A 576,716-nucleotide genomic window follows, 5' to 3' on the forward strand; every position below is an offset into this window, starting at 1 on the left:
CTTGCCTCAGTGTAGAGAACTCCATCCTCCCAGTAAACCTTGTGGGTACCACTGGTATCCCCTTGTTCTTGCCTGGCAGCAGTCTGCCTCAGGCCCTCAAGAGTGGGACACTCTCTTTGTCCCTGGCACAAATCTTATCTGGTGGGCCCACCTGCCCCTTGCAGTTCTGCCAAGTCAGGCAGAGTTTGCAGGGAAGGTGTCCCTCCCTCAGAGTTCAGATCCTCCCCCTCAGGGTTGGATTCTTCCTGACCCTCTGTACTTGTTGGGGCTGGCAAGCCAGACCCAGTGCCTTTTCTCTTTTTCTTGGAGGCTTGGCCCATTGTTCCAGGGTCCAAGTGTCCAGCATTCCCCTGTTGTGCCGCCTGTGACCTGGTCACAGCACACACCCATTCAGGGAGGTCCAGCATCTGTGCATGGACCCTTCTTTCCACTTCTGACCACTCAGATGCTTCAAGATCATTCCCCAGTAGACACTCTACTGGGAGGGCAGGAGCTACAGCTACTTTTTTAGGGCCAGTCACACCTCCCCATTCCAGACTCACCATAGCCATGGGATGGAGTTTGGTTCTGGTATCTGCATAAGTCACCTGGTGGAAGACACCAGGTAAGACCTGCTCTGGAGAAACCAGCTTTTCTGCGACCATTGTCACACTGGCTCCTGTATCTCTCAGAGCTTCCACTTCAGTCCCATTGACTTTAGGCCTCTGCCTATACCTCTCCATGATGGGAGGTAAGGTGGCCATAGTTGCAATGTCCACCCCACCCACGGATACTAAGGTGACCTCAGTGTACCCTGATTCCACCCCTGGGCCAACTTCCACCCCCAACCCTACACTAGCAATCCCCTGGGATTGCCCACCAGTGGGGGGCTTCTTGGTGCAGATAGCATCTCCTCTTTTATGTCCTGGCTGATGACAGTCAAAACACTTGCCGGCCTTAGCAAGCTCCTGAAACTTTCCTGCCTTAGCAGGATCATAATTCTTTCCCTGATACCCTTTCCCTTTAAAAGTGAATTGGCTCGGGGCTCCCCCTCCCTGTGAAGTTTTTGGGGACTCTTGTGAGGACTCTTTGGGTTTTTTGTCATCTTTCCCCTGGTTCTTCCCCTGAGAAGAACCATGTCCTCCCTTTTTCTGATCACCCCCTGGGGGTTTCTGGTTAACCCTAGTTCTTAACCAGTCATCTGCTGCCTCCCCCAGCTCTCTGGGGTTGGTCAACCTAGAGTCTACTAGATACTGGCGGAGCCTCTCTTGGACGCAATTAGTTAGAAGGTGCTCCCTCATAATCAAATTGTACAGCCCCTCAAAGGTACTTACCCTGTTGCCCTGTATCCAGCCCTCCAGTGCTTTTACTGAAATGTCCACAAAGTCCACCCAGGACTGGGTGCTTGTCTTTTGGGTGTCCCTAAACTTAAGCCTATACTGCTCTGGGGTTAGACCAAACTTTTTAGTCAAGCAACTCTTCATACTGGGGTATGAGTCTGCATCCTCCCCACTCATGGTTAGGAGCCTATCCCTCCCAGAGTTGGGAACTAACTCCCAAAGGAGTGAACCCCAGTACTGAGGCTTGACTTTCCTCATCTGGAGGGCCCTCTCAAAGGCCCCCAGCCACTTATCTATGTCATCCCCCTCTACATAAGCAGGAACCGCCCCTTTGGGTAATCTGGGGGCAAAACCCCCACCCAGGGACACCTCAGTTTCTTTCTCGCTGCTTCCATCTTTTTTTTCTTTGCTTGCCCACTTTTTCTTTTCTAGGGCAAGCTTATCTGCTTCCAAAGCTATGTAGGCTAGCTGGGCTTCCAGCTCTCTTTCTCTGATGGATGGGTTCTCTCCTCCTGAAAGGACCCCCTTCCTACCACTAGCTTTGGGTCTGCCCCTAGTGACTGTATCCACTGAGGACCGTTCCTCCTCTTCCTCACTTAGGCTCGGACGCCTTCCCTCCCCTGAGTGGTTAGAGTTAGCATCTTGCCCTTTTTCTTCCTCCTCTGGAGCTTCCTCTGTCTCTACCTCTTGGGCCTCAGCCCATGCTGTCAGGGATTTAATCAGGATTTGCTTCCTGAGATCAGTGGTTGCAGGCAACCCTCTCTCAATACACAACCCCCTAAGCTGGACTACTGTCAGTGTGGGTAGGCTAGCCAGATCAAGCTCCATGGTTCCCTTGTTTTGTGTCAACAAAAACTTTTTGCAAAAATTGGTAACAAGAATTTAGAAAAATTACAAAAATTCAATAATTGAAATTAATCCAAATTAATAAAAAAAAAAAAAAAAAATTAAAAACAATTTTTGCACTAGGACAATTTAAAGGATTTTTAATTTGTTTTATCTAAAACTGTAACGTGTTATTGAACACAAGTACAGGATCCCGTCGCTGCTTCCCATTATGTTGGAAAATGGGTTATTGGTAGGGCAGGTAGGTACCTACACCTAGCAACAAGCCACAAACCTCCACATAAGTACAGTTAGGTCTCAGTAAATTAATCCCAGCTCTACCCTTGGTAGCTTGGCATCGAGCGTCAAGGCTTAACTTAGGAGACAAAGTGTAAAGCATTCAAATATCACAAAACAGTAATTAAATAAAACACAGGAAACAGTTTAAAAATCCAAAACCAATTTATAAAAATAGCTTATATTTTTATCTTTAAAATGACACAAAAACGATTAAAATCGGTTCAGGGGAACCGGAGATATGAATTTTTAAAGTATTATTATTTTCTAGCGCTTAGAAACAAAAAGCGCCAATCGGGTCATCTGGTTGCACCAGGACCGGGGCAAAGTCAAACTTTCAGGCCGTCCGCGATGGAGCCCTGCTCGGCTACAAGTCGCGGGAGGCCTCGGTTAAAAAGTTACCTTCTGACTTAGTCTCTTTTTTGATGTTTTTCTTCCCCGGGACGAACCTGCCAGTTGGATCCGACCTCCTGGAGCCCTTGTCCGGATACGCGAAGTCGGTTTCCTCGGTGGTGATTTTTACCTTCGGACTTAGTCGTTTTTTCGAGATGAAAATCCTTCGACCGGGGTAAACCTGGATCTTGATCCGACGTCCGTGGAGCCCTTCTCGGATACGATGGCTGGAAGGTCCCGGTCAACTTTTTACGTTCGGACTTAGTCTCTTTTTTGGATGTTTTTCTTTACCGGGACGAACCACGAAGTCAGGCCGGGTCGCGGTTGAGGCAAGCCGGCTAGAATTTCCGCGTGGGGTCGGTCACTTTATGGAGCTTTTTTTCAAAAATTCTCCAATCTTTTCCAAACTTCTGGGGCTTCACCCAGATGTTCTTTTAAGGTTCTTTTGGGGTCCACAGCTCACCCCAAGGGTCCAGAAGTTCTGTGATGGTCCTTGGGAAGTGCGGACTTCAACTCCCAGAATACACCTGGCGCAAACTCCTTTTTGGCCACTGGACAGTGGTCAGCTGGTCACTTTTTCAGGAGTTGGTGCAGGGGACTCTGGATAGCAATTTTTCACCTGTAGCAAACAGGGAGTCCCTCCTTGAACCAGTGGAAGCCAGGCAAAGTCCTTCTTGTGGTGAAGCCCAAGTGTGCAGCTGGTGCAGTCTTTCTGAGTGCAGGGTCCAGGTGCAGGCCAGGGGTCCAGCAGGGCAGTCCTTCTTCTCCTTGTAGTTCCTTCTTCTTGAAATTTGGTGGGGATCTGAGGCGTGGGTGCAGGTCTGCCAGTTTTATCCTTGCTCCTGGGTGAAAAGCAGGGGGGCCTGGTTCTCCAATCAGGGACAGGGTCGTCCCCCTGTGATGACCACTTCCTGGGAAGTGTGGCAAAAATCCATCCCAGAAGGCAACAGTCTCTAAAAATCCAAAATGGATGAATCTGATTTTTGGAGGAGAGATCTGGCTGAGCCCACCCACTGGTGTGGCTAAAAATCATAAACACACCCCTCTCCTGCCCTCTCCTAATCTAATCAAGGGGGCACCTAGCTGTCTGGGGTTGCAGGATGTGGGGGTGTTGCTGGGTGCTCCAGATGTCCTTCTCTGCCTTTGAAGACCAGTTTGGCAGCCCTCCCCCTTCCTGCCTCACCATCTGCTGAGGGGAGATTCTCTCCCCCAAGCACATTCCTTTGTGTGAAGCCAGGCCACTTCACACCTCATTAAAGTAGCCTGGCAGAAGCTGCTGCAGGCTGGCCAATCAGAGCACAGCAGCAAAAACAATGCAGAGCTGAAATTGGCAACTTTTTAGGTAAAGTCTAAACTTTTTACCTGGACTAGTTATATTAAATCCAACAACTGGAAGTTGTGGGATTTATTATAACAATCAATTTGATACCAAATTCTTGGTATGTAACATTTAAGGAGACTTTAAAATTTAAAATAAAGTCTGCCCATTCTAGCCTATGAAGGCCATTTACTTCAATGAGGGAAAAACGAATTTGGCTGTTTTTACCTCACCAGGGCTTATAAATCTATTTTTATAAAGTCCCTGCTTATAGTTACATGGCACCCAGCCCTAGGGGCACATAGGGCACACCTTAGGGGTGACTTATATGTAAAAATAAGGTAGTTTAAGACTTTGGAAGTACCTTTAATTCCAAAGTCGAATTTGCATATAACTTTAATTTAAAAGCAGCCAGCAAGGCAGGCTTGCTTTTAAAATGACACTGGGCACCTCAGCAATGCACCTAGGTGTGCACCACCTATGCTGTGGTCCCTAAACCTACATGCCCTACCATATACTAGGGACTTATAGGTAGGTTAACTTAGCCAATTATAATTAGCCTAATTTGCATATCCATTTTACACAGAGCACTGGCCCTGGGACTGGTAAGCAGTACCCAGGGCACAGCCAAGAGTCAGTAACCACCAGTACCTATCCAGAAAGAGTGGGGGTGATCAGGCAAAAAAAAAGGACTTTCCTACATCTTGCTTATAATCAATTGTACTTTCACATAGAGTATATATTTTCACTCTGTACAAAGAGCATATATTGCTTGAATAGAGGCCTACACCTGTACAGCATGAGAAACCCATTAATTGAACATTTGTACATTTGTGGGAGAAGCACATGAATTTGCGAGGGGTAAGAAAAGTGTATTTTTCCCCAAATGGTATAAATATGTATACTGTGTTTTGGTGAGTTTGACCTGGATTAATGTAGCAGCTCGGCCAGGTAGCATGCTATTCTGTACAGCTTAGCTACTCATTTACTCTTGCCTACCATACTTGGTGTGGTTTGATTCCAGGGTCTGATGTCCCCTTGTGGATATTGTCTTCTTCAGCTTGGTCTGGGTAGGAGAGATGTCAGGCATCTTTCTTCTAAAATACATTTCCAGCACCTTTTCGTTTGATGCACATATGATTGTGATGACTTTGCAGAAGGTTTGTGAGTGGAAATCTTTTTGATGGTGATAGAAGTCAATACATATTTTCTGTCCCTTTGTGATAACATTTTTACTGGCACTCATATCTGGCTAGCTAGCCTATGGATTTGCATAGCGGCAACAATAGACAGTGACCTATCCAAAACTCATGATAGTGTAGCTCAAGAGGCTGAACAAGTGAGGATACTATCTCAGACCTCAATTCCTATTTGTGACTAACTATGATTAGCCACAATTTTACAGCAGTGGTATGCAACAATCAGCTGACCCCTATGTCTGTGACTGTTTTCAAATAAAGAGAACATTTTTATAACCAGACACATATATTTAAAGGAACCTGGTTTGCTTTAAAACATTTAAAAAAAATCTTTTCTTCTTAAACGTTTCACTCAAAGTTGACAGTAGTCTCCACCACCTCCTATTCCCCCAGAAATGTTTAACCCAGTTCACACAGTGGAAGAATTTCAATGGAAACCCCCTAGCCTTTTGCGAATTAGTTACCACCCCAACTTGGGGGTTTGTAACTTTTTAATGGATTTTAATTGTAGTGGGAGATTGGTCTAGCCGCCATTTTGTTGTGCCATTGTAAGGTGTTATCTTGGTGTGAGGTCTAGTGGCTAAGGTGTGCAACAGTCCCAGTCTATTTAATGAAGGGTGTTGCTTGGATGCACAATGTACTTGAATAGAGGGAGTGCCACAGGCATGCTAAAGGTGGGCTTGAGTCAAGCCCCTATGCACCCATCTGTACCCAGACATCTCCAAGCACCAAAATCCCAGGTCCTTTTGACCCACCTGTCTATTCAAAAGTCACTTTTCTTGAACTCAGTATGCAAAGAGTGTTTTGGGCCTGCTGCTTATTGTGAAAATAGGATACTTGATGCCTTCAATGGGTAAAGATTATAGAGACGCCCATCTATTTCCCTTTAGGTAACCAGGAGCCAGAGCAAAACAAGATGAAGAAGGGTATTTAGTTATCCTTCTTTAACACATGCTTATCCATGAAAAATAAATTTGTTTGGAGACTTGTGCAACTGCATGACCTAGCTGTAGTTTTTATAACCAAAACTAGTACGCTGTTAGGGATTCAGGGTTTCATCATATGTGGATGACACTCGGATTGTGATGAATATCACCAAAGACTTTCTACAATGGCAGATACATTTCTGTACTGCAAGAAGGAGGCAGCTAGTTGGATGAAATCCAACTGCCTAAAATGAAATGGAGAAAAGACAGAGGTCCTAATGTTTGGCTCTCCCCCAAACAGCTGGTCTGATCAGTGGTGGCCAGCAAGTTTGGGAGCTACCCCTAACCAGTGGATCAGACTTCGAAATTCGGTGTAGCATTTGACAATAATTGCTCCTTTTCCATGCAGCTCACTCAGGTGGCTGCCACCTGTTACTATAACATCAGAATACTGAGGGAGATGTCCTTGTATATATCTCTGAAGCTGAGCAAGATGGTCATCCAAGCTTTGATTATTATAAGGCCTTCTAGTTAGATATCACTGCAGTCACAGCTTCATATATCACAGAATGTACCCATGTGCATATTTTTGAGAATACCCAGGCAGCAGTCAGTGGCAGAAGGGCTAAGAGTTTCCGGAATGTAAATAGACCATATTCAAAGCACTGTACATGGTGCAGAAGGCTCTGCAGAAAATAGGGTCAAGAACTATTCTGAAAAGTTACATGCTATGTGCCTGGCAGGAGGCTCAGATCGGCACAAAGTACAACTGTACTGATACCCAGAGTTAAACAAAGAATATGGAGAGGTGGATCCTTCGCACTGCTCATCGCTAAATACTGAAACTCACTTCCTTTAGAAATAAAAGCTATTGATCACATGTCCTATTTAGGAAACGTATCAAAACATGGCTTTCTAGGATCTAGGAGTTTCCATCTTTTGTCTTGTCAGCCCTACCCATTGGTGGGTGCAAAGATGCCTCAGGGTAAAAAGGCACTTTAGATTAATTTTTAACATACCATACCATCACACAACATTACAATCACAATCGATTAAAAAATATGGATAGTAATCATATTTATGAAGGGATACCCACAGTATGCCCCTTTGAAATTGTGAATCGGTATCCATTTCTAAATCCATTTTAGGAATCAGTAAAACTTTGCCGATGCCTAAGAAGTGTTTAATGTGTATTACAAAACATTAAGGTCCTGATTTAAGAAAAGTGCCGTGGCACCCAGTACATCGCCATTTTTCTTGCACTACTGAGTGCCCCCTAATACCACCATGTGTGCACCATATCTAAGATACTGCGCACCATGTCGATAGTTAGCGAACTAGCGTCAAAAACTTTACGCTAGTTTGGAGCTTTGCAGAATTAGCATCATAAATTTTGATGCTAATCCTGCAAAGTCCATTACGCCCTATTGAAAACAATGGGATGCCTCCTTTTAACGCCTGCTCTGAGCAGGCATTAAAAGTGGCAAACAAATTACGCCAAAAATCTTTTAGATTTCTTTGTGCTATTTTTTCACCCCCCAAAAGGGGAACGCCCCCTTTGTATACATTCTGCTTGTCGCAGGCATAGTGTAGTGCAAAGTGTTACAGAGTGGTGCAACACATGCATTGCACCACTTTGCAAATTTGGAGCATCTACTTTGGCCTTGTTGGACCACATTAGCATTAAAAAAATTATGCTCCTTATTCTTTTTGAGTGGTAGAGCAAAGAGTTAACAACTGCTCTGTGAAGTGTGTGCTTTTAATTTTAATCCTATATACATCACGATTACTTCACCTGGAGATGTTGAAGGGACAGCTGTTAAAAACAAATGGTACTGCTTATGCTCTGGTATCACTTAAATCTATATTTTGAAAGCATCGTTTTCTCTTAAACCTTTTTGTAGTGGCCTATCTGATACTGTATGTATTGCAAGTATAAAATAATGCCATACAGATTCACAGGGCTTTCTGTCTCAGGCTGTGACCTTGTGGCACTAAAAATATACAAGTCACTATTCTCCACTGCACCAACCAAGATTTAATTCTGTTGCTCTCTGGTTACACAGAGACCTCTGCAGTGCGTTAACTAATAGAGGTTTCATAATGCACTAAAGTGCATTTCCAAATGTGTAACAACTTTATTTTTTATTTAAGCTGACTTTTATTTTGTATGTAACTACCTGACGGTGAAAGACCTAATAAAACGTACAGAATGTTTTAGAGATTATTTATGAGATACTTGCCTGCATCACTTTTTTTGACGCTCTGGATTTTACAAAAACACATAAACTGGAGCAGTGCCAAAACCTTACACCTCCTCAGAGCAGGCGTAATGAGGAGAAATGTTTTCATTTCTCATTGTTTTTTCCTCTTTCCATGTGTGTTGCATTCTGCAGCACATATAGAAAGAGGATAATGCCTCTCAGGATTGTTTTTGTGCAGGAAGGTTAGCCTTCCTGCACAAAAACAATCCTGCATACGTGGGTGCAAATCAGCAATTTGTGCCCGAGCGCATGGGAAAAGGACAGGAATGCACTGTATTTCATAAATACAGTACATCGTGCCCTTTTATATTGGTGTAAGGCAGTGCACCAAGAAGACTTGCCGTACTGCCCAACACCAATCCCTAATAAATTAGGACCTTTGTTTGTAGCCACACCTTTGACCACGTCCCCCCACTAACTGACCCTTGGTTTGCTAAACACTGTTTTATATTATTTCCTCACCATAAAAAAGATTTGCCGGGGGAATTGGGGACATTAATGATTGTCGATGATGAGGAGTACCAGGTTCTAGAAATGTTTGTCAGGAGGGAATTCTTACACCTAAAAGGTTTTGAGAGGGGTCCCGACATCAAAATGTTTGAAGTCCTCTGGTCTAAGGTGATCACAGTTGAATATGACCTGATGTTGAAGGCACTGAATCGAGTTGCGTTCAGTGGCTGGTTACTCTTCTGCTCTGGTGCTCATCTATGCAGTTCTGGACCGTGCTCTCTCCTTTTGAAGGAATACTCACTCACCAAAAATATGAATCAGATACCACAAGAATCAGACTGCCCTCTAAGTTGCCTGTGACCACTTGTCAGATCTAAATTTTAGGGGAGACTGAGATTTTACTATAGTTGTTTTCACTGTTATATATAAACACAGTATTTTCTCTGACATCATAACCTTTCATTGAACAGATGTAGCACTGTGTTAAATGCCCAGAGTTATTCATAGGCAATACATTTGCTTCACATTTTCAGTGGTACTTGACTCTTCCACTTCAATTAATGATGCCACCAGTGACATTTTTGATATTGACAATTCTTCAGTGGCAATTGTTGCCATGAAGACACAAACATATGTAACTCTCCCACTGTGCAATGGCTTTTCCATGAAATCTGTCCACATTCTCTGATAGCATTCATTTGTGCATAAAGAATCTTCATCACAAGGTCCGATTACATGATTATCCAGGAGACATACAAAAGAAAAAGGGAAGTGGCTGAGCCTTAGCCCTGCAGTTTGACCGGTAGCCATTAAAGCCTACATTGTCTCCTGCATAAGCAGGTCTGAACCTCTGCATATCAATATACTCCCTGGCATTGTACTGCCTGTGACTGCCAGTGAACCTCCTTGAATAGAAAAGTGCAATCACCAGTTACCCAGCCACACACAGAAATGACTGCAGGGGTAGATGTGTAAACGTTCAGGATTGGTATGTAGACATTCTCCATGTTCCCAGTGGCAATGGGTAGCAGTACCACCAACAGGAAGTATTTCTCTCGCAATAGACTTGCCAGTAAAAACTAACTGCCCCAAACCTGAAAAACCTAATTCAGACACAGCTGTAGCGCTGGCTATACACCATACTCACTTCTGTTATCAATAAATTCTTCTTCAAAAGTATAGGGTACATGTGACTATAGAAGCACATTCATGTCTACCCCACCCTATTGGTGGTGCAATGTTGTTAATACTACTTATCCCTGCATCTAAAAGAGACATATAAAGTAGTATGAATGTCATTGTTCTGAGAGGGTTAGGCATGCCAGCAAATCTTGAACATTGTATTCTGACAAAAGAAATTGAAACAGTCTAGGACTTGATGTTCTTTAATGGACCTACTGAAAATATCATGATATATTTTAAGATGCTACAATACATAAGCTTTCAGTTACAGTAGTTCAAAGCTGTCTTCCACATCATCTTTAACACAATAATAACTTCCTTGTTTGCACACTAGGGGCCATATGTACGAACACTTTTTCCCTTAGACACAGAATGGGGAAAAACCTTTGCTACATCTGGCCCTATATGCTCTAGACTCACTTGAGAAGCAAAAACATATCTACAAGTTGAAGCATAAATGTCATGGGCTTTAAGTTTGGGGCGAAATGTACTAAGAGTTTGTAAAAAATTGTCACAACATACTCACCAACTTTTGCAAATAAATTCTGATTTAGAGAAACAACCTATATACTAATAGTTCAAATAAAAAAATGACAATTGGTAGAAGTGCACAGAATGGCCTGCCTAGTGAATGTTCATTAAGGAAGTCAGAAATTCGCGACCTCATGTGATCAGCAACAAACACAGGGATGGTGGACTCCAATGGACAGCATTTCAAAATAGAGTTTTTTATAACAGCCCATGTTCCTTAAGTGAGCCGGTTTTGCTTAATGCTCAAAACTGCTTTCTATTTGGAGAATATCTGGGTTGCAGACCCCTGCCCACTACCCCTGAAACAGCCAACATGATTCCCCAAGGGGTAAGCGGTCCTAATAGGACTCCTTTACTCTTGCTGATCAGTTACCACCTCCTTTGAGGTGTTGGCAACATATCAATGGCTTGCCACTATAATTGCATTTGCAGTCCCTTGATACAATACATACTGAATCACAAATTAAAAGAACACCCCTTTTATGCCTTTTCCAAATTATGATTCAGTTTTGCAAGAAATAGGGTGCATGCCAGGGTGAACCACGAAAGTCACAAAATTAAGCTATGCTCAAACCTCTAGTAGCTTAGCACAAAACCAGTCAGATTAGGAGGCAATATGTAAAGTATTTATTCAGCACTCAATCAGTAATAACGTGAAAACACAGCACAAGAAAAATTCCAAAATTCCAGACCAATTTAGAAAAGTAGAGTACACTTTAATAACTAGAATGACAACAAATGACAAAAATCCATTCAGTAGTCCCAGAAATATATGTTTCAACATTTTAGGTGAAAATAGCACTAAAAAGCACAAATTGTCACTCAAGGTTAACAAGTTCAGACCGACCACGGTGGAGCAGGGATTTCATTCTGGGACCAGGTCAGTCAGCTAAAATGTTACCTTCTCAAGTCCAGCGCTAAAGGGGTTGTCGGGGACCATCTGGAGGAAGCTTCCGGTGTGAAGTGCAAGTCGAACATAGCAGATGTTGGAGGATAAAAATAAAAACAAAGGGAGGATTGACATCTTAATTAATGCAACCCTGATAATCAATGACAGAGGTAGAAGAGTCCATCTCTACAATAGGTTTTTGACTTTCAACAAAATAGCACCATTGTTTAGCTGGAATAATTGAGAATAGTTATTTGACACATATGTTCCTACGTACCTAATTGGACGATTCAGAATTGACTACAAGCTAGGGGGAAGTATGAAATGGCTGCATTAAATAGAAGGAGTTCTGTTTTCGCTTCACTAGCTTTGTATCCTCCTCTCTGCGTAAAGCATATCATTTTGTTGATGGCATTCTGAACATTTTGCAGCTCTGAATTTAAATATAGAATTGCACCATCAGCGAACAGCTTAATCTGCTGCATCCAGGGTTTAGGAGGCATAAGCAGGGCATTGGCACAAATCCTAACCACTAGAGGTTCAATGAAAAGAACAAAAGGCAACAGAGACAAGAGACACCCCTGCCAGGTGTCAGGTTTAATCCTTACAACCCCCTCTTTTTTTGCATTAATAATGATCTTGGCCTCTGCGCCATTATCAAGTTTCTTAAGCATAGTGATCAGTGAAGGTGGGAACCCAAATTGTCCCAAAATAAAAAAAAGTGCCTGCCAATTTGCAAGATCAAACATTTTTTCAGCATCCATCATTAGGATTGGCTCCTTTTCCTTAACTGTAAAATAATTGATTGTTTGCATCAGAAAATGGGTATTGGCCACCATCACCCTATTAGGCAGAATCCATTTTGGTCCTTATGGATTACCCGCTAAGCACAAGGTACAAGACTTTCAGCCCACATTTCATAAATAATTTATAGTTGATGTTCAGCAGGGTTATGGGATGATAGGAATTAGGGTCTAAGGGATTTTTAACCTTTTTCCGGAAGCTTGCTACTACAGAATCTTTAAAAGTCTTTAGAGTAGGTTCAGACTCATTTATATCATTCAAAAGCATTATTAAGAATTGAAAAGGTTCACCACAAAGGCCTTGTATACTTCGGTGGGAATAACATCACTCCCACAGGTACCATCACTCCCGCTGGCTTTAGCATTTGTGATACCTTTCAAAGCAGAAGTTATCTCCTCAGCCACTACTTGCTTTGACAGAACATCCTTTTGATTATTAGAAATTTGAGGTAAGCGCACAGAGAAAAAATAGTTGGACAGTTGTTCTTGCAATACTGCTTGATCTTCTTCATAAATCTGCCTATAATGATTAAATAATACCTCCCTTATTCATGTGGCACTATCCTCAATGACCCCTGTGGCTGGATCCTCTATTTTATTAATTAACTGCCTACTTTGTTGAGTTTTTGTTGACCATGCCAAATAATTTCCTACATGCTGGCTCTCTTCATATAGCTCCTGTTGAAAAGCTTTTTTCCTGACAATACTTCCCAAAATAAAAAAAATCCCTGAGCTCTTGCTTTGCTCTAATGAGCTGATCTTGCGCTGCCTGCCTGGCCGATGTGCCCATTAGCTTTGAGGCTTCTCTAATCGCAGTCTGTACAGCTGCCAGTAGATTCTGGATCCTATGCATCTGGTCCCTGGCTAATTTGCTTTATAAGATGTTTTGTGGTCCTCTAAATGATACCTCAAACGACTCTCCGACCATGAAGATGGGGACGGTGTTAAGATTTATCTAAAAAAGATTCCCAAATAAACTGATGTATTTCATTTAGTCAAGTTTGATCGGAAAGTAGTGATTTATCAGATTGCCATTGCAGCCTCTTTACCTCCCCACCTTCCCAAATAACCTACAGCGCACCATTGAATGGTCTGAGAAGGAATATGCATAAGTTTCAACCTTCCCACTTTTCAAACACCTTGATAGCAAAAAATAGTCTGTGCAGGAGGCAGACTAAAACCTGGCAGAATAACATGGGTATTGGGTGAATTCAGGATATTTAGAACATTGGAATGTTGGTAGCTCCATTGAAAACAATGGAGTGCTGTGGCTTTTACTGGCCGGTAAAAGCCCACAGCGCCAACATTCCAATGTTCGCTTTGTTCACAGCAACAGCTGTGAACAAAGCCTCACGGAGCCCGAGGGGATTTTAATCCCCTCGGGCTCCGTGAATTTTTTTTTTTTAATAGAACATTCTGCCCTGAGCGGCAGAATGTTCTAATAGCCTTAGAACCCACCGTAGCGGGCTCTACCGGCTATTAAAGTCCCTCGAACCTTGTTAAATGCCCTCGCCTTCGGCTCGGGCATTTAACGCGGAGAGCGGGCCTTTATTAGCCGGTAGAGCCCGCTACGGCGGGTTCTAAGGCTATATTAAGGTGCCATGAATTTGCCAATGCCATATCCTGCTTGATTATATTCAGAATTCTAGCAGTCTTTGGCTTAAGCTGTCTCTTATCTTAATTTTAGTTGTCTAAGGAAAGAGCTTGCAAAAAGTTAAAGTCGCCACCAAGCACTAGTAATCCCTCTGCCTCAGGCGTGAAATTATATATTTGCTCCAAAGCTTCAGTCTCATCCATAATTGGACCATAATAATTGCAGAAATTCAAAACCCTTCCAGCTAATCTGACCTCTATCCATATCCACCTCACTTTGTTTTCCATATGGACCTCTTTTATTTCCAAGTCCAATGTGTTAGAGAACCATATCGCCACCCCCACATTGCCATTCCAGCTAATGCATAGAATGTCCCTGTGTACGTGGCAGGAATAGAAACCCTCGTCTGGTTTGTTATAAAGTGCGACTCCTGTAAAACAAAACTTCTGGCTTAAATGAAGCAATCCATTTTAACACAGAGGCACATTTTTGTTCATTCAGGAGGTAATAATGTTTATCTGCAGCACTTTAACCTAAAAAAGTTAGACTTCACCCATACATTTTCTCATAAATCCTCCTTGGGCCACACAATGACTCATTGTAATTATCCAAGTCTGCGGAACTTTACACAACACATGATCCATATTTGCCACTGTGCCCTTGCTAATTTTTAATCAACAAACAACCCCTGCAGCCCTCTTCCAACCCAATTTCCCCCTCCCCAAATCAATCAATCAATTAATCAGTAATTTGTTAAGCGTGCTACTCACCCGGAAGGGTCTCAAGGCGCCGGGGGGAGTGTGCTACTGCTCGAAAAGCCAGGTCTTGAGGTGCTTCCTGAAGGTCAGAAGGTCCTGGGTCAGACATAGGTTGGTGGGGAGGGAGTTCCAGGTTTTGGCGGCAAGGTGGGAGAAGGATCTGCCGCCAGTTGTAGTACGGGGGATGCGGGGGACAGTTGTGAGGGCGATGTTGGCAGAGCGGAGCTGGCGTGTCGGGATGTGGAAGTTGAGACGCTCGTTGAGGTAGGCAGGTCCAGTGTCGTGGAGGAGTTTGAAGGCGATCCTTTTGTATACGGGGAGCCAGTAAAGGTCTCTGAGGTGGGCTGAGATGTGTTTGTGGTGAGGGAGGTTCAGGATGAGTCGTGCTTAGGTGTTCTGGATGCGCTGGAGTTTCCTCTGGAGCTTGGCCGTTTTTCCCGCGTAGAGGGTGTTGCCATATTCCAGTCTGCTGCTGACGAGGGTGTGGGTGACCTTTCTTCTGGTTTCCATGGGGATCCATCTGAAGGTCTTGCGCAGCATGCGAAGGGTGTTGAAGCATGAGGATGAGATGGTGTTGATTTGCTGGGTCATAGAGAGCGAAGAGTCCGGTATGAAGCCAAGGTTGCGTGCGTGGGTGGTGGGCATTGGGGCAGACCACAGGGAGGCAGGCCACCAGGAGTTGTCCCATGCTGATCTGTTGGAGCCAAAGATGATGATCTCGGTCTTCTCCGAGTTCAGCTTGAGGCGGCTTGCTTCCATCCAGTTGGCGATGGCGTGAAGTCCGGTGTGGAAGTTGGTCTTAGCGGTTGCGGGGTCCTTCATGAGAGAGAGGATGAGCTGAGTGTCATCTGCGTAGGAGACAATGTTGAGACAGTGGGATCGGACGATGTTGGGGAGCAGTGCCATGTAGACATTGAAGAGGGTGGGGCTGAGAGAGGAACCCTGGAGGACTCCGCAGATGGTCTTGATGGCTTTAGACAGGAACGGGGGGAGGCGGACTCTTTGGGTTCTTCCAGAGAGGAAGGATGTGAGCCAATCCAGGACTCTGTGGCAGATTCCGGCATCATAGAGGCGTGTGCGAAGGGTGTGGTGAGAGACGGTGTTGAATGCTGCGGAAAGGTCAAGGAGGATGAGGGCAACGGTTTCACCTTTGTCGAGGCTGCTCCTGATGTCGTCCGTGAAAGTGATAATGGCGGTCTCAGTGCTGTGGTTCTTGCGGAAGCCAGACTGGGGGATGTTGAGTAGGCTGTTGTCCTCCAAGAAGCGGGATACTTCATTGCTGATTATCTTCTCGATGACCTTCACAGGGAAGGGGAGTAGGGAGATGGGCTGGAAGTTTTTGAGGTCTTCAGGGTCGGCTTTGGGCTTTTCGAGCAGGGCGTTGACTTTGGCGTGTTTCCAGCTCTCTGGGAAGATGGCGGTCTCGAAGGAGCTGTTGATGATGGTCCGAAGCTGGGGAGCGATGATTTGGCTGGCTTTATTGAAGATGTGGTGAGGGCAGGGGTCGGCGGGAGAGCCGGAGTGGATGGTGCTCATGGTCTCGGTGGTTTCCTCGTCATTGGTGGGGGTCCAGGCACTCAGAATATTGGTGTGGATGGGTGCGTTGGGGTCGACCTTGGCAGTGGTGGTGGTGGGGGACGGCGGTGCAAAGCTTCCATGGATGTCTGTGATCTTGTGGTGAAAAACAGTGGTGAGGGAGTCGCAGAGGTCTTGCAAGTGGGGGGGTCAGCAGAGCAGGACTTGGGGTTGGTGAGGTCCTTGATGATGCTGAAGAGCTCCTTGCTGTTGTGTGTGTTGTTGTCAATTCGTTCTTTGTAGCAAGATCTTTTGGTGCTCCCAAAGCCCCAACCCCACATACCATAACCCATGCAGGAGGGGAATAGCCCTCAATACCCCTCTAGCAACTGTAACCTGCCACCGTGGGTGCCATGGTAGAGCACCTTCAAAGGACAGCCTACCGCTGCTCCCCGCACAACCCAAAACATTGTTTACAGCATATTTCAAATTTTATCAGTTAGAAATCTTCTGTAGCAGCTATTGCGCTTCCGCCAAATTGTAGACAAATGGAACTGCTCTTTGACCAGTACTCTGAGTGTTGACTGTTTAGCAAGTGTAGCCTGGCTCCCTGAGCTTTAAATAAATGAAACATTTTGACGAATTCCTTGCAATGGCATGCTGCTGCTGCCGACATATCAGGGAAAATTCAACAATGAATAATCTGACTAGTTGAAAACTGCCTCTTTTCTATAGCTGTGGCAAATATTTGCTCTTTTGTTGGATGATCTGAAAAGTTGACCAGAATTATGCGTGGCAGTTTAGAGTTCAGGAATGGCTGCACCGGGACCCTGTGTGCTTGAGTAATTAACAGATCCCAGGCATACCCTGGCAGGACATCACTCTTGAAAAATAATTCGACCCACTGAACAACCATCTGGCCCTCGTACCCCTCCAGAACACCCACAAGGCACTGATTGAAACTGCAAGAGTGGTTCTCCAAATCTTCAATTTTACTCTCCAGTGAAGACTTTAACTTTGCCACTCGATTGACTTTATCCTGCATTACACTAATCTGATCTTCAAGGTGTGAAATTCTGGATTCGGCTAACTGCATTCTTTCCGGAAAGTTGGCCATTGCTTATTGAATTTTAGACAGACATTGATGTAGGGCTACAATTTCTGTGGCTTGCGAGAGTTTCAAGTCCCTAATTTCATCCAGAATTAAATTCAGCATGTCTTTGCTATCACAGTGCCCAGTTGCCCATCACCTGGCTGACCACTCGGCTGTATTGATTCCAGGAACTGAAAAGTTACTAAGGGCCTTATTACGACCTTGACAGAGGAGTTTCCTCCATTACAAATGTGACGGATATCCTGTCTGTTGTATTACAATCCTCATTGAATATGATGGGACACTAATACCGCAGACGGAATATCCGCCACATTTGCGATGGAGGAAACTCCTCCGTCAAGGTCGTAATACAGCCCTAAGTCATGAGGCCATTGCTGCTCCGGCCTCGCTAACTCCAAGTTAGTGGATGGACTCAGCGACGACCTAATATCTGAGCTTGGGGTCTGTTGAAGAAGTTGAAGGATGGGCTGACCGAACTCAGAGGACTGAGGTGATCCTTGATGACCCAAAAACTGATTTTTCCTTTTTGAAAATAACAGATATCCCTTAGTTTTACATTGTACTGCAACCATGATGCTATCTTCCTCCGACAGGTCATTTTTTCAAGCCCCTTACCATCCTCCTTTCTTTTTGCAGTTGCACCACTGTTATCCACAGACTCCTTGGATACTTCCTTTCCTGTCCTCGGGGTCCTATCAAGCACTGGCACGCCTTGAGAAACACTTGTTGGTTCCAGCCCTATATCCAACTCTCCTTCTTTAGGGACAGTTGATACCTCATCCTCAGAGCTCTGAGGACTTGTTACAAGCTGCTGGCTGGTGCGTAACTGAAAACTACAACAGGGTCTTGCCAGTGCTGAGACAAGTTTCCCTTGTACTGCACGTGGTTTTGCTCTATGGGCAAACAATGATGTGGCTTCAATGTTCCCCCTCAAGTTAGCAACTTTTATATGTTTCCCATATTAAAACCTTTATTCCTCCTTTGCACAAAGTTAGGATTGGAAGAGGCTTCACCCAGCGACCTGGTACCAGGAACTTTTGCAAGCACTGACTATCCACACAATTAGAGCAGGTAAATTAATTTGTCACAAGTCACTAAACAACTGGGGACCTTGCGCAAAGACCCGCTCCCAGGTCAAATGGACTGTACTTACCCCTGGTGCGAAACCTGGGGGCTCACCGTCTCCTCCTTCAGGATAGCGGCCTGTTCCTGAGCTGGTGTAGGAAAGCGGCAACCACTGAGGGCACTGAGACGTCATAGGCCTGTGTCTTTGCCAAAATTATTTCTTTTTAATCTCTGTATAAACTAATACAGCTTTTTTTCCAATTGTAAGTCAACCAGCACTGCTCTGCTATTGCCCAAGCACCAAAACACCACGGAACACAATCCTCGCCGGCAGCAGTCACCGTGTGGTACGTGCGTGGATAGGAGGAAGTCAGGTCGTAGCAGCAGAGTATCAGGAACCACCAGCTGCAGAGTCAACACTGCGTACTTGTGAAACAATAAATATAAGTGCCCAAAATGTGGCTCATATTTTATGTTTGTGTTTTCTACCTTTCCATTGACCCTTACCTGTTTTTCTAGCTTTAAGTATTTTGCACTGGGCCAAAGTTTGAAGATAAAAAATAAGTCTTGGACCCTAGAAGTGAGTGTGACAGCCTAGTACCTGCAACACCTGGTAGTTATTTATTTATATAAGTAAATTAAGCACTACATTCGGGTAGGCAAGGCAGCAATACCTCTGCCTCATAAGCTTTACCTATACTGTGAAAGGAAGAAAAACAAATTAAGGTGAAAATCTGCAAAACTAAAGGCACCACTTTAGGTGGCCACTTGGTACCTTGGTCCTACATGAGGTGAAAGGCATCTTAAAGAAGAAAAGAAGACAGCTAAATATGGAAGATACAATCTACCATAAGGTCCAATGATGCCATAGTCCATACTCATAGGCCCTTCTGCAGGGCTTCATGATGGACGGTAGAGTGTACGGTGTCGCGGAGGTCTACTTTGGTGGAATGTTGAAAGAGAATTGTTGTATGTCCGAATATTGAGCAGGAAAATATTGTGCTGGCATAATGTTGTAATCAAAACATCGGGTAGGTAAGTATTGATTTGCTATTGTTAATTAAACATCTACATACTTTAGATTTAGATAGAGTAGATCTATATTTACCTACATAAACTCACCCTCAAGATATTTTGCTGGTAGATATTTAAAACTCATAACTGAGGCGGGATACTTTCCTAATCATACATTTCTCTTTTTCCCTACGTAGTTTCCTACAACCTAAATCGTTTTGTTTGCCGGCTTCTATTTACCAGAAAATATATAAAACGTTTTCTTCTGAACTAAAAACTTACATTGTAAGGAGCGTCTTAATTTCTAAATCAAGGACGCTAGGAAGGGGGTAAAAAATGAAATTCAAGAGTTACAGTGCTGTGAGAAGCACCGGCACCATGCTGCTGAGCATTTAATCCATTTACCAACAACTGAGAGTGTGAATAAAATCTCAGAACTAACAAATATGGCCTCCAGTCACAGCTGCAATCAGTAGGGAGTCCTGGTGCTGGGATTGCATTCTAAATTGGAAACCTGTCATTGCACCTGCCTTTTGTGCTGCTGTGTTGATACCCAGAATCCAGTGTTAGTTTTTCTTCTCATTCCAAACAAATAAAGATTTCATTATCAAATGAAAGTATCTTGACATATTTCTGAAAAAACGATGGTATCATCAACAAATTCACGAATTAAAAATGTGTTTTACTTTATAGATTTATTTGAAGTCTGAATTGTGTTAGTTAATTAAAATTTCCAACCGCCTCAATTTACACTTTGTAAACAGATTTTACTGAGAAAGCCGTTTGACTGCGTCACTTACAGAAAGATGTGCTAAATTAAAAAGAGAGATATTTGCTCAGGCTGGTGTCTCTGATAAGACACTCTTTGCAATACCAAAAAATATCTACTCTCTTTCTTCTAAGAAACCGAGGGCCTGAATCACGAAGGTAAACTTTTGTGCTATTCACAAAAGGTATTTTAAGAGTAGTGTCCTTAGGACTGCAGAGCCTCCACACATAAAAAATGTAGGACAGTCCTATCTTTTGTGTGTGGAGATTCCACACTCGTAAAAATATTACTGGTAAAATAAGTTTGTGATAAGCAATTGTTAGACCTGGCATCCTTGGTTTTCCCCAGCCTTTTGCCTTCAGACCCTCTTTTTTTGCTGAACACGTTTTTGCTGGCCTTAGGTCTCTGCACACTTTACAACTGCAAACCAGTGCTAAAGTTCTAGTGCTCTTTCCCTAAAATATGGTAACATTGGCTTACACCCAATTGACATATTTAATTTTCTTGTAAATCTGGCCTGTAAATTAAGTGTTACCAGTGGGCTTGCAGCACTGGTTGGGCCACCCACTTAAGTAGCACTTTAGACATTTCTCAGGCCTGCCATTCCAGAGCCAATTTATGCAGTTTTTAAAACTGCTATTTTGACCTGTCAGATTAACCCTTTTACAAGGCCTAACTCCTCCTTTTTAATACATATAATTCACTCCTAGGGTAGGCCCTAGGGAGCCCTGAGGCAGGGTGCAGTGCATTTAAAACATAGGGCATATACTTTTAAGTTTTACCTATCCTGGTAGTGAAAAACTCTTAAATTCGTTTTTCATTACTGTAAGATCTATCTTTCCCACAGGATAACACTGGAGTATCTCTATTACATTTTATAAGTCTATTTTCCAAGGGGGAATAGATAACCAGTTCATGTTTGGTATCTCTGGAATCACATTTTAAAATCCTAACTTATGGTGAAGTCGGATTTCAGCTTGCAATTCTGAAAATACTACTTCGAGAAAGTTGGTATTTTTTTACCTTAGCCATTTGGTGTCTGCAGTCTGTCTCCGGGTCACATGACTGCCTTTACAGACAGCCACACACAAGTGGGGGCTTAAGTGTGACTGGATGGACCATCATTGGTGGGATGGATGGGAGGAGCTAGGCCCAGCCCCACTTACTCTTAAATAAACTGTGCCCTGTCTCCGCTCAAAGGGCTGCATACCTCCTATAGTTAGTCTGGAGCCAGGGCCAAGAACGCAGGGCACCTGTTTACTTCAAAGGCATGCCTCTAGAAGCTTCTTCACACCTCAAAGACACAACTGTTTATAAATACTGGACCTCAGACACCAATTCTTTAGTAAACTTGTGCTGCTACAAGGACTGCCATTTTACTGGACTGCTACTCTAAAGGAACTGGTGTCTTGCTTTGCTGACCTGCTGCTCTCTTGCCTGGAGAAACCTGCAACTTCATCTTGAATCCAAGACCCAGAGTGACTCCAATGGCTAGTCTGCTGGCCTCCTGATCTGATCCTCAGGTACATAAAAGGGTCCCCAACATCCTGAGCCAGCCCCTGGACCCAGTTACAGTGTGTTCCTGACCCCCAAGTGGTCCCTTTTATGTCATGTTATGTTATGTTATGAACATTTATAGAGCGCGTAGCTACCCTAAGGCCTCCCAGTGCTACATAGAAATCTCCCAACAACAATGCTTTAGGGACCGAGAGTTAGTACAGCCATGTTTTTAGTAGCTGACAAAAGAGTATTTCGTGGCTGGTTTGACGAAGGGAGAGAGGTAGGGAGTTCCAGAGTTTAGCTCCGAGATAGGACATGGATCCTCCGCCCCATTTGGCCTTTTTTATTGGACCCTTGGTGTGGCTCATGAGTGCTTAAATCAAGCTTTTGGGCTCTTTGCAACCACAAATTGGCCCATACACACAGAGACCCTGTCATCATACTGCAAATCAGCACAAGGCTCCATCAGCATGTCTCTTCACACTGCAGCACTGACTGCTCGTGGAAATTGCCACCTCAAAGCTCCAGCAACGCCTGTCCATAACTCTGGCTGGCTTCCTGTAGCATTCTGCGACGATCTCCCTGCTCCTAGTGGGCCTCTGCAAAACAAATGGTACTCTTGGTATTTACTGAGAAGCTCAACCTTCAGCAGGACAAACCTGGGCACGTATCCAACCAGCACTCTATCACGGTCAGCCTGAACTTTGGAATTTGACCAGGTCCAGCGCGACCAGAGAGCCTCTTTGTGCTTTTCTGCTCTATTTTACACTATATTCTTTGAAAATTCACTCCAGTTTTACTGATTAGATTTTATTTGTTGTGGTATTGTTTTATTTATTAAAGTTTTCTCTATATTTCTAACTTAGTGTGGTATTCCTTTTGTGTGGTGTTGTCACTGTTTTCCTGTTTACAGTGTTGCACATATTCTTTACACTTTGGGCCAGATATTGAGTTCGACGGACAGGATGACCTGTCGGCTGAACTTCTAACGGGGAGGTTGCCACCATACTGGCTACCTCCCCGCCTGACCTACTACGACTTTTCTGCTGGGCTGACGGGTGGAAACCAAGGTTTTAGCCCATCAGCCCAGCAGGAAAGTGGCGGCAGCATTGTCACTGACTCATCAAAGAGCACTGCAGACAGTGAGCATTGCAAGGGCGCTGGGCAGGGGGACCCCTGCACTGCCCATGCCAAGTTCAGCGCTGCCCTGGCTGATTCTGTCCTGGACAACCGTCAGCCCATCAGGAGCATTGTTCCCAGTGGAGACGGCAGTCATTTGGTGATTTGACCACCAAACTCTTAGTTTGGCAGCGGGACCGCCACCGCAAGGCGATGGATTCATCGTGCTGCTTTACTACCAGCCAAAACATTTATCCCGATTAAATCAGGACGACAGATCCTTAACTCTAATATAGGAACCTGCCAACATGTTTTAAAAAGGACCTTAAACAATTGGCTCATTTTCATGGAACGGTCTATGACCTTCCAGAAGCCATTAGATGGTGATGTAAAAGAGTGGTATTATTGATAACACTCCAGGGCTACATGAACTGGAAGGCCGCTTGGCAAAGTTTTATTGTTAACACGACTAGGATGTGTCTGATTGCTGGCAAAGAGGGGTGATTCCTATTTCAGTATTCTGTTCTGATGATGACCCGCTTGAATTAATTTATTTTTTGGGGGTGGAAATGTCAAAATTGAATTTGAAAATGTTGATTGGCTTTTGAAAAATTCAGCAGGCTCACAGCACCTATTTTTATAGGTGCTTATCTGAGACCTCATGCTTTTAACCACAGTTTGGCTTTAATTGTTATGTAAATAGCACTGTAACACTTATACTGACACATAATTCTCTCACACTGCACTGTTATACCAGAGCCTCTTGATGACTTTACTTTCAATTGTGGCATTTGTGGAGTTTACGTTTCCAATAAATGTAATAAATTATTCACAAACTTCATCGATACAGAAAGTTCTTTATGGTACAACCACTGCAGTGGAAGTTAATAAAGGGACCAAAAATCTTTCAGTTATATTAATCTAGGTACAAAAGCACTCTGGCAGAGTGCACAGTAGGTCTCAGCAGCAGGCAGTCCTCTGAGAGTCCTACAGAAGGTTCAATAGTGAACTGAAGAGTGGGTCTGAGAGCCATTTTTTTATACACAGATGGCCTTGTCCTAGAAGGTAAGAGAAAGTTTCAGAAAGGTTCTTTGAAGTTCTGGGAGTTTCCTGCCTCCCCTGACCTGGCTGTAAGCTGGTGGCACTGACAATACAGGCTCATTAAGCCTATTGTGAGGAGAAAGGACAGAGGCTATTCAGGTGCAAGTGGGGCTGTGGTTAGCTCTGCCCCTCCCCCCCCCAACAAGCCAGTTATTCGGCAATTCAGGATCTGCTAAACCAACTATTGTGTGACTGTCTGGGAGGAATTCACAAAGTCCTATCTCTCAGTTACACCCAGTCATGTGACCTAAGACAGACTGTAGGCACAGAGGGCTAAGGACAGTAAAATGCCAACTTTCTAAAAGTGGCATTTTCAAAATTGTAATGATAAATGTAACTTTACCATCAAAGAGGGTTTATCATTACAAGTTCACAGGTACCAAACATGACATACCTACCACCTCTGGCTTAGGAATTACACCTTATTAAATATAATAAGGAACCCCCTGTGTTATCTTAAGTGAGGGGTAGGCTTCACAGTAACTACTAGGACATGTAAAACTAAAAAGTACATGCCGTACCTTTAAATTACGTAGCACCCTGCCCTATAGGCTACCTAAGACCTACCTTATAGGTGACCTTCCTGTACTAAACGCAGAGTTTAAGGCTTAGCAAGGGGGTTTAACTGCCAAGTTGCCACAGCAGTGTGGCATTGCATTCAGGTTGCAATGACAGACCTGGGACACGTTTTGAGTGCTACTTACTGAGTGGTACAATAAGTATTGCAGGCTCACTGGCAGCATTTAATTTACATGCACTGGGTATTTAGTACACCACTCCACAAGGGACTTACAAGTTAACCAAATATGCCGATTGGGTATAAAATAATTAAACTATTTTTAGGGAGAGAGAACAATCACTTCAGCACTGGTTAGCAGTGGTAAAGTGCAGAGAGTCCTAAGGCCAACAAGAGCAAAATTCCAGCAACGCAAGGCAAACTTTTGGGTGTGACTCTGTAGAGAGGGCCATTTCCAACAGGGGGCTTCTGTGATCCACTTCCAAATCCTCTCCTAAGCAATATCCAACAAGGACCCCCTTGGCCCCACTCGCAATCCTCTTGTACCTTCATCCTGAAGTTACCGGTATCACCAGAATGGGTGACTCCAGGGAGGCAAAGTTGCTGGGAGGATTACCAGGGACTTGTATTCTGTACCTGAATGTTCAAGCCCCATGTGTGAATATCATGCATTCATTGTTACTGCTAGCTCCACAAAATGACTTCTCAATGTGCTACTACAGGAATCATGAATGTTATTGCAGTATCTAATCTAGCTTACATCACTTAGGGAAAGTGGTTCCTGGTGCTCCAGCACAGTTAGCAGCTATCCATTCTCAATACCAAGTGCATGTTCACATGTGTCATTGGAAACCTTATGTGAAGAGAAAGGATTGCTAGGCAGTGGGTTGGAGACAACAGTGCTGATGACAGAAATGTGAAAAAGTAAGCTGGTTTGTGCAAGGAACTGCAGGGGCACATTAGAAGAAAGTAAGGTCTTTTTCAGAGGAAATACAAAATACATGTGGTATCCAGCAACCACTAGACAAAAATAATAAATAAAAACTTGGAAGGTCCAAACCAAGTTAGTAAAAATACATATTTAATAAAAGCAATTTAATAAAAATGAGTAAAAGCAGAGACACTAATAGAATGTAGTAAAGAAACGAAAACCTGTCCATAAGAAAGAATTAGGAAAACCGTTCAATGATATCCTGTGAGAAAGGCAAAATGCGGTTCGAAAGGGTCCAATGGAATTTTCCATAGAAAGTAATGTGGCCAAATGTAGGGGCAAGTCTTCCACCAGTCTCATGCAGACTTACCTCAACTGCCCCCAGAGAGCTCCCCAAATTTCTGCAAACCAGACAATTCAAATTCCACCAATGGGCCCAAGTCAGTGAGACATCTTTTTCCACCTGGCGTTAAAGGTTAACAATGATGTTTCTTCTCAGAACTGTCTTGATAATAGTTCTATTATTCTGCAACTACGTCCTGAGGTTATCCCACATGTAATACTATTAACAGATTTTCCGCCATTGATTTCTGGCTCAAAGGGAAATTATGAGCAGCTAAAAAATAAAGCGGTTCATTGGATCCATCCTCTGTTAGGTAATATTGGCAAATTCATGATGAAATTATTATGCTGGGGCATATTCTCTGATTGACACCGGCATCTAGAACTGTAAAGGGATTGTGTTGTGTTGAATTTTTGGAACATTGCTGTGTTAAGCAGGGGCGGTCCTCCAGTAGGGCGGAGGAGCGTCGCCCCACGGCCAGCAGCAGAACCGGCAAACCTCTCATCACGAAGAGATAATAAACTCTGTTTATTAAACAGAGTTTAATATCTCTTTGTGGTGGAGGGGGCTGGGCAACAGGGCTGACAAGCTAAGGGGACTGCACTGTGCGCTCCCCTCAGAGCACATGTGGTTTTGGCTGGCTGACTCGGGCCGGCCAAACACACATGCTCTGTAGGCTCTCTCCAGTCCAGCAACATGGTCTGCCTGGGAGCGCGCTGCCAGGGTGCTCTCAGCCAATCCTGACACTACTCTGAGCAGCATCAGGGCTGGCAAAGGGCAGTCTGGGAGCCTGTTCCTGCAGCCTGCCAGAGGAGACGAGGAGAGGTGCGGCGAGGAACGGGTAAGTTTTCAATTTTTTTATTTTATCTTAATTACGTTTTTGATCCCCTCAATCCACCTCCCCCACCCCTGCTCGTGCGCCAACCCCTCCCCCTCCTCATTGAAAGATGCAAGCCACGACTGATGTTAAGTAATCTTTTTTGTAAGTTCTATACTCACCTGAACTCTTTAAGCTAAATAAAGCCCCTTTAGGATTTGTTTACAAGCTGCCTTAGCTTGGCTGTTGTCCCCAATTGGTGCACTACGTTAACAAACCAGAATGGGATAGGTCAAAGATTTTTTCTATCCCTATGTCTAACATGCGTATACCTTAGAATTACTTGATGAAAATGATTGATTGTTTTGTAATGCCAATCTGACTCAGTCATCTTCTAGTTTAGTGGATTCTTTTATTATAGAATCTGTTGCAAAGAAGGGGTCCACAATGTTTTAACTTGAAATATTACCCCTTTAGCCTCTAAAATTTCTAACAATGAATAGCTTTCTTCCATTTATCAGTATTCAATTATTTTATTATATTCTTGAGCTTTGTGAGATTTACAACTGTGATGTTACATTTATAATACTGTATCGGCTATTCCATTCACATTGGGGTTGCCTACTGAGGCTGGTTTGTATGACTATATCATCAGGGTGCATTATTAGGCTATTATGTTCTGGTGGTCATAACAATTTCTTAAATGGAGACATTCTAATGGTATTTTATTAATGACTTTCAATAATGTTGGTAATCGGTCTAAACTATCAGGCTTGATAGACAAATTAAAAGCAGACATGCATTACAGGATTTCTATATTTTGAGTGACGATTTCAAAGTCAAGCTAGGGCATACCTCGAAAAGGTTCTAGTGGATAGTGGCCAATATGTGCCTTAATTATGCCTTAACTATGTATACGTTCAATTTCAGCTCTGATTTACATAGATGACGTTCTTTTAATGGGTTGTTCAGCCAATGACCTTGGCTGAATTTTATGGATCATTTATGAACAAATTATCAAGTATGCTAAAACATTTGTTATGACTGTAGTGACCAAGATTGCCAAATCCCAAACTTAAAACATCAAAAATAAGGTAATTGCTAAAGTAGATACCATTTCATTCATAGGACTCTTTTTGAACACAATCAGCTCTGATATGAGTCAATCAAACACGTTAGAAATATATAATGGAAAATGTATGTCCATTTTGCACAAAAGCGCTGGTTTAGGGTTTTTTGTTAAATGTGAGAAATTAGGTTATTGGTTAGGGGATAAAATCCTACTCAAGCAAGAGCCACATTTCTTGTCGGGGTGAACCACAAAAAGTCACTAACTTAACCTGTGCTTAATCCTCTGACAGCTTTACACAAAAACAATCATACTTAACTTAGAGGCAATATGTAAAGTATTTATGCAGTAGCTCAAACAGTAATAAAGTGAAATTATGACGTGAGAAATCCCACACCAATTTAGAATCATAGACCAAACATTAATTAATATAACTTAAGACCAAAACAACAATCCAATTAGTAGAACCGAAGATTTGCTGTGGCTGTGGTGAACAGAGTCCAAGCCAACCATGATGGAGTGCGAGCCAGGTACTGGGCTGAGTGCAGTCTGATCTTAAAGTACTTTGTGTCCTGGGCGTTGAGATGGAAACTTCTTCCTTTGGCCTATGTTTCTTAGGTTGATGAGCAGTCAATGGGAGCTTGCAGTGCAAGGTCTTGCATTGCAATGCATCATGCAGGATACATTACTGCCGGTGAAACCTCCAAACAGGAGCTGTGGGCATTGAGATGTGCTGCATTTCTTCTAGGCAAATGAAGCCACTGGTGCTGTGAGGACTTATGTTGCAGTGTGCCAAACTGAGCCGAAATACGTCAAGTTCAACCATTTGTCAGTGTTGAGTTGCATTGCGATGAGTCGGTGCTTGCAAAGATACAGAACAGAAGTTATGATAAATTGCTCTGAGTCAAGGTACAATGGTTTGTTGGTGAGGAGCCTGTTGTGTCCATGTAGCTTGGAACAGGAGATCAGCCGACAGACCCTTGGAGATACTCTGGAGGTGCTGGGTCCAAACAGGCAGGAAGGCTTCAGCAGGGCACTCCACAGCAGCAGAAGAGTCCCTGAGTAGTAGAACAGACATTGGGAAGCAAAGCAGTCATTGGTCAGCAGGGCCATCTTCAAAGGATCCATAGGATATAACAGAACTTGTAATAAAGCGGACGGAGTATCTGTCACGTTTGTGATGGGGTAATCCCCTCCGCCAAACTCGTAATGAGATCTGTAGTATTGTGACCCAGGAAAAAGCTACAGGCACCAACAGGTTGGGACAAGAAAGTATCAACTTTCTAAAAGTGGCATTTCAGGTTTGTAACTTAAAATTTGAATTTACCAGTAATGAGCATTTGGAATTATCAATTAGCCACCCACTAAATAACACCAAAAATGGCATTTCTACCTGCTCCCTTACAAAGGTCATCACTTATTAAACGTAATAAAGTAAGTCAATGTTATCCTATGGGAGAGGTTGGCCTTACAATAGTGAAAAAATAATTTGAGAGTTTTTCACTACCAGGACATGTAAAATGTAAAAGTACACAACCAACATTTTAAATGCAATGCACCCTGCCCTATGGGCTGTTGAAGGCCTATCCTAGAGGTGACGTATGTATTGAAAAGGAAGGCTTGGCAAAGGTTTATTTTGCCAGGTCAAAATGGTGGTTTTAAATTGCATACAGAGGCTGCAATGGCAGGCCTGAGACATGTTTCAAAAGGCTACTTAAGTGGGTGGCACAAAGTGTGCTGGATCTGGATACATGTAGTGCCACTTTACTAGGGACTCAAAAGTAAATTAAATGTGTCAATTGGGTGTAAGCCAATTTTGCCATTTTAAAGGAGAGAAAAAGCACTTTCGCACTGGTTAGCAGTGCTGAAGTGTGCAAGGTCCTTAAGGCCAACAAAAACAGGTCCAGAAAATAGGAGGGTTAAGGCAAACAGTTTGGGGATGACCCTGCAGAGAGGGCCAAGTCCAACAGTTATGTGCATGTTCTTCAAACAAAGGAAAAAAGATTTTGCAGTTGACTATTGGCCGCAACTCGAAGCTGCCCACATTTTTCATGTTGTCAGGATTTGTCATTGACATATGTTGAAGGCATCATAAAACGAGCTCCCTTGCTGTTGGAGATTTCAATTTGGTGTGACTCTGCAACCCGTCTTAACAGGAAGATAATTATGGATTGTTTGAAATGAAATAACACGTAAAATCACAAGGGTACAGTGTATTAAGATGTTTCTGTAATGGGCAGACTTGATCTGCTTCCAAGACCAACATTCATTGTGCAAAGAAATGGGCAAAAATACCTTTTTTAGGCAGGCAACAAAAAAATAGTTAACTAAGAGAGCCTGTGATTAGATGTTTTATATTAACTAAGACCTAACCCTCTACCGAATTACATATATTTTAGGTTACAAAAACATACATGAAAGGTTTTTTATTGCCACATTTTCTAATGGATATTGCACACTGTCCTTTAAGCTTTCAATAGGTGATATGAATATTTTTTCTACTTTCCTTACGTCCATTTATGCGATGTATATTTAGTTTGAAAAGTTTATATAACAGTGAGAATTTTTTTTGGTTGTCTATCTCAAACATTTGGGATTTAGAATGTGTGTGCCCACATTATTAAATATTCATGTGCTGTTCAGTTTTACAACCTGTTTTTCGATTTCTTGGTGCAGCCATTAAACACAGGGCTAAACTAAATGATGATCACTGTTTTCAATGGTTACATGACACAATTGTCCAACAAATTATTTATTCCCCACAATGCAGCTAAAACAATTCTTCACCAAAATACTGACCCCTTTACACAAACAAAAAATGCAAAAATGTCACCAACAAAAATATTGCAAGTAAATATTAAAAAAATAACATAATAATAAATTCAAACATATAGTAAAGCAAAACATTGTAAAAAAACTATCCGTATGCAAAATTAAGAAACTAACAACAATATTGACTGCAAAATATAATTTCAATAAATAAAGAAATCATAAACTAATTAATTTTGAAAGAATAGTTACTGTTAAAGGCAAATTCATTAACCAAACACAATAAAAACATTTTACAATATTACACTAAAATTAAATATTCTCAAATTATTTTAGTACATTGAAATATATATTGCAGTTAAACATAATCTTTAATGAATGTTCACAAAATTGGAAACGAACTGCCCAAAAATGCAAGCTAAACAAAAATCGGCCAATAAAATTAAAAATAAAACAGTAGCCAATAGAGTTCTATACCTAATGAAGTATACACTATAACAAGAGCAGAAAAATTACCTAAACCTCACCAATAAAATGCAACACCTAGACAGAACTGAAAACTTTTGGGTTCTACATTGAAATTCTAGGAGCTACCCTGCACAATAACGACCATCTACACCCAAAATCACATAAAATAAACCCATTAACTAAAAATTAACCCAAACTATTTGCCTAATGCTTAAGATAAACAAACCACTAAATAAAACTTTTACTTTATATCTTCACACTTTGGCTGCTGTTACAAGATAACAAATTAGAATGCTGTCACGCTCGCCAAAAACATTGACTTCCCAAATGACAAAGTCGACAAATGGACTGCAAATGTAAGTAAATATAATGAAATGTTAAAGAACTAAAACCACCTAAAAATTGTTTTTCAAACCTAATGACAAAACACCCCCAAAATTAATGAAACTATTGTTTTAAATGTAAAATTAAAACAACCCTTCTCTACACAAAAGTAAAAAATCACCACCTGACCACAACATGATTGAACTTGACAAAAATAGAAAAAAAGCAGCAGCTTAAAAAAGCAACAGTAATCTAAGCATAATTTTGAACTTTGTAAATGCATAAAAATGTTAACTGTAAATGTTTGACAACAAGTTAAATGTAATGTAATACATATATACTTCTAACATTTGCAAAAACAATGTCAGAAATAGCCAGACTCATCAACTCTCAAAAAGGCAAAACATTATTACACATGGGATATATTATACGTACAGCCAGGACAGCACATGTACTAAGAAAATACATTGGAAATGTAAATACTATGTTAATATTTGTTATGGGAAGGCTGCAACTAGAAATGATGTAATAATTAATGGTAGAGAGGACAACAACTCTCCAAATATAACAGAGATAGAAGTAAGATGTGTTGCAAAACCTCAGAGAAGCAAACACTAGCTCCCAGGAACCCATAGCAAGGATCTTAAAATATACATTCTAAAATATTCATAAGCACACCACAGTGCAAATACCCAGAATTCCCCATTTTGAAAGCATTAATAACATGAACCAAAAATGGCACAAGAAAAACCCCTGTGGCCCCAGATGAGACATAAACATTTCTCAAAAGGTAGTCAGTACACATACTCAAGAATACTTCCTCCTGCATGACAATAAAAATGATGAAAGGGAAAACATCATTTATGTACCTGAATAAAACCTCCTCACACTTAGCCATGTCAAAACATGGGTGACGGATGGAGCTTTTTAGGTCATGCCCACTACCAGATATACACCATACATAGTGAAATTCATAGCAGTACCATACCCCTAATTTACACCCTGCTTGATCCACTAAAACAAATCCACAAAAACAGAGGAGAAAGTAATACAATCAATACAAAAATAAATCAACCAACGAGAAAATTTCACAAAATTATGCTACAGTCTAAGCAAACCATAAAGGAACCAAACATGAATTTAACAAACAATAAAAAGGAACCTAAGAAGTATTGTTGTTTGAAATATAATCAAAACAAATTCCTTTGAAAAGCACACATCCAAAAACAAGGGAAGACTTCCACTCTGCACAAAAACCTGTAAAATCACAAAATTCTCACCCTCCCTCAACATACACCCGGAAAAAGTACAACATCATATAAAATGTAATTACAAGCTCTACTCACATTGTGGAAATAACTAAATAAATTAATTATACTCCACATACTATACTGAGGCATGCATCACTTTACTACATAGTTAAAAAACCATACCCTAACACAAAATTACACTACCACAACATACAATACACTATCCTTCACTAATTGCCCCTACTTACATCTCCACTATCCTTAAAACCCCAAATGATAACATGAAATTGATCTTACCTTATCCTTAGACCAGCAGCAGGATGCCATGACCGCCAGGAACCGAAGCTGCCTAACAGTGATGTCACTAGAGTAAAAAATATAGGTAGGCATAAAACAACTGTAAAATAATGGTTAATAAATTAAAATAGAAAAAGACTGTTGTAAAAGAAATTAATGGAAACTTAAAAAAGATAGTTAAATATTAAATATATGTGCTAGAAAATGTTGGTAAAATGTTTACAAATATGAAAAAAATGAAACAATAAACATGTAAAACATTTTTTGTTAAATATACACTAGATAGAACTATAAAACTCTTATAATTGACTGAAAGTACCAAATAATATACATAAAAAATATACATTATTATAAAAATGTTAAGTACTTTTTTCAAATAAAAATGTATGTCAAAAATATAAATTGTGTGAAACAATAGGTAACAATATGAACTATGCATGGATGTGTGACATGAAAAATTACATAAAAATATTAATTAACATAAATAAATATGTAAACTGTATTCTACAGCAGTACATTAAACAATGTTTTTTCTATAGTTCGTAAATAAAATTATTTGTAAAAAACAAAAAACATGCATGCCTATGTGGTAAATAATTTAGGAATTTATAAATAACCTATATGTAAAACTATATAACTGTGTTATTATTTTGTCAAAACACAGAAATGCTAGGAGCCAACAAACATGACAAAACCTATAATGACTTAATAAATCCTATCTACTTACCCCATCAGTTGCTACAATGCATTGTCTATTATATTATATATAAAATTGTTAAAAAAGAGCACACTGTTGGAAAGTGGATTATTGGTAGGGGCAGGTAAGTACCTATACTTAGAAATAGGCCACTAACCCCCACTAGGTCGAGTCAGGTTTCAATAAATGAATCCCCGCTCAGCCTTTGACAGCTTGGCAACGAGCAACAAGGCTTAACTTAGGATACAAAGGTGGTCATTACGACCCTGACCGCCAGGGGTAATGTGGCGTCCGTACCGCCAACAGGCTGGCGGTACAGAGGCCCTTATTACAACCGCGGCGGTAGCGCCGCAGTCGCACCTCCGGGGCCGGCGGTTTACCGCCGTTTTAGCCCCGGCTGTGATAATCGGCCAGGGCAGAGCTGCAAGCAGCGCTGCCCTGGGGATTATGACCCCCTTACTGCCAGCCTGTTTCTGGCGGTTTGCACCACCAGGAAGAGGCTGGCGGTAAGGGGTGTCCTGGGGCCCCTGGGGGCCCCTGCACTGCCCTTGCCACTGGCATGGGCAGTGAAGGGGCCTCCTAACAGGGCCCCGGCCAGCATTTCACTGTCTGCATAGCAGACAGTGAAAAGCGCGAGCCGTCGCACGGTCGCAACACCGCCGGCTCCATTAGGAGCCGGCTCCTATGTTGCGGCCCCATTCCCGCTGGGCCGGTGGGCGCAAACTTGGTTTGCACCCGCCGGCCCAGCGGGAATGTCATAATGGGGGCCGCGTGAGTGCGGCCGCATTGGCGGCCGCACGGCAGTTACCGCTTGGCGGGCGGCGGTAGCCAACCGCCAAGGTCGTAATGACCCCCAAAGGGCCTTATTACAGGTTTGGTGCTCCGAGGACCGCCATGTTGGTGGTTGCGGTCCAACTGCCATCAGGCTGGCGGAGAAGATGACCAAATTAGGACATTGATGGTGATGCACACAGGATCCCGCCAAAGCATCCGCGGCACCGCCAGTGTGGCCAGACCACCGCAGTCGAGAAGAGCCACCATCAGTCCGGCAGAGATTAAGGGGGTTATTACAACTTTGGAGGAGGTGCTAATCCATCCCAAAAGTGACGGTAAAGTGACAGACATACCACCAGCCGTATTACGAGTCCATTATATCCTATGGAACTCGTAATACGGCTGGTGGTATATCCGTCACTTTACTGTCACATTTGGGGCGGATTAACACCTCCTCCAAAGTTGTAATAACCCCCTAAGTTTCTGCCAGACTCCTTACAAGGTTGCACACTACCAACATAACCGTCACGGTTGGACCATCACAGAATATCAGGCGGAAACAAAAAGTATAAAAGGAGACACTCACCTCCAGGAAGCCATACTCGCCCAGAGCCACCATGGAACCACTACTAGACAGCATCCCATTGCGCCTGCTCACCGAAGACAACAGAATCATCGATGATGAGGAAGACAACAACCGTAAGTACACACACCCACCTGTCACATTTGCAAAGTGTACAACTTACATTTGTTGCAAAACATACCATGGGGGGGTTGCAAGGGCCATACTCACATGAAACAATTCAGTGAATCACACACATATGGCAACAAACACTCACACACACATACACAGCATGCACACTGCAGCCAGCACACACACACACACCACACGTCAAGGACACACACTTATGCATGGAAAAACAGCACAGGGCCAGCCCCACCAATTCACATACAACAAACAAACTTGTAACAACACACCACAAGCGCACAAATGTGTACACATGTCAAACGCTCACAACTGACACCAGGAATTACACAGATATACAACGCAATATACAAGCATCTGTGATGAAACACACACAATTACACTATTGTACAACCTAGAAATCAACATACACATCACACACACACACAGTACACAAACCTATTTTGCGATGCACAGTACCCACAGATTAAAACAGTCTAAACACACAAAGCCACACAGCACTCCACTGAACACATATCAACACTAACACAACACACCACCATGATAACAACATTTCAGCTGCATATACATACTCATCAAACAAAACACACCCTATCCATGGGGGATAAAAGCACTGCACACAACCTCACATACTGCTCAGAGAATACTGGAAGCATCAAGCAGCACACACACACAAATACTGCCACAAAGCCAATGTCAGCCAGGGACATCTCAAACCTAGGCAAGGAAATACAAGACAAAGATGTAGCCAGAAAACCAACAACTGGTTGGTTAATTTTTATGTAAAATATTTGTAAATATTAAGATTGTCCAAGGCCACAGGCCAGTCTTTTGCTGGATAAAACAGCACCAAAGAAACTACATGGTGCCCCACTTGACTCCTGACTGCCATCTAACCTCCACAGGTGGGGGCATCAATGGAGCAGGCAAGTACCTTGGGGATTCTTGGGAGATAGTAGGGGGGTTTGGGCTTAGGCTTGGGGGGGTAGGCTTGGGGTTGGGAGGGGGTTATGCTTGGGCTCGTGAGGGGGTGGATCTGTTTGGGAGGGGTAACTTCTTTTTGGTGGGAGGAGGGGCACGGGTGCCGGCATGGGGGTAGGGGAGACCTTGGAGGTGGAAAGGATAGTCTTGGGGAGGGAAACAGGCCTTTTAGGGGTGTAATACGGGGAGGAGGGGTAGGGAAAAGGTAAAACTCAGAAAGGAAAATGTTCTTGGACACACAAGGATGATCATCTGAAGGGGGTTTGAGTGTGGAGGGCAAGGGTGTGTCAGTGTGGATGTTTTAGGTACCTGTTCGAGGGAGGTGTGTTTGTGGGTGGTGGGTGTCTGTCAGGTGGGTGAGTGTGGATGTTTATGTTTTTTATGCTGATGGGGATGGAGGTGCTGGGGATGCTGTGGTGGGTGGATGGCTCTCTGTTGGGGTGGTGACTGCAGGTATGGCAGATGCGCTGCATGTAGGTATGATAGTGGTTGTGGTGTCTGCAGGTGTGGTGACTGGGATGAATGTTTGAAGGTCTGCTGGGGTGATGTCTGTCGGTAGGATAGGTGTTTTGTCTGCAGGTGTGCCAGGTGTTGTGTCTGTGATGCTGGGGACGGTGGGGGTGTCAGGGCAGGTTATAACTGTTGCTGTGTCTGCAGGTAGATGTTGTCTGTGTGTGTGCCAGTGGTTTGCCTTTTGGTGCTTATGTTTTTCTACACTACCCTTCGAAATTGAGGTGGATGCATGCGTGTCTGTTTGAGTGCTTTGGCTGGGTCAGGGAATGGGGGATCCAGACTGGGAAAAGGAAGGTGGAGGGGGGATGGTAGGCAAAGGGTGACTGGCTGCCATGAATGTGGAGGCCAGAGCCTGAAATGATATTGGTAGGCCTGCCAGTGCACCGTGAATGCATTGCTCTGTTGTATTTGAGTTGCGAGCCCCTGGATGGCATTCACGATTGTCGACTGAGCCACAGAGATCGACCTGAGGAGGTCAATAGCCTCCTCACTGAGGGCACCAGGGCTAGCAGGGGCTGGGACAGAGGTGCCTGCAGTGCAGGAGATGCCCACCCTCTTGGATGGGTGGGCACGGCCAACTCGGTGGTGAGCTACAGGGAGGGTGGTGATAGAATGGGGGTAGCTAACAGAGATGGAACTGGGGTGGTCCCCTATGGGTCCGCCACCACTAGGGAGTGTCCATTGGAGGAGGATTCCACAGAAGATGTACTGGATCCAGTCTTCCTCATGGCACCCCCTTTGCCCTCCAGGCAACTGGGTCCCTCGCTTTCGATGTTCTTGTGACTGGAAGTAACGTGGCCAGAAGCGTCCCCACTCGGCTGTGCCCCGTCGCCTTTGCCTGCCGGTGCAGATGCTGGAAAAACGAAAGTCAGGTTTGGTCATCACATTGACAAGATAACACTTCCATCATGGAGAACACATAAGACACATTACATCTGGGTCACCAATAACCCCAAGTAGAGCCAGTAAAGTGCCAACATCATGTCACTACACATTTTGATGAAAGTCCCTAAATATGAACATTGCCAAACACCAGCTAAACTACCTAACTGACACCTAAAATACCATGAATGAAGTAGACCAATCACACTAACCAGACCGTTACAAGGTGACTTTGCCACATTATACAGGTTCCCTATCCACAACAACATGGTCAAGCACCAATGAAGCAATAATTTAGAAAAGTGAAATGGCACAAGACTGATCATAAACACATACTCAAGACATACAAATACTTTTAACCTGATGTTGAGTACCAGGCTATGACACATGTTGGAAAGTAAGAATCATCCTGGTGTAGACAAGCCAAACCTAATTCATTTCACATACTGATAAACATACACAATGGAACAATTCTAACATGTAAGACCCCAACTTACCATACATTGCAAGTTAAGGTAAAGGAGTCAGAACACGCGTCTCACACACACACCTGAACCAATAATGATGTATCATGGATTGAAAAACATACTGGACTAACTCATCTAGGTCATTGGTCTTGAGACAACTAATATCATCTGTCAACCAAGGGGCAAGTTGCCTTCGACCTATTTCCCACAAACCACCACAAGATGCCAATTAGAGTGTACCAGACATATGGACACCTAAACTGTCCTACTAGATGACAATCAGACCTACCTCATCATATAATTAAACCATTCCTGGCCCACTGATGGAGTGGGTACATCACATTCTACACATCAGACATGCCAAGCCTTACAGCTGTCTGTGGAGTATACTGTGGGCCAAAACACGTGTTGCCAACATGACAGGTACACCTATCATGATGCAAGCCTCAAGCCCAGATAAACTTCCATCACTACTCAGATGTGTAGGTGCACTACCACACCAGCACCACACAGGTATCCATGCCAAAATTATTCACCCAAACAGCCAGGACTCATTTGTCACATCCTTCATAGAAAATGCAAGTATACATAACAATTTGCAATGTTGATTCTTCCCCGAATCTTTCTAATGATACATGACACATATCTGTCAAGTATGAACATGTGAATAGGCTAACATTGCTCCTGTGTAATGCCTACAACAGTATGCACAAGGACAATGCTGTATGGCCACTTTCCACTCCCAGAACGTTAGCAAGGTTGTAACATTCCTAGCTTCCGATATCAACATATGTATGCCCCTAGAAATGTTGGAACACATCAATGGTATCCAACGTGTATGTTGTCTGCTCTGATGAGGCATCACAAATGTCTATGTATATCCCTAACTTACCAAGGAGGTGTACCCTGTAATAGGTGTGAAGATGTTAACCATCACAGTCTCACATGCTGCTGTCACTTATCAGTCAGCATTAGTAAACTAGTGATGAATAGTATATGTCTGCCATATATTGCAAATAAAGAGGAATAATTAGACATTACAGAGGACAGAGTACAAGGACCTACACACCTTATCACGAATACATTGGGAGGAATTACCTGTTGGTAGATATCTGCAATCACAAAGTAGAACATGAAGTATACTGGGACACATATGACATAGTCATATGTGCACCATTATAAACAATTGTCCTGAGAGAACAACATAGTTGAGTAGCATGGCTCTAAATACATTTGTATGTTCACACCTGTGTGCCATATATGGCTACGCTACATCAATGTGTACACAGGAAATCTGTGACACTTTGCACTTACCACATTGTCAGAGCCAACATCCAGTTCCCTCACCCACTCACCTGATAAAGGGACAAACATGACTTAGCTATGTACTTACCCTCTTCTGGCTGCTGTGCTGCCTTAAAACACCCATCCAACTCAGGGTAGGCCACAGCTAAAATGCAGGCCATTGGGGGGGTCAGTGTCCGATGGGCAACCCGTCCTCATTGGGAGGACATCCCTAGCTGGGCCTCTGAGGTCTTCCGGGACTAGCGTATCAGGTTCTCCCACCTCTTCTAACAGTGGACGCTCTGCCAGCTGTGTACCCCCAGAGTCCGCACTTTCTTGGCAATGGCATGTAAATCCCCTTTTTCTGATGGGCATTGACCTGCGTGAAAGAAATATATAAGAAAGTATGTCATGTCCACGTGTACCATACTACAACAGATTAAAACTAGTTGGTACAACAAGCCAAACACAGACTATCATTAGCATCCCCTACACTGATAGATGAGCATATGCAGTAATGCCATATGTGTGATGGAAACAGGCAGACAATAGACATCTCCAGCACCAGCTGTCATGTCATCACATATGACCAGACTGCAAACACATTTGCAAATATTCAATATCAGGAAGATTCTGGTATACCAACTCCACAACAGTTACAAGGTGGGTCAGGGAACATACATCAAACACTCTCCACAATGTATCAGGACTCACTATCTGTCACCAAACGTCAGCCTTTGCTTAGTTTCACAAGGTATACTTGGGCTAAGGGAATATTTTTGAACATGGTGCATTTACCTGCTCCTCTGGTGCACCATAGAACTGTCCATATCCAGGAAGGACCTCCTCCACCAGCTTATCCAGCTCCTCGGGTGAGAAGGCAGGAGCCCTATCACATGAAGGGCATGTCATGATTGCTCTCAGAGGCAGCACAAAGCAGCTCAAGTCGTGGAGGTCCTTCTGACAGCAGTATAAGGAGTCAAGTGAGAGATGAATTATGTAATGGCGGTCACTTCCACTACGTAGGACACTGTCACTGTCAGCAGAGATCGCCATTGGCCCAACACTACCAAAGGCAGCAATGTGTTCCGATGTAAATTCCCACCCCAGTAGTAGCAGCCTACCGCCATGGCGACTTCTGCAGGCGTACATATGTCATTTTCTAATGTTCAGTATAGTAGGTCAGGCAGCTGTCATTTTAAGGTCCTTAGATGGTCAGAAAAATCCTAATAAAGATGTGTCACAAAGTCACAAACATTTCTACGCCACAGTATTCAGTGTTGGCTGCTAGCAACGATGTATTTAACATCTGATTAAATATATATGTAGTGAGATACATGATATGTGAGTCATGTATCACTAGTGGCATGCTCTGCACCCTCATGACAATTAGGTAGATGGTATTAGTGAGTATCATGTGTGAAACTCGATATGCATGGCATTATCACTGAGACTTTTAGTGACTTGCGTATCATTTAATAGTAATCATTTACTAGTCATAATCGAGGTCAGGGAATGACATTGCAGCAATAGGCCTTTGTTTACCTAGGTGTGTCCTGTGTACCGTGTGTATCATATGGCATATCCATGCATCAGGTGTGACATATGTGCATTCACACTTGCAATGGACACAATGACTTATCAGCATACCTTATTTCTACATCCAGTTACCCTGGAATGAGACAGGTCAGACAACCTCCAGTGTGCCGTCAACTAGCAGAACAGAAGCAGAACGGAAGACCATGGAGGATCTACATGTCATGCAGGTCTATGGCCTAGTATGGCCAACAATCATGGATCTGTGTCATCAGTCGGAGCCAGATCTGATGCCTGCCATTCATCATCCAAATAGCATACCACCTATTGTACAAGCCATGTCTGTGCTGCATTTCCTAACCACAGGTTCCTTTCAGAAGACCATGGCCCTAAATGCAGGCGTGCCACAGCCTATGTTCAGTCTGGTTTTGAAGGATGTACTATCTGCATTGTTAAAACACCTTGACAGCTGCATCAGATTTCCACAATGTGAGGATTTGGCCAATGTGAAGGCAGACATGTGGTGGGAGCCATTGATGGAACTCATGTTGCCTTGGTTCTCCCAAGTGGCAATTAACAGGTGTATCAGAACAAGAAAAACTTCCACTCCAGAAAGGTTATCTGTTTGGCGGACCTCTACATTTCTCAAGTATGTGCAAAGTACCTGGGTTCAGTTCATGATGCCTTCTTCGTGCAGAACAGCAATATCTCACAGATGATAACATGACAGTACAAAGAGAGAGCCTGGCTGGTTGGTAAGTCATATATGTGATAAGTGTGAATATCTGATGTTTGCTGCCAAGTGCAAGGACCTCCAATATTAATGTCTGCACACATATAACGGTTCCTTGCAGGGGATTCTGGCTACCCAACCATCCCTGGTTGTCGACATCAGTGAGGTACCCAACCACAACAGGGGAAGTTTGCTTCAATGAGGCCCACGGAAGGACAAGGCGTGTTGTGGAGCTGACTTTCGGGGTCCTAAAGGCCAGATTTCATTGCATTGACAAGTCAGGTGGAGCCCTCCTATACTCATCCGCCAAAGTCTGCAAAATGATTGTTGCTTGCTGTACGATCCACAACCTCGCCCTGAGACGTCAGATCCCATATATTCCAGATGAAGGGGAGCCAGCAGTTCCAGTGGGTGAGAATGTAGATTTACCAAGTGAGGATGACAGTGATGAGGATGAAGGTGAAGACAGCTGTGCAGATCTCATACATCAGTACTTCAGCTGACTGTCGGTATCTGTTGTTCTGTATAATACTTCACTGAGTGTGCATTTGGGGGGCTTAGAGATGCTTGTGAAGGGGTTAGTAGGACCATCAGACAGTTCATTAGTTGCTTAGCAGTATATAGCTCAGGTGTTCATGCAAATTTGTAAATGGAGTTGTGCTATCCTGATGATCTCATTTGTTATTGTTTGTGACACTGCACAGTCAGTGTGACAATTGCATTCAGAACATGTCTTTATGGGTCTTCATTACCACTACCTGCCTATACCTTTTGTATTACATTTTAACTTTGCAGATTCCTTCACAAGGTCATCCCCATGTGCTCAAATCTGGATTTTGTCACAGGCTGGTGGGATTTGCAGGTCTGACATGTGAAATGAACATGGATTGATCCAGGAACTCTATGGCATCATATTGGTGGTGTCTGAGTTCCGTGCCTAGACTGTCAGGACAGTGAGATGGTAGTGTACTGTTCTACACAATAGACCTATGTGTCATGTTGTCTGGGTCCAATGGTGTCTGACACATGTCATCCTGTGTACTCCATCACCTTAACCTTCTCATTGGTTTGATGATGATACTATTTAACTTGTATGGTGAGTAGCATGGCTACAGATACCTGACTATGTAAAGTGGAAGGTTTCATGACTGGGGAGAGTTGTACTGGGGTATGGTTATTCAGGAGGGATGGTATGGGAATGTGATCAGGCTTTAGCTGATGAAACATTGAAGCTATCTGTTTGTCTATTTGGATAGCCAAACACTGACATGCCCCTAACTTCAGTAGTCTGTGGGGTTCTTGGTATTTACACCTTTGCAGAAGCATTAAATTGTGTGGCTATCCTGCCCTGTGTGATATTTGCCATGTTGTCAATCTATGTGCTGGCAGGTGCACTAAATGGGAAAGGGAGTGTGTCCATTTGTACAATTTTACATGTATCAGACCCAGATGCAACTGTACATGTGAGATGGAAGGTTGGAGAATGGGAAACTCTGTGAATATCATGTGTATACAACAGTTATCACAGTTTACTATTGAATATAGCAAAGAAATGACTCTCAACCAAAATATGTGGTTTAGTCGTGTTTATTTACATGTACACAGGTAGATGAAAGGAATGGGATGAAATCATTAGTGCAAACAGTAAAAAGTTGAGTCATGGTGGATGTAATCAGCAGGGTAGTGGCTGCAACATTTGGAGTCTCAAGCCCAGCGTCCTTGTGCCTTTGGAAAATGGAGAGTGGTGGTAAAACAGTCAACAGGGTGTATCTGTCATATAGAAGTGAAACCAATGTGTAGAGGATCACTTCCTGACAGTGGTTGAGGTCTTGGCATCTGCTCCTCCTGGATGTTTAGGTAGATATCCATGTTTGCGGGGGAGTTCTTCAGCTAAAGAGACAGGGGTGTCTGAGGCATGTCTTTCCCCTTGCAGAGCCTCCATTCCACTGTCTGCAAAAGATGTAGAGGAGCCTGATGTAACATGGTCAATGGAAGGGGTCTGTTGTGGTGGACATAACCTACTCAGGGTGGTGTTAATGTCTCTCAGCACTCCGGTTAGGGAATCCATGTTGGCATTGTAGGCCTCCCACGTTTGCGTGACTTCCTGGTGGTTATCCCTCTGCAGCTGCTTGATCTCCGCCACCATGGCAAGTACCTGGCCCATCAAGTTCAGGGTCTGTTGGTAGGCTCCCAAGACTTCCAAGATGGTGTCTTGGGCAGTTGCATCCCCTGTAGCCTCAATCCGCTGGCCAACTGCATCCCTCCCACACCCCCTAATGCACGTGTCTGTGCCCTTGGCACAGTTTGCCCACTCCAACTGATGCCAGGTCCTTCATTGTCTGGGTTCTCTAGTGGTGACTCAAGTAGCTGCACTGGGGGGGCACATGATGGTATCAACTATCCTTGGGACACAGGTTTGCAGGGCGAATGGTTGCCTGGATGTTGAAGCAACAGGGCTGGAAGGCGTGGTTGTGGGCAGGGGGAGGCTGACAGGTGTAGACTGACCAGGTATTCCATATGGGCCAGAGTCGTCCTCGTTGTCCTCATATCACTGAGGGCTTCCCCTGAGGCGAAAGTGGCTGTCTCAGGTGTCCTCGCCATGCTCACAATTGATAGGTGACCTGTTGGAGAAGTGGAACAGACAGTTACAGATTGGCATGCAACATGTGGTATCATACTGTGAGAGGTGGATATGCTTTGAGCCATGTACTGGAAGGCTTTACCGGATCCCCTGATATGACAGTGACACCTGCTTTCAAATCGTGGATATTGCTTTATGGGATACAGGGACTTCTTATGCCATCCACTCAGCTATAGGATATCAGATTAGCTTGCAAGCTGGAGACCTGTCGATAGTCACATGTCTTGACTGCTTTGTAGCTTGATATACATGGTACCTCCCATTTAGCAGTAGTTAAGTACTGAGCCACCAGACAGCTGCAGAATGTAAAGTGAACACTGACTTGTCCATCAGCTTATGTGAAACCATTCTACCTGGCCTTAAATTTCAGGTTACCCCTGGTACAGCACACTGCAAATAGTTGTGTACCCCCCAGGTGAGTATCTATCAATGGGCGATGGGAGGTAAGAGGGCCATTTTAGCAGAGGACACAGCAGTAGCTGTGTTTTGTTGGTATTGTACTGGCCCATAGCATTGATGTCAGTGCCATAGGCTGTACAGTTGTGGAGCATTCAGGTGGGTTGGTTTGTTTAACATGCACAGTTATTTTAATTGTGGCACCCTGTTCTGATTTTCTTAATGGTAGAAGACTGCCTGCTGGTAGTTGTAGTGCCGTCAGTCCCTGTACTACCTACGCCATACAGTGACACTATGCCCCCGGGTGAAATTAGTTGACATGTGGTATGTCAGGGAGGGTTATTTGGACAGTTGGACTCCTGGGTGGTGAGTGCATTGGCTGTTAAGATGTCAAAAGGTGATCAATGAGCTTGCATGACAAAACTTTAGGGTGGCATTTCCACTGTTGTGACTTACCTGACTCCACTCCCCTAAGTATCCCTGTCAAGCCATCAGGATGCAGGATGAAGACCTTTTCCTCTGATGAAGTGAACGTTGGGGGAGGAGGTGGGGCCCAAGGCCAGTCCTAGCGGCCATAGAACACACCTTCCATGTAAGGTCGTTGCACCTCATCCTGATGTCCTCCCTTGTGCGTGGATAAAGCATTCACCCTGTCGACTATGTTTTGCCACATCTCCATTTTCCTGGCAATTGAGGTTTGTTGGACTTTGGCTCCAAAAGGTGTGGCTCTATCCTGATGATTTTGTCCACCATGACCCTCAACTCATCGTCTTTAAAGCTGCCTTGTTTTTGTGTGGACATGGTAGTGTTGGAAGACACAAAAAGCTGAAGAAAAATCGGGTGATGAGGCGTGGGTACTGTGTTGTGATTCAGTGACAGGTGGTGTCTGATGTGTGATGGAAATGTGTGATATATATGACATGCAGGTGTGGGATGAGTGGTATTTGGAGTGGAGAGGGGTGACTATTCAATGGTTCTGTCTTTTTAAATGGCACTCTGTCTTCTGTGTGTGGCATTCTGGTTGTGAAGGATTATGGTGTGTTAAGGGGTGGGATTTATTGGGCAGTTTGTAGGTGTGTCAGGTGTGGAATGTGTGTCAGCTGTGTGGAATTCAAACTATCCGATGTGGTGTAGTGTATTACCGTGTAGACTGCCGACCGCCGTGGTTCACATCGCCATTGGTTTTTTGCCCTGGGAGAACCACTTTTGTGATTTGCGGGTCATAATTGGTTTGGAGGATTTCTGACTGGCTGGCAGTGCTGGTGGTGGAACTGGCTCTTTCCCACCCACCAGAGTCCTGGCGGTGTCGGCATTTTGGCAGGTTTTCGGTGGTCCTGCCTGTGTAACTCGTAGTACGATGGTCTCTATAACTGCCAACATAGTGGTCTTTTGGCGGCCACCACTGCAGCGGACTTACTGTCAGACCGCCAAACTCATAATGAGGCCCAAAGTGTGTAAAGCTTACAAATATCACAAAACAATAATTAAATAATTAAATAAAACACAGGAAATAGTTCACAAATCCCAAACCAATTTATAGAAAATATTTTTATCTTTAATTTGATATAAAAATTATTAAAATTGAATAAGGTGAACTGGAGATGTGAATTTTAAAAAAATGTAATGTTTTTTAGCTCATAGAAAGTAAAAGCATCAATCCAGACATCTGGTTATACTTGAATGGGGCAAAGTAAAAATTTGAGGCCGACCACGATGGAGCTCTGCTCGGCTACAGTCAAAGGCCTCCGTCAAAGTTTCACCTTTGTACTTAGTCTTTTTTTCAGGACAAGTTTCTCACCGGGGCGAAGTCGCAGATTGGATCAGACCTCCCTGTTGCCCTCTTCAGATATGCGTTGAAGAAGACCTGGATGAAGCATTCTACCTTTCGTTGAGTTGGATCCGACGTCCTTGGATGCATTCCTCGGACACGCTGCGTGTGAACCCTCAGTCAACTTTTTTAAAGCTTTTTCTGTCTATCATTGGACAACCCTCCACTGCAAGCTGATTTTGAGTCAACGTTGTCAGATTGCCTTTCCAGGAGCCCCTTGTGAAATCCTAGAAGTCTGGGGCTCCAGAGCTTTTCAGTGAGATGGACCTGCAAGTCAGGCCAGGTCGCAGTCGACGTAACCCTGATTGACTAACGACGTCAGGTCGGTCCCTTTATGGAACTTTTTACCAAAAGTTCTCCAATGCTCTCCAAAACTTATGGATCTTCTTCCAGAATGTCATTGAAGGTCTTTTAGGAGTCCAAAACTCACCCTAAGGTTCCAGAAACTCTGAGTTGCTCCTTGAGGGTAAGGACTCCAACTCCAGAATGCTCCTGGCTTGAATCCAATAATGACCACTAGCCAGTGGCCAGATGGTCCGTTTCTTCAGGGCTTGATGCAGGGGACCCTTGATAGGTATTTTCTAACTGTAGGAAACAGGAAGTCCTTTCTTGAAGTAGTTGAAGACAGACAAAGTCTTTTTTGTAGTGAAGTCTAAGTGTGCAGCTGGTGCAGTCCTTCAGAGTGCAATGTCCAGGTGTAGGTCATCGGTCCAGAAGGACAGTCCTTCTTCTTGTCTTGTTCCTTGTAGGGTTCTGAAGGGTGGGTGCAGCTCTGCCATAGTTTTCCTTGCTCCTGAGGTGGAAAGCAGCGGGGGCAACTGTCCAATCACAGACAGGCCACCACCCTCTTGGATGACTACTTCCTGGGAAGTGTGGCAAAAATCAATCCCAGGGAGCAACATTCTTCAAAAATCCAAAATGGCAGATATTCAATCTCAGAGGTTAGGTCTGGCTGAGCCTACCAGCTGCTGTGGCTAAAATCGTGTAGCACACCCCTTTCCTGCCCTCCCCGAATCTAATCAAGGGGGCACTTGGTTATCAGGGTTTTCAGGAAATGGGGATGTCCGGAGCTGCCTCAAATGTTCTTCTCTCCTTTGAAGTCCAGTATGGCTGTTCTCCCTTATCCTGTTTTTCTCCTCCCCCAAGTACTTCCTTTGTCCTCAGCCCCGGCCACTTCACTCCTCACAAAAAGGCAGCCTAACCAGGCTGCCAGAGGCAGGCCAGTCAGAGAAGAGAACTACAGGGTTAAGGTTGTCAACTTTCAGGTAGAGTTCTAAAACTCATTCCCTGAGTTAGCTATATTAAAAACAACAATGGCAAGATGTTGGATTTATTATAACAGTTTGATACCAAGCTTGAAATAGTTAGCTCCTTTTGAGACTTTATTAATTAAAAATCTAGGGCCAGATGTAGCAAAATAACATTTTGCGACTTGCAAATAGCGAGTCATTGCGACTCGCTGTTTGCAAGTCGCAAAATGTTATGCAGAACGGTGTCTCAGACACCGTCTGCAAGTCGGTATGGGGTCGCAATGACCCACCTCATGAATATTCATGAGGTGGGTTGCAAATTGCGGCCCCATACCGACTATGGGCACTCGCAAACATGGAGGCCTGCTGTAGTCAGCAGACCTCCGTGTTCGTGACTGCTTTAAATAAAGCAGTTCTTTTTTTTTAAGTGTAGCCCGTTTTCCTTAAAGGAAAACGAGCTGCACTTAAAAAAAAAAAACGAAACCTTTAGTTTCGGTATTTTTTCAGGGCAGGGAGTGGTCCCTTGGACCACTCCCTGCCCTGAAAAAATGTTTTTGGGTCCAGTCACAAACTGGAAGGGGTCCCATGGGGACCCCTTCCAATTTGCGAGTGGGTTACCATCCACTTGAAGTGGATGGTAACTGCAACACCATTTGCGACCGCATATGCGGTCGCAAATGGTATTGCATACCACTAGGAATCGCAAATAGGAAGGGAACACCCCTTCCTATTTGCGATTCTGAAATGCATTTTGCGAGTCGGTCCGACTCGCAGAATGCATTTCTGCATAGGAAAATGCGATTTACAACTCGCAAACGGCAGTTTTTGCCGTTTGCGAGTTGCAAATCCTTTCCTACATCTGGCCCATAGTCTCCCCATGTGAGCCCATGGAGCCCATTCACTACAGTAAGGGGAAATGAATTAGGCTATTTTTCCCTCATCAGGGCTTATAAAATAACTTTATAAGGTCCCTGATTAGGGGTGACATATGTAAAAATACAGTAGTTCAAGACTTTGGAAGTACTTTTACTTCCAAAGTCGATTTTGGGGTTAACTTAAATTTAAACGCAGCCAGAAAAGCAGGCCTGCTTTTAGAATGACACTGGGCACCACAGCAGTACACCTATGGGGGTACTATCTATTGTGAGGTTCCTAAACCTACATGCCCTACCATATATTAGAGACTTATGGATAGATTGGCATAGCCAATTACAATTAGCCTCATTTGCATATCAACTTTACACAGAGCACTGGCCCTGGGACTGGTTAGCAGTACCCAGGGCACAGCCAAGAGTCAGTAACCACCAGTATCTGTCCACAAAGTTTGGGGGTGACGAGGGAAAAGGGAGGACTTTCCTACCCACAGCCACCAAAATAAAAATCTTTTTGAGAACATGTTACCCATTTAAATTATAAAAATATCCTATTCCCACATCAAACTAAACTACACTGTAGAAGGTATTAAAAATCAAAGAAGTTGCATTTACTATTCCTACTGCAATCTAAACTACTTTGGGGGAGGTGATGGACACTGAATAGCTCAGAATTAACTTTCCCACTGTAATCTAAAACACTTTGGGTAATACTTTGCACACTGAAGGGGTCAAATCTACTATTCCCTCTCCAATGTAAACCATTTTTAGGAATGTATTGCACACTAAGGAAGTCAAAACTAATATTTCCAATCTAATCTGAACCACTTTGGGAATGTGCTAGACACTGAGTTCAAAATTACTATTCTCATTCAAATCTATACTACTTTTGGGAATGTGTTGCATATAGAACTGTCAGATTTACTATTTAATCTCTGATCTAAACCATATTGAGAAAGATGTCACACACTAAGGGGAGCAAAAGTGGTATTCCCACTCCAAACTAAACCAGGTTGAGGAAGGTGTGGGGCACTGAAAGGGTTACATTTACCATTCACACTCTAATCCAACCTGCTTTGGGGCATTTGTAAGTCAAAATTACTACTCCGACTTCAATAGAAACTATTTTGCAGAAGGTTTTGTATAATGAAGGGGTCAGGTGTCCTAATTCTACTCCAATCCAAATCACTCTGGGGAATGTTTTGAATACTGGAGTAGTCAAAATTACTTTTCCAGATCCAATCTAAATTAGTTTGCTGAAGGCATTGGACACTGAAGGACTGAGCTTTACTATTTCAAGTCCAATCTTAACCACTTTGAGGAATGTGTTGGACACTAAATGGGTCAGATTTACTTTTCCTAGTCCAATATAAAACAACTTCAAGGAATATGTTGGGCACTCAAGGGGTCCAAATACTATTTCCATTCTAATCTAAACCATTTTGGGGAAAGTGCTACACATTTAAAGGATCATATTTTGTAAACAATTTTATAAAAGGTGTAACATATTGAAGGCACAATATGGTCTATTCTAACCCTAAATTGAAGAGAATATATGTAATTCTAAAACAAAAAATATACATATATTATTCACACTAAAAAATGCACAGTATTACTCTAAATAATATATATAACTAAGATTACATTTATAAAAATATAATTAGGGCTGCCAGCATCGCCAGCCCCTCCAGTGGAGAAGAAATGGCGGTGCTAGCAGTCCGACTGTGGTGCAACCGCCACTGTCATAATGTGGACGGCCACATTGGCGGCGGTCCGACAGCCACCGTGGCCCAGGTGGGTCGTATTGAGGCCCCTAATGTCCACGTAATGTTTTCTACTCATGTTTGCTGAGAAGGCATTCTTGTGTGTTGATGTCTTGATGGTTACATTTTTTGGTGTTGTGAATATTTATATGTTGTCTTATGATATTTTATATGTGTGATTTGTTATTTGGGGGAATTGTTGTATATCTGTTTCTTTTTTTAAAATTTGCTATATCAGTATCTATATTTTGTTTAAATAAACTATCGAAGTCTGATATATTGGGTTGAATCATAATATTGAATACATAGAGGGAGTGAAATTGGGAGAGAGATGTGTGCGTTTTGCATTTGCCAAACAAGACATCACCATATGTTCTTGATTGACCAATTATTCCACCCCTTCATTATGCTTCAGTGACTTAGCTCTGCCCCTCCAATTATGAAACATTTGTGGTTGACTTGACCTGATTACCTGGCTTTTCTAACATATTTAACCAACAAAATTCCTAAAGTGAATGATAGAAGAAGATAGAACTGTAGTGATCTATTGTGGTTGCATTTTGTTTAATTTGTTCTTAAAATATAACAAGGGGAGGGATAGCTGGCATCCAAAATGTGTAATGTTTTGTCCAGCCACACTGACCACCAGTGCCAGGGTCAGCTGCAGCACCAGTGCGCCAGACCCAGCAGCGGCTGGAGAGGGAGAAACTGCGGCGGCAGAGACGGGCATTGGTAAGCATTCTTAATGGCCACTTCCATCTGCAATTCAGCAGACAAAAGCTCATAATGAATGTTACAAACAATGTGTTGAAAGAAAAGGGAAAGAAGAATGGACAGCTAAATGAAAGGATGGGTGAAATTGTATATGAGTGAAAGGATGTGTGAGTGCTGAAAGGATGCTTAGGTGCGTGATAGGAGATGCATGAGTGTGTGAAAGGATAGATGAAAGGATATATGGGTTAAAGGATGCCTGGGTGGATGAAGGGTGGATGGGTAAAAGGATGATGAGGTGGTTTAAAGGATGGGTGGTTGGGTAACGATGTGTGGGTAAATGGATGGATGGGTGAGTGGATGGTTGAGAGGGTGGTTAGGTGAATGTATGAATAGATGGGCGAACATATGGATGAATAGATTGGAATGGGTAAAGACTGGATGAGAGACTGTAAAGCCTAAATGGTTGGTATCAAAGGATGAATAGAACAATGAGAGGATGAATGGATAATTGCTTGCATGAAGAAATAAGAGAGCTCCTCTGGAGAGGGACGTGTTCACCTACTTTACTTGGTTATCAAAGCTTTGGTTCAAGGTGGGGGTATTTTAACTTTCTGTCTACTCCCTTAACTCACTGTGTTTGTTAAGCAAGACAGATATGTATCCTCCCACCCATCATCATTCATCTCCTCCCTGCCTATGGCATTTAGTCACCCATGCCATGACCTAACTGCAGCATGGTTCACTTTGGCAGTACAATATTGTTGTCTGTGAAATGTGCATCAGCTTTAGTTAATGCAGCATTTACAAAGTTTTGAATGCATGGCAAACTGAAAACAGGGTATGTTTCCCTTCCCAACCACTGCCCACTCAGTCACTTCCTAGTACTTTAGGGCCATATGTACGAAGACATTTTCCCATTGACACAAAATGGGTAAAACCCTTTGCTACATCTGGCCCTTAGTCCTTAAATCTTTCTTACGTTTTGTCCCAGCCACCCAAAAAAAAAAAAAAAAACCCTTTTTGGCATGTGCCACATTTTTCTGGGCAGGTGATTTATTTTTCATGCCTTCTATAACAAATTCATGCCTGTTCATATTTTTTCCATTTGACATTTTCAACTACAAAGAGGCATGTGTGGGTAAAAAAATGGTCCAGTGACTCGTAATCAGCCACTTCAAATTCCAGTGGCCCTGCGGGACCAGCAATATAAGCCTACTGTGCAACTCTAATTTAAAACAAGAGCTTGCACAGAGCACTGTTTACAATTATTCTTTTTTTCTTTCTTGATATAGCTACTCCTGGTAGAACAGCTACATGCCAGGTGGTATAAGCCTCAGAGTACCAACGGGTGGTGGATCTGCAGGAGGAGGAGGAATAAGAAGCTGCCTTGCCTGCGAGCTGCAGATCTTGCAGCCAGCTGTCAGCACCTCCAGCTTCCCAGCAGCAACATCATCGGCAGCGCTGCCCCCAGTTGATAGCTGCCCCTCCACATCAAACCACTGCTACTTCCCCTCGGACCGCATATTCCAGCACCATGTCCTATAACATGTAGAGTACCTGGACTGCAGGGTGGCCCACTTAGAGGGAACCCTTGACCATCTTCAAACTCTCATGGAGAAAGCCCTCTTTTAGCCATTTTTCAATTTTTGTTTTGGCCGGAGGGACATTTGTTGAGGTTAGAGAGGGTGGGAAAGGGAGTTGGGACTGGGGTGTGTACTAGTTTGGACACTTAGGCTTTCTTTGGACATTGGTTAGGGATAGGGTGATTTGTTTGGGGAAAGAAGTGGGCCTGTTGTGAGTGAAACTGGTGGGTTTTATCATTTGTAAAAAATAAAAGGGAAATCATTTATTTTACTTTAGTTATGCCTCAAATCTTTATTTTGGTGTTTTACTTTGTACTGTTGTCTTTTAGTAAACTCTGTTTTCTGCTTAAAAAATTGTATGCCAGTTAGTTATACCCTTGTCCTAAGTCCTTCTGTATTTATAGTGACCACTAGGGGGCGATCGCCATTGCCTGTATTGCCTACAACAAACTAGATACACACAAACAACTTAAGTATTTCACTTTACTGCATAGTTCTCTTACCTAAATAGATGAAGTGAGGTCTGCTACCACTCTGAGTCTTCTGACTGCAGGGATTCCCAAGGTGCCATCTTATGGTGGTAGTAGTAGCAGAAGACTAGTGTGCTAACATGGAAAACATCACAAATGAGATTTCACTCCCCCGTAGGTGGACTCCAACTGAAGGACTGATCAAAGGATTATCTATCACAGGCAACTAGAGTGAGTGGGTTATATTATTTATATCATACCTTTAGAAAGAATGAGCCCAGACTACCCCTATGATACAACAAACAAGACCTGATATGATAATGAAAACTAGCTATAGTAACTTCTTCTGAGCAGCAGGGAGCTAGTATTTAATTAAAACTAAACTTACAAAATCGTTGAGCCAGGAGAAGTGGACTCCGAGTCAGGAGTGGAGTGGACAAGGTTAAGAGTTTATGCAACACAACACAAGGCCTGAATGATGATGTTGGCAAATGATGCGTGGGTGGGTAACTGGAGCCGGCGTGGGCTATTGCTCAGGTAATAGAAGATCATGCAGTGAGTTGGTGTTGCTTTCACCACATACGCTCCACCAAGTGTGTGATCCATTTATGGTGTAAAATTAAGTCACACCTTAATAAATCACAATAAATCATACAGCCAGGGAACGAGGGTTGGGGTTTGATTAATAGATGGAAAAGGGGATTTGGGGAAAGTTGTAACAAAGACAAACACTACAACACAACAATATTCATCAGGACACTCAGGAGCACATCATCATCAGTCTACTGTGGAAGGAAATAAAGGAATGAATATGACACATCTCTGTTACATGCATTACAAATGGTCCTTCAGCCCCAGAGACCCAAGATAGTATATATCTAAATGTTCTGTCATCTAGGTTTGAAAAACACAAATTATAGAGGAATGAAGTGAACCCACCTAGTTCTAAAAATGATGATTGTTGAAAGAAAAATAATACTGTAATGCCAAAGTGGGTGGTGCATCTGCATTCTTCTCGGAATGTCCATCACTCTTCAGTGCCTACCATAACCTGTCTGGTACATAAGCAGGAGTGTTGAACATTCTCTTTTCATTCATGCAAGAGAGGAGAACACTTGCAGATTGAAAAACAGAAACTGTATTGTAGAGTCAAGGAGAAGGAAAGAAGGAAGGTAAGCTTCATAAGGAGTCAAGAGTGTACCAAGAAGATTCAGAGGAAGAGCAAAAACATAAGAGCAGTTTCACATTTGAGCCAGCAGTGTAGCACACACACTAAGCAACATTTCCCAAATCCACTCACCTCTCGCCACTCCACAGAGTACTAGGCCTCAGAGTCATCATGGTTTCCCTTTCAAGTTCATAGCTTCCATCTTCTGGCTGTTCAGGTAGTCCTGCCCTGAGTCCGTCCATCCTCCTCCTAACTCCCTGAAACTCAGTCCCAGTCTCGACCCGTACGAGATAGACCTGTAGGGCACTACTGTTGAAGATCAAGTAGAGAAACAGAATTGGAGTATTTTGGTGTATAGTAGATTTGTGTTTGTTAACTAAAGTGAGTGGTCAAAGAACCAGAAAAAGGGAGGTACATTTCAGTAAGTTTGAAAGGGCCAATCACCTTCATGAAAAATGATCACCTATCAGGCCCCAGACATTGCAAATCATCAAAATTAAGTTTATAATTATTTGAACACCCACCTTCACTGTCCGGCACCACATAAGTCATCAATCATCAATTCCAATCATTCAATAATATATCATCACTCATTGGTGCACCTCTTACAATCCAAGCATGGTGGTAGGTACACAATTGTATCTCTTCTTTGATGCAAATAACACATTGGAATTTTGCATTGGCACTTTCAGTCTTGTAAATCAATGATATTTTGAGGCAGTCCTGCTAAGTGATGCAAAAAAAGGAAAAGCATGTAAGGGAGACAGGCATTGTCTCCAATGTCCTTAAGGAAATGTAGAGGCTTCTTCACTGCACACTGGTCCAACTTCAATCCAGTCATGCATGTGACTAAAAAATGGCGGGGAAGCGTAAATTAGACACAAGCATAATGTTTAACTAGCTATATTTTTTGGGCAAAGAAAGAAGTTTGCTGATAAATAATGAAAATGTACTATGGCAGCTTTCTCAGTCAGAGAAGTAGAGTTCATCCTCAGACTCAGGTGGTTTGCCCAGAAGTTGGCCAGCTAACACACTTGATTCTGACCATTCATCCTCCTCTGGCTCCTGTGCTGTTTCAGGAACTGTGAGATAATGTGGTATGAAATGTTGGTTCATTTTGATCATGATCCATCTCTCCACATTTCGAGGAGAGAGACTGGTCCATCTCACTGTGATAACTAAACCAGATGCACTGAACACAAGCTCAGCAGACACTTTATTGCCACCCTTCCAAGCACTGCTAACTGACACATCTTTGCACAGCATTACACCAATGGGTTTTGGTCCACATAGATCTCTTTTGGATTCTCCAGATACTCATGGAACATCTTCTCAATGGTCATTGGTGCTGCCACTTGCTGGACCTCGTTTGCCTTTACCTCTGCACTGGATTTAAGACCTGCCACTTGAAACCAAGCCAATGCAGACGCTGGGGCAACTTCTTCTGTTCCTGTACTTGTGGTTTTTGAGAGTGTTCTTGTTGCTGGTGTTGGCTGCAGTGAGACAAGACTGACCTGTCTGGAAGTTGAAGGCGGCACCACAGAACTCCTGCCTGGGAGTAGGGCTCTAGTAATTTCCAGCCATTCTTCTTCCAGGTCTCTAACTTGCTTAACAATGGACCTCTTTATTGTGAAACATCCCCTCCAGGAAATGTAATGGAAGTGATCAGAATTTCTTTGCACAATGGATCAAGAAGTGTGGCACAGTTGTACTCTTTGGACAACATGATGTCATTGTGCAGCTTTGCAGTACAAGACAAGCAAAGGATTAGGCTATCAACCAAGGCTTGCCACTTCTGTGTTTTCGTTCACACCTGCGACTGCAAACATTTCAGGCTCATTCTTTATCTGGTCCTGTTGCAGATGAAACAACAGGATAGATTGGCCCATCGTACTGTCCTCCTTCCTAACTTCCTGTGTGAAAATCTCAAATGGGAGTAGCATCTGTGTCAGGCATTTGTCTAGGCTCGATTTGTCTGCATCCATGTGTATACCTTTCCCAATCCCATTCCCTCCTCTTTGAATGGTATTGTCATTGATCTGTCTGTATTGCTCATACAGACATTACAACATGTAATAGGTCAAGTTCCAACATGTTGGCACCTCCCGTATGAGGGCTTTAAGTGGTACTCTATTAGCATGCTGAATAATCCTCAACTGCTTCTTAGTTCAAAAAGAATGACTGAAATGGGTGCAGATTCTTCTTGGGTGGTCAGAATGTTGCTGACTAGGGCTTCTTTCTTAAGAAACACCTGCACAACCAGGTTGATGCAATGCGTCAAACACAGGACCCTGAAATAGCCACAATCTGACATGACCTTGACTTTATTACTGCCATTGTCCGTGGCACCAAATCCAATTCTGAGACCTCTGGGTCACAGCCATTCAAACACCTGCCACAAAAGTAAAAGGGTGGAGGTCCAGCACTAATATTTTACCCAGCTTCCCATTGTACAAAAATGTGCCATTGGTTTGTTGTGGTCATAGAGGCCCCTCCTACGTGAACAATCCTGTAACAGTAGCCTCAATTTTCCTCTTTTCTGGTGCCACTGACGCTGATGACTTCTGAGAAATAGTAGGTGGTAGACTCAATGTATGTCTTGGGGCAGTCATTGTATGCTGTGGTGACTCCATCTGACTCTTGTGGCTTTTTCAAGTCGCTGAGGTGCGTGATGCTGGAGCACTGATACGGATAGGGCTGCTTTGCATAAAGATGTCACTTTCTGCTTCCTTATAATCTCCCACATTGATTAGACTTGGAGCTGATGTTTCCTGGCTCTCCTCACCCTCACCACAACCATGTTCAGCTATTTTTTTAGGTGCTCCTCCCACCGGACTGTGTGATTTTTTTCATATGGGTTGTTTGGCCTCCAGTACCATAATGTTAACCAGGCTTACCTCGATGAACTCTTGCATGGTAAATGCAGCAAATTGCAATGTTCTCCTCTTGCTTGCTAAGCATAAAAAAGAAGCACTGTGGAGAAGTACTTTCTTAGTTTGTCAGTGCCAATGCCTGAAGAAGAACTGGAGGTAGGAGGGTGTGTCGGCGATTGCCTCTCTGTAGGTAATTCTTCACTAAGGTAGGGTTTGTTGCAGGTCTCAGCTAGTGCTTTACATATATGGGAGCTGGTAGTGGTAATTGTGCCACATCCCTTACTGCAGTTTGGAAAGGGAGGGTAATATCAGACTACTCTTTGCTAACTTTCATAACAATGACTGGCTTGTGGTAATCCTCCTCATTACCCCCACCCATAATTCTAAGGCTTTCAGGAGCTTTTCTTCTCCCTCGCCTTTCCTGGCATCTACCAAACTCTGCTGGGACCCACTCCATGTCCAGATCATCATTATCAGAAGGGGGCTTGGAGAAAATAGTGGAATACTCTTCATTTTTCTTGCAGGAGATCTGGGAGCCAATGATTCTAAAAGAGGAGGTTCTTGCTCGGCTGGAAGCTTAACCTCCTGTTCTGCTCTAAAATCAGAAAGATTTACTATTGCTGGCTGCTGTTGACTTTCCTCTGTTTCCTGAAATGTTTGGGTTCTAATTGCAAAGTTGACAAATCCAATTCAACATCGCTGCTCGTCAGCGTCACCATGATTGCAGTGGCTGCCTTACTGACAGAAATGGTCTTGGGCTTTGGTTGGGGTGGTGCTGTTGATGATGTTGATGCAGTAGTGCTGCTCCCAGGTTCTACCCCGGAGGCTGGTGCAGCAAGCAGACATCTCCCGAAAAAAGTTGCGTTTGGCACACCAGTGGCGGAAAGCTGCTTCTTCTCACTGGCCACTTTCCTGGGAGCACCTTTCTTTGGGGCTTTCTTAGAGCTGCCAGTTGCAAGTGGCACAAAGCTGCAGAAGTGGAAGAGAATGTAGGACTGATGATGTGTTGTGCGTGGTCACATGTTTTGGATGGGGCTTCTGTTTGGCAGTACTGTGGTGATGTCTCTTCTCGTGTGTGCCGAAAAGCGAACAAGCAAGCTAAACATTTTTGCAGTTTGAATTAGTAAAGATAAAGGCAATATAATTTAGTGTGGTTGGTTTCCGACATTATAATTAAAAACAGTTTGTCCAACCATTTTAAAGTCAAACCACACCATCATAACATAATATTTAATTCCCACTCAGTTTAACACAACATACAGATAACGCTCTTTTCTTTCATGTGCATCTATTCTAAAGAAGACATCTGTGGCAGTCAGGGAGGTGCATGGGTAAATGGAATAGTCCTTTAAAAGAGGCTAGTTTGCACCCATAGCAGGCAATGTGGTACAGGGAAAAACGGAATAATCATAATGAATGATGCTGCTGTGTGTGTTCTGCACATACTGTATGGCTGGCAGGGGGGTCAGGGGCAATGGAAATAATCATAATGTATGATGCTGCTGTGTGTGTTCTGCACATACTGTATGGCTGGCAGGGGGGTCAGGGGAAATGGAAATATACCTAAAAAACTGAATGCTGTTGTGTGGCTGTGTGCCTATGGTAGTCAGGGTGTGAATGAATCGAGGCAAAATGCAAAAAGAAAAGAAATGAACAAATAATAAAAATAAAATTAAATAAAGATTTTAAATTAAAAAATATAAATGGAAAAATAATTCAAATAAAAAAATCAAATAAAAAACGAATTGCTGATGTTTGTATGGGAGTATGGGAAACTTATTGGGAGGCAAGAAGGTGCAGATGAAAAATGCAAACAATTGTATGTAATATAAAGCACTGTTCATCATAATCATATTCATAATAATATACATACACTACAATGATTCTTAAGCATATTTTTAAATTGATATCACATGCAAGCCTATGGCAAAAGCACACTAACTGACTGAACAAAATGACCACCAGCCACAAGGTCAAATAACAACAGCGAGCAAGGAGGCATGGAGAACAACATGCAAGCCTATGGAAAAAGCAAACTGGCTAAGTACACAAAATTGGCCTCCGGCCACATGGTCACGCCAAAAACAGCAAGCAAGGAGGCATGGAGAGCCAAAGAACACATGCAAGCCTATGGCAAAAGCACACTGCCTGAGTACAAAAAATGGCCTCCGGGCATTTGGTCAAACTAACAACAGCTAGTAAGTAGTAATGGAAAACAAAAAACACATGCAAGCCTATGTAAAAAGCACACTGATTGAGTACACAAAATGGCCTCTGGCCACATGGTCAAACTAACAACAGCAAGCAAGGAAGCATGGAAAAGAAAGACCACATGCAAGCCTAGGACAAAAAGCACACTGGCTGGCTGCACAAATTGGCCGCTGGCCACTTTGTTCAAACGACAACACTGAGCAAGGAGGCACGGAGAACATAGAACACATGGAAGCTTCTGGCAAAAGCACACTGGCTAGCTACACGAAATGGCCACCAGCCCAGTGGTGAACCAACAAGTAAGGAGGCATGGAAAACAAAGAACACATTCAGGGTTATGGACATAGACTACACAAAATGGCCTCTTGGGTACATGCCATGGAGAACAAAGACAAAAATTGGCCTATGACAGACACACTTACACAGACACTGGCTAGACAAAGAAGGCATGGTAACACTGAAGAAAACACTACCATTAATTCAGCAATGCCAAACATGAAAATTAACTGTGCTATAAAAAGTTTACAACAACACACATCTTCCTTTGGGAACAAATATTACCCTACATATACACTTTTTGCAGAAACAACATGAAATGCAAACAATAACCAACATTTTTAATTTAGTCCAATGCCTTCCCTGCCCTAAATGATGTTTTAATTACAACTACATATACCACAGAAACAGTTCTTTCATGCACTGATGACTAGTACTAGGGCTACTGGCTGGATGGTCCACTGACAGACTAGGCCACATAGTAAAATAAATGAATATTGAAAATGTAACAAACAGGGAGAAAAGGTACTGAACTGTGCAACATTTTTTCTTTCCAAAAGGTGAAAAATGAAATGCAAAAAAATAACTAGGCCGCTACTGGAAATCCAGGCCGACCATCAAAATGAAATTTAAAAATCAAGTAAAAGTACAAAGAAATACTGGTACATCCCCAAAAAAACAATCAACACCTTTATACAAAGGTTTTTGAACTCACTTGTGTGATATCACAAAAACAAAGTCTTGAAATCAATAGGTATATATTCAGCAGACAAATGATCTTTCCACCTCGAAATCCAAGTGAAATGTGTCCCGAAGATGGACAATGCATGGAGAGCAGCCTGCTGGACAAGAACAGGAAGTTGGAGTCTCTGGGGCACTTTCTTCCTGGTCAAAAACATGTTTAAAAAGGCTCCTTTCTCTAACAAAACAACTTGAATGGTCAGTTGGAGGAGTAAATCCACTCAAAAACATCTTTTTGAGTAGTTTTTGCTTGTTCTTGAGTAGAAAATCTGCTCAAGGTGCATCCGTGGTCGCTCATGAGGGCACCATAATGGCACCACCATGGACGGAAGCCACATGAGCGGGTGCGAAATTGCACACTATCTAGCAGTCTGAGAATTTCTTTGAGAAATATATGCACCCTAATGCTAAAACCAAACTCCGCCATGTGCCAGACTGTGCAATTTTGGGAACTCTGCGTTACAAAATGTACAATCCAAATATCAGACATCCACAATAGAAAAGAAGTCTTCTTCACAAGCAAATATGTAAATATTAAATGAAAATATGTTTCTCAGCAACAACTTCCATTTAGGATAAGTTTAATATCATTACCAACCCTGCCCCAAACCACCTGTCCTATTCCACAGAATTCATCAACATTTCTCAAAACATTCTAGAATTCGGAATCCCCAAGATTCTGTCACTTAGCTCATTGTCATACGATATGGTGCCCCAAAGGGGATACTACTAGAATGTGGCAACACAAGACACCTCCCTTTCTTTAATGAACAAAGAACAAATAAACATCACTGTCTTAAGTATAGGCCAGAACATAAATACTTCTCTCTATATATAAATAAAACACCAAATGCTGTATAAGGAAATATAAAAATCCTGCAATGTATGTTGCTATAAATAGTCAAAAAAAATTATATTCTACAGATCTTATTCATCAAAAATGACACACTATACTGTAAACATATTAATAACCTTAAAATAGCTATTGGTAGAGAAAATACTATATATGAATTAAATACATTCTAATAACAACATTTAAATCATGCAATATTTCTTTCCAGTCTAATCCTAATCTTAATACCCATACTATTCACAAATTTAATCCTTCATATTTTTTGGTCTAAAACTACTTGTCCGAACCTGCTCACTTTATCTGAACCTATGCTTCCCTGCTTGGAGAACCATGTGGTGTAATCTCATATACTAACCCCTCTTCATGCACTTCCACCCCATCTGAGTTGGTCAGATGATTACACATTTCTTATCTCTTACAGATAACCATTCACATTTTCTCTATAGTAAACCGAGCATATTAATTGGAGTAGTTGTTTGCTGTTGTGTACCTACTATTGTGTTCTGGTATTACACATTGAGTCCTTTCCTTTACACATAGAGATTACAAAAAGATGGCAAACTTTCCCATCACTTAACAGTATAGAATGACAAAGGATTTTTTCCACAATTAATAGCTGTAAAAATTGACTTTGGGGGTCATTCCGACCCTGGCGATTGACTACCGCCAGGGCCGGGGACCGCGGATGCACCGCCAACAGGCTGGCGGTGCATCCATGGGCATTCTGACCGCGGCGGTACAGCTGTGGTCAGAAACGTGAAACCGGCGGTGTCCCGCCGGTTTCCCGCTGCCCTAGGGAATCCTGCAGCGCCGCCATGGGGATTCCGACCCTCTTACCGCCAGCCTGGTTCTGGCGGTTTTGACCGCCAGAACCTGGCTGGCGGTAACGGGTGTCGTGGGGCCCCTGGGGGCCCCTGCAGTGCCCATGCCAATGGCATGGGCACTGCAGGGGCCCCCTAACAGGGCCCCACCAAGATTTTCAGTGTCTGCCAAGCAGACACTGAAAATCGCGACGAGTGCAACTGCACCCGTCGCACCCCTTCCACTCCGCCGGCTCCATTCGGAGCCGGCATCCTCATGGAAGGGGGTTTCCCGCTGGGCTGGCGGGCGGCCTTCTGGCGGTCGCCCGCCAGCCCAGCGGGAAACTCAGAATTACCGCGGCGGTCTTCTGACCGCGCAGCGGTATTCTGACGGCGGGACTTTGGCGGGCGGCGGAAGAATGACCCCCTTTGTCTTTTTGCACACATTCGACTTCCTTTTTAGTCTTACTCTGTCACCCACTGAGATGTGCACTGGCTTTCATTTATGCTTAGTATCATAATATTTCTTGCACACACTCTGTGCTTGTTCAGTTTATGCTTAACACCCTCTGATGACCAATTACAATTCTTAGCTGTAGACATCCACCCCATAATGTCCTTACTGATGGGTGACTTTCCTCCTATCAACTCGAAAAGGCTACAACCCGCAGAGTAACAGAGAGGAATTCTGGAAACTCAAATCATATGAAGCAACTTTTTCACCATTGGCTAGCCAGCTAATCCCTTTAATTACACGGTTAAACCTCTGTATTGGACCATTACCACGATGGCACAGTGAAGTAATATTATGACTAATACCATTCCTTCTTGATTTCTTTATAAAAGTTTTCTGACGTAAACTGAGAACCATTGTGACAACATAATGTTACTCACATCAGTCTTGTGCACGATTTTTTTTTGGGCCACTTAGAGAAATGGTCCACCAGCACAATCAGATATTTATGTTTACCATTTTCCCAAAGAGGACCTATTACATCAATTCCTATTCTTTCCCAAGGCATACTGGGACTACTTTTGGGATCCAATGGTGGTCTCAATGTAGTATGGAATTTATCATAGTTCTCCCAATGCGTGCAGTTTCTCACAGGGAATTGATTGACAAATATGTTCTTATTGAGATATCTCTTAGGTCTACACATACTCTCAATTTGCCATTGGTACGTTTAGCTACCACCAAGGGTGACACCCATTCCGAGGCTTCTACTTGTTCTATAACACCAGCTTTTTGTAATTTTGTAAAAAAAAATAAGTTCTTCCTCTCCGTCATCTTTAAAAAAAAAGAATATTCTTAACTTTGTGTACATATGGTACTGCTTCTAGCTTCAATGTTATCTTGTGTTGAAATCCCTTGATTTTCTTAATCTTCCATGAAAATACTTTAGGAAATGTATTGGACATGTTAAGACTAAATTCATATTCTGGTTGCAGTAGCAAAACAGGCTCAAGACTATTAAGATTCAGAGATATACAAAGATTTCCCTGATACATCCATCCTAGAGCTGATGGTCTAGTGACAGAAATGTACAATTTGCCACGTATCTCTGTCCTTAATGTTATATGACAATTTCCTATACCCCACCATGTCAATGGGTTAGGCACACTATCATGTTTTTCTAGATTATCTCCTAATACTGAAACAAAATTATGGTACCACACATCCTTGTTCATTATTGTATATGGTGAACATGACTCTGCCACAATAGAAATGCACACACTCCTAAAGGACATTTCACTCGTAGGTTTTCTTTCCTTTCCAGCCACACATAGAGCACCAACATCTTTATTCAATACACATGTTTAGTTGTGACTCATCAGAAGAACAGGAGTTAAGAAATTCTCAGAATCTACTATCTTAACACAGCTCTCTACTTTCCTCTGACACACTTTGTAAAAATGACCTATGATTCCATACTTGGAGCATTTCTGCTTGCATGCCGGACATTTCTTATCATTAGCCAAATATTTACTACTCCCACATCTAGAACATTTTCTAATAGCTGCAAGAAAGATAGATTGTTTCTCACTGTTTGACCTATCAAGATATTTCTGCCAAAAGATCCACGATAAACATGATTGTCTACTGAATTATCCCCTTTATCTTTTCCTTCAAATAGCACAGCTTTGGTACATCTGCCAGTAAGCTCTGCTCTTTTGACAATTTCTGTCACTTCTTAAAGAGAGGTCTCTCTCTTGGCCCAGAGATTATCCTGTATACTAGGGTTAGCAGCATGCATCCCAATTTGTTCATGGACGAATTTATCATGAAGATTTCTAAAACAACATGTGAATTCTTAAAGCAGACACAAAATCCTCAATGGACTCCTTCTTCCCTTGTTTTCTGTGGAAGAATTTATAACGGTCTACTGCAACACACTCCTTGGTTTTAAATTAAGTATTTAAATCTTCTAATGCACTGGAAAATACATCTCCTTGTCCCTCTGGTCTTAGTTTTTCACCAATAAGATTATACATATTTAAACCTCATGGATCTCAATATTGGAACAATATTTCCTCCTTCTTTTCGGCTGTAAGATCCTCCTCATCCTCAAAAGTACATATCTAATTCACAGAGTAATCTCTCCATTCCCCCCATTTTAGAGGCAACTCTCTTGAAGCTCGAAGAACTGACTGAGGTGGTGAAAGATTCCACACATTTACTGATGCCATTATACCTGAGGATGACATTTAGGCCCTAATTATGACGTCAGCAGTCTTTTTGAAAGACCATCAAAGCCGCAGGTGCCCAAAGGCCAAAGACCGCCGTATTTGGAGTCTCCCAAGGATTCTCCTGACTGACGGAGGGTGAGAGGCGGTTCCACCGGCATCACCGCCATGCCAAAAGGACTGCGCCCACAGTATTACGAGACATAATAAGGCACTGCAGTTCCTGCATGGTGGTGCAGCACTGGCGGTGGAAACGCCTACACCCATCCCCTCCCAGATGTCTGCCTCGCCCAGACAGGTAGGTGGACTGCCAAAAAGGGGTTTTAAAAGGGGGTGTTGTGTGCATGTGTGTATGTGTAGCGTTATAGGTGTGCGCGTGTGAATGTATGTGTGCGTGGAGGGTGTGTGTGTCTGAATGAAAGCTGAGGGCAGGGGGTGTGTCCGGGTGCAATTGAGTAGGTGTGTGTATTGGCATGCATGCGAGTAGAGGTGTTTGTAAGGGTGCATGCAAGTGAGTGGGGTGTATGTCAGTGTGAGAGAAAGTGGGGGAGGGTGTATTTCAGTGTGAGAGCGAGTGGGGGTGCATGTATGTCAGTGTGAGAGTGAGTGTGTTGATGAGTGGGGATGCATTTATGAAGGTGTGCGGATGAGTGGGGGTGTTTGTATGTATGCTTGTGGTCGGGTGGGGGGGTATTTGCAAGTGTGTGGATGGGTGGGGTTGTTTGCAAGTGTGTGGATGTGTGGGGATGCATGTATCGGTGACAGGAATGGGGATACCCGTCGCCGGGTACCTTACTGCCAGGGTTTTTGTGGTGGTGTGACCACCACGAAAAGCCTGGTGGTGTGCCGACTCGTAATACCGCCGGCAGTCTTATGGCTGCCACCGAGCTGAAGGTGTTCACCTCCGGCATGGCGGTATTGGCGACGTTGTGGTGGTTGACTTTGGCTAAAATGCCACAGTCATAATACAGCAGTCTTCACTGCCAGCCTGGTAAGACCACTGAGGCGAGTGCGGTGGTCTTCAGTCCACCACATTCGTAATGAGGGCCTTAGTTCTTAAATATAAGTATGTAGTTGAAGGAGTTGAGATATATATATATATATATATTTATATATATATATATATATATATATATATATATATATATATATTCAAAATATATATTCCTTATATAGAAACGCGTTCCTTTTAGTAAATGTTCAGCAAATATATGAACACAAATATAACAAAAAAAATAGTGCAATACCATCAATACCCCAAAAAAAATATTCAATGCAGGTGGTGTGAAGCCTTTGCCACATACGAAGTAGTGCAATCTGGGACCTACGTACTGAAAAACGTCTCTGAATGCATGTACTGATATCTGTAATACAGCATACAGAAAAACATCTCTGGAGTTCTGACAGAAAATACGTGATAGTCTGCATGACTGAGCACCAACCTAAAACGGCAGCACATTATCTAATGCGCCTGATGTTTAGTTTAGATCAGTTTAGTTTAGGAGTTTCTAAAGCGCATGGCTACTCAAAGGCGTCCCAGCACTAGGTAACGTATTTCCTCAAATATGCTGGGGTCTGCGGCGTTGTTTCCAAGACATTGTGATCCAGTGACATAGGCCCACATTACAACCCTGCTGGTTGGTGTTAAAGCAGCGGTAATACCACCAACAGGCCGGTGAAAAAAAAATTGAACCACGACCATGGCGGAAACCGCCAACATAGACAGCCACTTTAACACTCCGACCACCACGGCGGTAGAAACAAACACCGCGGCGGTAACCGCCAGCAGACAGGCAGAAGACAAGGTTCCACTCACTGTATTACAACACGCCTATCCGTCACCTTTTCCGGGGCGGTACCAACGCTATCAAAAGCACGGTGGAAACAGGACTTGGAACGGAGACCTCTCACCTCTCGACACCCAACGAGAAACCAGGACGCCATGGATCCAGAACTACAGGTCCTGCCCATGCTGGTCTACCTCCTCTTGTATCAGGAGCAGGAAAGGCGCTGGCGATTACCACGGTGAGTACTGCACCTACCACACAGGGGAGGATGGGAGGGAAAAGAGAGTGACACACACACGCAACACCTCCACCCTCACCCACAACACCATACACACAAATGCATGCAGCAACATTACATATACACCCCATCACCCCTTGGAAGAATGCAAGGACAAAATGAAATGATTCTAACGAGTGTAATCTATTGAATATCAGATATGCCAAATAAAAAAATGAGTATATACACATATGTACTCCAACTGCACAAGTCCGGATATAAATTAAATCATTGTCTGTGGATCAGTGTCCCAAAATGCAAGGCAAGGCCCACATTAGATACCTGACTCCAAACGGAGAGAACACTGCAGGGCATCAGATGGAAAATAAACAGGCACCTCAGGTGGAGGGGGAGGAGGGCACCTCAGCCGGATGAATGGACGACGCGACTGCTCCATGAGGGGGCCACATTCCCACTGCTGTATCCTGGGGAGTGCAAAGCCACAGTCTCACAAGTCTTTCCAGTGGGTGGTTTGCCCACTGCTGTATCCTGGGGAGTGCAATGCCACAGTCTCACAAGTATTTACAGTGGGTGGTTTGCCCACTGCTTTATCCTGGGGAGTGCAAAGCCACAGTCTCTCAAGTCTTTCCAGTGGGTGGTTTGCCCACTGCTTTATCATGGGGAGTGCAAAGCCACAGTCTCTCAAGTCTTTCCAGTGGGTGGTTTGTCCACTGCTTTATCCTGGGGAGTGCAAAGCCACAGTTTCTCAAATGGATAACAGTCTCCACTGGTTCTGGAGGGGGCATGGTGCCCAGAGTGCTTCATCCTGCCAAGGACTGAGGTAGTGGATGCCTTTCTCCACTGGTTCTGGAGAGGGCATGGTGCCCAGAGTGTTTCATCCCGCCAAGGACTGAGGTAGTGGATGCCTTTCTCCACTGGTTCTGGAGGGGGCAAGGTGCCTAGAGTGATTCATCCTGCCAAGGACTGAGGTAGTGGATGTGATACTCCGCTGGTCGTGGTGGGGGCTTGGTGCCCAGAGTGCTCCACATGCAGTGTGGCTGGAACAATAAACTCGCCCGGGTGTGTTTGCCACGAGATTGCCGAGGTACAGGTAGCATGATACGCCATGGAGGCAGAGACATACCCCACACTGCTGCTGCTTCGCATTCCATATGCAGGTGACAACTGCGATGACAGTGATGCATCATGGAAGCTGCCCAGGGTCCTGGAACTCACCACCAGCCTCGGACGACTGACCAATGGGGATGGTAGCCATGTCTGTAGTGGTGCCACTGTCTGAGGACGTCTCGGGGCAGCTGGCGGTGCTTGCGGTGGTGTCAGTCATGGCAGTGCTTGCGGCGGGGTCTGTGGCGGCGATGCTGGCTGCGGCGTCTGTGGTGGCGGCGCTGGCTGCGGGGTCTGTGGCGGCGCCGTACAGGTTGGCGTCGACGTGGACAGAAGATGTGACACTGGTCCCCCAGTCGGTGCCACCATGCCCTCTCCTGACCTGCCCTTCCGTTTTTGGCCCTTCCCCACTTTTGATGGTGGCGCAGCTGTCTTGCAGTTTTCCCTGACCCCTTGGTGGCAGTTTTTTTCGTCTTCTCCCTCTGGGATGTGGGTACCTTTTTCACCTTGGCAGGTGGCGGAATGTCCTTGCCCTCGCTCCGTGGAACACTGGCAGCCCTGATGGTTGGTGCACTCCATGACCCCGCATTGCTGGCACCACTGTGCCTGGGGATGTGGTGGCTGAGGTGCTGGGCTGGGACCTGGAAAGCCCTAGGGGAAGGACAGGGGGTGTAGGAAAGAGGTCAATGTTATCCAGGAAAAGCTTTTTAGACACACTGGGACGAGTAGATGGAGGGGGTTTGGGAGTGGAGGTAGAGGTAGTGGTTGTAGGGGGTGTACGTCTGCTGAATTTGGGTGAAGGTGCATGGGCTGGAGGCTGTTCTGAGGTGGATGGATGTTGGGTGGGTGTGTGCCTGCGTTTGTGTACTATGGGAGGGGGGCTCACAGACACATTGGTAGAGGACACTGGGGATGTGTGAATGGTAGTGGGGGTGTTGAGTGCACGTGACCGGTGTGTGGTGATGGGCGTGCTGGTGATGGAGGTAGTGGCTGACGATGTAGTGCATGCAGGTGTGAGTGGAGACGAGACTGGGAGGGAGGAGGGAGACGTGGAAGAGGGGGACACAGTGGAGGCAGTGGATGTTGGTATGTGTGCATGGGTATGATGCTTGTGTGAGTGCCTGTGAGATGTGTGGTGCTTATGTTTGCCTGAGCCACTCTTGTGTGTTGATGTGTGTGCCTGCTGGTCTGATGGTGTGCTTGGGATTGGCTGAGGTACAGGGGATTGGGTCTGGGTAGAGGAAGTTGGAGGGGGGAGGCTGGACACAGGGACAATGGCTACCATCAGTGCTGAGGCCAGAGCCTGAAATGCTCTCTGTTGGGCTGCCTGGCCAGAATGAATGCACTCCAGGTATGCATTTGTATGTTGCAAATGCCTCTCAACATCCTGGATGGCATTCAGAATGGTAGACTGCCCAAAAGTGAGGGATCTCAGGAGGTCAATAGCCTCCTCACTGAGGGCAGCAGGGCTGACTGGGGCAGGGCCTGAGGTGCCTGGGGCTACGGAGATGCCCACCTTCCTGGGTGAGCAGGCACGGAACACATGCTGAGGGTCTGCTGGGAGGGCGGTGCTGGTAGGGGGGGTGGCAGCTGTACCTGTAGAATCGGTGGGCACAGAGGGGCCCGCCACCGCAAGGGAGCTCCCATCAGAGGAGGAGTCTGAGTCGCTGGTCTCAGCTCCTGTCCCCGCTGTGGAGCTCCCCTCGCCCTCCATCCCACTGGTGGATTCACACAATGCACACAAGAACAGGGAGACCACAAAAAGTGGGGGGAAGATAGAAGAAAGACATGTTGAGTGCATGCAATACTGCTACCGTTGACGGACACTACAGACACATAAGCCTCCTGCACTGCGCCGTGCACTTTGAGTTCCCTAATTAATCACAGGGACCTGGGGTACAAGGCCTATGCCCGATTGCTGCACACATGGAAGTCACAGGAGCCTGACTAGGCGTAGTTGGCTCTGAACACAGGTGGGGTGGGGTGCCACATGGCCTGCCTTACGAAGGGACCTTGCCTACTAAACTAGCCCTGGCCTAGGGGAACCCACAGCCCACCTCCCCCACCCAGACACCTCCAATGCATGCTGAATCAGCTGAATGAGAGTGTACTCACCCCCTTGTGGCTGCTGTGATGCCCTTCAGCACCCATCCAACTCCGGATAGGCCACCGCCAGGATCCGGAACATCAGGGGGGTCATGGTGCAATGGGCACCCCTATCACTTTGGGAGGCCATCCCCACCTGGGCCTCTGCCATCTTCTTGCTCCAGCGGCGCAGGTCCTCCGATCTTTTACGGCAGTGGGTGCTCCGTCTGTGGTGGACCCCCATGGTCCGGACTTCCTTGGCGATGGCACGCCAAATATCCTTCTTCTGGTGGACGCTGACCTACAGGAATAGTATAGGGGAAAAGTAGAAGATATTACCGTCCGCACCGTCACAGTCAATGGCCAGCATCCCTACCCTTGCCATGACGCACATGTACTCAGCGTCGTTTCATGCACGCTTCATTACCCCCCCATCTTTGATCCACACCACTCCACACAGGCATTGCCCATTCAGCATGCTCACAGTGTACTTACGTGTTTGTCTGGAGGACCGTAGAGTAGCGTGTACTGGGGGAGGACCCCATCCACTAGTTTCCCCAACTCCTCCAAAGTGAAAGCAGGGGCCCTTTCCCCAGACACATGAGCCATCGTCGCTTCCAGACTGAGGTCACAGCAGCACTTGCAGTGTAGGTCCTCTCCTGTTGAAGGTCAGGTATCAAGTGAGTGAACAGACAGAAATCACGTCCGCGGCGGTGCGTACCGTCACTGCCGGCGTACATCGTCATTGGCTCCTCGGACCCATAGGGTCCAATGTTAACCAATGCTGGATTGCGCCGTGGTCTTCGATCGCCCACCGCGACAGTGCACGCCAGCACAGTTGCCTCATATCCCCTTGTCCCACCTTACAGGTCAGGCAGCTGCCATTTCAGGGGGCCACATGGCATTAATATTAACTGTGTCACACAAATGTAGACCTTGAATACACACAGTTACAGGCACATTGTGGATTAATAAATGTGTGCAAATCATATTTTGTGATACCTCAGTGTTGGCTGACTCTCTGCTCACTGTTCTCGTCCATAGGGCACGTCTGCTGGGGCAGGTGATGAGATGGCGGCATCCTCCGGTGTACAGACCGCTGGTGGACCTGTCGACAATGGAAGAGAGACACTTAATAGTCACCTACAGACTTGATTGTGCAACAATCCATGAACTGTGTGCCCAGTTGGAGCCAGACCTGATGTCAGCTATCCCCCATCCCACAGGAATCCCCCCTCTAGTGCAGGTCCTGTCAGTACTCCATTTCCTGGGAAGTGGATCCTTTCAAACAACAGTGGCCATTGCATCAGGGATGTCCCAGCCAATGTTCTCTAACGTGTTGTCCAGAGTGTTGTCTGCCCTGCTGAAACACATGCACAGCTACATCGTGTTCCCTCAGGTGGAGGATTTGCCCACAGTGAAAGGTGACTTCTATGCCCTGGGACATATCCCCAACATCATTGGTGCCATTGATGGGACACATGTGGCCTTGGTACCCCCCGGAGGAGTGAACAGGTGTACAGAAACCGGAAGAGCTACCATTCTATGAATGTGCAGATGGTGTGTTTGGCAGACCAGTACATCTCCCATGTGAATGCCAAATTTCCTGGCTCAGTGCATGACGCTTACCTTTTGAGGAATGGCAGCATCCCTTATGTGATGGGGCAGCTCCAGAGGCACGGTGTGTGGCTAATAGGTGAGGACAAGGACCCTATACAGTGTGAATAGGTGTCTGGGTATGGGGTTGCCCCTACGGGTTAGTGTGTGTCTAACAGTTGTCCCTCCATATTTGCAGGTGACTCTGGTTACCCCAACCTGTCATGGCTACTGACCCCAGTGAGAAATCCCAGGACAAGGGCAGAGGAACGCTACAATGTGGCCCATGGGCGAACTAGGAGGGTGATTGAACGCACCTTCGGCCTCCTGAAGGCCAGATTCCGGTGCCTCCACATGACAGGTGGTTCTCTCTACTACTCACCAAAGAAGGTGTGCCAGATCATTGTGGCCTGCTGTATGCTGCACAACCTGGCTTTGCGATGCCAGGTGCCTTTTCTGCAGGAGGATGGGCCAGCTGGTGGTCTTGTGTCAGCTGTGGAGCCTGTGGACAGTGAAGAAGAGGAGGCAGAAGAAGAGGATATTGACAACATAAACAACATAATCATGAAATACTTCCAGTGAGACACAGGTAAGAAGATGTCACTGCCTACCATATCTCATACTGTTATTGAAGCTAGCATAAGTCTGTCATTTTCACTCAGTGTATGGACCATGACTTGTCACTTTGCCTTTCCATTTCACAGATGTGGGTCCTACTTTGTGCCCTCTGCTATATTTCCTCCAGCCCTATAGCTATGTTACATCGGTATGTGCACAAGAAAATTTACATTGCTATATTCCATGGTTTTTGCAATCACACGTTGGTGAAAGCACAGACTGACTCCAGATTGTTTTCTGATTGAAGTGTGTTTATTTCTGTGCAAATAAGTGGAGGAGTTGTAAAATGGGCAGGGGGGATGGTGGAGGAGTGTCCATGGCAGAGTCCAGTCTATTTGTTTCACAGGTGCATTGTCCAAAGGGGTATAGGAAGTGGAGCAATGGCAGTTTAAGGATGGACAGGGTGACAAAGTGGGACAGAAGGGTGACATTCAGGGGGGTCTCATTTCCTGGCGGCGGTCTTGGCAATGTTCTCTGTCTTGTACCTGGATCTCAGGGACCATTTGCAGGGTGGTTCACCATCTGCAGGGGGGGGTGCTGGTGTTGTGTTCCTATGGCAGTGCCTCCTGTCCACTAGCGCCAGCGGAGGTGGAGGGCTGTTCACCATCCAGGCTAGTGTCAGGGGCCCCTTGTTGTGCCACAGTGTCCCTCCTGGTGTTGACAAGGTCTTGCAGCACACCTGCAATGGTGACCAGGGGGTTGTTTATGGACTTCAGGTCCTCCCTGATCCCCAGATAGTGTTCCTCCTGCAGCCGCTGGGTCTCCTGAAACTTGGCCTGTACCGTTGCCATTGTCTCCTGGGAATGATGGTAAGCTCCCATGATGTTGGAGATTGCCTCATGGAGAGTCGGTTCCCTGGGCCTGTCCTCCCCTGTCGCACAGCAGTCCTCCCAGCTTCCCTGTTTTCCTGAGCCTCTGTCCCATGAACCGTGTGTCCACTGCCACTGCCCCCAGGTCCCTGATTTTCTTGGGTTGGTGGGTTTGCCTGGGTTCCCTGTAGTGGTGGCCACACTGCTGATTGACGTGTCCTGTGGACAGAGGGATGGGCCCGCTGGGTGGGTGCTGTGGTAGTGTTTCCTGAGGGGGGAGGGTCTGTGGTGGCTTGTGCCAGTGTCAGGGGAACCGACTGTCCCAAGGTCCCAGATGGGCCGGGCTGGTCATCTTGATCCAGTTGTGCAGAGCTGCTGTCATCACTGTGGGTCTCTTCTGTGGGGGGACTGGATATGTCTGGTACCTCCTGTCCGGTGACGTTGGGTTGGGGTCCTGCAGGGGTGTAAAGGCATGATTATTGCATCTGGCTGTGCCATCATGTACAATGGGTGAGTGACCCTGTACTCCAGTGCTTGTATTCTTGTCTTGGTCCTTGTGTGATATTTGGTTTAGGGTCTGTGTGGGTATCTGTAGTGGACATGCTTTGGTGATGGGTGTCCATGCTTTGGTGTTTCATGCAGGGCTTGGTATTGGGATGGGGGGGTTGTGATAGTGGGGCATATGTGAGGTGTTGGAGTGATGGGGTGAGGGTGGGAGTATGTGATGGCATGCAGGTAGGATGGGGGTGATGAGGTAGTAAAGATTTGACTTACCAGTCCAGTCCTCCTGCTACTCCTGCGAGGCCCTCAGGATGCAGTATTGCCAAGACCTGCTCCTCCCATGTTGTTAGTTGTGGGGGAGGAGATGGGGGTCCCCCGCCAGTCCTCTGTACAGCAATCTGGTGTCTTGAGACCACGGAACACACCTTCCCCCGTAGGTTGTTCCACCTCTTCCTGATGTCATCCCTAGTTCTTGGATGCTGTCCCACTGCGTTGACCCTGTCGACAATTCTGCGCCATAGCTCCAATGTCCTTGCAATGGAGGTGTGCTGCACCTTTGATCTGAATAGCTGTGGCTCTACCCGGACGATTTCCTCCACCATGAACCTGAGCTCCTCCTCAGAGAACCTGGGGTATTGTTGAGGTGCCATGATGTGGTGTGGGTGATGTGTGAGGTGGTGTGTGTTGTGATGTGTGAGGGGATGTGTTGCTGTGGGTTTTTTGAGGTGCGTGGATGTTGTGTAAGTGATGGTGTTGTGTGTCTGTGGATGCTGGTGTTGTTTATGGTGGTGTCTCTCTCTGGCGTGGTCTCAGAATTCTGGTAGTAAGGGTTTGTGGGTGATGTGGGTGTGTGCTTTATATTGGATTGGGTGTGTGGGTGTGGTGTGTGTATGTGTGTCAGGTGTGTGTATTTTGAATTGTCCAATGTGGTTGTGTTTTGTAAATGTGTGTATTTTGAGCGCAGCGGTGTGTACCGCCAATGGAATACCGCGGTTGAAAGACCGCCACATGGATACGTGGGTCGTGATAGTGTGGGCGTGTTCCTGTTGGCGTGACGGTGGAGGTTTTGTTATCGCAAGTTTATCACTGACCTTTGGTGTGGCGGACTTGTGTGGGTGTCTGGATTATGGCGGATTCTGAGCTGTGGGTCGTAATAGCTGTTGCGGAATTCCTCGGCCGCAGCGGTATGTTGGCGGTCTTCTGCAATGCAGGAGGCAGCATTTACCGCCAGGGTTGTAATGAGGGCCTTAATGTGCTCTGATATCCAGGAGAAGACCAGCACCAACCTGCTCGCCTATCTGCCTGAGGTACATCACTGATCAGATTTAATTTGTGACTTCTCCTGCTACGTTGCAGCAAGTCTGTTTCGGCCATCCTTCCCCAAAGAGGTATACAACCTTGTGGAACTCTCTTTGGCTACATTTTCTGCCTTGTCTCAATAAAGTATCTTTTACTTCCATTTTGGCGACTAAGGAGATCATTACGAGTTTGGTCGATGGAAAAGGCCGTCTGCTAATTTTCCGCGGTCAGGTTACCACCAGTGCGGTCCCCTTCCTGCAGGCCCCATTATGAGTTCCCCACTGGGTCAGCTGGAGGAAACACTGTTTCCGCCCGCTGGCCCAGTGGGGAACAGCCCACAACATTGTCGCCGGCTCATAATTGAGCCAGTGGAAATATTGCGGTGAGTAAGGTGTCTGCAATGCAGACAGTGAATTGCACAATGCGGCTGGCCATGGTGGGCCTCTTGCACCCCATCTACTCCAGCCTTTACATGGTGCTGCTACCATTATGTAATTGCCGGTGGAGAAGGGACTTGTAATCTCCAGGGCAGCGCTGTTTGCAGTGCTGCCCTAGCAGATTAGGTCCGCCAGCACCATCAGCCCCTCCAGTGGAGGAAAAGTGGTGCTGCTGGTGGTCCAATCATGGTGCAACTGCCACAGTAGCAATGTGGCTGTCAGACTGCCTCATTGTCAGTGGTCGGACTGCCACCGGTGCCCTGGCGTCATAATGAAGCCCTAAGTCTGAACATAGAAATCTTCACTGTGGCATTGACCCAAGTCCATCCGATGATGAAGCTCCCTCCTCGGACACCTCTTGCAGCCTTGTCCCACTGAACTTCTCAGACATTTTTGTTCAAGCAGATTTCTAAGTCTGGTGGTAAGTGCTAACCAGGTCCAATCTACTTCTTGTTTTCAAATTGCGCTCCATTGCGGTTGGCCTTAACTTTTGACTACGGCGCAGTCTCGCATGACTAGTTGTCCGCAGTTGGCACTTTGATCTTTTAGATTCACGTTAAACTTTAATAATGTATAACACTTGTTCTACTGATTGGATTTTTCTCATTTTGGGTTCAAATGATTGATTAGAATATACTCTATTTTCTAAATTAGTTTGGGATTTGTCTTGCGTTATGTTTTCACTTTATTACTGTTTGTGTGCTGCATAAATGCTTTACACATTTCCAATAAGTTAAGCCTGACTGCTTTTTCCACAACACTAACCATGATCAAGCACAAATGCATTTAGTGACATTTTGTGGCTCACCTTGCAATCAACTGTAGCTTTTGCTTGAGCAGGGCTCACACCTCAGTCAACCAATAAACCCAATTTCTCAAAGTCATCTATAACTGGACAAATGAAAACCACTTGAAGACTAATGCCAGAAAAACAAAAAAATCCTAACCTGTGGGTCTTTGTCTTTGTCACATGAAGATTTCATTGTGGTTTTCCACTGAGATGGGGAGACAAACCACACATGTACCTTGAGTGAAAAGCCTTGGAGTCTCTTTGGTGTCGTCAAATCCCAGCTTTGGTAAGCATGGATGTCAGAACCTCTTTTTACTCTGCGAATATTGAGACAAATCTTCAGTATTGTCAGCTTCCCTTTTTGTGGTAGGCAACTGTTGCGTTAGTACATCTGGATTATCCAAATTTTATCTACCGTGGTTCAGCATTTAAAAAGACTCCAATTAATCCACACCATTGTACAAAGCCTCCTTCTGTACAACAGCTTATCACTTTGCATACTGCACTAGCTTCATTTGACTAGAATAATTATCTGCCTCTATTTAAAGACCTGTCTCCAAATTTAAGGGCAGATTTTTGGAAAATGGTGCTGCACAGAGTGCAGCGCCACTTTCCCTGCACCCCTTAGCACCCACTTACCGCCACCATGTGTGCACTGTATTTAAAATATGGTGCACCATGGCGCAGAGTAGGGGGCAATAGCGTAATTTCTCATGACACCATTGATGTACTCTGCAAGAGTAGCGCCAAAATATTGACTCTACTCGTGCAGAGTACATAGGGCCCCATTCTAAAGAATGGAAGCCCCTGTTTAACGTCTGCTCTTGAGTAGGCATTAAAAGTGCCGTACAAAACGGCGCATAGATTTACTTACGCCATTTTTCCTGCTCCCCTAACGGGGGAATGCCCCCTTTGCATACTTTGGGCCTGATTCTGATTCTGGCGGGCGGCGGAGGCCGCCCGCCAGAATTCCGCCCTCCAAAATACCGCGCCGCGGTCAAAAGACCGCGGCGGGTATTTCAAGTTTTCCCCTGGGCTGGCGGGCGGCCGCCAAAAGGCCGCCCGCCAGCCCAGGAGAAAACGACCTTCCCACGAGGATGCCGGCTCGTAATCGAGCCGGCGGAGTGGGAAGGTGCGACGGGTGCATTTGCACCCGTCGCGTATTTCACTGTCTGCCAAGCAGACAGTGAAATACTTGTAGGGGCCCTCTTACGGGGGCCCCTGCCGTGCCCATGCCATTGGCATTGGCACGGCAGGGGCCCCCAGGGGCCCCGCGGCACCCCCTACCGCCATCCTGTTCATGGCGGGTTTCCCGCCATGAACAGGATGGCGGTAGGGGCTGTCAGAATCCTCATGGCGGCGGAGCGTGCTCCGCCGCCATGAAGGATTCCCCCGAGCAGCGGTAAGTCGGCGGGAGCCCGCCGACTTGCCGCTTCTGACCGCGGCTGAACCGCCGCGGTCAGAATGCTCGTGGGAGCACCGCCAGCCTGTTGGCGGTGCTCCCGTGGTCGGTGGCCCTGGCGGCCACCGGCCGCCAGGGTCAGAATGACCCCCTTTATGCCTGGCGCAGGCATAATGTAGTGCAAAGGGTTACAGAGCGGCGCAATGCATGCTTTGCGCCACTCTGTAAATACGGCACAGGGATTTCGGCCTTGTTGGGCCACATTAACGTAAAAAGTAATGACATTAATGTGGCACAAGGCCACACTAGGGCATATTCCCCTTAGTCCTTGAAATTCAAGCGATGCTGGCTTGGAAACTGTGTTACAATGGCAAACCCTTGATGCAAATCAGAAATTCTTATGCCCAGCTGGCTTCCAAATACCTGAGCAAGCGACCTTTGAGGGACTATGGGAGCATACTAGTGGAGTAATACACACTGACTACTCCCCCATTGTGTGTGTACCTAGATGCAATTCTTCACCTCCTACTTACACTCAAATACATGATCATAACTTATCTCTGCCTATCACATAGCTCCCACACTAGCTTCAGTGCACAACTATCCCTCTGTGTCCAAGATGCCCTCTTTTTTGTCTTTGGGCCCACTGTGCCTTTATAAAATCTGGCATTTATATACAACATCCAAAGATAAATATATCTCTGGTTCTTGACTACTACAAACATGCACCCCTTAATACTCCATCCCCTCTTACTACACAAATATCTACTATGAATATACTCACACACACAAAAACCCACACACTCATATCAATATTTTATATGGACATTGTACTCTGCATTTATAGATATATATATATATATATATATATATATATTACCTACTGGCGGTTGCCAGTAGGTAGTTATGGTTAGGACCATAGGAAAAGCGTTTTTTGACTTGCCTATATCTTTGGCACCATTTGACAAATCTTCCCAAATCTTTCCCAAAAAAGTGTTGCAGTGATTCTTGTTGCGCACTGAAAGTTTTGGGGTGATCCATCGAGCGGGGGCCGAGAAAAATGGGGCTCAAAAAAGGTTGTGCTTCCCATGTTAATTTCCGTAGTATTCTTTAGACACAACTACAGGTGAACCACTGGATGGACTTGCACCAAATATGGCAGAAAGCTAGCTGTCGGTACGCAGATTACACTTTTGCTTATTTGGTGTGAATCCGTTCAGTTTTTGAGAAATTTAGGGAAATTCTAATTTGTATATCTCTTGCCGCAAAGTATTTGCAAACAAAGACAAACTTGTTCAGGGGAATGCACAGCCCTGATTGGCTGCCAACACTTCAAACCAGTAAGTGTTGGAAGCTATCTTGGGACTCAGCTTCAGCTGAGTCCCAGGAAAAACAATAAAAATAAAATAAAAAGTGCCAGGATAGAGATACTCTGACCTCCTACCACTGATAGGGGGTTCCCAGAGGGACACCCCAGATGAAAAATACATTTTTCTTATTTCCTTTTGCCGCAAGTTCACAATATTTATGAATTTCTGTCAAAATAAAAATAACAATGAAAAGGGCAGACTTCCCTCTTGTTTTTTTATAGGCCTCTGGGTGGGCCAGGTCCCAAGGGCATAAAAAAATGAGTGTGGGAGGCCTTCTGCCCTCCCCCACAGCTCCAGCAAGAATTACCTCACAGAGCTTTCATTTTTTATAAGCAGCAGGCTCATGACCCCCCCCCCCACTGCCCTGGGGACCACCACCTCTCCAGGGCTTTCATTTTTAAATATCCAGTGGGGCCCACAGCCCCCGCTGCCCTGGGGGCCACCACTTCCCCAGGGCTTTCAATGAAAATATGTGGGGTAGCCGTGCCCCCCGCAGCCCTGGGGACTGCCACCTCCCCAGGGCTTTCAATATATATATGCGGGGAGGCCGCGGCCCCCCTGCTGCACTGGGGACTGTGGCCTTCTTAGGGCTTCCAGTTATGTATGTGTGGGGGTCAGCAGCCCCCCCATGCCCTGAGAGAGTTTTTGTTTTGCTAAATGACATTTGACAAATCTTCCCAACATTTTCAAAAATAGTTTGCCACTCACTGTAGCCACTGTCTATTAAGATTCAGGGTGATGTTTCAAGCGGGCCTGAGAAAAGGGGGTTCCCAAAACGTATTTTCCCATGTCATTTCCCATAGGGATTTTGAACAAGCTGACAGCCCAGACCGCTGGACAGGATTACACAAAAGTTGGCAAAAAGCTAGATCTTGGTCCTGAAAGATCCCTTTTTGTAATTTTGTGTGAACTTGCTCAGTAGTTTTGAAGTAATTAAAGAAAAAATTATCAGTCTTGGCAAAAATGTTTAAGCCACTCCACATTGAGGAGGTTGCACTTATAGTGGAGCCTAGAGGCCTGCCCATCCTTCTCTGAAAGCACCCCCTAACTTTAAGCGTACTGGGAAAATAACAGAGAGGAAAATCAGTAACATACAATCTTGTCTTTTTCTTCCTGGGATGAATGAGTACTGAGTGGCATACTTAAAATTTTGAAAGGTTTATAGTCAACACTGTCTATTGAAAGAAAGTGTAAATGGGGAATCAGCATTGCTACTCTGACCTAAGGTATCCATTTTGCTGGTCACAGATGTCTGGTTAATAAGAGGTGCTTGGGTCAAGCAACACTTCTGGCCTACCATGCCCTTCTCAACAAACCCCTACATGTCTCTTGGATCACTCCACAATCATCTAAGACTTCTGTATTCTTGATTTAATTGATCAACCCACTGGCCTTCACATTCAGACTTGTAAGCATTAGTTATTAATATTTAAGAAAATTAATTTCATTCTGAGATTCTGTATATTTGTTTATTTAAATGATTTTTTATGAAACAGTTTTCAAATCCTAGGTTTCATTTGGCTCAGTATTTCCTAAGGGATCTGTTAAGACTGTCGCCTGGAACACCGTAAAGAGCTTTAAGCAGAGCTTAGGCTTACCCCAATAACTGAACACACAGCCTTAAAACCAGTGCTGTAGTAGGTCACATTAATTGAGGAACCAGAAAGCAACAATTTATCTAAAATCTTTGGAAGTTATCAATAGTTCCGATGGTTCAAGCTGAAGGATTTGGGTCACCCCTGCGAAATGTACATTGAATGGGCTGCAACTGGGGTACCTATAGGATCATCCAAGAGTGGTAAACCGGGATACTGCAGTGATTGTAAATGAATGCCATTGTGCGGTAAGGTGGGAAATGCAGCACTCCTCAAAAAAGGCAGGTAGAATTTGTAGGTATTGCATAGGTAGCAAGATACAGGTGGTCATTATGACCTTGGCAGTCAGGTTACCGCCACACTGGTGATGGTGGTAGTAACCATCGCCAGGCCGGCGGTAATGACCGCAAAATAATGACCATGGTAGTGATCCCCCCCATAGACAGCCAATGACCACGCCAACCGCCAGCACAGTACGAACACTGAACACGGCGGTAGCCACCTACAGGCAGGCAGAAGACAAGGATCCACCCACCATATTATGACATAGCACTCCGCCAGGATTTCCGGGGCGGTTGCATTGACACCAAAAGCCTAGCAGAAACACATCATTCAAAGGAGACACTCACCTCCAGGGACACTGAGGAGTCTGCGGATGCTTGGAACCAGAGCTGTAAGTCTTCCAGATGCTGTACTATGCCATGGTAGTCCAGGAGCACCAACGCTGACGACGATGGTGAGTACAGCTGCCCATCTCACAAGGTAGAGAGGGGAGAGTCACACACACACACACATGCACAATACATACCAAACTCACATGCCACACACCCAGGACAATCAGCTGAGTAAACCAACAGCAACTTAACCCAGTAGTAAAGAAAACCACGACATATGCCTTTGGTCCAACCACTATATTGTGGTGGGAATAGCGACCACATTAATATACCCATATGCACAAAGGGCCATTGGCCATTCCAATGTTCAGTTCAACCCACAGGGCAAAGTCCAGGGCGCAACTTGACTCCTGGCTACCTGGCCACTCCACGAGGCAGGGGCATCATGTGTGGAATAGACAGGTACCTCAGGGGGCAGGGGGTGGGTGGGGTTGGTCATTTTTGGTTTGGAGGCTCCTTGGGCTTGGGTTTGGGTTTGGGAGGGAATGGGATTTGACCCTTCCATTTATGGTGCAGAAGAGTGGGCTTGGGCCGGGGGGCCAGAGTGCCACTCTTTGGCCCCCTAGTGGCAGTTTCAGTCACAGGAGGAGGAACAGGAGTCGAACAGGAGTCGAACAGGAGGTGGAGGTACTGGGCTGGGGGAGTGGGAACTTTCTTTTAAGCGCGGGACGGGGCAGGGAAGAAGTCAAGGTGGGAAAGGAAAAGCTTCTTAGGACCAGTGGCGCTGGGTGTGGAAGGAGGTATGGGAGTGGAGGTGGAGGGAGTGGTTGTAGGAGGAGGAGGTGTGCTAGACTTGGGTGCAGGTGCCTGGACAGTGTGCGTGTGTGAGGTGCATGGCTGTTGGAGGTCTGGGTGCGAGCGTTTGTGTGTCTTTGGAGGGGGCAGAAAGGGCGGGGGAGGTCAAACAGGGCGTGTGGATGTATGTTGTGGTGGTGTCTGCAAGTGAGGTGCGTGTGCTGCATGAGGTGGTGATGGTGGTGGTGGTGACTGTGCATGACTGCGGGTCTGCTGTTGTGGTGACTGTAGGTATGGCTTTGCAGGTGGCAGGAACTGGGACTGTTGATGTTGTGCATGCAGGTGTGAGTGTTGATGTGACTGTGAGGGAAGAGGTGATGACAGTGGAGGCAGTGTCTGCTGTTGTGTGTGCACTGTGTGTTGGCTGTGTGTGTGCTTGTTGACTGATGTGTGCTGCCTGTGTTTGTCTGTACGAGTCTTATGTGTTGCTTTGGGTGCATGCTTGTCAGAATGTTGGCGTGGGATGGGTTCGGGGTTAGGAGACTGGGACTGGGAAGAGGTAGTTGGAGGGGGGACGGAAGAAACAGGAACACTGGCTGCAGTCAGAGAGGAGGCCAGAGCATGAAACAATCTCTGTAGGGCTGCCAAGCCACCGTGAATACCGTCCAGGAAGGCATTGCATTGCTGCATCTGGGATGCTAGCCCCTGGATGACATTCACTATGGTTGACTGCCCTACAGAGATGAATCTCAGGAAGTCAATAGCCTCCTCACTGAGGGCAGCAGGCTGACTGGGGCAGGGCCTGAGCGAAAGAGATACCCACCCTCCTGGGTGAGCCGGCACAGGCAACTGGATGGGGGCAACTGGGAGGGCATTGCTGGTACGGGGTGGTAGAAGATGATGTATCTGGGGTGGTCCCAGAGGGGTCCGCCACCACCAGGGAGCTCCCATCGGAGGAATCAGAGTCAGTAGTATCAGCTCCAGTCTCCCCCGTGGTGCTCCCCTCTCCCTCCGTCCCACTGGTCCCCTCGGCGTCGGTGGACACTGCCTTCTGGTTCCCCTGGTATGCTGCTCCTTCACTTGCCAGAGCCCCTGCTCCTTAGCCAGACGATGCTAAAGCACACATCGACAGGATGTGAGGTGGGGGAGAAAGGGAGCACAGGGCCAATCACAGCACCAACAGCACATATGGCATAAGCATCACAAGCATTCCCTGGGACAAAGATTGGGCAGTATGGACCACAGTGATCAACCATTGCCTAGGCACTACAGCAGCTAGGAACCTATACACTACCATCTGCACACCTACTGTAAACAACTAAACCCTGTCAGCCAAGGCAAGGTAGCTACCTAGCAATTCCAAGAATGAATACCATCCTACTTAGCTAAGCAGGTCCATGCAGGAATGTCAACACCGGCATCCACTGACTAGAAACCTGTACTCAAACCCCATGCCCGCCAAGAAATGATGAATGACACACATACTGGACTCACCCCATTGTGGCTGCTGTGTTGCCCTCAAGCGCCCATCCAGCTCTGGGTGGGCCATATCAAGTATGCAGGCCATTGGGGGGGGTCAGGGCCCAACGGGCACCCCTCCCTCGTTGGGAGGCCATCCCCAGCTGGGCTTCTGTGGTCTTCTGGGCCTAGTGCCCCAGGTCCTCCAGCTGTTTCCTGCAGTGGGTGCTCTGCCGGCAATGGACCCTCAGGGTCCACATGTCCTTGATGATGGCACGCTACAACCCCTTCTTCTGATGGGCACAGACCTGCAGAGGACACAGACAGAAGGACACGATGAACCATACAATCCAGCCTGTCCAACATATGGCCTACATAATGCATTTGCCCCTCATGCAGCACACACATGACCCATACCTCTGCGTTCACATTGCCTGCAGCTGTATCCCCCGATTGACACACTGCTAGCACACACATACATCTCCATGCAGCCATGCCACATCCAATGTACCCATGTTGTACTCACCTGTTTGTCTGGAGGTCCATACAACTACCCATACAGGGGTAGGACCCCATCCATGAGCTTCCCCAACTCCTCCGACCTGAGTGCTGGGGCCCTTTCCCCTATAGCACGGGCCATGGCAGGTTCCAGACACAGGTCACATCAGCACATGCAGTGGAGATGTCTTCCAGTGGATAGTCAGGAATCAAGTGAAGTTGTAGAAAGGAAATGGTGGTCAGATCGGTGTTCACCACCGGCGTTGATCATCATTGGTTCCTATGTTCCATGGAGCCCCATGTTAGCCAATGAGGAATTACACAGTGGTGCAGACCGCCTTCCGCCATGACACCTAACGCCGGAGTGAGGTCACTTCCACCTGTCCCTGCATACAGGACAGACGGTTGCCATTTACTACTGCTAGTGCTCAAGTTTGGATTTTGTCTGTGCGTCATTAGTGTCGAATGTACACACCTAGACAATTATGGTGTCCAAATCACATACAAGCACTGGGTACTCTGATGTTGTGTGTCCATGCGTGCTGTTGTCACACCCATATTCCTTTTGTCCCACTTAGACACCAACCACTGCAGAGGAATAGGAGGAGGAGGCATGCACCTGTGTACAGATCCCTTGTGGACATGGCTACATTGGAGGACCGCCACATCATACCCACCTGTCATCTGGACTGGGCCACAATCACAGAGCTGTGTGCACAATTGGTGCCAGATCTGATACCCGCAATCCGTTGCACCACTGCAATTCCCCCCTTGTGTAGGTCCTGTCAATGCACCATTTCCTAGCAACTGGTTCATTCCAGGTGACTGTGGGCTTGGCTGCAGGAATGTCACAGCCAATGTTCTTGATTGTGCTTGGAAGAGTTTTGACTGCCTTGCTGAAACACATGTGCAGCTACATCGCATTCCCCCAGGTTGATGATTTGCTCACTGTGAAGGCTGGATTCTAAGTAATCGGACACATACCGCAGGTGATTGGGGCCATTGACGGCAACCATATTGCCTTAGTCCCCCCAGGGCCACTGAACAGGTGTACAGTAATAGGAAGACTTTCCACTCACTCAATGTCCAGATGGTGTGCCTTGCTGACCAGTACATCTCCCATGTCACTGTCAAGTATCCTGGATTTGTGCATGATGCCTATGTTTTGAGGAATAGCAGCGCCCCACAGGTGATGGCACGACAACAGAGGCACAGAGTGTGGCTCATAGGTGAGCATGAGTCCCCACCCAATGTATGTCAGTGTATGCCTACTGGAGTCATACCACATGCCATTGTCCATGGTTAATGTGAGTCTCTCACTTGCAGGTGACTCTGGCTACCCAAACCTGTCCTGTCTGTTGATTCCTGTCAGGAATCTGAGAACAGGGGCTGAGAATTGGTATATTGATGTTCATGGGCGTACTAGGAGGATTGTGGAACGAACCTTCGGTCTCCTGAAAGCCAGGTTGCAGTGCCTCCATCTGACAGGTGGATCCCTCTGCCACTCCCCTGAGAAGGTCTGTCAGTTTGTGGTGCTGTGCTGCAAGCTGCACATGTGCCCTATCTGCAGGAGGAGGTGGTGGCAATGCAGCTGTGGCAGCAGTGGACACTGAGGACAGTGAGGAGGAGGAAGAGGAGGAGGATGTGGACAACAGAACACAGATCATTCAGCCGTACTTCCAATGACACTCAGGTAAGACTGTTGATCCATTCATGTTTACATTTTATTTATGTGCTGTGTGGGTGTAGTATTCTGCCAATTACTACCTTTGCATCCCAATTGACTGTCACCTACGCCTTCCCTTATTGCAGATGTTGGTGTGGTTACAACATTGAACTTATGTGATTACTACAGACTGCTTAGACACATTTGTTGGATGGCTTCACACATTACAGAAAATTTGCACAGAATAGAACAGTTCAATACAGTTCGATACTTTGCACATTTTTTTCTGATAAAGCGCTATTACTCAAGTTGTATTCAAGGGTGCTTATTTGAAGACAAAAAACATTGGGAACTGCAATAGAGTGGGGTGATTGTTGAGGAAAAGTTCAAACTAGTGGCTCAGTCTGTTTGTGGCACAGGTCCAGTGTCCATGGGACCATAGGAGGAGGAGCAATGGCAGTCCAAAGTGACCAGGCTGACTCAGTGGGACACAAGTGGAACATTCGGGAGGGGCTCATTTCCTGGCGGTGTCGGTCTTAGCAACAGTCTCTGGTGTTTATCTGGGTCACAGGGAATGCTTGCTGTGTGGTTCACCTTCTGCAGGGGCAGGGGTGCTGGTGGCCTGTGGGTCCTGTGCCAGGTCATCCTGTCCACTTGCTTCAGTTGATGTTGATGGCAGTTGGGTGGACTGGCTAGGTTTGTTGGTATGCTCCAAGGACATCTGTGAGTGCCTCCTGGGCAGTTGGTTCCCTGGGCCTGTCCTCTTTCTGGTGCACAGCTGCACTCCAAGTGTCCCTGGCTCCCTGTGCCTGTGTCCCCTGAACAGAGTGCCCACTCCCAATGACACCAGGACCTTCGTCGTCTTGCCTGTGTGGTCTACACTCGGATCCCTGTACAGGTGGGCACAACAGTGATTGATGTGTCCTTGGGACAGAGGTTTGGGGCTTTGGCTGGCAGCAGTAGTGCTTGAGTCTGTGGGGGGCCCTGTAGTTGACTGGGTGTGGGATGTGGTGCCGATTGAACCGTGGTCCCAGTTGGGCCAGGGAGTTCCTCCAGATCCAGACCTCCTGAGTTGCTGTCATCACTGGGGGCATCTTCTGATGGGTTGCCGTGGCACCTCCTGAATGCTAGTTACCACAAGAAAGTATGGGGTTGACCAATGATGTAGAGCTCTGTACACAGGGACTATCCATGGGCTCATGGACCTCGTTGGGTTCAGAGACTGTGTGGTGTGGGTGCTGTAACAGGAGTATGAGGGGGGAGGGGAATTACCTTTTACGGACTAGGTGGTCTCATACACTATATAGTGTCATGCTTCATCATTTGACCACCTAGCCCCACCCAGGTAGGACAGTACCACCTGGGCGGACTCAATCTCACCGTTAAAGGAATGGGAGGGAGTGCGTAAATAAATGTTATCTGGAGATAATGGGATCCAGCTAAGCTAGGGGGATATAAAAGCACCTAGGCAGTTGCCTGTGTATAGTCTACACTTTAATAGTGGTAACTGCTGATGCGACTAAAAACAGGGTGGGACACCACTGTGAGAACAAGGACTCACTGGGTCACCTCACTAAAAGTTGGCCGACATGTTTCTGCCCTCTACTGGGAGCCGTGAGAGGTCTCAGGGCATTCTTCAGGGCCTAGGATCTCTAACTATCATGCCTAGTGCACATAGATAAGCCTCCCCTCAAAAGGAGGGGGGGGAATACAATAATGATATATTTATAGATAGGGCCTACCTTAAGCAAGGCACTACCTCGCGGAGGCCCTAATGATTGAGGCAACTAGCCGCTGATTCCAGGAGGGGGAGTGTCCCCTTATAGTCACACTTGCATCAAAGGAGGCGCTCGCAGTGCGCCTATTCCGACCCCTCGCTGGACCGCTTGTGGACAAACGGTCCAGCGAGGGGTCGGGATCGGGATAGTATATATTTCTAATCTCCCTCACAACTCTCTGGTAGTGTGATTATACCTCCTGAATGCTGACATTGGGAGGGGCACCTGTGGGGTTGAAAGTGATGTGTTAAGGTAAATTGACATTTTCTGCATTTCCAGATTTCACATAGATATTGGTGTTGTCCTCCCACCTTTGGTGGTATGTGGTGATGTATTGTGGGATTGGTAGTTCCCCATGCTGCCCATGCATTGGTAGTGGGTGTGCATGCAGAGCTGGGAGGGATGTACTTGCCGTGAGCATGGCATGATGTCCACGATCCTCTGCCAGAGCTCCATCTTCCTGGCAGTGGAGATCTGCTGTACCTGTGCTCCAAATAGCTGTGGCTCTACCCTGACTATTTACTTCACCATGACCCGCAATTCCTCATCAGTGAAACGGGGGGTGCCTTTGTGGGGACATGGGTGTTGTGTGGTATGTTTTGTGCATAGCTTTATTCCTGTAGTCAGCTTGGCCATGCATGAAAGAGTTGTTAGGCTCTATTAAAAACTGGCTTAGTGGAATATGAGTAGATCTAATTTTATAGCAGTAGCTAATATGGCACCAATTAAATATCACCCAGCAGCATCAGCCTAACTTGCATGATACTGCAATGCTGCCTAGCCGCATTCTGGATTAGTGGGGAAGTACTTTTAAATTTGTACATATCCTGACTAAACTGTGTTTGCTTGCATTCTGTATTCTGCTGCTTCCTGCCCTTCCCCTACCACCAACTGCTTTTCCCGCTGTTTCCCAGATCATTCCCTCCCACTTCCCAGCACCCCTCTCTCCTTCAAGGACCTAGTTAATGGAGGCCTTAGCATGAACTCGCAGCAGACACACGCAGCGGAAGTGCTGCTGGTACTCCAAAGGCAAGCCTGTCTGCTCCCGTTAACACCTGGACCATGCCTGGACCACTCCCAGTGCCAGGAACCCTGGCCCTCCCACCACCAGAAGCCAAACAACCTCCGAGCACTGAGCCCTGGATCCAGGACCCCGCAAAAACATCTACACCCACACCTCAACTTGATCTGTGGTATGACCTCTCACCTGCCAGAATTGCCTTTTCAAACAGGAAAACCAGAACACCCCCTCCCACGGTAACCACTATCACACCAACCACTGCCACTCCAAAAATCTCCACTGCCTCCAGGTCAACTTAAGTTCTCTCTGAAAACACACCTCTGAGATCTGGTAAACCATTTCCTCCCACACCCCGACATCGTCTTCCTCACTGACACCTGGTTCAACCCTGCATCAGAGTCTGACATCACCTTAGCCACTCCCACCAGCTATAAGATAACACGTCAAGACTGTGTCAACAAACACAGAGGCAGAATCACCATTATCCATAAGTAAGCCATCCACTGCACCACCACCACAGAAGATGCCACTCCGATCATGGAACATCTCAGCTTCCAACTTCGCAACAACAACAAAACCACCATCAGAGTCTTGCTTGCCTACAGGCCTTCAAGATCTCACCCTAGCTTTTTGCAAACTCATTCCAGAGTTCATCATCCCGCTCACCATTGACTCAAAGCACTACATCTTCTTTGGAGACTTCAATTTCTACCTCGATGACCTTGACGACACCAAGACCACTTATCTTCTCGAAAGCATGAACACCCTCAGCCTCACCCAACTAGTCACGAGTCCCAACCACATCGCAGGACATACACTTGACCCCATCTTCACAGCCAGCGAAAGGGTCAAGTACAGCCACATCACCAAACCCATCTGGACAGATCATGCTATTGTCCAATTCACCATCACAGGTCCCCCCAGCACCACCACCAGATCAACCCAGGAGCCTTCACAATCAGACTCGGAAACATTTGTTATTAATATTTCAAAATGTTTCTGTCAGTCTGGGAAACATTTATATTTGTTTATTTTACTATTTTGCTATCAAACTGTTTTCAATCGTAGCTTTCAATTGACTCAGTATTGCAAGTTATTGTATAGGGCCAAAGATGCAGCATTGACAACAACCAATCTGTCTGCAACAATCAAATTATCTTTCTATCTAACGATTTTTCCTGCACAACTGTTGGACATGGCCCTTTCTGCAGGGTCATCCCCAGTCGTTTTGCCTCCTGCCTCCTATGTTTTCTGACCTGCTGCTGTTGGCTTTTTAACTCTGAGCACTTTACCACTGCTAACCAGTGCTAAAGTGCATATGCTCTCTGTGTAAAATGTATGTAATTGATTTATCCATGATTGGCAAATTTGTTATACTGGTGAGTCCCTAGTAAAGTGCACTTGAGGTGCCAGGGCCTGTAAATCAAATGCTACTAGTGGGCCTACAGCACTGGTTGTGCCACCCACATAAGTAGCTCTGTAATCATGTCTCGGACCTGCCATTGCAGTGTCTGTCTGTGCAGTTTTAACCGTAAATTCGACTTGGCAAGTGTACCCACTTGCCAGGCCTAAGCCTTCCCTTTTCTTACATGTAAGGAACCCCTAAGGTAGGCCCTAGGTAGCCCCAAGGGCAGGGTACAGTGTATGGTTAAGGTAGGACATATAGTAATGTGTTTTATATGTCCTGACAGTGAAATATTGCTAAATTCGTTTTTCATTGTTGCAAGGCCTGTCCCTCTCATAGGTTAACATGGGGGCTACTTTTAAATCTGATTAAAGTGTAGGTTCCCTTTGGGAGCAGATGGACATGTGGAGTTTGGGGTCTCTGAGCTCACAATTTAAACATACATCTTTTAGTAAAGTTGATTTTAAGATTGTGTGTTTGAAAATGCCACTTTTAGACAGTGAGCATTTTCTTGCTTATACCATTTCTGTGGCTCTGCCTGTTTGTGGATTCCCTGTCTGGGTTAGTTTGACAATTGGGGTGGTTGCACCTCACACTAAACAGTGGCACAAAGGGAGCTGGGGTGTAGTCTGCATTTCCTGATGAACCATCTGTGCTAGGAGGGAGGGGAGGAGTGGTCACTTACACCTGAAAGGGCTGTGCCTGTCCTCACACAATGCAGTCTCCGACCCCTTGGTGAGTATCTGGGGCGTGGCCTGGGCAAGGTAGGATTTCACATTCACAAGAGACTTTACTTTGAAGTAGGCCTACTTCAAAGGAGAAATTGGGTATAAGAAGGGCACCCAAAACCACAGACTTCAGAACACTTCTGGAAACAAGAGGAACCTCTGCCTGGAGAAGAGCTGAAGAGCTGAGGAGAAGTGCTGCCCTGCCTGTGACTGTGCTTTGTGGAGCTATCCTGCAGTAGCTGCTTCTGCCAGAGTAAGAGGGTAAAGACTGGACTTTGTGTGCCTTCCATCTTGTGAAGAAATTTCCAAGGGCTTGATTTTGAGCTTGCCTCCTGTTGTTTGAAGTCACAGGGACAGCAAAGAATTCTCTATGCCAGCACCTGGAGCCTCTGGAGAGACTCCTGCTCTGAAAAGTGGTGCCCTATCCAGTCCCAGGGCCCTTGAAAGGAAAGCTGTAGGAAATCCAAGGAAATCGACTTCGGACGACTTCGGACCAACGCAACTGCTCAATCCGGTGACGCCGCCTGCAACCGACTCCGTGATCTTCACTGGAATGTGACGACTTTCGCAGGCCCGACACAGCTGCATCCCCGCTGAAGTCCGCGACTCCGTGGAAGTTGCCGCACCACGTCGTGATCGACGCAGCTCGAAGTGCGCAGATTCAAAGTTTCGCACAGATGCCGCGATCCCCGACTTCGCGCATCGACTTGTTTTCACTCTTCACCAAAGGTACTGTACTTGGGGGTCTACGCGACTCCGTGTCCGGCGCCGCTGGTGGCGGCTTGTTGGGAACGATTCTGCCACAACGGCGTGTTAACACCTCATCACAGCATTTTGTGTATCGAAGCTCTGTTTTTGAGTTTAATCTTTAAAAATTCATAACTTGACTTGTGTATGTCGGAATTTTGTCGTTTTGGTCTTGTTTTGTTTAGATAAACATTTTCTATTTTCCTAAACTGGTGTTGTCTCATTTTGTATTGTTTTCATTAAGTTACTGTGTGTGTTGTTACAAATACTTTACACCAAACACTCTGAAGTTAAGCCTACTGCTCTGCCAAGCTACCAAGGGGGTAAGCAGGGGTTAGCTGAGGGTGATTCTCTTTTACCCTGACTAGAGTGAGGGTCCTTGCTTGAACAGGGGGTAACCTGACTGTCGACCAAAGACCCCATTTCTAACAACAACCCTTTAGACAAAAGTAGAGAGGAAAAAAAGCCTGACATGGGCCACATAAATCACAATCATTAGGCCTAATTCACAAAGGTTACTTACATTTTAGAGTAATTTACATTTTTGTGTAAGTTTATTACTTTTTGCTTATTCACAAAATCCAAGTGTAAGTTGCTATTAAAAAAATAACAGAAGTAAGTCTGGAACTGTTGGACATGGCCCTTCTTAGGGGATTTCTCTGCAAATTTTGCTTGTTCCTCCTGGATCTTTTGCTGACTCTCATTGCGTGTCCCTAGGACTCAGGGTATTTTTCCCATGGACTGCAGTGGAAAAGTGTATGCGCCCTTCCTATACATGCCAGGAGAAAGCGCTTACATGATTGGTTAGGGGCTGTACTCAGGAGTGCCCTGTAAAAAGGGACACCACAGGGCCACGAGGGGTACAGCCCTGGCTACTAATGGGATCTTGCACTGAGTGTGCCACCCAAAAGAATAGCCTGTCAAGCATTTAATTGGTCTGACAATGTAGGCCTGTGAAGGCGCAGTTGTGATGGTGTTCAGATTGACGCTTCTTCCGCCATAGCCAATCCGTACTGGGCCCTCCATTACCCCTAGATTATCCCCTGAAGGGCAGGGCAGGTGGTAGATGGAAAGCTTGGCAGGAACAAAAGGGTGTCCCATGCCCCGGTAGTGAAGAACCTCCACATGGGTTTTCCCTACCTAGGGGGTCAGCTTTCCCCATGGGGTTTGCGGATTCTCTATCCAGTGGCCTTAAGGTTCTGGGCACTTTTCCACTGTAAGAACAGTGTGAAAGTGTATGCACATTTCCTACATATGATAGGAAGTGGAACTAGCCAGTGTGTGCATGCGTGCCCACTGGTGTTTAAACATGTGTTGAGCTTATCATAGCAGGCCTGTGTGTGCACACTTGCATATATGGTGTTGTTAACCATGAGTCCAGTCTTTCATAACAGGCCTGTATGTGTGCACTTGCACCTATGGTGATCTTAAACATGAGTCCAGTCTCTCATAGCAGACCCATGTGTGTGTGTGCACTTTCACCTATGGTGTTCTTAAACATGTGTCCAGCCTGCCCAACAGGCCGGTGAGTGTGCACTTGTACCTATGGTGTTCCTAAACAATGCAGGCTTGTGTGTGCGCAGGAGCACGTAGGTCCAGGGAGTGAAGAATACCCATGTGTGTTTCCACTACCTATGACAGCTGCTCTACCCATAGGCTAACATGGAAAAGGTTTACAATTACTTGTAGCTGCAATTGCAGATTGCAGTGGAGCAGCCTCGTAATGTTTGCTATTATTGGATTTGTCCTGACAAATCCCTGCCTACAGTAAAGGTGGATTTGTCAAAAATAACTTAGAAATGTCTCTTCTAGAAAACAGGGACTTCTATGCTCTAAAATGCTTTTGTGTACCTTTGAAATTTGACTCTAATCCACACGTGAGGCTGGGGGAACACATCTGTGCATTCTTCAGTGACAGCTATGAACTGTGGGCACACAATTGCCATTTGAGGGCCTGGCTGGAAAGATTGGAGGGAAGGGTTTTGACACTTGGCCTCTAAAGGCCAGATCATGGCCTCAAGAGAAGTAAAGATTAAGGTCTTCATTCCATGGTCCCATGGCAGACAGAACTGACATTTAGGGGAGACATCTGTGATTCAAAGGGAAACCTTCTGAACCTTCCCGACTTCAAAGGCACACTGCAGTATAACTATTGATGGCACATTGCATCAAACTAGGGAAACGCTTGTCGGGACGCAGGACTGGAGATACTGGACTGCATGGTGCACACTGCCAGAGGAACTTGTTGTGCACAAGGAGTATTTACTGCCCTTGGAAGCGACCTCAAACCCTTCCTGAATCGTGGTTGGCCTAAGTGGATGGCCTGCAGCTGTTTGGCACCCCAAAGTGTGCTCTCCAAGGGCTTGTTGGCTTGCTGGAGGTTTCAGGGACATCAAAGACCTCCAGTGACAGAGCTACACCTTCTACCTGTGACATCTGGATAGCAGGACCTCACGTGGCTCGCTTCATCGATCACGCTGCATTTCTCTTTTGCGACACGCTGACTGCATGCTCATGGCTTGCGTTGTACAATTCACAGGTTATGATCCTCGGAGGTGGGGGCGTACCTGTAGCAGCGCCTCATTCTATCTTGTGTGGCACCACCGAACTTGACTCTGTGTGTGTATGATTAGAATTATCTGATGCGACTCAAGTTAGCACACACCAGACATTGTACCTCATTCCAGGGAGGTACGGAATAGGTAACTCTTCATGTGTAATCAGAATTGTCTGGTGTGACTCAAGTCATCATGAACCAGATGTTCCAAGGAAGTACAGAATTGATAGCTCTTGTGTGTGACCAGATTTCATCCACCAGACATTGTGCCTCATTCTAGGTAGGTAGAAAATGGCAAATCCTTGTGTGAAATCTGAATTGTCTGATGCCACTCAAGTCATTGTGCACCAAATGTTTCATCTCCGGCCAGTGGTGTGGGATAATTGGGGTTGCTTGAGGGGTGGAGTAGGATTTGGGCTCACGGTGTCTGTGAGTACATTCACAACTGACCTGCTGGATATCAGTGCACCACATTAGGGTGTTGGGAGTGAGTGTGTGCAAGTGTGTACTATACAAGTCTGCTAATATCTGTGGCCCCACATAGCGGCATGGGGTGAGTGTGTGGGAGTGACTGCCTCTGATCAAATGCATCGCACAGCAGTGTTGCCGTACACGTTGTTTCCATTCCCAAAGGTTTTCTGGGTTGACATTGGTATTTACCCAGGCATCCTAGACCATTAAAGCTATTTAAAAGTGCCTGTAATTATTGGTGTGTACACATTGCTGCTATTGTTGTGAATCAGGGTGCACCCTATAACTACGTGGTAATGAAGTGGATCTTGTGCTTACAATGTTTTGCACTCCAAGAAGGTGTTGGGAGGGAAAGCAGGATTTTTCCCAATTCTGATGCAACCCTGTACCAAGCAGCAATATATATTGACAGCAACCACAGTGATGGCAGTTCCTGCCAATGCTGCTTCATAAATGACTGCCAGTTGCTGGTCATTTATAAATTTGGCGAGTGGTCCCTCCATTAGGGGTATAGAGTAATTTACTCCTTCCCCCTGGCAGAACAGGCAATCCACTATTAATTAACTCAGCCCTTAATTTTAATACATTCTATACATCACTTTTAATTAATTATTGCATATTGGAAAATTGCTATCAATATAAAATGTGTTGAAGGTTTAGTGTAGGTGGATGAATTGATCCTACCCGGGACTCAGAATCTGCAGCATTATTTGAGCGGTTTTCCTCAAATTATGAAAAAGGGAAAGAACATTGTTACTAGGGCTCTAGGAAAGTGATTGCAGGCAACGATTAAATGCACCTTTTACCTTGACTAGGAAAGGAAAATTAAGACTTCTATGGATAAAGACACCCAGAGGGTGAAGCTTCAAAATTAACGCTCTCAACCTCTTTCCCCCACTTCTGGGGCTCTTCAGAAGCAAGGGCTGCATCTGCTAAGGCAACAAGGAGCATAACAGACAGACTATAGACACCAAGAATGCCAGGTACTAAACATGATGATGTAAGCTGAGAATGAAATTACTTCCTATGAATGAAGTTGAGTTAATATTAGGTAGCATATTAGGAGGATTCTTCTCAAGTATAGGTTGGGAGAACACAGCTGTTGATTAAGACTGGTGACCATGTTAAGACTCCTCCGTGTTATTTAGTAATGCAACTGTTAGTGGGTAAATTAACCTTTGCACCACAATGATGAGTACTGTAGAGGGAAAGAGTGAGTGAAGGCATTATCAGGGAAAAATGAAAACCAAATAATGAACTGGGGAGCATGAATACACTCATCATGCGATTTACCCACCATATCAGGACCTATAAAACCACAATCCCCCCTCAAAAAATACATTTATAAATAATATAATGACAGACTTCTTCCTTTGAGGAATACACTCATAGACTTGTGAAAGGGGTAATTTTTGTAGCAGCTAATGCATTTAACTCCCTGAAGAGGAACAAAGACATATTTCTATCTGATTGTTGGTAAGAAAAAACAAAATCCATAATACAACTTATTTAGAGATTTGATGAGCAAAGCAACCCAGTGCATGTATTTGTGGAAATACTGGTTCTGGCAAATAGTTTGGGAAGAATCAGACAATGCTCACAAAAAAGGAAATACTTTTAGCTACAAAATCTCAACATTATCTATCACTGTTTATTGTCAGAAGTAAGCAGTAGGGATATTGTTGGATGACAAATAACATATCATCTCCTCCTACAATGGAAAACATCTGTGCCAGAGTCATACCTTTGAAACTGTTCTTTAACTAGTTTTTAGCCTGCTCAAATTTTCTCATTAGGTTTATCCTTAAAATTAGGAAATATAACCATTTTCTGTACTTTCCCAAAGAAACCACTTCCAAAGCTCATAAAGTAAACTAATCGTCCTGCTTCAAAAGAGCGAAGAGTAAGAAGTTTCCCATTTTGTAAAATAGGACATGCACAATAGGACGTGCTCCTGTAAAAAACAGATCTGAAATTATATTCCTCACCCATTATCAGAAGCACAAAAAATGAGACAGAATCTTGAAGATGCACACCCACTTAAATCCACCATTGCTATTTTGGTTGAGAGGTAAGCTTAAGAGAAAACATGTTGCATCTGTTCCTGAATCTGCGGGTCTATCCATGGAACAGTATAACTACAAAATATTACAAATCTTAATTCAAAAGACCATGACTGTGAAAATTGTTCCGATCAATTTATAAAATGAATGCACACATACATTTAGCAGGATCGGAAGTCTCCAACTTTGTAAAATCATGGAAAATTAAGCATAGACCATGATGAAATATCGATAGAGGATCCTCATGATGGCCTTCTGAAACAACCTTCCACAACCAATCAATATTAAGAGACAACACAAGACCATTGCAAATAATATCCAGTGCAAGATAACCTTTCAAATGGATACCCGCTGTCTATCTGTTATTCTAACACTTTCTATTGAAACAGAAATATAATGCAGTGTTTCAATTAATTATTTTCTTATAAAACACAGTTCAGTTAATATATCAGGGTTCAAACAAAGGAGTACATTCTCTGTACTGTAGATTCTTGCATACACGTTCATACATTTCTTCATTTTTCAGGATTCACACAACTTAGGCACGGATACTCCCATCACCCCAGTAGGCATTACTGTAAATTGTTCAGAATGTAGGCACATGTCTAGAGGAAATGTGTCAGAAAATGTCATTTGCACATGTTCCTTTTTATTTCATCTTTACCTTGAGGGACATATTTTTCTATGTTAGACAATCACTTCGTCTACGTACTTGAAATGTAGTGGTGTTGAGGTCCCTTTCAAATTCAGTTTACGCAATTCATCCACTTTGTTTTTTACAATTGAGGTTATGATTGAAAATTGAGTAATAGAGTCTATTGGAATAACTGATTAAACTTCACAAAGTGACAATATTAAGTTTGTTTTCCATATTCCTAATGGCCATTGCTGTCCTCACCCTGGTAAGACCCATGTTCTCACTAGTAACTAAAGCTGTATTTATCACCACATCATTCCCAAAAGATTATGGCGGAGTGCGGCGGAAACACCGCCAACAGGCTGGCGGTGCTTCCTGGGCAATTCTGACCGCGGCGGTAAAGCCGCGGTCGGAAAAGGGGAGCCGGCGGTTTCCCGCCGGTTTCCCGCTGGCCCAGGGAACCCGCCATGGCGGCGCTGCTTGCAGCACCGCCATGGGGATTCCGACCCCCTTACCGCCAGCCTGTTTCTGGCGGTGTCCACTGCCGGAACCAGGATGGCGGGAACGGGTGCCGTGGGGCCCCTGGGGGCCCCTGCACTGCCCATGCCACTGGCATGGGCAGTGCAGGGGCCCGCTAATAGGGCCCCACAACGATTTTCACTGTCTGCTTAGCAGACAGTGAAAATCGCGACGGGTGCCACTGCACCCGTCGCACCCCTTCAACTCCGCCGGCACCATTCCAAGCCGGCTTCATTGTTGAAGGGGCTGTCCCGCTGGGCCGGCCGGCGGTCTTCTGGCGGTCGCCCGCCGGCCCAGCGGGAAAGCCGGAATGACCGACGCGGTCTTCTGACCGCGGTGCGGTCTTTCGGCGGGAACCGCTTGGTGGGCGGCGACCGCCGACCGCCTATGTGCGGTCATAATTACCTTTTCATTAGCTAACCTATTGAAAATTCTGCTCAACTTATCCAACAAAATGATTTTCTAAAACTAGTCATGAGTGTCCAAGTTGTTCACAACACAGAGACACTTCTAGAGAAAATGTTGCAGAAAGTTTGATTTGCACATTTTCCTTTTTATTTCATTTGTCTCCCCTAGGCCCATATACTCTACGCTTGACAGTCACTTTATCTACGTCCTTTACAACGTGGTGATGTTTAGGACACTTTCAAATTCGTTTTACACAATCAAGTCGGCATTTTTTACGACGAAAGTTATGCGTATAAATTTAGTAGGAAAATCTAATGGAATACTGATGCACATTCACAAACTGACAACACTAAGATTGTTTTCCACATCTGTTATGTCCATTGCTTCCCCTTCCATGGAAACAGCCATGCTCTCAAAATTAGAGCTGTATTTACACCAGCAGAAGCCCCGACAAAGTTTCTATGATCATAGATAGAGTTTCATTTCCGCAACATGTTTAAAATTAAAATATGCTACAAAAAGATTTTCTCCATTGGGCCAATACTGACGAATAGGATTGCATTAAACCTATCAACTGGGCCTCATTTTCACAAAATGAGTGAGGGGCAGTGTAATTTTAATTATTTAAATAAATGGTCAAGAACTAATACGTGACTTGATATTAACCAGCAATTAACCATTTGGGAAAGCCACCACGTGCAAAATGTTGTTTTTCTGGGACTACAATTTATTTTTCAAAAGTTTCCAGTTTATTTTCAAGGACCATTAAATACAAAATTAGAGTCCTTCACGGACAACTTATTTGTTAAAATAAAGCAGCTAACTCACAGACTCGAGAAGACATGAGAGTCACACCCAGATGTAAAAAATAGTACAGGCCTGCACATTTTATATTTATTATTTACTTGCACCCCACTGTTGCTTCTCCCTCATATTGCTCTTAAAGGCTTTATTTGTTCCAAGAACCGGAAAGGCTTTCTGACTAAAGGCCTGATTCAGACAGTGATATCCCATCCGCCTTATTACAATCTCCATGGCGTATAATGGGATCATACTAGAGCTGAAGAGATATCCATCAGTTTATGACAGAGTGTACCCCTCCACCAAGATCTAAATCAGGCCCTAAGTCTCACAGTCCAAAAGTATTCAAAATTGGCCCAGGGGCATAGGAAGCGGGTGCACACTCTTGTCCTGCCCCTAAGACACCTTACATAGTAGGAGTCTACTGGAACTAGAATGAACAGTCTATGGAATTTATGGCCCTCATCACGACTTCAGCAGTCTTTCCCAAAGACCGCAGAAGCCGCTAGCAGCAAAATACCATTGTCTTAAGACCGCTCTAATATGACTGATATCTGAATTCCTCCCAAAATCGGGTGGAATTCCAAGACCAGTCATGCTGGCGGTTGGCAGTGCAGAGGCTGTACACCACTGTACCGCCACGCCATAAAGAGACCACACACCATTTTACAACCCATAATACGGTGTGGCGGTGTCCAGATGGCGTGGTGCTTCCAGCGGTGGAAGCGCCAGGACTGTCCCCTCCTGGCCAACCTCCTCGATGGACGAGGTAAGTGGATCATTTGACAGGGGAAGGGGCTGCGTGTGTGTGCATGTCTGCATCTGTGAGTGCGTATGTGAATGTTGGGAATGCAGGGGGGGTGTTTGTGTGTGCGTGTATGAGTGTGTGTGTGTGAATGTCATGAATGCGGCGGAAGTGGGTGTTTGTGTGTGCGTGACTGCATTCGTGAGTGTATGTGTGAATGTCGTGAATGCAGGGGGAGTTTGTGTATGTGTGTCTGCGTGTGTGAGTGCATGTGTGAATGTCAGGAATGCGGGGGTGTTTGTGTGTGCATGTCTGCGTATGTGAATATTGTGTTTGCGGGAGATGTTTGTGTGCGTGTCTGCATGTGTGAATGTTGTAAATGCAGGGAAAGGGGTGCTTGTGTGTGCGTGTCTGCATGTGTGAGTGTGTGTGTGAATGTCATGAATGCAGGGGAGGAAGGGTTTTTGTGGGTGTGTGTCCACGTGTGTGAATGTTGTGAATGCGGGGGTATTTGTGGGTGTCTGGCTGCATGTGTGAGTGCGTGTGTGAATGTCGTGAATGGGGGGGTGTTTATGGGTGCATGTCTGTGTGTGTGAGTGATTGTGGATGGGTTGAGGGTGAGTGAGTGCTTATGGATGGGGTGAGTGAGTGTTTGTGGATGGGAGTGAGTGAGTGTTTGTGGATGTGGTGGTGGGTGAGTGAGTGTGGATGGGGTGAGTGAGTGTTTGTGAATGGGGAGGAGGGTGAGTGCATGAGTGCGTGTGTGTGAGCAATTGAGTGCGTGACTGCGATTGAGCAGATGGAGGGGGTGAGTGCGTGTATGCGTGTATGCATGTGTATGTGTTTGTGGATGGGGAGGGGAGTGTGTGTTTGTGTGAGTGGATGGGAAGGGAGTGCATGTTTGTGTGAGTGGATGGGAGGGGAGTGCATGCTTGTGTGAGTGGACAGGGGGGGTGCGTGTTTGTGTGAGTGGATGGGGAGGGGAGTGCGTGTTTGTGTGATTAGACAGGGAGAGCGGGTGAGTGTGTGTATGTAGTGCAGGTGGAGGGGGGGTGAATGTATGTATGCGGTGCAGGGAGGAGGGGGAGTGAATGTATGTATGCGTTGGGGAGGTGAAGGGGAGGTGTGAATGTGTGTATGCGCTGGGGAGGAGGGAGTGAATGCGTGCATGAGTGCGGTGTTTGTGTATTTATATTATTGTGAATAGGTGTGTGACGCGGGTGAGTGGGTCAGTGGGGGTGAGTTTGTGTGTGGGAGTATGTGAGTGCATGTGTGCAGGTATGTGGACGTGTGTGAGTGTATCCTGGGAACAGGAATGCTTATTCCTGTCGCCAGGGCGCAAGACTGAAAGCTTTTTCTGGTGGTGCGACCGGCAGTAAAATTCTGGCAGTCTCCTACCTCGTAATACCACTACTGGTATCACCCGTTCCGCCGTGCTTGAGGTGCTAACCTCCAGCCCGGCAGAATGGGGTAATGTGGTGGGACGGGTGGAGGCTTGGTGGTTTGGTTTAGCCCAAACTACCAGACTCCTAATTTGGTGGTATTCACTGCCTGCCCGTCGGTGGTGACACCACCACAGCTGCCCTGGCGGTCTTCGGACCGCCAGGGTCGTGATGAGGGCCTCTGTCTCTTACCTAGGTGTGCAGTCTCAGCATATCTTTCTCTAACTTCCTTGGAAAAAAATAGTCAGGACATAAATGGAATCCACAGATCACTTAACCTATTTGCAAATGTTTTCCCTTTAAAGCACAACCTTGCCTCATAAGGGGTCACTGTAGACCTGGATGGAGTGGTGAAGACAATTTGCAAGTTTCTAAACAGAGGATGCAGAAGATGATGCTTCTTCACCTCTGCAGTCGAACTGAAGAACATATGACTTCATTCAATAGAGATCACTCTATTTGTCCCATGCAACCCCTTTAGCCACATCATAGATAGCATACAACCTCAACATGCCACTATGATCCTAGGAAGGGTGCATACAACCTCAAAACCCACCATGATCCTAGGAAGGGTTTATGGGGACCGTTGTTGCTATAAGGACCAAGTAGTTTCACGGAAAATAGGCTATTGAACAGTGCAGGTGGTATATTCCATGTCTTTATTCTAGGCCATAATTCCATTATGTAGGTTTGTGTCCTCACTAGGTCATCACTTCTCTGCACCACTTACAAGTTAGTATCCATTGACTCATCAGATCCATACTATAGAAGCGAAGATCCACACCTATACTGAATGTGCAGATATTTCATTATATGTAAAGTTATGAGCAAATGTTAAAGGACGGGTGCTTTCTGGCACTGAGAAGAGTGAACAAATACCTTTTAGTTTGCCTACCTTATGCAATTGTTTTGCTGCCATTGTTCGTTACTAACCAATCTGTATATAGCAAAAACCCTAATATAATACCTATGTTTGTAACTTTTAAGCCTTTGAGGAGCTTCGACGTTTCTGAAAAGTGGTCAGTGATAAGTTTCTGAAAAATGAAAAGATGAAAAGGTATAGCATTATCAAGAAAGATAAATGTGGTCTCTTTTGAGCAATGTGGTTGGCTTTAGAGCAAATATTTCCTATAGATAATTACCAATAGCCATCTAGCTCGTCTGGTGTTTTACTCTTGATCACACACCATTTTAGTATAGGCTTGTTCAAAGTGAAAGCCCTTTCTTTCTTTTGTAAAAATTGCATTAGTGCATTGAAAAAGGTCCTCAGTTACAGAATGAAACGTGTGAGTTGTGATCTGTCTCAGAAAGTAAACATTGTGAATCCTCATTGCAAGGAAATTAAGAGGACTAGCAATAGAGATCTCCCACAATCTTTTTTTCAATTTATTGATCTTATGAAGCATGTACATGCTGAGCTTGCCCTTGTTGATGCACTGATCACTTCTTTTAGCGCGCTGATATTCCAGCACTGGAACACGGTCTCTTGAGATTGAGGCGAAAGGTCAATAATCTTATAGGATTTCAACGGAACATGACACCTGACTCACTGAAGGTAGGAATTAGAAGTAAGAGGCCTGATCCTGTAGGATTACACGCACATTTTGAGCAAAATGTTAATTTACATGTTATCTTTAGATAATATGAATACTCGTATAAATTGTCTGCACGTTAAAACACAAGCTAGCGGAAAGGTTTGCGGTTAGAGATTGAACAACAAATTTGCTTTAGTACACTTAACTGTTTTGCTTCTTTTTGTTTCACCGGAAGGAACATGTTTTGTTGCATTCTGAAGCACCTTTTTCTACAGCTGCATTATTTTCGAGGGAGCTTTCCTCCTCGTCTGGGCGTGGAAATTCACTCCTTCTGTCCTTAACAGGGGTGAATTTACTAGCAATTGCAGGTTCAGAAAATACCAACATTGGTAAGTGAATATGCACAAATAAACGGCTTTATGTTTTTTCACCTACTTTTGCAGGTTTGACCTCCATGGAACGCCGATAGTTCCAGTGAAATACACGTTTTCAAACGTGAACACTGTACCACACTGACAGAATTTCCATATTCACAAATTCCTTTTTGGGGGATGGAAGCCCACACATCCTTACTCTGCTATTTAATATTAGCGCTTTAGCCCTTAAAGCAAGAAAAGGTATTAGGTTTGTGCATATATAGCTCTGTGAGTTGAAACTCGGACTGAGGTGTTTGCAGGTTAGGTATTGAAAGCTAGAAGTCGCAACACACACAGCATTTGAATGCATCTTTTGACAACTTCCACTCATACAAGAGCACATAACTAATTTCAGGATTTATATATATATATATATATTCACCAATAAAAAACAAGATACTGAGGCTCAAAAAAGTGGCGGTCCGACCATGGTTTCGGGAAAAGCCATAAATAAATCAAGCACGATTCTTTGTAACAACAAGAAAGGTCAGGACACTTCCAGTGAAATTAAGGCCCATATTTATACTTTTTGACGCTAAACTGCGCTAACGCAGTTTAGCGTCAAAAAATTTAGCGCCGTCTAACGCCATTCTGAAGCGCCATGCGGGCGCCGTATTTATGGAATGGCGTTAGCCGGCGCTAGCAGACCGGCGCTGCCTGGTGTGCGTGGAAAAAAAACACGTAGACCAGGCAGCGCCGGCGTAGGGGGAAAATGGCGTTAGGGCGTCTTAAAATGGGGCAAGTCAGGTTGAGGCAAAAAAATCGCCTCAACCCGATTTGCGCCATTTTTTTCGACGCCCAGACGCCATTTAAATGACTCCTGTCTTAGTAAAGACAGGAGTCATGCCCCCTTGCCCAATGGCCATGCCCAGGGGACTTATGTCCCCTGGGCATGGTCATTGGGCATAGTGGCATGTAGGGGGGCACAAATAAGGCCCCCCTATGCCACCAAAAAAAAAAAAAATATATAAAAAATTATACTTACCTGAACTTACCTGAATGTCCCTGGGGTGGGTCCCTCCATCCTTGGGTGTCCTCCTGGGGTGGGCAAGGGTGGCAGGGGAGGGCACCTGTGGGCTCATTTTGAGCCCACGGGCCCCTTAACGCCTACCCTGACCCAGGCGTTAAAAAGTGGCGCAAATGCGGGGTTTTTTGACCCGACCACTCCCGGGCGTGACTTTTGCCCGGGAGTATAAATGCGACGCATTTGCGTCGCCGTCATTTTTTTAGACGGGAACGCCTTCCTTGCATCTCATTAACGCAAGGAAGGCGTTCACGCAAAAAAATGACGCTATTTGCCCATACTTTGGCGCTAGACGCGTCTAACGCCAAAGTATAAATATGGCGTTAGTTTTGCGCCGAATTTGCGTCGAAAAAAACGACGCTAATTCGGCGCAAACGGAGTATAAATACGGGCCTAAAGCTTTTACTATCCTACAGATTCTTCCTCCCAACGCTTTGGCTGAAATACGTTGGGAGGAAGAATCTGTAGGACAGTAAAAGCTTTAATTTCACTGGAAGTGTCCTGACCTTTCTTGTTGTTACAAGAATCTTGCTTGAGATATGCATATATATATATTGCCAAAAAAAACAAATTTACAGGGACATTATAGTTAGGTTCTGAATTTACTCCTACAAAAGCATAGAAATTCAGCAGTTAGAGTTCTTTCAGATAACTATAACTTGCACCCTAAGGAAACTATAACTCGCTCCCTTGCCATTCACAGTTTTCTTTCAATATTGTTATTGCAAACCTTCCAGTGATATAAAAAATGGCATACAACTTCTCATCAATTACAAAATATGTGGAGTAAGTTGCTGTGTATGACGAAGGCGCCAATTTACAGTTACCTTAGTGCGCGAGGTATATAGTTACTTGAAAGAACTCTAACTACAATTGCTGAATTTCAATGTTTTTGTATGAGTAAATTCAGAATCTATCACATCCCAATAACCTTTGTTTGTTTCAGTAAATGTCTATGATTTTTTTAATGCAAAGTTATTTTAATTACTATGGGGGTCATTACAACATTGGCGGTAAAAGCCGCATACCGCCATGCAGAAGACCGCCAACACACCGCCGCAGAATTCCACCATGGTCATTATGACCCAAGGGCCGGAATCCGCCAAAATCTAGACACCCACACAAGTCCGCCACACCAAAGGTCAGTGATAAACTGGCGATAACAAATCCTCCACCGTCACGCCAACAGGAAAACGCCCACACTATCACGACCCACAAATACACGCAGCGGTCTTTCAACCACGGTATTCCATTGGCGGTACACACCGCAGCGCTCAAAATACACACACATATACAAAACACATCCACATTGGACAATTCGAAATACACACACCTGATACACATACACACACCACTCCCACACATCCAATACAATATAAAACACACACCCACATCACCCATAAACCCTTACGACCACAATTGCGACTGAAGGCCACAGAGAGACACTGCCATCTACAAACGAGCATCCACAGGCACTCAACACCATCACCCACATAGCATCCACGCACCTCATACTACACACCTCTAAAATCGCCCCACACATCACAACACACACCACCCCACACATCACCCACACCACCCCATGGCACGGCAAAGACACCCCAGGTTCTCTGAGGAGGAGCTCAGGGTCATGGTGGAGGAAATCATCTGGGTAGAGCCAGAGCTATTCGGATCACAGGTGCAGCACACCTCCATAGCTAGGAAGATGGAGCTATGGCGAAGAATCGTGGACAGGGTCAATGCAGTGGGACAGCACCCAAGAAATAGGGATGACATCAGGAAGAGGTGGAACGACCTACGGGGAAGGTGCGTTCCGTGGTCTCAAGACACCCCATCACCGTACAGAGGGCTGGCGGCGGACCCCCACCTCCTCCCCCACAACTAACAACATGGGAGGAGCAGGTCTTGGCTATTCTGCATCCTGAGGGCCTCGCAGGTGTAGCTGGAGGAATGGACTCTGGTAAGTCAAATCTTTACTATTACATCCCCCACCCTACCTGCATGCCAACACATACCCCACCCTCGTCCTCACCCCATCACTCCTACTCCTCACACATGTACCAATGTCACAAACCACCCATCCCAACACCAAGCCCTGCATGCAACACCAAAGCATGGACACCCATCACCAATGCATGGCCATTGCACATACCCATACACCCCCCTAAACCATCATCACACAAGGTCCTACACATGAATGCAAGCACTGGGGTACACAGTCACCCACACATTGCATACCATGGCACATACAGATACAATAATCATGCCTTTACACCCTTGTAGGACCCCTACCCAACGTCACCAGAAAGGAGGGTCCACACATGTCCACTTCACCCACAGAAGAGGCCCACAGTGATGACAGCAGCTCTGTCCAACTAGATCTAGGTGACCAGCCCGGCCCATCTGGGACCTCAGGACAGTCGGTTCCCCTCACATTGGCACAGGCCACTACAGAGCTTGCCCCCTCTGCAAACACCAGCGCAGCACCCACCCAGCGGGCCCATACCTCTGTCCCCAGGACACGTCAAGCAGCAGTGTGTCCACCACTACAGGAAACCCAGGATAACCCACTACCCCAACAACACCAGGGACCTGGGGGCAGTGGTAGTGGGCACACGGTTCAGGGGACAGAGGCCCACGAACACAGGGGAACTGGGAGGGTTGCTGTGCGACAGGGGGAGGACAGGCCCAGGGAACCCACTCTCCACGAGGCCCTCTCCAACATCATGGGAGCCTACCACCATTCCCAGGAGACAATAGCAACGGTACTGGCCAAGTTTCAGGAGACCCAGCGCCTGCAGGAGGAACAGTATTTGGGAGTCAGGGAGGAACTCATCAATTCCACCCTGGACACCATTGTAGGGGTGCTGAAGGAACTCCTCAACAGCAAAAGGGACACTGTGGCACAAAAAGGGGCCCCTGACACTAGCCTGGACGATGAACTGCCCACCACCTCCACCGGTGCTAGTGGATAGGAGGCACCGCCACAGGACCACCACACCAGCACCCCACCCCCTGCAGATGGAGATCCACCCCGCAAGCGGTCCCTGAGATCCAGGACAAAGACAGAGAACAATGCCAAGACCCCCACCAAGAAATGAGACCACCTTGATTGTCATCCTTTTGTCCCACCTTGTCACCCTGTATATCCTTAAACTGACCCAGCTCGACTTCCTATGCCCCTTTGGACAATGCATCTGTGAGACTAATAGACTGGACTCTGCCATGGACATTCCTCCACCATCACCCCTCACCATTTTACAACCCCCTCCAATATTGAGCACTTAAATAAACACCCTTAAAGCACAAAACAATCAGGAGTCTGTCTGTGATTTCGAAATAGTGTATTAGCAATTACAGTGTCAAAATGCTGTTTCAAATGTAATGTCCACATACCTATGTCACACAGCTCTAGTCCATAAGAAACAAAGCAGATGTCACACAGTGGGGCCCACATCTGTGAAATCGTAAGGGAAAGTGGCAACTCAGTGACCATACACTGGGTGAAAATGACAGACAGTAGAGAGGTAGTGGATTAAAATCACATGTAGCAGGCAGTGTTGTCCTCTTACCTGTGTCTCAATGGAAGTATTACATGATCATCGTGTTCCTGTTGTCGATGTCCTCTTCTTCTGCTTCCTCGTCTTCACTGTCCACAGTGTCCACAACTGCCACAAGACCTCCATCTGGACCATCCTCCTGCAGAAAAGGCACCTGCCGTCGCAAAGTCAAGTTGTGAAGCATACAGCAGGCCACCATGATCTGGAACACCTTCTTTGGTGAGTAGAATAGGGAACCACCTGTCATATGGAGGCACCGGAACCTGGCCTTCAGGAGGCCGAAGGTCCGCTCTATAATCCTCCTAGTTCGCCCATGGGCCTCATTGTAGCGTTCCTCTGCGCTTGTCCTGGGATTCCTCACTGAGGTCAGTAGCCATGAGAGGTTGGGGTAACCAGAGTCACCTGCAAATGGCGAGGGACAACTGTTAGACGCACACTGACTCATAGGGACATCCACAGACCCAGACAACTGTTCCCACTGGTTTGGGTCCAGGTGCTCACCTAATAGCCACACCCGGGGCCTCTGGAGTTGCCCCATCATATAAGGGATGCTGCTATTCCAACGTCATGCACTGAGCCAGGGAATTTGGCATTAACATGGGAGATGTACTGGTCTGCCAAACACACCATCTGCACATTCATCGAGTGGTAACTCTTCCGGTCTCTGTACACCTGTTCACTCCTGCGTGGGGGTACTGTAGTATTCATAGGAATGTAGAACTCTTGAGATTGGATTGGAATCTGGTGATGTCATGGCTGAGGTGAGACAGAGAGAGCTTGGTGAGGAGAGGCTGACAGTTGGATCTTGGCTGGATGGGACCTCCTATATATTGGAATAAAGCTTCCTCGTGACTACATGCCGTTGTACATCTTTATTTCATCTGGAAGAACATCTTGATTCATTACACTGGCGACGGAGGATGGGATGCGTTTCTTTTAGCCTTCTACATCATCTAAACGGCTGGTTACATGGAGGTCTCAACAAGGGATTTTGATTCAGAACTCAAGGAGTACTAACGGGAGAAGGTGTCTTTTGTTTTATTGTTCTCCTGTTTTTCATTTTGTCCTTTGAACGCTTGTTTGTTGAGAGGAAGGACCGAGCGTTGACTCCCAGCGTGCGTTGTTTTTTTTCTTTCTTTCTTAACTAAACAGCTGAGCGCGCGCCGGCTCCATGCAAGCGCTTCGTTTGATCTAATCAGCTGGCCTGTGTACGCGTTTCTATAGAAACCGTACAACGGTGGAGCTTTGGACCTGCACATGAGCTTAACAACGACTGTAACGCACAAGCACTGCGCGCCAGTTTCTTCATGATATAAATATATATAAACATTTGTATCATAGCCCTCATCCTACGGAGTTATCTGGATCGGATCAGCTCACATTAACTATAAAGCAACTAGTCAGCTACACGGCAGCTTAAACGCACACACTTCCGCGTCAGCTGTTTCAAGCTCACCAATAGTTTGGCCAATGTATAATGCAGCTATTAAAAGATAAAAAAAAAAAAGGAGACAATTTTTTTTCTACCAAGCACAAAGATACGTTTAATATAACTATTATAACAAACTATTTAAGACCTTAAAATTAAGGATTCAGAGACAGGAGTTTGTGAGTTGGAACACACAATTATGCAGAATGTTACTGCGCCCTCGTTTTTCTTGGCTTTGCCAGGAGAACCGCCTATAAAATGGCAAAAGTGGAAGAAAGTTTTTGAGAGGTACGCAAAAGTTTGTGGTGCATCACTTAGCGTTGAAAGGAAAACTGCATTATTGTTACATTGTTTAGGATCAGAAGGTCAGGAAGTTTTTGATAATCTTCCAGACATATTTGACGAGAACCTAAATGAATATGAGACGTGCATAGAAAAGTTGGATAGACATTATCTTTCAAAGGTTAGCACCATACTCGAGAGATACCACTTTGCAGGAGAAACCAGGAAGAGTGTGAAACCGTAGAGAGCTATATTACAGCCCTTAGGAAACTGGCATCATCATGCAAATTTGGGCCACTTTTGGATGAGAGAATCAGGGATCAGTTTATGCTGGGCTGCAACATTGAGAAGGTCAGAGAGGAAATTTGGCAAAAGGATGATCCGACACTAGATGAGGTTGTAATACTGGCAAAGAAAATTGAACATTCCCTCAAATGTGTCGAGGCAATTAAGAAAGAGGAGAACAAATGTGACTCTGTACATCTCATCAAGAGTCATGGAGACAAACATGAAATCTCTCTGAAACAAAATTATAGAAAGGAACAGAAAAACTTTCAAGGGAAACGTTTTCATTGCGGTAAGCAGGGCCACATGGCGAATGATAGAAATTGCCCTGCCATTAAATTAACATGCAATTTGTGCAAAAAGAAAGGTCATTTTGCCAGTGTTTGCAGAACCAAAAGTAGGAAAGGAGGTATCTATGAAGTTAATGATGATTCAAACAACATGGATGGAGATGATTTTGAGTGTGGCCAAATTATTCTCCAAGTCAGCAATGGGAGGCGAGGGCCCATTGATGAAATTCTGGTAGATGGTGAAAGAACAAAGGTTCTTTTTGACTCTGGAGCGAAGATTACCATCATATCAAAAGAGTTCTATTTCGAAAAACTCTTAAACAAAGTTAAGTTATACAAACCTGATATCACTCCTCGTGCGTATGGTGGAAAACCTATCAAACTGTATGGTTAATTTAGAGGTTTACTGGAATTCAAACACAAGTTGATCAATGCAAAGATCTATGTTTCAAAAGAAGGAGACAGTATCCTGAGTTGGTTTCATCAGAAAGATCTTGGAGTGATACTTGATCCTAATAGTGATCCTCCTGTGAAGATCAAAGATCAAGATGAGATAAACAAAATTAAGGAACGTGATGAATCTGTTGTCCAGGAAATTAAAAAAGACTATGACTTTGTGGAGAAACTAAAATTGAAGGTTCCTTTCGTGTTTCAAAACAAATTAGGGTGTCTTCAGAACTATTCTCATCATTTACACCTCAAGGAGGGAGCTAAGCCGATGTGTAGTAAAGTTCGTGGTGTACCTGTGGCCTTGCGTGAAGAAATGAAAGTAGAACTGGAGAGACTTCAGAAAGAAGGAATTATTGAAGAAGTTGAAGGAACTGAATGGTTGGCACCAGTCGTTGCAGCCAGGAAGGCGAATGGCAGTCTACGTTTGTGTGTGGACTTGAGAGAACTGAATAAAAATGTGATTGTGGATAGATATCCCCTACCAAACATTTCAGATATGTTAATGTTATTGCAAGGAGCGAAGGTTTTCTCCACCATAGACTTAACATCAGCATATCATCAAATCAGACTAACTGAAGAATCTAAAAATCTTACTGCCTTTGTAACTCCATTTGGAACATTCAGATACACAAGATTGCCATTCGGGCTGATTTCTGCAGCGTCAGTCTTTCAAAGAATGTTGGAAAGGGTTTTGAAGGGATTTGAAGGTGTAAGAATATATCAAGATGATGTTTTAGTTTTTGGGAAAGATGATGCTGAACATGAAGAGAGGGTATGTAGAGTTTTGATGAGGCTGGGAGAGTGTGGTCTAACCATAAAAATGGAGAAGTGCAAATTCCAGAGGGACTCCATTGAATACTTAGGTCACATGGTCACAGGAGAAGGCATATCACCGAAGAGAGAACTAGTAGACACCATTAAGAATTTGCAATCTCCTTCAAATAAGGTAGAACTGATGAAGTTTATTGGAATGGCTGAGTATTATGGAACGTTTATTAAGAATTTTGCGGATTTTTGTGTGAATATGAGGAGGTTGTTACGAAAAGGTGTGGAATTTGTGTGGTGTAATAATTGTGAAAGAGAATTCAGAGACATCAAAGAGAAGTTAATTTGTGCTCCTAAGCTAAAAAATTTCAACCCTATTATTCCTTCAGTTCTGATTACTGACGCCAGTGCGAAAGGTCTTGGGGCTGTGCTTCAACAAGGTAATCATAAGTGTGAGGAAGTGGTTTTATTTCTGTCACGAGCTTTGAAAAATGCTGAGCTGAATTACTCTGTTATAGAGAAAGAAGCTTTGGCAGTGCATTGGGCAGTGAAGAAACTAAAAAATGTATTGTGGGGCAGCAAATTTGAAGTCAGGACAGATCATAAACCACTTTGTGAGATATATAAGAGGAAAGGGGTTGATGCGATATCAAGCAGGATCACAAAGTGGGTGATATCGTTACAGGATTTTGATTTTGAAGTAAAATAAATTCCTGGAGTACAGAACATGGTCGCTGACACATTATCAAGGTTGGTACAGTCTACAGGTAATAGTCAGGAAAGAGAAGGGAGTGATGATGATTCAGACGGTGAAGCGGTATGTGAAATAGGAGGCAGTAGTTTTGATAACGATGTGGTCACAGAAGAGAGATGGAGGAGAGAATGCGCTTTGGATAATACAGTAATAGAAGTGCTTTCTTTGCTAGAGAAAGATTGGTGGAACAAAAATAATGGGAGTGCAGAGACACAGAAGTTTTGGCATGTAAAGGGGGAATTATCGAACAGAGACGGCCTACTGTTTAGGGCACAAGGCTAGTTCCTCCTACCACGCTTAGACACGAGCTTATTTCTCTTGCCCACTCGGGTCATCAGGGAATTTCTAAAACCAAAGGGCGTTTGCGAATGACATATTGGTGGCCAGGAATGGATAGGCAGGTGGAGAGGACCATTAGGGAGTGTTTGCAATGTGTGTTGAGTGAGAAAACAGTCAAACCTAGAGTTCAACCCATGGAGATTAGAGAACGCCCCGCTCAACCCTGGGAAGAAGTTGCATTAGACATTCTGGGACCCATTCGTGGAGGGGGTGTGGACGTATATCTCCTGGTGCTGGTAGATGTTTTTTCAAGGTGGCCGGAGATCAAATTTACCAGAGGAATTGAGACGAGGCATGTAATTGAGTTTCTGAAGGAAGTGTTTGGGAGAGAAGGGTTTCCAAAATCCATCCTCACCGATAATGGTGTGCAGTTGGTGTCTAGGGAAATGGAACGGTTTTTAGCAGACTGTGCCATACGACACAAGAAATATGCACTTTACCATCCAGAAACCAATGGCATGGTAGAGCGTTTCAACAGAGTTTTGAAAGAAACAATTGTGTTGGCCAAAGACAATGGTATGGATTGGAAAAAAGAAGTAATTAAAAGGATTGAGGCATACAGGGTTTCCCCGCACTCCACCACTGGAAAAACACCTTTTGAATTATTTAGAGCCAGACACCCAAATACCTTAGTAGCTCCCAGTTGGGTGAACGATGTGGAGTCAAGATCAGGAATGATTGTGTCAGATGACAGCTGGAGAGTGTGTGAACGAAAGAAAGTAGAAGCTAGGAAGAGATATTTCGACTCAAAAAAATCAGCACGAGTAACCAAAGTTAAAGTAGGAGATTGGGTACTTATTCGTGGCCCGGTCAACAAAGGCAGAAGTACACATAAATCCAAGCCTGTAAAAGTGGTGAAGTTATTTAGGAATGCCGTAAGAACAGAAGATTCAAAGATGTGGAATCTCAATCGAGTGGTGGTTCTCAAATGTAATATGTGCAATTAGTTTTTTTGGCTCTTTAATTTTATTTTGCTCTCTTAATGTATTTTATTGTTTAATTCTTTTTTTTTTTGTTGTTTGTAAAAGAGGGGAGGTGTGTAGTATGCATAGGAATGTAGAACTCTTGAGAGTGGATTGGAATCTGGTGATATCATGGCTGAGGTCAGACAGAGAGAGCTTGGTGAGGAGAGGCTGACAGTTGGATCTTGGCTGGATGGGACCTCCTATATATTGGAATAAAGCTTCCTCATGACTACATGCCGTTGTACATCTTTATTTCATCTGGAAGAACATCTTGATTCATTACAGGTACCAAGGCCACATGTGTCCCATCAATGGCACCTATGATGTTGGGGATACGTCCCAGGGCACAGAAGTCACCTTTCACTATAGGCAAATCCTCCACCTGAGGGAAAACGATGTAGCTCCACATGTGTTTCAGCAGGGCAGACAACACTCTGGACAACACGTTGGAAAACATAGGCTGGGACATCCCTGATGCTATGGCCACTGTTGTTTGAAAAGACCCACTTGCTAGGAAATGGAGTACTGACAGCACCTGCACTTGAGGGGGTATTCCTGTGGGATGGCGGATAGCTGACATCAGGTCTAGCTCCAACTGGGCAAACAGTTCCTGGATTGTGGCACGATCAAGCCTGTAGGTGATGATCACAAGTCTTTCCTCCATTGTCGATAGGTCCACCAGCGGTCTGTACACCGGAGGATGCCACCATCTCCTCACATGCCCCAGCGGACGGTGCCTATGGAGGAGAATAGCGAGCAGAGAGTCAACCAACTCTGAGGTACGTAAACACAGCTTACTCTGAAAATATTAATAAGTCTAAATTTGCCTGTATGAGTGGTTAGGCAAGGCCTAGGTATGTGTGACAGAGTAAAAAGTAATGCCATGTGGGCCCCTGAAATGGCGGCTGCCTGACCTGTAAAGTGGGACAGGGGGATATGAAGTAACTGCGCTGGCGTTGTACACCGTCGCGGTAGGCGGTCGAAGACTGCGGCGCAATTCTGCATTGGTTAACATTGGGCCCTATGGATCCCAGGAGCCAATGACGATGTACGCCAGCGGTGACGGTATGAACCCGCCGCGGACGTGACCGCCATAGGGATGCGGGCCAATGACTGTGACGGTGCAGTTGGTAATTACTTCTCTTTTCCCCTGTACAATTCCTGTAGGTCAGCGCCCACCAGAAGAAGGACATCTGGCGTGCCATCGCCAAGGAAGTCCGGACCCTGGGGGTCTACCACAGACAGAGCACCCACTGATGGAAAAGATGGGAGGACATTCGCCGCTGGAGCAAGAAGACGGCGGAGGCCCAGCTGGGGATGGCCTCTCAACGTGGGAGGGGTGCCTGTCGCACCATGACCCTCCTGATGTTCAGGATCCTGGCGGTGGCCTATCCGGAGTTGGATGGGCGCTTGAGGGCATCACAGCAGCCGCAAGGGGATGAGTTCACTCTCATTCTTCTGATTCAACGCACATTTTAGGTGTCTGGGTGGGGGAGGTGGGCTGTGGGTTCCCCTAGGCCAGGGTGAGTTTGGTAGTTAAGTTCCCTACTTCAGGTAGGCCCTGTGGCACCCCACCCCACTTGTGTACAGTGCCAACTACACCTACTCAGGCTCCTGTGACATCCATGTGTGCAGAAATCGGCCATAGCCTTGTAAGCCATGTCCCAGGGATTAAATAGTGGACCCCAAGTGCGCGGCGTAGTGCAGGGGGCTTCTGTGTCTGTCATGTCCGCCAACGGTAGCGGTATTGCATGCACTGAACATGTCTTTCTTCTGCCCCCCCCCCTTTTGTGGTCTCCCTGTACTTGTGTGCATTAGCATCATCAGGCGGAGGAGCAGTGGCACCGGAGCAGGAGGGAGCTACATCCCACATGGCCCTGGAGGGCGAGACTCCGAATTCAACAGGGGGAGGAAGGGGGAGGGGAGCTCCACGGTGGGGACAGGAGCTGACACCAGCGAGATGGACTCCTCCTCTGATGGGAGCTCCCTTGCGGTGGTGGCCCCATCTGTGCCCCCCGCATCTACAGGTACAGCGGCCACCGCCCCTACCAGCACTGCCCTCCCAGCAGCCCCTCAGCCTTTGCCCCGTGCCAGCTCACCCAGGAGGGTGAGCATTACCTTCGCCCCAGGCACCTCAGGCCCTGCCCCTTTCACCCATGCTGCCCTCAGTGAGGAAGCCATTGACCTCCCCAGGTCCCTCACTGTTCGGCAGTCTACCATTTTGAATGCCATCCAGGGTGTAGAGAGGCCGTTACAACAAACCAATGCATTCCTGGAGGGCATTCACTCTGGTCAGGCAGCCCTTCAGCAAACTTTTCAGACTCTGGCCTCAGCACTGATGGCAGCCATTTCCCCTGTCTCTAGCCTCCCCCCTCCAACTTCCTCCACCCAGACCCACACCCCTGTACCTCAACCTATCCCAAGCACACCATCAGACCAGCATGCACACACCTCAACACACAAGGGAAGCTCTGGCAAACTTAAGTACCACACATCCCACAGGCACTTACGCAAGCATCACACACATGCAGACACACCAACATCCACTGCCTCCACTGTGTCCCCCTCCTCCTCGTCTCCCGCCTCCCTCCCAGTCTTGTCTCCACTCACACCTGCATGCACTACATCCTCAGCCACTACGTCCATCACCAGCACAACCACCACCACACCCCGCTCACGTGCACTCACCACCTCCACTACCATTCACACATCCCCTGTGTCCTCTCCCACTGTGTCTGTGAGGCCACCTCCCAAGGTACACAAACGCAGCCACACACCCACCTAACAGCCATCCACCTCACTACAGCCTCCAGCCCATGCACCTTCACCCAAAGTCACCAAACGTACACCGCCTACAACCACTACCTCTTCCTCCACTCCCAAACCCCCTCCAGCTACCCGTCCCAGTGTTCCTAAGAAACTTTTCCTGTCCAGCCTTGACCTCTTTCCCTCACCTCCCCCACCCCATCAGTCTCCTAGGGCCCGACTCTCCAGGTCCCAACCTAGCACCTCAGCCACAACATCGGCGGGACCAGTGGAGCCAGCAGTCACCGGATTATGGAGTGCACCAGGCAGCAGGGCAGGCAGTGTGGCAAGGAGCCGGAGCACGGACAGCCCCCCACCTGTCAAGCATAAAAAGTTGGACAGTGCCCGGCGGGAGGGGGGAAAGAAACCAGCCACCAAACCCGCTCCCAGGGGTCCAGTTGGGATTGTGGAGAAAGCTGCGACACCATCCAAGGGGGGAAAGGGGCAGAGTAAAAGCGTCAAGTCTGGGAAGATCAGCACGGCGGACAAGACCCAGGAAGCGACCGCCAGCAGCGGCCCCGCTGCCGCAGACAGGACCGCCAGCAGCCCGGCTGTCACAGACAAGACTGCCAGCAGCCCCGGTGCCCAGGAAGCGACCGCCAGCAGCAGCCCCGTTGCCACAGACAGGACCGCCAGCAGCCCCGCTGCCCCGGAAGCGACCGCCAGCAGCAGCCTCGCAGACACAGACAGGACCGCCAGCAGCTAAACCACTGCCCAGGACACCACCGCCAGCAACCCCGCAGGGCAGAACAAGACTGCAAGCAGCTGAACCGCTCCCCAGGACACCGCCGCCAGCACCCACGCAGGGCAGAACAAGACCGCCAGCAAGTGAACCGCTGCCCAGGACACCGCCGCCACAAGCAGCGCTGCCAAGGACACCGCCACAAGCACCGCTGCCCAGGACACTGCCACCAGCAGCCCCGCAGGCCAGTGAACACAAATGATTCCGACGCTACTGAGCCCGCCACAGGCAGGATGAAGCACTCTGGGCACAAGGTCCCCTCCAGAACCAGTGGAGAGATACATCCACTACTTCTGTCCTTGGCAGGATGAAGCACTCTGGGCACAAGGCCCCCTCCAGAACCAGTGGAGACTGTTATCCACTTGAGAGACTGTGGCTTTGCACTCCCCAAGATTGAATAGTGGGCAAACCACCGCCTGTAGAGATTTGAGAGACTGTGGCTTTGCACTCCCCAGGATTGAACAGTGGGCAAACCACCCACTGTAGAGACTTGAGAGACTGTGGCTTTGCACTCCCCAGGATTAAACAGTGGGCAAACCACCCACTGTAGAGACTTGTGAGACTGTGGCTTTCCATTCCCCAGGACAAATCAATGGGCATGGAGCCCCCTCGTGGATCTGGCGTCGTGCACTCAACCGGCTGAGGTGCCCCCCTTCCCTTCCTCCTGAGGTGCCTGTTTTATTTCTATCTGATTCCCCTGCAGTGTTCTCTCTGTTTTGATCGGGTATTGAGTGTGGGCCTCGCCCATGCCTTTTGGGCCCAGTGATCCACGGACTATGATGGTGGAATCCCTTGGTCTTGTGTTCATGGTGTATATAATTGTTCATAGTGTAAATGTGCATATATGTAAATATTTCTGATTACTGTCTTTGAATATATTACAATCATCCGACTCATTTCCTTTTGTCCTTGCATTCTTTCAGGGGAGGTTGGGGTGGTGTAACTGTGATGTATCAACATGTACTTGTGCGTGTGTTGTAGTGGGTGAGGGTGGGGGTGGGGGTTTTGCGTGTTGCATGTGTGTCTCACAGTTTTTTCCCTCCCCCCGCCCCTGTGTCGTAGGTGCAGTACTCACCGTGGTCTTCGCCGCCGGCGTTCGTGCTCCTAGTAGAGGAGCAGAAAGATAAAGGCTGGCAGAATTTGGAGCTCCGGTTTCATGGCGTCCTGGTTCCTCGTGGGGTGTGTAGAGGTGAGCGTTTTCCCTTCTAAGTCCTGTTTCCGCCGTGTTTTTGTTCGCTGTGAATCCACCCCGGAAAAGGTGGCGGATTGGTGGGTTGTAATTCTGTGGGCGGTACATTGTCCTCCACCTATCTGTTGGCGGTTACTGCCGCGGTGTTTGTTTGTACCACCGTGGCGGTCGGAGTGTTAAAGTGTCTGTGTATGTTGGCGGTTTCCGCCACGGTCGTAATTCCATTTTTTTTACCGCCGGCCTGTTGGCGGTTTTACCGCCGCTTTAACACCGACCGCCAGGGTTGTAATGATCACCTATATGTTATCCCAACCCCTTCTGAGCACAGCCAGCTTACAGCCAAGCCCTTATAACCACCCAACCCCGTGCCATGCATGGCCTTTGGCCGTGCACTGAGCAGGTTGGCCACAAGGCTGTCTCTGTGAGTGGATGTGTGAGTGGGTGCATGAGTGCCTGAGTGAGTCTGAAAGTGGTTGTGTGAGTCTATGTGTGGGTCTGAGTGGGTGCACGAGTGTCTGAGTGGCTGTGTGATTGGATGTCTGTGCCTCTGAGTGCATGTATTGTATGAGGCCTCAACAACGCAGGGATCCGTGACAGAGACCTGTACTGGACCACCTCCTTCCGTACCGGCAGAACCCAGAGAGTCCGCCTCACTCCATTCCACTCTGAAGCCACCAAGATCATCTGCGGCATACCCCAGGGGTCATCCCTCAGCCCGACCGTCTCTTTAACATTTACATGGCTCCGCTCGCAAACCTTGTCTGATCATACTGCCTCAAAATCTTCTCATACACCGATGACACTCAGCTGATCCTCTCCCTCACCAAGGACCCCACCACCGCCAAAACTAACCTCCACGAAGGAATGAAGGCCATCGCCGAATGGATGAAGAACAGCTGCTGGAAAGTGAACTCTGACAAGACTGAGGTCCTCATCCTCAGTTCCACCCCCTACGCCTGGGACTGAACACACACGCAACCTGGGGTTCATCCTGGACTCATCGCTATCAATGACTCAGCAAGTCAATACCATCTCTGCTCCTGCTTCAACACCCTCCGCATGCTTCGGAAGATCTATAAATGGATCCCCACCGGAACCAGAAGGACGGTCACCCAAGCCCACCTGAGAGACCTGCACTGGCTCCCCGTCAAAAAGAAAATAACGTTCAACTCCTCACCCATGCTCACAAGGCATACACAACACTGGACCAGAATACCTCAACAGACGACTCCCCTTCTACACCCCGACCTGCCAACTTCACTCCGCTGACCTTGCCCTCACCACCGTTCCACGCATCCACAGAACGACCGCCGGTGGCAGATCATTCTCCCACCTCACCGCCAAGATGTGGAACACTCTTCCTATCCACCTGTGACAGACACAGGACCTGCTAATCTTAGGGAGACTCCTCAAGACCTGGCTGTTCGAGCAGTAGCAGCACCTCCCCCCAGCATCTTCAGACACTCATGGGTGAGTAGTGCGCTTTACAAATGCTATGAATGATTGATTGAATGAGTCTGTGGTTTTTCTTTCAAATGTATCCATAATAGTAAATATTTTGCATTTAAATGGCAAATATCGTGTGCTGTGATGCAAAATGATATTAAACCTTTAATTTGCCCCTAAATCATACCTATATCATACCCCTGGTGTCAGGGTACCTTCACCCTGTCCCCTTATGCCACTTTCAATTTCTGTTTTTAACCCCAAGTACTGTGTCCCGTGAAATAAAATGGCAGTAGCAAATTTCTAGTCAGGTTGCGGTCAGCCAATTGCAATGCTTCTTTTCACACGCGTATTTGCATAAATTCGCCAATTTCGTGATTATCCGCGACCACAGATTTACTTGCCCTTAAATATCTCGTAAACTATTCAACGCAATTAAACCAAATAACAAACAGAACAATCCACGTACCGCCAGCTAGCTTTCTGCCCAGTTTGGTGTAATTCTGTCCAGTGGTTTAGGCTGTAGACGTGTTGACAGGTCATATGGGAATTAAAATGGGAAACACAATGTTTCCCATATTGAGGAGGCAGACTACCCCCACAGCATGCACCACCAGGAAAGCAGTCGAGAAGGCGGCTGGATCAGCGATACAAGGTTGCAGTAATCATCTTTGCTACTTTGTTGCGGTTTTGCAGGCGTCCAGAGCAGTCAGCGGTCGATTCCTTGGCAGAAGGTGAAGTGAGAGATGCAAAGGAACTCTGATGAGCTCTTGCATTCATTATCTAAAGAATTCCCCAAAGTAGAGACCCTAAATAGCCAGAAAAGGAGGTTAGGAAGGAGGATAGGCTAGCAACACAGGTAAGAGCCTATCAGAAGGAGTCACTGACATCACCTGCTGGCCCTGGCCACTCAGAGCAGTCCAGTGTGCCAGCAGCACCTCTGTTTCCAAGATGGCAGTAGTCTGGAGCACACTGGAGGAGCTCTAGGCACCTCCCAGGGGAGGTGCAGGTCAGGTGAGTGGTCACTCCCCTTTTCTTTGTCCAGTTTCGCGCCAGAGCAGGGCTGGGGGATCCCTGAACCGGTGTAGACTGGCTTATGCAGAAATGGGCACCATCTGTGCCCATCAAAGCATTTCCAGAGGCTGGGGGAGGCTACTCCTCCCCAGCCCTGACACCTTTTTCCAAAGGGAGAGGGTGTAACACCCTCTCTCTGAGGAAGTCGTTTGTTCTGCCTTCCTGGGCCAAGCCTGGCTGAACCCCAGGAGGGCAGAAACCTGTCTGAGGGGTTGGCAGCAGCAGCAGCTGCAGTGGAACCCCGGGAAAGGTAGTTTGGCAGTACCCGGGTCTGTGCTGGAGACTCGGGGGATCATGGAATTGTCTCCCCAATGCCATTCTGGCATTGGGGTGACAATTCCATGATCTTAGACATGTTACATGGCCATGTTTGGGGTTACCATTGTGACGCGATACATATGTCGTGACATATGTATAGTGCACACGTGTAATGGTGTCCCCGCACTCACAAAGTCCGGGGAATTTGCCCTGAACAATGTGGGGGCACCTTGGCTAGTGCCAGGGTGCCCACATACTAAGTAACTTAGCACCCAACCTTTACCAGGTAAAGGTTAAACATATAGATGACTTATAAGTTACTTAAGTGCAGTGGTAAATGGCTGTGAAATAATGTGGACGTTATTTCACTCAGGCTGCAGTGGCAGGCCTGTGTAAGAATTGTCAGAGCTCCCTATGGGTGGCACAAGAAATGCTGCAGCCCATAGGGATCTCCTGGAACCCCAATACCCTGGGTACCTCAGTACCATATACTAGGGAATTATAAGGGTGTTCCAGTATGCCAATATGAATTGGTGAAATTGGTCACTAGCCTGTTAGTGACAATTTGTAAAGAGAGAGTATAACCACTGAGGTTCTGGTTAGCAGAGTCTCAGTGAGACAGTTAGGCATCACACAGGGAACACATACATATAGGTCACAACCTTATTAGCACTGGGGTCCTGACTAGCAGGGTCCCAGTGTCACATAACAAACATACTGAAAACATAGGGTTTTCACTATGAGCACTGGGCCTTGGCTAGCAGGATCCCAGTGAGACAGTGAAAACACCTGACATATACTCACAAACATGCCAAAAGTGGGGGTAACAAGGCTAGAAAGAGGCTACTTTCTCTCAATAAGTCACCCCTAAGGTAAACTCTAGGTAACCCATAGGGCAGTGTGCTATGCAGATAAGAGGCAGGACATATACCTGTGTAATTTATATGTCCTGGTAGTGTAAAACTTCTAAATTAGTTTTTCACTGCTGTGAGGCCTGCTTCTTTTATAGGCTAACATTAGGGCTACCCCATATACTGTTTGCGTGGCAGATTCTGATATGAAAGAAGTAACAGGGTCATATGTAGTTTGGTAATACAAAATCCTGTTGACTGGTGAAGTTGGATTTAATATTACTATTTTAAAAATGCCACTTTTAGAAAGTGAGCATTTCTCTGCACTTAAATCCTTCTGTGCCTTACAATCCACATCTGGCTAGGTTAGCTCCCTTTGGCATTTCACTCAGACAACCTCAAACACAGGATGCTCAGTCACACCTGCACTCAACTGCATACCAGATGGGTTTTCATGGGCTGGGAGGGCGGAGGGCCTGGCACTTGCATTTGAAGGGACAGTGGCCTGCCCTCACACAATGGACTGTCAAACCCCCTACTGGGGCTCTAGCAGACAGGATGAAACTGAAAGAGGACCTTGTGCACTTCTAAGCCACTCTTTGAAGTCTCCCTTACTTCAAAGGCACATTTGGGTATTTAAACCGGGTCTCTGACCCTACCAACTCAGATACTTCTTGGCAAGATACTTACTGGGAAAGGAACTCTGAACCAGAACCTGCAACCTGCTAAGAAAAGTTGCCTGGCTTCCCACAGGACACACCTGACTGCTTTGCTGTAAAGGACTGCTGCCTTTCTGTTGCTCCTCTGCCTTTCTGCCCTCTGGCTCTGCTGAGAAGGGATCTCCAAGGGCTTGGATTGAGCTTTCCTTCTGTTTTCTAAAGTCTCAGGGCCCAAAAGACTTCATCTCTGCAAAGAACTCCTTGTGTGATGAAAATTGACACACAGCCTGCGGGAATTGATGCACAGCCTGCCCTGCAGTGAGAAAATCACTGCAACGTGGAACCGGAACGACGAAGCCCGGCTCCCAGAGTGGAGATAGCTGCAGCACCAGTGTTGTGACTGGAACTTCGATGCATGGCCCACTGGATCAACGCAAAGCCGAGCTGGAACGACGCAGCCTGACTTCCTGCGAGAGGAATCGATGCAGCAGCTGCCATTCAACAGAAATTTCCCTGCATCGCCCACCGGATCGATGCAGCTCCTGTGACTTGGCCCTGCATGCCCAGAATTTTTCTGCATCACCCCGGAGCGTCCAAATACCCGGCAACCCGAAGATGATCCAAGTCTTCACATCTGAAATCGATGCAAAGCCCTTGCTGCATGGAAAAGCATGGACAAATCATCTGTGCGCGCCCGGAGAAACCGCCGCACACCTCTGCATTTTCCACACATCTCCCCCTCTGTGGTCCCAGTGGATAATTTAGATGCAAACCAGGTACTTTGTGCTTGCAAGAGACACTTATTGCTTTTTAAGAACTAAAGACTCATTACAAAAGTGATATTTCAACTTGCATTTATCAAATCTTGAAAGTTTTGGCCTTAATCTACTCAGATACATATTCTATGTTTTTCTAAACCTGTGTGGTGTATGTTTGTGGTGTTTACACTGTGTTATTGCATGATTTATTGCATGAATACTTTACACATTGCCTTGTAAGTTAAGCCTGACTGCTCAGTACCAAGCTACCAGAGGGTGGGCACAGGATAATTTGGATTGTGTCTGACTCACCCTGACTAGAGTGAGGGTCCTTGCTTGGACAGGGGGGTAACCTGACTGCCAACCAAAGACCCCATTTCTAATAATGGGTCAGTGCGGCCTCCCCTCCTTTTGTTAATTATAGCCCTGGGGAAATGGCGTTCCCCGGATCTCAAGGAGGCCAAGGAAGGTGACCTTGCAATTCCCCCTCCTTAATAACAATAAAGCCCCCAGGATGGTGGTGGTTGCAGGGGCTGATAAAAGTCTCAGAAGGGGTCCTTCTGTCCCTCTTCCTTATTATTTACACATGGACATGCTCTTGGGAGCTGGCCCACCTGGAGCTTTGTTGAAAACAAACACAGGAGACTGAGCTTATTTTGTTTTTTTAAACATTTTTGCTGCAGATTTGCAAGTCTGCAACAGTTTCATGGAAAAAAATTGAATTAAAATGATTTTCACCTTGGCAGGGTCCAAGGGGCACAGGAGTCCAAAGCTATGATAACAGGGTATTACTAACCTGCCTCCTTTTATTTAGTTTGATCTTTTGGTTTGGGACTCACTGAGTCCAAGTCCCAAAATGGCTGCCAAAACTTCCTCTTTAAAGTGTTGGGAGCCAATTAGATCTCTGCACAAGATCGGGATGATTTACGAAGTGTTTGGACCTTTAGATATACACATTTGGTTTTCTTTTAAAACCTCAAAAACTGCTGAACGGATTTACACCAAGTATATGAAAAGGGCACTTTCTGGATCAAGAGAAATATTCCTGCCAAATATGGGGTAGTTCCGTCCAGTGGTTCGGGCTGCAGTAGTGTTCAAAATCCCTTTGGGAAATTGCATAGGGTGAAAACGGTTTAGGACGCCTCCCCTCTTTCAGAGCCCCCCTCTTGATTAATCACCCAGAAACTTTCAAGACAGCATTTGAACCAACTGTCATATAAGTTTTGAAAATTTGGGAAGATTCTTTAAATGACGCCAAAGTCATTGACAAAACAAAAAATGCTTTTCCTAAGTAAGCTAGGTCCTAAATATAACTACCTACTGGCAACCACCAGTAGGTTTTATATATATATCCTCACTCCTTTTTCCCAACTAAAAGAAGACAGGCACTCCGTGATGCAGGTGCAAAATCCTTTATTCCGCCAGGTAGAGCAAAAAGGAACAGGAGCACATTTCGGCAGTCACTGCCTTTCTCAACCGGTTCAGAGACATTTTAACGTGACTTTTAACCCCACATGTGACTCTCGCCACAACAGCTTGACATTAAAATAAAAACATTTTTTTCACTTCCCTGCCTGGAAAGCATCTTGACTCATAACATATTTTATCCTCTGGAGACTACAATCCTGAAATAATCTCTATTACAGTACATTATTGATATATATCCTGAACTTTTACATAATGAAGTAGCTCGGCGCATAAGTGAGGATGCAGCAAACTTGTCAGAATCTAAAGTATTTCATCATCCATGAAACCAATATGATAAAGAAATTCCCATAAATCAAATGATAAATATTAACACAAATATTGAGTCAGTCAGATTGTACTAATGTCACCATACCAAATTACTCCGGCCCCCCTCACAACCCATTATCCTGCTTAAGAGATATAAAAGCTCCTTCGTATCTCCAATTGTTCTCCAATTATTCCAGCCCTGCAAAGACAGTTAAAATAATATTAAAATCATGTATGACTTCCCTAATTTACATCATCCTTCAAAAAAGCAGAGTTACGTCTAGCTCTTCTTTAATAATGTATTTTTATACATATACATGCAGTTCTTCACTACTATTCAACCCATTAAGTTCCTTTGTATCAAAGACTCTTATAGAACTAGATTCCAAAATCCACAACTTTTTTCTCTGTTGCCCCCTCTCACATCCTTGGCAACTCCTTCAATCTCACTGTATTTCAGGCTATCCACTTTCCCTGCATGTACCTCTTCGATATGTCTCACTACTGGATAGGTCATATCATTGTTTTGTACGGCTCCCAGGTGTTGCAAAGTCCTTTTGTGTGCTTGTAATATGGTTCTCCCTACGTACATTTTGGAACAACTGCACTACAAAATATAAACCAGAAACTCACTCTTGCAATTGTATTAACCTTTGATTCTATGTGCCATTTTTCCTCCAATCTCCACCCACCTGATATTCTCTCCCTTTTACATGCTTTAGATTTCACACACTTGACAAATCCATTTCTTTGCTATAACCATGTGATAATATTTTTCTTGTATCTAACATCGCTCCTTACTATCATCCCTCGTTGATTTGCTTCTGCAAAATGTTATTTGGGGGTGTTTTTCTATGTCTTCCCTACCACTGGGTCACTTCTTAACAAATGCCTCTGCCTTTGTAAGGGTGCCCTCACTTTTGAGTGTACACTGCTGTAGGTCTTTACAAATCTATGTTGAGGCTTTGTTGTAGATACTCTCCCACTTTATTTTCACTGCCATGTCTATCTATCTATCTATCTATCTATCTATCTATCTATCTATCTATCTATCTATCTATCTATCTATCTATCTTTCTATCTATCCTGATTTTTTCATTAAAAGTCATTTTTTTAATTGCTAAAGACTATGGCACTGTGTAGTGAACCTACATGTTACTTCGCACTTGACAAGTGACATTTTCCTCCCCACCAAAATGGACTACATCATGCTTGACATGAAAGTAGATCTTCTCTTAGCAAGCATGCCTTCTGAGATTGGTGGAAACTCATTTAGTAATTATAGAGATATTTGCAGATGAAAAAGGTGTCAATTGCTTTTTAAGGACTTACATTTAACAACAAACTTGGCTGTTAAACTTGCAGGTATGACATTTGTAAGTTATCTCAAGTACATTGTAATCTTTTTAGAGATTTGATTTATGTTGTGGACCTTCTTTTTGTGGTCTAGCCACTACCAAATTTCCCACAACATGATTTTTGCTGCTAGGAACCTTATTTTGAGAAAAATAAATGTGGGTAGTTTTTTGATATAGCCACCATTTTGAGTATACAAATTCAGATGTGGTTTAGTTGTTCCTCCACTGAGAATGCATTTTTAATTTTCTTTTTGAATGTGTACATTGCCTAGCCTGTCAGAGCAATTGGATTCCCGAATTCTGGCCTGGATTCCACAAATCTAAAATCAGCAAAAGGAAAAAAGCTCCTTTCTTGTATGGCAAGTCTTCATTTTTCGTATGTATTTGCAGATCCTTCAAGAATTTTGGAATCCATGGAAACCCACAACATTAGACTTTTAGCTATTGTTATAAATTAACCAAATAAAACCTTCCCAACACCTTAACGCAGGGGTCTTCAAACTGGGGGGCAGGTCCCCTAGGGGGGGGCTCAAGTGATCCCAGAGGGGCGCCAGGCTCTTGACAAGAGAAGCATTATCCTGCTAACAGGGCTTTATTTTAAGCTGAAAAAATGAGCTGCAATAAAATGCTCTGTAATGGATCATGACTAACCTATTTTGTCATTAATATCCAAGCAGGGAGTATGTGTCAAAAGGGGGTTGGGGCTCTAAACACTCTTCAAAACCTCCATCCACTCCCACTTCTGATAATCACACTGTGAATGCATCTACACATTAGTAAGGCCTGCAGAACCAGAATGCCACGTTTGGCATCATGTATTTGATTTCATTCTTAAAACAGTAACAGAATTTAACAGCAATGTTTAAATAAGTAGAGACATATTTAAACTTTGACTGTTTAATATAATAATTGTGAGGGCAGCCCGATTAATTTCTTTTTTCTCTGGGGTCACGGCATTAAAAAGTTTGAAGACCCGTGCCTTAATGTAATACAAGTATCGTAAAACCTACTGGTCAGATTTACACTAGTCAAAGTCACACCTGTGAGTAAAATTCTAGCTGTGTGTCAGGTCTGGGCAACTAATTTAGTGATTATTGATGTAGAGAAGATTAAAGTTTCTTGTAGGAGTTAAAAGGAAAATACTCATTTTTTACCTCACTTTATGGCAGTCGACAAACCCTTTGCAGATCCATTCATATGAGATTAACAAAAGCTGAATATTTTAATCAGATCACGTCACTATCTGTTTCTTGAAGAGAATATCTTCAACAATCTGAACCTTCCACAGATAGAATGTGCATTTTAACAATGTTAAAGGTGTTTTGACTCAAATTATTACTTTATTTTATTTAAAAAGAAAGTATTGTTCTCTTTTTATTCCAGACAACTGAAACGTACAGACCAACATTTCACTTACTATTTTCTGTAAACATTTCCCTGTTTGAAAAGCACATTTTGAAGGCTAACCACTCCAAAGTAATCATGCGATATAAAACACATAACAACATTTAATATCATGCTATATTGACGTATTGGGGTTCTGGTGAGATTTCCAACTCACACAGTCTTTGGACTTGCAGCATTTGATATCACCAGAAACCCTTTGTGAGTCTATAAATGTGCATAGTCAAAATACTTATATGTGGAGTTAAGGATAGTAAAAGGTATAGTTACCTATAAATATATATAAATAGCCTAAAGAGACCTATGTTTGGGGAATTGTGGTAATGAATATTTTGACTATGCTATTGTTGCAACATAACATTTAAAACTAAATATACCAATATTCAACTATATTATTATACCATATGGTTGAATATTGTCATTGATGATCTCCGGTGACATCCCAAACCACAAAATCAATGGATAAATGGTTATAAATGTCACGAGAATCCCAAGATGACTATAGAGGACCATGTGATAGTATCTATTTTGTATACTAAGTGCTTACTTTGAGTAAGGTAGCTTAAAAAAGCAGTTTTTTTTTCAAAGTGCAGCTATTAATTGGCTCTGATTAGAATTTGAATGTTCAGACTTTGTTTGCCTTTATTGAATACATTGTTAGTGAAAAACAAATGCGAAACATGTGAGTGTCAGTAGATTTAGGTGAATCTTTGACTGCAGTGCTTACTACATAATTTTCGATCTACTGCTTTTGCAATAGCACCTAACTTTGCAGATTTCACAAAACAAATTGGGACAAATAATTCTGACAATGTGCCATATATTTAGCACTTTCCCCAACCTTGATGCATCATTTGGTCCTGCATGCAACAAAATCCTAGTAGCCCTGGCAGTGCTAAAGGTCTGCAGAGTGGCTTTGGCCGAGGACTGTCATTATGATGATGAACTTAATATTTCATACTCTATATGGAGACCGTCACTAGGTAGTTATATTTTGGACCATATTTCCAAAGAGAAAGCATTTTTTGACTTGCTATATCTTTGGCACTGTTTGACGAATCTTCACAAAAGTTTCCCAAACAAGAGTTGAGGTAATTCTTGTTCCACATGGACAGTTTTGAGGTGATCCGTGAAGAGGGGGCCAAGAAAAAGGGGGCCGGGCAAAAGCGTAGCCTTTCCCATGTTAATTCCTGTAGGAGCTTTAGACATGACTGCAGCTTGAATCACTGGAGGGAATTACACCAAAGTTGGCAGAAAACTAGCCTTTGGTATGCAGAATGAGCTTTTGCTTAGTATTTTTTTTGAAAAACCACCAAGGTATGTGGCGTAGTACGTACATTTTTCAAAAATCTATAGAAAGTACCACAGAATACTGCAAGGTTACAGTGGCATAACATGGCACAATGTATCACAAAGGGACACATTTATCCATGTATTTCTTTCCCCTTACATTCTTCATGCTGTCCTGAGGGCAACACAATGCTTAACTCAGATTTACCAAGTAATGCAAGGCCAGCCTGCATCGCTCTGCGTTGCTTGATAAATCTGGAAAAACGCAAGGCAGTACTCTGCAGACTATGGCCCTCATTATGACATTGGCGGTAAATCCCACTTACCGCCATGCTGACTGTCGCCAACATACCAGCTCCATGGCAGATATCCGTTCACCATATTATGACACACACACACACCAATCCATCACTATGTAGCCACAGACACAAGTCCGCCACACCAAAGGTCAGTGATAAACTGGCGGTATCCAAACCCACACCATTACACCAACAGAAAAATGCCCATCACATTTTGACCCACGAATCACCACAGCGGACATTCAACCATTGGTGGTACATACCGCTGCACTCAATATACACACACACATACAAAACAACATTACATTGGTCAATTTAAATAGCACACAACCAACACCCATACACACACCACACCCACCCATTCACACCACTATAAAACACACTCCCACATTACCCACAACCCTTTACGAATACAAATAATTGACACCAGAGAGTGACAGCAAGACCACTGACACAACCAAAGCCACATACCACTCACACCTATACACCATTCATGCACCCCACATCACACACCCCAACACATTACCCTACACACCCTCACCTACACACCTTACACAACAACCATGGCACCACAAAGATACCCCGATTCTCAGAGGAGGAGCTATGGGTCATGGTGGAGGAAATCATCAGGGTAGAGCCTCAGCTATTTGGAGCACAGGTGCAGCAGATATCTATAACTAGGAAGATGGAGTTATGGCGGAGAATCGTGGACAGGGTCAATGCTGTGGGGCAGCACCCAAGAACTAGGGATGACATCAGGAAGAGGTGGAACGACCTATGGGGGAAGGTACGTTCCATAGCAGCAAGACACCAACTCGCTGTACAGAGGTCTGGCGGTGGACCCCCACCTCCTCCCCCACAACTAACAACATGGGAGGAGCAAGTCTTGGCAATCATGCAGCCCGAGGGCCTGGTCAGAGTAGGAGGAGGACTTGACTCTGGTAAGTCAACTCTCTACTACTACTAGCCCCCCTAACTGCATGCCATCACATACCCTCACCCTCACTCCCATCACTCCACCACCTCCAACACACCCCACCTTCACATCACACCCATTCCAATGCCAAGCCTTGCATGCACCACCAATGCATGTACATCACTCACAGTCCTGCATGGACACCTATTACCAAAAGCATGCACACTAGAGAGAATCAGCTAGCCCACCATATACCAACTTACACAAGTGAAAGCTGCCAGGGCAAATACAACCAAATACAACCCACAGAGGCACAATATGTCACACACAGAAACAATAACACATCATTTACATCCCCACAGGTATCCCAGCCAATGTCACCGGAGAAGAGGTGCTAGCACTATCCATTCCCCCAACTGAAGAGGCCCACAATGATGACAGCAACTCTGGTCGCCTGTATCTTGATGACCAACCTGGCCCATCAGGGACCTCTGGACAGTTGGTTACCCAGACCCAGTCACACACCACCACAGAGCCTCTCCCATCTAGAAACACCACTACAGCACCCACCTGGCATACCCACACCTCTGTCCCCAGGACACATCAATCAGCAGTGTGTCCACCTCTACAGGGACCCGAGGGCATACCTCACACCCAAGACAATCAGGGGCCTGGGGTCAGTGGCAATGGGCACACAGTTCAGGGGAAAGAGGCACAGGACTACAGGGAAACTGGGAGGACTGCTGTACACCAGGGGGACGACAGGCCCAGGGAACCGACTCTCCAGGAGGCATTCACCAAGATCCTGGGAGCATATCAACATTCCCAGGACACGATGGGACAGATCCTGGACAATGTGCGGGAGAACAGGCAGCTGCAGGAGGGACTGTACCAGGGGATCAGGGAGGACTTGCAGGCCATCAACACCACCCTGGTCTCCATTACAGGGGTGCTGGTAGACATAACTAACATTATGGGGGAGTCAGTCTCACAACAGCGGGCCCCTGCCACTGGACAGACATCTGCCTTCCACCTCCATTGCCGCTAGCACCCCTCCCCCTGCAGAAGGAGAACCACCCCGCAAACTTTCTCTGTGATCCAGGCAGAAGCCAGAGACTATTGCCAAGACCCCTGCCAGAAAATGAGACTCTCCTGTTTGTCACCCTTGTGTCCCACTCTGTCACCCTGTCCACATTAACTGCCATTGCTCCCCTTCCTATGTCCCTATGGACAATGCACCTTTGCTACAAATAGACTGGAACATTACCCTGAACTTTCCTCCATCATCACCCCATCCCAATGCACTTGCCCCTCTTCTTCTTAGCACTTCCATAAACACCCTTGGAAAAAAAGAAGTACGGAGTATGTTACATTTTAAAAGTATGTATTTGCTTAAAACACAGGTTCAAACATTGCAAGTCAACTGTACAGCAATTGTGCACATAGGAAAGACCTGTAGTTGGCTGCAGTGATTACACCAGGAGCGATAGGGGGGCACCAACATCTGTAAAATGATTCACCAAAGGGTACAGTAAGTGGGCATAGAAGTGGGAAATAACAGGATGCCAGTGCAAAGATATTCAAAATAATGACAATGAAATGTGAAGTAACACTGTCTTACCTGTGTGTCATTGGAAGTATTGTCATATCACTGCTGTTCTGTTGTACTCATTCTCATCCTCATCCTCTGCCTCCTCATCCTCTCTGTCCACAGGGTCGACTGCTGCCACACAGGCATCTCCAGCCTCCTTCTCCTGCAGAAAAGGCACATGGCATCTCAAGGCAAGGTCTTGCAACATGCAGCATGCCACAATCATCTGGCAGACCTTCTTGGGTGAATAGCACAGGGGTCCACCTGTTAGATGGAGGCACCTGAACCTGGCCTTCAGGAGGCCAAAGGTTCTTTCGATTATCCTTCTTGTTCGTGCGTGTCCCTCATTGTAACGTTCTTCTGCCCTTGTCCTGGCATTCCTCACAGGGATCAGTAGCCATGATAGGTTGGGGTAACCAGAGTCACTTGCAAATATCGAGGGACAACATTTAGCTACACACTATCCCATACGGCCCACACCATACCCATACACCAACTTCTACTGGGTGGGAACCAGGGCTCACCTACTAGCCACACCCTGTGCCTCTGTAGTTGAACCATCACATTTGGGATGCTGCTATTCCTCAGGATAAAGGCATCATGCACTGACCCAGGATACTTAGCATTGACATGGGAAATGTACTGGTCCGCCAAGCACATCATCTGTACATTCATTGAGTGGAAACCCTTACGATTGCTGAACACCTGTTCATTGTGATGGGGGGACAAATGCAATATAAGTTCCATCAATCACCCCAATTATGTTGGGGATATGTCCCATTGCATAGAAGTCAGCCTTCACTGTGGCCAGATCCTCCACCTGGGGATAAACAATGTAGCTGATCATGTGTTTAATCTGGGCAGACGACACTCTGGTCAGCACTATTGAGAACATTGGCTGTGACATTCATGCTGCCAAGCCCACTGTCACTTGGAAAGAACCAGTTGCCAGGAAACGGAGCACAGATAGAACTTGCACAAGAGGGGGGATACCAGTGGGGTGATGGATAGCAGCTATCAGGTCAGGCTCCTGATGGGCACACAGCTCTGTGATTGTGGCCCTGTCAAGTCTATAAGTGTGGATGATGTGCCTGTCCTCCATTGTTGCCAAGTCCACCAGGGGTCTGTACATAGGGGTATGTCTCCATCTCGTTTTCATCTGCAGCAGAAGCAATCTAAGGGACAAAAGAGTGAGAAGCCAGTCACAAACTGAACATTGGAACCACAACAGTACAATGCATGATGTCAATTTGTAATGGGTAAGTGGGATTTGCCCTGTATGTCCAAATTTTTACTGTGATGCAGTTATTATCCAGGGCCTGCCCCCTCCCCCTGAAATGGCATCCGCCTGCCCTGTGTGGAGGGACAGGTGGAAGTGTGGTAATTCCACTGATGTTGTGCGCCGTTACGGGAGGCGGTGAGGAACCACCGTGCAACTCCTCATTGATTAACATTGGGCCCTATGGGATACAGTTGCCAATGGTAATCTACGCCAGCGGAGATGGTATGCACCGCTTCGGACGTGACCACCATTTTATATCTGATCACTCACTTGCTACCTGACCTTCAACAGGAGAGGACCTACACTGCATGTACTGCTGTGACCTGTGTCTGGAACCTACCATGGCCCGTGTGACTGGGGAAAGGGCCCTTGCCTTTACCTCGATGGAGTTGTAGCGACTGGTGGATGAGGTGTTACCCCAGTACGGACTGCTGTATGGGCTTCCAGACCAAGAGGTGAGTACACTGTGGGCACGATGCATGTGGCATGAATGCATGGAGTGGTGTGTGTGAAGGCCTCATGTAAGGGGGATGGATGGATGTCCACTGGGCAACGTATTGATTGTGTGCTGGGCCATGTGTGTGCAAATAGTGATGTGAAGGGGTATGGTGGGCCATAAGTGTAAAAGGCAGGATTGTCTGACTGATACTATTTTCCTGTGTGTAGTACCTCTGCAGGTCAGCGCCCATCAAAAGAAGGGTATATGGCGTGCCATCGCCAAGGACGTGCAGATGCTGGGGGTCTATGGCAGACGGAGCACCCACTGTCGGAAATGGCGGAAGGACCTGAGACGCTGGGATTGGAAGATGGCAGAGGCCCATCTGGGGATGGCCTCCCAACGAGTAAGGGGTGCCCGTCAAACCCTGACCCCCCTGATGGCCCGCATACTGGCGGTGGCCTATACATAGCTGGATGGGCGCATGAGGGAATCACAGCAGCCACAAGGGGGTGAGTACAAGGCCCATCATCACACTTTACGCATGGTCGGGTGGTATCCGGGTGGGGATTGTGTGTCAGTGGGTGCTCCTAGCCCATGCCTGACATTGCAGCGCAGGTCCCCTTGTAGCAAGGGTCCTGAAGGGATGTTCCTGCTACCTAGCTCGTAGGCATCCACAACTGGTCAGGGCTGCGTGGGTCTCAGGTGTTCTGCATTTGGTGGTGTGTGCCCCTCTCCATGCCTTGGTGGCTAGCAAAATAACTGGTAGTGCAATGCATAGTGCGTAGGGCTGTTCCCTGTGTGTGAGAGTGGTGTGTACGCCAACGGTGGCGTTGGTGCAGCCATTGACCAGGTGTATCCTTTGTCTCTTCCTCCCCTTTTTGTTTTGTCACCCTGTCCTTATGTGGCTAACATCATCTGGCGGAGGAGCAGAGGCACCGGCGACGGAGGGAGCTGCATCCCACAGGACCCAGAATGCAGAGTCCACCGACTCTGAGGGCACCAGTGGGGCAAGGGGAGCACCACAGTGGAGACTGGAGGGGACAGTTCAGACACAGATACCTCCTCTGATAGAAGCTCCCTGGTGGTGGTGGACACCTCTGTGACCACCACAGCTACAGGTACATCCACCACACCCGTACCAGCACTGCCCTCCCACCAACCCCTCTTCAAGTTGCCCGTGCCCGCTCACCCAGGAGGGTAGCCATCTCCTTCGTCCCAGGCACCTCAGGCCCTGCCACAGTGAGCCCTGCTGCCCTGAGTGAGGAGGCTATTGACCTCCTGAGATCCATCTCTGTAGGGCAGTCAACCCTTGTGAATGCCATCCAGGGGCTGGCAGCCCAGATGCAACAAACTAGTGCATTTCTGGAGGGCATTCACAATGGCTTGGCGGTCCAACTGAGATCAATCTCTGATGGCAGCCATTGTCCCTGTTTCCACCCTTTCTCCTCCAACTTCCTCTTACCAATCCCATTCCCCTCAACCCCAACCTATCCCAAGCACACAGGCAGACCAGCATGCACACAATACAACACACAAAAGTGGCACAGGCAAACACAAGCAAAACACTTCATCCTACAGGCACTCACACAAACACCATCCAGATGCAGACATACCAACATCCACAATTAACATTGTCTCCCCCTCCTCCTCCTCCACCTTCCTCCCAGTTCCGTCTACACTCACACCTGCATGCACTACATCCTCATCCACTACCAACATCACCACCACACCTAGCAGAACACACACCTCAGTGGCAGACACCTTCACAACAGCCATGCACACGTCCACTGTGTCCTCTCCCACTGTGTCTGTTCCCCCTCCTAAAGTACACAAACTCAAGCACTCAGACCCCCAACAGCCATCCATCTTACAACAGCATCCAGCCCATGCACCTGCACCCAAACTCAGCAGACAGGCACCTCCTACAACCACTCCCTCTTCCTCCACTCCCAAACCTTCTCCCTCTTCCTGCTCAATGTCCCTAAGAAGCTTTTCCTCTCCCCCATTGACCTCTTCCCTACCCCTCCCTCCGTCCTTCACATCTGGCCAGGGTAGCAAAAACCCAGGCAAGCACCTCAGCCAACCAGGCCCCGGTGCCCAGTAGTCTCCACACCCGCTCGTGGTGGGAAAGGATCCAGGGCACTTGGGCAGAGGGTAAACGAGCCAGCCCCAGCTGCTGCCATGAAGGATAAGAAGCCAGCCCCAGCTGCTGTCAGGAAGGGCAAGGAGCCAGCCCCAGCTACTTCCAGGAAGGGCAAGGAGCCAGCACCAGCAGGCAGGAAGGACAAGGGGCCTGGGGCAGGGACTCAGATGAAGCCCCCACCACTAACAATGGTTGTGCAGCCATCTGAGGCTGCAGAGGAAGGGCTGGAGCCTCGCCCTACCAGCAGCAGTAGTACCACCACCACTACTGGGCAGCCGTCCGAGGCTGCAGGGGATAGGGTGGAGCCTCCTGCCACCAGCAGCACCACCACCACCACTGGACAGCTGCCCCCGCCAGGAGATGGAATGTAATCATGCGTCCATGGGCTGCTGTGCGCCCTGCCCCCTGCAAATCCAGTGGGTATATGTTAGAAATGGGGTCCTTGGTTGACAGTCAGGTTACCCCCTGTTCAAGCAAGGACCTTCACTCTAGTCCGGGTAAAAGAGAATCACCCTCAGCTTACCCCTGCTTACCCCCTTGGTAGCTTGGCAGAACAGTAGGCTTAACTTCAGAGTGCTAGGTTTAAAGTATTTGTACCAACACACACAGGGGGTCATTATGACCCTGGCGGAAGGTGGAAAAGCGGCGGTAAGACCGCCAACAGGCTGGCGGTCTTTTTTTTTGTATTATGACCATGGCGGTTTCCGCCATGGTCATCCGCTGCTTCTCCGTTCCGCCCGCCGGGCTGGAGACCTGGGTCTCCAGCCCGGCGGCCGTCACTATACCGCCGGCGGTATTTTGACCCGGCTTATCGCCGTGGATTTCCTGCGGTTGGAACCGCCATGAAATCCATGGTGGTAAGCACTATCAGTGCCAGGGAATTCCTTCCCTGGCACTGATAGGGGTCTACCCCACCCCCTACCCCCACCCCGACTCCCTCCCCTACACCCCCCACCACCCCTGCCACCCCCCAAAGGTGGCAGGACCCCCCTCCCCACCCCGACCCCCAACATAACATCATTCATACAGACACGACACGCAGGCAGGCACCACCAACACACATACACGCACACATACCGACATACATGCCAACATCCACACACACAGTCAGACACGCACACCCACATTCAAACATACACGCACACATCCATACAGACATACCTACAGACATACACGCACTCATTCCCAAACACACAACACCCCCGCAAGCATACACGCACGCACACACCCCCTCTACATACACACACGCACACCCCCATGCACGCACACAACACCCCTCCACCCCCCTCCCTTCACGGACGATCGACTTACCTGGTCCGACGATCCTCCAGAAGGGGACGGGAGCCATGGGGGCAGCTCTGCCGACACCACACCGTCAACAGAACACCACCACGGCGAATCACAGGACGTGATTCGCTGGGCGGTGTTCTGTTGGCGTGGCGGTGGAGGTGGAGCAACCTCCACTTCCCCGCCTCCCGCCAGTATGGCTGTTGGTGGCTCTCCGTCCGTAAAAGGACGGAGAGCTCCCAACGGTCATAATAGGCCGAGCGGCAAACCGCCACCACTGGCGGTCTTCCGCACGGCGGTCCCTCGGCGGTCCTGGAAAAAGACCACTGAGGTCAAAATGACCCCCACAGTAACTTAATGAAAACACTACAAAATGACACAACACAGGTTTAGAAAAATAGGAAATATTTATCTAAACAAAACGAGACCAAAACGACAAAAATCAACAATACACAAGTCAAGTTATGAATTTTTAAAGATTAATTAAAAAAATAGCACTTAGAAACACAAAATGAGGTGTTAACACGGCGTCGTGATGGAGTCGTTCCCAACAATCCGACACCAGCGGTGCCGACGACAGAGTCACACAGACCCCCAGGAACAGTACCTTGATGAAGAATGAAAACAAGCCAATGCACGAAGTCGGGGATCGCGGCGTCTGTGCGAAATGTTGAATCCGCGCACTTTGTGCGGCATCCGTCACGACATGGTGCGGCGACTTCCACAGAGTCGCAGACTTCGGCGGAGCTGCAACGGTGTCGGGCCTGCGAAGATCATAGTGATCCAGCGAAGATCCCGGAGTCGGTTGCAGGTGGCGTCACCGTATTCAGCAGAGTCGTCGGTCCGGAGTCATCCGAAGTCGATTTCCTTGAATTTTCACCAGCTTTTCCTTTCAAGGGCCTAGGGACTGGATAGGGCACCCCTTGTCAGGGCAGGAGTCTCTCCAGAGATTCCAGGTGCTGGCAGAGAGAAGTCTTTGCTGTCCCTGAGACTTCAAACAACAGGAGGCAAGCTCTAAATCAAGCCCTTGGAGATTTCTTCTCAAGATGGAAGGCACACAAAGTCCTGTCTTTGCCCTCTTACTCTGACAGAAGCAGCAACTGCAGGATAGCTCCACGAAGCACAGTCACAGGCAGGGCAGTTCTTCTTCCTCAGCTCTTAAGCTCTTCCCCAGGCAGAGGTTCCTCTTGTTTCCAGAAGTGTTCTAAAGTCTGTGGTTTTGAGAGCCCTTCTTATACCCAATTTCTCCTTTGAAGTAGGCCTACTTCAAAGTAAAGTCTCTTTTGAATGTGAAATCCTGCCTTGCCCAGACCAGGCCCCAGACACTCACCAGGGGGTTGGAGACTGCATTGTGTGAGGGCAGGCACAGCCCTTTCAGGTGTGAGTGACCACTACTCCCCCCCTCCTAGCACAGATGGCTCATCAGGAAATGCAGACTACACCCCAGCTCCCTTTGTGTCACTGTCTAGTGTGAGGTGCAACCAGCCCAACTGTCAAACTGACCCAGACAGAGAATCCACAAACAGGCAGAGTCACAGAAATGGTATAAGCAAGATAACGCCCACTTTTTAACAGTGGCATTTTCAAACACACAGTCTTAAAACCAACTTTACTAAAAGATGTATTTTTTAATTGTGAGCTCAGAGACCCCAAACTCTACATGTTGACCTATGAGAGGGACAGGCCATGCAACAGTGAAAAACGAATTTAGCAATATTTCACTGTCAGGACATATAAAACACATTACTATGGGGGTCATTCTGACCCTGGCGGTAAAATCCGGCAGGGCCAACGACCGCGGGAGCACCGCCAACAGGCTGGCGGTGCTCCCATGGGCATTCTGACCGCGGCAGTACAGCCGCGGTCAGAAACGGAAAACCGGTGGTGTACCGCCGGTTTCCCGCTGCCCTGGGGAATCCTCCATGGCGGCGCAGCTTGCTGCACCGCCATGGAGATTCCGACCCCCATACCGCCATCCTGTTCCTGGCGGTTTTGGCCGCCGGGAACAGAATGGCGGTATGGGGTGTCGTGGGGCCCCTGAGGGCCCCTGCAGTGCCCATGCCAATGGCATGGGCACTGCAGGGGCCCCCGTAACAGGACCCCACAAAGATTTTCAGTGTCTGCCATGCAGACACTGAAAATCGCGACGGGTGCAACTGCACCCGTCGCACCCCTTCCACTCCGCCGGCTCCATTCGGAGCCGGCATCCTCATGGAATGGTGTTTCCCGCTGGGCTGGCGGGCGGCCTTCTGGCGGTCGCCCGCCAGCCCAGCGGGAAACCCAGAATACAGCACTGACGGCAGCCATTGTCCCTGTCTCCTGCCTCCCTCTACTAACTCCCTCCTCCCAGTCTCCTGTTCCTCTGCCTGTCCCACCCACACCATCAGACCAGCCTGCACACACCTCAACACCCAAGAGCAGCTCATCCAAACATAAGCACCACAGATCACGCAGACATTCACACAAGCAACATTCCGATGCAGACATGCCAACAGTCACTACCACCTCTGTGACCCCCACCTCCTCGTCTCCCTCCTCCCTCCCTGTGACGTCTACACTCACACCTTCATTCACCTCACCATCAGCCAGTGTTTCCATCACCAGCATACCCTCCACTCCAGTCCGCACACGTGCAGTCACCACCCCCACTGCCATTTACACGTCCCCTGTGTCCTCTCCCACTGTGTCTGTCACCCCCTCTTCCACACCACACAAACGCAGCCACCCACCCACCCAACAGCCATCCACCTCACGACAGCCTCCCGCTCCTGCACCTGCACCCAAAGACAGCAAACTTGTCTCGCCTACAACCACATCCTCTCCCTCCACTCCCATACCCACTGTACCTTCCACTCTCCATTGTCCCAAGAAAATCTATCTCTCTACTGCTACCTTCTTTCCTGACCCTGAGCCCCCCCCTCCTTCTCGTCGGGGTAAAAAGAGCACCTCAGCCACCACCAGCCCTGCAGCCCCTTGACAAGGGTGCAGGGGTATTGGAGCCCACCAGCCCGCAGGTCTGGATCTTCGCCCAGCAGCAAGGGGACAGCCAGCCCACCCCCTGGGAAGAGGAGCAGAAGGCGGAAGGGCCGCCGCCGGAGCCCGGATTCGATATCCCCCCAGGACACTAGCCAGCCACCGTCAACAGCCACAACTCCAAAGGGAGGAAAGGGCCACAGACTCCCGACTAAGGAGGGCAAGGGCAGCAAGGCGGAGAAGTCAGGCAGCAGGCCTGCTGCCCATGGAGGACCCGTCACAGCTGCCCAGGAGGAGCCCGCAACCCCCATAGCCGCTGCCCCGGGAGGAACCGGCACAGCTGCCCCGGGAGAGCCCACCACCCCCATAGCCGCTGCCCAGGGAGGACCCAGCCCAGCTGGCCAGGAGGGCCCCACCACCCACAGCCCAGGTGGGCATTGAAGGAGCACCATCCCCGCTGCCCAGGAGGGCACCACCAGGCAATGAGCAGTTGGCCATAGAATGGCCGCCGTCTCCAGCACCGCTCCGCTGGGGCCCGCCGTCTCAAGAACCGCTGAACTGGGCCCTTCACGGCAAGAACCGCTGAACTGGGCCCTTCAAGGCAAGAACCGCTGAACTGGGCCCCGCCGTCTCCAGCACCGCTCCGCTGGGGCCCGCCGTCTCAAGAACCGCTGAACTGGGCCCTTCACGGCAAGAACCGCTGAACTGGGCCCTTCAAGGCAAGAACCGCTGAACTGGGCCCCGCCGTCTCCAGCACCGCTCCGCTGGGGCCCGCCGTCTCAAGAACCGCTGAACTGGGCCCTTCACGGCAAGAACCGCTGAACTGGGCCCTTCAAGGCAGGAACCGCTGGCCCTTTGGCAGACGTGGCAGGGCAGGATCTGTCTCGGGCAGGGCTGCAGGATGTCCTCTGGCCAACATGCCTCCTCCAGTGGCAGTGGAGTCTGTTATGGACTGCTTGGACTGTGGCTTTGCTCTCCCCAGGATGGCCCAGTGGGCAGGCCACCCACTGTATGGACTGTTTGGACTGTGGCTTTGCTCTCCCCAGGATGGCCCAGTGGGCAGGCCACCCACTGTATGGACTGTTTGGACTGTGGCTTTGCTCTCCCCAGGATGGCCCAGTGGGCAGGCCACCCACTGTATGGACTGTTTGGACTGTGGCTTTGCTCTCCCCAGGATGGCCCAGTGGGCAGGCCACCCACTGTATGGACTGTTTGGACTGTGGCTTTGCTCTCCCCAGGATGGCCCAGTGGGCAGGCCACCCACTGTATGGACTGTTTGGACTGTGGCTTTGCTCTCCCCAGGATGGCCCAGTGGGCAGGCCACCCACTGTATGGACTGTATGGACTGTGGCTTTGCTCTCCCCAGGATGGCCCAGTGGGCAGGCCACCCACTGTATGGACTGTTTGGACTGTGGCTTTGCTCTCCCAGGATGGCCCAGTGGGCAGGCCACCCGCTGTATGGACTGTATGGACTGTGGCTTTGCTCTCCCCACGATGGCCCAGTGGGCAGGCCACCCACTGTATGGACTGTTTGGACTGTGGCTTTGCTCTCCCCAGGAAGGGCCAGTGGTCATGGAGTCCCCTCGTGGATCTGGCGTCGTGTACTCAAGTGGCTGAGGTGCCCCCCCTTCCCTTCCCCCTGAGGTGCCTGTCCTTTTTTCTTTCTGATGCCCCTGCAGTGTTCTCTCCGTGGAGTTCTTGTCGTGGGACTGGGCCTTGCCCCTTTGCTCAGGACCCCTGTGGTCCACGGACAGTGGTTGGACTACATTTAGTAGATGTATATATTTTGTACATAGTTTATTTATTTATTTGGATTACTGCTGTCCATTTTTCAATATATCTGCCCGTTTGAGATCTCTTCTTTTGGTCTTTGCATAATTTCGGAAGGGGGGGGTTTGTGGGTTGTGACAGTGATCTGTGGGAATGCATTGATGTGTGTGTTGTAGTGGGTGTGGGTGGGTGGGTGTGTGCCGGTAATCTTTGCCCTCCCCTGTGTCGTAGGTGCAGTACTCACCGATGTCTTCCGCGCCGCCGGGCGTGCTCCTGGTACAGGAGCAGGTATAGGAGTGCGGGGATGACCTGCAACTCGGGTTCCATACTGCCGGAATCTCGCGTGGTGTATGTGGAGGTGAGCGTTTTCCTGTTCGTAGTCTGTTTCCGCCGTGTTTTTATCGGCGGTGCTCCCGCCCCGGAAAAGGTGGCGGATTAGTGGGTCGTGATAGGGTGGGGGGTACATTGTCTGCCGCCTGGCTGTTGGCGGGGACCGCCGCGCTGTTTGTTTGTTCCGCCGTGGCGGGCGGAGTGTCAATGCGGCGGGCTGTGTTGGCGGTTCCCGCCAGGGTCAGAATTGCATATTTTGGACCGCCGGCCTGTTGGCGGGTTGGCCGCCACTTTATCACCGACCGCCAGGGTCGGAATGAGGGCCTATATCTCTTTACACTAGGTCTACAACATGTCACACCACTCCACATCAATGTATAATACAACACTCAACTACACAACACACCACTCTACTTCACTGTATGGCACAAGATTTCACTCTATAACAAGTCACTCCACCCTATGATATGCCACTCCAATCTTCAACAGCCCACTACACTCTGACACTCCAATGTATGCAACTACACTGTACACCACTCCACTATATGGCACTCCACTCTACTGTATTCCACTGTACGCCATACCAGTGTACACCACTCCACTCTATGCCACGGCATTCTATGCCGCTCTACTCTATACCACCCCACTATATGCTATTCTAATGTACACCACTCCACTGTATGCCACTACACTGTATGCCTCTCCACTGTATACTACTCCACTGTATGCTATTCCAATATATGCCACTCCACTCTATGCTAATCTACTCAATGCTATTCCATTGTATGCCACTCCACTGTACACTACTCCACTCCTCACCTCTCCATTGTATGCCACTCATCTCTATGCCACTCCACTCCATACTATTCCATTCAACGCCACTCCACTCCATGCCACTCCACTCTACACCACTTTTCTCTACGCGACTCCACTCTATGCTATTCCACTGTCTGCCTTTCCACTATATACCACTCCTCTCTATGCTATTCCACTGCACGTCACTCCTCTCTATGCTCTTTAATATCTAGACATTCTACTGTATGCCACTCCACTCTACACTATTCCGCTGTATGCACTCCACTCTATGCCACTCCATTGTATGGTATTCCACTCTATCTCACTCCAAGTGTATGCCACACCACTCAGTGCCACTCCACTTTACACTACTCCACTCTACAATAGTCCACTCTATGCTATTCCAGTCTACACCACTTCACTGTTTGACACTCTACACTAGGCTACTCCACTGTCTGTGACTCTAATCTACACCACTCAACTCTACAGTATCACTTTGTATTCCACTCCTTTGTTTGCTACTCCACTGTATAACCACACTACTGTACACTTTTCCACAGAATGCCACTCCACTGTATACCACTCCACCGCATGCCATTCCACTGTATATCATTCCACTGTATGCCACTCCATTCCACACCACTCCATTGGATGCTACTCCATTCTACACCAAGCTACTTTATGCTGTTCCACTGTATGCTACACTCCACTCCACACCACTCCTCTCTATGCTATTCCACTGTACTCCACTCCACTGTATGCCACTCCAGTCTATGCCACTCCATTGTACATGAATCCGCTGCATGCTACTTCACTCTACGCTATTCCACTGTATGCCCCTCCACTCTGACACTCCACTTTACACTATTTCACTGTGTGCCATTGTACTCTACACCACTCCACTGAATGCTATTCCACTCTAACTTGCTCCATTGTGCACAACTACAGTCTATGCCACTCCACTGTATGCTACACAACTCTATGCTATTACACTCAACTTCACTTCACTGTACGCTGCTCCACTCTACAGTATACCATTGTATGCTACTCCACTCTATGCTACTCCCCTCCACGCTTTATCACTGTATGCCATTGCACTGTACGCTATTCCACTCAGTGCCACTCCACTTTATGTTATTCCACTCTAACCCACTCCACTGTATGCCACTCTAATCAGAGACACTCCACTGTACACCGCTTCACTGTACACTACTCCACTGTACCTCACTCCACTCAATGTTATTCCATTATATGCCATTCTATTCTGCACCACTCTATGCTATTCCACTATATGCAACTACACTGTATGTTACTCCAATCAATGCCACTCCAGTGTGTTCCACTCCTTGCTATGGCACTCTATGCTATTCCATTGTATACTACTCCACTCTATAACCCTCCACTGTATGCCACTCAATTATATGCTGTTCCAATGTACACCACTCCACTGTAGGCTACTCCACTGTATGCCACTCCACTCTACACCCCTCAGCTGTACGTCATGATACTCTGCACCACAACACTCTATGCCTTGACATTCTACACAACATGATGTATGATACAACACTCTATGACCTCTACTGCACTCTATGACATTCTATGCCCCTCCAATCTACTAAAAATTACTCTGCTATGTGCTACTCCACTATGCAATACTGTACTTGGGTTTATGTCACTGTATAGCACTGTTGTCCACTCCATGCCACTCTACCACACTCTACAACATTACACAACTTTCTCTGGCCAATTCACAGCATTGTACTCCACATTACTCTATAACAAACTGCTCCGCTCTACTTCAATCTTCTCTACTGCTCCACTCTACTTAACTACACTGTATGTCACTTGACTTTACCATAGTTTATGCCATTTCACTGTACCACACTCTACTAAACGCAACCTTATTCTACTGAACAATACTGTACTACTCTCTATGCCACTCCACTCTACTCTACTCTATGACACAACATACCACTCCACTGTACGACACACCACTCCACTCCATAATACTTTAATCCAGTCTATGCTAGACCACTACATTGTATTCCACTCCATGGCGCTGTAATGTATGACACACCACTCAACTATATGACTGTACTCCATTCTACGCTACCCCAATCCACTTAACTCCAGTACATAACACTTTACCTCACTCTACACCACTGTACAACACTCCACTCTTGTCACTTCACTCCATAGCACTCTGCAATACTTTATACAAGTCCTCTCAGCAACACTCTACTACACTCTATGACACTATACTATGCCACTCCACTCCACTGTGCAACACTCTACTCCACTCAATGCACTGCACATCTCTCTACTCAAATTTATGCCACTCTAGGATACACTACCCACTCCATCAACTTTACATCACTCTACTCCATGACACACTACTCCACTATTCTCCATTATACTCTACTACTGCACTGTACTCCATTCCATTCTACACCACTCTATGCCACCTGACTCTACTACACTCTGTTGGACTCTATGTAACTCCACTGTACTCCATTTTACAAAACTTTCCAACACTCTACGACATGTCACTCCAGTGTACACCATTCCACTCTGCGCTATTCCACTGTAGGCCACGCCACTGTATGCCACTCCACTCTACACCACTTCACTCTTTGCTACTTTACTGTATGTCACTCCACTCTACCCAATTCTACTCAACAACACTTCACTCTGCAAGATGATACTCAATTCAACAGCTCTTTACTCTCCTGCACTCTACCACACAATACTCCCCTCTATAGCACTTCATTGTACTCCAGTCTATCTCAGTGTGTGCCACTCTAGTTGCCTCTCTATGACACTCTTCTCCTCTCTACATAACTCTCTCTATTCCACTCCACCCCACTTTATTGCACTCTACTCTATCATACTAGTCAACTCTACTTTACTTGACCCCACTACTACAGCCTTTACCACTCCAATCTCTGCTTCTTTATGCCACTCAACTCTAGATTACTTTCTGCCATTCCACTCTACCACACTGTACAACACTCTACTCCACTCTACGAAACTTTCCAACACTGTATGACACAGCACTCCACTCAACTCTATGAACTGCCACTCCAATTTATGACTCTTTACTCAACCCTATGCTACACCACTCTACTCTACTGTACTCAACTCCAAACCACTCTACTGTATAACAAGCAAATCCACTCTATTATCATTTACGACACACTGTTTTATCCCACTTCACTTAACTCCAGTTTACTCCACTGCACAACACATTTCTTTGCCTCACTGTTTGCCACTACTTTGTAAAACACTCTACACCACTCTATGGTACAGTACTGCACTGTGCTTGACAACACTCCACTCCACAATACTGCAGTCAACAACACTCTACTGTATGACACTCAGCTGTACTATATGAAATGCACTCCACTATACAGTATGCAATACCACTCGATGATAATCCACTCCAATATATGAAACCCCACGCCACTTCACTCCACTGTATAACATTTTACTCTACTGTACGCTACCCTATTCCACATATTCCTATTCCACTCCACAACACTACACTCTATAATACTAGATTGTACAATGCTGTCCTCCAATATACTCTGACACTCCACTTAACAACACTCATCTGAATGACATTCAACACTATGATTTGAGACATGGTTTTATTAAAAAATAAAACCCATTTAAATTCAATGAAAAAAACAAAGGTTAACGATGTCATAGTTAGAAAAACTTTATTCATTCTTTCTATATGAACCCAACTTAGACTACATAAACATTTGAAATTATAAAATTATAGAGAAAACTTAAATTTACAATTTACCCCACCAGTTGTTACTTAAATGTATAATGTATGCATTACCTTCAATTTACTAGAAGTCGTGCACCTCCGCACACAGTTTTGTCACCTCACTCTGGAAGCTACATTAACTATAACTCAAACCTTCTTCACACACGTGCATGATGTATAGCATGTGAAACCATAGCATTCATAACAACATTTATTACATCTTAAAAGACATCATTTCTGAGAACACAGTGCATTGTAGAGTGACTGGTTATAGTTAGTGTGATGTGGCCTTGTGCCAGCACCTCTACTGCATAGAGTTGAAGGCTATCATGCTCTTTCCATCTATCCATTCTCTCTCTTTCTGTCTCTGTCCTCCTTTTCTGATCACTTTCTCTCTATCTTTCCCTTCCATATCTTTCATTCTGTCTCTCTTTAAGACTCCTGATGCCTGGGTGCAATTAACCTTTGGGAGCTGGGGAAGTGCCAGAGGCACCAGGAGTGTCCCTCTGCTGTCTGTCTGCCTATCTATCTATCTATCTATCTATCTATCTATCTATCTATCTATCTATCTATCTATCTATCTATCTATCTATCTATCTATCTATCACCATGTGTATATCAGTTTCTATATCTATGTCTATGCGTATATTTAAAAACAAATTGAATCAAACAGGATTTGTAAAGCGCAACTAATCACCTGTTAGGGTATCCAAGCACTGAGGATCGTGCTGTGGAGGCTTAGTTGAACAGCCACATCTTGAGTCCTGTCCTGAATTGCAGCAGCATGGGTGAGGTCTGGAGGTGAAGGGAGAAGTCGGTCCAGGGCTGGCCGTGAGGTAGAAGGAGTGACCTCTGCTGTGGCTTCGACATATGTGAGGGTATGAGCGAGGTGAAGGGAGGTGGAGTGCAGGTGTCTGGAGGGTTCATGGAAGATCAGGTGGTGGTTGATATACTCCAGTGATTGGTTGTGCAGAGCTTTTTAGGTGTGGGTCAGCATTTTGAAGTGTCTTCTCTTCTGAATGGGAAGCCAGGGAAGCTTCCTGAGGTGGGCCCTGCTGCTTGAGGTCTGCCCTGATCTCTGTGATGGAAGACTGGACCTGATCCATTCATTCCAGGCTACCTGAGTGACTGCAAGGGTAAGTTGGCTGGCCTTCTGTTCTGAGGTACACAGACACAAGCTCCAGAGGCTTCCCTGCAACTGCCCAATTGCCCTGCTGCACTGCACCTGCCTGAACCTGGAACTGGCCCTGTCTGAGCCCTGCTAGTTTCTCTGAGAGTGAGCCCCTGATCACCAGGAGGTGCCTTCCCAGGTCCTGAACCATTGGCTGTCATCCTAGTGCAGTCCTTTACAAGAAAAAGTGAAATGTTGTGCCTGCTTGGGTGAGACTCTGACACCCACAACAATTTCCAGTGTGATGCTACTGTGAAGCTGACTCTTGGATGTTTGTGCTACAGCAACCACCCATGATGACTGGCAATGTAAGATCTCCACTTTGCACTACAGCAAAGACAGTCCACAGTGAACCCCAATGCGAAGTTCAAGCAAAGACCATCTGCAATACCCTACTGGGTCTTCGCGCTACGGCGACGACCATCTATAATACTTTCTCTGCTCCTCATGGCCTCCTCCACAGTGAACAGAACAGCCTGTGAAAGACTTTTAAAAGGTAGCTGTCTTGGCAATCCAGTTTACAGAGTCAGGTGTTTCACAGAACATCCCAGGGAGTTAATCATTTTGGGTATGTTGGTTGAGATGTAGAAAGATGGTTCCCAAAGCTTTGAGGGCAGGGGGGAGTCATAAGTGTTAAAATGTAATAGAACTGTAATGAAAAAAAACAGACTGTTGATAAAAGGAAATAAAGCCATCAATTATTCCCTTACAAATAGATTGAAAGCACATTACAATCTATCTGGAACAATCCAGAAGCTTCTGGAAGAAGGCAGAAGGCTCGGGAACCAGAAAGTTCCAGAACAAGCCAATAAATAGACTTTGACAGCACATGCAATCCATCTAAAACAATTCATAATCATATGGAACAAACCAGAATGTTATGGAAATAGTCATGTGATGGTTGTAGCCATCTTTGATTTCAGGAGGGTATAAATCCCACTTCCTGGTCCACACCCTTTGCTAGGCAACCAGAGTTCCAGTGAAGACAACACCCGTGTTTCTCCTGCCGACCCACCTTACCTGAGCAACCACAAAATCTTCTTCCTCTGTGAACCTTGTGCTTCCTGGAGAGAGTCCTTGACAATCTGCAAGAGATAAAAGAGACAAGAGAGAGCTAAGCACATTAACTAAGTACATTTAATGTTTACTTACTTCATGTGCGTATGCAAGTCAGAAATGTTTGACAAAGCCATCATGATTGAGCTTAGTAAAAGAACTTGGTGGGCACAAATGTAAGATACTAAATTATTTACAAGGTACTTAGTTAATATTTGATGAATTGCACAATCTGGGCTAAACAGAGAGAGACATTAAGGAAACCACGCAGCATGTGTCAGGTCACTATGGAGCAATCTTACCTCCAGAAGTGCACCACTTTGTTGCGGAGATGATAGGATTGACCTCCTAGCTCCCTACTTATTCGGAATTTGAATGTATTCCGTAAGGGAATATAAGGTTCCAGAAGGAGGGCCTTCTAGGATGATGTCCTCTCTGTTTTTGTATTTTTTGTGCCTGTCGTCAACCTTAAGTCCTTCGCTGCCAGTCCTTTTCCCCCTCAGGTGCCAGGCCTTTTTTGGGCTATTTGGGGTAGTTTGCGCTTAGGCCCTCATAACGTTCTGTCCACATAAGCTACCCATGTCAAATTATCGTCCTTTTTTTCCAACATCCTAGGGATTCTAGAGGTACCCAGAAGTTGTCGGTTCCCCTGGAGGAGACCAAGAAATTAGGCAAAATACAGTGAAAAATGTGTTGTTTTTTTTTAAATGTGGGAAAAAAGGGCTGCAGAAGAAGGCTTATGATTTTTTTTCCCTGAAAATTGCATCAACAAAGTGTTTGCAGTGCTAAAATCACCATTTTCCCAGCTTTCAGGAACAGCAGACGTGAATGAGAAAACCCCATTTTTCAACACAATTTTGGCATTTTACTTGGACTTATCCAATTTTTACTATTTTTTGTGCTTTCAACCTCCTTCCAGTTAGTGACAGAAATGGGTGTGAAACTAATGCTCAATTCCGGAAAGCTAAACATTTCTAAGTAGACAAAATTCTGAATTCAGCAAGGAGTAATTTGTGTAGATCCTACAAGGGTTTCCTACAGAAAATAACAGCTGAAATAAAAAAATATAAAAATTGAGGTAAAAAAACAGCCATTTTTCTCCACGTTTTACTCTGTAACTTTTTCCTGCGATGTCAGATTTTTGAAAGCAATATACCATTACATCTGCTGGATATTTCTGGTTGTGGGTATATATAGGGTTTGTAGGTTCATCAAGAACCCTAGGTAACCTGAGCCAATAAATGAGCGGCACTTTGCAGTGGCTTTTCATTCCATACCCTGTATACAGCAATTTATTTGCTGAAATATAAAGAGTGAAAAATAGGTATCAAGAAAACCTTTGCATTTCCAAAATGGGCACCAGATAAGGTGTTCAGAAACAGTGGTTATTTGTACATCTCTGAATTCCGGGGTGCCCATACTAGCATGTGAATTGCAGGCGTTTCTCAAATGGATGTCTTTTTGACACACTGTCTTAGATTTGGAAGGAAACAATGTAGAGAAAGGCAAGGGGCAATAACACTTGATTTGCTATTCTGTGTTCCCCCACGCCTCCTGATAAAAATGGTACCTCACTTGCGTGGCTAGGCCTAATGCTCGCGACAGGAAACGCAACATGGACACATCACTTTTTTCAATTGAAGTCGGACATGTTTTTTGCAAAAGTGCCTAGCTGTAGATTTTGGCCTCTAGCTCAGCCGGTACTTAGGGAAACCTACCAAACCTGTGCATTTTTTAAAACTAGATACCTAGGGGAATCTAAGATGGGGTGACTTGTGGGGTGACTTGTGGGGCTCTCACCAGGTTCTGTTACCCAGGACCCTTTGCAAACCTCAAAATTTGGCCCAAAAAAAATTTTTTCCTCACATTTTGGTGACAGAAAGTTCTGGAATATGAGAGGAGCCACAAATTTTCTTCCACCCAGCGTTCCCCCAAGTCTCCCACTAAAAATGGTACCTCACTTGTGTGGTTAAGCCTAGTGCCCGCAACAGGAAATGCTTCAAAACAGAACGTGGACAGATCACATTTACCAAAAGAAAACTGACCTTTTTTTTGCCAAGTGCCTAGCTGTGGATTTCGGCCTCTAGCTCAGCTGGTATCTAGGGCAAACTACCAAACCTGTGCCTTTTTCTAAAACTAAACACCTAGGAGAATCCAGGATGGGGTAACTTGGTGCGCTCTCACCAGGTTCTGTTACCCAGAATCCTTTGCAAACCTCACAATTTGGCCAAAAAACACTTTTCCCTCACATTTTGGTGCCAGAAAGTTCTGGAGTCTGTAAGGAGCCACAAATTTCCTTCCACCCAGCATTCCCCCAAGTCTCCCGATAGAAATGGTACCTCACTTGTGTGGTTAGACTTAGTGCCCCCCACAGGAATGCCACAAAACACAACATGGACACATCAAATTTTCCCAAAGAAAACAGAGCAGTTTTTTCAAAATGCCTAGCTGTGGATTTTGGCCTCTAACTCAGCTGGCATCTAGGGAAACCTACCAAACCTGTGCATTTTTATAAACTAAACACCTAGGGGAATCCAAGATTGGGTGACTTGTGGGGCTCTCCCCATGTTCTGTTACCTAGAATCCTCAGCAAATCTGAACTTTAAATGTAAAAAATCACATTTTTCTCACATTTCTGTGTGGGATCACCGCACCGGGACAAATTTCCTATCACACAACGTTCCCCCCAGTCTCCAGGTGAAAATGACACCTCACTTGTGTAGGTGGGCCAAGTGCCTGTGACACGGAAGAGCTAAAAACATTTTAGAATTGAGGGGGAACTAAAGCATGTCCAAAAGGGCAGTTTGAAAAAACATTTTTAGGCTGCCAAGTGGGGCAGAATTTTTATCTGTATAGATGCGACAATGCTGGGTGGTAGAAAGTTTATGCATTCCTGCAGATTCTGGAAGGTTCCATCACAAAAATGTAGGGGAAAATGTGTGATTTCCAGCAAAGTTTGAGATTTGCAGGGTATTGCGGGTAAGAAAATGGTGTGGGGTGCATGTGAAGCACACCACCCTGGACTCACCCAGATGTTTAGTTTTCAGATGTGTCTAGGTCTTGTGGATTTTTGCTACATGGCAACGTCCTAAAGTCCAAAAAGTGCAGCCCTCACCATTCCAAGTGGGATAATTTTGAGAGTAAGACAAGCTCTCATGGCCCAAATGTAAAACCAAAACCCAAAATAATGAAATGTCCTCTTGCTTGCCGTGGGATAACATGTTTTAGTGTGCAGGGGAGAGCTGAAAGACTGTTCCCCCCCTTTCAGTTGGGATCGGGGCTTAACCATGCCCATACCGGTTGGTAGCCACCACCCAACTATTTTTAATTTCTTTTAGGCTTTCTGACACACCTGGAGAATAGATCAGGGGCAATTGCCCCATCTGCCCACCAGTGGGCAGAACAACTTTGGCCCCATTTAGTTGGGGTGGGGGTCTGGCCATACTCCCACCCTCTTTAAAAAAAACAAAAAATCCCTGGTCTCTGGTGGGCTTTCTGCCCCTGTTGGGGGCAGATGGCCCTTCAAAAAATAGGCGATCTGCCCCCAAGGTGGGCAGATATGGCCAACAGTAATGTGTCCCCATGGGGAGCGACCCTTGCCAAGGGGCTGCCAACCCAAACAAAACACACACACACCAATCCCTGGTGCTTAAGTGGTTTTGCCCCCACCGGGCAAATCGGCTTAATAGAAATAGGCTGATCTGCCCCCAAGGGCAGCAGAAATGGCCTAAAGTAAATTTGGCCCCCCAGGGGAGCGACCCTTGCCTAAGGGGTCATTCCCACATCTAAAAAAATAAAACATACAAAAACAAATTATCCCTGGTGTCTAGAGGTTTCTGCCCCTCTCTTGGGGCAGAGTGGGCTAATTATAATAGGCTGATCTGCCCCAGGAGGGAAGAAATGGCCTTGAAATATTTTGCCCCCCCCTTGCCCAAGGGGTCGCTCTCCTTTAATGTAAATAAAAAAAAAACTTCCTGGTGTAGTGGACATTTCTGCTGCCCGATCAAAATGCTGAGAGAGACATCAGAGGAAAGGAAAGGCCTTTCCTTTCCTTTGATGGCTCTCTCGACCCCTCCAGTTCTCCTCCGATCCGTGTTGCAAACAGAGCTTCTAGCGCGGCAGCCTCTGATGACGTCAGTGCGCAATCCCACGCTGACATGATCAGATGCCACGGGGTCAGGGAGGGTGGAAGGGGAAGTGATTCCCTGTCCATCCCTGCCCAGGGGAGGGGGGTGCCAGGCCCTCGGGGGGAGAGCTAGCAGGACAAGCTGGTCTTGTCCTCTACACACAGCGACCGTGGCCGAGACCAGCTCGTCCAGTGAACCAGATGGGTTCATTAAATACAGGGTAAATATTAGTCGGGATGCTCTACAACATCATGTTTTCCTCTTTACTAGTGTGTTGACCACATTCTTTTCACTCAATTTGTACCTGCGAGAGACTGGAAAGGACTCTTGGCTAAAAGCCATCAAGAGATCTCCTGCTTGAGAGATTGTTACCCTTGGCACCCTTGGCATGGTCTCCCCTAAATTCTTGCCTCTGTTTCCCAGGTTGTTGTGTGCTGGACTCTGTTTTTGCTGTTTTTGATACTCTGGGCACTTCACCACTGCTATCCAGTGCTAAAGTGCAAGTGCTCCTATGTAAAATGCATATGTATTTGGCTTTCCATAATTGGCATATGTGATTCACTAGTAATTCCCTGGTACAGTGCACTAGAGGTGCCCAGGGCTTGTAAACAAAATGCTACTAGTGGGCCTGGAGCACTGGTTGTGCCACCCACATGGTTAGACCTGTAAACATGTCTCAGACCTGCCACTACAGTGTCTGTGTGTGTATTTCTAAACTGCCAAATCGACTTGGCAAGTGTACCCATTTGCCAGGCCTAAACCTTCCCTTTTCTTACATGTAAGGCATCCCTAAAGTAGGCCCTATGGGCAGGTTGCAGTGTGTGTTTAAGATAGGGCGTATACTAAGGTGCTTTGTATGTTCTAACAGTGAAACACTGCCAAATTTGTTTTTTGCTGTGCAAGGCTTATCTCTCTCATAGGTTAATATTGGGGCTGCCTTTAAATATTATTAAAGTGCAGATTCCCTTTAGGAGCAGATAGAAATTCGTAGTTTAGGGTCTCTGAAGTCTTAATTTAAAAATACATATTTTAGTCAAGTTGGCTTTGAGATTGTGTGTTTGAAAATGCCACTTTTAGAAAGTAGGTAGTTTCTTGTTTAAACCATTCTATGACTCTGCCTGTTTGTGGATTCCATGTCTGAGTCAGTTTGACAGTTGGGCTGTTTGCACCTTTATCTAGACAGTGACACAGTGGGAGCTGAGGTGTAACCTGCATACCCTTATGAGCCATCTGTGCTTGGAGGAAGGGGATGAGTGGTCACTCACACCTGAAAGAGCTGTGACTGCCCTCACACAATGCAGTCTCCTACCCCCTGGTGTGTGTCTGGAATCTGGTCTGGGCAAGGCAGGATCTTACAAACAGGATAGACTTTCCTTTGAAGTTTGCCTACTTCAAAGGCATAAAGAAGTATAAGTAGTGGAACCTAACCCCCTGAAAATCAGATCACTTCTGGATTCAAGAGGAACCTCTCCCAAGGAGAAGAGCTGAGGAGAAGTGCTGCCCCTGCCTGTGACTGTGCTTTGTTGGGCTAACCTGCAGTTGCTGCTTCTGCCTGTGAAAGGGGACAAATACTTGACTTTGTTGTGCATTCCTGCTTGATAAGAACCTCCAAGGGCTTGAACTGAGCTTGCCTCCTGTTGTTGAAGTCTCAGGGCCATTAAATAATTATCCTGCCAGCACCTGGACTCTCTACTGAGACTCCTGCCCTGCCTAGTGCTGCAATATCCAGTCCCTTGGCCCATGAAAGGTGAAGCTGGCAGACAAGAACTGAAAATCCACACACAGAATGGTGTGCAGGGAAATTTACGACGCACCTTCCGCAAAATGACGTGCTGCCAGCTTTACGGCTGAATTCAACACTCAGCCTGCATTGTGGCTGGGAGATAAACGCAACACAGCTGAGGAAATGAAGCGTAACACCCGATTAGGGAGGCTGATAACGACACAAACCCCACGCAGGACAGTTTTCTAATGCTGTGCAACTGGATTTTCCAAGCATCGTTTCTGGGTGTCCAAGTCAACCCGACTCTGCGCAGATCCGAGGTGCCCTGTCCGGAAATCATCACGTCACTCTCTTGCGAGGGAGAAAAATGATGCATCGCCTATCGTCCGGAGAAGGAAACGACGCACGGCCTCACTTGCAAGTAATGAATTAAAGCATTGCTGACTTTTCCAAAGCACGTCGCTTTACGTTTGATGAGGTACTTTGCAGCATTCTTACTGTTTTCCAAGGATTAAGATTCTTACTCTTTTGGACATTCATATCTTGACTTGTGTATGTTGGATTTTTGTTGTTTTGGTTTTGTTTTGTTTAGACAAATATTACCTTTTTTTCTAAATCTGTGTTGTGTCATTTTGTAGTGTTTTCACTGGATTACTGTATGTGTTGGTACAAACACTTTACACATTGCTTCTGAAGTTCAGCCTGTCTGCTCATGCCAAGCTACCAAGGCCGTGAGCGGGGGTTAATTGAGTGTGATTCTCCTTTACCCTTACTAGAGTGAGGGTCTTTGCTTGGACAGCGGGTAACCTGACTGCCAATCAAAGACCCCATTTCTGCCAGACATGTTATCTGATGTTTGCTACATCTGTTCTGAAGGGTAATGGTACCTAGAAATTTCATAGAAAACAATGTAAGCGTACCACTTTTCACAGTATTACAGATTTAGGTCAAATGGACAATACACTACATACTCACCATTCTGGATTTTAGAGAGAAAGCATTGAAGTTTTTTAGACTTTTCTTTGTCTTACATATCTATTCACACTAGCATCAAAATGTCAAAGTATTGGACATTAGCAACTTCCCAGATATTGGTTCGTGCATGAGCAATTTCAAAATCAAACAGGTTCAAACGTGATTACTTATACACTAAACCAGTTCAAAGTAATTGTTCATTCCCCTTTTCACAACAGTCTCTATATTATCCCCCACAAGTCTCAGTGTACGTTGTTGCCTGTAAGATGATTAAAGTTAGTTGTACAACCTACAAAAAAATCTCTGTAAAGTCTTTCAAGGAAATCAATAACACGCAGGTATTGCTTGCTGAGTTTCTTCACTGGAAAGCGTTTCACTAACATTTTTCTTTGCAACGCACAATTAAATTTGAGGCTCTCCGTTGTCCACTGTGCAGTGCTAATACCATTGTTACCTTATCTATTATTAAGTTTCCTTTCTTTCTTATCTCTAAAAGGAATCCAAAGCTGGATTGTGGATGGAGCCGAAGCCTATGAGATCTCCTACAAGGGACTGGAACTCCGGCACCAAACAAGTATGTTCAATCCAGATGGATGACACAAAGCAGCTTCTGGCAGTGGGCGGGGTTTATATAGACCTTGTCATAGCTGTACCTTTCTCAGGTACAATGCTGGGCGGGATTATAGACCACGTCTTAACCGCACCTTCCTCAGGCACGAGGCTATTGAAATTTCGTAAGAACACGTGCCTATCATGTTTTGTATCTAGACAAATGGTTCCCTATCAATGTTTGTGCAAGGAGACGGTGTGGATGACAAATAAATATGTTAGTGAGCACCAGAAATCATTTGTAAACATAACTGTAGGTTAATATGCCATAATACTGTGAATTTAAATCTTGCATTTATATGCCATAATACTATGAATCAAGATTTAGCATGCAGATCATAACTGCTTTAGTTGTGTAGACTTTGACAGCATGTGTTAAACCCAGAGACCAGTTTAATTCATGTAAAGAAACATCTAGTATGAATTAACAGTTATATTGAGTGATCCAATGTAAATGATTGAAGCTGTAAATCAAAAGCTGTAAAAGAGTATTTTTTTAGAAAAATGCTAAATATCTTTTCTTCTTGTTCAGGCACTCATACACTGAGAGGCAAATGACAGATGAGCCTGAAGTTTGATACAAGGAAGCTGTGATAAAGTCAGTTGTTGGCTATTTTCTTATTTGTTCCATTCCCCCATTCCCTATGGTGTTCCTCCAGAATGAGTGCTGTGTACAACTCACTTTGTTGAGCAACAGGGGATGGTAAGGACAAGCATTGTGCAGGGCTCCTGCCGGGCTGGTTATTGCAGGTTAGCCACACTAACTTGAGTAATTGTGATATCTGAAAGTGACAACTTCAGTGGGGCTAACCTAGTTCCTGTAATGGGCCCATACTCCATCATGGTGAGCCTGAACTTGTAACTTCCCCCCGGACTAGAACAACTAGATGACCGCAAGTGCCACTTTGTGCTTTTAGGTGCTATCTTTACCTAAATCTTTCAAATTCAATATTTCCGGTTCTACTGACTGGATTATTGTCATTCTGGTGTCATATTATTTATTAAAATTTATTCTATTGTTCTAAATTGAGTTGGGATTTTTCTTCTGTTGCGTTTTTATTTCATTACTATTTGTGGGCTGCTCAAATACTTAACACATTGCCTCTAAGCTAAGCCTGACTGCTTTGTGCCAAGCTACCAGAGGGTTAAACACAGGTTGAATTAGTGACTTTTGACACAAAGATTTTAGTTATTGTCTGAGTGGGGCTTTTAGCCCCTCAACTTATAGCCCTATTTTGTTTTTATAAAACTAAATTGTACACATCATAATTTTTGTATGTGATTATCATTAAAAGACAATGATGCTAAGTCAAGTTCAATGTAGTAATTACAATGAATAGCACTTTTAAGTATCCACAGTCATGTCTAGAAATCCAGTGTTCTAAAAATGACAATAAAGAACAGTTATACCATAGGTAATTTATCCTGACATTGAAACAGGTGCATTTAAAAAATCAATATTATTCTACTCATATTTCATTCTTGTTATAAAAGTAAAATTATCACTAATCACTTAGAAATGTATATAGCTCACTATAAAGATTGAGACCAAAATTGAAACAATGCAACTTATGTATCCACTTACTTCTGTCAGATAATTTCTTTTTATACCAAGACCAAATTTACCACCAGAAGCGGGACACAGCGATGGGAGCATGATTTGCACACTCAAATGCAATTGATTTCATGAGGAGGTTTGAAATAATACATGCGTGAAAATGGGACAGATGTGATGCCCGACATAAGATTGCATTTTTTAGATGATACATAGATGACATTTTGTTGATTTGGAATGGTACAGTTACGGAAATCTTAGGATATCAAACATTCTTTTTTAATTTTATTCTGGGTTCTTTAAAATATTGAATTACAAATTGAAGCACTATTTATGCAAAATTAAATCAGGTCAAATCAAAAGAAAGAAATGAGCAGATCAATTGCCAATAGGCAAACAGAAAGATGGGGGTGGACGTATACTGAACAGAATAAAAAATAGAAACTTGCTGGTGCCAAAATACATCTCATTGAGACATTTGTCCCCACATACCATAAGGTCTTAAATAGCACCTTTTCTCTTTGGCTCTCAAAGCAGCGGATTCCAATTTAAATAAGTGATACATCATTATGAGCCAAGAATGCAAAGTAGGTGGAGATTGTGTTTTCCACTCTCACACAATACACATTCTCACAATAATTAATAGAAAAAAATAATGTTGACATATTTTCCCATGGCACTTTCAAATTATTGTCCAGCATTTTTAATAAATCAATTTTCAACTTCATCTCTAGCTTCTTAGCTAACTGTCTCACAATTTCTCAGCAGAAATCTTGAAGTAGGGGGCACGATATTTGGCACTGGCAAGCCACATCACAAATAACTAATATTGCCTTGATTCTCTTTTGCACATTTAGTGAGCCTCTCCACTGTATGATGAAGCATACACATAGTTTTAGAAGTTTTAGCAACTTCAGCCTAGCTGAGATTAATTGTGTGAAAAATATTGTAAATGCCTGAACAATCATTTGAGAGTCCACCTTCTGTTCTAACTTGTTAGTCCATTTATTGGCCTGTTTCTCCAGGTCATTTCTCCAGAGATCAGAAAAGCAGATATAGAACTTTTGAACTGTTATCCTATACCCTATCCTCAAACATTACATCTAACACATCATTGTTCTCAAGAATAGGAGAAGATTCCAGATTATATAATCGTATATCTGGAGATATTTTTTTTTTTAAACCTCTTATTTGGAAGTGCAAATTCATCTAAAAAGTAAGAATCATTCAGAGTTGAAAGAATTGACCAATAGTTTTTAGCCAAAGCTTTGGTCAAATACTATAAACTGAAACAAGAAAGATGGAGTGGAGAATGTTCTGCTTGTATTCTTTTGTATGGGAGAGGAGACGTTCAATATTACACTTTTTACTCCAGTCAAACTAAATATGCCATGCATTCTATACCACCTTAAATCTGAATTACTTGAAATAATTAATATGGTAAGGGAAAAAGCAACCACAGGCTTCTCTTCCCAGAAGTATTCTGTAAAAGTGAAATTGTTTCCTGTTACATTTCTTTGTCACAAGGTACCAAATGTGTTCCCCAAAATGCTATTTAAAGTGTTGTAGGCACAGCCACCCAGGAACACCCACCCACCCTTTTCGTGTTGAAATTTCTAAAACTCAAAGGTTCATCTTGCTTTCTGAAAGCCTGAAAGAAGGCTACCAACAAGAGAACCTCATAGTTGAGGTGAATAATTTTTTTGCTTGTTACTTTATATTTTAATTCCAAAATATTTTGTGGCGGTAGTCACCTGAGGATCCAGCACTGTGATAGTATAATTCAGTCTAATTTGAGTTTTGTTTGCTTTCCATTTGTAACCTGATACCTGGCCAAACTCTTATGCCCATTGATCAATATATATATAAGATATATATGAGATTGTGTTGTGAGAATACATGGCATCATCATCATCTACATAGGCATTTATATGTGCCCAACTCCCATTGATTTCTATAGGTGAAAGAGAGAAGTTATTAAGAATCCAAGATAAGTTGATTTGGGATATATTATGAAGAGCAAAGGTGACATAAGACAGCCCTGATGGGCACCCTGACAGATTGTAAAAGCTTCAGATGCCTCTCCACTGATAAATGCCCAGGATTTTGGATCTTGATAGAGTCTCTAAACCTGGTTCATATTTACTACTAAATCACTTTTTAGCCATAACAGCCCACATGTAGAGTCTGGAAACCCTGTCAAATATCTCTCCATGTCAATGACAGATTTCTGCAAAATATTTTCAGCATCACAAAGAGCTATATCAGTATTTGTGTAAATAGTGTTTTCTCTGCCCTGAAACACAACTGTGCTATTGTGTATTCAGAAGTATATCAATGACAAAAACATGCCTTGTTGCTAGAAGTATGGCATAGATTGTAGCACATGTATTGATTAAAGAAATTGGTAGGTATGGTCCTCAGTCAGCAGGGGGCTTCCCTTTTTTTAAGGAATTTGCAATTTCGACAGTCTCATGATGCAGGAATAGCCTGCCTTTGATCAATACTTTTAATTATTAGTACAAAAATAGGAGTGAGTGTACCTATGAAAAGTTTATACAATTCAGAGGTAATCCTCCCTGTTCTGCAGCTTTACTTGTAGGTAGTGATGGCATAGCAGTTTGACTTGTTCAATAGATATTTAAGCCTTGAGCATGTTTACATGGGATTCTCTTAAAATAGGGATCTGCAGGTTCTAGATAATCAGCAATAAGATCTGAGTCTTGGTAGTCTTCAGCACTATAAATAGATTGATAAAATGTACAAAACTGGTGCAGGATCTCTTGAGAGTGGATGACAGCTTGCACCAGTCACCTTCAATGGAATTAATACTTGTTCTATTTTGTTTCTATTTTATTTTGTAAGTCAACTTCTTGATGATAGACTTCCCATACTCATAGCCCCTCCCCATTCTATCATTTAAGCAGATGCAATTTTTTCCACAGTGCTTACCCAATTTTGCTTTGACATTTTATCATACATATAACATGCTCTCACTCTGGTGGATCTTTAGCTAAAATTGGGGTTTGATGCTCACTTTCTAGTTTCAATAAACCTGAGTAAATTTGATCCCAGTTGCCTCTTTTTCTATTACTGTCAGCCTCATATTTAATTATAATCCTTCTGATATAAGGCTTGATTGTGTCCCATACAACAAATATAGGGGCAGAGCCCAGGTTGTTTTTTATGAACTCCTGTATGGATGTAAGCATTGTATGTTTGTATTCATCATCTATAAGGAGTCATTGTTCAAAAAACCAGCCAGCTGTCTTTGTACCAGGATGGTAATGTTTCAAAGAAAAGATGAGAGGCTTGTGATCTGATATTAGTTTAGGGCCTACTCTGATCTCAATATCATGGAATATATCTGATGTTGTTAAAACAAGGTTGATCCTATAATACTAGTTATAAACGTGAATAGTAGGTGAAGCCAGACATCGGCAAATGTCAACTAGATCATTTACACTCATCAGTGCTTGTGTTGCATACGAGGAATATCGCGGTTATCAGTAGTATCAACTTTCTAGACTACAGATAACTTCTCTAGCTATTTCAGAAGTTCGATAATATTGTATCATGGACCTGAAGGTATTCCTGATTGAGGACATATATTGTACAGAAGTTATGTCTTATTTGATTTATCTCAACCTGTACTGTAGCCCTTCTTCCTTGTTTGTACTCAGAAGTCCTTATAATTTTACATTGTGTAGAGTTGGCAGTATCACCACCCTTCCATTGGAGACTTTTCTGTGTACTATTGGAAATGACCCTTTTTGCAGGATTATCCACAAACTTTTTGCCTTCTTCATCCTATTTTTTCAGGTCTGTTTTTGCTGGTTTATTGTCTCTGTGCACTTTACCACTGCTAATCAGTGCTAAAGTGCAAGGGCTCCCCATATAAATTGCACTGTTGATTAGTTTATCCGTGATTCGCATATTTGTTTTACCAGTAAGTCCCTAGTAACGTGCACTAGAGGTGCAGAGGGCCTGTAAATCAAATGCTACTAGTGGGCCTGCAGCACGGGTTGTTCCACCCTGCCACTGCAGTGTCAGTGTGAGCGGTTTTATACTGTTGATTCGACCTGACAAGTGTACCCACTTGCTAGGCTTAAACCTTCCCTTGTGCTACATGTAAGGCACCCCTAAGGCAGGCCCTAGGTAGCCCCATTGGCAGGTTGCAGTGTATGTTTAAGGTAGGACATATACTAAGGTAGTTTTGTATGTCCTAACAGTAAAATACTACCATATTAAGTTTTCGCTGTGCAAGGCCTTGAAAGGTGAAGACCCTAGGGCCCCATGGGCCCCATGGGCAAGGTGCAGTTTATTTAAAAGTGCAGTGTATTTAAAAGTTAGGACATGTACTAGTGTGTTTTACATGTCCTAACAGTGAAATACTGCCAAAGTCTGTTCTCACTGTTGCAAGACCTATCTTCCTCATAGGTTAACATGGGGGCTGCATTTAAATAACTTTAAAGTGCGGATTCCCTTTGAGGGTAGATAGAAATATGGAGTTTGGGGTCCCTGAACTCACAATTTACAAATACTTATTTTAGTGAAGTTGTTTTTTAGATAGTGAGTTTGAAAATGTCACTTTTAGAAAGTAGACATTTGCTTCCTTAAACCATTCTGTGACTCTGCCTGTTTGTGGATTCCCCGTCTGGGTCAGTTTGACAGTTGGGCTGTTTACACCTCTCCTTTAGACAGTGTCACAAAGGGAGCTGGGGTGTAGCCTGCATATCCTGATGAGCCATCTGAACTAAAGGAGGGAGGAGTGGTCACTTACACCTGAAAGGACTGTGCCTACCCTCACAAAATGCTGTCTCCAAACCCCTGGTGTATGTCTTGGGGCTGACCTGAACAAGGGAGGATCTTGCAAACACTTGAGACTTTGCTTTGAAGTTTGCCAACTTCAAAGACAGAATGGGGTATAAGTATTGGGCCCAAAACTCCAGACTTTTAGAATCTTTCTGGAATCAAGACGAACCTCTGCCAAGGAGAATAGCTGAAGAGCTGGAGAAGGAGTACTGTCCCTTTGCGCTGTTGCTTTGCTGGATTGGCCTGCAGTTGCTGCTTATGCCTTAAAAGAGTGCAAGGGGTGAACTTTTGTATCCTGCTTGAGAAAGTTCTCCAAGGGCTTGGAGTAGAGCTTTTCTCCTGTTGGAAGTCTCAGGGACATCAAAGACTTCATTGTCCCTCACTTGCACCACTGGAAACTGTGTGTTTTGTGCTGTTCAAGAGGAGAAACCACTGTGCCGCCACCAACGATGCTGCTAGCTTGCACCCTGACCTGCTGATGCCGCATGGAGCTGCACTGCGCCGGTTCGCACCGTGACCCTGGTCTCACTGGCACCGAGCCGCTGCTCGCACTGTGACCTGTGGGCCCCGCACTCCGGCATCACCGGCCCACACTGAAGTCTGGGCATCCCCAATGATGCCGCTCCTGCTGACACCAGTGCCACTGCCTGCACCATGGCCTGTGCACACTGCTTGTGAGGTACACAAAGAACCGCCCATCCCGCACCGCAGCTCTGGTCCACTGACTCTAGCACCATCGACTCCAGTGTCACCACCAGGCATCCCTGCCTGCACTGTAGCCTGTGGACACCGCTCATGAGGGTCACGAAGCACCATCCCGTCCCGCACCGCAGGCTTGGGACTACAGACGATAGTGATTCAGCAACTACAATGCTGCTGCCTGCACCGTGACCTGGTGACACCGCACGTCGCAACGCCCCGCTTCACATCCCAGCCGTGGTCTCACCGGCACCGCTGGATGGCATCACAAGCCACTGCCTGCCCTGTGAGCTGTGGACACCGCACGTCATATTGTCCTGCTTTGCACCGCAGTCCAGGCATCATCCACGCCAGCCCTCCTAACTTCATCAACCCCTAGTTTGATCCGCAACATGTGTGAATTCAAGGGCCCGTCGACTCCCACATTGACTCCGGAACCGACACCGCAACACCAGCAACGCCGCTCTCTGGAGCTCACCGCGAGTATCATGATGCCCTGCCATTCCAAAGGTACTGTTTGCGGGTCTTCCAAACACCGTAGCTGGCCCACAATGCCACCTAACCTCAAATGTTGATTTTGTTGATCACCATGCCATGATAGCCCCAGGTGGAGCTATCATCTTCAAGGAACTGTATTTTTGAGTAAATCTTGCAGAATTTCATATTTTTATTACAGTATGTTGAATTTTTATTGTATTTTGTCTGGTTTAATATAGATAAATATTGGCTATTTTTTTTTAAAATGGTGTGGTGTCCTTTTGTAGTGCTTTCACTTATTTCTGTGTGTTATGTGCAAATGCTTTACACATTGCTTCTGATATAAGCCTGACTGCTTGTGTCAAGCTACCAAGGAGGTGAGCAGGGGTTACCTGAGCGGTTATCTCCCTTATCCTGACTAAAGTGAGAGCCTTACTTGAACAGGGTGCAAACCGACTGCCAACTAGATACCCCATTTCTAACATGTACTAACTACCATTGGATTATAATCTAATTGTCTAAATAAAGCCCAATCTTTATATGCAATGTATGTTTCAATAAGACATAAAATGTAAGACTTCTATAAACTTATCACTTCTCTATCAAGGCCTCTTTCAGCAGAGCTATTTAGTCTGCTTACATTCCAATGCATACATGTGTTGCCATTCCATTTTTACTTAAAAGCACAAAAGTTGATGATTATTGTTATAATTGTAATGACCCTCTTCAGCCCACGGTCAGAAATAGCCTCTCAGCCTATGAAGACGTGATAAGCTTCTCTTTTTTTTCTCCCATTTGTTGAACCAACCCAGCCCATAAGCACCCCTTTGATGCCTCCCCACACCGCCATACCCACTCTAGACTGACCCTCTCCCAGGGGAATATCCCCCCTCCTTTTTCCATCATGGAAGCACAGCTATTGGCCACTCCTCACAAGCCAAGGATGAGACATGCCAAAAGTGAAGAAAAAAATTAACTAATAAATGCCAACACCATATGTGCTTATACCTTTAGATTTAGATTTTCTAGTCCACTGTATTAGCAACTTCCTTTTCCTTGCACACATACGTTTTGCCATACCAAATCACTTTCAGTCAGGCTGGTGATTGATGCAATAGGTTACATGAGTCTCCATTAGCACTCATCCGTATAAAAGTCAGACCTCACAAAAAAATTGACATTGTCCATAGTAATATGGATTTGAGGGCTTGGCTCTTACATCTCTCTTGCCGAAGGATAACATTGTCAATATAGATCAGGATACGTTGTGGATATTTTAAGCCAACTTGCAGTGGGTTGTTCTGCTGGAGCAGGAAGCGATGAGCCTGTTGCATTTGGTAGTCTCTCTCCCACGTGGAGGGATCAGGAAAGGCTAAAAGAACCACAAGTTATCTGATGTATTTCCCTCTCCTCATATTTGTATAATTTGTACATTTCGTAAATCATTGCAATGCTGTATATTTTCCAGGTCCTCAATTTTGTATTGCATCGCACACATACCACTGTCTTGAACATCCATGCACTGTTCCAGATGGGTCACTTCTTTCTCGGTTTCAGCTGTCAGTTTCAGTTGTCCTTTGCTCCAGTTCTTTAATGCGGTCAGTTTGTTACATCTTTCATTCACATGCCTAATCTCTGCATAGTAGTTTGAAATTTCCTCTTAGAAATGGCAGCGCTAGGCTGAACTGCTGTGTATGCTCCTCCATGCCCCAATGAGCTTGGGCTTTATTGTGGACATGCTATCATCCATCTTATAGCTCACCACAAAGAATGAGGAAAAAATAGGCAACTGTGAGCACTTACATGGTGGGATCATGGTGGTCACTCAGCACCTCGCAGGTAGCCTTGAAGCTGGAGCAACAAAGGGCCCAAAGCTTACAGTTGAGATTCCTTCTCAAAAGAAGGCTATTGGCACTGTTGCATATATGCAGCCAGTCTCGTGGAGATCTTTACCAGTGCCCAACCTAGACCAAGCTGGCACTGTGTAAGCAGGGTTTGCCTACAGGGAAAGAGTTTGCAAGCAAGGTTCCCCTACATGGAAAGAGTCAACTCTGCAGGCAAGAAAGAGGGTGACTGAGACAGAGACAAATGTATCCAAAGATGGGGAAGCCTGCTGGACCCCATTCTCACGAAGCATGAAAAATATTGCTATTCAGACTGATGCTGACTCTCCTAACTCAACGTGGCAATTGATAGAGCTGGCAAACTCTGTAGTCCTGATCTTTGCTTCAATGTGACAATTCTGGGGGGCAACAACTGCAACAGTTCCAGCTCTTCTACAACTTAGACGGGTGGGAGAGAGAAACAAAATGCTGTGTCAGAGGTGCCAAAAATCGAGACTTCCTTGTGTGAGCCAGACTCAATACAATCTCCACACTTTTGCTGATTGGGATTTAAAGCCTCATCCTCCCACTCCCATTTTACTGAACAGTCTGACTCTACAACAACAACTGGGGGATGCACAGTAGCTAATACCACAATAGCTACTGGCAGTTTAGAAAGCCGTGAAGAGAGATAATACCTCTTCATCTTCGGGGGAAAGAGGAATGTTTGTGAGATTAATTACTGTGCCCAGGCACATCCAGTTCAGAAACGCTTAGACGAGTTCCCTGTCTTTTCAATAAATCCTGCATATTGGACCTCTGGAGTAGCACTGTTCTCTGCACCACTGGTGTTCTGGAGTCCGGCAGCAGTACGCTGTAAGCTGTTGATATATATATATCTATATATATATATATATATATATATATATATATATAGATAGATAGATAGATAGATAGATAGATAGATAGATAGATAGATAGATAGATAGATAGATAGATATCACTGTTAGAGTTTTCTCAAGTAACTAACTATAACTCGTGCCCTAAGGTAACTATAACTCACACCCTCACCATGCACTGTTAATTACCCCACATATTACGGCACTAATGACATCTTTGTTAACATCATTGATAATATCAATGTAATATTTGCAGTAAAATATGAGACAAAAAAACTGTGCGTGGTGAGGGCGCAAGCTATAGTTACCTTAGGGTATGAGTTATAGTTACTTGAGATAACTCTAACTAACTCGGGGATTTCTATGGTTTTGTACATTTAAAATGTGAGCCTAACTAGAACATCCATGAAACCTTTGGTTTTTTAAGTGAATTAAGTTGTCTATATATATATATATATATTTATATATATATATATATATATATATCTTGGCTCAACTCCCTTCGCCTCATGCACAGTACATCCCCTCAGTAAGATGCCATAGTGCTGTATTTCCACGCAGGCTGTGGGTGAAAAACAGCAGCACAACCAAGTCTATCATGTGAGTATTTCCACCTCAAAAAAATTTTTCGTTTTGTAAAATGAAAATTAAAAAATGTGCATTTAGCTGACAAGAGTGGTAACGCTTTTCAGCACCAAAGCCTTCTACTGACCACTATAAACATTTGTGAAGGTGACGTAAAAAAAACCAAACTGGTCACATGACCCTCTGAGAACTATCGAAACAGAAGAGTGATCAACTCGCAGTAGGTGAACTTAATTCATTAACACTACACAATTCGTAAAGTAGATATTAACACTCAGTAAAAATAAAAATAAAGAGGACAATAAAGATAAAAAATGGGAATCAATATGACAATTGGTCATGATTGATGTTCCCACTATTTGTCCTGTTGCCTCACTTATAATCTACTCCACGTGATATCATGTGATTAGTATTATACAAAATTACAGAAAGGGGTTAGAGAAGTGTATTTTCTGTTTCAGACCTTGCAAAATAGATATTACCATTCTAAATAAAACCCTTTCAAACCCAAAGGAAAAAGGGGAGATTAAGAAAAATTAATCACTGATAATGGTAAAGTACCCTTTTGTCTCAGTGTAACTCTTATATGTGTACACATCTCAACACCTAACAGATTCCTATTAATCATAAATCATGTACTGGGTGGTTACAACAAGACTCTACCAGAGCTTTTTCTGTATGTGTCACAATTCAAAATCAGTACATCGTTTCCTCATCTGTCATGGAACAATGGGAACCACTGAATTTGGTCCAGTGCCCTATTGACAGTTCACTAGTCTAATAATTAGACATCTTAAACCCATCCTCTCATTTAAGTGATGAAATCAAAGCTCAACATGATTTTTCTTTTGTGTGTCACATCTCAAAGCTATGCAAATTTAGTTCATCGGTCAGAGATCAGGTCACTGCATATTATTACAGCAATATGAGAGCTTCAAGGTTAGTTATACAGCTCAATATAGCTTTCAGACTCATTGTCCTAAAGAATACATGAGGCCTCGAGGAAATAGTCAATGTAAAAAGACGTGAAGTTCTGCATCGCAGTTCAATCCCCACTGTATCTCGGTACCCATTAAGATGACCCATCTAGACTCGGATTTCTGAAGACTCAATTCTCAATTTCCCTCTCTCTGAGTTTTTATGATATGATGAATCCCAAAGTAACAAAGACCTGTAATATTCCCATTAGGTTCTTCCCATATGTGTTTTGCCATGGCATATGACATGCATCTGTTCTGAATAGCCACGAGGTGCTGCAAGATCCGAAGATTTAACTTATTAAATGTACTTCCTATATATTTCTTGCCACATCTACACTCCAGGATATACACAACATATAGGGGGTCATTCCAACCCTGGCGGTCATCGACCGCCAGGGTGGATGACCTCGGAAGCACCGCCAACAGGCTGGCGGTGCTTCCCTGCCCATTCTGCAAGCAGCGCCGCCATGGAGATTCCGACCCCCTTCCCGCCACCCTGTTTCTGGCGGTTTTTACTGCCAGGAACAGGATGGCGGGAACGGGTGTCGTGGGGCCCCTGGGGGCCCCTGCACTGCCCATGCCACTGGCATGGGCAGTGCAGGGGACCCCTAACAGGGCCCCAGCATGATTTTCACTGTCTGCTTAGCAGACAGTGAAAATCGCGACGGGTGCAACTACACCCGTCGCACCCCTGCAACACCGCCGGCTCCATTCGGAGCCGGCTTCTGGGTTGCAGGGCCTTTCCCGCTGGGCCGGCGGGCGGTCCCTTGGCGGGTGCCCGCCGGCCTAGCGGGAAAGCCAGAATGGCGAGCGGCCAATTGGCGGTTTCCGCTTGGCGGGCGGCGCCCGCCGCCCGCCAATCTCGGAATGACCCCCATAGTGTTTCACAGGCGATGTTACTTCTAACAGTGAACTTCTTTCCTGTCCTAGACTGAAATTCACATTTATAACGTCCATAAGCGCAAGTTTTGCATCTTTGGCATCTCCAAAAGCCCTGTTGCCTTCATCTCAACCAGTTCACATCTGTGCTGGGGACTTTTTGAATTTGACTATGTACTAGATAATTTCCTATTGAGGCTGTTTTGCTGTATGTTATTCTTGGTTGTTCTGGAAGTATCAATCTCAGAGTCTCATCCAATCTCAGGATTCCCCAGTTGTTTTGCATGGCTCTCATGACAATAGCACTAGATTGAACATGTTCTGTTATCTATCTATCGGATGATTCTCCCACTTCTCTGATTGCTTTCTGTTTTACAGCAAGTAAATTATCTCTCTTATGGAAGGAGGCCTTTCTAAGTCATCTTGAAATGCACTTTTGGGGTAACCTCTAGCTCTAAATCTTTCACACATCTCTTGTGCTTCAAGTAGAAAATCACTTTCTTCTGAGCAATTTCTCCTGGCACATAGTAATTCCCCATATGGAATGATCCATTTTAGGGCCTTTGGATGTTCACTATTCGCATGGAGCCGGCTATTGTAGCTGGTTGGTTTCCTATGCATGGATGTACACTGTTATATCTAGATATGTGATACTTGTAGCTCTGATGTCATATGTAAATATAAATCTCTGGGGATTATGCTTCTATGATTCAATGAAATGTATCAGCTTCTGTTTATCGCCATCCTATATTAGGAATAGATCATCAATAAATCGTGCCCACAATACAATATGTCCTAAACTTCTATTATTCCTTTCCGTCCATATGGTCTCCACCTCCCAATGGCCCATCAGAAGTTTTGCATATGTGGGTGAAAAACATATTACCATTGTTGTCCCACATAGCTGCAAATAATGTTTTTCATCAAATAAGAAGCTATGTGTCAGAAAGAAAACATGTCTAGCAACATCTCTGTGTTCTCAAAATGACTTAGAGAGTGAGATCTTAGATAATACGTCCTTGCTTCCATACCATCACATGCTGAATTGAAGTATAGAGTGAGACCATGTCAACAGTGGCCATGAGATATCCTCTTGTTGATGAGATATAAAAAATCCATTAAGTCTCTAATATATGAGGGTAACATTGGTAAATATGGGAAGAGAAAGATGTCTATGAATCTTGAGGAATTCTCTAGGAGGGAGCCAATGGCACTAACAATCAGCCTGCTTGGTGGATTTTTAAGACTTTTATGGCATAAAGTATATTGTTGGCATCAGGGGTTTGTCACTCCTTAGATAACGATATTCATTCTCATCAATGAGGTGTCAATAATGCCACTCTTGTAATTTCAGATGATACTCTATAGCATGTTCCTCTGTGGGGATTTAGCTAAAAAATTAATAGCTTTCTTTATCCCTGAGCTGTCTTGTTGCTTCTTTAATGTACTTGGTGCGAGCCATCACAACGATATTGTCCCCTTTATCCGAGTGTATGATAATTATCAAGGAATCATCTTGTAACTCCTTCAAAGTTCTCCAATCTTCTCTGTTCATATTTGTTTTATATTTGCTCTTAGAATTATTCTGGGTTGCTGATTCATTCATTGCTATTTTTGTCAATTCTTCCACCATTATTTCCTGAAAGGTATCTATTTTATTCCCTGGGGAGAGTTGCGAGCAGAATAGAGATTTTGGTTTACAGCCGCTGCTTGGAATATAGACATATATATGCATACATATTACCTAGTGGCGGTCGTCACTAGGTAGGTATAGTAAGGACCATTTTTCCATAAACAGAGCGTTTTTTGTTGTGCCAACAATTTTGTCGCTTTTTGATGAATCTTTGTGAAATTTTCAAATTTTCAAAATTTCATGAAGCAGGTTAGCTGCTGGCTGCACAGGTTTGGGGTGATCTGTCAAGGGGTAGCTGATAAAAAGGGGGGGTTCCCAAAACTCTTTTTCCCCATTCTACGTCAATGGGATTTTTCAAAGTTTTGAGCATGACTACAGCGCGAACCACTGAATGGAATTACACCAAATTTGGCAAAATGTAGGTCTTGGTCCAGAAAGCATACTTTTTGTGAGTTGGTGTAAACCCATTCGGCGGTTTTAGAGATATTAAAGGCCAAACAATAAATATATCGGGCACTCGGATACTCAGCGGATCGAACTGGCACCGTGCTGATATCTGATTGGCTGCCAGCACTTCAACAAGGAAGTGCTGGTAGCCATCTTGGGACTTGGCTTCAGCAGAGTACCACAAAAAAAGTGAGAACAAAGAAGAGGGGCCAGGGTACGGGTGCCTTGGCTACAGGAACATTATAGTTAGGAAATAGAATTTTTAAAAACCCTTAGAAATTCACTAGAAAAACAAAGGTTACAGAGACGTTATACTTACGTTCAGTACACGCACAAAACCATTAAAATTCAGCTATTATAGTTAGAGTTATTTAAAGTAACTATAACTCGTGCCCTAAGCTAACTATAACCCTCACCCTCTGCTATGCACAGTTTTCTCTTCAATAATTTTACTGTAAATTTTACTATTGGTATTATCATTGATGTCAAAGGAGATGTCATGAGTGATGTAGTATCTCTGGTAATTAGCAGTGCATGGCGAGGGTGCGAGTCATAGTCACCTTAGGGCACAAGTTATAGTTATTTGAAATAACTAACTATAATAGCTGAATTCCTATGTTTTTATGTCTGTAAATTCTGAACCTAAGTACAACGTCCCTGCACCCTTTGTTTTTTTAGTTAATTTCAAAGGGTTTTTAAAAAAATTCTATTTCCTAACTGTTTGTTATAACCCTTTAGAGAGAAATGCCCTTAAGGCCGACTCCGGAACAACAGAGTCCTGGTTAACAAAAGCGGAACAACGCTTTCCTTAACCACGACTTCGTTGTTTTGTGTCTTAACCACGCATGTGCTGAACAACGCACATGCGTGGTTAAGGCACAAACAAGGGAGTCGGCTGAGGAGGACGACGCAACGAGGCGACGACTCAGGTAAGTGGGGCGGGGTGGGGCGGGATGGGGGTTCGGGGTTTTAGTTTTTGGGGTGGGGTGTGGGGGTCGGGGTATTTTCTGTTTTAGGGGCGGGGGGCCGGAGTTTTAGGTTTAGGGTCGGGGTATTTTCTGGTTTATGGGCGGGGTGGGGGGTCGGGGTTTTAGGTTTAGGGCCGGGGGTGGGGGGTCGGGGTATTTTCTGGTTTAGGGCCGGGGGCGGGGGTGGAGGGGTGGGGTTTTAGGTTGAGGGCTGGGGTGGGGGGTCGGGGTACTTTCTGGTTTAGGGCAAAGGGGCGGGGGTGGGGTGTTGAGGTTTTAGGTTTAGGGCTGGGGTGGGGGTCAGGTATTTTCTGGTTTAGGGCACGGGGTGGGGGGTCAGGGTTTTAGGTTTTAGGGGGGGGTTGGGTAATTTTAGGGGCAAGGTGGGGGGTTCAGGGGGTTTAGGTCTAGGGGCAGGTTGGGGGCTCAGAGTAGTTTTAGGGGTGGGGATTGGGGTACTTTAGGTTTCAGGGATGGGGTGGGGGTTGGGGTTGTTTTAGGTTTTGGGGGTAGGGTGGGGTGGGGGTCAATTTTAGGGGCGGGCGGGGTGGGGGGTTGGGGTTTTAGGGGAGGGTTGGGGGATCGGGTAATTTTAGGGCCGGGGTGGGGGGTTGGGAGGGTTTAGGTTTAGGGGCAGGGTGGGGAGCTCAGAGTAGTTTTAGGGGTGGGGGTACTTTAGGTTTCAGGGATGGGGTGCGGGTTGGGGTTGTTTTAGGTTTTGGGGGTATGGTGGGGGTCAGTTTTAGGGGCATGCGGGGGCGGGGTAGTTTTAGTGGCAAGGGTGGGGGGTTGGTGTGGTTTTATTCGCAGTAGTTTTTAGGGGTGGGGTGGGGGTCCAGGGGGGACGCATGCAGGAACAATGGATGCCGATATGCCTTTACCAGGAATGCCTTTACAACGAAAAATCGTTGTTAAGGCATTCGTGGTAAAGGCTTTAGTAGTAACAACGAGGTCGTTGTTCTGACTTCGTTGTTCAGGCATTCATTGTTCCGGCAGGCGTCGTTCCGACATACATCCCCCTTTAGAGGTTCTCCTTTTTGTGACCCTCAAACCCTGCCATTCCTTACATTGCATTTCATTGGCTGCTGTCAAGTATATTGGTCCCAAGATGGATGCCAGCACTTCCTAGCTGAAGTGCTGGCTCACCATGAGATCTGTGCTTAGGGTCTTCCTAGATATGCACATTTGGTTTCCCTTTAATATCTCAGAAACTACTGAACGGATTTACATTTTTTGCCAAATTCCATGGCAATCTCTTCAGTGATTCAAGCTGTAGTTGTGTCTAATGGTCCAAAGGGAATTAACATGGGAAATGCAACTTTATTGCCCCCCTCTTTTTCGGACCTGGGCATCATGTGGGTAATTTGCCGAATGGTGAAACGTGAGAAATGTTTGCATTGCAGAAGTGCTTGTTTTTTACAGTGCTTGCAGTCCAAGGAGGATTATGTCAAATTGGCACTGAAAAAGTGAAAACCTGAATCCCACTTGGGAATTACTTAAAATTGTGGCGGATGGGATTTATTAACTCAATTTTGAAGGACTGCAAAAAGGATGCAAAAAAGAATCAAGCAATGCCGGTTTTATTTTTTTGTATGAAGCATAAAGTGACTGTGATAGTGCCTGTTTGAGATGTATTTTTACCATTTTGGTTATGGTCACAGGTGCTGAGCATTTAAATTGATTGACATATGGCGTACAGTAGATAAAGGCTAAAGAATAGCTAAAACGCGTTCTGAGCGAGAGGCTGCTGGACTGAATAAATATCACGATTCTTATGCTAGGTGGCCGGTCTTTCTCTGCACCATGAAGAAAAAGCGTTTATGTTAAAGAGTGGGCGGAGCGCCTCACCATGCACCACCAGCAATCTGGTGCACACGGGCTACCGCAACCAGAGGTGTTTGTGTTTAGGTCGCAGTGCCCTTGGAGCCTGAATTGGACTTTCAGAGGTGGGCATCATGTGCGTAATTTGCCGAATGATGAAACATGAGAAATGTTTGCATTTCAGCAGTGCTCGTTTTCTACAGTGTTTGCAGTCAAGGGAGAAAATGTCAAATTGGCACTGAAAAAGTGAAAACCTGAATCCCACTTGGGAATTACTTGAAATTGTGCCGGCTGGGATTTATTCACTTAATTTTGGAGGTCTGCAAAAAAGAATCAAGCAATGCCGGTTTGAGTTTTTTTGTATGAAGCACACAGTGACTGTGATAGTGCCTAACTGAGGAGTATTTTTACCATTTTGGTGAAGGTCACAGGGGGCGAGCATTTAAATTGATTGACATACAGCTATTAAGGCTAAAGAATATCTAAAACCCGTTGTGAGCGAGAGGCTGTAATGAATCCCACTATGAAAATAAAACTGCCCATGCATGGTGAACCTGTGCTGTGTCAGTGCCTGTTTTGGTGGTGTAGACTGGTGGTTGAGAGAATATATATATATATATATATATATATATATCAATGCATCTAGTCATTTCTGTCAAAACAAAGTGTTCATGTTGTTGCCAGTCAATCAGGATTGTTTAGTTCTTTTTAAATTGGCCAATCAGAGCATAGCTGAACATTAATGGCCTAGCTATATCTAACTTTCCCTTATGCCCAAGATGAACCAGTCTTTACATTTCTAATTTCTCAAAAATGCCTGAATTGATTTACACCATATCACAAAAATACACCTTCTGAGTGATAATCTTACTTTTTGCCAGCATTTGGTATAATTCTGCCATATTTTCATTTTCAGATATCAGATTTTCCTTTGGTAATTCTGAAGGGAAACTGAACATTTGGCACTGCTCCTTTTCTTTGGACCCTGCTTGATGGATGATTGTGAAACTTTCCATAAAGGAGCCTGATGAATGAATGAACGTTTTTTGGAATGCTTTGTGCAGATTCATAAATTAGCACCAAAGATATTAGCAAAAGCAAAAAAAAGCTCTTCCTATGGAAAAACTGTGGTAGCTGTAACTACACTATCTATAAAAAAAACTATATATAGTAACTATGACTCGACTACATATATTTGCTCATCCTGTTTTCAATGTAGTCCTTTATATTTCATCTATGATATTGCAGTATCATCGTATTCTGGAGTCAATACACGTTGGAATACTTTACGCTATTGAATAAGACATACAATCAATTCTATCAAAGGAGTTGACAGTTCATGTAGCATCAGAATCTTTCCTTTCACCAATCCATGCCTTCCAAATGCCACTCTACGATATCCATCAGTGCCATCTCTATACGGTTGCGGTCTCAAAACCTGATTCACAGTCACAGAAGAAACGATTTCCTCCATTTGTTGGTTTATTACCTGGTGACTACCTTCTCAAGAATTTTTGGTGGGTTTGAATTTTGGAAGATGTCCTCTCTTAAAGTTCTAAATAATGTGGTTTCAGTCAGATATAAGGAAGGTTTGATAAAAAGAGAGTGGATACAAGCATGTTTCTAACACTTCAGGAACTTCCAACAGCAAACGCTCATTGCCCTCTGACAGAGTCAGAGACGGTGCTTGGATGTGCTCTAACAACAGCTCTACATATTTACAAATGTTAAATTCTAGCTTTCTACTCTTGTAGTTTACACAATCTGAAATGACATAGGCATTTGAATATAGATGCTATTAAAATGGGATGATGCGAAGCCTTGCTTTTTTATGTGGCGTATAGGCATGGAACACTGAGATAACTTGCAATGTCCTTATAAAGTATGATGGAGGTATTTTATTCCTTATAATACATGGTCACACACCACATCTTTAAAAACGTTATTTTGCAAATCACGCTCTAATGCCTCTTCTTGAAACAATACATTTTTGTTGTAGATATATAGATTAAATGTGAGGTCTTCACCATGAAATAAACAACTGAAAATGCAGCTTCTAATTAGTTACAGATTATGACAGGCTATTAGCCAGTTATGGCAGGGTCCATGTATTGTATATGGAATTAGAGCTGAAGAATGCATTGGATGCATGTATCTGCCATTTCTTGTTTTGGTGTTGTTATGACATTTTCTTTCTTCCAAGCTCCAAAACAGCAGATCATATTTGGTTCCTCAGGCAAATATGTTAACAATAGCTTTTACATATTAAAAGTCAAACATTTCTAATGAGTGTTTACATACATAGGTGTTAATGTAATAAGTTCACATTTTGGAGGGGGAATACGCAGGACCACTGGAATTATAAGATACTTTGGCCACTGCGTTTTTCACATAATTATGGATTTGCCACATAATCCATCATCTGCTTCATAATTTGCAGATTTAAGCAAAAAAATGTTTTCTAGCTCAAACGGATCAAAAGTTACTAAAATGTGGTAATGACTGTTGCAGTGCAGCAGGGCAAACTTTGCAAAGGTTGACTGTTCACCTTTAAATTGCATATTTCTCTAGTTGGGCTTTGAATTAGTACAAGTAAGGTGAAACCTTCATCCAGACAGTGTTAACGTGTAAAAATGACAAACAAATAAATTGATACGAACAAAAAATGTTCCGCATTATGCCTCCTAATTTACAATTTTTTTCCACATAACTTAGTAAACCCGATGATTTGGTCCTCCCCTGGCGCATAATTGCAGTGGCCCTGGGGATATGTAATGTATAAATGCATTTGTACCTGCTAAGATTTATCATTTACTTCCCCGTGGAAAAAAAACATTTTTCGCGTGGAGAAACCCATTCTCTTCCTTATCTGACAGGACAGTAGCATTACTTCAGAGTAAGAGTAGTGAACATTTGACCATCTCTACAGTTAAAAACTATCTGTAGAGTTTTACCTACTCCCACTGCAGGGTTGTGGGTGTTCATCAGCTTTTGATGTCTACTCTCTGGATCACCTGCATTTCTGTAGAGATCCTGGACCTTAGAAGTATGAGTGCACTTGACCTTAAAGGATTTTTAAAGGCAAAAAGGGTTACGTCAGGGCGAAGAAGGGAACGGAACAGCTTAACAATAGTGCATCGAGCAATGATGAAAAAGCATTTGATAGTTGTGCTCATAGGTTCGCTGTAGGTCATTGGAATTGGTATAGAGCAGATCAGAAAGGCAAGGCGGAGATTGCCTTATAGAGAAGGCTGCAGATCTTGAATTTTATTGTAAACGAGATGGGCAACCAATGCAGTGATGTGTTCAAAGATACCTTCAAACTCAAGCCTTTAAATAATGATCAAGGTGAATAAATCAGGGGGTATAAGGCGAGGTTTTTAATGTATGGTGATGAAATGTTGCATCTTTCAGCATCTTGTTTACATTGCAAAAAACTCTCGACTTAATCGAATGAGAAACTATAATTATGCCTATGCCTAGTTGATAGGAGGACAAATGTCAGTTTTGGTAGGTTTGAGAGGTAGGAGGTGTTGTTGCACCCATGGCTGTAGTTGGGATAAACAGTTTCCCAAGATGATGATTTCAGCACGTGTTTTCAGATACATCTGGAGGTCGCCAGAATATTGGTGAATGGCAACACTGGAACTATTAATACCCACTCACACGAGTGTATATTCATGTTTTTGAATACCTGTGTTGGAAATGCACCCATTAATGATGCATCATGCTTAACAAGCATCAACTCCGTACCCAAATAGGTTTGCAAATCTTTCTCTTACTGACTGATTTATCACTTAAACTAGGATATTACTGGAAAATGAGGAAAAAGGACTTACCAATAACTCAGCATTTTCGTTCATCCAATTTAACACCTAAGTACATTTCAGAATAATATCACATAGCTTCTTGAATTGGTTACTAAATATTAGGAAGACACGTTACCTTGCATCATTTTATCTTTGTGAAGGAAGAGTCCCAGCCAATATTAGTTTGATTGTCAATGTATGAGATTGTTCTATGCCTTTTGTGTTCCACAGCTATCAGCCAATGTGGTCACTTACTTGCTTCAAATTGCTGTGCAATGTTAGAAGATGGCAATTGGAAGCTAGTTTCGTCAGAGCAAATGTTCTGACCATCTCTCCACGGAGGCGTGTGGGGGGTGCTGAATCTGGATCAATATCTATGGATGTTTATTTCTGTATGTTCTTTATCTTACGGGTTCAGTTGTGTTCTTGAAAGCTTAAAACACATCCTAGAGATCACGACTGTAGATTTTTAGCATTACAGTTAGGAATTTATTAAAACAATCTTGATGGGAATACTACCAAATGAGCAAGAGACCTCCTATAAGTAAGTTACAAAAAACTGTCTGCGGACTGTTATTGCTCCGGTGACATTATATTAGATTATTTCCATCAGCCAATGAGCAGTGAGCCAATTACAATGGGAACGTGCTGTAGTGTCTGTTTTCATGAGAGGTTGTATCATGATGGCGGGCATAAATATGTGCAGATTTAAAACATAGTTTCTGTTCTCTTTTTAATGACATTTTAATGCAGCACAGGTGCTGGTGTAGAAAGAGCAGGCCTGAAACAAAAGTGGGAGGTAGCCTGTTTCTAATTTATGAATCAGTACCAACGTAGGTTCTCCTGGTTATCTACACCACATACCCCTGATATGACATGAATATGGAAGGCATAAGCAATGTACACACAATTATCAAATAGAAATTAACGTGTATTAATCTATATTATTATATATAAACATATATTTGATTTTTCATAGCTTTTATACAAATTATATCCAGGGGTGAGTGAGATATATTTCACTAATGTGTAATTCCAGCCAAATTCCACCTACATTCGTGTGGCAGAGTCTTTTCTTACATGCGGTTCGAAAACAGTAAGTTGGCAAGTGAGATTTGACATCATCACATAGTGTGATTTTCGATCGCTAAGATGTCACCCGGCGAGATTTCTTAAATGCGGGTGGTGGCCACCATTCATGGTCAGAAAAAGGGCCACTCTAGTAGAAAATGTACTTGAGCAGTGGCAAAATCAACTTGAAAAGTTGCGCCCTCTGGTATGACGTGCAGGAATGAGCTCCCAGTGCTAAGTCACAGCGCAAGCAGCGTGATGTGCCTATTTCTGCCCGTTCCCTACATTTTGCTGGATCTTGCTGAGTTTTTTTGTAACTCCACGGAATTTCACAGAATAAAACTCTACGCGTTTCGCGCAGGCCTAATTATATCATAAAAACATCACAGTTTTATTTACTTTTCTTTCCATCTTTTCTTGTCATCATGAGGGGCCTGGTTTTTGATGTGATAATTATCGCATCAATAAACTCTGACCTCGGAGTGTCTGGAACTTATCGAAATGTTCACCTATTATGAGTTTTCCCCAAGAAATCAGCATAACATGCTAATTTTGGTGCCTCCTGGATACATTCCCATGTCCCAGTAAGTACAAGCCATTTTTCTCTCCTTAAATTCCGGCAGGCTTGACAGGTCAAAAGTTTACAGGCAATTACTTTTTTTATTGCACCCAGCATGTATCGGTGCATTAAAAGCTAAACTTATAATTCAGATATATTCAGTGTCAAAAAATACTGCACATATCAGATATTATCAGTTCACTTATAATGAGAGCCTTAGACTTATCATACACACAAAACCAATTTGCACCTACTTGAAGAGGACTAAATAGGCCAATAACGATCTTGAGTTGCTTGTGTTCCAGTTAAGAGCGGCCTGGCTTGGCAGCTAGTGCTGAACTGGTCCCATTAGAGCAGGATCGAGGCTGACATGCATGCTCCTAGGACTAATCTGAGGTGGCAAGGTGGGCAAAAAAATGACGCACAGAGATGCTAACGCAGCAATTGCCATTGGTTGGATTATTTGCAGGCATTCCTCTCATCAGTTCGTTGTGTGTTTTATGTATCGCCTTAAGTGGCCAACTGTGAGCCACTGGAACCAAACTGCACCCTACTGAAGAGATCTAAATAGGCCAAAACTTGTCTTGGGTTGCTTGTGGTGTGGTTAATAGGGGACTTGGTTTGGCAGTTTTGGTTGGGCTGTTCTCACTGGAGCAGGACCAAGTCTGATTTGCATATGGCTGGGTTTAACTTGAGGAGGCACGGTGGGCAAAAAAACGATTGGCTGGAATACTACACCAAGCAATTGACAGTTATTATACTATTTGGAAGTATTCCTCCCAACACTTTTTGTGTGTTTGGCCTGAGACTTATATCACACATAAAAAACACTTTGATCCTGAATATAAACATTTATATGCTATGGTAGACCTGTGCCTATAGTCCCTCAAGTTATTCCTTATAATGTTATCAGTTATCCTTTAACATAGGAAATGCTTCAGTGGTGCTTCGGCAACATTTCATCAACCAATGAGCATCCGCCACCCTTCTATAGCCCTTCAGCCCGAGTGAGTCACTCTGGAGAATTCCACTTCCACACATTGTGGTTTTTCCCCACAGTTAGTCATACTAGGTGATTTCAAGCTTGGAATTTCAGTATTGGGGACTTCATGTTTTTTTTGTTTTATTGAAAGCTGCATGTTTAGCTCCTTTTCGGCAAGTTTTCCATATGCTAAATTCTAAATAGTTTAATCGGTGAAAAGTTGATATCGCTCTATAGAGAAGAACTTAGAGAGGCATTTAGGTTTCAGCGTGTTAACAATCCAATCCTCTAGGAAGAGTTCCGCAGAGGGATCCTCAGCTCGCACCTGAAATCCTAGCAAGCAATAGTTGTTCCTCCTTGAGCAGCCCTCTGCATTTTCCATGCAGCCTTTCCATGTGTGTTGTGCTACATTTAAGTTCAGCAACAATAGCCTGTAGGTCTTGGGTCTTCCTTTTAAGGGTAGAAATGCCCTCTTCAGTAGTTGTAACCCTTTCAGCCACCTTGCAGAGGTTCAGCCACAGGTAGTTTATGTCCATAGGCATCACATCCATTTTGGATTCCAGCACCTGTTTGGAGCACCTGGGCCATCCTGGGTCCCTGTCCTTAATCCTGTGGGCACGGGCCAGGCAAGTATACTGTACAATAGTGTTGGCTTGGGCTGTTTTGGAGCCTTTGTCTTTCACCATCTTGAATTCCGTACGCTCAGCCATTCACTCATAGGGCCAGTCCAACCCCAGTCCAGGCACTTTTCCAGTTTTTCACATTCACTCCTGCTGTGCCCCCTAAGTCACTACACACACATAAGGTGCTGGGACTCCACAACCTTGCTCCAGTGCCCACAAGGTAGGCTGTTGCACTGGTAAAATGGTCCCCCAGGTAGAAAAGATTGTCCCCAGAGTAACAGTAATTTTCCCAGCAGCATCAATGAGCCATCAGCATATGCCACTGATCTTCTTCAGGGATTCATCCCGGTCACTCAACAATCTGGTACACCGAGGGAGAACTAGACCAAAAACAACTCCTGGGACCAAGCCTATATAAGCAATGGCTCCAGCATCCTCTGCTTTTTTCAAAGTCCAATTACAGGTGGCAGGCCCAGCTGCAGCTCCACTCAAGGGGCCCCTTTGAAGGATAAATCCTTGTCACAACCCCAACCCTAGCTCCAGTGGCGAGGTTACAGGCCCACTCTACTGCTGGCACCAGGGGCACCCACAAGAACACACTTTGCCCAGTGTACTTGTCGAGGAAGACTTGGGGCAGCAGCTGCTACTCACAGCAATATTGCCTGAGGGACTTCCACTCTCCACCCAGGAGGATTGTCCCAGACTATTAAGGGGCACCTTTCAAGCATGGAGTGATGCGATCTTCTATAGGTGCTCTGTGCATTTAGCCCCCTGTCGAGGTGCCTCCTCAGCTCCCCCACTGTGTTGCAACCTCTCCCTTACTGTTTCTCTGTTTCTCAGCCATGAAGTGATTCCCGTATATCCATCTGAGAGCCTCCATCAGGCGCCTGGCACAAGCTCCCCACAGCAAGGTGGGCCCAGACTGCTCCTGGGTAATGCTGACCCCTGGGAGCCCCATGCTGCCTCAGGCTGCAATCTCAGCCCGGCCCCAGAAACCCTGTGCATTCTCATTTTTAGAGGGTAAGGGTGCAGCTCACAAACAAAATCAGGGCGTAGGGGTGCAATGCCCCCTATCGCAGCAAATTGGCTTTTGGAGTGCCGCAGGACGGTGCAGGATTCTAGCCGCCATGTCTGGAGTCTCAGCGGGGTACATCTACTTGGCCATCTTGGTTGCCCACTCCCTGGTGGTAACAATTGCTAATTCCTAATTGGGATAATTCATTTACTGATAAATCCCTAGTAAAGTGTTGCTAACTGTACCCAGAACCTGTAAATTATTGCTACTAGTGTGCTTGCAGCACTGACTATGCCACACACTTAAGTAACCCTTTAAACATGTCTCAGACCTGCCACTACAGCCTCTGTGTACAGTTTTAAACTGCCATTTCGACCTGGGCAAAAAAACTTATGCTAGGCACAAACCTGCCTTCTTCAGTGCAGATGGCACCCCTAGGGTAGGCCCTAACCAGCCTATAGGGTAGGCCGCAGTGTATTTAGGAAGCAAGGCATGACATTTTATCTGGTAGTGAAAAACTCTTACATTCGTCTTTCACTACTGCAAGGCCTGCTTCTCCATAGGGTAAAATTGCAGTTACCTTATTCCATTTAATAGGCTGTAACTGTAAAATGGGAACAGGTCATGTTTGGAGTCTTTAGAATTATAATGAATAATCCTACTTTATGGGAAGGTTGGATTTTTGATTAGCATTTCATTGGCAGTTGGTCTTTGCATATTCCTCCTAGACAGTCACACACAATAGAGAACTTAGATATGCCTGGATGCACCATCACTGGCAGGGTGGGAAGGTGGAGTTAGGCACAGCCTAACTTACACCTGAATAGTCTGTGTTCTGCCTTCACACAAATGATTCCATAGCCCCTGTAGTTAGTCTGGAGGCAGCTCAGGGGAGGCAGGAAATCTGGGCACTTCAAAAGGAACCCTCTAGAAGTTTTTCCTGCTTCAGAGAAGGCACCAGGTATAAATATTGGATCTCAGGCACAAACTCTTCAGTACACTGCTGGACCTGTGAAAACTACAGAAGAAAGACGGCTGTGAAGCTTTGCTGGCAGAAGGACTTCCTCTATGCTGCCCTGCTACTCTGTTGCTCTGCTTGCTGAGAAGGAAGATTGGGTCTGCACCCATCATCCCATGCTGAAGTGACTCCAAGGGTCAGCCAGCCGCCCTCCTGGTCTGAGCTACAGGGACATACTGAGCTCCAGAGGCTTCCTGCAATTGCCCAACTGACCTGCTGCCTGCAAATGGACCTGCCTCTACACTGCTGGCTTCTGCTGTAGTGAGTTACAGACCCACAAGTGGTGCTCTTTAGTTCCTGGACCCTTGGTGTGGCCAAGTTTTTGGGCTCTTCATGAATGCAAGCAGGCTTGTTCATGCCAAGACCATGGCATCAGCATGAAACACCATGTGAAGTTCCATCTGATCAACTCTTCGCACTTGCATCGACCACCAATGCAAAAATCCAGCAATGCCTGGCTGGCCCTTCGAGTTACTTCATTTGTCATCCATGATGCTCTTGTGCTCCTTGTGGCCCCTTCCACTGCAATTGTAACTCTTGCCAGTGGACTGAGAAGGGAACTCTTTCAGCTGTACTAGCCTGGTCCATGTACCCGACCCACACTTTATCACGGTCAGCATTGAACTTGTGACTTTCACCCTGTCTCAAACAACCAGATAGCCATTAGTGAAGCTTTGTGCTTTTTGGCACTATATCCACCTAAGTTGTTAAAACTGCATATCGCAGGTTCTACTGATTGGATGTTTTGTCATTTTGTCAAATTATTTATTAAATTCTACTGTATTTTTCTAAATTAATGTGGGACATTTCTTGTGCTTGAAGTGCTGAATACATACTTTACAGATTGTTTTTAAGGTAAGCCTGACTGCTCTGTGCCAAGCTACCAAAGGGTTCATTTTAAACGCAGGCTAATTTGGGGATTGCTTGTGACTTCACCCTGACAATGATTGTGGTTGCTGCTTCAGTAGGGTTTTAACCTATTCTTACGAGAAACCTTTAAGATAATCTGATCTTTTCTATCTCATGATGCATGCAAACAAAAAAATGATTGTGTTGCAGTTGTTATGTGACAAGCTCACAGAGTAGTTTTATGCGAATGTGAAGGACATCGACTCAAATGGTGTTAACGGCTCATAGGCATTGTCTCCTGTCCCTGCTTTTCATGATAAGCCTAGGATGGACGACCTACTTTTAAATGCTTTTGAGTGTATTTCTCTGGCAGATTCTGAAGCAGCCATATATTTGCTAGTTGTGGCTCTGCCATGGACTCTTCCCCTCCCAGAGGTTCTAGAAGTAGTGGCCTCAACGGTGAAAGGAACTATTAATGTACTATTTCATCAATCTTTAGAGTTAGTGTGAGTGATTATTCTTTTAGATCTTTTGGCTACATTCAACACTATTTTCCATCCCGTTTGTTGTAGCAACTGGAGGTAGTTGGAAGAGGTGGTACAGCCAGACAATGGTTATAAGCCATTTGTCTCCCATTTATTAATCAAGCTGCAAGAAACTGAGATTCATGTCCCTCAAGGATTGACGCTCAGTCCCGTCCTGTTTAACATTTATATGTTACCCTCAGCCAAGGTGGTGGAACACCAGCATCTCAATATATTGTCTTATGTGGATGACACTCAACTAATGTTTTCCTTTATCCACAGTGGCTAATTGGATGCAGCAGAGCTGCCTAGAATTGAACTCTGACAAGTCAGAGCTACTCTTTCTTCACTACTCCACTCCCCTTGTTCTGCAGAGGTGATAGCCAAACGATCTAGTGGAACCTCCAGCTCTCTCCACATTGGTGAAACACCTTGGGATACAATTCGACCATGGCCTCTCTTTTAAACCTAAAATTTGGTCCATTACAGAGATCTATTTCACCAGGCTTAAATCTTTAAAAATACCTTAAAGTTCTTGCCAGCTGAGATGTGGAAATTCATTGTGTATGCTCTAGTGATCTTGAGATTAGAGTTTGCCAAATCTCTATATAAAGGTGCCCCAGCTGGTCTGATCAACAAGTTACAGATAGTTCAAAATGCTGCTTCTGACTTGATCCTTAGCCCTAGTAGGCTGTTCATTCACCTCTGCTTGATGCAACTTCATTTGTTGGTCACTTTTAAAGCCATTCAGAAAAAAGAGGTCCACCCTCTCAGCAGTAGATTCAGTGAATATGTTCCTGTTAGAGCCCTCCGCTCCTCAAACCAGTGACTGTTGTGTATGTCAGAGTTCACAAAGACGCTCCTTCTCTCACTGAAAGCAAAGCTGTGGAATGAGTTGCTGCTAGAGTTGAGAAAGATCAATTCCTAAGTCATGTTCAAAAATGGTTTGATAACTTTCTTCTTCAGAGAAAATTGCGGTTTATTAATTTATTCATTGTCAACACACAATCTCAATATAACACCTTCTAGATCAGAAGGTGGGTAGATTTTTTTTATGATTTCTCATAAAACATTTAGGGCCAGATGTAGCAAAAGAAAATTTTGCGACTTGCAAATTGCGAGTCTGACCGACTCGCAATTTGCAACTCGCAAAATGGGATGCAGAAAGGTGTCTCAGACACCTTCTGCGACTCGCTATGGGGTTGCAAAGACCCACCTCATCAATATTCATGAGGTGGGTCGCCGTTTGCGACCCCATAGCGAGTCCCTGCACTCACAGGGATAGTGGCTTGCTGTAGTCAGCAGACCTCCATGTCTGTGACTGCTTTTTCAATAAAGCAGTTTTTTTTTTCATTTTGCAGGCCGTTTTCCTTAAAGGAAAACGAGCTGCAAAATGAAAACTAAACCGAAACCATTTGGATTCGTTTTTTTCAGAGTAGGCAGTGGTCCATAGGACCACTGCCTGCTCTAAAAAAATATTGTTTTCGGCATTCACAAAGGGGAAGGGGTCCCATGGAGACCCCTTCCCTTTTGCGAATGAGTTACCACCAGTGTGACACTGGTGGTAACTGCGAGTTGGTTTGCGACTTCATTCGCGGTCACAAAGCAACTCAGCATGGCGATGCGGTTGCAAATAGGAAGGGAACACCCCTTCCTATTTGAGAGTCGCATCCTCAAATTGCGAGTCGCGTTCGGCCTTTTGCATGCCGCAAACTGCGTTATTCGCAGTTTGCAACACGCAAAAGACTTCCTACATCTGGCCCCTTAATGCGGTCCATAACGATAAAAAATGTAAGTGTTGGAAGTCAGTACACAAGCGCAATATTTGTATAATGCTGCACTTGTGTCTGTTAAATAATGCATTTCCTTGGTTAAATGAATGATACTCTGCAGGGAGGTTTATTTATGATCAAGGGGTGGAAATGTGGCATGAAATGCTGCGAGGGCTTAAGAGGGAGCGGGGAACATTCAATATTCATACGTTGCTTGGAACTACTAATGGAGGACACATCCCATAAGGAATAAACCAGCTCACCTTTGTACTTTGATATACTTGTTGGGTTTATTTCTACCTCTCACCCAGTTGTATTTTCTTCACTGGGTGCGAATGGTTACTACAACTCTTAACATTAATGCCAGGATTGTATAAGTGGCGCTGTAGTATGCAACAGCTCACAATGTTCATTTAGGGATTATTTATGCTGTGCCGCGTGTATGAGAAACAGCGGGGGTTCGTTCAAAGGGACTCAGGGGCATTACCTCCTACTGCTTTACGCTACTACCAGGCTCATTTGGCAATTTAAATTAGCCCCATACATCCTCCATTACTTTTATTTTGTAATGGAGCGGGTCTACCGAGCTCTCAGGCATCCCCTTGTATTTCGTATATATAGGGGTAGGACAATCCGCTGAACCTGAAACTGACCTGTGCATGTCATATTGGCCAGTATTTTTGCTCTGTTTACGCAGTTCAGGCTTCCACATTGAAGGATACCATGGAGCTGTGATACAGCCACATTGGTCTTCAATGGAGTGTGAAAGCTGAATTAATTACTAATAAATTTGCATCTATTAATAGCTAAGAATTTACATGAATTATGCTAACAACATAATAATTTAGAGTTTCGGAAAGTGTGCCCACTAAAGTGGCCACCGTAACACGTACAACACTAATAAAGAATTTGCACTAAAAGTTTAAATAATGTGCAAGCTGAATTACTTGCTAACAACATAATAATATAGAGTCTTGGAAAGTGTGCCCACTGAAGTGGCCACCGTAACATGTACAACATTAATATAGAATTTGCACTAATAGTTTAAATAATGTGCACATGTAGAATAAATGTAATAGTAGATCATACTAAAGTATTAATGAGATGTACTTGTTTAAATTATATTAGGCATAGAGTAATGATGAAATTATGGGTCTTGTCGACAGAACTTCATGTTAACTTTCATAGCATAAATGAATGTTCGTAAATGTTTTGTAAAAGCAGAGAATTAACACTTGTTCATTGATCACGCGGTGCTGATCAAAGATTTGTAATGTTGCAATGTTTTACTAGTAGATGTCTTAAACTTTCTTGTGAGACCTGTCTGCTGAAATATAGTGTATTACATGTAGATACAATTGTAGTCTTGCTGCGTGAGAAGCCAATGTTCTCAGGTCTTAACAGTGGCTGCACTGACTGGAACTATGATTGCAACTAAAAAGTTACCTCATGAAGCTGGTGATGAGACTGGGAGAAAAGGAGCCAATCATTGACGTGTGAAAGACTGTCTAACTATATCATAGATTTGAGAATTAATGTTTATTAGTTCTACTGTGAACACAATATTTTCTGACCAATGACGACGTGGGAAGATACTTTGTAGATTTTAGCATATCCAGACTACACTTTGAAAAACCCGCTTCAGAGTTCTATGTCTATCCTCGCATTCTGGTGGTTTGAATCCTGTTAGAGAGACAAAGCAGTTCCTCATGTCTTCCCCATCCTTTCCTTGGCCTTATCGCTTAGTTATTGATATTGATTGCAAATGCTTTTAATGCTGTTTATCATAGTTTGAAGCCCTTACTAAGTTGGTACAGTTAACTTAGAGCCCACTGTGGCTGAGCCAATCCCCTTCACTTTCCCCATGCCGACACTGACCAGATGGATGCCCAACTGACGAAGAAGTCTATGCTTGCTGATCCATACAGGAGAGGTATAATAATCACAAATGTCTTTGTTGCAGGTTTTGTCTTTCCTTGATTACCAACCACTATTTTTGCAGAGCCATAGTCAGATGTTTTCTACATTAACTTTTGTCTAAATTACTTTTGCATGAAGTCCCAACATGCTATTCGAATTAGAGGGTTAGACAGAATGTTACTGTCACAATAATCGCTATTAACAGAGGATTGCCTTTGTTCGTCTGCTGACAAATGTATGCCATCTCTTTTACTCAGTTATTGCCATTACTGATTTTTACTGTAACCCTTGAATGTTTAATGATAAATGCTTTGGTTAGAGTGAGATTTTACTGCCGCTTTGGTCAGACTGTGTTGTTTGTAATGCTTATCATTTGGTTCTGAGATTAATTTATGTGATATAAGCATTGTTAATCTAGGGAAATCAACTTTCTAATTTGACTAAAGATGTGGTTATTCATGACCATATGGGTCATGGTGTGTTAGAAAATTACTGACTTATTGAACTTGATGTCCTGTTGTTAGTTAAGGTTATGAGAAATACTTGTTGCCATGGTGGAATCACTCTAAATGCAGTAAACCAGTCCATCGAACCTCTAACGCGTCCCCTTATCAAATAAAATAGAAAATCAAATAAGGCCAAACGCGCACACAGTTTTAGTAGCAGAAATGGATGGTTAGGTCTCCTTTTGAGGCCCCCATCATTTTCCAGTAGATAAGAAAGTAAATGGTTACATCTCCTTAAGTGCCCCCCATGGTCTTCCAGTAAGTAATAGAATAAACAGTTTCATCTCCTTAAGAGGCCGCTATGGCTTCCCAGTTTTAGGTGACAGAGACGGACGGTTTGGTTGCCTTAAGAGACCTCCATTGTTTCAAAGTTGTAGTTATACACAGTTTTGACAGGAATGGATGGCTATGTCTCCTTCAGAGACTGCCATATTTTTCTCAGTTTTAGGTAGTTTGTAGCAGAAACAAAAGGTTATGTCTCCTAAATTGACTACTATGTCTTTAGAGTAGAGATACCATGTGATACCTTTCCTGAAGATTTGGGACTTGCCAATGTGTGTTTGGAGATGTTCTCAGCATTCCCCGTGTGATTTGTGAGTGTAATAGGGTTTGCACTTGCACTGCTTAAGCGAATCGCAGGTGAGTTGTGATGTTTGTGAGTTATGAGGAGTTTGCATACTCCGATGAAGTTGTTTAAGGAGTGTGTGTACTCCAAAGGGTGTATGTAGGGAAGTCGTCGAGTTTCACATGTGTGTGGTGCTTTGTGCAAAAACATTTCTGGTTGTTGGTATATAAACCATGCGTGGTCTAAGACTCCGGAATATTGGTTATTGTACAAGTGCATGAGACAGTTGGGTGATGTTGTGATTTGTCTTTTGTCTGTTTAATAAGTCAATCAGGTGTGATTGACAAATTTGTAGAGTGTGAGTTAAATGAGTGTTAGTTTTGACAGAGATTTGGAGATTCTTAAGTGCACCAGGAGGATCTGATGATCAGTTGAGGGTAGAATTTGCTGGTCGAATTTTGCTTGTGAGTCAGGGACACTGAGATCGAATGAGTATCTGTTAGAGGTAACAGCCGCAGTTGAAAAGTCAGTAAGGTTTCCGAAGCGATTGTGTTTCCTACATGTACTAAACAGACAAGTTTGGTGTTGATTTTTTCTTTAGTGCTTGCAATTTTGCATTTCATTTTGCGTGGATCTGATTTGAAAGAGACAAGCTGACAGGCTTTGTCAGGCACTGTACGTGTGAGTGTGACGTCACTAGAGCCATGCTGGGATAGGTTGGTTGGTGAGAAAGGCCGCAAATGGATTGGTGGACAACCATGAAGAGTTACTGGTTAAAAAAGGCAAGCGAAAAGGATTTTGGGATTGAAATTCAATTCCTGATTTGATTGAAGAATAATTTAAAGCCAAAAATTAAGTTTTTCAAAGCATTAAAAAGTGCCCTAAGGGGAGATGCATTCATTTCAGTTAGAATAGGAGAAAATACACTGCCGGAAGGCTAACCCACATACATCGTATTTGAAGAGCAAGGTGCTGTGCCATGTCTTTGGTTGAACCAATGGTGCATAGGAACGGAAAAAAAAGGGAGATTAGCATTTCCAGCACATGCAACATTCAATTTGAGGAGAGTATTGTATGATTCAAAACCTCCTCTGAGTTCTGCACAGTTCGAAGCATTAGCTATTTGGGAGCTAGTGGCAAGTCAGCAGCAGCAGCAGAAGTTTGAGAGGAGAATGAGAAAAGCAGAGAAAACTTTAGCTGAGCCAAGATGGGATGGAAAGCAGAAATTGTGGAGAACTGAGACTTGACAGGGAACTAAAATGTTTCTGGCAATTACACAAGAGAATGAGAGCCATGTTAAACAGAAGACCAAAAGGAAGGGTTTGTATCCTTCCGAGGGAAAAGAGCAGGAGGTAAAAGAGACTAGAAAATCCTTGACCTATGATGGAGACTCAGATGATGATGCTGAGTTCATCGTGCAGTTATTGAGAGGTAGTCCCCCACCATGTGCAGCACACGAGACAGGTCCAAGTACTAGTGCAGATCATGCTGCTCCAGTACCTACTGAAGCAACATAGAGCCAAGGACAGGTTAGCCATATTGTCCTTACCACTTCCCCAATTCAGACTCCTGTGCTGTAGGTTGACATAGCAAGGATTTATCCAGACGTCCCTATTATAAATTCAACACCAAGTTTAACAGTGCTGTCAGGGTAAGTGTCCCAAATGAGACAGGTTTACCAGAAGCGGGCATTGATTCAAATAGAATCTACACCTAGTTAGATATCCCCAATGCAAGCCCAGACAATCCCAAGATACACACCTATACCTATGTCACAGACAAATACATCTGTATTGACAAATCAGAATACAGGGATATTGTATCCTAGAGATCAGAATGTCCAACCGAGCCCAGACGCTGTGTCAGTACCTGTTACTATTGGTTCCGTTATACCATTGTTTGCTCAGGGAAATAATAAGAGCCATGAACAGAAAATTTTCAATTCAAGTGCAGAATTGGAGACATTCAATGAAAAAACAAGAATTTTGACTCCAATGAACAAAACATTCGACATGACAGGTCCATTAATCGACTTTAATTATTCTAGGACTCCTCTGAATATCTCGGAGAGACCAGACGTAGGTTTTAACCCATTCCTTGTGACCCCAGAGACTCGTGTTTAACGTTATTACAACTGCCCGGTGTAAGTGATAATAATATCTCATTGCAAGGTTTGACAGACCAGCAATTATTCGAATGGTTAGAGAAGTTGAGTAACACACCAGGAGATTCCAGTGGAGGAAGTCCGTTAAATTTGACTGGGCTTAAATTGGAAGTAGAGGAATTAATTGAGGGAACAATTGAATGAAACAGAATTTACTTATATAGAGAAGATGAATTATGCTTTTTGTGCAAAATAGTTTCCAGCATAGCAGGATTGGTACATCAGAAGTTAGCAGATTTGACAGATAAATATGGCATAGAAATTGAGAAAACAAAGCATTTGAGAAGAAGTTACAGGTTGGAATTACACTCAAAGGATATTGAGAACATGAGAATACCAGGAATGAAAATTCACATTAGAGAATTAATCCAGATCATTCAGACATGGAGGGCATTAGATAAATGGGATGACAGGTGGGTGAAGAAAAGAGACAAGAACAAAAAGGAGTCTGCAAATGTGACTACTAGTACACATTAAACTGACAATCCAGTTAAAATATTACCAGTAAGAGAAATTCCAGGAAGGAATTTTGTACATGTTTCTTGGAGCAGAAGTGACATTCTGTCATTTGCAAATGACTACCTGAGAGTGAGGGAGAAACCAGTGGAATGGTACCAGCAAAGAGATAGGTTCATGAAACTTGCAAAATGCCTGGGGGAAGATTTAAATACACTGTTGGAAATAGTGGTCCTAGCAGATTTGTGGGTGGAATACAAAAGGATTGTAGATTGGCAAAGGAGAGAGCCCCACGAGGCCCATCCACAGGTGAACTCCTGATGTCATGAAATACTGTTACAAGATGATTGAATTTTTTAAAACAAGGATTTCCCCCGAAAATATCAACTGGCTGAGAATAGACAGGACAGCACAGGAAGGAAAGGAGTGCATACATGCATATTGCGAAAGATTGCTTCAGGCATTCAAACATTACAGCAGTACAGAAACAATTGAGCCGACAGACATGATTTGTTTTGTGTTCAGATTTGTTGAAGGATTGAGACCTGAAATCAGTCCAATGATTAGGAGTCATTTGATTTGCTGGCAAGGAAAACCGATTGATGAAGTGCTGCAATATGCCAAGTACTGTAGCGATGATATGCCATATTACAGATGAATCCTCTAGCTACACAAAAATATATTAGAATGTTTCTGGGATGGTGAGCTATTGCTAACACTGGATTCCCAATGTTTTAGTAATTTTCAAACCACTGCAGAAGCTGGCTCACAAAGTGGTTACTGACGTTCTCAAATTAGACCAAGTTTTTATGAAAGCGTTTACTGAATTGAGAGAGAGTTTGTGCAAAGGTCTGGCTTTGGGAGTGCCTGATTACACAAAACCATTCATGTGGTTTTGTCATGAACGTAATGCATGTTCCTTGTCTGTCTTGACCCAGATACTTGGTGGCTAAACCGCCCCATTGCATATTTTTCAGCTACTTTTAACCTAGTTGCAGCAGCCTTGCCTGGCTGTTTGCGAAATGTGGCAGAGGTTGGATTGATCCTCAGTTAGAGTGAGAGCATTGTGATGGGCCATCCCATAACTGGTTTAGTCTTCACACGCATGATGTTTTGCTTACCCGAACAAAATCCCAGCATCTCACGAATGCTAGACTGACCAGACATGAAACTCTGATTTTAGGTTTGCCAAATGTTACTCTGAAATGGTGTACAGTGCTTAACCCAGCAACTTTGCTACCAAAGGAAAATATTAAAATTGACAAATTTACAGAGGTCTAACACGACTGTCTGAAAGTTGCTGAGTTGTGCACAAAACCTGGACCTGACATTCCAGATTCCCAATTGAAAGAAAATGATAAATTTATTTTTGTTGATGGTTCCTGTTTAATGGATAACATGGGAACATTAAAATGTGAGCACAATTTCTGGCATACTTGAATAGTCCTGGCTTTCAGGAGTATTTTCCGCACAAGTGGTGAAATTGATTGCTCTTACTAGAGCATGGCATGTGCCTGCAAAACTTAAAGTTACCATTTATAGAGACTGCAAGTATGGATTTGGAATAGTGCACGATTTTGGCCAGCTGTGGTCACAGAGTGGTTTCTTGACCTCCCCTGGTTCACCAGTTTGAAATGGTGATAGAATCCATGATTTGTTACAAGCTTCACAAATGCCTGACAAAATTACTGTGATGAAATGCAGTGCCCACTAGAGATCGCAAGACTTTGTTTCAATGGGAAATGGATATGCAGATCAAGTCGTAAGGTTTTGCACATTGAATTGTATATCCTTTAAAGAAAAATGGGAACTGTTGCCAGAAGAAGAAGTTGGCACGAGTTATGCCTAACCATTGCTGATACCTGGGAAGAGCTAACCATTGCTGATACCTGGGAAGAGCTAAAGAGTCTTCAGGAAAATGTTAACAAAGAAGAAAAGAAAGCATGGGTTAAAATGAAATGTGTGCAGAAGGAGGATGACGTTTGGGTGTCCGGGGAGGGACAGGTAGTTCTCCCTATTTGCCTGCTTACTAAAATGACTAGACATTATCATGGACAGGCCTATGTTGGGAGGTAGGCTATGATTCGCACCTTCCTGCAGACAAGTTTTAATCAAAAATTTAGACAGGTTGTCGAAGCAGTTTGCCACCGTTGCATCACTTGCCAACAAATGAACGTGGGAAAAAGTAGTGGTTAATATGAGCCACATTGACAAAGCTGGAAGTCTATTTAGCAGGATGCAAATGGATTTCATTGAAATGCCTGTGTGTGGAGGATTGAGGCATGTCTTGGTGATTGTTTGCATTTTTAGTCACTGGATTGAAGCACACCCCACACGCAGGAATAACAGTATCACAGTAGAAAAATTATTGCTTAGAGAATTGATACTGCATTTTGTTTTTCCGGTCTCTTTAGAATCAGATAGAGGAAGTTACTTCAATAATTAAGTAATTAAATTACTATGTTCAGCCTTAAACATTGAGCAGAAGCTGCACTGTAACTATCGCCCTGAGGCATCAGGACTCGCAGAACAAATGAATGGTACACTGAAGTCAAGACTTGCAAAAATGTGCACATCCACAAACATGAAATGGCCAGATGCCCTGCCGTTGGTTCTGATGAGTACGAGAAATACACCTGACAAAAAGACTGGACTGTCGCCGCATGAGATCCTCATGGGCAGAGCAATGAGGCTGCCAGCGGTTCCCGCAAATGCTCTTCTGAACATAACAGATGATATGATGTTGGGCTACTGCAAGGGTCTAGCTGATGTTCTGGTCTATTTTTTCTCATCAGATGGAGGCAACAACTGTGCAGCCATCTCAAGATCAGAGTCACAACCTGAGGGCTGGAGATTGGGTTGCGATCAGAAAACATGTGAGGAATACTTATCTGGAACGAAGGTGGAATGGACCCCACCAAGAAGTGCTAGTTACTACCACTGCTGTGAAGTGTGCAGGAGTTCCAAATTGGGTCCACACTAGTCACATTGTCCTTTGGACAATGAAGAGGAGTTGTTGAGACTACCAACAACATCTAGACAAACTCCAGAAGCAGAAAGGGAAACTGGAGAGTCAGAAACAGACTCTGAGTAGACTGAAGAAAATCCAGATACACCTGTAAGAGGCGAGACTGAGGAAATACAGGAAGTCGACATTGAACAAATCTCAACTGAGACAGCAGAAGAGTTTGATCAGAAGAGGGCTCTCCCAGAGGCAGACGATCGTGAGACTCAGACAGAGCAGCCCACAGACTCGGTGGAAGGGGGTGAGCCAGTTGCAGGTACATCAAGTCAAAAACCTGCAGAACAAGGAGAAGTTACAAGTCTAGCATTGAAAAGAGCACTGACCAAGAGAACACAGAAAGAAGACAAATGGCCAAAATCACAAAAGAAGGAAAAAGACTCAAGCACATTGTCAATAATCAAAGAAGAAGTTGACACCACAAGAAAAGAAAATTTGAGTGACGGAGAACTAAGTGGAGATTGAAGATTAAAGAGAAAACGTGTTGCAAATTGAAGATATTTAGGACCTGAATGGGAGTTTGCAACAACTAGCGATTGGCAGGTCAATTATTATCATTTTGTTGTGATCGTAAGATTCCAGGTCAATATTCTGGCACCTGAAGGTGTTTTATGAACTGAAATTGGAAATTGAATTTTGGGAAGAGACATTCAATGATATGATAAGACTTTTGGAAAAATGATTTGATACGCTGCTGAACCAATTTTTTAAAAACCATTACCAATTTTTGACAAAAGCCCCGGAAAAGAGACTGAAAGCTGTAAATAAACGCAAAGAAGATTCTTGGTTTTGTCTTGCTGCATTGTCAATTTTCTTCCTTTTACTTTCTGCTTCTTTACAGATCATGAGTAATAAAAACAAGCAGGCTAGAAACAATAGGTACTGTAAATACATATGTATTGGCTTAGCAATTGTATGTATGATAGTATGTTTGGTATTGATTGCGAGTATGAGTTTTCTCAACAAACCGGAACCTAATCATGCATCTTCTTTAGAAGTTGTACCTACACTTAAAGAATTAGAAAGTTCAAACAGGTGGAGAGATAATTACACATAGATAACTCACAAGGAGCTCTTTCCACTAAAGTTTTCTGTTGCTTGCATTATTAATATGTTGAGACAATAAATGTCAGAGAATGTTATGTTTTCACGCAAATTCCTTCATCAGTGGAAGAAAGAATAACCTAGCATAGTTTGTCACTAATGTATGCAATTAGTTGCAGTCTTTTACTAATAAGGTTTAATAACCAAGAATACATACAGTATTTCTATTTAAATCATGACGTAGTGTTTTCTTTTGTTCCTATTATTATATTAGTAGAATATCTAATATGGATCTAGTAAGAGGCTTCTTTGAACCTACACTAACCTTAGGTACTGCTTACATGCACCGTAATATTCTCAAATGCCTGCTTTCACCCGTAGAAAAAACATTCTTAGAACCGATGACAGAAGAAAGGCTTTAAAGGAGAAAATAGATAAGGGCTTAGAAAAAAGAACCTTTAGAAATGATCACACATTTATTGAAACAAAAACACAAGGGAAATTAGCTTTAGATGTGCTGCAAGTAGGGAAACTTTGTATATATAGGCTGCAATATGGAGCTGACACTTTAGTGGTGGGAACAAGTGAATGTAGACATGTGTTTCTTTTCCAAGTTAAATGGACTTTCATGCTAAATGGACAGGACCTGGCGATTCCTTGGATTTATTATATTTGTGGACAGAATGCCTATGGTTTGGTACATGTTACTTGGGAGTAGTAATCACAAAGATTGAGCAGCTTTATGACCTCAACGAGACACCGAAATTAAATGAATTACAACTTGCAAGACCAAAGAGAGAATCTCATTCTGGAATAATTGGAGATATATTTGGAGCAATCATTCCTTCAGTGGGAGTTATTCTAAATTTCATGAAAATTCGAACGTTATTTACTATTGGGGATAACATGCTGACTAGTTTCTCAGGAGCTATAGTCTTAATGGACACTGAAATGGCTGCAGTACATTCTATGAATCTTCATAACCGCCTTGTGCTAGACATCCTTTTGGCAAAGGAGTGCGGAGTCTATAAAATGCTGAAATTGCAACATTTTTGCACATATATTTCCTGATAATGTAGAAAAGTTAAAAGCTTTATTTACAATTTCACTAATACAAACTCTGACATAAAAGTCCTTAAGAAACCTGTGGTATGGGAAAACGTTGGCAAAGGTTTTACTGCTGTGGGGAATTGGCTTGGCTACTTGGGAAATGGTATCGTAGGGATAATATTGAAACAAGTGCTGATTATTATCATTTGTATCATTTGCAAAATGGGAGCTTACAAATTGCACACTGTAATAAAAAGACAAAGGATGAATAATGAACAGAGGAGGGAGGAAATAAAATTGGAAAAGTCAAGGAGCAGATATTTTGATGAGAAGTGGCGAAAGAGGGAAAATGTCATATGTTATGACAAAACACAATTTTAGATTAACAAAAACATTGTGTTGTGAAAATTTGTGATGACACATTTAGGCATCAGAGGAGGGATTGTGAAAGCTGAATTACTTGCTAACAACATAATAATATAGAGTCTTGGAAAGTGTGCCCACTGAAGTGGCCACCGTAACATGTACAACATTAATATAGAATTTGCACTAATAGTTTAAATAATGTGCACATGTAGAATAAAATGTATTAGTAGATCATACTAAAGTATTAATGAAATGTACTTGTTCAAATTTTATTAGGCATAGAGTAATTGTGAAATTATGGGTTTTGTTGACAGAGCCACATGTTATGTTTCATGGCAGAAATAAATGTTTGTAAATGTTTTGTATAATCAGAGAATTAACACTTGTTCATTGTTCACGCAGTGCTGACCCAAGATTTGTGATGTTTCAATGTTGTACTAGTAGATGTCTTAAATTTTCTTGTGAGACCCATCTGCTGAAATATAGTGTATTACATGTAGATACAATTGTAACCTTGCTGCGTGAGAAGCCAATGTTCTCAGGCCTTAACAATGGCTGCACTGACTGGAGCTATGATTGCAACTAAAAAGTTACCTGACGAAGCTACTGATGAGAACAGGAGAAGAAGAGACAATCATCGACATGTGGAAGACTGTCAAACTATATCATAGATTTGAAAATTAATATTTATTGGTTCTACTGTGAACACACTATTTTCTGACCAATGAAGACGTGGGAAGATACTTTGTAGATTTTAGTATATACAGACTACACTTTAAAAAACCCAGTTCAGAGTTTTATGTCTATCCTCGCATTCTGGTGGTTTGAGTCCAGTTCGAGAGACAGAGCAGTTCCTGATGTCTTCCCAATCCTTTCCTTAGCCTCATCACTTAATTACTGATATTGATTGCAAATGTCATTAATGCTTATTTCCATAGTTTGATGTCCTTACTAAGTTGTTTCAGGTAACTTAGAGCCCACTGTGACTGAGCCAACCGCCTTCACTTTCCCCATGCTGATGCTGACCAGTCAGACGCCCAACTGACGAAGAAGTCTATGCTTGTTGATCTATATAGGAGAGGTATAATAATTGCAAATGTCTTTGTTGCAGGTTTTGTCTTTCTTTGATTACCAACCAATATTTTTGTAGAGCGTACCCTTATCAAATAACATAGAAAATCAAATAAGGCCAGACACGCTCACAGAAGCATTGTGCTTGCATGCCCCTGTCAATCCTAGCACTGCTCTGATGCTGTGTAGTAATATATGCAGCCTAGAAGCAGTGCTTGGATTGGCTAGTGAGGGCCAGGAGGAGTTAGAGAGACGTTTGACTACCTGTGCACAAGGGATCAGAGGCAGGAAGAACCAAACTGCTGAAGGGATATCTCCACCCAGGTCTGAGATGAACCGGAGTACAAGACTTAAGTCTGTTAAGGAAACTCTCTTTATCTCTCTTTTTCTCCCTTTCTTTGTGCTTGTTTAAATTAAATCTTCAACCTTCAATCACCCCTCACTCTTTCCCTCTCCATCTATATCTAATGCTATCTCTTTTTTTCTTACCCTTACTCCACCCTTATTATTATAGATTATTTGGGTCATTTTTTAAACATCTTTTGTTAGAAATAGGTTAACTATAAATCAAGTATGTTCCTTGTAGTATGCAGCTAAATAAATTATTTCCTTGATTTTAAACACTGAGGTGGCCCTTAGAGTGATTACCAGTCAAGCCCATGAACCATATGACATTGGGCTTAAGTGGCTCCTAGATGCTGCCCTACAACTTACAGCACTACACATTTTCTGACCCCTTGTTGTGTAGCCGTTTTAGTTATAGCTCCATGCACGTTATTTTAACATACTAGACCTGCCGCTGTGCACTTTAACCTAGATATATTTTATTCATGTTCATTTTATAATTCGTACAATAGCCACTTTTGCGGTCTAGTTTTATTTCACTCTATCTAGCTGTGCACTGCGTTCTCAAACAAGACATTCTTGCTCACTCTTTGCTTCTTTCAAGGCTGTAGTAAGATAGGTTGTTGATGAACATGGTACAAGTTGTGTCTCTGACATTCATAGAAAAACACACATCTTTACGTAGGGACATTTTCTCAGAACATCAGCTGTTTTATTTTTAAAAACTTCCCTGTCCCTCATACGTTAGAGGGAGATTCCAGCCAGAGACCCACGATTGTATGCTGATTGCCAAACGCTTCGCTTCAGCTGCTTATGCAGACTTCAGGCCTTTGCTCAGGTATGGGGGATGATGTCTTCCCAGGGTAACCTGAAGGGCCGAATTAGAGCTTAACACAGTGTGCTCTATTGTAGCTTAGGTAGGAATTTGTCTATACACTCTAGTGACAATATGGTAGCGTTATTTCTATGCTTTACTCTCCTTGTTACCATTTTAATCTTGTCATGCTGTATCTTCCTAATTATTGCAGCCCATGCTTTGCTATCTAAGATGCAGTCGCTTCATTAAACTCTTATCGAAACATATACTGCCTCTGTTTGTCATTCTGTATGTAAGACTAATGTAATTGAGAGAGACGGATGAAACGTGAGTGACCACGGTTTCCCTGAGAAATCAACTATGTCACTTGCTCGGCTGTCCAATCATCCCTGCCTTTGGGTAGAGATGAGGACCTACTAGTTAGCCGGAGCAAAACCCGGATTAGAGCGACAGGTGTCACCTGTAGTGTATCAGACCACCGCAGGCAAATCTGCCGCTCAAAATCCAGTAGACTCATTAGAATAATGAAAGCCTACGCAACACCCTGACTGAAGAAATTAAAGTAGTTTTAGGAAAAGCTCTGACTGGTGCAGATTTGTGTAACTGTGTAAGCATGTGTATGAGAGAGAGAGTATGTGTGGTTACTCTTATAAATATGCTTTGTTTTTTTTAAATGTTATTCAAATGAATTTAAAAACATTCCTGTCTACCTGCCCTAATCAAAATGCTATTGGTCAGTTGTCATGTACACAAATATCATTGAAGTTCTAGGGCATGGGCAATGGGCAAAGTGGGCTCTGGTCTGGGGCCCCAAACTTTCAGGGGGCCCCAGATATACACAACTCTCTTCTGTAGAGTCTTGCTCTGAAGACCTTGAATAATCCTTAAACAGATTGTCTGATATACCGCTTTCCTTTCATTTATGTTTAATGAGGGTGACATGTGAGAGACTATTGTAGACATTTTGCAGAGAAATGTTGGGTTTATGTATCATGCAACATCCATGAAAAAAAAGTTCCTTTTAGATCAAAAGAGGACCTCATATAAGAAATGGGAGGGTGTCATGGAGATTATTTTCAGTAATATTAGTGAGCTGCTGCTCTTTGCAATTTTGAAAACAAATGTCTCAATCCATGAATATTAGATGTAAACACATTTAGAATTTAAACGAATGAGCCTGTGCACTGTCAGTAATCTGGCCAAAGAGGATATGAACGCGTTGAAATTGGATCATAAATTCAAAACTGAGGACCCCCAAAATACATTTGTCCCAGGGTCCCAGAAATCCTTTAAAAAAAAGTCCTTGCCGTAGATGTGGCCTAGTTTCTTATGATACATGAAGCAACATTAATATGACACAACATTATTTTTGATTAAATCAAGCATAACGTGACTTTCTATGGAGGATACACTCCTGAACTTGTGTATTTTAAGATTTACTCATACATGATAATGAAGAAAAGGGAGGCTTGGAGAAATAAAATATTTGCCTAGGAGCACACATTTTGGTCAAGCAGGGAAGCCGGAATTGGTTCCAGGATTTCTGTTTTTACATTGTTCACTTCAGACCTTAGGACTGTGTGGCTACCTCACTCATGCTGTGAAAGTAGAAAGGAACTTTTACACCCCACCACTTTAAAAAATCACCAGCTGCCACTAGTCGGAAATGTGTTTACCCATTGGTCTTTCTGGGTAATCATGGTTGGCTCGGTTGGCATTGTGTTGTATTTCCTGTATCAAATTGGGCAATTAGCACTGACCTGGATTCTAATTGGGCAACTACGCACATACATATTGGATTCCAGGCGGATCCTGTTTGCAATGAACTGCCAGTGGATAAGCAAGGAATATCCTTAAATGAACCCTTTTAGTTTCTGCAAGCTTTTCCTCCTGTCAGAAAATGACACAGTCATCATGTTGAGGTTGCATTTGCCAGTTGTTTGTTCATCGCTGTAGTGTGCTCTGAGAGGCAACCGACATTTTATAAATCATATGTTGCAAAACAAGGATTCTTCTTAAGCTCATTGCAAAGCACGGTCATGCACACACCAACATGTAATGTATGAATTTTTTTGTTTTCCAAGAGAATTGTAGTATAACAATAGTACTTTTGTTGTGTAATTACATGTTCTAGTATTTTCTTTTAACTTTAACATGTCAGAGATTGTACCACCACCTTCATTTCTTTCTGTGCGTGGTGAACCACCTATGGACTGGGAATCATGGGAAGCAGTATTTTTAGCTTATGTTGAAGGGCATGATTGTGGACCAGGGAGGAATCTAGTCTTATTAAACCATTGCTTAGGGGTGTTTGGTTTGAAGGAATATAAAAACCTACCTAATTTAATTAATCCAGGTAGTATAGATGTCGACCAGTATGTTTCTAAGCAAATGTGTATAAGATATGGAACGAAAACTAACATTGTAATGGAAAGGCTCAATTTTATCCTAGAAAAACAATGAGTGGATGAATCTGTAGAGGATTATTTATCCACGTTGAGGTCATGAGCTTTAACTTGCGATTTTGAACATATTACCTATGAACAAGTTCTTAGGTACCAGATTTTAATGAGAACCAATAATAGAAAAATCCTAAAATGGTTATGGACAAGTACTGATATGTCTCTCAGTGCTGCAATTGATTTTGCTAAGGCCATTGAGAAATTTGTACGGGAGATTAAAGGTACCCAAATAATGATGTCAATGTAGTGATGAGAAATGGTGGAGCCAAATATAAAAAAAATTATATTACAAAAGAATGATTTTTAGAAGGGGCACTATTATGTTATAGATGTGGTAGCGGACCACTTTTAGGCAACTCGAAGTATTGTCCAGCGGCAGATTAAGTATGCTCCAAATGCAAAAAGAAGGGGAATTTTAATTGGGTGTTCAGATCCAGCTCTAAAAAGGTGAATTTTGTATGAACCAGTGACAACAGAGTGACTGATGAAGACAATACTGAACAAGATACCAATACCATACTCAACAAAATGGAAGGGAAAGTGAAAAGAGAATATTCTTCTAGTGATATTTCCATAGACGGTGAAAATGTCAGGGTCTTTGTAGACTCTTGTGTGGTATACAATCATTTGGCAAAACATAGTCAAATAGAAATTTCTACTGTCACCAGCTGTATCCCCTGGTGGGTACACAGGCCACAAAACTGACCTGTTGGGGTATTTCTGGGCAGATCTGTGGATTTCCAGATGGTTCACCCATGGAAAGATGTACATAGCTAAGAATGGATAGTCACTTATGGGTTGGCCTCAGCAAGAGAAAATGGGGATTAGGTTGGATGCCTTAGCAAACCCTCCTGTGTAGATTATTGAGATTACAGAAAATTATACCAAGGAAGTAAAATATGCATATCTGGACCAATTTGTGGAGAGATTGAAAAAAATGGTGATGTTTTCAGTGACAAGTTAGGGGAATATCAGGGATTTAAACATAGCATTAAGCTGAGTGACAATACTGTAGCTACAAGGAATAAGGTCAGGAATGCGCCCACATTTTATAGACCTGTTGGACAATTTATGTAAAGAAAAACATAATGGAGCCTGTGGAGTACTCTCCTTGGGTATCACATGTGGTAGTTTCCGTTAAGGCTTTAGGTGAACTCAGATTGTGTGTTGACTTATGCAATTTGAACAGTTCTTTCAGGATTGATTCTCACCCCTTCTTAACCTGCATGAGATGGTTGCAACTCTGGCAGGAGCACAAGTATTCTTAACATTGGACCTTGCAAGTGCCTACCATCAGGTATAACTTGAGAATGAATCAAAACACTTAATGGCATTCGTCACACTAGAAGGTTTGTTCAAATACTCCAGGATGCCTTTTGGTTTGGCAAGTGCTGCATCTGTTTTCCAGATATTAATGAAAACAACACTGGAGGGCATAACAGGTGCAATTGCTTTTCAAGATGACATTTTAGATTTTGGGCAAAATACTGAAGAGCATGACAGCACTTTGATTAATGTTTTGATTGCATTATCAACAAACAAAAGGTCTCACTTTAAGACTAGATAAATGCAAGTTTAGGAGACATGAGGTTGAAAATCTTGGCCATCTAATGAGTGGATCTGGAATCAAACTCAAACTTTGTGATGCAGAAATCATCTCGAAAGCTCCTATTCCTGTGAGCAAAGAACAATTAATTGCATTCCTTGGGCTAACTGATTTTTATGCAAAATGAATTCTTAACTATGCTGCAAAGATAGACACCTTCAGGTACAGAAAAATGTAAAGTTTAAATGGACTGATGTTATGACGTCAGCTTTCATTGAATTTAAACAATTAATAGTTGAAGTGCCATGTCTGAAGCCATTTGTGGCTGGAAAGGAGTTTGTTGTTATAGTGGATGGTAGTGCTTGTGGATTGGGAGGGATACTAATGCAAAGGGGGAATGGGAAAGAATGGTTTGGGTCCTATGCCTCAAGAGCACTGCGTGAAACAGAGAAGCATTATCCTGTAATAAAGTGAGAGTTATTAGTGTGCATTTGGGGTTGTGAGTATTTTAGAACCCTTTTTGGGTAACCAGATTTACAGTAAAAATAAACCACATGGTGGTGTGGCTTCGGGCGTCAAGATGGCGGTCCCACTCTAAGAGTGCTCCGGACCCCTCCGTCATCCGCCGCATCGAGCCCTGACAACCCGTGCCCAGATTCTCTCCACTTGGTCCGCCGCTTGCTGGGGAGTTGGTCGGGGCAGTTTGGGGCCTAGGCTCCCGGCGGGCTGGTGGCGGAATCTGGCAAAAGAGCCCCATTCCATGGGGCCGAAGCGTGAGGCCTGCCCTGGGGCTAGACACATGGGGTTGGCCATTGGAGGAGGCCCGGTGGCCGCTCGGAGCCGCACACTGTACCTGTGGCTGGACTTTGGGCCGGGTGCCGCCTGATCTTGGCCACGCGTCCGTGGCGAGGGCTATTGAAAGTGCCCTGCCCCCTATGAGTGGTGGCCCGGAACCTATGTTGCGGCCGGGAGAGCAGAGCCAACAATCTGAGGCAGCGGGAGAGGCCTGGTGGGTTCCCACGCTGAACTTGCTGCCAGCCGGCACTGGGTGCCGTGGCCGGACACCTGCACTGGGTGCAGAGAGAGAGCGACAGAAGCTGATCCAAGCCCCATGGACAAGAACTCGGATTGCCGGTGGGGCTGAAGCATGCGGCCCACTGGTGGCAGTGTTTGGGTCAGACTGACCGGGCCTTGGCTGGATCCGCAAGGCTCCTGGGCCACGAGGCTGAGGAGTGGCGCGGGTGTCCACGGAAGGGGTTCAAGCAGACTCAGTGAAACGGCTGGGGGCTTGACGACCCCCTGCCCATGTTGCAGAAGCAGAGAGCACACTTGGCGGTTCGGAAGGGGGTGCTGAGACTGGGGCCCTGAGGAAGTTGGAGCCAGGGGTGAGGCTCCACCCATGGACGGACAGCTGGCCCCGAGGGAGTGAGGCGAGAGACCTGACATGGCAATGAAGGAGTTCGCCGCCAGGCAATGAGACACGCAGTGGACGTACGCGAATGCGTGGCTGGTGACGTAGCATCGCCGGGGGGGTGTGAGTTTACCTGGGCCCGGGGGGCTTGGTTGCCTGCCACCTGGGGGACCCCCCTCTTACCCGCTGGCATTGGCCCTGTGGTGGCCTGGTTGCTGGTTTGGCAACAGGCAGTCACCTGCGTCCCAGCAGCATATCGATCAGTTCGCCAAACAGGGGGCCTCCCGGGGGCAGGTGATCCAGTGCCTGAGACCCCTGCAACAGAGGGAGTGAACACAATCCTTCAGGCCATTCAGTCCTCCCAGCTGGTGGTCAAGACCAAGATTGGCGAGGTGAAAGAAGATGTGGGCCTGATACCGCAAGACCTGCGGAGAGCGGTGGGCCGCATCAAGGAGGTGGAGGAACGAGTCTCCCAGATGGAGGATGAGATAGTGGACCTTAAAGCTAAAGTTACCCAGCTGCTGCCCCGCATAGGTGAACTCCACCACAGGGCCGAGGATGTGGAGAATCGCTCCAGATGTAATAACCTAAGCTTTATTGGCTTTCCGGAAGGTGCGGAGGCGAGCCGGGCGACCGAATTCCAGGAGCAATGGATCAGGTTGTGGATCCCTGAGCGGCGACTCTCCCCTTGGTTTGCTATTGAGCGTGTGCCCATAGGGCCCTGGCGCCATGGCCAATAATCGCAAGGTTTCTAAACTTTAAAGACCATGACGTTATTCTAAGAGAAGCGAGAATTCACTCACACCTCTGCTGGGATAACCATCGGATCCTAATTTTCCCAGACTTGCCCGAGAGGTGCAGGCGCCGCTCCTACGAAGGAGTCAAGCAAAAGCTCCGGGCAATGCAATTGACTTACATGCTCCCTTTTCCAGCGCACCTTAAGGTCCTCATGGCTGGGAAATCTGTCTTTTTTGACTCGCCGGAGGCAGCGTGGGACTGGCTCACTGAGTAACACTGAACTGCCCTGGGAGGTCCACCCCGGTTGGGGGCGGTTCCCCGGGATGTGGCCCCGTTGGCTCCCCGAGAGTGGGGGGCACAGGCGCACCCAGTCCTGCTGGAGGAGAAGGAGTGGCCCACGCGGCTCGTCTGCCGAGAGGGTGCAGCCGTGCCCGAGTCCTCCGAAAGGAGGAAGCACGCCTGAGGGCCCGGAAGAAAAGAGACATGCATCGACTGTGGCAGAGGACCGCCTCAGTCAGACTTCCTTGCGTTCCTGAGATTGTCTTATACGGACTCTGCATGCTGGTGAGGGGGTGATGAGACCATCCTACACAGCACTGGGTGGGGGGCACAGATGGCTGCACTGCAGAACTTCAACTATATGGAGGCATCCACCACTCCACACCAATGACAGACAAGTTGTTTTTGAAGTTTTGGGCAACAGATGCTTCTGGGTTGGAAGTATGGGGTGGGGGATGTTGAGGGGATGGGTGGGAATGTTTCTGAATGTTTCTTTGTGGTTAAGTGAGAATTCTGTTGTCTTTTTTCTGTTGGTTGGTCACAGCATGGCTATTGGCCAGACACTCTGCATGTATTCATGCCAACTCCCCACCCAAGCCAGGACCGTCTAAACGGGTGCTTTCCTGGAACGTCAATGGTCTCCTAGATAAAATTAAGCGGTCTGCGTCGTTCACACCCTCCGCTGCTTTGCGCCATCCATGGTCTTACTTCAGGAGACCCACTTACTTGGTACCCGGTGCCCCATTGACAAGATCTACCACGTGGGATTCTCTAGGGGCTCTAAGGGTGTAGAAATCCTATTGCATCATTCACTGCCCATGGTGGTTGCTGCTTCACACTTGGACCCACAGGGAGTTATGTAGCAATATACGGGTTGCTTTGGGGGCACCCAGTCAATATCCTGAGTTCCTATGCTCCTCCGGGAGGTAGTGGTGGGACTTTCCCTGGGTCTGACATTACTGGGTGGGGACTTCAATTCCATCATGAACCCACAGATGGACATTACCGGACTCCTGTCTGCGAACCGAGCAGCTGGGCGAACAGATTGAGTCGCTGGGCAGAGGGCCTTGGCCTCTGCGATGTGTGGAGGGTATGGCATCCCCAAGCGCCGCAGTATACCCATACATAGGCGGCGCACCACACCCATGCTAGAACAGATCTTCTTCTTATGCCAGCCCTCAACGTACCCAGAGTTACGGGGGTTGAGATAATCTCACATGGGGTTTCAGACCATGCGCTGATCCTAGTTTGTTTAGACGACATAGACGCTGCTCTGCATCCTGTGTGGTGACTTAATGCTTGGTACATGCAAGACGGTGAATACACTCGAGCCCTGGGTTACCAACTTGCTGAGTATTTCAATTATAATTTGGGGTCCGTCCCCGGACTCGATTTGGGCTGCTTGTAAGGCCAACCTCAGGAGGCATGCCAAACATCTCCTCCGCATGCAGGAGCATGCGCAGAACCAAAAGATGTAATAAATTGAGGCCAGGGCATTGCGACTGGATAGCAAGCTAACTGTCTCTGAGCACGCATCCATTACGAGACAGCTGACCCTAGTTAGAGGAGAGATCAGACATGCTACTCTCGAAACGGTGAAGCATATGTGGTGAGCTGCGGCAGGCCGTGTGTATGGGAGGGGAGATAAGAATGGCAAGCTTTTGCAGTGCCTTGCAACTCGACCTATGGTGAACAGAGTCGTTCCGGAGGTCGATGACGTATCGGGAGCTATTTCCTGAGCACTATACGAAACTGTGCAAAGCTTCGCCAACTACTACAAGAGCCTCTACGAAGAACAGCCCAGGCCCCAGGTGGAAAGAGAGGCCCCCTCGTTGGGGGAGGTGTCCTTCCCCAGGATCTCCGCAGTGGAAAGACGTGATCTGGATGGACCCATTGGGCTTGAGGAGGTCCGGACCGCCATCTCATCATTGGTCGCGGGCAAGACTCCAGGACCCGATAGTTTCCCGGTGGAGTTCTACAGTAAATTTCGCCCCATTTCACTTCTAAACACCGAAGTTAAGATACTGTCTACAATACTGGCCACTAGATTAAAAAGAGTGCTGTCCACATTGATACACCTGGACCAATGTGCCTTTATGCAAGCTAGAAGTACTAGACATTGCATTAGAACACTGCACGTGGCACTAGCGAACTGGGGCCTCTTGGCCCCTCCTCTGATGCTCCTCCTGTTGGACTTTGAGAATGTGTTCGACACGGTGGACTGGTCATATCTTCAAAAGGTGCTTTCAAGCGCCAGGATTGGTCCTAGATTCCGAAGCCTAGTGAGACTTCTTTACTCTAATCCAACGTTTCGGGTACAGGTGAACGGGGCTGTGTCGGATCCATTTCCTATTCGCCGGAGAACCCACCAGGGGTGTCCCTTGTCCCAAATCCTATTTGCACTGGTGATGGAGTTACTTGCAAAACCCATAAGGGAAGATCCCCTGATAGACGGTTGGTCTTGGCCCACTGGAAGGGAGGACCGCATTGCGAGGTACGCAGACGATGTACTCTTGTTTCTGGCCAACCCAGCCAGCAGCGGACCTCAGGTGATATAACTGCTAGGCCTATTCGCTGAGGCCTCAGGTCTGATAACCAACCCCAGTAAATTGCTATTAGTTCCATTAGGCCCCACAAGGGACTGTTATGACTGGCAGAGTACCATCCCTATCCAACCCAAAAGCTTCTGATATCTGGGGGTGACCATGGCCCTACTACCTGAGTTGGCATGGTGACTTATTGTCCTGCCCCTTACCCGGAGAGTCAGGGAAGACCTCCAGAGATGGCGGTCTCTGCCCCTCATCATCCTGGGAAAGATAGCTCTGTATAAGATGATGGTGCTCCCCTGATTCCTTTACTTGCTTCAGAATTTCCCCTACCACATCCCCAAGCGATGGTTTAAAGAAATGGAAGTGGCTGCGCTGCAATTTTTGTGGCAGAATATCCGCCCTCAACTGGCGTTTCTCACCTGTCAAAGTGATAGATATGTGGGTGGTCTGGGGATGTCTAACCTCTATCTTTACTACCTAGCAATGCACATGCTGGTGGTTAATGACTGGTTGGGGGAGGCTGGTCAGACCCTGCATACCAACTAGAACTCCTGACGATGAGCTTCCTCGGTCTGTTTGGGATGCTGTATGGTAACCCTTTGTTGTGTAGGGTCCCCGAGGTGACAAGGGTGGTACTGATGGGGTGGATGGCTGCGCTGAAGGCAACAGACTGGTGGCACCGTCTCACACGGCAAACCCTGCTGTGGCATGGGTCATGGCTGAGTGAAGTTTCGGCACTCGAGGGGTTTCATAAATGGGACCTCATAGGTATCTCGCTATTGGGCAATGTCTGGGAGGGCTCCCATGTGCGGTCCTTCCAGGAGCTTCAGCAGAAGTTTTTGCTCGCCAGGAAACAGTTACAGCTTAGGCATGCGTTAAACGTGCACATCCAGGCAGGTGTGGTCCTCCCGGAGTTTAGTCCCGTAGAGGCGAAGACACTGATGGGCAGCCTGGGCAGAGGGGAAGTGTCGTGCCTAAAGTGCACCCTAGTCACTACCACATCGCCAACATTTGATAAACTCCGAGAGCGATGGGAACACTGGCTGGGTCCGATGGAAGACGAGGACTGCAGGGACGCATTAATGGCCCGAGAACATTGACCATGATCTCCCGCCTTCAGGTGGTGCAGACTTATTGCTTACACACAGCTTACCTTACCCCTGACAGGATGTACAAAGCGGGTCTCCTATCCCAAGCTGAACTGTCCTTGCTGTGCAGGCCTTGACGCAGATTTTTACCACATGGTGTGGACCTGTCCCCGCATAGCTACCTATTGGTGAGCAGTTGTGTCAGAGATTTCTGGAGTCCTGCGGACAGAGGTAGAATTGGCCCTGTTGCCAATTTTGGTAGGGTCCTGTAGGGGGTGGGGTCCACCAGGGCGGAGCGGGCCTTCATGGCAATGGCATGTTTAGTGGCCAAGAGAGACATTGCACTGGCTGCAAAGCGGAAGCGGCACCTACGGTGGCGAAGTGCTGGTGAGGGGTGGACTGGTGCGCCCAGCAAGAAAAACTGGTGTAAGAGCGGGAGGCTGCCCTGCCAAATATGAGGGAGTGTGTGGCGATGGATAAGTACCTGGGGAGATTGTTCAGCTGACAGGCTCTAGATGTCGAGATTGTTCTATGAACTGTCCTTGATTCATACAATTATTATTGGCCTAATGCCTCTGTGCGAGCAAAGGATTGGCATGTTGGATTGGTATGTGGGACTTGTGTACTGTTCAGCCAGCGGCGTGCGGATGTGACCAGTTAGTTTTATGTTGTTATGCAAAATCAATAAAATTGCTTAGAAAAAAAAAAAACAGCCCACAAACCATTAGTCCTCATGATGTCACGTGGAGGTGGCCGCACCATGACCGCAAGGTTGAGTAGATTGGCCTCTAGATTGCAGGCATTCCAGTATAGAATAGAATATGTACCGGGAAGAATATTATACATGCGGACTGCATGTCAAGGTTACCTTCACGAGGGGAAGGTCTCAGTGGCAAAAATAGGATGAATGTACAGTGGCTTTCACACTGCATGATATCAACCTCATTGGATTAGAGCATGCTGTGGTACAAGAATTCAAATAGTGTGAAGAGATGGTGAAGGACCATGAACTCAATTAAGTGATGACGTTTATCAAAAATGGTTGGCCTGATGAGCGTCCGGTTCCTAAGGAACTTGCTGTTTTTTTTTTTAAATGCAGGAAGAATTGGCTATTAACAATGGAATTGTGGTGAGTGGTGATAAATTTATATCACCATTTGCCCTCAGGAGGATTGTCATTAATAGTGCCCATGAAGGCCATATGGGCATTTCAAGTAGTAGAAGACGGGTTAGGTAAAGCTTTTGGTGGCCTGGTGTAGACAGTATGGTGGAACATCAAGTAAGAGCATGTCATGAATGTGCTTCTAGTGACAAGTCTACCAGAGCGCGTATTCATGTTTATATACCTGTTGAGTTCACTATAGAGGAAAATAGGAGTGGATATAATCCTTTCACAATCTTGCCCAGACAAGCAGCTTTTGAATAGTTATGGTTGACTATTTTCATAAATGGCCTGAGATCAAAACTGTGAGAGAAGTTACATCAGAGAGTGCTGTGGAGTTTCTAGATGAAGGTTTCTGTAGGGAGGGAATTTCTCAAATGGTTGTGACAGACAATGGTCCTCAGTTTATTAGCATTTACACACAGAATTATCTAGAGAGATGTGCTATTGTGCAGGCAAAGTTTTTGTTTTGGTTTTTAACCCAGGTTCAAATGGTGAAGTGGAAAGTTTCAATAGATTTGTAAGAAGCAATTTAGTTGTCCATCAAAGCGGGTGGTCTGGAGTTGAGGAAGACATTGCATTCTATGCTACTTTCATATAGGAAATCTCCAAATTCTGTGACATCAGTGAGGCCTCTCAAATTGCTAAGAGGGCCAGACCGAGCACTAATCTTGTTCTGTGGTGGTTGAAAAAACAAAGTAATAAAAGTCCTGAATCAGCTTGTGTGAATTTCAGGGAAATCAGAGAATTGTGGATGAGCACAAACATAAGATGAAGGACACCATGGGAAAAAAGAGGTGTCCCTAGCAAGCAAGGGGTCAATGTCGGAGATGTCTATTTCAATAAGGGAAGAAATGCGAGCAAAGGATTGGCATGTTGGTCAGACCCCATGTGTGTTATTGAAGTATTCAAAAATGCTGTGCGTGTGGAAGTAGGGAGTGTATGAAATTTTAATTTTGTTTCATTGTTTAAGGGAGGAGTTTTCAGATGTGGAAAGGAGGTTGATGGAGGCAATGTGTTTCTAGATGTGGGTGAGAAAGTCTATAGAGGGGCACTGATGTAAGTGTAGACAATATCCCTATCATTATCGAGTATGTTAATCCCATTCCCATTCACGATTCATCCAGCAAGTGTGGCAGTTTTTAAATGTAAATTGGGTGAAGTTTGTCTGAACTTGTTCAATGGGGACTTGTCCAAGAAGAAATGTATATGAGTTTTGATTAAGAAAAAAAGAAGTAGCCAGGAAAAATAAATGGGAGGGAAACATGTAGTTGCAGATGTGCCTTTATTCTCAAGAGGAGTAGTTATATGTCTGCACATCCTGCATTACAGTGACTTGACAGCCGACAGAAGAAACCATAAGCAAGCTGTAATTTTGGGTAAAACGCCAATTGCATCCATCATTATTTCATGATTGTGCTAGCTTGTCAGCCAGCACTCAAGCCCTTGTGAACATTAAAAAACCTCCCTCCCACCATGATGACTGCACAGACCATGAAATTGCTGTGCTATCAGTCAGGTGTAAATGAACACTATGATATCTACATGCAAGACCAAGTACTCCATCCTAAGGAAGGAGGAGAGGACTATTGTTTTGGACTTTCTGGTGAATTGAATAATGTGCAGGAGGGCCCAGACACTGAACTGTAGTAAGAGGGTCTCTTACCATCGAGTTCTCTTTCCAACTACCTTATCACATTTGTTGGAAAGGCCCACATGGCCACTTCAAGTTTCAAGTTTGTTTGTATTTGGCCACATTATGGCCTTTGTGTACAAATGCATGAAAGAATAAGGGTTATGGAGATAAAGAGGAGGTAGAAAAAGATTTCAAAAGTAGGCAAGAAAATGAACTTGGAACATAGTGAGACATAGCAACAGCCAGGGGGATCAACACATTATCAAAGTACCTTTGTTTGTGTTAAACTGCATTATAGAGGAGTATGAAATGGACTTTTCACTGGGGGCAGTGTCTCAGTCTAACTGATGGGCTCTGGATCATAAGTCACCTCGTATGTACTTTTTAATATTTTTACACAGTTTTTCAAGCGTGGTTCTGACCATTGACAGACCTACTTTATGCCTCTCTGGCTTATTTACCAAATGACTGTGTCATACATAAAGAAGGGAATTAATTTTACAAGTTAATTCCATGCTTTTCAGTCCATAAGACCATTCTGCTGGCGTCAGCCCAAATCGGTTTGTTGAGCATTATTGTGCAGTATTGATCCACCGACAAAATGAAGAGTTCCTTCCATGCCTCTTCCATTTGTTGGATGGTACCAAGCATTATTGCATAGAATTGATCCATGGACAAAATGAAAATAGTTTCTTATTGAGTAGTATTGATTTGCAGACAAATTGAAAAGAGTTTATTCTGAGACTCTTTACTTTGTTGGATTGCATAGATCATTATTGAGTAATATTGATCCATGGACAAAATGAAAATAGTTCCTTCCATGCCTCTTCACTTTGTTGGACTGGACGTCAACTTCAGAATCACAGAGTGCCCTACAATGTATAAAGAATGACTTGAACAACTAAGGATTTGATAATAGTGGGGCATCAGAAAGTACTAAACTCAGAAAATACCTCACACTGCCTTGGGCTCTTAGGTGGAATGGACTTTGGAAATGGCATATAGGTTAAATAGCTGTAATACAAACTTTTATTGTTCATACATTTATCCACTATAAAAGTAAATGACGAGATTTTAAGTAGTTTAAAATGTTTATTTAATACAATATTTAAAAGAGTTTTATTAGTCAAGTAAACTTACCAAACATTGCACAAAGCGTCTCCTGAAATCTGTCCCTGTGCTAAGTAATTTTAAATCAGTCAGTTAGACAACTGTAATAAATTCTCTAAAAATGAAAATGCTTCTGTAAAGCAGTCTAGCCAGTGAAGCTATCAGTATTCATAAGAATACTGTAGCAGACCTTAAAAGAAGTAGTCTAGTTGACATATCATGCTTTCAAAAGTTTTAGAAAAAAAGTCTGGGAATGCTATTGCTTGAAAGTAATCTCAAAAGTAATTTCTTATACTATCTTCTTCTCGACCAGCTTCACAGCCTATCACCTCGTAAGCCTCTGACTATTACAGCTGCTCAGTCTAGTCTGGTCTGGAACTCTCCAGTGCTCTATCTATCTGAACTAATTTATCTTTCTCGCTGACACTTTTAGAATACAAATCACCGAATACAATTTTTAACACATTGTTACTTCTCGTGTGTTGCCTTTTCCTAAGAGTGGGTAAATCTTAGTCAATGTAACTTTCTCAAACAAAGAACAGTTCAACTTGATGATGGATTTTGTAACACATGTAAAACTTTTCATACATGATTTGCTTCTGTAAAACAAAATACTTGTAAGAGTTTGAAAGTTTATTCGATCATGTCATATCCCTTCTAATACATCTCCACATCATTAGCCTATTCATAAAAGATGCAATTTTATGGATTATGTTAACTAATTCATGCATTCCACAACATGTCTGTAAGGCTGAAGAGAATAGTATGATACAGCCCTTTTTGTTGGGACAGGAATACATTTGTATCATGCATATGCCATGCAAAGATTACAACAGAAACATTTATGTTGAGTCAATTTCTGTTAAAATTAGCAGTTGAGCAAGTCAGGCGACATAGGTCATGCAGAGTTTAAAATGAGTGTACAATTGGAAAAGGCAGCTTTGGTTAGGTCTAGTCTCACTCTTTCACATTAATTAAGTCAGTATTTTTATATTTCATGAAAGCTTTTGCAACTCTCCGCTTTTGATGGTTTGGAACCATCACAAATAATAATAATACATACATTTATTACAATTCACTTTCATTTTCATCATCATCAGAATCTTGTCTTTGTTTCAGGCTTTCTTTTTCTTGAATTTTCTTGTATTACTCATTGACTCTGGCCCTTAATTCTGAATCTCTCTTCATTCTTTTGTTCATTTCTTTTGCTCCTCCCTTTATCATATTCATTTTTATTGGTTTATATACAGTATGCCTACTGTCAACAGAAAACAAGTTATTACAACTAATACAGTTACTAGTATACTTTTAAGTATTCCTCCTCCTAATCCTCTAAGCCAGGTAGCTACTATTGTCATTCCTTTGGAAGTGCTTTGAACTATGCTAGTAGTTTGCAAATGTTCTTTGCATACTTTTCTTTCTGCTTCAAACGTATGTACCTGAAACAATTTTCTATTTTCATCATCTTGTAGACTTCTGAGGTACTTGTATCTCGTATTGAGCTGTTGAAAACTTTCTTATTTTCTCATCAATCAGAACTACACCTACAGCAGGTATCATGGTTCCAAATAAATATCCACTAATTGAGTCTCTTCATTTGTACTTCATGGATATCTTGTGTGTGCTGTTGTCATTGTTAATGCATCTAAAGTTTGTACATGATATACCTTAAAAAACAACAGTCCTAAGCAACAAAGTACCTCCCAAAATGCAGGCAACCTAGAATATGCACTCTCTCAACATATAAAATATATTCCTGGTATTGTTGGATCATCCGCTTGCAAAATCTGCCCTCTTCCACCAGATAATTCAAATACATGTTCACAATTACTATTTCCTACTGATATGTTCTTTCCACTTATTGTTCTTTCAAACACTCACACTTTCCCCTTTTATCTTTTATATAGCTTTAGTGTGGGTTCAGACATTCTCTTTTTAAATTCACCCTCTTCCTTTTTCCAAAAATTACTTTTAACATCCTCTTTCTTAGATGAACTTCTTGTAAATCACAAATTTCTCTCTTTCAGCATTTGGATAAATGCTTTTTCTTGTGAGTTGATTCAGCAGGTTAATTATTTTAATGTACCGTAACAGTATTCATGCGAAGAAATGGTCCAATAGAATGCCAAGCTGTCTTAATTTCCTCAGCTTGTTGGATGTAAATGCATGCTTTTTATTAATTGTACTTTTGAGAGTACCATGTCAAAAGTAGAATAATAATAATCAAAATGGTGGTGTCTATAAACTAACTGAAAAAAATACTACAAGAGATAGCATATGAAAAAAAGTGGAATCTGGTGGTATGAGACCTGCTCATCAGCTGACGATGGCATGTGTGGACATACATAACAGTCCTTGATTTCTAAAGCTTTAGTGTATTCTTGTACTCATCTAGAATAAACATTCATTGAATAATCTTCATCCATATAAATTGCAAATACTGTTTTTAAATCATCTTCATATATAATTAGTTTCTGTGTTGAATTGGATAATTCTAGTTTTCTCTTTGTCAGGTGCAAAGTGTATTACTAAAAATATCGCTACTCCTACCAGATTTATCAGTGTAAGTAAAGTCCCCAAGAACACCTTAACTCCAGTTCTATTTGCGGTACACATGTTGTCTCTATAGTCCGATCTACTACCAATAAATAGTTTGTAACAGCAAATATAGTTTGTTGCTTTAAACAATTTAAATGCACTTCTTCTTTAGGTTAGTTTTCCTTCTGAATTAGTCTTTTCTTCTGTCTTCTAAATGTTTTTCTTTATACTTTCTTTTTAGCATTTTAGTTTGTTAATAATAATAAACCTTTGTGTAGACAATCTCGAACCCTAATCTTTGATCTTCTAAATTTTATCCCTACAGTTTCATCTTCTTTTACTCAGACCTTGGCATCCTTCTTATCTTCTTTTCAATTTCCTCTTTAATAATCTTTTTATTGTTTCTGCAGTTCATATAACGTCTTAGGTGGTCATTCCAACCTCAGCGGTAAAAGGCGCTTACCGCCAGACAGAAGACCGCCATAACACTGCCGCGGTCGCGGTAAACCGCCACTGTCATTCTGACCCACACTAGGCAAACCGCCAAAATACCGCCATCCACAAAAGTCCGCCACACCAAAGGTCAGCGATAAACTGGCGATGACCAAACCTCCACCGTCACGCCAACTGAAATACGCCCATGCCATTACGACCCACGAATCCACGCAGCGGTCTTTCAACCGCGGTATTCTATTGGCGGTACACACCGCCTCGGTCGAAATACACATACACCTACAAAACACTACCACATTGGACAATTCGAAATACACACACCTGATACACATACACACACCACTCCCACACACCCAATACAATATAAAACACACACCCACATCACCCACAAACCCCTACGGCCAAAAATTTCGAACGAAGACCAGAGAGAGACACCACAGTCAACTACCAAGCATCCACAGGCACACAATACCAATACCCACAGCACTTCCACGCATCTCACACAACACACCACTAAATAGCACCCCACCTATCACTACACACTCCACCCCACACATCATCCACACCACCCCATGGCACCTCAAAGACACCCCAGGTTCTCAGATGCTGAACTCAGGGTCATGGTGGAGGAAATCCTACGAGTAGAGCCCCAGCTGTTCGGGACAAAGGTGCAGCACACCACCATTGCCAGGAAGATGGAGCTATGGAGCAGAATAGTGGACAGGATCAACGCTGTGGGACAGCACCCAAGAAATCTGGATGACATCAGGAAGAGGTGGAACGACCTACGGGGGAAGGTGCGTTCCATGGGATCAAGGCACAACATCGCGGTACAGCGGACTGGCGGCGGACCCCCACCTCCTCCCCCCGAATTTACAACATGGGAGGAGCAAGTCTTGAACATCCTGCATCCTGAGGGCCTCGCTGGAGTATCTGGAGGAATGGACTCTGGTAAGTCTCATCTTCACTACTTCATCCCCCCCACCCCACCTGCATGCCAACTCATACCCCCATCCCTCACCCCCTTCACAACTACCCCTTGCAAATGTCTCACCATCACAACCCACCCATCCCCAAAGCATGGACACCCATCACCAAAGCATGCCCAATGCACATACCCATCACCCCCCCCCCCCAAAACACCGTCAAAACAGCCCCCACAAAGGAATGCCAGCACTGGGGTACACGGGCACCCACCCATTGCACGCCATTGGCACACACAGAAGCAATAACCATACTTTTATACCCCTGCAGGACCCGAACGCCAGGTCACTGCGCAGGAGGGTCCACAAATGTCCCCTCCACCCCCAGAAGAGGCCCACAGTGATGACAGCAGCTCTGCCTCCCTGGATCTAGATGACCAGCCCGGTCCATCGGGGACCTCTGGACAGTCGGTTTCCCTCAGACAGGCACAGGCCACAGCAGACCTACCCCCCTCTGGGAACACCAGCACAGCACCCACCCAGCGGGCCCATACCTCTGTCCCCAGGACACGTCAATCAGCGGTGTGTCCACCACTACAGGGAACCCAGGCTAACCCACCTCCCCAACAACAACAGGGACCTGGGGGCAGTGGTAGTGGGCACACAGTCCAGGGGACTGAGGCCCAAGGAAACAGGGGAACTGGGAGGGCAGCTGTGCGACAGGGGGGGGACAGGCCAAGGGAACCCACTCTCCACGAGGCCCTCTCCTCCATCATGGGAGCATACCACCACTCCCAGGAGACGATGGCGACGGTCCTGGCCAGGTTTCAGGAAATCCAGCTTCTGCAGGAACAACAGTATATGGGGTTCAGGGAGGAACTGAGAAACATCAGTACCGCCATGGGTACCATCGTAGTGGCCCTGAATGAGTTAATCTCCACATTGCGGACCACTCTGGCACCTCAAAGGGCCCCTGACACTAGCATGGACCAAGAACTGGCTACCACCTCCGCCGGCGCTAGTGGACAGGAGGCCCCGACAGAAGACCAACAGGCCACCAGAACCCCACCCCCTGCAGAAGGAGAACCACCCCACAAGCGGGCCCTGAGATCCAGGAAGAAGACAGAGTAACATGTCAAGACCCCCGCCAGCAAAGGATACCGCCCTGATTGTCATCCCACTGTCCCACATTGTCACCCTGTCCAACCTTAAACTGCCCCTGCTCCACTTCCCACAGGCATTTGGACAATGCACCTGTGAACCTGATAGTCTGGACTCTGCCATGGACAATCCTCCACCATCACCCCTCACCGATTTGCAACCACCCATCCAAATTAGAGCACTTGAATAAACACACTTATTGCACATAAACAATCTGGAGTCTGTCTGTGATTTTAACAAATGTATTAGACATGACAGTGCCAAAATTGTTATTCACATTGTGATGCCAAAAAACCGCTGTCACACAGCTGTAGTCCATGGGGAAACTAAGCAGATGTCACGCAGTGGGGCCCACAGCTCTGAAAACGGAAGGGAAAGTCACAACACAGTTACCATACACTGGGGGAAAAAGTCAGACAGTAGAGAGGTAGGAGTCTTTAAGTAAATGTAATATGCCGGTGTCTACTCTTACCTGTGTGTCACTGAAAGTATTGCTCTATTACTGTGTTCCTGTTGTCTATGTCGTCCTCTTCGGCTTCCTCTTCTTCACTCTCCACAGGCTCCACAGCTGCTACAACACCACCATCTGGACCATCCTCCTGCAGAAAAGGCACCTGGCGGCGCAAAGCCAGGTTGTGAAGCATACAGCAGGCCACGATGATCTGGCACACCTTGTTTGGTGAGTACATTAGGGATCCACTTGTCATATGGAGGCACCTGAACCTGGCCTTCAGGAGGCCAAAGGTGCGTTCGATCACCCTCCTAGTCCGCCCATGGGCCTCATTGTAGCGTTCCTCTGCCCTGGTCCTGGGATTCCTCACTGGGGTCAATAGCCAGGAAAGGTTGGGGTAACCAGAGTCCCCTAATAGCCACACACGGTGCCTCTGGAGTTGACCCATCACATACGGGATGCTGCTATTCCGCAGGATGTAGGCGTCATGCACAGAGCCAGGGAACTTGCCATTAACATGGGAGATGTACTGGTCTGCCAAACAGACCAACTGTACATTCATCGAATGATAACTTTTCCTGTTCCTGTATACCTGTTCACTTTCTCTGGGGGGTACCAAAGCCACATGGGTCCCATCAATGGCACCTATAATGTTGGGGATATGTCCAAGGGCATAGAAGTCACCCTTCACTGTAGGCAAATCCCCCACCTCAGGGAAAACGATGTAGCTCTGCATGTGTTTGAGCAGGGCAGACAACACTCTGGACAACACCTTGGAAAACATAGGTTGAGACATCCCTGATGATATGGCCACTGTTGTTTGAAATGACCACTTGCTAAGAAATGGGGTACTGACAGCACCTGCACTAGAGGGGGGATCCCTGTGGGTTGGCGGATGGGTGACATCAGGTCTGCCTCCAGCTGGGCACACAGTTCATGTATAGTGGCTCGGTCAAGCCTGTATGTCAGAATGACATGTCGTTCCTCCATTGTCGACAGGTCCACCAGCGGTCTGTACACGGGAAGATTCCTCCATCTCCTCGCATTGCCAAGCGGACGGTGCCTAGGAAGGACAACAGCGAGCACAGAGTCAATCAACCCACAGGTACGTTCCCACAGCTTGCACACAACACGATTCACTATGCATTGAATGGTGTGTATGAGTGTTGAGGAAAGGCCTAGGTATGTGTGACGCAGTAGAAATTAAGCCATGTGGACCCTTGAAATGGCGGCTGCCTGACCTGTGAAGTGTGACAATGGGATGTGAGGTCAATGCGCTGGCGTGGCACACCGTGGCGGTAGGCGGTCGAAGACCGCGGCGCAAAGCCGCATTGGTTAACATTGAAACCTATGGGTTTCAGGAGCCAATGACGATGTGCGCCGGCGGTCGCGGGCGTGACTGACATTTTCTATCAGCTTAATCACTTGATACCTGATCTTCCACGGGAGAGGACCTACACTGCAAGTGCTGCTGTGACCTCGGTCTGGAAGAGACAATGGCTGCTGCGACTGGGGAAAGGGCCCCTGCCTTCACTTCTGAAGAATTGGAGAAACTCGTGGATGGGGTCCTCCCCCAGTATGCGCTACTCTAAGGTCCTCCAGACCAACAGGTAAGTACACTGGGAGCATGCTTTGTGGGCAATGCCTGGGTTGAGTCGGGTGGATGAAAGATGGTGGGGAGGGGAGCGATTGAGTCATGCATCAGACGACAGATGAGAGCATGTGCCACATGGCAGGGTGGGGATGGGGGGCCACTCACATCGAGCATGCAGAAGGTGATGACAATTTATCTCTCCCTGTACATGTCACCACCAGAAAATCGCGATTTGGCGTGCCATCGCCAAGGACGTCCGGACCCTGGGGTTCCACAACAGACGGGGCACCCACTGCCAGAAGAGGTGGGAGGACATCCGCCGCGGGAGCAGGAAGACGGCGGAGGCTCTGCTGGGGATGGCCTCCCAACGTAGGAGGGGTGCCAGTCGTCAATTGACCCCCCTGATGTCCCGGATCCTGGCGGTGGCCTACCCCGATTTGGATGGGCGCGTGAGGACATCACAGCAGACACGCGGGGGTGAGTACACTCTCATTCTGGTGACTTTGCGCACAGTGGAGGTGTCTGGGTGGGGGAGGAGGGCTGTGGGTCTCCCTAGGCCAGGGCGAATTCTGTAGGCTAGGCCCCTCCGTAAGGCATGGCCCTGTGCCCCCGCCCCCACCTCTGTAGGGTGCCAAGTTCAGGTATCCATGGCCCTGTGTCATCTATGTGTGCAGTTGTCGTCGATAGGCTTGTAGGCCATGTCCCACGGATTGCGTAGTGGACCCCAAGTGCGCGGCGTAGTGCAGGGGGCTTCGGTGTCTGTCTTGTCCGCCAACGGTAGCGGTAATCCATTCACTCAACATGTCTTTATTTCTCCCCCCCCCCCCCCTTTTTTGTGGTCTTCCTGTTCATGTGTGCATCAGCATCATCAGGCGGAGGAGAAGTGGCATCGGAGCACGAGGGAGCTGCATCTCACATGGCCATGGCGGGCCATGCAACTGACTCTGATTTCACCAGTGAGACGGAGGGCGAGGGGAGCTACACAGCGGGGACTCGTGCTGATGTCAGTGGCAGCGACTCGTCCTCTGAAGGAAGCTCCCTTGTGGTGGCGGCAACATCCGTGCCCCCCGCAACAACAGGTACAGCCGCCACCCAGCGCACCAGCACCGCCCTCCCAGCAGCCCCTCAGCCTTCGCCCCGTGCCCGCTCACCCAGGAAGGTTGCCATCTCCTTCACCCCAGGCACCTCAGGCCCTGCCCCAGTCACCCCTGCTGCCCTCAGTGAGGAGGTCATTGACCTCCTGAGGACCATCATTGTTCGGCAGTCTACCCTTTTGAATGCCATCCAGGGTGTAGAAAGGGAGGTGCACCGGAGTAATGCATACCTGGAGGGCATTCATTCGAGTCAGGCTGCCCATCAGCGATCGTTCAACGCTCTGGCCTCAGCACTGACGGCAGCAATTGTCCCTGTCTCTAGCCTCCCCCCTCCAACTTCCTCCACCCAGACCCAATCCCCAGTACCTCTGCCTATCCCAGACACACCATCAGACCAGCCTGCACACACCTCAACACCCAAGGGAAGCTCATCCAGACATAAGCACCACACATCACACAAGCATTCACACAAGCAACATCCACATGCAGACATACCAACAGCCACTGCCCACTGTGTCCCCCTCCTCCTCGTCTCCCTCCTCCCTCCCTGTGACGTCTCCACTCACACTTGCATGCACAACATCTTCAGCCACTACGTCCATCACCAGCACACCCACCAGAACACTCCGCACACGTGCAGTCACCACCCCCACTACTATTTACACGTCCCCTGTGTCCTCTCCCAGTGTGTCTGTCACCCCCTCTTCCAAACCACACAAACGCGAGCAGCCACCCACCCAACAGCCATCCACCTCACGACAGCCTCCAGCCCAAGCATCTGCACCCAAAGACACCAGACTTCATACTCCTACAACCACATCCTCTTCCTCCACTCCCATACCCACTACACCTACCCGTCACTCTCTTTCCAAATTGCTTTTCCTTGCCAACCTTAACCTCTTTCCAACATCTCCCCCACCCCGTCCATCTCATAAGACTGCAATCAGCACCTCAGCCACCACCAAACCAGGACCTATCAGGACTGTTGTCCAAGGACTGTGGAGTCCCCCACCCTCAAGGGCAACAACTCCGACGAGGAGCCAAGGCACGGCCAGCCCACCCCCGGAAAAGCACCCAAAAGTTAGCAGTGCCCGGCGCGAGAGGCCACGGACACCAGGGACCAAAATCCCTACCCTGGCTCCGTCTGGAAGTGGGGTGCCATCTGGCACACCGCCAAAGGTGTCAAAGGGCCACAGACGACCAGGGAAGGGTGGGAAGGGCAGCACGCCCGACAAGTCCGACAGCAGGCCAGCTGCCCAGGAGTGCCCCACCAGCCCCCTCCCAGGTGTGCAGGAGGACACCCAGAGGCCCGGTACGGCAGCCCAGGAGGGCCCCGCAAGCCAACGGACAGATGGGCAGGAAGGCAATGCCAGCCACATGCCAGGTGGCGAGTGACACCCATGCCTGGGCCGGAACCGCTGAACTGGGCCCTTTCAAACAAGCACCGCTGAACTGGGCCCTTTCAATCAAGCACCGCTGAACTGGGCACCGCCGTCTCAAGCACCGCTGAACAGGGCACCGCCGTCTCAAGCACCGCTGAACTAGGCACCGCCGTCTCAAGCACCGCTCCGCTGGGCCCTTCATCTCAAGCACCGCTCCGCTGGGCACCGCCGTCTCAAGCACCGCTGAACAGGGCACCGCCGTCTCAAGCACCGCTGAACAGGGCCCTTCATCTCAAGCACTGTTCCGCTGGGCCCTTCATCTCAAGCACCGCTCCGCTGGGCCCTTCATCTCAAGCACCGCTGAACTGGGCCCTTCATCTCAAGCACCGCTCCGCTGGGCCCTTCATCTCAAGCACCGCTGAACTGGGCCCTTCATCTCAAGCACCGCTCCGCTGGGCCCTTCATCTCAAGCACCGCTCCGCTGGGCACCGCCGTCTCAAGAACCGCTGAACAGGGCACCGCCGTCTCAAGCACCGCTGAACAGGGCACCGCCATCTCAAGCACCGCTGAACAGGGCACCGCCGTCTCAAGCACCGCTGAACTGGGCCCTTCATCTCAAGCACTGCTGAACTGGGCCCTTCATCTCAACCACCGCTCCGCTGGGCCCTTAATCTCAAGCACCGCTCCGCTGGGCACCGCCGTCTCAAGCAACGCTGAACAGGGCACCGCCATCTCAAGCACCACTGAACAGGGCACCGCCGTCTCAAGCACCGCTGAACAGGGCACCGCCGTCTCAAGCACCGCTCCGCTGGGCCCTTCATCTCAAGCACCGCTCCGCTGGGCACCGCCGTCTCAAGCACCGCTGAACAGGGCACCGCCATCTCAAGCACCGCTGAACAGGGCCCTTGATCTCAAGCACCGCTCCGCTGGGCCCTTCATCTCAAGCACCGCTGAACTGGGCCCTTCATCTCAAGCACCGCTCCGCTGGGCCCTTCATCTCAAGCACCGCTCCGCTGGGCCCTTCATCTCAAGCACCGCTGAACTGGGCCCTTCATCTCAAGCACCGCTCCGCTAGGCCCTTTATCTCAAGCACCGCTCCGCTGGGCACCGCCGTCTCAAGCACCGCTGAACAGGGCACTGCCGTCTCAAGCACCGCTGAACAGGGCACCGCCGTCTCAAGCATCGCTGAACAGGGCACCGCCGTCTCAAGCACCGCTGAACAGGGCACCGCCGTCTCAAGCACCGCTCCGCTGGGCCCTTCATCTCAAGCACCGCTCCGCTGGGCACCGCCGTTTCAAGCACCGCTGAACAGGGCACCGCCGTCTCAAGCACCGCTGAACAGGGCCCTTCATCTCAAGCACCGCTCCACTGGGCCCTTCATCTCAAGAACCGCTGAACTGGGCCCTTCATCTCAAGCACCGCTCCGCTGGTCCCTTCATCTCAATTACCGCTGAACTGGGCCCTTCATCTCAAGCACCGCTCTGCTGGGCCCTTCATCTCAAGCACCACTGAACTGGGCCCTTCATCTCAAGCACCGCCCTGCTGGGCCCTTCATCTCAAGCACCGCTCCGCTGGGCACCTCCGTCTCAAGTACCGCTGAACAGGGCACCGCCGTCTCAAGCACCGCTGAACTGGGCCCTTCATCTCAAGCACTGCTCCGCTGGGCACCGCCGTCTCAAGAACCGCTGAACTGGGCCATTCATCTCAAGCACCGCTGGCCCATTGGCGGAAGGGGCAGGCCCGCATCTGTGTCGGGCAGGGCTGCACGAAGCACTCTGGGCACTAGTCCCCCTCCAGTACCAGTGGAGACTGTTATCCACTTGAGAGACTGTGGCTTTGCACTCCCCAGGATTGAACAGTGGGCAACCCACCCACTGTAGAGACTTGAGAGACTGTGGCTTTGCACTCCCCAGGATATGGCAGTGGGCAAGCCACCCACTGTAGAGACTTGTGAGACTGTGGCTTTGCACTCCCCAGGATATGGCAGTGGGCAAGCCAACCACTGTAGAGACTTGAGAGACTGTGGCTTTGCACTCCCCAGGATATGGCAGTGGGAAACCCACCCACTGTAGAGACTTGTGAGACTGTGGCTTTGCACTCCCCAGGATGGGACAGTGGGCAACCCACCCACTGTAGAGACTTGTGAGACTGTGGCTTTGCACTCCCCAGGATGGGACAGTGGCCATGGAGGCCCCTCGTGGATGTGGCGTCGTGTACTCATGTGGCTGAGGTGCCCCCCCTTCCCTTCCCCCTGAGGTGCCTGTAGTTTTTCTATCTGATGCCCCTGCAGTGTTCTCTCCGTTGGTGTCAGGTATCTTGTGTGGGCCTTGCCCATGTGATTTGGGCCCAGTGGTCCACGGACAATGACAGCTAGAATTATCGGACTTTTAATATTTATGTATATATTAGTTTTAAATGTGTGATATTTTTATAAGGCAATAATACAATATATTCGACTGTTTATGATCTATTCCTTTTGTCTTTGCATTCTTTCGGGGGGGTTTGGGGGTTGTAACAGTGATGTATTGCTATGCATTGATGTGTGTGTTGTAGTGGGTGGGGGTGGGTGTGTCGCGTATGTGTGTCCCCATAATATTTCCTCCTCCCCCCTCCCCTGTGTCGTAGGTGTAGTACTCACCGTTGTCTTCTGCGCCGGCGTTCGTGCTCCTGGTAGAGGAGCAGGAATACAATAGCTGGTAGGATGTGTAATTCGGGTTCCATGCTGTCCAGATTCCTCGTGGGGTGTATGGAGGTGAGCGTTTTCGGTTTGAAATGTCTGTTTCCGCCGTGTTTTTATCGGCGGGGCTACCGCCCCGGAAAAGGTGGCGGATTGGTGGGTTGTGATAGGGTAGGCGGTACATTGTCTTCCGCCTGTCTGTTGGCGGTGACCGCCGCGCTGTTTGTTTGTCCCGCCGTGGCGGTCGGAGTGTTAAAGTGGCGGTCTCTGTTGGCGGTTTCCGCCAGGGTCAGAATTCCACTTTTTTAACTGCCAGCCTGTTGGCGGGTTAGCCGCTGCTTTAACACCGACCGCCAGGGTTGGAATGACCCCCTTAGTCTTTTAGGTGTCTCAGGTTCTGTAATTTCTGCTAATATTTCTTTTTGCAATTTGAACGTTTAAGGAAGTACTGCTAGCTCCTTGCTCCAATCAAGTAGATCAGAAATGGTAACATTCAACATCTGGCTTAGGTAAAATGTTCAATCACGTGGTGAATATCTTCAAGAAGTCACTCTAGATCTTTTTGATCTTCTGAGTGTATTTAGTTCTTCTTCAGCATCGCTTGTACCACTTAATTCTGCTTTTTCTTTGATTGTCATTGGTACTGATTCAGTGGGCACACTCAATTTTGTTTCCTTTTGTTATATCTTTCCGGCCAGCTTTCATTATGTTTTGTTGTCCTTTATCCAGAAATGGTGCCTTCTCCTGGATCATCAGGGTATTCTGCTTGTTCTGTGACTATCTCAGAATTTCCTTCATCAAAAGACACAGTCAGTACTTCTCTACAATCACTCTGTGAGATGTTTGGCAAGTGGAATACTTTACCTGTTAGAGATACTTCACCTTTAACTCCTTCTTGAAGTCTGTGGTCACAATCTTGACTTTCTTGATTTTTCTTCTCGTACAACATGCAGCGGTATATACACCTGTGCTTTGGGGTCTTCTGGCTCATAGAACACTATTTCCTCATCAGGATTTTGCGTTCTCTGGGTGTGTGATGCATGCACCCAATTTGGGATCCCTTCATACTTCACTGCAGTATTTATGATCAGTATTACTTGAAAGGGCCGTTTCCGACGTGGCTCTAAACAGGACTTTCTCAAATGTTTCTTTGCCAGGACACAGTCTCCAGGGCTCAGGTCGTGGCATTGGTCTTGACTTGGATTCTCAGTCACAGCTTCAAACTGCTGAGAGACACAATGTCTCACATCAGCCAATCCTTTGCAATAATCCAGTACCATGTAAAATTCACAAGTATATTTGCTGGAACTGTAGGTAGTCTTATTGCTCAACCCATTAGTACCTCAGGGGGCAATAAGCCAGCCTTCTTGTCAGGTATACTTCATAGACTCATCAGTATTAAGGACAAAACATCAGGCCATTTTGATGAAGGGAATGCATAGACTTTTGCCAATCTTGATTTAATAGTACCATTCAATTGCTCCACTATTCTTGAGGCTTTTGGATGATAACTTCAGAGGAGCTTCTGTTCAACTTGTAATGCTGCACATAACATTTTAAAATCTCACTGTTAAAGCAAGTACCTCGTTCTGAGTCTAGAGAGACAGGCACACCCTACTTAGGTACTAACTCCCTCAACAGTAACTTTTCTCCAGTGAGACTATTATTTCTCCTTGTTGGGTAGGCTTCCACCCATCCTGGGAAGATGCAAACAATCATAAGGACATACCTCAAAGCATTGAAAGTAGGCATTTTGATGAAATCCATTTGCATCATGTTGAAAGGACCTCCTGATCTCCCTACATGACTCAATGTGATGTGTGTTCTTTTACCCACATTCAGTTGTTGTCATGTTATACACTTGTGGCATAGCTCTTTTGCTTTAAGCCCTGAATTTGGGATTAAAGCAGTTTGGTTTAAAGGTTCTGACCATCACATCGCTACCTAGATGAGCTGGGCCATCAAATTGTTTTGACATTGGAGCAAACAGACTCTATGCTAAAATTGGTCTTCCATCCATTGAAACCCAAGCATTGTTTTCATCAACCCCACAACCTGCTCTGAGCCAAACTTGTTTTTCTTCTTCTGGTACAGTCTTGCATGCGTCTCAACTCATCACAGTTTGCAGCTACTCTCAATAACATTGAATGAATACTTCCTTCCTGACTTCCAGTATTGAATGACTCATTGTAAGTGTATGACATAGTTACACAATACCAGGCTACTTCATTGGTGTACCTGTTTCTGGTTGTGACAAAGCTATTGTTACTCCTATGTGCCACACATTTCACAACAGAAAATTCAGGGGGGAGTTGCAAAGCTTTCAATTGATTTTTAACCTGTTTCTCATTTCTGACGGGTGAACTGGCAGAGGTCATAAAAACTAGTTGTGACCACAATTGCCCATAATCATGGACAACACAAACCCATATTGGCTGTCTACAAATATAGTCACTTTCATTTTGGTAGTCAAGCTGCAAGCTGTGGTAAGGGCATTGAGTTCTGTGACGTGTGCTGAAGTAGCACTTTGAAGCCATGAGGCTTCAACTACTTATTGGATTGTAAAAACTGCATAGGCTGCTCTTAAACATATCTCATTTGTTCTCAAACATGAGCCATCCTCAAACGGAACATAATCAGGCTTATTAAAGGCTCCTCTTTTATGTCTGGTGTGGGTTTGGTGCATGGGTCTGTGACATCAAGGCAATCATGTTCAAACAGATCAGATTCAGTTTCTTCATAAATAGGTAGCAGCACAAAATTATTTCCTGCCAAAATGTGTTGGTCATATCGGGTCAGTCTCCAATTAGTGAGGTGCTGTGTTTTAGTTTTTGTAAGTAACACCTCAACCGAAGGCAGGACCATAACTTTTAAAGGACATCCCATCACAATGTTTTCACATTTCTCCAGGCTTACACTCACTGCAGCTACCACTTTCAGATATACAGGCAAAGCGTTGGATAAAGGATCAATAGTCACTGAAATATGTGCAATGGGATTTTTAGAGCTTCATGAATTTGGGTTAGCACTGACAGAGTGCAGCCCTCCCTCTCCCTGCAAAACAGAATATATTATTTTGTGTAATCTGGCATTTCCAGTGCCGGGGCATGGCAGAGACTTTCCCTCAGCACTAGAAATGCTTTAATGCATTTATTGTCCAATGGAATCGGATCTGGTACATCTTTGTGTGTCAACCTCAGTAAAGGTTTTCCCACCAAGGAAAAGTTGGGTATACGATACAGTAGCCAGCCAATCCCAAAATCATTCTGATGTGTTCTTCGGGGGTTCATTTTCAGAATTGCTTCAACTTTCTCTCTTGGCACTTTACTTGTTCCTTTTTTCTATGATGTGTCCCAAATATTGCACTTCTCTATGACAGTACTGTATTTTATTTAGAGATACTTCATGTCCATTTTCTGCCAATTGATATTACAATACAATGGAATCAATTTTGAAAGATTCTGTAGTACTTGATGCAACCAATAGGCCATCAATGTACTGGATCAGAACTGAATTCTAGGTAATTCCTATGTCTCTGGATTCCTTTTAAGTATCTGACTAAAAATTGATGGTCTCTCTCTCTATACTCTTGTGGGACACGGCACCTTGTTAATACTTTCTCTTGAAACACGAAAAAGAACAGAAATTGACTGTCTCCATGTAGAGGTATTGAGAAGTAAGTTTGACAAAGATCAATCACAGTAAACCATTCTGCTGTGCATTGAACTTGATAGAGTATGGTACATGGATCCGGTACCGTGGGACTATGATTACGATATCATTCATCTTTTTCAAGTCTTGAAAAATCGTAATTTTGCTGTTGGGCTTTCACAGTCACATATTTGGTGAGATGCACGGACTCCCAATTATTTATTTTAAAATGCTTTTCTAGACCACATTGTTGCTCAAAGGCGTAATTCCTTCTATCACATCTGGAGTCACCAGATAAGGTGGTGTTCTTGGGAAAACTGCATTTTGTTTTATGCTTATTCCGACTGGTTCAACTCCATTGATTAATCCAATATCCATTCCTGGCACATCTCATACCTCTGGTTTACCTTTCTCAATTACTTTTGTAGTCAAATCATTTATCATTAACATGGGATCAAATTCTGATGTTTCTTGCCGAACTAACTTATACTCAGTATCTTCATCTTGGTCTTGAATTCAATTCCTTGTGGCATACAACTAATGGATCAATTTAACTTGCACAATAAATCTCTTCCTAGTAAATTAACAGGACTTGAGTCACGGCCTACAAATGGATGGCTTTCTCAGTTTGAACCTATTTATACAGATAAATCTTTTAAAATCAGATTAGTAACCTGTTTATTTGTAACACCCACAACTGGATTTCTCTTCCTGAGAGTGGTAGGTCTGGTGCTTCCGCACAGTGGAATGGGTAGCTTCTGTGTCAATACAAAATGACACTTGGTGGCCATTTACTTCTCCATCTAAATATGGTCCACTCTGGTCTACCTCCAAGGCTGCACCAAGCATGCAACCTGTCTCCCCTCTCAGGCACCGGCATTGTGATGTGTCAGGGCCTAGCATTTCATTATTATCAAACATCGGGAATTGCTGAACTGCATTTTGATTGTGAACATTTCAATTCATTTTTAATAGCTGAGTTAGATGAAACTTTGCACAATTCTTAGAAGGCTAAACTATAGGGGCTTGTGTTATTGGCAGGATTTGATTTTGATTTGGCATGGGTGCTTGAATTTGTTTCACTGGACTATTTGATATCTGCACTTGATTCATTCCCTGAATCTGATTTTTAACATTTCTACCTAGATTCAATCTACTTTCGTGCTTTCAATGTCACCTCTTGATGCACATGTTACAAGTTGTCATTTTCTTCAGCATTGGAACATAAACAGCTGTACTCGGATCAACAGAAGCACCTCTTCCTCTCCCTGGAAACATCCTCATTGCTCCCTGCACTCCCTGCATTCTTGCTTGAAATCTATTTGCCTCTATTCCCCTTACACCTTGTACACCACCATTCTCAACAACTGGATGATTCTGTATATCTTGTTGAGAAAACTTTGTCTGAGCTAACATGACTTTCTCTTACATTTTTCACTTGTTCATCTCTTGTTCATCACTAAGGTACTGTGCATACATTAACATTTCATCTAACATTTTCATTTGCCAACAAGTTGCATTCTACTGTATATTTTGACAAATTGCATGCCTCAAACCAAGCACAAACTGTGTAATGAAAAGTTCCATATCTGTCAGGTCAAGATGTGCTTCTCCTGCATGCTGTCCAAAAGCTTTTAGCAATCTTTCATTGAATTCATGAACAGTTTACCTGACCTCCTGTTGCATTCAATAAAGCTTCAAATAATCTAAATCCTTAGGTGGAACTCTGCCTTTTTAAAATGTTATTGCCTCATTATACTTAGTCATTATCACAGGCCTTGGTGCATTCATAGCAGGATCTCTAGGTGGTTCTGTATTTGTCCACTGAACAGCAATCTTACATTATGCTCACAAATCACTTGAAACCACAAAAATGTGCCCAAATCAATCCAAAATACCTTTGACAATTTAACAGATCTCTCAACAGGTGCATGCCACTGCATTAGGGTTTCTTAAAATTTTGGAAAATTATTTGTAAATGATTTAAGATATCCCCTGCTTCAAGGGACCTATACATACCCTCCACTTGGTGTTTCTCCTAAAGCATTAGCTGAAACTCTCTATTTCTTCTCTGGTTGTTCCTTCCGCTTTCTTTGCTCCTCAGCTTCTTCAGCCTGTTTTTTACTTATCTTGTTTTTGTGCCCATTTATGAGCACACTTTATGAATTCTGCGAGATGAATTTGTAACCCTGGAGAACACATGTTCTCAATAGATTTGTCTTCTAGCTGCACCCTGAAGGTTCTCTGCAAAGGTACACTTTTAAAAGTATCCACATCATATTTGTTTGCCAATTCAGTTTATTTGTTGTGTTCTGTGGCAGCCTTTCTTGTAATCTATTTGAACAGGTACACATAGGGGGTCTTTACGACCTTGGCGGGCGACTGAAGCCGCCTGCCAAGGTCTGACCGCCGGGCACTCCCGCCGCGGCCATCAGGAGATTCCCGCTGCGCCGGCGGGCGGAAACCTGGTTTCCGCCCGCTGGCCCAGCAGGGATCTCGGCCGCAACACAGGAGCCACCTCCAAATGTAGCCGGCGATGTTGCGGCCGTGCGACGGGTGCAGTTGCACCCGTCGCACTTTTCACTGTCTGCATAGCCGCCAGGACCAAGACCGCCAGGGTTGTAAGGACCCCCATAATCTTTTTCTTGATAGTGTTCTATGTGATCAAGATTTAAACATCCTCTCAAAATTTCCTTCAATTCAACCTTTAGCTTGGGCACATTTAAAGGTCTCTCACCTTCAGAAACTGGGCTGGATCTCTATACTTATACTGGCACTCGGTCTTTCTGCATCCTCAACTTTTGCACAATTTCAAACAGCTTCTTCAAATGAAGGAGGAAATAAACCTCCTTCTAAATTACCTTCCCCTGGTATCGTTTGTGTTGCAAAGACAAATCACCTTCATTCCCCTAATGCCTGAATAGTTTGTGATGGAGTCCATACTACAATCTGTGAATTCTGTGAAGTTGGATAAATCCATTTACAGGAGTACCCCCACTTGGTTGTTGTTCCATTGTTGTCAGATTAATCTTTGCAGGTACTGTTTGTTGAGTAACCAGTCCAGTAACCTGTGCAGTTGTGACCATTTTAATTGGAGCATTTGCTGGAGATAATACTTGGGCTATACTTGTTTGTGCTGGAGCACTGGCAATTGCTTGCTGTGATACAGGCTGTGTAATAAAAGGCTGTGCTACAATTGCTACAATTGCTTGAGCTATCACTGGTTGTAGTATAGTTAGCTTAGTCAACACAAGTTGTGACTTTACCAGTAATATTGCTTGCATCTGGCTAGTAATTTTGAGAAATATCAGGATCTTTGGGCGCTGTAGCTGTCACCACATTACTTATCAGTTAATTTCCGTCAGTCGATGCTGTTTCCACATATGGTGGTGGACATGTACACAACATTTCTTAAAAATATATAGGGCCTCATTACAACATTGGCTGGTGGCGGCTGTAACAGCCGTGCGGCCGCCAATGCGGCCGCACTCCCGCGGTGCCCATTTGGACATCCCCGCTGGGACGGCGGGCGGAAACCAAGTTTCCGCCCGCCGGGGATGTTGGCTGCAACATCGGAGCCGGCTCCAAATGGAGCCGGCGGTGTTGCGGCCGTGCGATGGGTGCAGTTGCACCCGTCGCGCTTTTCACTGTCTGCACAGCAGACAGTAAAAAGGCGCATGGGGCCCTGTCAGGGGGCCCCTGCACTGCCCATGCGAGTGGGGCCCCACGACTCCCCGTACCGCCAGCTTTTTCCTGGCGGTTCAGACCGCCAGAAAAAGGCTGGCGGTCGGGGACTTGTAATCCCCTGGGCAGCGCTGCCCTGGCGGATTACAATCGCCGGGGCCATTGTGGCGGAAAACCACCGGCCCCGTCGTTTTGGCCGTGGCGTTGTAATACCGCCAGGGTCATAATGACCACCATAATCTCCAGAATTTCATCAGTCGATGCTGTTTCCACCTATGGTGGTGGACTGGTACACACAATTTTTTCCAATATATCAGCTCCAGAATCTGATTATGAATCAGCTTTTAATTCGACCTTCATTTTCTCCTTTAAGTGTATTTCTTACATGTTTTTCAGAATCTTTCATTCTAATTGTTTTGTCTCTTGTATATAAAAGACATAGGCCCTCATTATGACATTGGCGGTAAATACTGCTTACCGCCATGTTGACTGCTGCCAACATAACGCTGCGGCCGCGGATAACCGCCAAGCATATTATGACACAGATACCAATCCGTCAAAATAGAGCCACACACAAGTCCGCCAGCCCAAAGGTCAGTGATAAACTGGAAGTAGCAAAACCCACACCATTACTCCACCAGAACTACGCCCACAGCATTATGACCCACGAATCCCCGCAGCGGACATTCAATGGCGGTAAACCATTGGCGGTACATACTTCTGCGCTCAAAATACACACACTCAAACAGAACTACACCACATTGGACAATTCAAACTACATATACCTGATACACATACACACACCACACCCACACACACATACACCACTATAAAACACACACCCACACTACACAAACCCTTTACGACTACAAAGTATTGCCAACAGAGAGAGAGAGAGCACCCACACAACCAAAGCCACATAACATCATCACCTATACACCTCCCACGCACCTCACATCACACTCCCTAACACATCACCCACACACCCTCACCCACACCACTCACACTACACCCATGGCACCACAACGACACCCCAGGTTCTCAGAAAAGGAGCTAAGGGTCATGGTGGAGGAAATCGTCCGAGTAGAGCCACAGCTATTTGGATCACAGGTGCAGCAGACATCCATTGCTAGGAAGATGGCGCTATGGCAGAGAATCGTGGACAGGGTCAACGTCGTTGGACAGCACCCATGAACAGAGGATGACATCAGGAAGAGGTGGAATGACCTACGGGGGAAGGCATGTTCCACAGCAGCAAGACACCAACTAGCTGTACAGAGGACTGGTGGTGGACCCCCACCTCCTCCCCCACAACTAACAACATGGGAGGAGCAAGTCTGTCAATCATGCATCCTGAGTGCCTGGCAGGAGTAGGAGGAGGACTGGACAATGGTAAGTCAACTCTCTATTACTATTACCCACCTACCAGCATGCCATCACAAACCTCCCCTTACCCTCACTCCCATCACTCCACCACCTCCCACATACCCCACCATCACAACCCACTCATCCCAATACCAAGCCCTGCATGTAACACCAAAGCATGGACATCCCTCACAGACCTGCATGGACACATATCACTACTGCATGCACACTGGAGAGAATCACCTAGCCCACCAAATAGAAACTCACACAAAGGCAAATCTGCCAGGGCAACAACAACCATAGACGGTAACACACCCAAGGACATGATGTCACACGCAGAAACAATAACGCTGCATTTACATCCCCACAGGTCCCCCAGCCAATGTCCCCGGAGAAGAGGTGCCAGCAACTTCTAGTCCACCCCAAAGAGGCCCACAGTGATGAAAGCAGCTCTGCTCGCCTGGATCTGGATGACCAACCTGGCCCATCCGGTATCTTCGGACAGTCGGTTACTCAGGCACAGACTCACACCACCACAGTGCCACTCCCTCAGGAAGCACCACCAGAGCACCCACCCAGCAGGCCCTTACCTCTGTGCCCAGGACACGTCAATCAGCAGTGTGTCCACCACTACAGGGACCCCAGGCAACCCCACAAACACAGGACAATCAGGGACCTGGGGTCAGTGGCAGTGGGCACACGGTTCAGGGGACAGAGGCACAGGACAACAGGGAAGCTGGGAGAACTGCTGTGCAACAGGGGGAGGACAGGCCCAGGGAACTGACTCTCCAGGAGGCACTCACTGCGATCCTTGGAGCATACCAACATTCCCAGGATACGCTAGGGCAGATACTGGACAAGTTTTAGGAGAACATGCGGCTGCAGGAGGGATAGTACCTGGGGATCAGGGAGGACTTGAAGGACATCAACACTACCCTGGTCTCCATTGCAGGGGTGCTGGCAAACATGGCCAACACTATGAAGGAGGCAGTGGCACCCCACCGGGCCTCTGCCGCTGGCCAAACCGATGAACATCCCTCCACCTCCACTGCCTCTAGTGAACAGGAGGTCCCACCACAGGACCAACAGGCCACCAACATCCCTCCCTCTGCAGAAGGAGAACCATCCCATAAACGTTCCCTGCGATCCAGACAGAAGCCAGAGACTATTGCCAACATCCCTGCCTGGAAATAAGACTCTCCTGATTGTCACCCTTGTGTCCCACTCTGTCACCCTGTCCACCTTGAACTGTCATTGCTCCCCTTCCTATGCCCCCTTGGACAATGAACCTGTAATACAAATAGACTGAACTCTAACCTGGACTTTCCTCCATCATCACCCCAGCCCATTGCACACCCCCTCTACTTCTTCACACTTAAATAAACATCCTTTGAAAAAATACAAGTATGGAGTATGTCAAATGATTGAAGTATATATTCATTTAGCAAGGTTTAAACATTGAAAATCAACTGTACAGAAATGTATACATAGATATGACCTGTAGTTGGCTGCAGTCAGCACACCAGGAGTAATAGTGGGGCACAAATATCTGCAAATAGAGATGCCAAAGGGTACAGTGAGTGGCTATAGAAGTGGGAAAATCTGCCTGCCAGTGACAATGTCAAACACAAAACAGTCATTTAAATGTGAAGTTACACTGTCTCACCTGTGTGTCATCTTTCTTAGATGAACTTCTTGTAAATCACAAATTTCTCTCTTTCAGCATTTGGATAAATGCTCTTTCTTGTGAGTTGATTCAGCAGGTTAATTATTTTAATGTACCGTAACAGTATTCATGCGAAGAAATGGTCCAATAGAATGCCAAGCTGTCTTAATTTCCTCAGCTTGTTGGATGTAAATGCATGCTTGTTATTAATTGTACTTTTGAGAGTACCATGTCAAAAGTAGAATAATAATAATCAAAATGGTGGTGTCTATAAACTAACTGAAAAAAATACTACAAGAGATAGCATATGAAAAAAAGTGGAATCTGGTGGTATGAGACCTGCTCATCAGCTGACGATGGCATGTGTGGACATACATAACAGTCCTTGATTTCTAAAGCTTTAGTGTATTCTTGTACTCATCTAGAATAAACATTCATTGAATAATCTTCATCCATACAAATTGCAAATACTGTTTTTAAATCATCTTCATATATAATTAGTTTCTGTGTTGAATTGGATAATTCTAGTTTTCTCTTTGTCAGGTGCAAATTAGAGCACTTGAATAAACACACTTATTGCACATAAACAATCTGGAGTCTGTCTGTGATTTTAACAAATGTATTAGACATGACAGTGCCAAAATTGTTATTCACATTGTGATGCCAAAAAACCGCTGTCACACAGCTGTAGTCCATGGGGAAACTAAGCAGATGTCACGCAGTGGGGCCCACAGCTCTGAAAACGGAAGGGAAAGTCACAACACAGTTACCATACACTGGGGGAAAAAGTCAGACAGTAGAGAGGTAGGAGTCTTTAAGTAAATGTAATATGCCGGTGTCTACTCTTACCTGTGTGTCACTGAAAGTATTGCTCTATTACTGTGTTCCTGTTGTCCATGTCGTCCTCTTCGGCTTCCTCTTCTTCACTCTCTACAGGCTCCACAGCTGCTACAACACCACCATCTGGACCATCCTCCTGCAGAAAAGGCACCTGGCGGCGCAAAGCCAGGTTGTGAAGCATACAGCAGGCCACGATGATCTGGCACACCTTGTTTGGTGAGTACATTAGGGATCCACTTGTCATATGGAGGCACCTGAACCTGGCCTTCAGGAGGCCAAAGGTGCGTTCGATCACCCTCCTAGTCCGCCCATGGGCCTCATTGTAGCGTTCCTCTGCCCTGGTCCTGGGATTCCTCACTGGGGTCAATAGCCAGGAAAGGTTGGGGTAACCAGAGTCCCCTAATAGCCACACACGGTGCCTCTGGAGTTGACCCATCACATACGGGATGCTGCTATTCCGCAGGATGTAGGCGTCATGCACAGAGCCAGGGAACTTGGCATTAACATGGGAGATGTACTGGTCTGCCAAACAGACCAACTGTACATTCATCGAATGATAACTTTTCCTGTTCCTGTATACCTGTTCACTTTCTCTGGGGGGTACCAAAGCCACATGGGTCCCATCAATGGCACCTATGATGTTGGGGATATGTCCAAGGGCATAGAAGTCACCCTTCACTGTAGGCAAATCCCCCACCTCAGGGAAAACGATGTAGCTCTGCATGTGTTTGAGCAGGGCAGACAACACTCTGGACAACACCTTGTAAAACATAGGTTGAGACATCCCTGATTATATGGCCACTGTTGTTTGAAATGACCCGCCGCCGTCTGAGGGCACCGCCGTCTCAAGCACCGCTGAACTGGGCCCTTCATCTCAAGCACTGCTGAACTGGGCCCTTCATCTCAAGCACCGCTCCGCTGGGCCCTTCATCTCAAGCACCGCTCCGCCGGGCACCGCCGTCTCAAGCAACGCTGAACAGGGCACCGCCATCTCAAGCACCACTGAACAGGGCACCGCTGTCTCAAGCACCGCTGAACAGGGCACCGCCGTCTCAAGCACCGCTCCGCTGGGCACCGCCGTCTCAAGCACCGCTGAACAGGGCACCGCCATCTCAAGCACCGCTGAACAGGGCCCTTCATCTCAAGCACCGCTCCGCTGGGCCCTTCATCTCAAGCACCGCTGAACTAGGCCCTTCATCTCAAGCACCGCTCCGCTGGGCCCTTCATCTCAAGCACCGCTGAACTGGGCCCTTCATCTCAAGCACCGCTCCGCTGGGCCCTTCATCTCAAGCACCGCTGAACTGGGCCCTTCATCTCAAGCACCGCCCAGCTGGGCCCTTCATCTCAAGCACCGCTGAACTGGGCCCTTCATCTCAAGCACCGCTCCGCTGGGCCCTTCATCTCAAGCACCGCTCCGCTGGGCCCTTCATCTCAAGCACCGCTGAACTGGGCCCTTCATCTCAAGCACCGCTCCGCTAGGCCCTTCATCTCAAGCACCGCTCCGCTGGGCACCGCCGTCTCAAGCACCGCTGAACAGGGCACTGCCGTCTCAAGCACTGCTGAACAGGGCACCGCCATCTCAAGCATCGCTGAACAGGGCACCGCCGTCTCAAGCACCGCTGAACAAGGCACCGCCGTCTCAAGCACCGCTCCGCTGGGCCCTTCATCTCAAGCACCGCTCCGCTGGGCACCGCCGTTTCAAGCACCGCTGAACAGGGCACCGCAGTCTCAAGCACCGCTGAACAGGGCCCTTCATCTCAAGCACCGCTCCGCTGGGCCCTTCATCTCAAGCACCGCTGAACTGGGCCCTTCATCTCAAGCACCGCTCCGCTGGGCCCTTCATCTCAATTACCGCTGAACTGGGCCCTTCATCTCAAGCACCGCACCGCTGGGCCCTTCATCTCAAGCACCACTGAACTGGGCCCTTCATCTCAAGCACCGCTCCGCTGGGCCCTTCATCTCAAGCACCGCTCCGCTGGGCACCTCCGTCTCAAGTACCGCTGAACAGGGCACCGCCGTCTCAAGCACCGCTGAACTGGGCCCTTCATCTCAAGCACTGCTCCGCTGGGCACCGCCGTCTCAAGAACCGCTGAACTGGGCCATTCATCTCAAGCACCGCTGGCCCATTGGCGGAAGGGGCAGGCCCGCATCTGTGTCGGGCAGGGCTGCACGAAGCACTCTGGGCACTAGTCCCCCTCCAGTACCAGTGGAGACTGTTATCCACTTGAGAGACTGTGGCTTTGCACTCCCCAGGATTGAACAGTGGGCAACCCACCCACTGTAGAGACTTGAGAGACTGTGGCTTTGCACTCCCCAGGATATGGCAGTGGGCAAGCCACCCACTGTAGAGACTTGAGAGACTGTGGCTTTGCACTCCCCAGGATATGGCAGTGGGCAAGCCAACCACTGTAGAGACTTGAGAGACTGTGGCTTTGCACTCCCCAGGATATGGCAGTGGGAAACCCACCCACTGTAGAGACTTGTGAGACTGCGGCTTTGCACTCCCCAGGATGGGACAGTGGGCAACCCACCCACTGTAGAGACTTGTGAGACTGTGGCTTTGCACTCCCCAGGATGGGACAGTGGCCATGGAGGCCCCTCGTGGATGTGGCGTCGTGTACTCATGTGGCTGAGGTGCCCCCCCTTCCCTTCCCCCTGAGGTGCCTGTAGTTTTTCTATCTGATGCCCCTGCAGTGTTCTCTTCGTTGGTGTCAGGTATCTTGTGTGGGCCTTGCCAATGTGATTTGGGCCCAGTGGTCCACGGACAATGACAGCTAGAATTATCGGACTTTTAATATTTATGTATATATTAGTTTTAAATGTGTGATATTTTTATAAGGCAATAATACAATATATTCGACTGTTTATGATCTATTCCTTTTGTCTTTGCATTCTTTCGGGGGGGTTTGGGGGTTGTAACAGTGATGTATTGCTATGCATTGATGTGTGTGTTGTAGTGGGTGGGGGTGGGGGTGGGTGTGTCGCGTATGTGTGTCCCCGTAATATTTCCTCCTCTCCCCTCCCCTGTGTCGTAGGTGTAGTACTCACCGTTGTCTTCTGCGCCGGCGTTCGTGCTCCTGGTAGAGGAGCAGGAATACAATAGCTGGTAGGATGTGTAATTCGGGTTCCATGCTGTCCAGATTCCTCGTGGGGTGTATGGAGGTGAGCGTTTTCGGTTTGATATGTCTGTTTCCGCCGTGTTTTTATCGGCGGGGCTACCGCCCCGGAAAAGGTGGCGGATTGGTGGGTTGTGATAGGGTGGGCGGTACATTGTCTTCCGCCTGTCTGTTGGCGGTGACCGCCGCGCTGTTTGTTTGTCCCGCCGTGGCGGTCGGAGTGTTAAAGTGGCGGTCTCTGTTGGCGGTTTCCGCCAGGGTCAGAATTCCATTTTTTTAACTGCCAGCCTGTTGGCGGGTTAGCCGCTGCTTTAACACCGACCGCCAGGGTTGGAATGACCCCCTTACTCTTTTAGGTGTCTCAGGTTCTGTAATTTCTGCTAATATTTCTTTTTGCAATTTGAACGTTTAAGGAAGTACTGCTAGCTCCTTGCTCCAATCAAGTAGATCAGAAATGGTAACATTCAACATCTGGCTTAGGTAAAATGTTCAATCACGTGGTGAATATCTTCAAGAAGTCACTCTAGGTCTTTTTGATCTTCTGAGTGTATTTAGTTCTTCTTCAGCATCGCTTGTACCACTTAATTCTGCTTTTTCTTTGATTGTCATTGGTACTGATTCAGTGGGCACACTCAATTTTGTTTCCTTTTGTTATATCTTTCCGGCCAGCTTTCATTATGTTTTGTTGTCCTTTATCCAGAAATGGTGCCTTCTCCTGGATCATCAGGGTATTCTGCTTGTTCTGTGACTATCTCAGAATTTCCTTCACCAAAAGACACAGTCAGTACTTCTCTACAATCACTCTGTGATATGTTTGGCAAGTGGAATACTTTACCTGTTAGAGATACTTCACCTTTAACTCCTTCTTGAAGTCTGTGGTCACAATCTTGACTTTCTTGATTTTTCTTCTCGTACAACATGCAGCGGTATATACACCTGTGCTTTGGGGTCTTCTGGCTCATAGAACACTATTTCCTCATCAGGATTTTGCGTTCTCTGGGTGTGTGATGCATGCACCCAATTTGGGATCCCTTCATACTTCACTGTAGTATTTATGATCAGTATTACTTGAAAGGGCCGTTTCCGACGTGGCTCTAAACAGGACTTTCTCAAATGTTTCTTTGCCAGGACACAGTCTCCAGGGCTCAGGTCGTGGCATTGGTCTTGACTTGGATTCTCAGTCACAGCTTCAAACTGCTGAGAGACACAATGTCTCACATCAGCCAATCCTTTGCAATAATCCCGTACCATGTAAAATTCACAAGTATATTTGCTGGAACTGTAGGTAGTCTTATTGCTCAACCCATTAGAACCTCAGGGGGCAATAAGCCAGCCTTCTTGTCAGGTATACTTCATAGACTCATCAGTATTAAGGACAAAACATCAGGCCATTTTGATGAAGGGAATGCATAAACTTTTGCCAATCTTGATTTAATAGTACCATTCAATTGCTCCACTATTCTTGAGGCTTTTGGAAGATAACTTCAGAAGAGCTTCTGTTCAACTTGTAATGCTGCACATAACATTTTATAATCTCACTGTTAAAGCAAGTACCTCGATCTGAGTCTAAAGAGACAGGCACACCCTACTTAGGTACTAACTCCCTCAACAGTAACTTTTCTCCAGTGAGACTATTATTTCTCCTTGTTGGGTAGGCTTCCACCCATCCTGGGAAGATGCAAACAATCATAAGGACATACCTCAAAGCATTGAAAGTAGGCATTTTGATGAAATCCATTTGCATCATGTTGAAAGGACCTCCTGATCTCCCTACATGACTCAATGTGATGTGTGTTCTTTTACCCACATTCAGTTGTTGTCATGTTATACACTTGTGGCATAGCTCTTTTGCTTTAAGCCCTGAATTTGGGATTAAAGCAGTTTGGTTTAAAGGTTCTGACCATCACATCGCTACCTAGATGAGCTGGGCCATCAAATTGTTTTGACATTGGAGCAAACAGACACTATGCTAAAATTGGTCTTCCATCCATTGAAACCCAAGCATTGTTTTCATCAACCCCACAACCTGCTCTGAGCCAAACTTGTTTTTCTTCTTCTGGTACAGTCTTGCATGCGTCTCAACTCATCACAGTTTGCAGCTACTCTCAATAACATTGAATGAATACTTCCTTCCTGACTTCCAGTATTGAATGACTCATTGTAAGTGTATGACATAGTTACACAATACCAGGCCACTTCATTGGTGTACCTGTTTCTGGTTGTGACAAAGCTATTGTTACTCCTATGTGCCACACATTTCACAACAGAAAATTCAGGGGGGAGTTGCAAAGCTTTCAATTGATTTTTAACCTGTTTCTCATTTCTGACGGGCGAACTGGCAGAGGTCATAAAAACTAGTTGTGACCACAATTGCCCATAATCATGGACAACACAAACCCATATTGGCTGTCTACAAATATAGTCACTTTCATTTTGGTAGTCAAGCTGCAAGCTGTGGTAAGGGCATTGAGTTCTGTGACGTGTGCTGAAGTAGCACTTTGAAGCCATGAGGCTTCAACTACTTATTGGATTGTAAAAACTGCATAGGCTGCTCTTAAACATACCTCATTTGTTCTCAAACATGAGCCATCCTCAAACGGAACATAATCAGGCTTATTAAAGGCTCCTCTTTTATGTCTGGTGTGGGTTTGGTGCATGGGTCTGTGACATCAAGGCAATCATGTTCAAACAGATCAGATTCAGTTTCTTCATAAATAGGTAGCAGCACAAAATTATTTCCTGCCAAAATGTGTTGGTCATATCGGGTCAGTCTCCAATTAGTGAGGTGCTGTGTTTTAGTTTTTGTAAGTAACACCTCAACCGAAGGCAGGGCCATAACTTTTAAAGGACATCCCATCACAATGTTTTCACATTTCTCCAGGCTTACACTCACTGAAGCTACCACTTACAGATATACAGGCAAAGCGTTGGATAAAGGATCAATAGTCACTGAAATATGTGCAATGGGATTTTTAGAGCTTCATGAATTTGGGTTAGCACTGACAGAGTGCAGCCCTCCCCCTCCCTGCAAAACAGAATATATTATTTTGTGTAATCTGGCATTTCCAGTGCCGGGGCATGGCAGAGACTTTCCCTCAGCACTAGAAATGCTTTAATGCATTTATTGTCCAATGGAATCGGATCTGGTACATCTTTGTGTGTCAACCTCAGTAAAGGTTTTCCCACCAAGGAAAAGTTGGGTATACGATACAGTAGCCAGCCAATCCCAAAATCATTCTGATGTGTTCTTCGGGGGTTCATTTTCAGAATTGCTTCAACTTTCTCTCTTGGTACTTTACTTGTTCCTTTTTTCTATGATGTGTCCCAAATATTGCACTTCTCTATGACAGAACTTTATTTTATTTAGAGATACTTCATGTCCATTTTCTGCCAATTGATATTACAATACAATGGAATCAATTTTGAAAGATTCTGTAGTACTTGATGCAACCAATAGGCCATCAATGTACTGGATCAGAACTGAATTCTAGGTAATTCCTATGTCTCTGGATTCCTTTTAAGTATCTGACTAAAAATTGATGGTCTCTCTCTCTATACTCTTGTGGGACACGGCACCTTGTTAATACTTTCTCTTGAAACACGAAAAAGAACAGAAATTGACTGTCTCCATGTAGAGGTATTGAGAAGTAAGTTTGACAAAGATCAATCACAGTAAACCATTCTGCTGTGCATTGAACTTGATAGAGTATGGTACATGGATCCGGTACCGTGGGACTATGATTACGATATCATTCATCTTTTTCAAGTCTTGAAAAATCGTAATTTTGCTGTTGGGCTTTCACAGTCACATATTTGGTGAGATGCACGGACTCCCAATTATTTATTTTAAAATGCTTTTCTAGACCACATTGTTGCTCAAAGGCGTAATTCCTTCTATCACATCTGGAGTCACCAGATAAGGTGGTGTTCTTGGGAAAACTGCATTTTGTTTTATGCTTATTCCGACTGGTTCAACTCCATTGATTAATCCAATATCCATTCCTGGCACATCTCATACCTCTGGTTTACCTTTCTCAATTACTTTTGTAGTCAAATCATTTATCATTAACATGGGATCAAATTCTGATGTTTCTTGCCGAACTAACTTATACTCAGTATCTTCATCTTGGTCTTGAATTCAATTCCTTGTGGCATACAACTAATGGATCAATTTAACTTGCACAATAAATCTCTTCCTAGTAAATTAACAGGACTTGAGTCACGGCCTACAAATGGATGGCTTTCTCAGTTTTAACCTATTTATACAGATAAATCTTTTAAAATCAGATTAGTAACCTGTTTATTTGTAACACCCACAACTGGATTTCTCTTCCTGAGAGTGGTAGGTCTGGTGCTTCCGCACAGTGGAATGGGTAGCTTCTGTGTCAATACGAAATGACACTTGGTGGCCATTTACTTCTCCATCTAAATATGGTCCACTCTGGTCTACCTCCAAGGCTGCACCAAGCATGCAACCTGTCTCCCCTCTCAGGCACCGGCATTGTGATGTGTCAGGGCCTAGCATTTCATTATTATCAAACATCGGGAATTGCTGAACTGCATTTTGATTGTGAACATTTCAATTCATTTTTAATAGCTGAGTTAGAGGAAACTTTGCACAATTCTTAGAAGGCTAAACTATAGGGGCTTGTGTTATTGGCAGGATTTGATTTTGATTTGGCATGGGTGCTTGAATTTGTTTCACTGGACTATTTGATATTTGCACTTGATTCATTCCCTGAATCTGATTTTTAACATTTCTACCTAGATTCAATCTACTTTCGTGCTTTCAATGTCACCTCTTGATGCACATGTGACAAGTTGTCATTTTCTTCAGCATTGGAACATAAACAGCTGTACTCGGATCAACAGAAGCACCTCTTCCTCTCCCTGGAAACATCCTCATTGCTCCCTGCACTCCCTGCATTCTTGCTTGAAATCTATTTGCCTCTATTCCCCTTACACCTTGTACTACACCACCATTCTCAACAACTGGATGATTCTGTATATCTTGTTGAGAAAACTTTGTCTGAGCTAATATGACTTTCTCTTACATTTTTCACTTGTTCATCTCTTGTTCATCACTAAGGTACTGTGCATACATTAACATTTCATCTAACATTTTCATTTGCCAACAAGTTGCATTCTACTGTATATTTTGACAAATTGCATGCCTCAAACCAAGCACAAACTGTGTAATGAAAAGTTCCATATCTGTCAGGTCAAGATGTGCTTCTCCTGCATGCTGTCCAAAAGCTTTTAGCAATCTTTCATTGAATTCATGAACAGTTTACCTGACCTCCTGTTGCATTCAATAAAGCTTCAAATAATCTAAATCCTTAGGTGGAACTCTGCCTTTTTAAAATGTTATTGCCTCATTATACTTAGTCATTATCACAGGCCTTGGTGCATTCATAGCAGGATCTCTAGGTGGTTCTGTATTTGTCCACTGAACAGCAATCTTACATTATGCTCACAAATCACTTGAAACCACAAAAATGTGCCCAAATCAATCCAAAATACCTTTGACAATTTAACAGATCTCTCAACAGGTGCATGCCACTGCATTAGGCTTTCTTAAAATTTTGGAAAATTATTTGTAAATGATTTAAGATATCCCCTGCTTCAAGGGACCTATACATACCCTCCACTTGGTGTTTCTCCTAAAGCATTAGCTGAAACTCTCTATTTCTTCTCTGGTTGTTCCTTCCGCTTTCTTTGCTCCTCAGCTTCTTCAGCCTGTTTTTTACTTATCTTGTTTTTGTGCCCATTTATGAGCACACTTTATGAATTCTGCGAGATGAATTTGTAACCCTGGAGAACACATGTTCTCAATAGATTTGTCTTCTAGCTGACCCTGAAGGTTCTCTGCAAAGGTACACTTTTAAAAGTATCCACATCATATTTGTTTGCCAATTCAGTTTATTTGTTGTGTTCTGTGGCAGCCTTTCTTGTAATCTATTTGCACAGGTATACATAGGGGGTCATTACGACCTTGGCGGGCGACTGAAGCCGCCTGCCAAGGTCTGACCGCCGGGCACTCCCGCCGCGGCCATCAGGAGATTCCCGCTGCGCCGGCGGGCGGAAACCTGGTTTCCGCCCGCTGGCCCAGCAGGGATCTCGGCCGCAGCACAGGAGCCACCTCCAAATGTAGCCGGCGATTTTGCGGCCGTGCGACGGGTACAGTTGCACCCGTCGCACTTTTCACTGTCTGCATAGCCGCCAGGACCAAGACCGCCAGGGTTGTAAGGACCCCCATAATCTTTTTCTTGATAGTGTTCTATGTGATCAAGATTTAAACATCCTCTCAAAATTTCCTTCAATTCAACCTTTAGCTTGGGCACATTTGAAGGTCTCTCACCTTCAGAAACTGGGCTGGATCTCTATACTTATACTGGCACTCGGTCTTTCTGCATCCTCAACTTTTGCACAATTTCAAACAGCTTCTTCAAATGAAGGAGGAAATAAACCTCCTTCTAAATTACCTTCCCCTGGTATTGTTTGTGTTGCAAAGACAAATCACCTTCATTCCCCTAATGCCTGAATAGTTTGTGATGGAGTCCATACTACAATCTGTGAATTCTGTGAAGTTGGATAAATCCATTTACAGGAGTACCCCCACTTGGTTGTTGTTCCATTGTTGTCAGATTAATCTTTGCAGGTACTGTTTGTTGAGTAACCAGTCCAGTAACCTGTGCAGTTGTGACCATTTTAATTGGAGCATTTGCTGGAGATAATATTTGGGCTATACTTGTTTGTGCTGGAGCACTGGCAATTGCTTGCTGTGATACAGGCTGTGTAATAAAAGGCTGTGCTACAATTGCTTGAACTATCACTGGTTGTAGTATAGTTGGCTTAGTCAACACGAGTTGTGACTTTACCAGTAATATTGCTTGCATCTGGCTAGTAATTTGAGAAATATCAGGATCTTTGGGCGCTGTAGCTGTCACCACATTACTTATCAGTTAATTTCCGTCAGTCGATGCTGTTTCCACATATGGTGGTGGACATGTACACAACATTTCTTAAAAATATATAGGGCCTCATTACAACATTGGCTGGTGGCGGCTGTAACAGCCGTGCGGCCGCCAATGCGGTCGCACTCCCGCGGTGCCCATTTGGACATCCCCGCTGGGACGGCGGGCGGAAACCAAGTTTCCGCCCGCCGGGGATGTTGGCCGCAATATGGGAGCCGGCTCCAAATGGAGCCGGCGGTGTTGCGGCCGTGCGACGGGTGCAGTTGCACCCATCGCGCTTTTCACTGTCTGCACAGCAGACAGTAAAAAGGTGCATGGGGCCCTGTCAGGGGGCCCCTGCACTGCCCATGCGAGTGGCATGGGCAGAGCAGGGGCCCCCAGGGGCCCCACGACTCCCCGTACACCAGCTTTTTCCTGGCGGTTCAGACCGCCAGAAAAAGGCTGGCGGTCGGGGACTTGTAATCCCCTGGGCAGCGCTGCCCTGGCGGATTACAATCGCCGGGGCCATTGTGGCGGAAAACCACCGGCCCCGGCGGTGCGACTGCGGCGCTACCGCCGCAGTCAAAATACGCCGGGAGGCACCGCCAGCCTGTTGGCGGTGCTCCTGTCGTTTTGGCCGTGGTGTTGTAATACCGCCAGGGTCATAATGACCACCATAATCTCCAGAATTTCATCAGTCGATGCTGTTTCCACCTATGGTGGTGGACTGGTACACACAATTTTTTCCAATATATCAGCTCCAGAATCTGATTATGAATCAGCTTTTAATTCGACCTTCATTTTCTCCTTTAAGTGTATTTCTTACATGTTTTTCAGAATCTTTCATTCTAATTGTTTTGTCTCTTGTATATAAAAGACATAGGCCCTCATTATGACATTGGCGGTAAATACTGCTTACCGCCATGTTGACTGCTGCCAACATAACGCTGCGGCCGCGGATAACCGCCAAGCATATTATGACACAGATACCAATCCGTCAAAATAGAGCCACACACAAGTCCGCCAGCCCAAAGGTCAGTGATAAACTGGAAGTAGCAAAACCCACACCATTACTCCACCAGAACTACGCCCACAGCATTATGACCCACGAATCCCCGCAGCGGACATTCAATGGCGGTAAACCATTGGCGGTACATACTGCTGTGCTCAAAATACACACACTCAAACAGAACTACACCACATTGGACAATTCAAACTACATATACCTGATACACATACACACACCACACCCACACACACATACACCACTATAAAACACACACCCACACTACACACAACCCTTTACGACTACAAAGTATTGCCAACAGAGAGAGAGAGAGCACCCACACAACCAAAGCCACATAACATCATCACCTATACACCTCCCACGCACCTCACATCACACACCCTAACACATCACCCACACACCCTCACCCACACCACTCACACTACACCCATGGCACCACAACGACACCCCAGGTTCTCAGAAAAGGAGCTAAGGGTCATGGTGGAGGAAATCGTCCGAGTAGAGCCACAGCTATTTGGATCACAGGTGCAGCAGACATCCATTGCTAGGAAGATGGCGCTATGGCAGAGAATCGTGGACAGGGTCAACGTCGTTGGACAGCACCCATGAACAGAGGATGACATCAGGAAGAGGTGGAATGACCTACGGGGGAAGGCATGTTCCACAGCAGCAAGACACCAACTAGCTGTACAGAGGACTGGTGGTGGACCCCCACCTCCTCCCCCACAACTAACAACATGGGAGGAGCAAGTCTGTCAATCATGCATCCTGAGTGCCTGGCAGGAGTAGGAGGAGGACTGGACAATGGTAAGTCAACTCTCTATTACTATTACCCACCTACCAGCATGCCATCACAAACCTCCCCTTACCCTCACTCCCATCACTCCACCACCTCCCACATACCCCACCATCACAACCCACTCATCCCAATACCAAGCCCTGCATGTAACACCAATGCATGGACATCCCTCACAGACCTGCATGGACACATATCACTACTGCATGCACACTGGAGAGAATCACCTAGCCCACCAAATAGAAACTCACACAAAGGCAAATCAGCCAGGGCAACAACAACCATAGACGGTAACACACCCAAGGACATGATGTCACACGCAGAAACAATAACTCTGCATTTACATCCCCACAGGTCCCCCAGCCAATGTCACCGGAGAAGAGGTGCCAGCAACTTCTAGTCCACCCCAAAGAGGCCCACAGTGATGAAAGCAGCTCTGCTCGCCTGGATCTGGATGACCAACCTGGCCCATCAGGTATCTTCGGACAGTCGGTTACTCAGGCACACACTCACACCACCATAATGCCACTCCCTCAGGAAGCACCACCAGAGCACCCACCCAGCGGGCCCTTACCTCTGTGCCCAGGACACGTCAATCAGCAGTGTGTCCACCACTACAGGGACCCCAGGCAACCCCACAAACACAGGACGATCAGGGACCTGGGGTCAGTGGCAGTGGGCACACGGTTCAGGGGACAGAGGCACAGGACAACAGGGAAGCTGGGAGAACTGCTGTGCAACAGGGGGAGGACAGGCCCAGGGAACTGACTCTCCAGGAGGCACTCACTGCGATCCTTGGAGCATACCAACATTCCCAGGATACGCTAGGGCAGATACTGGACAAGTTTTAGGAGAACATGCGGCTGCAGGAGGGACAGTACCTGGGGATCAGGGAGGACTTGAAGGACATCAACACTACCCTGGTCTCCATTGCAGGGGTGCTGGCAAACATGGCCAACACTATGAAGGAGGCAGTGGCACCCCACCGGGCCTCTGCCACTAGCCAAACCGATGAACAGCCCTCCACCTCCGCTGCCTCTAGTGAACAGGAGGTCCCACCACAGGACCAACAGGCCACCAACATCCCTCCCTCTGCAGAAGGAGAACCATCCCATAAACGTTCCCTGCGATCCAGGCAGAAGCCAGAGACTATTGCCAACATCCCTGCCTGGAAATAAGACTCTCCTGATTGTCACCCTTGTGTCCCACTCTGTCACCCTGTCCACCTTGAACTCTCATTGCTCCCCTTCCTATGCCCCCTTGGACAATGAACCTGTAATACAAATAGACTGAACTCTAACCTGGACTTTCCTCCATCATCACCCCAGCCCATTGCACACCCCCTCTACTTCTTCACACTTAAATAAACATCCTTTGAAAAAATACAAGTATGGAGTATGTCAAATGATTGAAGTATATATTCATTTAGCAAGGTTTAAACATTGAAAATCAACTGTACAGAAATGTATACATAGATATGACCTGTAGTTGGCTGCAGTCAGCACACCAGGAGTAATAGTGGGGCACAAATATCTGCAAATAGAGATGCCAAAGGGTACAGTGAGTGGCTATAGAAGTGGGAAAATCAGCCTGCCAGTGACAATGTCAAACACAAAACAGTCATTTAAATGTGAAGTTACACTGTCTCACCTGTGTGTCATCGGAAGTATTGTCGAATTATTACACTTCTGTTGTCCTCATCCTCATTCTCTTACTCCTCATCTTCACTGTCCACAGGGTCAACTGCTGCCACACGGCCATATCCAGCCTCATCCTCCTGCAGAAAGGGCACCTGGTGATGTAAGGCAAGGTTGAGCAACATACAGCATGCCTCAATGATCTGGCATTCTGTCTTGGGTGAGTAGTACAGGGATCCACCAGTTAGATGGAGGCAACGAAACCTGGCCTTCAGGAGGCCAAAGGTCTTCTCTATAATTCTTGTTCACCCATGTGGCTCATTGTAACGTTCCTCTGCCCTTGTCCTGGGATTTCTCACAGGGGTCAGTAGCCATGAGAGGTTGGGGTAACCAAAGTCACCTGCAAATATCGAGGGACAACTGTTAGCCCCACACCAAACCTTAGGGCCCACAGCATACACCAACATATACTGGGTGGGAACCAGGGCTCACCTACTAGCCACACCCTGTGCCTCTGGAGTTGAGCCATCACATATGGGATGCTGCTATTCCTCTGGATAAAGGCATCATGCACAGACCCAGGATAGTTTGCATTGACTTGGGAGATGTTTTGGTCCGCCAGGCGCACCATTAGCACATTCATTGAGTGAAAGCTCTTTCGATTTCTGAACATCTGTTCATTCCGCCGGGGGGAACAAAAGCAATATGTGTACCTTCAATTGCCCCAATAATGTTGGGGATATATCCCATTGAATAGAAATCAGCTTTCACTGTGGCCAAATCCTCCACCTGGGGAAAAACGATGTAGCTGCGCATGTGTTTAATCAGGGCAGACAACACTCTGGTCAGCACTATTAAGGACATTGGCTGAGACATTCCAGATGCCAAGCCCACTGTCACTTGGAAGGAGCCAATTGCCAGGAAATGGAGCACAGATAGCACTTGCACAAGAGGGAGGATCCCAGTGGGGTGACAGGTGGCAGAAATTAGGTCAGGCTCCAATTGGGCACACAGCTCTGTGATTGTGGCCCTGTCAAGTCTATAGGTGAGGATAATGTGCCTGTCCTCCATAGTTGCCAAGTCCACCAGGGGTCTGTACACGGGGGAATGTCTCCATCTCCTATTCATCCACAGCGGTTGCAATCTATGGGGCAAAATGATGAACAGCTGGTCAGTGTCTCTTATTTCCAGGCACTCCACTTCACTGCATGTTGTGATTGTAACAGTATTTTGTTGGAGATGTCCAAATGGTGCATATGTGTACTGTGACTCAGTTAGGAGCCATGGCCTGCCCTCCCCGCCATGAAATGGCGTCCTCCTGTCCTGTTTGGAGGAACAGGTGGAAATTCGGTAATTATGCTGACGTTGTGCAGCGTTGCGGGAGGCGGTCGAAAACCGCTGTGCAACTCCTGTGGTTAACATGGGCCCCTATGGGGTACAATGGCCAATGGTGATGTACACCGGCGGTGACGGTATGCACCGCCATGGACGTCACCACCATTTTCTATCTGTTCACTCACTTGCTACCTGACCTTCACCAGGAGAGGACCTACACTGCATGTGCTGCTGGGACATGTGTCTGGAACTGACCATGGCTCATGTCACTGGGGAAAGGGCCCCTGCCTTCACCTCGGCGGAGTTGGAGAGACTGGTGGATGGGGTCCTACCCAGTACCGAATGCTGTCTGGGCCTCCAGGTGAGTACACTGTGAGTATGATGCATGGGGAGTGAATGCATGAAGTGCTGTGTGCAGCATGTGTCGTGGGCCATGAGTGTAACTGGCAGGATGGTCGGACTAATACTGTTCCCTGTGTCCTTTTCCCTACAGGTCAGCGCCCATCAGAAAAATGGTATATGGTGTGCCATCGCCAAGGATGTGCAGACCCTCGGGGTCTACGGCAGGCGGAGCACCCACTGTCGCAAACGGTGGGAGGACCTGAGCCGCTGGGCATGGAAGACTGCGGAGGCCCAGATGGGGATAGCCTCCCAATGAGGAAGGGGTGCCCATCAAACCCTGACCCCCCTGGTGGCCTGCATACTGGCAGTGGCCTATCCGGACCTGGATGGGCGCTTGGGTGCATCACAGCAGCCACAAGGTGGTGAGTACAGTGCCCAAATATACAACGTGCGCCTGGTGCGATCCGGGTGGGGGATGTGGGCCTGTGAGTGCCCCTAGGCCAGGCCTGACATTGCAGAGTAGGTCCCATGTTGGGCAGGGTTCAGATGTAAAATACCTCCAACCAACCTTGTAGGCATCCACTACTGGGCAGGGGTCTGGGGGTCTCAGGTATCCTGCAATTGTCCATATCCATGGCGACTAGCATTGTGACTGGTAGTGCATTGCCTACTGCGTAAGTCTGTTCCCTGTGTGTGTGTGTCATGTATGCCAACTATGGTGTTGTTGACCCTGTTTACCAGGCAGGTCGCTCCCCTCACCGCCACGCAGCCCCTGTGAGACCGCTGACCGCTGCTTTATTCCTGTTTCCTTTTGCTGCCTTGTACTGCTCCCCTCACCTTTTTCTGCCCAGTTTGTGGTCCTAAATCTCTGTTTCCCTGCGCACCGCGTCTCCCCCTCGCCGCCCGTTTCCCACCGCCGCGTCCCGTAGCTCCGCCCCCCCGCACCCCATTGGCCGCCCCGCTCCCACCTCCCAGCTGCTCCTCCCTCCCTCTCCCACTCATATGGAGGCCGAGCAGCGGTAGAGAGAGCGACCTCTGACCCTGTTTACCAGGCAGGTCGCTCCCCTCACCGCCACGCAGCCCCTGTGAGACTGCTGACCGCTGCTTTATTCCTGTTTCCTTTTGCTGCCTTGTACTGCTCCCCTCACCTTTTTCTGCCCAGTTTGTGGTCCTAAATCTCTGTTTCCCTGCGCACCGCGTCTCCCCCTCGCCGCCCGTTTCCCGCCGCCGCGTCCCTTAGCTCTGCCCCCCTCACACCCCATTGGCCGCCCGCTCTCACGTCCCAGCTGCTCCTCCCTCCCTCTCCCACTCATATGGAGGCCGCGCAGCAGTAGAGAGAGCGACCTCTGACCCTGTTTACCAGGCAGGTCGCTCCCCTCACCGCCACGCAGCCCCTGTGAGACCGCTGGCCGCTGCTTTATTCCTGTTTCCTTTTGCTGCCTTGTACTGCTCCCCTCACCTTTTTCTGCCCAGTTTGTGGTCCTAAATCTCTGTTTCCCTGCGCACCGCGTCTCCCCCTCGTAGCCCGTTTCCCGCCGCCGCGTCCCGTAGCCCCGCCCCCCTCGCACCCCATTGGCCGCCCCGCTCCCACCTCCCAGCTGCTCCTCCCTCTCTCTCCCACTCATATGGAGGCTGCGCAGCGGGCGCTCCGCTGGCGCGCCGAAGGCGCGCCTAAGGCAAGCCCGTCTGCGCCCGTATGCGCCCGTATGCGCCCGTATGCGCCCGTATGCGCCCAGCGCCAGACCCCCTGGCCCCTGCAGAGGCCAGCCCACCCGCAAGACCTACAACGCCACCACTCTCCTCGCAATCAACACCGGCCGGACCCCCGGCTGCTGCAGAGCCACCCCTAGACGCACCCACGGACCCTTCACCTGCCAATCCTGCTAGTTCTCCTGCATTCAGACACGGACCGCACCCGCCAAGCCAAGCACCAGCAGCAACCACCTGAAGTGCCTCCTGCTCAACACCCGCTCTATCCACAGACACGCCGTGGAACTCTGGAACCTGCTCGACACCACATCTCCAGACGACGCCTTCCTCACAGAAACCTGGATGAACGCCTCCTCAGCGCCCGACATCGCCATCCCGGACGGATACAAGATCACCCGGAGGGACCGCGTCAACCAGACAGGAGGAGGCATCGCCATCGTCCACAAGAACACCATCCGCATCACGACCTACTCCGACGACACCCTCACAGCCGCCGAACATCTCCACTTCCAGATACACACCGACCCCAAGACCACACTCAGAGGCACCCTCATCTACAGACCCCCAGGACCCCGCACACAATTCAGCGAAGACATCGCAGACTTCATCAGCCCACACGCCCTCCCCTCCGCTGACTACATCCTCCTAGGGGACCTCAACTTCCACCTGGAGAACAACAACAACACCACCACCCTGCTGGACAACCTCGCCAACCTCGGACTCAAGCAACTGGTGAACACCCCCACCCACTACGCCGGACACGCGCTTGACCCAGTCTTCTCCTCCAGCAAGTACATCTCCTTCAGCCACTCCACCGGACTCCACTGGACAGACCACAGTTGCGTCCACTTCAGCTTCAGAAGAACCACGACTCACCACCACCCACAACAGGCTCCCCGCAGGAGCTGGAATAAGATCACCACCGACCAGCTCTCCACATCACTGAGCCAGAACCCTCCCGCCAGCTCAGCGGACCCCAACCAAGCAGCCAACAACCTCACACAGTGGATCACCAACTGCGCTGACAACCTCGCACCTCTGAAAACCCATCCCACCAGGCCCAACAGCAAGAAAGCCTCCTGGTTCAACAACGACCTCAAGAACTCCAAGAAGAACTGCCGCACCCTCGAGAAAGCCTGGCGAAAAAACCCAACCACAGACAACATGACCGCCCTCAAGCACGCCTCCCGCAAACACCACCAGCTGATCCACACCACCAAGAAGACAGCATTCAAAGAACGACTAGACAACAACGCACACAACAGCAAGGAACTCTTCAGCATCACCAAAGAGCTCTCCAACCCCAGCGCCGGAAACAACGACATCACTCCCTCACAAGACCTCTGCAACTCACTTGCCTCGTTCTTTCACCGCAAGATCACCGACATACACAACAGCTTCGGCGCACAGACCACGCACCCAACCACCAAACCGACGCCCCCCAACACCACCCTCCACGCCTGGACCCCGGTCAGCACCGAAGACACCATCCAGATGATGAACACCATCCATTCCGGTTCTCCAACCGACCCATGCCCCCACCACGTCTTCAACAAAGCCGACTCAGTCATCGCACCCCATCTCCGGGACATCATCAACTGCTCCTTCAACACCGCCACCTTCCTGGAGAGCTGGAAACATGCCGAACTCAGCGCCCTCCTGAAGAAACCATCAGCAGACCCAACCGACCTCAAGAACTACCGCCCCATCTCGCTCCTCCCGTTTCCTGCCAAAGTCATCGAGAAGACCGTCAACAGACAGCTAGCCGCCTTCCTCGAGACTAATGGATCCCTCGACCACTCGCAGTCCGGCTTCCGAGCCAACCACAGCACCGAGACCGCCCTCTTCGCAGCCACCGACGACATCCGAGCCCTGCTCGACAACGGGGAGACAGCGGCCCTCATCCTCCTGGACCTCTCCGCAGCGTTCGACACTGTCTGCCACCGCACCCTAGTGCAGCGCCTCAGCAACATCGGAATCCAAGAGAAGGCACTAGAGTGGATCATCTCGTTCCTCGCCGGAAAAACCCAGAGAGTCCGCCTCCCCCCGTTCAGATCCGAGGCCACCAAAGTCAGCTGCGGAGTACCACAAGGATCATCACTCAGCCCCACCCTGCACTCCCCAACATCTGCATCACTGGTCACAATGCCCCCTCCAGAACCAGTGGAGAAGCCATCCACTCATCCCATCCTTCCCTGGATGAAGTTCACTGGGCACAATGCCCCCTCCAGAACCAGTGGAAGAAGCCATCCACTCAGCCCATCCTTCCCAGGATGAAGTTCACTGGGCACAATGCCCCCTCCAGAATCAGTCGGCAAATCACCCACTTGAGAGACTGTGGCCTTGCACACCCCAGGATCAAGCACAGGGCATGCTTCCCCCTCCAAAGCCAGTGGGCAAGTCACCCACTTGAGAGATTGTGGCCTTGCATTCCCCAGGACCACGCAGTGGGCAAATCACCCACTTGAGAGACTGTGGCCTTGCACTCCCCAGGACCAAGCAGTGGGCAAATCACCCGCTTGAGAGACTGTGGCCTTGCACTCCCCTGGACCAAGCACAGGGCATGTTGCCCCCTCCAGGACCAGTGGCATTGTACTATCTTCCGGCTGAAGTGCCCCCCCATTCCCTGTTTTCCTGAGGTGCCTGTCTATTTTTTTACCTGATGCCCCAGCAGTGTTCTCTCCGTGTTGTTGCAGGAGTGAGGTTGAGCCTTGGACTTTGTGATGTGGCCCTGTGGCCCACAGACATTGAGGACTGGGCAGTGTCCCTTGCATTGTAAATATGTATATATTCTTTTTATTTGGATGCACGTATTTCACCTACATTTATCTTATTACAGCCTTTTTACATTATAGTAGTTGTCCTTGCATTATTCCTGAGGGGTACAGGGTGTATATGTTATGTTACTGCATCCGGTTGTGTGTGTGGTGTTGGGGGTGGGGGTGTTGCGTGTTGCGTCTGTCACTCTCTTTTTCCACCCCCCCGTGTGCTAGGCGGCAGTACTCACTGTCGTCGTCTTCGCCGGCGTTGGTGTTCGTAGTGGAGCAGAAGGTAGAAGAGCATGGGGAAGACATGCAGCTTGGGCTCCATGGCGGCGTGGTTCTTCCCTGACTGTCCACCGGTGAGTCGTTTCCCTTCAGTGCAGTGTTTCCGCCAGGCTTTTGATGTCATTGGTACCGCCCCGGAAAAGTTGGTGGATAGGTGTGTCATATTACTGTGGGTGGTACATTGTCTTCCGCCTGGCTGTTGGCGGTTACCGCTGTGGTGCCTCTTGGTTTCACCCCGGCAGTTGGTTTGTTAAAGTGGCTGTCTGTCTAAGTATTTTCCTCTGTTGTCATAATTTCATGTTTACTACTGCCAGCCTGTTGGCGGTGTTACCGCCGCTTTATCACCGACCGCCAGGGTTGTAATGAGGGCCATAATCTAGTACCTTTTGGTATGCCATTTCTCCATATCTGTGCCTTACTATCCCGAATTGCATCCGCATAATTTCTCACTGCTCTTTTCGTTCTTCTTTCGAATCTTTCTTTATCTTGTTCTAATGCCATACTTTTCCAATCGCTTAGTGCCTCAAATTGTGTAGGTCTAGGAGGTTGCTCTATTTCATGTAAAACATCCCTTAATTTTCCCAGAACTCCTAAATTTAATGCTCCCTCTTTAGGAAAGCTCAATGACTCTTTATTTTCAGTGATCTTACACCACTGGGGAAGCCAAAGACCTGTATGTAATCATGATATGCTGTCATATCCTCCTATATTAACTGAAATCACTACACCACCTCTTATTAAACTCCTTACAATCTCTAAAAACTTCAGGATTCCAAATTTTGTTGATCAAATCTAATGTCAAAATCACAACGTTTTATGTTCTAAACCTATACATCAGGACTGAAATGCCTTTTTATCAAATCACAAAAAAGTTTAGAAACACAATCAACCAAGAACTTTTCAAGAGACACACCAATCACAGTGCAGTTTCACACCAACTGACCAATACCAGAGTAGCACAACAAAGCACATATTATATAAACATGGCAGTTTCAATTCAATTCAACATAAACCATTTCAATGTGCATCACAAATCACTATTTGTATTTTCAACGCATCAACCCTATTGATACTCACACCCGTCAAAATCTTTCATCAGTTATGCAACTGCAATTTGCAATCACTTCAATTGTTTTATCTAACTTCCTAGGCTCTCTTTAATTATTTCAGCTCATTTTCCCTAACATGCCAACCTTACCTGTGCTACCAACTTTCTGGGGCAGCGGAAATTACTAAACTCAATAAAAACGTCACGCTGCCTTGTTCCCTTAAGGAGAATGAACTTTGAGAATGGGATATAGCTTAGGGTAAATATCTGCAATACAAACTTTTATTATTCATCCATTTATCAGTGCAAGAGTCAATTATGAGAGTTTAAGTAGATGAAAAATGTTAGTATAAAATAATAACTAAAATAGTTTTATTAATCAAATAAACTTAAAGAACCTTGCATAAAACATGTCCTGAAATCTGTCCCTAAGCTAAGAAATTTGAAATCAGTCAGTTAGACAATGGTAATAAATTCTCTAAAAATGAATAAGCTTCTGTGAAGCAGTCTAGCCAGCGTTGCTATCAGTACTCATAAGAATGCTGTAACAGTCCTTACTAGAAGTAGTATAGTCAACATATCTTGCTGTCAAAAGATTTTGAAAAAAAGTATGAAAATGCTATTGCTCAAAAGCAATCGCAAAAGTAATTCTTCTACTCCCCCGCCAGACCTCTCCGCTCCACTCAACAGGCACTAGCCACTGTACCCCGCATATGGAAAACTTCGGCCGGAGGAAGATCCTTTGCCTACCTTGCGGCACAGAGCTCGGACCCTTTGCCTCTTCACCTCAGGCAGTCACCACTGTTGCCTTAATTCAGGAAGGACCTTAAGACCTGGCTCTTTGATGGAAGCACAGAGAATAGACCCCCTCAGTGCCTTGAGACCCTGATGGGTGAGTAGTTGCGCTCTATAAATTATGATTGATTGATTGATTGATATACTATCTTCGTCTCACCCAGCCTCAAGGCCTATCAGCTGATAAGCTTTTGACTGTCACCACTGCTCAATTCAGTCTAGTCTGGTATGGAACTCTGTGCTACTGTTTGTCTGAACTAATTTCTCTTTCCCTCAGACACTTTTATAATACAATTAATTAAATAAAAATTTTGACACAATGTTGCTTCTCATGTGTTGCTTTTCCTGAGAGCAGATGTCATTGCAACTTTCTTAAGCAAAGGACAGTTCAACTTGATGATGGGTTTGTAACATACGCAAAATTTCTCCTAGATGATGTGCTTCTGTAAAACAAAATATTTGTATGAGTTTGATTTTTTTTCCGATCACGTCACATTCTTTCTGCAGTGGATCATGGCACCGCCAGCAAGCAAAGCTGTGTGTGTCAACATCTACAGTTGTGTTTGCACTCCCACATTCATCTGCTTTCATCAGCTGGGCTCTATTACCAAACAGTCACTAGTGCAATACCCTCCTGGAAGCTATGTGAAAACACAGATCAGCTTATTATATGTGTTAAAATACCCTGCACAGTACGTTAAACAGCATATTAAAAATCACTTTCCGTTTCATGACCGTATAAAAGCCTCTTGTCTTATTATGGTCACAGTACCCCTCGTTGATTTACAAGGTCACCATAATGTGCAGCTGAGGATTCAGTATGCCATTTATATTGCCCATCTTACTTTTTAGGCCCTTGACAATATAAATGGTTAAAAGAGTTATATCCTTAAACAGTAGAAGAAAGCTGGAATAAGTGTTTGATTTTGGGATGGGATTTTGGGTTATTACTTTGGCAATCTATTTTTAATGGTTTGTGCAGAGTCCCCAAGTGGACTACTTAGAAACACACCAGTGGTGATCAGGTCTAAGGGAACATCCATCTCTATGAGAGGGTACTTAGCTTCCTTCGCCTGGTAGAGACACAACAGGATCAGACTTTACTCTCTTCCCACTAATGAAGTTCTACTCTCTGGGTACCATACCATCAAAAGAGAGGGGTTAGCTCTTTTTGTATTAGTGCCTGAAGAGTACTTTCAAATGCATCAAATGTTTCTTCTCTTTGGTTTCTGACAAACAAAGCACTTTGTTACACTGATCCGACTTGGATTTGCTGGGACATGTAGGCATGTACTTAGAAGGGGAAAACGTAAACTATACGACCAGCTCAGCCATATTTCCCAGACCCATGTGTGACTCGATGCTTCAGCCCACAATTTTCCATCCCTCTCTGGGATTTGTAGTCTCATTTATTTCATTATAAAACCAGGACTCCAAATCTTGGAACGCAGAAAAAAAACTAGAATGAAGCAGCTAATCACATATGGGCATAGAGATGTGGCAAAAATGCAAATGAGTGAAACATCCTGGATGACTGATGGTGCATTTCATGATATGGGACTACTTACAGCCAAGAAGAACACATTTTGGTACTGCACCCCATAGCCAGTCCCTGGTGGAATAATAAGCACCCAGTTGGCTCTGGCATATATTATAGCTTCAGCCAGTACTGAATTAATGCTTAATAGCACTTGGAATGCTCAGACCCGCCAAGCTTTCCAAGTCCATGTGTGATGTGCAATTTGTTATAGCATGGACATGGCGCGAAGGTATACAGAATACTGGGGTCCAGTGAGTACATTAATAGTAGTTGAACTCGGATGGCTACACCAGTGAATGTATACAGGAGTTACCACGAGAGACAATTACGGCATAAGGGCAGAGGACATAATTAGTTAAACAAAGGCAGATCAGGGTGCAGTGGAGAAAGTAAATAGGTCTGGTTGAGGGTGAATTAACCAAGATGTCTGTCAAATATAAGGAGCTTAAGGTCCTTTTTGAAGGTTGCGCGGCACGTGGTTAGACGGATTGAGGGAGGCAGAGAGTTCCCGATTCTGGTGACGCTACCATTCTTGCCTGAAAGTGGGGGGGTTCCAGAAGCAGGGATTGGGCATTTCTGGAATCCCTATTTGCTCCGGAGATTTTCCATTTCTTGTTTAGATAGTAGAGTGAGGAGGAGTGCAGCTCTCTGTGTGTAATGCAAGTGATATTGAATTGGGCCTGCGCAGGGCAGGGGAAATGTGGTCACATCTCTTGAGACCTAAGATGAAGAGTGCTGCAGCATGTAGTGTTGCTCTCAGTGGGCTTAGGTGAACTTTGGGAATGCCTGAGAGATGGGCTCCTCCATAGTCTAGCGTAGAGAGAACAAGAGACTGTGCCACTGTTTTGAGATCGTGTTCCAGAATCATTAGTCTGATGTCCCCAAGCTGCAAAAGTTGGTGTTGTGGGCTGTTGGCCATAGCTGCTATGTGGGTGTGAAGATTGAGACGAGTGTCAATGGTGATGCTGGGTGATCTGGCACTTGTGACAATAGTTAGGCAGCCTTCAAAGGCAGGAAAGTTGGTCATCCATTCTTGTATAGGCGTTTTTGCTTTTGGAGGTGAAATCAAAAGAAGGTCTGTTTTAGTTGGGTTGAGTGTTAAATGGTGGTTGAACATCCAATTTTGAATCTTTAAAAGTGAATTTGAAGGCAGGGCAACGTCCTCAGGGGATGAGATATTTAAGTATATTTGGGTATCGTCGGCGTAGAGGTGGAAGCGAATCCCAGAGTTTCTTTAGATTCACACATAATGGTTCTAGGTAGAGGTTGAAGAGGTTTGGTGAGAGGATCGAACCTTGGGGGACACCTTGGTGTACACTGACTAGTCTTGAGAACAAGTTACCCATTTTCACAATTTGAGAATGGCTGCCTAGGTAAGATGAAAAATAGTTGAGGACTGTGCTCCACATCCCATGAGTAGTTCAAAACACAAAGGAGGTCATGATGGTTGACAGTGTTGAATGCAGAATGTGTCCTCTCCCGACCATGTTTTTTTTTTTTAATTCTGGGACTAGTAGTCTTCTTTATTCCAATAGAAAACAGGAAGGACTACAAGGCCCAGAATTTAAAGAAAAAAAATGGACTGGAGCAACACATTATGGCCCTCATTCTGACCTTGGCGGGCGGCGGAGGCCGCCCGCCAAAGTCCCGCCGTCAGATTACCGTTCCGCGGTCGAAAGACCGCGGCGGTAATTCTGACTTTCCCGCTGGGCTGGCGGGCGGTCGCCTTCAGACCGCCCGCCAGCCCAGCGGGAAAGAGGCTTCCACGATGAAGCCGGCTCGGAATCGAGCCGGCGGAGTGGAAGCTGTGCGACGGGTGCAGTTGCACCCGTCGCGTATTTCACTGTCTGCACAGCAGACAGTGAAATACATGTAGGGGCCCTCTTACGGGGGCCCCTGCAATGCCCATGCCAGTGGCATGGGCACTGCAGGGGCCCCCAGGGGCCCCGCGACCCCCCCTACCGCCATCCGGATCCCGGCGGTCGGACCGCCGGGATCTGGATGGCGGTAGGGGGGTCGGAATCCCCGCGGCGGTGCAGCAAGCTGCGCCGCCGTGGAGGATTCAATGGGGCGGCGGTACACTGGCGGGAGCCCGCCAGTGGTGCCGGTCCGACCGCGGCTTTACCGCCGCGGTCGGAATCCCCATTGGAGCACCGCCGGCCTGTCGGCGGTGCTCCCGCGGTCCTCCGCCCTGGCGGTCAAAGACCGCCAGGGTCAGAATGACCGCCTATGTATATGGATCTGGGAGGCTTGGGAGCAATGCATACTGGTGTTTTGTCATGATACTGTTAAAATAAGTCTAACTGATAATGTTAAAATCAAAGCTTCATTATGCAAAGTGGCTTTAGACGGCACATGTGACATGTTGTCACTTGGCAATTGTGAGAAAAAATGCTACCTTTTCAAAAACCTGCAACCTACTTCAAGATGCCAATCTCCACATCTGACTATCAAGTCACACATACACTTCTTGTATTGTAGCTAGGAGCTCAAGGAAACATAGAGAGCTCGTGATCAAGAAAAAGAGAATACAGATGTACTCTTTTTAGGTTTAAATTCAGTTTATTGATTTTGAGAAAAGAACATTACAATAACATCTAACCTACATGCACCGACTGGTGAGGAACAATAGCAGGTGAGTGAAGGGAGGCATAAAAGAGTGACAGTAGAGAAGGGAGAACACCTTGAGGAAGGGGAAGTGTGTATCTGGAGGCCATCAGAGTTGTGGCCATAGCCCTTTCTAAGTGAAGCAGCCATGATGCCTAAGCTGTGCTATGGGAGTGCATGTGGAGTCCATTTCAGTAGCATAATCGCCATTGCAGTCAGCATGTGTGAGACGTAGTATCCGTAGGTATACAGGGAAGGTTAAGTCCATGAATTCCTGTGAGAGGATCTGAATACAGAGTCCCAAGGTCTTTTTCAATTGAGGCATCTGTTGCTCTAATGCGGCTGTCAATTTTTCCATGCCTAGAAATTCACAGATTTTATAAAGCCAATCTAGCTGAGTGGATATTAAGGCAATGCCCCAGCATGATAGTTTGACTTGTTTGGCAGCACACACTGCTAGTGTGACAGCTCTCCCCCTTGGGGACCTCAGAGGGTAGGTTAGTGTATTTGGAAGACTCAGCTGAATGTATCTCAGGAATCTGGGTAGGTCAGTATCATAGAGTTCATCAATAGATGCTAAGACTTCAACCTCGTATTGCTGTAGCAAAGGGCATTGCCAAAGAAGATGAGTGAAGGTTCCCACCTGTCTGAAGCCCACCCATCAATGTGCATCCACATTCCACTTCCACTGAGCCATTCTGGATGGAGTGTGATACCAATAAGGTGGTAGTTTAAGAAGTGGTTCCTTGCCTGAGGCACTGCGGGCTGTGATGTTGGCTCATTTCAAGATATCCAAACATTCTTTGGGAGTAAAGGCATGTTTGCATTCTTTTTCCCAGCACTGCTGCGCTGCCAATTTGGTAGGAGTAGGGGCATATTCAGACATGGGTATTTGTTGGAGAGTACTTGTTTATTTGTATGTCAGGTGATTAGTCATTTTTCAAAGGGTAATAAGGGTCCACTAGCGTGGGGGCGGATGGCTGGTTGCCTGACCTGCTAGCAATAATAACATATTGCTAATTGGGGAAAGACCCCAATTGGCATTGGAGGATTAGCTCATTGTGATTGAATAAGCCTCAAATTCTTTGTAGTTGCCCTGCTGCCACTGTATGTATGCAGCATCTTGGCAAGCAGGGGGGAAGTCGGTGTTCTCAATGATTAGGCTTTTGGGGGATGTGAGTAGATAGTTTCTTTGGCTTCTCTACCCTGTCCCAGGTACCCAGAGATGATCTACGAACAAGGTAAATATACACCCCAGGTTGTCCATGCTGCTTACGTGGCCAGGACACCTTCCAGATATGTATATAGGCAATTGCCTAGTCGATGAAAAACCAGTGCTTCCCCGAACAAGGCCTAGCCCATTCCACTAAGTAACCGAGTTGTGCAGCTTGAAAGTATCTTGTGGGGTGTGGGATCCCAAGGCCACCTTCTGATGGGGACAAATACATCTGCCTTTTTGCCATGCCATCCTTCTTGCCTGCCCAAATGAAATCCTCTGTTCAGAACCTGTGATGGGGGCTGCAGGGGCAGTTCTTAAATGACATATAGAATCTTGGACAGGAGAGTCATTTTAACCGCCACGAGCAGCCCCAGCCATGAAAGAGTGTAATTCTTCCAAGACTGCAGGTCTGTCCGTGCAGTTGAGAGGAGGGCTGCATAGTTGCTATCGGCTGTGAGTGTCGGCCTAGAGTGAATATGTGGACCCAGGAAGATCATCCCCTGCGTGGTGCATCTATAAGGGAAAAGATGACTGAGTGTGAGTTGATCAGATTGTGGGACAGTGAGATTGAGTACCTGTGATTTCTGTAGGTTGACCTTGAACCCTGTTGCTTTCCCAAAAGCTTCCAGCTCGCTAATAAGTGGAGGCAGGGAAGTGAGTGGGTGCTTGAGTGGTATCATAACATCATCTGCATAGAGAGCAAGTTTGTGCTCACTCCCAACCTTGGTTACCAGTTATTGTGGGACTTCTGCTGATTCGTTCTGCAAAAAGTTCCATCTACAGGGTGAAAAAAAGGTGGAACAAGGGGCAACCCTTTTGAGTGCCACGGGTGATTCGGAACGGAGGGGACATCAACCCACTAATCTGAACAGCCACTTGTGAGACGGTTTAGCCACACCAAATCCAGCATCAAAATCACTGGCCAAGGGCCACCTTCTGGAGTAACAAGTGAAGGTATGGTCACTGTATCCGGTCAAACACCTTCTGGGCATCAACCAACAACAGATGTGTGGTATTCAGGAGTGCTGGTTTGTATCTAATAGATGGAAAAGACGTTTGGTGTTGTCACTTCAACTCCTTTCGGGTATGAACCCTGGCTGGCCTGGACCCTCTAGACTCTGCAAGTAGGGGGCAAGACGGGCCGCTAATATAATGGTAAAAATCTTGTCATCAGCATTTAATAAAGAGATCAGTCAATATTATGAGTAATGTATGGGGTGGTTACCGTAATAGTACCCATTTTCATAGTGTTAGTAAGAGAACCAGTAGTGCTGAACGAATTATACAAGCAAGTGAGGAGGGAGCAAGCGGGTCTGCAAATAGCTTGTAGAAATCAGCTGTCTAGCCATCCTGCCCCAGTGCCTTGCTGGATTGCTGCCGAGAGATAGCTGCCTACACCCCATCCTTCTGGATATCACAGTCAAGGTGCGAGGCATTTTGCTGTGCCAAGCAATCTAAGGGGACTTGTGCTCGTGATGAAACAACATTGTTGCCTTCGAGTGCTTCAGCTGAGTAAGCAGAAGCATAGAAGCTTTCAAATGCTTTAACGGTATGTTCATCTTGGTGTACCTTAATACCTTGTGGTCCCTCTAGTTCAGTTACTCTCTGTTTAACAGTGTGGCTTTGGGGGCTGTGCACCAGTAGGTACCACGCTTTGTTGCCCCGGCATAATATTTCTGCTTGGTACACAGAAGAGCATAGTCTGCTCTGTCCATGTGTAGAGCCTTGAGTTGTTTGATTGCAGTAGTGAGGTGGAGGCACACTTTATGTGAGCCTGACCATTTGTTTGGCTCTTTTAGCTCCTTCCAGCCCCTCTAAACAAGCCCATTTATCTTTCTTGTCTTCGTTAAGACAGCGGGTGTAGCTATGAGTTGGCCCCAAATCACTGCCTTTAGTGTCTCCCATAATAGTGTTACAGGTGTGTCAGGTGTATCATTGGTCTTCAAAAAATCATTAATGGCTTCATGTATCTCTGTAACAGTGCTTGCGTACGTGGAAAGTTTATGGTTGAGGCACCAGGTGCAGAGTTGGGTGGTGGGGCCCAGTAAGTGAAGAGTGAGGTTAATAGAGGAGTGAGCTGAGAGGGCGACCACACCTATATTGACCACTGTAGTGGATGTCAAGAGGCGTGGAGGTGTAAGGAAGAAGTCGATCCTAGCAAACGTCAGGTGAGCAGCTGAGAAAAAGGTTTAATCCCTGTCCTTGGGGCGGTGTGTGCTCCATACATCTGTAAGCCCATAATCATCTAGTTGTTGACGGCCCTGTGGTGTGAGTGCTGCTGTCTGGCCCACCCTCTGGACCGATCTATACAGGTCGGCATCGGGGACCAAGTTGTAGTCTCTGCCAATCAGGACATCGGTATCAGTAGTGGCCATCACCTATCCCAATGAATCAAGGATAAAAGCCTCCTGGTGTTCATTTGGGGCATATGAAGTAGCAAGCATAAAAGTATATGTTTTCATGGCTATGCATAAAGATGTAAGTCTTCCAGGGATTTCTGCTTACGTCTGAACCACTGTGCTGGGGAAGTGTGAAACCCTTTTCCCCAGGAGGGACAAGAAGTATTGAGGATCGTACCATCGGGATTTGGATTTCCTTAACATTGACAGAAGTGCTAGGCACTTCGCTGGTGTTTTGAGGGCCCTAAAGTTGTAGCTGGTTATTTCAACCATCAGTCACAACCTGGGAGAGCATGCAGCCAGGAGGTGTACACGGAACGCAACCACTGTAGATCTTAGTAAGCAGGACGTGCGCTGAAGGCACATGGAAGTCTGTATGTAAGGCTCCAATCAGAATAAGGGAGGGAGAAAGAATAGATAGAACATAGCAAAAAACAACAACTAACATCACAACTGTTGCGGTCCCCTCCTGGGATTGCAATAAATGACATGTGTGTGGTCCTTGTCACATCTGCCAAACTCATCCGAGAATCAGTGAGGTAGTCTGGAGAACTCCCCCACCAAAAGCCATACCTTCCAAGGTAGATGAGCAGGAGCTTGAGCATATCTCACATTGAGACAGGAGAGCATCCAGTTCATGCACATTGGTGTGAGTCTGCAGGGCTGTGGCCCCACAGTGGGGCCATTTCCTGATCGTTTTCAGGCTCCAAGGTGGTTTCCTGTTGCTGGAGCTGGCGTAGAAGGGTGGCTAAATCCTTACAGCTCTCCATTGCTGTAGGTTTGGGGAATCCTTTCATTTTGGGTCACACAGGGTGTCAGGATTCCGATGAGGAGTGAGAGGGACTCCATGGGGAAGGACAGGCTATGTCGACCTCTTACTGCTTGTCAATGTCCAGTAATGTTTTGGTTTCCTCTGAGATAAGCACACTCTGTGTCTCTGTATTCCTTGTGAATGTAAGGCAGAAGGGATGTCCCCACTGATAGCAAACTCCCCACTCTTGCAAAAATTTTGTGAAAGGCCGTAGTAGATGACAACATTGCAGGGTGATGGGTGACAGTCTTGACATAGCCAGACCTTGTTGCCTTCAAAGTCAGTAGCAGTGCGATCTCCTACCGCTGCCATAATCGCCTTTTTTTGTTTGTAGATGTGTATACTGGTCAGAATGTCCTGGGGCATGCCGGGGGATTTAGCCAGTCAGCCTGCCCTGTTTGTGCAGTCCAGTATGATGACCTGTTTAGCAAGATCTGGAGTCTAAAGATATAGGCCCTCATTGGGACCTTGGTGGCAAATGCCACCTACCGCCACGGTGACAGCGGCCAACATGCCGTTGCTACCGACTGTCCATGCCATTATGACCGTAGCCGGAATTCAACCAGAAGGCTGGCGGAATTCCGGCGATGGCATGGCAGCGGACGGCGGTAAGGTGGCGCTGCTGCTGGCAAAACACTGCCTACTGTATCATGTTCCATGATACGGCCTGGCGGTGTTTTGCTGGCGCAGCGCCGCATCCCATCTCCTGCCGGAGGACTCCCTGCAAGCAGGTAAGTCGGGTTCTCCGACAGGAGAGAGGGGTGGGAGGTCGTGTGTGTGTGTGTAGGGGTGTGTGTGACTGTGTGTGAATGCATGCATGCGTGTGTAATGCGTGTGTGCATGAATGTGTGTGTGTACGTGCATGTTGTGTTGTGTGCTTGCATGTGCACCTGGATGTATGCTTGTGAGTGTTGCTGTGAGTGTGTAGGAATGTATGCATCGGTGGGTGAATGTGTATATGTGTGTGTATGGGTGTGTATCTATGTGTGTATATTGGGGGGTCGGGAGTGGGATGGGGAGGGTGGGAGATGGTTCTCGGGAGCGGTGCGTGGGAAACCCCTATCAGATCCAGGGAAGGAATTCACTGGCACTGATAGTGCCTACCCCCATTGTTTCCGTGGCAGTACAGAAACCATGGAAACCATGGTGGTGGGTGGGGTCAAAATGCCATGGGCGGCCTAGTGATGGCCGCCCGACTAGAGGCTGAAGTCTCCAGCCCAGCGGTTGTTACCACCATGACGGTCGGTGTGTTGACTTGGCATAATAGTAATAATAGTGGAGGTAGGTACCACCAGCCTGTTGGCGGTAATACCTCCACTATAGCACCGACCACCGGGGTCGTAATGACCCCCATAGTCCCCCAGATTCCCTGATGCAACCTGAAGACGGACTCCTTTCATTCTTATGTTGGCTCACCAAGATCTATTTTCCAGTTCCTCTAGTTTATAGCGCAGTTCAGTGTTCGTATCTTGCATTTCCAGCAATTCACACCGATGTGTGTCGAACTCTTCCATATGGGAGTCACTAACCTGTTCAAGAGCATTGACACTCTGTCCCAAGTCACCTATCTCTTGTTTAAGGTCCATGACATCCATTGCCATTTTCAGTTTGAGGGCTACAATGTCTTCCCTCAGAGTGCTAAAAAGTCTCTCCAGAAAGGCCCGGGTGATCAGTGCCTCCTCACCCATATGGTCAGAGGCAACACCACCTGCTGAGGAGGACACTAATAGGGAGGCATCACTGTGATGTCCTGTTTTTTTGCTCGTGGGTTTGGTGCGTAAGTCTTTGATGGAGCTGTCCTATTTAACATTACGATGAGCAGCCATGGTTGCCGCAACAATTAAAAGGAATCAAGACGCGTAACATTGAGGAGGGATATCAGGCAGTGTCCCTGGTTGCCGAGGCCAGGACATGCAGTGCGCCTCAAGCAGTAGCGCTCCCACAGAGCACACCATGAGCAGATGATGGGCCGACTCCCAGAGTTGAGGAGGTGAAGGTGCCAAAGGTTGAGGGGCCCAAACCATCATTCAGTGGGGCACCCATGTGGTGACCATCCTGGTGTGTGGGTCCTCCAGTACCAGCAAGCGGTTAGCAGGTCACCCCACCCACTTGTAGGTGATCAGTGTCCATCAATAGCCAGGGACACAAAAGGGTAAGTCTCTACTGGGGTTATCCTGTCAGTGGAAGTCCCAGAGGAAGAAGTAGAGCAAATACGGCAATCCAGTGAGGGTAAACCAATGTCTAATTGGGGGGAGCAGACAATGCAGTCCACAAACCCTGGAGGCATTAGGCCTCAGGGGTGGGAACAAGAATACCCCCAGCTCACATCAGGTCTTCAGATCATTTGGCCTATCATGGTCCTACTGGGCCCGACCACTTCGGGCCATGTGTGGAGCCAGGCGGGCACACATCGCCCTTGGCGCAGGCCAAACCACAGTCCAGGGCAGCCCCAGGGGACCACGCTGCAAAGTCTGGATGCATTGATACCCGATGCCTCTAGGCGATTCGGGTACTTCGGGCCGTTTGTGTCAACTTGAGGCTGTTTCAACAAATCTGAGGCCCGTGAGAAGTGTGCCACCAGCGCATGTCCACTGGTACTGGTGCGGAGCTCATGGCTGCACAGTGGGATTGTCCGCATTGCTCACTGAGGATGTTCACGCGGCACGGCAGGTCCGGACAGGTCTGAGCGCAGATCATGTTCTCAGACAGCCGCCTTGTTGCTAGTGCCCAGTGGACTGCATAGATTGAACACCAGGGCTGCGTTGCCAGCAGGCCCACATCCCAGCCCTTCTCACTCCAGGAGCACCCCCGTCCCTCAACCTTGGAGAAGGAAAGAAGTACACAAGCACCCCGCTTCTGCCGCTAGCAGCAAAGTCGGCTACAGTGCTCCATAGGGCCGATACTGCCTGGGCGCCATCCTGGAAACACCCCAGTTGTATTGTTTTTAAGATCATAAAGATGTGAAAATGAGAGCATGGTCTAATCAGTAAAGGTGAAAGCTGTTTCAAGTATCTTATTAAAAAAAACATGAAGCATTGTTTTTTCCTGCCTCATGCTTCCATCTGACCCAGTTTCCTAACTAACACGCCAAACTGGCACCACCAGTATACCTGAATGCATTTTCCCTGCATTAAACCCAACACAGATGAAAGGAATTATACTACTCTCCGCTTCCAGCTGAGCACCTGCCGCACCAGATTCCTTCTACTCGTGTGACCTTGAGATCTCCTGCTCCTTCTCAGTGTGCATCCTCAATGCCATTTAACAAGGTTACACTTTTATTCTTTCTGCTTCTTCATGTCACTTAAATACAAATAAATCCATCTGACCTTGAGGGTGGGGCACAGTCGGTGCAGAGATGGATGATGCACCGGCCCAGGCTTTCTTTTTCCGATCGACAAATGACTCTCCGATCTACGATGTGTCATTTTATATATTTATTCTTCATCTGTTTTTCGGAAAAGTGTGTCCCTCCTTTAAAAACACAACGAGGTACGTGTTTGAACCTAAACATAACTTTGAATCTGCAACAGCAATGCATTAAATTATAAAAACTATTTTTTACCTGCAACTGGGTCCACATTATGTGACCGCCTTTCAGCTAGTCTTGGTTTTTCTGTCAAACGCAGCAAGCATGCTGGAACATGCAATTTAAAGGGCTGTATATAGTGCTGCATTTAGCAGCAGTCAGACACGTGTAGGTTTATTAAAGCGCCACATTCCTCTTTTCATTACCCGTGCATGAATACCGTGGTGCTCTAAGTGTAAGAGAAAAAAGGTCTCACTCTCTTTAAATTAAGTTAACTTATTTTCGGGAGTAAATATATAATGCTTCAATGGAATGTGATAATCAAGAAATAATTCTTAATGCTTTTTCCTTCTAAGAGCTATGCAGGACAGATAGAGACAATGCTCTGGAAGCTAAACAAAACATACATTGTATTGTATTTCAACATTTATGTAGTGCTTACAACCCTGGTAGCAGTGAACAGCTCTGCGGGCCCCCTTTATGGTATTTCTTACGAACAAACTCAAGTAAGCTGGTTACTGCACTGGGTTGTCCATTGTGAGATATTTTGTTTAAAGTTTGAGGTCGTAGGCATAGATTGGAGGGACAAACGACGTAGATACCTGCTGGGATTGACACTTAGCAGTTCACAAGAGTCAGTGGACTCACCATGACGTGTGTAAAGCATTCTATTAATTATTAAACTTCATAACTACATATACGCCTCTAATTCATTGGAAATCTGGACAGTAGAAATGAGGAAAACAACATACCATCAACTCATGAAGTTTAAAGTTTAATTCGGACAGATGTTAGCCAGGACTCAGGCTGCAAACTCATTGTAGCGTGCCAGACCTTAAAGGTGGTGCTTATATTCATCATTTCATTGAATACGGAGGGCCGTTTAATTGCACATTCTGCACAAAGAACTGCTTGGCAGAGTGAATAAATGTTCATTTTTATTTCAAGAATGGCACTCTACAATGGCACAGGGGTAATGGTGCCTGTGGGACATAAAGCCTGTGTCTACAAGGCTACAAGACTCCAAATGCCAGACTGCAAAGGAAAAATAGCACTAGACAAGCTACTCATATGTGAAATACTAACAACCATGATTGACCCATCTCTAAACAGCAATTGGATGCTATTGAGGACATTGGTAGTAAAGTAGATCAAGGTTTCACAATTTATGTGGTTTAATTCATAAGGAAAGCATCAATCAAAATAAAATATATCACCCTATTCTGATGCACATGCAAAAGTATGAAAACATGTTGACAAATATGCAACTGATACAGGGTTTTTCGTAGATAAATCATTAATATCTGGTAGTAGATGGCCCACTGCAGTAAGAATGTGGCCAACAAATTGGGTCAGGTTCCTTATTAGAAGTTGGGTTGTTGGTTGACTGAGGTGTGAGCCCTGGTCAAGCAGGAACCACAATCCTTGTCAGGGTAAGGCACAAGCAAAGCCCAAGTTAACCTGTACTCAACCCCCTGATGGCTTGGCACAGAACAGTTACGCTTAACTTAGAGGCAATGGGTAAAGTATTTGAGCAACACGTCAAACAGTAACATAGTGAAAACACACCACAAAAGGAGCCTACAACAGAGTAGAGTAGGTTTTTATAAATAAAACAAGAGCTAAATGACAAAAATCAAATTAGTAGAAATGGGGGATACTGAATTTTAAAGTTTTCAGTAAATGTAGCGCCAAAAAGTACAAAGCGCTATTGTGGATTTCTGCACCAGACCGGGACAAAGTGACAATTATAAGCTGACTGCGATGGCGCGTGAGCTGGCTACAAGGACCCAGTTAGGCCTGTTGAACAAAGTACCTTAAATCCTGGTTGCGGGGAGATGCATGGGTCCTCATCGAAGATGCATCACACAGCCAAGGTGATGCATTTGTTCAGAGATGCAGCAAGGTTTGTGGTGCGAGGTCTTGTTGCATGACATTAAGGATCCCATCGACAGGGCATGCGATGTCAAGGCCGATGTAGGGGATGCGATGTGCAGCCAAGGCAATGCTTTGATTCCGAAAAGCAGTGAAGTTGTGGAGGCTGGGCATTGTCATTGAGGCTATGGTTGACAAAAGATGAAAGGATCTACTCCGGAGAAGCAGTGGTGGTATTGAAGGTGATGCATTGGACCCAATTTGCAGAATGAGGTGGTGATGCAAGTGCTTTGGGACTGGTCCAATCCAAGCAACAGTGGCAATGTGTCAGTTCTGGTCAGGGATACAGCACTCAGTCGAGGAGATTAATCGATTCTGCTCAGGGATGCAGTACTTAGCAGAGATGATGCATCAGTTTTGTGGGTAAGCATATTAAGCTCACTTCCAAGGGGCCAGGAAGGGGGTGGCACGACTTGCAAGAATAGTCTTACAGATGGCAGAGTCCATGTGCAGAAACAGGTTTATTGGAAGTCATTAAATTAAAGTTGCATGCAAATTCGATTTTGGAATTAAAAGTAGTTGCAAAGTATTAAACTACCTTATTTTTACATATAAGTCACCCCTACGGTGTTCCATATGTGCCCCTAGGGCTGGGTGCCATGTAACTATAAGCAGGGACCTTATAAAAATAGTTTTATAAGCCCTGGTGAGGTAAAACAGTCAAATTCATTTTTCCCTCATTGTAGTGAATGGCCTCCAAAGGCTAGAATGTGGAGACTGTATTTTAATTTTCAAAGTCCCCTTAAGTAACAGATACCACAAGTTTGTTATGAAATTAATTGTTATAATAAATCCCACAACTTCCAGTTGTGGGATTTAATATAACTTGTTCAGGTAAGGAGTTTTAAACTTTACCTGAAAAGTTGCCAACTTCAGCCCGGCAGTGTTTTTGCTGCTTTGCTCTGATTGGCCAGCCTCTGGCAGCCTGGCCAGGCTGCCTTGATGAGGTGTGAAGTGTCCTGGTTCAACACAAGAGATGTGCCTGGGGGAGGAGATCTTCCCTCAGCAGATAGGGAAGCAGGAAGGGGGAGGGATGCCAAACTGGTCTTCAAAGGCAGGGAAGGACGTTTGGAGCAACCCAGTAACACCCTCACATCCTGCAAACCCAGACAATTAGGTGCCCGCTTGATTAGATTAGGAGAGGGCAGGATAGGTGTGTGTTTAGGATTTTTAGCCACACCAGTGGGTGGGTTCAGCCAGATGTACTCTCCAAAAATCACTTTCAGGCCTGATGGATTTTTGAGGAATGTTTCTCCCTGGGACTGATTTTTGCCACACTTCCCAGGAAGTGGTTATCAGAGGCGGAAGGACCCTGCCCCTGATTGGAGAACCAGGACACCCCTGTTTTTCACACAGGAGCAAGAATAAAACTGGCAGACCTGCACCCACCCCACAGTTCCTTACCAGATCCCTATCAGATTCCATCAAGGAAGAACTACAGAAGAAGAAGGACTGGCCTGCTCGACCCCTGGCCTGCACTTGGACACTGCACTCTGGAGGACTGCACCAGTTGCACACTTGGGCTTCACCACAAGAAGGACTTTGCCTGGCTTCAACTGGTTCAAGGAGGAACTCTATGTTTGCTACAGGTGAAAACTTTCTAACCAGAGTCACCTGCACCAACTCCTGAAGAAACCAACCAGCTGACCACTGTCCAGTGGCCAAAAAGGAGTTTGCACCAGGTGCATTCTGGGAGTTGTAGTTTGCAGCCCCAAGGAGCATCTCAGAGCTTCTGGAACCTTGGGGTGAACTGTGGACCTCAAAAAACGTTAAAAGAACATCTGGAAGAAGATCCAGAAGTTTGCAGAACTTTGGAGGACTTTTGGAAAAAAGCACCATAGAGGGACCGACCCGCTGCGGCAACTCTAGCCGGCTTACCTCAACTGCGACCCAGCCTGACTTGCAGGTTTGTCCCGGTGAAGAAAATCTCCAAAAAAGTGACTAAGTCCGAATGTAGGAAGTTGACCGGGACCTCCCAAGCAGTGTATCCGAAGAGGGCTCCAAGGACGCCGGATCAAGATTCAGGTTTGCCCTGGTTGAAGGATTTTCACCTCGAAAAAACGACTACGTCCAAAGGTAAAAATCTCCACTGAGGGCTCCTGCGACGTGTATCAGCAGAAGAGTTCCAGGAGGTCGGATTGGACTGACAGGTTCGTCCCGGTGAAGAAAGTCTTCAGAAAAACAACTAAGTCCTAAGGTAAACTTTTGACCGAGGCCTCCTGCAGGGCTGTAGCTGAGCCGGGATCCATCGCGGTCGGCCTTAAACTTTGACTTTGCCCCAGTCGAGGTGCGACCAGATTGGCGCTTTTTTTTCTATGCACTAGAAAGCATTAATTCTTTCGAAATTTATATCTCCTGTTCCCCTTATCCGATTTTATTCGTTTTGGTGTCATTTTTAAGCTAAAAATATTTCCTATTTTTATAAATTGATTTTGGATTTTTAAACTGTTTCCTATATTTTATTGAATTACTGTTTTGTGATATTTGAATGCTTTACGCTTTGTCTCCTAAGTTAAGCCTTGTCGCTTGTTGCCAAGCTACCAAGGGTTGAGCTCGGTTTAATTTACTGAGACCTCCTAACTGGACCTAAGTGGAAGTTGGTGGCCTATTGCATTGCTAAGTGTAGGTACGTACCTGCCCTTACCAATAACCCATTTTCCAACAAAAGGACATAGCCTATTCAGTTGTAAGTGAGACTGTGCCCAACTCCTCCCTCCCATCCTGCGCTAGATGGCCCATCAAGTCACACCTAAACTGCCATTGTTTGTGGCTGTCTAGGAGGAAAACATACAGCCCAACAACCTGTCATGTGACCAGAGATAGGCCTGTAGGCACCAAGGGCCAGATGTAGCAAACGTTTGCGAGTCGCAAATGGGTCGCAGCGTTATTTGCGACCACAGAAAATGTGAAATGGGATGTACAAATTCCATTTTGGAGTACCAAATAGCGATGCGACCCATTACCGACTCGCAAAATTTGCGACCTGATTTTGCGACTCGCAATTAGGAAGTCGCAAATTGCGAGTCACAAACCGTATGCAAAAGCCAGTCGCAAATTGCGACTAGTTGCAAAAAGCCCGTTTTGCACACCCAGATTACCACTGATTCAGAGCAGGTGGTAACCAGAACCAAAGTATAAAAGGAGACCCAGAAGGCATCTGGGTGACTCAAAATGGCTGCACTATACATGATTGCATGGAGGAGGAGATTCCAGGCTGCCCAGCAGAGGAGGAGGAGGCAGAGACACAAAAGGATATACCGAACCAGGCAGACACTATTTCAGCAAACTGAGGATGAGATGTATGATAAATACAGACTGAGCAGCGCTGTTATCTTAGAGATAATTGAACTGATGAAACCTCAGCTAGAACGCCAGAAAATGCACAGCAGCGCCATCCCCACACATGTGCAAGTGCTCTGCTCACTGCACCTCTTGGCCTCAGGTAGCTATCAGGGGGTGATTGCAGTGGCAGGTGGGGTATCCCAAAGTGCCCTCTCAAGATTCTTCAGACATTTCCTAGATGCCATACTTGCACACATGTCCAGATATATATACATTCCCAGAAATGAGGCAGAAATGAACAGCACCAAATTGGACTTCTACAGAATTGACAACTTCCCCCATGTAATAGGGTGTGTGGACGGGACACATATATCAATTTGCCCACCAGTAAATCTGGAATATGTGTTCCGCAATAGGAAATGTACCCACTCACTAAACATCCAGGTGGTATGTGATGCTCATAATGTCATTACTGACATTGTGGCTAAATATCCAGGGAGTACACATGATGCATACATATTCAGGCACAGTGGGATACACCAACGCCTATAAAGTGGGGAGTTTGGAGAAGGATATTTATTAGGTACTGGCGAGTTCTCTCTGAAGCCTTAAATACATGTTACTGCGTAACTCTGTGATGCCCTGCTAAATTTGCCTCTTTTGTCAAACAGGTGACAGTGCATACACCCTGAGACCATGGATACTCACCCCCTACCTAACACCTGGCAATCAGAATGAGAGGCGATACAACATTGCACATCGGCGGACCAGAGCTGTCATAGAGAGGACGTTCGGCTTGTTGAAGTCACAATTCCGATGCCTGCACAAAAGTGGAGGTGAACTTCAGTATGCCCCAGAAACAGCATGCAAGATAGTTGCCACCTGTGCCATCCTACACAACATTGCCACCAGATGTGGGCTATATCTCACCCCTGATGACACTGATTCGGAGGATAAGGAGCAAGAGCTACCACACCAACTGCCTGGGGATAGAAGCATCGCAATGGAGGGCAGACAGAGACGGAACCACATAGCAACCCACTACTTTGGCAGGTACGTAGCAACCGTGACAACACTCACTAATGTAAGACACACATTTCCCAGTTGTGTAGTTCAACAAATTAACCCTTTTATTGCAGGACTATAATGTGGAAACAATTGTCAACTATACTACAGGATGCAAAACAAAAGTGTAGTCTGACACATTACGTGCATGTGCCTCTGTAACACCACATATCAGTAGGTCACAGCCTCCTGCGACTGTGGCCACCATGGCTCACTCCAGGTTGGTCCCCTGAGCCCTGCCATGCACTGCTACTCCACAACACATGTGCATCAGTGGCAGACACGCTACTCACATTGGAGACCTCCTCACTGTCCTGCGGGGTATCCCCAATGACCTTTGCTGCCTGTCTGGTCTCCAGCAGGTCCACCACATGGCTGATGCAGCCAAGTCCTCGAGCCACATCTACTGCAAAATGCCCTAGTTCCACTTGCAGGCTGACAATGCGCCTTGACAGGCAGGTTGTATTGGTAGCCAGGCACCCTATAGACACACCTAGCCTGTCTAAACGGGCAGCAGTGTTGTGCTCCCTGTGCCGTGCTTGTGCCCTGTCAGCCACCAGTTCCCTGACCAAATTGTCTTTGGAGGTAGTCAGGTTACCCAAGTGAGTGTTCATTGTAGTGAACTGGTTGTCCACATTTGCCAGCCCATGCATGATTGTGTTCTGCAGTCTTGAAAGGTTACGGTTCATTAACCGCATTTGTCTATTTTGCAGCCTGTGACTCTGCAATAAGGATGCCTCAAGTCTCAACAAATCCCAATCGGCAACATCCTCCCTACGCACAGACTCATTGTGCTTCGTCATCTACGCACCGCACCAGATGATCCCTGTGGTTGGCTCTTCCTAGGCATTGGCCCCGGTGTCTCAATGGCTACCTCCATACCCAGAGCAAGATCATCCATGTTCTCCTGTGCCGATTGGATGGGTGGTGCTGTCCTGCACTCCTCTGAAGTGTCTGTGGCAGCCTCCTCCTGTGTGTCAGTGCCATGATCCTCTCCCTGCACAGTGGCGTTGATGGGGGGGCCTTGTAGGAGACCTGTGGGACATAGGGGGTACACTGTCAGTTTCGCACATATGTTTGATGCCTCAGAATAAACATTTTCCTATATTTGGACTACTGTACTACATTGCTCATAATGCACTGTTCTATAGGTTGCAAAACTGTGACTGGAGCTAATCTGGAGTTGCCTGCTGATGTGCACTGTGATTGTGTGCCTGGTGCATAGGCTGGGGTAAATACCTTAATTTTGGTATTCACTTTTTGATGTTCCTGGTGCTGAACTGTCTAGGTCTCCAATGCCCAGTACAGCTTCCGGCTCCAGAGTTGTCTCCACCATGGTTTTGATGGCTGTAGGGGGTGGTACAGTAGATGGCCCTCCTCCAGTGCCATGCATCTCCCTCGTGTGCTCTGCCACCCTCTCCTTGGTCCTGGAGCGAAGGCCATGCAACCTTTTGCGGACCTCATTCAGGGTGCGGTGGCTGACACCGATGGCATTAATTTTGTTTGGGATGTCCTACCTGATCTTCTTTTTTGTGGCTTTCAGGGACACTCATTGCTGCCTTGCCAAATAATTCCTCATGGTGCAGGCAGCACTCCTCGGTGAGCACCTCCAACTCATTCTCAGAAAACTTAAGTTTGCGTTTTCTGCCCCACATGGGGGTCTCCTTCTCCTGTGTAGCCATTGTTGCTAGAGCTCCTCTCCCTTGGGTGTTGCTCTGCAGTTTGGGCTGGGTGGGCTCCTCCCTCCTCCCTGTTCCATGGGGTCACTTGCTGATTCTGATGTCATCACTCAGAACCAGGAAGTGGGTTTTTCAAAAGTTTCATTTTCACCTGCGTACAATTTGCAAGTCGGTCGCAATTTGCGACATCGGACCTTACCCTTCGTTCAATTTGCAACCTCGCAAATTGCGAGGTCGCTATTTGCGACCTCACAAAAAGTGAGGTTGCAAATTGCAGTGCGACTCTGCACCGAATCGCTATTTGGAATAGCAAGTTTTCCTGGCATATCGTTTTGCGAGTTGGAAATAGCTATTCGCGTGGAGTCGCTATTTCCGACTCACTATTTTTTGCGTTCCTACATCTGGCCCCAAATGACTAAGGCAAGAAATTGGCAACTTTCTAAAAGTGGAATTTTCAGGATTGGACTTTAACATCTGGCTTCACCATAAGGTAGGATTTTAAATTGTGATTCCAGAGACACCAAACCTGAAGAAGTTATCTTTTCCCATTTGGAAATGACACTTATAAAATGTAATAAGGCAACTCATTATCTTATGGGAGAGATAGGCCTTGCAGTAGTGAAAAACAAATTTAAGAGTTTTTCACTACCAGTGCATGTGAAACTTAAAAGTACATGCCCTATGTTTTAAATACATGGCACCCTGCACTCCAGGCTGTCCAGGTCCTGCCCTAGGATTGACATATGTATTAAAAAAGAAGGGTTGGGCCTCGCAAAAGGTTCATTTTGCCAGGTCAAAATGAAACTGCTCACAGAGGATCTTCAATGACAGGCATGAGGCATGTTTAAAGGGCTACTTAAGTCAGTGGCACAATCAGTGCTGCAGGCCCACTAGTAGCATTTAATTTACAGGCCCTGGGCATATGTAGTGCACATTAGTAGGGACCTATAAGTAAATTAAATGTGCAAATTGGGGATAAGACAATATTTCAATGTTTAGAGGAGAGAGCACATGCATTTTAGCCCTGATTGGCATTGGTAAAGTACACAGACTCCTAATACCAGCAAAAACGAGGTCAGAAAAATGAAGGAGGAAGGCAAAAAGTTAGGGAGACGACCACTCTGAGGCTGAGAGGTCTAACATGATTTCAACAATACAATTACTCCAACCTATCTGGAAATGTTCCAGTAATCAGCAAACCCAGGTTAGGAAAGTGAGGAGGCTTCTAGCCATACTAGTTTTTCTTTTAAAGCATTGTGAGGAAATCGGTGTGTTATGTGATGGGATTGAGAGCCCTCAGTATGTAATACACCCATAATACTGTCTTAGGTCTGGTGAAGTTCATTTGTAAAACCTTTAACTCAACCTAAGGTAGCTTTGGCTTTGAGCACTCAGGCTTAAACAAGGTAACATGCATAGTACCAAAACAATGCAATAAGAAAGTCACACAACACAAAAGAATCCAAAACCAACTTATAAACTGGATATTAGTTTTATTAATATTTACACACCAAAACAAAACAAACCCACCATAGGGTTCCAGAGATATAGATTTGTAAGTAAAATGTAGATCACTGCTTTCATTCAAACAAACATTGGTAACTACTGCAGTTAGTGGAAACTTTGAAAACTTTGTAAAACCTTTACAAAGTTGTGCTTGGGAACTCCGGCCAGCTTTAGGAGATCAACTCTGGCAGAGAGTAGGTCAAGGGGGTAGTAAAAATTTGTAGGACACTTTTTGTCACCAAAGTAGTCTCAAGTCCAGTTCCAGGCTTCATGGATGAACAGCCATCATAAACATCAATGGAGTGGTGCTATACGTTCCTGAGGATGCTGTGTGGTTGATGGGGTCCTTTGTGAGTCTACTACTACATCGATGGTTCTGGTGGGGCAACCTTGACCACAGGGATTGATATCCCTGAAAATCCTGGTGGATCCAGCAAAAGTCCAGCTGCCACTTGACTACTGATCTTTGGTCACCAGTGGTTCGCTTTAGTGAAGGCTAGGGTCCTTCTTGAGCAACCAAACTGCACTCTGACAACTCTCAGGGTCTGGCAGATTCAAGTGTAATGTTTGAGCATCAGGACTCGGTCTTTCTGGCTTCAAGTTGGTGGTCAGTACCGATCAAGCGGCTGTGGCTCCTGACTAGCCAAGCTGGACTTTTTCAGGTTTTGTGGCCATGGAGCTGTAACAGGAAGTTAGCCAACTGACTTTTGGAGTTCACATGTTCTGTCAGGGGCTCGGGTTGAATTTTCCTTGAGACGCGCACCACAGCCACAGTCCTTTCTTTGCTAGCTCAGAAGTAGAAGGTACAGTCCATTCACTGATGCAGCCTCTCTCCAGAGAACAGCAGGAAAGTCCTTCTTAGGTCCTCTCTCCAACCCAGATGTGAACTGAGGGTTGAGTGTCAAGGGTGCCATACTTATGCTCAGAACGTGCACTGGGTAAGGCAGCAGATCCTAGACAATGAGCTAGCAGGCTCCATCCTGCCTGATGACAGCTTCCTGTAGTGGATGGCATCTAGCTATCTCAGAATGCAGTATTGTGCCCTTTCCCCAGATGGCTAAACCCCTCTCTCAGTTTTTAGTGCTTGGTAGCACAGCCTAAATGTGACAAATGTAAAGCTACCTGAGGGCTACACGCCCACTAGAGAACAGGTTTGGAAAGTTGTAAGGAAATGCCTCCTTGGCTTGGTTACCACCTGACTTTTTGCCTTTGCTGATGCCAAGTTATGATTTGAAAGTGTACGGAGGCCTGCCAACCAGCCCCCAGCACCAGTGTTCTTTCCCTAAACTGTACCTTTGTCTCCACAATTGGCACACCCTGGCATCCAGGTAAGTCCCTTGTAACTGGTACCCCTGGTACCAAGGGCCCTGATGCCAGGGAAGGTCTCTAAGGAATGCAGCATGTCTTATGCCACCCTGGGGACCCCTCACTCAGCACATACACACTGCTTGCCAGCTTGTGTGTGCTGGTGGGGAGAAAATGACTAAGTCGACATGGCACTCCCCTCAGGGTGCCATGCCAACCTCACACTGCCTATGGCATAGATAAGTCACCCCTCTAGCAGGCCTTACAGCCCTAAAGCAGGGTGCACTATACCACAGGTGAGGGAATAGGTGCATGAGCACTATGCCCCTACAGTGTCTAAGAAAAACCTTAGACATTGTAAGTGCAGGGTAGCCATAAGAGTATATGGTCTGGGAGTCTGTCATACACGAACTCCACAGCTCCATAATGGCTACACTGAAAACTGGGAAGTTTGGTATCAAACTTCTCAGCACAATAAATGCACACTGATGCCAGTTTACATTTTATTGTGAAATACACCCAGAGGGCATCTTAGAGATGTCCCCTGAAAACATACCCGACTTCCAGTGTGGGCTGACTAGTTTTTGCTAGCCTGCCACACACCAGACATGTTGCTGGCCACATGGAGAGAGTGCCTTTGTCACTCTGTGGCCAGGAACAAAGCCTGTATTGAGTGGAGGTGGTTCTCACTTCCCCCTGCAGGAACTGTAACAGCTGGCGTTGAGCCTCAAAGGCTCACCCCCTTTGTTACAGTGCCACAGGGCATCCCAGCTAGTGGAGATGCCCGCCCCTCCGGCCACTGCCCCCACTTTTGGCGGCAAGGCTGGAGGAGATAATGAGAAAAACAAGGAGTCACTGGCCAGTCAGGACAACCCCTAAGGTGTCCTAAGCTGAAGTGACTCTGACTTTTAGAAATCCTCCATCTTGCAGATGGAGGATTCCCCCAATAGGATTAGGGATGTGACCCCCTCCCCCCAGGGAGGAGGCACAAAGAGGGTGTAGCCACCATCAGGGCTAGTAGCCATTGGCTACTAACCTCCCAGACCTAAACACACCCCTAAATTGAGTATTTAGGGGCCCCCAGAACCTAGGAAGATAGATTCCTGCAACCTGAAGACGAAGAAGGACTGCTGACCTGAAGCCCTGCAGAGAGACACCAATTGCTTTGGCCCCAGCCCTACCGGCCTGTCTCCCCACTTCAAGAAAAACTGCAACAGCGACACGTCCCCCAGGGTCCAGCGACCTCTGAAGCCTCAGAGGACTACCCTGCATCTAAAAGGACCAAGAAACTCCCGAGGACAGCGGCCCTGTTCCACAGAAACTGTAACTTTGCAACAAAGAAGCAACTTTTAAAGACCGCACGTTTCCCGCCGGAAGCGTGAGACTTTCCACTCGGCACCCGACGCCCCGGGCTCGACCTGCGGAAAACTAACTCTATAGGGAGGACTCCCCAGCGACTGTGAGCCTGTGAGTATCCAGAGTTAACCCCCCTGAGCCCCAACAGCGACGCCTGCAGAGGGAATCCAGAGGCTCCCCCTGACCGCGACTGCCTGCTTCAAGGAACCCGAAGCCTGGAAAACACACTGCACCCGCAGCCCCCAGGACCTGAAGTAACCGAACTCCAGTGCAGAAGCGACTCCCAGCCGTCCCTTTTCCTAGCACAGGTGGTGGCTACCCCGAGGAGCCCCCCCTTTGCCTGCCTGCCTCACTGAAGAGACCCCTGGGTCTCCCCATTGAAACCTATTGCAAACCCGACGCATGTTTGCACTCTGCACCCGGCTGCCCCTGTGCCGCTGAGGGTGTACTTTTTGTGCCTGCTTGTGTCCCCCCCGGTGCCCTACAAACCCCCTTAGTCTGCCCTCCGAAGTCGTGGGTACTTACCTGCTGGCAGACTGGAACCGTGTACCCTATTTCCATTGAAGCTTATGTGTTTTGGGCACCACTTTGACCTCTGCACCTGACCGGCCCTGAGTTGCTGGTGTGGTAACTTTGGGGTTGCCTTGAACCCCCAACGGTGGGCTACCTTGGACCCAACTTTGAACCCTGTAAGTGCTTTACTTACCTGTGAACCTAACAAATACTTACCTCCCCCAGGGACTGTTGATTTTTGCATTGTGTCCATTTTTAAAATAGCTTATTGTAATTTTTGCCAAAACTGTAAATGCTATTGTGATGATTCAAAGTTCCTAAGATACCTGAGTGAAATACCTTTAATTTAAAGTATTGTTTGTAAATCTTGAACCTGTGGTTCTTAAAATAAACTAAGAAAAGATATGTTTCTATATAAAAACCTATTGGTCTGGAATTGTCCTTGAGTGTGTGTTCCTCATTTATTGCCTGTGTGTTTACAACAAATGCTTAACACTACCCTCTGATAAGCCTACTGCTTGACCACACTACCACAAAATAGAGCATTAGAATTATCTCTTTTTGCCACTATCTTACCAATAAGGGGAACCCTTGGACTCTGTGCACACTATTTCTTACTTTGAAATAGTATAAACAGAGCCAACATCCTACAAAAGTGTTTTCCCCTCTGTGTCCCTGACACCAACCCAGGTGTATGGCCTGCATTTTCTTCTAGACCTTTGTCAAATGATTTCTGTGCTGTTGAACAAGGCAAGTGTATTCTGGGAATGTGACACTGTTGTAGTGTGAACACTGCATTCAGAGCTACATTCATGTCTTTTTAGTTAAACAGTTGTGCCATGTTCTGCAAAGGATGGTCAGGTGGGTGCTCTACCACAGTGACCCATTCCACCACTAATCAGGTTGCAATGTTAACTACTTGGATTCAGGAGTAAAGCCAGAATTCCAGGAGCAGTTTGAGGTTTGAACCCTCCACACCTTCAGGAATTCCAATAATGACGTGACTGTTCCAATGTGTCTACCCTTTGACATCTTTTGCAGTCTGCTACAACAATTTAGTTTTGCTTTGAAGGTGTGGGACAGTGGTCTTTAGCTGCTGCACCATATTTTCATACTCCAACACATGGTCCTCCACTTCTGTCAATTTATCAACCACATTGTGCCTGTCCTGGTGCACAAACACCCTTTCCAGGACATTTTCAGTTTCCAGGACAGCATTGGATATTGCTTGCTTGATAGATAACTTGCTTGAAGACCTTCTCTGTCAAATAGGTCTTTCTACCAGCTCTACAGCATAAGACATACCTGCAGACAAGGAGCCCACCAACTGAGCCACTGGTATGTATTTGTCTAGTTTTGCCTCAGTAGACACAAAATGATTCTAATGTAATTTCATCTTTCTGGATAGGCTGGCCTGTATCCCCTACCATACCATCCAGCCCCACTTCCCCTTCTGTCTTCCACCTTCCCTTTCTTCTGCTCCAAAAGACACTAATGTTTCAAATTTGGGAAAAGGAAAAACACCAAGATATCCACACTGAAAGCCACACCACCATAGATTTCAGTTTTCCCTGCCTTGTTGTTGAGTCAGGCAAAGGGCCTGCCCCAGCACATAGTCACACATTCAGTCAGAGCAATCTTCCTACACTCCCTTGTTCTTCATCAGATCCCTTACATCTCACTACTGCCCAGCTAAAAATAGTTTGGAGCATAATTAACAGAGGTCAACCTTTGCTTGACAACAGAGTTACTCTTGAATGCAAAACATGTATAACATGTTCAATACCTCCACACAGCTATGGTACATTATACATCGAAGATTAGCCTCTCTGCTGAGACCTCTCTCTCATATGATGGGTGTGCATTGTAGTTTGCGAGTTGTGACAGGTCTCTCCTTTCAGACCTTTCTCTCAGATGACAGGTATGCGTAGTACAGTGTGTGGAAAGACTGTTCTTTCCTTTCAGACCTCTCTCTCAGATGACGGGTGTGCATTGTAGGGTGGATGGATGGACTTGCCTTCCCTTCCTGACTTCGCTCTCAGACGATTGGTGTGTGTAGAAGGGTGTGTGGATGGAGTGGCTTTTCCTTTCAGACCTCTGTCTCAGATAACAGGTGTACTTAGTAGTGTATGGAGAATGACAGGCTGTCCTTTCACACCTCTAACTCAGACGATAGCTGTGCATAGTAGTGTGCAGGGAGGGACTGCCTAATCCTGCCAGACCTCTCTCTCAGGTGATGAAAGTGAGTAGTAGGCTGTGTGGATGGACTGGCTTCTCCTTTGAGACTGCTCTTTTAGATGATAGTTGTGTGTAGTAGGGTGTGGGAAGGGACCTCTCTCTCAGATGATAGGTGTGTGTAGAACAGTAGGTGAATGGACTGGAGTCTCCTGTCAGATCTTTCTTTCAGATGATGTGAGTGCATAGTAGTGTGTGTAGAATGACAGGACTTTTCTTTCCACCCATGTCTCAGATGATGGGTGTGTGTAGTAGGGTGTGTGGAGAAAGACTGGCCTCTCCACAGAGACCTCCTTCTTGGGTGATAGCTGTGCGTAGTGTGCTCTGACCAGGTATTGTCATCTCCACTAACACCCATCTCTCTAATCATGGGTGTGCATTTGTAGGTTGTGGGAAGAGACTGTACTCTACTTGGAACTCTTGCCAAGTTGATGGACGTAAATAGAAGATTCAGATAAACCCCATCTCCAGTAAGAGTCCTTCCTACAGTAGCAAGTGTGCATACTTGAATGTATTCACAAACCATCTACTCCTGTCTGCTTTTCCTGATCCTGTGAGAGTCTTGCAAGATTGAACTTTTTTGAAAATAAAACTTAACAATCTACTCATCACAGTACTTATCTCTTACACACTTCCCACAAAAACAAGGATCACAGTATGAATTCATTCTAATAAAATGTATTGAGAACTCATCTACTCCTTCTTACTATTCATTATCCCACAAGAGTCCCACAAGGTCTTAAATATTAGTTAAAAACAATATATACTAATTGTCTTCACAGTAGTTATCCCTTAGACAATTCCTCCTCTCTAAATCTAGGGGAATGGTATGCCTTTCTACTGCCCCCTTATATACCTTTTTTACATAATTTTCACAACACCTCCAATTTTTTCCAGTAAATGGTAATGGCGGCCATTTAATTTCAAACATTCCAACAGCCAGCCAATCGGAGCTCTTGCAGGACTCACAGGAGCCTCTCGCCCTCATGAGAGTGTAAAGGCTCACAGGATAAGCAAGCCTCTTGACCAATCACAGGGGACGCATGACTGAGGAGACACGGAGGGGGCGGACTACAAGCCCCAGGCTGCCGAGCAGGAGGAGGAGACAGGCATCTCCTGTTCACTAACAGCCCTGCACTCCCACAGCATGGGGCGCAGGACTGAGGAGACCCTGAGCGGGAGGACTACAAGCCCCAGGCTGCCCGAGTAGGAGGAGATGACAGGCATCGGCCTGTAAATTAACAGCCCTGCACTCCTACAGAGCAGGACCAAGGGGGATGCGACGGGCTGGGCCAATCTTCGCCCGTCAACAGCCGGAAGAGGTCGGGTCACGCCCCCTCTCTTTTACCGGAATGGCTAAGTGATCCTTGCAGTACGTGGAATTCCGAAGTTGCGTGAAACATCCATTCTAATGGGGAAAAGAAAGAATAACACACAAAAGGGGAAATGTGGATGGGGCTCTTCACTCCAATCGTCAGTCACAAGCTACTTATCCTCCGTTATGGGAGTCATAGAGACCAAATTAGAGCAAGTGGAGGTTAAGATTGGGGCCATACAGAAACTTTGGAACCCTCAAACTCTGACCTGAATATGTGCTCTATCCTTGCAGGATGCAAGTCAAACTAAAGAATTAAATAAGGACTTAATCCCTGATTGCTCTTTGGCAGACTCCCCACCCCTGAAAAAGAGAAGGGAGGGAGGAAGGGCTAAGAATGTGAAACGAGTCCCAGGGACAAAATAGAGAAGCCATATACAGCTGGGAAATAATGCTGGACAACAGGTGGCCTCTGACATGATAAATGATCGTCCTGTCAGGAAAGACATTTTAAATTATCCTACCTACAAAATTGATTATATACTTAAACCATTTTGTGTAGTCTTAGATGCGAAAGTTATCAAATTGATAACAAAGAGATTGGATCATTTTCAAACTAATGTGACTAGCACGCTACTTCAGATAACTAATTCAGAGATATCAACACCAGGGAAAACCCATAACCAGGAGACTGCACTAAAGAATGAAAATGCTTTACATAACCCAGCTTTAAATGAAATTGGTCCACCCTTTAGCTCAACCCTCAGTTAAAGATAGAGCCTCATATATAGAGCACAAACCACATCTAGTAAACCAAAAGGGGGTTCATCTTGGGTCTTCAAACCCCCCCTTTTAATAACCTCAGTAATACCCTGGAAGAGACATTGCATCTACCCCCTGACTGCACTCCGTGTGTCCTGGTGCTGGGAAACGTGCCTCCTCTACATGGACGTAACAACGAAGATACACAAACTCTGATGAGAAAGTCTGCTAATTGGCTGAGGACAAAAAACAGACATCTAGAGGATTTAAATAATGATATTCTTTTGTCACGTAGAGTGAAATGGGTTGGTCCATCAAAGAAAGTTTCTAAGGGTGACTGTGTCATGATAAACTTAAAAAATCCTTATTTAGTCAAGCGCCTGTTGGCAGATTTGGACTATTGTGCTAGGGTAAAAGAAGGGATTCGAATGTACCCATCAAGTAATTTTTATGACCCTTCTGTTTTATTTTCAGATTCCATTACAGTACCTCAAATTCAAAATCCTGGGTTGGCGGCATTACAGGCCCAGATAAATGCTCCCATTGTAAATCGTTTTCAGGCTCTGAATTCTCTAGGTGAAAATGATTGACTCACAGATTTAGCCATGCATGGAAGGGTTGACTTGGAGGGGCTAAGGGGAGTAGAAGGCCATGATACATCACCACTAGAGGGAGAGGAGGACATGATAGGCACTCTCCTTTGTGACTTGGTACCTATTATCATTAGATCCAGCTGCAGGATTGGGTTATAAATCTGTAACACTAATTAGCTGGAATATAGCGGGCTTCGGTCAAAAATAAAAAACCCAGATTGATTAAAATGCATTTCCATGTACGATATAATTTGCTTTCAGGAGACCTGGTTGACAGATCCCTTTTATCTGGATGGTTAGTTAACCTTACACCAATCAGCGATACCATCTATAGCAGGAAGGGCAAGAGGGGGTCTCTCAGTTCTTGTTACAATTACCAAAAATTGAGACATCCTTAATTTGGTCCTCACCCTACTTCATGATTGTTCTATTATCAATTGAAGGGAGTAAAGGTATCTTGATAATAATTTTTTATAATAATACACTGCACGGCCTCCTGAAGGAAAGCCTAGAGGATGTAATTGATTTTCTCGATTCATATACCTGGCTTCAGGACAAAGACATAACCATGCTCTGGGTAGAAGACTTGAATATGCCCCTATGTCACCTGGAAGGCATCTAGCCAAGGTGTGTAGTTTTTTGATTGAGGGAAGAGAGAAGACAACTCATTTTAATCATTCAAATGAAGGGGATGTTTTAAATTCCTTTATTAGTAAATTTGACCTTGTGTTTGCAACAGAGAAAGTGCCCCAAAATATTCAGAAAATTCCTATATTCATGGGGACCTCAAAAGGGAGTGTCATTGATTTTATTATAATCAGCTTTTCCAATTTCCACCTAATTCTTGATTTTAAGATAGCAACGCACTGTGCTAGTGAACACAATCCCCTATGTATTAACCTAGCCTATAACCTATCCTATAAAATCAAACGAGGGTTAAAGAACAGTGAAGGGAGAGGAAAAATTGCTTTTAATAAAAATGGAGGCCTGCGCCTGAAATCGGAAACGGTTGACCAAAGGCATTCAATCAGAGAATCATAAAACAAAAGCTAGACTCCATCAACCTCTGTCTAATATATCAGCCATCCCATGACCTCATATTAAAGGAATATGAGGATTTAAGCAATGCCATCTCTGCGGCACTGGCCACTAATAGGCTAACTTCGGGACCAGTAGTCACTCTGCGTGTACAGCTGCTCACAAAACATTTTAAATAGCGCCTAAATCATTTCCTTATTCCTGCGATTTAGTTAAAAAGGCAAGGGGCCAGTATAATGCAAAGCTGGAAGAGAGGAAATTGGAAATTAGAACCAAGGCCTAGGAAGATCTACTGGAAGCTACTGAACTGAAGTATACATCCAAATTCTGGAGGGTGATAAATTACCCATACTTCTCTGATAAAGACATAAAAGTTGATGATTCCTTGATCCCAGAAGTTGTCTGGGTACCACACTTTGCTAGGGTATTCCAGCCTGAAAATGAACAACAACACGAAGGGGATTGAATCATAAACCAGAAATCCAAACGCATTAGATTCCTATTGACCTTCAAGAGGTCATTATTGCAAAAAAACATTCTAGACGAGGAAATGCACCCGTTCCAGATGGGGTCCCAGTAGATCTTTTTAAATCTATGCCAAATCTTTAGGGTCCTCTAGTTACAAACGTCCTAAGAAGCATATTAAGGAGTAGCATTCCTCCCTCATGAAATCTGGCCATAATCATTCCCATATTTAAAAAGGGTAATAGACAAGAGCCAACCTGTTATAGGCCAATTTCCCTCATAGATTCCACTGCCAAGTTACTAGGAAGTGGGATCTTGTCACACTTGGAGGAATGGGTGACGGAGGCAAAGATTCTTTCCCCAATTTAATATGGCTTCAGGCCTGGTTTAGGTACAGTCAATCAAGCCTTAAAATTGCACCTCATTCTTAGCAAATACGTAACTGCAAAAAAAGGAGCCATTTGTAGGAGGCTGGCCTGGCTTGTAGTGGGTGCCAGAGGTACTTACACCTTGTGCCAGGTCCAGTTATCCCTTATTAGTGTAGAAGAGGTGGTTCTAGCAGTTTAGGCTGATAGAAGGTAGCTATGGCAAAGCAGCTTAGGCTGAACTAGGAGACATGCAAAGCTCCTACTATACCACTTATATCATATGCACATTATCACAAGAAAACACAATACACAGAGTTACTAAAAATAAAGGTACTTTATTTTTATGACAATATGCCAAAAGTATCTCAGTCAGTATCCTCAGTAAGAAGATAAGATATATACACAAGTTATATGTATACAAACTCAAATCAGGTAAGTCATAGTAAGAAAAGTAATGCAAACAGTGCAGAATTACAATTGGTTGCAATAGGAGCACATATGTATAGGGGCAACACAAACCATATACTCCAAAAGTGGAATGCGAACCACAAATGGACCGCAGACCTATGTGAGCTTGTAGAGGGTCGCTGGGACTGTAAGAAAAGAGTGAAGGTTAGAAAAATACCCCACTCCAAGACCCTGAAAAGTAGGAGTAACCCCCAGAGAGCACAGAAGTCGTGATAGGGGGATTCTGCAGGAATAACAAACACCAGCAGTGCACTGACAACGGATTTCCGGACCTGAGTACCTGAAAGACAAGGGGACCAAGTCAAATAGTCGCGACAGTGTCCAGGGGGGGCAGGAGGCCAGGAAACCCCAGCTGAAGGTGCAAGGAAGCGTCCACCGGTTCGAAGAAGCTTGGAGTTCTGAAAGAAAGAAGAGGACTAGGGACTTCTCCTTTGTAAGACTAATGTCCCACGTCTCGATGAAGCTTGCAGAGGTATTCCCACACAGAATGACTGCAAACAAGCCTTGCTAGCTGCAAGGGTCATGGTAGAGGTTTTTGGGTGCTGCTGAGGATAAGAAAGGACCAGGATGTCGCCTTTTGGAGGAAGAGACAGAGGGGGCGGTCAGCAACTCAGAGAGCCCTCACAGAAGCAGGCAGCACCCGCAGAAGTACCCCAACGGGCACTTAGAAGAAAAGTGAACTGGAGTCCATGCGAAGTCACAAAAGGGAGTCCCACGACGCCGGAGGACAACTCAGAAGGTTTTGCACTGCAGGACAGAGTGCTGGGGACCCAGGCTAGGCTGTGCATGAAGGAAATCCTGGAAGAGTGCACAGGAGCTGGAGCAGCTGCAAATCACATGGTGTACAGCTTTTCAGTTTAGCGTGGGGAGGCAAGGACTTACCTCCACCAAACTTGGACTGAAGAGTCACTGGACTGTGGGAGTCACTTGGACAGGGTTGCTGTGTTCCAGGGACCACGCTCGTCGGGGTGAGAGGGGACCCAGAGGACCAGTAATGCAGTATTTTGGTGCCTGCGTTAGCAGGGGGAAGATTCCGTCGACCCAGGGGAGATTTCTTCGGAGCTTCTGGTGCAGGGTGAAGGCAGGCTACCCCCAGAGCATGCACCACCTGGAAACAGTTGAGAAAGCTGACAGGATTAGGCGCTACAATGTTGCTGGTAGTTGTGTTGCTACTTTGTTGCGGTCTTGCAGGCGTCCTGGAGCAATCAGCGGTCGATCCTTTGGTAGAAGGTGAATAGGGAGATGCAGAGGAACTCTGGTGAGCTCTTGCATTCGTTATCTGAATAATTCCCCAAAGCAGAGACCCTAAATAGCCAGAAAAGGAGTTTTGGCTACTAAGGAAGGAGGATTGGCTACCAAGAGAGGTAGGAGCCTATCAGAAGGATCCTCTGACGTCACCTGCTGGCACTGGCCACTCAGAGCAGTCCAGTGTGCCCCCAACACCTCTGTTTCCAAGATGGCAGAGGTCTGGGACACACTGGAGGAGCTCTGGGCACCTCCCCTGGGAGGTACTGGTCAGGGGAGTGGTCACTCCCCTTTCCTTTGTCCAGTTTCGCTCCAGAACAGGGCTGGGGGATCCCTGAACCGGTGTAGACTGGCTTATGCAGAGATGGGCACCATCTGTGCCCATCAAAGTATTTCCAGAGGCTGGGGGAGGCTACTCCTCCCCAGCCCTTCACACCTATTTCCAAAGGGAGAGGGTGTAACACCCTCTCTCAGAGGAAATCCTTTGTTCTGCCTTCCTGGGCCAGGGCTGCCTGGACCCCAGGAGGGCAGAAACCTGTCTGAGGGGTTGGCAGCAGCAGCAGCTGCAGTGGAGACCCCAGAAAGGCAGTTTGGCAGTACCTGTGTTCTGTGCTAGAGACCCGGGGGATCATGGAATTGTCCCCCCAATACCAGAAAGGTATTAGGTGGACAATTCCATGATCCTATACATGTTTCATGGCCATGTTCGGAGTTACCATTGTGACGCTATACCTAGGTAGTAACCGATGTATAGTGCACACGTGTAATGGTGTCCCCGCACTCACAAGGTCCGGGGAATTTGCCCTGAACGATGTGGGGGCACCTTGGCTAGTGCCAGGGTGCCCACACACTAAGGCGGTCATTCTGACCCTGGCGGTCAAAGACCGCCAGGGCGGAGGACCGCGGGAGCACCGCCGACAGGCCGGCGGTGCTCCAATGGGGATTCCGACCGCGGCGGTAAAGCCGCGGTCGGACCGGCAACACTGGCGGGCTCCCGCCAGTGTACCGCCGCCCCATTGAATCCTCCAAGGCGGCGCAGCTTGCTGCGCCGCCGAGGGGATTCCGACCCCCCCTACCGCCATCCAGATCCCGGCGGTCCGACCGCCGGGATCCGGATGGCGGTAGGGGGGGTCGCGGGGCCCCTGGGGGCCCCTGCAGTGCCCATGCCACTGGCATGGGCATTGCAGGGGCCCCCGTAAGAGGGCCCCTAAATGTATTTCACTGTCTGCTGTGCAGACAGTGAAATACGCGACGGGTGCAACTGCACCCGTCGCACAGCTTCCACTCCGCCGGCTCGATTCCGAGCCGGCTTCATCGTGGAAGCCTCTTTCCCGCTGGGCTGGCGGGCGGCCTGAAGGCGACCACCCGCCAGCCCAGCGGGAAAGTCAGAATTACCGCCGCGGTCTTTCGACCGCGGAACGGTAACCTGACGGCGGGACTTTGGCGGGCGGCCTCCGCCGCCCGCCAAGGTCAGAATGAGGGCCTAAGTAACTTGGCAACCAACCTTCACTAGGTGAAGGTTAGACAAAGAGGTGACTTATAAGTTACTTATGTGCAGTGGTAAATGGTTGTGAAATAACGTGGATGTTATTTCACGCAGGTTGCAGTGGCAGGCCTGTGTAAGAATTGTCAGAGCTCCCTATGGGTGGCAAAAGAAATGCTGCAGCCCATAGGAATCTCCTGGAACCCCAATACCCTGGGTACCTCAGTACCATATACAAGGGCATTATATGGGTGTACCAGTATGCCAATGTGAATTGGTAAATTTAGTCACTAGCCTGTTAGTGACAAATTTGGAAAGCAGAGAGAGCATAACCACTGAGGTTCTGGTTAGCAGAGCATCAGTGAGACAGTTAGGCATCACACAGGGAACACATACAGGGCACATACTTATGAGCACTGGGGCCCTGCCTGGCAGGGGCCCAGTGACACATAGACTAAAACAACATATATACAGTGAAATATGGGGGTAACCTGTTAGGCAAGATGGTACTTTCCTACACCATTCACTTGCCATTTATTGTCCTCTTGAGTGCATTCGACCTGGTAAATAGAGGAAAGCTTTGGCAAATCATGAAAACCTTAGGTATTGACTTGAATCTGTTGGAGTTAATAAAGCGTCTACATACAGACCGGATGGTCTCTGTGCAGTACGGCTTACAAGGTTAGAGAACACCCCCTATTCCATCAATTCGAGCAGTACGACAGTATATTTTTGATATATTAAAATGGGGTATACTTCTTCCTGTTAAAATATGGGAAGGATTTTCCAAGAATGGGGCAGAGACAGCTCCCAGTCTTACTGTATGCAGACAATGCTGTATTAATTGCACGTACTGATAATGGCATTCAAGATTTGCTGGACCTTTTTTGTATCCTTTATGCAGGATCTTGATCTGAAAATACATTTTACAAAGTCCTATACAATGACATGTGGCCCGAAATATAAGGTCAAAATGATTTACTATGGGAGGAAATATTATTAATAAGGTGAAAGACTTTTGTTATTTAGGCATGCCTGTAAGCTCCTCTATGCTGTGGAATTCTCACCTTAAGGCCAAGACTCAGCAATTGGTAAGAGACATAAGGCCTGATTCTAACTTTGGAGGACGGTGTTAAACCGTCCCAAAAGTGGCGGATATACCACCTACCGTATTACGAGTTCCATAGGATATAATGGACTCGTAATACGGTAGGTGGTATATCCGCCACTTTTGGGACGGTTTAACACCGTCCTCCAAAGTTAGAATCAGGCCCATAGAAGCAATATTTCACTTTGCCTGCAAATTAGGTCACAGACCAATATCTCAGATGGTGACGCTCTATGATTCCAAATATGTATCAGCATCTATATACGGGGCGGGTCTGTGGGGTTATGGTAAAGCAGATCCGCTACAACGTATTGCGAATAAATTTGCACATAGATTACTGTTGGCACCCAAAAACGTAGCAAATATTATTTGTCACGAGGAATGGGCTTGCAGAACCTGGAGGATTGATCGCTGTTGCTCCCCTCTTATTGTGGGTAAGATGTTGGAGAAACCCTCAGGCCAGCTTGGTACAAGATTGCATGATTGACTGTCTACAATTGGCCAAAATAAATATAATTCCTTGGCTTTCATATTTGAAAACATCTTTCCAAAATCTGGGGCTTGAAAATATGTTTATAGACCCAGAGTATTTTCCTACAAATGCAAAGGAGCTGGTGAAACAGCGCCATAGAGAGTACACTCGAAGTCCCAGACTTTACGGTGCCTTGAAACTGAAATCTTTGGAACCTTATGTCCAGATTTCAACTACGGGCACAAGGTAACCTTATTTAGCCTGGTTCCAGAGCCCATTAGTATGCTCTCTCTTAACCCTATTCGGATTAAATTTAATTCACTTTAGAGTGGCCTTTCCTAAGCAATGTACCTGGCAAAAAAATCTCCACACTTCTCCTTGTGATGCCAGCTCCAAGCAGAGCACATGTCAATTTCTCCTAGTTTGCACACTTTATATTGCCCCTAGACAAGCTTTTATATTGCCTTGTTATGCAAATTTACAGTTTTACACTACAAGGATCCTCTGAGCTTTGTTCAGAAACGTTCATCAATTCAAATTGGTCATTCTATTTTAAAATTTACTTGATCTGCCATTGCTATCAGGAATCAATATGAATCTGTTGATGTAGTTGTATAACTTGATTTGGATATAGGCCATGATTTATAAATGTTCTGTAAATGTTATTTTAAAATTGTGATGTCAGGTCCAAGCAGAGCACTTGTCACTTTCTCTCATTTTGCACATTTTATACTGCCCCTATACATGTTTTTATATTGTTTTTATTACGTAGACCGAAAGCTATACACCATAAGGACGTTATGAGCTTTGTTACATGATTCTAATTTGTCATCCTATTTTAAACTTCATGAGATCTGTCATTGTTATCAGGAATTGATATGAATTTGTTGACAGTTGTATAAATTGACGGAGACTTAGGCCATGATCTTGAAATGTCCTGTAACCATTATTTCTAAAAATGCTTTAAAATATTTTTACAGTTTAACGTGTATTTAATGGATTTGTGATTTTATGGCGGAAATGGGCTCTTTGGTTGGCAGTCAGGTTGCCCCCGGTCCACTCAAGGACCCTCACTCTAGACAGGGTAAAGGAGAATCACACTCAGTTAACCCCGCTCATCCCCTTGTCAGCTTGGCACGAGCAGGCAGGCTTAACTTCAGAAGCAATGTGTAAAGTATTTGTACTAACACACACTGTAATTCAGTGACAACACTACAAAATGATACAACACAGGTTTAGAAAAATAGAGAATATTTATCTAAACAACACAAGACCAAAATGACAAAAATCCAACATCCACCAGTCAAGTTATGAATTTTCAAAGAATAAGAATCTTAAATATTTTAGAAAACAGTAAGAACATTGTTAGCATACAAAAGTACCTGGGTAGTGTCAGAATAACCCTGCACGGTCGAGTGTGCATCGGAAAAGGCCAGCGATGCGTCGATTCCTCACTCACAAGTGAGTCACTGTGCCATACCTCCTCCAGTCTGATCCGCGTGCGTCGTTTCTCCACTCCCGCAAGAGACCTATGTGTCTATCCAGACAGGCACCTGGGGTCCGGGCAGGCTTTGCATAGTTTTTCCGTGCCCAACCATGTTGTGTTGAAAATCCAGTTGCATGGTATCACAAAACCGCCCTGCGTGGGCTTTGTATCAGCCCCCGTTAGTGGGTGTTGCACGTCGTTTCTTCAGCCATGTTGTGTTGCTCTACCAGCTGTGATGCAGGTGGAGCATTGATTTGAGCAGCGAAGCCGGAGTCACGTCATTTATCAGCCGCGTCACGGAAGGTGCGCCGAAAATTTCCCTGCACGGCGGTCTGTGCATAGATTTTCAGTCTTTGTCTACCAGCTTCAACTTTCAAGGGCTCCGGAGCTGGATAGGGCAACACTTGACAGGGCAGGAGTCTCAGCAGAGAGTCCTCCTGCTGGCAGGTGAAGTCTTTGAAGGCCCTGAGACTTCAACAACAGGAGGCAAGCTCAGTTCAAGCCCATGGAGATTCTTCACGATCAGGAATGCTCAACAAAGTCCAGTCTTTGTCCCCTTTCACAGGCAGAAGCAGCAACTGTGGGATAGCTCCCCACAGCACAGTCACAGGCAGGGCAGCACTTCTCCTCAGCTCTTCTCTTGGCAAAAGTTTCTCTTGATTCCAGAAGTGATCTTATTTTCAGGGGTTTTGGGTCCTCTTCTTATACTCCTTTCTGCCTTTGAAGTAGACCTACTTCAAAGGAAAGTCTCTCTTGTTTGTAAGATCCTGCCTTGCCCAAGTCAGGCCCAAGACACACAAGGGGGTTGGAGACTGTATTGTGTGAGGGCAGGCACAGCCCTTTCAGGTGTGAGTGACCACTCCTTCCCTCCCTCCTGGCAAAGATGGCTCATCAGGATGTGTAGGCTACAGCCCCCTCCCTTTGTGTCACTGTCTAGAGAGAGGTGCAAACAGCCCAACTGTCAAACTAACCTACACAGGGAATACACAAACAGGCAGAGTTACAGAATGGTTTAAGCAAGAAAATGCCTACTTTCTAAAAGTGGCATTTTCAAACACACAATCTCAAAATTAACTTCACTAAAAGATGTATTTTTAAATTGTGAGTTCAGAGACCCCAAACTCCACATGCCCAAACTCCACATGCCTATCTGCTCCTAAAGGGAATCTACGTTTTAATCATATTTAAAGGTAGCCTTCATGTTAACCTATGAGAGAGATGGGCCTTGCAACAGTGAAAACCGAATTTAGCATTATATCACTGTCAGGACATATAAACTACATTTGGATATGTCCTACCTTAAACATACACTGCACCCTGCACATGGGGCTACCTAGGGCCTACACTTGCCAAGTCGAATTGGCAGTTAAAACTGTACTCACAGGCACTGCAGTGGCAGGTCTGAGCCATGCTTACAGAGCTACAAATGTGGGTGGCATAATCAGTGCTGCAGGCCCTCTAGTGCACTGTACTAGGGACTTATCAGTAAATGAAATATGGCAATCATGGAAAGCCAATTACACATAGATTTTACATAGGAGCACTTGCACTTTAGCACTGGATAGCAGTGGTAAAGAGCCCAGAGTAACAAAAACAGCAACAACAGAGACCAGCACACTTCAACAACCTGGGAAATAGAGGCAAAAAGTTAGGGGAGACCACGCCAAGGATGTCAAGTCTAACAATGGCAACTTGATGAATAAAGAACGCTGACTGACTGACTGACTGACCAATCACAGGGCTCCATTTTTAACGTTGCGTTCTCACTGGAGGCTCACAGGACTCTTTGCAAGCCCAACTGCAAAAATATACAATTATATTTTAACTTTAATTTCTTAAAAACGATTTAACAGATTTACACCAAATCACAAAAAGCTCAATCCGCAGACCAAAATCTAGCTTCCTTCCAAATTTGGTGTAATTTTGTTCAGTGGTTTTTGCTGTAGCCCTGCCGGAAAATGCATGGAGATTTAGGCCCTCATTACAACCCTGGCGGTTGGTGATAAAGCGGCGGTAATACCGCAACAAGCCGGCGGTAAAAAAAATGGAATTATGACCAAGGCGGAAACCGACCACACAGACAGCCACTTTAACACACGGTAACCGCAAACAGCCAGGCGGAAGACAATGTACCGCCCACACAATTACAAGAGGCCTAATTGCCACCTTTTCCGGGGCAGTACCAAGAACATGAAAAGCACAGCGGAAACAGAACAAGGAAGGTAAACAACTCACCTCTGGAGATGCAGGGAACGACCACGATGCAATGGAGCCCGAACTGCAGGTGTTCTCCATGCTGGTCTACCTCTTCCTACACCATGAATACCAATGCCGGCAAAGACGACCACGGTGAGTACTGCCGCCCAGCACACAGGGGAGGGAGGAGGAAAATGAGAGTGACACACACACGCAACACGCAACACCCCTGCCCCCAACACCATACACACAAACATATGCAACGACATTACACATCCACCCTGTAGCCCTCAGGAATAATGCAAGGACAAAAGGAAGTGAATGAAGTTAGTGTAATAAGATCAAAAACTAGAAATACGTCCTCAAAAATCAAAACAGTATTTACATATATACAAATGGAGGGACATTGCCCAGTCCCCAATGTCCGTGGGCCACAGGGCCATATCACATAGACCAAGGCCCCACTTGACTACTGCATCAACACGGAGAGAACACTGCAGGGGCATCAGGTCGAAAATACACAGGCACCTCAGGGGAACGGGGGGCACCTCTGCCTGAAGATGGTACTACACCACTTGTCCTGGAGGGGGCAACATGCCCTGTGCTTGGTCCTGGGGAGTGCAAAGCCACGGTCTCTCAAGTCAAAGCAGTTATAGCATTTTTAAAAAGGTAACAGTATTTAACTGCAATGTTTAAATAGGTCTAGACATATTTAAACTATTCCTTCTTGATAAAATAATTGTGAAAAATTCTGAAGGGGGCGCCCAATGATTTTTATTTTTCAACTGGGGGGGCGCGGCATTAACAAGTTTGGAGACCACTGCTCTAGTGGGTGGCTTCTTCCACTGGTTCTGGAGGAGGCTTTGTGCCCAGTGTGCTTCATCGTGGCAATGAGGGGTTGAGTGGATGCCTTCTTCCACTGGTTCTGGAGGGGGCTTTATGCCCAGTGTGCTTCATCCTGGCAAGGAGGGGCTGAGTGGATGCCTTCTTCCACTGGTTCTGGAGGGGGCTTTGTACCCAGTGTGCTTTACCCTGGCAAGGAGGGGCTGAGTGGATGCCTTCTTTCACTGGTTCTGGAGGGGGATTTGTGCCCAGTGTGCCTTATCCTGGCAAGGAGGGGCTGAGTGGATGTCTTCTTCCACTGGTTCTGGAGGGGGCTTTGTGCCCCGTGTGCTTCATCCTGGCAAGGAGGGGCTGACTGGATGCTTTCTTCCACTGGTTCTGTAGGGGGCTTTGTGCCCAGTGATGCAGATCTTGGGGAGTGTAAGTTCACAGTCTCTCACCTCGATGTCAGACCCACACGATTTGCAGTGGTCAGGATGCACTACAGTCCATGGAGGCAGGACTACACACTCTCCGTCGTCGGCGATGGCTGCTCAGTGGTGGCAGTGCTGGTGCTGGTGCTGGTGTCGGGGCTCTCAGGGGTGGGGGGAGGCTCCACAACTTCCCCTGCAGCCTTGGACAGCTGCCCACTGGGGCTGCTGCTGCTGGCAGCGGTGCTGGTGGCAGTGCAGATGGCGGTGCAGGTGGCGGTGGTGGTGGCGGTGCTGGTGTTGGGGCTGCCAGTGGTGGGGGGAGGCTCCAGCCCTTCCCCTGCAGCCTCGGACGGCTGAAGCACCATGGTTGGTGATGGGGTCTCAGAATCAGTCCCAGCACCAGGCCTCCTGTCCTTCCTGCCTGCAGGGACAGGCCCTTTGCTCTTGCCTTTGCCATCTGGAGGTGCCTCCTTGCCCTTCCCCTTGTAAGCTGATGGTGCCTCCTTGCCCTTGTAAGCTGGTGGTGCTTCCTTGCCAGCTGGTGGTGCATCTTTGCCCTTCCCCTTGGCAGATGGTGCAGGCACACTGCCAGTGCTGATGGATGTTTCCTTGGAGCCTCTCACACCTGCAGTAGCTGCCAAAACTACTGTGGCTGTGGACTGGGTGGTTGAGGTGCTAGCCTGGGTTCTGACTACCCTGGCCCGACTTGAAGGACGGTGGGAGGGGTAGGGAAGAGGTCAACAGCAGAGAGGAAAAGCTTCTCAGGGACACTGGGGCGGGAGGAGGGTGAAGGTTTGGGAGTGTAGGAAGATGGAGTTGTTGTTGGAGGTGTCTGTCTGCTGTGTTTGGGTGCAGGTGCCTGGGCTGGATGCAGTTGTGAGGTGGATAGCTCTTGCGTGTCTGAGTGCTTGTGGTTGTGTACTTTGGGAGGAGGGTGCACAGACACAGTGGGAGAGGACACGGGACGTGTGCATAGATGTGGGGTGGTGACTGCCAGTGAGGGGCGTGTAGTGATAGGCATGATGGTGATGGAGGCAGTGGATGTAGATGTAGTGCATGCAGGTGTGAGTGTAGAAGCAACTGGGAGGGAGGTGGACGAGGAGGAGGAGGAGGACACAGTGGAGGCAGTGGATGTTGGTGTGTCTGCATCTGGATGGTGTTTGTGTGAGTGCCTGTGGGATGATATGTGGTGCTTGTGTTTGCCTGAGCCACTCCTGTGTGTTGCCCTGGGTGCATGCTGGTCTGAATGTGTGCTTGGGATAGATTGGGGTTGAGGGGAATGGGACAGGGCAGAGGAAGCTGGAGGGGGCAGTCTAGAGACAGGAACAATGGCTGCCATCAGGGAGGAGGCCAGAGCCTAGATTGATCTCTGTTGGGCCGCCATGCCAGAGTTAATGCCCTCCAGGAATGCATTTGTTTGTTGCAAATGCCCTGACACCCCCTGCATGGCATTCACTATGGTTGACTGCCCAACAGAGATGTATCTCAGGAGGTCAATAGTCTCCTCACTCAGGGCAGCAGGGCTAACTGGGGCAGGGCCTGAGGTGTCTGGGGCGAAGGAGTTGCCCACCCTCCTGGGTGAGCAGGCACGGGAAACTCGCTGAGTGACTGCTGGGAGGACGGTGCTGGTATGGGGTTGGCGGCTATACCTGTAGTTGGGGTGGCCACAGAGCTGTCCGCCACCACTAGGGAGCTTCCATCGGAGGAGGAATCACATTCTGAACTGTCCCCTCCTGTCTCCGCCGTGGTGCTCCCCTCGCCCTCCATCTCACTGGTGCCCTCACTGTCCGTGAATTCGGCCTCATGGGCCCTGTGGGATTCAGTTCCTTCTGTCACCGGTGTCTCTGCTCCTCCACCAGATGATGCTAATGCACATAAGGACAGGATGACAAAACAAAAAGGGGGGAGAGACAGAAGATACACTTGGTCAATGGCAGCAATCACACCACCGTTGACGTACACGACACAGACACACAGGGACCCTCCCTACGCACTAGGAAATGCACTACCAGTCACAATGCTAGTCACCAGGCCATGGACAGTAATACCTAACACCAATTGCAGCATACCTGATACCCACATCCCCCACCCGAAGGCCACTCCACCACGCACAAGTAGTATAATGTGAAACTGTACTCACCCCCTTGTGGCTGCTGTGATGCCCTCAAGTGCCCATCCAGCTCCGGATAGGCCACCACCAGTATGCGGAACAGCAGGCGGGTCAGGGTTCGATGGGCACCCCTCGTTGGGAGGCCATCTCCAGCTGGGCCTCTGCTGTCTTCCTTGCCCAGTGTCTCAGGTCCTCCCACCGTTTGCAACAGTGGGTGCTCCGCCTGCCAGAGACCCCAGGGTCCGCACATCCTTGGCGATGGCACGCCATATACCCTTTTTCTGATGTGAAATACACATAGTAAAAAGGTATCAGTCATACCGTCCGGCCTGTTGCACTCATGGCCCACCATATCTCTCCCATCCCCTTATGCACATACATTGCCCACCATACATGCAGTATGCTGCCCAGGACCCCTCAACCACCCCCCCTTACACGAGGCCCTCACATACAGCAATCCATGCAGTCATGCCCCATGCATCATGCATCATGCTCTCAGTGTACTCACCTGTTGGTCTGGATGCCCATACAGCATTGGATACTGGGGTAGGACCCCATTCACCAGTCTCTCCATCTCCACCGCGGTGAAGGCAGGGGCCCTTTCCCCAGTGACACCAGCCGTGGTCGGTTCCAGACACAGGTCACAGCAGCACTTGCAGCGTAGGTCCTCTCCTGTTGAAGGTCAGGTAGCAAGTGAGTGAACAGATAGAAAATGGCGGTCACGTCTGCGGCGGTGCGTACCGTCACCGCCGGCCTACATCACCATTGGCTACTGTTACCCATAGAGACCAATGAGAACCAATGAGGAGTTGCACGGCGGTACTCGACCGCCTCCCGCAACGGTGCACAACATCAGCGGCAGTACCTCATTTCCACATGTCTATCCACACAGGACAGACGGATGACATTTCAGCGGGGGGCAGGCCATGGCACCTAACTGTGTCACAGCACACATTGATACCATTTGGGCCTATACAACAACATGCTGTTTCAGTCACAACATGCAATGCACTGTACATTTTGGAAATGTTGAATACTGACCAGATGCTCATCGTTTTGCCCCCTAGATTGCAACCGCTGCAGATGAATAGGAGTTGGAGACATCCCTCCGTGGACATGCCCCTGGTGGACTTGGCAACAATGGAGGACAGGCACATTATCCTCACCTACAGACTTGACATAGCCACAATCCAAGAGCTGTGTGCCCAATTGGAGTCAGACCTGATCTCTGCTATCCGTCACCCCAATGGATCCCCCCCTCTTGTGCAAGTCCTATCTGTGCTCCATTTCTTCGCAACTGGTTCTTTCCAAGTGACAGTGGGCTTGGCAGCAGGAATGTCACAGCCAATGTTCTCAATAGTGTTGTTCTCTAAAAAGAGTGTTGTCGGCCCTGATGAAACACATGCGCAGCTACATTGTTTTCCCCCAGGTGAAGGATTTGGCCACAGTGAAAGCTGACTTCTATGCCATGGGACATATCCCCAACATCATTGGGGCAATTGATGGTACACATATTGCATTTGTCCCCCCTGGAGAAATGAACAGGTGTTCAGAAATCGAAAGAGCTTTCACTCTATGAATGTGGAGATAGTGTGCCTGGCGGACCAGTACATCTACCATGTCAATGTAAAGTATCCTGGGTGTGTGCATGATGCCTGTGTCCTGAGGAATAGCAGCATCCCATATGTGATGGCTCAGCTCCAGAGGCACAGGTGTGGCTAATAGGTGAGCCCATGGTCCCACCCAGTATAAGTTGATGTATGGTATTGGGTTGGCCCTAAGGGTTAGTGTCTGGCTAACAGTTTATCCCTCGATATTTGCAGGTGACTCTGGTTACCCCAACCTCTCATGGCTACTGACCCCAGTGAGGAATGCCAGGACAAGGGCAGAGGAACCTTACAATGAGGCACATGGGCGAACAAGAAGAATTATAGATCGAACCTTCGGCCTCCTGAAGGCCAGGTTTCGGTGCCTCCATCTAACAGATGGTTTCCTGTGCTACTCACCCAAGAAGGTCTACCAGATCATCGTGGCATGTTGCATGTTGTACAACCTTGCGTTACGTCGCCTTTTGCCTTTTCTGCAGGAGGATGAGGCTGGAGATGGGCATGTGGCAGCGGTGAAGCCTGTGGACAGTGACGAAGAGGAGGCAGAGGATGAGGATGTGGACAATAGAACATCAATCATACGACAGTACTTCCAGTGACACACAGGTAAGACACTGTAACTTCACCTTCCATTGCAGTTTTGTATTGGAAATTGTAACTGGCACGTTGATATTCTCACTACTATGGTCACATACTGTACCCTTTGACATGTCTATTTATAGATATATATCTGCCCCAGTCTGGATCCTGGTTTATTGACTACAGCAAATTACAGGTCACACCTATGTATACATTACTGTAAAGTTGAATTGCAATGTCTACAGATTGTTAAACAAATACATAGTTCAATCAATTGACAGACTCAATACTTGTGTTTTTTACAAAGGTGTTTATTTATGTGCTGATAAGTGGATGGGGTATTGCTATAGGCTGGGGGGTGGAGGAGAGTCCAGGTAAAAGTTCCAGTCTATTTGTATCACAGGTGCATTGTCCAAGGGGGCATAGGGAGGGGAGCAATGGCAGTTCAAGATGGACACGGTGACAGAGTGGGACACAAGGGTGACAATCAGGAGAGTCTTATTTCCTGGCGGGGTCTTGGCAATGTTCTCTGGCTTCTGCCTGGATCGCAGGGACCATTTGCGGGGTGGTTCTCCTTACGCAGGGGGCGGGGCGCTAGTGGCCTGTTGTTCCTGTGGCAGGTCCTCCTGTCCACTAGCGTCAGTGGAGGGCTGTTCATCGGTGTGGCCAGTGTCAGGGGCCCATTGGTGTGCCACTGCCTCCCTCAAGGTGTTGGCCATGTCTGCCAGCACCCCTGCAATGGTGACCATGGTGGTGTGGATGTCCTTCAGGTCCTCCCTGATCCCCAGGTACTGTCCTTCCTGCAACCGCTGGGTCTCCTGCAACTTGTCCAGTATCTGGCCCATCGTCTCCTGGGAATGGTGGTATGCTCCCAGGATCCCTGCAAGTGCCTTGTGGAGAGTGGGTTCCCTGGACCTGTCCTCCCCCTGTCACATCGTGGTCCTCCCAGCTTCCCTGTTGTCCTGTGCCTCTGTCCCCTGAACTGTGTGTCCACTGCCACTGACCCCAGGTCCCTGATCATCCTGTGGCATTGGTAAGTCACCCCTCTAGCAGGCCTAACAGCCCTAAGGCAGGGTGCATTATACCACAGGTAAGGGCATAGGTGCATGAGCACTATGCCCCTACAGTGTCTAAGCAAAACCTTAGACATTGTAAGTGCAGGGTAGCCATAAAGAGTATATGGTCTGGGAGTTTGTCAAACACGAACTCCACAGTTCAATAATGGTTTCCCTGAAATCTGGGAAGTTTGGTATCAAAAGTCTCAGCACAATAAATGCACACTGATGCCAGTGTGGGATTTATTGTAAAATGCACCCAGAGGGCATCTTAGAGATGCCCCCTAAGTACCAGCCTGACTCCTAGTGCTAGGCTGACCAGTTTCTGCCAGCCTGCCACAACCAGACGAGTTTCTGGCCACATGGGGAGTGTGCCTTTGTCACTCTGTGGCCAGGAACAAAGCCTGTACTGGGTGGAGGTGCTTTTTACCTCCTCCTGCAGGAACTGTAACACCTGGTGGTGAGCCTCAAAGGCTCATGCCTTTTATTACAGCACTCCAGGGCATCCCAGCTAGTGGAGATGCCCGTCCCTCTGGCCACTGCCCCCACTTTTTGCGTCAAGGCTGGAGGAGATAATTAGAAAAACAAGGAGGAGTCACTCACCAGTCAGGACAGCCCCTAAGGTGTCCTGAGCTGAGGTGACCCCTGCCTTTAGAAATCCTCCATCTTGAGATTGGAGGATTCCCCCAATAGGATTAGGGATGTACCCCCCACCCCTCAGGGAGGAGACACAAAAAGGGTGTATCCACCCTCCAGGACAGTAGCCATTGGTTACTGCCCTCCTGACCTAAACACACCCCTAAATCAAGTATTTAGGGGCACCTCAGAACCCAGGAAATCAGATTCCTGCAACCTACATCAAGAAGAAGGACTGCTGACCTGAAAGCCCTGCAGAGACGACGGAGACAACAACTGACTTGGCCCCAGCCCTACCGGCCTGTGTCCAGACTAAAAAAAAAGAATAACTGGTCCCTGAAGGTATCCAATATTTCGCTCCCTGTCTCAAGATCCAGATATTACCATAAAACCTGCTGATAAGGGGGGAGCCATAGTAATACTAGACACAACATCCTATAGACAAGAATGCCTGAGATTGCTCAGCTATACAGCATATTATGATTGCATTTCCATTAACCCTACCCCACATTTACAACACACTATACGAGGGATGATAATGGAAGCTGAGAGTGCAGTTTGGATTTCTCATCAAGAAGCAGATTTTCTTGACACCAAAAACCCACGAACTCCATATTTTTATTGCCTCCCTAAGATACATAAAGGTACCCCTCCTCCAGGTCATCCAATTGTTTCTGGAATAGGGTCTGTTTTAGAACCTCTGTCCACATTCTGTGCCTTTTTTCTGCAACCCTTTGTTCAACAGATGTCCACTTTTTAGAGGACACTAAAGACACTCTGGGCCTCATTATGACCCTGGCGGGCGGCGGAGGCCGCCCGCCAGGATCCCGCCCTCCAAATTACCGCGCCGCGGTCAAAAGACCGCGGCGGGTATTACGAGTTTTCCCCTGGGCTGGCGGGCGGTTCCAGTTAAACCGCCCGCCAGCCCAGGGGAAAACGACCTTCCCACGAGGATGCCGGCTCGTAATCGAGCCGGCGGAGTGGGAAGGTGCGACGGGTGCTACTGCACCCGTCGCGTATTTCACTGTCTGCAAGGCAGACAGTGAAATACATTTTGGGGCCCTCTTACGGGGGCCCCTGCCGTGCCCATGCCATTGGCATGGGCACGGCAGGGGCCCCCAGGGGCCCCGCGACCCCCCCTACCGCCATCCTGTTCATGGCGGCATTCCCGCCATGAACTGGATGGCGGTAGGGGGGGTCAGAATCCTCATGGCTGCGGAGCGCGCTCCGCAGCCATGGAGGATTCCAATGAGCAGCGGAAAGTCAGCGGGAGACCGCTGACTTTCCGCTTCTGACCGCGGCTGAACCGCCGCGGTCAGAATGCTCATTGGAGCACCGCCAGCCTGTCGGCGGTGCTCCCGTGGTCGGTGGCCCTGGCGGCCACCGGCCGCCAGGGTCAGAATGACCCTCTCTGTTCTTATTGCACCACATTAATGCTACTGGCACTATGGATATGTTGATCTGCTTATATGTATAATCACTATATACCAATATGCCCCAGGATGCCACTTTGGAGGCAGTTGAGGAGATTCTGGTCACAATGACTTGGACTCATAAGATTCCAGTAAGTTTTGTTTTACAATGTGCTAGTTTGGCTATAAAAGAAAACTTTTTTTCAGTTTGAAGATCGCCTCTTTCACCAGATACAGGGGACTTCTATGGGAAGCACATTCGCCTCTAGTCTTGCCTGTCTCTATATGTACACTTTTGAGAAACATCACATTTTGACACCTTCACAACCTTTATTTCCTAATATACGATTGTGGCGTCCATACATAGACAACATATTGATAGTTTGGAAAGGGGATTCAGTCCAAGCTAATGGTTTTATGAATTGGATCAACACTCTAGACCAACATGTACATTTCAGTGCTACCATTTCCGATAAAGAAGTGGCATTTTTAGACTTACAGATCATATTGACAGATGGGTTTTTACATTCTTCCATCTTCCACAAGGAGACCGATAGGAACAGTTTGCTACTATTTGATAGCCACCATCCTAGGTCTTTGAGGACCAATTTACCTTTTGGGCAATTCTTAAGATTAAGACGTAACTGTACTGACATCGCTTACTTTTATGCACTAGCAGACATCTTAAGCCATAAACTGGGGAACCGCCACTATCCCAAGCAGATTATTGCACAGGCAATGAAAAGAGCCCGCAATATACCTAGAGATGTTCTATTGACTGACTCTAGACATAACCCATAGACTCAATTGATGTGTCACTACTTTTACTCCTTTAAGTAACAGGGTCACAAAAATCATCAACAGATGTTGACCCATACTTAATAGTGCTGGAGAATCTCTAGAACGTCCTTGTGGTTGGCCGGGTTAAAGGACAACACGAAGCTCTGTATTTGTTTACGAATATGATTTATTGACGTATATAGTGGAGTGCAGAATAGGTCCTTCTTTGTGATTCTTGTATTGTTTTCTGGATAACTTCTATTGTTTTTCCCTGGATCTTCACCTCTTCTCTGTCCTTCTCTTCTCTTTCAGGGCTCGTCCTGGAAGAGCATGCATGGGAAAAGAACAAGAGAAGAACCAGTAAGTGGGTTTTTCCTTGTCTGTCTCTTTCCTTCTCTACCTCTTCTTTTCCTTTATTCCTCCGTCTTCTGTATGCCTTTCTCTTTTTCTCTCTTGCTGTTCTCTTTTCCGTTTGTTACTGTGTGCTCTGTTTCTCTCTCTCTCTTGCCTCTTCCTTTACTAGGATTCGGTGTCTCTTTTCTTCTCCTATATTGACTTTCCCCTCAGTCATGTAGCCTTTACTGTCCTCTTACTGCCCTCTCTAGCTTTCAGTTATTGTGTTCTCGTATGGCTCCTTCTCCTCCCTCTGCTGCTCTTTTTGTACTTTGTTGCTGATATCCTTCTGTGGCAGGCTTTGGCGGTAAGGAAGGGCTGAGTCTGAGTTTTTAGGTATGAAAACCAATATTTTTATTTTCCTTTCTAAATAAAGATTAGTCCAGTATCCTTTCTATGTTTCTTGTAGATCTTGTGGGTTGGTTTTCAGTTCTCTGTTAATTGTTGTCCTTTCTTGTTTTCTGTTCCCCTCCTCTAGGTCGGCTATTGTCGGGTTCTGGATGCTCCAGCGCGTTTACCGGAAAATAAAACAGAAAACGTGACGGTGAGTTGGTGGGGTGGTTCTGGGGTTGTCTTAGGGGTATAGGTGGGAAGGGATCATTTAGAGAGAGAGAGAGTGAGGGCATCCCACTGTGAGGGTGAGGGGAGGTGATTGTTGTGTTACTTTCTGTCAGTGTCTGTGATACTTCTTAGTGCTCCACAAACAGAGAGAGATTAGTATTCCTTCCCTAGTGGGTTGGTGCCTTACCCCCTTTTCCCTCTCCCACCCCCCCTCTTCCCTTCCGCTGTGCCCTCTTATGCTGTGGCTTCCCTCGTCCCCAGGAGAGACCGTACCTTGAAAATCCACAACCCTCCTGGGTCGTGGCGGGTTCCTCAGGTTTTCCGCTCCTTTGATTCCCTGGAATCAGTGCTGGTCTTCTCTGCTCCTCGAGAGAGTCGACAGTTGTCCTGCTCCTCCATTTTCTCATCTCTGGGTCCGTCTTCGTCCCTCCGCTCCGTGGCATCCTGCGCGCCCTCCTGGTAGTCCTTCTCCTCTTTTACTTCCCGCATCCGGAAGTCTGTTCCCGTTGCGTCCGATAGCGTTCCCATGTTGCCATGGGAACGCGGAAGTGATGTGACGGAGCCGGCCGAAGGTTGCCGGCTCACAGAGGTAGGAGATGCGGTCTCGGAGACCCGTCTACACACCCCATCCCATGATTGGTCCTGGTCGAGGACCGTAGAGGAGGAGGGGAACCGGGACAGGTAATCGGCGGGGCCCTGCTGAGAACCCGGGACATGGCGCACCTGGAAAGTAAAAGGTTGGAGCTCAAGGAACCACCTTAACACTCTGGAATTGGAGTCCTTGTGGGAGGCAAGCCAAGTAAGAGGAGCGTGGTCAGTGTACAGTACAAACGGTCTGCCTAAAAGGTAATATTGTAAGTTCTCTACAGCCCATTTAATGGCCAAACACTCTTTTTCAATAGTGGGGTAGTGGCATTCGCGTGGAAGAAGTTTCCTACTGATAAAGACAACCGGGTGGTCAAGTCCCTCCTCGTCAGGTTGAGTGAGCACAGCCCGAGACCGATGTTAGAAGCATCAGTATAAAGATGGAACGGTCTAGAAAAATCAGGACATTTTAACACTGGATCCGTGGTAAGGGATTTCCTTAACTGGTTAAAACTATACTCTGAGGTTGCGAAAACGGGTCCAATGTGTTGGGGCGGTGTTTGGCCAGTAGGTCAGTAAGGGGGGCAGCGATAGTAGAGTATCTGGGTATAAACCTGCGGTAATAGCCTACCAGTCCTAAAAAGGATTGCAGGTCTTTCTTGGTTTTTGGGGGTTGGACTTGCATTATGGCCTCAATCTTATTTTTTTGAGGTTTAAGGGTCCCATTGCCTATCATATAGCCTAGATAGGACATTTTTGTATTCCCCAATACGCATTTCTTTGGATTAGCCGTCAGCCCGGCTTCCGCCAGGGCAGTGAACACCTGGTTCAGATGCATGAGGTGATTCAGCCAGGTGTCGCTATAAATGACAACGTCATCTAAATAGGCTGCTGTGAAGTTTTGAAAGGGTTTTAACAGTCGGTCCATCAAACGTTGGAAGGTAGCAAGGACTGTGAACTGATATAGGCCTGATTGTGTGGAGAATGCTGTTTTTTCCTTGTCTTCAGGAGCAAGGGGGATCTGCCAGTACCCCTTTGTTAGATCCAGGGTTGACAGATATTTAGCTTTCCCTAATTTCTCTAAGACGTCATCAACTCGAGGGATAGGATATGTGTCAAATAGCGATATCTCATTGAGTTTGCGAAAGTCGATACAAAACCGGACGGACCCGTCGGGTTTTGGAACGAGAACTATTGGAGAATTCCAAGGACTAACAGAGGGTTCAATTACCCCCAGGGCTATCATTTTCTCTATTTCTTCCTCAATGAAATGTTTCCGGGCCTCGGTTAAACGATAGGGTCGAAGGCGGATAGTCTGTCCTTCAGGTGTTTTTATTTTGTGATGGATCAATGTGGTTCTTCCAGGTGTTTCAGAAAAGAAATGTGAGTGTTGTTTTAAAAGGGCGGACAGTTGTCCCTTCTCAGTTTCGGTTAGAGAACTGTTTATACAGGGATTTCTCTCCGGCTGTTGTTTTTCCAAGGGGAAAAGTTCTAAGTATATCTCTGCATGGTGAGATAAAGCATCCGTTCGCTATTTGAGTATCTACCCTTTCTTCTGATTCCCATTTTTTAAAGAGGTTTACATGGTAGATTTGGGTTCTTTTAGAGTGCGTACTTAACTCTATTAGGTAAGTGACGGGAGAGACTGCTCTAATAACTCTATAGGGTCCCTGCCATCTAGCCAATAGTTTATGCTCAGACGTTGGTCGCATTATAAGGACTTGATCATTCGGGTGAAATGTTCTTAACTTACTCCCTTTGTCGTAATAGTTTTTTTGGTTGTCTTGTGCCTTCTCGAGATGTCGACGTACATCTTCCCACAGGTTTTGTAATTGGGTTTTTAGATTGTGAACATAGTCTAGCAATGGTTTCCCTTCCTCTTCTTCCTCTTCCCATGTTTCTGCTGCCATGTCCAGAAGACAACGCGGTTGTCTCCCAAAGACCAATTCGAACGGGCTATGACATGTAGAGGACTGTTTGTGCGTCCAGATGGCATAAAGAACCAAGGGTAACTTTTGATCCCAATCCCTTCCAGAGTCGTCTACTAGTTTCCTCAATAGTGTCTTTATGGTACGGTTATAGCGTTCCACTAAACCGTCAATTTGGGGGTGATAGACAGACGTTTTTATTTGAGTAATTCCCAATAATCGACATATCTGCTTCATAAGGTTTGACATGAACGGGGTGCCTTGATCAGTAAGTTTCTCTTGGGGGAAACCTGTCCGGGTGAAGACTGTTATCATGGCTTGTGCCACCGTTTTTGTAGTCATACTTGATAAGGGAAGGGCTTCGGGGTATCTCGTGGCGTAGTCTACTATGACCAGAATATATGTGTGTCCCCTGGACGATGGGAGTAATGGGCCGATTAAATCCATACCCACCCGGCTAAAGGGAATGTCAATAATGGGTAGAGGCTGCAAGGGTGCTTTTCTTGGTATCCTCGGTTCTGTAAGTTGACATCTGGGACATTGTAAGCAGTACCTCCTAATGTGGGCATAGACCCCCGGCCAATAAAACCTCCGTAGGAGGTATTCCTCCATCTTTTCCCTACCGTAGTGGCCCCCTCCTGGTTGATTATGTGCTAAAAATAAAAAGAGTACTTGGTTCCTATATGATTCGGGAACCACTAATTGTTGTTTGGTTTCTCCTGTGGTAGACGTGGTAATTCTATAAGGAAGGTTTTTCTGTATTAGAAAATAAGGACCCACCTCATTCGTGGCTTCAGTTTTAGCTGTACTCCAGGCATGAGCGAGGGTAGGCGCTTCTCTCTGGCGGGTTCGAAAGGTTACTGGTGCATTACTAGTCTCTGCTATTACCCTGTTGCGTCTTGTCTCCTCTCTGGCTTCCTGAAATTTCATCTTCTCTTGTCTTTTCTCGCTTCGGGTGAGCTTTCTGCGGCTCGGGGGGCATTCAATAAAGCTATTGGAAAACGGTGCTTCGGTCCACCACTCTGGGTTCTCTTTCTGGGTTTGGGTTCGGTCCAGGAGATGATGGAACCGGATATAGTCAGTCCCTATAATACAGTCTTCAATCAACTGGTCCATAACCCCTACAGGGAGGAAGTCGTGATATTCACCCCATTCCACCTCGACTATTGCCAGGGGATATTGTTCTTTATCGCCATGTATACAACAAATTGTGACCCATTGGCTTGTGGTCAAGTCTATGGTGTCCATTAAGTCTTTTCGGATTACGGATTGACTACAACCCGAATCAATGATGGAAGAGAGGAAGCGTCCGTTTATCTTGATGACTTGATTGAATTTAGGATTCCCTTTTCCGGTACATAATACCCTACGTCGGGTAACCCCTATTTTCATGGGTTCAACTCCATCTGATTTTCTGGGACATACCCTTGCTATTTACCCCATTCCCCACAACTAAAACACTGTGGTAGGTGCATTGGATGACTCACCCCCTGTTGATGGGTCCCAGCATCTTCCGGTGAGTACCTCGGGTTTGGTTTTGGTGGGGTTGGTATGGGTTTTATGGCTGGTCTGGGCTGTAGGAGTTTCACATCTGTAGACCGGTGGTAAGCACAGGCTAGATCTATAGCGAGCTCCGTATCTATCTTTGGATGTTGCCTTATCCAATTTCTAGTACTATTTGGTAAGGAATCTAAATAATGTTCTAGGATAATTGTTTTAATCACATCTTCCCTGGTTGTTCCTATAGGCCCCAACCATTTTAATGCTAAATCTTTAACCCGGAAGTAAAAAGTGCGCGGATCCTCATTCTGTCCCCATTTCACTTTCCAGAACTTCAGTCTATAGTACTCTACATCATGGCCAACCCTTTCCAGGATACTCCGTTTTATGTCCTTGTATGGTGTGGTACCTCCCGGAATAGCAGCTTGGTAGGCAGTCTGTAGAATTCCCGTGAGTAATGGCGCGATGTATTGTCCCCACCGTTCCTCAGGCCATTGGGCGGAGGAAGCCACACGTTCAAAGTTTGTAAAGAAGGAGTCTGGGTCGTCCCCTTCCTGGAATTTTTGTAAGACAGAGCTCGGGACATTGGGGTGTACTTTGCTGGCTGCTATGGTGTCTGTTAATTTCTGCAGCGCAGTCTCATGTACAAGCTGGTTGTTCGCCAAGATAGTAGCTTGGCTTTTTAGGGCCGATTGTAGGGCCTCTCTGTCTTCCTTGGCCTCCCGTTGATGTGCCTCCCATATTAGTTGTAAGTGACGCTGGCCCTCCACCAGCAGTTTAATCATGTCCTCTAGGGTTGGTTTGTCACTCATTGTGTATACCGCCAAATAGCCTTCGGGACCTTAGAACCCACTTCTGACACCGCTGTGGCAGGCTTTGGCGGTAAGGAAGGGCTGAGTCTGAGTTTTTAGGTATGAAAACCGATATTTTTATTTTCCTTTCTAAATAAAGAACAGTCCAGTATCCTTTCTATGCTTCTTGTAGATCTTGTGGGATCAGGAGGGACCGTACCTTGAAAAGCCACGACCCTCCTGGGTCGTGGCGGGTTCCTCGGGTGTTCCGCTCCTTTGATTCCCTGGAATCAGTGCTGGTCTTCTCTGCTCCTCGAGAGAGTCGACAGTTGTCCTGCTCCTCCGTTTTCTCATCTCTGGGTCCGTCTTCGTCCCTCCGCTCCATGGCGTCCTGCGCGCCCTCCTGGTAGTCCTTCTCCTCTTTTACTTCCCGCATCCGGAAGTCTGTTCCCGTTGCGTCCGATAGCGTTCCCATGTTGCCATGACGTGACGGAGCCGGCCGAAGGTTGCCGGCTCACAGAGGTAGGAGACGCGGTCTCGGAGACCCATCTACACCTTCCTCTCGGTATTGTATTACTGTGGTGACTTGTACTGTAGCGGCTTAATACCTTGACGCCTTCTTTTATCTGGGTTTTTCCCTTATAAGTGCCTGTATTGCTTCTCTTTTCCGTTATACCCTCCACCCACTCCCCCTTTGTTTATTTGTCCTTCCCCTCCTGACCTCCCACCACCCTGGTTCCCCTTATTTGTGTATGGACATGCACCTGAGCCAGCCACGCGTCTCCAGAAGCGTGGCGTGGTTTCTTGCTCCACTTCCGGGGGCCACCACCAACTTCGTTCCTTCGTCTGCCGTATCTTCTTCTCTCCTGATGAAAACCGTCTGTGCTCCTGCGACGCCGCTCTTCCTCGTTGCGTGCCTCTCCTCTGTGGGATGCTGCCTTTTCTTTTCCTCCCTGATCCGCGTTACCGTTTCCTGGACACAGGGTCACCGCCAGCCGGGGCGTCCGATTGGTTCCTGCCCCAGGTGATGCCGGAGCACCCGGGGCAGTGTCAGCACAAGTTGGTTTTGTGTTCGCCTGTCTTCGATCGGCCCGTCACAGTCCTCTTTTTGCATTTGAGAGGACACAGAACATTAGAGACCTTCTAGTACATACTAGACCCAGACGACCTAAGACTGTTCCTTGCAATCCCTGGCTTGGGGTTATGGGTCATCACCCCTGTGGAGGATGCAATGTTTGTTCATTATCTATGATCACCTCTGAAATTGATTTGGGTGAGACCAGAAAATGGCAATTAATGAAACACACTAATTGTCGTGCGAAAAACTGTATTTATATCATTGTATGTCCCTGTGACCTGTGTTACATTGGCATGACTACGAGGATGGTTAAAATACATATTAATGAGCATCGTAGCACCATTGGATGCCGACGATCCTCCACAAAATTGACGAACCACTAAATTGAGACACTCCACTCTCCTGATGACATGAAATGGATCATTTTGGAAAGTGTTACGGAGAATAGGGACTGTATTAGGAAACTATTTGAGAAAGAACAACGTTGGGTAGATAGATTAGGCACACATTTGAAGGGACTAAATGATGATGTCCCTGGACGGAATTTATATAATCTACACACTGTTGAAAATTTGGTTCTCACCACGTTGTTGATTGCTCTGTATTTCCCAGGTCCATAAGTTTGAAGACACCCGTTATTTGAGGTTGCGTTGATACGATTTAGCCACACTGTAGAATACTCTCCTGGGCCTCAGTCAAGGTAAAAAAAAAAAATTTTAAGTTTGTTTGGCGTTTTATATGAGTCCTTCTTGTCCAGAATTCAACCTTTTTCTGGGCAGAGATACCTTCTCTAGACTTATTTTGCCATTCTAAGATGGCTGCCACTGATTCTTAACAATAGCCCTTTCTTTTTGTTTAGTAGCAGACTGTTTAAAATCCAGCCTGCCCCTTTAGCTCCTTGTTTCATAGTATGCAGAGGCAGGGTAGGTGCATTTCACTGTCGCGTCTTAACAGAAGTAATTGCCTTTTTGTATACTGTGTCTGTGTGACATTTTACCGGCAAAATGTATCACTGGTTACTACAGAATGTTATGCTCTTGTCTGCAACTACTACTATGGGGCTTTGTTCTGGAGCTAGACGGCATCGGAACACCCTTTGCATATTTTACACATTTATATCTGTGTGGGAGCTGTCATTATCGGCAAATATTTATTGTCGGCTCCTGACTATAGTCTCTAATACGGGACTTCGTCATTGGGTCAAAACGCTTCCGCAATGCATTCTCCATCCTTTGCGCGTTTCAGCATCCACTTTTATATCTTGGTGGGGCCTGTAATTTCACTTTGGAGGCTTTAACCTTCTGTTTTTTGTTATTTATTCATTTGTTTGATCAAATTTGTATATGTTAACCAAAATGCGTTATAAGTGGGTCTGACATTACCCATTTAACAAATGCTTTGTTAAACGCGTGTACATGACTTGGTGGGAGCAGTCATATCCATTTATTATCAACAAATGTTCGATTATGTGTGACAATATTCATCTTCTTGGGATAGAGTATGTTTAGACAACTGCATTCAATGGTGGTCACTGTTCCCCTACTACAACAAGAGGTACCTTCCTCGCCCAGAATATAAGGTAGACGCTACACTCATGAGACCATCAGATACTTAAGTATGTTGGGAGATATATTTAGTAGGGAATAGCCTCTCAGGTTGTACATTCTGTACCTTGTATTTTGTTGGTTTTTTAATGTCAACATTTCGTGATTACTGTCAAAAAACATTTTTTAATTTCTTCCATGGCATCCATATACATATAGGTGGCCGTTAATGACAGACTATTTGAAGTTATCCGACATCCCTATGGGGCCCATCCTTTATTGTGAGGAGGGTAAGCGGTCTTTTCATGACTGATGAGTTGTGAACATTTGCACAATATGTTGATTACCACATTAGGGGGTTGTTTCACCAATGTGTTTTGGTGGCTTTGTGTTCACTAGTTCACGTGGTATGAGTTTAAAACTTTGTTTCATATTCTTTTGTATTTCCTTACAGGTTCCTGTCTCACATAATTATTTTTAGTCCATCAGTGGAGTGAGGATTATGTAGGTGATTTGAGGTCCTGACGAATCGCACTAGATCTTTCATGACTATTTAAGCGATAAACATGTTGACCTATTTGAGGGAGGAATAGGGACTACCATTCTGCCACACCACATTGGATCTAATATGGTAGAGTAGACCTTATTCTATTTTCCCCTCATTTTCTGTTTTTAATCATGGCAGAGGGCTCTGTTTTTTTGTTAATAATTTTTTCTATTTAGCTTTTTATCCCTCTAGCCATTTTTAACAGTCTTCTTTCACCAATCCCAACACTATTACATTCACTTACCAGCAAACATCTTCAACAAAAGATCTCTGGCAAAGAGCCCCCTTGAGGGGCCGGTCGGGCATTGCAGCATCGGCCCGACGAGGAGCAAAGCCCGATGATGAAGCCTGTCACCAGTTGGTGAGTGAGGGCTCTTGTTCTAAAATATTGGATATCTTCAGGAACCAGTTATTCTTTTATCTGTCTCCATTTGGGGTAGAATGTGTTCTAATTCTTTTTTGGAACTGTGCATCTTGATGTTTTATAAACTGTATGGGAGTGTTAAGCACAGGAAATCTCCCACTATTTCAGCCCTCTTTTGGTTTTTGTTGTTCCAGACTCAAAGACTCTACACAGCGACGCATCCGACAGGGACCAGCAACCTCTGAAGCCTCCGAGGACTGCCCTGAACCCGAAGGACCAAGAAACTCCAGAGAACAGCGGCAGTGTTCAAAAACAGCAACAACTTTGAAACTTTCTTGCAACTTTTAAAGAACTCACTCTTCCCGCCGGAAGTGTGAGCTTCACACTCTGCACCCGACGCCCCCGGCTCGAGCTCCACAGAACCAACACTACAGGGAGGACTCATGAGTAACCTGAGACGACCCCCCTGGACCACCACAGCAACGCATGTAGAGAGGATCCAGAGGCTCCCCCTGACCACGACTGCCTGGAACGAAGAACCCGACGCCTGGACCAAGCACTGCACCCGCAGCCCCCAGTTCCAGAAGGAACCGAACTCCAGTGCAGGAGTGACCATCAGGTGACCCTCTCCCTAGCCCAGTCGGTGGCTGGCCCGAGAAGCCCACCTGTGCACTGCCTGCACCGCTAGAGTGACCCCCGGGTCCCTCCATTGATTCCTATTGAAAACCAGATGCCTGCTAAGCACACTGCACCCGGCCACCCCTGTGCCGCTGAAGGTGTGTTTTGTGTGCCTACTTGTGTCCCTCCCAGTGCTGTACAAAACCCCCCTGGTCTGCCCTCCGAAGACGCAGGTTCTTACCTGTTGGCAGACTGGAACCGGAGCACCCCTGTTCTTCATAGGCACCTATCTGTTTTGGGCCCTCCTTTGACGTCTGCACCTGACTGGCCCTGTGTTGCTGGTGCAGTGACTTTGGGGTTGCCTTGAACCCCCAACGGTGGGCTGCCTATGCCCAGGAACTTGAACTTGTAAGAGCCTTACTTTCCTGAAAAACTAACCAATACTTACCTCCCCCAGGAACTGTTGATTTTTGCACTGTGTCCACTTTTAAAATAGCTTATTGCCATTTTAATTAAAACTGTATATGTCACTGCTCTAATTCAAAGTTCCTTACTTACCTGTGTGGAGTACCTTGCATTTTATGTATTTACTTCAAATCCTGAATCTTGTGGTTCTAAAATAAATTAAGAAAATATATTTTTCTATATATAAACTATTGGCCTGGAGTTAAGTCTTTGAGTGTGTGTTCCTCATATATTGACTGTGTGTGTTCAACAAATGCTTAACACTACCCGCTGACAAGCCTACTGCTTGACCACACTACCACAAAATAGAGCATTAGACTTATCTAATTTTGCCACTATCTTACCTCTGAGAGGAACCCTTGAACTCTGTGCATACTATCTCTTACTTTGAGATAGTATATACAGAGCCAACTTCCTACATTGGTGGATCAGCGGTGGGGTCTAAGACTTTGCATTTGCTGGACTACTCAGCCAATACCTGATCACACGACTAAATTCCAAAAATTGTCATTAGAAACTGATTTTTTTAATTTGAGCTATTTTTCTAAATTTTTTAAAGTCCTGCTAGGGCCTTGTGTAAGTCCTTGTTAGCATTTGTTTTAGAGTTTAAAAGTTTGTAAAAGTTTGGATTTAAGTTCTAGAAGTAGTTTTTAGACTCTTAGAGAAATAATGTCTAGCAAAGATGAGATGGTAGTGGAACTCAACCTCACCCGTTACCTGCATCTAGGGATGTCCGAGTTAAGGACTCTCTGTAAGCTAAAAAATATAAAGACTGGGACCAACCCTACCAAAGTAAAGCTCCAGGAGCTTTTGGCAGAGTTTGCAAAGGACCTCCCCTCTGAGGATAATCCTACAGATGGGGAAGTTAGTGAGCAGGAGGATGATTTCCCCCCCTCCTTTCCTAACCAGGGAGAACAGGGTTCTTCAAACCCAGACTCCACAAGTAATAGTCAGAGAAACTGGTTCTTCCACAGGGGAGACCAGTAACTCTGGAAGCATTGAAGGCAGCCTCAATGAAGATGACCTCCTGTTAGCCAGGATGGCCAAAAGATTGGCTTTGGAGAGATAGCTCCTAGCCATAGAAAGGGAAAGACAAGAGATGAGCTTAGCTCCCATCTATGGAGGCAGCAACTTAAATAGGGTCAGAGAGAATACTGACATCCTAAAAATCCCCAAAGGGATTGTAACAAAATATGAAGATGGTGATGATATCACCAAATGGTTCACAGCTATTGAGAGGGCTTGTGCAACCAGAAAAGTAAACAAATCTCACTGGGGTGCTCTCCTTTGGGAAATGTTCACTGGAAGGTGTAGGGATAGCCTCCTCACACCAGAATCCTATGACCTCATGAAGGCTACCCTGATTGAGGGCTTTGGATTCTCAACGGAGGAGTACAAGATTAGGTTCAGGGGGGCTCAAAAATCCTCGAGCCAGACCTGGGTTGATTTTGTTGACTTCTCAGTCAAAACACTAGATTGTTGGATAACTGGCAGTGGTGTAAATGATTATGAAGGGCTGTATAACTTGTTTATGAAAGAAAATCTGTCAAGTAATTGTTTCAATGACAAACTGCATCAACATCTGTTAGACCTAGGTCCTATTTCTCCCCAAGAATTGGGAAAGAAGGCAGACCATTGGGTCAAGACTAGGGTGACCAAGACTTCCACAGGGGGTGACCAAAAGAAAGGGGTCACAAAGCCTCCCCAGGGAAAGAGTGTTGAGACATCAAGAGAAAAAGTAAAGAGTCTTCTACAGGGCCCCAAAAACCTGCTCAGGAGGGTGGGTCCAGAGCCTCTTCACAGTCCTCAAATGGGTATAAGGGTAAAAACTTTGATCCCAGGAAGGCCTGCCTGGTATCGCATCTGTACTCTGCATGGATACCAAACTGGAGACAAGGTTTGTCCCAAGAAAAGTCCCACAACAAGTACTACTCCACAACTTAGCACTGTAATAGCCAGTCTCAAAGTGGGATCAATAGTGTGCCCAGAGCACATCAGGGTTCACACTGAAGCTACATTAGTCTCTGAGGGTGGGGTGGATTTAGCCACACTTGCTGCCTGGCTGCCTAACATGCACAAATACAGACAGCAGCTCTTAATCAATGGGCCTAGAGTAGAAGCCCTGAGGGGCACAAGTGCCAGTGTCACAATGGTGACAGACAAACTGGTTTCCCCAGGACAGTACCTGGCTGGACAGACATATCCAGTCACTAATGCTGACAATCAAACTAAAGTCCATCCCATGGTAATGGTAACTTTAGAATGGGGAGGGGTCACTTATCTGAAACAGGTGGTAGTCTCCTCTGCAATCCCAATAGAATGTCTGATAGAAAATGATCTGGAGTCCTCAGCATGGGCTGAGGTGGAGCTCAAGACCCATGCAGCCATGCTGGGTATCCCTGAACTGGTGTGTGTCAAGACAAGGGCACAATGCAGGGCTCAGGGTGAAACAAAATGTTGGAGTCTGGAATAATGGCCCAACCTTCCAAGAGAAAAGGAAAGAAAACTAGGGAACCAACTTCAACAAAGCAAAAGAAACAGAACCTCTCTTCCCAGGAAGAAGTTCTATCCCCTGAGGGAACTGCGTCCATGGAGCTGGACCCTTACCATGTTGAGCTCTTGGTCCCAGGGAGACCCTCAAGGGAACAGCTGTGTAAGGGGCAAGAAACGTGTCCCTCTCTTGAAGGCCTAAGACAGCAAGCAGCTGAGCAAGAAAAAGTAAGTGTCAGTGGAACCCACAGGGTCTATTGGGAAGATGGACTCCTTTACACTGAGGCAAGATATCCCAAACCTGGTGCCACTAGGAGAGTGGTAGTACCTCAGGAGTTTAGGGAGTTCATTCTGACCTTAGCCCATGACATTCCCCTTGCTTGGCATTTGGGGCAAATCTAGACATGGGAGAGATTAATCAACTATTTCTACTGGCCCAATATGTCCCAGAAGGTAAAGGAGTTTTGCATCTCCTGTGTCACCTGTCAAGCTAGTGGTAAGACAGGTGGCCATCCAAAGGCCCCCCTCATTCTACTTCCAGTGGTGGGGGTCCCCTTTGAAAGAGTGGGAGTGGACATAGTGGGTCCACTTGAACCTCCCACAGCATCAGGGAATCAGTATATCCTAGTAGTAGTGGATCATGCTACTAGGTACCCTGAAGCAATTCCCCTCAGGTCCCCTACTGTCCCTGCAGTAGCCAAAACACTCATTGGTATCTTTACCAGAGTGGGATTTCCTGAGGAGGTGGTTTCTGACAGAGGTACCAACTTCATGTCAGCTTACCTGAAACATATGTGGAATGTTTGTGAGGTGACTTACAAATTTACCACACCATACCACCCACAAACCAATGGTCTTGTTGAGAGATTTAACAAGACATTGAAGGACATGATCATGGGGCTCCTTGAAAAACTCAAAAGGAGATGGGATGTCCTCTTGCCATGCCTGATTTTCACCTACAGACAGGTGCCACAGAAGGGAGAAGTGTTTTCCCCGTTTGAGCTTCTGTTTGGCCATCCTGTTAGGGGATCACTAGCAAATGTAAAAGAAGGCTGGGAGAGACCTTTCCATGAGCCTAAACAAGATGTGGCGGACTGTGTACTAGGCCTACGTTCAAGGATGGCAGAGTACATGGAAAAGGCAAGCAAAAGCCTTAAGGCCAGCGAACAACTCCAGAAGATGTGGTATGACCAAAAGGCTGCTATGGTTGAGTTTCAGCCAGGGCAGAAAGTCTGGGTTCTGGAGCCTGTGGCTCCATCGGCATTTCAGGACAGATGGAGTGGCCCTTACCTAGTTCTTGAGAAAAAGAGTCATGTCACCTACCTGGTGGACCTAGGCACTAGCAGGACCCCCAAAAGGGTGATCCATGGGAACCGCCTCAAACTCTTTCATGATAGGGCAGATATAAACATGTTAATGGTTACAGATGAGGACCAGGAAGCAGAGAGTGAACCTCTCCCTGATCTCCTCTCCACTGACCCTAAAGATGGCTCAGTAGATGGAGTGATCTATTCAGACGCCCTCTCTGGCCAACAGCAGGCTGACTGCAGGCAAGTCCTCCAGCAGTTTGCTGAGCTCTTTTCTTTAATCCTTGGTCAGACACACCTGTTTACCCATGATGTGGACACAGGAGACAGTATGCCCGTCAAGAATAAAATATTCAGACAGTCTGATCAGGTTAAGGAAAGCATCAAAGTGGAAGCCCACAAGATGCTGGAGTTGGGAGTGATAGAGCATTCTGACAGTCCTTGGGCTAGCCCAGTGGTCTTGTCCCCAAACCTCACACAAAAGATGGCAAGAGAGAGATGAGGTTTTGTGTGGACTACAAAGGGCTCAACTCTGTCACCAAGACAGATGCTCACCCCATCCCAAGGGCAGATGAGCTAATAGACAAATTAGGTGCTGCCAAATACTTAAGTACCTTTGACTTAACAGCACGGTACCGGCAAATAAAAACCGCACCTGGAGCAAAAAAGGAAACAGCATTCTCTACACCTGATAGGCACTACCAGTTTACTGCGATGCCCTTTGGCTTAAAGAATATACCTGCCACCTTCCAAAGGTTGGTGAATCAAGTCCTTGCTGGCTTTGAGTCCTTTAGTGCAGCTTATCTTGATTATATTTCTGTCTTTAGCTCCAACTGGCAGGATCACCTGCTCCACCTGAAGAAGGTTTTGCAGGCCCTGCAAGCAGCTGGCCTCTCTATCAACCATCTAAATGTCAGATAGGGCAGGGTACTGTGGTTTACTGGGGTCACCGGAGCTCCCCTGTATTTTATAGGCGCCTATGTGTTTTGGGCCCTCCTTTGACCTCTGCACCAGACCGGCCCTGTGTTGCTGGTGCGGTGACTTTGGGGTTGCCTTGAACCCCCAATGGTGGGCTGCCTATGTCCAGGAACTTGAACTTGTAGGTGCCTTACTTACTTGAAAAACTAACCAATACTTACCTCCCCCAGGAACTGTTGATTTTTGCACTGTGTCCACTTTTAAAATAGCTTATTGCAATTTTAATTAAAACTGTGTATGTTACTGCTCTAATTCAAAGTTCCTTACTTACCTGTGTGGAGTACATTGTATTTTATGTATTTACTCCAAATCCTGAATCTTGTGGTTCTAAAATAAATTAAGAAAATATATTTTTCTATATAAAAACTATTGGCCTGGATTTAAGTCTTTGAGTGTGTGTTCCTCATTTATTGCCTGTGTGTGTACAACAAATGCTTAACAGTACCCTCTGATAAGCCTACTGCTCGACCACACTACCACAAAATAGAGCATTAGATTATCTAATTTTGCCACTATCTTAACTCTAAGGGGAACCCTTGGGCACTGTGCACACTATCTCTTACTTTGAGATAGTATATACAGAGCCAACTTCCTACACCTCTGAACTCACAATTTAAAAATACATCTTGTAATAAAGTTGGTTTTGAGATTGTGTGTTTGAAAATGCCACTTTTAAAAAGTGGGCATTTTCTTGCTTAAACCATTTTTGTGACTCTGTCTGTTTGTGGATTCCCTTTCTGGGTTAGTTTGACAGTTGGGCTGTTTGCACCTCTCTCCAGACAGTGACACAAATGGGGCTCGGGTGGGGCCTGCATAACTTGATGAGTCATCTGCTCTAGAACGGAGGGGAGGAGTGATCACTCGCACCTGAAAGAGCTGTGCCTGCCCTCACACAATGCAGTCTCCAACCCCCTTTGTGTGTCCGAGGCCTTGCCTGGGCGAGGCAGGATTTCACAAACAAGTGAGACTTTCCTTTGAAGTAAGCCTACTTCAAAGGCCAAAATGGGTATAAGAAGAGCATCCAAAACCACAGACTTTAGTAACGTCTTGGGGTAGACACTCTACCTCACAGACACTTCTGGACAAGAAACCTGCTGGTGAAGAATCCCTGAACCAGACCTGCCAATAGGAACTGCCTGGCTGCCCAGAGGACTCACCTGCACTGCTTTTCTGAGAGGGACTGCTGCCTTGCTGTTACCCTGCTGCCTTGCTGCTCTCTAGCTGTGCTGAGAAGTGCTCTCCAAGGACTTGGATAGAGCTTGCCTCCTGTTCCCTGTAGTCTCAGGACCAAAAAGACTTCACTCCTGCAACTGGACTCCTTGTGGGACGAAAATTCAATGCACAGCCTGCTAAAAACGATGCACAGCCTGCATCGCTGTGAGAAAATCACCACACACTGAACAGGAACAACGCAGGTCAACTTCGCAATGAGAAGATTGACGCAGCGCCAGTGTAGCTACCGGAAATTTGACGCACAGCCCACTGGATCAACACACAGCTGACCCAGAACAACGCCACCCAACTTCCAGAGAAGAATCGACGCAGCGCCTGCCATGCAGGAGAAATTTCAACGCAACACTCACTGGATCAACGCAGCACTTGTGACTTTGCTCCGCAAGCCCAGAATACCACGCACCATCCCTGGGGCACCAGAAAACCCTGCAACCCGAAGAGGAACCAAGACCGTGTGCCGGAAATCGACGCAAAGTTTTCCCCTGCGTGAAAAATAACGACGCAAGTCAGTGTGCGAAGGGGCAAAACCAACGCACACCTCCCCATTTTCCACGCATCGCCTCCTCTGCGGTCCCTTGCGGAGATATTGAACACAAACCAGGTACTTTGTGCTTGCAAGAGATCTTTATTGTTTTTAAGAGACATTTTTTTTGTTTTTCAAAGACTTAAGACACTTTACATCACTTTTACAGTGATATCTCAACATTTACTTAGCGCATTTTTAATCGTTTTGACCTGCATCTTATCAGATAAATATGATATATTTTTCTAAACACTGTGTGGTGTATTTTTGTGGGTGCTAAATGGTGTTATTTTAAGATTTATTGCACAAATACTTTACATATTGCCTTCTAAGTTAAGCCTGACTGCTCAGAGCCAAGCTACCAGAGGGTGGGCACAGGATAATTTGGAGTGTGTGTGACTTACTCTGACTACAGTCAGGGTCCTTGCTTGGACAGGGGGTAACCTGACTACCAACCAAAGACCCCATTTCTAACACATTTGATAATTATTGGAGGCATTAATTACAGCCAAACTTGCAATTCCAACTCATGCCTTATTAGGAGTTTACGAACGGGTCAGAATTAACTGAATCACTCATTTTTTTATGTGTTTCCCTATTGGCCGTAGCATTTCAGTGAATACACATTTAAGGTCAGAACGCATTCAGAATAAGAAATACAGCATGTGTCAAGAAGTAATAGCAAATTGCCAATATACGTTTAAACGGTTTTAACAATTATGATGTTCGATTGTGAGAGCTATGGTGATAAACATTTAGCAACATTAAAAGTTCTTCACATGTCACGTCGTGGTATCAGGATAACTATATCCCAATAAAGTTCACTGGAAACGAGAATGACAAACTAAAGGTTAACTGGAAACTTGCCATTATGTCCTGTGTGAACTTCTTCTTTGGGTGGAAGTAGAGAGAGATGGGGTTATGCATGGCCTCCAGTGTCCAAGAGGGATTTGGAGGGTTGAGTGTCTTATCAGTTTATGTCAGATAATCGTCCAACTTAGTTTTAGATTCAATCTTTTTGAGGTATGTCTGCCAGTCTGGTGGTGTATAGGCTGTATTTTGATAGAGCCCTCATTCTGTTAGCATGGAGTGCTCTGCCTCAGCCTGATTGGTGGGGGGATGGCGGATTTTCATTCCATGGATATTCTACCTTTTTGCCAACGTCCATGCTAGATCCGTGAATTTATTGATGGATTTGAGTGCTGCTGACCGAGTGGTGATGCCAGTAGGCAATGCATGCAATCTTTCCAGAAAGTAGTGATGAGGGCATCCGTCAGAAAGCCCACAAAACCGACTCACTCATAATCAAGTTCTAAGGGGCATACTTATCCTTGCTTTGCACTGAAATAGCATTTTGACGCTAATTCAGCTCAAACCGAACCCCATATTTTTATTTTGACGCTAGACCCCGTCTAGTGTCAAAATGTTGGTGTTTGCGTCTTTTTTCAGATGCATGAAACCTCCTTCCATCAATGAGATGCAAGGAGGCATTCCCATCCAAAAAATGACAAACACCCTAGTGCTGTATTTAACCAAACAGACAAAAATGACGCCCAGGTGTGAGGCGGACCCAAAAAACGACGTTAACTCCCATTTGTGCCAAAATTTAACACCTGTGTCACAGCAGGCATTAAAATGAGACAAACACACCGCTACTAAAGGAGAACACACAAAAGCAACATTACAACCCACAGGAGAAGATGGAGGTGATACTGATACAGCTTGCTAGATGGCGCAGAGGACAGGAACAACTCCTGCACACACCACCACAACAACTCTGCCCACAAAGGCAACGCAGAAGGCAGGAGAGAGTCTTCAGAACCAGGACAACCCTCCTTGGCCTTGGGGACCTGGACATTTTTAGGACCTACAGACTCAACCGGCATGCCATACTATACCTACTGCACCACATTGAGCCACAAATTGCAGCCAATCAATCATTCATTTGTAGTGTGCGCTACTCACCCACGAGGGTCTCAAGGCGCTGAGGTGGGGGGGCAGGGGAGATGTTACTGCTTGAACAGCCAGGTCTTGAGGCGTTTCCTGAAGGTCAGCAGATCACGGGTCTGTTGTAGGTGGATGGGGAGGGTGTTCCAGGTCTTGGCGGCGAGGTGGGAGAACCATCTGCCAAAGGCTGCAGTCCTGTGGATGCGAGGAAAGGTGGCGAGGGTGAGGTTGGCAGAGCGAAGTTGATGGTTGGGGGTGTAAAGGTGAGTCGTTCATTGTGGTAAGCAGGGCCGAGGCGTGAAGAGGCAATCTGTATACATTGAAGTCTTTTCGGAAGTTTGGCCGTAGTTTCTGCGTAGAGAACGTTGCCGTAGTCCAGTCTGCTGCTGACGAGAGCTTGGGTGTCCGTCTTTCTGGTTTCGGTGGGGATCCACCTGAAGGTCTTGCGGACCATGCGGAGGGTGTTGAAGCAGGTTGATGAGACAGCGTTTACTTGTTGGGTCATGGTGCGCGATGAGACCAGGATGAATCCCAGGTTGCGTGCTTCGTTGGAGGGCGTTGCTGTGGTTCCTAGGGTGGCCGTCCACCAGGAGTCGTCCCAGGCAGAGGGAGTGGAGCCAAGGATGAGGATCTCCAACTTGTCCGAGTTCAGCTTCAGGTGACTGCTCTCTATCCAGTCGGCAATGGCCTTCATTCCGTTGTGGAGTTAAATTTTGTCGGTGGCGGGTCCTTGGTGAGTGAGAGGTTCAGTTGGGTGTCATCGGTGCAAGAGACTATGTTGAGGTTGTGTGATCGGACGATGTTGGCGAGCTATGCCATGTAGATGTTGAAGAGGGTCAGGCTGAGGCAGGATCCTTGTGGAACACCGCAGATGGTTTTAGTGGCTTCAGATCGGAAGGGAGGGAGGTGGAATCTCTGGGTTCTGCTGGTGAGGAAAGATGTAATCCAGTCCAGGGCTTTGTGGCAGATCCCTGCGTTGTGGAGGCGTGTGCATAGGGTGTGGTGGCAGACAGTGTTGAAGGCGGCCGAGAGGTCTAGGAGGATGAGGGCCGCAGTTTTGCCTCTGTCTAGCATGGTCCTGATGTCATCAGTGGCGGCGATGAGGGCGGTCTCAGTGCTGTGGTGGCTGTGGAAACTGGATTGAGATGTGTCCAAGTGTTGTTGTCTTCAAGGAAGCAGGTCAGTTGGCCGTTGACAATCTTCTCGATGACCTTTGCCGGGAAAGGGATCAGGGAGATGGGCTGGTAGTTCTTGAGATCTCTTTGTTCTGCTTTGGGTTTCTTTAGTAGGGCATTGACTTCGGCGAGCTTCCAGCTTTCCGGGAAGGTGGTGGTCTCGAAGGAGCTGTTGCCAATGATTCGGAGTTGGTGGGCGATGATGGAGCTTGCTTTGTTGAAGACGTGGTGAGGGCGGGAGTCGGATGGTGAGCCGGAGTGAATGGTGCTCATGGTTTTGATGGTATCATCGTCGTCAATGTGGGTCCAGGACAGCAGGAGGTTGGTGTGACTGCGGTCCAGTGAGTCGGGGTTTGTGGTGACAGCAGCTGTCATGGGGGTCGAGGTGTTGAAGATGTTGTGGATGTTTGCGATCTTGCGGTGAAAGAAGGTGGAGAAGGAGTCGCAGAGGTCTTGTGAAGGAGAGGTGTTTTTGGAGTAGGACCTGGGGTTGGCGAGTTCCTTAACGATGTGAAGAGCTCTTTGCTGTCATGTGCGTTGTTGTTGATGCGTTCCTTGTAGAAGGATCTCTTAGTGGTCCGGATGAGCTGGTGGTGCCTGCGGATGGCGTTCTTGAGGGCAGTGTGGTTGGTCTCTGTTTGTTCGTGGCGCCACATCTTCTCAAGTTTTCGGCACTCCCGTTTGGAGGCCTGAAGGTCGGCGGTGAACCAGATAGCCTTGGTGCTGGTGTGGTTGTTGGAGGGTTTCTTGATCGGGGCGAGGGTGATCGCGCAGTCGTCTATCCATTGTCTGAGGTTGTGGGCGGCTGTGTTGGGGTTGGTGGTGTTGGGTGGAGGGGCTCAGGCAAGGGTGGAGATCAGTTGGTCTTCAGTGACCTTGTTCCAGCTGTGGCAGGGAATCTGTTGGGGGTGGTGGTGCGTGGTGGGCTTCTTGAAGGTGAAGTGGACGCAGCGGTGGTCGGTCCAGTGTAGTTCGGTGGTGTGGCTGAAGATGACATGGCTGCTGGTGGAGAAGACAGGGTCGAGTGTGTGGCCGGCGGAGTGGGTGGGTGTCATGACGAGTTGTTTGAGACTGAGGTTGGCGAGGTTGTCGAGCAGGGCGGTGGAGTTGCTGTCATTGGCGTTCTCGAGGTGAAAGTTCAGGTCACCGAGGACGATGTGGTCCATAAAAGCAAGATTATGTCTGCGATGGAGTTGCTGAACTGCGGCCATGGTATGGGGGGTCTATAGACGAGTGTTCCTCTGAGGGTGGTTTTGGCGTTGATGTGAATTTGGAAGTGTAAGTCAACGGTGTCTTCGGTGTTGGTTGAGATTCTGATGGTGTTCTTGTGGACTATGGCAATCCCTCCTCCCGGTCTGTTGGTGCGGTATAACAGCCCGGGATGGCTATGGTGATATCGGGTTCCGAGGATGGGTTCATCAAGGTTTCTGTTAGGAAGGCGACGTCCAGGGAGAATGAGATGAGTAGGTCCCAAAGTTTGATGGCGTGCTTGTGGACGGAGCGGGTGTTGGGGAGGATGCATCTAAGGTGGTTGCGTCCGGTTGTGACGGAAGGGGCGGCGGCTTGGGGGCTGGTGAAGCAGCAGTTCAGGCATGAGAAGGGTCAGTGGGTGAGCTTTGGGGTGGCTTGGAAGCAGATGGCTGATCGGCTGGAGTTGAGGGCGTGGAGGGCGTTGGCACTGTAGCAGCGTCGGGCGGTGTAGGAATCGCAGGGGCCGGGGATCTGGCGCTGGGTGTGGGCCAGGTGTGGACAGGCGCAGACGGGCTTGCCTCTGGCGCACATCAGGCATGCTAGCGGCGCACCAGCTGCTCGCGGCGGACATTAAGAATGGGAGGGAGGAGCAGCTGGGAGGTGGGAGCGGTGGGTGAATGGGGGCGCGAGGGTGGCAGGGCCGCAGGGGATGCAGCGGCAGGACTAAGGAGGGGGGGAGAGGGAAACAGAGCGCGAGGGCTGAGGAAGGGCAAAAACAGCTAAAAAAGGAGAAAACGGTTAAAGAGAAGGCAAAAAGGCTGAAAGGGAAAGGAGAAAAAGGCAGAAAAAAGGAGACAAAGAGCAGTGAAAAATACAAAAATAAACAGACAGTCACAAGACAGACACACAATACCTACGGCACCACTAGACACCAGGGATGAGGCACAGGTGGGAGCCTGTGGGTGGTGGAGGGCCTCGAACTCGCAGCAGCAGCAAGGGCGGCGTAAAGGGCACGGGTGCAGTCAGGTGGAGCTGTGCGGCGTGGGGAGCTTCTCCTGACCGAAACAACATCAAGGGTTGCTCCTGCCAGCCTACAGACCCCACACAACATACCGCCTATGACAAAGCTACTCGCTGTCCTGCACACGCTGGCAAGTGGCTCATTTCAAACAATGGTTGCTGGTGTCTCACAGCCATCGTTCTCTGCATTCCTGCCAAAGGTGTTAGATGCCATCATCTCCCTGACACCCCGCCATATCAGCTTCCCCAATACCCAGCAAAAGCAGCAGGAGAACAAACAGAGTTCTATCAAATCCATTGCTTTCCGCATGTGCTAGGTGGAATTGACAGCACCCATGTCCGGCTCGTACCAACTGCAGCAACAGAGCAGTTATACCGGAATCACAAGCACACGCATTCCATTTATGTGCAGGGCATAGTGGATCACAGCGGAATATTCGTAAACATTTTGACCAAGTATCCTGGAAGTGTCCATGATGTCTTCACAGTCCGGCACATCAGGATCAATGAACAATTCCAGGATGTACAATTTGAAAATGACCTACTTGTGGGTAAGTCAGCAAATATAGTAATGTACACACAACACACCAACACTGTCAGACACACAAGACATACACCACTACAGTAACATATAGCCAGGGTAACACACATGTGCAGGTGATAACAAATATGCACTGTGCTGCAGTACAGCACAATCAGTGCACAACACTAACACATACACCCACATGTACGTAACACACCCACAACTTGACAGACACACCACGGGAAGGACAAGTGCAGACATGTACCCCTAGACAACAGCAGAACTACACAGACCACAACAAGTGACCTCAGGTTGCCCACTATGTACACATCACACACACTACACCAAGCAAAGAATAGCACAGAAATGTCAAAGGCATACACCATGCCCATGTCATGTAACTTCCAAATAGGCACAGATGCCTCAAGTCATGCCATGCAAATCACTGCCAGAACAAATATCAAACATCACACAACTTGCGCATATAACAATTGCATCTAATCCACACATACCTAACTTACCTGTAGTGTGCAGAGACATCTGCCTGACGCATTGACTCACACACATAGGGATACAAGATCAATGCCCATCACATATCATGTGCTAGATGTGTCAGAAGTGGTACTACACCTATTGCAGTGCAACCTCACATGCAACACTCACGCACAACACCATCATGTATGTACCAGATACAACAAATGGCCTAACAGGGGGCAGAGACACAGTCAAACAGGGCTGATTATGAAAGTCATAGTGGGACCCATTAGGAGAAAACAGGACCTCACTGACCTCACATGCACTGTGCCAAGGGACACATTTGCCAGGTAGCTGAGCTCCATATCAGAGCCTGCACTGTGCATGTCTAAACAGAATAAATGCACATTTATGTTTAGGAAGGTAGGAGAGACACTGCTAGTTATGTTGATCATCCTGTGACAATGGGATACAGACCCTTGAACACCTCATGGCTGACACAAACATTTGCTGCCACTCAAGAACAATGTAATAGCCCACAGTTCCATATTCATGCCATTCACTGTATGTACATCTTGGCAGATGACCACTTCATAATGACTTCAAGCCACATTGTAAATTGTCCACCCTCCTATGCTGTATGTAGTGTGGAAGGGGTGTGCAATGTTTGTAGCTGCAGGTCTGTCACTACAAGGTACATAGCATGATGATGCAGACTCACATGTAGCTGTCCCCTAAACCCTGAGGAAGTGCCAACAACAAATACCACCCCGGGGGTGCTGTATGCAGGTTGCAAAAAGGAATTAGACTGTGCTAAGAACTCAGATGAATGTGGCACAAATGCACTGCTGCACACACAGAAAGAGCCAATTGGCCATCCAAAAAGTATATGTACAGTGCAGTCTACCATCCTGCACAGATACATCACCTCCACAAGGCAGCTAGCCAAGTACCCTGGTGCAGGCTAGGTAGTGTTAGTGAACGGCTGCACATGAGCAACTGGTGCAGGGAACAATAAAGGGTTGCCACTGAACATGTCACACATGGGGCATTCTTGCGCAGTTATAATGTTGCAGGACAGTGCAGGCAATTTTGGAGAAATGTAGTGCATTCTCATTAACCAATTTCAAAGGCCTACAGTGGCCCATAGTGTCACACCTCATCTTAAATGACACATGTCAAAAGGGATGGGATGTCCAGGCTCTATAGTGGTACCATGTTGCCATGTTGCCACATCTGACCACATTGTGTTGTGAGAATGTGTCATGTCCCCTTGAATGATAGCACACTGATATATAATGACTATCAGTGTGGAATCCTAATGATATGTTCAAACACAGGATTGTCATGTCCAACAACCTAGTGCTCAGGAAACATCACACAAGGATAGCAACTCACACAAACCATAAATACAAATGAGCCACAACCAGCTCTTAATGTCAACTGCCATGCTACATTACATACCTGTTGCAAGCCCTAACAACAAATTACTCCTTTAATCTTTTGCAGCCGATCAGTGTTATGGCATACAGCCATGGATAATGACCTCATTTCCCAACCCATGCACAGCAGCAGAGCGTGCATATAATGAGGGATATCGGAGGACACAGACTATTGTGAAGAGGACATTTGGCATCCTGAAGTCCAGATTCAGGTGCCTGGATATCACAGGAGGCAGCCTCCTATATGCTCCACACATCGTCTGCAAGATAATCATGACATGTGCTATCCTGCACAACATGTGTGCGGATGAACGTTCCCTTACATGAGCAAGTAGATGACCTGCCTGAGGAAGAGGAGGAGCACGGTGGAGAAGAAAATGAGGGTGAAAAGCACAACACAGCTGCTGGGAAACGCCGCAGACTGCACGTTGTTGATAACTTCTGCACTCAATAATCACATACTTCACAATACGGCTTTGGTGTCTTTAATCTCTAAAATATGTCACGAACACTAATCTGAAGAGTACTGTAACAACATCACATGTGAAGTGTTAGAGTGAAGTGCTACCATCACACACATCACAATTAGCCTCATCACTTAAATGTGACAATTTAAGGACACAGTCTATGGACCACAACATATTCATAACATCCACATTGCCAAATTGTTCAACAATAGCTCATCACACACAACAACAAGTCCAAATAGGAGGTATACAAGGGGGCCACACATGAGGCAGTGTTTGTCAAAATATGGCGAGACTTTAATGTTTGAACAGGGCTCCAACACAACTCAAGTGTTGGACATCATTGGTGACAATGTTCAATATGATTAGGCCAGTTATGACAAGCACTGGGAGAAATGGATCCTGAGCAGTACATCCATGGAAATCACTCCTGCCACTGCCATGGGGCCCAATCCTGTCACAGGGTACACATGACGAACACATGTGTGGAATGCACATCAGAATGCATGAGAACATATGCAGCTAGGGCTGCAGGTCCACCACAAATTATTTTTTTATTGCAATGGAAAATGTCATGAATTTCAACTGTCTATTGTGTTCAATACATTATGGCCCTCATTACGACCCTGGCGGTCAGCGGTAATTTGGGAAAGGTACTGCCAACAGGCTGGCGGTACCTTTTCCCAAATTATGACATTGACGGTTTGGCTCAAGCCAAAACGTCAATGTACCACTCCGTCCGCCAGGGTGGTAACTGCCGCTGGGCTGGACACTTCGGTCTCCAGCCAGGCGGCCGTCACAATCCCACCCTCAGGATTATGACCTTGCCTATCGCCATGGTTTCATGGCTCGCGTACTGCCACGAAAACCATGGTAGTAGGCACTATGAGTGCCAGGGAATTCTTTCCCTGGCACTGATAGGCGTCTCATCAACCCCCCTCCCCAGAGTCCTCCCCAACCCTTCCCCTCCCTCTCCTGCCCCGCACATTTACACACCCACACAATCACGCATACACACTCATACACACATGCATACCCACATTCACCCACGCATGCACACATACATACCCACACACCGCAACACACACCAACATACATTGTCGCACACATGCATTCACAACACAACATACACGTACACTCACATTCAGTCATTCATGCACTCATTCAACGCAACTCACACCTGCATACACGCACACAAAAACAGACACGCACCCCCCACACATGCACACACACCCCCACACACACATGCACACACCACCCCTCACTCCCCTCTCCTGTTGGAGAACCTGACTAACCTGCTTGCAGGGGGTCCTCCGGCAGGAGTCGGGATGCGGTGCTGGTGCCACCAGCAGCGTCCACCAGCAAAACACCATCAGGCCGTATCATTGCTCATGATACGGTCAGCGGTGTTTTGCTGGCGTGGTGCTGCTGCTGACAGCAGCGCCACCTTACCATCGTCCACCGCCATGACCGTCTACGGTATTCCGCCAGCCTTCTGGCGCAATTCTGTCTACGGTCATAATGCGGGTGGGCGGCTGGTAGCCACGGCGATGGTATGTTGGCTGCCGTCACCATGGCGTTAGGCGGTCAATACCGCCAATGTTGTAATGAGGGCCTATATGTTTGGAATGAGGGCAGAGTATGCCAATCACAGTATGTAACACATATATACACATGTCCAACATATGTGTAGTACACACACAAGTCATCCATATACTCAAGAGCAACATATGGAGACATTTGTTGGGTAACAGTTCCCAGATTTAATTCATCAGCCATCATCAACAATGCCTGAGCTGTGCATGTTGTCTGAAATGTGATGCTCTGTAAGACAACAACACACAGCACATAAGTGAACACAATTCACAATCACATACCATGACTCTTGCATAGTACTGACTGCCATACATATGTGGATACACTGTTCTCGCACATACATACAAATGCATGACGTGTACACATTTGCATGCTGTTGATTGTGTAGCACACACATTGGTGTAACAGACCAATCACACTCAAATCACACTGTTAAATGGACCACCACATGTGGCCATACACAAAAAGTCAAACTATAGCCCTGCCTATTCAATTATTTTGTTGATACAGTGTGCATCCATTAACATTTGACAAAATAACGCAATCAGGAATAGAGTAACAAGCAATGATGCAAATACATCCAAACCATCTGCAAATGCAAAGTACTTGGCCCATGGGCCCTTAGCGTGATTTACACCTTCACACGCATTTCAATGCTGATTTACTACAAAATCTACACTCATAGGCAATACGTCATTATAGAAAGACGCATATAACTAATGCGGCAGACAAAATTCACACAAATATCAGATGCGGCAAAAAAATTCACACTTAACAAAAAACATGATGCAAGGGCACAGGAAGTGATGTAATAGAATATCCTGTTTACGGGCATGGTACAGTGGGTGTATTTTCACTTTCTCTTTACAGTCTGTGCCTCTTTTGACTGTATGCTTGTGTCTTGGAGTTAGTGGTGTCTTCTTGCTCTTTTTTTGTATCTTGTGGTGTCCCTCTTGTTGTGTTTAATGTTGTATTTCATTGTTATTTATCCCTGTGTCTGTGAATGTGTGTATCAACTGAATTTTACCATGTACCTGTGCTGTGGGGTGTCTGCCTGGGTTAGTTATATAGGTGGGTTAGTTATTTTTTTGGTGTTAAGTTTCCTTTCCTTATTTCTGTTTATTACTACAACATTTTACTTTTCAAGCTGTACCCCAGTGCAATGTCTGGTAGGGGGAGGCAGACCCCGAATGGGGGTGGAGGAGCTGGGAGGCTTCATGTGGCTGGTAGCCCACTACCTCCCATTGATGTTGGAGATGGGTGGCCATGTGATCAGGGCTACCATACGGAGGCAAGGCGGCTGCGGTAGGGCAAGGTGCTCCACCAGATGAAGAGGGTACACCACAGCAGTCGCAATGACCACCAGCTCAAGCATCGCTGGGCTGATCTGGTGGCCAGGGAGCAGGATCTTCTGGACCATCTTGGTGTGGTGATTTGTGGCCCTGTTGGTGAGTCCCCTATTGGCAAACTAATTACTGTTCGGCACACTTGAATGACAGTAGCAGATGTTTTGCCGTGCTGCATGCAATGCTTGTGGACAGGTTGCATGCAACCTGAATGAAGTGTCACTGTGCCTGTATAGACATGGGCTTCACATATCCTACTATTTTACCAATGCAAGTCAGATGTTAGGTGATTCATGCACATCCATCACTAAGTCACACATTTCAGGGGCCATGGCAACATCTGTGCCCCAGCTTTGTGTCATGTATGATAAGCCAAGACACCTCCAGCACACCATATGTAAGTGGATTGTGAGAGCAAAGTACGACAATCTATGTATGGCAAAACATTGTCAGATTTTCACATATATCATTCCTGTCATTATGTTTACAAACAGGGAATACCTGCCTTAGGGGGCACAGGCAATGGGGCATTTGATGCCATCACCCAACTGTGACACATCAGTCATGGATTACTCAATGCATGAAAATTGCAGACTAAAATTTTAGCCCCTTGTCCTCCACAAAATGCCTCTGTGTGCCTTGCAGGACAAGCAAGAATACCTGTCGGTTGTCTTGTAGAGCCCAAGGGTAGTGTCATTTATCTGTCACCCACCTCCCTCATTCCATAGAGTTCCATCCAGGCGCAGTGTAACAGTGTAGAAATATGGCTCTCACTCACTTGGGTGTCAGTCACATTGTGAGTTTGCAGTGGTGTGTCTTTTGCACTGTCCACAACCTGGATAATTACCTTACTCCTCTGAAATAGTACATACTGCCATATGTTGTCCACTAGTAGTGTCAGTGATGTGACACTAACCATCGTTTTCCATCCATAACTTTCAGGTGGACCTGCCAAGTCTTGACCGGTTTCACATCATTTCTCAAAAGATCTCCGGCAAAGAGCCCCCCTGTGGGGCCGGTCAGGCATTGCAGTGCCGGCCTGACGAGGAGCATGGCCCTATGATGAAGCATGTCACCGGAAGGTGAGTGAGGGCTCTTGCTTCAAGCATATTGCTTGCCCTTTTTTGGAAACCTTTGGTCTAGAGAACCCCCTTTTTTGTTGTTTTGGAACTGCGTGTATATATTTTTGGGACCTGCCCCTATACCATAGATGAAGTGGCAAGATTTGAGGACCCAAATGTATCCAGTAAGTGTGATTTTGTTTGTCCTGTCTAGTGTTGAAGTGTTTTGTGTGAGTGAGTCATGAGCGTTGCATCCAATGCTACAACTTATGAGCTGTAAAGTAATCAAAAATCAAAGTAGGCTGGATTGTGACACTGTGTCACATTTAAGTGGTTCCCCATGCATGTGCAGAGAGTCATATCTTGTGAGGCTTGTTGCACTCAATGGCCAGCATTGTGTAAACAAGGTGATGACAAGCCACATTTTGCTCGATATGTGTCATAGATGTGCACCGTTGTGTAAATAATGGCACTGGAACACACCGTCATTCCCAAAACACAGTGATGCAGCATTTTGTAGACAAATTGGTGCATCCTTGTGTTGTAATGCACATGTAGGACTGGTTGGCCAATTTTCGCCCAGCATAGTGCAACTAATGTTTTACTCCACTTACGTGACACTTATATGGAATGTAATATGCAGGCATGCAGGTCAAGTCCAATCATTTGGTGGCATGGTAATAGGTGTGTGAGGAATGGTATTGGCTGATCAGGTATTGATGGGTATCTACACCTGGACACATGAATGTAGATGTGATAGACCTACAGGTACCATTTTCATTTTTGTCATCACCTAACATATGATCCACTCCCTGACTTCATGTATGAGTGGGCATGCATTGGTGGATGACCTGGACAGTTGAGATGTTGAACTGCATGGCCATACCCCCTGAGGCACAGAGGTGAGAACAACAAATTTGTATGTAGATGTGATGCTCACAGTGTAGGTGACCGTCATTTTGATCAGATTTGCATGTGTACCTACCAACACTGAACCCTTATGGTTACCAACAGCATCCCATACTCCCAATAACAGATGCAAGTTTCTGGTGATGTAGTTTAGAAACTTTGACACAGATGATGAGGAATAGTGGCCCTGATCAATGCTAATTTGACGCTGCCTTAGAACTTGGTTTGATTCATTATCTTGTTGTGGGTGGCTATGGTGTCAAGGAAATGGTGCTAAGGCAAAGTAGTTGTTTCATCCATCAGGGCCATTGTATCATCTGGAATGTGAGTAGGAGTGCATGTGCACATCAATGTAGAGAGTAAGCTAATTTACTGTACATACTCACACAATGCTGACACTGATGGTTGCCTGTCTCATTTTAACAGCTGCCAACATGAATAACGACCAACTCTGTGCCTTTCAGAAGAGAGCAGTGTGCTATAGGCACATATTGGCAGTGGAGTCTGGGTTCAGGAGGATGGCACGCCTCTATTGTTCGGAGCAATCCACTGGTGAGTGGCGGGCATTCAGCCAAGGGGGACCCACACTGGGCACTATGAATGACTAAGGTACTTATTTATAGAAATAGGGAGGATATCCACTGAGGTGATGACATGACATGTAGGGCATGTCCTGTTTTAACGATTTTGGGCTTTTCTTGACTTCACGCTCTTTGCATGGTCTATTTTCTTAAAGAATACTGACATTGTCTCCTGCTTGAATATCTGGCTGTATTCACAGTGATCAATTAATTAATTACTTTTTAATAACATTAAGGGGGTGATTCTAACCCTGGCGGTCGGTGTTAAAGCGGCGGCCAACCCGCCAACAGGCTGGCGGTAAAAAATATGGAATTCTGACCCTGGCGGGAACCGCCAACACAGACAGCCACTTTAACACTCCGACCGCCACGGCGGTACAAACAAACAGCGCGGCGGTCACCCCCAACAGCCAGGCGGCAGACAATGTACCGCCCACCCTATCACAACTCACCAATCCGCCACCTTTTCCGGGGCGGGAGCACCGCCGATAAAAACACGGCGGAAACAGACTACGAACGGGAAAACGCTCACCCTACACACTCCGCGAGGAAGAAGGACAGCATGGAACCCGAATTAAACATCCTACCTGCTCTCGTCTACCTTCTCATCTACCACGAGTACGAAGTCCGGCGCAGACGACAACGGTTAGTACTGCACCTACGACACACGGGAGGGGGGAGGAAGAAAGGTTACGGGCACACACATATGCGACCCCCTCCCCCCCCAACTATGTACACACCAATGCAGAGCAACAAGTCACAGTGACACCACCCAAACACCCCAGAAAAATGCTAGGACATAATCAAATTTGGAATAAATATTTATCTACCAAAAAGGTCCTGAAAAATATCGTACAACCATGAAAGATATTCACAAGAAAACAAATGACATACACATCAGTGTATAACTGAAGTAACAAGTCCTGCACATCCTACAAATTCATCATGTCCGTGGGCCAAAGCTTTGAGAAACAAGGGCAAAGCCCACACAGGAGACCTGAGTCCTTTGGAGAGAACACTGCAGGGGCATCAGATGTAAAAACTACAGGCACCTCAGGGGGAAGGGAAGGGGGGGGCACCACAGCCACATGAGTCCACGACGCCAGATCCACGAGGAGCCACCATGCCCAAAGCCACAGTCTCTCAATGTCTCTACAGTGGGTGGGCTGCCCACTGGACCATCCTGGGGAGTGCAAAGCCACAGTCTCTCAATGTCTCTACAGTGGGTGGGCTGCCCACTGGACCATCCTGGGGAGTGCAAAGCCACAGTCTCTCAATGTCTCTACAGTGGGTGGGCTGCCCACTGGACCATCCTGGGGAGTGCAAAGCCACAGTCTCCCAATGTCTCTACAGTGGGTGGGCTGCCCCCTGGACCATCCTGGGGAGTGCAAAGCCACAGTCCATCAGGTGGATGACAGTCTCCACTGGTCAAGGAGGAGGCATGGTGGGCACAGTGAACCATAAACAGTGATTGAGACGGCGGTGCCCAGCGGAGCGGTGCTTCACAGGAAGGGCCCAGCGGAGAGGTGGAGAGACAGCGGTGTCCAGCGGAGCGGTGCTTGACAGGAAGGGCCCAGCGGAGCGGTGTTTGAGACGGCGGTGCCCAGCGGAGCGGTGCTTGAGAAGAAGGGCCCAGCGGAGCGGTGGAGAGACAGCGGTGCCCAGCGGAGCGGTGCTTGAGAGGAAGGGCCCAGCGGAGAGGTGGAGAGACAGCGGTGCCCAGCGGAGCGGTGCTTGAGATGAAGGGCCCAGCGGAGCGGTGTTTGAGAAGAAGGGCCCAGCGGAGAGGTGGAGAGACAGCGGTGCCCAGCGGAGCGGTGCTTGAGATGAAGGGCCCAGCAGAGCGGTGTTTGAGAAGAAGGGCCCAGCGGAGAGGTGGAGAGACAGCGGTGCCCAGCGGAGCGGTGCTTGAGATGAAGGGCCCAGCGGAGCGGTGTTTGAGAAGAAGGGCCCAGCGGAGAGGTGGAGAGACAGCGGTGCCCAGCGGAGCGGTGCTTGAGAGGAAGGGCCCAGCGGAGCGGTGCTTCAGACGGCGGGGCCCAGCGGAGCGGTGCTTGACAGGAAGGGCCCAGCGGAGCGGTGCTTGAGACGGCGGGCCCTGTTCAGCGGTGCTCTTCTCCACGGCGGGCCCTGATCAGCGGTGCTCTTCTTCACCGCGGGCCCTGTTCAGCGGTGCTCTTCTGCACGGTGGGGCCCTGTTCAGCGGTGCCTATCTTCACGGCGGGCCCTGTTCAGCGGTGCTCTTCTGCACGGCGGGGCCCTGTTCAGCGGTGCTCTTCTTCACCGCGGGCCCTGTTCAGCGGTGCTCTTCTGCACGGCGGGGCCCTGTTCAGCGGTGCTCTTCTTCACCGCGGGCCCTGTTCAGCGGTGCTCTTCTGCACGGCGGGGCCCTGTTCAGCGGTGCCCAGCGGAGCGGTGCTTGAGAGGAAGGGCCCAGCGGAGAGGTGGAGAGACAGCGGTGCCCAGCGGAGCGGTGCTTGAGATGAAGGGCCCAGCGGAGCGGTGTTTGAGAAGAAGGGCCCAGCGGAGAGGTGGAGAGACAGCGGTGCCCAGCGGAGCGGTGCTTGAGATGAAGGGCCCAGCAGAGCGGTGTTTGAGAAGAAGGGCCCAGCGGAGAGGTGGAGAGACAGCGGTGCCCAGCGGAGCGGTGCTTGAGATGAAGGGCCCAGCGGAGCGGTGTTTGAGAAGAAGGGCCCAGCGGAGAGGTGGAGAGACAGCGGTGCCCAGCGGAGCGGTGCTTGAGAGGAAGGGCCCAGCGGAGCGGTGCTTCAGACGGCGGGGCCCAGCGGAGCGGTGCTTGACAGGAAGGGCCCAGCGGAGCGGTGCTTGAGACGGCGGGCCCTGTTCAGCGGTGCTCTTCTCCACGGCGGGCCCTGATCAGCGGTGCTCTTCTTCACCGCGGGCCCTGTTCAGCGGTGCTCTTCTGCACGGTGGGGCCCTGTTCAGCGGTGCCTATCTTCACGGCGGGCCCTGTTCAGCGGTGCTCTTCTGCACGGCGGGGCCCTGTTCAGCGGTGCTCTTCTTCACCGCGGGCCCTGTTCAGCGGTGCTCTTCTGCACGGCGGGGCCCTGTTCAGCGGTGCTCTTCTTCACCGCGGGCCCTGTTCAGCGGTGCTCTTCTGCACGGCGGGGCCCTGTTCAGCGGTGCTCTTCTGCACGGCGGGGCCCTGTTCAGCGGTGCCTATCTTCACGGCGGGCCCTGTTCAGCGGTGCTCTTCTGCATGGCGGGGCCCTGTTCAGCGGTGCTCTTCTTCACCGCGGGCCCTGTTCAGCGGTGCTCTTCTTCACCGCGGGCCCTGTTCAGCGGTGCCTATCTTCACCGCGGGCCCTGTTCAGCGGTGCTCTTCTGCACGGCGGGGCCCTGTTCAGCGGTGCTCTTCTCCACGGCGGGCCCTGTTCAGCGGTGCTCTTCTTCACTGCGGGCCCTGTTCAGCGGTGCTCTTCTCCACGGCGGGCCCTGTTCAGCGGTGCTCTTCTCCACGGCGGGGCCCTGTTCAGCGGTGCTCATCCAGCAGGTCAAGGGAGCCAGACCTGGCCTGGACTCCCTGCTCAGTCGCCCTCGGACCGTGACGTTTCGGGACCCTTCGGGGACGGACTCCTGGCCTCCTTAGTGTCCTCCTTCCCAGCTGGGATGTGGCATGTGGGGTCAACCTTCTCCGCGCTCCTGCTGCCCTTCCGCTCCTTTGATGGGGCTCTCGGGCCCTTGCCTCCCCTAGATGGTGTGGCTGGTGAAGTGGCCGCACATTGCTCCTTGGGGGCAGCCCTGTCGGTCCTCGCACAGCGGCCCTTGTTTTTGCGGGTCCTCTTGCCGGGGGGGGGGCTGGACGTGTCCTTGCTGCTGATCGATGTGTCACTGCTGGCAAAGGGTGGGCTCCAGAACCCATGCACAACAGTGACACTCGAAGCTGGGCTGGTGGTGGCTGCGGTGCTCTTGGGACTCTTTGAAGATGGATGGGGGAGCTCATCGGGGGGAAAGAGGTCAAGGTTAGCCATGAAAAGTTTTTTAGGGCCAAGGTAAAGGGTAGGAGAAGTGGAGATGGAAGTGGAGGTAGAGGAGGTAGTTGGAGGAGAGTCAGGTGTGCTGTCATTGGGTGAAGGTGCTGGTGCTGTAGGCTGTCGTGAGGTGGATGGCTGTTGGGTGGGTGGCTGCCTGCGTTTGTGTGTCTTGGAAGAGGGGGTGACAGACACAGTGGGAGAGGACACAGGGGACGTGTAAATGGCAGTGGGGGTGGTGACTGCACGAGTGTGGACTGTACTGGAGGGTGAGGTGGTGATGGAAGCACTGGCTGATGTTGGGGTGCATGCAGGTGTGAGTGTAGACGTCACAGGCAGGGAGGAGGGAGACGAGGAGGAGGGGGACACAGGGGTGGCAGTGGCTGTTGGCATGTCTGCATCTGGGTGTTGCTTGGGTGAGTGTTTGTGGGATCTGTGGTGCTTGTGTTTGGATGAGCTGCTCTTGGGTGTTGAGGTGTGTGCAGGCTGGTCTGATGGTGTGGATGGGATAGGCTGAGGAACAGGAGACAGAGAAAGGCTGGAGGCAGTAAGAAGAGGGAGGCTGGAAACAGGGACAATGGCTGCCGTCAGTGCTGAGGCCAGAGCAGTGAACGCTCGTTGATGGTCAGCCTGACCCGAATGAATGCCCTCCAGGTACGCATTGCTCGGTTGCACCTCCCTTTGCACACCCTGGATGGCATTCAAAAGGGTCGTCTGCCCAACAATGAGCGTCCTTACCAGGTCAATGAGCTCCGCACTGAGGGCAGCAGGGGCAACAGGGGCAGGGGCTGAGGTGCCTGGGGCGAAGGAGACGCGCGCCTTCCTGGGCGAACGGGCACGGAGCGAAGACTGAGAGGGCTGCTGGGAGGGTGGGGCTGGTGCGCTGGGTGGCGGCTGTACCTGTAGAGGCGGGGGGCACGGATGTTGCCGCCACCGCTAGGGAGCTCCCATTCGAGGACGTGTCGCTTTCGCTGCTCTCACCAGCGGTCCCCGTCGTGGTGCTCCCCTCGCCCTCCGGATCACTGGTGCCCTCGGTGTCTGTTCCTGGGCCCACCGGGGCATTGTGTCCTGCAGCTCCCTCGTGCTCCGAAGCCAAATCTCCTCCGCCTGATGATGCTAATGCACACATGCACAAGAAGATGAAGAGAAAGGGTGGGGGGAGAAAAAAGAAGACCAGGTTGAGTGCATGCAATGTCAACACCGTTGGCGGAGAGGACAGACACAGGAGCCTATGGCACTAAGCCGCGCATTCGGGGTACACTACTCAGTACTACTGACTAGGACAACAGGCCAAGAGACGTCAAACGCGCACATGGGAGATGCTGGACCTTCAATGGCTGTACTTGTCACCCTACCGAGGTGGGGGCCGGGGGCACAGGGCCATGCCTAAGGGAGAGGACTACACTACAGAAAGCGCCCTGGCCTAATGTCACCCACAGCCCTCCTCCCCCACCCAGATGCCTCCACTGCGCAGAAAGATAGGAGAATGTGCTGATACTCACCCCCTTGTGTCTGCTGTGATGTCTTAAAGCGCCCATCCAATTCTGGGTAGGCCACCGCCAGGATCCGGGACATCAGGGGGGTCATGGTGCGACTGGCACCCCTCCTAGGTTGGGAGGCCATCCCCAGCAGTGTTTCTGCGGTCTTCCTTGTTCCGCGGCGGATGTCCTCCCACCTCTTGCGGCAGTGGGTGCCCCGTCTGTTGTGGACCTCCAAGTTCCGGACTTCCTTGGCGATGGAACGCCAAATCTCGATCTTCTGATGGGCGCTGACCTATTTGACAGGTACAGGGTGGAGAGGAGGAAATCATCAATGACCTGCATGTTAGATGTGATTGGCCACCCCCACCAACTTTGCCATATGGCACATGCTCTCATCTGTCGTGCGTTGCACTCCTCATTCGCCCCCCACCCCACCAACTTACATCCACCCCAATCCACACAGGCATAGCCCATTCCATGTGCACCCGGTGTACTCACTTGTTGGTCTGGAGGACCGTAGAGTAGCGCATACTGGGGGAGGACCCCATCCACAAGCTTCTCCAACTCTTCAGACGTGAAGGCAGGGGCCCTTTCCCCAGTCGCAGCAGCCATTGTATCTTCCAGACCGAGGTCACAGCAGCACTTGCAGTATAGGTCCTCTCCTGTGGATGATCAGGTCTCGAGTGATTAAGCAGATAGAAAATGGCGGTCACGCCTGCGGCGGTGCGTACCGTGGCGGTGCGTACCGCGACCGCCGGCGCACTTCGTCATTGGCTCCTGAAACCCATAGGCTTCAATGTTAACCAATGCGGCTTTGCGCCGCGGTCTTCGACCGCCTACCGCCACGGTGTGCCCCGCCAGCGCATTGACCTCACATCCCATTGTCCCACTTCACATGTCAGGCAGCCGCCATTTCAAGGGCCTACATGGCTTAATTTTGACTGCGACACACAGGCCTAGGCCTTGCATTGCCACACATACACGCCTTTCAACCCATTGCCATTCTTTAACTGTGCAAGCTGTCTGTACGTACCTGTGGTTTGGCTGACTCTGTGCTCCATGTTGTCCTTCCTAGGCACCGTCCGCTGGGACTTGGGATGAGAAGGAGGAATCCTCGCGTGTACCGACCGCTGGTGGACCTGTCGACAATGGAAGAACGCCATATAATACTTCGATACAGACTTGACCGTGCCACTATCCATGAACTGTGTGCCCAGCTGGAGCCAGCCCTGATGTCCCCCATCCGCCAACCCACAGGGATTCCCCCTCTGGTGCAGGTTTTGTCAGTCCTCCATTTTTTGGCAACTGGGTCATTCCAGACCACAGTGGCCATGTCATCTGGAATGTCTCAGCCTATGTTTTCAAAGATCTTGAGTAGAGTGTTGTCTGCCCTGATGAAACTCATGCGGAGCTATATCATTTTCCCAGAGGAGGGTGACTTGCCTACAGTGAAGGGTGATTTCTATGCCCTTGGACATATCCCCAACATCATTGGTGCCATTTATGGGACCCATGTGGCTTTGGTACCCCCAAAAGACGATGAGCAGGTGTACCGAAACAGAAAAAGTTATCATTCGATGAATGTCCAGGTGGTCTGTTTGGCTGACCAGTACATCTCCCATGTAAATGCCAAGTTCCCAGGGTCAGTGCATGACGCGTATGTGATGCGAAATAGCAGCATCCCCTATGTGATGGAGCAGCTACAGAGACAACGTGTGTGGCTAATAGGTGACTGTGGTTACCCCAACCTGCCTTGGCTACTGACCCCAGTAAGGAATCCCCGGACCAGGGCAGAGGAACGGTACAATGAGGCCCATGGGCGAACTAGGAGGATCATCGAAAGGACCTTTGGCCTCCTGAAGGCCAGGTTTAGGTGCCTGCATATGACTGGGGGATCCCTGATGTACTCACCAAAGAAGGTGTGCCACATCATCGTGGCCTGCTGTATGCTTCACAATCTGGCATTGCGACGTCAGGTTCCTTTCCTGCAGGAGGATGGTGCAGATGGTGGTGTTGAAGTAGCTGTGGAGCCTGCGGAGAGTGAAGAGGAGGAAGACTCAGAGGACGACACAGACAACAGGGACAGAGTAATAGAACAGTATTTCCAGTAGCACACAGGTAATAATCACCCATGCCATTTTACATTTCCTGAAAGCCTCCTGCATCTCAACTTTGTCGGTTTCCCCCCAGACCTATGAACATGATGTTTGATTTTCCCTTCCCTTTTCTGTGCTGTATGAGCCACTGCGTGACCTCGGCTTGGTTGGCCCATGGACTAATGCTAAGTTACCTCGGTATGTGTAATTCACAATGTTCACAATACGTAATTGATATGTAATGTGTCATACATTTGTAAATAAGACAGGCTGAGTCCTGATTGATTTCAGTGCAATGTGTGATTTATTATTAGTGCATAGATATTGGTACATGATAGTGAAACAGTGATGGGTGGGGGTGGAGTAATGTCCATGGCGGAGTCCAGTTCTCAGTCTCACAGGTGCATTGTCCATATGCCTGTGGCAGGATGGAGCAGGGGCAGTTCAAGGTTTGACAGGGTGGCAATGTGGGACAGTGGGAGGACTTCAGGGGGTATGTGATGCTGGCGGGGGACTTGACATCCTACTCTGTCGGTTTTTTGGATCTCAAGCTCCTTTTGCGGGGCGGTTGTTGTTCAGCAGGAGGTGGGGTTCTGGTGGCCTGTCGTGGTGGTGGGGCCTCCTGTCCACTAGCGCCGGCGGAGGTGGTAGGCTGTTCCTGTTCCTGGCTAGTGACAGGGGCCCTGTGTGATGCCACATGGTCCCGAAACGTGTCCTCTATGCGGTTCAGGGCCTGGACTATGCTCCCCATAGCGGTTGAGATGTTGCTGAGTTGGTCGCTGAACCCCATGTAGCGTTGCTCCTGCTGTGCCTGGATCTCCTGGAACCTGGCCAGTACCGTCGCCATCGTCTCTTGTGAGTGGTGGTAGGCAGCCATGATGGTGGTGAGGGCCTCTTGGAGAGTGGGTTCCCTGGGCCTCTCCTCCCCCCCCTGTCGCACAGCAGCCCTCCGAGTTGCCCTGTTTCCCTGGGCCTCTGTCCCCTGGACGGTGTGCCCACTCCCACTGCCCCCAGGTCCCTGTTGTTGTTGGGTTGGTGGGTTACCCTGGGGGCCCTGTAGTGGTAGACACACTGCTGCTTGACCTGTCCTAGAGACAGAGGCATGGGCCCGCTGGGTGGGAGCTGTGCTGTTGTTCCCAGAGGGGGTTGGGTCTGCAGTGGCCTGTGTCTGGGTGAGGGGAACCGACTGCCCAGAGGTCCCCGATGGTCCGGGCTGGTCGTCAGGTTCCAGGTCGACAGAGCTGCTGTCATCACTAGTGGCCTGTTCCGGGGGTGGGATGGACATTTCTGGTCCCTCCTGACCGGTGTGTTGTCGTTCGGGTCCTGCATGGGGTAAGAGGGTATGGTTATTGTTTCTGTGTGTGCATTAGCTTGCGTTTTATGGGTGCCCTTGTCCCCCAGTGCTGGCATTCCCTTGGGGGAGGTGTTGTGAGGGTGTTTTGGGGGGGGGGGGTGATGGGTATGTGCAGTGGTCATGCTTAGGTGATGGGTGTCCATAGTTTGTGGGTGGCATGCAGGGGTTGGTGTTGGGTGGGTTGTGCTGGGGAGACATTCTCAGGGAGGATGTGTGCTGGGGGGTTGGGGGTGAGGGTGGGGGTTAGCATGCTGGGGGGGGGGGGTGAAGTGGTTGGCCTTGTACTTACCAGAGTCCATTCCTCCGTGTACTCCAGCGAGGCCATCAGGATGCAGGATGTTGAGTACCTCTTGCTCCCATGTTGTGAATTTGGGTGGAGTGGGTGGGGGTCCCCCGCCAGTCTTCTGCACTGCGATGTTGTGTCGCGAGACCATCGAGCGCACCTTCCCCCGTAGGTCGTTCCATCATTTGCGGATGTCCTCTCGATTTCTGGGATGCTGTCCCACCGCGTTGACCCTGTCCACGATCCGCTGCCAGAGCTCCGCCTTCCTTGCTATGGTGGTGTGCTGGACCTGTGAGCCGAAGAGCTGGGGTTCCACTCTTATGATCTCCTCCACCATGACCCGGAGTTCTTGGTCCGAAAAGCGTGGGTGCCTTTGTGGTGCCATGGGGTGGTGTGTATGAGGTGTGGGGTGGTGTATGTGTGATGTGTGTGTTGGTGTGTGGTGCTTTGTGCTTCTATGTGGTGTGTGTGATGTTGCGGTGTGCCTCTGTGTGTCTGGCTATCTATTCTCTGATGTGTCTCTCTCTCTCCTTCGTCTCTGGTTTTTGTTGGTAGGGGTTTGTGGGTGATGTGGGTGTGTGTTTTATATGGTATTGGATGTGTGGGAGTGGTGTGTGTATGTGTTTCAGGTGTGTGCCTTTCAAATTGTCCAATGTGGTAGGGGTTTGTAAAGGTGTGTGTATTTTGACCGCGGCGGTGTGTACCGCCAATGGAATACCGCGTTTGAATGACCGCCGCGTGGATTTGCGGGTCATAATGGGATGGGCGTATTTCTGTTGGCGTGGCGGTGGAGGTTTGGTCTTCTCCAGTTTACCGCTGGCCGCTGATGTGGCGGACTGCAGTGGAGGGCGGATTTTCAGAGGTTTTGCAGTTGTGGGTCAGAATGTCCGTGGCGGCTGACCGCGGCCGCGGCGGTATTGTGGCGGCCTTCTGACCGGCGGTAAGCGGCTTTTACCGCCGAGGTCAGAATGACCCCCTAAATAACTTTGATAATGGATACCTGGTGTTGGTTCTCTTTGCACAGTTTTAATTGTCACTTCACATCTTTGTTGATTGGAGGTGATTTGATGAGTTTTTATATTAATATATAATACATTTGTGTAATTGTCATATGTGTATTTGTAATTTAATGTTTTTTATTACAATTTATCAGCCTTGAAGAAGTCCGGTTTGGACGAAACACATGTCGGCTGATTTTCCATACTCATCATATTTAGCATCATTATTGTATTTTTGTTTGCTATGTATTGTTTTCATTATATGTGTTGTCTTTAATAAAAGTTTGTATGTATTTCAAGATATATTTTTTTAATCTTATGATAAGAGAACCATCACCATTGTAGTTAATTCAAAATATGATTTTGAAAATAATTGGAAATTCCTAATATTGTTTCTTAGACATAACTGGTCTTTGAACTGTTTATACAGATAATTACCTTGTGTGCTCCACTAATCTTTTTTCTTCTGGACCAAGCACCACAGCTGTGCAGGAGCCTACAGCTGCCATCATACTTATTGCTTCAGCTGCTGCTCCCTCTACTACCATCCCACAGCCACCCACACCTGCTGCCACGGACATGAGTGCCATCACTGATTTACAGAGGGATGTACAACAGGTCCTCAAAAAGCTGGACTCCATTGAAAAGGAGGAGGCAATACTAAGACCCTCAAGAACATTAAGAGTGGACTGAAAAGGGCCAACCTCTGATGTCACTCCTCCCAAGTTAATTCCCCTCCCTCCTCTTTTTTTCAGTTTTTTTTTGTGTGGGTGTTAGCGGGTTAGTTGCAGGTTACAATAGGTTAGTGGGTTAGTTACGATAAGTATTTTTTGGGGGGGTTCTACTTCTCATGTTTTACTATGTGGGTGGGTGGGTGATGTGTGATGTGTGATGTTGAGGTTTTTATGTGTTGATTAATAAAACAAATACAAAAAATTTAAAAACTAAAATACAAAAAATATATATATGTGTTTAGTCATAGTTAGTAAATGTGTAGTTTAGTGTATGTTTTCCTGCATGTGTCCGGTGATATAAGGGGTGTGGGGAGCGAATGTTTAGAGTGTGTCGTTAAATGTGTGAGGTAAGTGTAGCATAGAGTAGTTAGGGTTTGTTGTGGGTAATGTATAGTTAGGATAGGTTAGATTAGGATAGGTGTTAATATTTTTTTTAACTTATTTCATTATCATAATAAATAATATTGGGTACTTCCTTACTTCATGTGTCATATGCTTGGGTCTCAGGATCTTCCCATGGGTGTACAGTGAAAATTGTGTGTTGTCCTGGGGACTCCATCCTGCATCCAAATCCCTCTCTTGACATGTTCAGCACCTCCCTATAACTGAGCTGTCACATTGGCAGCTACAACACATCTACTTACCTGTGCACCTGCCATCCAGTGTACCCACCACTCAAGTTGACCATGTACAGGACAGGTAGCTGTGGGAATTCAGCTGACATCGTTTGGATTTTGTTTTGGAATGTTGGGCACTGTGGGACATTTGACAACTGCCAACATTTCATTCCTATCCTGCTAAACTGACCAGTTTAAGTCCCTCTGTTCCACACCAATGTGTTCTACTGATACTCCCAGCTGACAATATTGCCCAATTACAGTTTCACACCCATTCCTGCAGTATGTAGTGGGTGTAGCATACATGTGTTCAACATGTTTAACATATTCAGTGAATTGCTTGTAGGGAATGAGGCCAACATTGACATACAACATGTAGGTACCATGTGCATAGATATGTGCCCACATATTCATGCACTCTTGTACTGACACTCTGTGACTTGAGCCATGTTACACACATCACAAATCCTAGGCATAGTAGATGAGTCACAACACACATAAACATGCTGGTTGTGTAGGTGGTGTTTATTAACAAGTGTAATAGTGCTATATATATACAATGTCCAGGTCTGTGACCCCATCCATCAAATTGTGACACAACACAAGTCCAGGGTTGAGGGACATGTCATGGGACATGTTTGGGTAAAGTGTCTTTCAGTGCAGGGGAACATAAATTGCCAATTGAAAAGTTAGGGACAATAGCAGTTCATCAGAGTGCATATCTGTAAAAGTGCTAACATTAGCATGATGTCAAGCACAGGACTAAGAAAAACACTGCCCATGTGGTATGGGCTGGTGCTACTAGGAACTCCTACGGGTGAAGATGATCTGTTACACATCTTCATCCTCCGATGTTTGTGGTGGCTCCTCTACTCTTGATGGTGGTAGTGGGGAGGTAGAGGGAGCCACACACACACTTCAGTGGTTGCAGATGTGGACTCCCAATTCCCGGCAGCTGTCATCTATGGCACTTCATATGGGGTCATTGCAGCAAGGAGGAGCTAGTGGTTTTTAAGTATAGCTGCAACGTCCCTGTGGTAGGCAGCCATGTCTGCCCTGAGAGAGACCATTTCCCTGTGCATGGAGTCATTTTGTCCTCAAGCACGCTGCTGCCAGTTTGGGAGGGCAGTTGGTGTGGCCTCTCCCTCATGGCAGAAGCTATGTCCCTCAAACACTCATGGACTCCACGCATTGGGGAGTGTGTGAGACTGTTGACTGCTGTCTGTTCTGTTGCCGTGACCATGCACGTCCGCATCCCCTCAAGGCTGGCTGCTATAATTTGCACCCCCATCTGCACCTTCTTGGCCAGCTCCTGCTGGACTCCTACCACTATCCTCTCAAAGCTGGTGCCTGTGTCCTCGTAGTCCTCTGCTGTGTTGGTGCTGGCAGGTCATAGTTTTGGGGTGCTAAGTGGGGCCTGTGGGATGTCTGCTACTTCAATACTCATCCTTGAGACTGGAGGGGTTGTCTGCAGGTTTACAAGGACTTCTTGGAGGGTCTCTTGGCTGATAGTTGCCAGCTGGTCATCCAGGTCATCAGGGTACTCTAGGACAGGCAGATCTGCAGGAGAGCCATCATCCTCTGTAATGAGATGGTGTAAAATCAGTCAATCTGTGTTGTGGCAGTTGACAAGTCATGTCACTGACTTGATATTTGAGGCTCATTGTCATATTAGGCCCATGTTGATGTAAATGTGGTGCAGCATGGTGCTGTGCACAAATAAGCAGCGCTGCGTCACTTTGGTAACACAAGGATGCACCATATATAAGTGAATACGGGGCACCTCCGTGTTGTTCCCCGCGCTGGTACAAGATTCAGCTGCCAGTGTCATCGCAGGCATCCTTGCACCATCGTGCAAGGATGTATGCATTGAGGGGTGTGACTGTTTATGTGCATGAAGGTGTCCCTTCCTGCACATTAACAATCACTATTGGTGCTTTGGCACTTCTGTGTGAGCTGTAGAATGCAGCACACACTGAAGAGCCAAATCATCATTTACATATGATTGTTTATGTGCATGAAGGAACACCTTCATGCTCAGAAAAAATAATTTCTGTCATTTTGCTCTTCCTATGCATGCTGCAGAATGCAGCACACATTGGAAAAGCAGAAAAGGAGGATGTATAAATGTATTCCTCCTCGTAGCACCCTACTAATGCCACCGCTGGGGCTGACGTCGGAATTTTGGCCAAACCTCAAGTTTACAATATTCCATTTATCTGAGGCAGCACCAAAATTTAATGGGTGTTGCTGTGGCACGCCCACAGCAACACCCTTCGCCTCACCTTCCATGCACAGTCATGATCAGGAGGTTACGTATTTACAAGGTGACATAATGCCACAAAAAGTGGCTTAACGATACCTTGTCAATACAGTGCAGTGCTTAGTGCCACAGGAGCGTCACCTAAAGTGACGCTCCTGTGGCGCTAGGGGCCTATGATGGGCCCCTTAGTTCCAAAGGATTGTTCCAGTACATCATAGCTGCAGTCTACCTCTCTATGCCCGATCTGCATGTCACATGAACGGAAGCCCATTTGTCACTTTTGGCTGCGAGATATCTTTTAAGTGTGTTGTCTATCCTTACTGTGGCTTGATGCCCTCTTATCTTGTTCTGTTCTCCCTTCGCATCCATTTGCATGGTGAGGCCTTGCAATGTGTGTTGCTGTGTTCATGACACAGCACCACACATGGCTATTTTCACCTGTCACAGTCTTACATGTTTCACATACACCCATGCTGTGCTGAGACCTTGCACCACCCCAGGGATGGCATTGTCGGGACACTGTGCTCTTGTTGCCTTTGATGGCTCCTCATGTTGTCATTTGTGTTTGTGTGCTACATTGCTTAGTACTCATGGACCTGACAGAGTACTGTTTCAACTCCTGTCTGTGTAGGTTGTTTGCCTTATTAAACACCTATGTCCTCGCCCTCAATGCATCCCTTCTTGCACTATGATACATGAGTGCAGCATAGTGACAGTACAGCTCATCTGACAAGAGCACAGGGTTGAACCCAGAGACGGGCAGTATGGGTATGAATATTCTGCTGTGAATATAATTCTGTATGTGACAGTGCCTGATTGTAAATGTATCTATGGACATAACCAATTCACAGGAGCTGTACTTAGGTCAGGGCCTGAGGCAAGTTCTTATTTCATGTGCATCAGTCCAAGGGGCACCTGACTGCCACTGTGTAATTGACCACCCCAACAGCACAGGTAGTAGTGGCAACTGTTGTCAATGTGGAATGCCCCATGGGCCACTGGCCTGGACATGGCAGGTTACTAGCAGCTTACAGACTGGCTATGGCATCTGTCCTTTGACACCAGACCAGTGATACCTTCAACACTACGCTACGGGTATGTTTCCATATTTCCTCCAGCCTTTGTATGGTGGTGTAACCCCCATGAAATGGTTGTTGGTGATGTGGTGTGGAGTGCCCCTTGGTGCCCCTGCACAGCCTGTGCACTTGGCATGGGCAGTGCAGGGTGTCCCATTCCTTGGCCCTTTGCCCTTCCCACTGCCTGATTTGCAGGGCTGAGTGCAGCGTGTCCTGTTACACCCAATGCAGGCCAAAATTGGCACTGACTCTATTTCATCCATTGATTATGTTTAGTAAGTGCCCCACAGAGCTACCATGTGCAGACATAATTCCAGCTGCCATCCCAACATGTGACTCATACTGCCAAATGCAAAGGGTACACTGCACTGGCAGACTTACCAACACTGGGCTCGCCCAGGCACCATCCCCCACCCATTGATGTGGAATTAACCTCCATTATGTGACAACCATACCCCATGTGTTGCATGTGTGTGTTTATTTCCCCATTCCCATGTGTCTGACATGGTTGTGTCCAAATATGTTTTGGTTCAGCCTGTGACTGTTGTGACCTACTGTTTGCTATCTGTGGTACATATTTTCTGTAGTGGCACATTTCAGTTCAGCATCAATATCTGTGGTTGAACACAACTTCAGTTTAGTTGGACTGGGTAGTGGCATGTTACCAATGATACCGGTCCAGCCTGCTATTCCCCCAGCACCTGTTGAGTTAATTGTTCCATGCACCCAGGGGACACTCTGACTGCGTGATGTAGGGATGGCTGCCTCATGTGCATGTGTTGTTTGGTGGTGCTACTGGCAGTTGCAATGACATGTCTGCTATGAGTTGCAGCACAAATGTGTTTGGGCAATGAGGCAAGACAGTTGCAAAGTGTTACTGCAAGCAACACCACTATGAAATAACCCCAGGAACTGTGTTGACTGACTACCTGGTCTATGAGGTCTTAGTCGTGTTAGTGGTGTTGATGTGACTACATGCAAGGGATATTGTGATTTCACAACCAGTGGCATAGTGATTACATATACCATCCATCCCATGTGCTGCATTTGTACATGTGGCTATTTAGGCCTGGTGTTCTAAATATGTCCAGGTTGTGTATGTGTCAATGGTGCGTGGCACTCCCAAGGCATAGGTACATGTGTAGCTTACGTTGGCATGGTGCAACCTGCTTAATGTGCATTGTATCCCTCTGCACTCCTTTGACATGCATTGTGTGAGTCCCATATGCCCCCCCTTCTTGCACTTGACATTTAAGTATATATTTCCCCCATGCAACTTACCCTGAATTTGTGGTGTTTCCTGGTATTCTGCGCTGTCCTGTCCTTGTATCCCTGTGACGATTTCCTCTGGGATGACCGCTGCAACCATCTTCTCCATCTCGTCCAAGTCCTCTTGCGGTGCTGGACTCCCACCTCCAGTTTGCAGTGCTGTCTTCCTATTCTGTGCCATTTTTTCCCTGGTCCTTCTCTTGCATTCATGCCAGCATTTCTTGCACTCAGTCACAGTTCTCCTGACCTCCGCCACACTGTTGATCTTAACCACAATCTGCTGCCAGATTGCCACCTCCTTCCAATTGGCAATTTAGAGGTGACGAAGAGTTGATTTTGATGCTCCATCACCTCTCTCACCAGTATTTCATGCTACTCTGCGCTGAAATGACACTTCCTCTTTTTCTTCTCCCTCCCCTGGGTCTTGTCTGTGTCCTCCTGGCTGGTTCCTGGTTGAATGGGGTCTCTCCTGGCTTCCTACATCCATTTTGGGGCTCCTTTGCACTGTTTTCTCCGTTAGGGTCTGTTTTTGATGCTATTGCGGGCAAAAATGGTGCATTTCAGTTTTGTGACGTGTTTACATGCCAGAAACCAGATTGGAGTAATTTTGCCTCCGTTAACGTCATTTTGCCTTATGACAAGGCGCAATGGTTAACGTTGGAAAAAAAGACTCTAAAAATGTTTAGCACCACCCAGCGTCAAAGTATAAATTTGACGCCTGAATGCCGTTAAAAAATGGCACTAGTCAGGGCTAACCTTTTTGATGCTATCCTGCGTTAGCGCAGTTTAGCGTCAAAAAGTATAAATCTGGCCCTTAGGGGGTGATTCTAACCCTGGCGGTCGGTGATAAAGCGGCGGCCAACCCGCCAACAGGCCGGCGGTCCAAAAAATGGAATTCTGACCCTGGCGGGAACCGCCAACACAGCCCGCCACATTAACACTCCGACCGCCACGGCGGTACAAACAAACAGCGCGGCGGTCACCGCCAACAGACAGGCGGCAGACAATGTACCGCCCACACTATTCTGACAGCCCAATCCGCTACCTTTTCCGGGGCGGGAGCACCGCCGATAAAAACACGGCGGAAACAGACTACGAACGGGAAAACGCTCACCTCTACGCACTCCACGAGGAAGGAGGACAGCATGGAACCCGAATTAAACATCCTACCTGCTCTCATCTACCTGCTCATCTACCACGAGTACGAACACCGGCGCAGACGACAACGGTGAGTACTGCACCTACGACACACGGGAGGGGGGAGGAGGAAAGCTTACGGCACACACATATGCGACCCCCACCCTCCCAAACTATGTACACACCAATGCAGAGCAACAACTCACAGTGACACCACCCAAACCCCCCAGAAAAATGCAAAGACATAATTAATTTGTGAATAAAAATGTATGTACAAAATAGGCTCTGAAAAGTAATGGTCAACTAGCCAAATAATCAATATCAAAATAAATCCATACACAGTGCAATGGATAACCGAGGCAATTAGTCCTGCACATCAAATGAAAATCGAAGTGTCCGTGGGCCAAAGTGTAACAACACAAGGGCAAAGCCCACACAGGAGACCTGAGTCCTCTGGAGAGAACACTGCAGGGGCATCTGATGAAAAAACTACAGGCACCTCAGGGGGAAGGGAAGGGGGGGGCACCACAGCCACATGAGTCCACGACGCCAGATCCACGAAGGGGCCACCATGCCTACTGTGCCATCCTGGGGAGTGCAAAGCCACAGTCTCTCAAGTCTCTACAGTTGGTGGGTTGCCCACTGTTCCATCCTGGGGAGTGCAAAGCCACAGTCCATCAGGTTGATTACAGTCTCCACTGGTCAAGGAGGAGGCATGGTGGGCACAGTGAACCGTTAACAGTGCATGCAGGAAGGGCCCAGCGGAGCGGTGCTTGACAGGAAGGGCCCAGCGGAGCGGTGCTTGACAGGAAGGGCCCAGCGGTGCGGTGCTTGACAGGAAGGGCCCAGCGGAGCGGTGCTTGACAGGAAGGGCCCAGCGGAGCGGTGCTTGAGACGGCGGGGCCCAGCGGAGCGGTGCTTGACAGGAAGGGCCCAGCGGAGCAGTGCTTGACAGGAAGGGCCCAGCGGAGCGGTGCTTGACAGGAAGGGCCCAGCGGAGCGGTGCTTGAGACGGCGGGGCCCAGCGGAGCGGTGCTTGACAGGAAGGGCCCAGCAGAGCGGTGCTTGAGACAGTGGGGCCCAGCGGAGCGGTGCTTGAGACGGCGGGGCCCAGCGGAGCGGTGCTTGACAGGAAGGGCCAAGGAGAGCGGTGCTTGACAGGAAGGGCCCATCGGAGCGGTGCTTGACAGGAAGGGCCCAGCGGAGCGGTGCTTGACAGGAAGGACCCAGCGGAGCGGTGCTTGACAGGAAGGGCCCAGCGGAGCGGTGCTTGAGACGGCGGGGCCCAGCGGAGCGGTGCTTGAGACGGCGGGGCCCAGCGGAGCGGTGCTTGACAGGAAGGGCCAAGGAGAGCGGTGCTTGACAGGAAGGGCCCATCGGAGCGGTGCTTGACAGGAAGGGCCCAGCGGAGCGGTGCTTGACAGGAAGGGCCCAGCGGAGCGGTGCTTGAGACGGCGGGGCCAAGCGGAGCGGTGCTTGACAGGAAGGGCCCAGCAGAGCGGTGCTTGACAGGAAGGGCCCAGCGGAGCGGTGCTTGACAGGAAGGGCCCAGCGGAGCGGTGCTTGACAGGAAGGGCCCAGCGGAGCGGTGCTTGAGACGGCGGGGCCCAGCAGAGCGGTGCTTGACAGGAAGGGCCCAGCGGAGCGGTGCTCCTCTGCACGGCGGGGCCCTGTTCAGCGGGGCTCTTCTGCACGGCGGGGCCCTGTTCAGCGGTGCTCTTCTGCACGGCGGGGCCCTGTTCAGCGGTGCTCTTCTGCACGGCGGGGCCCTCTTCAGCGGTGCTCTTCTGCACGGCGGGGCCCTGTTCAGCATTGCTCTTCTGCACGGCGGGGCCCTGTTCAGCGGTGCTCTTCTGCACGGCGGGGCCCTGTTCAGTGGTGCTCTTCTGCACGGCGGGGCCCTGTTCAGCGGTGCTCTTCTGCACAGCGGGGCCTTCTTCAGCGGTGCTCTTCTGCACGGCGGGCCCTGTTCAGCGGTGCTCTTCTGCACGGCGGGGCCCTCTTCAGTGGTGCTCTTCTGCACGGCGGGGCCCTCTTCAGCAGTGCTCGTCCAGTAAGTCAAGGGAGCCAGACCTGGCCTGGACTCCCTGCTCAGTCGCCCTCCGACCGTGCTGTTGCTGGACCCTTCGGTGACGGAGTCCTGGGCCCTTTGGTGTTCTCCCTAACACCCGGGATGGGGCTTGTGGGCCCCTCCTGCTCCGCGCTCCTGCTGGCTGACTTTTCCGCCCTGCTGCCCTTTCGCTCCTTAGATGGGGCTCTCGGGCCCTTGCCTCCCCTAGATGTTGTGGCTGGTGAAGTGGGCGAACTTTGCTCCTTGGGGGCAGCCGTGTCAGTCCTCTCACGGCGGCCCTTTAGTTTCCTGGTCCTCTTGCCTGGTGGGGGGCTGGCTGTCCCATTGCTGCTGATTGAAGTGTCACTGCTGGCAAAGGGTGGACTCCAGAACCCATGCACCACAGTGACACTCGAAGCTGGGCTGGTGGTGGCTGAGGTGCTTTTGGGACTCTTTGCAGATGGAGGGGGTGGGTCAGTGGAGGGAAAGAGGTCAAGATTAGCGAGGAAAACTTTCTTAGGACCAAGGTAAAAGGTAGGAGAAGTGGTGATGGGAGTGGAGGAAGAGGATGTGGTTGTAGGAGAGTCAGGTGTGCTGTCTTTGGGTGCAGGTGCTTGTGCTGGAGGCAGTCGTGAGGTGGATGGCTGTTGGGTGGGTGTCTGCCTGCGTTTGTGTGTCTTGGAAGAGGGGGTGACAGACACAGTGGGAGAGGACACAGGGGACGTGTAAATGGTAGTGGGGGTGGTGACTGCACATGTGCGGACTGGACTGGAGGGTGTGCTGGTGATGGAAGCACTGGCTGATGGTGGTGTGCATGCAGGTGTGAGTGTAGACATCACAGGGAGGGAGGAGGGAGACGAGGAGGAGGGGGACACAGAGGTGGTAGTGACTGTTGGAATGTCTGCATCTGGGTGTTGCTTGCGTGAATGCTTGTGGGTTCTGTGGTGCTTGTGTCTGGATGAGCTGCCCTTGGGTGTTGAGGTGTGTGCAGGCTGGTCTGATGGTGTGGATGGGATAGGCTGAGGAACAGGAGACAGAGACAGGGTGGAGGCAGTCAGAAGAGGGAGGCTGGAAACAGGGACAATGGCTGCCGTCAGTGCTGAGGCCAGAGCATTGAACGATCGTTGATGGGCAGCCTGACCCGAATGAATGCCCTCCAGGTAGGCATTGCTCCGATGCACCTCCCTTTCTACCCCCTGGATGGCATTCAAAAGGGTAGTCTGCCCAACAATGATGGTCTGAAGGAGGTCAATGACCTCCTCACTGAGGGCAGCAGGGGTGACAGGGGCAGGGGCTGAGGTGCCTGGGGTGAAGGAGACGCCCGCCTTCCTGGGCGAGCGGGCACGGAGCGTAGGCTGAGGGGCTGCTGGGAGGGCGGGGCTGGTGCGCTGGGTGGCGGCTGTACCTGGAGAGGCGGGGGCCCGGATGTTGCCGCCACCGCTAGGGAGCTCCCATCCGAGGACGTGTCGCTGTCACTGGTGTCACCACCGGTCCCCGTTGTGGTGCTCCCCTCGCCCTCCGGATCACTGGTGCCCTCGGTGTCTGTTCCTGGTCCCACCGGGGCCTTGTGACTTGCAGCTCCCTCGTGCTCCGATGCCAATTCTCCTCCGCCTGATGATGCTAATGCACACATGCACAAGATGATGAAGAAGAAGGGTGGGGGGGAGAAAAACGAAGACCAGGTTGAGTGCATGCAATGTCAACACCGTTGGCGGAGAGGACAGACACAGGAGCCTCATGCACTAAGCCGCGCATTCGGGGTACACTACTCAGTACTTCTGACTAGGACAAAAGGTCTAGAGACGACAAACGCGCACATGTGTGATGCTGGACCATCGATAGCTGTACTTGTCACCCTACAGAGTTGGGGGCCGGGAGCACAGGGCCATGCCTAAAGGAGAGGACTACACTACAGAAAGCGCCCTGGCCTAATGTCACCCACAACCCTCCTCCCCCACCCAGACGCCTCCACTGCGCAGAGAGATAGCAGAATGTGCTGATACTCACCCCCTTGTGTCTGCTGTGATGTCCTCAAGCGCCCATCCAAATTAGGGTAGGCCACCGCCAGGATCCGGGACATCAGGGGGGTCAGGGTACGACTGGCACCCCTCCTAGGTTGGGAGGCCATCCCCAGCAGTGACTCGGCGGTCTTCCTGGTCCCGCGGTGGATGTCCTCCCACCTCTTGCGGCAGTGGGTGCCCCGTCTGACGTGGACCCCCAGGGCCCGGACTTCCTTGGCGATGGCACGCCAAATGTCCACTTTCTGATGGGCGCTGACCTATTTGACATGTACAGGGAGGGAAGGAAAAATTCATAAATTTTCTGCATGTTAGATGCGATTGGCCCCTCCTCCCCAACCTTGCCATATGGCACATGCTCTCATCTGTCGTGCGTTGCACTCCTCATTCGCCCCCCACCCCACCAACTTACATCCACCCCACTCCACACAGGCATAGCCCATTCAATGTGCACCCAGTGTACTTACCTGTTGGTCTGGAGGACCGTAGAGTAACGCATACTGGGGGAGGACCCCATCCACAAGTTTCTCCAACTCCTCAGACGTGAAGGCAGGGGCCCTTTCCCCAGTCGCAGCAGCCATTGTCACTTCCAGACCGAGGTCACAGCAGCACTTGCAGTATAGGTCCTCTCCTGTGGATGATCAGGTCTCGAGTGATTAAGCAGATAGAAAATGGCAGTCACACCCGCGGCGGTGCGTACCGCGGCGGTGCGTACCGCGGCGGTGCGTACCGCGACCGCCGGCGCACCTCGTCATTGGCTCCTGAAACCCATAGGCTTCAATGTTAGCCAATGCGGCTTCGTGTAGCGGTCTTCGACCGCCTACCGCCACTGTGTGCCACGCCAGCGCATTGACCTCACATCCCATTGTCCCACTTCACAGGTCAGGCAGCCGCCATTTCAAGGGCCCGCATGGCATAATTTGTACTGCGTCACACAGGCCTAGGCCTTGCATTGCCACACATACACGCCTTTCAATACATAGATAATCGTGTGCTATGCATGCTGTGGTGAACGTACCTGTGATTTGCTTGACTCTGTGCTCCATGTTGTCCTTCCTAGGCACCGTCCGCTGGGACTTGCGAGGAGAAGGATGAATCCTCGCGTGTACCGACCGCTGGTGGACCTGTCGACAATGGAAGAACGCCATATTATACTACGATACCGACTTGACCGAGCCACTATACATGAACTGTGTGCCCAGCTGGAGCCAGCCCTGATGACCCCCATCCGCCAACCCACAGGAATACCCCCTTTAGTGCAGGTTCTGTCAGTCCTCCATTTTTTGGCAAGTGGCTCATTCCAGACAACAGTGGCCATGTCATCTGGAATGTCTCAGTCTATGTTTTCAAAAATCTTGTCTAGGGTGTTGTCTGCCCTGACGAAACACATGCGGAGCTACATTGTATTCCCTGAGGAGGTGGATTTGGCCACTGTGAAGGGTGATTTTTATGCCCTTGGACATATCCCCAACATAATTGGTGCCATTAATGGGACCCATGTGGCCTTAGTACCCCCAAAAGACGATGAGCAGGTGTACAGAAACAGGAAAAGTTACCATTCTATGAACGTCCAGGTGGTCTGTTTGGCTGACCAGTACATCTCCCATGTGAATGCCAAGTTCCCTGGGTCAGTGCATGACGCGTATGTGATGCGAAATAGCAGCATCCCTTATGTGATGGAACTGCTACAGAGACACCGTGTGTGGCTAATTGGTGACTCTGGTTACCCCAACCTGCCTTGGCTAGTGACCCCAGTGAGGAATCCCCGGACCAGGGCAGAGGAACGGTACAATGAGGCCCATGGGCGAACTAGGAGGATCATAGAAAGAACCTTTGGCCTCCTGAAGGCCAGGTTTAGGTGCCTGCATATGACAGGGGGATCCCTGATGTACTCACCAAAGAAGGTGTGCCAGATCATCGTGGCCTGCTGTATGCTTCACAATCTGGCATTGCGACGTCAGGTGCCTTTCCTGCAGGAGGATGGTCCAGATGGTGGTGTTGAAGCAGCTGTGGAGCCTGCGGAGAGTGAAGAGGAGGAAGACGAAGAGGACGACCCAGACAACAGGGACAGAGTTATCCAACAGTATTTTCAGTAGCACACAGGTAAGAATCACCCACGCCATTTAACATTTACTGAAAGCCCCCTGCATCTTTACTTTGTGTATTTCCCCCCAGTTCTTTTAAACTGATGTTTGATTTTCCCTTCCCTTTTCAGTGCTGTATGACCCACTGCGTGACTTCTGCTTGGTTAGCCCATGGACTAATGCTTATTGACATCGGTATGTTGTCATCACAAAAATAACAGAACATTATTGATCAGTAATGTGTTATACATTTGTAAATAATACAGGCTGACTCCTGAATGATTTCAGTGCAATGAGTGATTTATTTGTAGTGCTAGATATTGGTACATGATATTAAAACGGTGATGGGTGAGGGTGGAGTTATGTCCATGGCAGAGTCCAGTTCTCAGTCGCACAGGTGCATTGTCCATATGCCTGTGGAAGGATGGAGCAGGGGCAGTTCAAGGTTGGACAGGGTGACACTGTGGGACAGTGGAATGACATCCGGGGGGATATTAGGCTGGCGGGGGTCTTGGCATCCTACTCTGTCTTCCTTTGAGATCTCAGGTTCCTCTTGCGGGGTGGTTGTTCTTCAGCAGGAGGTGGGGTTCTGGTGGCCCGTCGTTCTGTGGGGGCCTCCTGACCACTAGCGCCGGCGGGGGTGGTAGGCTGTTCCTGGCTAGTGACAGGGGCCCTTTGTGGTGCCACATGGTCCCGCAATGTGGTTTCTATCCGGTTGAGGGCCTGGACTATGGTCCCCATAGCGGTAGCGATGTTCCTGAGTTCATTGCTGAACCCCATGTACCGTTCCTCCTGCTGTGCCTGGATCTCGGTGAACCTGGCCAGTACCGTCGCATCGTCTCCTGGGAGTGATGGTATGCTCCCATGATGGTGGTGAGGGCCTCTTGGAGAGTTGGTTCCCTGGGCCTGTCCTCCCCCCCCTGTCGCACAGCAGCCCTCCCAGTTGCCCTGTTTCCCTGGGCCTCTGTCCCCTGGACGGTGTGCCCACTACCACTGCCCCCAGGTCCCTGTTGTTGTTGGGGTGTTGGGTCAGCCTGGGTGCCCTGTAGTGGCGGACACACCGCTGATTGACACGTCCGCGAGACAGAGGCATGGGCCCGCTGGGTGGGAGCTGTGCTGGTGTTCCCAGAGGGGGTTGGGTCTGCTGTGGCCTGTGTCTGTGTGTGGGGAACCGACTGTCCAGAGGTCCCCGATGGTCCGGGCTGGTCATCAGGTTCCAGGTCGACAGAGCTGCTGTCCTCGCTGGGGGCCTGTTCTGGGGGTGGGATGGACAAATCTGGACCCTCCGTGGCGGTGTGTTGGCGTTCGGGCCCTGCAGGGGTAAAGGAGTATGGTTATTGTTTCTGTGTGTGCCATGGCGTGCATTTTGAGTGCCCTTGTCCCCCAGTGCTGGCATTCCCTTGTGGGAGGTATTGTGAGGGTGGTGGGGGGGGGGTGTATGGGTATGTGCAATGGTCATGCTTTGGTGGTGGCTGTCTATGGTTTGTGTTGGCATTCAGGGGTTGGTGTTGTTTAGGGTGGGGTGTGCTGGTGAGACATTGGCAGGGAGGTTGTGTGCTGGGGGGTTGAGATTGGGGGTGAGGTGGGGGGTTGGCATGCTGGTGGTTGGGGGGGGGTGAAGTAGTTGAGATTCGACTTACCAGAGTCCATTCCTCCGCCTACTCCAGCGAGGCCATCAGGATGCAGGATGTTTACCACCTCTTGCTCCCATGCTGTGAATTGGGGTGGAGTGGGTGGGGGTCCGCCGCCAGTCTTCTGCACAGCGATGTTGTGCCTGGAGATCATCGAGCGCACCTTCCCCCGTAGGTCGTTCCATCGCTTTCTGATATCTTCCCGATTTCTGGGATGCTGTCCCACAGCGTTGACCCTGTCTACGATCCTTTGTCATAGCTCAGCCTTCCTTGCTATAGTGGTGTGCTGCACCTGTGTGCCGAAGAGCTGGGGCTCAACCCTTATAATTTCCTCCACCATGACCCTGAGTTCTTGGTCTGAGAACCTGGGGTGTCTTTGGGGTGCCATGGGGTGGTGTGGATGAGGTGTGGGGTGGTGTTTGTGGTGATGTGCGTGGTGATATGTGGCGATGTGTGCGTAGATGTGGTGTGGGTGATGAAGTTGGGTTCCTGTGTGTGTTGGGGTTTTCTAATGCTGTGCTCGCTCTCTCTATCTCTATCTCTCTCGCCTTCTCTCCGATTTCCAACTAGTGGGGGTTTGTGGGTGATGTGGGTGTGTGTTTTATAGTTGATTGGATGTGTGGGAGTGTTGTTTGTATGTGTCTCAGCTGTGCGTATTTCAAATTGTCCAATGTGGCTGTGTTTTGGAGCTGTGTGTGTATTTTGAGCGCAGCGGTGTGTACCGCCAATGGAATACCGCGGTTGAAAGACCGCCGCGTGGATTCGTGGGTCAGAATGGCATGGGCGTGTTTGTGTTGGCGTGACGGTGGAGGTTTGGTCATCTCCAGTTTTCCGCGGCCCGCTGATGAGGCGGCCTTCCTTGGATGTCGGATTGTTGGCGGTTTCACAGTTGGTGGTCAGAATGACCGTGGCGGTTTACCGCGGCCGCGGCGGTAGAATGGCGGACTTCTGACTGGCGGTAAGGGCCTTTTACCGCCGAGGTCAGAATGACCCCCTAAGTCTTTTATCCAGGTTGAAGCTGAGGGATTTAGCATCGGTAAAGATTATAGGTTTACAGCGCAGGACAACATCAAATGATTCAATCCAGGATTCTCTGGTAAGATCGAGCAAGAGGACAAGACGAAGTGAAGTCTAGTTTTTGAATAATTATTTGAATGGAATATAATGAATAGCTCAGACCTCTCGGGTGCGGAGAAGGAAACACTAGCTGAGATAGCCTTCTGCTTGGACCATCTCAGGATTTTACCTGTGGTTAATTGTTCACTCCCTCTGATTGATCTTAGAATACAGATTACACTGCAGAAAACTTTCTAAATGATAAACCATAATGTTATTTAAGTGACAAGGTGCCTGGAAATAAACAGTAATTTCTGAGTTTAGTAGTATTACTAGATGTGCGCCCATAAATTAAATGCTCACATATAAAGGAATGTTGTTCTGAATCTTAAGTAGGGATGTGTGAAATGCACGTAATTTGTTTTCACGTAATTACATGAAAGTTCAACGTAATTAATCAGAATGGTGAGAACTCCATCATTGGGTGCTGTAGTTTAATGCAAAATGTGACCTTGCATTCATTTTTGTGGGAGAATGCATTTTAATAAAAGCACCACAAACAACAGCCGCTCGCGTTTTGTTGTTCTTTGCATTTGTGATAAATTTATAGTGCAAACGCCACATTTTGCTATACATTTTGATAGAGAATGGCGTGTAATTACGTGCTGTGGCATAATGGTGTAATTTGTGAACTTTGCCTAACAAGCATAATGCAAAATTCCTAAAATTACATTAATTACACAATGTAATTTACGTTTTTCTGGCCCTAGAGACTCCATTTTAGGAAACTGGTAGTAGGAAACTGCTGCTTTAAAATACCTTATAAACCAATATAGATAAGCAGAAAACAGTTTTGCTACAACCCATGAGTTCAAAATGAAAAGTAATTCAATAAACATGAAAGTCTCAATCCTTGCGTACCAAGGCCCAGATTTACAAAGGTTTTGCTTTACTTTCCCAACGGAAAATCTTGCTTGGAATTTACAAACCAATGCATATGCTGATTGCGTTGGTTTATAACAAAAAGTAATGCAGTGCAATGCAATGCACTACCTTGAGTTACTTTGCGTCAGGTGGATGCTCCATGGATGTTGCATGGCAGTTCCTGTCCATCCACCCATGGATTCTGACCTAAACCATATCTACAACGACTTGTAGAAATGGATTTATCCTAAAATCCTGTGCGTACCCGAGGCTGGTGTAATGATGAGAAATATCTTTATTTCTCCTCATTTGTTCCGTTTTTCATGAGTGCTGTATTTTACAGCACACATACATAGAGGAAATAGCCTTAAAGTATAGGTTTTGTATAGCAAGGTTTTGTATTGTCTTCCTGCAGAAAGACTATGCATACCACAACACTGACACCCTTGCACTATGGCGCAAGGGTGCCTGAATGGCACATGGCTGCACAAAGTGCATCAGCGCAGGGAGAGATCAGAACTCATTTCAGAAATGGTGCAGTTCTGCTTTCTTCAGATTACACAATGCAGCACAGCAACCTCGATTGCTGCCCTGCGTTGCGTGAACTCTTAGTAACTCTGGGGCCAACGTGCATTAATACCAAGCTGAACACACTGCTTCAACTATCCAACAAGACTTCGAGTGTGTGCTGCCAAGACCTCCAAAAAGGCTTCAGTTCAGAAAAGTTTCAACAGTAAGATGAAGAGCAACCAAATAAGGGGGAAGAGTTAATTTTCCATACACTTGAAAATTACTCCCAAGGTGAAAGCCCATTCACTTCCCATGTTGGGTAGGAATAACCCAACCTTGGCTGTCTCAGTATGATATCCATCCTGAGTGGCTATAATGTCATATACCAGATGCCTCAAGAATAAAGTAAGAGTAATTAATTAACAAATATCTAAAGAATGCATTGAGTTGCGGAAGTGTAACAGAATATAATAAAATTGGTAGTATTAATGTCCACAGATATTTTACACAAACTAATTCTCAAGCTCCTGACAGCGTACTGGATCATCTACTATTTGAAGTAAGGTAGTGTCCACACTTCCCTTTTGCGATTGGGTTACCACCAACTTGAAGTTTGTGGTAACTGCAATTGTTTTGTGACCGCCTTCATGGTCGCAAAACAATCTCACATACCACTGCGACTCGCTATTTGGAAGGGACGCCCTCAGCACGCTCCTTCCAAATAGTGACTCGCAATCCTATTTTGCGATTCGGTAAATAGAATATTGAATCGCATAATGGCATTAGTACATGCCAAACTGCTATTTTCATGTCGCAAACGGCCCGATTCTGCAAATCGGGCCGTTTGCGACATGAAAATAGCTGCGTACATCTGGCACAATACATTTCATTTTATTTTTGTTGACAGCCTTGATAAAGGGGAGATCCCCGAAACATGTGTTGTTTATATCCTTGGAAGTTTGAAGTAGTAGGTCAATAAAAGATTATGAACTTTCAACAATGGAGTTTGCTCTGATTCATGAACATGATGTTTAGTGTGTAATATTCGACCTCCTGTGCAGTCTAGGTATACAGAAGTGCACCATTGGGGTTTGGTGCTGGAGGTACAGGCAATCATTTCATTGTTACCTCGACCTTTAGCTTGAATTATTTGTGAGATAATGTGGTATACAACATTATAGCCACTCAAGATGTAAACATACATATAATTGTTGACAGTTGGTATGGTGTATCGATTAAACGTGATGCTTCTCTTCACACTCTGGCCTGCTTATTGTGTAATTTTTTGTCTTGCAATTGACACTTGTGATCCATCCAAGTACACCTCTAAACTCACCCGATGCAGCAGGACGACGGAGTGTGGTCACTCTCAGGAACTTAAGAGTATTCAGGGAGATACTCTGGTTACACGACGACTACACAATTGAGTCCACGATTGTTAAGTCAAACTGACTCTGGTATACGGTGAGCAATTTTGGAGGAAGGATGCTGACTGTGTGCCCAAGCAGCGAGTAATTGGCTACTGTGACAGTCGATGTGGTGACTTAACGGTCATCCTAACATGACCTCTGGTCTCCGATTGAACTATTGACTTGGGAAAGAAACTGCGTGCCAGAAGAATGTGGTGATTTCAACCTCCCTCTGCCGCATAAACAATTAGAATGGGAGATGACTATCCAACACCGCTCTCCGCTTCCGACATCAGCGTGAAGAGTTTGTGGCTCTCTGACAAGAGCACCCTGTCCATGACAAATCCCCTCCTTGTATATTGAGGAACTTAATCGGCTATGAATGAGAACCAGGGGTGTGCTGAGCATGAGACTGAGCATGAGACTTCACCACCGTTAGTGTTCCTCGCTCATGTGTGTGCACTCTGAGCATGAGAATTCTTCACATAAGCAGCTATAAACTGATGTGACCTGATTGATGCCCTGTACAGCAGCCTCGAACTATTGTGAGGGGTGCGCGCTTTGCACGAAAATTCACCACTGTTAACTTGTCTCGCTTGCAGCAAAATGAGGAGAACTCAGCAACCAAAAATTCAAATCAGGGTCTTGTTCCAGTAGGACCGCTCACATTCCTTAACTCTGCCTTCCCGGGTGCAAGTAGCATCCTTGTTCCTATTGGGTTCTGCGGGAGGGAGGAGCATCGGAAACGAGTCATGGGAAGACTTAGGCCCGTATTTATACTCCGTTTGCGCCGAATTAGCGTCGTTTTTTTCGACGCAAATTCGGCGCAAAACTAACGCCATATTTATACTTTGGTGTTAGACGCGTCTAGCGCCAAAGTATGGGCAAATAGCGTCATTTTTTTGCGTGAACGCCTTCCTTGCGTTAATGAGATGCAAGGAAGGCGTTCCCGTCTAAAAAAATTACGGCGACGAAAATGCGTCGTATTTATACTCCCGGGCAAAAATCACGCCCGGGAGGTGGCGGGTCAAAAAACCCCGCATTTGCGCCACTATTTAACGCCTGGGTCAGGGTAGGCGTTAAGGGGCCTGTGGGCTCAAAATGAGCCCACAGGTGCCCTCCCCTGCCCCCAGGGACCCCCCCTGCCACCCCTGCCCACCCCAGGAGGACACCCAAGGATGGAGGGACCCACCCCAGGGACATTCAGGTAAGTTCAGGTAAGTATAATTTTTTATATTTTTTAATTTTTTTTGGGTGGCATAGGGGGGCCTTATTTGTGCCCCCCTACATGCCACTATGCCCAATGACCATGCCCAGGGGACATAAGTCCCCTGGGCATGGCCATTGGGCAAGGGGGCATGACTCCTGTCTTTACTAAGACAGGAGTCATTTAAATGGCGTCTGGGCGTCGAAAATAATGGCGCAAATCGGGTTGAGGCGATTTTTTTGCCTCAACCTGACTTGCCCCATTTTAAGACGCCCTAACGCCATTTTCCCCCTACGCCGGTGCTGCCTGGTCTACGTGGTTTTTTTCCACGCACACCAGGCAGCGCCGGTCTGCTAGCGCCGGCTAACGCCATTCCATAAATACGGCGCCCGCATGGCGCTTCAGAATGGCGTTAGACGGCGCTAAATTTTTTGACGCTAAACTGCGTTAGCGCAGTTTAGCGTCAAAAAGTATAAATATGGGCCTTACTGTGGTCCCCCACGTGGTGGCCGGTGTTTGCAGCACTTTGTCCTACGCCAGCAAGGTGTACTCTTCTCACTGATTCTGGGCTTCAAGGTCTTTTTCCTGTCTAGACAGAGGCAACTGAGGAAAACCACACTGATGTTGGCAGTGATAAAAAAAGAATAGAATCTCAATGTGGGAATTCCTTTTGCTTAGCCATATACTGCGAGAACTAAGCCCCACTTTAGTGGTGAGAGTAGAGGGGTCGGAGAAAGTGGGTTGGGGATATTATAGGTAACATCAGAAACAAAAAATGAGTATGCAGAGTTAGTCCTCCCCCATTATTTTTAACACTGTTGGGGAGCCTCCATTAAAGTGGAACAACTGGAAAAAATATTTCACAGTTATTTCATAGTTTGTAAATTAGTGTCTAGAGAGGAAGATAGAACTACTACAACACTGTTTAGGAGCCGAGGGACAAGCAATCCTAGAGCATCTACCTGCTCTGAGTGCTGATGAATCCAGGGGTCTAAATGAATACGAAATAGGCATAAAGAAACTAGATAAACATTTCCTTCCAAGGATCAGTACAATCAAAGAGCAATATCACTTTGGGACGCTTTGAGAAAAGAAAGGAGATGCAGTAGAGGAATTTGTGTCTGAGTTGCATAAATTGGCAGCCTCGTGTAAGTTTAAAGCAACAAATGATGAACGCATCAGGGACCAATCTTTGTTGAATTGTAGAATTGAAAGGATACAGGAGGAACTTTGGCTAAAAGATGATCCTCGCTTGGGAGATGTGCTGATTGTTGCAAAACAAGTAGAGCACATGATGAAATGTGTGAAAGAAATTGAGCAACATACCAAAAGTACAGAAAGTGTACAAATAGTCTGGGATGAGAAAAATTAGGTACAAATAGTTAAAGGTACTCTACAACAAAGGACAGCAGGAACGTCGGCGCCTTCAAGGGGCAATGCTACAAGTGCGGGAGGGCTGGCCATATAGTGAACAGTTAGAAATGCCTAGTAATATAAGCCGTATGCAAGAAATGTGGGAGGAAAGGACATTTTCTGGCATGTTGTAGAATTTCTCAACATTAGATCTAACATCTGCCTGTTACCTTTTTCACATAAACCCCAACTCACAGGAGCAGACTGCTTTCATGACACTCATGGGGGCATGCAAATTTAAACACATGCTGTTCGGTCTGGTAATGGCAGCAACGGTCTTTCAGAGAGCTATATCTACTATACTGTCTGGCATCCCAGGGGGTTCTGTTATCAGGATGATGTGCTGATATTTGGGAACTCTCAGACACAACATCATGAAAGACTTAGGGCCTGATTTAGGTCTTGGCAGTAACAGTCCCGCCATTAAGTTCTCGACCATTAGGCGAAAGCCAGCATTCAAACTATTGTTTCTGCCAAGAAACACTGCCAGCGTCGACAGCGGGATAGGGAAAAGAGGCTGCTGGCGGGGCCTCAGCCACCCTTTGTCATAGTTTGGACTCTTGCTCTAGGCAAGACTGCTGGTTTAAGGATGACAGTACTTATGTTTGTAGGAGACTATGCCTATCCTACAACAAGTCGCAACTGTCATCCCAACCCTTCCGGCTCACTAGCAGCACCTCACCAAAAACACAAATAGTAAAAGGTGATTTGTGGCAGCCCTTATGCATCGACTCGAGAATAAGACATCTCAGGGAGTGTCGTGGTTAAACAGAGATTACCCCTTTCTCACAGATACATCATGTCTCAACCAAACACAGGCAATAACGAAGATGTAGTAAAGTTTCAATAGTTTTTATTTAACACAACTGCAATCTGCGATATGTTGCATGGGCTGCAATGATTAGAATAATGAATAGTGCAAGAAACAGAATTGTGAAGACAATAGTCATTATTACAAAGACCCTCACCATCTTGCAATAGCATGTAAAGGACATAAGATATGTAATATGTCCTAATACCCTAATATGATAGGCCTAACCCCCTACCTAAAGGAGAGCTGGGTTAGCTCAAACCTAATCTGCCAATGCCATGTCCATGAGAGGAGCCCCCAACCCTCGTTACCTTGGAATGAGGTCTCTATTTCAGACTCCACAGGGAAACGAAGACTGGATCAGCGTCAAGACAATGTGCAGCATCGATATCAGTGATGGTGGCGATGCCCTCTGGTCGGAATCCCTCTGATTATCTGTCTAAAGTGTGATGTATTTATGCAGATCTACTAGGACCCCTGACGTAGGTATGTTCCCAAACAATAGATAACAGACATGCGTGGGGTGGCAATTATTATAAACAAATCCCTCGAAAGTATAGAGAGGGAAAGTCCCTAAGAGTGAACACCTACTGTTTGTTTGTCTTTTCACTTGATCTTGACGCCTTAGCGCGGTGGCACTGATAATGCAAAGCATAACAAGTGGCCTAAATATAAACAAGACAGCCATATTAGAAGAATTAAATAATTAAATGGGCTATGACAGAGCAAGCTAAGTAGGTTAAAAGTCACTAGGTGACGGGGGCATAAGTCTGCAAGCCAAAGGCTAAGCTAACTCTTGTTATCCCATTAAAACAAACTAGGATTCACTAAACCTTCCCGCCATGCAGATTTGGATGTGCCTTCCCACCAAGCAAAAAGTGGCAGTCCAACTCAACTTTTTTACCGAATCCACCTCCTTTTTCGACTGGATACGACTGGACAACACCTGTCATCCCTGCTTCCACTGGCCCTCGGAGAAAACACAACTCCCCCATTGCGGGACTCAAACGTAGGGATGCCGCATTGCCAGGGGTCGTTGGGTGGCACTGTAAGGGCTGGTGGGACCACTGCAGGCATATACGCGTCACAGTAACTTTAAAAAAAATCATTGTGACATCCATGTGTTGGGGAGACAATTGTGTCACACATGGCTGGGACACACTTGAACAACATGCATATTGCACACATACACATATGTCATTGTGGTGTCATTATTCATTGCCAAATGAATGTTGAGACCACAATAACGGTACACTCACACAGGACAACAGTGTCCATGTGTGTGCATTGCAAGGGGACCTGTACTGGTAGGTTTGTGAAGTCTATTGTGTATGTGAGTCAGTATGTGTGTGTGCGTATGTGTGTGTGTGTGTGTGGATTGGCAGGCTGAGATGGAGAAAGCTGGAGTAGATGCTGTGGTTGTGTCTGTATGTGTGTCACATGCATGTGAGATTGGTATTTTGTATGTTGTATTGCTGTGTAACACATTCAGGTGAGTGTTGTTGTGTGGCCGACATTGTCGTGATGGGTGTAGTTGTGCTTGTGTGTGAGTGTGTTTGTGTAGCTGAGTGTGTAGTTGTGTTGGTTGTTGTAGTTGTGTCATGTGTGGGTGCAGTGTAAATAGTGTGTGCATGTTGTGTAATGGATGTATGTCCATGTGTATATTTGGAATGTACGGGTTGTGTTTTGTTGGAATTGTAATGGTTGATGGTGTGTATGTGGTGTGTTGTGTTGTGTTGTGTAGAGTGTGTTGCAGGAGGGCACATATGGTTATGGTACAGTGTGAATGTGTCACTTAAGTCTATTCCATAGCCCCTGCCATTGTGCAAAGTCCATTGGATCCTGCCTCCATCTCCCTTGATCAGCAATCCATCGCCACTCCACCACTTGCAGAGCTGTAATATCTAAATACAGCGGGCAGGACACCGTTGATTTGACAGTGTTCCTGGGTCCGCCACCGACACAGCTTGGCAGTAACAATGTCAAAACCTAAATCAGTCCCTTAGAAAAGCTGCAGACAGGTTCAAAGAGCATGGCCGTACAGTAAGGAAAAACAAATGTAAACTTCAAAATACTGTAAAGAACAATCTTGCAGGGGTACAACCCAAAGCAGATCTAATTAAAACCATAATGAAATTATTGTCACCCAAAGCCAAAGACAAGCTGAGGTCCTTTTTGAGAATGATAAACTTTATAGTAAATTCAACAAGCAACTTTGCCAGTCAAACGTGCCACATGGGCTAATTGTTGAAAAACAGGGTGATGCTCGAGTGGGATGGGCAGGGTAACAGTGAATTTAAAGATGTTAAGAATGTCCTGACCATTGCACCAACCTTGAAAGTGTTTGTTCCAGGAAAACAAATCATCATTACAACAGACACCAGTTCAAAAAGGCTAGGGTGTGTACCTCTACAAGCAGGTGAGGAAACCATTGCATTTGTTTCAAGAGCACTTGAGCAATCTAAGGTCAACAATTCTGTAATCAAAAAAGAAGCTTTGACAGTATACTGGGCACTAAACAAATTCAATAACTTTATTTATGGGACTGTGTTCAAGTTAAGAACAGACAACAAGCCATTTAAGGATCTATTTAAAAAAAAAGGGCTGGAGGCAATTTTCAGTAGAATTGAAAGGTGGGTCATTAATCTACAAGAGTACACAATCGATGTAGAATGTATCCCTGGTACATGTAACGTTGCAGCAGATTGTTTGTTCTGATTAGTAGATGACACAGAGAAGAAGGAGAAAGTCTGTGATAACCAAAGTGTGGATATAGAATTGCACAAAGAAAATGTGTGTGATCACTAAAGGGGTGGTTGACGAGGAAAATTGGAAAAAGGAGTTAGAAACATATCCTATTCTCAGAGAAGTATGAGAATTGTTAATTTAAGGGTGAGGTAATGTGGAAAAGAATGAAGAGCGGCTAAGGCCATATGGGATGGTCAGAGAAGAATTATAAGAAGTAGATTGATGCCTTTTCAGAAGCACAAATTTGATACCTTCTGAAACCCCCCAGGGAAACAAACATATTGACATAACACATGAAGGCCATTTGGGAATCACCGAAACAAAGCAAAGGTTGAGGTATTGGTTGAGAGAGAGATAAGGAATTGAATAGCCTGATCCACAAGTGAAAAAGTAGAACACATTGCATACTCCACCCATGCAGTACCTAACCCTACCCTAAGGTCCCTGGATGGATGGAAAAATAGATATCATTGGGCCACTGGGAGAAAAAGGATTTCCCCCCACATATTCTAGTTTTAGTTGACATATTCAAGATATCCAGAAATCACAATTGTCACTGACTTCAGCTCGACCTCAGTTATAAACTTCCTGCTAGGTTTTTATTTTTTACCAGAGGGACTACCCAACACCCTTTTAAATGTTTGGTGAGGGTTGATGTAGTCCAACAGTGGAGGAAAAAGGAGTTGGAGTTGCAGTCAGCCTGTAAAGAGAGGTTTGACAAATTGCATAAGACCAACGTTATCGGGTTTAAAGTAGGTGATTGGGTTAAAGCAAGAAACAATGGTAAAAATTTACTGAACCCATGAAAATCATAAAACTCTTTCACAATGTGGTCAAGACACAGGATGGTAGAATATGGAATCTGGGGAGGGTGGTGAAACATTTATGGTCTGAGCATAATGGGGAGACACGTAAAAAAAACAGATAAGCAAGGTCAGAAAGTTCACATACTAATGACAGTCCTGTGTTACATAAGGGGGGAAAAGCTGCAGTTCTGATCATAATTTGACGCTATTCTTCATACTCTGGTCTGCTTACTGTGGAAGCCTTTTATATTGCATTGGACAAGGTGCCATCTACTCAAGAGTAAAAAGCCAGAGACATTAAAAAATCCTCCTTGCTGGATGAAGACTTGAGAAGATGGAACAAAATCAGGAATCTGAAATCCGATAGTGGAATACAGGAGTGAGGAGTCAGGATCAGCAAGGGGAGGGAGTGAGGAAACAAGTGAAGGAACACAAGTTTGTTACAATACTCCCTCCAACCAGACAATGGTCTTTAAATAGTAAGAAAACAGGAAAGGAAAATGAAATTAAACACCACATGAGAAGAAATATAATGGCTTGGGAAAGTCAGGAAGGAACTAAAGGAGGAACAGCCATGATGGAATGGTTAAAGAAAATAGAACAAAAACCTGAAGTGGAGTAGCTGTGGAGTCTCCTGAAAAGGCAGCTGGATACCCATAGGCAGATGTTGCTATTTTGGAGTTCAAGAGTGAAGGAGCAGCAGCCAGGAGCCCTTGACAGTCCTAGCCTTCGTAGATGTCATGGAATCTTGAAAATTCTAAGCAATTCTCCTTTCAGAGTCCAGTTTCTCTAGAAAAGCAGTGCCAGTAGGCACAAGAAGAGTACATAATGGAGAATAGGGAAAGGAACAAGGATGGAAGCCCTGGATGCTATAGAATGGGGACAGTTTATTAGCAGAGTGAACAGAGTTGGTAGATGAGAACTCTGCTAAGGTTAGGTGTTCTGACCAGTATGTTTGAGAGGAATTATAGAAGCACCTCAGATATTGCTCTAGGCTCTGATTGATCCTTTTCTTTTGATTGTTTGACTGTGGATAGTAACCTGAGAACTGAGCATGAAGGATGCCCAGGGCAGAACAGGTTGAGCGCCAAAACCTAGAAATGTATTGTGAGCCCCTATCAGACATTATCGTGTCAAGGAGCCCATACAGGTAAAATATATCAGGCAGATATTTCCTAGCCTTCAAGTTGGTAGTAGGAATCCGCAAAATAGGTAAAAGTGATCCATCTATGAAAAATGGTCTAAAGTGACCATGATTACTCGGTTTCTACCTGATTGGGGTAAGTCTACAATAAAGTTGGTGGAAGATGTATGCCAAGAATGAGGAGGAAAGGTGGAATTGGGAAAAGGCTGTACAGAACCAAAGGGCTTATCATGGACTGCTTTGAACTATGTGTACATCCTTCTGAACAGTGGGCCACCAGAAGGAGTTGGTTTAACTCCACGAAGGCCTGTTACTGCTGGTCATAATATATTTCTAGAACCTTAGTTTGGCAACTCTTTTTTGGGACCAACATGACCTTGTGGTAAAGATATACATTCTGACTGAAAGCCAAATGCACTTGATTATGCAGAGCATCAAGGTCTCCTGGAGAGATCTCAGTGTGAACATCCAGCACATGTTGTAAAAGAAATCTTGCCAGATAGGTAACTTTGTCAGGGAACAAAAGAGCAGGTGTCTCAAAACCCTCAAAAACAACATCCTATCTAGAGAAGGCATCAGTAAGAATTTTCTTAGTACTGGGGGAGTGAGTTGCAAAAAAGTCATGTTGTGAAAAGAGAAGGGATTGGGAATTTTGCCTTATATTTCTACACTGCACGCTCTGCAGAAACTGGAGGTGCTGAGATCCTCAACAGGTTCAACTGTTCCCATAAAAAGATGCCACCACTCTATACAGGCATGTTTGAGGGGCAAGAGTTCACATTCCAGAATGGAATACTTTTCTGCACAAATATGTCCTCCTGGAACTGAAGCAGAACTACTCCCACAACAAAGTTAGAGGCATAAGATACCACACTAAATTTCTTGGATGAATCCGTGCACCTGAGAATAGGGGCTTGGATGAAAGCCTTCTTGAGCTTGATAAAGGCCTAGAGAGCCATTGGAGTCCAAGAAAAGCCTTGGTTCTCTTTTTCCGCAGTGGCAAAATTGTGACCTTATTTCAGCAATTGTTTTATTAAACTTTTGATAAAAGTTAGCAGGTCACATAAACCACTTAGGCCCTCATTACAACCCTGGCGGTAAATCCCGCTTTCTGCCGTGCTGAAGACCGCCAACATACCATTGCGGCGGCGGAATTCCGCTACAGGTATTACGACCCATAACTCGGAATCCGCCACAATACAGACACCCACACAAGTCCGCCACACCAAAGGTCAGTGATAAACTGGCGATACCAAAACCTACACCATCACGCCAACAAGAATACGCCCACACTATCACGATCCACAAATCAATGTGGCGGTGATTCAACCGCTGTAATCCATTGGTGGTACACACCGCCGTGCTCAAAATACACACACATTTACAAAACACACCTACATTGGAAAATTCTAAATACACACACCTGATACACATACAAACACCACACCCACAAACCCACAACACTATAAAACACACACCCACATTACCCACAAATCCTTACAACCATTTTTTTGGAAGAAGCACAGAGAGAGAGATTACCAAACACAACACTAGCATCCACAGGCACACAACACCATCACCCATACAACATCCACGCACCTCAAACAACACACACCAACACATCCCCCACACATCACAACATAAGCACCTCACACATCACCCACACCACATACTGGCACCTCAAAGACACACCAGGTTTTCAGAGGAGGAGCTCAGGGTCATGGTGGAGGAAATCATCCGGGTAGAGCCACAGCTTTTCGGATCACAGGTGCAGCACACCTCTATTGCTAGGAAGATGGAGCTATTGCGGAGAATCGTCGACAGGGTCAACACAGTGGGAGAGCATCCAAGAACATGGGATGACATCAGGAAGAAGTGGAACGACTTACGGGGGAAGGTGCGTTCCGTGGTTTCAAGACACCAGATTGCTGTACAGAGGACTGGCAGTGGACCCTCACCTCCTCCCCCACAACTAACAACATGCAAGTCTTAGCAATACTGTATCCTGAGGGCCTCGCAGGAGTAGCAGTAGGACTGTACTCTGGTAAGTCATATCTTCATTACCATATCCCCCACATCCCACCTGCATGCCATCACATACCCCCACCTTTGCCCTCCCTTCCATCTCTCCATCACCTCACATATGTCCCACTATCACAACCCACGCATCTCAACACGACGGCCCTGCATGCAACACCTATGCATGGACCACCGTCACCAAAGCATGTCCAGTACAGATACCCACACAGACCCCAAAGCAACTATCACAAAAGGGCAAACACAATTATGCAAGCACAGGAGTAGAGGGTACCTCACCCAGTGCACAAGATGGCACACACAGATACTAAAACTATGCATTTACATCCCAACAGGACCCATACCCAACGCCACCGGACAGGAGGTGCCAGACATATGCAGTCCACCCACAGAATGACAGTGATGACAGCAACTCTGCACGCCTGGATCTAGATGACCAGCCCGGCCCATCAGGGACCTCTGGACAGTCGGTTCCCCTGCCACTGTCACTAGCCACCACAGACCCTCCCCCCTCAGGAAACACCAGCACAGCACCCACCCAGGGGGCCCATCCCTCTGTCCCCAGGACACGTCAATCAGCAGTGTGTCCACCACTACAGGGAACCAGGCAAACCCACCAACCCAAGACAATCAGGTACCTGGGGTCAGTGGCAGTGGGCACACGGTTCAGGCGACAGAGGCACAGGATAATAGGGAAGCTGGGAGGACTGCTGTGCGACAGTGAGAGGACTGACCCAGGGAACCCACTCTCCACGAGTCACTCTCCAACATCATGGGAGCATACCACCATTCCCAGGAGACCATGGGCATGGTACTGGCCAAGTTTCAGGAGACCCAGCGGCTGCAGGAGGAACACTACCTGGGGATCAGGGAGGACTTGAAGTCCATTAACACCACCCTGGTCACCATTGCAGGGGTGCTGGAAGACATGGGCAACACCATAAGGGACATAGTGGGACACAAACGGGCCCCTGACACTAGCCTGGACGATGAACAGCCATCCACCTCCGCAGGCGCTAGTGGACAGGAGGCACCGCCACTGGACCAACAGGCCACCAGCACCCCACCCCCTGCAGAAGGAGAACCACCCCGCAAACAGTCCCTGAGATCCAGGAACAAGACAGAGAACATTGTCAAAACCCCCGCCAGGAAATAAGACCCTCCTAAATGTCACCCTTCTGTCCCATTTTGTCACCCTGTCCACATTAAACTGCCATTGCTCCCCTTCCTATGCCCCATTGGACAATGCACCTGTGAGACCAAGAGACTGGACTCTGCCATGGGCTTTCCTCCACCATCACCCCAGCCCATTTCACACACCCCCCTCCACATATTAGCACAGAAATAAACACCCTTGAATCACCAAGCAATCTGGAGTCAGTCTGTGCTTTCAAAAATGTGTAATTGCAACATCTCTGAAATATAGCAATGTCAATGTACTTGTTCACATACCAATGTTCCACAGCTGTAGGCCAGTAGTAAGCAGAGCAGAGGGCACAAATTGGGACCCAGATTTTCGAAATGGAAAGCCAAAGTGACAAGTCAGGGTCCATACACAGAGTGAAAAAGGCAGACTAATGCTAGGTCCTACAATAGTATGAGATGTGGGAAGCAGTTCCATCCTCTTACCTGTGTCTCACTGGAAGTATTGCATGATGATGTTGTTTCGGTTGTCTACATCTTCTTCTTCTGCCTCCTCTTCTTCACTGTCCACAGGCTCCACAGCTGCTACAAGACCAGCATTAGGCCCATCCTCCTGCAGAAAAGGCACCTGGCGTAGCAAAGCCAGGTTGTGCAACATACAGCAGGCCACGATGATCTGGCACACCTTCTTCGGTGAATAGTATAGGGAACCACCTGTCAGATGGAGGCACCTGAATCTGACCTTCAGAAGGCCGAAGGTGCGCTCTATGATCCTCTTAGTTCGCTCATGTGCCTCATTGTAGCGTTCCTCTGCCCTTGTCCTGGGATTTCTCACTGGGGTCAGTAGCCATGACAGGTTGGGGTAACCAGAGTCACCTGCAAATATCGAGGCATAACAGTTAGACATCCTCCAAACATTAGGGAATCTCCTATACCCAGACAGCAAATAAAACTGTGTGAAGACTTTAGGCTCACCTATTAGCCACACACGGTGCCTCTGGAGTTGCCCCATCACATAAGGGATGCTGCTATTCCTCAAAATGTAAGCGTCATGCACTGAGCCAGGATACTTAGCATTCACATGGGAGATGTACTGGTCTGCCAAACACACCATCTGCACATTCATAGAATGGTAGCTTTTCCGGTTTCTGTACACCTGTTCGTTTCTGCGGGGGGTGGGGACAACAGAGAGCATTTCAGGATCTGGCCTCAGCACTGATGGCAGCCATTGTCCCTGTGTCGAGCCTCCCCCTCCAGCCTCCTCCACCCAGACCTAATCCCCTGTACCTTGCCTATCCCAAGCACACCATCTGACCAGCATGCACACTCATCAACACACAAGAGTGGATATGGCAAACATAAGCACCACACATCCCACCGGCATTCACAAAAGCACCATCCCCAAGCAGACGCACCAACTTCCACTGCCTCCACTGTGTCCCCCTCCTCCACATCCTCCTCCACCCTCCCTGTTTCATCTCCACTCACACCTGCATGCACTACATCTTCATTCACTACCTCCATCACCAGCACGCCCATCACCACACACCGCTCATGTGCACTCACCAACCCCGCTGCCATTCACACATCCACTGTGTCCTCTCCAAGTGTGTCTGTGAGCCCTAATCCCAAAGTACACAAACGCAGGCACACACCCACCCAACAGCCATCCACCTCACAACAACCTCTGGCCCATGCACCTTCACCCAAATTCAGCAAACGTACACCTTCTACAACCACTACCTCTTCCTCCACACCCAAACCCCCTCCATTTTCCCGTCCCAGTGTGTCTAAGAAACTTTTCCTGGCTAACATTGACCTCTTCCCTACACCTCCCCCCCGTCCTTCCCCTAAGACCAGGCTGTCCAGGTCCCAGCCCAGCACCTTAGCCACCAAATCCTCCAGCACAGTGGTCTCAGCAAGTCCGGTCAAATCGTGGGCGCCACCCATCAGGGCTGCCAGTGTGCCACCTAGTGAGGCCAAGGAGCAGGCCATTCTGCCACCTGCCAAGGTGAAGAAGGTACCCACATGCCAGAGGGAGAAGCCGCACCTACCAGCAAGCAAGGGCTCCTCCAAGCCAAAAGGGGACAGTGGCAAGGCACCAGCAGCGACATCAAAGGTGGGGAAGGGATAAAAGCTGAAGAGCTGGTCAGGACCGGGCACAGAGGCTCTGGCTGAGGGACCAGAGTCACCCCTTCTGTCAACCACAACACCAATCTGTACGGCGGTGGACACCGCCACCTGCACCGCCACCTGACCTGCCACCAGCACTGCCACCTGCACGTCTTCTGCCTCACCAACAGTCCCCAGTATCATCACCAGTGGGCAGCCATCCAAGGCTGTAGGATACGTCCTGCTGTGTCCCTCAACAGGTGCAGACACATGCACCACCGCCAGCACCTCCGCCACAGACACCGCCGCAACCACCGCCACCAGCCCCACCAACGTGCTCAGACAGTGCCACCACAGCTGACATGGCTATCATCCCCAGTGGGCAGCCGTACGAGGCTGCAGGAGACGTCCTGGAACCTGCCCAGCGTACATGAGGCATGACTCCCAGCACTGTTTGTACCAGCAGGTGGCAGGTGAAGTCGCAGCAGGGTGGAGTGTGTCTCTGCCTCCATGGAGTATCATGCTACCTGTTCCCAGGCAATCTCGTGGCACATACACCCAGGTGAGGGAATGGGACCTGCCACACTGCATGTGAAGCAATCTGGGCACCAACCCACCTCCAGAACCAGTGGAGATTCACATCCACTACCTCAGTCCTTGGCAGGATGAAGCACCCTGGGCACAAAGCCCCCTCCAGAACCAGTGGAGAAAGGCATCCACTACCCCAGTCCTTGGCAGGATGAAGCACTCTGGGCACAAAGCCCCCTCCAGAACCAGTGGAGATTCACATCCACTACCTCATTCCTTGGCAGGATGAAGCACTCTGGGCACAAAGCCCCCTCCAGAAGCAGTGGAGAAAGGCATCCACTACCCCAGTCCTTGGCAGGATGAAGCACTCTGGGCACACAGCCCCCTCCAGAACCAGTGGAGATTCACATCCACTACCTCATTCCTTGGCAGGATGAAGCACTCTGGGCACAAAGTCCCCTCCAGAAGCAGTGGAGAAAGGCATCCACTACCCCAGTCTTTGGCAGGATGAAGCACTCTGGGCACAAAGCCCGCTCCAGAACCAGTGGAGAAAGCCATCCACTTGAGAGACTGTGGCTTTGCACTCCCCAGGATAAAGCAGTGGGCAAACCACCCACTTGAGAGACTTGAGAGACTGTGGCTTTGCACTCCCCAGGATAAAGCAGTGGGCAAACCTCCCACTTGAGAGACTTGAAAGACTGTGATTTTGCACTCCCCAGGATAAAGCAGTGGGCAAACCAACCACTTGAGAGACTTGAGAGACTGTGGATTTGAACTCCCCAGGACCAAGCATTGGGCAAACCACTCACTGGAGAGACTTGAGAGACTGTCGCTTTGCACTCCCCAGGACAAAGCAGTGGGCAAACCACCCACTTGAGAGACTGTAACTTTGCACTCCCAGGATAAAGCAGTGGGCAAACCACCCACTGGAGAGACTCGAGAGACTGTGACTTTGCACTCTCCAGGATAAAGCAGTGGGCAAACCACCCACTTAAGAGACTTGAGAGACCGTGGCTTTGCACTCCCCAGGACCAAGCAGTGGGCAAACTACCCACTGGAGAGACTTGAGAGACTGCAGCTTTGCACTTCCCAGGACCAATCAGTGGGCATGGAGCCCCCTTGTGGAGCAGTGGTGTTGTCCGTTCATCTGGCTGAGGTGCCCCCCTCCACCTCCCTCTGAGGTGCCTGTTTATTTTCCATCTGATGCCCCTGCAGTGTTCTCTCCGTTTCGAGTCAGGTATCTTGTGTGGGCTTCTCCCATGCATTTTGGGACACTGATCCACAGACAATGATTTCATTAATATCCGGATTTGTGTAGTTGGTGTACATATTTGTATATACTGTTTTTTGATTTGGCCTATCTGATATTTAATTGATTACACTCGTACAATCATTTCCTTTTGTCCCTGCGTTCTTCCAGGGGGTGACGGGGTGTATATGTAATGTTGCTGCATGTATTTGTGTGTATGGTTTTGTGGGTGAGGGTGGGGGTGGGGGTGTTGCAGGTGTGTGTCACTCTCTTTTCCCTCCCCCCTCCCCCCTACCCTGTGTGGTAGGTGCAGTACTCACCGTGGTCGTCTCCTGCGTCTTTGCTGCTCCTGATACAAGAGGAGGTAGACCAGCATGGGCAGCACCTGTAGTTCGTGCTCCATGGCGTCCTTGTTGTTAGTAAAGTGTCGAAAGGTGAGTGGTTTCCCTTCCAAGTCCTGTTTCTGACGTGCTTTTGTTGTCGTTGGTACCACCCCGGAAAAGGTGGCAGATAGGCGTGTTGTAATACAGCGGGCGGCACCTGTTGGCGGTGACCGCTGCGATGTTTGTTTCTACCGCCGTGGCGGTCGGAGTGTTAAAGTGGCTGTCTATGTTGGCGGTTTCCGCCATGGTCGTGATTCCATTTTTTTTCCGCCGGCCTGTTGGCGGTTTTATCGCTGCTTTAACACCGACCGCCAGGGTTGTAATGAGGGCCTTAGTCTCCTTGATAGACTGGATAGACTTGCGGGTATGTCAATCTAAATTGGCAGACGTCTTGGGAGAGTCCATATGTGATCCACCTTCTGTGAGAGTACCAGAGATAGCCCACTTCTGTTCTCTCAAGTTCACACTCCTCCATCTTACAGGAAGGATGATTTTCCCTGACATGTAGATGAACTGAATAAACATGGACATGATAATCCGGATGAGAGCAGAGGACTTCAGGATATCATCTAGGTAAACCAAAAGAAACTGGTTCAGACAATAACCTATAGATGAACCTATGGGAAACTACTGGAGCATTTGTAAGGGCAGAGGGCATGACTGGATATTTGCACTGAAAGGAAGAGCCACCTTCCACTCATCAACTTTCTTAATCCAGAGCAGATGGTAAATTCCACAGAGTTAGACTTTTCATCCTTGGCATGGTCTCCCTTATCTTTTTGCCTCTGTTCCCCAGGTTGTTGATGTGTGCTGGACTCTGATTTTGCTGTTTTTGTTACTCTGGGGACTTTACCACTGCAAACCAGTGCTAAAGCGCAAGTGCTCTTTTACAAAATGTGTATGTAATTGGCTTATCCATGATTGGCATATTTGATTTATTAGTAAGTCCCTAGTACAGTGCACCAGAGGTGCCCAGGGCCTGTAAATCAAATGCTACTAATGGGCCTGCAGCACTGGTTGTAGCTCTGTAATCTTGTCTCAGACCTGCCATTGTAGTGTCTGTGTGTGCAGTTTTAACTGTAAATTCGACTTGGGAAGTGTACCCACTTGCCAGGCTTAAACCTTCCCTTTTCTTACATGTCAGACACCCCTAAGGTAGGCCCTAGGTAGCCCCAAGGGCAGAGTGCAGTATATGGTTAAGGTAAGACATATAGGTGGTCATTCTGACCTCGGCGGTAAAAGGCGCCTACCGCCGGTCAGAAATCCTCCATAATCCCGCCGCGGTCGCGGAAACCCGCCACGGTCATTCTGACCCGCAGAAGGCAAACCTCCGAAAATCCGACCGCCACAACAGACCGCCAGACCAGCGGTCGGCGGAAAGGTGGAGGTGACCAAACCTCCACCGCCACGCCAACAGAAATACGCCCATCCCATTACGACCCACGAATCCACGCGGCGGTCATTCAAACGCGGTATTCCATTGGCGGGACACACCGGCGCGGTCAGAATACACACCAACTAACAAAACTCACCCACATTGGACGATTTGAATCCCACACACCTGATACACATACACACACCACTCCCACACACACAATACAATATAAAACACCCACCCACATCACCCACAAACCCCTACTCTTACAAAATCGTAAAGAAGGCAAGAGCGAGACACCAGCATCCAAAACATAACAGCCACAGCCACTCAACACCATCACCCACACACTATCCACACACAAAACAACACACACCACCACACTCAACTCACTTAAATACACATACTCCACCCCACACATCATACACACCACCCCATGGCACCCCAAAGACAACCCCGCTTCACAGACGAAGAACTCAGGGTTATGGTGGAGGAAATCGTTCGTGTAGAGCCCCAGCTGTTCGGCACACAGGTCCAATACACCAGCATTGCCCGGAGGACGGAGCTATGGCAGAGGATTGTCGACAGGGTGAACGCAGTGGGACAGCACCCCAGAAATCGGGAAGACATCAGGAAGCGATGGAACGACCTACGGGGGAAGGTGCGTTCCATGGTATCCAGGCACAACATCGCCGTGCAGAAGACTGGCGGAGGACCCCCACCTCAACCCCCACAATTCACATCATGGGAGGAGGAAGTCTTGAACATCCTGCATCCTGACGGCCTCGCAGGAGTCGGCGGAGGAATGGATACTGGTAAGTTGAAGCTTCAATACTGCTTCCCCCCCACCTGCATGCCAAATCAGACCCCAACCCTCACCCCCATCCTCGAACCCCACCCTCACCCCCACCCTCACCCCCACCCTCACCCCCACCACCATCCTCACCCCCACCACCATCCTCACCCCCACCACCATCCTCACCCCCACCCCCACCACACCTATTCCCCGCCAATGTCTCACCATCACAACCCACTCATCCCAAAACCTAGGCCTGCATGCGTCCACTAAGCATGGACACCCATCACCAAAGCATGCCCAATGCATATACACATCCCCCCCACAAGCCACCCTCACCAAAGCCCCCACACACGAATGCCAGCACTTGGGGACACGAGAACCCACAGATACACCCATATGCCACACATTGAAACTATAACCATACCTCTATACCCCTGCAGGACCCGACCGTCAACACACCGCGGCGGAGGGGCCAGAATTATCCACACCCCCCACCCAAGAGGCCGTCAGCGATAACAGCAGCTCTGTCGATCTGGACACCGATGACCAGCCCGGACCATCGGGGACCTCTGGACAGTCGGTTCCCCTCACACAGGCACAGGCCACTATAGACCCTAACCCCTCTGGGAACACCAGCACAGCTCCCACCCAGCGGGCCCATGCCTCTGTCTCCAGGGCGCGTCAATCTGCGGTGTGTCTACCACTACAGGGCACCCAGGATAACCCACCACCCCAACAACAACAGGGACCTGGGGGCAGTGGTAGTGGGCACACCGGCCAGGGGGCAGAGGCCCAGGGAAACAGGGCAACTCGGCGGGCAGCTGTGCGACAGGGGGGGGAGGAGAGGCCCAGGGAACCCACTCTCCACGAGGTCCTCACCACCATCATGGGAGCATACAACCGCTCCCAGGAGACGATGGCGACGGTACTGGCCCGGTTCCAGGAGATCCAGGTGCTGCAGGAGGAACACTATCGGGGGTACAGGGAGGACATCAGAGCCATCAACACCACCCTGGTTACCATGGTAGGGCTGCTGCAGGACCTCGTAAACAGCAGGGCGGACACTGAACAACACCCAAGGGCCCCTGCCACTAGCCGGGACCAAGAACAGCCATCCACCTCCGCCGGCGCTAGTGGACAGGAGGCCCCCGCACAGCAGCAGCCCACCAGACCCCCACCTCCTGCAGGAGAAGAACCACCCCGCAAGAGGGCCCTGAGATCTCGCAAGACAGAGTAGGATGTCAAGACCCCCGCCAGCAATGGATACCACCTGATGTCATCCCACTGTCCCACATTGTCACCCTGTCCATCCTCGAACTGCCCATGCTCCATCTCTCCACAGGCCTCTGGACAATGCACCTGTGTGACTGTTACTCTGGACTCTGCCATGGACATTCCTTCACCATAGCCCCCACCCACTTGAAACCACCCATCCCATTTTGAGCACTTCAATAAACACCTATTTTGCACCAAAATATCAGGAGTCTGGCTGTGATTTCAATAGATTGTAATTGACATGACAGTGCAAATATGTCCTTGTACATGGTGAAGTCAACAAACAGCTGCCACAAAGCTGTAGTCCATGGGGAAACGAAGCACAGGACTCGTAGTAGGGACCCCAGATCTGAAATAGGGAGGGAAAAGCCAAAACTCAGTCATCATACACTGGGGCAAATAGACAGGCAGCAGAGATGCTGCAGAGTAGTTAACTTTTACTAAATTATCTTTGAAATGTTACCTGTGTCCTATTGGAAGTACTGTTCAATGATTCTGTCCCTGTTGTCTGTTTCAGCCCCGTCGTCTTCCTCCTCGTCACTCTCCTCAGGTTCCACCGCTGCCACAACACCACCGTCTCGACCATCCTCCTGCAGGAAAGGCACCTGGCGGCGCAAAGCCAGGTTGTGAAGCATGCAGCAGGCCACGATGATGTGACACACCTTCTTAGGTGAGTACATTAGGGATCCACCGGTCATATGCAGGCAGCGAAACCTGGCCTTTAGGAGGCCAAAGGTGCGTTCGATCACCCTCCTAGTACGCCCATGGGCCTCATTGTACCGTTCCTCTGCCCTGGTCCGGGGATTCCTTACTGGGGTCAGTAGCCACGACAGGTTGGGGTACCCAGAGTCACCCACTAGCCATACACGGTGTCTCTGTAGCTGTTCCATCACGTAAGGGATGCTGCTATTCCTGAGGATGTAGGCGTCATGCACTGACCCTGGGAATTTGGCATTTACATGCGAGATGTACTGGTCAGCCAAACACACCACCTGGATGTTCATTGAATGGTAACTTTTTCTGTTCCTGTACACCTGCTCCCTGTCTCTTGGGGGAACCAAAGCCACATGGGTCCCATCAATGGCACCAATTACGTTGGGAATATGTCCAAGGGCGTAGAAATCACCCTTCACTGTAGCCAGTTCGCCCACCTCAGGGAAAATGATGTAGTTCCTCACGGATTTCATCAGGGCAGACAACACTCTGGATAACACCTTTGAAAACATGGGCTGAGACATCCCAGAAGCAATTCCCACGGTTGTCTGAAATGACCCACTTGCCAAGAAATGGAGTACTGACATGACCTGCACCAGAGGGGGAATCCCTGTGGGTTGGCGGATGGGGGACATCAGGTCGGGCTCCAGCCGGGCACACAGTTCATGGATAGTGGCACGGTTAAGACGGTAGGTCAGGATAATGTGGCGTTCTTCCATTGTCGACAGGTCCACCAGCGGTCGGTACACGGGAGGATTCATCCGTCTCCTCGCCCAACCCAGCGGACGGTGCCTAGGAAGGACAACATGGAGCACACAGTCAGGCAACCCACAGGTACGTACTCACAGCTAGCACAGTATACGATTCTCTATGCAGTGAATGGCGTGTATGAGTGGCTATGCAAGGCCTAGGCCTGTGTGACGCAGTTGAAATTGAGCCATGTGGGCCCTGGAAATGGCGGCTGCCTGACCTGTGAAGTGTGACAATGGGATGTGAGGTCAATGCGCTGGCGTGGCACACCGCGGCGGGCGGCGGGCCAAGGCCGCGGCGCGAAGCCGCATTGGTTAACATTGAAGCCTATGGGTTTCAGGAGCCAATGGCGAAGGGCACCGGCGGTGGCGGGACGACCGCCGCGGTACGCACCGCCGCAGACGTGACCGCCATTTTCTATCTACTTATCCACTTGCGACTTGAACTTTCACAGGAGAGGACCTATACTGCAAGTGTTGCTGTGACCTCGGTCTGGAAGGGACAATGGCTGCTGCGACTGGGGAAAGGGCCCCTGCCTTCACTGGAGAGGAGTTGGAGAAACTTGTGGATGGGGTCCTCCCCCAGTATGCGCTACTCTACGGTCCTCCAGACCAACAAGTGAGTTTAATTCTATCTGGATTTGGGGCCACTGGCTGGCTTGGGGGCCTGGCGGGGATGGGGGGCATGTTGGGCCTGGCGGGGGGCCTGGCGGGGATGGGGGGCATGTTGGGCATGGCGGGGGGCCTGGCGGGGGGCCTGGCGGGGATGGGGGGCATGTTGGGCATGGCGGGGGGCCTGGCGGGGGCCTGGCGGGGATGGGGGGCGTTGGGCATGGCGGGGGGCCTGGCGGGGGGCCTGGCGGGGATGGGGGGCATGTTGGGCATGGCGGGGGGCCTGGCGGGGGGCCTGGCGGGGATGGGGGGCATGTTGGGCCTGGCGGGGGGCCTGGCGGGGATGGGGGGCGTTGGGCCACTGGAAAGGAAAATGCTGAGTAACTTGAACGTGGTATTTCTCCCTCCCTGTACGTGTCACATAGGTCCGCGCCCATGAGAAGATCGGGATTTGGCGTGCCATCGCCAAGGAAGTCCGGGCCCTGGGGGTCCACCATCGACGGGGCACCCACTGCCGCAAGAGGTGGGAGGACATCCGCCGCGGGACCAAGAAGACCGCCGAGTCTCTGCTGGGGATGGCCTCCCAACGTAGGCGGGGTGCCTGCCGTCAACTGAGCCCCCTGATGTTCCGGATCCTGGCGGTGGCCTACCCTGATTTGGATGGGCGCGTGAGGGCAGCACAGCAGACACAAGGGGGTGAGTACAAGCATCATCTACTCTGTTGTCGTGCAGTGGAGGTGTCTGGGTGGGGGAGGAGGGCTGTGGGTCCCCCTAGGCCAGGGCGATATCTGTAGGCTGGGCACCCCCGTAAGCCCCTGTGTCCCCAGCCACCACCCTCAGTAGTGTGTCAGTACAGCCATCCCTGGGCCGTGTCATCCATGGGTGCAGTTGACAACTCTAGGCGTGTAGGGCATGTTCCACGGAATGCGTAGCGGACCCCAAGTGCGCAACTTAGTGCAGGGGGCATCTGTGTCTGTCATGTCCGCTAACTGTACCGGAGATCCATGTACTCAATATCCCTTTATTTCTCTCTCCCCCCCCCTTTTTGTTTGTCTTTCTGTGCTTGTGTGCATCAGCATCATCAGGCGGAGGAGAAGTGGCATCGGGGCAGGAGGGAGCTGCATCTCACATGGCCCAGGAGGGCCATGCCACAGAGTCAGACTGGACCAGTGAGACGGAGGGCGAGGGGAGCTCCACGACGGGGACGACTGGACCCTGCAGCGACACGGACACGTCCTCGGAAGGGGGCTCCCTTGCGGGGGTGGCACCATCCGTGCCCCCCGCCATTACAGGTACAGCCGCCACCCAGCGCATCATCTCCGCCCTCCCAGCAGCCCCTCCGCGTTCGCCCCGTGCCCGCTCTGCCAGGAAGCCGGGCATCTCCTTCGCCCCAGGCACCTCAGGCCCTGCCCCTGTTACCCCCGCTGCCCTCAGTGAGGAGGTCATTGACCTCCTCCGAACGCTCATTGTTGGGCAGACTACCCTTTTGAATGCCATCCAGGGGGTGGAGAGGGAGGTTCATCGCAGCAATGCGTACCTGGAGGGCATTCATTCGGGTCAGGCTGCCCATCAGCGATCGTTCCAGGCTCTGGCCTCAGCACTGACGGCAGCCATTGTCCCTGTCTCCTGCCTGCCTCTACTAACTCCCTCCTCCCAGTCTCCTGTTCCTCTGCCTGTCCCACCCACACCATCAGACCAGCCTGCACACACCTCAACACCCAAGAGAAGCTCATCCAAACATAAGCACCACAGATCACGCAGACATTCACACACGCAACATTCCGATGCAGACATGCCAACAGTCACTACCACCTCTGTGACCCCCACCTCCTCGTCTCCCTCCTCCCTCCCTGTGACGTCTACACTCACACCTCCATTCACCTCACCATCAGCCAGTGTTTCCATCACCAGCACACCCTCCACTCCAGTCCGCACACGTGCAGTCACCACCCCCACTGCCATTTACACGTCCCCTGTGTCCTCTCCCACTGTGTCTGTCACCCCCTCTTCCACACCACACAAACGCAGCCACCCACCCACCCAACAGCCATCCACCTCACGACAGCCTATCCCTCCTGCACCTGCACCCAAAGACAGCAAACGTGACTCACCTACAACCACATCCTCTCCCTCCACTCCCATTCCCACTGTACCTACCACTCTCCATTGTCCCAAGAAGCTCTTCCTCGCCACTACTAACTTCTTTCCTGACCCTGAGCCCCCCCCTCCTTCTCGTCGGGGTAAGAAGAGCACCTCAGCCACCACCAGCCCTGCAGCCCCCTTGACAAGGGTGCAGGGGTATTGGAGCCCGCCAGCCCGCATGTCTGGATCTTCGCCCAGCAGCAAGGGGACAGCCAGCCCACCCCCTGGGAAGAGGAGCAGAAGGCGGAAGGGGCGCCGCAGGAGCCCGCCTTCTACATCCCCCCCGGACACCACCCAGAGACAGTCACCAGCCACAGCTCCAAAGGGAGGAAAGGGCCACAGGCCGACGACTAAGGAGGGCAAGGGCAGCAAGTTGGAGAGGTCAGGCAGCAGGCCTGCTGCCCAGGAGGAGCCCACAACCCCCATAGCCGCTGCCCCAGGAGGAACCGGCACAGCTGCCCCGGGAGAGCCCACCAGCCCCATAGCCGCTGCCCAGGGAGGACCCAGCCCAGCTGGCCAGGAGGGCCCCACCACCCACAGCCCAGGTGGGCAGTGAAGGAGCACCATCCCCGCTGCCCAGGAGGGCACCACCAGGCATTTAGCAGTTGGCCATAGACCGTCCGCCGTCTCAAGAACCGCTGAACTGGGCCCTTCAAGGCAAGAACCGCTGAACTGGGCCCTTCAAGGCAAGAACCGCTGAACTGGGCCCTTCAAGGCAAGAACCGCTGAACTGGGCCCTTCAAGGCAAGAACCGCTGAACTGGGCCCTTCAAGGCAAGAACCGCTGAACTGGGCCCCGCCGTCTCAAGAACCGCTGAACTGGGCCCTTCAAGGCAAGAACCGCTGAACTGGGCCCTTCAAGGCAAGAACCGCTGAACTGGGCCCTTCAAGGCAAGAACCGCTGAACTGGGCCCTTCAAGGCAAGAACCGCTGAACTGGGCCCCGCCGTCTCAAGAACCGCTGAACTGGGCCCTTCAAGGCAAGAACCGCTGAACTGGGCCCCGCCGTCTCAAGAACCGCTGAACTGGGCCCTTCAAGGCAAGAACCGCTGAACTGGGCCCTTCAAGGCAAGAACCGCTGAACTGGGCCCCGCCGTCTCAAGAACCGCTGAACTGGGCCCTTCAAGGCAAGAACCGCTGAACTGGGCCCCGCCGTCTCATGAACCGCTGAACTGGGCCCTTCAAGGCAAGAACCGCTGAACTGGGCCCTTCAAGGCAAGAACCGCTGGCCCTTTGGCAGACGTGGCAGGGCAGGATCTATCTCGGGCAGGGCTGCAGGATGTCCTCTGGCCAACTTGCCTCCTCCAGTGGCAGTGGGGTCTGTTATGGACTGTTTGGACTGTGGCTTTGCTCTCCCCAGGATGGCCCAGTGGGCAGGCCACCCACTGTATGGACTGTATGGACTGTGGCTTTGCTCTCCCCAGGATGGCCCAGTGGGCAGGCCACCCACTGTATGGACTGTATGGACTGTGGCTTTGCTCTCCCCAGGATGGCCCAGTGGGCAGGCCACCCACTGTATGGACTGTTTGGACTGTGGCTTTGCTCTCCCCAGGATGGCCCAGTGGGCAGGCCACCCACTGTATGGACTGTATGGACTGTGGCTTTGCTCTCCCCAGGATGGCCCAGTGGGCAGGCCACCCACTGTATGGACTGTATGGACTGTGGCTTTGCTCTCCCCAGGATGGCCCAGTGGGCAGGCCACCCACTGTATGAACTGTTTGGACTGTGGCTTTGCTCTCCCCAGGATGGCCCAGTGGGCAGGCCACCCACTGTATGGACTGTATGGACTGTGGCTTTGCTCTCCCCAGGATGGCCCAGTGGGCAGGCCACCCACTGTATGGACTGTATGGACTGTGGCTTTGCTCTCCCCAGGATGGCCCAGTGGGCAGGCCACCCACTGTATGGACTGTTTGGACTGTGGCTTTGCTCTCCCCAGGATGGGCCAGTGGTCATGGAGTCCCCTCGTGGATCTGGCGTCGTGTACTCAAGTGGCTGAGGTGCCCCCCCTTCCCTTCCCCCTGAGGTGCCTGTCCTATTTTCTTTCTGATGCCCCTGCAGTGTTCTCTCCGTGGAGTTCTTGTCGTGGGACTGGGCCTTGCCCCTTTGCACAGGACCCCTGTGATCCACGGACAGTGGTTGGACTACATTTAGTAGCTGTATATATTTTGTACATAGTTTATTTATTTATTGGGATTAATGGCGTACATATTTCAATATATCTGGCCGTTTATGATCTCTTCTTTTGGTCTTTGCATTATTTCGGAGGGGGGTGGTTTGTGGGTTGTGACAGTGATCTGTGGGAATGCATTGATGTGTGTGTTGTAGTGGGTGTGGGTGGGTGGGTGTGTGCCGGTAATCTTTTCCCTCCCCTGTGTCGTAGGTGCAGTACTCACCGATGTCTTCCGCGCCGCCGGGCGTGCTCCTGGTATATGAGGAGGAATAGGAGTGCGGGGATGACCTGTAACTCTGGCTCCATACTGCCGGAATCTCGCGTGGAGTGCGTAGAGGTGAGCGTTTTCCCGTTCGTAGTCTGTTTCCGCCGTGTTCTTATCGGCGGTGCTCCCGCCCCGGAAAAGGTGGCAGATTGGTGGGTCGTAATAGGGTGGGCGGTACTTTGTCTGCCGCCGGGCTGTTGGCGGGAACCGCCGCGCTGTTTGTTTGTACCGCTGTGGCGGTCGGAGTGTTAAGTTGGCGGGCTGTGTTGGCGGTTCCCGCCAGGGTCAGAATGCCATTTTTAATACCGCCGGTCTGTTCGCAGTCCGACCGCTGCCTCTCCGCCGACCGCCAAGGTCAGAATGAGGGCCATAGTAATGTGTTTTATATATCCTGACAGTGAAATATTGCAATATTCGTTATTCACTGTTGCATGGCCAGTCCCTCTCATAGGTTAACATGGGGGCTACCTTTAAATCTGATTAAAGTGTAGATTCCCTTTGGGAGCAGATGGACATCTGGAGTTTGGGGTCTCTGAGCTCTTTTAGTAAAGTTGATTTTAAGATTGTGTGTTTGAAAATGCCACTTTTAGAAAGTGAGCATTTTCTTGCTTATACCATTTCTGTGACTCTGCCTGTTTGTGGATTCCCTGTCAGGGTCAGTTTGACAGTTGGGCTTGTTGCACCTCACACTAGACAGTCACACAAAGGGAGCTGGGGTGTAGTGTGCATTTCCTGATGAGCCATCTGTGCTAGGAGGGAGGGGAGGAGTGTTCACTCACACCTGAAGGGGCTGTGCCTGCCCTCACACAATCCAATCTCCAACCCCCTGGTGAGTGTCTGGGTCCTGGCCTGGGCAAGGCAGGATTTCACATTCAAAAGAGACTTTACTTTGAAGTAGGCCTACTTTAAAGGAGAAAATGGGTATAAGAAGGGCACCCAAAACCACAGACTTTATAACTCTTCTGGAAACCATGAGGAACCTCTGCCTGGAGAAGAGCTGAAGAGCTGAGGAAGAAGAGCTGCCCTGCCCGTGACTGTGCTTTGTGGAGCTATCCTGCAGTTGCTGCTTCTGCCAGAGAAAGAGGGCATAGACTGGACTTTGTGTGCTTCCATCTTGTGAAGATCTCCAAGGGCTTGATTTAGAGCTTGCCTCCTGTTGTTTGAAGTCTCAGGGACAGCAAAGACTTCTCTCTGTCAGCACCTGGAGTTTCTGGAGAAACTCCTACTCCGCCTTGTGGTGCCCATCCTGTTCCTGGGACCCTGAAAGGAGAAGCTGGCAGCCCAAGAGGATGAAATCCACACACAGAGCGCCGTCAGGGGAAAAAAATCGACGTGACTCCGATCTGCGGCTGAAGAAAAGACGTGCCGCCAGCTTCGCAGTTGAAAATCGACGCTTGACGGAAACGCGACCGAAGAATCAACCCACGGAGCTGGAGAAACAATGCGCAGCATCGATGACGGAGGCTGGGAGATCGCAACCCGCGCTGTGTGGTTTTCGGATCATCGTGCGGCTGGATTTCTGACGCAAGCACCGCTGAACATGGAAAAACAACACATGGCCTGCCCGGACCCGAGAGTGCTGACCGGATTGACGCATCACTCTCCTGCGGAGAAAAGAAATGACGCGTCCCGAACCGATGAAAGGAGAAACGATGCAAGGTCTCGCTCGTGAGCGAAATCGAGGCATTGCAAGCCCTGTTTGACACACACATGTCCATGTGGGGTTATTTTTTACGCACCCAAGGTACATTTTCACGCTAGCAATGTTAGTGTGTGTTTTAAACTACATAAAGACTCTTTTTGCTTTTTAACTGTTAACTTGACTGGTGTGTTGTGGATTGTTGTTGTTTTGGTCTTGTTTTCTTTAGATACATATTTCCTATTTTTCTAAACCTGTGTTGTATCATTTTGTAGTGTTTTCATTAAGTTACTGTGTGTGTTGGTACAAATACTTTACACCTAGCACTCTGAAGTTAAGCCTACTGCTCTGCCAAGCTACCAAGGGGGTCAGCAGGGGTTAGCTGAGGGTGATTCTCTTTTAACCTGACTAGAGTCCTTTCTTGAACAGGGGGTAACCTGACTGTCAACCAAAGACCCCATTTCTAACACACAGAGATCTAACTTTGTGAAGTGTTTTGCACCAGGGATGGATTCAAGTATGTTTTTGATGAGTGGAAGCAGATAACTGCCTCTAATGGTGATCTTATGTAACCCATGATAATTGATGAAAAGTTTCAGCTCTCTGGACTTCATATGGACTAAGAAAAGTGGAGCTCCAGCAGGTGATGCAGACAACCAAACAATCAGCCCATTCCGAACAATGTTGTCCCAGTATTGCCTCAGAACCTGTTTCTTGTGATGGGACAGATAGCTCTTCCTACCAAAGGGAATTATAGCTCTGGGTATGGTCAAGTCAAATCTCTATGAGGAGGAGAGGCACAGAGCTAGACTTCTTAAAGATATCAGAAACTTCCTGGTAAGCCATTGCAATGGACAAAGTCTGACCTATTATAACTAGAGACCAGACTTCAGAAAGTTCCTATACCACAGGAGCCCAATAACTCTTGTGCATTTAACAATTATCTCTGCAGAAATATGATGAGATACTACTCTGGTCTCCTAATTGACCTAGGCATTGTGTTGATCCAGCTAGGGCATCCCAACTACTATGACATAGTTAGGAGATGTGTTTAGATCTAAAGTAACCATCTCATTTTGATTGCCTGAAGACACTAACAGTGAACCATGATGGAGGTCACCAGACCCAAAACAAAGTAGATTTGTTGATTGTTTGTACGTGATCCAGAGATGACTTTTTCCTGATTAGAATTTTGAGTCTGTGGGCACAACCCAATGCCATATACCTGCCAGAGGCACCGGATTGTTAAAAGGAAGGAACAGAGACAGACTGCCCAGGATCGACTTGAAGGATAGATTTTAATATGTGCAAGAGTGAACTGGACCCACCGGAGAAGGTGAAAAATTTAGATAGGGTAGAATCTTCCAGCCCTCTCATCTTAATGAAGGACAGAATGTTGTGTTTTCCATGTGGCCTGGAAGATTGAACAGTACAGAACAGTACGGTCTTGCAGCAGGTGATCTGGGCATGTACAAGATAGAGACAAGCTTCACTTATATCTTCAATCCCTATCAGAATCAGACAATGGGCCTTTGGCGGACTCAAGCTGCATTGGGTCATCAGGAACACCAAGCAAAGGATTAGTAGACTCATTAGTTGGCTCAGTCTTCCTAAAACCTTGGGTAAGAGAAATATAAATGAAACATTGGTTTCCCTGTTTTTCCACTCTCCTTTCTTTTCTGCACGACTGCACAGCCACTACCAGGGATCTTGATACTGAAACGCTGCTCTTTGAATGTTGCATATTTGAATGACACTTTTTAGAACTCTTATTTGTACTTTGTTTGTATACTTTTAAATACTGCTTAGATGGATATTGATATATTTGTGACTATTAGAGTTGAAGGTGTTGCAAAGGCGAGCCCATCTGCGCCCATCAGTACACCGATTGGTAAGCAGACCTCCAGTCCTCTTTTAACACCTTGTGATGAGGATTTTCAATATTTCCCCACTTGTAGCACTGACCACTACATCAAGATGTGGATTACTTAATGTAAGATCGTTAGTAAAGCACATGACAGAAATTCTCCTACTTCTTCAATCTGGAGACTGGGACGCACAATTTTTTACTGAAACATTGTTCTCCCCCGACTCAACCATTGACCCAGGCACGGCCTGCCCACCATGATATGATATTGTTCACAAATCACTTGGAAGGTGGGATGAATGGACATTATTTTTAAGGATAAATGGGATTTTGCTCCGATTAGTATAGATTTTTTAAAAGATGGTAGAGGTTACTTACTTTTGCCATTTAATGTTACCGCCCCCAGGATCTTTGATCGCATATTTACAGTCCCTAAATGAGATTTTTAGTAATATGGCTCTCATGCATTCTAACTTTATCATTTTTGGTGATTTCAAATTGTGGTCAGAGGGAGACCCTACTCCTGTGCTTAAAGAACTAGATGACCCGACCTACCAGGGCAGCCATATTTTGGACCTTATTTTTGCCACAAAAAGTTCAACCACTATGGGAAATATTCTACCCCTCTGTTGAACAGATCATGCCCTAGTGACTATACTGCTTGAGGGCAGGAAGCCTGGCTCCCACAATGACATATCCAGTTAGTGAGGGATCTGGCAGAGCTTGGAATAAGCTTCTTAACTTAAGCTATGGTGAGCCCGTTTTTAAGCTGCTTACCTCTATTGATGTAGATGGTGCAAGGTGACTATTCAGCCTTAGAAAATCGAATTCTTTAAACTTTGGACTTAGTCATTCTACTTAAGGAATTTAAATCCCCTCAAAGGCCCTCTGGTTCTTGGTGTAATGCCTTGTTTAGATTTTTAAAGCAAACCTGTAAGAAGGCAGAAAGAAGATGGTTCACTACCTACAAGAAAGAGGATAACAGGGCTCTTAAGGATGCCTTGCAGGAGTACAAGATGGAAATTTCAAAGGCCAAAGCAGAGCACTATGCCAACGCTATTTTGGCTGCACCAAATAGCTTTAAAAAGGTGTTCAACATTAGAGAGAACTAGCTAACCCGGAATCTCTGTCTCAAGCTATTGTGCCTTTGCAGGCCTTTTGTGATGACTTTCCAATATTTTTGAGGAAAAAATTAACAAAATCCTAGAAGGTGTCAACACTTCTAGTCAAACACAGAATATCTACAGATGGCTGGGAAGATAACACTAGTTATTGCACTATCCTTGGCAACGAGAATGCGACTCCCTTGTGCAAACTAGAACACTTTGAACCTCTTATGGAGGAATGCTTTCGAGCTCTTGCTATGGCCATTTCATCAGGCTCACCATTAGGTCTTCTGCTACACAAGATCTGGAAAGAATAGGTGGAGGAGCTTTTTCCAATCTTTGCATTTAGGCATGGTACCCGCAGTATTGAAAAAAGCCATAGTTGCCCCCTTCCTGAAAAAGCCACCTTTGGACGAGGCTATTCTGAGAAATTACAAGCCAATATCTCTCTTGCCATATCCCATTAAAATTCTAGAATGGGTTGTGAGTAAGACAATGTCCCAAAACATTGGAAGTCAACAATTTATTTGAAGAGGAGAAATGTGTATTTTGGCCAGGCCACAGGACCGAATCTGCTCTACTCACAGCCATGGATGAACTCAGAATGTGAATAGATAAGTACAATCAGTGGTCTTGATCTTAATAGATCTCTCAGCTGCATTTGATTTGGCCTGTCACAATATGCTCCTGCCCCGGCTGGCCTCCATTGGAATGTCTGAAACATTAATGAACTGGTTCCACCCATACCTGTTGAACAGAAGTCAGGTGGTTGCTCCACCTCCATTTTGTTCTGAGGTTAGGGCCATCAATGAGGGCATTCCCCAAGGCTCCTCAATCAGCCTGATTCTTTTTAACCCCCTGATTTCACTCATTAAATCCCATAATATCAGCCTAAACAATTATGCCAAAGACACTCAACTAATTCTGTCTTTGGAAGGCAACCAGCAGTTGACAGTTGATGCCTTTCATGACTGTAGGAAGGATATCATCTACTGGCTTAATTCTAACTCTCTTAAGCCCTGTGCTGTTCAACTAATAAGCTCTCGGTGGTGCTTCCTCCTAACTTGTGGCCAATAGCATTTGACTGGATCATTGCCCCTTCCGACGCTTTCAAAAACTTGGGGGTAACTTCTGATTAAAGAAAATCACAGATTCATGTTTCCTGTTACTCTGAGCTCTGCAGAAGATACTTCCGTTACTGCCTCCCTCTGCTAGAGCATTGGTAGTACGTAGCGTCATCCTCAGCAGGTTGGATTATTGCAATGCTCTTCTGCTGGGTGCACTTGAATATCTACTAAACTTGCCTTGAGTAGACCCAGAAGAGCATCTGTCTCATTAGCACTGAAGGATCTTCACTGGTTGCCATTAAAACAAAGAATTTTATTTAAATCTCTGTATTGTTTTTAAAGGTAGCCAGGGGCTGGGTCCGGCTCCTGTACAAAAGAGATTAAGAAGATACTCCCCTAGTAGGAGCCTTTGCTCCTCTTCATCCAATCTTGCATATGTGGTCAAGTTTAGAAAAACTAGATAAGGAGGACTGACCATTATGATTGGAGCAGCTAGACTTTGGAATCAACTTCCAGCCTCTCTTAGATGTTTGACTGACTTATTGCAGTTCAGAAGGGCCTTATATACCTGGCGTTTTCCTAAGTAAGCTGAGCTTTTGATAGTGCTTTTGGTTTCTTTTAGTTACAGTATTTTGACTTCCCCATTTGTGGCATGGCGCCAGGATACCAATTTGATGGCAGTGCACTTTACAAATGATATAAATAAATAAATAATTAGGTCTGTGTTGAATCAAGAGAACATGATCCAGGTGTTCAGCTAATGAGGGAGCTTTAAGAACTCTTCCTTCCTCATCCTTTAAATCCTAATTTTACCCACTTTGGAAAAATGTCATCTGTGTGCATTCCACCCACGTGGTTTCAGCAGTAGGCTCGCAAAACTGGGTACAATAAAACAGTACGTTTGATTTTCTGTTAGACATCCCAAACAAGGCATCCTCTGCAGAAGCTTCACTGATGGGTTTGTCAAACATCTTCTTGAATTTTGCCAGGAAAGTGGCATATTTGCTCAAATAAGAAGGGAGTTGCCCAAGCCAGAGCTGCACCGGTCACAAACCGGTTAGATACCTTACTTTGGATCTATCAGAAGGAAACTGCCCAGGTCAAAAGGCAAAATACACCACCATGCTGTCCTTTAATCTCTAAGGAACTCCTGAATACATAAAAGATGAAGGACTGATATTAGAAAGGTTGCAATACCTCGAAATGGATTGCTTTGTGAAGGGCAGTATTCTCAGTTCCTCTCCACTCCTCTGTACTGCAACATCAATATCAATGATTTGGCAGGTCAGTGGGAGAACATGTAGATTGTCTCCAAAGTTGGGCGGCGAGCAGGCTCTAGCACTTTTCTTTGCCACACATGAAATCAGCAGCAGAAAAGGATGCTCACATTAGCCATAATGACTTAAAAGGATGTTTTGCTTCATTAAAAGTAATTTATTTATTTCGTTTTTATAACACTGGTTAGTGATAAGCAGCCGATTTGCAGCATCAAGTACAATTCTTTTTCTCATGACCACTCACCCATTTTGGCAGGTGTGCATGGTGGGTCAAAACATATACTTCAAAGCAGACTTTTATATGAAGTGTGAAGGCAGGCTGATCTGAACGCTGGCCACCGAAAATAATGCATTTGCCTATGCACAACAGAACGCTCCTACTCCATTGTGCGGATATTTTATTATAAATCGCATTTGGTGCAAGTCTTCTGGATGAAGCAATTTCCGGAACATGTGTCTTAAAGACAAAAGACCTTTGGACAGGTCCTACTCCTTTCAGCATTCTTGACCGAACATATCTGAATAAGCTACTCTTTACCTAGAAGAGAGTGAAAACTTGCTGAGCCTCTCTAAAATTGAGAAGATGAAGCTGATATTCAAATTCCATTGCAAGCTGCGAATGGATAGCGGTTGCCATGAGCAACAATTTGAAATAACTAGACACATTGGATTTGAGGTAGATTAATGACTATGGCCCTCATTCTGACCTCGGCGGTCTTTTCGCAAGACCGCCGAGTTACCGCCGCGGTGAAGACCGCCGACCGCGGCGGTATGCCACTGTGCGCATTCCGACCGCTGGGAGCGTACCGTCGGGAAGCCGCCGGCAGCCAGACTGGCGGTCGGTGGAAAAGTGGAGACTGGTCAACCTCCACCGCCACGCCAGCAGAACACCGCCCCCAGAATTACGACCCACATTTCTGTGTGGCGGTCTTCTGTTGGCGGTGTGCTGTCGGCGGTCACGTCCCTATGGCTCCCGTCGCCTCCCGGAGGACCAACGCACAAGGTAAGTTGATCGTCCGTGAGGGGAGGGGGTGGGGGGGTGTTGTGTGATGTGTGCGTGCATGGGGGTGTGCAGATGTGCATGTTGGGGTGCGTGCATGTCGGGGTGCGTGAATGTGCATTTCGGGGTGGGGGTGGGGAGGGGGTTCGTACCACCTCTGGGGGGTGGCAGGGGGGTGGAGGGGGTGGGGGGAGGACTCGGGGGGGCAGTGGGGGGTGGAGGGGGACCCCTATCAGTGCCAGGGAAGGAATTCCCGGGCCCCGATAGTGCCTACCGCCATGGTTCGCATGGCGGTTCCCGACCGCCAGAAACCGCGGCGGTAAGCAGGGTCATGATACGGGTGGCGGTCTTGGGGCGACCGCCGGGCCGGAGTGCGCAAACTCCAGCCCGTCGGTCATGACCGCCGTGGCGGTCGGAGTGGGGAAGTGGCGGTCGATCGCGGCGGTGACCGCCGCGGTCAGAATGCCATTTTTTGGACCGCCGGTCTGTTCGCGGTCCGACCGCCGCCTCTCCGCCGACCGCCAAGGTCAGAATGAGGGCCTATATCATTAGTCTTTTTTATACCGCCGAATGCGAAGTAATGGATGTGATGAGTGCTCTTTAGGTTGGTAGAGCCTTGGGCACTTTAACATAAATATTATGTACTCATATCTTCAGTAGCAATAAAACTGGCAGGCTGGCAGGAAAGTGGCTTAATAATTTTGTTCGCCTGAGGTTAACGTGCCACGTTTACTAACAAACTCATAAATCTACACCCAAACTGTAGGTCATCGCTGTGGAATTCTCAAAGCCGTTAAGGATTGCTCCAAAATGCTATTCCGGTGTAAGTTTCTCTGACAGACTCCTGCGGAAGTCATATGACTTACTTTTTTACGTCAGGCCTAGATACAGCCATACCTGTATATGTTTCAGCAGCCTTATGCTTTCAATAAATGACAAAAATACACACTTATATGCATACATGGAGGCCCTTGTCATCTATCGGTCTATTTAGCTGTCAATCATCATTGCTTCTTCAATCAAAGCACACAGCATGAGGCAGTGAATTAGCCCCTTCCGTGGCTCACTTACACTACGGGTGGTGGTATTTTGCCTGATCGTAGGTGCATATCAATCTAACAAAGAAGTACACTTCAGGTGCCTGTTTGGTGGTCAGAAACTTTCTTCTTTAGTTTTACCGTTCTCTATTCTTTTTTAAAATGTTTAAACGAGGGAGTCTTTAAACTGTGTGCGCAAGTTACAATATTTCAGTGTGCCAGTAGTACCTTTCCTTTGCAACATTAGTGTTAGACCTGACAACCTTAGGGTGGTCACCCCTAACTTTTTTCCTGCCTCCCTCCACTTTTGAGATACTGTTTTTGCTGGTTTTTAGACTCTGCACATTTTACCACTGCTAACCAGTGCTAAAGTGCATATGCTCTCTCCCTTTAAACATGGTAACATTGGATAATACCCAATTGGGCTATTTAATTTACTTATAGGCCCCGAGTAGAGTGCACTATATGTGCCCACAGCCTGTTGATTGAAAGATACTAGTGGGCCTGCAGTACTGATTGTGCCACCCACTTAAGTAGTCCCCGAACCTTGTCTCAGGCCTGCCATTGCAAGGCCTGTGTGTGCAGTTTCACTGCCTATTTGACTTGGCATTTAAAAGTACTTGCCAAGCCTAAAACTCCCCTTTTTCTACATGTAAGTCAACCCTAAGGGGTGCCCTGGGTAACCCATAGGGCAGGGTGCTGTGTAGGTGAAAGGAATCGCCGTCCACATGTTTTCAGGTAAACAGCTTATCTTTATTACGTTCCAACAATCAAGACAGCTCCTTGCTTCCGACCTCCTTCCACGGATCTGCCGCACCAACTGCCCGCATTACACAAATCCCCACCTACATTCTAACATTCTAACATTCCGAGGTTCTCCGCACATCGGTTCCACAGCACGAGGAACGATGGAAGAACCTATACCCAACACATCTCCTCCCTTACAACGATCTGAACAAACAATAAAAACAAAATAAATTAAACGGAATAATTCATAAATACACCAACATTGACAAAACTATTTTACATCAATGCATTAATATTGACATATTCTAACAAGAACATCAGCATGTGTAATCATCAAATTTCTTAGGATGTTTGACAGTTCTGGATGAACGTCTGAAAGGATGTACAAGTGAATGGTTTGCCTTAGTAGACTGACAACCAGAACGCATTATGTAATCATCACATTTCTTAGGTGGTTTGACAGTTCTTTTAGGATGTTTGACAGTTTTTGATGCATAGGGAGACTGAAATCCCAGACGTTGATGAAATCTCAGGCGTTCAACACGCTAACTACCATCCCCGCCCTTGACATTCTCTGCTGCTACAGACTTAGTAAGGGATATCTTATCTTTATTTCACCACTTGCCATCATCAAGCCTAACAGCACTGTCACCTACTTGGACAATTATCTTACCGCTGGAGAATTTGGACAGACCAGTAGATCTTGGACACTTCACTCTCACTGCATCACCAACCTTCCAATCAAACTTGCGGCGGTGAGTATCTTGTGAACACTTCACATACTTTTGTTGCGCTACCTGACGTTTCTCCATCACACCATCAACTTTGTACCATGGCACACAAAAACAACCCATCCATTCTCTGGTCAACTTTGAGGATGGAACAAGTCCCCGTAATAAAACAAAAGGAGATACCTGTGTATCCGAATTGTTAGTGCTGCGCACGGCCCACAAAAATGTATCTAATTTGTTTTTACAGTGTAAACCACTCGCTTAGGACAATTAAATATTGTCCTTGAGGACTGTGTTAAATCTCTTTACTAATCCATTACTCCTAGGATGGTACAGGGTGGACTTAAAATGTTTGATTCCCAAGAAATTCACAAATTTTGCAAACTGTCCCAAGGTAAATTGAGAACCATTGTCAGTCAGAATTTCGTCAGGAATTCCTTCTTTAGCAAAAATCCCTTCTAGCCACCGGATCACATTATTAGAGTCAGGAACTTTAACAAATTTTACTTCTGGCCATCTGCTGTAAAAATCTATTAGTACTAACCCGTATTCCTGGATTCCATATGATAAATTCACAGGTCCAATTATATCAATTGCTAACTTGCTCCAGGGTTTATCAGGAACACTAATGGCTTCTACAGGACTTGGAACTGTGATTTGAGACTTGTCACTGACTGCACAATAAACACAATCTCTTACGAAGTGTTCAACACATTTATCCACTCCAGGCCACCAGAATCCTTCTCTGACTCTCCTTTTCATGGTGCGCATACCTATATGACCCTCATGCGCAAGGTTCAGAACCCTTTTCCTCATACGTTTTGGCACAACTAACAATTTCGACCTAAATAATAAACCATTGATTACTTACAACTCGTCAAAAACATGTTTATACTGATCCTTAAGATCGCCATCCGGAGACCATAGAGACCACCCCATCACGACTCCTTGCATTATTGACATGATATCATGATCCTCTTCACAAGCTTCCCTCCATTCTGGTTCACCTAACGCTCCATTCAATTGTTCACCTACTATACAAACGACAACCTCACCATCCTCATCCTTGGAATTGAGATGCATAGATGTCTCTTCTAACGGATCAGTGTTCGCCAATCTGGACAAGGAATCAGCCAATATGTTCTTCTTGCCAGGCACGTACTCTAACTTGAAATTGTGTTCATATAATTTGTACTGCTATTTAGTTGTGGAGTAGCCTTCTCAGCGCCTTTGGCTGTAAATAGTTGAACTAACGGCTTATGATCAGTTCTAACCGTAAACCTTGTGCCCCACACAAATTGTTTGAAGTGGTTAATACCCCACCAGCATGCCAAAGCTTCACGTTCAATCACAGAATATGTTGCTTTGGCTCCTTTCAAACTTCTTGAAGCAAACGCAACGACTTCCTCCTTACCATCCCTTTTTTGCAATAACACAGCTCCTAAACCTTTTTGGATAGCATCAGTCATGATGATTGTATAATCCCTGGTGTCAAAAGGTTTCAAGGGAATAGATTGGGAAATCTCTTGCTTAATATTTCCGAATTCACGGTCGCAGTCAACAATCCACACAAATTTAGTATTCTTTTTAAGTAGATTCCTCAGATAGTATGGGGGTCATTCTAACCCTGGCGGTAAAAACCGCCAGGGCGAATGACCGCGGTAGCACCGCCAACAGGGCAGGTGCACCGCTGGGAATTCTGACCGCGGCGTTTCAGCCGCGGCCAGAAACGGAAAGTCGGCGGTGTACCGCCGACTTTCCGCTGCCCTGCAGAATCCTCCATGGCGGCGGAGCGCGCTCCGCCGCCATGGGGATTCTGACACCCCCTACCGCCATCCTGTTCCTGGCGGGTCTCCCGCCAGGCACAGGATGGCGGTAGGGGGTGCCGCGGGGCCCCTGGGGGCCCCTGCAGTGCCCATGCCAGTGGCATGGGCACTGCAGGGGCCCCCGTAAGAGGGCCCCAAAAAGAATTTCAGTGTCTGCCTAGCAGACACTGAAATTCGCGACGGGTGCTACTGCACCCGTCGCACTCCAGCAACTCCGCCGGCTCCATTCGGAGCCGGCTTCATCGTTGCTGGGTCTTTCCTGCTGTGCTGGCGGGCGGCCTTTTGGCGGTCGCCCGCCAGCGCAGCGGGAAAGCCAGAATGGCCGCCGCGGTCTTGTGACCGCGGTGCGGTCATTTGGCGGTAACCGCATGGCGGGCGGCGACCGCCGCCCGCTGCGGTTAGAATCACCGCCTATGTCTTTTCTGAACAGTTGGGTACAAATCTAGCATAAAATTCTATCAAACCCATGAAGGACCTCAACTGGTCTTTATTTTCAGGGCAAACGAAGTTCTGAATAGCTTTCACCAAACTCACCTTGGGTTTGATGCCATCCGCGGACAATTCAAACCCTAAGTAATTCACTGTGGATACTCCAAAACGACACTTACTTGAGCTGAGAGTTACACCCTTCAGCTTCAAAACATCCAACACCCTGCTTCATCTTTCATTATGTTCACATGTATCCTTTCCATAAACCAGAATGTCATCCTGGAACGCCATCACACCACGCATACCTCTGAACATGCTTTCCACTGTCCTCTGGAAGACAGCGGAAGCAGAAGCTAACCCTAACGGCATACGTTTAAACTGGAATAACCCAAATGGAGTGATGAAGGTGGTGTAATGTCTGGAACTAGGATGGAGGTTAATTTGATGATAAGCAGAAGTCATATCAAGCAAAGAAACCATTTTCCCACCCTTAATGGACGATAACATTTCTGAAATGTTGGGTAAGGGGTATTGATCAACCCAAATTTGATCATTAAGATCACGTAAGTCCTCACAAATTCTCAACATTCCGTTGGTCTTGCGAGCTAAAACCACAGGCGCCACCCAATCTGAGGATTCAATAGGTTCGATTATGTCTTGTTCACACAGTTTGTCTAATTCATTCTTGAAATCCTCCCTTAAGGTGAAAGGAACTTTTCTCACTTTGTGCCCCTTTGGTTGGGCATTCTCATTGATTTTAATTTTGTGCGAGAACCCCTTGAATAACCCCACCTCATTGTTGAAAATTTCAGGGTAACATGACTCCCACTCCTCACACGTTACAGAAGATACAAGCATGAATTCACTTCTCGTTATAACCTGTTCAGGGTTATTCGGGTCCAAGACCAATTCCAACTTACCTTGATCAAACCACCCCAAAAGACAAGCGTTATCCTTAGCTAAGTATATGGTGGCAGAAGTTGTGTTATTCCTAAACCTGAGGTCAGCCTGGAACTCACCAATAACATCAATAGATTTCCCACCATAACCAATTGTCTGAATACGTGAATGATTTAAAGTGATCCCACGATCTTTAAATAATTCATTCCACTTGGAATCACTCAACAGGGTAAAGGGAGAACCAGAGTCAGCCATCATCTGAATCTGAATTCCGTTTTCCTCTACCAAACAAAAGGGTCTTCTTGTACAGTTGTTTGCGAGATCATTATTCACAACGAATACCTCTTCCTCATTACTGCTAGAAGAAGGATAATCATTTGTATCAACATTGTTTACTTTGTTAGGCTCATATTTATCAGACTTGTAGGATCTATTTGCTTTACACACCCTCGCAAAATGGCCCTACTTGTAACATTTGGCACAAATTTTATCAATAGCCGGACAAAACTTAGCATTTCCTAAGTGTGCAGTGCTACCACATCTATAACATTCTAATGGCCTAGTAGATTTCGTATCAGATTTTCCCACTGTGGGTTGTGGTGAAAATCCCTTATTTCCTTTTTTAAGTTTTGTCTTGACTGCAAATACACCAGACTTCGGAGAATGGAATTTCTTTTCGGAGATAGACATTTGTTCCATAAAAGAAGCTGTACTTTCAATTCTGGTAGCAATCTTCAATGCTTTCTGTAGAGTCAAATTGGGTGTAGATAACAAAGCATCTTGTACCTTCCTATTATTGGTTTTCTCCACAAGCTGGTCCTTGATCATTTCTTCCTCAAATTCCTTATAGTCACACGAAACCGCTAATAGTCTCAAAGCACCAACATAGCTAGATGCGGATTCGCCATCAGCTTGGACCCTTTTGTAGAATTGATGTCTCTCCAAAGTAACATTCCTGCACCTTTTGAATCTTGTGTCCAGAGACTTAGGGGGTCATTACGACCCTGGCGGAACAAGTCCGCCAGGGCCGTGGGACGCGGTGGCACCGGCGACAGGCCGGCGGTGCCCCGCGGGGCATTCTGACCGCGGCGGCTTAGCCGCGGTCAGTAAAGGGAAACCGGCGGTCTCCCGCCGGTTTCCCGCTGCCCCAAAGGAATCCTCCAAGCCGGCGCAGCATGCTGCGCCGGCATGGGGATTCCGACTCCCCCTCCCGCCATCCAGTTCCTGGCGGTTCTCCCGCCGGGAACCGGATGGCGGGAGGGGGAGTCGCGGGGCCCCTGGGGGCCCCTGCCGTGCCCATGCCTATGGCATGGGCACGGCAGGGGCCCCCGTAAGAGGGCCCCTAAAAGTATTTCAGTGTCTGCAAAGCAGACACTGAAATACGCGACGGGTGCAACTGCACCCGTCGCACCTTCCCACTCCGCCGGCTCTATTACGAGCCGGCGTCATCGTGGGAAGGGAGTTTTCCCCTGGGCTGGCGGGCGGTCTTGTGAAGACCGCCCGCCAGCCCAGGGGAAAACTCGGAATACCCTCCGCGGTCTTACGACCGCGGAGCGGTATTTCGGAGGGGGGAAGCCTGGCGGGCGGCCTCCGCCGCCCGCCAGGCTCGGAATGAGGGCCTTAATTGCTGTTTGGTACTCATCTTCAACGCCATCACCCTCGCCCACAGCAGTTACAACAGTCACCTTAGGAATATATTTTAAAATTTTCCGCCCCTCATTACCCAAATAATGCCTCAAAATGGCAAACTTTCTCTTGTGGGTGAAAGTTTCACCCTCAAGAGCATCCAAATATGCTTCAAACGCCTCCTTCCATTGCTCCCAATCAGCGTCAGGAGAAGCTGGATTTGGAACAAAAGGAGGAGGTGGAGCAATAGATTGCTGCATCACGTAAACAAACAACGTAATTAAAAAGTACTTGTAATGTGATACATACAGATAAGGTGAGATAGAAAGGATGTGCGTATCACCGTGATACGCAAGACTTTTGCTGGTAAAATTGAAGAGAAATGCAACCTTGCCCCAAAAAACAAGTTAATGTGAGATTGAAGGTGTGTGCATCACCGTAACACACAGTTCCATGCACTTGAGATGGCTATAGCAAGATAGCGCACAACGCATAGGGTGCAATACAGTACTCACGTGAAGATGTTTTAGCGATATAATGTCAAACCAAGAAATGCAAAAAAAAAAAAAACGGAAGAAGAAGCTGTTGGAAGAGTCTTCGCGTCTTACGCGCGTCTCAGCTGGAGCGGCGTGGCTTCCTTAGCGTGTTGTTTCGGGACGCGTCTCCGCATCTTACGCGCGTCTCGGCTGGAGCGGCGTAGAGAAGACACGTAATGAACTAGCGTCTCCGTCTCCTAGGAGTTTACTTCCTTGGCGTGCGGTTGCTAAGGAAACACTCATCGAGCGTGAGCACGCTCCGCATCAATGGCTGCGGTCACGACCGGAAGAGTTGAAAAACACAAAAGAAAAAAAAAAAAAAGACGTGGCCAAATCAGGAAATGATGTCCCACGACAGCAGAAGGGTTGACACAGGAACCAAGGTCAACGATTCAAACAAGATGGATCCTCAGTCTTGCTTGCCGAGTGGTTCTCACCATTGGAGTTGATAGGCAGATAATCTTCGTCACAGGTAACCGTCGTCGCCACTGAAAGGAATCGCCGTCCACACGTTTCCAGGTAAACAGCTTATCATTATTACGTTCCAACAATCAAGACAGCTCCTTGCTTCCGACCTCCTTCCACGGATCTGCCGCACCAACTGCCCGCATTACACAAATCCCCACCTACATTCTAACATTCTAACATTCCGAGGTTCACCGCACATCGGTTCCACAGCATGAGGAACGATGGAAGAACCTATACCCAACAGTAGGTGAAAGGCAGGACATGTACCTGTGCAGTTTACATGTCCTGGTAGTGTAAAACTCCTAAATTTGTTTTTACACTGCTGTGAGGCCTGCTCCCTTCATAGGCTAACATTGGGGATGCCCTCATACATTGTTTGAGTGGTAGCTGCTGATCTGAAAGGAGTAGGAAGGTCATATTTAGTATGGCCAGAATGGTGATACAAAATCCTGCTGACTGGTGAAATTGGATTTAATATTACTATTTTAGAAATGCCACTTTTAGAAAATGAGCATTTCTCTGCACTTAAATCTTTCTGTGCCTTAAAATCCACGTCTGGCTGGGTTTAGTTGAAAGGTCCTTGTGCATTCACTCAGACACACCCCAAACACAGGATTCTCAGCCTCACTTGCCTACATCTGCATTTTGAATGGGTCTTCCTGGGCTGGGAGGGTGGAGGTCCTGCTCTCACACAAAGGACTGCCACATCTCCTACTGGGACCCTGGCAGACAGGACTGAACTGAAAGGGGGCCTAGTGCACTTCTAAGCCACTCTTTGAAGTCTCCCCCACTTCAAAGGCACATTTTGGTATGAAACAGGGCCTCCGTCCCTACCAACTCAGACACTTCCTGGAGAAGAGAACCTGAACCAGAACCTGCATCCTGCCAAGAAGACCTGCCTGGCTGCTCAAACGACTCACCTGTCTGCTTTCTGAGAAGGACTGCTGCCTTGCCCTACTGCCTTGCTGCTCTCTGGCTGAGGTGAAGACTTGCTCTTCAAGGGCTTGGATAGAGCTTGCCTCCTGTTCCCTGAAGTCTCAGGACCAAAAAGACTTAGGGGGTCATTCCGACCCCGGCGGGCGGCAGAAGCCGCCCGCCTGGCGGGAACCGCCAGAAGACCGTACCGCGGTCAAATGACCTCGGCGGTCATTCTGACTTTCCCGCTGGGCCGGCGGGCAGCCGCCAGAAGGCCGCCCATCGGCCCAGCGAGAAAGCCCCTTCAACAATGAAGCCGGCTCTGAATGGAGCCGGCGGAGTTGAAGGGGTGCGACGGGTGCAGTGGCACCCATCGCGATTTTCAGTGTCTGCTACGCAGACACTGAAAATCATTATGGGGCCCTGTTAGGGGGCCCCTGCACTGCCCATGCCTGTGGCATGGGCAGTGCAGGGGCCCCACGACACCCGTTCCCGCCATCCTGTTCCTGGCGGTTTTTACCGCCAGGACCAGGATGGCGGGAAGGGGGTCGGAATCCCCATGGCGGTGCTGCGAGCAGCGCCGCCATGGAGGATTGTTTGGGGCAGGGGTAAACCGGCGGGAAACCGCCGGTTGCCCTTTTCTGACCGTGGCTTTACCGCCGCGGTCAGAATTGCCCATGAAGCACCGCCAGCCTGTTGGCGGTGCTTCCGCGGCACTCTGCCCTGGCGGTTTTCAACCGCCAGGGTCAGAATGACCGCCTTAATCTCTACAAGAAGGACTCCTTGTGCAGTGAAGTTCAAAGCACAGCCTGCCAGAAACTACGTTGCGTTGAAAATTTCACCGCACGCTGAACCTGAACGACACAACCTGACTTCGCAATGGGAAGATCGACGCAGGGCCAGCGTTGCGACCGGAACTTCGATGCACGACATCACCGGATCGACGAGTAGCCAAGCCGGAACGACGCAGCCCAATTTACAGAGAGGAATCGACGCAGCACCTGCAGTGCAGTAGAAAATTGGACACAGCTCCTGTGACTTCGTCCTAACAGCGCCGGAAATTCACGCATCGTACCCGGGGCATCTGAAAACCCCACAACCTGAAGAGCATCCACAACCGTGCACCGGAAATTGACGCACAACCGTCCCTGCGTGAAAACTAAATGACACATCGCTGTGTGCGGCCCGAGAAATCGACGCACAATCCATGCATCTTCTCCTCTGCGGCCCTTTGCAGAGATTTTTCACGGAAACCAGGTACTTTGTGCTTGAAAGAAACTTTGTTTGCTTTTAAAATATTTAAGACACTTGTTATCACTTTTCAATGATATCTCTACATATACTTATTGCATCTTTGATCGTTTTGACCTGCATTTATCCAGATAAATATTATATATTTTTCTAAACACTGTGTGGTGTATTTTCGTGGTGATATATATTGCGTTATTGTATGATTTGTTGCACAAATACTTTACACATTGCCTTCTAAGTTAAGCCTGACTGCTCAGTGCCAAGCTACCAGAGGGTGGGCACAGGATAGTTTGGATTGTGTGTGACTTACCCTTACTAGAGTGAGGGTCCTTGCTTGGACAAGGGAAACCTGACTGCCAACCAAAGACCCCTTTTCTAACAATTAGGAATCACATTTTCTTGTGTTGTGCATTAAGACTAGCATGGGTTTCTATGCTTGTCATAAATACAACTGACTGTCACCCATATTGTTCTGTCAAAACGATATGTGATGGTTAATTATTATTGCAAGTATAAGGGCACCATATCTTTGTGATAATTTTTTTTTTTCTTCATTTTTATTTTGTTGTCATACTCTTGAAATTAAAAAAAAGAACCATCACACAAGCTTGCCAAGGACAAGCCTATTGTCTTTCCCAATGGTTGTGTTATGCAGTTGCCATTTCCTTAATTTAGAATTCTACATATTGTAGCTGTTGTAGAGTCCCCTTTTTAATGGTTACTCCCCAATGGTGGCTACTTGATGCTGTTGTTTTTGATCTGCAACTGAACTGAGGCCTGATAATCAGACCCCTGTGCCAGTGCTCTTTCCCTTAAATTGAACTGTGATTTGGTAAACCCAATTGGCTAGGACTATACCACCACTGTAAGGCCCTAGTAAATGGTACCAGTGGTACCCAGGGTAAGGATGGTAAAGGGGTCACCAGGGTTGTAGCACTGATTGTGTCACCCTGTGTGATTGAGTAAAAGCAAAGTCTGCAGAGCTGCCATGTCAGCCCTTCATGAGCAGCTTGCCTGCTCGAGTTAGACTCTACCCACACCAGGTGCACGCAGAATCCCTTCACTGCCATAGCACAGGTCAGTCACCCCTAAGGCAGGCCTCCTGTAGCCCAGGAGGCAGGGTGAACTGTGTTATGAGTGTGGTCATATATGTGCAAGCATATATGACTCAGTGATAGCATTTAAAACAATGCTACTGCAAGTGACTGGTGGTCCTTAAGATAACATGGGCTGGCACTCGGGTAGATCAAACATGTCCAGCTTCATGATGGCATTGCCGAATTCCCCCATGATTCTCATGTCCAGGTTTACCTAGCATGTACCCAGGTGGCTTCCTCAGAGGATGCCCACCGAGAAACCACCCTTCTCCTGCCTTGGTGTGCTTCCCTGAGTGTTTGTCTCCAGGACAAGAGTCAGCCCTCATGATGGACGTGCTAGCACTTCAACAGGACAGAGACACGGTACTTCGGCAAGAAGGAGTTCGGATCTCCTCCATCCCAGGATTTCTAGTGTTTACAGTAATCAAGGCAGTGAGCCTCAAAGGCTTTTACCACCCTTGATACGTGATCTCTTGTCCCCCACTTGAGGACAAACCACTTCCTTCCCTGTCCCTGTCAAAAGGTGGGAAAATTAGGTATTCAGATGGTGTACACCCCCCAAAGACTAGCCACACCACTCGGGTGGGTTAGGAGGTCTGTACAGCCAAGGAAGGGTATTCTGGGAAGCCTTGTGATGAACAGCCACAGGATGTTGTCACTACCGGAACGGGCTAGCCGTGGGGACCAGCAGCCCATTGGCCACTGTCCCCCACACCATTAACACCCCCTAAACTAGGTTTTAAGAGGCTTCCTTGGAATCAGAACCTCAGTTCTGACATTGAATCTGAGAAGAGAGACATAGAAGATGCCACAACCGACAAAAGGACTTTGGACTCCTCTGTGGTGCAAAGATAGGACACTTACGTGCCCTGAGGAGACCATATAGTGGAATCCAGTGTTCGACGTGTGCCCGTAACAAAAGCTCATTGCTCCCTGCAAGAAGGACCCCAGTGAATACCAGAAACTGAACCAGACTCATCTGACTGGTGGAACCAGTCACCTGCAACCTGCAGAAGAATAGTCGTGCTGCGCACAAAAAGTGCAATCTGTTGGGCTCCCCATGAGTGAGCCCACAGAAAAATGGTGACCTGCACCCCGGGAGTTGTAGTGAAGCTCACACCGAGTTTCGAGCCACTACCCCACTCCTGTCGACCACCAGCCAAGGAAGTACCTGTGGATTACTTTTGCCACTGCCAAGGCTTGTTAGTCACCAGCCCGGTAACCAACCCTATCTCGGACATCCTAGACTCCAGGGCTCCCTCAGCAATGGTGACCAACACCAGACATGGAAACGAGCCCACTACTGAGATCCTTAAGGAGGTGACTTTGAATAAGTGATGAAGCATCTTTGGCGCAACCTGCCCGTGATTGACAGCTTCAAGGCCACCTCTGCACCCAGAGCCGCCGGTTTTGTGTGGCAAAGTTCCAGCTGTTGAATTGAGGTCCTGGGACCCCAAAGGCCTCTACTCCCCAGGGGCAGAGTGTACATTCACCAACCAGTGTGTTTTTGTCAAGTGCTGCATTTTAACAGCACCCGAGGATCTGTTCAGCACTTTGGACAAGCCAGGAGCACACCTGAACCCAATTCACCTGAGTGTCTTCGAGCTGCACTGCCTGGTGAATCCTGACCTAAGACCAGCTCCAGGTCCAAAGGACCCAGCTGAACTCGACCTGCAAGGTATCTTTAGCCGAGGTGCCTTTCCAAGACTGTGAGTCGCGTTCAGCACCAAAGACAGCCAGCTCCACTCTGAATCCCGACCCCATGAGGCACGTAAAATTGATCTGACTGGTGTTGCTTGGTCTGAGGGCCTGCAAGACCTAAACGCAGGAGGGTTCAACAAAACTCCCCCCACAAGTGACCAATTGCAAACTGTGCTTTCTCCCATTGACTGCAATGATAGAGTTTGACAGCTCTGCACAGTACTGATTTATTTAATCCTTTAAAATCTATAACTCCGGTTATCTGCAATGTATTGATTTCATTTTGGTGTCTAAATTAATATAAAAATCTCTTTGTTTTTATGAATTAGTGTTGGATTTCTTTCGAGTCGTGTCAAATACTTATTATCCATGTTGGTGTTGTTAAATACTTAACACATGCTCCTCTAAGTAGCCGGCTGCTCTTTGCCACTCTACTAGGACTGAGCTAGAGTTTACTAGTGTGAATCCGAGGTCCACTTCTGGGTAACATACTAGTATTACAAGGTAAGACCCCCATTCATACCACATAATACTGCCACATTGCTACAGCAGTGTTACATATTGTGGAAAGTCAATGCCTCTACACACTGGCAAACCTTATGATTTCATATTGTTTTTCCACTGGGAAAATATTTCTTCCTGTGCAGAAACCTTGTCAAGAAAACTATTGCCAGTGTTGTTAAGCAAAAACAATTCCCTTTTCCTTTTACCCATGTTGGTTGCAGCGTCTCTCTAACTCCCGGTGGCTCTTGTAGAGGCTGTTCTTAGAACTAGCTTGTTCAGGTTTAACTCCCAGTCGAGATAGTGGCTGCAAATCTTTGTGAGGTCAGCACTCTAGTGTTTCTACCTTAGTCTTGTGCTGAAGCTTCCCTCCAGCTGTTTCACTGTGGGAGCTCTGCACTTCAACTGTCATCCTGAGGACAATCAGCAGTGTTTCTGAGGCGCTTTGTATCATAGAGAATTCTTCCAGTTTTGAGTAATTTATTCTTTTTCTTGTCACTGTGTGCACATCAGCTACTTTTTCCCTTGTGGAAAAACTGAATTTCTTCCTTCTTCCAACACCTGGCTATCGGCTTTCTGAGGAGAATTTGTTTTGGCTTAACAGAGCTTCAAGCAACTGCACTAAGGAATCCTTTTGTATGATTTCCACGCTTGCTAATATATATATATGTACATATATATTCAAAAACTCTTTGCCTTGCAGACTTGCCAGTCTTAGAGACAAACCTCAGTGCTCAGACTAATTCCTAGAGAACGTGATTGAGAAAACTGAACATTGAGAAGGAGTTTTCATTTTCTGTAAAAGACATTAGTAGATTGTATATTTGTGAACCTTTGAACTGTTCTCCAGAGAACCTTGGATACCTCTGACTCCTGGAGAAAAGAAGATATCAAGTTAACATTGTTCTCTTAGAGAGAGGCTAGTCTCTCAAAAGATTCAGGTTAGGAGAACGATAGAATTGGGTGAATGTGAATGGTTGAACATTTGAATGAGCAGTGGGAATGTATTTATCTATGCTCTTATCACCCAACTGCAGGTCCTTCCTTTAAAAGAAATCCCTATAAGAAGAAAGATGCAGGTTACAGAAGCACACACTGAATATCCTATCTTCAAGCGGGAAACACAGGCTGAAACTGAATCTGGATGCGGTCTCTCTTTTTCTATTCTCATTCCCCTTTCCCTCTAGCGGATGCAGGTTCAGATAATCAGTAAAGTCTGAACACGCATCTCTTGGAGGGAGTTGGGTAAAAGGCATCTGCTCCTGTGGAAGTTTGATTTAATGGGTAATATACTGACAAACCTCTACAACCTTAAATAGCTGGAAATGTTCTGCATTCACTACACTCCTTGACAACAGAAAATCTCCAACTATTCCAAAGTTGGAGATTGGTTTGGACATGTTATTGTTTGCTGCATTCACTTTAATTTTGTTTTGGTGCTGCTTAAATATTTAACTCACATGTGACTAAGAAAAAGCCAGCTGCAGTGGATCATTATTACCTTGTGTTAACCCCATTTTTTCTCACCAAACTGAGATTTATCTATCAAGACACTGGGCCTGATTCTAACTTTGGAGGACGGTGTTAAACCGTCCCAAAAGTGGCGGATATACCACCTACCGTATTACGAGTCCATTATATCCTATGGAACTCGTAATACGGTAGGTGGTATATCCGCCACTTTTGGGACGGTTTAACACCGTCCTCCAAAGTTAGAATCAGGCCCACTGTTTTTAATGTTGTGGGTTCCATCGTTCACCTTAGTTTTTAATTCAGAATCTCACAGCAAGGTAAAAAGATGTGCCAAGCAATATGTATCAAAGATATGTTGCCATGTTTTGGACTGCAACTTTATCTGAACTTCTATTTTCAGAAGTGTGACTTCTGTACACATCCTGAGCCATTTTTCTGTATTCTGTAAGATGAATGTTGGACCATCTGACATGGTGATGGAGTGGAGAAAAGTGTAATCCTGACTGACCCACTGGGACTGGCACACAGTCATGACGGCATTTGTTTGTAGTTCGAAGAGCAATAAACCAAGGCCTTGGATGGTAATCCTAGTGTGAGAAAATGCGCACGCTTTGTAAGGTCACCCCAAATGTTTTGTTGAATTTTATTGCTGGCTTTTAGACTCTCCATACTTTGGCACTGTCTTCCAGTACCCAGTGTATATGCTCTGATACTTAAAACAAGTAACAATTGACTAATCCCTGAGAGGATATTTAACTGCTTTGCAATGCTATTGTATATTATGTAGAAACTACTTTCATGGCAAGGACAGTCATTTGCTACATGTGGACTGTGGCACATATCATCCACCACTGTGACAATGGAAACATGGTTTCAGGCCTACCAATGTAGCCCGATTGATGCAGTTTAAACATTAAAAATAACCCTTTTGACAAGTGGAAACAACCAACCTTCCTTTTAGACGTTAGTCACCCCTCAGTAGGTTTATCCCACAAGGGAGGGTACCTTGTATTTACAAGTGTTTAAAAATGGGACATGTAGAAATGTAGGCCCTCATTACAGCCCTGGCAGTCAGTGTTAAAGCGGTGGTAATACCGCCAACAGGCCGGCGGTAACAAAAATGGAATCATGACCACAACGGAAACCGCCAACAGATACAGCCACTTTAACACTCCGACCGCCACGGCAGTAGCAACAAACACCGCGGCTATAACTGCCAACAGCCAGGTGGAAGACAATGTACCTCCCACCCCATTACAGCCCACCCATCTACCAGCTTTTCCGGGGTGGTACCAAAGCCATCAAAAGCACGGAGGAAACAGTACACAGAAGGAAAACCACTCACCTCTCGATACTCAAGGAAGAACTAGGACACCATGGAGCCCGAGCTGCAGGTCTTCCCCATGCTGGTGTATCTGCTCATATATCAGGAGAACCAACGGCGGAGACGACGACCACGGTGAGTACTGCACTTAGCACATAGAGGAGGGGGGAGGACAAAGAGAGTGACACACACACGCAACAGCCCCACCCTCACCGCCAACGCCATACACACAAACACATGCAACAACATTGCATATACACCCCGTAACCCTCAGGAATAATGCAAGGACAAAAGTAATTGAGACAAATGAGTGTTATCTTGGAAATAGTTAGAAATACGTTAATAATTCAAAAACAGTATTTACAAAATATACAATATTTACAAAAGGCGGGACAATGTCCACTCAAAATGTCTGTGGCCCACTGGGCCAAAACACATAGGACAAGCCCACACTTGACTCCTGCCTCAATACGGAGAGAACACTGCAGGGACATCAGGTCAAAAACACACAGGCACCTCAGGGGGACAGGGAAGGGGGGGGGGCACCTCAGCCAGAAGATGGTAGAATGCCACTGCTCCTGGAGGGGGCTCTATGCCCACTGTGATGTCCTGATGAGTGCAAAGCCACAGTGCCTCAAGTCACTCAAGTGGGTGGGTTGCCCACTGCTTGGCCCTGGTGAGTGCAAGGCCACAGTCTCTCAAGTGGGTGGTTTGCCCACTTCTTGGTCCTGGGGAGTGCAAAGCCACAGTCTCTCAAGTGGGTGGTGTAGGAGGCTGGACTGGCTTGTAGTGAGTACCTAGGGGTATTTGCACCTTGCACCAGGCCCAGTTATCCCTTATTAGTGTATAGGGTGTCTAGCAGCATAGGCTGATAGATAATGGTAGCTTAGCAGAGCAGCTTAGGCTGAACTAGGAGACGAGTGAAGCTCCTACAGTACCACTTAGTGTCATATGCACAATATCATAAGAAAACACAATACACAGATATACTAAAAATAAAGGTACTTTATTTTTATGACAATATGCCAAAAGTATCTCAGTGAGTACCCTCAGTATGAGGATAGCAAATATACACAAGATATATGTACACAATGCCAAAATATGCAGTAATAGTATTAGAAAACAGTGCAAACAATGGCCCTCATTCTGACCCTGGCGGTCAAAGACCGCCAGGGCGGAGGACCGCGGGAGCACCGCCGACAGGCCGGCGGTGCTCCAATGGGGATTCCGACCGCGGCGGTAAAGCCGCGGTCGGACCGGCACCACTGGCGGGCTCCCGCCAGTGTACCGCCGCCCCATTGAATCCTCCACGGCGGCGCAGCTTGCTGCACCTGCATTCCGACCCCCCCTACCGCCATCCAGATCCCGGCGGTCCGACCGCCGGGATCCGTATGGCGGTAGGGGGGGTCGCGGGGCCCCTGGGGGCCCCTGCAGTGCCCATGCCACTGGCATGGGCATTGCAGGGGCCCCCGTAAGAGGGCCCCTACATGTATTTCACTGTCTGCTGCGCAGACAGTGAAATACGCGACGGGTGCAACTGCACCCGTCGCACAGCTTCCACTCCGCCGGCTCGATTCCGAGCCGGCTTCATCGTGGAAGCCTCTTTCCCGCTGGGCTGGCTGGCGGTCTGAAGGCGACCGCCCGCCAGCCCAGCGGGAAAGTCAGAATTACCGCCGCGGTCTTTCGACCGCGGAAACGGTAACCTGACGGCGGGACTTTGGCGGGCGGCCTCCGCCGCCCGCCAAGGTCAGAATGAGGGCCAATGTATAGTTACAATAGGATGCAATGGAGACACATAGGGGCAACACAAACCATATACTCCAAAAGTGGAATGCGAACCACGAATGGACCCCAAACCTATGTGACCTTGTAGAGGGTCGCTGGGACTATTAGAAAATAGTAAGGGTTAGAAAAATAGCCCACCCCAAGACCCTGAAAAGTGAGTGCAAAGTGCACTAAAGTTCCCCAAAGGACATAGAAGTCGTGATAGGGGAATTCTGCAGGAAAGGCACAAACCAACAATGCAACAACAATGGATTTCCGGGTACCTGTGGAACAAGGGGAACAAGTCCAAAAGTCACAAGCAAGTCGGAGATGGGCAGATGCCCAGGAAATGCCAGCGGTGGGTGCAAAGATGCTGCTACTGGACAGTAGAAGCATAGGTTTCTGCAAGAACGACAAGGGCTAGAGACTTCCCCTTTGGAGGACTGATCCCTCACGCCATGGAGAGTTGTGCAGAAGTGTTTTCCCGCCGAAAGACCGCCAACAAGCCTTGCTAGCTGCAAATTGTGCGGTTAGTGTTTTTGGGTGCTGCTGTGGCCCAGGAGGGACCAGGATGTCGCAAATTGCGTCAGGGAACAGAAGGGGCATCGAGCAAGACAAGGAGCCCTCTCAGCAGCAGGCAGCACCCGCAGAAGTGCCAGAAACAGGCACTACAAGGATGCGTGAAATGGTGCTCACCCGAAGTCGCACAAAGGAGTCCCACGTCGCCGGAGAACAACTTAGGAGGTCGTGCAATGCAGGTTAGAGTGCCGTGGACCCAGGCTGGACTGTGCACAAAGGATTTCCACCGGAAGTGCACGGAGGCCGGAGTAGCTGTAAAAGTCGCGGTTTCCAGCAATGCAGTCTGGCGTGGGGAGGCAAGGACTTACCTCCACCAAACTTGGACTGAAGAGTCACTGGACTGTGGGAGTCACTTGGACAGAGTTGCTGGATTCAAGGGACCTCGCTCGTCATGCTGAGAGGAGACCCAAGGTACTGGTGATGCATTTCTTTGGTGACTGCGGTTGCAGGGGGACGATTCCGTCGACCCACGGGAGATTTCTTCGGAGCTTCTAGTGCAAAGAGGAGGCAGACTACCCCCACAGCATGCACCACCAGGAAAACAGTGGAGAAGGCGGCAGGATCAGCGTTACAGAGTTGCAGTAGTCGTCTTTGCTACTATGTTGCAGTTTTGCAGGCTTCCAGCGCGGTCAGCAGTCGATTCCTTGGCAGAAGGTGAAGAGAGAGATGCAGAGGAACTCGGATGAGCTCTTGCATTCGTTATCTAAGGAATCCCAAGAGACAGAGACCCTAAATAGCCAGAAAAGAGGGTTTGGCTACCTAGGAGAGAGGATAGGCTAGCAACACCTGACGGAGCCTATCAGGAGGATTCTCTGACGTCACCTGATGGCACTGGCCACTCAGAGCAGTCCAGTGTGCCAGCAGCACCTCTGTTTCCAAGATGGCAGAGGTCTAGAGCACACTGGAGGAGCTCTGGGCACCTCCCAGGGGAGGTACAGGTCAGGGGAGTGGTCACTCCCCTTTACTTTGTCCAGTTTCGCGCCAGAGCAGGGCTAAGGGTTCCCTGAACCGGTGTAGACTGGCTTATGCAGAAATGGGCACCAAATGTGCCCATGAAAGCATTTCCAGAGGCTGGGGGAGGCTACTCCTCCCCTGCCTTCACACCATTTTCCAAAGGGAGAGGGTGTAACACCCTCTCTCAGAGGAAGTCCTTTGTTCTGCCATCCTGGGCCAGGCCTGGTTGGACCCCAGGAGGGCAGATGCCTGTCTGAGGGGTTGGCAGCAACAGTAGCTGCAGTGAAACTCCGGGAAAGGCAGTTTGGCAGTACCAGGGTCTGTGCTACAGACCACTGGGATCATGGGATTGTGCCAACTATGCCAGGATGGTATAGAGGGGGCAATTCCATGATCATAGACATATTACATGGCCATATTCGGAGTTACCATTGAGAAGCTACATATAGGTAGTGACCTATATGTAGTGCACGCGTGTAATGGTGTCCCCGCACTCACAAAGTCCGGGGAATTGGCCCTGAACAATGTGGGGGCACCTTGGCTAGTGCCAGGGTGCCCACACACTAAGTAACTTAGCACCCAACCTTTACCAGGTAAAGGTTAGACATATAGGTGACTTATAAGTTACTTAAGTGCAGTGTAAAATGGCTGTGAAATAACGTGGACGTTATTTCACTCAGGCTGCAGTGGCAGGCCCATGTAAGAATTGTCAGAGCTCCCTATGGGTGGCAAAAGAAATGCTGCAGCCCATAGGGATCTCCTGGAACCCCAATACCCTGGGTACCTCAGTACCATATACTAGGGAATTATAAGGGTGTTCCAGTAAGCCAATGTAAATTGGTAAAATTGGTCACTAGCCTGTTAGTGACAAATTGAAAGAAATGAGAGAGCATAACCACTGAGGTTCTGATTAGCAGAGCCTCAGTGAGACAGTTAGTCATAACACAGGTAACACATTCAGGCACACTTATGAGCACTGGGGCCCTGACTAGCAGGGTCCCAGTGACACATACAACTAAAACAACATATATACAGTGAAAAATGGGGGTAACATGCCAGGCAAGATGGTACTTTCCTACACAACCCCCCCCCCCCCCAAACGAAGGACAATAAGACTAGCCATGACCTGATGAGTCTTCATTGTCTAAGTGGAAATATCTGGAGAGTCCATCTGCATTGGAGTGGCTACTCCCAGGTCTATGTTCCACTGTATAGTCCATTCCCTGTAGGGATATGGACCACCTCAACAATTTAGGATTTTCACCTTTCATTTGTTTTAGCCAAAGTAGAGGTTTGTGGTCTGTCTGAACTTTATCCTGTATTGTTCAGTGGTTAAGCCATAACCATCCAGGAGTGCATTCTTAAGAACTGTAAAATTATTGGCATCACTTTCTTTCACAGTACGGAGCCTATCCCTACCCTTTCCACTAAATGATAGCCATAGGATAGCAGCCCACTGCCTTTGAGGGACATCCTGTACAACACAGGCCCTCTCAAGTGCAGCAAACCACTTGTTAATGTCATCCCCCTCCTTATAAGGGGGAACTATCTTGTGCAGATTCCTAGAATCATGCTCTTTTGCAGGATGACTATTGGGAATACTGCTGCTGCCACCATGGGTTTCTAAACCCAGTTTCTGTCTCTCCTTCTCTACTTCTAAGGACTGTCTATCCAAATCCAGCTGTTGCTTCTTGAGCTTCAGTCTGGTTTGTTCCACTCTCAATCTATTGAGCTCCCTTTCTAACAATCTGTCATCAGGCTGGGTGGGAGGGACATGTCTTGAAACAGAAGTATGGTGAGAATGGACAGAAGGAGACCTGTCCCTTACAGAGGGCACCTAACAGCTTAGTTAACAGAAACATCAGTTCTACTGTGGTGAGAATGAATGCTCTTGCTATGATGTGAGACAACACTATCTGTATGGTGTGACTCAACATCAGTACCAACTATGCTAGACTGTCTAGTAATGGGCAGGCTAGGAAGTTTCTTTCCTGAATCTTTTTCTAGGGGAGTCCCTGGATCAGATTGGGAACCATTAGCTACTTTTTCAACAGATGGTGCCCTTGTGGCCTTATCTTGTTCTCTAAGCATGTTAAGCAATAATTCCAAGGAAGGATTCTTCCCTACACTCAAACCTCTTTCTACACAGAGACTCCTTGCTCCTTTCCAGCTAAGGTGGTCATATGCAAGTTTGGACAGATCAACATTTTGGCCTGTGCCAGACATTTTAGAAAGAGTTTAAGTGATAGAAAAAGTGATAAAAAAGTTTTTAGAGCTTTTAGAAAGACAGAAAAAAAACTTTTTAAACTTTTAAGAACTTTTAGAAAGTTTAGAAGTACTTTTTAGCACTTTAGAAAAGAGTGAAAAGAGGAAATGCAAAACTTTTTAGTTATGTGTACATACACTGAACTTGTTTTGTATATTTTTCTCTTATGAAAAGTACAATGACAAGAGTGGTAAGTAGTCTCAAAGCACTTATCCCACCGCTGCACAACCAATGTAGGAGGCTGGACTGGCTTGTAGTGAGTACCTAGGGGTACTTGCACCTTACACCAGGCCCAGTTATCCCTTATTAGTGTATAGGGTGTCTAGCAGCATAGGCTGATAGATAATGGTAGCTTAGCAGAGCAGCTTAGGCTGAACTAGGAGACGAGTGAAGCTCCTACAGTACCACTTAGTGTCATATGCACAATATCATAAGAAAACACAATACACAGATATACTAAAAATAAAGGTACTTTATTTTTATGACAATATGCCAAAAGTATCTCAGTGAGTACCCTCAGTATGAGGATAGCAAATATACACAAGATATATGTACACAATGCCAAAATATGCAGTAATAGTATTAGAAAACAGTGCAAACAATGTATAGTTACAATAGGATGCAATGGAGACACATAGGGGCAACACAAACCATATACTCCAAAAGTGGAATGCGAACCACGAATGGACCCCAAACCTATGTGACCTTGTAGAGGGTCGCTGGGACTATTAGAAAATAGTAAGGGTTAGAAAAATAGCCCACCCCAAGACCCTGAAAAGTGAGTGCAAAGTGCACTAAAGTTCCCCAAAGGACATAGAAGTCGTGATAGGGGAATTCTGCAGGAAAGACACAAACCAACAATGCAACAATGATGGATTTCCAGTCGAGGGTACCTGTGGAACAAGGGGACCAAATCCAAAAGTCACAAGCAAGTCGGAGATGGGCAGATGCCCGGGAAATGCCAGCGGTGGGTGCAAAGATGCTGCTACTGGACAGTAGAAGCGTAGGTTTCTGCAAGAACGACAAGGGCTAGAGACTTCCCCTTTGGAGGACGGATCCCTCATGCCGTGGAGAGTCGTGCAGAAGTGTTTTTCCGCCGAAAGACCGCCAACAAGCCTTGCTAGCTGCAAATCGTGCGGTTAGTGTTTTTGGGTGCTGCTGTGGCCCAGGAGGGACCAGGATGTCGCAAATTGTGTCAGGGAACAGAAGGGGCATAGAGCAAGACAAGGAGCCCTCTCAGCAGCAGGCAGCACCCGCAGAAGTGCCAGAAACAGGCACTACAAGGATGCGTGAAACGGTGCTCACCCAAAGCCGCACAAAGGAGTCCCACGTCGCCGGAGAACAACTTAGGAGGTCGTGCAATGCAGGTTAGAGTGCTGTGGACCCAGGCTGGACTGTGCACAAAGGATTTCCGCCGGAAGTGCACGGAGGCCGGAGTAGCTGCAAAAATCGCAGTTTCCAGCAATGCAGTCTGGCGTGGGGAGGCAAGGACTTACCTCCACCAAACTTGGACTGAAGAGTCACTGGACTGTGGGAGTCACTTGGACAGAGTTGCTCGATTCAAGGGACCTCGCTCGTCGTGCTGAGAGGAGACCCAAGGTACCGGTGATGCAGTTCTTTGGTGCCTGCGGTTGCAGGGGGACGATTCCATCGACCCACGGGAGATTTCTTCGGAGCTTCTAGTGCAGAGAGAAGGCAGACTACCCCCACAGCATGCACCACCAGGAAAACAGTCGAGAAGGCGGCAGGATCATCGTTACAGAGTTGCAGTAGTCGTCTTTGCTACTATGTTGCAGTTTTGCAGGCTTCCAGCGCGGTCAGCAGTCGATTCCTTGGCAGAAGGTGAAGAGAGAGATGCAGAGGAACTCGGATGAGCTCTTGCATTCGTTATCTAAGGAATCCCAAGAGACAGAGACCCTAAATAGCCAGAAAAGAGGGTTTGGCTACCTAGGAGAGAGGATAGGCTAGCAACACCTGAAGGAGCCTATCAGGAGGAGTCTCTGACGTCACCTGCTGGCACTGGCCACTCAGAGCAGTCCAGTGTGCCAGCAGCACCTCTGTTTCCAAGATGGCACAGGTCTGGAGCACACTGGAGGAGCTCTGGGCACCTCCCAGGGGAGGTACAGGTCAGGGAAGTGGTCACTCACCTTTCCTTTGTCCAGTTTCGCGCCAGAGCTGGGCTATGGGGTCCCTGAACCGGTGTAGACTGGCTTATGCAGAAATGGGCACCAAATGTGCCCATGAAAGCATTTCCAGAGGCTGGGGGAGGCTACTCCTCCCCTGCCTTCACACTATTTTCCAAAGGGAGAGGGTGTAACACCCTCTTTCAGAGGAAGTCCTTTGTTCTGCCATCCTGGGCCAGGCCTGGCTGGACCCCAGGAGGGCAGATTCCTGTCTGAGGGGTTGGCAGCAGCAGTAGCTGCAGTGAAACCCCGGGAAAGGCAGTTTGGCAGTACCAGGGTCTGTGCTACAGACCACTGGGATCATGGGATTGTGCCAACTATGCCAGGATGGTATAGAGGGGGCAATTCCATGATCATAGACATATTACATGGCCATATTCGGAGTTACCATTGTGAAGCTACATATAGGTAGTGACCTATATGTAGTGCACGCGTGTAATGGTGTCCCCGCACTCACAAAGTCCGGGGAATTGGCCCTGAACCATGTGGGGGCACCTTGGCTAGTGCCAGGGTGCCCACACACTAAGTAACTTAGCACCCAACCTTTACCAGGTAAAGGTTAGACATATAGGTGACTTATAAGTTACTTAAGTGCAGTGTAAAATGGCTGTGAAATAACGTGGACGTTATTTCACTCAGGCTGCAGGGGCAGGCCTGTGTAAGAATTGTCAGAGCTCCCTATGGGTGGCAAAAGAAATGCTGCAGCCCATAGGGATCTCCTGGAACCCCAATACCCTGGGTACCTCAGTACCATATACTAGGGAATTATAAGGGTGTTCCAGTAAGCCAATGTAAATTGGTAAAATTGGTCACTAGCCTGTTAGTGACAATTTGAAAGAAATGAGAGAGCATAACCACTGAGGTTCTGATTAGCAGAGCCTCAGTGAGACAGTTAGTCATAACACAGGTAACACATTCAGGCACACTTATGAGCACTGGGGCCCTGACTAGCAGGGTCCCAGTGACACATACAACTAAAACAACATATATACAGTGAAAAATGGGGGTAACATGCCAGGCAAGATGGTACTTTCCTACAGGTGGTTTGCCCAATGCTTGGTCCTGGTGAGTGAAAAGCCACAGTCTCTCAAGTGGGTGGTTTGCCCTCTGCTTGGGAGATTGTGTAGTTATACATTAAATAATTGATTGATCTATAACACTTCTATGACCTCTTCTATTCCTTTAGCCTAGGAAGCAAAGGTATAAGCTCCCCCTAACAGAAAACATTTCTACCAATGTTCCCAGGGACACTAGGTAACCCCCTATTTTGACTTCTAGATTATGAATCTGGCCCTTTATTACTTGTGAGTCAGTGGCGGCTAGTGACTTATGAAAGAAGAAGGGCCAAGTCCAACTTCTACATGGACAAGGCCTTCTCAAAGAATGCTGCCAAACAGTGGGCTGATAACTTATATACAGCGTGCAGGCTGTTTTGAACTGAAGCATGCACACTGTATATCTTTACATCATGTGACCTGGCATCATTTATGTATCTACCTTGGTTCTTAGGGACACTGGGTCACCCTCTATTTTGACTTCTAAATTTCTTTGCAGTTGATGACCTGCAAGGACTTATTTGTAAATTACATTTTCAGGAGGTCCCATTCCACAGATAAGAAAACACCATCTTACAAAGAAGATCATATACAGAAATTGGTCAAAGGTGCCCATTTCTTAGAACCAATTTTTCAACCAGAACAGCTATCAAGGACAACTGGATGTCACAGGTCTTAGACTGCTCCCCAGATTCTCTCCTCCACGCACACTATCTCAGTGGGGATAATGACTTTTGAGAAGTTGGTACGTAGGGACATGGATGCTCCCAGCAAGAAATGCAACTATATACACTACAATATTCCCATAGAGGAGAACATGGCCTGTAGATCACTAAAAAACATCACTGAGATAATGGTGAAACCAGCAGACAAAGAGGGTGGGATTGTCATTCAGGATACTACTGATTACTTTAATGAAACCACTGGATAGCTGACAGACACCAACTGCTATTCTACGGTTGACAGGAACCCCTCCAAAGACATTCAGGATTTTATTTTGGACATTACCAGACAACGCCCTTATTTGGAGATTCTGAGTCAAAATGAGTTGGGCTTCCTAAACAGACCCAATTCCCTCATTCCTGTAATATACACATTGCACAAGGTTCACAAAAAAGTAGGAAAACCTCTTGGCAGACCTATGGTCTCTGAGTGTGGTGGTTCAGTACTGGAACCACTGTGTAATTATGTATACAACATCTCACAACAAGAGGCACTTAGAGTGATTAAAGAAACATTAGATCATAGGCCATATCCAGCATAGGTCCCTAACTGGTTCATGTCAGCAGTCACAGAAATAGCTTTTAAAAAGAAACTATATTATTTTTGAAAAAAACTTCTTCTGCCAAAAGAAAGGTGTTGTGATGAGGGCAGACTGTGCACCAGACCTAGCAAATCTTTTCATGGCAGATTATGGAGAGCAACACATATTTGCAAAAAACTCTTACCACAATCACACCCTGAAATGGACCAGATATATTGAGGACATCTTCATACTATGGAAAGGCCTGCTTTTTAGAATTAAATTGTTCCATAATTGGATCAACAGTAAATCTAACAGCATGTAATTTGCCATGTCATATGGCACACATAGAATCTCCTTCTGAGACTTTAAGGTTCTATCAAACAACAATAAACTGTACACTTCACTGTTCAGAAATTCAACAGAGAGAAACTATTTTACAATATGGGAGCCACCATCTCCATAACCTCAGGCATAGCCTCCCTTTAGGACAATTTCTGAGGATCCATCGGAATTGTTTTAGAAAGGAAGACTATTTCAGGGAGAGTGATATTGACTCATTCAAAGGCAATATCCCAAGAAAATAGTTAAACAAGCCTGGAAGAGAGCATGCTATTAACCCAGGAAGGAACTCTTAACACAAGAATCAGAACAAAACAAACTGACTGTATGATCTGTGTAAATACTTTCAGCACAGCCAGTAATGCCATCAAAGCTATTGCTAACAAACATTGGGATTTGATTAAGTCCACATTACCTAGACCAGACCTGCATTTGCATTTAAGAGGGGGTCCAGCATTAAAGACCTGACAGAGTAGCCCTCCTCAAACCCCCTACACCCACTTTGAGATCATAATGGGGTCTTCCACCTGTTAAAGGCCACTATAAATGTGGCTGTTGTACAGTTTGTAAATACTGTAAAGAAACAATGGATTTTGCATGTAAAGGTAAATGGTTAGTCTTGGAATCACTAACAAACTGTAAAACTAGTAATGTGGTGCATGCTATCTGGTGCCCCTGTAATATGATCTATATCAGACATACCACACAAAAGGTCAAGAACTGGATCCTACAGCACAAATGTTATTGCATCAACTGCAACGAAACAGGTGCTCCAACGGTTGAACAATTCCAAAAACAACACCACACCATTGTGGAGATCGTGTGGCAAGTAACTCAGCAACTGACACCCGACCCAATAGGTGTAAATCTAACACGCGACTGATGACCAATAAATTGAGATGGTTCGATTGGGGAGGCTCTGTCACACTTGGACTGAATAGACTTGAGGATTGGCATCAGGCAACCATTCTTTGACTCCAATCATATACTACAGTTTGGATTTGAACTGTGTCCTACAGAACTCTTGGCTTTAACCAGATCCCTATGGTATATAATGGTATATACCTAGGATGTTGCTATGTGTATCCCTATTCACTTGGGTATTATTGCAGTGACGGCATCACAATATATCTTGTGTTTTATGACTATTTAACACTGCGCTATTAACTAGTACACTGTATAGTATCTCAGAGTGTTCTTACCCTTTAGTCTTTTGATTGACATTCCATTTTGTAACTCATGTGTTTTTTCTTTCACCCGCAGAAAACGTGATTGCCTTTGCATGCAAGTCTAGGACTGATATAGCCCACACTACACACGTTCTTTCCCGTTTCCACAGTGACTATGTGGCTCCACGCACCCTACACTGCAATATCCTTTTGCCAGTGAATATGTCTATTTTTTCACTCAGTCTCAAATGCACATAAGTGCATTGACATATGGTGTTTATGTTTTGGAAAAAAGAACAGATGATCGATGGAATGCTGAACAATGCAAACATTCACCCCCAGATCTGGGTTTAATCCATCATTTTTTTGCCCACCACACCACCCCAGTTTGGACCTAGCCATATGCAAATCAGGCCTGACTCTGTTCACTATGGGAACAGTCCAGCCCCAACTATTAGGCCAGGTCCTCCCTGGACCAGAAACAAGAATCCTGGGACCGGTTTCAGGGTATCACTCCTCATCAGCCAGGCTGGCTTGAATCCAGTGGCACAGTGAGCACAGGACACACGTCTGGGCATATCCTTCCCCCTTGAGGCAACAAAAGCAAAAAAGTACAGACGATGGACGGAATGCTGAACAATGCACACATTCACCCCTGGTCACAAAGATCTGGTTTTAATCCACAGTTTTTTTGCCCATCATGCCACCCCAGTTTGGACGCATCCATATGCAAGTCATTGTTGACCAGCCCAAACTGCCAGGCCATGTCCTCCCAGGACCTGAACCAAGCATGTTGGGACCGGATTTGGGGTATCACCTAAGGGTGCGAGGAGTGCATGAAGTTGTGCTCTCGCAACTCCGCTAAGTTGCAAAAAAATTCTGCCATGCTACTTTGAGTTCTATGAGCAGGCTGAGGTTTCTGTATTGCCTGTTCGTATTGCATTTGACATCAAACACAACGCGACATACATATTCACAATGAAAATCGCATGTGAATAGCACCACATGGTTTGCAAGGGTGCGGCCATCTTTCTTTTTCACTCTGCTTATTGTGCTGGGCCTTTTTTTCGATCCGTTGTCGATCCATTTAAGTCTCCACCCTCCTAAACTATCTACCCCATTTCTATTTATTTCATTAGCCTCTCTTATATAGAATCTATATTTTTACTTTAAAAAAAAACAATTCTGTGACATTTTGCCTTTTTGTTTTTTATTCCTCCTTTCTCTTTTTCTTCTCATCTCATCTCTTCACTCCACCCCACCCAGCACCATGGCAGATTGTAGCAGCAGCAGCCTGCCTTCAGCGAGGAGGAGGTGGCAGCACTAGTTTTGTTTGTGCAGCGCCACCTCCCCTCCATGCTGACAGCAGGCGGAAGGCCTAGTTCAGGTTACCCCCCTTTGGAAGCATTGACTGCTGTGGGGGGGGGTGCACCAGCTAGTCCATCGGGACAATGAGAGCCAACGCACCCAGCAGCAGTTGATGCACTGTTGGGAGGACATGACCTGCTTCACCTGCTCGGAGTCAAGGTGTTGGGGCTTGGTGAGTAATAGTTATTTATTTTTATTTATTATTGTGTGTGTTGTTGTTCCACAACACAAGTTGCTGCATTGACTCACCCTGAGACAGGGAGACATGCCTTGGGCGATAAAGGGAAAACTCCCCTTGCAATTGTTTTTTGCAGGAAGGTGTCCCTTCCTTGACAAAAACAATCATCCCCTCAATGTAGGCACCCTTGCAGCATGGTGCAGCGTGCCTGCATTGGCACATGGCAGCCCATTGTGAGCCAATGCAGGGGAAAAGGAGTACAAGAATGTGCCATATCTATTGTAAACAGAGCACATTCCTGCCCTCTTCTTTTTTTCATGCAGGGAAATGCTGCTAGAAGGCTTGAGTGGCTGCCCTGTGTCAAAAGTTTGTAAATAATAATATGGCTTGTACTTTACTAAATTTGGAGTAGGGCTTAGGTGTAGAAATTAGGAAAGTGAAAGTAAAAGGTCAACTTGAGTCAATCATATTGGCAATCTGATATAGAAACGTACAACATTACTGTATTTGTCCCCGTCCGCTTGTCAAAAAAAGTTTTTGGGGGAGATTAACTGAACCTTTAATCTTTTATTTCTATCTTGTTTATTCCTTACCTCAGCACCAAAGGGAAAGAAGAGGGCAACAGCGTCCATGAGTTTTGCACTTATTATCATTCTATGTAAGCCTTGTTAAATTCTGATTATCCCTGTGTTTGTCTATTTATAAAAAAAATTCATGTTTCTTCTGTGCATGATTTCCTCCTGTCTACTGTCTTCAGTCTGTGTTAGCTTTCTTCTGCTTTGCTACTATTTACTAAGCTTAGCTTTCCCTTTTCCCCTTATATATCTTGCGCACTGGTACTTAATACTAAGAGGACTAATTTTAGGAAAGGTACCCAAGTCAGATTTTTTTACACGTTTGTGAAGGTTTTTCTTTGCCTTGCTCAAGCCCAATGCATTTGACAACCAAGAGCTCATCATAGATTCTCCTGTATTGACCAAAGTATTCCACCCCTTTGTTGTGCTTTAGTGACTTAGCTGAGCTTTGTCCCTCCATTGTTAAATGTTTGCACTTGATGATTTGTCTACCTTGCTTTTCTAACAACCAACCAAATTCCTATAGTGAATAATAGAAGATAGAACTGTAATGATCTATTGTAGTTGTATTGATTTTGTTAGAACTGTGTTGTGAACATTTTTTCCAGCCGCACCTACCACCAGAACCAGGGCCAGTGTCAGCACCAGTGCGCCGGACGTGGCAGCGGTCGGAGGGGGAGAACCGGCAGCAGGGACGGGTGCTGGTAAGTCATATTGCTCATTCTGATTGACAGTTACTAATATACTCACTGCAAGGGTGTTGCTTGAGAATCACATAATTGAACAGTTGCAGTGAGAATTGAGTTCTTAATTTTAATGGCCTCTTCTCTCTGCAAATCAGCAGACAAAAGCTCATCATAATGATTGAATGGAGGCTAAAAATTATGGCTTGATGAAAAAGCAAAGGATGAATGGCAAAAAGAAAGAATGGGTGAAATGGTATACGGATGGGTGAAAGGAAAAGAAAGATGCGTAGGTGAATGATAGGAGATGCATTGGTGGGTAAAGATAGATGAAAGGGGTGAAAGGATGCCTCAATGGGTGAAGGAAGGGTGAATGAGTGTGCTCTGGTGAGGAATGTGTGTATGGTAATGAACGATACATGGGTAAATGCCGGACGGATAGGTGATGGGAGGGTGTTTTTGAAAGGGTGGATATTGGATAGGTGAGTATATAGATGGACAGTTCGATAAATATGGATGACTTGATTGGAATAGTGAAGAGTGTATGAGAGAGTGTAAGCTTAAATAAAATGGTGGGTATCAAAGGGTGAACTGATTAGATTAATTAAAAGATGAGTGTATATTTGCTTGGATCAAGAAGAAATAAGGGAGTTGTGGTGGAGTGGGACGTGTCTGCTGTTGTTCACCTAATTTTCTTGCTTAGTTTGCATGCTTTTTAAAGTTATGGTTCAAAGTGGGGGTATTTTAATTATCTGTCTTCTCCCTTAACTCCCTGTAGTTGAAGCAAGGCAGATATGTATCCTCCCACTCATACCTCCCTGCCCTTTAGCCACCAATGCTAATATGAATATGTAACTGTAGTGTGGAGGTGTACAATGGTGTTTGTTGTATAATGTGTCAGTTAGAAATGGGGTCTTTGGTTGGCAGTCAGGTTACCCCCTGTTCAAGCAAGGACCCTCACTCTAGTCAGGGTAAGTCACACACAATCCAAATTATCCTGTGCTCACCCTCTGGTAGCTTGGCACTGAGCAGTCAGGCTTAACTTAGAAGGCAATGTGTAAAGTATTTGTGCAATAAATCATCCACTAACACAATGTAGCACCACAAAAATACACCACACTGGCCCTCATTCTGACCTTGGCGGGCGGCGGAGGCCGCCCGCCAAAGTCCCGCCGTCAGGTTACCGTTCCGCGGTCGAAAGACCGCGGCGGTAATTCTGACTTTCCCGCTGGGCTGGCGGGCGGTCGCCTTCAGACCGCCAGCCAGCCCAGCGGGAAAGAGGCTTCCACGATGAAGCCGGCTCGGAATCGAGCCGGCGGAGTGGAAGCTGTGCGACGGGTGCAGTTGCACCCGTCGCGTATTTCACTGTCTGCGCAGCAGACAGTGAAATACATGTAGGGGCCCTCTTACGGGGGCCCCTGCAATGCCCATGCCAGTGGCATGGGCACTGCAGGGGCCCCCAGGGGCCCCGCGACCCCCCCTACCGCCATCCGGATCTCGGCGGTCCGACCGCCGGGATCTGGATGGCGGTAGGGGGGGTCGGAATCCCCGCGGCGGTGCAGCAAGCTGCGCCGCCGCGGAGGATTCAATGGGGCCGCGGTACACTGGCGGGACCCCGCCAGTGGTGCCGGTCCGACCGCCGCTTTACCGCCGCGGTCGGAATCCCCATTGGAGCACCGCCGGCCTGTCGGCGGTGCTCCCGCGGTCCTCCGCCCTGGCGGTCAAAGACCGCCAGGGTCAGAATGACCACCACAGTGTTTAGAAAAATATATAATATTTATCGGATAAGATGCAGGTCAAAATGATTAAAAATGCAATAAGTATATGTTGAGATATCACAAAAGTTATATAAAGGCTCTCATTACAACCCTGGCAGACGGTGTTAAAACGGCGGTAATACCGCCAACAGGCTGGCAGTAACAAAAATGGAATCATGACCATGGCGGAAACAGCCAACAGAGACAGACACTTTAACACTCCAACCGCCACAGCGGTAGCAACAAACACCATGGCGGTAACTGCCAACAGCCAGGCGGAAGACAATGTACCGCCCACTCCATTACAACGCGCACATCTGCCAGCTTTTCCGTTGTGGTACCAATGCCATCAAAAGCATGGCAGAAACAGTACACAGAAGGGAAACCACTCACCTCTCGACACTTGAGGAAGAACCAGGACGCCATTGAGCCCGAGCTGCAGGTCTTTCCCATGCTGGTCTATCTGCTCATATAACAGGAGCACCAACGCCGGCGACGAGTACTGCACCTAACACACAAGGGAGGGGGAGAGGAAAAAGAGAGTGACACACACACACAACACGCAACACCCCTACTCCCACTCACACCCCCAACAGCATACACACAAACACATGCAACAACATTACACATACACCCTGTAACACTCAGGAATAGCGCAAGGACAAAAGGAATGGAGTCAAATTAGTGTAATAATCGAAATACTTAGAATTACGTTAAAAAATAAATAAACAGTATGTACAATATATACAATGTATACAAAATGAGGGACAATGTCCACACAAAAATAGTCCGTGGCCCACTGGGACATAACACATAGGCCAAGCCCACACTTGACTCCTGCCTCAATACGGAGAGAACACTGGAGGGGCAGCAGGTCGAAAACACACAGGCACCTCAGGGGGACGGGGAAGTGGGGGGCACCTCAGCCGGAAGATGGTAGTATGCCATTGCTCCTGGAGGGGGCTACATACCCACTGTTTGGTCCTGGGGAGTGCAAAGCCACAGTCTCTCAAGTGGGTGGTTTGCCCACTGCTTGGTCCTGGGGAGTGCAAAGCCACAGTCTCTCAAGTGGGTGGTTTGCCCACTGCTTGGTCGTGGGAAGTGCAAAGCCACAGTCTCTCAAGTGGGTGGTTTGGCCACTGCTTGGTCCTGGGGAGAGCAAAGCCACGTTCTCTCAAGTGGGTGGTTTGCCCACTGCTTGGTCTTGGGGAGAGCAAAGCCACGGTCTCTCAAGTGGCTGGTTTGCCCACTGCTTGGTCCTGGGAAGTGCAAAGCCACAGTCTCTCAAGTGGGCGGTTTGCCCACTGCTTGGTCCTGGGGAGTGCAAAGCTACAGTCTCTCAAGTGGGTGGTTTGCCCACTGCTTGGTCCTGGGGAGTGCAAAGCCACGGTCTCTCAAGTGGGTGGTTTGCCCACTTCTTGGTCCTGGGGAGAGCAAAGCCACAGTCTCTCAAGTGGGTGGTTTGCCAACTGCTTGCTCCTGGGGAGTGCAAGGCCACATTCTCTCTAGTGGATGGCTTCTTCCACTGGTTCTGGAGGGGGCTTTATGCCCAGTGTGCTTCATCCTGCCAAGGATAGGGTGAGTGGATGCCTTTTTCCACTGGTTCTGGAGGGGGCTTTGTGCCCAGTGTGCTTCATCCTGCCAAGGATAGGGTGAGTGGATGCCTTCTTCCACTGGTTCTGGAGAGGGCTTTGTGCCCAGTGATGCATCACTGGGGGAGTGCAAGGTCACAGTCCCTCGTCTGGGTGTCAGAGCCACGAGACTTGCAGTGGGCAGGATGCATGGTACTCCATGGATGCAGGACTACAGTCCATCCGCCGGCGGCTACGCTGCACAGTGGTGTTAGTGCTGGTGCTGGTGGGGGTGCTGCCAGTGATGGGGGGAGGCTCCAGCCCTTCCCCTGCAGCCCTGGACGGCTGCCAACTGGGGCTGCTGCCTCTGGCAGTGGAGGCAGTTTCAGCGGTGCAGGTGGCGGTGCTTGCGGCGGTGCTGCCCGCGGTGCAGGTGGCGGTGCTTGAGGCGGTGCTGCCCGCGGTGCAGGTGGCTGTGCTTGCAGCGGTGCTTGCCGCAGTGCAGGTGGCGGTGCTGGCAGTTGTGCTGGTAGCCACCAGGCCTTCACCTGCAGGCTTGGACGGCTGAAGGGCCTTGGCTGGTGTTCTGTGCCCCTTCCTGCCCTTGGCAGATGGTGCTGCCTCCCTGGGTCTGCCAGCTGCAGTCTTTGACGTGGCCTTGCTAGGTGGTTGTGGCTCCTTCTCCTTGCTGGATGCTGTCCCCTTCTTGCCGTTGTCAGGTGGCGGGTCCTTCTTGGCCTTGGCAGGGGTTGGTGGCACACTGGCTGGGTTGACGGGTGCCCCCTTGGAGCCTCTGACAGCTGCAGGAACCACAGCAAGCGGATGTGGACTTGGTGGCTGAGGTGCTGGGCTGGGTTCTGGCCACCCTGGCCCGAGGTGAGAGACGGGGGGTAGGGAAGACGTCAATGTTGGCTAGGAAAAGCTTCTTAGGGACATTGGGGTGGGAAGAGGGTGAAGGTTTGGGAGTGGAGGTAGAGGGAGTGCTTGTAGGAGGTGTCAGTCTGCTCTGTTTGGGTGCAGGCGTTTGTGTACTTTGGGAGGAGGGGTCACAGACACAGTGGGAGAGGACACGGGACATGTGCATGGATGTGGGGGTGGTGACTGCCGATGAGGGGCGTGTAGTGATAGGCGTGCTGGTGATGGAGGTAGTGGATGAGGATGTAGTGCATGCAGGTGTGAGTGGAGACGCTACTGGGAGGGAGATGGAGGACGGGGAGAAGGGAGACACAGTGGAGGTAGTGGATGTTGCTGTGTCTGCATGGGGATGGTGCTTGTGTGAGTACCTGTGAGATGACGTGTGGTGCTTGTGTTTGCCTGAGCCACTTCTGTGTGTTGATTTGGGTGAATGCTGGTCTGAAGGTGTGCTTGGGATAGGCTGGGGTTGAGGGGATAGGACTGGGTAGAGGAAGTTGGAGGGGGGAGGCTGGAGACAGGGACAATGGCTGCCATCAGTGCGGAGGCCAGAGCCTGAAATGCTCTCTGTTGGGTGTGCCACGCCAGAATGAATGCCCTCCAGGTATGGATTTGTTTGTTGCAAATGCCTTTCAACACCCTGGATGGCATTCAGTATGGTTGACTGCTAAACAGTGAGGGATCTCAGGAGGTCAATAGCCTCCTCACTGAGGGCAGCAGGGCTGACTGGGGCAGGGCCTGAGGTGCCTGGGGCGAAGCAGATGCCCACCCTCCTGGGTGAGCGGGCACGGGAAACATGCTGAAGGGCTTCTGAGAGGGTGGTGCTGGTACGGAGGGTAGCAGCTGTACCTGTTATTGGGGTGGGCACAGAGGTGTCCACCACCACCAGGGAGCTTCCATCGGAGGGGGAGTCGCTGTCTGTAGTGTCCCCTCCTGTCTCCATCATGGTGCTCCCCTCGCCCTCCATCCCACTGGTTCCCTCACCGTCGGTGGATTCTGCCTCCAGGCCCATGTGGGATGCAGCTCCCTCCGTCATCGGTGCCTCTGCTCCTTCGCCAGATGATGCTAATGCACGCAAGGACAGGGTGACAAAACAAACTGGGGGGGAGAGACAGAGGATACACTTGGTCAATGCCAGCAACAACACTACTGTTAGCGTACACAACACACAGGGAGCAGCCCTATGCACTATGCCATGCACTACCAGTTAATAAGATAGTCACCAGCCCATGGGGTACATAGGATACCGCCATCAGCTACACACCTGAAACAAACAGGACCCTACCCAGTAGTAGATGCCCACTAACACTATTGGGGTTGGAGTGCTTCGGAGCCTGCCCAACAAGGGACCTACCCTGCCATGTTCGCCCTGGCCTAGGGGCACCCACAGCCCACATGCCCCACCCAGGTACAACCTTAACACGCGCAACATCTGTACTCATCCCCTTGTGGCTGCTGTGATGCCTTCAAGCGCCCATTCAACTCTGGATACGCCACCGCCAGGATGCGGAACATCAGGGGGGTCAGGGTACGACGGGCACCCCTTCCTCGTTGGGAGGCCAGCCCCAGCTGGGCCTCCTTCATCTTCTTTGCCCAGCGGCGCAGGTCTTCCCACCATTTGTGGCAGTGAGTGCTCCGCCTGTCAAAGACCCTCAGGGTCCTCACCTCCTTGGCGATGGCACGCCAAATACCCTTTTTCTGATGGGCACTGACCTGCAGTAAAAAGACAGCAGAAAAAGGATTAGTCATACCGTCCGGACTGTCATACTCATGGCCCACTATATCCCTCCAAGCCCCTTATGCACATTTGTTGACCACTATACACGCAGCACTCTGCCCAGGACTCCACAGCCCCCCCTACATGAGACTGACACACACAGCACTCCATACATTCATGGGCCACCCATCATGCTCACAGTGTACTCACCTGTTTGTCTGAAAGACCATAGAGTAAAGTGTACTGGGGTAGGACCCCATCCACCAGTCTCTCCAACTCCTCCAAAGTTAAGGTAGGGGCCCTTTCCCCAGACTCTTGAGCCATTCTCTCTTCCAGACACAGGTCACAGCAGCAATTGCAGTTTAGGTCCTCAACTGTTGAAGGTCAGGTAGCAAGTGAGTGAACAGATAGAAAATGGCGGTCATGTCCGCTGCAATGCGTACCGTCACCGCCGGCGTACATCGCCATTGGTTCCTGGAACCCATAGGGCCTGATGTTAAGCAATGCGATGTTGCGTGGCGGTCGTCCACCGCCGACCGCTACGGCTCACAACGCCAGCAGAATTACCTCATTTCCACTTATCCCTCCTCAGAGGTCAGGCAGCCGCCATTTCAGGGGGGCACAGACCATGGCACCTAACTGCGTCACAGCAGACATTGGCACATCAACTGACTCTCAAATTCACATACTGTTTCTGTAAAGGATGAGATGCATCATTATTTCAATAGATGTGTGAATATGATCCTCTGCTCACAGTTTTTCTCCCTAGACTTCAACTGCTGAGGATGAATATGAGATGGAGACATCTTCCCGTGTACAGACCCCTGGTGGAATTGGCGTCAATGGAGGACAGACACATTATCCTAACCTACAGACTTGATAGGGCCACAATCCAAGAACTGTGTGCCCAATTGGAGGCAGACCTGATTTCAGATATCCACCAGCCCACAGGTATCCCCCCTCTTGTACAGGTCCTGTCAGTGCTTCATTTCCTGGCAAGTGGTTCATTCCAAGCGACAGTGGCCATGGCATCAGGGATGTCACAGCCTATGTTCTCAACCGTGTTGATCAGAGTGTTGTCTGCCCTGCTGAAACACATGAGCAGCTATATCGTATTCCCCCAGGTGGAGGATTTGGCCACAGTGAAAGCTGACTTCTATGTCCTTGGACATATCCCCAACATCACTGGTGCCATTGATGGTACCCATGTAGCATTTGTCCCCCCCCCCCGGAGGAATGAACATGTGTTCAGGAATAGAAAAAGCTATCACTCTCTGAATGTGCAGATGGTGTGTTTGGCAGACCAGTACATCTCCCATGTGAATGCCAGGTATCCTGGCTCTGTGCATGATGCCTTCATCTTGAGGAATAGCAGCATTCCATATGTGATGTCTCAACTCCAGAGACACCAGTTGTAGCTAATAGGTGAGTCCATGATCCTCACCCAGTTGATGTAGGTATATGGGTGTGGAGTTGTCCCTAAGGGTGAGTGTATGTCTAACAGGTATCCCTCGAATATTTGCAGGTGGCTCTGGTTACCCCAACCTCTCATGGCTACTGACCCCAGTGAGGAATGCCAGGACAAGGGCAGTGGAACGTTACAATGAGGCACAGGAGCGAACAAGGAGGATAATAGAGCGGACCTTCAGCCTCCTGAAGGCCAGGTTCAGGTGTCTCCATATGACAGGTGGATCCCTGTACTACTCACCCAAGAAGGTGTGCCAGATCATTGTTGCATGTTGCATGTTGCATGTTGCACAATCTGGCCTTGAAACGCCGGGTGCCTTTTCTGCAGGAAGATGAGCCTGGGGATGGTCTTGTGGCAGCGGTGGAGCCTGTGGACAGTGAGGAAGAGGAGGCAGAGCAAGAAAATGTGGACAACAGAAGATCACTCATACAACAGTACTTCCAATGACACACAGGTAATACACTGTAACTTCACTTTCCATTGCAGTTTTGTGTTGAACATTGTACATGGCAACCTGATTTTCCATATTGTAGGGCCACTTACTCTACCCTTTGGCATCTCTATTTTCAGATCTCTGTGCCCCACTCTGGCTCCTGGTGTGTTCCCTGCTGCCCACTACAGGTCATACCCAGGTCTAGATGACTGTACATTTGTATTGCAATGTTTACAGCTTGTTAAACAAGGGGCATTGTCCAATGGGGCATTGGAAGGGGAGCAATAGCAGTTCAAGTTGGACAGGGTAACAGAGTGGGACAGAAGGGTGACAATCAGAATAGTCTTATTTCCCAGCGTGGGTCTTGGCAATGTTCTCTGGCTGCTGCCTGGATCGCAGGGACCGTTTGCGGGGTGATTCTCCTTCTCCAGGGGTTGGGGTGCTGGTGGCCTGTTGGTCCTGTGGTTGGGCCTCCTGTCCACTAGCGCCGGCAGAGGTGGAGGGCTGTTCTTCGGTGTGGCTAGTGTCAGGGGCCCGTTGGTGTGCCTTCTGCCTCCCTGATTGTGTTGGCCATGTCAGTCAGCATCCCTGCAATGGTGACCAGGATGGTGTGGATGTGTTTGTGGTCCTCCCTTATCCCCAGGTACTGTCCCGTCTGCATCCGCTGGGTCTTCTTCAACTTGTACAGTATTCGGCCCAAGGTCTCCTGGGAAAGTTGCTATGCTCCCAGGATCCCTGCAAGTGCCTCGTGGAGAGTGGGTTCCCTGGGCCTGTCCTCCCCCGTCACACAGCAGTCCTCCCAGCTTTCCTGTTGTCCTGTGCCTCTGTCCCCTGAACCGTGTGCCCACTGCCTCTGACCCCAGGTTTCAGATTGTCTTGGGTTTGTGCGGTTTCCTGGGGTCCCTGTAGTGGTGGACACACAGCTGATTGATGTGTCCTGGGGACAGAGGGATGGGCCCTCTGGGTGTGTGCTGTGCTGGTGTTTCCTGAGGGATGAGGCTCTGTGGTGGTATGGGACTGTGGCAGGGTAACCGACTGTCCAGAGGTCCCTGATGGGCCAGTGTGTGAGGGTCTGTGGGCTGCTGTGTTGGGTGGAGTGTGTGGTGTGAGGTGCATGGATGGTGTATGGGTGATGCTGTTATGTGGCTTAGATTGAGTGGGTGCTCCTGGCTTGTCTCTCTCTCAGTTGACAATTTTTATTTTCATTGTAAGGGATTGTGGGTAATGTGGGTGTGTGTTTTCTAGTGTTGTGGGGGGTGTGGGGGTGGTGTGTGTATGTGTGTCAGGTGTGTGTAGTTTGAATTGTCCAATGTGGTGGTTTTGTTAGTGTGTGTATTTTGAGCACAGCAGTGTGTACCACCGATGGTTTACCATGTTTGAAAGACTGCCGTGGTGATTTGTGGGTCCTGATGCTTTGAGCGTATTTCTGTTGGCGTAACGGTGTGGGTTTTGGTACCGCCAATCTATCACTGACCTTTGGGCTGGTGGACTTCTGTGGGTGTCTGTATAGTGGTGGATTTCTCTGTGTGGGTCATAATACCCATAACAGTATACCGCCGCGGTCACGGTATCTTGACGGCCGTCAGCATTGCAGTCAGCGGCATTTAACGCCAGGGTTGTAATAAGGGCCAAAGTGCCTTAAGTCTTTTAAAAGCAAACAAAGGCGGTCATTCCAACCCTGGCGGTCCGAGACCGCCAGGGTTGGGGACCGCGGGAGCACCGCCAACAGGCTGGCGGTGCTCCCAAGGGCATTCTGACCGCGGCGGTATGGCCGCGGTCAGAAACGGAAAACCGGTGGTCTCCCGCCGGTTTTCCGCTGCCCTGTGGAATCCTCCATGGCGGCGCAGCTTGCTGCGCCGCCATGGGGATTCCGACCCCCTCACCGCCATTCTGTTCCTGGCGGTGAGGGGTGTCGTGGGGCCGTAAGAGGGCCCCTAAAAGATTTTCAGTGTCTGCCATGCAGACACTGAAAATCGCGACGGGTGCTACTGCACCCGTCGCACCCTTCCCACTCCGCCGGCTCCATTCGGAGCCGGCTTCCTCGTGGGAAGGGGTTTCCCGCTGGGCTGGCGGGCGGCCTTCTGGCGGTCGCCCGCCAGCCCAGCGTGAAACACAGAATAACCGCGGCGGTCTTCTGACCGCGTAGCGGTATTCTGTTGGGGGAACTTTGGCGGGCGGCCTCCGCCGCCCGCCAAAGTTAGAATCACCCCCAAAGTCTCTTTCAATCACAAAGTACCTGGTTCGCATGAAAAATCCGCAGAGGAGTAGATGTGTGGAAACAAAGGGGTGGGCTTTGATTTCTCAGGCCGCAAACAGCAATGCGTTGTTTAGTTTTCATGCAGGGATGGCTGTGCGTCAATTTTCGGCACTCGGTCCTGGATCCTCTTCTGGTTGCAGACGCCCCGGGTACGGTGTGTGGATTTCCTGCGCTGGCAGGACGAAGTCACAGGAGCTGCGTTGATCCAATGGGGGTTGCATCAAATTTTCGCTCGCTTGGCAGGCACTGCGTCAATTCCTCTCTGAAAGTCGGGCTGTGTCATTTCAGGTCAGCTGTGCGTCGATCCAGTGGGCGGTGCATCAAATTTCTAGTCGTTACGCTGGTGCTGCATCGATATTGTCGTTGCGAAGTTGGGCTGCGTTGTTCTTGTTCGGAGTGCGGTTAAATTTTCACCACGGTGCAGGCTGTGCATCGTTTCTAGCAGGCTGTGCGTCAAATTTTGCCACACAAGGATTCCTTCTTGAAGAGATTAAGGCCCTCATTACAACATTGGCGGTAAAAGCCGCTTACCGCTGTGCAGAAGCCCGCCAACACACCGCCGCGGCCGCGGAAATCCGCCACAGCTATTATGACCCACAGCTCGGAATCCGCCAAAATTCAGACATCCACACAAGTCCGCCACACCAAAGGTCAGTGATAAACTGGCGAAAACAAAACCTCCACCGTCACACCAACAGAAATAAGCCCACACTATCACGACACACGAATCTACGCGACGGTCTTTCAACCGCGGTATTCCATTGGAGGTACACACCGCCGCGCTCAAAATACACACACTTTTACATAACACATCCACATTGGACAATTCGAAACACACACACCTGATACACATACACACACCACTCCCACACACCCATTACAAAATAAAACACACACCCACATCACCCACAAACCGCTACGACCACAATTACAGAGAGAAGGCCAGAGAGAGACACCACAAACAACTACCAAGCATCCACAGGCACACAATACCATCACCCACAGAACTTCCACGCACCTCACACAACACACCACTAAATATCACCCCACTTATCACTACACACACCACCCCACACATCACCCACACCACCCCATGGCACGGCAAAGACACACCAGGTTCTCTGAGGAGAAGCTCAGGGCCATGGTGGAGGAAATCGTCCGGGTAGAGCCACAGCTATTCGGATCACAGGTGCAGCACACCTCCATAGCTAGGAAGATGGAGCTATGGCGCTGAATAGTGGACAGGGTCAATGCAGTGGGACAGCACCCAAGAAATCGGGATGACATCAGGAAGAGGTGGAACAACCTACGGGGGAAGGTGCGTTCCGTGGTCTCAAGACACCACCTTGCGGTTCAGCGGACTGGCGGCGGACCCCCACCTCCTCCCCCACAACTAACAACATGGGAGGAGCAGGTCTTGGCGATTCTGCATCCTGAGGGCCTCGCAGGAGTAGATGGAGGAATGGACTCTGGTAAGTCAAATCTGAACTATTACATAACCCACCCTACCTGCATGCCATCAGATACCCCCGCCCTCACCCTCACCCTCACCCCCATCACTCCAACTCCTCACAAATGTCCCAACATCACAAACCACCCAAACCACCCATCCCAACACCAAGCCCTGCATGCAACAACAAAGCATGGACACCCATCACCAAAGCATGGCCACTGCACATACCCATACACCCCCCTAAACCACAATCACACAAGGTCCCACACAGGAATGTAAGCACTTGGGTACACAGTCATCCAACTATTGCACACCATGGCACACACAGATCTAATAAACATCCTTTTATACCCCTGCAGGACCCCTACCCAACGTCACCGGACAGGAGGGTCCACACATGTCCACACCACCAACAGAAGAGGCCCACAGTGATGACAGCAGCTCTGTCCAACTGGATGTAGATGACCAGCCCGGCCTATCGGGGACCTCGGGACAGTCGGTTCCCCTCACACAGTCACAGGCCTCCACAGAGCTTCACCCCTCTGGAAACACCAGCACAGCACCCACCCAGCGGGCCCATACCTCTGTCCCCAGGACACGTCAATCAGCAGTGTGTCCACCACTACAGGGAACCCAGGCTAACCCACCACCCCAACAACAACGGGGACCTGGGGGCAGTGGTAGTGGGCACACGGTCCAGGGGACGAAGGCCCAGGAACACAGGGGAACTGGGAGGGCTGCTGTGCAACAGGGGGAGGACAGGCCAAGGAAACCCACTCTCCATGAGGCCTTCTCCAACATCATGGGAGCCTACCACCACTCCCAGGAGACAATGGCAATGGTACTGGTCAAGTTTCAGGAGACCCAGCGCCTGCAGGAGGAACAGTATTTGGGCTTCAGGGAGGAACTCAGAGCCATCAATTCCACCCTGGGCACCATCGTAGGGGTGCTGAAGGAAGTACTCAACACCAGGAGGGACACTGTGGCACAACAAGGGGCCCCTGACACTAGCATGGAAGATGAACAGCCCACCACCTCCGCCGGCGCTAGTGGACAGGAGGCACCGCCACAGGACTACCAAACCAGCACCCCACCCCCTTCAGAGGGAGAACCACCCCGCAAGCGGTCCCTGATACCCAGGACAAAGACAGAGAACGATGCCAAGACCCCCACCAAGAAATGAGACCACCCTGAATGTCATCTGTCTGTCCACCCTCAAACTGCCCCAGCTCCACTTCCTATGCCCATTTGGGCAATGCACCTGTGAGACTAATAGACTGGACTCTGCCATGGACATTCCTCCACCATCACCCCTCACCATTTTACAACCCCCTCCAATATTGAGCTCTTAAATAAACACCCTTGAAGCACAAAACAATCTGGAGTCAGTCTGTGATTTCGAAATAGTGTATTAGTAATTACAGTGTCAAAATGCTCTTTCATATGTAATATCAACATACCTATGTCACACAGCTCTAGTCCATGAGGAAACAAAGCAGATGTCACACAGTGGGACCCACATCTGTGAAATCGTAAGGGAAAGTGACAACTCAGTGACCATACACTGGCTGAAAACGACAGACAGTAGAGAGGTAGTGGTGTTAAAGTACATGTAGTAGGCAGGTTTGTATTCTTACCTGTGTCTCACTGGAAATATTGCAGGATCACCAAGTTCCTGTTGTTGATGTCCTCTTCTTCTGCTTCCTCGTCTTCACTGTCCACAGGCTCTACAGCTGCAACAACACCGCCATCTGGACTGTCCTCCTGTAGAAAAGGCACCTGTCGTCGCTAAGCTAAGTTGTGAAGCATACAGCAGGCCACGATGATCAGGCACACCTTCTTTGGTGAGTAGAATAGGGATCCACCTGTCATATGGAGACACCTGAACCTGGCCTTCAGGAGGCCGAAGGTCCGCTCTATTATCCTCTGAGTTCGCCCATGGGCCTCATTGTAGCGTGCCTCTGCCCTTCTCCTGGGATTCCTCACTGGGGTTAGTAGCCATGACAGGTTGGGGTAACCAGAGTCACCTGGAAATGGCGAGGGACAACTGTTAGACATGCACTAACCTGTAGGGATATCCCCAGACCCAGACAACTATTCCCACATACTTGCTTCCAGGTGCTCACCTAATAGCCACACACGGTGCCTCTGGAGTTGACCCATCACATAAGGGATGCTGCTATTCCGCAGGATGTAAGCGTCATGCACTGAGCCAGGGAACTTGGCATTAACATGGGAGATGTACTGGTCTGCCAAACACACCATCTGCACATTCATGGAATGCTAACTCTTCCGGTTTCTGTACACCTGTTCACTCCTGCGGAGGGGGGTACCAAAGCCACATGGGTCCCATCAATGGCACCTATGATGTTGGGGATATGTCCCAGGTCATAGAAGTCTCCTTTCACTGTAGGCTAATCCTCCACCTGAGGGAAAACGATGTAGCTCCGCATGTGTTTCAGCATGGCAGACAACACTCTGGACAACACGTTGGAAAACATAGGCTGGGACATCCCTGATGCTATGGCCACTGTTGTTTGAAATGACCCACTTGCATGGAAATGGAGTACTGACAGCACCTGCACTTGAGGGGGGGATGGCGGATAGCTGACATCAGGTCTGGCTCCAACTGGGTTCACAGTTCCATGATTGTGGCACGGTCAAGCCTGTAGGTGATGATCACATGTCTTTCCTCCATTGTCGACAGCTCCACCAGCGGTCTATACACCGGAGGATGCCGCCATCTCCTCACATGTCCCAGCAGACGGTGCCTATGAAGGACAACAGTGAGCACAGAGTCAACCAACTCAGAGGTACGTACTCACAGCTTACACAGAACACGAATCATGATCCAATATTTGGCCTGTATAAGTGTTGAGGCAAGGCTGAGGTATGTGTGACGCAGTAAAAAATTAAGCCATGTGGGCCCCTGAAATGGTGGCTGCCTGACCTGTAAAGTGGGACAATGGGATGTGAGATAACTGCACTGGCGTTGTACACCGTCGCTGTAGGCGGTCGAAGACCGCTGCGCAGTGCTGCATTGGTTAACATTGGACCCTATGGGTCCCAGGAGCCAATGACAATGTACGCCGGGGGTGACGGTACGCACCGCCGCAGATGTGACCAACATTTTCTATCTGTTCAATCACTCGATACCTGATATTCGACAGGAGAGGACCTACACTGCAAGTGCTGCTGTGACCTCGGTCTGGAAGAGACAATGGCTCGTGCATCTGGGGAAAGGGCCCCTGCCTTCAAATCGGAGGAGTTGGAGAAACTCGTGGATGGGGTCCTCCCCCAGTACACATTACTCTACGGTCCTCCAGACAAACAGGTAAATACACTGGGAGCATGCTGTATGGGCTATGCCTGTGTGGAGTGGGGTGGTTGAAAGATGGGGGGGGAGATTGAGGCGTGCATGAAACAAAGGGGAGTGCATGTGCATCATGGCAAGGGTAGGGATGGGGGCCAATGACTGTGACGGTGCATTTGGTAATAACTTTTCTTTTCCCTCTGTACAATTCATGTAGTTCAGCGCACACCAACGTGGGAGGGGTGCCCGTCGCACCATGACCCCCCTGATGTTCAGGATCCTGGCGGTGGCGTACCCGGAGTTGGATGGGCTCTTAAGGGCATCACAGCAGCCACAAGGAGGTGAGTACACTCTCATTCTGATGATTTTGCGCGCAGTGGAGGTGTCTGGGTGGGGGAGATGGGCTGTGGGTTTCCCTAGGCCAGGGCGAGTGTGCTAGTTAGGTCCCCTTGTTCTGGCAGACCCTGTGGCACCCCAAATCCACCTGTGTACAGTGCCAAGTACACCTAGTCAGGCTCCTGTGTCATCCATGTGTGCATATGTCGGTCATAGCCTTGTAGGCCATGTCCCAGGGATTGAACAGTGGAGGCCAAGTCCGCGGCGTAGTGCAGGGGACTTCTGTGTCTGTCGTATTCGCCAACGGTAGCGGTAATGCATGCATTCAACATGTCTTTCTTCTGTCGCCCCCCCCTTTTTGTGGTCTCCCTGTTCTTGTGCGCATTAGCATCATCAGGCGGAGGAGCAGTGGCACCTGAGCAGGAGGGAGCTGCATCCCACATGGCCCGTGAGGGCAAGACAATGGACTCGGAGTTCACCAGTGGGACGGAGGGCGATGGGAGCTCCACGGCGGGGACAGGAGCTGACACCAGGGACACGGACTCGTCCTCTGATGGGAACTCCCTTGTGGTGGCGGCAAGATCTGTGCCCCCTGCATCTACAGGTATAGCCGCCACCCCCCCAACCAGCCATGCCCTTCCAGCAGCCCCTCAGCCTTTGTCCCGTTCCCGCTCACCCAGGAGGGTGGGCATCACCTTCGCCCTAGGCACCTCAGCCCCTGCCCCAGTGACCCCTGCTGCCCTCAGTGAGGAGGCCATTGACCTCCTCAGGTCCCTCACTGTTGGGCAGTCTACCATTTTGAATGCCATCCAGGGTGTAGAAAGGCAGTTGCAACAAACAAATGCATACCTGGAGGGCATTCATTCTGGTCAGACGTCCCTTCAGTGAGCTTTTCAGACTCTGGCCTCAGCACTGATGGCAGACACTGTCCCTGTCTCTAGCCTCCCCCCTCCAACTTCCTCCACCCAGACCCAATCCCCTCTACCTCAGCCTATCCCAAGCACACCTTCAGACCAGCATGCACACACGTCAACACACAAGGGAAGCTCTGGCAAACATAAGCACCACACATCCCACAGGCACTCACGCAAGCATCACACACATGCAGACCCACCAACATCCACTGCCTCCACTGTGTCCCCCTCCTCCTCGTCTCCCTCCTCCCTCCCTGTCTCGTCTACACTCACACCTGCATGCACTACATCTACAGCCACTACTTCCATCACCAGCACACCCACCACCACACCCCGCTCACGTGCAGTCACCACCCCCACTTCCATTCACACGTCCCCTATGTCCTCTCCCAGTGTGTCTGTGACGCCCCCTCCCAAGATACACAAATGCAGGCACACACCCACCCAACAGCCATCCACCTCACGACAGCCTCCAGCGCATGCACCTTCAACCAAAGTCACCAAATGAACACCTCCTACAACCACAACCTCTTCCTCCACTCCCAAACCCCCTCCAGCTACCCGTCCCAGTGTTCCAAAAAACTTTTCCCATCACTTTTCCTGTCCAACCCTGCCCACTTTCGCACACCTCCCCCACCCCGTCCGTATCCTAGGGCTCGACTCTCCAGGTCCCAACCTAGCACCTCAGCCACAACATCTCCGGGACCAGTGGTGCTTGTAGTCACCAGAATCGGGAGTGCACCGGCCACCAGGGCAGCCAGTGTGGCACAGAGCCACAGCACGGACAGTCCCCCACCTGACAAGCATCAAAAGTTGGCCAGTGCCCGGCGGGAGAGGGGAAAGACTCCAGCCACCAAAGCCGCTCCCAGGGGTACAGGTGGGAGTGTTGATTCAGCTGCGACACCTTCCAAGATGGGGAAGGGACACAAGAAAGTCATCAAGGCTGGGAACAGCAGCATGGCGGAGAAGACCGCCATCATACCCGCTGCCCAGGAGGCCACCACCACCAGCCCTGCTGCCCAGGAGGCCACCGCCATCATCCCCGCTGCCCAGGAGGCCACCGCCAGCACCAGCCCTGCTGCCCAGGAGGCCACTGCCACCAGCCCTGCTGCCCAGGAGGCCACTGCCAGCACCAGCCCTGCCGCCCAGGAGGTGACCGCCACCAGCCCTGCTGCCCAGGAGGCCACCTCGAACAGCACAGCTGCCCAGGAGGCCACCGCCACCAGCCCTGCTGCCCAGGAGGCGACTGCCATCATCCCTGCAGCCCAGGAGGTCACCGCCAGCACCAGCCCTGCTGCCAAGGAGGCGACCGCCACCAGCCCTGCTGCCCAGGAGGCCACCACCACCAGAACAGCTGCCCAGAAGGCCACCGCCAGCACCAGCCCTGCTGCCCAGGAGGCCACTGCCACCAGCCCTGCTGCCCAGGAGGCCACCGCCACCAGCACAGCTGCCCAGGAGGCCACCGCCACCAGCCCTGCTGTCCAGGAAGCCACCGCCATCATCCCCGCTGCCCAGGAGGCCACCGCCAGCACCAGCCTTGCTGACCAGGAGGCGACCGCCACCAGCCCTGCTGCCCAGGAAGCCACCGCCATCATCCCCGCTTCCCAGGAGGCCACAGCCAGCACCAGCCCTGCTGCCCAGGAGGCAACCGCCACCAGCCCTGCTACCCAGGAGGCCAACGCCACAAGCACAGCTGCCCAGGAGGCCTCTGCCAGCACCAGCCCGCTGGTCCAGATAGGACCGCCAGCACCTGCCCCGCTGGTCCAGACAGGACCGCCAGCACCAGCCCCGCTGGGCCAGACAGGACCGCCAGCACCAGCCCCGCTGGGCCAGACAGGACCGCCAGCAGCTGAGTCACTGCAAAGGTCCCCGCCGCAACAAGCACCACTGATCAAGGCACCACCGTCACAAGCACCACTGAACAGGGCACCGCCGCAACAAGCACCGCTGAACAGTGCACCATCGCCACAAGCACCGCTGAACAGGGCACCTCCGCCACTAGCACCGCTGGCCCATGAGCACCAAGGGCACTGACGCTACTGAGTCCGTCACAAGCAGGATGAAGCACTCTGGGCACCAAGCCCGCTCCAGAACCAGTGGATATTCCCATCCACTACCTCTGTCCTTGGCAGGATGAAGCACTCTGGGCACCAAGCCCCCTCCAGAACCAGTGGAGATTCACATCCACTACCTCTGTCCTTGGCAGGATGAAGCACTCTGGGCACAAAGCCCCCTCCAGAACCAGTCGAGTATCACATCCACTACCTCTGTCCTTGGCAGGATAAAGCACTCTGGGCACAAAGCCCACTCCAGAACCAGTGGAGTGTCACATCCACTACCTCTGTCCTTGGCAGGATGAAGCACTCTGGACACAAAGCCCCCTCCAGAACCAGTGGATATTCCCATCAACTACCTCTGTCCTTGGCAGGATGAAGCACTCTGGGCACAAAGCCCCCTCCAGAACCAGTGAAGTATCACATCCACTACCTCTGTCCTTGACAGGATGAAGCACTCTGGGCACAAAGCCTCCTCCAGAACCAGTGGATATTCCCATCCACTACCTCTGTTCTTGGCAGGATGAAGCACTCTGGGCACAAAGCCCCCTCCAGAACCAGTGGAGTATCACATCCACTACCTCTGTCCTTGTCAGGATGAAGCACTCTGGGCACAAAGCCCCCTCCAGAACCAGTGGAGTATCACATCCACTACCTCTGTCCTTGGCAGGATGAAGCACTCTGGACACAAAGCCCCCTCCAGAACCAGTGGATATTCCCATCTACTACCTCTGTCCTTGGCAGGATGAAGCACTCTGTGCACAAAGCCCCCTCCAGAACCAGTGAAGTATCACATCCACTACCTCTGTCCTTGACAGGATGAAGCACTCTGGGCACAAAGCCCCCTCCAGAACCAGTGGATATTCCCATCCACTACCTCTGTTCTTGGCAGGATGAAGCACTCTGGGCACAAAGCCCCCTCCAGAACCAGTGGAGTATCACATCCACTACCTCTGTCCTTGTCAGGATGAAGCACTCTGGACACAAAGCTCCCTCCAGAACCAGTGGAGTATCACATCCACTACCTCTGTCCTTGTCAGGATGAAGCACTCTGGGCACAAAGCCCCCTCCAGAACCAGTGGATATTCCCATCCACTACCTCTGTCCTTGGCAGGATGAAGCACTCTGGGCACCAAGCCCCCTCCAGAACCAGTGGAGATTCACATCCACTACCTCTGTCCTTGGCAGGATGAAGCACTCTGGACACAAAGCCCCCTCCAGAACCAGTGGATATTCCCATCCACTACCTCTCTCCTTGGCAGGATGAAGCACTCTGGGCACAAACCCCCCCTCCAGAACCAGTGGAGTATCACATCCACTACCTCTGTCCTTGACAGGATGAAGCACTCTGGGCACAAAGCCCCCTCCAGAACCAGTGGAGTATCACATCCACTACCTCTGTCCTTGTCAGGATGAAGCACTCTGGGCACAAAGCCCCCTCCAGAACCAGTGGAGTATCACATCCACTACCTCTGTCCTTGGCAGGATGAAGCACTCTGGGCACAAAGCCCCCTCCAGAACCAGTGGAGAAAGGCATCCAATTGAGAGACTGTGGCTTTGCACTCCCCAGGATGGAACAGTGGGCAAACCACCCACTGTAGAGACTTGAGAAACTGTGGCTTTGCACTCCCCAGGAAGGAACAGTGGGCAACCCACCCACTGAGGAGACTTGAGAGACTGTGGCTTTGCACTCCCCAGGATGGAACAGTGGGCAAACCACCCACTTTAGAGACTTGAGAGACGGTGGCTTTGCACTCCCCAGGATTTAACAGTGGGCAACCCACCCACTGTAGAGACTTGAGAGACCGTGGCTTTGCACTCCCCAGGATAAAGCAGTGGGCAAACCACCCACTTGTGAAACTTGAGAGACTGTGGCTTTGCACTCCCCAGGATGGAACAGTGGGCAACCCACCCACTGTAGAGACTTGAGAGACTGTGGCTTTGCACTCCCCAGGATGGTGCAGTGGGCAAACCACCCACTGTAGAGACTTGAGAGACTGTGGCTTTGCACTCCCCAGGATGGAAAAGTGGGCAAACCACCCACTGTAGAGACTTGAGAGACTGGCTTTGCACTCCCCAGGATGGAACAGTGGGCATGTGGCCCCCTCGTGGATTTGGCTTTGTGCACTCAACCTGCTGAGGTGCCCCCCTTTCCCTTCCCCCTGAAGTCCCTGTTTTATTGCTATCTGATGCCCCTGCAGTGTTCTCTCCGTCATGTTCGGGGATTGAGTGTGGGCTTCGCCCATACCGTGTGGGCCCAGTGTTCCACGGACTTCAATGGAGCACTACCTGGACTACTATTCTTGGTATATATTTTGTTTATAGTGTATATATATATTTTTGTGTCCTGGATTTTAATATATTACAATGGTTACACTCATTTTCTTTTGTCTTTGCATTCTTCCGGAGTGATTGGGGGTGTAACTGTAATGTATCAATATGTATTAGTATGTGTGTTGTCGTGGGTGAGGGTGGTGGTGGGGGTGTTGCGTATTGCGTGTGTGTGTCCCTGTTTTTTCCCACCCCCCTGCCCTGTATCGTAGGTGAAGTACTCACCATTGTCTTCGTCGCCAGCGTTCGTGCTCCTGGTAGAGGAGCAAGAAGATAAGGGCTGGCAGGATCTGGAGCTCGGGTTCCATGGCGTCCTGATTCCTTGTGGGGTGTGTAGAGGTGAGCGTTTTCCCTTCGAAGTCCTGTTTCCCACATGTTTTTGTTTACGGGGAATCTGCCCCAGAAAAGGTGGCGGATTGGTAGGTTGTGATACTGTGGTCGGTACATTGTCCTCCGCCTGTCTGTTGGCGGTGACTGCCGCGCTGTTTGTTTGTACCGCCGTGGTGGTTGGAGTGTTAAAGTGTCTGTCTTTGTTGGCGGTTTCCACCACGGTCGTGATTCCATTTTTTTTTTCGCTGGCCTGTTTGCGGTTTTACCGCCGCTTTAACACCGACCACCAGGGTTGTAATGACCACCAAAATCTTTTTGGTCCTAAGACTTCAGGGAACAGGAGGCAAACTCTACCAAGCCCTTGGAGAGTCCTTCACCTCAGCCAGAGAGCAGCAAGGCATCAGGGCAACAGCAAGGCAGCAGTCCTTCACAGAAAGCAGTCAGGTGAGTCCTTTGGGAAGCCAGGCAGTTCTTCTTGACAGAATGCAGGTTCTGGTTAAAGGTTTCTTCTCCAGGAAGTGTCTGAGTTGGTAGGGCCTGAGGCCCTGTTTATATCCCCAAATGTGCCTTTGAAGTGGTGGAGACTTCAAAGAGTGGCTTAGAAGTGTCAGTTCAATCCTGTCTTCAAAGGTCCCAGTAGGGGGTGTGGCAGTCCTTTGTGTGAGAGCAGGCCCTCCACCCTCCCAGCCCAGGAAGACTCATTCAAAATGCAGATGTATGAAAGTGAGGCTGAGTATCCTGTGTTTGGGGTGTGTCTGAGTGAATGCATAAGGAGCTGTCAACTAAACCCAGCCAGACGTGGATTGTAAGGCACAGAAAGACTTAAGTGAAGAGATGTACTCACATTCTAAAAGTGCCATTTCTAAAATATATTAATTCCAACTTCACCAGTCAGCAGGATTTTATATCACCATTCTGGCCATACTAAATATGACCTTCCTATTCCTTTCAGATCAGCAGCTACCACTCAAACAATGTAAGAGGGCACCCTCAATGTTAGCATATGAAGGGAGCAGGCCTCATAGCAGTGTAAAAATGAATTTAGGAGTTTTACACTACCAGGACATGTCCTGCCTTTTGTCTACACAGCACCCTGCTCTATGGGATACCTAGGGCATACCTTAGGGGTGTCTTATATGTAGAAAAAGGGGAGTCTTAGGCTTGGCAAGTATTTTTAAATGCCAAGTCGAGTTGGTAGAAAAACTGCAAACACAGGCCTTGCAATGGCAGGCATTAGACAAGGTTAAGGGGCTACTTAAGTGGGTGGCACAATCAGTGCTGCAGGCCCACTAGTAGCATTTAATCTACAGGCCCTGGGCACATATAGTGCACTCTACTACGGACATATAAGTAAATTAAACAGTTCATTTGGGTATGATCCAATGTTACCATGTTTAAAGAGAGAGAGCATATGCACTTTAGCACTGGTTAGCAGTGGTAAAGTGTGCAGTCTTAAAACCAGCAAAACAGTATCTAAAAAGTGGAGGGAGGCAGGCAAATAGTTAGGGGTAACCACCCTACATCTGTCAGGTCTAACAGTGTGCATCTGTTTAAGTTAATGCGGCATTTACAAAGTTGCCAATGTATTTAAACTTAAAAGGTGTTTCCCTTCAATCCCAGTGCCCACTCTGTTACCTCCTAATACTTCAGTCCTTTATTTTTTTCCAAAGTTTTGTCCCAGGTCACCCCAAAGAAAAATTAAAATCCCTTTTGGTGTGCGCCACATTTATGTATTAGTTAATAATATTTCATGGCTTCTATAATGGATCCATGCCAGTTCAAATATGACAATTTTGACATTTGGCCTTCAACTTAACTACAATGGGGCATGTGTGAGTAAAAAATATTCAGCCACATCAAATTCCAATCGCCATAAGGGACCAGCAAATTACTGCTACCGTGCTACTGTAAGTTTAAAAAAAATCTTTGAACAGAGCACGGTTTAGAATTTGTCATTTTCCTTTTTCTTTCCTGCTACAGCTACTCCTGGTGGACATCATCATCCAACTTGCCAGGAGATAGCAGCACAGTAACAGCAGCAGAGGCAGGATGGCACCCGACACAAATATCGGAGGCTGGTGTTCCTCTAGGAGGAGGAGGAGGCAGAGGCAACACTTTTAGCCACAGACCCTAACTCTTCCAGCCAGCTTCCAGCGCCTCAAGCCTCCCCACAGTGCCAGCAACACCATTGCAGGTAGCAGCCCACCCATCCCAGTCCCACCAAAGCTGACCCCATCCTCGCGACAGGACCAGGATTGCATATTCCAAAGCCACGTACTACAATACCTTGCATGACTGGAGAGCTGGATGGCACTACTGAGGCAGCCCTCAATAATATACGGACCTTACTCAAACTTGGACAAGCCCTCTTCGGGCCCTTTTAAATAAAAAATTTTGGTGAGAGGGACACTTGTTGTATGTGGAGAGGGTGGGGAGGGAGTTGGGACAGGGTTTGAAAGCTACTTGGACTTTTCGTTGGACTTTTTGGGGACTGGGCTATTTGTGTGGGGAGAGGGGTGGGCCTGTTGTGGGTGCAAAAAGTGAGTGTTCTAATTATAAAAATAAAAGGGGATAATTTATTTTACTTCATTTATGCCTCAGTCAAATGCTCATTTTGGTGATTTAGTTTGCACTGCTGTGTTTTAGTGTTGCCTGTTTTTTAAATCTGCTAAAAAAAAGTGTATGCCATTAGTTATACGGTTACCCTTGCTCCGATGCCCTCTGCAACTGAACTATATTGATCACTAGTGGATGATTGCCATTGCCTATTTTGCCTAAAAAAACACAAAACCTAGATACACATAGACAGGTAAGATGGCATCTTCCTTCGTAGGAGTTAAATTACCAACTAAACAAGTTAACAACTTCATTCCATAGTTCTTTCCTTACATGAATAGATGAAGCGAGGGAGTCATCTTCTTACTACTGCTGGTTTTTTTCCAGGATGCCAATGTAACTCTCAAGGGGGTGGTAGTAGTAGAAGGCTAGCAGCACACTAACAGTGGAACTTCAAAGAAGGTGCCACTCCAACTACAGGATTAATCACAGGGTTATGTATCACTGTCAACTTGATTGAAAAAAAAGAAAAACAGAGTTAGTCGGTCATCACATCATAACTTTAGGAAGACTACCACAGTGACAATATTTGACACACAGCAAAGAAGATAATAAAATCTAACAGTATCAATTTCTTCTGAGCAGTGGTGGAGAGGTATAAAAACGAAATGTAGGAAATTAAATCATGGAGATAGAAGAAGCGGGCTCAGACTTGAGTGGTTGGACCAGGTTAAACGTTTATAGGACACACACACAAGATCATGATTTGATTGGACCGGTGTGGAATATTGCTCAGGTAGAAGGTCATGCAGTAAGTTGGTATCGCTTTCACCACACCAGCCCCAGCAAGTGTGTGATTCATTTATGCTGTAAAATTAAGCTACACCTCAATAAATCACACAGCCTGGGGGAAGAGGATTAGGAGCTTGATGAATGGATGGGAAAGGGGATTTGGGTAAAGGTGTTACAATGACAAAAGCTACACAAATGAATCCACAGCAATATTCGTTGGTGCGCTGAGCAGCACACCATCATCAATCTGTTGTGTAAGGAAAGTGGAAATAAAGGGATAAGTATGGCACAGTTCAGTTAAATGCATGCAACAAACTGTCCTTCTGCCCCAGAGAGGTTCCAGATAGTGGTGGTCATTCCAACCCTGGCGGTCCATGACCGCCGGGTTGGAGGACCGCGGGAGCACCGCCGACAGGCCGGCAGTGCTCCCAAGGGCATTCCGACCGCGGCGGTAAAGCCGCGGTCGGACCGGCAGCACTGGCGGGCTCCCGCCAGTGTACCGCCGCCCTTTTGAATCCTCCAAGGCGGCGCAGCTAGCTGCGCCGCCGAGGGGATTCCGACCCCCCCTACCGCCATCCAGTTCCCGGCGGTCCGCCCGCCGGGAACCGGATGGCGGTAGGGGGGGGTCGCAGGGCCCCTGGGGGCCCCTGCAGTGCCCATGCCGCTGGCATGGGCACTGCAGGGGCCCCCGTAAGAGGGCCCCTAAATGTATTTCACTGTCTGCTGCGCAGACAGTGAAATACGCGACGGGTGCAACTGCACCCGTCGCACAGCTTCCACTCCGCCGGCTCGATTCCGAGCCGGCTTCATCGTGGAAGCCTCTTTCCCGCTGGGCTGGCGGGCGGCCTGAAGGCGACCGCCCGCCAGCCCAGCGGGAAAGTCAGAATTACCGCCGCGGTCTTTCGACCGCGGAACGGTAACCTGACGACGGGACTTTGGCGGGCGGCCTCCGCCGCCCGCCAAGGTCAGAATGAGGGCCAGTATATCCTAAATGTTATGTCTTCTATTTTTGAAAAATAGAAATTATGGGAGATTGAAAATAACCCACACAGTTCTAAAAATTGTGATTGCCAAAAGGAAAATTATACTATACTGCCAAATTGGGTGATGCATCTCTCCTTCTTCTTGGAGTGTCAGTCTCTCCTGGGTGCCAGTCTGAAGTTTGACTCTGAACCTGTCCAGTAGGTAAGCTGGAGTCTTGAGCTTTCCCCAAGTTTTGTTCATGCAATAGAGGACTAGGAGAAGGCCTGCATATTGTGAAAAAACAGTATGTGTACTATAGAGTAAAGGAGAAGGACAAAAGAGGTAAGGTAAGCTTTATGAGGGCTCAGGATTGTACCAAGAAGACTCAGAGGCAAAGCAAGAACATAAGCAGTTTCAAGTTTGAGCCACGAATGCAGCAAACACATACTCAGCAGAATTTCCAAATCAATGCACCTCTCTCCAGCTCCCATAGCTGAGTGAGTGAGTACTAGGCCTCAAAGCCTTTGCCATCATCATGGTTTTCCTTTAAAGTTAATAACTTTCTCGTTCTAGCTGTTGAGGTAGTCCTTCCATCCTTCTCCTCTAGATTCTGAGTAACTCAGTCCCAGTCCCAAACCGAGCAAGGTAAACTTGTGAAGTGCACTGCAGTTGAAATGAACATTAGAATAAACAGAGAAATAGAACTGGAGTATTTTGTGAAGATTTGTGTTTGGTAACTAAAGTGGCGGGTCTGTTCTGAGGAACGAAAAAAAAACAAGGTGTGTACCCTGCAGGTCAATTTCACTAAGTGTGAAAGGCCAAATATTTTCAGGAAAATATGATCACTCATCAGGTCTAAACATTGCAAATCCTCAGAAACACGTTTTCTAATTTCTTGAACTCCCTCCCTCATTGTCAGCCACCATATACATCAGTCATCAACACTCACAAATTCACAAACATTCAAAATATCACCACTCATTAGTGCAAAAAGAGTTACTTTAGTACTAGTAGTAGTTACCTCTTCCAATCCAAGCACGGTAGTTGAACAAAATATCTTCTCTTTGATGGCAACTCAATACATTGTTGACATTGACACTGACAATCTTTTGTTTTCATAAATTATTATGTAGGGCAGCCTTGCTAGGTGATGTAAAAATAAATAGGATAGGTAATGGCATGTGAGGGAGGTAGGCATCGTTTCCAAAGTCCCGAAGGGTATGTGGGGCTTCTTCACTGCACAAGTGTCCAACTCCCATCCAGGCTTCTAGTTTGTGACTATAAAATGGCAGGGCAGCATAAATAAGACACAAACATAATGTTGCACTTTGTGTTTTTTTTACAAAGAAAGATAAAAAGAAGTTCAATGAGAAATAATTACAAAGTTCTATGGTGGCACTGGCTTACTCAGTCCGGTAAGTAGAGTTTGCCCTCAAAATCTGTTGGTTCATTCAGAAGTTGGTCAGCTAATGCACTTGACTCTGACCAATCATCCTCTTCCTCTGTTGCTGTTGTCACCGGTTTTCTTGTTGGTGGGGTTGAGGGATGTGATAAAAGACTGCCCTTTCTGGAAGTTGACGGCAGCACCCCACAACTGTAGAGTAGGATTCTAAGTTCCAGCCGTTCTTCTTCCATTTCTGCTGCTTGCTCAACAATCCACCTCTTGAATTGTGAAACATCCCCTTCAGAAAAAGGAATGGTGGCGGAAATAATTTTTTTGTCACTTGGATCAAGTAGGCTGAAACAGATGTACTCTTTGGGAAAGATGATGTTATTTTGCAGCCTTGCATTACAAGTCAAGCAATAGCTTAGGCTAGTAACCAAGGCATTCACTTCTGGGTTTTCATTCGCACTACCGAATGCGAACCTTTCAGACACCTTCTTTAGCTGCTTCTGCAGCAGATGAAATAATGGGATAGCTTGGTCCATTGTACTGCCCTCCTTGCTAACTTCCAGTGTGAAAACCTCAAAGGGGAGCAGCATCTGTGTGAGGCATTTGACTAGGCCCTATTTGTCCACATCCATGGTCATAGCTCTCCCACTTGCATCATTTCAATGACATAGGCCCTCATTTTGACTTCAGTGGACGGAAAAGTCCATCCGCCGAAGTCCAGATGAGTAGGTTGCCGTCAGGGTGGTGGCCTCCCTGCTGGCCCCATTACAGGTGTCCCACTGGCCCAGTGGGAAATGACCTACCGCATTGTCTCTGGCTTGTAATAGAGCAGCAGCAATACTGTAGTGCGTAGGGTGCACCAGCACTTGGTGCAAAGTTCACTGTCTGCAAAGCTGGCCGGGGGGGGCCTGCACTGCCCATGTAAAATGCATGGGAGGTGCAAGGGCCACCCTGGGGCCCCCTGCACTCTGTCTCTGCCACCATGAAACCGTTGACAGAGAAGGGAGTCATAATCCCCGAGGCAGCAGTGCTTGCAGTGCTGCCGTGGCGGGTTAGGACTGCCAGCACCACCACACCGGCATGCCGACAAAAAGTGCTGGTGGTCTGAGAGTGACACTAATTGGTTGAGTTCCAATGTGTTGGCACCTCCTGTATCTGGGCTTTAACTGGTACTCTATTATGACACTGAATTAGCCGCAATTGTTTCTGGGCTTGAAAAGAATGGCTGAAATTAGTGCATATGCATCTGCAGGTGGTCAGTAAGTTGCTGCCTATGTCTTCTTTTTTAAGAAAGTCTTGCACAATCAGGTTGATGCAGTGCACCAAACACAGGACCCAGAAATAGCCACCATCTGTCTTGGCGTCTACTATGTTACTGACATTGTCCATGGCAACGAACCCAACTCAAAGACTCCTTGCTAATAAATTCCTCCAACATCTGTGTGTGACTTCTCTATTACGAACATGGCAACTGCTGCATGCCGCCGAATGCTCTTAAACATGCCTTCGGGGTCAAGACCTGTAGATAGCTTTTGCTGTACCCCCAGAAAAGATATTCAGTGTGCAGTAATGCACATTTAATCAGATGCCTGACAACTGGTCCACACTTCTGTTGTTAGGTGAATAGTGTGGACAACATTTTGCTGCAAAGCTTGTCAAACTAATCGCAGCGCATCGTGATGCAGTACTGGAACAGGAACTCTGGCAAAATAGGTCCAGCTTGGAACCTTCCATTTCACGCAGAGGGCTGCCACAAACTTTTAGAATCCCACTCCGTCCACAAATGAAAAGGGAGGAGGACCAGCACTAACATTTTAGCCAGCTTACCATTGTACAAACATGCCATTGGATGTTTGCAGTCATAGGGCCCCTCCTGCCTAAACATGCCCATAATTGTGGCCTGGATTTTCTTCTTTTGTGGGGCCACTGACGCAGGTGACTTTTTAGATGTGGGGGATGGTGAACTCAATGCGCATCGTGGCGCAGTCACCGTATGCTGTGGTGTCTCTATCTGACTCTGAGTATTCCTGTGCCATTGTGAGGTCGCCGAGGTGGGTGACTCTGGCGCACTGCTGGGGACAGGGCTGCTTGTGTGAGGATGCTGTCACCCTCTTCTTCCGCACCTTCCACCATGATTTGACCAGGTGTAGCTGATGTTTCCTGGTTCTCCTCACCTTCACCACCACGATAAGCCATCTGGTGCTGCACCCACCGGATTGTGTGATGTTTTTTCACATGGATCGTCTGACCTCCAGTACCACAATATGAACAAGGCTTACCTTGACAAACACTTGTGTGGCAAATGAAGCATATGACAATGTTTTCCTCCTGTTTGCTAACCGTAAAAAAGTCACAAACTGGAAAGGAGTACTTTTGTATTGGTCTACTACCAATGACTGAAGAAGAACTGGATGTAAGTGGCCCTGGGTGTGTTGATCGCCTCTCTGCAGTGCATACTTCTACTGAGGTAGGGGTTGTTGCAGGTCTGGGAACTTACAAATATGGAAGCTGGTGGTGCTGCCTGTGTCACATCCCTCGGAGCAGGTTGGATAGTAATGTCGGACTCCTCTGTGCCAGGTTCCACAATCACTGTGTCATCGTCATCATCCACTTCCATGAATCTAAGGCTTTCTAGAACTTTTTTTTACCCTTGCCTCTCCGGGCATCTCCCAGTCTCTGCCGGGGTCCACTCCATGTCCCTATCTTCATCATCAGAAGTGGTGCTTGGAGAAGATGGTGGAAAAGTACCCTTCCTTTTTCTTGCTGGAGATCTGGGAGCCCTTGATTCTAAACAAGGAGGTTCTTGCTCAACAGAAAGCTCAACCTCCTGTTCTGCTCCAACTTTGGGAAGATCTAGCTGTAGCTGCTGTCCACCTTGCTCTGGTTCCTGAAATGGGACAAATCCAATTCAACATCACTGCTCGACGGTATCACCATGATTGCTCTGACTGAATCACTGACAAACATGATCTTGGGCTTGGATTGGGGTGGTGCTGTTGATGCAGGAGTGCTCCCAGGATCCTCCCTTGAGGCCGGTGTGGCAGCAGGCACATGTCTGCCAAAAAAGATTGCGGTTGGCACGCCACTGGAGGAAAGTTGCTTCTTCTCTCTGGTCACTTTCTTGGGAGCAACTTTCTATGGAGCCATCTTAACTAGCTTTAAGTTGGCAGTGGCACTAAGATGAACAAGCAAAAGAGTTTAGTGCCTATGGACTAAAGTAACTGTAAGGCCTTCTCTTTGGAAGTACTGCGGATGATGTGGGGTTTCTTCTTGTACAAATAAAAACTATCAAGCAAGAAAAACATGTAGTTAATGAAACGTGGCATTGATGCAGCAGGTTGAAAATAGTACAGAGAAATGTAATTTGAGTGTGGTTGGTTACTTATGTAATATACCTAGTATTTAATCAAACATTGTAAAGGCAAACCACACCGCCACACCATAAAACAATTACATTTCAAATCAGACAGCACAAGAGCCAGATCTAGCTCTTTGTTTTATATCGATTTGTTTTAGGCGACACCTGGGGTAGTCAGAGAGAGGTCCATTGGTAAATGGAATAATCCTTTAAATAAAATAATATATAGTGGCAAGGTGGTCCAGGGGAAATGAAATAATCACTAACAGAATGAATTATGCTGTTGATTTGCCTGCCATGCACCACAGCCAGGGTGTCCAGGAAGAAATGAAATTACACCTTAGAAACTGAATGCTGTTGTGCAGCCATGCGTTTTTGGAGGATGGATGGAGAAATCAAATGGATTGGATGGATTGATCAAGGAAAAATGCAGAATTAAATAAAAATTAAAATAAAAGTTAAAAATGAAATTAAAACATTATAATACAAAATCAGAATAAGAAAGTAAAACAAATAAAAAAATAAAATAAAACAATAGGATGAGAGGGGAATGCACTAAGTCTTTTGGCATATACAGAGGGGTGCGTCAAGGCTGTGTTCTCGCACCACTTCTATTTTCATTATACATAAACAACCTAGAAAGTGAATTGATAAACAAATGTAAAGACCTTCCACAAATAGGCAACCGCCCCGTTCCTGCACTCCTTTACGCAGACGATGCAGTACTCATGGCCAGGACACCGCTAGCCCTCCAGAAACTCCTAACCACTTGTATAAATTACATGACAGCCCTGGGCCTCACAGTCAACCGTTCAAAAACGTTTATAATGAACTGTGGCAGGAAACTGAGCAAGTCCTACAAAATCACTATTCACGAGGACAAGGTGAAGATAGCTCCCACCTTCTCATATTTGGGCATAGTGTTTGACAAACAGGCCACCTGGGCACACTGCGTGAAAACAAAAAAAGATCAGATTATTCAAACAACGGCGGCCTTGAAGATTTTTTCCAAAAAACTAGGGGGGATCTCCCCGTCAAACATAGTAAAAATCTACAAAGCCAAATGCATCCCGGCGGCTACTTATGGAGCATGTATCTGGGGGTATACGAACTGCCATGCGATCCAGTTGGTGGAAAATGACTTCCTGAGATACCTGCTAATGGCACCAAATAGCACGTCATCATATATTAGCCATTCGGAACTAGGGGTCCACTTTGTAATTGATCTAATTAAGATACAACCTCTATTATTATGGCATAAAGTATGGACCTCTGAGTATACCGGATTAATCCAGGCCATACTATCTGACTGCATGAATCTAACACACTTGCTTAGAGTTCCTTGGCTAAGATATATTATGACCTTTTTTTAAAATATGGGCTGCGAAGCATATTACCAAAACCCACAATCATTGGAAAAAATAACTAGGAGAGATTTGAGGGCTCTGACTTTGAAGCACCTGGATGAACAGAGATGGGAAGTGGAATCAAAAAAATCTACAGTAATGTCTAACCAACTAATTCTGTCGACGGATGCAGTCCAGCCCTACTTAGTAAGCGTGGTAAATCCTCGACATCGATTTGTTCTTACAAGATTCCGCTTAAATATTTTCCATCGGCTAGTAACTTTTCCGATTATGTGTGATTGGAGTACAGTTTTAAGAGTATGTCCATGTGAAGCGAAAGCTCCCCAATCTACAATGCATGTGGTCCTCTTTTGTACATTTTATGATATACCAAGAAAACGTTTTTTATTGCCTTTTTTAAGATCGACTAATTTGCGTCAGTGCCGCGACGCGTATTTCAGCTTACAGATTTTATCTTCTATTGAAATGAGCGGAATTTTAGCAAACTTTTTATGTACAGTACTCTCTGTAAGGAAGTCTATGGGCGTACTGAACTAATTTTATTTGGAAATCCGGAATTTCCGGTAAACTCCTCACTCTCTAGAAAATACTGTAATTGAACTCGATTTTGCACTGATGTAAATTTATCAAGTTTTATATACCTGTCCTTGAATGAATTAAGGATGTGTCTTATTATCTTCCCTATTTATTTATAATTTTTCTTATATATATATTTATTATTAATGTGCTATTACTTGATACTTTTATGGCTTGTTGAAAACCGAATAAAGATTGTTTGATGATGAATATAAAAAATAAAAGTTAATTATTAAAATAAAAAATTAATTTAAAATATGAATATAAATGGCATAAAAATTCAATTAAAATTAAGGAATAAAAATGTAAAAAATGTAACAGAAAAAAATTAAAAAATAAACATAAAAAACAAAGATCAATAATTAATGAAGTTTGTACAGAAGCCTATGTCATAGACACACTGGCTGTATGCACATAATGGCTACCAGTCAGTCACATGGTTAAACTACAACAATAAGGAGCAAGGGGGAGGCATGGAGAACAAAGAACACATGCAAGCCTATGGCAAGGGACATTGGATAGATGGACAAAATGGCTGCCAGCCAGTCACATGGTCGAACAACAACAGGAGCAAGGAGGCATGGCAAACAAAGAACATATGCAAGCCTATGGCAAAGGGAAACTTGCTGGATAGACGGAATGTCTGCCAGCCAGCCAAATGGTCAAACAACAACAACAAGGAGCACGGTGAACAAAGAAAAACACATGCAAGCCTATGGCAAAGGGACACTGGCTGCATGCACAAAATGACTGCCAGCCACATGGTCCAACAACATCCTCCTATGCCATCAAATATTATTACCCCACAATGTACACACTTTTTGCAAAAAAAAAAAATGAAATGCGCACAATAGCTAACATTTTAAATGTAATCCAATTACATCTTTGCCCTAAGTGAAGTTTTAAAAAAAATATACTAATTGAAACATTTTTTTCATGCACTGATGACTACTAGTACTGGGCCAACTGGCTAAATGGCCCTTGGGAAATCTAGGCCACATACTAAAATAATATTGCAAATGTGACAAACATGTAGGACAGGTACTGAGTTGTGCAACAATTTTTCTTTACAAAAGGGGAAAATCAAAGAAATGCAAAATTAATAATAGCTAGGCCCATATTTAAACTTCAGACCTCCCACCGCTATACATTTTAAAAATGAAATTAAAGCACAAAGAAAATAAATACTGGTGCATGCCCAAACAAACAACAGCAACACCCTTATTCAATATCGTTGTAGAACTTACTTGTGTGATTTCCCAAAAACAAAGGGCCTGATTGTGAGTTTGGCAGACGGAAAATCCGACGGCCAGACCCGTGCTGAAGAGACCACCATCGAGGTGGCAGTTTCCTCACTGGCCCTATCACAACTTTCCCACTGGGCTGATGGGCCAGAACCATGGTTCTGACCCTCCAGCCCAGGTGGAAAGGTGTGGCAGCATTGCCACCGGCTTATAATTGCTCCAGCACCCTTAAAATGTGCACTGTCTGACAGTGTGCATTTCAAGGGTGCTGGGCAGGGGGACCACTGCACTGTACATGCCCTGAGCATGGGCAGTGCAGGGGCCCCTCATGTGGCCCCCTGAACTTGTTCTCCACCAGCCTTTTCATGGTGGTCAGACCACCATGAAAAGGCTGCCGGAGAACAAGGTTGTAATCAGTATGGCGGTGCTGACTTCAGTGCCACCCTGGCTTACTACAACCATGACTGCCATCAACCTATTGGGATCACTGATCCTGGTGGGGATAGCAGTAGTCTGGTTGGCTTGCTCGCCAACCTCCTAATGTGGCAATCGGACCACCACAGCCATGGCAGTCCAACTCCCACCATGAGGCTGGCAGTCTTCAAACTGCCAGTCTTGTAATTAGGCCAAAGTCCTTAAATGCAAAGGTATATCCAGGAGACAAAGAGAATGATTCTTCCACCTTGAAATCCAAGTGAAAAATGACCAGAGGATGGACAAAGGACTGGGAGGAGTCTAGTGGACAGGAACAGGAAGTTGGAGTCTCTGACACACTTTCTGAAAAAAAAATTCCAGGGTCCATTGGAGAAGACAATCTAGTCAGAAAAAGCTTTTTTGACTAGATTTAGTGGCTCTGGAGTAGAAAATCTACTTCAGAAGTGAGTTTATGCTCGCAAGCATCCTGTTTTGGCCGCCGGTGTTGCTGGAAGCAACACAAGAGAACGCAAAGTCTTGCGCGCACTTGCAAACAGCCCAGGAGAATCATTGTTCTCCTGAGAGAGTGCTGAAACCCAATCTCACGAGCGTGCAAAAACTCTACTCCACGCTGGACAGTGGAATTCAGGAACTCCATGCTACTCCAATTAGCACAAAGTGCCAGAACTCCGCAAACTCCGCCATGCAGAGCAGAATTTTGTGCACAGGCCTAGTATCATCCCTCATCAGCCACTTAGGGCAACATTTGTTGGAAACTGGGGTGGTGTTGTGGGCAAAAAATGGTGGATTAAACCGAGCTCTTTGTGACTGGTGGTGGATGTTTGCCTTGTTCAGCATTCAATCCATCATCTGTTCTTTTTGCCTCTGTTGCCCTAATTGGGAAGGGTATGCCCAAACGTGGGTACTGTGCTCACTGTGCCACTGGATTCAAGCTAGCCTGGCTGATGAGTGGTGATACCCCAAAACCGGTCCCAGGACGCTTGTTTCCCTTCCAGGGAGGCCCTGGCCTGGCAGTTCAGGCTGGACTGTTCCCATAGGGACCAGGGTCAAGACTGATTTACATATGGCTAGGTCCAAACAGGGGTGGCGTGGTGAGCAAAAAAACGGTTTATTAAACCCAGATCTTTGTGACTAGGGGGAATGTTTGCATTGTTCAGTATTCTGTCTATCATCTGTTTTTTTGCGTTCATTCTTTGGACCCCACATGTTAACTATATTTTGGCTTACATTTTATTACCTGGATTCATACTTTGCAAAGGAGAACTACCCGCAATCTTGTTGCGTAACCTCTCCCCCTAGTTACTGTTGCTTGGAGAATGGACTGACACTGTGCTGCATTGTCTACATGAGCACATTACATGCGTGAGTATATAACTGTAGGCATGCACAATTGCATGCTGACTGCCCACTCCAGCCCAACCATTCATTAAAACGTGGCTGAAGGTACTGAGCCTTTGCTCTTGGACTTGCATTCTTTCATGCTTTTGTTGCACATATTTCTGACCTTTCTTCACATGGAACTTCATAGTATGCACTTGTGACACTTACTTTTAAGGTAGGTAAGCATTCCTGCAAGCTGCTTTTTAACTGTACACACTCTGAGCTATGGAGTTATGGCATTTTCTGTCCCCACATAACGCAGTGGTTTTCTTTCACATGTGAACACTACTGGGGTCCTTTGCACCTAAAAGACAAAGTAGACCGGTGCTATACTGTCCCCCTATACTGTGTACTGCTCCTCAAACTATGATATGGAGCATAGAGTTACATAGATTTCAAGACACTTGGGCCCTCATTATAACATTGGAGGTAAATCCTGCCTACTGCCACAGCGACGGCCTCCAAAAGACCATTGTTGTGGCTACCTACCGCCCACCATAATATGACCGTATCTGGAATTCTGGCTACGGTGATGGAGGTGAACAGCGGTAAGGTGGCACTGCTGCCAGTAGCAGCGCACGCCAGTAGAACGCTGCCATCCGTATCAGGACCCCCTGGAAGCAGGTAAGTCGGATTCTCCAACAGGGGAGGGGGTGTTTCGTGTGTGTGGGGGGGTGTGTGTGATTGTTTTTGTATGCGTGCATGCGTGTGTGGAATGCGTGTGTGCATGAATGGGTGTGAGTGTAGGTGTATGTTGTGTCGTGTGAATATGTGTGTGCTTTTCTGTATGTTAGTGTGTGTTGCAGTGTGTGTGTATGAATGTATGCATGAATGGGTGGATGTGGGTATGCGTGCGTGTATGAGTGTGTATGTCCGTGCGTGTAGGTGTGTGTATGTTGGGGGGGTCAGGAAGGGGAGGGTGGGGGAAGACTATGGGAAGGAGGGCAGGGGAGACCCCTATATGTGCCAGGGAAGGAATTCCCTGGCTCTGATAGTGCCTACCGCCTTGGTTTTCGTGGTGGTAAGATTGCCACAAAAACCATGGCGGTAGGCTGGGTCATAATCCAGAGGGTGGGACTGTAAAGGCCGCCTGGCTGGAGACCAATGTCTCCAGCCCGGTGGTTGTTACCGCCCTGGCGGATGGAGTGGTACATTGGCGGTTTGGCTTCAGCCAAACCGCCAATGTCATATTTTGGGGAAAGATACCACCAGCCTGTTGGCAGTACCTTTCTCCAAACTAACGCAGTCTGCCAGGGTCATAATTAGGGCCTTGAGCCTGACCCACTTGAGACAGATCATTGCTACATCATCTCTACCTTCTGGGTTTTTGTTCTTTCTGACCGGCATGCATCCCAAGGCAGCACACATTGTTTGGTTTTCTTTGCTGCCAATAACCTGCATTGTGTTTCACCTTTCTCACTTGGTTATCTGTAAACACTTACACATGTTTGTCCCATCCTTCACTCCAGGCATAGGCTGATGTATACTTAACACATGACTGGGATTCATTTCCTTTATCCCAGTCTTGTTCATTGCAGATCAGTGCATCTAAACTGAAACAAATCATCAATTTCTCTTCTATGCTTAAGAGGTGGGGCTACCTACTCTCAAACTCTCATGAGGAGTGTTAATTATAATTACATTGTGTTGTCTCTTAAGAATATATGTGGTCTTCGGTGTAGGTGGCTACTTATATGACCTGATGAAGACTCCATTCCTAAATTGAATTATTGGGGTCGAAACTCTGCCGTCCCTTTTGTTGCCTTTACTGAGAAATGGCCATAGGTAGAACACTGAATACATGGCTCCATATACCTCTAATTTGTGTGTTCTTAAATCAACTATTTTTTTCTAATACATGTTTCACGAGATACTTCTTGTTTACCATATATTTCACTATCCACTTACACTGCGCCACCAACGAAGAGCACCTACTACTTGTCATTTGTTATTGTTGTGGATATTTGTAACATATGTAAATGTGTATACCCTACTTCTGCACAGGACTATGCAGGGAAGATTGTGTATGTATACGTTAAGTAGTTGGTCAGTTCATAATACTTCTGTGACATGCACATTCTTTTAGTCTAGGAAGCAAAGGTGTAAGTTGCACCTGAGGAAACCCACTTATTTGTTTATCTATATCTACCCGGGATCCTGAGGACACTAGGTTGCTTATATTTTGTGTTCTGGATTATGAATCTGCCCCTTTATTACTTGTGAGTCAGTGGTAGGTGGTGACATATCAAAGAGGAGGGGTCATGTCCAACTCCTACTTCGACAAGGCCTTCTCAAGTAATGCTGCTTAGCAGTGGGCTGATGATTCATTTACAGTGTGCAGGCTGTTTTGAACTGTAGCATGCACACTGTATAGGATTACATCATGCGGCCTGGCATAATTTATGATGCAAGTCACATGCAGACTGGTCTACCTCCTCAGACTTTAGTGGCTTATCTGAATGGTGCTACTTTCCGAACTCGTCACAGGGTGGCTTGTGTTCAGTAAATCCTGCTGATCCCCCCCATGGCGAGAAGGAAAGGTGCGCCCTTGCTGATTGTCATACAGACTTGGGTAGCACAGGGCTGATGCCTAAGAAGCGTAGGCTACATTCAATGAGTGAGGGTTCCCTGCATTACAGGAAAAAGTGGCCATCCAGCTTATAAGGCAACAGAGGTTAAGGCTGAAAGCAGGTAAGCCCAGCTAAGCCTGCAATGGCCAACACATGTACAGTAGTGCATGTGGCTTTCAAAAGGGCCTGATTGCCTGGCCCCAATGCTGAGTGAGGGTCAGAGTGATCAGAATTCCTTTATTTTAATTATCATAATGTCCCTAAAGAACGAGTTACTTACCTTCGGTAACGACTTTTCTAGTGGATACATAAGCTATCTGTGGACTCCTCACCTAATGAATACTCCCATTGCGCCAGCATTCGACGGAAATCTTCTTCCTAGTTTCTGCACGTCGACGAGGACGTCACATTTGCCCATGCGATGCCGTCTGACGTCATACAGGCAATAAGAGGTCCTCGCCGACGTGCCGACGTCAGTACCAACATTTTTTACGTGCCTGAGAACAATAATCGATTGAGATGAAAGACAATAGCCATATTTAATGACATTGTAAACAACACATCATTGTGAAAAGATGGACTGCTAATTTAATATAATATATATATATATATATTTTTATTTAAACAAGAAAATAAATATATAAACTATATATAAAAATATATATATATATACATATATACATATACACATATATACATAATCTATACCAATCCTCAAAGCCAAGAGGAGCACACTCAAGAATTACTTGGTTAGACCAAACAGGCAACGGGGAGGCGGGTGGGACCGTGAGGAATCCACAGGTAGCTTATGTATCCACCAGAAAAGTCGTTACCGAAGGTAAGTAACTCGTTCTTCTGATGGATACAACTACCTGTGGATTCCTCACCTACTGAAAGCCAAAGGACCCGAAGGCCCAGCAGGTGCGCCACCTGGAGCCATCTGCTGAAAGATGTAAAAGAACGAGTTACTTACCTTCGGTAACGACTTTTCTGGTGGATACATAAGCTACCTGTGGATTCCTCACCTAATGAATACTCCCATTGCGCCAGCATTCGACGGAAATCTTCTTCCTATCTTCTGCACGTTGACGAGGACGTCACATTTGCCCACGCGACGCCGTCTGACATCATACAGGCAATAAGAGGTACTCGCCGAAGTCAGTACCAACATTTTTTACGTGCCTGAGAACAATAATCCATTGAGATGAAAGACAATAGCCATATTTAATGACATTGTAAACAACACATCATTGTAAAAAGATGGACTATTAATTTAATATATATATATATATATATATATTTTTTTTTTAAACAAGTAGATAAATATATAAACTATATATAAAAATATATATATATATACATATATACATATACACATATATACATAATCTATACCAATCCTCAAAGCCAAGAGGAGCACACTCAAGAATTACTTGGTTAGACCAAACAGGCAACGGGGAGGCGGGTGGGACCGTGAGGAATCCACAGATAGCTTATGTATCCACCAGAAAAGTCGTTACCGAAGGTAAGTAACTCGTTCTTCTGATGGATACAACTACCTGTGGATTCCTCACCTAATGAATAGAGTCCCAAAGCAGTACCGCGCTCGGTGGTGGGTGCCTGAATGGTCAAACCAAGAAATCCTGCAGCACTGACCGTGCAAAATGGCCGTCCCTTCTGACCTCAGAGTCCAAACAGTAATGTTTCGCAAAAGTGTGAAGGGACGACCAAGTTGCGGCCTTGCAGATGTCGACCACCGGAACACCCCTGGCCAAGGCCGAAGTGGCCGACTTAGCTCTGGTAGAATGAGCTCTAATACCATCAGGAGGATCCTTCTTTGCTAAAGAGTAACACATTTTCATGCAAAGAACAACCCACCTGGAGAGTGTTCTCTTGTGGACTGCCTTTCCTCTCCTCTTTCCCACGTATCTGATGAAAAGCTGATCCTCCAGCCTGAAATCCTTCGTCCTGTCTATGTAGAAGCTTAACGCCCTCTTTGGGTCCAAGCGGTGTAGTCTCTCTTCTTCCTTTGAAGGATGAGGCGGAGGATAAAACGTGGACAGAGTAATTGTCTGTGCCAAATGAAAGGGTGAAACAACCTTTGGAAGGAAAGCAGCCTTGGTCCTCAACACCACCTTATCCCCATAAAAAGTTGTATAAGGGGGTTTTACCGATAGAGCCTGCAACTCACTCCCTCTCCTTGCAGATGTTATAGCAACCAGGAAAACTGTTTTAAGAACTAACAATCTTAAAGGGCAAGAATGCATAGGCTCAAAAGGGGACCCCATAAGGAAAGTTAGGACCAAGGACAAATCCCATTGAGGCATAACGAAAGGATTTGGAGGAAATTTATTCATAAGGCCCTTCAAGAATCTAAGTACTATAGGAGATTTAAAAAATGAAGGCTGGTCTGGAAGACAAATAAAGGCTGACAAGGAAGACAAGTAACCCTTAACAGTAGCCACTGCACAACCCCCCTGTGCTAAAGACAAAGCAAAAGATAAAACATCCGACAAATGAGCACGTAAGGGATCAATCTGCCTCTCTCCACACCATACCACAAATTTAGACCACCTATTAGCGTAGATAGATTTAGTGGAGTGTCGCCTGGCTGCTAAGATAACATCCACTACATCAGGCGGGAGAGAAAAGGAACTCAAGTTGCCCCGTTCAATCTCCAGGCATGAAGGTGCAGGCTCTGGAGGTTGGGGTGTAAAACCTGCCCCTGCGACTGCGAGAGGAGGTCTGCCCTGAGAGGGAGACGGAGCGGAGGGCACAGTGAGAGTTGGAGAAGGTCGGAATACCACACCCTCCTTGGCCAATCCAGAGCAATTAAGATTACTTGGGCCCTGTCTTGGCAAATTTTCCTCAACACTCGAGGAATCAAGGGTATGGGGGGAAACGCGTAAAGCAACTGGTCGCACCAGGTTCTCTGAAACGCGTCCCCCAACGCTCCTTGCACCGGATACTGGAGGCTGCAGAATAACGGGCAGTGCGAATTCTCCCGGGTGGCAAACAGATCTCTCTGAGGAAACCCCCACATCTGGAAGATTAGACGGAATTGATCTGGATGGAGACGCCACTCGTGGTCGGCCGAGAAATGGCGACTGAGACTGTCCGCACGTACATTCAAGAGTCCGGCCAGATGATTTGCTACCAAGCAAATCTGATGGTCCTTTGCCCAGGACCATAGCCGAAGAGCTTCTCTGCAGAGAAGGTACGACCCCACTCCTCCCTGTTTGTTTATATACCACATTTCGGTAGTATTGTCCGTCAGGACCTGAACCGACTGACCGCAAAGGGATGGGAGGAAGGCCTTGAGAGCCAGACGTACAGCCCGTAACTCTAACGGATTGATATGAAACATCTGTTCCTGTGGAGACCAAAGCCCTTTGATCTCCAGGTCCCCCAGATGAACTCCCCACCCTAGAGTGGAAGCATCCGTTATGACCGTGGTCACTGGTGGAGGCTGCGTGAACGGCCTTCCCCGGGAAAGATTGTCGTCCGCAATCCACCACTTCAAATCCGTGGCAGCATCCCTGGAGATCTTGACAGAACCTTCGAGATCTCCTTTGTGTTGAGACCACTGCCTTCGGAGGCACCACTGAAGAGCCCTCATGTGCCAGCGAGCATGCGTGGCCAACAGTATGCAGGAGGCAAACAGACCGAGCAGACGTAAGACCTTGAGGACTGGAACAACCGCTCCACTTTAAAACATTGGAACCAACGCCTGAATGTCTTGAATCCGCTGAGGCGGAGGAAAGGCTCGATTCAATGTTGTATCCAGTACTGCCCCTATGAACACGAGGCGCTGAGAGGGCTCTAGGTGAGATTTGGGCACGTTCACCGAAAAGCCCAGGTTGAACAACAACTGGGTTGTCGACTGCAGATGATGCAACACAAGCTCCGGGGACTTGGCTTTGATCAACCAGTCGTCCAGGTAAGGGAATACTGCTATCCCCTTCCTCCTGAGCTCTGCTGCAACCACCGACATCACCTTCGTGAAGACTCGAGGTGCTGAAGTAAGACCAAACGGGAGGACCGCAAACTGATAGTGCTGCGACCCCACCACAAAACGGAGATACTTCCTGTGCGACTTGAGTATCGGGATATGAAAGGAAGCATCCTGCAAGTCGACAGACACCATCCAATCTCCCTTGTTCAGCGCCAAAAGCACCTGAGCTAGGGTCAGCATCTTGAACTTTTCCTGTTTGAGGAACCAATTCAAGATCCTTAGGTCCAGGATTGGTCTCAACCGACCATCCTTCTTGGGAATCAGGAAGTTCCTTGAATAACAACCTTGACCCTTTTCCTGCTCTGGAACCAACTCCACCGCGCCCTTTAAAAGGAGGACTTGAACCTCCTGTTCTAACAACAGGAGGTGTTCTTCTGAACAATAAGATGGGCGGGGGCGGAATGGGGGGCGGAAACTCACGAAAGGGAAGGGTGTAGCCTTTTCTCACAATGCTGGTAACCCAGGCGTCTGATGTAATGACCTCCCACTTGTGAAGAAAATACAGTAACCTTCCCCCTACAGGATAGGAGTGAGTGGGAATTGGTGGAAGCCTAAGGCTGCTTCCCCTGCTGCACCCCTCAAGAGAAAGAGGAAGAGGCAGAGTGCTGCTGAGAGGCTCCCCTGGTACGGACCCTACCCCTCCCTCTAAAAGATCTATAGGCGAGAGAAGAGGTAGGCTGTTGGAATTTCCCCCGAAAGGAGGAGGAGGATGAGCCACAACCAAATCCTCGAAACCTCCTAAAAAATCTGGAGGAGGCAGAAGAAGTGGCTTGTAGTCCTAACAACTTGGCCGTGGCCCTGCTCTCCTTAAAAATCTCCAAAGCCGAATCTGCTTTGGCACCAAAGAGCTTGTCCCCATCAAAAGGGAGGTCCAACAGGGTCGACTGCACATCCGAAGAGAACCCTGAGTTGCGAAGCCAAGCCTGTCTTCTCGCAACCACAGCTGTGCCCATCGCTCTGGCCACCGAGTCAGTTGTATCCAACCCAGATTGGATAACCTGAGTTGCAGCAGCTTGAGTGTCTGACACGAGATTCAACAGCCCTTGAGGAACCTCTGTACACGTAGATGTTATCTCGTCCATCAGAGCATAAATGTACCTCCCCAAAATACACGTAGCATTGGTGGACTTTAACGCCATGCTACATCACGAGAACACTTTCTTTGATTGCATATCCATCTTTTTGGAGTCCCTGTCTGCCGGCACTGATGGAAAAGATCTAGGCGCAGATCTTGTCGAACAGGAAGCCTGGACCACCAAGCTTTCAGGCGTAGGGTGTCTGGAAAGAAAGCCAGGGTCAGTTGGTGCAGCCCGATACCTCCTGGCCACAGACCTATTGACAGCCAAGGAAGATACCGGCTTCTTCCAGACCTCCAATACAGGTTCCAGCAGCGCCTCGTTAAATGGCAAAAGAGGTTCTGCTGATGTAGAGGCCGGATGTAAAACCTCAGTCAGCAGATTTTGCTTCGCCTCAGTTACCGGCAAAGGCAGTTCCAGGAAGTTAGCTGCCTTCTTTATCACAGCATGACAAGTGGCCGCCTCTTCAGTATACTCCCCTAGAGATGACAAGTCCCACTCAGGGGAAGTATCAAGGCCACTAGCTGTGTCCAGCCCATGAAGACCCTCGCCAGAGTCCTCAATTTCTCCTTCCTCCAGGACCTGCTGATACTCTTGTTCTTCCAAGAGACGGAGAGCACGTCTCCTCGAATGCAGCCTCTACTCAATCCTCGGCATCGACATGGCGTCAGCAGATGTCGAAGAACGACGCTGATCACCGGATCCGTCCGACGCCAGGTCAACAGGCGCCACAGGTAGCTTCGGCGCCGAACCAGGAGTCGGATGAAGAGAAGACTGCCTCGGAGCCGCAGAAGGCCCAGACGGCGTCACTGGCCGAAACACCAAAGCCGATGGAGCCGAAACCTCCGGAGCGGAAGCCTCTGAAGCCACCGGAGCCGACATCGGCGCCGAGCCCACGTTCCCCAAGGGGAGAAAGGGCATGAAGGGTGCTGGTTGCAGCGGAGCCGGAGTACCCAAACTGAAAGCCAAAGGACCCGAAGGCCCAGCCGGTGCGCCACCTGGAGCCATCTGCTGAAAGATGGAAAACATTGCATTTAAAAATGCGGTATTATCGGCTCCAGGGGCCGGAAAAGCCGGATACTTGGGTGCCTGGATCGAAGGCGACACCGATGCCGGCCTCGACGTCTGCAACGTCGGTGAGAACATTTGAGGCTGTGGCACCTCAAATACTGAAGGCGGCTGGACCGAAGACCCGGGCGAAGTCGGCGAGGCTGGAGAAGGCAACGGCGTCGATGGATGAGGAGTGACTGTGGGACTGACCTCCCAAGTCTTCCGACGCCGAGTCGATGGCGACCTCGACCGAGACCTCTCCTTACTCGACCGGCGCCGTGATTCCCGACGGCGCCGGGAGTCTCGATGACGTCGATGAGACTTCGGCAAGGAGGATTTTCTATGGTGCCTCTTCTCCTTTCTCTTTGACTTCGCCATAAAAAGTTTGGCCTCTCGCTCCTTCAGGGCTTTCGGATTCATGTGCTGACATGAATCACACCTGGCCACATCATGGTCGGGTCGGAACTCAAACACCACAAACAGTCCGTATGTGGGTCAGTAACCGACATTTTGCCCCCACATTCTCGACAGGGCTTAAAAGCAGACTTCCTCTGAGACATAGTAACCTCAGAGAAAACACACTGTAACTGCCGAACAGCAACAGTAGCTCCCTCGAAGATAACCGTTTCGAACCGCACGGAAAAAAGTGAACTGACGTCGGCGAGGACCTCTTATTGCCTGCATGACGTCAGACAGCGTCGCGTGGCAAATGTGACGTCCTCGTCGACGTGCAGAATCTAGGAAGAAGATTTCCGTCGAATGCTGGCGCAATGGGAGTATTCATTAGGTGAGGAATCCACAGGTAGTTGTATCCATCAGAAATAAAGGAGGCACCCCAGTACACATATTAAGGAGCCACAACTGTTGTGAGCAAGGGCGGCTCCCCCGCTATGGCGGAGGGACGTCGTCCCCCCACCAACAGCAGCAGCAGCTGCAAAACTTTTATAGTAAAAACATAGGTGGTCATTCCAACCTCGGCGGTAAAAGGCGCTTACCGCCAGACAGAAGACCGCCATAACACCGCCGCGGTCGCGGTAACCCGCCACGGTCATTCTGACCCACACTAGGCAAACCGCTAAAATACCGCCATCCACAAAAGTCTGCCACACCAAAGGTCAGCGATAAACTGGCGATGACCAAACCTCCACCGTCACGCCAACAGAAATAAGCCCATGCCATTACGACCCACGAATCTACGCGGCGGTCTTTCAACCGCGGTATTCTATTGGCGGTACACACCGCCACGGTCGAAATACACATACACCAACAAAACACTACCACATTGGACAATTCGAAATACACACACCTGATGCACATACACACACCACTCCCACACACCCAATACATTATAAAACACACACCCACATCACCCACAAACCCTTACGACCAGAAATTTTGAACGAAGACCAAAGAGAGACACCACAATCTACAAACAAGCATCCACAGACACACAATACCAATACCCACAGAACTTCCACGCACCTCACACAACACACCACTAAATAGCACCCCACCTATCACTACACACTCCACCCCACACATCATCCACACCACCCCATGGCACCTCAAAGACACCCCAGGTTCTCAGATGCTGAACTCAGGGTCATGGTGGAGGAAATCCTACGAGTAGAGCCCCAGCTGTTTGGGACACAGGTGCAGCACACCACCATTGCCAGGAAGATGGAGCTATGGCAAAGAATAGTGGTCAGGGTCAACGCTGTGGGACAGCACCCAAGAAATCGGGATGACATCAGGAAGAGGTGGAACGACCTACGGGGGAAGGTGCGTTCCATGGTATCAAGGCACAACATCGCGGTACAGCGGACTGGCGGCGGACCCCCACCTCCTCCCCCCGAATTTACAACATAGGAGGAGCAAGTCTTGAACATCCGCCATCCTGAGGGCCTCGCTGGAGTAGGCGGAGGAATGGACTCTGGTAAGTCTCATCTTCACTACTTCATCCCCCCCACCCCACCTGCATGCCAACTCATACCCCCACCCTCACCCCCTTCACAACTACCCCTTGCAAATGTCTCACCATCACAACCCACCCATCCCAAAACTTAGCCCTGCATGCAGCCCCAAAGCATGGACACCCATCACCAAAGCACGCCCAATGCACGTACCCATCACCCCCCCCCCCAAAACACCATCACAACAGCCCCCACAAAGGAATGCCAGCACTGGGGTACACGGGCACCCAACCATTGCACGCCATTGGCACACACAGAAGCAATAACCATACTTTTATACCCCTGCAGGACCCGAACGCCAGGTCACCGCGCAGGAGGGTCCACAAATTTCCCCTCCACCCCCAGAAGAGGCCCACAGTGATGACAGCAGCTCTTTCTCCCTGGATCTAGATTACCAGCCCGGTCCATCAGGGACCTATGGACAGTCGGTTCCCCTCAGACAGGCACAGGCCACAGCAGACCTTCCCCCCTCTGGGAACACCAGCACAGCACCCACCCAGCGGGCCCATACCTCTGTCCCCAGGACACGTCAATCAGCGGTGTGTCCACCACTACAGGGAACCCAGGGTAACCCACCACCCCAACAACAACAGGGACCTGGGGGCAGTGGTAGTGGGCACGCGGTCCAGGGGACGGAGGCCCAAGGAAACAGGGGAACTGGGAGGGCAGCTGTGCGACGGGGGGGGACAGGCCTATGGAACCCACTCTCCACGTGGCCCTCTCCTCCATCATGGGAGCATACCACCACTCCCAGGAGACGATGGCGACGGTCCTGGCCAGGTTTCAGGAAATCCAGCTTCTGTAGGAACAACAGTATATGGGGTTCAGGGAGGAACTGAGAAACATCAGTACCGCCATGGGTACCGTCGTAGTGGCCCTGAATGAGTTAATCTCCACATTGCGGACCACTCTGGCACCTCAAAGGGCCCCTGACACTAGCATGGACCAAGAACTGGCTACCACCTCCGCCGGCGCTAGTGGACAGGAGGCCCCGACTTGAAGACCAACAGGCCACCAGAACCCCACCCCCTGCAGAAGGAGAACCACCCCGCAAGCGGGCCCTGAGATCCAGGAAGAAGACAGCGTAACATGTCAAGACCCCCGCCAGCAAAGGATACCGCCCTGATTGTCATCCCAGTGTCCCACATTGTCACCCTGTCCAACCTTAAACTGCCCCTGCTCCACTTCCCACAGGCATTTGGACAATGCACCTGTGAACCTGATAGTCTGGACTCCGCCATGGACAATCCTCCACCATCACCCCTCACCGATTTGCAATCACCCATCCAAATTAGAGCACTTGAATAAACACACTTATTGCACATAAACAATCTGGAGTCTGTCTGTGATTTTAACAAATGTATCAGACATGACAGTGCCAAAATTGTTATTCACATAGTGATGCCAAAAAAACGCTGTCACACAGCTGTAGTCCATGGGGAAACTAAGCAGATGTCACGCAGTGGGGTCCACAGCTCTGAAAACGGAAGGGAAAGTCACAACACAGTTACCATACACTGGGGGAAAAAGTCAGACAGTAGAGAGGTAGGAGTCTTTAAGTAAATGTAATATGCCGGTGTGTACTCTTACCTGTGTGTCACTGAAAGTATTGCTCTATTACTGTGTTCCTGTTGTCTATGTCGTCCTCTTCGGCTTCCTCTTCTTCATTCTCCACAGGCTCCACAGCTGCTACAACACCACCATCTGGACCATCCTCCGGCAGAAAAGGCACCTGGCGGAGCAAAGCCAGGTTGTGAAGCACACAGCAGGCCACGATGATCTGGCACACCTTCTTTGGTGAGTACATTAGAGATCCACCTGTCATATGGAGGCACCTGAACCTGGCCTTCAGGAGGCCAAAGGTGCGTTCGATCACCCTCCTAGTCCGCCCATGGGCCTCACTGTAGCGTTCCTCTGCCCTGGTCCTGGGATTCCTCACTGGAGTCAGTAGCCATGACAGGTTGGGGTAACCAGAGTCCCCTAATAGCCACACACGGTGCCTCTGGAGTTGCCCCATCACATACGGGATGCTGCTATTGCGCAGGATGTAGGCGTCATGCACAGAGCCAGGGAACTTGGCATTAACATGGGAGATGTACTGGTCTGCCAAACAGACCATCTGTACATTCATCGAATGATGACTTTTCCTGTTCCTGTACACCTGTTCACTTTCTCTGGGGGGTACCAAAGCCACATGGGTCCCATCAAAGACACCTATGATGTTGGGGATATGTCCAAGGGCATAGAAGTCACCCTTCACTGTAGGCAAATCCCCCACCTCAGGGAAAACGATGTAGCTCCGCATGTGTTTGAGCAGGGCAGACAACACTCTGGACAACACCTTGGAAAACATAGGTTGAGACATCCCTGATGATATGGCCACTGTTGTTTGAAATGACCCACTTGCTAAGAAATGGAGTACTGACAGCACCTGCACTAGAGGGGGGATCCCTGTGGGTTGGCGGATGGGTGACATCAGGTCTGCCTCCAGCTGGGCACACAGTTCATGTATAGTGGCTCGGTCAAGCCTGTATGTCAGAATGACATGTCGTTCCTCCATTGTCGACAGGTCCACCAGCGGTCTGTACACGGGAAGATTCCTCCATCTCCTCGCATTGCCAAGCGGACGGTGCCTAGGAAGGACAACAGCGAGCACAGAGTCAATCAACCCACAGGTACGTTCCCACAGCTTGCACACAACACGATTCACTATGCATTGAATGGTGTGTATGAGTGTTGAGGAAAGGCCTAGGTATGTGTGACGCAGTAGAAATTAAGCCATGTGGGCCCTTGAAATGGTGGCTGCCTGACCTGTGAAGTGTGACAATGGGATGTGAGGTAAATGCGCTGGCGTGGCACACCGTGGCGGTAGGCGGTCGAAGACCGCGGCGCAAGGCCGCATTGGTTCACATTGAATCCTATGGGTTTCAGGAGCCAATGACGATGTGCGCCGGCGGTCGCGGTACGCACCGCCGCGGTACGCACTGCCGCGGGCGTGACCGCCATTTTCTATCAGCTTAATCACTCGATACCTGATTTTCCACAGGAGAGGACCTACACAGCAAGTGCTGCTGTGACCGCGGTCTGGAAGAGACAATGGCTGCTGCGACTGGGGAAAGGGCCCCTGCCTTCACTTCTGAAGAATTGGAGAAACTCGTGGATGGGGTCCTCCCCCAGTATGCGCTACTCTACGGTCCTCCAGACCAACAGGTAAGTACACTGGGAACATGCTTTGTGGGCAATGCCTGGGTTGAGTCGGGTGGATGAAAGATGGTGGGGAGGGGAGCGATTGAGGCATGCATCAGACGACAGATGAGAGCATGTGCCACATGGCAAGGGTGGGGATGGGGGCCACTCACATTGAGCATGCAGAAGGTGATGACAATTTTTCTCTCCCTGTACATGTCACATAGGTCAGCGCCCACCAGAAAATCGCGATTTGGCGTGCCATCGCCAAGGAAGTCCGGACCCTGGGGGTCCACAACAGACGGGGCACCCACTGCCGGAAGAGGTGGGAGGACATCCGCCGCGGGAGCAGGAAGACGGCGGAGGCTCTGCTAGGGATGGCCTCCCAACGCAGGAGGGGTACCAGTCGTCAATTGACCCCCCTGATGTCCCGGATCCTGGCGGTGGCCTACCCCCATTTGGATGGACGCGTGAGGACATCACAGCAGACACAAGGGGGTGAGTACAGCCTCATTCTGGTGACTTTGCACGCAGTGGAGGTGTCTGGGTGGGGGAGGAGGGCTGTGGGTCTCCCTAGGCCAGGGCGAATTCAGTAGGCTAGGCCCCTCCGTAAGGCATGGCCCTGTGCCCCCGTCCCCACCTCTGTAGGGTGCCAAGTTCAGGTATCCATGGCCCTGTCTCATCTATGTGTGCAGTTGTCGTCGATAGGCTTGTAGGCCATGTCCCACGGATTGCATAAAGGACTCCAAGTGCGCGGCGTAGTGTAGGGGGCTTCTGTGTCTGTCTTGTCCGCCAACGGTAGCGGTAATCCATGCACTCAACATGTCTTCATTTCTCCCCCCCCCTTTTTTGTGGTCTTCCTGTTCATGTGTGCATCAGCATCATCAGGCGGAGGAGAAGTGGCATCGGAGCACGAGGGAGCTGCATCTCACATGGCCATGGCAGGCCATGCAACTGAGTCGGATTTCACCAGTGAGACGGAGGGTGAGGGGAGCTCCACAGCGGGGACTCGTGCTGATGTCAGTGGCAGCGACTCGTCCTCTGAAGAGAGCTCCCTTGTGGTGGCGGCAACATCCGTGCCCCCGCAACAACAGGTACAGCCGCCACCCAGCGCACCAGCACCTCCCTCCCAGCAGCCCCTCAGCCTTCGCCCCGTGCCCGCTCACCCAGGAAGGTGGGCATCTCCTTTGCCCCAGGCACCTCAGGCCCTGCCCCAGTCACCCCTGCTGCCCTCAGTGAGGAGGTCATTGACCTCCTGAGGACGCTCATTGTTGGGCAGTCTACCCTTTTGAATGCCATCCAGGGTGTAGAAAGGGAGGTGCACCGGAGTAATGCATACCTGGAGGGCATTCATTCGGGTCAGGCTGCCCATCAGCGATCGTTCAACGCTCTGGCCTCAGCACTGACGGCAGCAATTGTCCCTGTCTCTAGCCTCCCCCCTCCAATTTCCTCCACCCAGACCCAATCCCCTGTACCTCTGCCTATCCCAGACACACCTACAGACCAGCCTGCACACACCTCAACACCCAAGGGAAGCTCATCCAGACATAAGCACCACACATCACACAAGCATTCACACAAGCAACATCCACATGCAGACATACCAACAGCCACTGCCTCCACTGTGTCCCCCACCTCCTCGTCTCCCTCCTCCCTCCCTGTGACGTCTCCACTCACAGTTGCATGCACAACATCTTCAGCCACTACGTCCATCACCAGCACACCCACCAGAACACTCCGCACACATGCAGTCACCACCCCCACTACCATGTACACGTCCCCTGTGTCCTCTCCCAGTGTGTCTGTCACCCCCTCTTCCAAACCACACAAACGCAAGCAGCCACCCACCCAACAGCCATCCACCTCACGACAGCCTCCAGCCCAAGCACCTGCACCCAAAGACACCAGACATCACACTCCTACAACCACATCCTCTTCCTCCACTCCCATACCCACTACACCTACCCGTCACTCTTTCCAAATTGCTTTTCCTTGCCAACCTTAACCTCTTTCCAACAACTCCCCCGCCCCGTCCATCTCATAAGACTGCAATCAGCACCTCAGCCACCACCAAACCAGGACCTATCAGGACTGTTGTCCAAGGACTGTGGAGTCCCCTACCCTCAAGGGCAACAACTCCGGCGAGGAGCCAAGGCACGCCCAGCCCACCCCCGGAAAAGCACCCAAAAGTGAGCAGTGCCTGGCCCGAGAGGCCACGGACACCAGGGACCAAAATCCCTACCCTGGCTCCGTCTGGAAGTGGGGTGCCACCTGGCACACCGCCAAAGGGGTCAAAGGGCCACAGACGACCAGGGAAGGGTGGGAAGGGCAGCACGCCCGACAAGTCCGGCAGCAGGCCAGCTGCCCAGGAGTGCCCCACCAGCCCCCTCCCAGGTGTGCAGGAGGACACCCAGAGGCCCGGTACGGCAGCCCAGGAGGGCCCCGCAAGCCAACGGACAGATGGGCAGGAAGGCCCTGCCAGCCACATGCCAGGTGGCGAGTGACACCCATGCCAGGGCTGGAACCGCTGAACTGGGCCCTTTCAAACAAGCACCGCTGAACTGGGCTCTTTCAATCAAGCACCGCTGAACAGGGCACCTTCATCACAAGCACCGCTGAACAGGGCACCTTCATCTCAAGCACCGCTGAACAGGGCACCGCCGTCTCAAGCATCGCTGAACAGGGCACCGCCGTCTCAAGCACCACTGAACAGGGCACCGCCGTCTCAAGCACCGCTGAACTGGGCCCTTTCAATCAAGCACCGCTGAACTGGGCCCTTCATCTCAAGCACTGCTGAATTGGGCCCTTCATCTCAAGCACCGCTCCGCTGGGCCCTTCATCTCAAGCACCGCTGAACAGGGCACCGCCGTCTCAAGCACCGCTGAACAGGGCCCTTTCAATCAAGTACCGCTTCATCTCAAGCACTGCTGAATTGGGCCCTTCATCTCAAGCACCACTCCGCTGGGCCCTTCATCTCAAGCACCGCTCTTCTGGGCACCGCCGTCTCAAGCACCGCTCCACTGGGCCCTTCATCTCAAGCACCGCTCCGCTGGGCACCGCCGTCTCAAACACCGCTCCGCTGGGCCCTTCATCTCAAGCACCGCTCTGCTGGGCCCTTCATCTCAAGCACCGCTCCGCTGGGCACCACCGTCTCAAGCACCGCTCTGCTGGGCCCTTCATCTCAAGCACCGCTCCGCTGGGCACCGCCGTCTTAAGCACCGCTCCGCTGGGCACCGCCATCTCAAGCACCGCTCCGCTGGGCCCTTCATCTCAAGCACCGCTGGCCCATTGGCAGAAGGGGCAGGCCCGCATCTGTGTCGGGCAGGGCTGCACGAAGCACTCTAGGGCACTAGTCCCCCTCCAGTACCAGTGGAGACTGTTATCCACTTGAGAGACTGTGGCTTTGCACTCCCCAGGATTGGACAGTGGGCAAGCCACCCACTGTAGAGACTTGAGAGACTGTGGCTTTGCACTCCCCAGGATATGGCAGTGGGCAAGCCACCCACTGTAGAGACTTGTGAGACTGTGGCTTTGCACTCCCCAGGATGGGACAGTGGGCAAGCCACCCACTGTAGAGACTTGTGAGACTGTGGCTTTGCACTCCCCAGGATGGGACAGTGGGCAAGCCACCCACTGTAGAGACTTGTGAGACTGTGGCTTTGCATTCCCCAGGATGGAACAGTGGGCAACCCACCCATTGTAGAGACTTGTGAGACTGTGGCTTTGCACTCCCCAGGATGGGACAGTGGCCATGGAGGCCCCTCGTGGATCTGGCGTCGTGTACTCATGTGGCTGAGGTGCCCCCCCTTCCCTTCCCCCTGAGTTGCCTGTAGTTTTTCTATCAGATGCCCCTGCAGTGTTCTCTCTGTTTAGGTCGGGTATCTTGTGTGGGCCTTGCCCATGTGATTTGGGCCCAGTGGTCCACGGACAATGACAGCTAAAATTATCGGTCTTTTAATATTTATGTATATATTAGTTTTAAATGTGTGATATTTTTATAAGGCAATGATCCAATATATTCGACTGTTTATGATCTATTCCTTTTGTCTTTGCATTCTTTCGGGGGGACTTGGGGGTTGTAACAGTGATGTATTGCTATGCATTGATGTGTGTGTTGTAGTGGGTGGGGGTGGGTGTGTCACGTATGTGTGTCCCTGTGTCATAAGTGCAGTACTCACCGTTGTCTTCTGCGCCGGCGTTCGTGCTCCTGGTAGAGGAGCAGGAATACAATAGCTGGTAGGATGTGTAATTCGGGTTCCATGCTGTCCAGATTCTTCGTGGGGTGTATGGAGGTGAGCGTTTTCGGTTTGAAATGTCTGTTTCTGCCGTGTTTTTATCGGCGGGGCTACCGCCCCGGAAAAGGTGGCGGATTGGTGGGTTGTGATAGGGTGGGCGGTACATTGTCTCCCACCTGTCTGTTGGCGGTGACTGCCGCGCTGTTTGTTTGTCCCGCCGTGGCGGTCGGAGTGTTAAAGTGGCGGTCTCTGTTGGCGGTTTCCGCCAGGGTCAGAATTCCATTTTTTTAACCGCCAGCCTGTTGGCGGGTTAGCCGCCGCTTTAACACCGACCGCCAGGGTTGGAATGAGGGCCATAATAAACTGTACTTATTATTATTATGTTTTTACTGTAAAAGGGGCGGGCCACGGACGTGACAAGGACAGAGGGAGAGTGCACAGAACTCCCCCTCAGTGCACATGTATGTTTGGCCGGCCGGTCTCTCTCCGCCCGGAACTGGGTTGCCAGGCTGGAGAGAGCAGGCACAGGCTCCCAGTCTGCCTGGGAGTGCCCTGGCTTGGTGCTCCCACCCAATCCTAATGCTGCTCTGAGCAGCGACAGGATTGACCGCAAGACAGGCTGGGAGACTGTGCCTGCAATGCAAGATAGAGCGTATGGAGAGGTGCGGCGGCGGTGCTGCATAGAAAAAAGGTAAGTTTTATTTTTTTGTATTATTAAATAATTTTTTTGGTTTTTCCCCCATCCATGTGCCGTCCCGCCCCTTTTCCCTTGCGTGAGCAGCACCTGGTTGTGAGTAAATTTAAGTACATTTTTATTATACAGTTATTAAAACCTTGAAATACAATTTCTATCACAACAAGAAAACTTCCACTGCAAACAAGGGTTGCTTAGAATTGAGTTAATGCACAGTAATTGATTATTAAACAGTTAAATAAAAACAAGGGATTATGTAGGGAAATCTTTCACGTAGTGAGTGAGCCAGAAGTTTCCTGGTGAAGTAAAAATGTAATAATGTACAAGTGTAATAATGCACAAATTAGAACAGATTTAATGTTATGATTTCCATATGGACTCAGCAGCTTCTAGTTGAGGACTTAATTCAGCAGTGCACGAGTTAAACGGCAAAGGCGCTAAGATGCAGAATTGTTTAAGGCTGCTCTTGTATAAATATTAGATGAAAGAGACTGATTTCCATCCAGTTTGAATTTTCCCAATGTGGCTGAGTATGGCTTGAAGGAAGTGAGGAGGAATGTTCCATTTAGCCCACGTTTTTCATAAGGGATTTCAGTTGACTTGGTCGAATGCTGCACTTAAGCCAACAAAAGAGGTGTAGAATGGTATTTTCTTAGGGGTTGACTTCTCAATCAGCATGACTAGGGTTACCAAGTAGTCAGAAGTGTTTGTTGCAGCACAAAATCCTGATTGATTGAACGGAATTAACTTAAAATCACAAGTTTCCAGGTCTTTCAGGAGCAAGTTAGCAAAGTTTTTTGACTTAATGTCTAGTAGGGATATTACCTTTAATCCAAAATATAGACTTTTCTTTTATGACAATTTAAAAGAAGATAGAGTAAAATGTATTATAATATTTGACACCAAAATAACAAAAATCCAGTCAGTAGAAGCAGAAAGATCCAATGTCAAAGATTTAAGGTAAGCATAGCGCCTAAAAGTACAAAATGCCACTCGTGGCTATCTGGTCGTGTGAATGTTACAAGTTCAGACTGACCATGAAAGCGCGGGCCCGATACAGGGATCAGGTTAGTCCGGCTGAAAAAGTTACCTTCTAAAGTCCAGCATGAAGAGTTCCATTCATGGTGGAGGAGGCCGCAAAGAGCAGGGTAAGCATCACAGATGGTCATCACTGTAGGGTAAAGAGCAGGCAGAGGGCCGCAGATGGTCATCAGTGTAGTGCTAAAAGCAGGCTGGTGTCATAGATGTTCACTGCTGTAGCATGAAGATCAAGTTGGGCCTCGTGGATGGCCATTGCTGGAGATTCGCATTGGCAGTCACTGCGGGCTGTCGATGCTGTAGCGCAAAATGCATATCTCACATTGCTGGTCATCACGGGCAGTAATTATAGGGCAAAGAGTCAGGTTCACTGGAACTTCACCTGGGTGGTCAGCACACGCACCAAGATCTTTGGGGAAGTGTGCTGTGTGTGGTTGCAAGGGGTCTGAAACGTCAGGATTCCTCCTGTTCTTTTAGGAGGAGCTCAGATGATGTGCCATACCACGGGTCCAACACCTGAGGGGCACCTCTGTGGTATCAGGAACTCACTCCAGCAGAGGCAAGCAGGGCTCAGGCAGGCTCAGGGAAGTCCAGCAGAGCAGGTCAGTTGGGCAAGTGCAGAGAGGCCTCTGGAGCTTGTTCTGTCCATGTCGCTAAGAACAGGAGGTCAGTTAGCTTCCCATTGGCGTCACTTATGCCTTACATGAAGGGTGCATATCTGGTCTTCCTTCTCAGACAGGAGGGCAGGCTTGAAGCAGGATGGTAGTACTTTGGCAGCAGGATGGTCCTTCTCGGAGTAATACACAAAGACTAACTGCCAACTACTCCTAGTCATGTGATCCAGGTACAGACTGCAGGCACCAAATGGTTAGGGCAACAAAATGCCAAATTTCTAAAAGTGCCATTTTTAGATTTGTGACTTAAAATTAGATTTTACAGTCAAAGAGGGCTTTGAATAGGGGTGGGTGGAGGTCATGGAGTTCCACTAAGCAGAATTCCATGGAGTTGGCTAAAAAGCCTGAATGTGCCCAATCTCAGAAGCGCTAAGCAGGGCAAGGCAGCTGTCTGCACTTGTGCTGTGTGGCCCATAACTGGGCTGCAGACTAGTGTGGTGAGCCCCGCTCTGCTGCTGGGAGTAGCAGAGTTTTTGGCCATGCTCCAAGCAAAGCGCAGAGTGCCAAAAACTCTGTTAACTCCCCCAGCAGAGCGGAGCTCACCGCCCACCCTTAGTTTTGAATTGAAATTCATCAGACACCATACATGACATTCCTACCTGTTCACTTAGTAAATGTATGTGATAAAGGACCTCTTTTGACATGGTAAGCTTCCCCACTTTTTGCCTGGAAATGATGTGGTTCCAAACTGTAAGTGCCCCGGACCCCTGCTAAACAGGTTTCTAGGGCCAAATCTCTTTCCCCAAAACTATACTATGTTTGGCACTTCAACCACCCTTTTAAGTCCCTAGTAAATGGTACCCTTAATGTCTAGGGTATGGGTACTGAAAAGGTTCCCCCAGAGCTGTAGCATCAACTGTGCCAATTTGAGAGAACCCACACCAGCCTCATGCAGACTGCCATTGCAAGTACATGACAAGGTATATTTAAAAGTTGCAAACTCGACATTGCACTCAGCAAGAGTGCCATGCCTACTAACACTGCATGGAATACAGGTAAGCCACCCCTCTGGCAGTCTTTCCAGCCTTAAGGCAGGGTGAACAATAATGCATGTGAGGGCATATGTGTGCAGAGCAAATATGCATCTACTGTGTCTTTGCTAAACCTCAAGACATAGTTAGTGTACAGGGAAGCCCTACTGTATACATGTGCTGGACTTTGGTCATTACGAGTTCCCCAGATACATGATGGCCTCTCTGAACACTGGGTTGTTTGGTATCAAACAACTCAGAATAATAAACCCACACTAATGCCAGTGTTGGATTTATTATACCATATGTAGAGGGTACCTTTGATGTGACCCTGCAAAACCTACCAGCCCTGGCATTGTTGTTGACTGGCCTTAGCCAGCCGGTCACCACCAGATAGAAGTCTGGACTCCTGGGCTGGGAGTCTCTGCTCTCAGGAGTCAGAACACAAAGTATTTTTTGGGTGGAGGTGTTACACCTCTTCCCCCAGTCAGGAATCATACATCATCAGTCAGCTTCAAAGGCCTTACCACCTTTGAAATCTGGCCCATGTCTCTGCTGCTAGCAGCAGATGGCTGCCCAATGGTTTTTCCTCCACTTTGAGCAGGAAAGCCAGGGGGAAAACTCAGCCAGAGTAGGAGGAGTGCCCCTCCCTCAGCCTGCAACACTCCTCAGGTGTGGCAGGTAAGGTGACAATGACATTTCATTTTCCTCCATCTTTGATGGCAATAAATATAGCCAATCAGGGTTAGGGATGTGACCCCTTCCTACAGGAAGTGATCACAAAGTGGGTGTAGTCACCCTAAGGTAGGTGGCCCATTGGACACTACCAGATACTCCCCCTAACACTCACTAATTGCAGACTTTAGTGAGCATCCCTAGACCTGCAGGCCAGATTCAACTGACACAAGAAGACCAGGAACAAAGAAGACCCGTGGCACGAGAACAGAAGTCCTGCTTCATCAAGAAAAAAGTGCCAAACCCTGCCTGCTGCTCCTAGCACTCAACAATAGCCGCTGAGGTGTCACCTAAAAACCTGAAGGACTCCAAAAAAACCCTGAGCACGTCCATTCTTCTGCAAATCACCAAGAACCTCCCTCAGAGTGAAGGTATCACTCCCCTGCAACCTGCAAGCAAGGAACCAGTGAAGTCCAGTTCACTGACCGGCTGCTGACCAATAAACTGGACCCAGCAGCCTGACCAAAATCAACACAACAAACCCAAAGGACAAAACCTAACAGTGTGCCAAGTTTGGTGGCTCAGCATTTTTCAGGGCCTGAGATGTCCCATTGCCCAAAGTACTACACCCCCAACATTGGACATCCAGAAGCAATGTCCACTGCGGACTCTACAAGGAACAAAAGGAAGCACCAGTCAAGGGAGTTCATGACAACCAAGAACTACCCCCCAGAGTGGCCGTGGTGACCTGCAATCTAGCTTCTGAGTGACCTGCGCCTGGCTCTAAGGACTCCCTGGCACATAACTCTTGGCTGACCTATCTGCACTGCACCCCGCCTCCTTGTCCCCTGTAACACCGAACCAGCTGTTCTCTAGGGGTCCCTAAACCCTTACAACCTCTGTACTCCAAGGGGTCCCACCGGACTTACCTTTAATTCCACCTGTGCAGTGTGTTTCCAAGTGGTCCCCTTCTCCTTTGTGCACTAGCTCCAAGACTTTCAGCCGCTACTCCCACTTGAACCAGGAACTGCACGCTGGACATTTTGATGACCTCAACCTAAAAATAGAAGGTGACACTTGTGAGAACATTGCCTGATTTTATGTGCATTTTAAAAGTTTTTCCCAATTATTCCTATGGTGCGTAATTACGCAAAAAAAGCGTATATTTTCTGAACTTCGAAAAATCATAACAAAAGAAGCACTTAACATATATTGATGATCTAGGTCTTAAACATTTTATACAAATGTGAAGTATTTTCATAAATTGGTCTTAAGTTTTTCTTCCGAGTGTGTGTTCACATTTATTGATACTGTGAGTACAACAAATGCTTAGCAGATCTCCACGATAAGGTCTAACTGTTCGCTCACACTACCACAAAAACAGAGCATTAGGTCGTCTGCTTTTTTACCTCTGGATACCAAAGTGGGGTTGCTTGGACTCTCTGCACAGTGCACGTCTTTTTTTAACACTATATAGAGCCAGCCTCCTCCAATTTAATAAAGTAATCTAATATTATCTTACAGGAGAGGTAGGCCTTGAATTAGTGAAAAACAAGTTTGAGAGTTCTTCACTAGCGGAACATATAAAACTTAAAAGTACATGATCAACTTTTTAAATACAATTAGTCCTGCCCTATGGAGTGTTTGGGGCCTGACCTAGAGGTGACATATGTACTAAAAAGCAAGGTATAGACCTGGCAAAACGTTTTTTTTTGCAAGATTGAAATGGCAATTTAAAACTGCATACAAGCTCAATGGTAGACCTGAGACATTTAAAAATGCTAACTAAGTGGATGGCACAATAAGTACTGCAGGCCCACTAGTAGCATTTAATTTACAGGCCCTGGGGACATCTATTACCACTTAACTAGGGTCTTACAAGTAAAGTGAATGTGCATATTGGGTGTAAGCCAATTTTGCCATGTTTAATAGAGCAAGCACATCACATTAGCACTGGTCAGTAATCTTACAATGTGCAGAGCCCCAAAGCCAACAAAATCAAATTCAGCAAAACCTGAGGGGTGAAGGAAAAAGGTTTGGAGATGACCCTGCAGAGAGGTCCCAGTCTAACAATCTGAATCTTGAGTTGGATGTTTTCTCAGCTTGATGATCATTTTGATAACTGATGTACAGGTCCAGATATTGTGTCTGACTTTTTATCGACTTTACCTCCTCCACTGGTGAAAACAAGCAAGTCGGAAGGGAGTTTAGTTGATCTAGAATGGGAAACCTAATGCATGTTTGAGTTGATAGATATACTGCTTTGCCCAGACTCCTGACATGTATTGAATGAAGCTATGCAAGATTTTGCATCAATGGTAGCCACATACTGTGGCAGACTCTAGAAAGGCGATTTGTAAACCAGATTTATTGGATTGAAACTCGAAAGCTTTACCTGTGGTGTCTACAGTAGAAAATAGTAGCTTCCAGATATTTTGACATGTTTTGTTGAAGTGAGCAAGAGATCTTTGTTTAATATGTTGAGCAAGCAACTGACTTCACAGTAGTTGCTATTTGGTAGATGTTCATTGGTAGATCACTACCGGATTGTCTTCAAAGCAGGTAAACTGGCCATGGACAGTGTCTTATTTGTTGTCGTATGTGATCAGGGAGTTATTACATTTATTACACTTTTATTCTGCTCATTTTGGGCAAGATTACTTGAGACATCTTTTTGTTTAGCAGGAGTTGAGGTAATATTTCTGTCTGATAAAGAATCCTTTAATGAGAAGTGAGTTAGATGGTTGAATGGAAGTTTTAGGTCACTTATTTGAGTTGCAGTCCAGACATGCATTGTTTTGGAGATAGACGCATGCTTTATATGTGTGATGCCTCTCTTAGTGACCCCTGCTTTGTTTGAGTGCATTTTAAAGACTCTAAATTATGGAGGACTAGTGCTTGTAATTGGTATGCTTTGTTCTTAATTAGCAAACTGCGACAAAGAATATTGATGGGTCTAATGAGCTTTTAGATTTCAAAAAGATATTTATGCCCATGCAACTGCTATTTATACCCCCACGTTGCTGCTCTGAAGCAAAAGCCTATGAATTTTGAAAAGGTTGTGAAAAAGAATTTACTACAGTCAGATCCTTTTGCTGTTCTGAGGAGGCCCTTGTTGCACACACATTGATTCAATTCGTTTAATAACCTGCTGTTAACGAATAAACTTAAGCAGCATAGGCATTACGTCTTCCAGGCTTCCACCTAGAAATGATGCCTTCAAGAGCGTGACTAACGGGTAAGGAGTGAAAAGGTAAAAGGCTGCGGATGGGATCTTGCGCTGGATTCATCCCACTGCAGGACAAAAGAGCCAGATGCAGTGAGGCTGAGGTGAAAGGCATCTACAGCTCCAAACGCTGAGCAGGCAACAACCAAGCTGATGGAGGAGCGAGAAAGCCGAAGGTAAACCTCCACATCTGGTAAGAACTGGAGGCAATTCCCCTCCATGAAAGAGCCCTATTGCAAAGCAAGTGGTGCAGAACTGGTATTTTGAGGCTGCAACTCCCACTTGTGCTGCCCGATTCCTCTTAACCCTCTTATTCTCTTTCTCCCAAAGACCCCTGTCTACGCCCTCATACTGCGCAACTGCTAGGGCAGCTGATGGGGCGGGGGCAGAAGTGAAGTCTGATGTACTGTACTATCTGCAGATGGGCAACAGCAGTCTAGGGTAGGAGCATGCTAGCTGCTTCTGCTGTTGTGTGGCTCCTCCTCCTGCTTTTTTGCAGTCTCAGAGCTAGCAGATGTCTGCTACCATCCACCCAAATTAATACTTCACTTTCTTACACCCACCGGGTGTCAAATTAACCCTTAAAATGTCACTCATTCTGATGAGTTTTCCAGTTTTCACACACAATGTTAATTTAACAAGAAGCCTGTTAGTCATGAAACATGCATGCAAAGAGCAGCAAACCATGACTAATGAGGGCAGTATGTCTGCCCTCATATGCGTGTGGGGGCAAGCTGTCACAAAGCCTATGCAGTCTTTCTGTGTTCACCAAGATGTGTTCTATATGCAAGCCTTGTGCTTGCATCGCCTGCTTGTTGCATACAGTAGTTCATCTTATTGAGCGTTAACATTTGTACATACCTTCATATTCCTGATGAGGCCCAGTAGATCTTCTAGGACTCAGGGTTCTGCAAAGTCAGTCCTGGAGAGCCTGGTACATGCCAGGTTTATAGCACATCCACATTGAGAAAAAAGATGTTTCAGAATGCGCCATTTTTTTAAATGTGGATATGCTAAAAATCTGGCGTGATCCCGGCTCTCCAGGACCGACTTTGCAGAACCCTGTTCTAGGTGACTGGGTAAGAAGCTATCCTATTGGCTGTGCCTGGCTGGTAGAGTGGCTTTGCAGTTTGGGCTATGTAGGAACTGTTGAATATAGAGAGTGAGGTTCAGAGGGATGCTCACTCAGTACAGTGAACCTGTGGCTGTCCTTAAGCATGGAGAGAAGGACTGAAATGGAACAGATAAGAGTCACTTTTAAAGAACCGTCCTATCTTCGTAGTTGTGCAAGAGGTTATGACCCTCATTCTGACCCTGGCGGTTCCCTACCGCCAGGGCCAACGGGGGCGGGAGCACCGCCGACAGGCCGGCGGTGCTCCCTTGGTCATTCTGACCGCAGCGCTTTGGCCGCGATCAGAACGGGAAAACCGGCGGTCTCCCGCCAGTTTTCCACTGACCCTTAGAATCCTCCAAGGCGGCGCAGCGAGCTGCGCCGCCGAGGGGATTCTGACCCCCCCTACCGCCATCCTGTTCATGGCGGGAAAGCCGCCATGAACAGGATGGCGGTAGGGGGGGTCGCGGGCCCCCTAACAGGGCCCAACTAGGCTTTTCAGTGTCTGCGATGCAGGCACTGAAAAGCGCGACGGGTGCTGCTGCACCCGTCGCACGCCTTCCACTCCGCCGGCTCGATTCCGAGCCGGCTTCCTTGTGGAAGGCGCTTTCCCGCTGGGCCGGCGGGCGATCTGAATCAGATCGCCCGCCGGCCCAGCGGGAAAGTCAGAATACCCCTCGCTGTCAATTGACCGCGGGGCGGTATTCAGGCGGATTCCGACGGGCGGGCGGCAACCGCCGCCCGCCTAGGTCGGAATGACCACCTATGTGTTTTGATGCACTTAGCTGGCAAGGTGTTGGTTGTCCTCTGAATTATGTAGTATGCATTGGTTGTCCTGTCGCACATTGAGAGTACCTCCTCAGTGCGCCAGGGAAGTGTAAGATATAGTTGGGCTACTCGACCATACCATCATCCTCTAAAATGATCTTTCAGTAATAGAATCATCTGTTTGGTAAATGCCAGGCTTTTACCAGCCTCTGAAATTTAAAGTGGTTTTAAATGGTCCTTATTCATGTCAGGAATGGGTCTGGTCGAAGCCTGTGCTATGCACTGAAATGGCTAGACGAAAAGGTTACACCTTGTGCTCGAGCAAGGGTAAAGAAAAATACAAGATCATGCTGATGAATCTTTTTGAAATCTAAGAGGAAATCTAGTCTAAGATAGTATCTTAAATGCTGAGTCCCTGAAGATGGGTCGCATGATGCACTGTGTGAAATGAAGAAGAGTGATGTAGCAGCAGTAGTGTGGAACCTCCACTTGTGTTGGGCCAAGTCAAGTGTATGGTTAATATAGGTGCTGTAGTCAGTCCTGAGATGTGGGACTCGTGTATCAAAGTTAGTAGGTCAGGTTTGGAGCATTAGAGCCAGCTCTCGGTGGATTTGCTGTGTTAGTCTGCGTGATAGTACACTCCCAATCCCAAAAGGCGTTTTGGAGGATCAGAGGGATGCAGCTGACATGTGATCAAACTCAAAATGTAAGGATTAGTTAGGCTGGTAGATCAGGTACCTCACTGTTGCTTGAAAGAGATGCCTGCAGGGGCATTGAGCCGGATCATTTGTTAGAGTTACCACGATCGCTGAAAAAGTGCACAATTGTATCAACGGGAGGTGTGGTGTGCATTCGCTGCTTTCTATCTCTGATCTGGTAAACTCACAAAAATTTGTATTTTTAAAAATCCACTTAATCCTGGTAGACACCTGCACCCTTCCGACCACACCAACCACAACTGCCTGGATTATCCAGCAGTTCAAAAAGAGGCAGACCCTTCGCAGTTATAGAATACACGCCTCATGACCCACTCCTCCGACCACGGTCGCATCGCCTTCAGTAAAAACTCAAATTCTACCCTGTCAGGAACCTCCAGGGCTCAATTTTTCCAAATCACCAGTGCTTTCAGGAAATTTAGCTTGAGCAGGTACAGTAAGAAAACGGTTAGTTTCAAGATTTCTTTTAGCTCTAGCGAATATTGGCTAGACAGGCAGAGTGGCATCGTTCTTTGGGCACCAGCCAGAACAGCTAATTACACCAGGCGGAGGTTCAGTGCAAATCCACCCTGGGCATCTGGAATCGCTAAATTGTTATTGATTAAATCCGTGATTGTGTCATGTTAATAATTAGTAGCAGCTGCTCTCCCGTCCAACTGAAAATAATGTTCTCAACAAAAACGATAGTATTTGTCTATTTTTACAGCATTCCCCATTTCCTAGCAAATGCACTCTTTAATCGTTCCAGTTATTGTTTTTAAAACATGCCAATGAGGAGAACATCCTAAGTTTAGCGCTAATAGAAATACAATAATGCTGCCAAATTTAATGAGAGTGCAGTGGAATGAAATTTTGAGTATGAGAATGCGGGGCTATGCATATAGCTCTTGATTATTTAAACCATGAAACTCAATCAATGGTACCAACCGTTCACACAATGCAAGTAAGGAATTAAATACATTTTTTCTGTGGCTTATTTTTAATTAACTCTTAAATAAAGCAAACAACCTTCTGTCTTGAAAGTGCTGTAATTTACAGATATTGAAAGTGCCCATTATATGAGCGCATCACTTATCAATCTTAGAAAGATGAAAGTCTGAGTCAAGCCTATCAGGATTGAATATGTGGGCTTGATTTACAGAGCAGTGTCTATGAGAAATTGTGTTTTCCTCCAAAATAAGATGGAAGCAAGACCTGAATATTCAGGTATGATTCACAAATTATTATCTATGAGTAGCTAAGTCTTTCTTACGTCAGCCTTATGTTTGACTTCATTAATTTCCAGAGGTACTACTTGCTAGCTTATAGTTTATGTGACTAAGCATGTCTTAATCCTGGAAAGTGCTAACTTTGTGAATTAGGCCTGGATATCCAGTAATAACTCACATCTAAGGCCCTCATTCCAAATTAGGGGAGGGTTATCCTGATGGTAAGAGTGTTAGGGACTGTGGCGCAATGGAATGCCATTAACAGGCGCTATGGAGGACGCCGGGCCGGCGGTGGGGAGGATGCCGGGCTGGGTGGAGGAGACAGAACGGCAGCATTGACTTACGCTCTAAGGGAGAGCCAAAGCCAATGCTGCGGTAGTGTCTGCACCACCAGCACAGTCGGAATGCACACTGTTGCCATTGCAGACAGTGCGCATTCGAACTGTGCTGACAGCGGGGTTTCTGCACTGCCCATGACATGGACATAGCTGGTGCAGGAGCCCCCCTGTGGCCCCATCTCTGCCTTTCTGCTGGCCTTTTCATGGCAGTGTCCCTGCCATGAAAAAAAACGGCTGAAGGGCAAGTTGTGATCAGCATGGCGGTGCCGACATCGGCACTGCCCTGCTTGACCAAAGCTTTCCCCACCGCCAACACATTGGGATCGCAGATCCTGGTGGTGGCAGTGGTCTTGTAGCCGACTGCCAGCATCTAAATCTGGTGGTCGGACCACCAAGGATTCAGTGGTCAGACCACCACCACGGGTACGGCAGTCTTAGGACCGCGGTACTCATAATCAGGCCCTTAGTGAGGGCCACCAGATTCCAGTAATGATTCAGTGGAGGCCCACAAAATTCGAAAAGTTAACAGCCATTCTTTTAGAGGACAAGGAATACAAAATAAGACATACACATTTACAGTGCATCCATTTATTTTCAGGTTTGGCTTTATAAATATTGCTTTTGCCATTCATATTGGCAATTCTTTTGGCAAAATAGTAAGGATGAGGGACTTTACAATTTTGGGCTTAGCAATTGGGTAAATGAGAAAGGAATCCAAACATCATGCTCCAGGGAAGGGGCAGTGCTTGTCATGTGCACATTCTAATTTAAACCTGCAGTTTGTATTGTTGCACAGGTAGAAAGAAATGTCACTCTGATGCATGTGTGTTTGTGTGTCAGTATCTTTGCATTTACTCGCCTCACAAGGTATGCCTTTCAAATTTCAGTACTTCTGAATTATCCAGTAGACACATCTATTTCAAGGGAGCTTTAGAATCTCTGATGAAATGTAAACATACAAGGGCCTATTGATGAAACCACGATTTGAGTAGGTAAAGTAATTCTTCATTAGCACTACTTATGTACTCACAACTGTTATTCAGAGATCTCGAGCAAAATATCTCCACCTATAATAATGGCTCCTTGATATACCTCTGTAAAAATGTTGTTTTCCAGAGATTTTCATTTTGATTTGTGTTTTTGTATCATTAGAGAAGTATTTAAGCCTGTGTAGAAATTGCTAATCCGGGCCGATTGGTTCTGGAAGATTTTTTTTGCAAAATGGTAGATATGTTGCAGTAATGATGTAATATTTCAGGAACCATGAAAGCTGTATACCTCACTTTGGTGTCAAAATATGGGCGTTGGTCAAATAGTCTCATAGAGACAGAAAACTCCTCTGAGCAACTCTTCTGCCATTTTCCAAAATGGTGGCTCCATAATGATCTCTTTTAGTCATCATATTGGTGATTTGTTTTAATATTGCTTTTGTTTCAGGTTTTCTGCCAAACTAATCTGAAAGAAAAGCTAACATCAACATGCTCTGATCTCCTAGAATACTGTCCCACTGAAGAAGGTTGGGTCTTTTTAAGTCCAGTCCCAAACTACTCAACAGTATACACAGCTCTAAAAAAATTCCAAAATGTTCATGCCCAGCTTGAAGTCCAGGCTATCTCACCAATTTTCTGGGATTAAGGTGTTTTCCATATTATAGCTGACAGTTTTTATGAGCAATCCAATAGAATTTTATGATAATTATCCAATGACGGTGTCAGAGTCACCAGATCCTCGGGGTCTGTGCACGCTCCCAACACGTCCACCACTGAACAGCTCCAAGACTCTGATAGATAAATCACAGAGACTGAGAGAGTTCAAGTGGAGAAGAGGGGATTAGAAAGGGAACAGCTGGGAAGGAGACCTGTAATAAGAAAAAGGTTATAACACACAATAAGAAAATTATATCTCCTGAAATCAGTACTAGACTATGATTCTAAGCCTAGTCACTCTGAAAACATGAACAATCTAAGAGTTAAGTTTAAAATGACTAAGTTTCAAGATGGCCGGATACCTGTAGCGGAATCAAGACGAATTAAATGAAAACTTTCTTATTCAAGTACTTTCCTTTACATGAGAATCAGAAAAACATTCTGACTAAATTTTAAACCAGTCATATAAATCCTGTTTTGATAATGTATACTACGACCATACAATATTGCATCTAGAAACTCTGGCCTTCTGTGTACTCTTAAAATGTTTCAACACAAGTTGTGCATATTTCAGCTATATATATATATATATAGTAAACACCATAAAAGGATTGTGCACCATGAATAACACAATATGGATTCAGGAAACAAATCACATAACTTGTCAACTCGAATATTATATAATAAATATCTTAGAATAGTGGCATACAATAAGCAACATGAATTAAACTCGAGGAGAGAATCATGCGTCTTGCCGATTCGAGTGTTACCATGTAAAATACCAAGAAATGGTAGCATGCAATGAATATCAAAGTCAAATCATCATTAATCGAATCGTGCGTCTTGCCGATTCGTAAAACACGATGTAAATGTCAAGAAATAACAGCTCACAATAAATAACAAGATCAAAGTACAATGAAACGAATCAGGCTTCTTTTGCTGATTCTTAAGCCACCATGTAGATGTCAAGAAATGGTAGCGCGCAATAAACAACAAAGTTAAATCGTCATGAAACGAGTTGCGCGTCTTGCCAATTCGTAAAACATCATGTAAATGTCAATAAACAGTAGGGCGCAATGGACAACAATGTTTAAACACCATAAAACGAATCGCGAATCTTGCCGATTCTTAAGCCACCATGCCAATGTCAAGAAATGGTAGCACGCAATGTATAACAAAGTCAGACCTTTATGAAACAAATCGCGGGCTTGCCTATTTGTAAACAACCATATAAATGTCAAGAAATTGTAGCGCGCAAGTAATCTGTTACTCATTTAAGAATTAAATCAAGAATATGAAAATTCTAAATAACGGTGTTGGGATAGTCCAACCACCGTCTTACCGCCTGGAACAATGATCACCAATGAAGGATGAAGGGCAGAAGACTGGAAGATCCAAATAGGCCGCCGGGACAGAAGCTCAGCAAGAAGCTGCTGCTCTGCACCGGGACCTCTGAATAGTGAGCACTGGGAGTTGGGCTGGCTCTCTTTTATAGAGTCTTGGCCCAGACCAGAACCACGCCCAGGCATGTTGCAGGGAAAATCTCTGGAAGGCCCTGGAAAAGGACCACACCCTAGCACACTCTGAAAACCTGCAGCAATACATTGCAAAGGAACAGTATTTGTAAGCATATTAAAAATATGTTTTCAGGATTGAACTCTGCAATGCAAAAGGTTAAACCACAACATATCAGCACAATGCATAAATTACGTTGTTTTGAGAGTGCTGGGTTTTTGCATTTTCGTCGCCAATAGAGCGCGTACTGCTCTGGTGTTGACAGTACTCCCCTCTCCCAGACGCGCTCTAGGGCCTGGTTTGCTTGGATTAAGACGATGAAAGCGTCTCACAAGTACTGGAGCATGAACATCGGATGCGGAAACCCATGAGTTACTTTCAGGACCATAACCTTTCCATGAGATTAAGTACCATAGATTACGCCCTCTCAGTTTAGAATCCAACACTTTCTTGACTTTGTATTCTTCTTCCCCTTGTACTAGAACAGGAGCTGGATGAGGGTGGACCTTTTGGACTGTGGACCTTTTGGACTGCCTTTTTCAAGAGGGAAGTGTGGAACACTGGATGAATCCGTAAGGATCTGGGCAATTGTAGTTTATAGGTCACCGGATTGATTTGCTGAAGGACAGTATAAGGACCTATGAATTTGAGGTTAAACATGTGCTTCTTCTTGAAGTCTATGGGGGTCATTCCAACCCTGGCGGTCGGTGTTAAAGCGGCGGCCAACCCGCCAACAGGCAGGCGGTGCAAAAAATTGAATTCTGACCCTGGCGGGAACCGTCAACACAGACCGCCACTTTAACACTCCGACCGCCACGGCGGGACAAACAAACAGCGCGGCGGTCACCGCCAACAGACAGGCGGCAGACAATGTACCGCCCACCCTATCACAACTCACCAATCCGCCACCTTTTCCGGGGCGGGTGCCCCGCCGATAAAAACACGGCGGAAACAGACTACGAACGGGAAAACGCTCACCCTACACACTCCACGAGGAATCTGGACAGCATGGAACCAGAACTACACATCCTACCAGCAATTGTCTACCTGCTCCTCTACCAGGAGCACGAACGCCGGCGCAGAAGTCAACGGTGAGTACTGCACCTACGACACAGGGGAGGGGGGAGGAGAAAAGAATACGGGCACACACATACACGACACCCCCCCCAACTACCTACACACCAAGGCAGAGCAACAACTCAGAGTGACACCCCCCAAACCCCCCGGAAGAATGCAAAGACAAAATAATATGTTATTGGAATTCAAATATATTGTAAGGCTAAGTAAATAAGTAAGTCGAACATCCCATAACTATATACACATATGTACATTGTCCCGTCAAAATTGGCTTTCTGTCATTGTACGTGGGCCAATGGTCCTCAACACATGGGCAAAGCCCACACATGAGACCCAAATCCATTGGAGAGAACACTGCAGGGGCATCAGATAGGAAAACTACAGGCACCTCAGGGGGAAGGGAAGGGGGTGCACCTCAGCCAAATGAGTCCACGACGCCAGATCCACGAGGGGCCTCCATGGCCACTGTTCAATCCTGGGGAGTGTGAAGCCACAGTCTCTCAAGTCCCTACAGTGGGTGGCTTGCCCATTGTGCCATCCTGGGGAGTGCAAAGCCACAGTCTCACAAGTTCCTACAGTGGGTGGTTTGCCCACTGTGCCATCCTGGGGAGTGCAAAGCCACAGTCTCACAAGTTCCTACAGTGGTTGGTTTGCCCACTGTGCCATCCTGGGGAGTGCAAAGCCACAGTCTCACAAGTCTTTTCAGTGGGTGGCTTGCCCACTGTGCCATCCTGGGGAGTGCAAAGCCACAGTCTCACAAGTGGATGACAGACTCCAGCGGTACTGGAGGAGTCTTGGTGCCCAGAGTGTATCGTGCAGCCCTGTCGGACACGGATCCGGGCCTGCCCCTTCTGCCAATGTGTCAGCGGTGCTTGAGTTGAAGGGCCCAGCGGAGCGGTGCTTGAGAGGAAGGGACCAGCGGAGCGGTGCTTGAGTTGAAGGGCCCAGCGGAGCGGTGCTTGAGAGGAAGGGCCCAGCGGAGCGGTGTAGAGACGGCGGGGCCCAGCGGAGCGGTGCCTGAGAGGAAGGGCCCAGCGGAGCAGTGCTTGAGTTGAAGGGCCCAGCGGAGCGGTGCTTGAGAGGAAGGGCCCAGCGCAGCTGTGCAGAGACGGCGGTGCCCTGTTCAGCGGTGCTTGTCTTGAAGGGCCCTGTTCAGCAGTTCTTGAGACGGCGGGGCCCTGTTCAGCGGTGCTTGTCTTGAAGGGCCCTGTTCAGCGGTGTTTGAGACGGCGTGGCCCTGTTCAGCGGTGCTTGTCTTGAAGGTCCCTGTTCAGTGGTTCTTGAGACGGCGGTGCCCTGTTCAGCGGTTCTTGTCTTGAAGGGCCCTGTTCAGCGGTGCTTGTCTTGAAGGGCCCTGTTCAGCGGTTCTTGAGATGGCAGGGCCCTGTTCAGCGGTTCTTGAGACGGCGGGCCCTGTTCAGCGGTGCTTGAGACGGCGGGGCCCTGTTCAGCGGTTCTTGAGACGGCGGGCCCTGTTCAGCGGTTCTTCACATGTATCTCCAGGGCACCAGATCTGGCCAATATATGGTGTTCACTCGCCATCCGACTTATCGCTTGCGGGGCCCTCCTTTGCTGGTGTCCCGTGCCCGTGGGTGTCCTCCTTCACCCCCAGAATGGGTCTGGAGGGGCCCTCCTGGGCAGCTCGCCTGCTGCCGGACTGGTCGGCCGTGCTGCCCTTGCCATCCTTGCCTGATCCTCTGTGTCCCTTGCCTCCCTTTGGAGATGTGCCAGGTGGCACCCCACTTCCTGACGGTGCCAGGGTGGTGCCTGTGGAGGCTGCCGTCTCTGTCCTCTCGCGCTGGCCCTTGCCTTTTTTGGATTTCTTCCCAGGGGGTGGGCTGGCTGTCCCTTTGCTGCTGGCCGATGTAGCTGCCCTCGAAGGTGGTGGACCCCAATATCTCTGGACTAGGGTCCTTGTAGGTCCAGGGCTTGTGCTGGCTGAGGTGCTGATTGGACTTTTACGAGAAGGAGGGGGTGGGTCAGGTGATGGAAAGAGGTTAAGTTTGGAGAGGAAACACCTTTTAGGAGCACTGGGAAGGGTAGGTGCAGTGGGTATGGGAGTGGAGGAAGAGGATGTGGTTGTAGGAGAGTCAAGTGTGCTGTCATTGGGTGCAGGTGCTTGTGACGGAGGCTGTCGTGAGGTGGATGGCTGTTGGGTGGGTGGCTGCCTGCGTTTGTGTGGTTTGGAAGAGGGGGTGACAGACACACTGGGAGAGGACACAGGGGACGTGTAAATGGCAGTGGGGGTGGTGACTGCACGTGTGCGGAGTGTTCTGGTGGGTGTGCTGGTGATGGACGTAGTGGCTGATGAAGTGGTGCATGCAAGTGTGAGTGGAGACGTCACAGGGAGGGAGGAGGGAGACGAGGAGGAGGGGGACACAGAGGAGGCAGTGGCTGTTGGTAAGTCTGCATGTGGATGTTGCTTGTGTGAATGCTTGTGGGATGTGTGGTGCTTATGTTTGGATGAGGTGACCTTGGGTGTTGAGGTGTGTGCAGGCTGGTCTGTAGGTGTGTCTGGGATAGGCAGAGGGACAGGGGAGTGGGACTGGGTGGAGGGAGTTGGAGGAGGGAGGCAGGAGACAGGGACAATGGCTGCCGTCAGTGCTGAGGCCAGAGCGTTGAACGATCGCTGATGGGTAGCCTGACCCGAATGAATGCCCTCCAGGTATGCATTGCTCCGATGCACCTCCCTTTCCACCCCCTGGATGGCATTCAAAAGGGTAGACTGCCCAACAATGAGCGTCCGGAGGAGGTCAATGACCTCCTCACTGAGGGCAGCAGGGGTAACTGGGGCAGGGCCTGAGGTGCCTGGGGCGAAGGAGATGCCCGCCTTGGTGTGCGAGCGGGCACGGGGCGAACGCTGAGGGGCTGCTTGGAGGGCGGAGCTGGTGCGCTGGGTGGCGGCTGTACCTGTAGTTGCGGTGGGCACGGATGTTGCCGCCACCACAAGGGAGCTCCCTTCCGAGGACGTGTCGGTGTCGCTGATGTCTCCACGTGTCCCCGTTGTGGAGCCCCCCTCGCCCTCCGTCTCACTGGTGAAATCAGAGTCCGTTGCATGGCCCTCCGGGGCCATGTGAGATGCAGCTCCCTCGTGCTCCAATGCCACTTCTCCTCCGCCAGATGATGCTAATGCACACATGAACAGGAAGAGCAGACAAAAAAAGGGGGGGGGAGAAATAAAGACATGTTGAGTGCATGCATTGGCAACACAGTTGGCGGAGAGGACAGACACAGAAGCCCCCTGCACTGTGCCGCGCACTTGGGGTACACTACTCAATCAGTGAGACTTGGCCTACAAGCCAATGGACGACATCTGCACACATAGGTGACACAAGGCCATGGATAGCTGTACTTGTCACCCTACAGAGCTGGAGGTCGGGGGCACAGGGCCATGCCTTACGGAGGGGACTAGCCTACATAAATCGCCCTGGCCTAGGGATACCCACATCCCTCCTCCCCCACCCAGACACCTCCACTGCGCGCTAAGATAGCAGAATGTGCTTGTACTCACCCCCTTGTGTCTGCTGTGATGTCCTCACGCGCCTATCCAAATCTGGGTAGGCCACCGCCAGGATCCGAGACATCAGGGGGGTCAATAGACGAGTGGCACCCCTCCTACGTTGGGAGGCCATCCCCAGCAGAGCCTCCGCGGTCTTTCTGCTCCCGCGGCGGATGTCCTCCCACCTCTTGTGGCAGTGGGTGCCCAGTTTGTTGTGGACCCACAGGGTCCGGACATCCTTGGCGATGGCACGCCAAATGTCAACTTTCTGATGGGCGCTGACCTATGTGACACGTACAGGGAGAGAAAACAAAATATCAACATTTTCTGCATGCTCGATGTTAGTGTCCCCCCATCCCCACCCTTGCCATGTGGCACATGCTCTCATCTGTCGTTTGATGCATGCCTCATAAGCTCCCCTCCGCACCTTCGTTCATTCACCCCACTCAACCCAGGCATTGCCCACAAAGCATGGTCCCAGTGTACTAACCTGTTGGTCTGGAGGACCGTAGAGTAGCGCATACTGGTGGAGGACCCCATCCACGAGTTTCTCCAATTCTTTAGAAGTGAAGGCAGGGGCCCTTTCCCCAGTCGCAGCAGCCATTGTCTCTTCCAGACCGAGGTCACAGCAGCACTTGCAGTATAGGTCCTCTCCTGTGGATGATCAGGTCTTGAGTGAGTAAGCTGAGAGAAAATGGCGGTCACGCCCGCGGCGGTGCGAACCGCGGCGGTGCGAACCGCGGCGGTGCGTACCTCGACCGCCGGCGCACTTCGCCATTGGCTCCTGAAACCCATAGGGTTCTATGTTAACCAATGCGGCTTTGCGCCGCGGTCTTCGACCGCCGACAGCCACGGTGTGCCACGCCAGCGCATTGACCTCACATCCCATTGTCACACTTCACAGGTCAGGCAGCCGCCATTTCAAGGGCCCACATGGCTTAATTTCTACTGCGTCACACAGGCCTAGGCCTTGCATTGCCACTCATACAAGCCATTCAATGCATAGCGAATCGTGTACTGTGCAGGCTGTGGGAACGTACCTGTGCTTTGCTTGACTCTTTGCTCCATGTTGTCCTTCCTAGGCACCGTCCGCTGGGACTTGCGAGGAGATGGAGGAATGTTCCCGTGTACAGACCGCTGGTGGACCTGTCGACAATGGAAGAAAGACATGTCATACTGACATACAGACTTGACCGAGCCACTATACAGGAACTGTGTGCCCAGCTGGAGCCAGACCTGATGTCACCCATTCGCCAACCCACAGGGATTCCCCCTCTGGTGCAGGTTCTGTCAGTACTCCATTTTTTGGCAAGTGGATCATTCCAAACAACAGTGGCCATTTCCTCAGGGATGTCTCAGCCTATGTTTTCTAAGGTTTTGTCCAGAGTGTTGTCTGCCCTGATGAAATACATGCGGAGCTACATCATTTTCCCTGAGGTGGGCGATTTGGCTACAGTGAAGGGATGATTTCTATGCCCTTGGACATATTCCCAACATCATTGGTGCCATTGATGGGACCCATGTGACTTTGGTTCCCCCCAGTGAAAGTGAACAGGTGTACAGGAACAGAAAAAGTTATCATTCTATGAATGTCCAGGTGGTCTGTTTGGCTGACCAGTACATCTCCCATGTAAATGCCAAGTTCCCTGGGTCAGTGCATGATGCGTACATCATGCGAAATAGCAGCATCCCTTATGTGATGGAACAGCTACAGAGACACCGTGTGTGGCTAATTGGTGACTCTGTTTACCCCAACCTGTCGTGGCTACTGACCCCAGTGAGGAATCCCCGGACCACGGCAGAGGAACGGTACAATGAGGCCCATGGGCAGACTAGGAGGGTGATCGAGCGAACCTTCGGCCTCCTGAAGGCCAGGTTTAGGTGCATGCATATGACAGGTGGATCCCTAATGTACTCACCGAAGAAGGTGTGCCAGATCATCGTGGCCTGCTGTATGCTTCACAACCTGGCTTTGCGACGCCAGGTGCCTTTCCTGCAGGAGGTTGGTCCAGAGGGTGGTGTTGTGGCAGCTGTGGAGCCTGTGGAGAGTGAAGAGGAGGAAGACGACGGGGACTACACAGACAACAGGGACACAGTGATACAACAGTATTTTCAATAACACACAGGTACGAATCAACACCGCCATTTTACATGTACTTACAGTCTCCTGCCTCTCTACTGTCTGTGTTTCCCCCCAGTTTATATTAACTGAGTTGTGACTTTCCCTTCCGTTTTCAGAGATGTGGGCCCCAGTGCGTGACCTCTGCTTTGTTTGCCCATGGACTACAGCTGTGTGACAGTGGTATGTTGTCATCACAATGTTACTGATCATTTTGGCACCGTTATGTCTAATACATTTGTTCAAAATACAAGCAGACTCCAGATAATTTTAGTGCAATAAGTGATTTTATTTAAGTGCTAAATTTAGGGACATGGTTGAAAATCGGTGATGGGTGATGGTGGAGTAATGTCCATGGCAGAGTCCAGCTTTTCAGTCTCACAGGTGGATTGTCCATATGCCTGTGGAAGGATGGAGCAGGGGCAGTTCAAGGTTGGACAGGGTGACAATGTGGGACAGTGGGATGACATCAGGGGGTATCCTTTGCTGGCGGGGGTCTTGGCATCCTGCTCTGTCTTCTTCCTAGATCTCAGGTACCGGTTACGGGGTGGTTCTTCTTCTGCAGGAGGTGGGGTTCTGGTGGCCTGTTGTTGTGTGGGGGCCTCCTGTCCACTAGCGCCGGCGGAGGTGGTAGGCTGTTCATGGTCCATGCTAGTGACAGGGGCCCTTTGTGGTGCCACATGGTCCCGCAATGTGGTGACAATCTGGGTAAGAGCCACGACAATGGTCCCCATTGCGGAACTAATGGCTCGGAGTTCTTCCCTGAACCCCATGTACTGTTCCTCCTGCAGTACCTGGATCTCCTGGAACCTGGCCAGTACCGTAGCCATCGTCTCCTGGGAGCGGTGGTATGCTCCCATGATGGAGGAGAGGGCCTCGTGGAGAGTGGGTTCCCTGGGCCTGTCCCCCCCCTGTCGCACAGCAGCCCTCCCAGTTCCCCTGTTTCCCTGGGCCTCTGTCCCCTGGACCGTGTGCCCACTACCACTGCCCCCAGGTCCCTGCTGTTGTTGGGGTGGTGGGTCAACCTGGGTGCCCTGTAGTGGTGGACACACCGCTGATTGACGTGTCCTGGAGACAGAGGCATGGGCCCGCTGGGTGTGAGCTGTGCTGGTGTTCCCAGAGGGTGGTAGGTCTGCTGTGGCCTGTGGCTGTGTGAGGGGAACCGACTGTCCCGAGGTCCCCGATGGGCCGGGCTGGTCATCTGGGTCCAGGTAGACAGAGCTGCTGTCATCACTGGGGGCTTCTTCTGGGGGTGGGATGGACATTTCTGGACCCTCCTGGGCGGTGTGGTGGCGTTCGGGTCCTGCAGGGGTATAAGAGAATGGTTATTGCTTCTGTGTGTGCCATAGTGTGCAATGGGTGGGTGGCCGTGGACCCCAGTGCTGGCATTCCCTTGTGGGGGCTGTTGTGACGGTGGCTTGTGGGGGAGATGGGTATGTGCAGTGGGCATGCTTTGGTGATGGGTGTCCATGCTTTGTGGACGCATGCAGGGATGGGTGTTGGGATGGGTGGGTTGTGATGGTGAGCCATTTGCAAGGAGTTGGTGTGATGGGGTGGGGGTGAGGGTGGGGGTATGATTTGGCATGCAGGTGGGATGGGGGGAATGAAGTAGTGAAGATTTGACTTACCAGAGTCCATTCCTCCAGCTACTCCTGCGAGGCCCTCAGGATGCAGGATGTGCAAGACTTGCTCCTCCCATGCTGTAAATTCTGGGGGAGTTGGTGGGGGTCCGCCGCCAGTCTTCTGCACCGCAATGTTGTGCCTTGATACCATGGAACGCACCTTCCCCCGTAGGTCGTTCCACCGCTTCCTGATGTCGTCCCGATTTCGTGGATGCTGTCCCACAGCGTTGACCCTGTCCACTATTCTTTGCCATAGCTCCATCTTCCTGGAATGGTGGTGTGCTGCACCTGTGTCCCGAAGAGCTGGGGCTCTACCCGAACTATTTCCTCCACCATGACCCTGAGTTCTGCGTCCGAAAACCTGGGGTGTCTTTGGGGTGCCATGGGGTGGTGTGGATGAGGTGAGGGGTGGTGTATGTGTTGTAGAGTGTGGTGAGTGTGGTGGTGCATGGTGTTTTGTGCGTGGATATTGTGTGGGTGATGTTGTGATTTGCCTCTGTGTGATGGTGTACTCTATTCTGTGCTGTCTCTCTCTGGCCTTCAGTCGCAATTGTGGTCGTAAGGGTTTGTGGGTGATGTGGGTGTGTGTTTTATATTGTAATGGGTGTGTGGGAGTGGTGTGTGTATGTGTCTCAGGTGTGTGTATTTTGAATTGTCCAATGTGGCTGTGTTTTGTAAAGGTGTGTGTATTTTGAGCGCAGCGGTGTGTACCGCCAATGGAATACCGCGGTTGAAAGACCGCTGCGGGGATTTGTGGGTCGGAATAGCATGGGCGTATTTCTGTTGGCGTGACGGTGGAGGTTTGGTCATCGCCAGTTTTTCGCTGGCCGTTGGTGTGGCGGACTTTTGTTGTTGTCGGGTTTTTGGCGGTTTGCCAGTTGCGGGTCAGAATGACCGTGGCGGTTTACCGCGACCGCGGCGGTGTTATGGCGGTCTTCTGACTGGCGGTAAGCGCCTTTTACCGCCGAGGTTGTAATGACCCCCTATATGTTTTGTGGAAAGCCACACTTTGTCACCTAGTTGATATTGCGGTCCCTCACAATGTTTCTTGTCATAATGCCTTTTATATTTTTGGCTTTTTCTAAATGTTGTTGAATCAGTTTCTGGGTTTGATGTAAATGCTGAATGGTTTCTGACACAGCTGGAGTAAGAGACCTTTCTTGAGGAATTGTGATGGGCAAGGTGTCAGGATGATAGCCAAATAAACCAAAAAAGGGTGTAACACCAATAGAAGTGTGGAATGAGTTATTGTAAGCTAACTCAGCTAACCAGAGCATAGATGTCCAAGAATGAAGTGCCTTTTCAGCGTAGGCACGTAGGTATTGTTTCAAAGTCTGATTTAGTCTCTCCATTTGACCATCTGTTTGAGAATGGTGACTAGTAGATAGCATAGATGTCACTTGGAGTGTTTTACACCATGTCTTCCAGAAATTGGAGGAAAATTGTGACCCCCGGTCGGAGAGGATAACCTTTGGCAGTCCATGATAACGAACCACTCTGTTCAGTAAAATAGTTGCCAATTCACTAGAAGTGGGCATTTTTTTTACAGGCAATGAAATGTCCATATTTCGTGAGACTGTCTACTAGAATTACTGAATGCTGTTGAACCACTGGCAGACCGGTAATAAAGTCTGAAGAAATGTGCTCCCATGGAAGACTTGGGGTTGGAAGTGGATGTAACAACCCTTTTGGTTTTGAATGAATTGTTTTAATGTGAGCACAAACTTCACAGTTGTTTACCATTGCTTTTACATCTTTTGTTAGGGTAGGCCACCAAAAATAGCGTTGGATCAGTTCAAGAGTTTTAGGAGTACCTGGGTGACCTGCCGTAGGTATAACATGCAACCAATGAAACACTGTCTTGCGAAGTTTGGTAGTGGGTACGAACAAACGAACGTCATGAAAGGGTAAACCTTGCTTGATTGACCTTTTGGGATCTGCTTGGGCCCATGTTTGCCATTTTTCAACAGTGAAAGAGTTGCGAATTTCTTCAAAGAAATCTTCAGTTTTTACGATACATAGAACCTTTTCAGGAGCAATGATAGCTCTGGAGGCTTGAAATGCAGGCAACGTGGTAGACTCTTGACGGGACAAGGCTTCAGCCTTGCGATTATCTTTACCAGGCCGAAAGGTTACTACAAAATCAAATTCGGCAAAAAAAAGCATCCAGCGTAATTGCCGAGGGGTCAAAAGTCTGGCGGAACTCATAAATTGAAGATTACGGTGATCAGTATATACTGTGACAGTGTATTTGGCACCCAACAAATGATGTCTCCATTATTTAAAGGCGTCACAAATCGCCAGAAGTTCTTTTTCAGCAATGACATAGTTCTGTTCAGCTTCGTTCAACTTCCAAGACATATAAGCTACAGGATGAAGTTGACCAGTGTCTTTATTTCGTTGTGATAAGACGGCTCCTATTGCTACATCTGAAGCATCAGCTTCCACTATGAAAGGTTGATTCGCATCAGGATGAGTCAAGACTGGGGCAGTGGAGAAAGCTTCCTTCAAAGTCGAGAAGGCTTGATCAGCTTCTGGGGACCATACAAACTTTTCTTTCTTTCTTAGTAGCTTAGTGATTGGAGCCACTGTCTGGGAGAAATGATTTATGAACCTCCGGTAAAAATTTGCAAATCCCAGGAAACATTGTACATCACGAACAGTCTTTGGGGTGGGCCATTCAGATACGGCTTTTACTTTCTTTTCTGCCATCACCATACCTTGAGGGGTAAGAATAACCCCTAAAAACTCAACTGTGGTAACATGAAACTCACACTTGGTTAGTTTGCAGTATAATTGGTGTTTTCGAAGGGCTGCAAGATTTTTCTTGACATGTTGGACATGTTCGTTTTCATTGTCTCAGTAGATCAAAATGTCATCGATTTAGACTATGGCAAATATGTCGAGGTACTCTCTAAGAACGTCGTTCAAGAAAAATTGAAATGCTGCTGGAGCATTACACAGACCAAAACGCATGACGGTGTATTCAAAAAGGCCATATCTTGTCTTGAACGCTGTTTTCCATTCGTCACCCTCTCTCATTCTGACCAAACGATAAGCACCTCGAAGGTCAATCTGCGTGTAGATTTTTGTTCTCTTTACTTGTTCCAATAAGACCGGAATTAGGGGTAAAGGATTTTTATTCTTGATGGTGACTTTGTTTAAACCCCTATAGTCGATGCAAGTTCGAAGTTCTCCATTAGCTTTTGTAACAAAAAACAAAGGCGAAGCTGCAGGAGACTTAGAGGGGCGAATGAAGCCATTCTCCAAAAATTGATCTAGGTATTTTCGTAAATGTTGGTTTTCATGTTCTGACAGGGCATATACACGACAGTTGGGAAGTATCGCCCCTGGGGCTAGATCAATTTGACAGTCATAAGATCTATGAGGAGGTAGAGTCTCTGCTCCTTTCTCATCAAATACATCTTTGTAAGATGAATACTGTTTGGGCAGCTGAATTTCTTTCTCCGCGGCAGTAGCTATGTAAGAGTTGCAAACTTTTGGTACTTGAATCTTTTGGAGACATTGTTCGTTACATAGCGCAGATGAGGACATGATTTGTCGTTCTGCCCAATTGATCTCCGGATTGTGATGAGTTAACCATGGCAAGCCGAGTATAATCCAATATTGGGGAGCATGGATCACGTCAAGGATGATTTTCTCTTTATGTTTCTTTCTTTGATTCTTATCTTCACAAATCATCGACAAGGGGATAGTCTGAAGAGTTACTGGACCTCCAGTCAAGAGTTTTCCATCGACTGCCTGGATGATTTCTGGAGTCTTCTTTTCAATACATTGTATCCCCCAGGCACGAACCAATTGGACATCAACAAAGTTCCCAGTAGCCCCAGAATCGACTAGAACCTTTTTGAAATAGATCTTTTTCTTGACCTGAACTCTTATTTCCAGTTTAAGATGTATAGATTGTGAAGGGTCCACAGTGACTCCCAAGAGCAACCCTTCTCTGCATCTTGGGTGTTTTAGTTTTCCAACTCGACTGGTGCATTGGCTGCGACCTTCTGAACTGGACCTTGCTTGTTCTTTGGTTTAATTGGACAATCTTTGGCAAAATGACCTTTTCGCCCACAATAAAGACATTTTCCATTTTTTCTGCATAGGTCCTTTTCATCTTTGGCCAAAGGTCTTCTGATGGTTCCAATTTCCATTGGTTCCGGCATTCTTTCTTTCGGAGTTCTTGAGTCTCTGTTATCATGAACGCGCCATGAATATTTTTCAATCGTTTTGCGCGTTCCTTTATGTTCTGCTAAACGATGATCAAGTCTCAAGACAAGATTTATTAATTCTTGACAGTCTGTAGATTGTGGGTCGATTTGCGATAAGATATCTTTTAGTTGCTCTTTGAGTCCCTTGTAAAACAAGACCACTTGTTTTTCTTCAGGCCAGGATGTCTTGTCAACCAACCGGTTAAAGTTGGCTAAATACGACACTAGGTCTTGATTCCCTTGGCGTAAATCTAATAATTCACGATCTCCTGACTGTGTTACAGTTCTACGATCAAAAACTCTCAAATTCACAAACAAAATTTCTCCAGTTGTACAATAAGGGACTATTTTTACGCACAAGGGGAATTGCCCAAGTCGCTGCATCCCCAGACAGATATGATAACAAGAAAGCTACTTTGGACTGGGCATCGGGAAAGTATTTGGTCTGCAGGTGAAGTGTAGTTCCACTTGAACCAGGAAAGATTGCGCTTTCAAAGGGTCACCTTGTAGTGTGGTTAGTTTTACGTATTCATTGCGCTTTAGCTTCAGGCTTTAGGCCTTTGTGCATTTTGCCCTGAATATATTTTATTCATTTGCTAATAGCTTAGAGCCTCTGTGCACTTTGCTCTACATGTTTTTTATTAGGCTTCGTACTGTTATTTTTCAAATAGCCAGTTCTACGGTGTTGTTTTTTATTCATATCACACTGTTTTGCCTACTTCAGCACTGGAGTTCTCCATAACATGTTTACTCTGTGCTTCAGTCAAGGATACAGTCTGGTACATTGCCGATAGACGTGGTAAGAGTTTAGACTGGGCATTCCTGCGTAGGGACATTTTGTGATCACGCTGACATGTTAGTTATAAAATTACTTCCTTGTCCCAGTACACGCAAGAGGGAGATTCCGACCAGGGAACCACAACTTGACGCTGACTGCCTCGTTGCAGATGCTGAACCAAGATCACAAGTCTTTGCTCAGGTATGAGGGCTGATATCCCCACAGTGATTCTAATAGGCAAGCTGAAAGCTTAACATGCTGTGCTCTAAATAGAACAAGCAGAGGGAGAGTAGAAACGGTTAGGAATTATGATAGCTTTATTTCTATGTTTTACTCTCCTGGTTACTATATCCATCCTACTATTTTGTATTGTTCTGGTTATTGCGGCTCACGCCTTAATATCTAAAATACAGTCGTTTTATTAAAACATTATATAAAACTTATACTGTCTTTGTCATTTGTATATGAGACCATATTGTGAATGAGAGAGTTGGTTTGGATCTGAGTGACCACGACTTCCCTGAGAAGTTCCAAAGATGTCATGCGCTCGGCTGCCCAATCATTTCTTCCCCATGGGAGAAATGAGGCACTGCTAGTTAGCCGGAGCAACAACCGGATTTAGGGTGACAGAGTTCCTTACACGTGGGTCAGACTCAGTACCCCACACCGTTATCGATCCTGCTGCCTAGAAATCCAGTAGTCTCATTTAGGATAATGAGAGCCCACGCGACATGGCGCCGCCAACGTTTGGTCTGGCTCTAATGTTTGGGTCCGACTGACTCTCTCGGTCTCGTATATATTTTGACTCCTCGGTTCCGTATGCGGAGACGTCCGTGGGGCTGAGGGTTTCCGCCACCACAGGTTGGGTACATCCTATTACTTAGTGGTTGGTTGTTCAAGCTTGAACTTTGAAAGGAAAAAACCCTGATATCGGTGTGCCTTCTCTGACCTGCAGCCGTTTTTTATGAAATGGCGAATCCTAATGTAGTGAACATAGCAATTAATATGCGACATCCGCTCACGGGACATCTATTGACACATGGACTGACAGTCCAGGGGGGTCCAGTCACTTTTGTGGTGGACGCCCATGCAGCCTTTAGAACGGAACTTTTTTATTCTTGGGTCGCTTTTCCAGCAGTGGATGGGGGAACAAATACTTTTCACGAATACACAGTTGCGAATGCCCCTGGGCAATACAGGGCTTACGCTTATTTAGAAATACCTCTATCTTATCAAGAACACCATAATTGGCTTGATGGTGCCCTCCCACACACAATAGCACAAGTACGGTTAGGTCCACTGAGTAATGATGGTCCTACCTGGCCTTTATTGGCCACATATACACCACATCCTGCGGTTGCTCAATTGGCAGTGGTTGAAGTTTGTCGTTTATATACAGAATTAACGGCTACATATAGACGATTAGTTCAGTTTGTGATGCAGACATTAAATACGAATGCAGCGCGTGCTGCTCCAGCGCACCCACAGGCGGTGGTTCCGGGTCTTAATCCGGCCACTGTACACTCAGTTATGGGTAAAGCACCGGCTAAACGAGAGGAGACTCCGTTTTGGCTGGCGCAAAAAATTAATACACTGGAAGCAGTATTTCCCCATACGGGACCTCAGGACAAACATAGAATTTTGACGATGTGTTTGCCGTACGGGATGGTTCCTCCGGTGGACCTTTGTAATACCTGGGGCACGGTGTTTGCCGCGCTCTACACTACGGCACACGGTACACCGACATTAGCTAATTTACCAGACGTACTTAAGCAGATACAGGAAGAATATGGGGCTGCCCCTGCCTTGGATTTGGGCATGCAGTTGCTGGGTAATTTTGCCACAGTTTCTTCTATTATTTTGAGTAATCTCAAAGGAGAGGCAGTAGCACTAGCTGTGCGTATGCGTCTTCGGGATGTTCCGCTGCTTCAACAGGAGCAGGAGCTTCCGAGAATAATAGCGGAAACATATTCTAGTATTGGTCGTGATAGCCTAGGGGCTAGACCACAAAAACCCCAGTTACAGGGTAAAAATAATAAAGATCATGCTAAACAGCAACAACCTGAGGGTTCGAAAAAGCGCTGGGAAAAGAAACAGCAAACACCTAAGAAGGATGATGGGCAGTCTCCGCAGCCGGAGACCCCTCAGAATAAGTATAATCTCAGGAATAGAGATACTTTGAAGACGCCAGATAGATATCAATATACTGATACACGCCAATCTCGTTCCTTTCAGGACTCCTCGGAAAAGAGAAGTGAGAGAGGTGGGCGGTCAGAGCGGAGGACGGAGTACGTGAAACCGAGACAGGATTCACAACGCTCAGCGGAGGTTTCTATTAAACAAGAAGAGAAACCGCTGCAACAGAAACAGCAATTCAAAAAGAAGAAAGTGGCAGCTGTCTCAGTTAGACATGCCACTCAAGAAGAGAGTTCTCTTGACGAACAAGACATGGGCGTTAGCACTGTTAGACAGCGCGGCAGAGGTCACAATAGTTCGCCGGAGTCTTCTAGAGCATCTGGAGGTGAAAGCAACTGATGACTTCATACAAGTCGAGACGGCGGATATGCGAGTCTCTGATCCTGATAGAGTATATGAAGTAACTCTGCGATTGGAAGGGGATATTGACCGTGTTATAAACGCCATTTTTTGGGACCATATGGTAAAATCATATGATGTTCTGTTGGCCGAACAAGATTGGCCACCTGACTTTGTTCGCGACTGTCCAGTTGGGGAGGAGGTTATTGCACCTTCCTTCTCACCACTTGTTCCGAGAGAACTCGCGGAGTCCTATAGTAAATCATGGGCTCTGGCACAGGCTCCCGCCTTGTATAGAAATAACGTGGGGTGGGACAGACAATCACCTTATCATGTAATACCGATAAAGGGCGAACCTCAGCCACAACCGCAATATCCTATCAAATTTGAGGCTAGGGCATCGGTTAGGAAAATTCTTACTGAATTGGAGTATCAGGGTGTTATTGAGCTCTGTGTCTCGCCGATGAATAATCCCTTGTTTCCGGTTGCTAAACCGGACCATTCATATAGGATAGTGGTGGATTACCGACATTTGAATAGTCATACACGCACATATGCAATACAGAATTCACATAGCGCAGCGCTTATGAATAATATAGTGCGTAAAAAATACAAAACAACATTGGATATCTCGAATGGATTTTTCTGCCAGAATATAGCGCCCGAGAGTCGGGACTATACCTGTTTCAGTGCGTTTGGCTCTCAGAAATTTTTTTGTCGTTTGCCTCAGGGGTATAAGAATAGCCCAGGACTGTTTTCGGCTCGTGTAACTGAAATGCTGCATGAGTTCGACCCTGAAGCATTATCATATGTTGATGACATATATCTGACAGATGATGAGATTCTGCAACATCTAAGGCGTGTATCGCGCATTGTTGTGGGATTTGCAGATATTGCCTATAAGTTCAATTTTAAGAAATCGAAGATTGCTTTCCTCAGCGTCATTTTCCTGGGATATGAGTTGTCGAGTGAGGGTAAGAGCTTAGCGCCACATTTTTTTGAGAAATGTGCTTTATTGCAGCCTCCTAATACGGTTCGGAAGCTCCAGTCATTGTTGGGGTTTCTGAATTTTGGCAGAACTTACATTCCTGAATATGCAACGCGTATAACACCATTATACGAGTTGATTCGCCCTAATTTTTCGAGTAAACTTTGGACGATTGAACATACACACATACTGCGAGAATTACAGAGTGATCTTTTAGCAGTTAAACACTTACACACTCGGGACAATAAGACACATTTAGTGATCAGGGTAATACCTGGGGCTGTTGGGTTTACTTATGTCACCTTTAATGAAGGGGAGACTGTCCCGATTGCATACAAATCTCACTTGTATTCTGCTGCAGAGCAACGTTTTGCACAAACTGAGAAAATTCTCACTGCAGTACAGATGGCTGTTATTAAAGAAAGACCGCTGGCCCAGGGTCAACGCATAGTTGTCGTTTCCCCGGTTCCGGCCTTAGAGGCTGTTACTAAAGCGAGTGTTCCTAATTCGAAGGATCTACACCCGCGATGGATACAATGGGCTACGTCTTTGACAGCCACTGATGTAGATTATGTATTTGACCCTAAACTGCAGACTCAAGAATTTCTTCAATACGAAATAGAATACCCTGTTCCTGCTGGTACATTGCCTATTGACCAATATGAAGTGGTCATGTATACTGATGGCTCTGCGCAACCGGCGGTTGGGACTAAACAACAATATTCTGCTGCATGTGCGGTGGTGAGCGGCACTATGGAGGGGGAAGTGTTCTGCCCCCGACATACTTATACTAAAACCTTGGGAGATTGCACAGCACAGCTGGCTGAGCTCAAAGCTCTATTGTTAGCGTTGGAGCACGCGGATCCGACCCTTTTAACCTTGCTGGTCTGTGACTCCTACTACTGTGTGCAGTCTTTCAACGAATATTTACACTATTGGAAGATGAATGGGTTCAGAGATTCTAAAGGCAACACCATTAAGCATAAAATGTTGTGGGGTAAGGTTGCGGATCTAAAGGAAACGCTTCCTAAGGTCCATGTTGTGCATACACTTGGACACCAGCGCGTTGGAATACACGTTGCTGGGAATACTTTGGCTGATGAAGCCGCGAAGTCGGCAGTGGCTGTCGCCACTGTGGCCGCAGTGACTCATTCGAGTTCAAAACCAGACACAGAAATTTCAGCTGCCATACAAGCTACTGCTGATGGCACGCCCTTTCCTAAAGGATTTCCTTCAAAATATAGTTACTGCTTGAATGGTGCACTAAATGCTACTGTTACAATTCCAGGCATTGGTGTACGTGAAATTCCCAATAAAATTGAGAGACCTCGATTAATTTCTGCAGCACATGAGGGGGTGGCTTCTGCACATGCTGGGGTGGCTGCCACAATTTCACTTTTACAGGCTCGTTACTAGTGGCCTGGTCTCTATAAGGAGACGAAACAGTATGTCCTTTGTTGTGACATTTGTCAACAAATTAAGACATCGTCGGCTAGACGCCCGCAGCAGACGCCCCTTCTGATTTCAAACAAACCATTACAGTGTGTGTACTTGGATCATTGTGGTCCGCTGACACCAGATAGTGCATACAAATATATATTGGTTGCTGTAGATTCGTGCTCCAGATTTGTATGGGTATGGCCACAACGCTCGGCTGACGCTCGCACTGTTATTAAAGATTTGCGCATCTTTGTCGATATATTTGCAGTTGCGGCTTTTCATTCGGACCAGGGCCCTGCTTTTGCCTCTAAGGCATTCAGGGACACCATGGCTTCGTTGGGGGTCCAACTCCAGTTCTCGTCTCCATTTCATCCCGAGGGAAATTCTGTCGTGGAGCGTTTAAATCGTGATTTAAAGCAGTCCTTAACGGCCAGAGTTATAGGTACGGGTCGTGGTTGGCTAGCCCACCTATATGGAGTACAGAGAGCACTTAATAACTTGCCTAGAAGGTCACTGGGGGGTCGTACTTCATATGAGTGCCTGTTCGGAACACAAATGTATGTTCCTGATCTAGATGGTCCTGGTGTGGAGGCGGCAGATACGCCCTTTGACATAAATGATCGTGTCACTGTTTTGCAGGATTTACAACAATTCCGTGAAGATAACTCTTCTGCCAATGCTGCCTCCTCAGGAATTAAGGATGAGCCAGTAACACCTACTGGTTGAATACCCAGGATTGGGGATCTGGTGCGTGAAAAGGTCGCAGTTAAAAAAGAATTTGGTCCTTCTTATCGAGAGCCTGTCCCTGTGTTAGGGGTAAGCGGCACGAGAACTGTGATTTTACCGCCGCTGCGAGGGGCCAAAGGAAATCGCTTTGTTTCCATTGATAATGTCAAGTTACAACATGTGGCCGATTCTGCACAGCAAACCAAGGGGGACACCCAGTAGTTCCGGAATCCCTCTCACTACTGGGGATGAGGTCCCGCTGCAGGTGATTTTCACCGACACTGTTTCCTCTCCGAGCTTGTGGAGGGTGGATGATGATCTTGCGATCGTTCCACCGACGGCGATTAATATGGAATCTTGTGATCAAATTGCTGTACGTTCTACTGATGTTTCTGAACATGTGGTTTATAGCGTGCCACGGCGGGAGCCTCCGTCTGCTTCTTCGTTCAGAGTTGCACCTTTTGCTAGAAATGCTTCTGGCTGCTTCAACGACGTTGATAATGATGGGTCCGGCTCCTCATCTTCGATGTCTTCTGTCCACGGTCCACGACGGCTGCTGGGATGGCTTAAACGAACATATTTTGTTTTTCCTTGGAACTATTTTTGGCTATTTTTGGCCGTGATGACTATATTATTATGGTTGGGATTTGTGGTTACTTTTTTTCTGATAATACATGGTCATTTTCTTCCAGATGGATCAGACATTGAGCACGTGGAGACTGTGTTGAAACCACATTTATCGTCTCATATGGTTCGAAGAGACTTGTCCACAGTGAACATTTCTGCTATACCAGTTCCGGATGGAATTGTGTGGGATAAAGTAATGTTTGATATATATGGTCCCACTGAATTGATTCAAATACCGTATGTCCTCAAATTATCAATGAATGATATTGTTATACCTGGCATTGTTTCTGATGATTGGGATGTGAAGACAGTAGATTCTATGCTAACGGATTTGCAATATTATACTGTCTATGACGATGAAGATGCTTACCAGTTTAGAGATAATCATGGTGACATGTTTTGTTACAACTATTATGGACACCACTTTATTCATAAAGCTAGTAGCCCTAAGTCCATGTTTAATTATGTGCAATGGGAACATTGCTCGACTCCTCCACAAGGGAGTTCAAAAACGTATTATGACAAATTTGCATATTTTACTGGGCATGATCCGCGTAATGCTAGGTCCTACTATTTTAAAGTTACACCGTATTCTAATAAGCAAATGTTATTGACCGATACTAAATTACTGTATTCTAATTTGTTTGTATCTAAACTGTCGGTCGAAGGATATGAATACTGGTTGAAAACTGTTGACTTGAAAAGTGTTTGGGGTACGAAAAATTGGCAAATGCGAGGCAGGGACACGTTATTTAGAGCATGTATTATCCCTGTGCAGATGATTTTCCTCAATGACACAGTACAACAGACTAGCTGTTTGGGCTTAGCGACAATTAAGGAGTTAACTTTGCCTAGTATACCTGTCCCTTCTAAATTACAAAATTGGCAGCACTATATGAATGCTACTTTCGGTGACTTTACACATTGGGTCCAGAATGGTACACTTAACACTTCATCGTTACATCCAGGCGGGTGGTTATTATGGCCTGTAGACACTAATATGTGTCATCAACGTTTTGTCACCTCTTCAGGGGGGTTCAGGACTAGTAGGGCAGACCCTCGTTACGTTTCACCAGAACATGCTGATATTATAACTACATACAGTGTGGGGAAGCTTTGTCAGCAATGGTTGAAGTCCTCCACGCTGGATGCAGTTAAGTCACATCTCATGTTACTGTCTAATAATACTGATTTACAAGATTTTTTGTCAGGTCCCAGAGTACCACGGAAGAAAAGGTTCTTATACGAGGTTTATAATGAGATTTGGAAGCTTTCACAACAAGAGGCTGCAGCCCGGTTGAGGCAGATTGATCAAGCAAATCTGATGCAGACTTTGGGCCTGATTCTAACTTTGGAGGATGGTGTTAAACCGTCCTAAAAGTGGCGGATATACCACCTACCGTATTACGAGTTCCATAGGATATAATGAACTCGTAATACGGTAGGTGGTATATCCGCCACTTTTGGGACGGTTTAACACCGTCCTCCAAAGTTAGAATCAGGCCCTTTGTCTGTTGTTGATAATGGCATGCATACCCTTTCTGAACGTGTTTACACGATTGACAGCATTGTGTCCTCTGCTATTGACATTATTAAATCAGACATGTCTTCTTTATATCATGGGCAGAGTCAGACGCGGTCCATCATGCAGCTGGGTTGGACTCTTCAGACCTTGAAGGCGGGTCGCGTTCCATGGCAGCACGTTCGTGCCAGGGAGATCTTTATCTCTTTTAATTTGACTCGTCAACAACAACTGATGGCTAAAAAGGAAGCGACATATGTTATGTTAAATATTGAAAAATTTGAGAAACTGCCTTTCACGGTAGCTGAGATTCCGTCAGCTGAATGGTTGATCCATGGGGTTATTAATTTGCCTATCTCTACTTTGCAATTTACTTCGTGTTTGAAGCATATTCCGGTGGGTAGATATGAACTATTGGGAGACAGTTACATACACGAGGTGTGGGACCTTCCCTTTCAGTACAGATGTGTTAATGGTTTGAAGGAGGTTTTTCTTAGCGGCAGCGAATGCGAAGCTTCTGTCAGCCATTCAATGGTTAGTAAACAGCTGTCCTTGCACGGGGCGTGTAATGCTTCGATTGCTAACTTAGCTTGTTATCTGAAGGGAGTTCCAGTCCCGGTTATTAAAAACACTTTCCAGGTGCTTTCTAACGGCAGTTACATTGTTCTTAACAGCGAACGCTGCTGTGGCATGCGTGCCGGAATAGTTTACATCGTCGTTGTCAACAAGGCCGTTACGTGCTGCGGGAATGTGTTGTTTCCCCCCACTCAAATTAGGGAGGTAGCGGACATCTGGCCTCATATTGCTACTTCCAAGGTTGATTTCGACAAGTTGAGTCGGCTAAAAGCTTTATTGTTTCAAAAGCATGTGGCCCTTACATCTGCTAGCGAGACCTACGCACTTCAGGTGGCAAGGTCATCGGCGGAGATACAGGTGGTCATTCTGACCTCGGCGGTAAAAGGCGCCTACCGCCGGTCAGAAATCCTCCATAATCCCGCCGCGGTTGCGGAAACCCGCCACGGTCATTCTGACCCGCAGAAGGCAAACCTCCGAAAATCCGACCGCCACAACAGACCGCCAGACCAGCGGTCGGCGGAAAGGTGGAGGTGACCAAACCTCCACCGCCACGCCAACAGAAATACGCCCATGCCATTACGACCCACGAATCCACGCGGCGGTCATTCAAACGCGGTATTCCATTGGCGGGACACACCGGCGCGGTCAGAATACACACAAACGAACAAAACTCACCCACATTGGACGATTTGAATCCCACACACCTGATACACATACACACACCACTCCCACACACACAATACAATATAAAACACCCACCCACATCACCCACAAACCCCTACGCTTAAAAATTCGTAAAGAAGACAAGAGCGAGACACCAGCATCCAAAACATAACAGCCACAGCCACTCAACACCATCACCCACACACTATCCACACACAAAACAACACACACCACCACACTCAACTCACTTAAATACACATACTCCACCCCACACATCATACACACCACCCCATGGCACCCCAAAGACAACCCCGCTTCACAGACGAAGAACTCAGGGTTATGGTGGAGGAAATCGTTCGTGTAGAGCCCCACCTGTTCGGCACACAGATACAATACACCAGCATTGCCCGGAGGACGGAGCTATGGCAGAGGATTGTCGACAGGGTGAACGCAGTGGGACAGCACCCCAGAAATCGGGAAGACATCAGGAAGCGATGGAACGACCTACGGGGGAAGGTGCGTTCCATGGTATCCAGGCACAACATCGCCGTGCAGAAGACTGGCGGAGGACCCCCACCTCAACCCCCACAATTCACATCATGGGAGGAGGAAGTCTTGAACATCCTGCATCCTGACGGCCTCGCAGGAGTCGGCGGAGGAATGGATACTGGTAAGTTGAAGCTTCAATACTGCTTCCCCCCCACCTGCATGCCAAATCAGACCCCAACCCTCACCCCCATCCTCGAACCCCACCCTCACCCCCACCCCCATCCTCACCCCCACCCTCACCCCCACCACCATCCTCACCCCCACCACCATCCTCACCCCCACCACCATCCTCACCCCCACCCCCAGCACACCTATTCCCCGCCAATGTCTCACCATCACAACCCACACATCCCAAAACCTAGGCCTGCATGCGTCCACTAAGCATGGACACCCATCACCAAAGCATGCCCAATGCATATACACATCCCCCCCACAAGCCACCCTCACCAAAGCCCCCACACACGAATGCCAGCACTTGGGGACACGGGAACCCACAGATACACCCATATGCCACACATTGAAACTATAACCATACCTCTATACCCCTGCAGGACCCGACCGTCAACACACCGCGGCGGAGGGGCCAGAATTATCCACACCCCCCACCCAAGAGGCCGTCAGCGATGACAGCAGCTCTGTCGATCTGGACACCGATGACCAGCCCGGACCATCGGGGACCTCTGGACAGTCGGTTCCCCTCACACAGGCACAGGCTACTATAGACCCTAACCCCTCTGGGAACACCAGCACAGCTCCCACCCAGTGGGCCCATGCCTCTGTCTCCAGGGCGCGTCAATCTGCGGTGTGTCTACCACTACAGGGCACCCAGGATAACCCACCACCCCAACAACAACAGGGACCTGGGGGCAGTGGTAGTGGGCACACCGGCCAGGGGGCAGAGGCCCAGGGAAACAGGGCAACTCGGCGGGCAGCTGTGCGACAGGGGGGGGGAGGAGAGGCCCAGGGAACCCACTCTCCACGAGGTCCTCACCACCATCATGGGAGCATACAACCGCTCCCAGGAGACGATGGCGACGGTACTGGCCCGGTTCCAGGAGATCCAGGTGCTGCAGGAGGAACACTATCGGGGGTACAGGGAGGACATCAGAGCCATCAACACCACCCTGGTTACCATGGTAGGGCTGCTGCAGGACCTCGTAAACAGCAGGGCGGACACTGAACAACACCCAAGGGCCCCTGCCACTAGCCTGGACCAAGAACAGCCATCCACCTCCGCCGGCGCTAGTGGATAGGAGGCCCCCGCACAGCAGCAGCCCACCAGACCCCCACCTCCTGCAGGAGAAGAACCACCCCGCAAGAGGGCCCTGAGATCTCGCAAGACAGAGTAGGATGTCAAGACCCCCGCCAGCAATGGATACCACCTGATGTCATCCCACTGTCCCACATTGTCACCCTGTCCATCCTCGAACTGCCCATGCTCCATCTCTCCACAGGCCTCTGGACAATGCACCTGTGTGACTGTTACTCTGGACTCTGCCATGGACATTCCTTCACCATAGCCCCCACCCACTTGAAACCACCCATCCCATTTTGAGCACTTCAATAAACACCTATTTTGCACCAAAATATCAGGAGTCTGGCTGTGATTTCAATAGATTGTAATTGACATGACAGTGCAAATATGTCCTTGTACATGGTGAAGTCAACAAACAGCTGCCACAAAGCTGTAGTCCATGGGGAAACGAAGCACAGGACTCGTAGTGGGGACCCCAGATCTGAAATAGGGAGGGAAAAGCCAAAACTCAGTCATCATACACTGGGGCAAATAGACAGGCAGCAGAGATGCTGCAGAGTAGTTAACATTTACTAAATTATCTTTGAAATGTTACCTGTGTCCTATTGGAAGTACTGTTCAATGATTCTGTCCCTGTTGTCTGTTTCAGCCCCGTCGTCTTCCTCCTCGTCACTCTCCTCAGGTTCCACCGCTGCCACAACACCACCGTCTCGACCATCCTCCTGCAGGAAAGGCACCTGGCGGCGCAAAGCCAGGTTGTGAAGCATGCAGCAGGCCACGATGATGTGACACACCTTCTTAGGTGAGTACATTAGGGATCCACCGGTCATATGCAGGCAGCGAAACCTGGCCTTTAGGAGGCCAAAGGTGCGTTCGATCACCCTCCTAGTACGCCCATGGGCCTCATTGTACCGTTCCTCTGCCCTGGTCCGGGGATTCCTTACTGGGGTCAGTAGCCACGACAGGTTGGGGTACCCAGAGTCCCCCACTAGCCATACACGGTGTCTCTGTAGCTGTTCCATCACGTAAGGGATGCTGCTATTCCTGAGGATGTAGGCGTCATGCACTGACCCTGGGAATTTGGCATTTACATGCGAGATGTACTGGTCAGCCAAACACACCACCTGGATGTTCATTGAATGGTAACTTTTTCTGTTCCTGTACACCTGCTCCCTGTCTCTTGGGGGAACCAAAGCCACATGGGTCCCATCAATGGCACCAATTACGTTGGGAATATGTCCAAGGGCGTAGAAATCACCCTTCACTGTAGCCAATTCGCCCACCTCAGGGAAAATGATGTAGTTCCTCACGGATTTCATCAGGGCAGACAACACTCTGGATAACACCTTTGAAAACATGGGCTGAGACATCCCGGAAGCAATTCCCACGGTTGTCTGAAATGACCCACTTGCTAAGAAATGTAGTACTGACATGACCTGCACCAGAGGGGGAATCCCTGTGGGTTGGCGGATGGGGGACATCAGGTCGGGCTCCAGCTGGGCACACAGTTCATGGATAGTGGCACGGTTAAGACGGTAGGTCAGGATAATGTGGCGTTCTTCCATTGTCGACAGGTCCACCAGCGGTCGGTACACGGGAGGATTCATCTGTCTCCTCGCCCAACCCAGCGGACGGTGCCTAGGAAGGACAACATGGAGCACACAGTCAGGCAACCCACAGGTACGTACTCACAGCTAGCACAGTATACGATTCTCTATGCAGTGAATGGCGTGTCTGAGTGGCTATGCAAGGCCTAGGCCTGTGTGACGCAGTTGAAATTGAGCCATGTGGGCCCTGGAAATGGCGGCTGCCTGACCTGTGAAGTGTGACAATGGGATGTGAGGTCAATGCGCTGGCGTGGCACACCGCGGCGGGCGGCGGGCGAAGACCGCGGCGCGAAGCCGCATTGGTTAACATTGAAGCCTATGGGTTTCAGGAGCCAATGGCGAAGGGCGCCGGCGGTGGCGGGACGCACCGCCGCGGTACGCACCGCCGCGGACGTGACCGCCATTTTCTATCTACTTATCCACTTGCGACTTGAACTTTCACAGGAGAGGACCTATACTGCAAGTGTTGCTGTGACCTCGGTCTGGAAGGGACAATGGCTGCTGCGACTGGGGAAAGGGCCCCTGCCTTCACTGGAGAGGAGTTGGAGAAACTTGTGGATGGGGTCCTCCCCCAGTATGCGCTACTCTACGGTCCTCCAGACCAACAAGTGAGTTTAATTCAATCTGGATTTGGGCCCACTGGCTGGCTTGGGGGCCTGGCGGGGATGGGGGGCATGTTGGGCATGGCGGGGGCCTGGCGGGGATGGGGGGCATGTTGGGCCTGGCGGGGGGCCTGGCGGGGATGGGGGGCATGTTGGGCATGGCGGGGGGCCTGGCGGGGGGCCTGGCGGGGATGGGGGGCATGTTGGGCATGGCGGGGGCCTGGCGGGGGGCCTGGCGGGGATGGGGGGCATGTTGGGCCTGGCGGGGGGCCTGGCGGGGATGGGGGGCATGTTGGGCATGGCGGGGGGCCTGGCGGGGGGCCTGGCGGGGATGGGGGGCATGTTGGGCATGGCGGGGGGCCTGGCGGGGATGGGGGGCATGTTGGGCCTGGCGGGGGGCCTGGCGGGGATGGGGGGCATGTTGGGCATGGCGGGGGGCCTGGCGGGGGGCCTGGCGGGGATGGGGGGCATGTTGGGCCTGGCGGGGGGCCTGGCGGGGATGGGGGGCATGTTGGGCATGGCGGGGGGCCTGGCGGGGGGCCTGGCGGGGATGGGGGGCGTTGGGCCACTGGAAAGGAAAATGCTGAGTAACTTGAACGTGGTATTTCTCCCTCCCTGTACGTGTCACATAGGTCCGCGCCCATGAGAAGATCGGGATTTGGCGTGCCATCGCCAAGGAAGTCCGGGCCCTGGGGGTCCACCATCGACGGGGCACCCACTGCCGCAGGAGGTGGGAGGACATCCGCCGCGGGACCAAGAAGACCGCCGAGTCTCTGCTGGGGATGGCCTCCCAACGTAGGCGGGGTGCCTGCCGTCAACTGAGCCCCCTGATGTTCCGGATCCTGGCGGTGGCCTACCCTGAATTGGATGGGCGCGTGAGGGCAGCACAGCAGACACAAGGGGGTGAGTACAAGCATTATCTACTCTGTTGTCGCGCAGTGGAGGTGTCTGGGTGGGGGAGGAGGGCTGGGGGTCCCCCTAGGCCAGGGCGATATCTGTAGGCTGGGCACCCCCGTAAGCCCCTGTGTCCCCAGCCACCACCCTCAGTAGTTTGTCAGTACAGCCATCCCTGGGCCGTGTCATCCATGGGTGCAGTTGTCAACTCTAGGCGTGTAGGGCATGTTCCACGGAATGCGTAGCGGACCCCAAGTGCGCAACTTAGTGCAGGGGGCATCTGTGTCTGTCATGTCCGCTAACTGTACCGGAGATCCATGTAATCAATATCCCTTTATTTCTCTCTCCCCCCCCCCTTTTTGTTTGTCTTTCTGTGCTTGTGTGCATCAGCATCATCAGGCGGAGGAGAAGTGGCATCGGGGCAGGAGGGAGCTGCATCTCACATGGCCCAGGAGGGCCATGCCACAGAGTCAGACTGGACCAGTGAGACGGAGGGCGAGGGGAGCTCCACGACGGGGACGACTGGACCCTGCAGCGACACGGACACGTCCTCGGAAGGGGGCTCCCTTGCGGGGGTGGCACCATCCGTGCCCCCCGCCATTACAGGTACAGCCGCCACCCAGCGCACCATCTCCGCCCTCCCAGCAGCCCCTCAGCGTTCGCCCCGTGCCCGCTCTGCCAGGAAGCCGGGCATCTCCTTCGCCCCAGGCACCTCAGGCCCTGCCCCTGTTACCCCCGCTGCCCTCAGTGAGGAGGTCATTGACCTCCTCCGAACGCTCATTGTTGGGCAGACTACCCTTTTGAATGCCATCCAGGGGGTGGAGAGGGAGGTTCATCGCAGCAATGCGTACCTGGAGGGCATTCATTCGGGTCAGGCTGCCCATCAGCGATCGTTCCAGGCTCTGGCCTCAGCACTGACGGCAGCCATTGTCCCTGTCTCCTGCCTGCCTCTACTAACTCCCTCCTCCCAGTCTCCTGTTCCTCTGCCTGTCCCACCCACACCATCAGACCAGCCTGCACACACCTCAACACCCAAGAGAAGCTCATCCAAACATAAGCACCACAGATCACGCAGACATTCACACACGCAACATTCCGATGCAGACATGCCAACAGTCACTACCACCTCTGTGACCCCCACCTCCTCGTCTCCCTCCTCCCTCCCTGTGACGTCTACACTCACACCTCCATTCACCTCACCATCAGCCAGTGTTTCCATCACCAGCACACCCTCCACTCCAGTCCGCACACGTGCAGTCACCACCCCCACTGCCATTTACACGTCCCCTGTGTCCTCTCCCACTGTGTCTGTCACCCCCTCTTCCACACCACACAAACGCAGCCACCCACCCACCCAACAGCCATCCACCTCACGACAGCCTATCCCTCCTGCACCTGCACCCAAAGACAGCAAACGTGACTCACCTACAACCACATCCTCTCCCTCCACTCCCATTCCCACTGTACCTACCACTCTCCATTGTCCCAAGAAGCTCTTCCTCGCCACTACTAACTTCTTTCCTGACCCTGAGCCCCCCCCTCCTTCTCGTCGGGGTAAGAAGAGCACCTCAGCCACCACCAGCCCTGCAGCCCCCTTGACAAGGGTGCAGGGGTATTGGAGCCCGCCAGCCCGCATGTCTGGATCTTCGCCCAGCAGCAAGGGGACAGCCAGCCCACCCCCTGGGAAGAGGAGCAGAAGGCGGAAGGGGCGCCGCAGGAGCCCGCCTTCTACATCCCCCCCGGACACCACCCAGAGACAGTCACCAGCCACAGCTCCAAAGGGAGGAAAGGGCCACAGGCCGACGACTAAGGAGGGCAAGGGCAGCAAGTTGGAGAGGTCAGGCAGCAGGCCTGCTGCCCAGGAGGAGCCCACAACCCCCATAGCCGCTGCCCCGGGAGGAACCGGCACAGCTGCCCCGGGAGAGCCCACCAGCCCCATAGCCGCTGCCCAGGGAGGACCCAGCCCAGCTGGCCAGGAGGGCCCCACCACCCACAGCCCAGGTGGGCAGTGAAGGAGCACCATCCCCGCTGCCCAGGAGGGCACCACCAGGCATTTAGCAGTTGGCCATAGACCGTCCGCCGTCTCAAGAACCGCTGAACTGGGCCCTTCAAGGCAAGAACCGCTGAACTGGGCCCCGCCGTCTCAAGAACCGCTGAACTGGGCCCCGCCGTCTCAAGAACCGCTGAACTGGGCCCCGCCGTCTCAAGAACCGCTGAACTGGGCCCTTCAAGGCAAGAACCGCTGAACTGGGCCCCGCCGTCTCAAGAACCGCTGAACTGGGCCCCGCCGTCTCAAGAACCGCTGAACTGGGCCCTTCAGGGCAAGAACCGCTGGCCCTTTGGCAGACGTGGCAGGGCAGGATCTATCTCGGGCAGGGCTGCAGGATGTCCTCTGGCCAACTTGCCTCCTCCAGTGGCAGTGGGGTCTGTTATGGACTGTATGGACTGTGGCTTTGCTCTCCCCAGGATGGCCCAGTGGGCAGGCCACCCACTGTATGGACTGTTTGGACTGTGGCTTTGCTCTCCCCAGGATGGCCCAGTGGGCAGGCCACCCACTGTATGGACTGTATGGACTGTGGCTTTGCTCTCCCCAGGATGGCCCAGTGGGCAGGCCACCCACTGTATGGACTGTATGGACTGTGGCTTTGCTCTCCCCAGGATGGCCCAGTGGGCAGGCCACCCACTGTATGGACTGTATGGACTGTGGCTTTGCTCTCCCCAGGATGGCCCAGTGGGCAGGCCACCCACTGTATGGACTGTATGGACTGTGGCTTTGCTCTCCCCAGGATGGCCCAGTGGTCATGGAGTCCCCTCGTGGATCTGGCGTCGTGTACTCAAGTGGCTGAGGTGCCCCCCCTTCCCTTCCCCCTGAGGTGCCTGTCCTATTTTCTTTCTGATGCCCCTGCAGTGTTCTCTCCGTGGAGTTCTTGTCGTGGGACTGGGCCTTGCCCCTTTGCACAGGACCCCTGTGATCCACGGACAGTGGTTGGACTACATTTAGTAGCTGTATATATTTTGTACATAGTTTATTTATTTTTTGGGATTAATGGCGTACATATTTCAATATATCTGCCCGTTTATGATCTCTTCTTTTGGTCTTTGCATTATTTCGGAGGGGGGTGGTTTGTGGGTTGTGACAGTGATCTGTGGGAATGCATTGATGTGTGTGTTGTAGTGGGTGTGGGTGGGTGGGTGTGTGCCGGTAATCTTTTCCCTCCCCTGTGTCGTAGGTGCAGTACTCACCGATGTCTTCCGCGCCGCCGGGCGTGCTCCTGGTATATGAGGAGGAATAGGAGTGCGGGGATGACCTGTAACTCTGGCTCCATACTGCCGGAATCTCGCGTGGAGTGCGTAGAGGTGAGCGTTTTCCCGTTCGTAGTCTGTTTCCGCCGTGTTCTTATCGGCGGTGCTCCCGCCCCGGAAAAGGTGGCAGATTGGTGGGTCGTAATAGGGTGGGCGGTACTTTGTCTGCCGCCGGGCTGTTGGCGGGAACCGCTGCGCTGTTTGTTTGTACCGCTGTGGCGGTCGGAGTGTTAAGTTGGCGGGCTGTGTTGGCGGTTCCCGCCAGGGTCAGAATTGCATATTTTAGACCGCCGGCCTGTTGGCGGCTTGGCCGCCGCTTTATCACCGACCGCCAGGGTCAGAATGAGGGCCACAGTCCCTTTTGAATACTAACTTTCCGACTCACTTCGGTGAACTTGTGGGACGTATATTTAATGCATCCAGCACTGCTGGTATTGCACATTTTTTCAAAGTCGTTGGTGTTGGTTTTGCTCATACCTTCTATTCAATATTCGATTTGATACCCTCGGCTATACATTCTATTTTCGGAAGCGTTTTTGGGGGTTTCCCGATTACTTCGGCTTTATTGGCTGGAGTCTTGCTGTTATTGCTATTTTTTCGCAATGGCTGTCCCGTCACAACGAGATCCTGTACTGCTGCTCCCATCAGCGCAGCTGTGTCGTGAACGCATGATGCAGCATTTTGGAGCAACACTCCTGGGACAATTGGAGTGCGACTGGTCTCTGTCATTCAGACCGGTTTTGGATTGTGTGCAACCCGTGTTTCGGTGCCTTTGGTGCTCGTTTGAACATGCACTGGCTCTTTGTCTCTCATTGCAGCGCCCTCCAATGGTCGATGCTGATCTGTTGATGTTCCCGATGAGGGCTCATTCCCAGACTTGTGCACTACGGATGCGCTTGCTTCGTGAGGCAGTTTATGAGATTCCCTTCCTGGAGGAAGATGGAAGTGTCTCTTTCATAGGCCCTACACGGGGTGCCGCCCTGAATGGTTTTGGGGCTTTGGATCACACCTGCTCCATGGTACTTTGTGGCGTGGATCTTCCGATATTGACATATATCGAAGTGGAGGAACTCCTACTTTCTATTGCTTCTGTCTGATGATTGGATTTTACAAAATTGACACTATATTGAATTTGGTTATGCTCACATGTTACCTAAATTTATGACTTTGTTGTCTTCTCACCTTGTCGAAATACTTGTTTTAGATATTGTTTATATTTAGGGCATCCTTTTATGTTATTGGAACCACTTGCTACCGACAAGGGGAGGGTGTAGTGTGGTTAGTTTTATGTATTCATTGCGCTTTAGCTTCAGGCTTTAGGCCTTTGTGCATTTTGCCCTGAATATATTTTATTAATTTGCTAATAGCTTAGAGCCTCTGTGCACTTTGCTCTACATGTTTTTTATTAGGCTTCGTACTGTTATTTTTCAAATAGCCAGTTCTACGGTGTTGTTTTTTATTCATATCACACTGTTTTGCCTACTTCAGCACTGGAGTTCTCCATAACATGTTTACTCTGTGCTTCAGTCAAGGATACAGTCTGGTACATTGCCGATAGACGTGGTAAGAGTTTAGACTGGGCATTCCTGCGTAGGGACATTTTGTGATCACGCTGACATGTTAGTTATAAAATTACTTCCTTGTCCCAGTACACGCAAGAGGGAGATTCCGACCAGGGAACCACAACTTGACGCTGACTGCCTCGTTGCAGATGCTGAACCAAGATCACAGGTCTTTGCTCAGGTATGAGGGCTGATATCCCCACAGTGATTCTAATAGGCAAGCTGAAAGCTTAACATGCTGTGCTCTAAATAGAACAAGCAGAGGGAGAGTAGAAACGGTTAGGAATTATGATAGCTTTATTTCTATGTTTTACTCTCCTGGTTACTATATCCATCCTACTATTTTGTATTGTTCTGGTTATTGCGGCTCACGCCTTAATATCTAAAATACAGTCGTTTTATTAAAACATTATTTAAAACTTATACTGTCTTTGTCATTTGTATATGAGACCATATTGTGAATGAGAGAGTTGGTTTGGATCTGAGTGACCACGACTTCCCTGAGAAGTTCCAAAGATGTCATGCGCTCGGCTGCCCAATCATTTCTTCCCCGTGGGAGAAATGAGGCACTGCTAGTTAGCCGGAGCAACAAGCGGATTTAGGGTGACAGAGTTCCTTACACGTGGGTCAGACTCAGTCCCCCACACCGTTATCGATCCTGCTGCCTAGAAATCCAGTAGTCTCATTTAGGATAATGAGAGCCCACGCGACAACCTGAGAAACGTTCTGGGGGAGCTAAAGGAATTGCAGAAGGAACATTTAGGGAACTCGGATTACTTCCAGAAGCCTGAGAAGAAGTACCTGGCCAAGACACACTTGTGGGACTTTGTTCCTTCTTCTCTACCTTATCTTGCAACTGACTCACTCTCTCTGCTAAGATAGTTGTCAATTCTTTGGATGATACCACCTCTGCTTGGAGCTGGGTGATAGCCTTGACTAACTCGTCTAGCGTGGCCATGCTGATGACATACACAAGCCAGGAGGATAATAATTTGTGGGCTCACTATTCTGTCAGAGTCACCAGATCCTCGGGGTCTGTGCACGTTCCCAACACGTCCACCACTGAACAGCTCCAAGACTCTGATAGATAAATCACAGAGACTGAGAGAGTTCAAGAGGGGAAGAGGGGATTAGGAAGGGAACAGATGGGAAGGAGACCTGTAAAAAAGGTTAGAACACACAATAAGAAAACTATGGCCCTCATTCTGACCCTGGCGGTCGGTGATAAAGCGGCGGCCAAGCCGCCAACAGGCCGGCGGTCTAAAATATGCAATTCTGACCCTGGCGGGAACCGCCAACACAGCCCGCCAACTTAACACTCCGACCGCCACAGCGGTACAAACAAACAGCGCGGCGGTTCCCGCCAACAGCCCGGCGGCAGACAATGTACCGCCCACCCTATTACGACCCACCAATCTGCCACCTTTTCCGGGGCGGGAGCACCGCCGATAAGAACACGGCGGAAACAGACTACGAACGGGAAAACGCTCACCTCTACGCACTCCACGCGAGATTCCGGCAGTATGGAGCCAGAGTTGCAGGTCATCCCCGCACTCCTATTCCTGCTCATATACCAGGAGCACGCCCGGCGGCGCGGAAGACATCGGTGAGTACTGCACCTACGACACAGGGGAGGGAAAAGATTACCGGCACACACCCACCCACCCACACCCACTACAACACACACATCAATGCATTCCCACAGATCACTGTCACAACCCACAAACCACCCCCCTCCGAAATAATGCAAAGACCAAAAGAAGAGATCATAAACGGGCAGATATATTGAAATATGTACACCAGTAATCCCAATTAATAAATAAACTATGTACAAAATATATACAGCTACTAAATGTAGTCCAACCACTGTCCGTGGATCACAGGGGTCCTGTGCAAAGGGGCAAGGCCCAGTCCCACGACAAGAACTCCACGGAGAGAACACTGCAGGGGCATCAAAAAGAAAATAGGACAGGCACCTCAGGGGGAAGGGAAGGGGGGGCACCTCAGCCACTTGAGTACACGACGCCAGATCCACGAGGGGACTCCATGACCACTGGCCCATCCTGGGGAGAGCAAAGCCACAGTCCAAACAGTCCATACAGTGGGTGGCCTGCCCACTGGGCCATCCTGGGGAGAGCAAAGCCACAGTCCATACAGTCCATACAGTGGGTGGCCTGCCCACTGGGCCATCCTGGGGAGAGCAAAGCCACAGTCCATACAGTCCATACAGTGGGTGGCCTGCCCACTGGGCCATCCTGGGGAGAGCAAAGCCACAGTCCATACAGTCCATAACAGACCCCACTGCCACTGGAGGAGGCAAGTTGGCCAGAGGACATCCTGCAGCCCTGCCCGAGATAGATCCTGCCCTGCCACGTCTGCCAAAGGGCCAGCGGTTCTTGCCCTGAAGGGCCCAGTTCAGCGGTTCTTGAGACGGCGGGGCCCAGTTCAGCGCTCCTTGCCTTGAAGGGCCCAGTTCAGCAGTTCTTGAGACGGCGGGGCCCAGCGGAGCGGTGCGTGAGACGGCGGGGCCCAGCGGAGCGGTGCTTGAGACGGCGGGGCCCAGTTCAGCGGTTCTTGCCCTGAAGGGCCCAGTTCAGCGGTTCTTGAGACGGCGGGGCCCAGCGGAGCGGTGCGTGAGACGGCGGGGCCCAGCGGAGCGGTGCTTGAGACGGCGGGGCCCAGTTCAGCGGTTCTTGCCCTGAAGGGCCCAGTTCAGCGGTTCTTGAGACGGCGGGGCCCAGCGGAGCGGTGCTTGAGACGGCGGGGCCCAGTTCAGCGGTTCTTGCCCTGAAGGGCCCAGTTCAGCGGTTCTTGAGACGGCGGGGCCCAGCGGAGCGGTGCGTGAGACGGCGGGGCCCAGCGGAGCGGTGCTTGAGACGGCGGGGCCCAGTTCAGCGGTTCTTGCCCTGAAGGGCCCAGTTCAGCGGTTCTTGCCCTGAAGGGCCCAGTTCAGCGGTTCTTGAGACGGCGGGGCCCAGTTCAGCGGTTCTTGCCCTGAAGGGCCCAGTTCAGCGGTTCTTGAGACGGCGGGGCCCAGTTCAGCGGTTCTTGAGACGGCGGACGGTCTATGGCCAACTGCTAATTGCCTGGTGGTGCCCTCCTGGGCAGCGGGGATGGTGCTCCTTCACTGCCCACCTGGGCTGTGGGTGGTGGGGCCCTCCTGGCCAGCTGGGCTGGGTCCTCCCTGGGCAGCGGCTATGGGGGTGGTGGGCTCTCCCGGGGCAGCGGCTATGGGGGTTGTGGGCTCCTCCTGGGCAGCAGGCCTGCTGCCTGACCTCTCTGACTTGCTGCCCTTGCCCTCCTTAGTCGTGGGCCTGTGGCCCTTTCCTCCCTTTGGAGCTGTGGCTGGTGACTGTCTCTGGGTGGTGTCCGGGGGGGATGTAGAAGGCGGGCTCCTGCGGCGACCCTTCCGCCTTCTGCTCATCTTCCCAGGGGGTAGGCTGGCTGTCCCCTTGCTGCTGGGCGAAGATCCAGACATGCGGGCTGGCGGGCTCCAATACCCCTGCACCCTTGTCAAGGGGGCTGCAGGGCTGGTGGTGGCTGAGGTGCTCTTCTTACCCCGACGAGAAGGAGGGGGGGGCTCAGGGTCAGGAAAGAAGTTAGTAGTGGCGAGGAAGAGCTTCTTGGGACAATGGAGAGTGGTAGGTACAGTGGGAATGGGAGTGGAGGGAGAGGATGTGGTTGTAGGTGAGTCACGTTTGCTGTCTTTGGGTGCAGGTGCAGGAGGGATAGGCTGTCGTGAGGTGGATGGCTGTTGGGTGGGTGGGTGGCTGCGTTTGTGTGGTGTGGAAGAGGGGGTGACAGACACAGTGGGAGAGGACACAGGGGACGTGTAAATGGCAGTGGGGGTGGTGACTGCACGTGTGCGGACTGGAGTGGAGGGTGTGCTGGTGATGGAAACACTGGCTGATGGTGAGGTGAATGGAGGTGTGAGTGTAGACGTCACAGGGAGGGAGGAGGGAGACGATGAGGTGGGGGTCACAGAGGTGGTAGTGACTGTTGGCATGTCTGCATCGGAATGTTGCGTGTGTGAATGTCTGCGTGATCTGTGGTGCTTATGTTTGGATGAGCTTCTCTTGGGTGTTGAGGTGTGTGCAGGCTGGTCTGATGGTGTGGGTGGGACAGGCAGAGGAACAGGAGACTGGGAGGAGGGAGTTAGTAGAGGCAGGCAGGAGACAGGGACAATGGCTGCCGTCAGTGCTGAGGCCAGAGCCTGGAACGATCGCTGATGGGCAGCCTGACCCGAATGAATGCCCTCCAGGTACGCATTGCTGCGATGAACCTCCCTCTCCACCCCCTGGATGGCATTCAAAAGGGTAGTCTGCCCAACAATGAGCGTTCGGAGGAGGTCAATGACCTCCTCACTGAGGGCAGCGGGGGTAACAGGGGCAGGGCCTGAGGTGCCTGGGGCGAAGGAGATACCCGGCTTCCTGGCAGAGCGGGCACGGGGCGAACGCTGAGGGGCTGCTGGGAGGGCGGAGATGGTGCGCTGGGTGGCGGCTGTACCTGTAATGGCGGGGGGCACGGATGGTGCCACCCCCGCAAGGGAGCCCCCTTCCGAGGACGTGTCCGTGTCGCTGCAGGCTCCAGTCGTCCCCGTCGTGGAGCTCCCCTCGCTCTCCGTCTCACTGGTCCAGTCTGACTCTGTGGCATGGCCCTCCTGGGCCATGTGAGATGCAGCTCCCTCCTGCCCCGATGCCACTTCTCCTCCGCCTGATGATGCTGATGCACACAAGCACAGAAAGACAAACAAAAAGGGGGGGGGGAGAGAGAAATAAAGGGATATTGAGTACATGGATCTCCGGTACAGTTAGCGGACATGACAGACACAGATGCCCCCTGCACTAAGTTGCGCACTTGGGGTACGCTACGCATTCCGTGGAACATGCCCTACACGCCTAGAGTTGACAACTGCACCCATGGATGACACGGCCCAGGGATGGCTGTACTGACAAACTACTGAGGGTGGTGGCTGGGGACACAGGGGCTTACGGGGGTGCCCAGCCTACAGATATCGCCCTGGCCTAGGGGGACCCCCAGCCCTCCTCCCCCACCCAGACACCTCCACTGCGCGACAACAGAGTAGATAATGCTTGTACTCACCCCCTTGTGTCTGCTGTGCTGCCCTCACGCGCCCATCCAATTCAGGGTAGGCCACCGCCAGGATCCGGAACATCAGGGGGCTCAGTTGACGGCAGGCACCCCGCCTACGTTGGGAGGCCATCCCCAGCAGAGACTCGGCGGTCTTCTTGGTCCCGCGGCGGATGTCCTCCCACCTCTTGCGGCAGTGGGTGCCCCGTCGATGGTGGACCCCCAGGGCCCGGACTTCCTTGGCGATGGCACGCCAAATCCCGATCTTCTCATGGGCGCGGACCTATGTGACACGTACAGGGAGGGAGAAATACCACGTTCAAGTTTCTCAGCATTTTCCTTTCCAGTGGCCCAACGCCCCCCATCCCCGCCAGGCCCCCCGCCATGCCCCCCGCCATGCCCAACATGCCCCCCATCCCCGCCAGGCCCCCCGCCAGGCCCAACATGCCCCCCATCCCCGCCAGGCCCCCCGCCATGCCCCCCGCCAGGCCCAACATGCCCCCCATCCCCGCCAGGCCCCCCGCCAGGCCCAACATGCCCCCCATCCCCGCCAGGCCCCCCGCCATGCCCCCCGCCAGGCCCAACATGCCCCCCATCCCCGCCAGGCCCCCCGCCATGCCCCCCGCCATGCCCAACATGCCCCCCATCCCCGCCAGGCCCCCCGCCAAGCCCAACATGCCCCCCATCCCCGCCAGGCCCCCCGCCAGGCCCAACATGCCCCCCATCCCCGCCAGGCCCCCCGCCATGCCCCCCGCCATGCCCCCCGCCAGGCCCAACATGCCCCCCATCCCCGCCAGGCCCCCCGCCAGGCCCAACATGCCCCCCATCCCCGCCAGGCCCCCCGCCATGCCCCCCGCCAGGCCCAACATGCCCCCCATCCCCGCCAGGCCCCCCGCCATGCCCCCCGCCAGGCCCAACATGCCCCCCATCCCCGCCAGGCCCCCCGCCATGCCCCCCGCCAGGCCCAACATGCCCCCCATCCCCGCCAGGCCCCCAAGCCAGCCAGTGGCCCCAAATCCATATTGAATTAAACTCACTTGTTGGTCTGGAGGACCGTAGAGTAGCGCATACTGGGGGAGGACCCCATCCACAAGTTTCTCCAACTCCTCTCCAGTGAAGGCAGGGGCCCTTTCCCCAGGCGCAGCAGCCATTGTCCCTTCCAGACCGAGGTCACAGCAACACTTGCAGTATAGGTCCTCTCCTGTGAAAGTTCAAGTCGCAAGTGGATAAGTAGATAGAAAATGGCGGTCACGTCCGCGGCGGTGCGTACCGCGGCGGTGCGTCCCGCCACCGCCGGCGCCCTTCGCCATTGGCTCCTGAAACCCATAGGCTTCAATGTTAACCAATGCGGCTTCGCGCCGCGGTCTTCGCCCGCCGCCCGCCGCGGTGTGCCACGCCAGCGCATTGACCTCACATCCCATTGTCACACTTCACAGGTCAGGCAGCCGCCATTTCCAGGGCCCACATGGCTCAATTTCAACTGCGTCACACAGGCCTAGGCCTTGCATAGCCACTCAGACACGCCATTCACTGCATAGAGAATCGTATACTGTGCTAGCTGTGAGTACGTACCTGTGGGTTGCTTGACTGTGTGCTCCATGTTGTCCTTCCTAGGCACCGTCCGCTGGGTTGGGCGAGGAGACGGATGAATCCTCCCGTGTACCGACCGCTGGTGGACCTGTCGACAATGGAAGAACGCCACATTATCCTGACCTACCGTCTTAACCGTGCCACTATCCATGAACTGTGTGCCCAGCTGGAGCCCGACCTGATGTCCCCCATCCGCCAACCCACAGGGATTCCCCCTCTGGTGCAGGTCATGTCAGTACTACATTTCTTGGCAAGTGGGTCATTTCAGACAACCGTGGAAATTGCTTCTGGGATGTCTCAGCCCATGTTTTCGAAGGTGTTATCCAGAGTGTTGTCTGCCCTGATGAAATCCGTGAGGAACTACATCATTTTCCCTGAGGTGGGCGAATTGGCTACAGTGAAGGGTGATTTCTACGCCCTTGGACATATTCCCAACGTAATTGGTGCCATTGATGGGACCCATGTGGCTTTGGTTCCCCCAAGAGACAGGGAGCAGGTGTACAGGAACAGAAAAAATTACCATTCAATGAACATCCAGGTGGTGTGTTTGGCTGACCAGTACATCTCGCATGTAAATGCCAAATTCCCAGGGTCAGTGCATGACGCCTACATCCTCAGGAATAGCAGCATCCCTTACGTGATGGAACAGCTACAGAGACACCGTGTATGGCTAGTGGGGGACTCTGGGTACCCCAACCTGTCGTGGCTACTGACCCCAGTAAGGAATCCCCGGACCAGGGCAGAGGAACGGTACAATGAGGCCCATGGGCGTACTAGGAGGGTGATCGAACGCACCTTTGGCCTCCTAAAGGCCAGGTTTCGGTGCCTGCATATGACAGGTGGATCCCTAATGTACTCACCTAAGAAGGTGTGTCACATCATCGTGGCCTGCTGCATGCTTCACAACCTGGCTTTGCGCCGCCAGGTGCCTTTCCTGCAGGAGGATGGTCGAGACGGTGGTGTTGTGGCAGCGGTGGAACCTGAGGAGAGTGACGAGGAGGAAGACGACGGGGCTGAAACAGACAACAGGGACAGAATCATTGAACAGTACTTCCAATAGGACACAGGTAACATTTCAAAGATAATTTAGTAAAAGTTAACTACTCTCCAGCATCTCTGCTGCCTGTCTATTTGCCCCAGTGTATGATGACTGAGTTTTGGCTTTTCCCTCCCTATTTCAGATCTGGGGTCCCCACTACGAGTCCTGTGCTTCGTTTCCCCATGGACTACAGCTTTGTGGCAGCTGTTTGTTGACTTCACCATGTACAAGGACATATTTGCACTGTCATGTCAATTACAATCTATTGAAATCACAGCCAGACTCCAGATATTTTGGTGCAAAATAGGTGTTTATTTAAGTGCTCAAAATGGGATGGGTGGTTTCAAGTGGGTGGGGGCTATGGTGAAGGAATGTCCATGGCAGAGTCCAGAGTAACAGTCACACAGGTGCATTGTCCAGAGGCCTGTGGAGAGATGGAGCATGGGCAGTTCAAGGATGGACAGGGTGACAATGTGGGACAGTGGGATGACATCAGGTGGTATCCATTGCTGGCGGGGGTCTTGACATCCTACTCTGTCTTCTTGCGAGATCTCAGGGCCCTCTTGCGGGGTGGTTCTTCTCCTGCAGGAGGTGGGGGTCTGGTGGGCTGCTGCTGTGCGGGGGCCTCCTGTCCACTAGCGCCGGCGGAGGTGGTTGGCTGTTCTTGGTCCAGGCTAGTGGCAGGGGCCCTTGGGTGTTGTTCAGTGTCCGCCCTGTTGTTGACGAGGTCCTGCAGCAGCCCTACCATGGTAACCAGGGTGGTGTTGATGGCTCTGATGTCCTCCCTGTACCCCCGATAGTGTTCCTCCTGCAGCACCTGGATCTCCTGGAACCGGGCCAGTACCGTCGCCATCGTCTCCTGGGAGCGGTTGTATGCTCCCATGATGGTGGTGAGGACCTCGTGGAGAGTGGGTTCCCTGGGCCTCTCCTCCCCCCCCTGTCGCACAGCTGCCCTCCGAGTTCCCCTGTTTCCCTGGGCCTCTGCCCCCTGGCCGGTGTGCCCACTACCACTGCCCCCAGGTCCCTGTTGTTGTTGGGGTGGTGGGTTATCCTGGGTGCCCTGTAGTGGTAGACACACCGCAGATTGACGCGCCCTGGAGACAGAGGCATGGGCCCGCTGGGTGGGAGCTGTGCTGGTGTTCCCAGAGGGGTTTGGGTCTGTAGTGGCCTGGGCCTGTGTGAGGGGAACCGACTGTCCAGAGGTCCCCGATGGTCCGGGCTGGTCATCGGTGTCCAGGTCGACAGAGCTGCTGTCATCGCTGACGGCCTCTTGGGTGGGGGGTGTGGAGAATTCTGGCCCCTCCGCCGCGGTGTGTTGACGGTCGGGTCCTGCAGGGGTATAGAGGTATGGTTATAGTTTCAATGAGTGGCATATGGGTGTATCTATGGGTTCTCGTGTCCCCAAGTGCTGGCATTCGTGTGTGGGGGCTTTGGTGAGGGTGGCTTGTGGGGGGGATGTGTATATGCATTGGGCATGCTTTGGTGATGGGTGTCCATGCTTAGTGGACGCATGCAGGCCTAGGTTTTGGGATGTGTGGGTTGTGATGGTGAGACATTGGCGGGGAATAGGTGTGCTGGGGGTGGGGGTGAGGATGGTGGTGGGGGTGAGGATGGTGGTGGGGGTGAGGGTGGGGGTGAGGATGGGGGTGGGGGTGAGGGTGGGGTTCGAGGATGGGGGTGAGGGTTGGGGTCTGATTTGGCATGCAGGTGGGAGGGAAGCAGTATTGAAGCTTCAACTTACCAGTATCCATTCCTCCGCCGACTCCTGCGAGGCCGTCAGGATGCAGGATGTTCAAGACTTCCTCCTCCCATGATGTGAATTGTGGGGGTTGAGGTGGGGGTCCTCCGCCAGTCTTCTGCACGGCGATGTTGTGCCTGGATACCATGGAACGCACCTTCCCCCGTAGGTCGTTCCATCGCTTCCTGATGTCTTCCCGATTTCTGGGGTGCTGTCCCACTGCGTTCACCCTGTCGACAATCCTCTGCCATAGCTCCGTCCTCCGGGCAATGCTGGTGTATTGTATCTGTGTGCCGAACAGCTGGGGCTCTACCCGAACGATTTCCTCCACCATGACCCTGAGTTCTTCGTCTGTGAAGCGGGGTTGTCTTTGGGGTGCCATGGGGTGGTGTGTATGATGTGTGGGGTGGAGTATGTGTATTTAAGTGAGTTGAGTGTGGTGGTGTGTGTTGTTTTGTGTGTGGATAGTGTGTGGGTGATGGTGTTGAGTGGCTGTGGCTGTTATTTTTTGGATGCTGGTGTCTCGCTCTTGCCTTCTTGACTAATTTTTTAGCGTAGGGGTTTGTGGGTGATGTGGGTGTGTGTTTTATATTGTATTGTGTGTGTGGGAGTGGTGTGTGTATGTGTATCAGGTGTGTGGGATTCAAATCGTCCAATGTGGCTGAGTTTTGTTCGTTTGTGGGTATTCTGACCGCGGCAGTGTGTCCCACCAATGGAATACCGCCTTTGAATGACCGCCGCGTGGATTCGTGGGTCGTAATGGGATGGGCGTATTTCTGTTGGCGTGGCGGTGGAGGTTTGGTCACCTCCACCTTTCCGCCGACCGCTGGTCTGGCGGTCTGTTGTGGCGGTCGGATTTTCGGAGGTTTGCCTTCTGTGGGTCAGAATGACCGTGGCGGGTTTCCGCGACCGCGGCGGGATTATGGAGGATTTCTGACCGGCGGTAGGCGCCTTTTACCGCCGAGGTCAGAATGACCCCCTATATCTCCTGAAATCAATACTAGACTATGATTCTAAGCCTAGTCACTCTAAAAACATGAACAATCTAAGAGTTAAGTTAAAAATGACTAAGTTTCAAGATGGCCAGATACCTGTAGGGGAATCAAGATGAATTAAATGAAAACTTTCTTATTCAAGTACTTTCCTTTACATGAGAATCAGAAAAACATTCTGACTAAATTTTAAACCAGTCATATAAATCCTGTTTTGAGAATGTATACTAGGACCATACAATATTGCATCTAGAAACTCTGGCCTTCTGTGTACTCTTAAAATGTTTCAACACAAATTGTGCATATTGCAGATATATATATATATATATATATATATTAAACACCATAAAAGGATTGTGCACCATGAATAACACAATATGGATTCAGGAAACAAATCACATAACTTGTCAACTCCAATATTATATAATAAATATCTTAGAATAGTGGCACACAATAAGCAACATGAATTAAACTTGAGGAGAGAATCGTGCGTCTTGCCGATTCAAGTGTTACCATGTAAAATACCAAGAAATGGTAGCACGCAATGAATATCAAAGTCAAATCATCATTAATCGAATCACGCGTCTTGCCGATTCGTAAAACACGATGTAAATGTCAAGAAATAACAGCTCACAATAAATAACAAGATCAAAGTACAATGAAACGAATCGCGCTTCTTTTGCCGATTCTTAAGCCACCATGTAAATGTCAAGAAATGGTACCGCGCAATAAACAACAAAGTTAAATCCTCATGAAACGAGTTGCGCGTCTTCCCAATTCGTAAAACATCATGTAAATGTCATGAAATAGTAGGGCGCCATGGACAACAATGTTCAAACACCATAAAACGAATTGCGCGTCTTGCCGATTCTTAAGCCACCATGCCAATGTCAAGAAATGGTAGCACGCAATGAATAACAAAGTCAGACCTTTATGAAACAAATCGTGCGTTTTGCCTATTTGTAAACTACCATATAAATGTCAAGAAATGGTAGCGCGCAAGTAATCTGTTACTCATTTAAGAATTAAACCAAGAATATGAAAATTCTAAATAACGGTGTCGGGATAGTCCAATCACCGCCTGGAACAATGATCACCAATGAAGGATGAAGGGCAGAAGACTGGAAGATCCAAATAGGCTGCCGGGACAGGAGCTCAGGAAGAAGCTGCTGCTCTGCACCGGGACCTCTGAATAGTGAGCACTGGGAGTTGGGCTGGCTCTCTTTTATAGAGTCTTGGACCAGCCCAGAACCACGCCCAGGCATGTTGCAGGGAAAATCTCTGGAAGGCCCTGGAAAGGGACCACACCCTAACACACTCTGGAAACCTGCAGCAATACATTGCAAAGGTACAGTATTTGTAAGCATATGAAAAATAAGTTTTCAGGATTGAAATCTGCAATGCAAAAGGTTAAACCACAACATATCAGCACAATGCATAAATTACGTTGTTTTGAGAGTGCTGGGTTTTTGCATTTTTGTCGCCAATAGAGCGTGTACTGCTCTGGTGTTGACAGATGGGCAATTTCCACATGACAAAAGTTGGGTTGTGGTGTGCAGAAAGTTGTCTCAGTGGATGTGGCAAAGACAATGCGCTTATTGAGGCTAAAATCTTTGGAAGCAAAACAGTCAGTATTGAGTGGAACACATTATGTTTGTTCGCTACAATGTATTTTCATCATATCTGAGGCTATAGAAACATTGCATTGGAATGCTTTCTGAAAAAAGAATGACAACTTAGGTTTTGCATATCTTATCTCAGAAGTGAACAAGGCACAGGGTGCACTTCATTCAAAAGACAAAGCCAGGCAATGTTCAATACACTCGAAATCAGAAAACCTGAAAACCACGATGCTGGTTTAAGAGCACCTCCTTACGCCACGTTAGTGTAATTTTTTTTAAGCTAATGTGGCACAATGAAGCCAAAATCACCACGACAAATTTACAAAGTGGGACAATGCTTGCATTGCCCCACTTTGTAACTCTTTGCGCTACATTATGCCTGTGCCAGGACATGGAGAGTGGCTGGAGGCAAGAACTAGCAGGGGCGCGTTGCGTCTTCAATGTATCAAGGCCCCATGCCCAATTTAAGGCCTCGATAAAAATAGTAAATTGCAGGGGCGCGGCACGCCCTGCCACCGTACACCGCGGCTGCGTCTCGAGCCGGATGTTCGGAGCCCCAGGTTTGTCTGGAAACAGCCGAAAAAATTGATGAATCAGAAGAGGGGCGTGAACAGAAGAGGCATCTTCCCAAGAACATTCATTAAGAGGATAGCCTTTCCAATGAATAAGATACTGGAGATGGTTCTGGGATATACGAGAGCCACATATTTCCTGTATTTCATATTCAGGTTCATTATCCACCAACAAAGGAGGAGGACATGTGTAATGTTGAGAAAATGGATCAAGTGTATAGGGTTTCAACTGAGAGACATGAAAGACTGGATGGATTTTCCAGGTTCGAGGTAAACAGGGATGGAAAGTTACAGGATTAATTTTCTGAAGAATACAAAAGGGTCCGTAGTAACGGGGCTTAAACTTATTTTGGGAAAGACATATGGGCAAAAATATTGAAGAAAGCCAGACTTTATCTTGGAAGTTGATAAGCTGGAACCTCACTTCTTTCTTATCAGCCAGTCTTTTCATGTATCTTTTAGTGGTTTTTAGGTTAGATTGAATAAGCATTTGAATTCTATGTAGTCTTTTGGAAAGAGAGGTGATAGCAGGAAGTGTAGAGGAGGTCTTGGGAGTAGTAGGAAAAGATGTGGGATGGAATTCATATGAACAGAAAAAAGGAGTGACTTTGGAGGCACTATGGATGGTATTATTGTAGGAAAACTCTGCAATAGGAAGGTAAGTGCTCCAGTTACTCTGAGTGGAATTACAAAAACAATGAAGATATTGCTCAAGTCCCTGGTTGAGACGTTCGTTCTGCCCATTGGTTTGGTGATGAAATCCAGATGATAACGCTACATTGATATTCAAGTTCTTACAAAAGTGTTTCCAGAACCGTCATATGTATTGAGGTTCCCTGTCTGATACAAAACTTTGTGGGAGAACATGGAGACGAAAAATGTGTTGAATAAAGATCTGACTCAATTCTTGTGAGTTGGGTAATTTCTTCAAAGCTGTAAAATGAGCCATCTTAGTAAATGAATCTATCGTCATCACTATAACTCGCCTTCCAGCTGATGGAGGCAATGAGCACATAAAATTGGTTGATATTGTATGCCAGGGGGCTGGTGGACCTGGTAATGGTTGAAGTAGTCCTGCGGGCCTAGTTCGGGATACTTTCACTTGGGCACAAATGGGACAAAATGCCACGTATCTGTTGGCGTCTTGTTTCAACGTAGGCCACCAAAAAGAGCGGAGAAGTAATTCCTGCATGGCTTTAATACCACATGACTGGGGAATCATGACACATTTGAAGTGCCTTTTCTTGCACTTTTTTCGAAGGTAGAAATAATATGTCCTATTAATAGTAGTATTCGTTATGTTTGCGTATCTTGGGACGTAGATCCTTTAGTTCTTGTTCTGAAAGGGTTGAGTATTCAGATTGTACTTCATCTAGGGATGACTGGACTACATCAATTATCTTGTCTAGTTCAAGTAGATATTGTGAAGGGGTATTAGAACTGTCAGAATAACAGCGAAATAGGGCATCGGCCAAAATATTTTGAGATCCTGTAATTTAGGTAAAATAGAAATCGTATTGACTAAAGAAAAAGGCCCAACGAGCTTGTCGACTGTTTCGACATTGAAAATTGCGCAAGCATCGCAGATAACGATGGTCCGTTCTTACTTCAAAACGTTCCTTTGAACCCATGAGGAATTGTCTCCACTCTTGACAGGCAGTCTTTAGAGCCAACAGTTCTCTTTCGAGTACTAAATAATTTTGTTCAGAATCAGAGAGCACATGGGATAGATAAAAGATCGGATGTTCTAATCCATCCTCGTCTTGTTGTTGTAGTAATGCTGCCCCAACGGCTCTTTCTGAGGCATCAGTAACAGCTATGAATTGTTTATTGGTGTCTGGATGTCTAAGTATAGGTGCTTGAGTGAAGGCCTGTTTTAGGTTTTGGAAAGCATTCTCAGCCATGTCTGACCAGATGAAACTGCTTCGCAAACTCTATTTTTTGACAGTTTGTGTAATTTGACTGGTTTGTTTAGCAAAGTCCAGGATGAATTGACAGTAGAAGTTGGCCAGCCCTAAGAAACATTGAGTTTCATTGATTGACGAAGGGGATGAATTGACAGTAGAAGTTGGGCAGCCCTAAGAAACATTGAGTTTCATTGATTGACGAAGGGGATGGCCAATCTAGAATGGCTTGAACGTTTTCCGGATCCATAGAGATACCAATTTGACTGATATGATAGCCTAAATATTTCACCTCAGTCTTATCAAATTCGCATTTCTCCAGTTCACAGTAGAGCTGATGTTGTCTGAGTCTATTTATGACTTGCTTAACGTGTGTAAGATGAAGTTCAGGGCATCTGGAATACATGAGGATATCGTCTGAATAAATCACTACAGTGTGATTTAATAAGTCGGAGAATATTGAATCCATAAATCTTTGAAACACTGAGGGGGCGTTCGTTAAGCCAAAAGGCCTTACATTATATTCATAATGTCCAAAAGGGATCCGAAAGGCAGTTTTCCACTCATCTCCCTCCTTAATATGCAAGTGATGATAGGCTCTGCAAATATCTAATTTTGTGAACATTTGTGCCCCTCTGACAGCCTCCAAAATGTCTTTGATGAGGGGTAGTGGATATTGATCTTTTATGGTGATTTTATTTAATCCACGGAAGTCTATACAGGGACGAAGATATTTAGGGGGTCATCCAAGTTCCGCCGCCAGAAGACCCCACCGCGGTCAAAAGACCGCGGCGGTCATTCTGGCTTTCCTGCTGGGCTGGCGGGCGACCGCCAAAAGGCCGCCCGCCCGCCCAGCGGGAAAGCACCAGCAACGAGGATGCCGGCTCCGAATGGAGCCGGCGGAGTTGCTGGTGTGCGACGGGTGCAGTTGCACCCGTCGCGATTTTCAGTGTCTGCCAAGCAGACACTGCAAATCATTGTGGGGCCCTGTTAGGGGGCCCCACGACACCCGTTCCCGCCAGCCAGGTTCTGGCGGTGAAAACCACCAGAACCAGACTGGCGGGAAGGGGGTCGGAATCCCCATGGCGGCGCTGCTTTCAGCGCCGCCGTGGAGGAATCCCTGGGGCAGCGGGAAACCGGCGGGACACCGCCGGTTTCCCGTTTCTGACCGCGGCTGTACCGCCGCGGTCAGAATGCCCATGGAAGCACCGCCAGCCTGTTGGGGGTGCTTCCGCGGTCGTTGGCCCTGGCGGTCCATGACCGCCAGGGTCAGAATGACCCCCTTAGTCTTTTTAGGTACGAAGAAGAGGGGAGCCCCCGCAGGAGAATAAGATGATGTAATAAGACCACTATGTTGATTTTCTTGAAGATAGCCCTTGAGGATCTTTCTTTCTGGTTCAGTGAGAGAATACATTCTTCCAAAAGGAACAATTGCTCCAGGTTCCAGAGAAATGGTACAATCATAGTCTCTGTGTGGAGGTAGTACGGGCTTTAATGGTTTTTGAAATACGTCTATAAATTCCAGATATTGACTTTGTACCTCCTGGACTGAAATTATGGAATGTCCTACATTTGGTTCTGAGGTTATTATTTTTCGGGGAGACCAATAGGAGTCAGAAGCATAGCAATGATCTGACAGAACTTAGAAGACAAAGAAAGGGTTCTGGTTTCCCAGTTAATATACGGATTGTGTCTTATGTCTTCTTTTCAATACATTGTATCCCCCAGGCACGAACCAATTGGACATCAACAAAGTTCCCAGTAGCCCCAGAATCGACTAGAGCCTTTTTGAAATAGATCTTTTTCTTGACCTGAACTCTTATTTCCAGTTTAAGATGTTTAGATTGTGAAGGGTCCACAGTGACTCCCAAGAGCAACCCTTCTCTGCATCTTGGGTGTTTTAGTTTTCCAACTCGACTGGTGCATTGGCTGCGACCTTCTGAACTGGACCTTGCTTGTTCTTTGGTTTGATTGGACAATCTTTGGCAAAATGACCTTTTCGCCCACAATAAAGACATTTTCCATTTTTTCTGCATAGGTCCTTTTCATCTTTGGCCAAAGGTCTTCTGATGGTTCCAATTTCCATTGGTTCCGGCATTCTTTCTTTCGGAGTTCTTGAGTCTCTGTTATCATGAACGCGCCATGAATATTTTTCAATCGTTTTGCGCGTTCCTTTATGTTCTGCTAAACGATGATCAAGTCTCAAGACAAGATTTATTAATTCTTGACAGTCTGTAGGTTGTGGGTCGATTTGCGATAAGATATCTTTTAGTTGCTCTTTGAGTCCCTTGTAAAACAAGACCACTTGTTTTTCTTCAGGCCAGGATGTCTCGGCAACCAACCGGTTAAAGTTGGCTAAATACGACAGTAGGTCTTGATTCCCTTGGCGTAAATCTAATAATTCACGATCTCCTGACTGTGTTACAGTTCTACGATCAAAAACTCTCTCAAATTCACAAACAAAATTTCTCCAGTTGTACAATAAGGGACTATTTTTACGCACAAGGGGAATTGCCCAAGTCGCTGCATCCCCAGACAGATATGATAACAAAAAAGCTACTTTGGACTGGGCATCGGGAAAGTATTTGGTCTGCAGGTGAAGTGTAGTTCCACTTGGACTATGGAATGTCCTACATTTGGTTCTGAGGTTATTATTTTTCAGGGAGACCAATAGGAGTCAGAAGCATAGCAATGATCTGACAGAACTTAGAAGACAAAGAAATGGTTCTGGTTTCCCAGTTAATATACGGATTGTGTCTTATGAACCATGGGATTCCTAGGATCATAGAATGATTGGGGGAGGAAATTAAATCAAAAGGGACATGTTCCTGATGTTTCCCAAAGTGTAGACCTAGAATCGAAGCGGTATTAACAACAGGACTGGAGGATAATAAGGATCCGTCTACAGTATGCACTTGTTCTGGAACGTATTTAGGCAGTATTGGAATTTGTAGTTTTTTAGCCCAGGTCATATCCATATAAATGCCACTAGCTCCACAATCTAATAATGCCAGGGCCCTTTCTTCACGACCATCAGGTGATTGCAGGATAACAAGTAACATAAATAGAATAGTGGCATCTTCCTTGAAAGAGCTGATGGAAAGTATTGCAGAAGATCCCGTACCCTCCCTTCTCTCAAAGGACGGGAAGTGGCGTTTCCCGAGGTCTTCATAGGACGAGCTGGACAAGTGCAGAGCAAATGACCAGGTGCACCACAATATAGGCACATTCCTCTTCTCGTCTGTCTTCACGTTCCCTAGTAGAGAGTGGGTCATGAGCAGTATCTACCTGCATAGGTTCTCCTTCTGTCTCTCTAGATACAGGTCGAGGTTCTTCAGGACGATGTACAAAGATATGCGAGTTGCTTGACTGGGAAGGTCCACGATTCTTTCTTTTTTCTAGACAACGTTCTTAGAGACGGTATTCTATAGAGAGAGCTAAATCCATCAAACCTCGAAGATCTTCTATTCTGGCAGAGTGTACTAATTCGTCTATAATGTCTTCTCGTAAACCTCTGCGAAAAAGAGTCACCAGAGTACGCTCTACCCATGTTGTCTCGGCAGCCAATTGTCTGAAGCGTGTGATGTATTGGAGAACATCTGGAGTGCCTTGTTGAATATCACAATCAGACAGCACCGGGTCATTAGAGGCTACTATCGAGGACCTGACAAGGCACTGATGAGATAACCCACTTTCATTTTATCTTGTGAAAATTGCGTGGGTCTAAAGGCAAAGTAGACATTCAGAGCATCAAGGAATTCTCGCAGCTTGTTTAGGTCTCCTGAAAACCGAAGTGTAGTAGTAGAGACAGTAGGAACATCAGTACTTCGGGATGCCAAGGCTTGTCATAGAGCCACATTTTCATTTCTTAATTGTTGCAATTCCTGGGCTTGTTGCTGAATAGTTACGAGTAGGGACTGGTTAGGGTCTGCAGCAGCAGTTGCAGTATCTTCCATTCTGCCTGACGAAGTCTAGTTCATTTGAAGCTGCAATTTGTCACAACCTACTCGTTGTATGTGTCTGTGGCCCACTGGAAATGTGGCGAGGTCTTGGTTCTTATAGGTTCTCCCTTGACCCAAGTAGGGGCGACTCTTTCTGGTAGCCATGGTGCTGCTGACGGGGGGAACGCCAAAGGCAGCCCGTGCCCCCCAGAAGGAGTCCCTGATGTAAAAAAAACAAAAAGGGAAAAAACCTCAAATAGGAACTCCTGGAACAAAAACAAAAAGTAAAAAGTAAATCTGAACAAAAGACAAAAAAGACAAAGAAAAAAGCTGGAACAGGCTCAGAAATCATATATCTGACGCAGAAGAACAGGAGCGAAGATCACCACCAAAAGGAAGTGTTGCAGGGCAAAGAGAACAGGAGTCTCACACCTTACCTTATATACCCAAACAACAGGAAGTGACCGGCAGGGAGTAAAAGACACCAAATTGGATTGGGAACATAACATAGAAATCCATAGTAAGAGTCACCATGTTAAGTAAGGTTCTAAAGGCATGCAGGGAGAAGGAAGGCATCCTGGGAAGGACAAAAGAATCATGGACATGAAAGAAAGGGATAAATTCAGGAAGAAACGAGGAAGGCAGAAAAGAAGAAAGAAAAAGGAAGCAGAAGGTAAGTGGGGAAAAACGGAGAGTGGGGGGAGGCAAGAACTAGCAGGGGCACGTCGCCCCTTTAATGTATCGAGACCCCATGCCCAATTTGGGTCCTCGATAAAAATTGTAAATTGCAGGGGTGTGGCGCATCCTGCCGCCGACTGCTGGGGCCACGTCCTGAGCCAGATGTTCGGCTTGTGCCCCGGCAAGAGGCGCGACAAGAACTGCACATTGTTTTTGACAGTTATCTTGAACTATCTGTAATAGAATGTGAGAGAATCAGACAAATTTCTACAAATGGAACAATTGACCTTGTCTGCATCTAAAATTCGACACCTATACCTGTGCAACTGTTACATTCTGGTCATCAACATCGAACAAGATGAACATGGAGATGTTAACTTGCCAAAACATTGCTGATGCTTCAGTGAATACTGAATTTCCAATTATTGCAAGTTGAATTATTGTGAGTGAGGAGTTTGTGCCTGCATAGACATATTCAAAAGGTATGGGGTATATTGTTCAACAACCTAACAGCAAATTGGAGGAAGCTGATCCTCATGTTGTGCCACATGTTGAGTGGGCTGTTTGAAATGCTTCAAATCGAGTCATTATGCTGTCAAATGACACAGATGTTATTGTTGTGCTACTTAGATTTGTTGCAATGTTCATAAGTCAAGGATTGTCAGAGTTATGGATATGTTATGGAACAGACGAGAAAAGACACTAAATCATGCTTCATGTTATTTACAAGAAACTTGACCCAGAGATACCCAGTCTTCTTATCAAGGCTCATATTCTTACGGCTTTAACTGCTGAACATGTGAAGTTTCTAAAAAGATTTGCTGGGACATAAGAAAAATATGACTTTAAAGACATAAAAAAAATACTTTGTGCATGTGTTGAAAATGAGTTCTGACTGTCACACATTTGATCATACAGTGAGTTCAAGAGATCAGTTCCGCTATGCGATCTTCCATCAATATCATATTCTATTCATCGTTATACTTCATCAAAAGATGTATAAATGTTTTGGATGACGCACATGTAGAGAAAGATCTGTGATATTGATGGGATGCTAACATTTCTAAACCCTCTACCCACAGAACTCACACGTACATGTACATGTACTTGCGAAACCTGCTTCCAGTCATGTACACGCACTAGCAAAACCTGTGTCCAGTCATTAATTTTGAGGAGACTAGTGTACTGCAACTCCCTGTATGTTGATCTTCCTCAGTTTCAATATACAAATTGCAACTTATTCAAAATGTGGCTCATCCAATTACTGGAGCATCTATATGTTCTAGGGCTTCCCTTTTCTTTTGTTATTGCATTGGCTTCCTATTCAGAAATGTGGTGCATTCAAGGCATTATATTTCTGTCATAAGGTACCTTTTTTTCTCCCACTCCAAATTATACTTATTGGGTCGCCTGTTGTGCTCTTCTAAATCTTTTTTTGGTGTCAACCCCATGGGGTATAAAATCTCACATGGGAGGCTGTGCTCTTTCTACCGTCACAGTTCTAACATGGAATAATCTTCCTTACCCAATGTGTTCACAATCAGATCTGCTTAAAGTTTGTTAGAAATGGGATCTTTGGTTGACAGTCAGGTTATCCCCTGTTCAAGCAAGGACCCTTACTCTAGTCAGAGAAAAGGGATTCACCCTCAGCTAACCCCTGCTTACCCCCTTGGTAGCTTACAGAGCAGTAGGCTTAACTTCAGAGTGCTAGGTGTAAAGTAGTTGTACCAACACATACAGTAACTTCATAAAATCACTACAAAATGACACAACACAGGTTTAGAAAAATAGGAAATATTTATCTAAACAAAACAACAAAAATCCACAATACACAAGTCAAGTTATCAATTAAAAATCAAAAAGAGTCTTTATGTAGTTTTAAACACACACTAACACTGTTAGCATGAAAATGTACCTTAGGTGCGTCAAAAATAACCGGCACGGGTGAGTATGCATCAAAAAGGGCTTGTGATGCGTCGATTCCACTCAGGAGCAGGACTTTACGTTGTTTCTCCTTTCATTGGGTCGGGCACATCATTTCTTATCTCCGCAAGAGAGCGAAGCGTCGATCCAGTGAGCACTCTCGGGTGCGGGCAGGCCTTGCGTTGTATTTACACGTCCAGCGGTACTTGTGTAGGAAATCCAGCCGCACAATGGTCCGAAAAAACACGCAGCGTGGGTTGCGATCTCCTAGCCTCTGTCAGCGATGCTGCGCGTTGTTTCTCCTGCTCCGTGCGTCGATTCTTTGGTCACGTTTCCGGCGAGCGTTGATTTTCAGCCGCAGAGCTGGCGGAGTGTTGTTTCTTCAGCCACAGATTGGAGTTGCGTCAATCTTTTCCCCGCACATCACTCTGTGCTTGGATTTACTCCTCTTAGGCTGCCAGATTCTCCTTTCAGGGTCCCAGGAATTGGATGAGCACCACAGGGCAGAATAGGAGTCTCTCCAGAGACTTCAGATGTTGGCAGAGAGAAATCTTTGCTGTCCCTGAGACTTCAAACAATAGGAGGCAAGCTCTAAATCAAGCCCTTGGAGATTTCTTCTCAAGATGGAAGTCACACAAAGTCCAGTCTTTGCCCTCTTACGCTGGCAGAAGCAGCAACTGCAGGATAGCTCCTCAAAGCACAGACAGGGCAGCTTTTCTTCCTAAGCTCTTCAGCTCTTCTCCAGGCAGAGGTTCCTCTTGTTTCCAGACGTGTTCTGAAGTCTGGGGTTTTGGGTGCCCTTCTTATACTCAATTTCTACTTTGAAGTAGGCCTACTTCAAAGCAAAGTCTCTCTTGAATGTGAAATCCTGCCTTGCCCAGGCCAGGCCCCAGACACTCACCAGGGGGTAGGAGACTGCATTGTGTGAGAGCAGGTACAGCCCTTTCAGGTGTGAGTGACCACTCCTCCCCTCCCTCCTAGCACAGATGGCTCATCAGGAAATGCAGGCTACACCCCAGCTCCCTTTGTGTCATTGTCTAGTGTGAGGTGCAACCAGCCCAACTGTCAAACTGACCCAGACAGGGAATCCACAAACAGGTAGAGTCACAGAAATGTTATAGGCAAGAAAATGCTCATTTTCTAAAAGTTGCATTTTCAAACACAGAATCTCAAAATCAACTTTACTAAAAGATGTATTTTTAAATTGTGAGCGCAGAGACACCAAACTCCACATGTCCATCTGCTCCCAAAGGGAATATACACTTTAATCAGATTTAAAGGTAGCCCTCATGTTAACCTATGAGAGGACAGGCCTTGCAACGGTGAAAAACGAATTTAGCAATATTTCACTGTTAGGACAAATAAGACACATTACTATATGTCCTACCTGAACCATACACTGCACCCTGCCCTTGGGGCTACCTTGGGACTACCTTAGGGGTGCCTTACATGTACGAAAAGGGAATGTTTAGGCCTGGCAAGTGGGTACACTTGCCAAGTTGAATTTACAGTTGAAACTGCACACGCAGACACTGCAGTGGCAGGTCTGAGACATGGTTACAAAGCTACTTATGTGGTTGGCACAACCAGTGCTGCAGGCCCACTAGTAGCATTTGATTTACAGGCCCAGGTACCTCTAGTGCACTTTACTAGGGACTTACTAGTAAATCAAATATGCCAATCATGGATAAACCAATCAACCATACAATTTACATAGAGAGCATATGCACTTTAGCGCTGGTTAGCAGGGGTAAAGTGCTCAGAGTACAAAAGCCAACAGCTCAGAAACAAATAGGAAGCAGGAGACAACAAGATTGGGGATGACCCTGCATAAGCAAAAAAGTCCAACACATTTCAAAAGCTCCTTTAAATGCATGAGTTTACTCTTAAATGTCCCTTGGCTTCTACTTCAAGTGCTAGGATACCGCAGGTTATTTACACCAAATAAATGTAAATCTATGACTCAATCAACAACAAGATTTTCTTTCAGTTTGAAGACATGCTACGGTTATAATTTCAAATAGGAGCAAATTTGCTCTGAACCTTGCATGCCTATACATGCATGGGTTTGAGAAAGAACATATCTATTCAGACACCAATCCATATTGTATGTTCATAACTACATGGAAAGGGTATATCAATATAGTGGCATTCTGGAATGAATATATAGGGACCACTCAACAATTTACTGACTAAGTTTAGATCAAAGATCAATTTATCAAATTTAGTTCAACATACTCTACCAACAATATTTAATTTCTACATCTAGAATTGACAAATAATGAGATAATTCACACCACTATGTTTCATAACCCACAGACTGGAACAATCTCCTCACATATGACAAATATTACCCAAAAGTCCTCAGAGAAAATTTAACTGATAGGCAATTCCTCTGACTCTGTAGGAATATCAGAAAAATTGACACAGATGAGCACCATGCAAATGAGTTATCTGCCTAACCTGGTGACAAAAACTATCCTAAGAGAACTATCATCCGGCCAGAGAGAGGTCAAACAAGAACCATTGGGGTGAGCTATTCGAACCAATATTTAACCAAACATGAGTGATCTAAACAACATCAGGACCTTCAGTCCTAATACTAATAACCTGAAAAAAATAATGATTCAAAATTGCATATTTGTAACACTGGGTATTTGACCCATATTTTCATTCAAGATAACATGGAACCTACAAGATATGCTAGCACACAGGAGAACACACCAACAAAGATAAGCTTGATCAGCAGCACGTGGGGCCCTGCCCATCACAGGACACTTCCCCTGAAGAAGTTGTAATGTTTGGGCCCTCCCAAACGGTTTTTTAAAAATTGACCTGACCATACAAATGGGAGTTACGCAAGCATGCAAATTGCAATTCAAAAAATGCTAATTGCATGATAAGATACCTGTGCCAGCTAAGCTATATAGGAAAGAACATCCATCAACCAAAATTAAGGATTAATGAACACAAAGTTTTAACCGCTGTAGAAGAGAACCCAAAAACGTACCACCCACTTATTGGAGAGAAGCCATCACCCTAATGAAGAGGACCACAACTTTTAGATGGAGATACTCGCTCGCTACTTCTAGATGTAAGTATACTTGCTCAGTGGCTTGCAACTGTGAGGTAGGTTGATTACTAGGTCTGATTACTGGTAATAATACTAAGACCTTGTTTCCATCAGGAGACTGTGCGAGTAAAAGTGACCAGGCCCACGTTCCCATGGGGCTCCTGGTGTCCGGATGGAAGGGTGAGAGGCAGTCCACAGCCTGACACTCTATTACTTCTACACACACCCACACACAAATAATCCTTTCTACATCCAATTTGAATGTGGGGCTGTATGCAGTGCAATTCCTCTCATTTAATTATAAACAAGAAGCCCTTTACAAAAAAGAGGTGCCTCATTTCGAATTTGGCAGTCGGACCGCCAGACCGCCAGACCGCCAGACCACCATACCACCATGTTGGTGATCTTCCAGGCCACCCTATTACGAGTTACACAGGCAGGACCACCAACCGCCAAGCAAAATTGGCAGACCACCAGTAGTACGGTGGTCTGGAAATAGGCGGTCTGACCTCCAGTACCGACAGCACTGCGACCAACCACTGAGCATATTACAAGCACACAGTCGTCATGGCAGTCTCTTCATTGCGGCCAGCCAATGGCAGTCCGAACCATTGTGGTTCGTGGTCAGAAAAGTAAGAGACAACTGCACTATACCTGATGTGTTCCGAGCCGCCGTCAATGTTAAGGCTCTGTTCAACAGTGTTTCCGCCCGCTGGCCCTACGGTGAAGTCGGAATACGGCTGGCGGTGTCCTGACGGCACCAGCGGTCAGGTGGCTAGTTGAGTTTGGCGGGCGGCCTCAGAATGAGCACCTTAATCTGAGAATTTAAGGCAACTTGAGGACAGTAATGTGCAAATTAAAGCCTCCTCCAAGACGTGCACAATTTGAAGCCCTTGCTATTTGGGAACTAGTTGCAAGAAAGAAAGAAATTATAACATTTGAGAACAGAATGAAGAAAGCAGTGAAGACATTAGCGGGAGCTAGATGGGATGCAGAACAAAAAATGTGGAGAGAAGGGATAACAGATGGAGTGAGAATGTTTCAAGCCATTACAGAGTAAGGAAATTGGAGTACAAAGAAAGAAACATGCAGCAAAAACAGAACAGACAGCAGATGAGGGTAAAAAGACAGGTACATATGAGAATGATTCGGATCAGTTCATAAATCAGCTTCTGATGAATTCTCCTCATCAATATAATTCAGTTGAGGAAGCAGTATGAATTGTAGTCCCAAATCTGTCAACTGCTCCAGTTACACAGAGCCTGATTCACACAGTTGCAAATTCAGTGATACAAGTGCCTGTGGTTTATCCACCAGTTCAGACTGTTAATACAGCAAGTCTATTACAAGCCCAGTTATGAATCCGGTAATACCATGTCCTAATGTGAATCAGAAGGTGCAGACACACAGTGACTTGCTAAACAGGGAAGTGAAAAAGAGTGCAAATGGAAAAAAGTGTGTGTAGGGTGTTCCAAGGGATGGTGTAAAAAAGGGGTCCCTAATATATACACTGTGTGGAAAAAGGGTACTTTGGCTTCTCTGTCTTGCTGTGTAAATGCAAAGGATTGTGCTCTGTGAAGGGGTGTGTTTTTAGTGTCCTTTGCAGGTGTGTCCACTGTGGCAATGTGTGTGAATTTATGCACTAAACAAAAATATGGTTCCCCCTCTTATGGGATGTGAGAAAACAGGGCTGATTGCAGAGGCCCCCTAACTTTTTGCCCCCATTTTCCACTTTATGCTGGTGTTTTCCTGACTCTGATGGTGCCCTGGGTACTGCCAGGGCCTGTGCTCTGTGTAAAATCAATATGCAAATTAGGCTAATTATAATTGGCTAAGTTAACCTACCTATAAGTCCCTAGTATATGGTAGGGCATGTAGGTTTAGGGACCACAGCATAGGTAGTGCACCCATAGGTGCACTGCTGAGGTGCCCAGTGTCATTTTAAAGGCAGGCCTGCCTTGCTGGCTGCTTTTAAATTAACGTTATATGCAAATTCGACTTTGGAATTAAAAGTAGTTCCAAAGTCTTAAACTTTATAAAAATAGATGTATAAACCCTGGTGAGGTAAAAACAGCCAAATTCGTTTTTCCCTCATTGAAGTAAATGGCCTTCATAGGCTAGAATGGGGAGACTTTGTTTTACATTTTAAAGTCTCCTTAAAAGATGCATACCAAGAATTTGGTATCAAATTAATTGTTGTAATAAATCCCACAACTTCCAGTTGTTGGATTTAATATAACTTGTTCAGGTAAAGAGTTATAGACTTTACCCAAAAAGTTGCCAATTTCAGCCCTGCATTGTTTTTGCTGCTGTGCTCTGATTGGCCAGCCTGTAGCAGCGTAGGCAAGCTGCCTTGATGAGGTGTGAAGTGGCCTGGCTTCACACAAAGGAATGTGCTTGTGGGAGAGAATCTCCCCTCAGCAGATGGTGAGGCAGGAAGGGGGAGGGCTGCCAAACCGGTCTTCAAAGGCAGAGAAGGACATTTGGAGCAACCAGCAACACCCCCACATCCTGCAACCCCAGACAGCTAGGTGCCCCCTTGATTAGATTAGGAGAGGGCAGGAGAGGGGTGTGTTTATGATTTTTAGCCACACCAGTGGGTGGGCTCAGCCAGATGTAACCTCCAAAAATCAGATTCAGCCATGTTGGATTTTTAGAGAATGTTGCCCACTGAGATGGATTTTTGCCACACATCCCAGGAAGTGGTCATCACAGGGGGACGACCCTGTACCTGATTGGAGAACCAGGACCCCCCTGCTTTTCACCCAGGAGCAAGGATAAAACTGGCAGACCTGCACCCACACCTCAGATCCCCACCAGATTTCAACAAGAAAAGAACTAAAGGAGAAGAAGGACTGCCCTGCTGGACCCCTGGCCTGCACCTGGAACCTGCACTCAGAAGGACTGCATCAGCTGCACACTTGGGCTTCACCACAAGAAGGACTTTGCCTGGCTTCACCTGGTTCAAGGAGGGACTCCCTGTTTGCTACAGGTGAAAAATTGCTAACCAGAGTCCCCTGCACCAACTCCTGAAGAAAGGGACCAGCTGACCACTGCCCAGTGGCCTTAAAGGAGTTTGCGCCAGGTGCATTCTGGGAGTTGTAGTCCGCACCCCCCAAGGACCATCTCAGAACTTCTGGACCCTTGGGGTGAGCTGTGGACCCCAAAAGAACCTTAAAAGAACATCTGGGTGAAGCCCCAGAAGTTTGGAGAAGATTTGAGAATTTTTGTAAAAAAGCTCCATAGAGGGACCGACCCGCCGCGGAAATTCTAGCCGGCTTGCCTCAACCGCGACCCGGCCTGATTAGGTGGTTCGTCCCGGTAAAGAAAAATCTCCGAAAAAGAGACTAAGGCCCTCATTCTGACCTTGGCGGGCGGCGGAGGCCGCCCGCCAAAGTCCCGCCGTCAGGTTACCGTTCCGCGGTCGAAAGACCGCGGCGGTAATTCTGACTTTCCTGCTGGGCTGGCGGGCGGTCGCCTTCAGACCGCCGGCCAGCCCAGCGGGAAAGAGGCTTCCACGATGAAGCCGGCTCGGAATCGAGCCGGCGGAGTGGAAGCTGTGCGACGGGTGCAGTTGCACCCGTCGCGTATTTCACTGTCTGCGCAGCAGACAGTGAAATACATGTAGGGGCCCTCTTACGGGGGCCCCTGCAATGCCCATGCCAGTGGCATGGGCACTGCAGGGGCCCCCAGGGGCCCCGCGACCCCCCCTACCGCCATCCGGATCCCGGCGGTCGGACCGCCGGGATCTGGATGGCGGTAGGGGGGGGTCGGAATCCCCGCGGCGGTGCAGCAAGCTGCGCCGCCGTGGAGGATTCAATGGGGCGGCGGTACACTGGCGGGAGCCCGCCAGTGGTGCCGGTCCGACCGCGGCTTTACCGCCGCGGTCGGAATCCCCATTGGAGCACCGCCGGCCTGTCGGCGGTGCTCCCGCGGTCCTCCGCCCTGGCGGTCTTTGACCGCCAGGGTCAGAATGAGGGCCTAAGTCTGAAGGTAAAAAGTTGACCGGGACCTCCCAGCCACCGTATCCGAGAAAGGCTCCATGGACGTCGGATCAAGATCCAGGTTTACCCCGGTCGAAGGATTTTCACCTCGAAAAAACGACTAAGTCCGAAGGTAAAAATCTCCACCGAGGAATCCAGCATCGCGTATCCGGAGAAGGGCTCCAGGAGGTTGGATAGGACTGGCAGGTTCGTCCCGCTGAAGAAAATCTTCAAAATAAAGACTAAGTCAGAAGGTAACTTTTTAACCGAGGCCTCCCGCGACCTGTAGCCGAGCAGGGCTCCATCGCGGTCGGCCTGAAAGTTTGACTTTGCCCCGGTCGAGGTGCAACCAGATGACCCGATTGGCGCTTTTTGTTTCTAAGCGCTAGAAAAATAATAATTCTTTAAAAATTCATATCTCCGGTTCCCTTTATCCAATTTTATTCGTTTTGGTGTAATTTTAAAGATAAAAATATAAACTATTTTTATAAATTGGTTTTGGATTTTTAAACTGTTTCCTGTGTTTTATTTAATTACTGTTTTGTGATATTTGAATGCTTTACACACTGTCTCCTAAGTTAAGCCTTGACGCTCATTGCCAAGCTACCAAGGGTTGAGCTGGGGTTAATTTACTGAGACCTAACTGGACCTAAGTGGAGGTTAGTGGCTTGTTGCTAGGTGTAGGTACCTACCTGCCCTTACCAATAACCCATTTTCCAACATGGGACAAAACTGTAACTCAGCAACCATAACTTTGAATTCTAACTCCCTAACATTAACCTAAAATATGATTCCCCATGTTATGGAACAAAACCATACCTCTGCCACCAAAACTGTGGATGCATTTTTCATCCTTCGCAGGAATCAAATGAACATAGTGATCGATGAACCTATTGACCCAGTAAGATGTATGGTGAACCATAAACAATTACTTCAACACCACCCCAATAATTTCACAACCATGACCAATGTGGCTATGGAAGGAAAACACCAATCGGGAATATAGTTCAAAGCTCTATTTCAAACACAAGCTCAAAGTCATGTAGACAATGTTCAAAACCAAATTATAAATATACATGATCACCAAGGGATGTCCAAGGCGACAAAACAAGTTCAAGCATACTAACATCAACAAAACAAAGCATTCAAGAAAAATGATACAGAAAATTAGCAGAATATCTGTGACACAGATGTAACACATTGTTCAGATTTCACAATCATTTAGTCAATTCGAATTCAGTGAAACCAATAACCTCTGGCTGGACACAGGTCAACCCTACAGCTGACCAAATTAGGGACATATGTGTGTGGTGAATAAAACATGCGGCAAAATACAAAAAGGGACAAAAATAACTTGGAAAATAGAATAACTCGGAACACTAACTAAAAGATAAATAACAGAAATGTCAGCATAGTGGAGAGTCTAACCCAAAAGGGCATTTCAGGGGAAAATGGCAGAGAGGAAGATACCTCTCCAAGGGATACAGCATTCAGGGAATCTTTATCATCAAAGCATCAGGTTAGCAAGGCATCTGCAAACATCAGGAGCGTTTCTGTCTCATACCAAGACGGGACAAGGGCTGAACTGGGACCGACCAAAGTTACAATGTCCATCGATATTTTAATTCACATGAAATGTTGCAATTGGTTACCCATGTCAGTTCAGGTCACGAAGAAGGGCATCCTCCAATCAAAATATTAGAAAACATCAGGTTGCAAACGTCCAGTATTTTCACATGTCTGTCATGAGTACATCTTCTCTTTCTGTGTGACTTCAATGGGTTTGAAACAAAAGCATGCAATGTTCCTGCAGTATTAACTTTTTCAAGGACGAATTAGCTAATCTTCCACCGTTAGACAATAGACGTTTTACAAGTAGGACTTTGCTTCTCATGGAAAAGAAATCTGGAGTACGACTTCACAATGTGAAAAAACAGTTCAGCTCATTTAGATGACTGCGAAATGCAAGTTCTGTAGGCCTTAATCCTGCTAACACAAGAAAACATAAATTGCATTGGAAAAATACTTGTTAATGAAACACACATGATATGCACTTATAAGTTCATCATTAATAATATATCACATTTCATTACAGATTGTAAGATGTTTGTTATGGCATTACATTAAGTATAAAAAAGAACTGCATTTTCTCACTTCCACATATTTTCAAAGTCATTAATCTTTTACCAAACATTGGAAGTGCAAAATTGTTTGTTGTACACACTTAATATAAAGTCTAAAATACATTTTAACATCAACTTTAACCTTCTAGCATGTAATTTAATTAGAAAGACACCAATGTCATGTTTAAAATGCTATCAAAGTGCAAATTTAAAATGGTAGTCAATAAAGCTTTCTACGTTAGTTTTTTCAACTCATGAATGTTTATAAACGAAGGCGGTCATTCTGACCCTGGCGGTCCAGGACCGCCAGGGCTGCGAATGACGGAAGCACCGCCAACAGGCTGGCGGTGCTTCCCAGCCCATTCTGACCGCGGCAGTAAAGCCGCGGTCAGAAAACCGGGGCCGTCGGTTATCGCCGTTTTTGCCCCGGCTGGGCGCATCCGCCATGGCATGGTATGACCCCCTTACCGCCAGCCTGTTTCTGGCGGTTGTCACCTCCAGGAAGAGGCTGGCGGTAACGGGTGTCTTGGGGCCCCTGGGGGCCCCTGCACTGCCCATGCCACTGGCATGGGCATTGCAGGGGCCCCCAAACAGGGCCCCGGCCGGCTTTTCACTGTCTGCCTAGCAGGCAGTGAAAAGTGCGACGGGTGCAACTGCACCCGTCGCACGGCCGCAACACCGCTGGCTCCATTCGGAGCCGGCTTCTGTGTTGCAGGCCTCCTTCCCGCTGGGCCGGCGGGTGCTAACATGGTTAGCGCCCTCTGGCCCTGCGGGAAGGTTGTGATGACGGCAGCGGTCTTTTGGCCGCGTAGCGGGCAAATGGCGGTTTCCGCCTGGCGGGCGGTTCCCGCCGCCCGCCAGAGTCAGAATGGCCGCCTAAATCTGCCACATTCTGCTGACATTAGTGACACAAGGAACAGAGCTAAAATTTACACTCCATCAGTCCTTCCTTTGAGGGCAAAATACGCCATCACAATAGGCCAAATTATCATTTGAATGAGACAATTCAGAAATTTGTTGTCTTATTTTGGTACGCTCACTGTAATTTTCCATTTTCTTGAGATTACACTAATAAATGCATCTCATTTTCTCCATTTCGAGCTACTCTTTTATCTGCCTATTCTTTCCTCTTTTCTCTTTCAGTATCTTGTATAATGTGTAAAATCCAAGTATACCTATAATACACACAACCACAATCAACAGGGGTTTCAAGATGGTTCCTACTATTCCCTCTCCCATGTCTCCAAACCATTTTCTAACAGCGAAAAAACAATTCCAATCTCTTCCCATGCACCTGTGTCTGTCAGACATTTCAGATCTGCCTCGGGTCAGTCATATTTGCAATATACGTTCTTATCTCCTTAATATTGTCAGGTATGTATGTACAACAATGTTAGGATGTAATATCTTTCAGACTAGGACCTACTTTGTGAGTAAGATGTCTAACACAAGATGATTCTGCAAAACCATTGATCTCACAGCAACCATTCCAGTTTCCAATAATAACATAGCTCCAGTATAGATAGTGGATAGCTTATCTACTATTGTTGTCAGGTTCCTAATCTTCATATCATTCAAGATAACTCCCACAGATGGAACTATGGCACCAAATATATCTCCCACTATCTCTGAGGTACTTGCTCCACATTCAATTTGGGATTTTGATTTCTCATCCCAGACAGGTTCCTTGCTGTGCTACACATGATACATTTTTGGAAAACTACTCCCAGGTAACAAGTTTCATACGAGCTTTTTGGCGGCTTATAATACACTTTCTTTCCAAAAATGAAATACATTTGTGGTATCACTGTATCCTGTTCATGTAAAATAAAAGTCCATGTATTTTTAAACACAAAAACATGTCTACATTCACTAGTACATGCAAAAAGTGTGTCTGTCTTTGGTCTATATCCACATATTTTCCCAACATGCTGTCAATCTAAAGCTAAGAATCCTTGATTTTCAGACACTCAGGGGCAGCTTCAAGAGTCCCAGGCTCCATCTAATGACACATTAGCATCATTTTTTTTTACACTCATGTGGCGTTAGATGGCCAAACATGCTGCACCAGATTCACAAACTGGCGCAATGCATTCATTGTGCCACTTTGTAAGCCTTTGCACTACATTATGCATGCAGCATGCATAATGTATGCAAAGGGGACGATCCCCCGTTAGGTGGGGCGAACAAATGGAAGCCCAAAAAATGGCACAAAGAAATCTAAGGTTTCTTGTGTAATTTTTTCCGAAACTTTTAACGCCTGCTCCAAGTAGGCGTTAAAAGGAGGCACATCATTATTCATAATGGGCCTCATTGGGCTTTGCAGGATTAGCATCAACATTTTTTATGCTAATCCTGCAAAGCTTCAAACTAGCATAAAAACTTTTGACGCTAGTTCCCTAACTACCACATTTCAGATACGCCGCACACATGGTGATGTTTGGGAGGGGGCGCTAAGGGGCACGAGAAACGTTGTGCAGCACTGGGTGCAGAGCCACATTTCTTAAATCTGGCCCTCAATGTGTTGCATCTTTTTCTGGATTTTGTAAAATTACTCCTTTTTAGGGTAGAGCCTGCAAGTACGTTGGCTAACGGCTTTGAGCCCGCCTGCTGCTCACAATTTGTTGGTTTGCGTGTCACTCTTCTTTACAGCCTCCTAATTTTCCAAGGCATACCTGACATCATTTCCGTTCCTTTGTGAGGAACAGGGAGCAAGCACTAAGTATTTCAACTTGATTAGTTACTAAACAATCTCTTATCTGTCAGCGATTACGTTAGCACTGCTTCACATACAGCAGATCTGAACTCCAATTGTGTGCAAAAGCTATGACATTTCCAGCACCCTCTCCTTTCCTTCCTTCTCAGTCTGTAGGGAATACATGTACATTGCGCTTTCCAATTTAAGTGCTGGCCCCAAATTCCGATATAGTACTTATTTGAATAACGTTAAATGCATTTTCAGTTGAGAACTGTTTACTTTTCAGTCACTCCACGGCCCTCTCAAAAAAACAGGCCTGGGTGGATAGAATTGTGTGCAGTCTTTTTTTTTTTACATGTTTTATTGGTTTTTAATAAAGCAGAAGGCCCTGCTGGGCTCATACTTACATCATCCATTTCACTCACAAGAAAAGGTAGCAGTGTCATGAGTATACATTTCATACTAGATATACATGATCATAGTATTGCATCCACTACAAGTGATGCCGTCCATTAACCTTCAGCAACCAACATTAACAACAATCCCCCAATGACCCCCTCCACGCCCCCTCGATTGCATTTAATGTAAGATGTTAGAACGGTCATCATCTGGATGGGTCCCAGCCTGCACTGTGTGTTTGGTGCCCATGTGACATTCATGATAGTTCCATTGGGATTCAGCCGGAATTTGGATGGTAAGCCAGACTCCCTCAGATGTCACCCCAAACTAGCATTAGCCATTGCCAGGAAAAAATATTCTCAAGGTGATGTGGCCTTCTCCAGTGGTGACTTATTGCTGTGGTAGTCGCTCCATACAAGAGAAAGTGCCCCCTGGGGATATCACAGTCTGCCCTAAAATCTTCAAAAAGGAGTGATTCCCCATTCCTATAGAGTTCCCCCAGACGGGAAACCCCTACCTCTGCCCAGACTGCAAGGTTTCTCCAATAGCCTCCAAGTGGAAGGCTTCTAGCATCGTTATCGGCAGGTCAAGCGAGTAGGGTATGCTAACCCAGTCTCATCGTAGGCACCTTCCCCAACTTCTCGTGATCACTTTTCTTCAGTGTCACTCGCAGAAGTGTGCCTGACATCCATTAGTATTCGTGCTAAGTCAGTCATCCCTGGTACAAATGAGACCCCCTCCCTCTCTGGTCCCCGTCTTCCCACTAACCATTGCACAGACCACTGTAACTGGGCTGCCAAATATTATCCCTCAAAATCCGGTGCCGCCAGCTCTTCCTCTCCCACTGGGCGTTGTAGTGTAGTCAGTGCAACCCGCCTGCGGGCAAAGCCCCATATGAATGATATCATTGTCGAGTCCATCTCCCTAAAAGTCGTCTGGTTTATCCACAAGAGTAGTGCTCCAAAATAATATAAGAGGCGAGGAAGGGCAATCATCTTCAGCAATGCAATTCTACCTATTAATGATAGTGGAAGGGTTGTCCAAAATGCTGTGCTATTTTTCAGGGCGCGGAGGGCACTTCCCACATTCCCATCCAAGAAGTCAGCTCGATCATGGTATATCCTAACACCGAAGTAAGAAACACATCTTCGGGGCCACTGCAAGGGGGTTAGGACATCTGGTGGTGCCAATTCCACAACCATTGGGAACACCAAGGATTTTTGCCAGTGTACCTTAAGACCCGATAGTTTCCCAAATTCCTCCAGCATGATGCTAGCTCCATCTAGCTCCCCAACAGCATCTTGTAGAAATAGCAGCATGTCATCAGCATATAATGCTATTCAATGCCAATGACCTTTCATCGTCAGTCCTCTGTAGTGTGTTCCAAGCCGAGCCCGGGCTGCCAGGGGCTCCGCAGCTAGAGCAAATAGCAGTGGGGATAGTGGGCATTCCTGATGCGTCCCCCTCTCCACCCTGTAGCGTTGTGAAATCACCTTATTCGTTTGACATGAGCTGTTGGATCCGTGTATAACAACTGAATCCAGGCCACAAAGCCTCTCCCTAGCCCCAACCATGCCATCACTGCATACAAATAGTCCCACTCTAGGCTATTGAATGCCTTTTCTGTATCAACAGCCATGATCACTGCCCCACTGTAATCCAGGGCCCCCTGGTCCAGAATGGAGAGTAGGCATCTCATGTTGAGGAAGGTACTACCCACAGGGATGAACTTAGCCTGGTCCAGGTTCACTAGCCATGGCATGTGGGAGATTAATCGCATGGCCAGTATCTTACTGAGAATTTTGTAATCAACATGTAACATGGACAGGGGATGGTAGGCCCTATATGCCCAGTGAGGTTTATCAATGCTTCCCGAGTAGTGTCAGGTAGTTGGCCCACTGTTCTGGCTTCATTGTAAAGTTTCTCAAGTTTGGTTGCTAATTGATTTGCATATGTCATATTTCATTCTACTGGTAAGCCATCTGTCACCAGGGTTTTCCCCGTGCCATGCCCTTTATGGCTGCTTTGATTTCCTTATGTGTGATATCCGCCCCCAAGTCCTCCGCTTCCTCATATGTAAGCAGTGATAGGCCTTCTGAGTCTAAATACGTACCCCCGCTTCAACCTCCCAGTTCTTGCACTCCCGGTGTTCAGGCCTCTGCCTCTCAATCTGGCACAGTTCCTCCTCAGCAACATGTACTACCTCCACTAGGGCCTTCTTCACTCCCATTCCCGTTTCTAAACATTGCCCTCTGAGAGTAATTTGAAATGCTTCCCATTCTGCCTGTGTGCTCAAGGCCATCTCTTCATTAGCCTCGAAATAATCATTTATACTATGTCTTAGCTCCTCCCGGACCACCTGATCATCGAGCATTACAGGCTTAAGCCTCCTGGGTACCTGAGGTCTGGGACAGTGCCAGTTACAGCTCAATATTAAAGGATTATGGTCCGAGATCGTACAAGCCAAATATTCTGGGTTCGTCACCATGAGATTCACCTCAGGGCAACATAGAAATGTGTCAAGTTGCACATGCAAATGATATAAACTAGAAAAATTGGAATAATCCCTGTCACGTGTCCACCAAATCCCATTCCCCCATCCAATCCAAGAAAGTCCATGCTAGTCTCCTCGCTGGTGCATCTCTCAGCATGTGATCTGTCCAGCTCTACATCTGCCACACAGTTGAAGTCTCCTCCAATCAGTATAGTGTGCATCAAACAATTAGCCAACTGCCCTGACAGGTTCGTTATGAATGAGCCCTGATCCACATTTGGAGCATAAATGTTAACTATTGTCAGGTCTCTACTCTCAAGCTCCCGCTTACAACTACATATCTCCCATCAGGATCTACTACCTCTGCTATACATTGGAAAGGCATCTCTCGTTCTCACCCAGATGAGAACCCCCCAGCAAAGGCAGAGTATCTAGTGTAATATGCCTGACCTTGCAATCTACATTGTAACGCTGCCCCCTCCTGGGCTGTCAGGTGAGTCTCTTGTAGTAGCACTATATGTATGCCCCATCTGTTTAAATACCTTTTAGAAATGGTATGCATGCCCCTGACATTCCAGGATATCAATTTAGAGTTCATTTGTGGAGCCATAATATCCATAAATGGTCTGAATGTCCTGCAGTTCTGTCCCCAATCCCGGCTCATGTGCCCCTGGAGCCCCGAATTACGTCAAGCTATGCAATGTATCAATATAATAGACAATAAACAATTTTGTGCATCCTTGGTTAGTAGTCCTTGTAAACTCCTCCACCTCCTGCGGAGGGTCAGACCATGTCCACTATATCACTTTGTTGGTGTTGGGTAACAGGCAACCCTTGTTCAGCCACTACATAATATCATCTTCAGTTCCAGGGGTGACATGAGGGAGTATTATGATGGAATTATTCAACCTGCTGGAGGCCAAGTCTGATGCGAGTGTTCCGCAAAGCCATTCTCCATCCCTGGCGGGGACCTATTGCCTGGTTCACTCATGTTTACCACTGCCTCGACCATTTTCGTCTTTTGGCTGTGTGATTCTTCTTCCAATGGGGGTCTGCAACTACATGGGTAGGCCCTTCTTCTTCTAGTACTCAATGGGTGTCACTCTCTTCGTACCCAGCTGGGTCAAGGTTGCAGATGATTGTCGATCCAGTTCCAGACTTCCTGTGGTTTAGGGAAAAAGAGGACACCCCTTAGCCGCCACCAGCCTAAGACATGCTGGGAACAGCATACTAAATGTCACCCCCATCTGGCAGAGGCATCTTTTAGCTTCATTGATTGTAGCGCGGCACTTCTGTACTTCACCTGAGAAGTCAGGGTATACATGTATTCTGTTTTTACCCACCACTAGTTCCTCCTTCCTTTGGGGCCTGTTCCAATATGTAGTCCCAGTATTTATAAAACAGTAGCTTTGCCACCACCGACCATGGCAGAGTCCCCGGCGGAGGCGGTCTACTCGGCACCCTATGAGCCTGTTCAAGTGCGAAAATGGCCACCATCCCTCCTGAGAAAAGTGGGACCTAATAACTCCCTCTTGATATGTGATCATGCTGTTCCCCTCTACTCGCTCCTGGAAACCTACTATGCTGATATTGGTTCGGCGGGATCTATTCTTCACAACCTCAGCTCGCAGCTCTAAAGTCTTTACTTTTGCTTCCATAGCTGTTAAGCAAGTTGTTAGCTCCGCAACTGGCGGGGGCAGTCCTGCCACCTCTCTCTCTGTCGTGGTGACACGTTGCACCAGCCAGTGGTGATCATCTCTCAGTAAACTCAAATCTGCCCCCAACGTATCAATTTTAGTTTCTAATGCCTCTCTCGTCGCCATTATGGCTTGGATCACTTCTCACAGAATTGGGCTCTGCTGCAGAGCCCCGTCCACATCTGGTTCCTCATTTATTGGGGGGACAGTGTCTTTTTTCCACACACCCCTCCCCAAGGTCACCTTTCTTCAGATTAGTAGTACAGTGCCTTGTGGTGTACCACCAGGTCTAGCTCTGCTGTCACTTAAGACTGGGTGTGTTGAATCCGATCCGCCTTCCCTTTCACATCACCTCCTCATGTCACGGCTACTAGTCATTTACTGCAACAAGCTAAGGCATAGGAGGCATCCCACTCAGCATTCCCTCTTGTGCAGTGGCTCTTCTCATTGGCCATAACCATTACCAGGTACAAGTAGCATCAACCGACCGCACTCAACAGAACGGTTTCCGCTCACTGCCTGCCTACAGCCGGGAGAAAAAAGCGTGGGGGGGCCTATTCCACTGTCAACCGAGCTGGGCAGTCCTGTTTACACCTTGTAGGAGGTAGTTGTCAGCAGTAACTCCAGCCCCACTGCACTTACTGCAAAGCACAGCAGCCTGCCCTCCACTTAAGGTGTGTCCTCAGTAGCCAACTGAGGGGGTCTGGACCCCGCAGTCACTTCTTCAGCCCCCTCCTCGAGAATTCAATCTCCCCCTCCTTGGAAATCTTGCAGGAATAGGCGGAATCATGCCTGTTCACCTCTGGACCAGCGCAACCTTGCCCGTTGCACACTTCAGTAATCTTCTCTGGTGCTGGCCGTTCTACCAGGCCACCCTGTCAGGGCACAAATCCCTTCATCGCTGGTTTCCCACCTATGGGGTCTAGTCGTCACTCCTTGGTGCAAAGGGGGCCACTCTTTGCCTCGCTGTCTATGCTCACCCCCCAGTCCTCTGCGCTTATTTCCTCCCCTCCGGCAGCTCAGGTCAGCTTCCGACTGAGCTAAGCACTACCTCCCCTTTTTAGGGCCTTCGCGGAGGTGGCTGTCCTCTACGCTGCAGACTCCCAGTACTATCACCGCCAGCCGGCTGCCTCTCTCTCTCTCCCTCACCTCTCATTTCTTGTCCTCCTTCAAGTCCTGAGGGGTGGGGCTCTTTTGCCCACGTCCTTGTTTCTCCCTGGGTCTCCCGTTCCCTCAGTCACCACCAACTACCGGGAGGACAGCTCCAGGCCCTCTCAGACAGACCCTGTCGCCATCTCCTCCTTTGTGGCAGCCATCTTGTGCCGCTCCGTTTGTCTCCTTGCTCTTCGGCTCCCACCGCCCGGACCCTCTCCACACCCTTTCCTACTGCAGAAAGGTGCATCAGTTTTCCTAACCGGTCAGTGCCACCTCGCCAGGTCTTCAGAGGTGGATGCAGTTCAGGATATGGGAATATTCGGGACCCTGGCTTGAGATCACTTCAAGTTAATGCCGTCGCCATCGGCCACAGACCACGCCCCCCATCAAATTGTGTGCGGTCTTCATGTACTTTCTTTTAAGAGGTATAAATTACAGTTAAAGATATGATTTAGTTGGAAAATGTGCTATCATTGCACATCTGTAAATATTATATGTGTATACATTTGTGGATACATGTAATTGGTATGTAATATGAATTATTCATTATATTTTCCGTGAAGCACTATTTTTTCCTTAATACTATCAAACCAAAAGAATGTACATTCCTTTCTTGCTATGATCAGCACAGACCACAATTCAGAGGAAATGCACAATATGACGTGGCATCATATATTTTATTGATGTAAAACCAGCGTGAGGCTTGTTGATATTAAAGACGCTTGTATTTGTACATCTGCATGAAACCACAACAAACCTCGATTTTAGAATAAAAATATGTACGAGCGACACAGAATGGATTCAGTTTTCATTTAAACGTAGGATGATTTCTTCTAGCATCTAACTTTTCCCTCTTCCATTTGGCAAGAAATAGCCAACAGCAGGCCGGAAATCCGACTTCCATTTCCACGTGATGTCAGCAAACACTATTGTTTCACCTTGGTGCTAAAATTTAGCTAAATATTGCTGATGTATTCCATGACCCTCCTCTTCTAAGTATAGGTGGTCATTCCAACCTTGGCGGTAAAATCAGCTTACCGCTGCCAGAAGACCGCCAACATACCGCCGTGGCCGCGGTAAACCGCCACGGTCATTCTGACCCACAACAGGCAAACCGCCAAAATACAGACATCCACAAAAGTCCGCCACACCAAAGGGCAGCGAGAAACTGGCGATGACCAAACCTCCACCGTCACGCCAACAGAAATAGGCCCACACTATCACGACACACGAATCCACGCGGCGGTTTTTCAAACGCGGTATTCTATTGGCGGTACACACCGCTGCGCTCAAAATACACACGCACTTACAAAATACAACCACATTGGACAAATCAAAATACACACACCTGATACACATACAAACACCACTCCCACACACCCAAGACAATATAAAACACACACCCACATCACCCTCAAACCCCCACTCCTCCAGAATCGGGACCACGCACAGAGAAATTTTACTTTCACCCAGCAATATTACCACGCACTTCACACAACACACCAATACACATCACCACACTTAGCACCACACAATCCACCCCACACATCACCCACACCACCCCATGGCACCGCAAAGACACCCCAGGTTTTCTGAGGATGAACTCAGGGTCATGGTGGAGGAAATTGCACAGGTTGAGCCACAGCTCTTCGGAACACAGGTGCAGCACACCTCCATTGCCAGGAAAATGGAGCTATAACGCAGAATAGTCGACAGGGTAAATGCAGTGGGACAGCACCCAAGAAATAGGGACGACATCAGGAAGCGGTGGAACGACCTACGGGGGAAGGTGCGTTCAATGGTATCCAGGCACAACATCGCGGTGTAGCGGACTGGCAGCGGACCCCCACCTCCTCCCCCAGAATTTACAACATGGGAGGAGCAGGTCTTGGCGATCCTGCATCCTGAGGGCCTCGCAGGAGTATCTGGAGGAATGGACTCTGGTAAGTCTCATCTTCACAACTTCATCCCCCCCACCCCACCAGCATGCCAACTCATACCCCCACCCTCACCCCCATCACACCTACTCCTTGCAAATGTCTCACCATCACAACCCACCCATCCCAACCCCAAGCCCTGCATGCGACCACAAAGCATGGACACCCATCACCAAAGCATGCCCACTGCACATCCCCATCCCCCCCAAACCACGGTCACAAAAGCCCCCACACAGGAATGCCAGCACTGGGGTACACAGGCACCCACCCATTGCACGCTATGGCACACACAGATGCAATAACCATCCATTTATACACCTGCAGGAACCGAACGCCACGTCACCGCGCAGGAGGGTCCACAAATGTCCACTCCACCCCCAGAAGAGGCCCACAGTGATGACAGCACCTCTGTCGACCTGGATCTAGATGACCAGCCCGGCCCATCGGGGACCTCGGGTCAGTCGGTTCCCCTCAGACAGCCACAGGCCACAGCAGACCTTCCCCCCTCTGGGAACACCAGCACAGCATCCACCCAGCGGGCCCATACCTCTGTCCCCAGGACACATCAATCAGCGGTGTGTCCACCACTACAGGGCACCCAGGTTAACCCACCACCCCAACAACAACAGGGACCTGGGGGCAGTGGTAGTGGGCACACGGTCCAGGGGACAGAGGCCCAGGGAAACAGGGGAACTGGGAGGGCTGCTGTGCGACGGGGGGGGACAGGCCCAGGGAACCCAGTCTCCACGAGGCCCTCTCCTCCATCATGAGAGCCTACCATCATTCCCAGGAGACGATGGCGACGGTCCTGGCCAGGTTTCAGGAGATCCAGCTCCTGCAGGAGGAACAGTATTTGGGGTTCAGGGAGGAACTACGAACCATCAGTTCCGCCCTGGGCACCATTGTAGGGGCTCTGAATCAGGTAGTCACCACATTGCGGGACACTGTGGCACCACAAAAAGGGCCCCTGACACTAGCATGGACCAAGAACTGCCTACCACCTCTGCCGGCGCTAGTGGACAGGAGCCCCAGCCACAGGACCAACAGGCCACCAGCACCCCACCCCCTGCAGAAGGAGAACCACCCCGCAAGCGGGCCCTGAGATCCAGGAAGAAGACAGAGAAAGATGCCAAGACCCCGGCCAGCAAAGGATACCTCCCTGATTGTCATCCCACTGACCCACATTGTCACCCTGTCCATCCTTAAACTGCCCCTGCTCCACTTCCCACAGCCATTTGGACAATGCACCTGTGATAATATTAGTCTGGACTCTGCCATGGACAATCCTCCACCATCACCCCTCACCGATTTGCAACCACCCACCAATATAGAGCACAGAAATAAACACAGTTATTGCACAAAACATTCTGGAGTCTGGCTGTGATTTAGTACAAATGTATTAGAGATTACTGTGCCAAAATGCATATTTACATTGTGATGCCAACATACCACTGTCACACAGCTGTAGTCCATGGGGAAACAAAGCAGATGTCACGCAGTGGGGCCTACATCTCTGAAATCGGAAGGGAAAGTCACAACTCAGTTACCATACACTGGGGGAAAAGGACAGACAGTAGAGACGTAGTAGTGGTTAAGTATATGTAATATGCTGGTGTGGATTCTTACCTGTGTGTCACTGAAAATACTGCTGTATTACTGTGTTCCTGTTGTCTATGTCGTCCTCTTCGGCTTCCTCGTCTTCACTCTCCACAGGCTCCACAGCTGCTACAATACCACCATCTGGACCATCCTCCTGCAGAAAAGGCACCTGGCGTCGCAAAGCCAGGTTGTGAAGCATACAGCAGGACACGATGATCTGGCACACCTTCTTTGGTGAGTAGTAGAGAGAACCACCTGTCATATGGAGGCACCGGAACCTGGCCTTCAGGAGGCCGAAGGTCCGCTCGATCACCATCCTAGTTCGCCCATGGGCCTCATTGTAGCGTTCCTCTGCCCTTGTCCTGGGATTCCTCACTGGGGTCAGTAGCCATGACAGGTTGGGGTAACCAGAGTCACCAATTAGCCACACACGGTGCCTCTGGAGTTGACCCATCACGTAAGGGATGCTGCTATTCCGCATGATGTACGTGTCATGCACTGAGCCAGGGAACTTGGCATTCACATGGGAGATGTACTGGTCTGCCAAACACACCATCTGTACATTCATTGAATGATAACTCTTCCTGTTTCTGTACACCTGTTCACTCCTGCTGGGGGTTACCAAAGCCACATGTGTCCCATCAATGGCACCTATGATGTTGGGGATATGTCCAAGGGCATAGAAGTCACCTTTCACTGTAGGCAAATCCCCCACCTCAGGGAAAACGATGTAGCTCCGCATGTGTTTCAGCAGGGCAGACAACACTCTGGACAACACCTTGGAAAACATAGGCTGAGACATCCCTGATGATATGGCCACTGTTGTTTGAAATGACCCACTTGCAAAGAAATGGAGCACTGACAGCACCTGCACTAGAGGGGGGATCCCTGTGGGATGGCGGATTGGTGACATCAGGTCTGGCTCCAGCTGGGCACACAGTTCATGGATAGTGCCTCGGTCAAGCCTGTATGTCAGTATGACATGTCTTTCCTCCATTGTCGACAGGTCCACCAGCGGTCTATACACGGGAAGATTCCTCCATCTCCTCACATGTCCCAGCGGACGGTGCCTATGAAGGACAACAGCGAGCACAGAGTCAATCAACCCACAGGTACGTAACCACAGCTTGCACATAACACGATTCCCAATGCATTGAATGGCTTGTATGAGTGTTGATGCAAGGCCTAGGTATGTGTGACGCAGTAGAAAGAAAGCCATGTGGGCCCCTGAAATGGCGGCTGCCTGACCTCTAAACTGGGACAGTCGGATTGTGGGGTAACTGCGCTGGCGTGGCACACCGTGGCGGTAGGCGGTCGAAGACCGCGGCGCTAAGCACCATTGGTTAACATTGAACCCTATGGGTCTCAGGAGCCAATGAAGATGTGCGCCGGCGGTCGCGGTACGCACCGCCGCGGTACGCACCGCCGCGGTACGCACCGCCGCGGGCGTGACCGCCATTTTCTATCAGCTTAATCACTCGATACCTGATCTTCGACAGGAGAGGACCTACACTGCAAGTGCTGCTGTGACCTCGGTTTGGAAGAGACAATGGCTCATGCGACTGGGGAAAGGGCCCCTGCCTTCACTGCTCAGGAATTGGAGAAACTTGTGGATGGGGTCCTCCCCCAGTATGCGCTACTCTACGGTCCTCCAGACCAACAGGTAAGTACACTGGGACCATGCTTTGTGGGCAATGCCTGTGTTGAGTGGGGTGGATGAATGATGGTGGGGAGGGGAGCGATTGAGGCATGCATCAAACGACGGTAAGAGCATGTGCCACATGGCAAGGGTAGGGATGGGGGGCCACTCACATTGAGCATGCAGATGGTGATGGCTATTTTTCCCCCCCTGTACATTTCACATAGGTCAGCGCCCACCAGAAGATCGATATTTGGCGTGCCATCGCCAAGGACGTCCAGACCCTGAGGGTCCACCAGAGACGGGGCTCCCACTGCCGGAAGAGATGGGATGACATCCGACGCTGGAGCAGGAAGATGGCGGAGTCTCAGCTGGGGATGGCCTCCCAACGTGGGAGGGGTGCCAGTCGGACTTTGACCCCCCTGATGTCCCGGATCCTGGCGGTGGCCTACCCCAATTTGGATGGGCGCGTGAGGACATCACAGCAGACACAAGGGGGTGAGTACACTCTCATTCTGTTGACTTTGCTCGCAGTGAAGGTGTCTGGGTGGGGGAGGAGGGCTGTGGGTATCCCTAGGCCAGGGCGATTTCTGTAGGCTAGGGCCCTCCATAAGGCATGGCCCTGTGCCCCCGCCCCCCACCTCTGTAGGGTGCCAAGTACAGATAATCAAGGCCCTGTGTCATCTATGTGTGCAGATGTCGTCCATAGGCTTGCAGGCCATGTTCCACGGATTGAGTAGTCGACCCCAAGTGCGCGGCGTAGTGCAGGGGGCTTCTGTGTCTGTCCTGTCCGTCAACGGTGTCGCCAATGCATGCACTCAACATGTCTTTATTTTCTCCCCCCCCCCTTTTTTGTGGTCTTCCTGTTCATGTGTGCATTAGCATCATCAGGCGGAGGAGAAGTGGCATCGGAGCACAAGGGAGCTGCATCCCACATGGCCATGGAGGGCCATGCAACGGACTCCGAATTCACCAGTGGGACGGAGGGCGAGGGGAGCTCCACAGCGGGGACTCGGGCAGACATCATGCGACACGGACTCGCCCTCTGAAGGTAGCTCCCTTGTGGTGGCGGCAACATCTGTGCCCCCCGCATCAACAGGTACAGCCGCCACCCACCGCACCAGCACCGCCCTCCCAGCAGCCCCTCAGCGTTTGCCCCATGCCCGCTCACCCAGGAAGGTGGGCATCTCCTTCGCCCCAGGCACCTCAGGCCCTGCCCCAGTCACCCCTGCTGCCCTCAGTGAGGAGGTCATTGACCTCCTCAGGACGCTCAGTGTTGGGCAGTCTACCATTTTGAATGCCATCCAGGGTGTAGAAAGAGAGGTGCACCAGAGTAATGCATACCTGGAGGGCATTCATTCTGGTCAGGCTGCCCTACAGCGATCGTTCAACACTCTGGCCTCAGCACTGATGGCAGCCATTGTCCCTGTCTCTAGCCTCCCCCCTCCAACTTCCTCCACCCAGACCCTATCACCTGTACCTCTGCCTATCCCTGACACACCATCAGACCAGCCTGCACACACCTCAACACCCAAGGGAAGCTCAGGCAGACATAAGCACCACACATCACACAGGCATTCACACAAGCAACATCCACATACAGACATACCAACACCCACTGCCTCCACTGTGTCCCCCTCCTCCTTGTCTCCCTCCTCCCTCCCTGTCACGTCTCCACTCACACCTGCATGCACAACATCTTCAGCCACTACGTCCATCACCAGCACACACACCAGAACCC

This window comes from Pleurodeles waltl, chromosome 5, assembly GCF_031143425.1.
Source record: "Pleurodeles waltl isolate 20211129_DDA chromosome 5, aPleWal1.hap1.20221129, whole genome shotgun sequence".
Taxonomy (NCBI): Eukaryota; Metazoa; Chordata; class Amphibia; order Caudata; family Salamandridae; genus Pleurodeles; species Pleurodeles waltl.